At 39.1% G+C, this 501,180-nt stretch overlaps 4 protein-coding genes across 6 annotated transcripts; 3 read left to right on the top strand and 1 right to left on the bottom strand.

The window, feature by feature from the left end:
* Positions 1–22,203: 22,203 nt before the first annotated feature.
* On the bottom strand, positions 22,204–75,077 carry TYR (tyrosinase). Its single transcript, XM_062020369.1, has 5 exons — positions 74,235–75,077; positions 63,957–64,173; positions 53,295–53,442; positions 31,162–31,343; positions 22,204–22,427 (listed from the first exon to the last, which is right to left on the bottom strand). Exons 1-5 carry the CDS (start codon positions 75,075–75,077, stop codon positions 22,204–22,206), a joined length of 1,614 nt encoding a protein of 537 aa, XP_061876353.1.
* A 47,979-nt stretch (positions 75,078–123,056) lies between these two features.
* GRM5 (glutamate metabotropic receptor 5) lies at positions 123,057–367,691 on the top strand. Of its 3 annotated transcripts, XM_062020366.1 has the most exons (10): positions 123,057–123,732; positions 234,873–235,122; positions 313,203–313,438; positions 327,727–327,973; positions 332,717–332,885; positions 335,782–335,908; positions 345,652–346,591; positions 358,567–358,662; positions 360,197–360,358; positions 366,869–367,691. In XM_062020366.1, the coding sequence occupies exons 1-10, from the start codon at positions 123,057–123,059 to the stop codon at positions 367,689–367,691; spliced, it is 3,726 nt and encodes a 1,241-aa protein (XP_061876350.1). The 3 variants fall into 3 exon arrangements, with proteins under 3 accessions (XP_061876350.1, XP_061876351.1, XP_061876352.1); XM_062020367.1 differs by lacking the exon at positions 360,197–360,358; XM_062020368.1 differs by lacking the exons at positions 358,567–358,662; positions 360,197–360,358.
* Positions 367,692–428,941: 61,250 nt separating this feature from the next.
* On the top strand, positions 428,942–448,920 carry CTSC (cathepsin C). Its single transcript, XM_062020365.1, has 7 exons — positions 428,942–429,148; positions 430,248–430,393; positions 441,337–441,503; positions 441,888–442,043; positions 443,560–443,675; positions 446,873–447,004; positions 447,955–448,920. The coding sequence occupies exons 1-7, from the start codon at positions 428,986–428,988 to the stop codon at positions 448,455–448,457; spliced, it is 1,383 nt and encodes a 460-aa protein (XP_061876349.1). The 5' UTR covers positions 428,942–428,985; the 3' UTR covers positions 448,458–448,920.
* A 16,601-nt stretch (positions 448,921–465,521) lies between these two features.
* RAB38 (RAB38, member RAS oncogene family) lies at positions 465,522–487,400 on the top strand. Its single transcript, XM_062020363.1, has 3 exons — positions 465,522–465,782; positions 473,921–474,201; positions 485,791–487,400. Exons 1-3 carry the CDS (start codon positions 465,578–465,580, stop codon positions 485,941–485,943), a joined length of 639 nt encoding a protein of 212 aa, XP_061876347.1. The 5' UTR covers positions 465,522–465,577; the 3' UTR covers positions 485,944–487,400.
* The last annotated feature ends 13,780 nt before the right edge of the window (positions 487,401–501,180 follow it).

Genomic DNA, 501,180 nt, shown 5'->3' with positions numbered 1-501,180 from the left:
TGATCCTTTGAGTACTTTCCCCGGAGTCGCACTTGTTTGCACTGATACCACTGAATGCAGGATCAGGCCAAATCTACAGCAGAGTAAGAATGAAACTCTCATTACTGTGGCTCTTTGCATCATGTGCACAGACAAAAACATTGTAAGAGCTGCAGTATGGATTCAGTATGTTCCAAAGGGGGGGATCTGAAACATCCACATTTAAACTCTCCTTCCCTTTTCATCTCCACAGCTGTATTCCACTCTGCTCATAGTTGCCATAGAAGGGGTAGAGGTTGAAACAGGCACTTTATAATATTTTTTTTCCTCCATCCAATAGCCAATCCAGCTTCCTATAATTCTTCTTTACCTCCTTCTCTGTATTTTGCTGAAAAAAGGGCATTTTAAGTCAATCATGTGGCTGGCATAAACAGGCACCATTCTAGTGCATCTTACTAGAGCAGCATCACTTTGCACATGCTGAAAACCTGCCCCTTAGTCTCCAGCAGAAGCTTGGGAGCAATATCCTGTAGTGTTTGCAGCACACAGACGTTAAGCATCGCTCTTGCCTGTAGTTCACCTGTATTTAGCACAGTGCATTTGATTTAATTTCTATCTTTCCAGTGAAGACCTCTTTTATTCAAATAGGAAAGACACTATTCAGGTGGCAACAAAAACTCTGTACACAGGTCTACAAGTGTCAATGTTCAGGGAAGCATTTTTCTAGTAGGTGATGCATGAGAATGTTGTATGTGTAGCTAGTGAAAATGAGTTTGGTCTTTGCCATGGCAGCTTCAGCTGAGGAGTTGCTCTCAGTGATGCAGCAGAGTAGAGGTGCAGCAGCAAAACTACATGGGGGCACGTTCCTCAGTGTCTGGACTCTGCACTAAAGTTTTTACCTCAGATTCTGCCTAATTTGAAATTTGTGGGGAAGGAAAGGGATGGACATACTCCTTTTGATGAGAATTCTTTAAAGCAGCAGAGAATTCTTTAAATTCTCTCTCTTTAGAGGAGAGAAACCAAAAGAGAAATGCAGTATAAGATGGGAGCCTACGTTGCAGCTACTGGGTTTTTTGAGGCTGGAAGGATCACTGTTTTCCCATTGGATCTCACTCTTCTGTCACTGTAAACCTGGAGGTATTGCAGCAAAGGATTGTATCTTTTAATCATTGAGATGTATTTCTAATACTGCCTGCATGAGTTTTATAATAAACACAACACTAATGGCAAAATGCAAATGCTGGATATTGCTAATAATGCAGGCTTTTTTTTGCTGGCTTTTAGCTTAAAGCATGATGGAAATCATGACTGCATCTATTAACAACAACCAGAGAGTGATCTTTTCCTCATCGTTTTAGGATCTAGTATCTAATGGTTTTTAAATATGGTTTACAGTCATCTAATCACGGTGTTGTTTGTCGCTTCACATCTTGTCCCTGATAGATATCAAATCCATTAGGATATAATGAGCAGCTAGTTCTGTGGTTAATTCTGTGCTAAAACAGATTATATTTTCTGCCTCAATTCCTATATAGGTAGTGCTTTATAATTGAAATAGTAGTACTAGTACAGTGCTCTTGTTCTGTGCTGTAGCAGGAGCTGATGCTGTGTGTAGGCATGTGAAATGCCTGTCTTTGTTGATAGGCAGTGCTGTCGGAGCAAGAGCAGAGCAGAGCCAGGGTCTTCTCTTTCTTTGTCTTGTATCAACCTCAGCTGATGCACTTGTAAAACAGGCTTGGGACTGTCAACCATTCTGGGGTGTTGTGAGGCTTAATTCGTGTTTTGGGGTCACTTCAGTGCACTTGCAGTGAAAGGAGCTAATTGTTATGTAACTGTATTTACGTTTTATTTTTTGTAAACCTTTCTGTTGCTGATGTAAGTAATTGCTAGGCCAGATGATGGTGAGTTTGGGGACAGGCTAAAAGTCTCTCGTGCTTTTTTCCTTGACCTATGCTTTTTAGAAGAGCAAAAAATGGAAGGCTTAGTGATTGTGACTCGGCTTCAGAAGTGGCAGATATTATGATAAACATGGTCGTTCTACAGGCTGCATTGTTCTTGCTGCTTCTGAGTGTATCTCCAGCTTGGAAAACTGAGCCAAGCCCTCTTTCCATAGTTGTTTTTTATGCGTAAGCCAAGCATACATGAAAATATAACTTTTTACCAGACAAGTAAGCGAAGACTGACAGCACTTAATTCCATATTTACAGATAAGCAGATTTACATAGTTGAACATGTCTTTATGCTTTAAACTGAATCCTGTGAATCTGTCCTAAGTGTCCTGCTGGAAGGGGAGGGATCCCACCATGCTTCTCACTCTACCAGAAAACTGCAGACCCCTCAGTGTTTGCTCAACAGGATCTTTGTGTTTCATTCATTGTAAATGTTTCAGGACTATTCTTTAAACTGGGAATGTTTCCATGCCATGATGGTGTTGTGGTTTAACCCCAGCCAGCAACTAGGCAGCCACTCACTCACTGTCCCCCAGCCTGGTGGGATGGGGAGGAGAATCAGGAAAAAGTAAAACTCGTGGGCTGAGGTAAGAACAATCCAATAATTGAAATAAAATATAATAACAATAATAATAACAGTAGTTGAAACAAAAAGGAAGATAACAAAATGAGAGAGAGATAAAACCCAAGATAGATAAGTGATGCCCAGTGCAATTGATCACCATCCACTGATTGCCAACATCCAGCCAGTGTCTGAGTAGAGATTGGCAACTTCCTGACAACTCCTCCCAGTTTATATACTGGGCATGAATACTGAGCATGACATCCTATGGTATTGGAAAAGCCTCTTGGCTACTTCAGGTCAGCTCTATTGGCCATGCTCCCTTCCAGCTTCTTGTGCACCTTGTCTCTGTCAAAGCATGGGAAGCTGAAAAATCCTTGACTGCAGATAAGTGCTATGTAGCAACAACTAAAACATCAGTGTGTTATCAACATTATTCTCATATTAAGTCCAAAGTACAGCACTGCACCAGCTATGAGGAAGAAAATTAATTCTATCACAGCTGAAACCAGGATAGATGGAAACCAAGCCCTTTCCCTGGAATGAGAATCCAGCCTTTGTACAGCAGCGTAAGAGTCAGGGCTTTACACAGCCAATAGCTGGATTAGTTAATTTTACCCGAGAAATCCAATTCCCCTAGCACTGAGATGACTTGTGTGGGTAAACATTTACTGCTGTAGCAAAGGACTGCAGAGGTGAGCCCTGATGGAGTGTGAGAAGGCCCGATGAGGAGTGACCTTCACCTCTGAAGTCGGCAGGACATCTCTTCATGAAGATATTGAGTTCGGAGCAACATTTCACTGTGTCAGCATATGATGAGCATGTGAGTTCTTCCTTGGTCTTTTATCTACTTCTCTAGGAGACAAAGACTGAAAGCAGTATGAGAGATCACAACATGCAACCTTGAACCTGACTAGGGGAGAGGACATCAGTGTGCACTGCAGATGCATAACCAGTGAGTGCTTAGGGTGGAAGAAAGTTTAAGCCAGATCCTTTTTTTCTGCAACATACTGACTGTTTTGCCACAACAGACTAGAGAACAGCTGCTGCAAAGGGAAAAGAGATAAACCTTCTCCCTGTTTGAAGACTCCTGCCCACACAAGCCTCATGTGATGATGCGTATGAAAACACTGTGCACGTTCAGCTTCCACTGCATCCTAATCATGAGCTTACTCCCTCAGGTCTACCTTACAGGGAGGAGAATGTACTTGCACCCGTGGACAGTCTGGTAGAAGCACAGAGCCACCAGTAAGGACACTTTGCAGCCAGTGCAAGCAAGTGCAGAGTCAGCCCTTTGCACTTCTTTTGTTCTTTCTAAAGTGAAGAACAGATTTGGAGCTGGCTAAGAAGGAGCAGATAATACATCAGCCACATTGGGAACAGTAATTCAGCTGCAACAGCCTAACAGAGCAGAGAAGTAATGGTTTGGAAAGAGATTTGTTTTTAGAACAGCAGCCTAAGAGAAAAGCCTCTACTCAACACCAACGTAGCAGGTTATAGTTTCAAACTGCGAGACACTGTTTAGAGAAGGAGGCAGGAGGCTGTGTCCTGTAGCAGTTCAAACCCCATAAGTCAGGGAAGAGGCATAGTTATTAAAATGCAATATCTAGTTTTTAAAAAACTAAAATAGCTTCTAGGGAGATTAATTTTCACTTCAGCCTGGCAATCATTTCATAAACATGCCAATGTGATTTAAGATAAGCTGGACCTATTCTCCTCTGGATTGTGCATCTGATTTGTCTTCAGAGTTCCCACCCCTCACAAATAAAACCAGTTTTTATTGTTATAACAAAGAGGATTTAACAGCAAGGTTTAATCAAAGTGCCACTGGTACTCATGCTGAACTGAGCTTTTCTGCAATGAATATACGTTTTTCAGGGATAGATATAATATGTCTGATGACCTCTGAAGCTTCAGGTACACTGTTGACAACTGAGGAGCAAACCAAGGAGGGCAGAAGAGCATGATGAATGCCAACAAAGAACGGGATGAAATATTTCAAACCCAGGAGTGAAGAGAAAGATATGAAGCATTTTTCCTGTCTCCTCTAGAAATTACAAGCAAGCCCCATTGTCTCTATGTAGATACAAAGTCTCCCTGGGGTTTGAGAGCTAATATATGCAAAGACATTCCCTTTCTATGCACAGCTAGATGCTAAAGCACATAAGAAAATCGGTACATTTTAGTAAACACCTTGAAAATTTGCAATTTGTTTGAAATAATTCCACTATCAGACTCTTTCTAGTTAAGAAAAAAAACCCATCTGCTTCTCTTTTGCAGCTTTGGGATTGGGAATGTCTTTACCTGCTAACTCCTTTTCACCAAGATACTGGAGCGTATAGTTCTGTGCGCTAGCTGTAAGTAGCTTTGACAGTTGACTAAATAAATTCTGTGTTTGTTGCTGCTGACCCTAGGTAAGGACAGCCTTGAGGATGAGCAGCAGTGTTACATAAATGTCTAGTGTACATAGCAACACTGAGAAGAGGGATGCTGCTGCATTGCTTTTGGTGCACCAGTCGCACATTAAAATTCTGTCATTGCAAGGTCGCATTGCTCATCTCATACTCCACAACCCTGGGGAAGAAATTCCTATGAGAGGTGGGGGAGGAAAAGCCAAGACTTCCTCCTTGTACTGTAACCAAGAATCTGTTCATTGACAGCAGGGCAATTCTTTTGATTTCCAGAGAGCACATAGTTTCTTTTTCTGGGATAACAGATTCTCTCATGGTGGTGTTTTCATGTTAGAAATGTAACACAGTGGTAACAGGTTGCTTCTGAATTGAGTAAATAACACCTCTGAGCCTTTTCTTCTTCCCTTAACAATCTGAGGGAAATGCAAAATACCAGGAAGCACATAGAGTGGACTGTGTCCTGCGCTGCACTCAGTGCAGCCTGGTTAGGAAAGCGCAGAAACTCTGCAAGCGGCTGGGAAGAGTTGAGGCTTAAGGCAAAGAGGAAAGCAACTGTTTTAAGGAGAAACACAGCAGTGATACAAGACATGCAGTCAGAAGCAGACTGTGTCACAGCATTGGCCATCATGTCTTTGAATGGTGCTGAGTCAGAGCCTACTCTAAAGGTACACTTTGACATCAGGGAAAGTCAAGGGCCCTTGGATTGAGTCTGCAGTGTGAGATGAAAGCAGGTTAAAATGCAGGTGGATGATCCAGCTGCATGCGCTTTCCAGCTGGGACCTCAGACCTGTCATATCAGAGAGTGAATTGTGTAGACAATGAGCTGGTCTGACTTCTGAGTGTAGTTTCAGTTGTGTGGGTAGCTGAGAGTGTGGACATGTCCTTTGTATTTCTGTAGCTTTGTTAGAAGCATGTTTTTCAGGGACTGGGAAGCAGGATGTATGGTTGTATCTGATTAGGTGTTAGATGTTTGAAAGCATATTCTGTCCAGAGCAGGTGAGGACGGTGAATGCCAAATTCCACAGACAACTGAATCTACCCTGCCCATTTTTGCACTAGTGATCCTAAAGAATAAATGGCAAAACCTCTACAGAGAAGATCTAAGTGCTGTGTTTTTCCTTTGTTGTGTCAGAACGACAAAAATGTTTAAAAGTATTTGTTAAGAATGTGAAGATTCACCTATGGCATTATTCTTTTTGATTGCTTAAGCACTTGTAACTGCTTAATATATGCTTTTTGACAAACATAAGCAGAGCTTGAAAACATGGCTGAGATGCAACTTGGCAAAGAGTCTTCACTTGATAGTGATGCATTGTCTGTTGTAGCTGGATGTATTCGTGCTTTCATTAATCTCAGTCTTCTCCCTCTCTGTGGAAGATTAGTGCTAGCTGAGCTTTCAAATCCATCTCTTCCTCTCTATATACCCTCAGCCTTTATCTGGAGATATGCTCTAACCTTTGGATCACTGGAAACAGCCTTATCCATGTGCCACAGTCCTTTTCTGCTCTTTTTCCCTCCATAACATGCCGTATCAAGAAGCTTTTCCCACCTTCTGCTTCCTTTAACTCAGGTGAATGCCACTTTGCGAAGTGCAGAGGCCCTCAATTTTAAATGTAACAGACACCAGCCTTTATAATGCTCTTAACATATACAGACCAATGTGGGTCTTGTCACTTTGATTGGCTTTAGGGGAGTGATTGCCACAAGGACAGCTGTGTAGAAAATGGGGAAAATCTAGAATGGCAAAGATTATATCATCTTCTGAATGAGAACTGGGGATTTGGTTTGTGAAAGTCAGAACATTTGTGGCCATCACTGAAATTAAGTCATGTTCTTGCTTTCACACGTAGGCATTTCAGGACAGCAGCAGTGATGGAAAGGTTTGCTTTTTTCAATTACATTCTCTATTTCCATACAGCCCCTGGTTTATCAACTGCATATAAATTCCTCCTTTCACTGATTAAATATTTCCTTGCCTGGTTTCTTTGCTTCAGGGAGCTTGAGAGCTCATTGTTTATAAAGGGAAAGAAGAAGGATTGTGCTGTTAAGTAGACAACTCCCAATACATATGTCCTGCTCAGCATCTTTGAGAAGGAGGCACTGATGTGGCTGCAGAAGCGCAGAGCTTTCACTGAGATTCAGATATGACCAAGACCCTCTTCCAGGACTTACTTGTTGATGAAGCTCTGGCCTTATAAGTTACCTTTTCCTGAAACAAGTAGCCTTGTCCCATATGCAATACATTGTGAAACCCTTAATCACACTGAATTTTTCTCTCCTCGTGTTCCTTCTGATCACTTGCAAGAATAAATTTGATGAAGCACATTTAGGAAAGAAATGATTCTCTTGGACTGTGGTAGTTGAGGGGAATAATTGTGACATTTGCCTCAGACTGATATCAAAGGAGATATTTTGACTGGGCCAGCTATAATAGTTCCATAATATTTATATGTTGGTTGGGATTTTTTTTAAGTTCTATGGTTTTTGATTCTATGGTCTTCTATAAATATATTTCCATTTCAGAACAAAAAAAAAAAACTAAACAGCCTTTTACTTGTGAAATGTTATCATGCCCAGAACACGTCTGTTTTTAAAAAGCAAATCTTTCAAAATGCTTAGGAGGAGAGTGGAAACCAGCTGGGAAAAAGTATTATTTTCTAATGACAAAGCATTCTTTGATTTTTTTTTTCTTTCCAACCTTCTTTAGTGAAAATTCTAGCTAAGCAATACTACCACAGAGTTCTGTCAAGTGACTATCTGCCTTTTAAAGCAAAATATCTCTCTAAGATCATGTCTACACTTTGATCTGAACCTTCTAAGCAGTGTCTGTGTCAGGTCTAGACCTGGGCTATTCTAAAACTTGAGCCCCGAGGCTGAGCCAGTTGCTAGGGGCTTGATGGACCTTTGTGCACACAGCAGCCCTCCCATAAAACAGTTGTCTGTAACTGAGGGCAAGGACTATGTTGACCATTTAGCCCTCTTTAACCACAACTTGCTTATTTCATAATGATGTCTGAATTGTTTTGGAAAGGAAGAAGATTATGCAATTTCACTTTGGATAGCTGTTTGGGACTCATGTAAGAGTTTGACATGGTAAATGTCCAAGAACTGGGCATGCTGGTACAAATTTGGGTATCCTGGAAAGACCTCAGGCTGTGATCTCACTGGTCAAAGGACTTGTTTGAACCAGAAAAGACCTTAGGCTGTGATCTCATTAGTCAAAGGACTTGTTTGAACCAGAGTACTAGACAGAATATAATTGATCAAAATCCAGTCTCAGAAAGGAAGTTATGGACCCTAGATTGCCATGCCTAAAATTTGGAGAAAGGAATAAACTAAGTTCAACTTTCCAGTTTTTCTTTTAAGAAATAAGCCTTGGAAGTGTTTCTTTCCAGTTGACAAGTGTGATGTGATAGAAAAAACTGAATGCCCTATCTTTTCTGTAGTTGCAGGTCTTGACTTCTTCACTACTGACCACATTCTTCCCTTCACTCTTTCTTGTCCCAAAAGAAGGAAGCCAGAAAATTTGTTCTGAATTTCCAGTTCTGTAATGATATATTTTTTCCACTAGAACTGAAATAAAAATAATGTATTGAAAAGAAAGATGACGTTTACTTTTTTGTCTGTATACAATGTGCAGGAGAACTGTTTTGGAAAGTACTAACAGAAACGTCCACAATTTTGAGTACTCAGTGTTCTTTTCAGAAATGCCTGTTTACATTCATGTAATTTCAATCTGTTCTTATATTTTTATAGATCAGGATGTAGTGCAATTCTTTGAAAAGAAATGTCTGCTTAATTTCCAAGTGGAACGGAAAGCAAAATTTGGTCCTGAGCTTTCATTTTTACTTTTTTACTCCAGGCTTGACTTTTAAGACAAAGAATAATTCTTACTGTGTTCGTGCTCATAACAAGTCATGCTCTTGTCATATGAAACAGCCCATTTTGTAGTTTCAACTTACTATCCCTCAACACAACAGAAGAACTATTTCACTGACTGGAAGGAATTTACTAGGTCATTGTTGTAACTGCATGCCTTGTAAACATTTAAAGAGTAAGCAAGAAACTTTTTGACTCTGCTAGTTCCTATCAAATGAAGCAAAGCTTGTAGCAGTTTGCTGTATAATAAGGCAGAGCTAAAAAGTTTATCATCAAAAAATCTTTGGGTTGTTGTTTTTTCTTGTGTCAATTTTTCGAGTCCTTTGTTGTTTTTTCCTTCTAATTTTCCTTAATCATGTGCAGAAATCTTTTCGATAGTGTCCCTTTCTTAATTACAAAGTGTTATAAGGGTAGGTGCAAACCATTGCCTAAAAAAAGGGATCATGTAGGGAGATCTTTATCCCATGGACTTAAAAATTTCCATGCCAACCAGTCACTCTGCTTAAGATTTTCAGAGTAACATGAAGAATTCAACTGAGGTTTTGATACCCAACTGCATTAAGCTTCTTTCTAAAATCCTATGTTCCTTTTTCCTGTCTGTAAAATGTGGACAATTGCACCTGAAAAGAGTTTTATGGGTTTGTCTGTCAAATTTATTAGTCCTTAATTTCTAATTTTTTTAGTTAAAATTCAAAATGTTGGGTGCAGTGTGGAAAGGATGCTCCTTTCCAAAAATACTAGACTGAATTAGCCATTTTAAGTTAATGGCAATCCTGACAATTGAAGTATTTGGCTGCTGAGTTCTGTTGCTGTTCAGATGTTATATTTACATTCTGTTAGCAGGATGCCCTAATGTCAGTTATGTTTCTTATTGTATTTGACAAAGCACCATACATTTATTCATTATGTAATTAAGGCACTGTACTCTAAAGGTATTTACTTTACAGGAAACTTCATGACTTTGGAATAAACATCCATTCCAAGACTGAGCAAACCATGGTTGAGTTGCTGTTTGTGACCTGGTTTTAATTAATCACATACTGCTTTGATCATGGAAGCATTGTGTATGTGCATATGTATTACTGCTGACAGGGGAGGCTGAGATTTCACTGGTGAAACAGAGCCTCTAATGCTTCTTGAGATTCCCTAAACTGGGTGAAAGATCCACACAGGCCTAGCAGAGATGCTATAGGAGACCCAAGATCCTCTGAAATGACAGCAGGAAGCCAGGTAGAATACCCAAAGTACCAAACTTGTACTTGTTCAGCCACCTCAAGTCATTTTCTTACTTAAAACATACGGCATTTTCTTTCCTCACATGCCACCTCTTGAAATTTCTGATAAATCCAGACTACTCAAAATGAGAGACTGTGACAAATGTATTATTTTTGTATCTTTGACTCTGAGGCCATTTCAGAAGCAGAATAAATTTATCTCATTCTCATACACAGTCATCCACCACTGGAATTTAGAAGACCAGTCCACCATGGTCTGCATGTCTTTGTTTAGAGCACAGTGGGAATAAATACCAAGACCTGCCTGACCTTAACCCACCAAAGTCATTGTTGAACACAATTCACCATCAAGCCCGAAATCTGTAGAAAACCTTCCTGCTTAAGTTGAGCACTTGAGAGCTTGACTGAGTGATCTGGGCATTTCCTTTAGTTGTCTCAGTCAGGTAAATTATTTCATGGTATGTTTTATTTGAAAACCCTACTCAGACCACACTGCTTTTGGTAAATCAACTGATGCTGTATTATGTTCTTCAAGACACTGCTGATTCTGCAGCAAATCGATAAGATATCAAATGTCCTGGTAGCCATACACCTAATTATTTCTGTATGTGGTAGAGTTGTGGCTTTTAGGAAAATTACAGGTGAAATTAATTAATACAAGTGTGCAGACTTCTCAGAGGTTTTTCAGAATTGCTGTCAAAAGTTCTGGCTATTTATTTTTTAGAAGGAAGACTTAAACTGTATAAATTAATTTCAAACTTGTATTTTTGGCTTTCTCATTCTCTGATATAATGATGGCAAAAGGTACCATCCCTCTGGAATGAGAAGTTTTAGCTGCAGCAAGATGAAAAAAAAAAAAACACCCAACCTTGTATATTCCTTCTAATTTCTTTTTAATTGTTAGGTTAAAAACATGCAGAGAAAATTAACGTCTCCACTTCAGACAAGTTCCTGAGCTATGGAAATGTAGGTGTTTGTTTATACTTAGCACAGGGTCAATGACGTGCTGGGCAAAGCTACCAGAGGGAAAATTTATACTTTCAAAAATGATTATGCTGTTTTCCATTAAGAAGAATATCCTTTCCCAACCACTTTCCCCTGTCCAAGTAATGAGGTTTGGCAAAACGTGTTTTGGCTCCTGAGCTTTGATTTTTTGTCTGATATTTGGCAAGGTCATGTGGAAAACAATGCAGTTCATGAATGCATTTGATCAAGAGGGAAATCATTGTTCACACAAGAATAGGATAAGGGGAACACAAAAATTGAGGGGGGTGTTTATTTTGAAAAAACCTGGCTATAGGTGGTGCAGCAAATAAGAGACTCTCCTTACACTGGGCAGCAAGCAAAGTATTGCAGTCTGTTGTTTGCCTAGCAGAAGAGAAAGACTATGCCTCCTCCTCCCCACTTCTGTGCTGTAGAGACATCATTGATCATGATAAATTCTTGATAACAAGGTGAGCAGAAGGGTGGGCGACGGCAGGCAAAGACTGCTCCTGCTAATAGATGAGGCTTTCCAGAGAGGAAAACAACTGTGGGCTGAGCAGCAGCTGTCTGCCCAATCCAGACACCAGCCTCCCATGAATTTTGATTTAATGAACCAAATCTCCTAAAGTAAATGAGCCCCTTTCTCACATAATCAGCAGGGAGATGTGAAAGTCTTTGAGGACCTCCAGGGAGATCTGATTTACCTGACTTGGATTTTTGCATTTCAGCATACAAAGTCTGTTTTGAAAGCTGGGTTTTTTCCTCCATTGATGTTAAAGGGGATGTACTCATTTATTTGGACAACACAGCATGCATTGCGGGCTGTAAACATGGATGCTTGTTAGGTGTGAAGCGACTCCCTTGTCCTAGAATATCTCAGTTGGAGAACTACCCAGAAAAGCAGTGTGTATTACAAAATTGAGAGTATCTGAGGAGCACACATAGGTGGATTCCTTACATGTTCCTGATTCTGAATTCTGAGGTGAAAGAGATCAGTACCACCTTACTGGTCCCAGCAGCCTTCTGGAAGCTGGGGAGTAGCCATACAATCCAGTTAGAGCCTTGGCCACTGCAGGGAACCTGATGGTTAGCCCTGAATATACCCTGAAGTGTATTACAGACACACAGATGTTTCAGGAGGGCCAGTGAGTAGCACATTAGAATATTTTCTAATCAGTGCAACTTGGATTGTTTCTTCTGAAAACCCATCATCATTTCTGTATGCGAAAGGATTGAAAATAATCTGCACTTCTCATCCATTTCCCTTTTCCAACTCCTCCAAAATTTAATTCTCATGAATTTAATGTCCCCGTGATTTATCATTACTCCTCCTGGTGTCTTGTTCAGCATACTCATAAGCATTAGACTGAGCATAATAACAGTGAACTTTCTGATCTAAAATTGTGCAGTGTGGACTGATGACTGATGGCCTGAATAGCCAACAACTTGTCCTGTCCCTCTCTTCAAATCTGTTCTTCTAGTTTTCCTGAAAATTAATTTTGTTAACCTGAAGTTTCTGATCTTTCTACAGATTAATTTTTCAAATAAGCATTCCTTTAACTTTTACAATCTCCTCGTAGGAGAATGTCACCTTGATTATGGTGGCTGCAGTGGCTCCCCAGTCTGTCATCTGTACCCAGACCGCTAAACACAATTTCGAAAGTGACAGCCTCCCTGCAGACATCTCTGCTTTGTGCTCCAGAGTGCCATGGCTCCTAGGATGAGACAAAAGGCCATAATTTTTAAGTCCTGGAGTCTAGACTTGTAGATTTAAGCGTATTTGTTCCATTGAAATGGAAAAGTCTGTCTGACAAGAAGTGATCTGATTTTCCAAAGTGACAAGCACCTTTTCTGGTAGCGGTAGGGGAGACAGAAATGCCTCATTTTCATTTAGGCTCTCAAGTGAGAGCTGTCAAGAGCCTGATTCTCCCTGCATGTTAATAACAGGCTGATGCTTTGAAAATCAAGCCTCTGAATTAAATACTTGGGACCACAGGCTGTAGAATTAAAAGGCTAAAATGAATTTTAAGGTAGCATCTCAAGTCCACAATGGTGTAAAAGAGGGCATGGAGCCTGGATTCTCTTGGGGTCTGCATCTGACCCATGGTTATTGTGACATTAATTGACAAGGTCAAAGTTAAAACAAATTGCTGCTGTTCTGATTTGACAAATCATATACTCACTTGCTTTTGATAGAAATGTCAGTAATGTCATCCAGATGGAAGGGGGACTGGAAAAAGAGTCCTTGTAGGGCTTATCTACACACATACACACACATTGTACAACTACTACTACTATAGTAAGAATACAGTTACGTAGCACCTCTGTTGCCATAAGTAAATGTATTTTGCTATCAGCTAATAGTTATTGCTCTGTCACTCTGGGATATGTGTTGTGCTTTTAAAAACAAATCACATTTTCTTATAATTACATCAATCATAGAATCACAGAATCACAAAATGGTAGGGGTAGGAAGGGACTTTTAGAGATCATCTAGTTCAACTTCCCTGCAGAAGCAGGTTCACCTAGATCAGGTCACACAGGAACATATCGAGGCAGGTTTTGAAGACCTCCAGAGAAGGAGACTCCACACCCTCCCTGGGGAGCCTGTGCCAGGGCTTCCTCACCTCAACAGTAAACAGTTTTTTCTTATGTTTAAATGGAATTTTTTGTGTTCCAGCTTCATCCCATTACCCCTTGTCCTGTTGCTAGCTACTATAGAAAAAAGAGATGTCCCAGCCTCCTGACATCCACTATTTATATACTTATAAATATTAACGAGATCCCCCCTCAGCCTTCTCCAGACTAAACAGCTCCAGTTCCTGCAGCCTTTCCTCATAAGGAAGATGCTCCAGTCCCCTGATCATCTTGGTGGCCCTGTGCTGGACTCTCTCCAGAAGTTTTCTGTCCCTCTTGAGCTGGGGAGCCCAGAACTGGACACAAGACTCCAGATGAGGCCTCATTAGGGCAGAGGAGAGGGGGAGCAGAACCTCCCTTAACCTACTGGCCACACTCTAATATATTCTTCAATATATTCTTCAATATATTCTTCTTCGATATATTTTTCTGTATACAGGTACTGTCATGATCTCGGTCATTTGATATTTTTGCAGGTATCTAACCATGTATATAATTCACTCTATACAGCCAGGTCATCTGACAATTAAATCAGTCCATAGTAAATTTAGCAGAGCACCATTATTGGATCAGTATTGTCCACTCTGCCAATCTCTCAGTAAATTTATGAGAGGACAGTCCAGATGGGCCTTCAAGTTCTTATTATCAGATTTAGACAGCCATTTTTTAATGTTCTTGTATTTGTGTGAAAGGATCACATGCAATGAACTTCAGCTTTCAGACCTTCTCTCAGAAATATATTTTCCTCTGTGATACACTGACTATTTATTTCCAATAGCTTGCACAAAGGAGTGCAGGTGAGTAATGACATTGATGTTGTAGAAAAGCTCATCAACATAAGTCACTGGTGGGGAAAAACAGAATCTAATTACAAGGAGGGTTGTATTGCTATCCAAGGCAAGGAAAGCCTGGTGCATGGCTGTGACCTAAGCATAAGAAGCTCTGCAGACTACTTTCCTTCTGTTCATATTTATGACACTGTTGTCAGAAGTGCCTGAAAAGATGTACAGCAGTTTGAAAATGTAGCACAGTGAGATGCTTGTGCTTAAATATTCCAAGAAGCAATTCAAATCAGAAACATTTTAATATTGTTGTGATTGCAGGAAAATGTGCAATATTTGTCCACGATATGTAATCGATCTAGAAATACCTTGTGTGCTTGTTATTACCCAAGCATGTCTCTTTTACTAGAAAACAACAACGAGAGAAAGGAAGGTGTTTTTTATACATCCAAGTTCCTTTAAAATCTGTGTGACTCACTCAGCAACAGTGTAGGTACCACCCCTTTGGGCTGTTTTTCATTGCCATCCTCAATAATGTGGGACAATCCCACCACTGAGCCCTGGAGGATCCCTTTTCCTGGTGGATAAAACAATGCAGTGTGGAGTGAAGGGAGATGCATGAAGGGAGATGATTCAAAGTGCAAAGCTACAATTAGAGTCCATGTTTGTTGCTGAATCCTTGTTTCAAAGGGGATTTTGTCTATATGTAGGGAAAGAACTGGTTTCTCTGCATATTTTAGAGCTTTTTGGCACTGTGAATTCTGCGTGCCTGGCACCTTGCAGAGAAAGAGGAAGCAGGCAGAATCCTGAGGAAATGTCCAGATATAAAGCAGGACATTAGACAGCCTAGTGGATGCAAGATGAATATGAAGAAACAAGTTTCTCTTCTTTAGTTATAATAGCTGCTTCATATCTAAATCAGAGCTTATTACAGAAATTACAGTAAAAGGCCATTTATAAAGACAAGGTCTCATTGCTGCCAATTTTCAGTTCACTATGGAGACTGACTCAAAATGACTTGCATCCCTACACACATGTGTATACACAGATGGTAAATTACAGATTTGACTCAATGGAGAGAGCAGGTGCCAAAAATACACATTTGGGGAAAAAGTGGGAGGGAGAACAGAGTGAAAAGACTGACAGATGCTTATTGTCCTGCCTTGACCACGTGTGACTCTTGACAGTCCAGGAAACAGAGAGACCAAGGTAGAAGATGAAAGACTACACAGAGGTTAACAGTCTACTGCAAAGGCCAGAGACAGACAAGACTGAATACATTGTAATGGAGCTGCCATGTGCCCTGCAGAAGAATTCTGAGCATGAGCCATATGGTATTTTTGTTTTGCTATGGGAAACCACGTGATGCTGATGCTGCAAATACATCTCTACATGCTGAAGGTAGCAAGATCCTCTTCTAAGTACTAAATACTTTCAGACAAGCCTCCTTTCAGTGCCCACTGGGGTCAAGGTTTATGTGGTTATGTCATGGTTTTGCCCAGCCAGCAATGAAGCACCACGATAGTCTCTCACTTGGTGCCCCCATCCACCTCTACCCTCGTTAGGATGGTGGAAGCCCCAGAGAGATGTTGTGAATTGAGACAAGGGCAGGGAGGGCTCACTGCCCATTAGTTCCAGGCAAAACAGACTCCAGTACTCAGAGAGGAAAGTTTATTTTACTACCTACAAGAAACAGAACAGAACAAAAAGCAAAAAGAGAGCAGGATGATGAGAAAATTACAACCAGCACTTTAAGATCTCCCTCCCCCATCCCTCCTTTCTTCCCGGGCCCAGCTCACTGCTCCCGATATCTCTACCCCCTCATCCCTCAACGGCTCAGGGGGGCAGGGCAGGGAATGGGGGATGTGGTCAGTCTCTCACAGATGGACTCTGCCACTTCTGTCTTCTCAGGTGAGGATGACTCCTGGCATTCTTCCCCTGCTTCAACACGGGTTTCCTCCCCTGGGACACAGTCCTTAATGAACTTCTTTGACATGGATTCTTCCTAACAGTTACAGCTTCTGCAAATACAGGGTCCCTCCCATGGGACACAGCCTCTTCTGGGCATAGTCAATGCCCCCGGTGTGGGGTCTTCTATGAAGTGCAAACAAATCTCAGCTTCACTAGTCCTCTCCATAGGATGCAGGGTAATCTCTGCTCCAGCACACCTCCTCTTCTCTTCCCTTGTTGACCTTGGCGTCTACAAGGTCACTTCTCTTTCCCCAAACTCCTTGCACCATCACCATTCAGAAGGAAGAATGGAACAAGAAGGAACAGGAGTAACCCTCCTCTTCCTGCTGCTGCTTCTTAAAAAGTGATTGTGAAGGCACCTAATTGACTCAGCCCCAGAAGTGGATCTGACTCAGAGCTGAGGAAAGTTTCAAGCAACTTCTTACAGGAGCCATCTTTACAGCCCCTTCCCCCTTACCAGAAACAGTTTCACACAAAACCATGACAGGTTACAAGGTCTACATACACTGGATCTAGATTTTATGGCATCATGCACTGTAGTGCCCCGTTTTTGACATTGATCAAATTAGAATGAACTCCCCAAGCCTGGCCCAACTGCCTAGTGCCAATGGAAAGTTTCTTAAGTTATATTAACAAGAGGAAAAGGCAAAGGCATGGTTGCATTTAAGCTCTGCCCACTCTAATTCAATGGCAAGTACAACCTCATGGCTTTACATTATTCCCAATAAAACAAAAGTATAGGAGCTCCAGCTCACATCTCAGGAAAGCACCTATGAAGGAAAGAGGTCCTTCAGCACTTAACTCATGAGAGTCTGAGCTCATAAGTAAAGCACAACCCTGAACGTGACCCCAAGAAGAAAAATTATGTATTATAGAATCACAGAATCTTAAAGGTTGGAAGAAATCTTGAAAGATCATCCAGTCCAATCCCCCTGCCAGAGTAAGACCACCTAGAGTAGGTCACACAGGAACTCATCCAGTTGGGTTTTGAATGTCCCCGGAGAAGGTGACTCAATAACCCATCTGGGCAGCCTGTTCTTGTGTTATTGCATTTCTAGCCTACAGAGAGAAAGCACATCTCCTGTTAATGTGGGTAAGGTGTGCCAAGAAAACATGTAGTGCCATGGTGTTAAAAGAATCCTATCCCTCCTTCTGACCCATTTAAAAACTGAGTGACTGGTCCAAGTTAACATACAAGGTCCCCAAAAAGTCAATGGGAAGGATTAGGCATGTGCACAGGATAATTTCTCCTGCCCTGAAATAGTTGGTTTAAGGCTGGTGCAGTCGAACCCCACCTCTCACTGATGTTCATTCCCCACTCTGGAGGAACCTAAACAGCTTGCTCAGAAAAGAGGACCAGTTGGGTTTTAAAATGCTCAGTCAGGCACACTTCTGAAGAGTTTTATCTCCAAACTATCATCAGGCCAGTGGGCTAAGCAGAAACACCACAATGATGGGGAGAACTGGCATATGTTGCATCAATTTTGTCCTGGTTACTAAGATGAATATATACCGTACTACTTAATTCTCTGCCACAGATCATGTTCACTGTTTGAAACAGTGTGTTCTTTCTTCTCCAGGTCATATGGTGAATGGGAATTAAAGAGGAAAAACATTTAGGGGTATGCTTACAAATATGGAGGGGATACAAATTCGCTTTCATCAGAAAAAAAGCAAAAAGTAAGATTCAGAAGACCTGGTGAGCCAAAGCCCCACTTTCATCCTTCTGTGCATAGTGAGTTGCTACAGCCTAAGGAGCCCAGGGAACACTCTTGAAAATCTTCTCTGGAGAAGATACCAAAAGCTGAGGAGTTGAACAAGAAATTACTTGTTGTCTGTGTCCTTTGCAAGAGGGTGACATTTGGTAAAAATTACCTTGACTAATGTGAGACTGAAATACTGTCTCTATGGAATATTGCAAAGACTGAGATAAACCTGCTCAATACAGATAGGACTTTTCTATCAGAACAACTTGTCAAAGCATGACATCACTTTACTGTCACTGAAAGGTTTTGAAGAAAGGCAAGTTTTTCAACAAACTTCCAATGAAACACAGGAGTTGTCTTCCTGCCAGGGCCTCCACTCAACCAGGGATCATGACTCTGGCACAACCTGTCTCAGACTGTGTCAAAGCTGGACATCTGGGATTTTGAAGGTGCACAACTCCAACATATTCCTGTTGTGTTCGAATTGCAGGACTAGGGACTCCAGAAGGACACCAGCTCCAGACTCCTACAGAAGAATGAGAAGTCTGGGAAGACTCTTTCCTGCCTGGGAAGCCCCTGGGAGCTCGTGGGATTTCCATTCTCCCTCCATAGATTCCATGAGTCTTTATATCTCAACTCCATAGTGGCTGCCACTATTTATGCCCTCCTAGCTCCCATGTGCCCAGTAGAGCCTAAGAGGAACAATGAGTCTGGGATTCCCAGGCAGTTTGGCAACTTAGGCTTCTGTTAACAGTTATGGAATAAAAACTACTTTTTATTTTCATCCCATCCTTCTCTATCCCCAATGATTTCCATTTTAAACTTTTTCTGTTACCTTTTTCATATTTGCTCAGAAGAATTTTGCAGAATAAGAATTACCAAGGTGATTAAAGGAATCACTAAGCACCAAAGGGTGTTTTTCACTATGTGCCTATCAGAGATTTTCTCCTCCCATTTGGATTAGTTGAAGTAGTACAGAGGAATTAAACAGTTATTTGTTGTAGAGTTTGAGTGGAGTCCTCAAACAGTCTGCATAAAAATCTTTGTGTTTATCTGACTTTGAAACCAATCAACATTTATTAAGTGAAAATTAAAATATTGGTGGATTTCCTCTGCTGCCAGCATTTATTTCTACCAGTAGAATGTTCTGGGTTATATAAAATACAAATTAAATGACTGAAATGACCACTTGAAATATTATCGTAATGTAATTCCTTTCCTCCTGCCTTTGCCTCAGTGCCAAGAAACATTTAAAATCCCTTGCATTGTGCTTGATTTTAATAAATTGTAAGGTACTGGAGAGTATTTATCTGCTACTATCTCAGATCATCAGTCCAAAGACATAGGAAAAAAAGACAACTTATTTAGATTTAAGACCAGAGTCTTTCACATGGGAGAGCAGCTTCTTTCATTAACAAGCCTGAACTTTGCTGAGCTGGAAGTGATTTTAGCCCATGCCTTCCTTAAATCAGTAGGCAATGGTCAATTTTTTAGCTCCTGAGGATGGGAGGATTGGATATGAGGGTACAGACCTTTGCTTCTGTTACTAGTGGAATACACTGGCAGTTTTATTGCGACCTTCTTGTTTGCCTCTATTTATGACTATTACTGTTCAGTCAAGGATAGTTAGGAGATTGCAAATGTCCTTGTGTGCTTCTTGAAAGCAGGATTTCCACAGCAGGGAAGAGATATTAACACTTTGATGTGAAAAATCACAGGACATCTCCTATAGAAACACCTGGAAACATCTGTTTTGGGTGGCCTCATTCTGTTTTGTGCCTCATCTGTGGAGCTGTAATTTCTGTAGTTCAGAGGACAATTCCAGTGCAATTCCCCTGAAATGGAAATGAATCCATGTAGTTGGGCAGCTGACAAGTACCAAAAAAACGCCTTCCAGTGCTCTATGGAGTGCTTCACTGGAGGCAGTTGTGAGACAAAACAGCACATTTCGGTGGCATTTACGCTTCTACAGTGTCATCCTTTCCCACTTATCTTACCTCCCTCAGCCTCTCACAGCCCCTGAAGCTGTTTGTGGTCCATGGAGTCTTCATGGTGCCCTGGTCTGCAGTTTCCAAAGACTTAACCTATCCTTTAACCACAACATTATCCTGAATACCTGGAATAACTCAGATGGCAATAAGTACAGCAGGTTTTCCCAGCACAAAAGACACGGCCCTTGCCCTGTTCTCTTAATTTCTTAAAAGAGGACCAGAAAGTGATAGAAATCCTCAGAACCAGACTAACAGTATATATAACTTTGGGACAGCTGTGAATTTATGCTTTTGACTGAAGATGAACTTTGAAACTATTGAAAGCTAGTTGGAGTCATCACCACTGAAAAATGAGTGATTCTTTTCAGTTAAGGCTTATCATATGTTTAGGTAACTTGTGTATTGAGTTTGTGTGCCAAGGTTTGAGGGCTGGGGAAAGCTACAGGGGTGGCTCTGTAGGAATCTACCAGAAGCTTCCACCATGTCTGACAGACCCAATGCCAGGCAGCTCCAAGAAGCACTTGCCACTTGGCCAAGGCCAAGCCCATCGGCAATGGGGGTAATGCCTCTGGGATAACATATCTGAGAAGGGAAATATCTGCTGCTCAACAGCAGCTGGAGACAAAAGTGAATATATGTAAGAGCCACAACACTGCAAACAGCCAGGTAGGTGCAGAAGGAGGGGAGGAGGTGCTCCAGGCCCAGAGCAGAGGTTCCCCTGCAGACCATAGTGCAGCCCATGGTGAGGCCCTGTCCCTGCAGCCATGGAGGCCACAGGGGAGCAGAGGACCCCACGCCTAAGTTGGGGGATGCCTGAAGGAGGCTGTGACCTTGTGGACAGAGGAGCCCATGCTGGAGCAGATTTTCTGTCAGGATTTGTGGCCTTACAAGGGATCTGCACTGGAGGAGGCTGTTCCTACAGCCCAAGGGAGGGACCTCGTATTGGAGCAGGGAAAGAAGGTGAGAAGTCTTCCTCCTGAAGTGGAAGGAGTGGCAAAGATTCTGTGATGAACTGACTATATCTGCCATTCCCTGTTCCCCATTGCACTCCTGTGGGGAGAAAGTAGAGAAATTTGGAGAGAAATTGAGCCTGGGAAGAAGAGAGAGGTGGAGGGAAGGTGGTTTGTTATTTTTTTAATTTTATTTTGCATTATCCTGTTCTGACTTTTGATTGGCAATGAATTACATTAATTTCCCAGAGTCAAGTCTGTTTTGCTGTGAGAGTAATTGCTGAGTGATGTCCCTGCCCTTATCTCAGGTGATGAGCCTTTGGTATTTTCTTTCCCTTGTCCTGCTGAGCAGCAGAGTGATAGAGCAGCTTAGTTGTGCACTAGGTGTGCCCACCACACCTTGTTTTGTTGTGTATGAGTTCCTGTATGGAATATATCTGTACTAAGCAACCAAAGGTCAACCATATTATGAGTGATTGTTAGGTAAAACTTCACAGAAGTGGACACGGTGAGACTAGATTTCATCTGCTACAAACCTCTCAACTCCCTAGATGAATGCAAGATAGTATAGAAGATGACTACTACAGTATTTGAGACAAGTGAGAAGTGGTTTCTGAAAGACCACTTTCTGCTGCTGATGGCATTCAATAAAGGACAAACAAGACATTAGGGGAGCTAGAAGAAAAATGTCTCTATGGGTCATTCATTCTGCTCAGAGGCACCACATATTTTTCTCACTAAAGTACTCTCTCTGCTCTTACATTCAAACACAGCAAATGCAGCATTGATGGTGCAGTCGTGCACCTCTCACTAAATCCATGCACCAATCACATCACTCGGGCTGCAGGGTGGGAGCCTACAGCTGTAAAAAAGCAAATAAAAGAGCAGAGAGATTGATACAGTAAAACCACCAAGGTACCAGCCAGTCTGGTTTCATGGGACCGTTATTTAATCAAACATAGGTGTGGTAACTTGTGTTGGATCTGGGAGATTTTTGTAGGAGTGCATCTGGTAAGGTACTACAACAGTGGAGGTTACAAGAGGCTCGAGGAGCAAGACTGCCCATCCTGCTTTGGCAGCACACCTCAACAAGGTGTTTGTAAACACAAATCAAACACTGAATGCTTGACTAGCACCTTAGTAACATCACTGAGTTACTGGAGGCCTCTAGAAATTGGACTGGTAAGATACATTGTTGTAATCTTCACTTTCTATGAGCAAGGGTTGTATCTCTGAAGAAGTTCCTTCTCTTTTCTTCCGGCAGGCCAGAATGAGCCCTGTGAGCACAGCAGTAATGAGGCCTCCGATCACAGCTGCTCCGACCAACCATGGCCAGATCTGGCGGGCTTGCTCAAGGTAGGGAATTAAAAACTCCTGGAGAGAGCTGAGAGCTTGGGAAAAAAAGAAAAAGGATCTTTTTACATGATGCATTGAACCATTCGTTTACAGAGGTTGTGTAACAGATAATACTGGAAGGCTGATAGAAAAAAACAAACTCCATTGGTAGAAATTGTATAAAGGTCAGAAACCATTTTAAACAAATCTCTTCAGTTATCATAGCCTTTTTTTCAATCTTCCTATTAAAAGCAAGAACAATACTCTTTGTGGTTTTATCGAAATTCTATCTATATCAAAAAGTCAATAACCCAAGAAATTTGACACAGTATGGCCAGAGGTCCTGCTAGCTCAACATCCTGTGTGCAACAATAATGGAAGCAGAGCTCTAGAAAGAGCTTAAGAACAGGTCAAGCCTATTGTGATCCTTTCACAAAATACTTACCCAGCCTCTAACAATTTGCAGCTCAGAGATTTCCTGAACCAGATGGGATGGTGTTGTACATAATAATAATTAGAGGACTTTTTTTCCCCATCAGCTTTTCTTTGAACTTTTATCGCAACTTTTTTGCAACAGGGAATCCAACAAGGATCTCTTCCTTTACTACAAGTTGAGTTGAAAAAAAAAGGCTTCTTTTCCCTGGTTTTGAACCTGCCTCCTGCTCATTTGATTTGATAGTCTTATGTGAGGAGAAGCTGCAGACAATTATTCTCTGGTCACTCTCTGCACAAGAAATCCTCTTGGTTTGGTGAATCCATTGCAACTTCTTACTGGTTGGATAATCAGCTACTTTCTTGCTTTGTGGTATGAATGTATGTGTCTATGTCTCTGTTTTTCTCACTATTGCTTAGTGAGTTATGAAAACACTCTCACTTCACAGGGCTCTCACTTCACTATAGAGCTTGGAAGGTGACCTGGTAACAGGTAACTCAACAAGCAATTGACCTGAATTAGAGAAATTGGAATACCTGTCTCCTTGGGCAAGGGAGGAGTTGGAATCCACATCTCCCAATTACTAGCTGTAATTAATATTATTACTTGTAATTGCTAGCTATTAGGGAAAGAAAAAGGTACCCCTATGGAGAGACCTGCTACGTTGGTTTATTTTTAAATAGTGTTCATGCATCTGGAGTGATTTAGATGTGCTCAACCAGATTGAGCGTGCTATATATTCTCACAAAGGCTATAAAATTCTTCCTCCATCTTGCATTTTCACTAGTGCCCACAAAAATAATACCATATATCTTGAATCAGGATGCTTCTGAAGTGCAGGCTGATTCATGCACTGTGCTCTGAAGAGAGGTTTTTGGTTTGCAGCGCTTTTAAGATTAATCTATCCTTGCCACTTGATGTCTGAATTCTTTTCTGAGATGTAGTTCTATTTTAAGATGAGTTTAGGCACAATATAGTTTGTTTACCCCTATAACTAAGCTTCACTTTGGGGAATGTTTGGTTACTATCTCTCTGGTCCTTATTTTCCAGTTAACCAAGCTCTGTATTCTGAGATTGTATTTGCAAGAGTCTGCACGTTCAGCCTTCTACTTATGACCTCATTAGATATATAAATGCTGTATAATATTAAGAATTTAAAAAAATAGGTTCTTGATGTTTCAGAGTGAACCCCATAAACATGTGGGGATGAAATATATTATCTCTTTAATCCTTCATTGCTCATCTGTCAAATGAGGACAGTACCATTCACTGAACCCTCTGTATTGTGAATATAAATGAATATTTCTTCAAGACACAGCCACTGTAGTGATTGGCACCAAACACAAGTGATAAAAGAAACATCTTCAGGACAGTGTTTTTCAAGTGTGCAATAAATTGAACATTAGACTACAAACAAAAGTAAAAAGGATTGGATAGATTTTTTTCTTAATGAACGCTGTCTATATTGTGTAGTGAATGAGGTGGGGTGTCTGGAGAAAAGTAGCATGCAATTAAAAATAATCACAGAATCACAGAATTATTGAGGTTGAAAAAGACCTTTAAGATCATTGAATTAACCCAGCACTGCCACAGCCACCACTAAACCATGTTCCTGAGCACCTCAGCTACACATCTTTTAAACACCTCTGGTGATGTTGATTCCACCACCTCCCTGTGCCAGTGCTTGATAATCTTGGATAGTTTTCCTAATATCCAATCTAAACCAACCCTGATGCAACTTGAGGCCATTTTCTCTTGTCCTATTGCTCGTTCCTTGGGAGAAGAGACTCTCCTGCCTTGCCACAACCTCCTTTTGGGTAGCTGTAGAAAGTGATAAGATCTCCTCTAAGCCTCCTTTTCTCTAGACTAATCACTCCCAGTTCCCTCAGCTGCTCGTCATAAGACACATACTCCAGACTCTTCACCAGCTTCATTAATCTTCTTTGGACATGCAAAAATGATGCACACATGTAGAGTTGGAGGACAAATTATGACTATATAGACAACTTTAATGTTGGCATTTCTTAATTTTGTATGCCTGACTTTGTAACTCCAATGTTTTTTTAGCTCAAATATTTTATGTTTATATTGCAAACATGTCTACATTAGAAACAATCTAATTAATTAAACTGTAATATGCACATGATAAAAGAAATTGTATACATAACAGGAACTTGATACTTTTCTATTGTTATGAACAAAGAGAATTATCACAAAATTCTCTTCCTTGAAGAATTTATCTTGTATATAAGGTTGTCTAAGGGACATCTTAAATTTGTGCTTTGTCCTTGAACTGTCTCTCTGCTCCATCAGCATTAGTTGGCAGTCTGAGCTAGCTTCTTCCTGGTAAAACATAACATGACTTTGAGAAAATATGTCACAGTTCACAGCAGGCCCTTTCAGAAGGGATGAATCTGTTTTATTATATCTTTATACTAATACATGTTCTTATCTTGCTTTCAACTTCAGTCTGTACAGTTTCTGTAATTAGCTCAAAGTCAAAAGTTACCTCCTGGCATCTACTTACCACACAAAAGCTGTTTGGCATTGTTATCATAAAGTTACCATGGCAACTCTTGGGTGTCAGATGATGGAGCACTTCAGGACACTCTATAATCTCTTAATCTGTGACTGTAACACAACAATAGACCTATGACTGGACTGGCTGCCTGTCCAAAATCATACAAACTGGGATTTCATGTATTCCATTTCCATAATTCTTTAATTTCTAACTGTACAGGACCCAAGTGTGCAGCAGCTGATGACTACCTGGGAAAAATGTCAAGAGGAAGATGGGGGAGGGTGTATATGTGCTGCTTTGTGGGAGACATTAGCCAATGCCAGTTTCATTCCTTTTATATCAGTGTTTAGAGTAAAATGATAATCCTCTCTGGAAGCTGTCATGAGCATTGATTAAAACCGCCCTTTCAGTCAATAGGTTCATGACAAAGCAAGAGGAAGCCAGGTCGGGCAAGTACTTGATATCTACCTTCCCGTTAGTGACTAATACCAACAATATCTCCTCATCTTGCTCTTTCTGATAGGAAAATAGCAGTGATTAACCTCAGCTGTGGTCTTAGCATTCAACTCTTGACATATTCTTTCTTTTCAAAAAGAGTGTTAGCTCTAGGTAACAGCAACAAATAATTTCTTACTCTTAAACACCTGATCGTTCTTTCTGCAATGTAATTTAAAAATACCAGGTGATCTATTTTGTGTGGGTTGCTGGATGTCATTGAAAGGTTAGGAAATCACAATGATGTAATTTTAAGGTGAAACAGTATGAGTCTTTTATATTTAGGGTAATAATGTGGACTTTCCATGATGATTGAAGAAGAAATGTGCTATGAACAGCTATGACTGAGCAACCTGAGTTGTGGTAATGTCAATGTGCAATTGCAATATAATGGAATTGAAGGATTAAAAGAAAAAATTAGAAAACTTATGTATTTTAGATATTCCTTCTATGTAAAATACAGAATGCCAAAGTCCCTCCAGGGTTATTTCCACCATTTCCTTTATATATTCACATAGCCCCAGAGCTATGCTTGCAGCCTTCCTTTTCCATTTGACATGCTTTTCTACTCCTAGTGTGTAGTTAATAGGCATTAGGTTTTAAAGCAAACCTCGAGACAGCAAAACCATATCTTTTTAGATCAAGCTTGCAGATGTTTTCTTACCCTGATGAGCAAGTTCTTTCTATTTGGTTTGTGCCATTTTTTGTGCGTATATGGTTCTTTTACTGTGTGCCTCTAGATGGTCAAAGGAAATAAGAGTGGGTTTGATTTCCACAATCAAAACTAGGAAGATGAGAGGAATTCAAGTTATGGAGCCCTTCAGTCTGTCTTGATGCAGAATTACTTGTCTACAGTGATGGAAAGTTCACAGCTCCCACAGGTCTCATCAGAACCTCCTCATTATTACTGCTTAGAAAGTCTTTTGTAATGTTATCTTCTGACAGCAAAAAGAGAAAGTCTTGAGAAGACTCTCAGTAATCTTCAAGAGATGCTGTGCAATGGGTGGTAGTGGATTGTTTATGGTAGAGCTACAGTATCTAATAGTGTAAACTCAAGCTGCTTCCTGTCAATTCTGCCTTCAGCCCAAGGTAAATCGTGAAACTATGGCCCACCCTTCATCACATGGCTGTCTCTAGAAAGAGTGAGAATCAGACTATTTCTACATAGCTAATGACAGCTTCATAATTCATTTTTCAGTGCTGGAGCTGATCAGAGTTGTCTCTGCCTGTTACTTCTGTGTAGTATCATTGCTGTGGAGTCCTACCTACTGATTGGCAATGATGGCACATCCACAGAGATGACAAAAAATTGATTATTTTGGAAAAGTGAGGGGACATAAATCAAATATTCCTGGGTGTATGTGTAAAGCAATACTGTTTACTTTTTTCTTTGACAACCTCTGCTAACACTTGTACTTCATAATTGCACTTTCATGGTTTGCTTATATAACTTCTCAAAAAAGAGATGAAATCTGGCTATAGGATAACTGATATCACAACACTATATGCAACTAGGGTGTTAATAACTCATGAAAAGATAGCTTCCTACTCTGAATGCCTTTCAGGAAAAGGGAAAAAAAATCCAACCTAGTTTTAAAAATCCATATTTCTGTCCCTCCAATAAATGTTATTATATAGCCATAAAAATATCTTCTCTTTTTTTTTCATAAGCAATATATTTTTGCATCCTGTTTTCTTTGGTTCTCTCCTTCTGTTTTAATTAACCTTAGTCTACGCTTCTTTATCTGAAGAAAATCAAGAGACTACTTTCCAAGGTAGCATTTCTCAAATATTGTCACTTTTAATTGCTTTCTGTTGTCATTTTATTGTGCATGTCACTGTTTTATCATGGGCTTCTAGATGTATAACATCACCGTTTCAAATTATGGCCAACAGTGTGGGCACTTGAGTCGGGAGAGTCAGCAGAGTCCCATCATGGTGGTACCATATTTGACAGCTGCCACACTGTGCACTCACCTGATGTGATTTTGCAAAATGGTTGCTGAAGAGCCAGAAATAGAAATGAGCTACAGAGTCTGGATCTGAGCTCTCCTTCTGCAACACATCCATGAGCAACTTGTCCTTCTAGGTTGTAATAATCACAAAGTTCTTACACCTGGCTATGCCCCTAGTGTCAAAGATCCTTACTTAAGGTGTCCAAAACCTGGTAGGTTCCTGCATTTATAATTGGATAGCTGCCTGCTTTTAAAAAAACAAAAGAAGAAAGTGAATTTCCCATGTACACATGTAGTGGTCATCAAATTGTTCCCACTGAAAAGGGGAGGTTTTCTGGGGAAAATCGTGACTGTGACTAGGGTTTTATCCATTCCTATTTCTAGAAGGAAAACAAAAAAGTAAAATAGAAAAGCCTAATTCCAGGCCCTGAAATGTACTTGCCACAGAATATTGTTTTGGCATCTATTGCTAGGTGGTGCCGTTAGTCTTTAAAATCTTTCTAACAAGCTAACAAATGCTTGTTTTCAGTAAGCCATGTGGGTTATGGTGGTTTTACAGTGCATAGCTCTGGTGTCAGGGAAAGCTGGTTGTCTGCTCTGGTTTCTGCTCGGATCAGCTCCTCAGTAACCAGACTTTGACATGTATCTTTGATTCCTGAGGGATGGATTTCCACACGCACTGTTTGTGTTCAGGGCTGCTGTATGTATGAAAAGAATTGAAGTTGCAATTAAAATAACCACATACTGTCACACACGGATTTGCTTTTCCGTAGAAAGCAGAAGTCTAGGCATCGGCTTTTCCTCAGGGGAAAAGGAATATAGTCTAGCATTAAAATGCCATTTTGTCATTGGATTATTTCCAAATTTATTTCTTGTAAGTAGTCTCATCATGCTTTGTGTCCTCCGTGTGCTCTGTGCTTCCTCTCTATCAAAGCACTGGTGCTGCAGCTCAGAATGGTTCCCCTTGCTGCTTTCTTTCAGTTGCTTCCTTTGAAAGCAAGTAAGGCAGGACACAGGACAGAGCCAGGTTTTGAATGCTCATTCCTCACTCCATCCTGTCTGCTTCCTCTGCCTTTCCTCTTCCATCTCCCATTTGGAAGATCCTCAGAAATGCAGCCTCTTCTCCACAACACAGATTTTTATGACTATTGTTTTCTTTTCCTTTGTAACTTTTTTCTATTTGTCTAGTAAATTCTGTCTGTCAGTCACAGACTTTCTATTCTCCCTTGAGTACATAAAATCTTTCAGAGTGGGTAAGCAGGCTTTCCTGCTTCAACTCCTCTACCAAGAAATTCCTGTTTACTCCTATATTGCTCTCACCAGGAATCCAGCATTCCTATCTGAAGAAAAGTCTGTACGTAAACACTAGAGTAGTGAAAAAAATCCATATCTACATTTTGGGATTCCAGCCATTTTCCTTTAGTATCCAATTCTTCCCTTCAGATGAGAAAGAACTTCAGCTCTCTTCTCAGTGAGATTAACAAGGGATTGAGCAACACCTGAGGATTATCTGGACTTTCTAAATTAGGTTGAATTTCACTTTTTGTGTTGCTCTTTCAATATGATTAAGGAACTAATTTCCCCACCTCTTTGTTAGAAACATGGGCAGAATTTAATAAGAATTTCATTTTCTGGGGACTGTGTGCTCCTCTGGGAAAAGGGAGGAAACCATGAGGCAACAGAAGTGAGTTGACAAATGGTAAATTATTTACTATTTACTTCCTTTTTCAGTACCAATTCATGATTCAGTACTTCTGAAAGTCATGGTATTTGGCACTTCTTTTGAGTGGTACGATTCCAGTGATAATGTGAGTTTAGGAAATTAATGGTTTTCATTAAAAATATGTATAAATATTTCTTGATAAATACATAGATATATTCAACGTATCAGTATGTTCATAAATAAATGGTCTTGCTTAGGAATTAAATTATAGCAACATGAAAAAAAAGCAAAAAACCTATTCAGACTAAAATAATATATCTGAGAATACATTTGAAGCATTTATTAGATTATTTTCTGTCTGGAGTTGGCTAAATTTTTTATAGTTTGTTAGGAGAAATATTGACTTCTGTCTCTCAGCTACAGTACCAAAACTACCTTAAACAATTGTACTAGAGGGTTGTAGATTCCTTTCATTGCACATTCTGGATGACTGTAAATTACAAGCTAGATTTTATCAGTTTATCAAGTATGCAAAAGCCACACACCCTTATCAGTAAGCAAACTTTGTCAGAAAAGCAGGGGTACCTTGAGAACTGATATTGTTTTGATAGAGGCAAAACAAAAGTTATAAGAATGCTAACACTGATAAAATGTCCCTGGTTCTTTTGCTGTATGGTTAGACTTTCAGCTCTTAATTGCCTTTGAACTGAGAAGATATGTTCACAGAGTGTTTTCTGCCTCAAACAGGAGAATCAAATGTGCCAAATAACTTACCTGTTCAGGGGCCAATGCATTCAGGGATAACTGCATTCCACATCGTGGGTAGCTTTTGACAGTGTTGAACTGCCAAAGAGATGTGTCTGATCATTCCAATTGCCTAGTTTTATAACGGATTGGGCCAAAGGATTTGAGCAGTCCTCAGTTACAGGCAACATTTTATCTTTAACCCTTCTCTTAAACAATAAGGATACCAGTACTACTTGAGCGAAACTGCGAGTTACACTACTGTGAGCATGAGACCTGGTCTACCTGAGGTTCCCCATCTGCTTCAGTCCCAAGGGATTCTGTCCTCCCAGTGCCTGAGGATGGCCAAGATGCCCAAGTCAAAGCTAACTCTGAACAGCAGTGCAAGTCAAAACCATCACTAAACAGTGCAAAATGCCTTTGGATAAAATAAATTAGTGTTATGAATGATTTTGTGCCCATACAAATAAGTACAGGTAAAACACAAAGCCCATGGAATGGGTTGAAGAGCTGCATAGACTTTGTGTTGGCCTTTGGGGCCACAGTGAATTTTACTCTGGGCATTTGTCAAACAGAAAGAGACTTTTGGATCTGTTTGACAAATGCTCAGAAATATGAAAACCCCATGGATGCCCATTTGTGTTGCACTGCAGTAGCTGAGCTGGGCAAATGGCAGACTCAAAATCCAACACATTTTCTCCCCAGTTCTGATGAGCTGGCGATTTGGGTCAGATTCTTCTCTTAATAGGCTAGGATAGATAGCTCTGGTGTCAGTGACAGATTCTTGTTTGGAACTTTTCTACTAGTATCATGTGGACTCTTCGTCAGACCAGAAATATAAAAACAATCAGATACAATTTGTGACTGTATTCAGGGAAAATGTCTGGAATAGAAGGATTTTTCAATATCTTCTCATTTTACAGACATATTCCACATTATAGGCAAGAAATCTGACATTTACATAAAACTGCAACATTACCTGGTTCTTGTAGATACTCGTAGTCATACCCCAGCTCTCTTGAGGATTTAAAAAATTCTCCATTTCTGAAAAGGGGGATAAAGGGGACCATGTAATTTTCTCGATTGTGCCCAATGGGTGCGTTGGCTGCTGGGTAAACTTCTAACATTGGCCTGTGTCTTCTTAACCATTGCTCAAAAATACTGTAGAGGAAAAAACATGTCAATTATTACTGGAGATTGGCAGAAATTTTCATCTTAAAGATTAAAAAAGAGTGTTGATGGGTGAACCCTGGGGACAGAGTGGCAGGCAATGACTTGTGTTTGCGTGCGTGTAATGCTTTCCAAATCATTTGGGGTTAGCTACTTCAGTGCTGAGTTTCTAAGCAAGCCTACAAAAAGCAAAGGCCTGCAGCACTGCAGAGAGGCTGAATGTGTTTTTAAATTCCATAAATGTAATTCACTATCTCGCTGTGACCTGACTGCAATTTCTGTTCAGAAATTCACATGGTTACGAGGGATAGAGAAAAAGGATTGAAGAGCTCAGTCCTTCCTTTTCACCTTCAGAAACATTTATAGATGGTTGTAAATGGTCTTGTTGCCAGCAATTCAGTCTTGATCCCCTTCCTCTACTTTCTTACCAAGGATTTTCACACCTACATTAAACCACGACTACACCATGGCTGCTTTGACATTCCCAAGGGGGTGGAAAAATCTAAGGAAGGCATAAGATAGGAGTCCAAAGAGTTGACCAACAGGTCAACTGTGAGGAAAGGATCTTTCTCCAGACATAGTTTTTTCACTAGCCTGGTGTCTGCAAAATATTTTTACATATTCTAACTCCTCTATCCCAACTGCTGTTTCTTAACTATGTTTTCCCAGAGACACTAGCACCATCACTGGTGGAATCAGCTTTGGTTAGCGGTGGGTCTGTCTTGCAGCCAGATGAAACAGGCTCCATCTGACATGGAGGCAGGTTCTGGCACCTTCTGAGGCAAGCCGCCTCCACAGCCCCCTCACTAGCAAAACCCTGCCACGTAGACCCAAGATAACCTGTTACCCCCACCTCTGACCTCAGCTGCTTCTTACTCTTTTCCTGTGCCAAAGTTTCTGCCATTATCTGGCTGCCAGTGTAAAGCTGTATGTCTATTCTCTAACTTGAGGACAGGAAGCTTAAAGGCTGCTATTTAGGAAGAGTTTATATTGATGTTTTCAAGTCAGCTACTGGATGTGTTTGGAAAGCAAAATTAACATACTTCCAAAACATTCTCAGTTCTTCTCCCTTTGTGTCTGAGCTTTTTCTGCTCAACTGTTGACTTTGTTTCAATCCTTAAATCCTTTCCCTGATCCCCTGCTGTTTATGCAGTGACCATGGCTTGTCAGCAGATACCTGAATGTGCCAGGTTAGAACAGGGGAGGTGACAAGATGCTGCAGAGGGAGAGATGCAGGTTTCTTATGCATAAAGGAAGAGGACCCCATGCTTGATCAGAAGATATTGCTAGGAGCAGATTATCAGCATCAAGATCAGGGAGAAAACACTGAATTCATTGATCAGTTAAGAGGGATAGAAATGATCTAAAGAGACCTGTATATTGTACTTTAATTGAGGCCTTGGCTCAAGAGTTGCTCCCTCTCAACACTGGCCGCTGAATGGGGACACAGACTTCCCCCACTGCCTTCTAATTAACGACCAGCTTATTATGGTTTGACCTTGTCTGCCATGTGTCACCAAAGCTGTTGTATCACTCCCTCTCCTAAACTGGGCAAGGAAAAGAAAGTGTACCGAAAGGCTCATCGGTCAAGGTAGGGACAGGGACATCCCTCTGCAATCATCATTATGGGCAAAACAGGCTCAACTTGGGGAAAATTAGTTTCATTTATTGACAACTGAACAGAGAAAGGTAATGATATTAAAAACTAAATCTTAAAACACCCTCACCCTACCCCTTCCTTATCCCCGGGTGTCTGCCTCCTCATATGCAGTGACACAGAGGGATGGGGAATGGAGGTTGTGATCAGTTCATCACAGATTGTCTTGTGCCACTTCTGCCTCCTCAGGAAGCAGTCCTTCCAAGGGGGAAGCAGTCCTTCAGGAACAGACTGCTCCAGCATGGGTGTCTCCTGGGACTCCTGTGGAGTAACTATTTTTTTCCTTCTCATATGTTATCCCAGAGATGTTACCACCATTGCTGAAGGACTCAGTCTTGGCCAGCATTGGATTCTTCTGGGAGCTGTCTGGCATTGGCTCAATCAGACATAGGGGAAGCTTCTAGCACATTCTCACAGAAGCCACCCCTGTAGCCCCCTGCTGCCAAAATCTTACCATTCAAACGCAATACACAGATGTTCAGAGACTCAAGTTGTCTTGGAAATACAGACCTGAAATGCAAATGCTTAATGGTATGAACGTGTTTGCAGAGTATCCAAGTATTCTGCCAATAGAGTTTTACCTCTTGTCTTTGGGTAGTAATGTTAAGGAACATTCTGCTCACCCCACCAAATTTAAGCCCTTCCACATTCATCAAAGAGGTAAGGCCAAAGCCTTGGTTCTATTTTTAGGTTGAAAACATTAGAGATGAAAACATCACTATGTTCATACACCTTGTCAACTCTTAACAATGCAGGTATTAATCATGACTACAGTCTTGATTTGTGGCTCTCATCATCAGTTAATTTCACCAGCTCTCTAGAAAAACTCTTCTCTGAATAATAACATTCAACTGAAGCTGTCAGTTGGATAAATTTAAACAAAGATATGAAGGCTTCTGCTGTGGTAATCACAAGAAAGTTTGAACAGAAACTCTGTAATCAGATTACATCTCTGGAGAACAGCATACAGTTCACTAATCATTAAAAAAAGGGTTAGAGTATACAAGAACCAAAGCATTAGTTTAGTGTGAGGAGGGGTAGAGGGGGGTGTTGGACTTCAATCCCTTCCCTGCCTGGTTTTCACCTATATTTTGGGCAAGGCACTTTGACTATTAGTGCTTTGTTTTCCTAGCAGTTGTAGATGGGAACTAAGATAGCTCCTTTCGGCAGCACAGAGCTGTCAGAGGTACAGAAATACTTTGGTTATGGGGACATTTTAAGAAGAAGGCAGAGGTAGGATTTGGTTCAAGTTTTCAAAGTCTGGTAATAATCCATACTCCAGCTCTCAACGTTCAGTCTGTGGTACTTCTTGGGGCCTAATTCTTAGAAAAAGCTAAACAGTCACATTCTGAAAATCTGGAGGGGTGATGAACACAAGATTCAGAGCTAGAAGTCGTCATTCACCTGAAATAGCTTTGTATGACATGCCTTGAAATGCAGAATCCTCTCCAGATGACTGAAATATTGCTATTTCATAAGCAGTTTCAAGAAGAATCCTTAGGCTAGTAATCTTTCAAGCAGAATGCAAATGCAAAGCATTTCCATGGAAATGAATGTATGTACTTTTGGATTCCTTCATTTGCAGAGAGGTTCCCACACTAGATATCAAGCTTTTCTTAGCAGTAGCATTGAATTGTGTGCCCTTGCAGATGATCTTTAGATTTAGATGCAAACGTATGCCTCTAATTAGTGATATGATGAGCTGTGCTGATGCATAAGATATGTTGCACATTCATTCATTGAACTATTTATAAACTGCTGACTCTTTTAGCCAGCATAAAATCATACAATATCTACTGAAATGTATTCCATGTAACATATCTGTATGGCACCATAGAAACCTCAGAAACATCCATTAAGATTTTAAGAATCACGCTTTTCATTACTCCCTTTAGAATAGCTGGCTCTGTGTATTTCACTTGACTTTTTTGGTTGTTTTTGATGCTTTTCAAGATTAGGATCATATTCTGCTTACTAATAAAGCAATCATGTGAAATTGCATTTATTCTTTCCGCTTAAGGCCTTGTTCAGTAGGATGAGCTCACAACACTAATTTTTTCTTGGCAAGATAATTCATGAAGCTCTCTATTTTCATAAGGATCTTCTTGTTTTTCTTCATTTGCCTTAGAAAACTGGCAGATTTAATATATCAGTAGTAATTTTACATCCTCATCTGTTTGTATTTCTGCTTTTAAAAATGAGACATTGCCATTTCCCTGCTTTACTCATATTTTACAAATATAAGAAAAGTTATGAAAGAAACAACCTTATCCTCACCTTTCAAGAATTTTTTCTCAGCTGACTGGAAAAAGAAACCTCCCAATTGCATTCAATTGGGGAGAAAATCCAAGGAGAGGTTACAACTTAAGCTATGTCTCTCTTTTGAAGTAGAATTTCTTATTGGGCAGCATAAGCTACTTCATACCAAAAAGTTACATTCTATGATTTTCCAACTGAGACTGTTAGGTACCTTCATACATTTTTGAAGGAAAACTGAAATTTAGAAGTTGGACATTGGCACAGTGCTCCTGTCCTTGGGCAATCTTAACTTAAAAGACTTGGTCCAAAGAAAAACTATATGTGGAGAAAATAATCACACTGTTTCAGAGTATTGTGACTACTGAATTACACACTGTAGGATACTTTTGTCCTCAAATAAAGTGCTTTCTGCATCCCTGGTTACATTTAAGGCAATTAGCAAAAAATGTGCTGTCCTTCATGTGGTGCTATCCTTTTTTATAGGTAAAGATAACACATCTGCAAAGGCAGTTGCTTTATCTGATACTGGACATGTAGTTTTCATGACAGAGGGAAATCAATGCTTCAGTCATCAGATGTTGCTCCAGCTGCTGCTGGTAGTTTTTATTTCTTCCCTTGAAAGCATGCATGTTGTAAGTTATTTCCTTTCAGTACACTGAAAAAAAAAAATCTGTTTTCTATGCTTTGTTCAGTAGCTGGAAATTTGGAAGAAGCTGGGGCTGCAGGATTAAAGCTCTTTGCAGAGAGGCAAAATGCTGATGCAATTAGCTTGTCCCTTCATAGAGTTACAAAGTTCCTGGTAGAATAATCCAGGTTTGTGGGAGAGCAGCAGCCCTAAAGTCCCCAGAGTTGTTGGTTATCTTTCTATTCTATTCTCCTTGTATGAACCTCTGTATCCCTGCTTCTGGCCTTGAGAGCCCAACAAAGCAGGACTATGAATTTAATGCCATCTCAAGGGTTATTTTATTCCTTGTTGCCTCGCTTTCTTGACATAATGAGACTAAAGGTAACAAAAAGACAGCTAAAGAGCTAGATCAAGGATCTGTGGTATCCAGTCTCCTTATTTCATGTGTGCAAAAGGTGCAGTGAAAGGGAAATGTCTGACTCCTACAGCAGTCTGGTTGATTGCTTTGTTCCTCAGTATGTAGAGAAAGAGGGCAAGCAGATAATTAGTTATCTGTATTAGGTAGGAGTGATATTTTCCAGAGATGGAGATTTTTTTAGCATTGCAATCCCAAACTGGGCTGGCATCATTTTGGAGATGTTGGCAGTGCTGAAGAGAGCAGATGGAATGTAAGCGTGGTGAGGAAGACAAGGCGGGATAAAGAAAAGAAGAGCTATTCAAAAATCATCAGGAATTTTATTCAGCGAATGGAAACAGAGAGAGCTCAATCTGACGTCTGATGGGAATAAACCATAAATCCTCCAGGGTGACAACTCTTACCCAGAAGGGCCACAGGCAATCAGGACTTCAGAAATAGAAATTTAAAATATGGAAATGAACTAAACAAAACAGAGATTAGTCTCCTGATAGCCCTAATGCCCTTTATATTTCTTCAGCAGAAAGGAAAAGTGACTTGGAAGAGGTAGCTTTTATTTAAAGGCCTTGGACAGATTAGAAAAGAATTCCATCTAGATTAGAGCAAAGACTGTTTCCGTCTGGAAGGTTTCCTCCTTTGCTTGAAGAAATTAAAGTGCCCAAAGTACATGTCCCAAATAAAAGGTCGAAGAGCAGAAAAGGATTGGAGAATAATTTGAATTTTGAAAGATATTCTGTCTCATATTTAGAGCTTAAAGAGGCTCTGTATTTCTGTATTTCTACATTGCATTTCCAAAGTAGAAATTATTTTGTATTGGGTATATTATCAAAGTAAATACTGAAGGTTTTAGAATTAGGAGGATATGTGACCTGATCTAGGTGGACCTGCTTCTGCAGTGGGGCTGGACTAGATGATTTCTAAAGGTCTTGTCCAACCCTACCATTCTATGATTCTATAATTCTACGTTGATCAACAGTCTATGCAAAAAAAAAAAAAAAGAGATACTGTAGAATGGGATGGATTTAGATAAATGTGGGCTAAAATAAGGGTCAGTATTTGTATTCAAACATCACAAAGAATTATCTATGGACATAGTAAATCATCTGATTCAGTTAGCAGATGTATGTTTGATACAAAAATAGCTAAGGGAGGTTATCTGGTCAGAAGGATTCCCTACAAGTCATAAAGGCAAAGAATATTCTTCCTACCAAGTACAGAAATTTTAGAAAGTGTTAAAGGCTCCATTTTACTTTAGAGAAAATGAGCATAGAGTGAGAATTACTTGCCTAGACATGCTGCAGTGGAATGGAACCTCAGCTATGCAGCCATTTTGAACCTACCAGACTATGATAACTGTTAGAGTCAGGTTATACCACTGCAAAGCATTAAGTCTCAATTTTAATTGTTTTATATATATCTGTATACACATCTCTGTAACTTTTAATGAGCTGAATAGTTCTGTGTATCAACACTAATAGGTCTTAAGAGCTGGTATGTGGTAAAAAGTAATAAAGACTCCCTTCTGGTATGTTGATGTTTTGGTAGTTTAAAATTTTAATTCAAGAGAAAAATACTTTGCTTTTGTAAAGAGTTTTAGTGTGATAGGTTGCTTTTACAGAAAAAGAAATAAATAAAGCCATCTCTTAAAGACATGGATATATCACTTCCATTTAATTCCATGTAAATAGACCTGAAAATTTCCCTTGTTCTGTTCCATACGTACCAGATTGTACAAAAATAATTTGGTGAGGGGAAAAAGAGAGTGGGGGGAAAAAATAAGATCATAGAATTACAGAATGGTAGGGTTGGAAGGGACCTTTAGAGATCATCTAGTCCAACCTCTCTGCAGAAGCAGGGTCACCTAGATCAGGTTTAAAATTGCCACCAATATATATTTCTGAATTCATATTATTCTATGAATAATATATACAATGGGAATATAGCTAATGAGAGGATGAGTCAAGAAATAAATGGGTTTATATTGCCAGTGGGAAATATCAAGTACAGTATAAAAGCACCACTGTAGATAGACTAGATAACTTCATACTGTTCCAGATAGTGTTGTGTGCTCTAAAAAATATGCTGCTCACAGGATGGAAGTCTTAAAACCTAGGGAAAGTAGAATAAAATGATAAGAGCAGAGTTTTTCTTTATCATTTTGAAAGCATCTCTCCTAAGAGCCATTTCCCAACTGTGAGCCTCCACAGCTGGGCCCGGAGCTACACTTGACTGATGGCAGTGTGGGAGGAGAAACCAGACCTTAAATATCTGTTATTAAAGATTTCCTTGTACTGAGCCACTGCAGAGACACTAGCACAGTGTAAACCTAACTGTCTATTCAGGAAGACTTTCAAGAAGTTTAATCCGGTATATCTTACCTTGCAATTAAAGACAGCTGGAAACAGGGAAAGAAGGAATAATAAGGTTCAGTACCTCCATATGAATTGCTCTGCCAGGCAACCAGGAACAGTATGACACTACAGGTGTTCCCAGTGGGAACACTCCTAGTGGAATACTCCCTTCACAGTGAATGTTCATGGTCACCCTGGGTCTGTGTCACTACAGAGAACACAGTCCTGCTTTCCTCTTGCCACCTATCTTCTTGTCCTCACGTTCCCAGTAAGCATTTACTCAACCATGCCGTAAGCAGGATTAAGGAATTGTTTTGATTTAAAACCAAACATCTCATTTGTTTTAACTTGCCCTGGGATAGCTGAGGTGAGGTAAAGTCACAGACCTGATTTATTATGCTTTTGCATGATGGTCAGTACAAGTACAAGGGAGGAGCAGAGATGGGCAACTAATTGGTGAGCAGGCCTGTTCCTCCTTCTTAACCTATGTGCCAGGTTAAGCTGAGAGTGCAACAGTGAAACTGTGCCTTTTGTTTCTAAGTAGCCTGATAAATCCATACCTCAGCTAAGTCCGCACACAGTACTAACAATTCAGCTGCCAGATGGCAACTTTGTAAGCCACTAATAACTTTATTACATCCAAATCTGAGCCACCAGTTATTCCAGATTTGACACAGAGGCTTTCCTTCCTCATCCACAGTTGTGAGACTGAGGCTCAATCAGACTGACTATGGCAAGAGAAAGGCAAAGCATTGTTTCTTAGTGCTCATTTATACTTTTATCAGTACCATGAGATCTGACACTGTGGAAAAAAATCTGGCAGCAAAACGTATTTGCATTTGGAAAGAAAGGTAGAAGGAAACAGTGTGAGGAAAGCTGAGATACTAGTCCAAGGTCTGTAATTACAGAGTAGTCATCACTTTAAAAGTTGGCATTAGTCAGCTGATATTACAAAGGCACCTCAGGTAATTCCCATCCCAAGCATTTGGGAGAAACATCGGTGCTTCAGTCCTTGAAGAGCTGCTGATGCTGAGGTTGTAAAGTCAAGGCACTGTACTGTTTGCCAATGTATGTGGTTATATTGCAATGTCCTGTTTTTGTTTTATGTTGGCTGAAGACACTACAGGGCCTCTCAGGTAGGTTGTAAGCACAGGTCATAATGTAAATATCTGATTAAAAATGAAAATGCTGCCCTCAATTATTTGGAGAAACCCACCTGGACTTCTGAGGCTAGGTCTCTCCTGCTGTGGAATCATTGCTTAGACCTGTCCTAGGTTACAGTGCTTGCTCTGTGTTTAGTCCCTGCTGCTGGGGAGCACACAGGCTTCCAAGCTGCAACATGCAGCAAGCTCCCTTGGGCACAAAACCTCTTCCACAAACTCTTGCAGAACCGCTGTCAGGTTACTTCTATAACAGTCACTGGATGAGCCACTGGTGAGGCCTGTTTCATGCATGTGTATGTGTGTCTGCCTGTGGTTTAGGGAACTGGGAGATCAGGGAATCTGGGGGCAGTTAATGGTTACACTGGATATCTAACACTAGTTACTGGGGAATCCAGACTGGATATTTGTATATCTGTATATGTATATGTATATTTTCCCATAACAGGCTTTCATTCTGATCAGCCAAGAGGGCAAGAGGATGAGATTGCTGATGCTGTTGGAATTTCTGCAAGTGCTATATTTCTTGTGTCGATCTGTGTAGCTGGAGAAACACATCTAGAACTACTGTGTGCATGTCTGACTATGGGAAATACATATTCAGTCTCATTACTAGTTAGACTCAAGAACATGGAGCTGTGATAGTCATACATTGTATTAGTCTTCTATATTTGTCAGCTCCTACTACTTTAAAAACAGATTTGCACAAAACGAAAGAAAGAGAGTGTTTTAACCTAGTGGAGCTGTTCCCTCATATAATATTATGTCTCTGATTTCTTTTTTCTTAGAGTATATTTTCCTATATAGATCAATCACAAGTCTCTGAAATATGAATATCCATTTTCAAGAAAGCTCTGGTCTACATTATTACCTTCCTTTACTCCACCTTCTGAACTAGAAGTTTGGTTTTGTGAACCACAGAGGAACAGACCACTTTCCGTAACTGAGGAACAATGTGCAGATGACACGAATCCCTTTAATTAGCCAGACACACTGATACTGACTGCAGGCTCCATCCTAAAACACTGCTCTCTGGATGAGGCATAATAGTGTGCACCATGCTGACACCTTCCGACCCGTTACAAAGTACCACCAAGGCTGGGGAGCCATATGGTGCCTGAGGATCTTTGTGCTGCTCTGTTTCACCATCCCATGAGAGATAACCACTGTCACTTTCTTTGTACATGTCCCACTTTGTTGAAATAGTCAAGGTTACTCCAGCTGCTTAGATTGTGAGGTATTTTTAATATTCCCTCTACCAATATGATTTAGAGCAGTTTTTCCACTATCTTGCCCTCAAATTCTCTGTAGGATTAAAGGAAGAGAAGGATCCTCAGCATTTCCATCTGAAACTCTTGATGACAAACAATTAGGCTATCTATAGCTATTTGGAGAAAGCACAGTTGAGTCTCTCCTTACTGCCTAGCACACTCATTTGAGTGCTCCATAGCTTCCAGTTATTGCTTCAATAATCATGTAGTGCTCCAAGAGTTTCTCTTCTACAATAAAAAAAGATAGGATCTCCTCAAGCCTCTATTGTGATAAAAAGCTACTTAGGCACATGAATCCTGCAGAGGTCTCAGATAAAATGATCCTGAGCAGAGATTGCTGCTGATGGGATAGGGTCAAATATCAGTCCTGTCTCAGAGAGAGCTGCTGAAGTCCCGCATTTCTACATTCCATTTGCTGTGCTGATTTCCTGGAGCCACATTGTGAAATGCCTAACTTTTCCAAGGAAACCCATATAGCTACTTGGGGCTTCAGGCTCATTGTGTGTAAGTCTAGGGGACATCTGTATCATGAATCATGACATGCTGGACAGCCCTGGAACTCCCTTTCCCAGTCAATGAGCTGCACGGAAATATTGTTTTCTGCCTTCTCAGAAAATCAGGTAGGATGAACGAATAAGTGCTAAGCCCAGTTTATGTTTGATCAATTGCTGATGGATTACAACATAAAGAGCTTTATTTCTCCTGGAGAAGGAGATAATGGATAAACTGAGCATGACACATCACTCACAATATTAAAGGCAGAAGCTGAGTGTTGGAAATAGTGTAGGAATCTGTGCAGAGGAACGTCAGTTTTCTCTAGTGTAGGACTAAGATAACCTCATTATAACCTAGTTATTGACAAAGCAAGGTGACACCTATGGAAGCTCACTCTGCACCTCTGCTGGAAAGAAACGATGAGTTTAGTTCAGGTTTATCTGGGTTAAGATTTGATCAGATATCTAATCTAAACTTAATCAAGCTAGCCTATGTTTTACATCAATGAAAGTCAGCAATGACTCTTCCTAGGTGTAGTAGAGAAATTCTTGTTCCTTAAAATAGCTGTCATCTTGTTTTTTGTTCCAGTCTTTGCTGTCAAACCAGGGCACTGTTTGGCTAGAGATATTTCTTTCTCACTGAGATTTAGGTCTCCAATGCTGTCCAACACTGCAAAACTCAAGCTATAGATGAAACAGGATGGTATGTTCTGTGTGCTTTGTAAATGAGGAAATAGAAATGCAACCATGTGTTGCAGGGAAAAAAATTATAACATTTGCTGGAGCGTATAACCTGTGTTCACTTCCTCAGGTTCATCTTTGCCACTGATTGCAGCTAACAGGAAAACATCACTTGAGGTGACAGATAGTGCAAATGCCAGCTGCTCCAAAGCTTGATAACGAGTTTCCCCCAAAAAGAAAGATAGCAAGCAGATCAAAATGGACTGCTGTGAAGGTAACTGGAGTGACTCTATGTAGCCCACTGTCCTCTGTAATTCAGCTCTTTTGAGACTGAGAGATTGTCATTATTGAGGTTCACAAGGGCATGTAATACATAAATCACATCTATGGTGGCAAAGCAGTAATTTCTTCTGACGAATAGAAAGTAGCTACATGTGGGTGAGAAAAGTACCATGCTTTCCTGTGATTTTTTACAATTTTAACAATTACATCAGCTATTATTGTGAAAGTGCTGCAGAAAGGAGATTCAACACTGTGCTGTCTGCATCAGAGCTTGTCTTGATTGCTCTGTCACAGAGAGAGCTTTCTTCTCCTCCAGTGTTAAGAGAATAGGTGAAGACTAACCATGTGGCTCTGGCCAAGTTTTGGAGCAAAGTAACCTTTCTTTTTAAAAACTGCTAATCGCTTGCACTATATGAAGTATACAAAGTGATCCATTCTGTAACTGCATTGGCTGAACTAAAATCCTGCATTAAGAGTGATACAAAACATGCACTTTGAATGGGACTATTTGAAATGAAACTCCTATATTGATTTTTAAGATCAAACAACTCATTACAAACAGCTGAATAATGACATGCTTACCAACTAATGTATTTCACATGTAATCCAGGAGATCTCTGTTTAACCTTTCTCTTGCTACTCCCCTGAAGCAAGGTAGATGAGCAGCACTACAGGTTTTACATATGCTGGATTGATATAAAGAACATTTATCTCCAGAGCCTGTTCCTTGTCCTTATTTCTTTCTTCCTCTGATTCCATGTGGGCTATCCGTGGATTCTCAGATGACTTATTTAAGAGTGTGGTTACTTTAGATGCAGATGCAACCTCAAGTGTATTAGAGAGACTCAGCTTCTGTGTGTCCAATGGGCAAGGCAGGGAGGTCTTCTGGAGGGAGGTTGCTCTAAACCTATACTTCTGGCCATCATTCTAACCATGATACAGGTTCGTACCTGTGGTATAACCCTCCAAGGCTATTCCTGCATCCCTTTGAGTGGTTTGTAATTGCAGCAACAGGAACTAACCAGGTTTACTGAAATAGATGTTTGAGTCCAACTTTGCTATCTTGGTGTATGATTTGCCTTTCAGCCCCAGATTCAGCAATACCAAAGGAGAGATACTGGGGAGCTGTGTTTCTCAGCAACACCCCAACCTTCCCACTTACACTCTGTTTTGCATGGATAGATTTATGTGGTATTTTGCAGTAGATGTGAACTCACGCTACCCACATACTGAGCCCACTTTGAGTGAGTCAGCTCCATCAAACAAGCTGAGTAGCTCTGTTAACTCAGTACTCAGCCTGAGAGGTTAAGAGGGGAAGGTTAGCAGATCTGGTTCAGTGCCAACCGAGGGCTTGTGGTAACAGGGAATGTCTGTGTCCTCCTGCACACTCCTTCCCCAAGAGAAACAAAAATTAAGAGAAATCCTTCCCGTCTTTTCTTTCTAAGAATTTCCATGCTCAATTGTCCCACACCTTCAGTACTGAGCTGCTCTCTATCTCGTACTTGTAGGAGTTTGTGTGTGCCAATAAAGCTTGTGACCAAAGTCATTCCCAACCTACCCTCACACAAAACGTTCTGCTGGAGAGCAATTTTCTTCCTCTGACTGCTGTCCTGGTAAAATTGAGCTGTTTTTTGTGATATGGTGGCTTCTATCATAGTAGCTGCTGGTAATGAGGTGGTTTTGTAAACATCAGAGAAGGATGAGAACTGGGCTACCTTGCTGCCATGCCACAGAGCCTGCTGGTGGGAGGTAGCAGTGCCTGCTGATCAGGAATCTTTACTCAGTAGAAGCTGTATAATACACGAGACAGGGAGAAGAGGCAACTGCCACTCAGAATGTATTGAATATATGTAATTAATTCCCCCAAGAGCTTTAGAGGTGGGGAAATAACTTTTGCAGGCTGTCATTACATAAACAGTAATGGGTCATACACTATAAGCATTATATGTGTTGTGAATATTTGTCCTTTTAGTAATATCTGAACCTGAGTTTAAATGAGTCCTCTGTGCTAGGTATTGTCCAGAAATAAGAAGTATTTTGTGTGGACTCATTCAATTACAAGACAAAAACATGCCTCAGTGGAGATATTTGCATCTGAGCTAGTCACTAGTCAATATGCTTTTTACTATAGTCCTACTTACTTTAAGTGGGGCTGAAAAGATGATGTTTGCATCTTAGCTGAAGAATAAAGCATGGCCAATGCTGAAGGTATGTTTCCATGGAGGGAGAAACCAGCAGCTCCACCAGCTGTGGCCCTGATGCAGGTCTACATGTTAACAGATAGTTAAGGTGTTAGCAGGTCATCAGTTTCACTGCTGATATCCTCACTGGTCCAGGTGCCAGGAGACCAGAGAGCTCTCTGGGACAGGAGAACAAAACTAATCTCCCACTCAGTGATCCTCACTATTCATGGTCCTACAGGCAAAATGGTTTTGATGGCTTCTTTGGATTGTGTCACTACTTCACAGTGATCATATTTAAGTGCTTCTCTAGTTCTCCTTGCCTTCCTACTGCCTTCCCTGTCTGTTTCTGAAGTGTTTTCTCTTCTCACTTTATCTATCTTGCATGCAGTCAGTGCATGCATACAGTCTCACTGAAACTATACAGCCCCCATCAATACCACCCCACCACCCCCATTTCTGCCACAACATGAACACACTTCATTCTTTTTTTTTTTTTTGAGCAGTAGCACCTTATAATCCAAAAGGCAACCTAAAAGTTATGGCAATGTATCTCAAGTAGGAAATGACTGAAAGACCAACCAGCTTCCACAAGATTTCTCTCAGCTGCCAGATATCAGAAGACATATTAGAAAAATGATAAAGCTTTTATGAGGTAAAGTAGTATTTGGGAGCATTTGGAACTGTTCTGCTACACACCATTATCTTAGCTTTGTTCTGGAAATGCTGCAAAACATCCCCAGATCAGGAGCAAATCCCAAGGACTTTGTCCATAAATGCTGTATTTGCTCATCCCTGGGAATAGCAGTAGCTCAGTAACGTTCATGCTTTCACTGAGCCGAAGGCTTTTAACTGTGTTTCACCTTCATGCCAGGTAGATGACTGCACCTCATCTATTGCTTTTACACAGGGACTTGGTAGGATATATACTGGGCACAGACTGTAAGATCCTGAGCTGACACTATGCAGGATTTACTCTTACTGTGGGAGAAGGTATATTGCTAATGGCAGCCTCTTTGCCTGCCTTTCTCTAACAGATTTCATATGGCTTCAAGCCACAGTTCATTTAGCTCCAGAAAAATATGACTTTTAGGCTTTGTCATTGTTTTTTTGCAAACATACCTCAGAAAGCAATAAGAGTCTTGCTGTGCACACATCAAGCAAGAAAATTAATCATACACTTAGTGTTTACACAGTGATTTCTCCCTTTTTACACTGCTTTCTTATTAGCTGATATATCATTGTATTACAGTCTCCATCTCAGCTGTGATTAAGTCACTTGTTTTGGTGTCTCTAAGTCTCCATATACCAATGGGGAAAATAATTCCTTGGCCTCATTCTTTGACTGTGTTGTCTCCCACTGGAGACAGTTCAGGGTAAGGGATGACTCTTATTTCATGTATTAAACAAGGCTGGAAATCTGATGTTGCTTTACAAGAATTTATAATGATTCTTTTTGAATACTTTCACTCTAAATTTTGCAAATTCTTGAAGCAAATAGTTCTTAGCTGCTAAAAACAAGTTCTTGTTTCCTGTCAACATTTCAAAACAAGAGAACAACTTGGTTTTTCTCCTGCCATTTTTTGGTTTAAAAAACCTGAGATGACATTTCAGAGAAAATGAAAATGTTCCGTTTCAGAAACAGAGCAAAAATAAGAAGCTTTTATTTTGACATCTCCTGGGAGTGAAAATCAAATTTCCTCTTGTTAAAGTATTTTGCCAAACAAAATCATTTTTGACATCATGCTAACTTTTTTTTATGGAGTGGAAGAAGGGACTGGCATGAAGGTGAGCATATTGAGTCCACAGGGACTAAGAGTGTCTATAAAGTTGGCTTTAGGAATAGGGTGCTACTGGCACTCAAATCAGGATGCTTCGGGGTTGTAATATGTTTTGAACAGATTGCTCTATACTTGCTTTTCAGTTTGCCACTTTACTGACAAACAATGCGATAAGGAACATTTTATTGTTAGATCCTCAGATAAGCCAGTCTGGCATTTCCTAAAGCTCCCAGCTCTAGCCTGCCACTGAAGCAGAAAGGGTTATTTTCACATCCTGCAGAGGAGTCTATGGCAGCTGATGTTGCTGAACAGCATGGAGACATTCGCCTTGATTAGGCAGAATTTGTGGCATTTTCATTGGGCTCTAATGCTGATGCGTGGGAGAGTTTCTCTTATACCCACTTGGAAGAGTGCATGTACGTAAGTGATTGCAAATGGGAGTGTCTCCATTCCCTATGTGACCTTATGCTTGACTTGGATTACTTTTGGCAGAGTGCATGCACACCACACCCCCCCCCCCCACCCCCCCCCCAAGGGTTTGGCACTTGGATGTGAGAATTCAGTCCTTTGTGATAGCAAGCAAAAGAGGAACCAAAGTAAGAAGATTAGTGTAGGGATGTCTTCTGTCATTGCTATTTCATAAAATCGTAAATGAAACAATTGCCATTTTGCTGCTGCTCAAGTTTCTTTGATACCTGGGAGCCACAGTCAGAGGCTAGGAATATGCCAGGCACTGCACAGAGCGGAGAATTTGGACAGCTCCTTAATGGCATTGCTTATAATTTACACATAGGACAATGGACAACAGATGGATATAAACAGATGGGAGGAGGACTAGGCAACCATTCAGCGGGACTGCAACATTCCACCCACTAAGCAAAGGTTTCAGCTTCTAATGTCTGAGCTTTTCTGCAAGTGTCATGTTGAAGGGAAGAATGGTGATTGAATCTGTGGATGTGGAGGGTGAACAAGTCCCAGCCAGGAGGATTACAGCTTGACTTGTCCAAATGCCAAGCAGATGTAAAATAGAGACTGATACCATAAACCTATTGGAGGGGTAAAAGTGTTCCTTAGCAGTGAATAAGAGATGATCTGGGGATGAGAAATGAAGGGCTTTGAAAACAGACACCATTTGTTCATCTGATGTGACAGAGAGCAAATAAAAGGTAAGAATGTAGAGGAATATTTGATCAGAGCACTGACTTAATGCAATACTGGTTGCAGGACTAATCTCAGATATGCAGTTTCTCATGAAAGTTGGCCAAGGCTAGGCTTTAGAGATGCAAAAGACTGAAAGTTTACATCCTATTGTGTGTCTCTAGAAAATCAGTTCTAAGTTGCTTGCTTTAAAATCTGGGCCTTTGAAGGTCATCCATATTATTGTAATAAACCCAGTTCATTGCTGCAGAACTTAAAAATGAGATGAGAATACCTATTGCATTAGGTATTGGACAGGTGTGAAGTATTATGGAGATCTTTAATGCTGCAGAGCATTAGTAATGTTCTTTATGCTACAGATGGGATGGGGTTGCATCATAGATATCTGTACTACCCACCCCCCACCCCGTGCCTCTGCAGTGATTTATTTCCTCAACACTAGTAGGATTTAATGATGTGACTTTTGCAATTAATTTTCCTCATTGCTATTTAGCTTTCCTTGCAGTTTATGAAGGAAACTTTTGGAGTGGGATGTGGCAGTCAGGGAGAGGAGAGGTACAGAACAAATTAGAAGATGTAAGAAACTTTCAAAGGACAGAAGTACAGAGAGAACAGATGAAAATACTGTGTGGCTATAGGAATGAGGGGTCTGAAAGAGTCAGCTGAAGGAAAGAGTTCCTTTTCAGAGCAAATAAAACACCCTAGTGAGCTCAAATGGGACTGTAGGCCCTTGCTTTCACTGCTCATGCAGCTGCTCCTTCCAGATTGAGTGGGTTGACTCCTCCCTTGTTATTCCCTTCTGCTGACTGTAGAGCATATCTGAATAGCAAAGAGATTTGCAATTAAGAGAAATGCTTCACAGAGCTAAAAAAGCTCTCATTTTTTGCTGAATTTATATTTGGTTTCATCTTTTTTCTTTATTTTTTAGGCCATTCAATTAAGAATCAATGTTTTTCAGAGTGGTCACCTGCTTTTACCAAGCACTGTGGTGATCTCTAGGTCTTCTAGCTAACCAATAAGAAGTCAAGGAGCCTGATTTATCATTGCTAAGAAAGCTGTAGCCTGGATTCCTTCATACTTCTGCACTGATGAAAGGGAATGATCTTAAAAAAAAAACCAAACAAACAAACAAAAAGGAAGCTTTTCTAAGCAAATGCTTTGCTTTTCATCTGAGAGAATTCAACTACACTCCTGGTCTGTCCACCCTTCCCTTGTTTTGTGCATCAGGTCTGGGTAGGAAAGGCTGGGGGCTAGCAGATGGGAGGCTGACTGTTGCTCAGTTTGGAAAGCAGCTCCTAACATTTGGCTCACACCTGTCAGCAGACTCCATATACACTTATTTATCCTCCCCTGTACCATATGTTTCTATGCAAAATCAGTTCCAATGATCTATTGCCTTACTTCTATCACTCCTATTATGGTCGTAACTGAGCATTTCACAGTCATTAATGCATTTACCCTGACAGTGTCCCTGTTGTGTAGGCATCTAATATCACCCACTTTACAGATGGGTTAGCTGAAGCTCAGACCAACAGCTCCTCAAAAGTCTTCTTGAAACCAATGGGAAGGAAACACATCTCCAGGAGATGTGAGATTGGGGAAGAAAACTACATACTCAGGTTCACTCAAGAAATTTGCAGTGGAGTGAGGAGTCCTTCTTTTAGATCCTACATGGATACTCAAAGTGTTGGAGCATTATTGATTTATTGACACAGAATTGTTCCCTGTCTTTGCAGTCCTGCGGTTCCTGGTGTCCAGTCTTTTTAACATCCTTTGCCAGTAAACACTTATCTCACAACTCTATGTCTTCACAAAGGCCTGGAAGGGATGCTGTCCTCAGCAGAAGATTAAGTTTAAAAGTTGGTTAAAAGCCATTCTCCCAATGTAGTGATAACAATCATCTCAAAAAATGCTCTGACCCAAGTGAGAAAAGTTGATATGGACCAAAAAAAAAAAAAAAAAGCTTCTGCTGCTGTGGAGACTTTTTCTTCTGTTTCCTCTGTTCTTTGTATTCTTATGTGCCTCTCGGAAAAGAACTTCACAGCCCTTCGGATTTAGTCTATGTAGGAGAGGGTTTTTTTAAACGTTCTGTATGTACCTATCAGTCATCTACTTATTAATTATAACTAAAAGCATGATTAATCTGTCATGGATAAGGCTGCTAAGTAACCCTAATCATGCTAATGCATTTCTGTCACTTATACAAAAGGCAGCATTATTATCACTTTTTACATCTGTGTGTACTAGAGCCCATGTACAGAGCAGCTGCAGAGTACTGGTAACGTACTTTATGCCACAGATGGGATGAGATTGCTACTCCATATTGATGGACATAAGTTGATGGGGCTGGATAGAATCCACTTGAGGGTGCAGAGGGAGCTGGTGGAAGCACTGGCTGAGCCACTCTCTGTCATCTACTAGCACTGGGAAGGTCCCAGAGGACTGGAGATTGGCAAACGTGATCCCCATCTACAAGAAAGGTCGAAAGGCAGACCCTGGGAACTACAGGCCTGTCAGCTTGACCTCAGTTCTAGGAAAGGTTATGGAACAGATAATCCTGAGCACCATCCTGAGGCACATACGGGAAAACCAGGGGTTCAGGCCCAGCCAACATGGCTTCATGAAGGCCAGGTGCTGTTTGACAAATCTCATCTCCTTCTAAGACAAGATGGATGAGGGAAAGGACGTGGATATGGTTTTCCTGGACTTTAGTAAAGCCTTTGACACAGTCTCCCATAGCATCCTCCTGGAGAAACTGGCTGCCCATGGCTTGGAGGGACCTATTCTGGGATGGGTGGAAAACTGGCTAGTTGACTGGGCCCAGAGAGTCGTAGTGAGTAGTGTTAAATCTAGTTGTTGACCAGTCACCGGTGGTGTTCCCCAGGGCTCAGTATTGGGGCCTATTCTATTAAACATCTTTATCAATTATCTGAATGAGGGGATTGAGGGCACCCTCAGTAGTTTTGCTGATGACACCTACTTGGGTGGCAGCATAGACCTGCTTGACCACAAGAAGGCTCTTCAGAAGGACCTGGACAGGTTGGAGCAATGGACTGAGACATTTAATGATAGCATTTTATTATGTCACTTTTGCAAATAATTTTGCCTTCTAAAGTGGATAACAAATACAGGTATGAAAAGTGTTTGCAGAGGCTTATAACAAACCTGACTGAAATTTCTCTGTGGGAGGGATCAGTATGAGGACTAAGGTGCTACTTAAGCCCCACAATAAGTGGGAGCTAAGAGATGCATAGATCTTATAAGGCGTGAATGGTTAAGGAAAAAATTCTTTTGATATTGCAGAGAATAATGCTTTCCTTTCTGCATTCTTTTTTTTTTCTCTGAATATTCAGCTGGTCCATTTTTTAATAGACTGGATGTTGGAAGGTTAATTTCCAGATGTCAAACTCAAAATTTGTAACTACACCTGAAACCCCTGTGCATCCATCCTGTCAGGCAGTCAATGGGTGCATATGCTAAATCACAGCTAAGCTCCACTGTTTAACTTTTAAAACGTTCTGCACAGAAAAGAATTTAAATACTGACACCTCCAGAAGGCTAATTATACCCTACAGTATTAGGAGCAGTAGACAGGTGGGTCACCTTTTGATGGAACCATTCAAATGAAGGGTTGACCTGCTTAGACTTGATGCCCTATTTTGAATGGTCAAAGTATGAAGAATAAAACCCTTATGCTCATTAAATATATAAGCCAAGGGAAAAAAAGCCCAATTTCAGATTTATCTTTTATGCCAACTACTTTTTTTTTTAAAATATGATAGAGTTTTATATAACATATGAACTGCCTGAAACTAAAGAACTTCACTGCAAAATGATATCTGCAAGAGGTAATCTGCATCCTTCCAGTGCTGCATACATTGGTGACCTAAACTAAGAAACTGTTTTGGATTTCATCTGAATAAAGAGGATTGGATGAAAGGCTGCGGGAACTGGAGAAGTCTGGAGAAGAGGAAACTGAGGGGAGATCTTAGTAACATTTATAGATATCTAAATGGTAGGTGTCAAGAGGTTGGGGCAGCACTTTTTTCTATAGTAGGTAGCAACAGGACAAGGGGTAATGGGATGAAGCTGGAATACAAAAAGTTCCACTTAAACATAAGAAAAAACTATTTCACTGTGAGGTGAGGGAGCCCTGGCACAGGCTGCCCAGAGGCATTGTGGGGGCTCCTTCCTTGGAGGTCTTCAAGACCCTCCTGGACATGTTCCTATGCGACCTGATCTAGGTGACCCTGCTTCTGCAGGGGAGGTTGGACTAGATGATCTTTAAAGGTCCTTCCAACCCCTACCATTCTATGATTCTGTGGAGCATCTTCCTTATGGGGAAAGGCTGCAGGATGTGGGGCTTTTTAGTTTAGATAAGAGGAGACTGACGGAGGATCTAATTAATATTTACAAATATCTAAATGGTGGATGTCAGGAGGTTGGGGCATCATTTTTCTCTGTTGTATCTCGTGACAGGACAAGGGGTAATGGAAGGAAGATAGAATACAAAAAGTACCATTTAAACATAAGGTAAAACTATTTACTGTGAGGATGAGGAAGCCCTGGCTCAGGCTGCGCAGGGAGGATGTGGAGTCTCCTTCTCTGGAGGTCTTCAAAACTAGATGATCTCTAAAGGTCCCTTCCAACTCCTACCATTCTATGGTTCTATGATTCCATAAACGCCTTGCTGCATGCAGGCAGAATCTCAGTCAAGATGTTTCTGAACACATTAATTTATGAGGGAGTCCCAAAAATTTGTAAAAGGTAATAGCTCTTCTAAGCATTACAGTATGGTCATGGTGGGAAAGTAGAGGAAGATTGGTAAGATAATATAAACTGCTCCAGAACAAGTGTTTCTGTGACTTTTACAGTCCTTTGCTTAGTTAACCTTCTTTTTTTATAGCTCTTTAGTCATCACATTTTGGTGTAAGGCAGTTCATAGCAAATTGTTTGTAGCTGTTCACACGTGTTATAGTGACACAGAAATTTTTAAGGTCACCATTAATCTTGAAAGGCTGTTCTTAACATAGTAGTTTCACTCTTTCCTTGCAAAACTCTACTCTCCTACTCCTTATTAATAAACATGATAGCCTCCTGTTTGCTTTCCTTTCATTCTGCACAGCTGTACTCTTCTGTTTCATCAAGAGACAGTCACAATTTTTTTTGTCACATTGAAATAGGAATTTTTTCTTCTTTATTTATGAATAGCAAGCTTGGATTTTCCTCATGGAATAGAAATTATAACAACCCTGACATTTTGAATGTAAAGGAATTGCTCCAACTGATTATAGTTGTGTTAAAATGAGTCACTTACTTTTGGTCCAAACTTCCTGATATACACATCCAGATAAATTAATCATTATGACATCACAGAAGAACTATTTTTGCCTTAGTAATAAAAACTGAATGTATTTGTCGCCTTCTCAAATTATGTTTAATCCAGTGAACATATAGACAGGCTAGGAAAGACACTTGCTCTCAAATACTAGCAGAGCTCAATTGTACTTGTCTGAAAGTGCTGTGCACGTAAAGGCATTAAGAATATGTGAAGTTTTGAAATGTGAGTGAAAAGCACACTGTAAAAACACAACATAAATTAGTTTTACTGAGAAGAATTAAACTCACCTGTCAACAAATGTATGGTGTAATACAAAGATGGGATCATTTGCAGAGCCTTGTACTTGGGACATGGAGCCATTCATGTAGATGTGAAGTGCATTATGCAAACCACTTTGAGATATGTTTGCAATTGCAGTCCGTGGATCAGCAAAGCCTGTGTGTTCAAGAGGAAATCCTATGCTGATATGACAATGCATATAATTCTTTTTCCAGTAAGACTGAAGATCAAAGTACCAACTTTCACTTCATTTACATTTTGCTTTTCAGACGAGGGCTTAGGAAACCACGTAAAGGAGTGCTAACATATTTCAAAGGCATAGCAAAGATGAAATTAGAATAAGCTAAATTAAAACTCCTGCCATGTAGCTAATGCAGCATGTCAGCAAATGTACTGTTTAATTACTTTATATTTTTAAATTTCTTTGTACATTGTGTTTGTCTGTTAAAAGGTAACATAATCCCTGCAGACATTTATGCATGTACATTTATTCATATTGAGAAAATGTATTCACTTTATTTGAATTTTTGATCTCCATACTTACAAGTTCCTAAGATAAGACAGCTATTATATCTTATCATACAATCAGTCATTTATAATATTTGTTTGTCTCTCTAGGTCACATTCTTTTACTGATAAGACCCAACACAAGCTATAATCTTTACAAAAGGATTTGGTAAATGATCAATAGTCTTCCACAGTCAGAGTCATAGGATAAAAGGCTGAGGATTGCTGTTATTTTGGAGGGCATTGAAAATATGGACTTTGAGAAGAGGTCACACAGACCAACACTCAAAAAGAAAACACCAGAAGATGAGTCTCTCCATTAGTTTTCATTTTGGTAACCTATTCATACCTCAGCTCTGATATTGGTAGCCTTTCTCAGCATCCTGACAGCCAAATTTCCTCCTTACTGGTAAAGACTTCTAATAAAAGACAACTCAACCAACCATCTGATCCTTCTCTGGGATTTCCCAGAAGAAAAAAAAGCAGAAACATATATTGTTTCTATTTCTTAAATTGATGCTAGTTCTACTATTTAACCCATACCAGAATCTCTGTCCTCTCCCTGATTTCGTTCCTGAACATGTCTTGTTCTCACAATTTCTGTAGGCTTTAGGATGAGGAAGCATAATGAAGACATGTTAAAAAGTCTTTACAGTTTAATAATCAAATAAAAAGGGCTTAGATCAATATGTTTGTTGTGCTGATCCTCAGTGTTTTCCCTATATTGTTGCAGTTTATCATGTCTGCATGGTGAGAAAAAAAGAGATTAATTCTTCTCTTTCAGATTGCCTCACACACTTGGAACATTTGCTGTATTTACTTATTTGGGCCAAGAACTAGTATTTGAATAGGAAACTGAAATATACTTTTGAAGTGAACCTCCCAATAGTCCTACCATTCCATGTTGTGATTCACATCACAGGGCAATTTCTGACTTTGCAAGCTGGATTTCTTTTGAAGGAAATTTGAAGTGTGCCAGTTCTCAGGGGATGTTCAGTTCATGGAAGTGAACTAGAGTTACTGTGAAGGAATCCCTTCCTTGTTAAAACCCTCATGTATAACATGGAAGTGGGGTCCTCAATACCAAACATTTTGTTCTTTGGATTTGCTCTTTGAGTCACATAAAGTATTGAGATACGGCTAGAAATCTAGAGATTTATATGTAGAGTCATACTCTGGAGTCTAGGAAAGCCACAGGGACTCTGATCTTCTGTGTGAAATGATTGCATTGCTTTGTCACTGTAAGTTCCCTCATCAGTCTTTGCCTTGTCTGTTAACCTCTTCAAACAAGGGAAAAGCATTTGGCATAAAAACACTGATACATATAATAAGGATCAAATCATAGCTGTATCACCTAGGAACAAATATACCGTAAAAACCATCCATCTTTCTGATTGTAATGGTGTGACAGAGATTTTGAGAAGTCAGACTAGAAAACTTAATCAGGACAAATGGAGTAAGTAGAGTTGGCTTATGATGAAAATTGTAAGACATGAAGGTGAAGTGAGTCCAGATTTAGGAGGAAAAGGGGAACACGTTAATGCTTATAGGTAAATGCAGATTTTAAGTACATCAGATGTGAATCAGGACTATTGAAGAAGCTGCATGGTGACACAAACAGCAATGAACAGAAATTCCCAAAGGGAAAATCTTGCCCACAGAAATGTGCTTGATGGTGAATGTTATGGTACCCAGCTGTTAATTGGGAGAAACAGCAGAATTAAATATTAGCTATGAAGAATGATGTACATTGACAGTCTTGCCAGAACTCCTGTGAACCAACAGCAAAATATGTAGCCTTCTTTGATAATAATAGCCACAACATGTGATCATTTGGATCAGTTGATGTAGCAACACTAGGAAATTTCTAAGTATCGACTGAAAATGATCTATCTGTGTATCTATCTGTGTATCTTTAGGGGAAGGCAAATTTTATGTAGAATCTAGGCAGTAGGCTAGATGTTTTCTATTGGATAGGTTATTTCTTAAAATCTCTTAATGCATTACAAAAGCAAGATTTAATCATTTATTAAAAAAATATACTGGAAAATGGACAATTTTCAATGGAACATCTGCACATGAGCAATTTATCTTAATAATGAAAATCCCTGCAACTGAGACAGCTTTATCAACCCCACCTTCTCACTCCCAGTTAATTGGTGTGCATTCAGTCAGCATCAAAAGTGACATCATGTGTAACCATGTGCATGAGAAGCTGTAATATCTGATTTCTTGTCATGAAAACTCCATAAAAATGGTAAAGTTAGCAGGACTAAAACCACAATGTAGTATCACTTTATTTTATCCTTTTCTCTCAGTCTTTTAAAAAGACTTCAGTACAATCAGCTACTCAGGGTGACATACTATGAAAGGGGATAGAGCCAATTAAAAAAGAATATGTGAAATAATGAGCATTTTTTTCAGAGTACAGGAAACTTTGCTGAAGTGGCTGCATTAAAATCACCTCTACTGCAAATGTGCAGATCTATAAGCTCAGTGAGCTAAATTAAGAGCTTCCTGCCTCTAGACAGGGAAACTCCACTCCCTTCACCTGCCTTGCCCCATGCTGTGCCTTCCTCTCTGTGCTTTAACTGCACCTCTTCAGTCCTTCTGTGAACTGATTTAACTCACTAGTCTGGCAGTAAGCTACCCTGAAGTGTGGGGTGTCAGTCTTTTTCCAAGCTACTTAGACACAGTATCTTTTTGTATATGCAAGGATGTGATGAGGACCAGCTTTGGTACCAAAAAAGGAGGAAGAATCCTTGACTGTTGGATGGAGGAGATTGCATAGAGCAGACCTGTCCCTGATGGCTGTGAAGTATTAAAACTTTTCGTCAGTATTGGAAGCTGTTACATTCAGATATCTTTTTAAACTGTCATTTAATTACAGTGCATTAGAAATAGCCATTAGTGGATACATCACGGAATGATTTCAATAAAAGAAAAATCACATTTTTAAGAGATCATAAACCTGATTCTGCTTCTGCTTATAGCACTGTAAATCAGTGGATCTGAAGTACCTGCACTGGAGCCAGGCCAAATTTAATCAGATGGGGATAGCCTGAAGTTTATTACAGGAAGAGCTAATGTTGCCACTCAAAATTAAGGCTGCCTGACAGTTTTTAGGATGATATGTAGGTGATTCTCATTGATTCTCATTGAACAAGCTGTTGGGTCAGGTGTATGCCTTTTAATAGGGTATATAATTTTATTAACTGTGGATTTTACAGTCTAATAATGGAGACAACAAAAGTCCATGTAGAATCAGTCAAGAGGAAAGTTTATATGTTGACAGCATGTACTATTTTCCTCAGTTACTTGTTTGCCTCAGACCAAAGTGCTATGAGAACACTTAGCAGAGAATATGAAAGTCTTACAAAACATTAGCAGTGTTCAGTGCTACAGAATTGAATTCTAAAAAAAATCCATTCTAAAAAAAAAAAAAAATGGCTGGAAGATGTCACGCAGAGAGGTACTTGGGTGTTTGTACCCAGGTGGCCAAGAAGGCCAAGGACATCCTGGCCTGTATCAGGAACAGTGTTGTCAGCAAGAGCTGGAAGGTGATCATTTCCCTGTACTTGCCATTGATGAGGCCATACTTGAATAGTGTGTCCAGTTTTGGGCTCCTCTCTACAAGAAGGACATTGAGGTGCTGGAGAGGATCCGGAGCTGGTCTACCAAGCTAGTAAAGGATTTGGAGTATGTCTCCTGTGAGGAAAGGCTGAGGGATGTGGGGCTGTTTAGCCTGGAGAAAAGAAAGCTCAGGGGAGATCTTATTGCTGTCTACAACTTCCTGAAAGGAAGTTGTAGCAAGGTGGGAGTCGATCTGTTCTCCCTAGTAACAATCAATAGAACAAGAGGAAATGGCCTCAAGTTGCATCTGAGAAGGTTCAGGCTGGATATGAGAAGGAATTCCTTTACATAAATGTTTGTCAGGCATTGGAACGGGCTGCTCAGGGAGGTGCTGGAGTCACTGTCCCTGGAGGTGTTTAAGAGACGGGTGGATGTTGCACTTGGGGAAATGGTCTAGTGGTTGATAGGGCTGGGACAAAGGCTGGACTTGATCTTAAAGGCCTCTTCCAGTTGAAACAATTCTATGACTCTAAATGTAGAAACAAATCCAACAATCCTATCTCCTCTGATTATCTTAGTGGACTGCCTAACATCTGGGGTATCCATAACATCATTGAGCTATTTGTAACAGTTTTGCAGGTGTATATTTTTAATTGCAAAACTGTTTTTATTACAGAATAAGTTTTAGTTTTGTATGATTTTCTAAGACAATGGTTAGGACAGTCAGGACTTTAAAAATCAAATTGATTGTGGAGTGTCCTTCCTTGGAGGTCTTCAAGATCTGCCTGGACATCTTCCTATGTGACCTGATCTAGGTTGACCTGCTTTTGCAGGGGGGTTGGACTAGATGATCTCTAAAGGTCCATTCCAAGCCCTACCATTCTATGATTCTATGAAATTCTGCTTTATATGTTGCATGTTGGGGGTATCAAGTGTACCTTAAAAGTATTGAGTGCACCCTGAGAAAGTTTGTTGATGACACCAAGTTGGGCAGGAATATAAATCTGCTTGAGGGCATGAAGACTCTTCAGAGGTATCTGGACAGCCTGGAACAAGAGGCCAAGGCCAATTGTATGGAGCTTAACAAGGCCAAGTTCTGGGTCCTGCACTTGGGCTGCGAAATCCCATGTAATGATACAGGCTTGGGGCAAAGGGGCTGGAAAGCTGCCTGGAGGGAAAGCATCTGAGAGTGTCAATTGACAGAGACTAAGCATGAGCCAGCAGGGTGCCCAGGTGGCTAAGAAGGCCAAGGGCATCCTGGCTTGAATTAGAAATAATGTCACCAGCAGTACCAGGTCAGTGATTGCCTCCTTGTACTTGGCACCGGTGAGGCTGCACCTCAAATACTGTATGCAGTTTTGGGCCTCTCACTACAAGAGGGACATTGAGGTGCAGGAGTGTGTCCAGAAGTAGGCAACAGAGTTGGTGAAGGGTCTGGAGCACAAGTTTGATGAGGAGCAGCTGAGGGAACTGGAGCTATTTAGTCTGGAAAAGAGGATGTTGAGGGGAGACCTTCCTGTTCTCTACAGCTACCTGAAAGAGGGTTGTAGTGAGGTAGGAATTGGTCTCTTTTCACAACTAACAAGTGATAGGACAAGAGGAAATGGGCTCAAGTTGCCCCAGAGGAGTTTTAGATTAGATATCACGATCAATTTCTCCCCCCAAAAGCTTGTAAAGCTTTGGATCAGGCTGTCCAGGGCAGTGGTGTAGTCACCATCCCTGGATGTATTTAAAAGACAGGTAGATGTGGTGCTTAGGGACATACTTTAGTGCTGGCTGTGGCAGTGTCAGGTTAAGGGTTGGACTCAATGACCTTAAAGGTTTTTTGCAACTCCATGTCCAATTGGTTGAAATACTTAGTCCCACTCTCCCTGGAGATGATTTTTTTCTATAATAAGGCTTTCACATTTTAGTTCAAGTCAGATCAATACATCTACTGTAAGACTGGAGGGAAGATATAGATATAAGATTATTAAGGCTACTTAATGGTCTTTGAAGTTAGTGATGTTCTTCTGGATTATGATTCTGGAGTTTTCTACCATTGGTAATTTCACAGGAAATTTTTCAGGATTAAATCTTACATATTTTCTCAAGCAATGTTATTACTTTAATCTGTCAAGAGTGAGGTAGCTGCAAGATCTGCAGAATTTGGACTAGGGGAATGTAGTAAATGAAAGTTTCTGATTATCTAATTTAGACCATGATACTATCTAGGTTTTTTTTTTTTCTTAAAATTACTATTCTAGAGCTTCACTGTGGTCGGGCCTCAATAGTCTTTCTAGTTTTCTACTAATGACTGTCTGCTATTTGACAGCACTTTCTCATTGTGCAGCATAAATTTATCCAAAGTTTGTGGTTTGAGCTGGTGAGGAATGTTGGCTGTAGGCTAAAACTTTTTTAATTAGAACTTTCCTGTTGGCAAACTTCACTTAGAGAAACCATTTTTCTTTAGCTATGCAGATGACAGTGAAAATAGTAAGTTTTCCAAATAAAATCTCTTGTTTCAATTAAAAAAAAAAAAAGGAAGATGTCCTGATAAAATGAAATTAAATTTTGAGACTTCTGAGTTTTTACTCCATTATTTCATGACAGAACAGCCATAACAATACATAATTGTGACAAATAGTGGAATGCTATGACATGGCTTGACTTGATACCGTGTGTCATCAGTTACTTCATGAATAATAAAAGTGATACAGATTTTTTTTTTAAAATGTTCTTTTGTCACTGTGTAAACCCCAAAAGGAACTGTTTTTCATTTGAAGTTCCCATGAATAAAAAAAAATTCAAATGTCAAATTTGCTCATAAAGCAAAAGAAACTAAATCTTTCAGCCATCCCTTATTCTAGGAGTCAGCATATCACACCAAAGGTATGACACCAAAGGTAAAGTACCTCACCAAAACTGAAATGCACAAAGAAGAAACCCTACTATTTAATTTGCAGTCAGCTAGTCCATTTCTGATCTCACCTGAGGCTTATAAAGTAATCTGATTTTCTGTTCTCTTTTTATATCTATGAAGTGTCCAAGGAAGTCAATGGTTTTCCCCAGTTAGAGACACAACGAATATTATTTAAAATAATTGCTTCCACTTCAACAGGCAATATGGAAGCAGCTGTTAACTTGTTGTTTTTCAGTCTAAGCAGGAGCTGGCCTGTACCAGAGTGAGAGGGCCACCTGTGTGCTCAGCCTAAAGAGAGTATCTTTTTGAATAATATTGACCTTTACTGTTTATGTCTGTTGTGGTTACTTTTCAGTGATGTGATTTCTGTCTCTGTAGCAGCATTTTCTATTGGCCAAACACAGATTCATCCTGTGCTATTGATATCAACTCATAATGATGCTGATACCTAACCCTTTGAAGGTTAAAAGATCTATTTTTTCTAGTGCACTCAAGCATGGAATAGCATAAAATTTTGCCTAGAAGAGGTTATTCTACGTGATTGGTTCTTCCAAGTGATTACGGGTGTTTTACACTGCAAAACTAAAACTGAGGAATAAACCTAAAATTGATGTAAATCAAGACCCACTCAGTTACAGTCACTGCCTTGGTTCTGATCATCTTTTGTAAATCCAAAGTAACTCTGGAAAGTCAGTGAACTTAATTTGGGTTTACTTTGGATCTGAAAGAGATTAGAATTTGACCTGAAGTGTATTGGCACAAACTTGTGCAAACAAGTAAAGAAGGATTGAAAATTTTTTGTTTAGAAAAAGAGGTAAATGTTAGGAATTATAGAGTGTTAGCAGGTTTGTAAGAATACCATCACGTAGAAGTGGGCACTGGCACAATGAATGCAAGGTGGCAATTTAAGCTTGGCATCTGTACACAAATAAAAATTAAGCTGTCCATTTGTAAGAAAGGAGCTAACACAATACAGCCTTTTTTTGGCAGTAAAACTTGGCTAAAAGCTTTCCACCATCTTTTTCAACAATAACCTTGTATTCTTACTTTCGTATTGCAGCTCATGATCTTATTAGGTAACTAAGTTGGCAGAAATGTTTGTGCTCCTGTGGTGTAAAATTGAGTGTTGAAATAATTTAGGTTTAAAAAAAATATATATATCCTCAATGAAGAAAAGAGAAAAGCTATCTCAGAATAGCACTGTCTGATGGAATAAGCTCCATCTCCATAGTGCTATAGACAAATGTCTACAGAGCCACATCTGACAGACTTATCACCAAAAAAGCCCTTTCTCATGGAATGCTGTGGACACAATTTCACTTCAGTGATCTCTGGGTCTAATGAAATATTATTATAGAAAGAAGTGCAACATCACTTTTTTGACCTTTACTCTCTTCTATATCGGTGCTTGAGCACTGTAGATCTCCTTAGTTAGGCTACAAAAATAAGACAGCAACACAGGATCTGGTAGTTGCACTTGGAGTTGCACTTCAAACAGATAGGGTTACTTAACAGAATTTCCTCTAGAATAGAGAGTCTCTAATATTATGTTGGTTTGGCTTTTTTTGGCTTTGTGTCTACACAGCTTTTAAGAAGGAAACATTCATTGCCTTAGTCTTACCCTGCTGAGCTTTTCCTCACTGTGCTACAGGCTGCCTTCACATGGATCCTAGGACTTTCAAAGGTTCACTGCCAGAAGAAAAGGAGTGGCTCAGTCTCTTTTTTTCCCTTTTAGAATCACACAGGTGGGATCCTGCAGGTGCTCTGAAAGGGCTGCAGTGCATGTCAGCGAGGGTACATCTGCATGGACTGATAAAACCAGCTTGCTCTGTCCCTGCACTGAGCTAAGCTGACGCATCCAGAAGCCATGCAGCAAGATAATATTTACTGCTTCTGTATCTGCTGCTTCTGTAGTTACTTAAAATGTATGGCTTCTGAATCATATCTGACTTGCATAGATCTTCAAGAATATGTAGGTTTTTTCCCTCAATCTATTAGAAGAAGTCATGTGAAATCCATTAGAACCTATTAGTGTCAATCATGACATGCCTTGTTTGGCATTTGGAGGTCTCCAAATGACCACAGTGGTGAGATGGAGCTTCATAAAGCTCATTTAGGAGAAAGATGAATGCTTTTCAGCTTCTGAAGGATTGTTATAGAGAACAGAGAACCCACTTGGAGGAAAATTTGTTCCAAAAGACCTTTTGTCACATGCAATGTCATTGCCATTATTCAGATTAAAGCATGACTCTCTTCAAGTCTTATTTTCAATAGGAAAATGTATCCATTCATATAAAAAAGGTGTATACTTGATCTATGACTCTGTTTAGCTGCCAGTTTAGATTTGTCATTGGCAGAAAGGAGGTTTTACCCCTTTTCTGCAAGCACTCAATGAATTGTTAATTAATGAGCAGTCCTGATAAAGAATTTTAGGCTTTGCAAGTGGTCCATCTTGACTCCGCTTCTCAAAAAATCTGTATGTGGCTCTGCATAACTTCCAAAGACTATACCTTTGGTTTTGCTTAGAATACTAGCAGCATGATGGTAGACCCTCATTATGTCATCACTTATTTAAATTCCCTTTCATATATTCACATACTTTATAGAGAAAAACTCAAGCAAACTTCTACTCTATTATGTCACAGTTTTATTTGCTTTACTTCATGTGGTTTCTGTTTCCATAGGTAGAAAGCTAAAGCAAAGCTATGTCCAGAGCCAGAGCCAATTAATATCTGGACTCTGTTGGCTTCAGCAGACAAATTCCACATTTTGGACTGTTTTCACAGCAAAAAGTGATCAACTTTTTACTTCCCTCCCCACCTCCCCCGCAAGAAAGCTTTCTGGCATTCCACATTGCATTAAGAGTAATACTGAATGTATTAAAAGCTTTGCTTTCTTCTCCTCACACCAACTCCTGTATTGCATTGTTTGGGCACTTGCACAGTTCCTTGTAAGTAAAAATGTCTGGGATGTCAAAAGTAGATCATATTTGATTCAGCTGATGTATGACATTGTAGAAATGTTTATTGATATAATTATTTATTAGCCATTTAGCAATAGTCACAAGAGATTGGTTAGACAGAAAATAATGTGTGACTACTCCTTTTTGTTTACTAGTATATAGATTGGATAGATAATTAAGATAAATAACAAAATTATTTTTGAAATGATGCAAAGAATCTCCTTTGAGGTATAATTTAATCCCTAAGCCTTGGAGTATGGGGAGAAGTCTACTATGGAGTTCACAGTGGTAGTATGTAGATGTAACAGGCCAACTGGCAGCATCCTCTTTCACTCTTGTTGTCCAGACTGGCCTCTGGAAGACAGTGGATTCCAGGGCAAACATATAACCCACATGGACAGGATTATGATCGTGTGTAAGTAGATTATTAGATTATCTCCTCTTATGTGGAGCTACAGTTCTTTACTGTGCCTGGTGCTGACTATATCAGGAGACAGTATCTCCTAACAGATGGATTTAAGGGCTGATCTAGTCTATGGATTCTATTTTCTTATCAAATGCCTTTAACACGGTTCTTCCCGTCTGTTGCTATTCCTTTTTTTCCTCTTTTTTATTTTTCAGTGGTGGTTCATGAAGTCAGCTCAAATTGCCTACAGTTTAAAGACTCTAATCCCAGAGAGAATTAATTTACAAGTGGAACTGGCAAAAGAGAATAAAATACATTACCTTCCAAAGTGTTTCGGAAACTGTAATTGGCCATTTTATCCATGGATCCAGATTCATAGTGAGTTAGTGACAGGCAAAATTCAACTTCAGCTGAAGATGGGAGTCTTGGGGTCCTTGATTTATCATTATTCCCAGGATTTCTCAGTATGGGCCCCTCGCCTGTGGTATCACATAAGGCCTGTCGGCTGTTGTACTCTTCAGACCGAGTACAAATTACCTGAATAAAACACTTTCTGTTAGCAGAGTTGCAGTTGTAAAAAAAAACAGAACAAAAAAAGATAAGTGCTTTGAGTAGCTTATTTTTTAAAGGAGAAAAGAAAATGCACAACGTAATAAGATTAGCGCAAAAACATATTAATTTTTGAATATTATATGTACGACTCATATATGATTTTATGTAATATAAACTGTATTATTTGTTAGAAAGCACTCCTCTACTACAGTGACCATTTTGAAGTAATACACTAGCCTGTATCTGAAACTCTTCATGTTTAAGACATCAGTTCTGATTTTTGCACTTGAAAACTCATTGAGGCTAAATTCAATGCTACCTACCAATGCAGCAGGACACAAACAGAGTCAAATCTGCTGCTGAAGTTGCAAAATAGAGGCTTTTTTGCTTTGGCAGACTATTGAACAAAGACATAATCAACAGATTTTTCTCCCTACACAGTAACAGGGGGAACTGCTGACTTGGAATATGAAAGAAATATACGCAAAATAAAGAAAGATGCTGCTCTGCTTCCCAGGAATGTTGTTGGGATGAATATATACCACAAACTGAAATATCACAGGGACAAGTGTTGGGAAAGGACTTCAAACAGAGATGTGGATACAGATGTTCTGGGTTCACAGGCTAAGTCCTGTCACTGTGGTGTAAGAAATCATTGTTTTTCAGATTATCCATAGAAACTAAGTCCGATTTGAGACTCCTGGAGATGCAGGATAGTTCAATGTAACTTCAAATAATAATTAGCTAATTTTGACTGAGTCAAACTCTTTCCCATCTTCCATGGGTTAAAAGTGCCCAAACAGACTGTAAGTGTCACTAAGATGGTACTCAAAATCTCTTTAAGCCACAATAACTTACTTATTACAGAACGGTAGGAGTTGAAATGGAAATCTAGACATCATCCAGTCCAAACCCCTGCTAAAGCAGGTTCCCCTCTATCATGTTGCACAGGAATGCATCCAGGTAAATTTGGAAAACTCCAGAGAAGGAGACTCCACAGCCTCCTTGGGCAGCCTCTGCCAGGGCTCCCTCACCTGAACAGGAAAGAGGTTTCTCCTCATGTTCCAGTGGAACTTCCTGTGTTCCAGCTTGTGCCCATTACCCTTGTCCTGTCACTGGCCACCACAGAAAACAGACTGTCCCCATCCTCTCAACACCCACCCTTTAGGTATTGAATAAACATTGATAAAGTCCCCGCTCAGCCTTCTCTTCTCCAGGCTTAACAGCCTCAGGCCCTGCAGCCTTTCCTCATAAGAGAGATGTTCCTCTCCCTTCATCATTTTAGCAGCCCAACACTGGACTCTCTCCAGAAGTTCTCTGTCTCTCTTGAACTGGGGAGCCCAGAACTGGACACAGTACTACAGATGAGGCCTCACCAGGGCAGAGTAGAGGGGGAGAAGAACCTCCCTTGACCTCCTAACTGCAGTTTTCTTCGTGTACACCAGGATGCCCTTGGTGTTCTTGGTCATGAAGGCACATTGCTGGCTCATGTTTAATTTGTTGCCCACCAGAACTATTAGGTTCTTCTTCAACAGCCCCAGCCTGTATTGGTGCATGAGATTGTTCCTCCCCAGATACAGGACTCTGCACTTGCCCTTGTTGAATGCCATGAGGTTCCTTTCTGTCCAACTTTCAAGATCTTGCTGAATGGCAGCAGTAAGGACATGGGTCTTCTGATGATGATGAGCTTTTATAGTAGCTTTAATTGCATTCCCTGCTTGGCCCGAGAAGTGATCAGAAGAAGTGGGAGGATTTTATCTTCTTCTGGTACAGTTAAACCTACAGGGAGTTACTACAATAACTAACTAATATTTGTACTTTATATTCAAGAACTGGCCTGAGATGGAGTCAGAATTGAAGGTGGAGAAAAGATATAAAGAGACAATGACAAAGAGAAGATCAGACTAGAGGATTTGGTGAGTTTGCCCAGTAAGTCAGTCTATGAAAACAAAACAACGGTAGTTAAAAACTCCTAGTAGTTGTTTTGTGTCCTTTTCAGATGAGGCTGAGGCTCTGAACCAAAACTGCTGTCTACTGTTTTGCACTTTTTTTTCCTGAAAAATCCACTAAACCAAATATAACCCCAAGCCCCCAGACATCTTTTAAAAATATGAACCCCAGTGGTTAATAGGTATTCAACAAGGTTAATGGGAACTTAGCATGGAGAAAGAACAGGTCTCATTGTTGAGTGAGTCATCATAGGGCGAAAAAGCACATGGCATAGAAAGCCCCAGACTTCTTCCTTCCTGAAGGTCTATTTCTATTTCATGGCTTGAAATAATGAACGAGAAGGTCAGTGAAAGCAATCATATCTATTGTGAATGGGATAGAATAACGTGAGATTCCCTGTTAGTGAAGGAAGTGAGTGGGAGATTCATTTCATCAGCACTAGCTGTGTACAAATTGCCAGATTGAAGCAACACTTTAGGACAACCTTTGCATTCAATAGAGAGAGACACCTTCTGAGTGTGATTCAACCCTCCTATGCCAGATGTCTGGTAGGTGAGATGTACTTCTCTCTAGAAGTGCTTAACTCCCTCCATTGACTAAGTCAATGAAAGAAAATTTGTAAAAAAATCAATGCAGAAACAGTCTCTGGACTGCAGTTAGTAAGAGAAGTAAAGTTAAGTGTGTTCAACTTAATGCTCTACTGCATTTAGGTGGGATGAATCACACCCTGGAGGCATGGATGTGCCTCTGAAGTGACTTAAAGACAGAGCCAAAGGCAACTTGCTTTGCTGCCTAAGTAACTTTTGCATGAGTGAAAGGAGACAATTGAATCCTTCTCTAAGTGATCTGACCACAAATTCACAGAAAATGTATGATAGAGCTGGTGATATAACCTAGATTTCTCAAGAATCTGGAGTTCTTAAACGATAAGTTTCCTATGAATATGAATCTCATGAATAAATTATTCTAATGTGGGGTTTTTTTTAGTAGGTAAGGAATCTTATCTGAGAATTTTATCCATACAGACTGCTCTATAGGCTGAAATCTTCCCTAGTCTGCTCAAACTACTAAGGTGCCCTTGGAGGCTGTAGGTAGTTGTCCAGCAGAGATTTTCATGTGCACATTCTCCCCAGAAACTCACTGAATGGGTCAATGTTGTTGCCACTAAGAAGCCTCTTCTAAAAATCCCCACTGAGAAGGGAGAGGTAGCAACAGGGAGCAACCTGCAGTTATAAACACAAAGCATAGCTATGGTAATGTTTTTCTGATTGTTTTGTGTTACTGCAAGTTTCTTTGAGTTAGAAGGAAATTAGAGGGATGATTCAGGCTGAGGGAGATGTTCTAGTCATGTCTTTGTTTATAAAGAATAGACAGACCTATGTCACTAGCACTGCACTAGTGAAGAAGGCAAGTATATCTTGGCTGTTGGAGCTAAACCCAATTGGAGCACTTGGCTCACTAGGTACATGCACACGAACTTTCTGTTAAGATCTGTTTCCTTTAGACCTAATCTAGGTCTATATCTTCTTCTGGCTTCTCTGCTCTGTCCTCTCCCCCCTGCTCTGTGGATATATCCTCTTTGTGTCCTGAAGAGGAATCACACGCTGCCTTCAAGATTGGCTTTTCAGGTATTCAGACAGGGAGTCTTAAAGTATGAGCTCAAATATATCTAAAGAAAGTAACATTTCCCCTTTGTTCTGCTTCTCCATTTCAGTAGGACATAATGCAACCCTTAATGTTATGAAGGTTATAAATAGTTAGTGATAATTTACTTTTTAAATTTCATTTATGTCTCGGTGTGCTGTCTGACTAACCAAACTAATCCTAAACTCATAGTTAAGAAAACTCATAGTAACTCATAGTCAAGAAAACAACATAAAGAGTACAAAGGAAAATGGATCTATCCTGAAATTATAAATTGCTGTTTTATCAATCATGTGATGTGCAAGTGGTAATAAAACATCGGTCAGTTAAATGTTTCTTTCTGCATGTAATCTGCCTAAAGCACAGACAAAATGGGTCACATCATTGCCTTCTTTTCATTTAGCAGGACTTTCACTAGAAACACACTACCTTAACACATGATTTTTTTGCTCTCTTTCAGAACAGTCCAGAGCAAATTTCTCAACTCACCCTTGCCAAAGCTTCATATTCAGCTGCACCACGTGCCTGCTCTTCTGTGTGCAGAAACCCACTGGCTCCAGCGAAATTGCTGGGAAGGCACTCTGAGCAAAAGCTTATGTAAGTAGTCAGCAGAGCAAATGCCAGTAGATGGCAGTCCAGAATACACACCATTGTTCCTGGGCTTTGTAGCACTCAGCAAAACCCAAAAATCCCTCTGTGCACTGCAGCTGAGATCTTTAGCACAGCTCTTTTTTGTCATTTCTTAGAAAACAGACTGTAAATGTGCAGAAGCCTTGCTCCTGTGCCGCACCTTTTGGCAAATGGGAATCCCTTCGTCTTTTCATTTGCAGCTGCTTGCACAGACCAGCCCTTAAGCCTAAATAAAATGAATTGCATTGCAGGAGACTTAAGCAGTGTTCAGCACTTTGTCTGCTATTTTAAAACTAAAAACTTTAAGGGGTTTGGAGACAAATTATTTGTAGTTACTTTGGACTCACTAGATCTTCACTCACGGAGACATGCAATGCATGTAATGTATACCTGAACACCTGGAAAAAAGGTGATGAATCATTTTCTACAGTATTGAAATAGCTGCTCGTATACAAAGTGATCTGAAGTTCCTTAGTTTGCTGGGGAAACACAGCCTTTCAAGAGATTAATCTGCATCTCTATTTAGAAATGCCTTGCTCTGCTGCTCTTCTGAGCCCACCAAGCAGGAATCTGTCCCCCATTCAGAAAGTTTATGAGCATATTTTCATAGTGTTATGCTCTGGGTTTGTATAGCTTGAAAGAGACACTTTAAACTGCAGCCAGAGCAAATTCATAACTTATCTATGGCTCCTATCCCAGCTCTCCCAAGGGTGTGATGTGGGAACTTCATGACATGTTTCCATGTCTCCATCATGATGTCTAGACTCCAGAACTAGAGCCTTGGGTCCCATTATGTGGCCAGAAGAGATTTTGAACTGATTCGCAGTCTTTCTCTGTCCTTCACCACTTATTCTCACATGTTTGCTTGGCAACTGCATTAAAGTGCAGCTCTCACTCTGGATTTAAATCATTTGGCCAAAGCTGTCTAATTTTTACTTTTGAGGCTGCAATAGGGCCTGGTATATTCTAATCCTAAGTAGCATCCAGAAGCCACTCACCAAACTATAAAGAAATCCTCAAGTAACCTGCAGCAGTGCAAACTGTACTTTGAAACCTTGCTTTTACAGGCAGCACTTTAAAATTACTGAATCTACAGCAGATCAAAAAGTTTTCAAGAGTCTGTGTATATTTATATCTGGTTCTTCAGGTACCTCTGAATATTATCAAGAATGGAAAAGTAAAACAGGTGGAGGATAGAGTCAAAAGAACAACATTTGAAAAGTAAAGCTTCAAAAAAAACATTCTAAGAAACATCTTTGTGCAAGGATGTAATTATTTATCTTTCTGACCCTCATGGCATATGCATTAACTGGAAGAGCTGTGAAACTCAAGCTAATAAGAGACAAGCTAAACATGAAGTGACAGCTCTGAAACTAACCCAGGGCCCTTGAGGTATTTTCTCAGCCTTCAATGAAAGCTGGCTGAGTTTCCTCTATTTGCTCAGAGGCAGCCCAGAACTAGGGGGTAGCTTACACCCCATTCAGCATCTCAAAATGGTACTGGGGTGGAGTAAGTGATAACTCTGTTATCAGTTGCAGCTGAATTATTCATTAACACGTCCCAGTTTGGCAGACTGTGATTCCCTCCTCTCTATCTGTCTCTATGCTGTACTGTTAGTGTTGCTGCCTCCATGTCTACAGCAAATTCACAAAGACCTGTCTCTACAGGTAAAAGTATTTTTCAGGTGAATTATTAACAACATCTAAATTTTATGAAATTCCTTAGCCATTGATTTACACAGCTTTGAAGATGGTTATTTTTTACACTACACAGCTCCTGAGCAGGCATGGCTATTTGCTAGAGAACAGCCAAGCAACCACAGGCCAAACTCTACTGTCACCTACTTGTGATCCTGTATAAGAAGGGTAATTACTTTGGAATTACAGTGACATAAAGAGGCTGAGAGTACTTCAGTAACTGTTCCTTCTGTGTACAGATACTATTTCCCTCAGGCTGTGGCATGCAGAGTCTTATATCTGTAATAGGAAATATTTAAAATTATAATCCCTGTGAGTATATCATTAGGAAACCAATCTTGATAAACTCTTCTACAGTTACTTGTTCCATTTAGGCTCTTGTTTTTTTAATTTAGCAGCCTGTAGCTGGTACCAAAACCTATTAAGTCCCAGAAAAAAAAAAAAAAGTAATTGCTTTCATGAGATACTCAGGAATCTGCAAGCAGATGGATTTAAGGGTGGCTGATTTAAGGATCAGGAAGTGTTGGTTTCTGGTGCTTGTATTTTTGAAAATTTCCTGAGTTTCTAAAGGTGGACGTGAAATATTGCTTCAGATGATCCTCTCATACTACTTGGCTAGAAATACAGCTCCCTGACAAACTGTGCTTAGAATTAAATAACTGTGTCTGAATAGCTGAATTTTGTATTTCTTTTGAAGTCATATTTTCAGGTAATGGATCTAAAGTACCATCATCATTAGTTCAGGAGCATTATATCCATTTTTAGTTGTGAAACTTTTTTGCCTTTTGTAGTAGCTTTGTGTTTGTGTAAGCGGTTCTGCAGGGTGATACAGAATGAAACGCTTGCAACAAAGAATTGGCTGCAGGCTTACACCAGCACATCTGAGAGCAGGCAGCTTTCCACGTTATATAATTACTTCTCTCAGTCTCTCTTCTTAAAAAAAAAAAGACAAAATACAGGGGGCTAAAGCTGGTGTTGTAGCCTGCTTGCCACCATAGCAAAACTAAAAGGGCAGTTTGATTCTCTTACTTTGTTTTGTTATATTGTCTGTCTAGTATGCTGTGGGGATCCCCAAACCCTGTTAAATATCAGCGGAAAGGCTCTGCTTTGATTTGCACAAGGCTTTTATACATTCGTAATTCCACTTTCAACTCTTTCTCCAAATTAGTTCTGATGCAGAGGAGAGCAGAATTTCACCTACTACTATTTAAGTGATGCATAATAATTATTTTATTAGCAAATCATTATCTTGAATAACTATAGAAACAGATGCTAAACCAAAAAAAATCTCTGAAAATATCATGGAAGATCTCCGTTTCCCATATGGCTTTCTGTTAAGGCAGCATGGAATTGTAAAATTCAGTAAAGCATTAGTAGGTGTCATGCCATCCTAATTCTGAATGCAACACTTGAATCATCACAAACAAGTAACTGAAAACATGACAACTTCCTTCCCACCTACCCTAAAATATGATCCAAGCAAACAAATGAAAATACTAAAGATTCCTGGTAGTCTTGCTGGTAAAAACAGAGGCAAGAATCAGAAGTGCCACTTAAGATAAAAAAACAGGAGAAAAATGTGGACAGATAATTCACTCAGCTAAGTGGTAGCAGCAGCATGTTGAAGAGAAAGTAAGGCGAAAGCAAGAATTTCAGCATGTATTCATGGGTATCCGTGTTGCCATGGCAACTTCTCAATGGAATAAAGTATTTTCTTCTTTCTTTAGGGATAAAAAAAAAAAAAAAAAGGAGAGATACTGTTCTGCAAATAGGCACTTTTATTTATTTTTTTAAGAAATCTGTAACTATTTCCTAACAGAACAAGGATTGCTTTGTTACACTTTGGAAAGAGACTTAACATACTAAAAAGGGCACCATATTATAGGTGCACTATTTAGAAGCTTTCTTGTGCCTTCTTTTTATTTTGAATGCTTATTAAAAGCTTGAATTCCTTCACATTTCTGAATCCTTCCTTTTTTATTTTTTTCTTTTCTTACTGTTTAGCTACAGAGCTTGGATAATCAACATACTCTGCAGTAGATCTGTGGCTGTTTTCTGGTTCAAGCTAAGGCTATTTTTACTTCCTCTTGATTTTCTGGAGTGAGATTCTGATCTCTTACTTTGTGCTACTTGAAGGTACTACACTGACTGTTACCCCAACATAAACAATTATTTACATTTGGATTCAAAGCTAAAAAAGAAACACCAGTTTGTGTTGGATCTTCACCCCAAACTCACTGACTGAAAATGCAGATCTGTTTATTTTCTTCCATACACTATCCAGATAAGACAGCAGAGATATACATAGACAGAAGACATTAAGGGGGAATAATAACCTTTGAAGGTAAAGTTATTGTAGTCCTACTTTGGAGATTTTTATCAAAGTGTAACATTTCCAGAGGCGGCTGAAAAATATAAGTAAGAAGCACCCATTTTCAGAAATGACTTGGAAAACTTCAGCAATGTACTCTTACCATACATACACTGAGACTGAATCTGTTTTAGACATAACATAGTTCTTTTTTTTTTTCACCTATTAAAGTAATACAAAATATCTATTAAAGCAACCTGATTCATTAAAAAAAAAAGAGTTTTATTTGCAGCAAACATTTGTGAGGACTGACCTTAAATGAGAATTTATAAACCTGGTGGTTTCTTAAATATATTCATGGCCACCTGTAAACTTTTTGTGTGCTTATTAACAACATGGAAAAATTCTAAGAACCTGGATATGATTAATAATATCTTTGAAAACTATGAGCAAATGATAACTATCATCTGACCCTTCCAGGTCTTTTGTAAGACTCTGCTAGCACCTTGCTGATTCACTTGTACTACCTGCACTCTACTACTCTGGTTATCTCATCCGATATATTGTATCGATAGCTCCACTTGACACATGTAACCAGTGTAATTCTAGCTTCAGTTAATACCTGAGAATGCCCTAAAATAGGTCTGTTACAGTATCTGGGAATACTTGAATTTACAGGTATAGACACAGCTTAAATTATTCAGAAGACACAAATCAAGACTAATGCAGTACAACCATCCCGGTAAGCCCAGTTACTTGCTGCTTTGTAATGCCAGAATATCAGATCTACTGGAGCTTGTATCTCTTTCACTTTCTATTAAATCACTGAAATTGCCCAACCTTCATTTGAGCTGTTGCTACAGAAATAAATAGAACAAAGATAGATTTGTACAAACATAATCATAGATTTCAGCGCCAGAGGTGACTGTTGCTATTATCATGATGGAGAGTGTCTATGGAAGCCAATAGACCTTTGTCTCTGTGATGTGGCAGTAATGGAAGAGACAAAAAAAGTCTGGAAGCTCTCAGTGTTAGAATAGCACAGTATAGGTGAGCTACATAAGACCATATCATCCATATAAATATGTAAATTCATCTTGGTTTACAGGCTAATTTGCAGTGCTTTTAAGTGGCAGGAATAGCTATTACTTAGCTCCTTTGAGCAATAGAGATTACTTCTTCCATTTCTTTTGAACTACTAATGTGTATTACACAGATAGTTTTTCTGTGGTCTTAAGATTTTGTTTGTTTATTTGTTTGTTTGTTTAGGTTTTTCTTTAAAGTTGAAAGCCAATGAGCTTAATTTGATAGTTTTTAACTCTTAGATGGAGGAATGCACTGGGAGAGTGACAAGAGTGTTTGAAAACTCTGTTTCTATTTCTACCGCTTAGTCATTAATTGTCTTGCAATGGTTGTATGCTAGCAAAAACTAGCTGGTATAAATCCTGGTTTTTGTGACCTGACTGCCACAGCAATAACTAGCCTGTTTAGCCTGCTAAAGGTCATGTTTGGACACAAAAGCATGTCTTTCCTCCTTCCACCTTAACTTTAGGTTCTTAACTGCAGGCTAAACCCTAGAGTCAGAGAAAGAAGAGACAAAATGATAAAAGAAAGAGAGAAGAGACGAACAGTTCTGAATGAATATTAAATCTACATAAAATCTGATTTGCTCTCTGCTAGTGTTTACTGTCTCTCCAGTAATATCTAATGAGATGCTGCATGTCTAAGCCCCCAGTTTGTCCACCTCACTGAAGTGCCTAATGTCAGACAGGATAATTCCCTTGCCCTTCCCTTTCCCCTTGTCCTGTCCTTACCTGCCACGAAGAGAAAAATGATGCTGGGCTGAGTAAATTAGGGTTGGTGGGATGTCTACCACCCAGGTATTCATCAGTGCAGACCGCACAGTCCTCTGCATCTCTCCAGTCCCAGTAGGGGATGGTGAAGTTTTCATCACCTGTTATCTTCTGGATCTCACGTTCCCACAACAGCAGAAAGGCCCTATGCCAAGGCAGAAAACCAGGGGCTTCGTGGGCAAAATCAATGTCCCTCCACACATTGGACCCACCTAAGAGTGTATCTCGGGAAGCATAATAATGCATCCACACAAAGAGATCATACACACTGATGTTTCTGAACATCGGGTTGGAGCCGTTGTTCATCTGAATGTATGTGCCAGTAGCAACAACATAGTCCTGGCTGAGGGTGTTCTTTGCCAAGTTAAGGTAGGCAATAAACCTGTCCTTCTCACTGGTGGTGAGACGGAAGATGTTTCTTCTTGTTCCCAGTCGCCTTTCAGTGCAGTTGAGTCCTGAGAAACCAAACTTGCACTCCCCACAGTTGAATCCCATGAAGTTGCCTTCACATTTACATGTCCGGCTGTAAAATACTGAGGGCCAGTCTTCTCTGTCATCCACTCCAGAGAAGGGGAATTGTGGTCCCAGTGGAGCTTGAGAGAGAAGGATGTTCTGGCAGGACCCTCTGTTTGAAAGATGACCACAAGGAGACCCATCTCCCTCCCAGGGGGGACAGCACTCTTTCCTCAGCAAACTCTGTGTGTTTGCACAGGTCCTGGGGAACTGCCCGCTGGAAGGCTGAAGGATGACAAGCAGGAAACCCACAGCCAAGAGTGACATCCTCACAGAGCAGCTGGAGAGCATTACGCCTCACTGCATGGACTGCTCTCTCTGACCTCTCCTGAGTCCTGGCTGTGAAAGAAATTCCTTCCCTTCACCAGGAACACTTCACTGCTGACTTCTGCTACAGTCCACCCTCCAGTGTCCTTCCCCATTCCTCCCTGGTTGTATTTACACACAAAATACATTTCAGAGTTAATCTGATTATCACATGTTTAAGATGAAAGCCAAGTGACTTTTTTCTCCCACTGCCTACAGTTTTCAAAATACAGTCATTTATTATCAACTCTCATCTTCTGCCTAGCACATGACTGCTTTCCTTTGGCAACTGGACAGGAAGTAAAGTCAAAATTTGGACACAGAAACAATTCAAATTCAACTCTTCAAGTCAACTCTTCAAATTCCTTGTTTGATTTTATGCTTTAGAGTAAATAATTGTTTAAAAAAAATCCAGAAGAATCTGATATGTTAAATAAGCACAAAAATGAAAAAAATCACCAGTTTTGGGGGTAAACTACTATTTTTAAAAGAAGCAATCATTAAATGTGTTCAGATTAAGTGTGAACATAGAGCACAAGCAGAATAAATGGTTTCACTTGGTGTTTTTATGTTTCAGTATAAACTGCATTTCCCAGTCCAGTATATGGCAAAGTAAATTCGCAAAAGGAGCCATGAGCTTTTCAGAAAAAAACCCTAAATTGTTTCCCTAGAGTCCATAGAGTTTTGATAGTTAATGACACACCAAAATCTCTTCAGTTTTGTGGGGAATACATACAATGTGTCAATAGATTTGCAGAAAGCACTTTAAGCAGCTGTCTATGGACATGAAAAATAAACCTTGACTCCTGTTTTTCACCCATTAAGCAATTTGCAAACACTGTATCTGTATTCTTTACTCAATGTTGTTACTGGGTAGCCTCCAAATCTGCCACTTCTTTCTTATATGTTAGCCTGATCAGAAATAACAGAGCTTGATGGGTAGCAGTAGAAGTTATATAGACTTTGAAGTTGCCCCTTTAAGCAAAAGGACAGCAATTGTTTTACTGCTGGGCAAATTGCGTGTGAATTATCCAGGGTTTTTTTCAGCTGCCATTGTTATAAGTAAGGGTGGTTTAGATGCAATTTTTTACTAAAAGCATTGTGAATTATTTCCTTATGCTTAGCAAGAATCCCAGCAGGACAGACAATATATATAGGCAGATGAAGTAGGACAGACACTCTGTATAGGCAGATGAAGTGAGAACTTTGCTGGGAAACATGTCTTTTGCTGGGATCAACAGGTCATCACATGACTGTGCTGAGGAGCACGAGGCGCTTTAATCCTGTAGGCTTCTATGCCTCAACTATTTCAGGAGATTATCCCCAAGTCCTGTTGCCAGGGACCCTGTGATAGGGGCACTTGGAAAAGAAGGACAAAGGAAAAGGAATTGCTCTTTCAAAAAGTGTTTCTACCCACAGGCTGATGTTTACTATTGTTTGACTGATTCCCCTGGTTTCCACGTTAAGCTTGTAAAACATTGTAGAAATGTTGTTTGATTTATTTTATTTTCTCTGTGCCTGGCTGTTTGGAAAACCTTCACAATTTATTTTGTTTACTGTTCCTCCCATGGAGGCTAGTGCAAAACTACTATATGTGAGAAGAGATCCAGTTCTGAAGATAAAAATAGTTATATATATATTTTTAAATTTTCACAGAGAAGCCACAGGGATTAGGAAAGGCTTGAGGTAAAGCCTCAGATTAACTAGAAAATGCCTCAAATACATATTTAGACAGACAATCATACACACAAATACATTCAAAATCTTGATTTTACATTCAAATGAGATTTTATGTTCAATATTAAAAGATAAGAATCCAAGCCTTGACAGTTGTCATATGACAAGTTTCTGAAGCTGCTGGTTAACAGAGGAATCCCCTGTGAAAGAGTCTGAATGAGAAACTTGAATGAGGAATGTGACTGGGGAGCAGCACACACCCTTTTTGACTTGCAATTGAGCAGAGTCCTATTTGTAATAACTATCAGTGATTCAGATAGTAGTTGGGAAATCAAACTTTCATATGTCAACAGTCATAAGCATTAAACAAGAAAATATGTGTTCTTATTCCCATGCGTGAGTGTTGAGTCACCAAAACATGAGAGAGTCACATTTCACATGCTGCATCCGGGCAAAATTACCTTCATTAAAAAGACCTCATGTGACTTTCCACTGCTCTTGTGCTTCAATGCACCACTCTGTTTCATTGTTCATACAAAAAAGCCACCATATCTGTACAAAGTCTGTGTGTATGTTGAACTTAGTCTTTTTGAATGAGCATTCTGCCAGTGGGTTTTCATCATCTTACTATATACTCTGGCTCATTTCTCATATTTGGGTCCTTGTATTTGAGTATTGGTTTATTCATTTAACATACATAAATGTTAGGTGCACCATAAAATCAGCATGGTTAAGGCACACCACTTTTTGCATCCAAGAACACGAAAGACAGGATTTTGATGACCATTTAACCATTGATTCCAAAGCATAAATGACCAGGAATCACTTCACAACTGGGTCTCGTAGAGGCAACCTTCAATAACAAACTAGCATGAGGCTCTGCCTCATGTCACTAAATCTTAACTGACAGGATGAATTCAAGTATTGGTTTCAGTCTATTAGGGAAGTATAGTAATGACAGTATTGAAAATCTAACTTGTGTTTTCCTTACAAGGATCTTAGGTGCTTTATGAAGATGATAATATCTATCGGAAGGAAAACCCCTGGGCACAGGGTAGTGAGATGTCTTCCTGAAGTTCATGTGCAGTGCTGGGATCTGCAATGCTGCAACACTAAGCCAGACCTTCTATAGACACAGCCTGTGACTTTCTGATGTGGATAAGGACTAAGAAAAGGAACAATACAAATAAAACCCCAATGGCTTTGAATCAGATTTTGCATTATTATCTTAGTCTCCTCAGATCTGACTGGATGTGTCTTCAAGATATCATTTCTTCCTTTGGAAGATGTCACAGGAAATTTTGGGCTGCTGACACTGAAGCAATCAAAGTTTCAAGATTAATGAGTTTTAAGTAATTCTGACTGCTGGATAACACTGCTAAAAATGTATCTCTAAAGATTTCTTGTTAAAACTTTTTTAGGAATTCTATGGGGATTTTAAGGTCCAGTTGTTCACGTTGAGTGAGGAAAAACTGAAACTTAGGATGGGAAAATTAATATATAAAGTTTGCAATTATTTTATAAGTCAGGTATAAAACTCTGAAAAAACAAAGGCTGAATAGAAAAACCCAGTGTCAGTCAGTTCCAGTGGAAAGAAAAACTGTTGAGAGAAAAAGAGGAAAAAAAAAAAGAGAACATGGTTACTTGAGATGGATAAATACAATAACCTTTGACAATGAAAGAGCACTGACAAATGGACGGAAAAATAGTCTACTAACCAGACAGGAAATTCAGTCTGACAAATCTCTAGGCTCAGATGATGCTTTCTAATCCTTACCTATTACTTGCTGTTCAGCATCCTTGCCCTGTCTGGCAAGGATAACATGATGGCCAGGACAGCAGAGGACTTGCCTTGGTTGGATGAGGGAGAAGAGGAGAAGAGGAGATTGAGGGGAGATCTTATTAACATTTATAAATATCTAAAGGATGGATGCCAGGAGGTTGGGACATCCCTTTTTTCTATGTGACCTGATCTAGGTGAACCTGCTTCTGCAGGGAGGTTGGACTAGATGATCTCTAAAGGTCCCTTCCAACCCCTACCATTCAATCATTCTATAATTCTATGATTCTATGATCAGCATCCTCATGCACTGCAAAAGGTACCTGGTTTCAGATGTTTTCCTGAGCTCCTGCTGAGCTTGTGTTTCATTGTAGCAAAAGGACAAACCATCAGGTTTTGCCCTTGCCCCATGACCCATGTGCTGGATGTGATGCGACTATCAGACTCCTCAGTGGTTTGCCAATGAGCCAAATCTGTCTCCTGACACCCAAGAAAAAGAAAGTAGGAGGGGATGTAGGACTATGACACATTGTGGTCAAAACCAGAATAAAAAATTCCGTCTCCTTAGTGACTGATAAACTAGGAATGGAAGTTTCACAAGAGCCATGCTTATCTTGAAGAGTCATGAAGCAACTAGGCACTTAAACATTACACAAGGAAGAGAATGATAATTAATTTCTATTTATAATCAACTCTTTTTACTTAAGTGGGAAAAACCAATCAAGTTTCTGATTAGAAAGTAAGGCTTTCACTAATTTCACTCCTAGTGATCCAACCTCTTTATCAAGAAGTAGACTAGAAATTCCCGCAAGCTTTTTAGCCTATGACAAAGACCTCCACACCTTTTAGTATGATATTTGAAGATAAGGCTTAAACACTCATTAGGGTGTATGAAAAGAGGAAAACCCCAGGCTCAAAAATTATTTTCAGTGCTGTAAGTAACTAAAGACACATTGATGGTCTGATATGACCATGGGCATATTTAGCCATGAGTTGAGTGTTAGGCTCCTAGTCTGGAATTCAGTGCAAGATTCAATTAAGTTTGGCTTGTGCAGCAATTCAAAGCACTCCTGTCACTCATCCAGCCTTAGCCTTGAACTCTCACAGAGAGAATTCACAGATGTACTTAATTTCTCAGGCTAAAGTTCTATTATGATGATCATGAAGAGCAATGTCTACATTAGCAGATAACCAACTTCTTGATCCTAATTACCCTGGTCCATGCATCAATGCCCAGTTTTATGGGCATTGTTTTATGGGATTTATAGTATTTGCAAAGGGAAGAAATACGTGTTCGAGGAAAAACATAAAGATGTGTACAGGTAATATTTGATTGGTCAAAAAGTCTGTTGGCACAAAGTTAGTTATCCATTTTGACAATATTAACCAGTGAATTTTACTGCATAAGTGCTTTTATCATGTAACCATGTTATTTTTGATCTGACATTGGGAGCCTTAGACAGACTAAGTGCACCATAAAAATAGGTATTTGAGCTGGTCTGGATTTTGTAAGTGGGTCCGAATGCTTTCTTATTAGCTTTCAGAAAATAAATATGATACAATTTTTTGCTACTGGGTGGCTGATATGTGAATTTGGCCTTGACAGCAGGCTAGGATCCAGGTTTAGGTGGATAACAGTGTGTTGGTCCAGGAAATCCTTGTCTCGTCTAACAGCTTGCTGAGGCTGAAAGCACAGAAAGTTTTTCAGCAAGCTACAAGGAAACTATTTATATTTTTGCTGGGTTAACGTTCCACTTATTTTCCAAGGGCAACTGGCCTGAAGTGTCAGACAAGATATGCAAAACCAGAGGTAGAAACAATCTGGTGAGGGACAAACTCAAGTCTTTACTCTGTTGGAGGCTTCTTGGACTATCTCATTCATTTTGCAAAGCTTCATCCTTTGTCCTGATGGCAGATACCCAACAGGTGTATTTCAATCAACTGCAAAGTCTTAACTCTTGCATGTAAAAACCTATAATCATCCTTTTCAGAGGATTGTCCTCTTATAAACTTAACTTTAGGTTGACTTGACTAGTAGGTTGACTTGACTAGTAGGTTGACTTGGCAAAACGTTCCTACTGGGCTGCCCATCATGCTTGGGTCCTCTTCAGAAACAGTTGTGTCTAATAAGTGCCTCTAGGCACTTCTCACAAACTTGTCCTGCTCCATTTATGCAGCTCTGCAGAGACAGAAGAATAATAAAAACTCCTAGTAGCTGCCTGTTGGTATTGTGTGTGCACACTTTGGTAAACAAATAAATAGTGTATCAAAAAACATGAGTGACATTTAGCCCAGAGCAGGTCTCAGCAGGTCCTGGTGGTAAGGCAAACAAAGCTTTGCAGTGGAAAAAATAAACTTGGAAATGAGAGAATCAATTGGGACAGGTATGTGTGTATAAACCATCTGGGACCCTCTGAGGCTGAGGTCACCTCATATAACCTCTTCTGAGCTAAGAGAAGCTGGGCTTCTGTGAAATCTGGCCTTTAGTTGGAGATGGAAGGGAAACTTTGCATCAGATAAGCAGTTCAGATCCCTTCCAACCCCTACCATTCCATGATTCTGTGATTTTATATATTTTTCTCTTCATTTTAAACACACATTACTGTAGTCATAAATTGATCCTTTTAACATACTACCAAAAAATCTTTTGAATAGAAAGAAATATGAGGAGAATGTCACAGTTGTTCTAAAGCTTATTCCAGAGATTTGCTGAGGTAAATAAAAACTTTGTGAGTGAGAAAAGATGATGTTGATCTATTGATGGTGACTAGTTCTAGAGGAGAAAAAAAATGTCTATAAGAAATCAATCTCATGTGTTGCATTCAAACTCTTTCATTTGAATACTACCCTAACCCACAGTGAACATTACCTCCTTTGGGTTTGAAAAGCAGTTTGGCTAGATATCTCAGAAAACCTCTTGAATATCATGACTTTTTATTGCTAAAGGGCTGTCAAAATCTCCAGCCTTTGCTTTGCCTGAAACCTCCTTTTCTTGGTAACCCTGGTAGAAGGAGAGAACCAGGTCAAACCAGGCTGATGGGAGACTACAATTCACAGACATTTTCCATGAGAGACCATGGAAGAAGGAAAGCTCTGGAAAGTGAATATTCCCTGATCTCTCAGACTACAACCAGCATATCTGCTTGTTATTGCAAAACTTCTAATCGGGGTTTTCCTGTGCTGAAATGGCCAAGAAAGAGTCAACCTACAAGTCCAAAGAGCCATCAGGAGAATGACACACACCTTCCATTTGCTTCCCCTACTCTGCAGTAGGGAGATCATGCGGTTCTGCAGTCCCAGATCATTGCAGGGAAATAGTGTAGATAGTAAAGTAGGCAATTATAATAGCTCCACTCACATTTCTATTAATTTAAACCTCTCTACAGCATATGAAAGATAAGGGAAAAAGACATACATTGTTTAGAATTCAAAAAATCTTATTAACCTTCCATAACAGACTGACAATACTCAAAGGGCCAGCTGTACAAAAAGACTCAAATATTAGATGTAGTCTTTGATTCCCCCCAACCTTCCAAATAATATCTGTAATGAAGAATCAAATTGTACTGAATTTGACTTTCTCCGTAGAACTTTACTAATTAATCTACAGCTAAATAAATATAAAATAAGACCTTGACATTCAATTTCACTTCAATGTAAATAGAACATTGGAAACTCAGTTTCTCAGGCTGCAAACTTGAGAATAAAGAACAAAATGTCTTGGTAAGACATTAAGTATCTGAGAAAATAGGGAAAAAAATCTTCCCAAAGTAATGTGCAATGATTCTGATAATAGCTGACAGTTCTGAGTAACACGGAGAACATAAATCACAAATGATTTTTCTCATTTTTCTCCTTATTTTTTGCCATTAGGATACAGTATATTTGTAACAAGCAAAAAGAAATTCTTCTTCCTACAAATCATAGTTAAGCTGTAGATCCCTTGCAGCTGAAAATTTTTACAGGTTCAAAAACTAACCAGACAAATTCAAGAGGAAAAAATTATCAAGGCCTGTTCAGTACAATTACACCACCTCCATCCCCAGCAGTCTCTGCAACATAAATTGCTTGAGGAGGGGAGAACACTCCAGGGAAATATCTCTACAGACATGTTCAGTTCCCAGACCCCACAGTACATCTGCTCTGGTCCCTTGATGGGGGCAGGATATTGGACAACAAAATCTTTTAGTTTGACCATTCCTATCACAAAACCAGATTAAATGTTGCTCCATTGCAAATAGTGGTGTCTTTGGCAGTTCCTGGTCACTGATAGAGAACACACAGATACTACAACACATATCCTTTGATATTTGACATCAAGAATCTTTGAGAAATTAGAAAGAGAAATTAAAAAAGATTTGGGGTTTATTTTTAAATTTAAAAAGTAGGTCTGTTTTGAATACTTTCAAGATTTTGTGGCCAACAAAATAGGTTTCTTTAAGGTTATAGAAATAGATACTGTAAACTTTGCCTATGCATTGTTTGTCCTAGGAGAGCTCAGGTACTTTGAAAGAAATGAATGGCCAAGTATATTCCTGAAAGTTCTTTCATCTCTCCAAGCCAGAGAACATACAGATAGTAGATACCAAAAAGAACAGTTGAAAAGCAAGTTGTGCAGAGTACTGTTATTAACTAAAACAAATGTAAAAGACCTATTTAGGAATAAATAAGTTTAGTAATTCTGATACAAGTGTAAGAGATGCTTATGACTAGAATATTTAAATTAATCTTAAATACCACAGCGTGTGGAGGCTCTGTAGTCAGGTTCTGTGATGATGTACGGGAATGAGATGGTCCTCCAGACCTGATAAGGAGCACGATTGTTCCTCCAAGCCAACAATCTGACAAATCTTGACAAAATGTTTTCCTTTGTGTGAACTTTTTATTATAATGTCATTATAATACCAAAATACACCTCCATCCCAAAGGCTACCCACCTTCAAGGTGCCTTGAATTTTTTGTAGACTCTACCTTTAAATGTGAGATGAGAGAATTTACACCAATTATGAAAAAGGTATTTATGACTAGAGTCACTCAGACTCCACCTTGAAGGTAAAATAAAGGTATAATAATGACTGAAGAACGGAGGGATATTGGGGAAGTACACCATTGTGAACAAATCAAGGGAAACTAACTCCTGTGATCAGTCAATGGGCTGAGCCTTTCTTCCTCCCTCCTTGGGATGCCTTGGGTGAGACTTAGACTAAACACTTCTTTGGGAAGCTTAGAAATCTCTCTAGAGAGTTACCCTTTCACATTTATAACCAGACTGTATGGTCTATAACTTCATACTCTGTATCATTCATATATACATATTTTTGCATGTGCTTTTCTGCAGACAGTCACTATCACCAGCAATCCATAAAGAATCTGTGTATCTGTTGAATGAATGAAATTGCACTGTTTAGGCAGCTAATCGACATGGTTTCTCATTGAATGTGACCAAACCCTGGAGTGTGGCCATGATAGTTCATGAGCACAACCGGACTGAAGGTGCAGTCCACTATCAGTTTATTCAGAATTGTGATAGTTCATGGGAGGTGAACATGTCTGGACAGATTGTGGCAAATTGGACATCACTCAGAATTTAACCTAGCCACATCTAACCTCTCACCTTGGTGAGGAGAGTTAGAACACAAAGGGGTTTATTTTCTACCAAACCACACTGTCTCCTATAATGCAACAGTCTTTGTTACAAAATTTTACTGTGATTTAGCATTGAAAAGCAAAGTCTATTTTGAACTTGGCTTTCTACTCACAAAATGCAGTGCCACATTTAAGGTTTTGTTAGATTAAATGCTTTTAACCATGTGGAAACTGCAGGACAATATTATTCATCCTTGATAGCATTTGCCTACCAGCATGACCAAGGATGGCTTCATCACTGAGAAGTGGTGAGGGCAGCATGAGAGAAATACTGAAAGTGGGTTTTAGTGTGAAAACTGCAGACAATATGCATATATGTAAACTTCATTGCCCCTTACAACAAAACTGAGAAAACAGCGATGAAAAGAGGATAGGACTTCAAGCCCCTTTTGTGTGAATTCTTCCATGAGTTTATTTATTATTTTATTATTATTTTATATGTTAAAAGCAAACACTATCTCAATGCCATGAGCTGATAACAGATTACCCCATGGAAAAGATAAGCTCAGAAATTCCTAAAATCACTTGCCTGAAGCTTTTCTATATGGAATGATGTCTCAAGTTTTCTAGGTCTGATATTTTGAGATCTCCCAGAACTAGAACTCAATGTCAGTTCTGCTCTACTTTTGGGAATGTCTTCATTTCATGAGGGCAAAGCTCCTATATTTTCTTTCAGTGTTTGAAAAACGTTAGCTTTCAACCTTACTATTTGAGTAACTGGTATTTTGCAAGGGAGTAACTTTTATGTATAACTTTTTTGTTTTCTGATTTTTCTGTTTCTCATATGCCTTGCATGATAGAGGATTAATGGATAGAACTACTTAAAGTAGTATGTCAGTTCTGCAATTATGTTCATCATAGAATGGTAGGGTTGGAAGAGACCTTTGGAGATCATCTAGTCCAACCCACCCTGCAGAAGTAGGTCCACCTAGATCAGGTCGCATAGGAATGTGTCCAGGAGAAGACCTCCAAGGACAGAGACTCTACAACCTCCCTGGGGATTGGGAAACATACAAGCTTCTTGATAGGGATTATCAATAGACTACAAGGGCATATCCTTCCTTCCTTTCAGTGAACACATCCCCATGCCCTATGCAAGCTCCTGCTCCTGAGAGATATAGAATAATAGGATTGAGGTCCCTCACTCTCACTGCAATTGCTTTCTTCCTTCTTGTGATCAGTATCACAGAGGATGTGAAAATTCTACCAGAAAAGATCGAAGCCACAGGGAAAACCTCAGCTCCTCCATTTTAAAGACTAAAGTGGTGATAAAGTCTCTCTAGTCTGACCTTTCCTAACGTAGGCCATGACTGCTTGATTCCTTCATCATACTTAATAACTTGGGATTGAATTCTGCTAGACTTTTCAGCCTGAAGTCACAGACTCAAAAAATCATGGAATGGTCAGGATTGAAAGGAACTTCTAAAGATCACCTAGTACACCTCCCTTGCTCAAATGGGTCCACCTAGATCAGATCACTCAGGAACGTGTCCAGAAGGGTTTGAAAAACCTCCAGAGAAGAAGACCCCTCACCCTCCCTAGGCAGACTGTGCCAGGGCTCCCTCATGCTTACAGTAAAGTTTTTCTTAAATTTAAGTGGAAGGTTTTGTGCTCCAGCTTTTGTCCATTATCCCTAGTCCTATCACTGGACACTACAGAAAAAAATATTCCCCCATCCTCCTGACAAACACCTTTTATATACTTGTAAGTATTAGAATCATAGAATTATAGATATGTTTCAGCTGAAAGAGACCTTTAAGATCATTGAGTTCAGCCTTTGTCCTAGCCAAATCAAACACTAAACCATTTCCCCAAGTACAACATCATGCTCCAAATCCTTTACTAGCTTGGTAGTCCACCTCTGGATCCTCTCCACCGCCTTAATGTACTTCTTGTAGAGAGGGACACAAAACTGGACACAATATTCAAGGTGTGGCCTCACCAAAGCTATTAATGATGTCTCTCCTCAGTCTTCTCCAGGATGAAAAGGCTGAGATCCCACAGCCTTTCTTCATAAAGAAGATGTTCCAGTCTGCTGATCATCTTGGTGGCCCTGTGCTGGACTCTCTCCAGAAGTTCTCTGTTCCTCTTGAGCTGAGGAGCCCAGAAATGGACACAGGACTCCAGATGAGGCCTAACCAGGGCAGAGTAGAGGGAACCTCCCTCGACCTGCTGGCCACATTCTTCTTGATGCATCCCAGGTTGCCATTGGCCTTATTGGTTACAAGGGCACATTGCTGGCTCATGTTTAGCTTATTATCAATCAGGACTCCCAGATCTCTCTCTGCAGAGCTCTCTCCAGCAGGTAGATCCCTAGCCTGTACTGGTGTGTGGGGTTGTTCCTTCCTTGGTGTAGGATTCTGGTTGACAATAAACCAAAGTTATCTGTGGGTATGTTACATTTTTAAACTGTTCTTGAATGAATATGATTTCAGTGTGACCAATATGTTTCTATGTGGAAAATAGGGCTTTGGATACTTTATACCACTCAGAAAACTGCAAATTGTTAATGTATTAGCATGCCATATAACTAGGTATTTTACTTTCAATGTCAGGTAAAGAAAATTAGATTTAGAGAGACAAAACAGCCTGAGTCAAGGCTATACAAAGGCTATTTTTAATGTGTTTGAGCATTTGTAGAAAGCTAATAACAATAAAAACAATTCATGTTCATTAATTAAAGCAAAGAGAACTAATCGAAGTGTCATTGCCAGTTTCTCCATCTCTTCCTTTAGTTCAGCATGAGAGTTAAGACAATTTCATATATAAGCTTGCCATATTTTCAACAAATATCTTTCTCACTTTTTATACAGTCACATCTTTACCCTATGTGCAGAGTACTTCACTGATGGTAGTAAACCATGGAGAAGAAAAAGATCTTCCAAGGAAAAGCATATAAATAAACTTCATTGTTTTCAATGGACAGCTCACCTTTTATGTTGAATTCTTCTAATCAAATGTATAACTACCTGAATCTGAGCTACTCATTTGGACTGATTTACAGTTACTGATGAGAAGATACTGGAAAATTCTTTCCCCTCTACTCAGCACTGGTGAGGCAGTGGGCCAATGTGTCCAGTTCTGGGCCCCTCACAACATGAGAGACATGGACATACTAGAGAGAGTACAGCAAAGGGCCAAGAAGATAGTTAAGAGACTGTAGCGTCAGTCCTATGAGGAAAGTCTGAGACATCAGGAGCTGTTCAGTCTGGAGAAGAGAAGGCTTGATGGGGATCTCATCAACATATATAGTTACCTGCAGGAAGGGTGCAAAGAAGATAGAGTAAGACTCTTTACAGTGGAGTCCAGTGTCAAGACCAGAGGCAATGACCACATTGAGAAATCCCACAGGAGATTTCCTCTGTGCATCATACAATCATAGAATGGTATGGGTTGGAAGAGACCCCTAAAGATCATTTAATCCTACTCCTCTGCAGAAGCAGGTCAACCTAGGTCACGTCACAGGAACGTGTCCAGGTGCATCTTGAAAACCTCCAGAGAAGGAGACTCCACACCCTCCCTGGGCAGCCTGTGCCAGGGCTCCCTCACCTGAAAAGTAAAATAGTTTTTTCTTATACTTAAATGGAACTTTTTGTGTTCAAGCTTCATCCCATTACCCCTTGTCCTGTCACTAGATACAACAGAAAAAAGTGATGTCCCAACCTCCTGACACCCATCATTTAGATACTTATAAATATTAATGAGATCTACCCTCAGTCTTCGCTTCTCTAGACTAAACACCCCCCTCTAGAACTGAACAGTTCCCGCAGCCTTTCCTCATATGAAAGATGTTCCAGTCCCCTGATCATCTTGATGGCCCTGGGCAGAACTCTTTCCAGAAGTTTCCTGTCCCTCTTGAGCTAGGAATGAATACAGGACACCAGATGAGACCTCACCAGGCCAGAGGAGAGAGGGAGAAGAACTTCCCTCGACCTGTTGGCCACACTCTTCTTGATGCATCCCAGGATGCCATTGGCCTTCTTGGCCATGAGAGTACATTGCTGGTTCATGTTCAGTTTATTATCAACCAGGACTCCCAGGTCTCTCTCTGAAGAGCTGTTCTTCAACAGTTTGACCCACAGCCTGTACTGGTAAATGGGGTTATTCATTCGTTCCACTTCACTCTGTACTTGTCCTTGTTGAACCTCATGAGGTTCCTCTCTGCCCAACTCTCAAGCCAGTCGAGATCCTGCTGAGTGGCAGCACAGCCTTCTGGGGAATCAGCCAGTCCTCCCAGTTTGGTGTCATCAGGGAACTTGCTGAGGGTCATTCTGTCCCCTCATCCAGGTCGTTGATGAAGATGTTGAACAAGACCGACCCCAGAACTGATCCCTGTGGAACTCCACTGGCCACAGGCCTCCAACTTGATTCTGTGCCATTGATCACCACCCTCTGGGCTCTGTTATTCAGCCAGCTCTCGATCCACCCCACTGTCCACTCATCCAAGCCACACTGTCTGAGCTTTCTGATGAGGATGTTATGGGACACAATGTCAAAAGCCTTGCTGAAGTCAAGGTAGATGACATCCGCTGCTCTCCCCTCATCTAGCCAGCTGGTTATGCACTCGTAGAAGGATATTAGATTGGTCAAACAGGATTTCCTCTTGGTAATCCATGTTGCCTCCCCCTGATAACAATCTTTTCCTTCATGTGTTCAGTGATGACATTCAGGATTAGTTGTTCCATTATCTTTCCAGGGATGGAGATGAGGCTGACCAGCCTGTAATTTCCTGGGTCATCCTTCCTGCCCTGTTTGAAGACTGGCGTGACATTGGCCTTTCTCCAGTCAGACACTTTGCCTCCATGATTGTTCAAAAATGATAGAGAGAGGCTTAGCAGTCACATCAGCCAGCTCCCTCAGCACTCTAGGGTGCATCCCATCAGGACCCATAGACTTATGAGCGTTAAGCTTGGCCAATAAGTCTTTGACCTCTTCCTCATCCACCCAGGGCAAGTCCTCTGCTATCCAGGCCATCCTGTTATCCTTACTGGACTGGGGCTTCCCAAGTGCCAGCCTTGGCCGTAAAAACTGAAGCAAAGAAGGCACTCAGTACTTCGACCTTCTCTGCATCCTCTGTCACCTGGCCACTCTCTGTGTTCAGCAGCAGGCCCACATTCCCTCTCATCTTCCTTTTGCTGTTGATGTACCTGAAAAACTTCTTGTTTTCCTTTACTTTCCTGACCAGGTTCAATTCGAGAAAGAATTTAGCCTTCTTGGGTTCACCCATGTATGCTTTGACAAAATTCCTATACTCTTCCCAAGAAACCAGGCCCTTTTTTCATCTCTCATAGCTGTCTACTTTCTCTCCAATTTTTTCTTGTGAGAGTGACTGAGCACTGACTCAGGTTACCTGGGGAGCTTATGAAGTATTTGTCCTTGGAGATATTCAAACAGCATTTGGACATGGTCCTAGGCCTAGGTGGCCCTTTTTAAACAGTGGGATTTGAAGCAGACGGCCTGAAGAGGCCCCTTCCAACCACAACCATTTTTTGATTCTGTATGGCAGAAAATTTAGGATGTAGATTTCCTAATCCTAAAGCAAAGCAAATACCTAAAATAGCTTAAATGACATACTTACTCCTTTCCATTTATGGGAGATAGATTACTCAGCTATATAATATCTACATTGTAGAAATTCAAAGTTTGGTGAGATGTAGCTAGCACTGGATGTTTTATCTTAAGTAATCAAGTCTTTTGTGCTTGACGGTTGATAAAACACGTCTTTATTCTTTTATGTATAGTGTAAACACAAATATATTGATTCATGGCTGCAAAATTGTGAGATACTTGCTGCTCTGCCTTCTGCTAATAATGAAACAATGAATATGACATACAGAACTTTATATAACAGGTGTGATTAATGAGTAAATACAAATGAATGAAACTCCCTGTGGAACTCATTTTCCCTAACTTTAATTGTCCAAATCTGAGCCAGCAGCAACCAGCTTCTTTCTTTTCACACTAAAAGTGATGATCAAGATAGTTCAGTTTAATCACTTTCAGAAAGTGTCAGTTTCTCTCCATTACTACAAAGAAACGTCAAGATGTCCAGCCCAGACTCAGACATCTGAAGTAGGGTGAGATGTAGGAAAAATTATTTCAACCTTGCATTTAAGCATATATTGCTTCACCAGAGTAAATCTGAGCAAGCCTTGAACCCAGCAATGATGCCATTTGCTGCCCACCAGTGTGGCATTGTTTTGTGTTTAGCTTCACTGAAGCATTTTCCTGTTTCTTAAAAGGAACAGAAATAAAAACAGCCCTGAGTGACTTGCTGATTGAATTGTCAAAGACATCTATCACAAAAATAAACTCTCCTGATAAGTTTACATTAATTCTATACAGACCATCCTTCCAAAGAAATGGGCTAGATAAATGTTCTAATTTTTAAATGTGAGTTGCATAGCCTTTATAATTCTTGGTTCTGACAAATCAGAGGAGATCGATTCCTTCAGTACCAATTGTTTTGTCATCTTTATTATGTTTCTAGACAACCTTCTGAAGTAGAAACAATATTAAGAGATAAGTAGCCTTTACTTCTAACAATGAACAGTATATTTTCTAGAAATAGAGAGAAAAACTTGACATTACCAGATATATAAGCAAATACATGTTTCTCTTTCTAGAAAATATTATTGAAAGTGTAAAGCAGAATGATTTAAAATAAAATATCCATTTTTTACTAAAGGGAGCTAAACATATGTTGACTTCAGAACGGAATTACTATGGAAACAACAAACAAAGAGGATAACTCAGAGTCTGCCAAGTTGAAGTTCATGCCTGGACTGATTTCAAGTCTCCCTTGCTGAGAATTACAGCTGAAGATTTCCAGGCTGAATTCTATAGGAAAGTCTTCCAGCATGCTATTTTAATTCCTCATCTCTGGTCCCTTCTTTTTGATAATGCATTTTTTCCTTAAGGATTAATAATTTTGAATGCACAAAATTTTGAGTTGTCTAATTGCTAAAGCCTTTTTCACTTTCAAAACTCAACAATTACAAATAGCATTGCAGAAGCATGCATCTAAATATGTCACTCCAAGGTTTTAGAATCAAGAGAGAGAAATGGACAATTTTAATTGCAGCCCATATAACCTTTTCAGACATCTGTCTCACAACAATCTGAATTGCATGCTATAGGCACCTGTTCCTTAATATTTACTGTAAAGGGAGTTCACAGCACATTTATATTTGCATGTATAAATATGTTATGGTTAAATATAACCATTTTACCATAAATTATATCACATATCATATGTACAGGATAATTTGTGCTTCTCAGATTATCCAGCCATAAACAAACAGCCCATTTAAAAAAGGATTATGAAAGATTAAGAATCATGAGAAACCTTGAAACTAGTTAGTATTTTGAGGAATAATGAAAATATTATCTTCCAAAAAGGTTTATTTATTTTATTGATCAACTTGGTGGTGTGTTTCAAACCTTTTATTAACCAAAATGTTTTTTCAGTTACTAGAAATCTATGTTTAAAAATGTATTTTTGGCAGAAAGAAAAGTATGTCATAGCATTTTCCAATTTTAAACCATTAAGAATTATATTGTGAAAAATGTTTTTGGAAAAAAGTATTAAAGCTTATAGGATATAGAATATGTCATACTGGTTAGCATAAAAATTGTCTAAATGAAAATAAGTAATTTTCATAAAACAGTGTGTGGAAAAAGATATCTAGTCATAATTTTAAAAAATTACACCTTTTGCAAAGAATCAAAGAGTAACAGGAAATTGGAGAAGGATTTTGCAACTGCTATATACTTCTTGGGAATGGACAAGATGGAATAATAGCTGTATTGACAATTTTTTTAAATATAGTACCATTGCATTTTCAGAAGCCACTTAGTATTGCTGCACATATTGTATGAGGATAAAGGAGTAGGGGTTGAGTACAATTAAAATGGTGGAAGGAGAAACAGACTCTTCTGAAAATATAGTAGTATAGGGAAGACTGAGGATCCTCATTGTTAATGCTACTTAAACATATACTAAAGTTTTGGTTTGGGATAAAAAAATAATAATTTTCTTCAGCAGTTTTCTTCTTACACATTTCCCAAAATAGGGAAAAAAATCACTGTAGATCAAAAGAAAAAGTGAAAAAACAATAACTTTCTCACTTTTTTAGATTTTAAGTTTACCACATGATTTATCTAAAGATTTTATTTTTTTTTAATTTTACTTTATTGACAATTAGCCTGAACTGTCATTTTAAAATGAAAAAAATCCATATATTTTATCAAAATGATTAGAAATTAATCTTCATCTGTCTTAATTTCCTTTTACGCTTTTAGCTGAACTCAAGTTGAGTTTGCTTCTGGTTTGGAGCTATCAAACCTACATTTATTAATTTTGAAATGGCTTTCCTTCTTTTAAATATCTGTTCAAAGATCTGAAGACACACAATCTGGCTCCAAAACAAACATGAACACACAAGGGAAAACTCCAGTGTCAAAAACATTTTATAAATTACTTAATTTCAAATTAAAACAGCTTTATTTTGACATTTTCTTGAATGTTTGTTTTTAGAGTATAAAGACTTTGTGTAGCTTCGTGAAAAGCAAAAGGTGAAACTAACCCAAAATCAAAATGTATCTGATGGATAAAATTTTGGAAGTTAAGATGCATAAATGTAGATAACTCCATGCAGATATCTTCATGGAAGTATCACAGGTGAGACAGGAACTTAGGTGAGGTCTCTGAACATAATTGTTTGAAACGTTTCAGATAGAGAGGACTGGAAGGTATGCCACGAGATACACTAACCTCTTCTAGACATGGTCGCTGGAAACCTGGTGAAATAGCCTTAGGCTTCTTAAATGACTATAGATGCCATTTATCTGAGCAGCTCAAAAGGCTGTAGGAATCTACTTGTAAGATTTTTCTCTCCAGATGCCACTAGAGATGTGAACTAGGAGACGGATTCAGCCACTGAAATGTAGACACTTAGTGTGTCTTGAGGATATCCCAATAGTGTCCCACTTCAGAATCTCAAAAGGTTTAAGTATCACTTACCTCCCATGTCATTCTGCCAGCTAAGTGCAGTCTCAAATGTCCCATTGCATCCCAGATATCATCAAGTATCTGTATTTAGATAAGTACCTCCTACCGTACATCTCCACAGCACAGTGGACAAAACTTAAGACAACAGGCTCTTCTATGATATCTCTATAGTGATAACTAAACAAGTGAGCCCTGATCTGAAATAGAATCTTACTGAATAAACTTATGGACATTTTTATCTAGTTAGTCACAAAACCAAATAGTGCTTGTGATTGGTGAAAAGCTAACTCAGTATTGAGAAGGCATTTGAAAGTATATTGTCATACCTACATAGGCTGAATTTCATCTCTATATGCACACTGAACTGGAGTTTAGCTGTGTGAAAGAGTGGTTCAGAGTTTGAAAATCGTTAAAGAAATAATGCAGACTGGATTTATTTACTTATATGGCTGTGAAACACCATTGTGAGCAGTAAGCCTCACCATTTATGAACTCACATTTGCCTCTGCTTTGCCTTGTCATAGAATGGTAGGGGTTGGAAGGACCTTTAGAGATAATCCAGTCCAACCCCCCTGCAGAAGTAGATTCACCTAGATCAGGTTGCATAGGAACATGTCCAGGTGGGTCTTGAAGACCTCCAAGGAAGGAGACTCCAAAACCGCTCTGGGCAGCCTGTGCCACTGCTCCGTCATCCTCACAGTGAAATAGTTTTTCTTATATTTAAGTGGAACTTTTTGTATTCCAGCTTCATCCCATTACCCCTTGTCCTGTTGCTAGATACAGTAGAAAAAAGGGATGTCCCAACCTCCTGACACCCACCCTTTAGATATTTGTAAATGTCAATAAGATCTCCACTCAGTCTCCTCTTTTCTAGACTAAACAGCCCTGGTTCCCACAGCCTTTCCTCGTATGAAAGATGTTTCAGTCTCCTTATCATCCTGGTGACCCTGTGCTGGACTCTCTCCAGAAGTTCTCCGTCTCTCTTGAGCTGAGGAGCCCAGAGCTGGACACAGTACTCCAGATGAGGCCTCACCAGGGCAGAGTAGAGGGGCAGAAGAACCTCCCTTGACCTGCTGGTCACACTCTTCTTGATGCATCCCAGGATGCCATTGGCCTTCTTGGCCATGAAGGCACATTGCTGGCTCAGCATGTCCTCAATGGTTTTAGCTTGTTCTCCTTAGGAAGACTCCCTTAGGTGAGATAAATCTGCATGTGGCTAGATCCAGAAGTGTAATGTGTAAACCATAGCACATTTAAACCTGTGCCATGTCTTCAGAGCCCTACAAAATGCAATTAACACATTGGGAAGTCAGGCTGTTATTCTTATTTGACAATGTTCTCATTATTTTATCCAGCTAATCTGATTTTCAAAGATTTATACATTAAGTTTTCATACATGAATCCCTGAAACTATGCTCAGAAAGCCTATGCTATAAATACCACATGGCTAATGCACATGCCAGCGGCAGACAAAATTTACAAGAAACAGACAAACCTCAGAATAATAATTGAACTATATCACCATTATAAATCTTCCAAGCTGTTCTGACACTTTAATTACAAAGTGACGCTTTCAGTCTTAAAGTACTGTGGCCTGTGTAATAGATCATTTCACTTAATACATGTTAGTAGTCTGGCTACTGCAGGAGTCGTTTCACAATCTGTCTCTTTTACAAAGACAGAAAGTCAACAAGAGATTGAATATTATAAATATAAAACTCAATAAAAAATTGAGGCAGTCCTGAAGTTGTTACAATACACATTTATGCAAAATATGCAGTGTCTTCCACATACTCCTGCTTCCCAGTGTCCCATGCAAAATTCTCTGTGGAATACAGATACAGGATGAACGGCCTGGAGGTGAGAGGCAGGTGGCCAGTTTTGGAGCTATAGTACTTGAAAAGTGATAGTTTCTGAAAGCTGCAAGTAAAGAATAGGACATAGGATCGTTTTGGCTGTAAAAGACCTTTAGTTCATCAAGTCGAACCACTAACCTCACACTGACAGGCCCACCTCTAAACCATGCCCATAAACACCTTACCTACATGTCTTTTACATATCTCCAGGCATGGGAACTCCCTTGGCAGCCTGTGACAGCATCTAACAACCCTATCAGGGAAAAAGTCCTTCCTAATCTCCAATCTAAAGCTCCCCTGGCTTAACTCAAGGCCATTTCCTCCTGTCCTATCACTAATTACTTGGGAAAAGAGACTGGACCCACCTCACTACAACCTCCTTTCTGGTAGTGGTAGAGAGTTATTATGACTCCTTTCAGCTTCCTCTATTTCAGGCTAAATACCCTCTGCATCCTCAGCCACTCCTCATCAGACTTGTTCTCCAGATCCTTCACCAGCTTTTTTGTCTGCCTCTGCACATGTCCCAGCACCTCAATGTCCCTCTTGTAGTGAGGGGTCCAGAACTGAACACAATATTCAAGGTGCAGCCTCAACAGCAAGGGGTAAGGGGGACAATCACTTTCTTCGTCTTACTAGTAGCACTATTTCCGATACAAGCCAGGGTGTCATTGGCCTTCTTGGCCACCTGGGCACACTGCTGACTCATGTTCAGCCACTGTTGATTAATACAGTCAGGTCCCTTCTCTCCAGGCAGCTTTCCAGACCCAAGCAGAGCCCCAAGCCTGTATCTTTACATGGGGTTATTGTGGCCCAAGTGCAGGACCAGACACTTGGCCTTGTTCAGCCTCGTACAATTGGCCTTGGCCCATTGTTCAAGCCTGTCCAGGTCCCTCTGAAGAGCCTTCCTGCCCTCAAGCAGATCACCACTCCCACTCAACTTACTGAGGGTGCACTTGATCTCCTCATCCAGATCATTGATAAAGATGTTCAACAGAACAGGCTCCAACACTTGCCCCAGGGAACACCACTGGTAACTGGCCAACAACTATATATAACTCCATTCCCACCACTCTCTGGGCCTGACCATCCAATCAGTTTTGTATCCATCTCAGAATACATCCATTCAAGCTATGGGCAGTCAGTTTCTCCAGGAGGATGCTGTGGGAGACTGTGTTAAAGACCACAGCCTTTCCCTTCATCCATTAAATGAGCCACTTTCTAATAGGAGGCGATCAAGTTGGTCAAACAGGACCAGCCCTTCATAAAGCCATGTTGACTGGGTCTGAATGCATGATTGAACCCTTGGAAGCTCCAGAATATTCACGCTGAGCAACTTGTAGACAAGGGATTAGGACAAAATCTACCATCAATGAAGAATGTTAGACTTGTTATCAGTCTAACACAGTCTTAACAAAACAACAATTAAAAAAGAGCAGGAGGAGTAGCACAGTTTGCTGTAAACAGTGGCTTCAGAATGTCAAAATAAAAACAAACAAATAACAACAGCTATAGGAGTAAATGCAGTCCTATCATGGGACCTGCTTTTCACTTAGTCACTGTTCTGGTTTAGCAAGGAGCAGCTTTTGGCTTACTAACAGGGGGAGCGGGTTGCAGTGAAGACCCGGTAAAGAGTTTGCGGACCCTCCCCCGGCTCCTGGGTTCAGACCCACCTCCGGCCCGGCTGGGCCAATCTGGCACCTCTGCCATCACTATTTAGGGGACGGGAATTTGGAATGCGAGGCGGGAGGTGTAAGAGTGATACAAGATGGAGGTGACCACACGGACCCTTCAGCCAGAAAAGGAGGAAGCAAGGAGAAGCAGTAGACCAGAGACTCCTCTGCAAGCCGAGGCGAGAATACAAGCTGTGCCCCTGCAATCTTTGGAGATCCATGGCAGGACCGTGAGTTACCAGCAGCTCCATGTGAGTGAGCCCGGACAGGCGAGGGACTGTGTGGGGAGACGGCCATGGCCCAGGTCATGCTGGAGAGCCTGCACACCGCAGAGCAGCCCCACACGAGAGGCAGAGAGGAGCTGCAGCCTTTGGAACAAGTGCGCGTCGGAGCAGTCCGTGCAGGGCTGCCATGTGTGTGAGTTACCCCACGGACTTGCAGGGAGGACTGGTGTGGAGTTCACCCGTCCTGAGGAGGGACAAACGGCAGAAGCTATTGGGAGCAGACTGACTGAGACCCCTACTGCCTGCCCCCCCGAAGCGTTCAGGGAGCAACAGGGTAAAAACACCGGGATCAGGGCTCTGAGCCCGGGAAGAGGGGAGGTATGGCAAGAAGGTGTTCTTAAAAAGGCTGATTGGACTCTTCATTGATGTATTACTCTGTGTTGTTTCATTTTGGTTATGTTTTGGATTTTTTGGGGGTATGTTTTAGTTGATGTTGCATTAAATTATTTTCTGTTTTCTTCCCCAAACCGAGTAGCCTGGTCTGTTTTGTCCTGAACCTTAAGCAGCAATTAAGCTCTCCCTGCCCTTGAGCAATTCTCAGCCTCTTTGGTACTCGAGGCTAATAGTGGCCTTTGTTCCCTGATGGGCCTAAACCATGACAGACACATACAGAAATTCACACTAATGCTAAAAAAGGCTGCAGAGACAGACAATTTAGCTGTGATCCATTACATACATCCATACCTCCTTACATTTAAATAAAGAGCTCTTGTTAATGGTCCTGTAGTCTTTACATCATAAGAAGTCACTGCTGTCCAAGCAAAAATACCATCTTTGGTCTTCACTTCATCCTTTTTTCCATCACAGATCTAACACTTAAGCAACAGAATTGCTGGCAACCATGCTGAATAATCTCCTTCAAAAGTTATTTGCAGAAATACATGTTTTGGAGGCAAGTCAACCCGTTTTCAGTGGAAAAAACCTTCCAATGTCACAGAATCACAAAATGATAAGAGACCTGAAGAGATCATCTAGTCAGTTCCCTGCTAAAGCAGGTTCACCTCCACCACGTTGCACAGGAACAAGTCTAGGTGGGTTTTGAAAACCTTCAGAGAAGGAGACTACACACTGTCCCTGGGCAGCCTGTGCCACTGCTCCCTCACCCTCACAGCAAAGAACCTTTTCCTCATGTTCAAGTGGAACTTTTTCTTCTGGAGCTTGTGCCCAGTACCCCTTGTCCTGTGACTGGTCACTACAGAAAAAGATTGACCTCATACTCTTGTAGACCTCTTTCAGTCTTCTCTTCTGCAGGCTGAACAGTCCCAGGTCTTACAGCCTTTTGGGGTAAGAGAGATGTTCCAGGCCCCCGATCATCCACTGGACTCTCTCCAGAAATTCTTTATCACTCTTGAACTGGGAAGGCCAGAAATGGACACAGTAGTTCAGACATGGCCTTAACAGGGCAGAATAGAGGGGGAGAAGAACCTTCCTTGACCTACTGGCCAGACTCTTCTTGATGCATCCCAGGATGTCATTGGCTTTCTTGGCCACGGGGGCACATTGTTGACTCATGTTCAGTTCATCAACCTGGACTCCCAGATCTCACGACTCTTCCCGATAAGAAAGATACTGCAGTACCCTGATCATCTTGGTGGCCCTGCACTGGACTCTCTCCAGCACTTCCCTGTCCCTCTTGAGCTGAAGAGCCCAAAACTGGACACAGGACTCCAGATGAGGCCTCACCAGGGCAGAGTAGAGGGGGAGCAGAATCTCCCTCCACCTACTAGACACACTCTTCTTGATGCATCTCAGGATGCCATTGGCCTTCTTGGCCACAGGGCACATTGCTGGCTCTGGTTAGTTTTATTGTCAACCAGTCCTCCAGATCTCTCTCTGCAGAGCTGCTCTCCAGCAGGTCAATTCCCAGCCTGTCCTGGTGCATGAGGTTGTTCCTTCCCAGGTGCAGGACTCCGCACTTATCCTTGTTGAACCTCATGAGACTCCTCTCTGCCCAACTCTCAAGCCAGTCAAGATCTCAGTAAATGTCAGCACAGCCTTCTGGGGAATCAGCCATACCACCAGTGAACTTGTTGAGGGTACTCTCTGTACCCTCATCCAGGTCACTGATGAAGATTTTAAACAAGACTGGCCCCAGAACTGACTCCTGTATAATCCCACTGGCCACAGGCTTCCATCTCAATCACCACCCTCTGGGTTCTGTCATTCATCCAACTCTCAATGTACCTCACTGTCCACTCATCCAAGGCACACTGTCTGATCTTTCTGATGAGGATGTTATGGGAGACAGTGTTAAAAGCCTTGTGAAGTCAAGGTAGATGACATCTGCTACTCTCCCCTCATCTAGCCAGCTGGTTATGCACTCATAGAAGGCTATCAGGTTGGTCAAGCAGGATTTCCCCTTGGTGTATCTGTGTTGCCTCCCCTGGATTGTGGTAAGTGGTGTCTTAGATGCCAGAAACATTCTGCTTTTTTATCACTTGATCCTGTTTTGTCTCCATCTTGTTACAATTACTTTGCTGATTACAGCTTTGTTGTTATGAAGTTTTAAAGGCATTTGACTAAGTCAGAAGTATGAATGCTGCAATTAACATTGATTTGTGTGTATTCTTCTTTGCAAAGATGACATCATTTCACAGATGTCTTAGGACATGGAACTTTTAGATGAACATTTTAACCTCATCTACCAAGCAGTAGTTTATAAGATGTGAAACATTATGATGATGGAATAGTGCTAACCATTATTTTGCTCAAAACCAGAAGCAGCCCTCCCTATATACAATCAATGATTTTAGCTGTTAATTCTGTTAGCAGAGATCTTGGTTACAGTGTTAATGTGTGTGACACAAAGTGATGTCCAGAATTAATGAGCAATTCAGATAAAAGTGGTCTTAATTTCTTTTTTAATTTCTGAGATTTTAATTTCTGAGTGACTGCTTTTTTTTTAATTTTAGTTTTTGAAATTTGGGAAATATTAAAGGAAGAAGTTTATTATGACCTCTGGCCATCAGCTTCAGATTTTGCTTGTCTACTTATTTTCCCTATTAAAATCTTCATCTTTTTAGTGATGAATCCATAAGGTTCTTCATATAAAGGAATCCATCCTGAAATCAACTCCATATGGACAGACAGACCATATATGCACACTGAGTTCCACTGGAGTAAACTATGGTTTGTACTTCTAATTTCTGCTATAGTAACAAGTATGTGCAAGCACGGACCCTGTTGTATGAGGCACAGTACAGGCAAAAAGAAAAAATCTTAGTGCTAGCAGATGGGCCATCACAGTATAGACAGGATGAACACTACAAACTATAATGGTCGCAGATTAGATTGTTAAATGGTACCTATTGGTAATACCCTGTCAGATTTAATTAAACCATCATATTTATATGATTTCATTTAATGTGCAGCCTTCTAGAAGAGGTCATTCTCATTTCCTTTCTGGGTATAAATCACAAGTGATCTTTTCTGCTGTCAGTGAGGTTGCACATATATGTATTAAGATTAGAATGAGACATTATTTTGCACACGAGGAAGTGGCATCAAGTTGCATCAGGGAAGGTTTAGATTGGATATTAGGAATAACTTTTTCACCAGGAGGGTTATTGAGCATTGGAACAGGCTGCCCAGGAAGGTGATGGAGTCACCATCTCTGGAGATATTTAAAAGACTTATAGATAGTAGTATACAAAAGTACTGAAGAATATGGTTTTGTTTAGTGATGTGCTTGTCAATAAGAAGTTAGTATTTGGACATGATGATCTTAAAGATCTTTTCCAGACATAACAATTCTACAATTCTATGACTCTGGGCACACTGTAAAATAAGGGATAAAGTGAACATGTAGTGCATTAATATTCTTACAGGAGCTCATTCTTTTTTGAAATTGGTGTTAATCATCTTTTTGTTACAATGCAATAAATATATTCATGTGGAGAGGCAGTATTAAAGTATTAATTTCTGTCTAAATTTATGCCTAATATTGGTTTGCAGATATTCTCCTTTTAAAATAATCTCATGTAATGACACCTGAATCAAGCCAAATGTTTATTTTTAAAGAACTACATTTTCATGGCAAATATTTATGTGTAACAGATGGAAAGAATGATGCTGACGCACAGAAGAAAGATAAAGATGTGTCTGTCTGTCTTAGGAATGTTACACAAGTTAGCTCTTCAGCAAGAAGAAGTAAAAAAAATGAAGGGAATTGTAAGTAGATACTTTGTGACTGACAAAGTTGCACAAGATTTCACAACCAAGCTCTTTCCAAGTAGGTCATAATTACATTACAAGCTGTTTTGATGAAAAGCAACTTTGAGTAAAAATCTAAAAACTGGAAATTAAAAATAAGATGCAAAATCATAAGAGTTATGATAACATCCCATTAAACTATTTGTCTAGGACCAAGGTGTATTGTTGAAAGTCTTTAAGGCAAATTTGGAAAACTTTCAGGTTGAGATGCTCTTGCTTAATTCAAAGTTATGGGCTTTACTTACAGAATTTCCAGGTGAGAGTAGCTGACCTGTACTATGCAAGAAGTCAGGTTAGATAATCATAATGGCCCCTTCTGGCCTTAAAATCTATCAATTTATTAAGCAACCCGCTGTAATGCCATGATGCAGAGACAATTTACATCAGGATCTGAAGAGCATTTAAATTAATTGTTTCATTTAAATCCGTTTGAATGCTTTTACATCTTGGTGCATGCTGCTTCCGTGTGCCTCATAGATTTTATAAGATCTTCAGCCTTGAAGAACCTGTTACGTTTGCCTGACCTGACTTGTGCATGATGCCGGCCGTAACAGAGTGTTCCTGGGGAATTCATGCGGTGAGGAGCCCTGACAACACGTCTAGTGCCCGTGGGTGGTACTCTGGCTACCTCTGGGAGGTGCTTCCCAGCGACTCTGCTCATTACTCTTGTTGGCATCCTGAGGAATGAGTTCAGCACTGTGTGGGAGCATATTTCAGATCTTTTGTACACCTACAGACTTATGCCAAAAATAAGATGCAATCATTTGTTTCCTAGGTGATAACTACACTGAGCTTGCGCAGTCCTTGCTGCCTCTAAAATGGTGAAGTATGTTATCAGCCTTTCTTCTAGTGCTTTTGAGGCAAGGTATCAAACAGCTTTACTGCAGAACAAATGCCTCGTTGATTATGTACATATGGGGGAAAAATGTATTGAGCTTTGTATCTCAGTGCTCTTTCTGGGCAAAAGGAATTTTAATCTGTTTGTTTGATTTTTCTATGGTAAGTGAAGGGAAGAAGGAGCAAGAGATGTTAGTTCCTAGGTTTCTAAATGCTAGAAGACCTTTTAGATGTTCTTTCTTGATTGCCTGAAGCTGTATCTGTATCAAAGTGCCAAAAATCTAGTTCCATACTTGTTTTGTCATGCAGATATAGAAGGCTCATCAAACCAGAATATCATTCAAGTTTATCTCCTACCTCTGAAGTATCTGAATGCCAAAAATCTGTTGAGATATTTGCTTTACACACTTCCTTTGTAGGAGACAATAGCGGGTAACATAAGAAATATAAACAGTTTTACTATTCTGATAGATTCTTTTTTAGTTAATTCTTTTATTTCCAATATTTCAAAAGTCTGCAAGTTCTGAAGATATGCAAAAAGCTTCTGAATTGTTGTATTTCATTTATTAATTTATATTTATCTTTTGCTTACCACTGCTATCTAAAAGCTTTTATTTCAGAATGTAGTATTTTATTGAAAAGTCTATTAAAATCTTTTTGTTGTCAGAAATCCTTGATGTCCTTCTCATTATGTCCACTGAAGGGCCAATCAGTGATGCCTTGCTATGTTTTCTATTCCAACTGAGGTGAAAATGTAAGTAAAATTAACAATACTCCCCTTTTATAAGCATCATGGAGGAACTGATGAGATTTCAATATACAGGCATTTTGGAGTCTTAATTTGAGAAGATAAAGTTTACTGATTTAATTCATGGACAGTTGCATTGTGATAAGAAACAATAGTCTAATTATTAAGTTTCATGTTCTCTTGTCTAGCTGCTTTCTAGACTTAGATAAAGGTGGGAGACCTCTACTCTACCATTGACTGGTAAAGTGAGGTGGAATTCCCAGTTACAGGAATTAAAGTTGTGCTAACTACTTCTTCCTCTTGATTTCCATGTGGATTGTTATCTGCACTTTCCACATTTGATGTGTGGGGGAGGGGAGGGGAGGGGGGAGAATTTCTTTGAGGGTCTGTTGAACATTTTGCATTTTGTATTTTCTTTGTAAACTGATTTCATCACAATCCCTCTGCTGAGAAAAACCCAAAGAAATTGGAAGATTGACTGCTCAACTTCTTCCCTATGAAATTCAGAGGACTGACATGAAATTGAGGCAAAGGCGAATTCTAAAACATGTGGTGCTAACAACTTCTCATCTTCTTTTTCTGCTTGAATCAAAATCCTGATTTTTTTTTTTAACGGGTTCAGGAGAAGATCACACAGTAAGATGATAATCTGCAGAGCTTCTGAGTGGTAATACATCCATAAAACTTAATTTACATGGAGAGTTGTGATATTAAAACTGTGGGACTGCAATTTACAGAACTGCAACAAGACAAAGTTCTGTGTCTTAAAGGTCATCATTTTTGAAAAGAGAAACTGATTTTTTAAATTCCAGTTTATATTGCATCTTTGCATGAACAGAGTTGTAGAAAAAAAATCAATCTATATCACAAAAGTGAAAAGTGAGGTATGATGAATCCTCACATCCTTTGATCACATCAACTGATCTGATAGCACGCTTAGGTACTAAGCCTAATTGTAAGGACAAAGCCTTGAATCTTGCAATGGCTAAGGTGATTTTTGTGATTTTCCTCATGCTAATTTAAAAGTCTATTATCTGTTCCAAAAAGAATCTTTGAATAACTTGCTTCTGACTACAGTAGTAATTATCAGTCAACATAAGCACCAAACTTGTTGTCTTTGGAAATAATTTCTTCAATATGTTCACAAAGAAAATATGGCAATGTACATTCTCTAAATATTCATTAGATCAAAAAATCCTTATCAAATTGATTGTACTCTCTGCAGTTACATCATAGTCTTCCTCCACATTTCATTCCTGTTCTTTAATTTCTTGACTGAAATTATCAATGATATTTATGAAGAATTCATGGGTATCTTCTTGCTTCCTGAAGAGTAATGTCAGTAATGTCAATCTCAAAGACAGACTTCAAATGCTTTGTGTCCAAAACTGACAAAACCTCTAAAACTAGGCTGTTATGTTTTGTGAAATTGATCCCCTCATTGTATCAGCAAAGATTTTACATCCTTGGTTTCAAAGATGTTAAATTCCTTGTAAGCAAAGTCTTATTACTTTTTTACAGAAAAAAAAGAACCGTCTCACTAATTTATATATGAACCTTGACCTGATGAGTGAGAGTTGTGAGTTGACTTTATTTTCTGTACAGTCCAAGATTCTACCTCTGCTTAAAACAATACCTATTTGTTTTTCTTGCATTAACGTATGCATAGATGTTACTGCAGTTTTGGCACTATGTGTGACCACTGGTTTTCTCCTATGTCATATCCTCCAGCCACTGGAGAGATTAAACCATTTCTATTTTTTAGATCTGGTCTTTTATTTCAGTGGGTACTGGCTCAATACCAATCAACAAATCATTCACCTATAAAGAGTAAGTATTTGTCTGTCTTAGTGAAGGCTTTGAATATTATTGTCATGGATTTGTGCAGAGCCATTTTGTAAAAGGGATAGGGAGTCGCAGTGCTGCTCACAGTAAGCAGTTCTAGAAATATCCTCCAGCTTTGAGGTGAACCCACCTCTGGCCCAGCTTGGTCAATCTGGTACCTCTGCCATCATTATTTAAGGAGGGAAATCTGCAACTGGAGGTGGAGGAGTGGCAGAAGATGGAAGTGACCATGAGGATCCCCCAGTCTGAGAAGGAGGAAGGAAGAAGTGCTGGACCAGAGACCCCTCTGCAGCCTACAGTGAGAACATAGGCTGTACCCATGAAGGTACAACCCATGGAGGGCAATGGCAGGACTAAGTCACCAGCAGCGACATGTGAGTACACCCGGACGGGCAAGAGACTGTGTGAAGAGGTGGCCATGCTGCAGACTGAGCTGGAGAGCCTGTGGGCCACATAGCAGACCCGCACGAGAGGCAGAGAGGAGCTGCAGCCTTTGGGATGAATGCATGTTGGAGCAGCCTGTGCAGGACTGCTGAGTGTGTGAGGGACCCTTCGGAGGAGCAGGGAGGACCAGCATAGAGTCTGCCTTCCCTGAGGAGAAACAAACAGCAGGAGCCATAGAGAACAGACTGACTGAAACCCCCATTCCCCCTGAGCTGTTTATGAGGGGAGGAGATAAAGATACCAGAATTGGATTGGGACTCTGAGCCTGGGAAGAGGGGAGGGATGGGGAACAGGTGGTTTGAAAGGGCTGGTTGTGCTTTTCATCGTTGTACCACTCTGTGTTGTTTTCTCTTTATTATGTTTTGGTTTTTATGTTTTTGGTTGTTGGTGGATTAAATTAATTTCTGTTTTCTTCTCCAAGTTCAGTAGCCTTGTCTGTTTTGCCTGGGACCACAAGTGACAATTGAGCCACTCCCTTTGGAGCTTCAAATGGCCTTTGATACTTATGATTGATGGTGATCCCTTGTTCCTAGATGAACCTAAACCAATACAATTATACGGTTTTAACCAGACTCACATTCCTCTCACTTCACCTCAGGTAAGTAAAGAATAGCAGATTTTGACTACTTCTTTGCAAAATTACTTTTTTATTTTAACAAGGAACCACCATCTTTAAGAAAAGTGTGGGAAGCAAAGAAGGCAAACATTTGTCCTTCTCTAGAGATCTACTAGAAACGTCGAGAAGTTACTGCCATTTTCTAATGACAGCAGAGTAGCTCTGTACTGGTACTCTTAGCTGGAGAAAAAAAAAAGACTTTTTTTTTTTTTCTAGCAAAACACAGATTGAGCAAGAGGTTTTCATTGTTCCCTTACTCACTCTTTATCCTTTTTCAATTCTACTGCCCTCAGAGATGATCCAAGTGTTCATCCATCAGGCCTTCTTCAGAGACAGAATTCTAACCCAATATTTTTTTCATGTATTTTTAAAAAAAATCTTATTTAAGTCTGAAATTATCTCTCAGAACTTCCTGGGGCCACAGTGGGATTTTTCACATGGCTTCCTAAGGTCAAAACTCATACTGGGAATCTCAGTGGGGCCACACTGTGATAAGCATTTCTGTCAGCTCAATACTGTGGGAGTAGCTGCATTAGAAATATGTACAATAGGGTAGGTTTGACAAATGAATAGCGCAGAGTGTTCTTGAGCACACCATGTTTCTGAGCTTCTTTAATGCACAGCCCAACATTTAAACACAGAAAAAGTGAAGAAGTGAACATTTAAACTTCATATTCAGCTGGTGGCCTATACTTGGGAAAAAACAGATAGTTGTTCTCCTCACTCCTCAAAAAGAAGCTTATGTCTGGGTCTTAACAATTACTTAACCATGCCATGTATTCATCCCATCTAACTATAAGAGTTCATAAAGTGGGTATCTGCTTCTCAATTAGTCACTCAGTACTTGTGACCTCTTGGGGGACCCACACTGGAACAGTTTGTTACTGAAAATTGAGTCTGTTTTGTCCATGATGATAACTGATCTCCCTGTCCTTATCTTGGCTGCTGAGCCTTTTATTACATTCTTCTTTATCCAGCTTAGGAGAAGGAGTGATAGAACAATTTTGTGGTCACCTGGCACCCAACCAGAGTTAAACAACCACACTTCCATAAATTGGTCAATCTTAAGATAAATTCACTTGAAACCTTCTTAGGGATAACACTAATTGCATCACCCAAGTAGCAGTTTGTCTCCATTGATTGTGAAAGGAGTATAGACAACTAGAAGTGGATATCTCATTCCAGCTGTCTATGTGTGATAAGGAGAGTTCCATTGTGTACCACTCTCAATAACTAAGCTATTCCTATTTGCACATTAGCAGAAATAGTTTTGATTGAGATTATTCAGACAGCTCATTACCATGGCACAAATCTTTTGACCTTGAGTGAAGAAGCCAAGAGAGATATTGGGAAAGGCCTAATTATAAAGGGAATATGACTGTTCAGCTGTAGTTTTGTCTTAATAAGAAATCCCTAAACATCAGGTGTCATACAGCATTCAGTAATCAAAGTGGTTTTTCTTTAGTTGTGTTTTCTTTTAATGGGCATTGGTAGCCAAAGGAAAATAAATCTATGTTTTTATATAAGGAGAGGTTGGCTATTGTAAGAACCATGCAGTTTGACAGAGAAAACTTTTTGAGTGTTTGTGTAAACAGGTTTACCTAAGGGAAAAATAAATATGTAAGTGAAGGAAACTGCATTTGGTATTTAACTATAGCTCAAAATAATTTATCTGCTCATTTTCTTCATCAATCTCATCCATTTCTGGAATGAAAAAAACCTCCAAACATTTCACAAGCTTACTCAGTGCTTGAAGTCATGGCAATAAAAAAAACCAAAGGAGGTGCACTCACTTCTTCAATGGGCCACGTAAAAACTTAATTTGACAGAAACTAGAAATTTATGAGCAATCAAAAGTCTCATTGTTTGGTTTCAAAAAAACAGTCATCTTCAAAATACAAAGACTTTTTTGTCCACTCAGTGTTCCTATTGTAACTGCAATAATTGTTTACCTAGGAAAGCAATATTGGGGATTTAAAATGTAAAGCTATATATTAAACATAGCACCTTTTGATTACTGCTGGCCTTAGATCTCTTTTTCCATCTTTTTGATATCCTACAGTGAGAGGAGAAACCAAAATTATTCTATGACCGTCACTTTTACAGGTTCTTCTTCCCTGTTGATGCTTTGCACAGAAAGAGCTACAAGCAAGGAAGCAGAGCTGGCTCCAAGTCACCTTCTGTGTACATGGACTGCCAACCAGTCACATGCTGAGTCTGTGTTACTGCTGGAGAAAGGTTACTCTGTGCCATGTATTTCCCAGTCTTTTGCCAACCTTCTTTTCTCATGGAGGGAATGGATACCAGATCACAGTGCCAGCAGGAGGAGTCAGATGGCCAAGAACTAGCAAGTACACCAGTAGAGTGACATGTATCACTGCAGTGACTTTTTGGCACTTTCATTTGGAGGACAGAGTTTTGTTCAGGTGAAATTCATCGTTTATTATTTTGTTCTGTTTCTTTTCATGCAAGGTAGTCCTGAGGGTGGTTCTGCAACAAAAGGGCAACTGTCCATAATAGAAATGAAATGAATTTGTAAGAATGTTTTATACTTCTGATATATTAATATCTCACTAGAGCAAGGTCTGGCTCCTGAAATGAGGAAAGTTCCTGTGGAAAAATCCATTTCAGAGCCAGGAACTTCTCTGCCTCATATTCTTATGAATCAATCATGGTAGCACAGGTCTGATCTCACTTTTGGTAGGTTTGGGGACTTCACTATATAAACAATCCCGTTCCTACCACCTGCCTGCTATTCAGCAGAAGATGCCATTCTGGGATGCAGACATAACCAGAAGTTTAAATCCCATAAAGAACCTACCAGTTGAGTTTCATTCAGCCAAGACTCTTACTGTAGAGACAAGATAGTGTATCGCACAGCAACATAATTGGAGGTTTCATTATTTCAGCCTTCATTAGAAACACTCTCCCACTCAGATAGGAATTTGCTGAGTAGAAATAGGATCACCAGTGTCAGATTTTGAATGATATGAAAGCATTAAACTACCTTTCCTACCACAGGAGGATAGTGTTAGGAAGTTATGAAGTTTCCAAAGAAGCTTAGTGTCAGTGAACTTTATTTTTTTTTAATGTTGTCACATGTATTTCTACAAATTTTAATAGGGATGTTTGCTGTTCTTTTCAACATGTGGATACCGATTGCATTCAACTAAGATCTTCACTCATTAGTTTTGAGTCGCTTGTCAAGTAAATTGGAATTCTTTGGTGGAAAACGGTGATGGGAATTGTGTAGGAGAAAATAGCTGGACATAAAATACATACATACTTCAGTATATTGGAAATAACAGAGGAAACAAGAGGAAATAATGTAAATGTAATTATTTATTTAAAATGTTCCAAAACTGAAAATGGATATAACAACTGAAATAACATCATCATGACCTTGAATAATAGGAACAATACCTTTATTCATAAAGGTGAAATGTAAGTCAGATTTCCTCAGTTACTGAGCCTAAGTACCCCTGCTAATGTGAATCAGAGCTGTAATGCTGCAAATGTTCTCCTTACTTGTCTTGGCAAGTATAGCTGTTTAAGACGTGAAATTCATTGTCTGGAAAGAGCAAAGAAGGCATTACAGGGAGGACATGTAGAAAATTCCCTACAGTAAATTCCACCATTTTATACTTGTTTTTCATTCAGATGTCCTGTAATCCGGTTTCATTCTCCTAAAATATTTCTTTTTGTGGACAAATCTGAGAGTATTTGTATTTTACAGTCTTTTCGCCACCTCTGATGAACTCCACTACTCACATAAATGTCAACAGATATGTGTGAGTTTGTGTTCCCCTTTTGTACTTTTCTTGCAGGCATTCCTCTCAGAGCTCTGTCTTCCTCTCTCATGTCGTCTTTTGCACTGTCAAGCATAAGGGCCAAACCATAATAAACACCTCCAATCACAGATTTAAAATCTAAATAAGGTAACAATCTTTACCCAGGGACTGTATAATGTTGGAGGGATTTCACAGCTAGGTTCAGTTTGGGACTTCTGAGTTTTCCTAGCTGCTAAGAACTGTCTTGCTTTCTTGCACAGAACTAGGTTAGTCTTGCAAGTGCTGGGCATTTAAGTTCCTCTTTTGCACCTGTGCATAACCAAGACTAAAAAACTAGTCATAGATTCCTTAAAAGCACTCTGGTATAATACAGTTATCCCTATGAGAAACAGGTGTACTTTGAAATACATGACAAGAAGGGGACAAATCTTAATGCCTTCTTCTTTGTCATCCTAAATAAAATGTTTAAGAAAGATCAAATGACTTACACCCTATAAAGGACAATTTCACTGTTAACTTTGGAGAAAGTGTGAAGTTTCCATATAAATCTCTGCAAAATAGACATATAAAGCCAGGCCCTTGCATTCCTCAAGACTGGAAGGACAATACCAACCAAGGGTTCTGAGAGTAGCACCTTTATTATATTCTGACACGCTATTTTCTTTCAAAATATGTTACACAACATACTTTATATGTTTTTATTCTCCTCTTGCATTCTCCTTCCTGCCATTGGGATATTTGCTTGGGAAGCAAGAGTAATGTCTTCATTTTAATTGTCCTGAACTATGTAATATTATTCCTAGTTATGGAATAGTGTATATATATATATGTGTGTATATATATATATATCTCACATATGTATAAGATACTAAGGATGCTAGATTGTTCCCACCTTCCTCCATCTCCTCTGTCTTGTCTAGTGGGGAGTAAATATTGTAGAGTATGTATATAAATACATGGCTAGAAGCACACCGTGCCAATTGTTTTCTTTTTCTTTGTGTTTTTTTTTTTTTTAATCTTGTTTTACAGCTTAGTTTGTAAGAAAGCAAGAACTTGTCTCATCTTGGCCAATATAATATCACCTTCTTATTCACACTCTGTCTTTGTACTGCCTGTGTCCCACAGGGTTTATTCATTCTGGAACTGAGGAGAATCCAAATTAGTATTCTCTTACCCTTGTTATTTTCAGTCTTAAAATGGAAGAGTGGTTAACACGGTCTTTGGAGATATTGATTATACTTGGAGACTTATTCATACCCTTTTTACCACTACAATTTCCTATATGCATGAGCTCCTCGGAGTGCAGAGATTCAGAACATGTTCAGCCTTGCCCAATATCTTCGTATCTATAGGTGCTACTGGCACAGAAGTAATGAGTGATATCAATAGTGGGCTTAAAGAATTCTTAGTCCTTATGTCTCTTTATTCAGGTGTTGGTTTTATATTTTACTCATACTGTTGCAAACAGGTACAAGAAGATTATACTTTATTTACTTTTAAAATCATGTCAAAATAAGAGGGGAAAATTTCTGGTAAGAGCAAAATAATTTACTGTCAGTAGAGAAGACAATATCTAATTTTATGAGTTCTGTCAAATGCTTGAGAACAACAGGGAGGAGAAAGGGGGTGGAAGAGAGCAAAGGAAAACATCCTTTATATATGTGTATTTATTAGGATCCTGATTAAAAGGTCAATGAGAGGCATTAGGAATCTAAGTGCCATGGCCACCCCCGTTCATTCTGTTTACCTCCTTTAATCTTTGATCCAGCTGCTCCAAACATCTGGCACAGTGAACTCTGACTCTGACATCTGATTCACAGGGGGTCCTTGGGGATATGTGTGTAGGAGCTGCTTTGCATCCACACAACTCTCTGTGTCCTGCTTGTGTGGGGATCATCTCCTTTATCTGCTGTGAGTCTTCCACCACCCTGCCAGTCAGCTGGATGTCTCTGTTGCTAGTGAGAGCTGACTGCTTTCTGACTCATCACACATGCAGTTCCTGGAGAAGGCAGAGAATGGCTGTGACAGTCCAGCAAGACAACAGCACCTCTGCTTTCTCCAGATCCCTCCAATATTTCTTCCTTCCAAGGCTACTATGTGTAGTAATACCACTTTTCTTTCATTCTCACTGTTTCCTTCTACAGTCACATCCCTCCCCTCCTTGTTTTGACCTGTGCTTTCTCTATAAATACGTGTTCTGCCTTTGCTCTGTCTCCAGCCTCCCAATATTCTAGTAATTTCACAACCCATGTTTTAATGAGAAAGACAATATCTGAGAGGAGTGTGGGTGTGGGGAGGAAGAGGAAGGATACTTCTTACTTATCGCTCCACCAGAGCAGTGACAGAAATGCGGAAGACCCTGGTAACTAGTAGCTTTCCCCTCCCATGTAACCTACATCTGCCCCTTCAAACACCAGCACAGAGGCTCTTGGAGCTGGGTAGGGGGAACAAACACCTAAAGCCACACACAGACACTTAGAGTGTCCTCTGCTTTAAGGACTGGACTCTGCCAGGGCTTCAGTGACTGGAGGAGCCAGGAGAGCTGAGGAAGGATGTGAAGCAGGTGCCAGTTGATGGGCTTCCAGCCAGTCCCAGCCTGGGACCGGAGGAGGATGTGAAGGAGAAAGAGGCAAAGCTACACACCTGGTAAGGATATATGAGATCCCTATCCATCAGTCTTTGGGATGAAAGGAGCAGTCAAGCTGGTAATCTAGTGGAAGGGAGGCAGCAGTAAAGGGATCACAGAGGATTAGGAGCATGGATAGAGCTGTAGCAAGACTGTCCCTCTTCCTCTGTTCCCCAGCAAATTTATCAATGTTACCTCAGATGGGCAGAGGTGTGGAGGAGGACATAATGCAGGTTGGATGTGGTGATGCATTCACCCTAGGGGAGTCACTTCAAGTAGCAGCCAGGATTTAGGTCATTCAGTAGTGCTGTGTTTTTTGGGGTTTTTTTTGTTTGGTTTTTTTTTTTTAAAAGATAATACTTTAAGCAGTAACCCAAAGAAGGGGGAACCAGCAGGGAGTGCCAAGCTGTGAGGCAGCAGCAGAGAAGGGATGTTAATTCTTGAAAATGGATGCACGAGCTAATCCTTCCCTGCAAATACAGCCTGGTAAATAGTCGGACCCAACAGCCTTTTAAATGCCAGATCAGCTCTTACTTAAATGGCATTTTGCTTTATTATTTATTTATTTTATTCTGCTTTATTTATTTATTTACTAAGAATAGCTTTGAATAAAGAGATGATCTCTATCTGGCATTGTGTTGACATGGTTCCTGGCTGTTTGTTGCTGCCGCTGCAGTAGGGGTGCAGGGAGGTGTTGAGTTTGCCAGAGCTCAGGCTCTCAAGGACCCCTTCTACTCACACATGTGTACCCACACTCGTACACACACCCTCACCTCATTCTCAGACCCATGTTCCTGGCCTTGTGCCAGGGATCCTTATGCACCCCAGTAGGTGTAGCTGGCAGGAGAGGAGTGGGACAGCTGAGTGTGAATGAAGGCAGGAGCCTGAGTGTGTAGGGCTGAGCCGTGTGAAGGAAAAGGAGAGAAGAAGGGGGGAAGCTTTGGGAGGATGCAGGGATGCCAGAGGATAAGGTAAAGTCTCGTCTGGCTTCGAGAAGGAAGAGTTAACTGAGTAAAGGCAGATGTATGGGGAGAAGGCAGTTGGCAGGGGAGAGAGGTGCTGTGGGGGTTGTGGGAAGGCGAGGAAGCAGAAGGGTCAGAGGGTACCGAGCTTGTGGGCAAAAGGTGGGCATATAAGAAGCCTGCCCGTGGGTCTGCAGAAACGGTCCATTGATGCCGGCTGCGGAGCCAGGGGGCTGGCAGGGAACTGCAGCGACTGTGGGTACAGGATGCCCAGAGGGTCAGAGGGGACGCGGGCGGTGGCTGCAGGTGTCAGCTGCCGTGGTGAGGAGTGGCGGCAGCCGCGGGGAGAGGAGCAGAGGGGTACATTCCGGTGGGGGTCTGCAGTTCGGGCTGCAGTTTGGACTGCAGGGGCATCGCTCCTCCTCTCGCTGTGTCTGGTGCTTTCGTCCTTCAGCCAAGGGAAGGGGCGAGGGCTGGAGAGGGCAGCCTGTGCTTCCAGTGGCAATAAGTCTCTCCTTTCTGCTTGATACCGCTGTTCGTGTGTGCATGTGTGTAGGGGGGTGGTCGCTGCTCTCGCATCCCCCTCTCTCCCTTTGCCAGTGAGAAGCAGGCAGAGGCTGGCAGCCTGCTTGGTTTCCTAGGGGATCTATGCCACTTGGTGGCACTAAAAAGTTGTGCTTAAGCCCAGTGATCTCCCGGTGCAAAAGGCCCCCTCGCCCCCAACCGCGGACCCGCAGGTGCGGAGCACAGCTTTGCAGCTCAGCCTCGGAGGCACGGGAAAACTTTGGCTAAGCCAGCGCACAAAAAGCCGCCTGACCGCAGGGGTGAACTCTTCCGCGCGACTCGAATGGGTTTTTTTTTTTTCCTTTTTTATCTTTTTCTTTGGATGATGCTGTTCTGAACTGATTGCCGCTTATTACTTGCTGGAACGTAGTGCGAGAGGGAGTTGTCGTTTTATAGAGGGATCGTACAACCTTCAGAGCTTCTGAGAGACTTCCTTACCTAGTAGCATGCAGGGTTAGCCCCTCGCAACTGCAGAGGTTGCTGCCGTGCATATCTGAGGAGGGGCGGAGGTGTTGAAGCAGGTGGGTCAGGCTGCAGCAATTATTTAGAAAGACCGAGGCTGTGGTATCAGAGAGCAAAGACCCATCTGTTGTTTCATCGTTTGTTTGTTTACTCCTCCTCCTCACACCGCCCCCCTCCCCCCGCCCCCCTTAAATCCAGGGACCATTCACGCCTCTTGCAAATGAGACTGGGGGATGCTGAGAGAACAGCGTGTTGCATGGTATGTGTGTATCTGCATGCATTCGCGGGGGTAGGATACTCGGTCCTCAGCATTTGCCTGTGATCAGAAGGAAACAGGATGTGCCCATAGCTGGAGGAGTGACAATGCTAGCCGAGTGGGGCTCACCTGCTGGTGATCTTTGCAGAGGCATTTGAGGATTATTCAGCTCCAGAAGGTCCGTGCAAGGAATGCTATCACGGCTGTGGCTGAAAATAGGAGGTTCCTACTTCTACCTGTCTTGATTACTGACACCGAAAGGACTGTTTTGCCACCACCATAGGAAGAAGCAATTGATGCCACGGACAAGGTAATGCTGGGGGGTGGGAGAAGGGATTTTTGTACCTTTGATTTTGAACAGAAACCCAGTGGATGCAGGAGGAACTCTTTCTCTCTTTCCCTCCTGCTTTTGCTGTGTGCCCTGGTTGCTGAAGGACAAGCATGGCTCATGAGGGGCCAGCAAGCCAACCAGTGAGCTGCACCTCCAGTGACTGCTGGAGCATCAACATGTCAGGGCGCTGGAGGGCAGCAAGGACTGATCCTTCCTCGGGAGCAGGATGTGTGTGGGGCTGAGGGGGATCGGGGTACTGCAATACCTGGGCTTGGTGGTGTGTGTGATACAGCCCTTCTGTTCACCAGTAGGGATTCTTCTTGCCACGAAAGGACAGTGGAAACAGGGATGTATTTGTTTTCCAGAGACAGACAGGTTTATCTCAGCCATAGACTTTTCTGAGTGACCTTGAGACAAATCACTTTGGCTCAGCTCAGCGAGTCCTGTCTGTTCCTTGTTTAATAAATGGAGCTAATGTCTCCACGTGCAAAAATGATCCATTAAGGGTTGAGAGGGACAGCAATACCACTAGCCGAGCTATACAGAGACCTAAGAGCTCGTGTGCATGCACACATGCAGATCTGTATGCACAGCCACTTGGTTGTAGCAACGCAGGTAGCTAAGCTGGGAGTTAACCTTGTCCAATAGTTTTCCCTGAGCCCCAGCTCTACGTATTTAATTTATTTGTAAAAAAACATGTCCTACGTGAAAAATATGACCACTGTGGCTATTTTTATCGGTGGTTAATTTAAGGTTGTGTTTTTAGGGGACTTTTTTTCCTCCCTCCCTAAACCTGCCCTGGAGGAGAACGCTGGCGCGGGAGCTGCTCAGCACCAGGGACAGCGCCCGCCCCGCCGCCGTCCGCTGCCCTCTGTCCCTTGCGCTCTCTCGCCTGCCCGCTTCCCGCTGCCTGCTGCCCACTGCCCTCTGTCCCCTGTCCCCTGCCCTCCATCCTTAGCCCGGCGTCCCCTGCCCACTGCCCGCTGCCTTCTGTCCGTTACCCTCTGCTCGTTGCCATCTGTCCCCTGCCTGCTACCCATTGCCTGCTGCCCTCTGTTCTCTGTCCCTTGCTTGCTACCTACTGTCTGCTGCCCCTAACTGCTACCCACTGCCCACTGCCTGCTGCTCTCAGCCCTCTGCCCCTTACTCCATGCCCCCTGCCCACTACCCACTACCCACTGCCCATTGTCCCCTGACCACTACCTACTGCCTACTGCCCTCTGTCCCCTGCCTGCTGCCTCCTTTCCATTATCCCCATCCCCTGTTCCCTGTCCCCTGCCCACTGCCTGATATCCTTTGTCTTATGTCCTTTGCCTACTATCCACTGACCACTGCTTCTTGCCCTTTACTCCTGTCCCATGTTCCCTTCTGTCCGCTGTTCTTGTTCCTTGCCTGTTACACTGTCCCTGTCTCCTGTTCTCTGCCCACTGTCTGCTCTGCTGTTGCCCACTGTCTGCTGCCCACTGTCCCCTTCCCCCTGCCCAACCCACCTAAGCCTGCTCTCTGCCTGATACCCACTCTCCGCTGCCCACCCTGACATTTCCTGCTGCCTGCTGTCTGTTACCCACCCCCTGGACAGACAGGCAGCTCTGTCCCACACCCTAGGGCTCTGCTGCCTGGGCAGCCCCACTTGCATTCGATCTGCTCTCTGGGAAGAGTTTTCTAGTGGTGGTGACGGGATGTAGAGGGAAGCTGGACATTTCTTTCTTTCTTATAGTCATGAGGACAAAGTGCGGAGATCATCTCAAAAACAGAGTAACAGAGGACCATCTTTAAAATAAACTGCTTTTAAACAACCCTGAAAGGGAAAGATGTGTAGAGGAGTGAACTGACAGGCTCTTTTCATCCTCTGTGTTTGTTATTTTATTGAGTTTTTTTAAATCACTTTATTCCTGAAGGTTTCTATCACATACTAAGATTTTGCACATTTTCTAATACTTCAACCACATGCTAATATTTCTGCTATGCGATCAGGGATGCAAGGGTTCATCATTGTTTCAAATAGAGAGCATTTTAGAAGTCTCTTACATATGTTCTTTGCCATTTTATTTGCCAACATGTTTATGGCTATTTTGGTTTAAGGGTAGTCTTGGAATGCCAGGTAACTCCACTCTTGTTGCAACTTGCGAGAAAATGATTTTTTTTTAAATTGCTATTGTAAACCATACAGTTTTGTTAATGAATAAAATGTCTAGGATTGCATCTGAAATCATACCAGAGCTATTAATTCTTGCATCATATGGTGTAACATGTTTTTGGTAACAGCAGCAATGAGCAATATGTGTAGCAGAATTGCAGAGATCATTGCAACTTTTACTGGGAAGTTGAGCACCTACATATTAAAACCAAAATTGTTTCATCAACCAGAAAGTGTGTGTGTGGGCATAATACAGGGAAGAACTTCCTGGGATTGCTAAGGATCTTGCTGGTAATGATAGCATTCTATGTTTATTATCTATGAAAGCATGAGATCGGCACAATAATCTGTGATTTTCAGTGACTGTTAAAATTCTTCTGTGCTGCTTAGTTTCCTGTTTCTAAGTGGGATTACAGAAAACTGCTTCCTAGTCTCTCCTGTTGTATAAGACCATTTCCTTGTCCAAGGGCTTGATCCAATGCCTGCTGGAATTCACAGAGCCGATAATGTGATGACTAATGGTCTTTTGATCTTTTTGATATTTTTTCCTTTTTTTTTTTTAAATCAGTACTAAGACACTAAAGCCATCACAGTGTGTTCATATCTCATGATTTTCAACTAAAGACCATTTGAGTGCATCAAGTTTTGTGTAACCAAATTGAGTTGCCTCTGAAGAGTGGGTGTGTGGGACCTCCTGGAAACTGATCCTTTCCAAGACATTCAGAGGTAGATTGCCAGAATAGCTTGAACCCAACACTTAATGTTTGCAATGCCAGCAGACAGCAGAAGTGAGCAAAGGCTTAGAGTCCTGAAGGTACAAATTGTCCTTATGTTGGTCCTCATTGAGATGAACTGAGACATCTCTCTCCTTATGTAATTGCTTTCCTAAGGCAGTACCATCTATTGCTATCTAAAGATATTCGCTGTGAGATACGTGTCAGGACTGACTCTGGACCAGTAATTCAGTTGTTGCTTGCTAAGGCTTTTTCTGTTCTGATGATGAGATCTAGCTAAGTTTCTTGAGATACAGTATTTGATCTATATCTGCATCAACATATATTATGTCATATCTGATGGCATTGAATTAATTACAGTATGTACTGTAAATGAATACTTGAAAAGTATTTAAGCAGCGGGTACCTGGCTGTAAGCTCTAAAAAGAGTACATGTAAGTAAATTTGTCACTACAGATAAATTATGTTGGGGGTCCTAAGTTTTTGTGATTGCTCTGCTCCCAAAAATCCTTTAAAGAAATCTTAAATTTTAGATAAGTCTGGAGATATTTGACCAATAGCATTCATCATGTGCTTAACACTGATCATATTTCTAAGTGCTTTCCTGGATTAGACTATGAGTTCTCACTCTGACACAACCCTGTTCTGTGATGCAGCAATCGTTCATTTTGTCCTAAGATGTAGAGACCATAAATGAATAGACCATAAACTCAGATAATTATAACAGAAATGAAAAAGGAAAGAAAGAGTTACTCTTTCTATATTTTTAATTTATTTTTCCTCTGATACAAAACAGACTAAATAAAAATTTTCCTTTTGCCGAATTTGTGTTTTTCCTGCTAGACGTCACACATCCATGAGAACACAGATTGCAAAATAGACAGCTCCCTCACTCTCGGGTCACTAGTGGGCGCTGCGATAATAGTGTAAGTCAGGGGAGAAGGTTTCATTCTGAAGGTTTAAACACAATTACACCTGAGGCAGTAGAAACCCTTAAGAAAAGTCAGGCGTGCCTTATGTATAAACACTCAACCAAGAACGTAGTAGAAGACCATCCCTTTGTGACCTGACGTTCATAGTTTGATTTTTGACCAAGATTTATTAGAACTCATTTTGTTCCTCTTGGTCTGTGCAGACTCTTAAGTATAGATGGAGTTGCATTTGAGGTTGAAATAAATAATTTTCAGAATTGTGTGATGTTTCATGGAATATTACAGATGCTCATTTTCTACTCAGTTAAACTTCAACATGAAGTAACTGGAGTTCTGCCCTAAAGGAACAGCTGAGAGTTTCTCCTGACAGAGACTGCATAAAGTTTTTACTGCCAGGGAAAACAGAGGTTATAGGAACACGTTTAGGGCTCCATTAGATCTGTAGCTTCAGTCATCTGGGTAGCCTTTAAATTTTTGTCTAGGGCAAAGGATAGGAAGAATTCTTTTTCTGTCTTACTATTTATACTTAGTTGCTCTAAGTGTGAACAGAAGACTGAAACCAAAGTGTCTGTCATCTGTTGTTAAAGTGTGTGACTTCGGGATTAATTTATAGTTAGATCCATAGCTAAAATAAGCTAAGAGCCTTGATACACCAGTAATTAAGTGCCTGATTCCATTTTACTTATGTTGCAGTAAATTAGGAATAACTCCCTTGACACTGAAGAAATTGAAGAGTGTGAAAAGTAAATTTTACCCTAAGTGCTGTGCATGTTGATTTGCTTGTCCGTCATTGAAAACAAGTTAATGTAGATAAACTATTAATTGGGAAACAATTCTCATTACTTTGTGTATGCATTCAAGAGTTCACTGTCTTTCATGTTGATACCTCTGTTCTCAATCTGAAGGCTGCAGTATGTCAAACTCCCTTTAGGGTTATCCCTAACAATTTAAACACCAGTTATATTTAAGCTCATGAAATTTTACTTAGTTTTATTTTAGTACTCATCCTGCTTGTAATAACAAGCTTCCTGTAGTAGGAAAGAATGGTGATCAAAATGTGGAGTGACTTCAATGTGGTTCTCATGGGACAGAAAAGCAGTAAAATTGTGTATTTGAATAGTTCCCTTGGCCATCTTCTCTTCAGGAAGATGTTCTCTGGGAAATGTAATCTGTGCTTAGTCTAACTGCTCTCTGCTCAGCCGTTTTTGCCTAAAATGAAATTTCTTACCTGATTACTCTTATGGTATCTTTGCGTGGCATAACCAAGTCTATCCAGTGGAAGGACAACAGGCAGCAAGCACAAATGGAAATGCAGGAAGTTCTGTTTAAACATGAAAAAGAATGCTTTTTACTGTGATCATGGTCAAACACTGGAACAGATTGCTGACAGTCTCCACCCTCAGAGATACTAAAAACTTGACAAGAAGCTGAGAAACTTGCCTCAGTTGAACTTGCTTTAAACTAAGCCCATAGAACCGCATATTTTTTACACAAATACAAATCTATCAAAATTCAGCAAGCTCACTTAGCCATGTCAATACAAATTCTAAGTTGTTTCCCTGCATGATGAAAGCCTAGAGAACACACTGACTTCAGATGCTTGAATATGAGTCCCAAGTCTAATACTCTAAAACATAACCAGTTTCTGGCTGTAATTAGTAACAACTTTGTAAGTCCCCTGTAAATTGACTTACACTCTACTATAGTGGAGTATGTGAAGAAATTTATTTAATCCTGAAACAACTGCAGTCTGCATCTGACCCCTTCTTTTTCCTTGGGTGCCATGGAATGGAAGGATTTGATCGCCATCAGAACTTGTTTTTTTGACCATAGGAACTCCCTAGAAATGAGATCTGCTATTATCATGAAATCATAAGTACAAAAAAAATATGGAAATATAGAATTACATAAATACAAAGGAGATCTTCGTCTTTACTTCATTCTTTACCCTGTAATGCTGTACTGTCGACGAAGAAGAGCAAATAACTGTTGTTTGGAGTAAAGGAGCTTAAAAAGACCTTACTGCCCTCTGTTTCTCATATATCCTGCATGGAATTTGTTCAATCCATAGACATAAGACCAAGAACAGTGTTGGTAAACTTGACCAAAACCCTGGATGGTGTGTGTTTTAGAATAAAAATACTGGATACAGATTAGATTATTTTTTTTTGTCACAAGCTCAGCTCAGTGCTCTGAACTATTTCTACTTGTACACATGCAGCTGCACAGGCAGCTAGGTTAAAAAAAAAGGCATCTAATTGTATATCCAGTTACAGTCTGAGATAGAGCTGACATTTGTCTAGATACATTTGTGCCCTGTACATGTAGCCTTAATTCGAGAAGAATCCATGGTTTTAAATACAGAGTACTCTTTCTGCTCAGATGTTGGTAAGTTAGTAAATACCTTTTTTAAAAGAGAACAAGCAATTGGAAGACTTAAGTAGTGATGTTCTGTAATTAGAGACTAATTAACCTGAACTGAACTGAACTGAACTGAACTGAACTGCTGTTATTCTTTAGTGGCAAAGGGTTACAGTATTGATAAGCCAACTCTTCGCAGACTAAAAATACTCAACTTCAAGTGCTCTACAGTTGTCTGAACTATTATTAATTTTTTCTATTACAAAAAAAATCATATTACATGAGCCTATCAATATTGCAGTGAGTACTACAAGACCATTTTTATTCAATGTTTTCTCTTCTTAAGGATTTGAATTTCATTTGGGAACACTCACTGAAACCATGGCATGGTTTCTTCTGTGTAAATACTTTGTATGTTTCTAGGTAAAATAATAATTAAACAAGGCTAATATCAAGCAGAGAAGTGGGTTTAGGTTTGCTTATCTCATCTTCAGAATGATGAAGATTTTCACAGGAGTGCTGTATTGAAGGACCTAGCTGTGAGGTGTAAATTCAAGATTAGAATACTGCTAGATTTTCAGCCTGGCAGAAACAAAGGTAGATTTCTAATTGCAAGGTTTTCTTTCACTTTACAATATCTGAGTTTTGTTAGAGTCTTTGTTAATAGATTAAAATGATTGGTGGACCTGAAATGTATGGAGATTTCTATTTATATATATTTTTTAATTACAGCACAAGATTTATGCCAGTAAAACTGAAATCAGGCTCTGTCCCAGAATTTTGTAGTTGTTTTGTCAATAACGAAACTGAGCATGTGGTTCACTAGACAGCTTAGCATCTTCCTAGATTTAAGAGTATGCTTAAAATATGTAGTATCAATGGATTCACTGGCAGGTGCAGAGCAATAGATGGTACTTTAATGTGCTCAGGGATCAAGACCTGGACAAAGTACTGTTTAAGCACTATATTTAAAACAGAAGCATCCTGCTGCAAATCCACTGTGAAGTACAGAACATCTTCAAGTACATTTTCAAGTTCCATTAACTGCAGCCCAAGATATGATTCAAGATATGAGTTTTTTGCTGATTCTTTTTTTTTTTCTTTCATCCTTCATCAACACTAAAGCTGAGGGCAGATTGCATTGTAGATTATTGGCAAACATAGCAGATCAAATATTTTAGGCACTAGTACATCTTTATAGTCCTGTTTTTACTTCTTTCTACAAGCTCAGTCTGTATAGTTGTCTACAGTACCAGGATTTGTTGAATTGCTTATTGGTAATTTTTGATGTAAAGATAAAAAATTATGAACAGAATTTCACTGCTCTGCTGTTTTAGAATTGTTGTTCCTCTGCTGAAACATTCACTGCTTGAAACTAATACAAATATTAATAGCAAAATTGTTTTTTCTTAGTCCTAAGTTATTTCAGAAGTTAATTTTTTTCCTGTTGTGCCTTACAAAGAAAAAACAGATTTACTGATTTGAAAAATTAGATTCTACCTTCCTTAAAATATTTCAAGAACATCTCTGTTTGTCAACAGCAGTTTCTTAGTGCTGTAATTGATAACATAGTATAGCCCAGGGTACATTAGTGTGACATACGTATTTGTATCTGAGAGTAAAGGGAGCTGTTTTTGAAGACATGCATTAGAAATAACATCACTTTCCTGCTATGGAATTAAACACCTGTCTCTATTTTGTGTTTTTGAAACCACTTTCCAAAAGAGTTTTTAAACAAGAATGTCAAAGTGAAAGATACCAATTTATATTAGCAAAAGTGCAAACATAATACTGTAAAACACTGAAATTGTATTTCAGCTTTTCAGCTTGAAAAATGCTGGACACAAGTTTATAAAGGAGATGGCATGTTATATAGTCACTGACAGCAGTAGGAAAAAGTGCAATTTTAGAACAACCTACAAAGCTGACTTTATAACTATTTTTAAAGCTCTTTCTCTTCTTTATTCATTTTTTAAGGTTGTGAGGATTATGATCACATGTGCAGCTCTGCATAGCTGTCCACTTGGAGATGATACTGACTTCGTAGAGAATAAACGCAATCTTCTGGTTAACCATCAGCATAATACTCCTTTTATCCAAAAGATTTGATAACTGCTTTTCACCAGCTCTCCAGTTCTGTTCCATCATGTTGTCTCTACCAGCCTAAACCATTTCCTAAAATGGTCCTTTTGCTGTTCTTTGCAATCCTGTTATTGAAGGAAGATGTCTGTGGGAACTTTGGTCTTCTGGTTTCTGCACAGGCCAATGAAAGAAGAGTGGTTGCACACATGCCTGGTGATATTATCATTGGAGCTCTATTCTCTGTCCACCATCAACCAACTGTTGACAAGGTTCATGAGAGGAAATGTGGAGAGGTAAGAGAGCAATATGGCATTCAGAGAGTGGAGGCAATGCTACATACCCTTGACAGAATTAATCTGGACCCCACGCTGTTGCCAAATATAACGCTAGGATGTGAAATCAGGGACTCCTGCTGGCATTCGGCTGTGGCTCTGGAGCAGAGCATTGAGTTTATAAGGGACTCTCTTATTTCATCGGAAGAAGAGGAAGGGATGGTGAAATGTGTGGATGGATCTTCATCTTTCCACTCAAAGAAACCCATCGTTGGTGTCATTGGACCTGGCTCTAGCTCAGTTGCTATCCAGGTCCAGAACTTGTTGCAGCTTTTCAATATACCTCAGATTGCTTATTCTGCCACAAGCATGGACCTAAGCGACAAAACTCTGTTCAAGTATTTTATGAGAGTTGTGCCGTCTGATGCACAGCAAGCACGGGCTATGGTGGACATTGTCAAACGCTATAACTGGACCTATGTTTCTGCTGTACATACAGAAGGTAAGAGTTTAATGTTGTTGGTTATTGACAGTCAGTTGACAACAGTATAGACTTTATGTAATAATAACTTCACATTCTCTATGGGGTTGAGGTAGTGGCATGTTGATGGTGTCTGAAAACAAAGTTTGAAATCCAGGATTCTGTGTGTACTCTAGGGCAACTTGTTGCTAAAAGTGCCTACTCTGGAGTCTTCTAAGTGTCTTTATTGAATTTAGTTGACATTTTTTACTTTGTCTTTATCTATCAACATTGTATTTATGTAGAGTAGAAATTTTGACTATATTAGGATCAATGGGTAATGAGAAAGCATCTGGTCTTCCTAAGTGCAGAAGAGAGCTAAATCATCATTTGAAACTGTATCTGAGTCAGAATGTGTTCCTGCTTAACATCTGAGCCACAGAGGCTGAATGCTGGCTAATATTTACATGTAAGTTGTTCCAGCTCCTAGGTACCAGAACTGTTTATATCATTTTTATAGCACTCCATGGAGTAATAACCAACTTCTTGCTCTGCATCTGGCCATTGGTTTTAGAAGTGAGCAAAGGAAGTCTCCTTGAATTTTCTCACACATTTCTGTTCCATCATGTGCTCAAAAAACCAGAACTGTGTGATAAATTTATTTTCTCTTTTTATTAATTTGAGTTAGATCAGTGTTTGGAAGGGTATACAATTAAAGGGAAATGCTATGGAAAAGTTTACCTGGTTTCATTATTCCGTATACAGACAGAGTTGAGTGGGTTCATGTTGCTGTAGGTGTCTAGAATTTCACATTGCCTTAAAAATAGGCTTCACCAGCCCCTGTCTAATGACCTCACCATTTAAAGACCTTTCTGGAATTAGGTTCTGTTAAGAATTTTAAGATCTCACTAGGTCACCTGTCTTCAAATAGACAAATGCCAAATGGAAGGCTCAGAATATGATCTGGGAATGAAAAATGTTAATAAGAGACTTGAGTAGAGATGGTGACGTTGCTGAACAGCAGCAGATGCTGCTGACTTTATTACAACCAATAGAAAGCAGATTGTCCTTCCCACACACTGAGTATACTTCTCTGGCAGACTTTACACTATTCAAGCCACTTTTTGAGGAGATACTGGTCCCATGCTAGTATGTAGAGATCTGTTTCCTCCTACAGATATGCAGAGAGGTTATTCTGCAGTATTAAAAAAAATGCTAGTACTTGTGTGCAGATTGTTGCAGTCATATTTCCGTCTTGATAATGAAAGCTGGTAAATAACTACAGCCTCTTTTTTATGGGGATTCATGAATATATCACCAGTTTAATATAACAGCCTATAAATCACTCTACACTGCATCATGCAGTGAAGGTAGTCTGTGCCAGCTGATGCCTTTGGCATGGCTTGGTGTACAGCCTTAATTTCACAAACATATATGAATAACATGGTAAAAAGTAATGTCACTGGTGCATCACATTGACATAAGATTTTGTGTACTGACTACTTCTGATGACTCATCTGATTTTTGTTATGAACAACTTTTACATGGTTACTTATTGAGATGGAATGTTTATGTATGCAGTATGGGAATTTTCAAGCCTATATCAAGGTCTAATTTTGCTCAGAATGAGAATATTTACTTTTACTACTTCCTGTGGACACTCTGTTTGGAGCAGATGGTAACATATGGCATGTTAATCTTATGGCACAGGAACTTTACAGTGTGCATTGGAAAAAATAGGGACACAAGGAATGAAGTAGAGATAGCTACTATGGGCAAGACAAGAGCAGTAAATGACAGGAGATGAGTGTGAAGAAGGCAAAATGAAGAACGATACATCTAGTAAAACATGTGCTTACTTCTGCTGGTATTAAAGTGGACGAGATAGGTGGAATTGTTAATATCTGAGACCTCATGTAATTCATAGCTTATTTACAGCAATATATCATTAAACTTGGGTTCTGGGAATCTTACAATCCTATCATCTATTTGCATAGTCTGGTCACAATGATGAATGTGCTTTTCAGTTAAATAACATCACACAAATGTTTTCTAACAATAGAACAGATGGTATTTATAATGGGATAGAAAAGCACAAATTAGTCAAGGTATTTCTTTGAAATGTGACAATGTCTGATGTTCTGGACACTTTCCAAAGTTTATGACAGATGTTAGCCCTTCCAGTAACAGAAAGATTTAAAATAACTCCACCGTTAAAAAATCCTTATAGATGAATGACATATAAAGGGGATTAAATAAGCAAAACAAATGGTCTTTATTTATATTATTTTTATTTTTGTGCGTATTTTTCATATTATTGTATGATTTTTAATATAGTATCTGTTCACTTTTAAATAGATTGATTATGCTCCTCTATTCCATGTCCTACATTCTTAGATATTATTTCAAAATGGAAAAAAAAATTGAACTCTCTTTGCAATTTTTATCAGCTTAGGCTCTTGCCCACCCCTTGAGAGTGATCCTTCTTTTGGAATTCTTATTTCATTGCTTTGGTAGTTTCATCAGTAAATAAAGTACAGATCTATTTTTGGTCTAGTGTAAGAAAAGCCTGACATAAGTCCGTAGCTTCAAAATAAAAGGCTTCTTTTTTGAATCTTTCCTTCTGCACTTACTAATTATTTGTGTCTGCAATGGATTCATATTTTGGCAGTCTGATTGAAGTTGCATTCAATCCTTATTCAAGACTTGTTAATGCTGCATGACAAGGAGGTAGGAGTGAGCAGACAGAAGGAAACTTTGATAGGAAGCTTCTTGTCCTGAGGTCTGAAGGAAGCGCTTTCAACTTTATGGATTGCTACAGTGGACATGTAGGATGTGCTGGAGATCATTTTATTTGAAGGTTGCATACTGATCTAATCCTTTCAACTGACCTTACAGATATTTTACACAACTGTGATAAGAGCAAAGCCAAAGCAAACTTTCCTTAATTCAAAACAAATTTCAGTTCTTAAGCCAATGTTGCAGACAAACAGCAAGTCAGTAATGCAGTCAAGAACTCAGTCTGTGCCTCCCACTGAGGTAAACTAGGCAGCAGAGAGAGGTTTCCTGGTTTAGTCTCCCAGTTTCTCAGAGCACATTAGGGATCCTCTTCAACTCATGTAACTCTTGACCACTCCCAATGAAACTAATGCATATGGAAGAGAGGATAATTTGTGTCTGTATCTGGATTTTGGGTGATGATGGTTGGCAATGCAACTCAATAGCCTGTGGAATTTTATCTTGGCTTAACCACAATGAATAACAAATGGTCAGAGAAACCAGGGGCAAGTTGTCTGTGTGACTGTTTACCTCATTTCCCATATAAAAACATTCAATGTTCTTTTTGAAAGATCAGAGAAAATATATATGGTCTCCTGTCCTCCCATTATTGCATTTTGAAGGCCTCACTGAAAGCCCATTTGAAGTCAATACTCTCCCGTTGCCTAGACTGACATTTGGATCAGGCCTTCCTCATCAGAATAAAAGAGGTCAATTCCTGAGAGTCTGTTCTTAAAATTTTCCTGGAGACAAATAAATTAATAATTTGAAAGGTAATCTTCCTTGCCATTAAAAACCATTTATTTTGTCATATTGGAGAAAATAGGTGATGTACGCTGGAAAAACAGAACTGTGTGGGAGTACAATTGAAATACAATAGTTCAAATTTATTTGGCATGGCAAGGGATAAATGTCAGGTGTGATTTGCTTTTGAACACAGCCTTAAGAAGTAAGCCACTTTGTTAACATTTTCTTTAGACAGTTCAGCAGGTAAACATTGACACAAAGTGCTCTCTGTTTAATATCACCTTCCTCTATTTAGATTTATTGTAAGTTCACATTCATTTTCTTAAGATGTACTGAGACAAGCACAACAAAAACAGAACTTCTTTTCCTGCAGATAAGGATTATTTCACATATTTCCTTTCATATCTGTTCAAATATTCCTGGTTACAAGACTATTTTTGCCTACATCCTTTGCTACCAAGTAAAGAGCAAAATGAAAATTAGTCATAATCAGTGAGAATAGGGTGAAGAAATGAACGAAAAAAGCTGTGACAAGTTGACCTTAAACCTGCTGCTTGGAACAAATTGTACTTATATGACATTGTGGTAATTTCTTTCAGACTCCAGATTTTTCTCCTTTAGATTAAAAAAATATATAATACATAGAAATATTACTTGCTTATCATAAAATAATATAATTGAAAATATGTTTATTTTAAGCATAGGTGATATTTTTTCATTATTTCTATGAAGAAAAAAAAAAGAAATAGTGTACTAAAAAAGGTCTTCCTCCATGAAAATATTTTGAACTTCAAATAATAATTATGTCTAAAAGTTTATTTCTGAAAATTGAAGAATGTCATATCTGGAGACTGGAGACTGGAGACTGTTCCATTTTAGCAATATTTCATTTTGCCCCGTGGCCAAAATAATTACTTAGGGTTTGTGTTGTTTGATTGGATTTTTTTAAATTACTTTCATTTTTTAATTTCATAAACTTTTGAACTGTTTCAAACATAAATATTGAGATCAGGATGATCACAATTTGATATGATGTTGATGACATTGGTCTTGTGGCAAAAATACAAAAGATCTCTTATCTAAAAGAAGGTATGGGAAACCAAAAACCCTGTTCCAGTCCCATCCTGTTGAGCTGTTTGTTTATTTTTATCAAATTTTGACATCCATAACAAAAGTGACTTTTTCTCCCCTAACAAATTCAAATATTTATCCTAGCATCACAATTGTGAAATGTGAAATCTGCTGACCTAGGCAAAACCACTGCATGGGAATATTGAGATAGAAAACCGAAGTAGCATCAAGTTAATGTTTACTTTGTTCTGCAGTGACTGATTGAGTGGACAGCACTTTAACATTGCTGACAGACTGGGTAAATTCTGGAATGTAATGGAGATGAAGGTTCTTAGGGCAAATGCCATCAAACAGCAAAAGGAAGGCGAGCAAGAAGATGTACTATTCTGAAGCTGTTTTTTAAAAATCACTTTGAAAGGAATGAGACAGGGTGGACATAGCTAAACCCAGGATGTTTGGATCTTCAAAATGTCACTTTGCTTCTTTTCTTTATGGGCGAAGTGTTTGGATATCACTTTTCCCCTCACTTAGTCTCTATAGATATCCAGTGAAATTACAGTGTCATGAAACTTGCCTTCAATGAGAAGAGACAGAGGGAGTCCAGTATCCTCCAGTTTCATCTTAAATTTGTCTTTTGCCTTAGGCCTGGAAAGGGTATAGTTCTTATCACCATCCCCAAGGTGCACGTCTTTAATCAGGGAGGGCTCTATCAAGTTGAGGAGATTTGGAAATCTTTCAGGAAACAAGAATTCACTACACAATGCCTGCTGGCTCGGATCAGATTTATGAAAGATGGTGTTTCCAATATATGCTGTTGACTACCATGAGTAGTGACAGTGGTTCACTTTCCTCTGTCCCTCGTGATATTTTGTTTTTGAGATGGAAGAACAGTTGCTGTAGACCTGTCTGGAAAAAAGATATTACATACAACTAAGAAAAAAATTTACTGAAGTATTTTTTTACCTCAAGGCAGGATTGAAAACCAGAATAACACCGTCTTTTAGTGAATGAAAACTTTGATAAAAGTCAGTCAAAATAAACAGCTTGTCTGGTGGTTATGTCAAAATAGTTGATAAAAGGTAACATTATTAGTGAAATGAAGGCTTCATTCAAAGAGGTGTGAGCTTCTAAAACATTTGCACAAATATTAATGTTGACAGTTTTGATAAAAGGTGTTTTACTCAGGGAAGAGCTGGAAAGTCTCCCATCCATTTTATTTGGCATGTCTTCTGTATCACCGATCCTGTATAAAAATGAAACATTCTTTTGATACATTGATATCTCATTAATCCCATAGTTAAGCAGGGCCTGATGAACCAGGTCCCTTCATTCATTATTTGTAATGATTTGTGGTATTTCTACATCTGTTGTATTACTTTTTCTTCCTTCCTCTTGAAACCATATATTTTCTTTCTTCATGTATGCTACTTAATGACAAGAAATTTAAATCCTGAATTTATTAAGTACTTTGTCCTATATTTCAGAGTCAAAAATGGAATTAGTACTCTTTGGTATAGGAAAAAAATCCTAAACTATTGTTTTATATACCTTGATATAGATCCCGTTTTACAGAATTCAAGGGAAATCAGGACCCTGTTGTAACAGAAGCTAAGAAGAAAGGGAGAGAGACAAAAAAAAAGCTACCCAGCATCATTGGAAGGACTAAGATGAGAATCTGCTTTTCAGAGTACTAGTTTAAGACTCCAGATATGAAAAGACTTAACCAGACAATGGAGTTTTATTTCCTACATAACCAAGGAAAAGGATGATTACTTCCATTTGCAAGTATCTTTATGCATTGAATACATATTTTAAGTAGCTTATTAGTACAGGAGTTAAATCAATGTTTTTTTCAAAATTGGAAAGTTTAAGGAGCAGAATAGATATTTAAATTGGTCTGTACATAAAGGACCACTTTCTGTGTGTACAAGAACTAACTTGTGATTTCTCTGAAAGCTAAGAAAGGAAAAAGATTTGTACTGGATCTTTTAAATAATTCAGTTTTCCCTAAAATGAGTCTTACTAACTGATTCTGGAATCATACAGGAGACAGTGATCTTGGAGATGAATCAAAAATTATAGACTTTGCTTTAATTGAATTTGGAAGGCACTGGGCAAGGGCTAACCTTTCATTTATCTCACTGAAATCTGCTTGTAGGCTCCTGATGATGTGCAGTTGTACCATGCTGTAATGCAGAGTATTATACATTAATACATTGTATGTGTATATGTTAAAGAAGTGACTGGAAAAATTGTAATGAGACTATGATCAGGATCTGAGAGGTAGGAAATTGCCCCAAGTGCTAAGTCTTTTTGTGAAGACTTACAGCAGGCAAACCGGTTGTTCAACATTTACACAAATACTTATAAGCTACAATTAATTTAGCATGAAAGAGGCACAGAATATGTCTACCTTTCCTTTGTCTGAAATTACAGAAGTCTGCTCTCCATATCTTAATTTTACTATATAATATAGGCTAAAAAATGACTAGTCATTGGCAGGTATAGGTTAAAGTATATTGTTTGTGAAGATATACAGAGACTTAAGGTCTTCATGTAAAGATGAAGTTGATTTCATCATGATTAGTCTGTTCAGACCATGAATTATTTATTCTTCAAATGAAATGACTGACTGTGGTGCTCTAACCTATAGCCCTTTTATCTTGATATGCTCTCAGGGTTTGTCTTCCCAGGCATTGTTCTAATATTTCTTTTGACTAAACCAAAGAGCTTTAGTCCTCCCATTAGGTCTGTAAAGTGGGTTTTCCAGATGCTAATTTATTCTTAAAGACCTTGTATAAACATTTCCAGATTTGTAAAATCCCCTTTTTTAAAAAAAGCATGCATTATTACATTTTTTACTCCTTTTTAGATATTCAGCTTGCAACCAGGCAGGAAATTGTTTTCATATATCAGTATGCAAACTGTTGTTTCTTATCTTATTAACAAACCATTACAGTAGTGGCTTGTAAACTTGTGCTATTTATTTTTCCTATTTACAATTATTTGCCTCCATCTGACTTACTGTCTCACCTTCCACAATATTTGGTGAGGCTTTTTTCTTTTCCTATAATGTCTTTTTTTCTGGTTACATTAATTCTTTGCTTATTCATTCCAGTTAGATCTAACTTTCATTTATTTACTTTTTTTTACCTCTTATCCCTCACTGGTCAAAATGAGATTACCAAAAAATTTTAGGTAGATAATTTTAAGAATAAAATAGGATGAATTGATTTGGGAATTTCTAAATTCTTTGTTTTATGTGAGTCCTGTCTAAATTAAAGGTCACCAAAGATGAACTCTGTTTTTAAAGTTCTTTGACCTGGAGCATACAGACTTAGTCCAGATGTCTTTTAAAATTAAAAATTAAAGTTCAGATTCTCATTTTTAAAAATCTAATTCTAACTAGAATATTATTCAACAATTCTAGATTTGTTTTTTTATTAAAGCCTTGGGTATCACAACTATTCAGTTTGCAGAACTGGTATTTGGTGAAAACCAGGACATTTTTCATTTGCAAGCAAAGTCTTGAAGATGAAAGATAAGCTGAAATTCTTCCTCTATTTTTCCTTCATCAATTTCAACAATCTTCAAACCCAACTTCACTCTTAATTACATTAGAGTAGAATTCTTGGCCAAAATATCTGTTGCATTTGAAGAATCCAACAGCATGTCCCAGCCATCTTATGTCTATCGGGTTGCCTCAGAGATGGTCTTTGTAAGCAAGACAAGCAAGCAACCAGCAAGCACACTCGTCAGGGTGTTCCCTGGCTTGCAGGAAATACTCTAGATGGCTGGAATCTCATAGCTGTGCTGAACAGACAGGAGAGATGCATGTTGACAGAAGTGAGTGGAACTATATTTAGGCATGGAAAGGGAGCAAAAGCCAGAAGTTTGGAAAGGGATCTTTTGTCTTCTGTTGATGGGGGACTAGCAGCGAGATTCAGCTCCTTTCCCATTTCCATGCTGTCTTTGCAGCTCAGAGAATTTGATCATAGATTTCCAAAACAGTCCATAGAGGAAAATTAGTTAGAAAAAGCAGGTGCTGCTCATTGGTTTTACGAGTAGAACAGAACCTAAGGTTGCATTTGATAGGTAAGTAGTTCTTCCTTTTTCTTTCATCTTTATCACACAAAAATAGAAGATTCACATCTTTTTCACATTAACAGAAGCTTTCAAAAGGATTAGGATATGTACCCAAAGTGAGAATGTGAGAGAGTGTGTATTATCTTTCCAATATAATCTTCTCATATGTCTTCAGTCATGGTTATATATATAAAGAGCTACTTTGTTTTTTTCTTTCCAACAGTGCTGTGGGATGTGAAGTTACCTTGTTCATTTTCATACATCTGCAAAAACACAGGCAATTTGTGTGACCTATTTTTTTCCCTTAAGGGAAAGTATGAGACTAACTCAAATTTAAGGGGTCTAAAAATATGTTGAAATTGTATCAGAAAGGTTTCTTTTTCTGACTTACATGTCTCCCTTGAAAGCCCACTGCACAGATATTCTTCTTTTTTGACACCTTCTTGCCTACTGAAAAGAAAGGGATATGTAGGTGTTCTATGTCTTACTGGTTGTGGGGCTGAAGATTTTCTTCACTCAGATGGAGTTTCCATGGAGGGATTTCTTTTTTTTTTCCCCAAATCAAGAGGCAGTTATGCAAAAGCTGAAATGTTACATGCTTCAGTAGCTCAAAATGAAGCATATGGTACAGCATGCATTCAGGGATCTCAACCTTATGGATTTTGTATAGAAGTTAAACTTATGCAATGACTAGGACAGACTAGGAATGTAGATCCTTCTGATAATCTACTTTCACACAAGGGGAGTAATCTTTATAATAACAATCCGGTATAGATTTTTATTGAAAAAGTGAAAGTTACCTGACCTGTAGATTTACCAACTTCTCTTTTTCTCCACCATTGTCTATTTAGCTGTTTCAATTGTGTAATTTCCCCTCCCTCCCTTTTCCTCTCCCTTTCTAGTCTTGTTAACTAGAACTATCTGAATCATCCAGGCTAACATAGTCCTTCCTTTTCCCTGCTCCCATGCAGATTTTATTACAGTTGCATGCATTATTCATGTGTATCCAACCAACAGTTTATGCAGACAGATTCTGATACTCGAGCTGTTCACAGGCTGTTCAGGCAGGGCCAGACAGTGCCTTCAGGCATTGTCCTCTAAGAAGAGTGACATGTAAATGGTGCCGACCCAGGAGGCAAGGTGACGAGAAGCATTGCAGTCATGCATGGTTGGTTAAGACCATGCTTCTCCGTCAGTAATGGCCAGATGCATCACACTAAGCCAGATCATGAGAGGAAAGATCGTCAACTTTGTGCTATGAATCTGCCTTTGCTGTTGGTCAACTTACATACTTATAGACTGAAAGCATAATACTTTCTCTTCTTCTTGCTCCATTTAACTGCTCTGGCAGGAGTGGGAGTCAAATTAAACGATTCAGTTTAGCCTGATAATATTGAGTGTGGAGAGTAGGATAATGTAATGGCTAGTGGAGCAGGGAGTTTCCAGTGGTTTATTTGGAAGTGAGGGATCCAGTTCTCTGCTCTCCTAGACTACTTATGTGGTCCCAATGAAATTGTAGAGGTCATGCCAGTATCTTATGATGAAGAGACTGGTTCAGATGCACCAAGGCTGCTTCACACTTCACCATTAGAGTATTATGCTCAAGCTGATCAGCCCCTTGGGAGGTATAGCCTGGGATAGGACACTGTGGAGCTGAGTATGTCAGCTAGCAGCTTGGCACAACCATCTAGATCAGAGCCACACTGGATGTGCCTGCAGTCTCTTCTGTAGCCTGCTGTGGACATGCCTCCAGCCATCTGCAAGGGAGCCTGCTTAATGATTTCATAATGGTTTGGCATTTTGTAGGCTGAGAATTGGCACACATGGATGTCTTTGAAGCATTTGCTCCAAACACCCACATTTCAAATGTGTGATGGAAGTGTTGAGAAGATCAATACTTTGGAGAGTAAGGGACACTCAGACATTACTGGTAATGCAGAGCAGAGAAGCTCATGGACAAGGAGTTTGTGTACATGCTCTGTTACCAACAACACAGGGGTTTGTGCCCTTAGAGAAGGTAGTCTGAAACATTATTGAGAAAAAGTGTCCTGATTGACATGCCTCTCCTAGGAAGGCAGAAAGACAGAGGGCCCCGTGTAACTTGAAAACTGAAAGCTTGAAGGCTGATTCCGATTTCTCTTTTACACACAAGCCTTTAACTGTTGGGTTTTTTTTTCCCTACTCTTGAACAGTTGGTAGAGTGGGTGTTACATCAAACACCTCCGTGTGACAAATCTCAGCCTACAAAATACTGACATGTTACATTTCATTAACCATATGGGACCTAATTATGCTGCCAGCTAAAATACAGGTGCAAGTCCCGAGGAATCCATTTGCTATAAGAGCATGTGACCTGTAGAACCTTAAAATATGTTTGCCTACACATATCAGGGAGTTCATATGACATTTGCAACATGCATGGCTTCATTGAGATTTGTAGAGCCTAATGTTTAACATGCATCTGAAATAAAAGGTGAGTTTTTACTCACAAGATGGAAGAATTGGAGGAGAAGAAGGAGAGTCAGTGCATGAATATTGATAAATGAAAACAACTGTCAGGGTCTTCCCAGAAAGTAGCATTTAGGCACTTTGTAGTCATGTCCATAAAGAAAATCAGTCAAAGGTAGCCACAGTTCTCAAAACAGTGGAGCATTGCCATCGTCTGTCTACAGACAATCTGGAACAAAGCGGCCTGGATTTGGCAGTGCTCTCCCTGCCCTGTCTGTCTCACTAGGGTGTTGGTTCAAAGACATGAATGCTGCATAGTGCCACTTGCAGCAATTTCATCACAGATTATTTTATCAGGCAGGCTATGGAAGGGCAAGAGTGTGCAGGTTGAACACAAATGACAAGAGGAAACTCAGCAAGGAGGGAAGCAGCAAAATATCAGAGTACAGTAGTACAAGACAAGATTACAAGATTAAAAGAAACAAAGTGCAGAAATAGTAACAGTGTTTAAAATGAACTGTTTCACTGATACAATTTCTAGATCTATTTAATACACTCAAGATTCTATTCAGAACTTGCCATCTACAGGCCCTGAAATGTTCCACAAATTAAATATAATTTTAATACTAGGGAACCAAAGGATTGAAAGCTGACTTACTGTGCTGGAGGTCAGCCATAGCACTTATCTTGTTTCCCATATCTTTGTTCCCCTTTGTGATAGATTGCATTTCATTGTTGATGTTCATAACCTATCACTGTATGGAAAGTGCCATGTTGGGTCCTTCCTCCATCATTTCTGCAGTTTCAATGGGGAGCACAAGGCCTGAATTTGGTCTTCAGATATGAAGTGAGAACATAACAGGTTAATCTCAAGGGACAAAATATTCATAGAATCATAGAATGGTAGGGGTTGGAAGAGACCTTTAGAGATCAACTAGTCCGACCCCCCTGCAGAAACAGGTTCACCTAGATCAGGTCACACAGGAACAATATGAAAAATATAAGAAACATAAGAAATAATATAAGAAAATATTCCTACAGACATGGCTAAATTTCAAGCAAAAGCACAGCATGGAATACAGCAATGATTCAAAACTGTGTTTACATTAATAAGCAGTTGATTTGTCCTAAATATGTCAAGTAGAAATGACTAAATTTTGTTTTATAAAATGGCTCCTCAAATCAATCATGTTAATAACTTCTCGTAAGCTGATAGCTTCTCTCTAGCTAGATAAATATGTCACGTTGATATGATCATGGTAGAGGTGCTACTAGCTTTATTACATAAGCAAGAAATAAGTTTTTACTTCACAATTTTGTGGAGGAGTTTTCAAAAACATCATAATTAGAACTGTTACAACACTTGAGAGGTTTTTATGTGTGTTTGCCCTCTGCATTAGTGTGAAAAAAATATTCTAGCATTTATCTCTGTGAAATGTTTATATTGGAAAAGGGGAAGAACTGTTTGGGGTTTGTTATGAAAAATGCTTTTCAAAATGAGAAGAGTGGATGCTTGTGCATCGTCATTTTCTGTTGGTGGAAATTGCTATAGCCATCACCTACACACCTCATCTCTGGACAGTCATGGATTAGAGTTCATATGCCCAATGTCTGTTTTTTCTGTCCTCTAAGAATAGCAATGGTGACATTTGCAGGGAAACTATTTTGTTAATCTGCATGGGTGTGTGAGAAGATGCTCTGACTTCAAAGATCAGCATTTTGTCTGTCATGTAAAATTTGCTGAATAAATAATAAGACTGATTGCTTTGGGTTTAAATATAATCTAAAAAGTATTTGGGGTAAAATACCAAGTAATTACATATCTCAGGTTTTGCTCAGATTGTGAATGTGGTCTCTTTATGGAAAGTGTTCAAAATGTTTTAATCTATAAAATATATTATTCTACAGTCCATGGTGAGATTTTTGACTCCATATAAACTCTGTAACTGAGAAGCCTCCAAAAAGTTACTAAGTGACATCTTCTGATAGGAAGGATTTTGTAGAAAGAAGGGACATATATTGTTTTCTTTCTATTCACACATTACTGTAAGGTAACGAATAGTTTACAATAGTAAGTGCTTATTGATTACTTGCAGACTACATATCAGTTAGGTGCCTAACCTTATAGAGATTCAGTAGTACTGAAACACCCAGTCTTGCAGTAAAGTGATCTCTTGAGTTGTTCAGGAATTCGGGATCAAGCAGACATACTTGACCTATCTATGAGTAAATCACTTGTGGAAAAAGCACCCCTTGGGTGCTCAGACTGGCTCTTGGTCTGAGCTACATATCCTTGACTCAATGCCGTGCATGTACGGCATCCTGGCATGTGCTTCTGCATAGCACCATTAGCATACACATGCATTGCCAGTTTGTTCAACAGGAAAATGAGGATTACTTTCATAAGCCAAGAATTATTTTTTCCCCTACCACTCTGTATTTCCTCTTGTATCACTATGATTCTATTGTCTATTTATTTGCACTGAAAGCTTTTCCTCTCTCTCCTTATGTATTTAAATAACATCTATCATGAAGGCACTCTCTTCTTAGCTGGTGCCCATATATATCATTATAAGTAATTTATGAAAAGAATTTCCATTCTCAAATAGTAACACATGAAGTCTTGACTTACTTTACTGTTAAAGCTTTTTTATTTTACTTTCATTGACTGTTTTATTTCTTTAGTTCTGAGAGTGCAGCTGAATTGGACAAAAAGAGATGGCAGTTTTAATCCATCATGTCCTCTGCAGGGTTCTGGTACAGCAGGTGCTCTGAACCCTTTTGCTTTTTCTGCTCTGAACAGTTCAAATGGCTAAGAAGCAAAAAGAATAATAATAAAAAGTATCCGTAGCTGACAGACAATGGACTTCTCAGTGTACATTTGACAAGTTTTTGGTGTTATGTACTAGAATAAGAACAATACTGATGAATGAGTTGCCTGCTTGCCCTAATTACATTTTTTGTCAAGGAGTCTTAATGTGCGTGGCAATCAGTTTATTCATTTCCTTCCTTGCAATAATTTCTCTGAGCAAAGCCCATTGTCTCTTCAGTCTTGACTGAAACAGAAACAGTTGTAGTATTGTAAATTCTGTAAAACCAGCACTTTGGAATAAATTTGCTATTGAAGGCCACTGATGGTTAGCAAAATGCTGGTTCTACATATTTGTGTTATTAATATAAATAATTGTACTTTTGATTGAAGAATCAAAATATTATTGCTATGAAAAATTGAGCCAGTAGCTTGAGATCATATCTGAAATTTATAAGCACTCACACGGAACTTTGGACACTTCCATTTCTGGTGTCAAGATCTTGTATTTCTCACATTTCTAGTCTTTTTGACACAGATTAATCTGAACCTGTTTGGGACAGGGAATGAAATCTCCCTGGACTTGTGTACATTACAAAATAAAAAATACCAAGGGCTGAGATTAAGAACTGGTAATTGTTGACTGACAGCCTGCTTCTCTTTTGGACCATTTCAATGATCCCTATATAAGACAAATCTGCTATAATGAGGACTAGATCTACATAGTGGATGCAGACTAATCTATGTTACTTGTCCTTTTCCTGTCCCCTGTCCAGTTTTCTATTGTGCAGCAGCCCTTGTGTGAAAAAAAAAGAGGTAGCAGCATCCTCCTTGTCAGTTCTACAGTAGCAAATGTCATGTAATTCTGATGTTTCAGTTGCTATACCTGAAGAATCTTAATTTGCTTGTTCTTGAAAAGCTGGTACAATCTGATTATACTAGACCTGCCTATTTTGAACACTTCATGATTCATGCTGTTTCCAACTGTGCCTAGGAATTATTTGGGACAGTTCTATTTGATCCAGGCAAAAATTATTCCAGGGAATATTGCAACAATTTAATGTCATAGAGAATTGGGTTTCAGTACTAGGGAATGTTCTCTAGTGCTGTTTTAATATAACAATATAAATGTTACCTTTGTTTCCTGAGAATTTTCTTAACCTGTAGGCATATATTAAAGAAGGCAGTGATGAATACAAGCACAAAGATATAGATTCTCACTCCATCTGAATTGCTGTATGGTCCTCTTTGTTTTCAAAGGATCTTAATTTCATTGCACCTCTCTACAGTTTGTTGAGATATTTAATAGCTGAAAATGTATTATTATTGAATGTGCTTTGTTTTATTGGAGTGGATAATGAGATACTAAAAAATGTTAGCTGTGAGCTCACTCAGTTTTAATTAAATGAATATATTTTGTGTAAACATGATTGTTTATTGAAAGAGGACTAATTTCAAAAGAACAGGTATTTGAGAAATTAAGAAAGATAATGAGTTACATAAATTAAGCTACTTAGGATCAGACAGTCAAATCTAAAGCTGAATGAGCACTAAGGCAAAGGTGGCTTTCTTATCCAAAGTTTTCACTCCAGTTAATGGAATCTGTTTAAGTGGGATCTGCTGGGAATGAGTTTTCCCATTGGGAATGGAGGGAATTGCTCTAAAATTCCTCAGAAAGTTTCTTTAGATAATGCATCATGGATATAAAAAAAGAGTAAAGGTCTATCATTGCTGTGTGCAAAGTTGTGAAGAAGAACAAGGACAGATTGAGTCAACACTAAAACTAATTCAATCTTGGCCCTAAGACAAAACAAACATTTCTTGGCATAGAAGTGATACCAAGATGACTTTATTTCATATGTCTTCAAACTGCTAAATAGTCCCAGAGACTCTATCCATTCAATGAAGAGTCTCTTCCAAGCAGTGATTCAACCCTCCATTTTATTTAACCTCTTCATTAGTGACCTTGGATTACTGCCTTCCTAACTCGGATACTTTAAGTAAGTATTTATAATCACATGTGGTGAATAACAGCACATAAAGATAAAGACAGTTTTGGAGACTAGGCTAAAAGAAATTGTATGAGGCACTTAAAAATCTTCCCTGTCTTTAGGTATCTAACCTAAATAGTTCAGCCCAGGAGAGCAGTCATAGTAAGCTTTGTCTGTAAATCAGTAAGAACTCCTGACACCTACCAAGGTATACTCAAGTTTTAAAGTGGCTTCCAGAGTAGTTCCAAAGTGTGTAACGATCTCTATTGACTAGGTATGAAGCTCAGAGTGATGAAGCTCCTGTCCTCTCTATCACAAATATTTTTTTCCCTTACTGATTAATGTTCATTCCTGTAATTCTCCAAGAGTTCAGCACTTAGGAAGAGAGGGTGCAGGGAAAAGAGAAACCAATATGATAAAGATAAGAAAAGGGCAAATGTGATCTTGGAATGGTATTTTCAGGAAAAATAGAAGTGTGTTTGTCCTGCTGTACAGGATTCTGTAAATCACCTGATTGTTGCAGATTGGTAGTCACTAATGTCTGGGGAAGAGAGAATCAATGTGGGGACAGCTGTGGAGAAAGGTTCTTAGTGTAAACCAAAGAGCCTATCATGAAACAGGAGTCCAGAAGATTTGTCTTTGTTTAGTAGAACAAAATGAAGCCTGAATAATATCATTAGTGTTTTTAGATACATCACATTGAATAGTAAAGATGGCTGGGAAAAAAAAAAAAGTTCTCAATTAGAAAGATTTCCAACTATCATATGACTGTGATTCTAGAAAAGCCTCACAGCTTTTTGTCCAGACTGCAACTGGTTTAGAGTTACAGTGTGTGCATGATGTTCAGTGGTACGTGTATATGTATTTTTGAAGAAAGAAAAAAATTGATGTGCATCTGAAAGCATATCCCCAGAACCTTTGAATATAACAGCAAACAGAAGAAAATACCTGTCAGGAGATTGACACGTTTAATCTTGATGAAGACAGTAACATATAATGAATGTTCAGATTAGCTGAACATCACTAGCCAGAAAAAAAAAACTTGGCATTAATGATCATTGAAATGGGCCAAGCTACGTGGCTGCAAACAGGGGAAGAACAGCAATCTATAAACTGGATGCAATACACCTTGGTAAATGAAACAGAGCATATACTGCCTGATGTTAAGATCTACACCATCATTCAAATAAACCAATGTTTATGTCATGTTCAAGTTAGATAAGGAGGCAAGAAAAATTATCTGGTTTTCAATAACGTTAGCTTAAGCAAAGGTAAGTACTGTGACTTATTTTTCATGCTTCTGTCCCTTTCTCTTTTTGAATTCCATTGTGAAATTATAAAAAGAAGGCAGGATTGACTAGAATGTAGTTTTGTGAATAGGAAGAATCTGCAAAAACTAAAGGAATCATTTAATGGATTTTGGATAATGATAATTAGAAATCAGAGGAAAAATCAATTGATCGATAAAATTTTCTCAATATAGAGATAGATTCCAATTGGAGACTAACTACACAAAGAAAGAAAGTCAAACCCCACACACCTTAGACAGAGTTCAATGTATTCCAAAATACCAGACCACTATTTTTATATAAAATCCACAGTATTGACTGTATCAGAGACTGAAATCTCATTGCCAAAGGTGAGTGCTTTCCTTAAAGCTGTATTCTTTCTCTTCCCTGGGGGCAATAAATGTTTGAGTAACTTATAAAAAACTATAATATCTGTCTGGAAAGGAAGCCCATATCATCATGCCTTACAGTTCCCATTGCTAGGAAATCTGCAGTGTCTGCTTCAGCCCAGGTACAGAGGGAAATGGAAGCTCACTTCTCACACTTCTCATGCCAGAAGCACTTGTGAGAAAGGATTGACTGTTGAAGTGAGTGACTCCAATTAAAGGTTTTAGGTATAGCTCTCAAGTAGAGGGAAGCGCTTTGGTCTAGCTAACCGAGGCACCTTCATCTTTATGCAGAGCAGGCCCTTTAGGGTATTTGTGCTGCCTAGCTGGGGTAAAGTTCAAAGCACCTTATTAATTTGGAGTCTCTGAGTGGGCTTTTCCTTGCACTCCAGAAGTCCAGATGACTACTCCTAGGCTGAGGTAACTGGATAGCTGGATACTTGAATCTCTTTTTATTTATTTGTTCTCTTATCCACAAGGGATCACAAGTGTTACCAAGAGGAATTAGTCATATGGGGAGGGTTTACCAAGAAGATGATAACCCTTGCAACAAGTTTCCCCAGAGAGGTTGCAAATTCTTCATCTTTGGAGGTTTCAAAAACTTGACTAGAAAAGGCCCTGAGCAACTCAATCTAAGTTACCCCTTTTCAGAAGAGGAGGTTGGATCAGGTGACCTCCAGAAGCTTCTTTCAACTTTATTCTATTCTCTGGATTAATTGTTGCATGGGGAAAAAGAAAGGAGATAGACCACAGTGCATTTTGACTCATCTTGACCTTACTCCTCTTTTCTCTTAATGCAGTGTTTTAGATATCATAATACTCTCTCAATAGTTTTATGAGACAGACTTTTTGTAGGATGGAGGGACACTGGACGAGGCAGTGGTCACTAGCTATTTCTGAACTGTGCTAGTGGAGCAGGACTTCTGAATACCAAAGGAAATCTGGGTCAGTGCTTGCTTAGTGCAGCAGTGTGTGACTGTAATAGAAACCAGAAGCAGGTGGGTTCCTGGTCCCGCTGACGACTCTATGGGATGCGAATGATCATGTCTTACTGAACTGTGCCAGAGAGGAGCAGGGCTGCAAGTCCCATGTATTTCCCACCGAATTGTATCTGCATTAATTTCAACAAAGTACAAATTTTCAGCACCAGATCCTTTCCTTACAATGTGCTCTGGGCAACTTGAGATAGGTAGGTGGAGGAAAATGAAGTCAATATTCCCTCCTTCTTGTCAAGAAAGAGAACATATTCCATTAGAGCTGAATATGAATGTAAACTGTGCTGAGTTTTGTAGGCTTCTGATATCTTTCCCAAGTATCAAACAATAGTTTTAAAAGCTAAAAAGAACTTTGAGATGAGAGGTGGGCATATTGGCTGTGGGATGATATGTGATGACAATGTGTTGCTAAGTATTTTTTTTTAAATTAACCTTTATCTTCTGTAACACTGGAAATTAAAGTTGAAGCAAAAACAACACCCCACAACAAGCCCCTTCTACTTTTGACTGTTTATTTTAAATAAATTTGAGAATCTGACTTATGTCATGTGCTTAAGGACACTGTGATCATACTGGTGCAGAGTGAGATTGTTCCACTCATGACCCACAGGAAAAAGTCCTAGAGCTTTTATAGATATTGCAGCAACATAAAAGGTTTTCTTATCAGGACTACTGCATGTCCATTTGGAAATCTGTACAGCATGAATGTGTATGTATTCATATGTTTGTTTAATCTAACACTCTAGCTTTGTCGAATGACTCTATGGTCACTTGAGATCCATATTCTTAGATGAAAGACAATGTTATTAGTGGTTTTACCAGGAGCTGTACTGAAGATTTCTATCACCTTCATATAAGATGCAATGGTTCAGTGCTAATAATTTGATTTTCTTTTCTTTCCCTGACAAATGCAGTCAGACAGCAAGCAATATTTCACTGTGTCAAGAGATCTAAAGCGGATTCTAGCTTAAATAACTACTGCTCACAGAAAAGAAAAGATGTATTTAGATTTATCTTTGATGAAAAGATTCAAATAACCATTAACTGCAAACTAATTGACTTTTATGAGAAGGAGTCACATATTTTTCTTGGGCCCTACATATTCACATGTTTATATTAACAAACAAATATTCACAAATCTATTATGTGAAATGATTAGGATCTGTTCCAAAACTCAAAGAAACTGCATGGGACTATTTATTATATCTGAATGCAAATATGAAGGGAAAATATATGTAAGGAAGAGTAGAGAAAGTAATGATGTCTGTTCTGTTTCTTTGTACTCTTCTTCATCTGCTCTTACTGTCCAATTTACAAATGTGAGGACAGAGATTTCCCTTTCCTGGTTTATCGATTACCTGTACAAAGTGAAGCATAAGGCCAAATTTCATGTCTTCCATGACCAGACTCTCTGCTCAAATTAACAATGTAGCGAGTATGTTAAAGATTGTTTTCTATATATTGCTGAAGACATTTGGTTTCCTTAAATATTCACCCTTAGGCAGACTTATGTGTTGTGAGTTTTCACAGTGCTCTATAGATCTAAAAGCCAGGAGAAACCTGTCTGCTCAGACACTCAGACTTTCTGCATAACACAGGTCATGGAATTTTACCCAGTAAATCAAACAATGTAAGAAATCATCTACTTGTGACTAAACCAGTGTATATCTTATTGAAAGACATTTGGTCTAAATGTAAGGCCTCCAGGAGATGATTAATTAGCTACATCCTTTAATTATGTTGCAACAGTTAATTACTCTTGCTGTTAAAAGTTGTCTTGCTTCCAATCTGAATGTGTCTGTCTCCATGGAGACATTCTTCTATGGAAATAATAGGGTGCTGTGACCTCTCTCAATAGAGGTTTCTATTTGTTGCCTTTCTTTGTAGATTGTTTGTCTTAATCTCAGTCTATGGTCATCCCAACTGCTGGATGCATCCTGATAGCTTGGTGTAAATGCAGAGCTTCTCTAATCAACGCAAAAGAAAAAAAAGTGCTTTAGATTTACAGGAGTATAAGTGATGTCATAATCTGGCTGTCACAGTTAGCATGCTGTTCTTTACAGCTAGAAGAAATCCTTGTCTGTAAAGGGTGCTTCAGTTTGGTTTCTTCTGAGCCAGCTTAGTCAAGGTTTCCAGTTTTGATTTCCATTCAACTTGGCTATTGTCCTCGAGGAGAGGGAGGTGTTCTTGCCAATATCATACATTTCACCTTCATAAAGACATATTGAAGAAGAAATTAATCTTTTTCAAGAAGAGGCTTGTCTTTTACTGATATCAGACTGCTTTTATAACGCTGTAATGTCAGGGAGCAATTACACAGCAGTTAGTACTGGTGGTTTGAGGAACCTACTGAAAATAATGATTGACCCTATTATTTCACTAACTTATTTTCTGCAGGTAATTTCTTTGTAATCTCTTAAGGTTTTGAAATCTTAGCTTCTGAGACAAAAACTACTCACAGCAGCCCATGACACACTCCTCTTTCATTGTCAGCAACTGGTAAACTGACACTGTTCAAGCCCAAATCAGTTACTTTATGTGATCTGGGACTTGGGAGCTTTGGCGTATGTCTATCTGACTACTCTTGACCAAAACAACGACATTTGGTTTTGCAGATTTTTCTTCTTGATAAAACTTTTTTTAAATTCTAAAACAATGAAAAATGTAATCAGAGTTTTAAAAAACTAATTTGACTGACCTGGGGTACACTAGATAGTGATTAGTTACAGGGATGTTCAGAACTGATATACCTTGTGTTTACTCTGGTTCAAATATCATAGACTGTCCACATGAGGAGAAGACTTTAAAATGAGCAGCAAACTGGTTCTTGTACTGAAAGAATATGCTATAAATTTCCATTTATTATGCTTTTCAACTTCCTTTTACCTAATTCCATGCTTTTTCTCCATGGAGACGAGGGTTTTCATATTGATTCACATATGTGTGACATCCAGAGAATTTGTGAATTGGAGGGGGAGGACAGTCTAGGCTGACTTCTACCATCCATGCTCACATAATATCTTAATTCACTAATGATTTCAGGGGCATTGAGTAAAATATTACTTCTTGTTAAGACAGAATAAGCCAGTCTGCAAAGCGATCAACTTTTAGCAACAGCAGATAAAAATTACCAGTTCTAATGAGATTCCTAGAGAAAGAGGAATAGCCTCACAGCATGTAAGTGAAAGTCTGTTTGTTCCAGGTTGTCATGTCTCCTAGCATCTCACAGCTCATGTTTCAAGGGAATCCTGTGGTTGGATAATCTGTACCCTTATTGGTCTTCCTTTGGTTTCTAAGTGACAGAAGTCATCTGATGCCAAAGTGTACTCAGGCACAGGATGCGTGCAAAGACAGGGATGCAAAGATGCAGAGTGGTGAGTGTCCTAAAGCATGCCCTGAAAAAGCTGGGGTGACTCTAAAGTCTTTTCAGTCTGTTGATTCATCAGATAAATCTCAGTTTGATTTAATACCTTCAGATTTCTGTAAAGTATGATCTTTCTGACTTTTCTCTGTACAGCTATTCAGCCTTTAGTTTAAACTCACAACATTCTTGACCCCAGTGCCTAAAACAGTAAATATAGAAGATTTTTCAGGTCTTCCTCTCCACATGGAGATATCAAAGATATTTTGTTTGGTCTGGTTTGTTGTTTGTCTTTGCAGCATTGAGATTGTAATCAAAGTTGTTTTGGAACTAAAAAGGTCTGATTTTACTCTTCAGATTTTTGTTTTCCCCTTAACTCTTCCATCTGACTAGCCTTGGTTTTGTACCTAGACAAGTGTCAGCTCTGTCCTCCACACAGACAAGAGGCAGCATGTAGAGTGTTATCAGCAGTTGCTGCTGAACATAGCAGAAAATGGATGAGCTCTGCCTCCCTTTCCCTCAGGACAGACAGTGATTTGGGCAACAGTCCTCTACCCTGACACTGATTTTTGTTTCATGAAATTTCTGGGAACAGTTACAGCTTTGTGACCTCTGACTCTTTTGGTTGTTTTTTGGTGGTTTTTTTTTACTTTTTTTGATCATTGTGGGGTTTTTTTTGTCTCCGATGTGGCCAAAATTTGTAATTAGAATGGAATTAACAAATATATAATATCTTCTGAGGAAAGTAAGCTACAAGTATTCAGAAGTCATTATGGGAACAGAATAAAGACTGACAATGTGTATCTTTTCAGAAAAATAAATTTTGAACTTCAAAGATATACATTTTAGAAGTGGTGTTTCAAATGGGAAAAGAAGCCTTAAAAGTTTCCACTATTTCAATTCATTTAATAGTAGTGCAGCCTTGAAGCCTTAATTGCGTTTCATCTTTATGATCACTTAGTATCATCTCTTGGTATCTTAAGAACAAATCTGTGTTTATATGTTCTACATCAAGTCCTACATTTTCATAGAATCATAGAATGGTAGGGTTGGAAGGGACCTTTAGAGATGATCTAGTCCAACCCCCCTGATCAAGCAGGTCCACCTAGATCAGGTCACATAGGAAGGTGTCCAGGTGGGTCTTGAAGACCTCCAAGGAAGGAAACTCCACAACCCCTCTGGGCAGCCTGTGCCAGGGCTCCCTCACCTGAACAGTGAAATAGTTTTTTCTTATATCTAAATGGAATGTTTTGTGTTCCAGCTTCATCTCATTACATCTTGTCCTGTTGGTAGATACAATAGAAAAAAAGGATGTCCCAACCTCCTGACACCCACCATTTAGATATTTATAAATGATATTTATAAAAGATCTCCCTCAGTCTCCTCTTCTCCAGACTAAACAGCCCCAGTTCCCACAGCCCTTCCTCATAAGGAAGATGTTTCAGTCCCCTGATCATCTTGATGGCCCTGTGCTGGACTCTCTCCAGAAGTTCTCTGTCCCTCTTGAGCTGAGGAGCTCAGAATTGGACACAGTGCTCCAGATGAGACCTCACCAAGGCAGAGTAGAGGGGGAGCAGAACCTCCCTTGACCTACTGACCACACTCTTCTTGATGCATCCCAGGATGCCATTGGCCTTCGTGGCCACGAGGGCACATTCCTGGGTCCTGGTTAGTTTATCATCATCGAGGATTCCCAGCTCTCTCTCTGCAGAGCTGCTCTCAAGTAGGTTGACCCCTTGACTGTACTGGTGCAGCGGGCTGTTCCTCCCCAGATGCAGGACTCTGCACTTGTCCTTGTTGAACCTCATGAGGTTCCTCTCTGACCAACTCTCAAGCCAGTTGAGATCCCACTGAATGGCAGCACAGCCTCTGGGGAATCAGCCAGTCCTCCCAGTTTGGTGTCATCAGCCAACTTGCTGAGGGGACACTGTGTCCCTCATCCAGGTCATCGATAATGATGTTGAGCAAGACTAGCTCCAGAACTGATCCCTGTGGAACTCCACTGACCACAGGCCTCCAACTCGAATCATTTTATCAGATAAAGGAAAACTACCCACAGGAGTAAGGTGAAAGGGATTCATATGGCTTTTTATATTTCAGAAAGCATAAGTGTATTAATTTAAAAACCTTTGCAATGCCAAAATATTATTTTGCTTCTTAAACAGAAACAAATAAACACATCATTGAGGGAATTATTGATACATAAATGTATTTCATTTAAATGCTTCAGAAATTAAGAATATAAAACAAAATGTCACTTTTTTAATAAAACAATATTGAAATAATGTTATTGGTAGGTTTTTATTGCAAATAAAAGTGACCTGTCAAGCTAAGACTTACAGTGAGGGATATTCCACCACTTCTCTTTCAGTCTACATTTTCCAGTGTTTATTTGGTCTCGTGCCGAAGAGAATATGTTTATTTATTTTTTATTTATTTACGATACAGATGGACCTTTCCCCTGAAGCAGCTTGTTCCCCTTCACATGGATTACTTTGACAAGAGCACTGCCATCTACTCTGTAATGATCTTTTAGGTGCTAGAAAAAAGTGATTAGATTCCTCTGAGCTTTCTCTTCTCTAGGCTGAATAAACCCAGTTCCTTTGACCTTCCAGCCACCTTGGTGGTCTTCCACTGGAAGAGTTCCAATTTTTCATTTTCCATTAAACATAGCAGAATGCAAAAGAAATTAAGTTGTGAGCAAAAGCTGCCTATCTGCTGTATCGCATTTCAGTTGTGACTTGCAATACGACTTCTATTTTCAAAACACAGAATCTTATTGAATTATCTTATTGTTTGGTGATAGAAGAACCTGAGTCCCTCTCCCCCTGAGCTATTCTTACCATTTCTTAGTATAAAATGTTGGCATCAATGACTTTTCCCAGGCAAGAGCCTTGCTGGGGCTCAGTTTTCTATAACCATGAATCACACTTGGATGTCTCTTGATTTTATTTAACAATTATCAATGTACTCATTTCTGCAGAAGCAGAACAGATTAATTGCTTATTGTTTCTTTTCCCACTGAAATACTGTAGCGACAGATACTGAAGGGCAGATTAACATCTTTACACTGGTATGCATGATGAATTTCTCAGAATGTACTGAATTACTGAATGGTGTATCAAACCATGGTTCCAGCCAACCATCAGTAAGTATTCTGGCTTGTATGTCTTTCATTGTTCATGCACATTATAGCTTTTTACCCATTTGTGTGCCAGATTACTCTGTTTCCAGTGATTACTGAGCCAGTGTAACAGGTCCTTTCAGCCTCTAGTTCTCTCTAAAAAGAGCTTTGACACGCAGCTCATCACAAAATGGCTGCTTGTAGAGGAGAGTGAAAACTCCAATTTGTTTTAATGCTGTTGCTGAAATTGAACGTGGAGGTTTAAACTGAATCTCTTATGACTTCTCTGCCTTTGTATTGCATATCCAATATGTCTGATAGGCAACATTTTTACAAATAGGGTGAAAGTGGCAGATGTCACAGATGTCATCTCCAGTTAACCTTCTGCTTCCACATTCCAGGGTTCAAAAGTGATGGCAGTACAAGAGATGAAGAGTAATGCTCTTGATGACAGAGTAGACGCATCTACATGAAGGAGTAGATTAGGAGCCCTACCCAAAGACCACTGACAAGCCTCTTTGACCCCATCAGGCTTTGGATTTGCCCTCCACTCAGACAATACTGTCATTATCATGTTGTGCTGAAGTCCTGAGGACATCAGGAATTTCTCTTCAAATATCACTTCCCTTTTAAGCATGGCTTGATTTAGGCAGTTGTGTGGCTCGACTGCATTGCTGTGTGAAAGAACAGTTTCTCTTGCTGGCCTCTGGAGTACATTGCTTTTGATATGTTCACCCATTGTTTACTGAATTGGTGGAGTGACATTTGACAACATCTGGATGATGGCAAAGAGAGAATCACAAAGATTAAAGATGACCTTTTAAAGTACTCTGTGAGCAAGATATGCACCCATGGGTTAGTGCTAAAAGGGACTGAGAGCTGTCAACATCCTGTGAAGTCCTTGGGTACAAAGAGAGGAAAACTATTCTTTACAGGTGTTTGGCACTGGCCAAAACATTGCCCAGGGCTGGGTTTCCCCATCATTTCTGTGCACACCTACTGACTCCTGTTGTGTAGACAAAGATGGTGTGTCTAGAAATACGTAATGTAAAAAAGAAAAAAGCTTAATTTTCCTGAGAATGGAGAAATTTGAGTTAGGCAGAAGCTTGAAAAGATTCAGACACACTTAAAACTGTTGGTTTTGTTCCTTAAAATGGATTGTATGCAGCCATCCAGTTCTCAAGCACAGGTATTTCTTCATGATTCTATTTGAAAGAGATTGTAACTTGAAATCAGCATGGTGTTTTGCTTCTGACTGCGCTGTGATATTCTACATCAGACTTCTGCCTTAAATAAGGTCAAAAAAAGATATCCTGTGCCAATACTTGACATGTGAATACAAGACTCCTGTCAGCACAGATGCCAGTCCCAGCTGCATAGCTCAGCTGTTCTTACTAATAGATGCCAATTGGTATAGTGGAATAAAATAAGATCCTGCATATATGAATTAAGTATTGATGAATGGAACCATCCCTATGAAGCTCCCACTTTTATTGTAGATGACATATTAATTTACATTTAAACAGTACTTAGAGTTTAGCTGAGACTTTGGCACCTTTTACACTCAACAAATTATTCTTACTGTCTTGAATGACATGATGTGGACTATACCCTTTTGAGTAGTCACAACTCTTTGCCAGCTTGGTCCCACTTTCAGCCCCCACTGTAGGCATTCCCCTGACTCCCAGCTGGATGCAAGAGGAACTGGCACCTATTTTTCACTGCACATGGTGAAAAATTGCCTGAATATCTGCCTCTAGAGCAATACTGCCAGGTATCAACTCCCAGTGTTTCCAGCATTCATTGATGAGACAGTCAATAAGGATGTTCCCTGTTACTTGCTGCCCTGCATCATTGGTGTTGAGTATCATCAGAATGATGTTAACATAATTCTGCCCTACTGGTACCAGCCAGTATAACATCAGCAGTGACTGTTTTCTGTATGTCATCCCTTGTTTCTCTTTTCATGTTTAGTGGTTAATTCTTCTTGTGCTTATGGATGCTCTCACTTTGCTCTCTGGAGTACTGCTCTGACATTCAGCAGTCACTCAAAGGCCAGGTGTTGAATACAAGTGATAGTCTGTGCAGTACTGGGCATTGCTGGATATTTCCAGACAGAGGAAAAGGGCTTTATTTCATTGTGGGGCTGTTAAGTAAACTAATACTCAGTTCATGCATCTTAGGGCAGCCTCTAACATATCCCTTACCCTGAGGTTGCTATCCATGCATTTTACACATCCTTTTTAATGGGTATAGTTCAGTTACATAATTAGAATTTAAAATAGCAAAACAGAAGCTGAAGGATTGGAGTGGGGAAAGAAAAGAGGTCTGAAAAACCTGGAAAACTTCCACTGATGACACAAGACCAGCTGAGAGAAAATCTCCAGCAGCAGGGATGGATGGTGAGTGCAACACTGCCATCTCTTGAGTTCCCTTTGTAAGATCTGGCTTTCCACTGCTTGCTTTTACTCGGTGGAGACCAGTTAGGGCTGCAGCTCCACCACACACATTCCTAATATATCGAGTGCTGCAGTCTCCCCTTCGAAGACTAGGTAATCTAATTGAAGTCCAGACATGCTGAGAGGGGAAAACAAACAACAAAAAGGCAGCCAGGAAATAGGAAACTGACAGTAGTCTGGTTGAGTCTTAAGTGAAACGAGATTTGTTTTTCAAATCTTATTTTGTAGCTTCAAAGTTTTAGAGTGTTCAAGGAAAAGGAGACCATTAGATCACCTAATCTGGATGCCTGCCTATTTCAGTGTATACAAGGGGGTTTTTGCACTGGGCCTTAAAGCTTGTTATGAACTAAAGAGGAGCTTCTAGAGAGGTGTTAGAGGCTGAAGTGAAAAATGAACAGATTGAGAATCTCTTGGTGGTTTGAGTTATCCTCATTCTTAGAAATGCATGTATAGCCTGTAGCTGGAATATATCCAGATACAATTCACAGCTACTGCCTCCTTATACCGTTCATTGCTAAAGTCACAAGTACTTGGTATTTTTGCTTCTGTGAAAGCATTTCACATTACAGCCATGCTCTCAATCTACCTTTTGAAAACCTAACATGGACTTCAGAGAAAACAAAAACAAGCCAAACCCCAAGCAACAGATACAAATCTACCACAGTATTGCAGCCACCTTCCTACATAGCTTCTGGCACAGTTTTCATCACCCATTTTAAGGTTGATATTCTTCAAAAGACATTGTCTGTCCTCTGTCACATAGCTTGATCATAGTGAAATAATTACTCTGATGATACTTAAGATACTGGTATATGAATTTAGCAATCCCTGGAAGGAATACCTCTCCTTGGTACATCAAAGTGATTCCTTAGGTTCTCTGCAGATTCAGAAACAGTCTTTGAAAATATCCTTTGAGCCTTTGATAGCTGGAAAAGATATTTTAAAAAATAATCAGTATTTAAAAACCAGAGACTTTGTGAAATGACTGAAAATCTTCCTGGAATTCTTACCTTGACCAGTCCCTCACTTTCCCCACAAGGACAGAGCTCTCACTTTGCAAAACACCGTCTTAGCTAGTGTAAAACTAATACTGTAATTTTACCTTTTGATACAAATGAATGAACTAAATAATCTGTTAGGCTTCTCTAGCCTTAACTAGTCATCATATAAACAGATTAAGGCTGTATGCAAAAGAGAAAACACAATAACAGTCAATATATCTTCCATTTTTTTGTTTAGGAAGTTTGGGAAAAAAATCAAAATACATTTGTCAGTGAATTGGATTATCACATTTTAATTCTCAAATCCTTTTTGTCTCTCAAATCTCATAACACAAGAATTTCAGTATCTGAAGAATTAATTCCAAACTGCTTTAAAACTCAATCTGCTACAGCTTTATTCCTGATCTTTAATAATGAAGTGACAATTACTTTCTCCATTCTACACATGACAAAGATGTACTGAGTGATGTTTGCCTAACATCATCCAGTTAGAGGAAAACAAAAATTCTGCTTGCAGTTCAGATTGTTCTTGGGGTTTCTGCAGTGCTTCTCACAGTGGTTTTAGAATGCATAGTAGCTGCTTTGTGCAGATTCACTTCATATTATATTCTCCCAAGCCATCAGTCATCAGAACCATAGAATGGTTTGGACTGGAAGGGACCTTAAAGATCATCTAGCTCAAACTTTCTGTCATGGACTAGACAAGGCTACTGAAAGTCTCATGCAACCTGACCTTGAACGTTGCCAGGGATGGGGTATCCACAACTTGTCTGGGCAACACGTGCCAGTATCTCACCACCCTCACAGTAAAGAATTTCTTCCTTACATCTAATATAAATTTGCTTTCTTTCAGTTTGAAATTATTATCCTTTTTCCTATTACTAAATGCCCTTGTAAAAAGTTCCTCTCTGACACTTTAGGTACTAGAAGGCTGCTCAAAGTTCTCCCCAGAGCCTTCTCTTCTCCAGACTAAAAAACACCAACTCTCAGCCTGTATCAATAGGAGAGGTGTTTCAGCCCTCTGATCATTTTCATGGCCTATAAATGTCAAATTATTTGGTGTTCTTAATCTTGACTGTTGCTCTCCTCTAGTTCTAGAGAGTTCATTACCGTTAGTGCTGGTGTACAATAGGTGTGCTTCTGGAGCACATGTTCCAGTTTAGTTTCTTTCAAAAGCAATCTAGCTTTGAGCTAGATTGCAAGCCAGACCACTAGTAAAAGGGGAAAACTGGGAGATTTACTTCAGATATACACTTTTAGTTTGAACTAATGTAGATTCACCCATTATTTGGTGAGACACATCTGCTGCAGAATTAAAAAATACCCAGTTGCTTTTGTACTTGTTAGAGGTATTATTCAGACAGCAGAAAATGAGAGCCCTGGGTTTCTTTTGTAAGCTGTCAAACTAATCTTGCCAGCAATGTCTATTCACATGACTTTGCTAAACCAGCTTGACAAGTTGTAGGGAAATGAGAGCAGTACAGAATAAATATCAGTGAATTTCTTGGCCTTATCCCCAGACTGCTCTCCTTTTGAACTGGCCTTTTCCTTTTTTGCAAAGGTACAGCAGATGCTTAGCACAGCAGGACAGATGTGGGTATGCAAGAGAATTCAGCTGCCAGTAGTTATTCAGCCAAAAAAAAGGTCTCAGGGAAGAAGTGATATATGATCTGTGATTGGTACAATTTGAGTTTGCTGCGTGACGCTTTATCAATCAATGGAATAATTTCATGCTGCCAACTTTAAGTTCTGTTGCATATTCTACTTGTTTTCAATATCAATACCTAACATTTATAATAATAAAACACTTTTGCTTTCTCTTTTCCAATGTAAACAATCCCCAATCAATTTTTCTTCATAGGAGAGGTGTTCCATCTCTCTGATCATTTTTTTAAAATCACATAAAGAGCACTTGAATCAACAATAACAAACAGATCAGGTTTAAAGGTGAGGAGTTTCTTACCTGTTACTATATTTTATTGCACTAAAACTCCTGTGTTGCACCAGAAGGAAATTGCATGTGAGGCACAGCCTCCTCAACCAATCTTTATTATCCTAGTGCAACCACTCCTCTTCTGTCATCTCCAGATATACAACTACTTGATAGCAGTCAAATAGTTCTCTTTAGTTCATCCTCATTTGGCAGAATATTTGTTGAACATTTGGTATATCAAAAAGAATGGAAAAACGTATTATCCCAAGGTTTCTTTGGGTAGTTTTGCCAAGGAGGGATTCAATGAATGAAGGGAATGCCCATTTTTTGGCCACAGATCATATATTGAGCGCTTTCCAGGTTTCTTTATTATGTCTTTACTCTGCAAACTCTCATTAATTTAAGGAGAGCTTTTAAAAAATACATAAAGTGAGTGCCCGGTGAGTTACCATTTAAGTATGTTTCTTATAACCTGTTTCTGTTTCTGCCAATTATTTTATGTTGCTTCTTACAAAAGGTGCCCTACACTATCTTGCCTCTGCATACTCAGTTTTTATATCCCTGGCTTGTACACGATGAAAGGAAAAATCAAAATGTAGATCTTAATATGATAGGATGAAAAAAGTAATTTAACTGCTGGAAAACTGAATTGCTCCTGAGCATAATCTGTGATATAGAAGTTTCTAAAGTAACAAAGGTAAGCTATTAAATAAATAAATGAGTATAAGCATTGCTTTTAACAGACAATTGAAACATTACTTTAATTAGGTTCAAGGGATTAACTGAGCCAAGCTTATCACAAGTCATGAGTGATTCTGGGACAACTGAGAGAGAGAAGTAGGACTGAAAACTAGCTGGGAGGAAAGGGTGAGAAAAGTAAGCACATTCTTTTCCTCAAAGCATCAAAAATAAAAGTGATTGAATTCCCTGGAAAAGTGAAAGCTACTTTATAAAATTGCAAAACAAAACTTCATTTTGTTTAGGATTGTCAAGTGAATGTAAAAGAGTCAGATGCTTCATTCTCAAAGAATTTCAAACATAGGGATTTCCCTGATTCCTCATACCCTATAAGGTCCCAACCTTTATCTGTATTTTGCATATTTTCCTATCTCAAATGTCAATCCCTTTCTGATTTTATTCTTAACCCACAAGTGAAAGATTCCATTTTGATTTAGTTCAAAAGAAGTCATTTTTTACTTTTCAGTTCCACAAGGACTTGCAATTCTTTTGTTTTATCAGTTTTTTCAGCTCGATTAATTCAATCAGAATGTGTTGCAGAGGTAGAAATACGCAATTTTTGTGACACTTTGAGACACTCAGTGCATCTTACCTAGACTGCAATCTGTCATTAAAACTCGCATATTTCTTTTGCTGAATTCTAACAAGATGAGAAAATCAGCCTTATTGACTTATTTTCTCTGTGTATATTTTTTCAGTTTACACTTACTCATAATTCCATGAGTTACATATGCAGAATTTTCACAAAAGACTATATTTATAATTTTAAAACCACATTTCATGTTATCCTGGATGCATTTACTGCAGTTACATTGGCAATTTAGTCATCAATTTCTAATTTACATGAGGAAACATTTTCTTTCTCCTAATCTGGTCGCTAGAAGACATCTTTTCTCCTGTGTGCAGCAATTAGACTTGCAGCATATGGAATGATTGAGAACTGAGATGTGTATATTCAGTGGAGATCATATGGAAAGTTTGCAGGAAATGAGCTTTAAGCACTGTCTTTTCTCAGCCTCACTACTCCCAGCCTCATCCATCAACTTGATTTTCTCCTACAACAGGAATTACATAACAATTTTAATTCTCCAGATGGGCTTGGATATCTATATTTGCAAGGATGCTGTGTCAATTTGATCTTTTCAACAACACGTTGACTATATCCTACCAATGCACTTTTCACCAGTGCTTCACAAATGGTGAATTAATTACCTTGTAAAAGGTGATTTATTTTGAGTCCACTACACTAAGATACAGAGTTTTATCATGCATTGTTAATACTCTTTCTCAGATCCTTTTCAGTGCACTACAGAGAAAAGTGCTATGGCACAAGGACAGCTGGATCCATCTTCCCATGCCTCCCTCACTCCCATTCCCTCCAGTCTCTCTGTCTACATCTGTGTTGCCAAATAAAACTACACAGGAACTAGAGACCCACTGGCATGATATTGCCTTCATCTCTGCATCTAAACTTTTATTATACAGGAGGCTGCATAGAGTTGACTACTGGAAGTAGTCTTTGGCAATGCTTATCCCTGAGCCATAACCACACACTATTTAGAACAGTATTACTTGACCTGGACAAAAATTGTTACGAGTGATTATAATGAGTGGATGCTGTTTGAGTTGAACCCATTTAGTTAGATAATATATATTTAACCTTGGTTCTCTTTTCTGTAGCTGGAAGTTCATGACATGCCATACAGCTTTTGGTAAGGTACAGTCCCAGGCTAAATTGTATGAACTTTATCTGGACTTTTGTGGACTTAGAAAGTCAGCCTATCCTGTTATAAGTGGATTTCCTAACTATGCTCTCCATGAGCTTAGGCATCTTGGAGTTATGGTCTGTTGCCTGGTTTAAAGTCGTCACGTGATGGTGCTACTCTACGTTAATTTTGGGTTTGATACCTGCAGTTCTTTCCTTTGTGAACTATATTGATGAAGAACTGAGAGTCAAAGAGCCTTGTTGAGCCAAAGTAATTTTATCAATTAAAATGTGACACTTGGGGAAAAAAAAAAAAAAAAGAATTTGATCTATGGGCCAAGAAAACACATTTTCTGGCCATCCTCAAATGTCCAGGATATCTGTCTGAAATGCTTCTCACTTTTAGTCTAGACATCATTTCCCTTTTTTGTTTCAGCTTTGCTATTTCTGAGAGAGTTTGGCAAGCTAGTCTCAAGGTCAAATCAGTCTCCTCAGAGCCTTCTTGTCTTATCATTTTATCTAGGAGAAGAGACTGACTCTCATCTTACTACAGCCTCCTTTCAAGTAGTTGAAGGAAATGAGGTGTCCCCTGACCCTCCTCTCCTCCAGGCTAAACAACCACAGTTCTCTCATCTGCTCCCCTTCAGACTTGTTCTCCACACCCTTCACCAGTTTCATTTCTTGTCTCTGGACAAGCTCCAGCACCTCAATTTCACCTCTGTAGTGAGGGACCCAAAACTGAACACAGTATTAGAGACAAATGCCTGGGAAAATGACCTCATTGACCTCAATGCCTCAGAGAATTCAAATTATAAACTTCTCAGTAGTGAAACATTGTGATGTTATGCAGGTGGAGCTTGCATAAATATCTTAGGTAAAACAAATGAAAAATGTCTTTTAGTCTTTCATCACTCATAGATTTCTGTTAATAAAGCTATTGATACGTAACTCTCGTGTTCTGTAAACCATTCTCTGCTTAAGTGAAGAGTCATGAAAAGGAATTGAAATGTCAGAAAAGCAGTTTATATGCTGCTAGGAAAGTTTCACAATGAAAAAGTACCATGTTTGAATTTCCCAGAATTAGTATATGTCCTTATTTTGGTAAGGAGCCCAGACAGACAGTAATTGGTATATTCAGTTTTTCATTTATATCTATACTTACTAAACACTAAAATTTACTAAAATATAAGTTCTGGTAATGCCAGTTACCTAAATCTTTTCAACCACAAGAGAGATGTACTTTCAGAACAGGGTATAAATGCCTGTTGTCACTAGAAGACAAATAAATTACATCATTAACAATGTTTAATCATTTTCTTTGTGGCTTTGTATAGTATCCAATCAATTTTAGTCCACGATTCTTGCCTTGTCTTTAGAGTCATAGTAATATTTAACTGGAGTTACAAGATCAGGGGAAAAAAGAACTTCATAAAATGCAAATACTGGGTTAAATTGGGAAAAAAAGCTGCAAGAGGCAATTTATTTTTATCTAGTCAGAAAATGCTTTGATGTTGAAATCCTTTAAAGTTTAAATGCTTAGTATAGCCAATCCATTGAAAACCAGGTTTCTGTTCTGTGTAAATAAATTCAGAATCTTGAAACCTGATAGTCATCCATGTACTTGCTTTGCTTTGACGTTGAAACATCAACTCTGAGGTGAGATACCTAGCTGCTTTTTCTCCGCAGTCAGATTTTTATAAAGGAAACCTCATATGCTGCACAATCTGCATAACGTAGCACCTTGAGTAGCAGTAGCTATTACTGTGGGAATTATTTTCTGCCAGAATGAAACAAAGTTTCATGAGCTCAATTTTTGCTTGTTGGTTCCTTGGTATGTCTGTTGAAGTTGTAGTTACCTTCAACATTAAGAACATAGATCTTATTTCCAATTTAAATTTTGGAAACAGCATTGAGAGACATTACAGCTTGCCAAACACATGACAGCTAAATGGACATGACCTCTAGCATCATAGTTTCACCTTGGTACATAATTTTGAACTGCTGAAATCATGTCTTGCTGATAGCTTTTCTGCTCCAGCATACAAATTTTTCCCTTGTGTTAATTTATATAGCTTAGATGTTTCAATTAGAATCCATAAAAATGCTTACGTTTACAAAATCTTTTTGGCTTCCAGATTTTTTAGTTCAAGCTTCCAATAAGATCAAGATGGGAATTATCTTTATATGCAAGGAAATTTCCATTGATGAGTTAAGGGAATAAAGATAGTACTAATTGGTTGCATAATATTAAAATAACTGAAATGTACATGAAGGCTCAGGCTGTTAATTAAGATAAATTGTGAAAATAGTCATACAGACTGTAATTTCCATGTAGATTTTAAAAGCAAGAAAATTATCTTGATGAAGGAGAAATATACGATAACAAATTCATCTGATAATCTGATTTTGCTCTGACAGTTCCACCAGCTAGTGGCACATAAGTGTTGGGTTCTCAGACTTACTTCTGTCCCCAGTATTGTGTCCCTGTGTTTCTACACAGATAATGACGGTCACTTCTATATACATATATATATATAGATAAAGAGTAATAATTATATTAAAACTCTGGATAATTTGTTAAGAATCTACCATTATCCCAGTACATAACCTGAAATCACTTGTTCATAAACTCAAATCACATATATCTGACTAATTTATACCTTACTTTTACTTACATTTTACTCATGAGTAGAAGGTAGTCAGTGGCCCCAGACTAATTGTCAAGAAGTGTTGATCATGATTGTTGTTGCTTCTATGTCTTTAATAAACAAATGCTGAAAGATAGATCGCAAAACATGACCAGAAAAATCTGCATGTTTAATTCCCTGCATTTTTCCTGGCTTCTCACCATTAATTTATCTCATCTGTTCTTCAGCTTCTCTAGGAATAGTGTTTCAACTAGATCTCTTGGAAATCTATTTCACTGACAAGCTGCTATCACTAGGATATGTTTCAATGCAGTTCCCTAAGACTTGTGTATCACCAATATGTTGTAATGACTTCTGACTAGCAAAGGCTGTACAAATCCCACTGGGATTAGGGAGTTGCAGTGCTAGATGGTGTTAGGATAAGGAAAAAAACCAAAACCCATGCATGCCTACTTAGGCATCACATGTGGTTCAGTGTAGACCTCATACTATTCTAAGGGCACTTAGCAAACGTCCACTGGCTTACAAGTATCTACTCTTCTAATTGATACATATTAGTGCAGCTACTTCATCTGAGAGTCTCTGAGTGTTTCAAAAATTAAGCCTGACTACATGCCTGTGAGACAAATAGAAATGGTACTGCTTTTAATGTACAGATGAGAAGGAGAAAGCATTGGGTGATGTTTCACACTGGTAAGGGAACACTTGCACTAAGCTAAAAGATTTCAAGTAAGGATTATTTCCCTAGCTCACTGTCTTTGCTGCTGTCTCCCATCACAGGAAGATTCTGAAGGGATAGGTATGCTGTGTCTCATCTTTCCCTTCTAGAGGCAATGGTGCTGTGATTCAGCTTCAGACATGTGTGCCCTGTGCCTCATTAGGACAGCTTGTCCCTGTGGACCTGTCTTGTCCCTGCTGCTGTTCTCCCAGATCCAGACCAGATCTCCCCAATCTGCTCCCATTCATGTCTCCAGGGTTGTTCTAAGCCCTCTCATCTCCAGTAACACATAGTCTGTTCATATTCAGTATCTCCAATCTCTAGCCCTTGTACTATCCCTTCTCCCTCATTTCTGTCACATCTAATCTCACCCAGTGTTCCAATATCTCAGTCCTCACTTAACATCTTCCATATCCTCCATATCCTGGCACTATCACCCCAGACTTCTCACTTTACTACTCACTGTCCTCAAACCATACCGTTCCACCACTCTTGCCCATTCACCACTCTTTGAAGTCCAGTTATTTTCCTACTCCAAGATCTCTTAAATCTCAACTTTATTGCACACAACCATAGCTATCAGTGACCATCATGACAATTTCATAATTCTTTCAATTGCATTCTAAGCTTCCTCCAGCTGTAGTAACACTGCAGTCATTCAACTCCACTGTAATATTTGAGAGATTATTTTACTCAACTCCAAGTCATCTCTAATGACTGTGTCCACTTTCTTTTTCTTCATTACTTTCAGAGCCAAAACCTAACACTCAATACCATCTCTGCCACTTTATCCAGCTTCTTTCACTCTGAGGAAGGCACATGGAACACTCTCTCAATAGTAGTTTAGAAAGGAGTTATAATTATTGTCTATCTGTAAAGCTCATTGACTATGTCACATAGCAAACTCGTGCCACTTTAAAAATGCCTGTAATAGCTTTCTGTTTTGAGAGGTGAAGAAAATTGCTGATTTTCTTAGCTACACACCATTTTAAGAGACAAGCTGAGCAATTCACTGGTTATTACACAGAAAAAAATAGTTTCTTGGATCACAGTTTACCACTGCTGGAAAATTGATAATAATACATGAGTGGAATTTTTTTAAAGGTAAAAAAATGTTTTGTGTTCAGCTGCAAGTTGAGGGAGAATTTCTTACCATTATGGTATGTTTGACATTTTTTTTTTAGTATGTTCTTTTTAGATACCTTCATTTGGCTGCTGAAGGTGAAAGGCTGTTGAGGATAAATGAATGCTTGGTCTTAGCCAGTGTATCTGAAAGGCTATATATTTGAAAATGGTCCAAAATATTTCAAAATAGATATTCAGCACACATCATCTTGATTTTGGAAGATAAATCTTTTGAATATTTATATCTGGAGTTCTGTATCATTGAATTATCAATTAAATGGTTACTGTCTGTTCATCTACTTGAAAGAAAGGCCTAAATGAGTTAAAAAGCTAGATACTATCTTTATTTAGATCAGTAGATTCACTTTTCCAAGTGGACTACAGTGGAAAACAGACTTTATGAACTAGATTGCTAGGCATTGATTGCGAGAAATACTTGACTAAAGAATGAACTGAATTTAGATGAGGGGGTTTTGGTCCATAATTGAGGAACTGTACAGTGAGCTTGTCTCTTGCATGGAAAGTGCTTTGTGTGACAGGCTGTGGGTGGTCCATGGCGTACTGATTAAATTTATGCAGAAATCTTAGTGTGGAACAAAGAAGCTGTCATCGTACTTTGCCATAAAAGATTGTATTAGCAGAAGTACCATTCTCATATGCTGGTAATATAGACAAATTCTTCAGCCAAACTCCCGGTGAACTTGGTGGCAACTTTGCTAAGTGACAGCTAAGAAATGCAGTTGCATGGTGTCTTGCTGATAAACACATACTTATGAGATAATGAAATCAATCACTGTGGAAACTTTTGTTTCATTTCTTGAGGGCTCATTAGCTTACAAGTCAAAACCACCACAGAAATCATGCTTTTCTTGATGTATTTGTGCAGTTCCCTTTGTCCCATTCCTGATCATATGAGGAGAACGAACTGCATGACTGCTGGGACAAAAATTCTTTTTTGGAGCATCACAAATGAACTATTCAGACACTAGGTCCTGTGATGTACTCTATGAATGCTTATTCCTGGTTTTGTTGAAATTAGTGGTGAGTCTCCTTTTGATGTTGGCAGTGCAATGAGAGCCCCAAGCACTGTATGTGAGCCATGCATAGAGAAAGCTGGAAACCTGAAGAACACAGGAAGAGGAAGAAGGTTATTTTGGATTCAAAACCTAATGTCTTTCATTAAGCCTCAGTAAAACTCCTTTGTATTACAGGACTGCTACATGAACAAAAGGAATAAATTAATTTCTTTGATCTCTCTTTCTGAATCATTGACACTGCTTATCTGAATCTGCTACCATTACACTTCACTGTCTGTTGTCCTGAATTTCCTTCTACTTCAGATTTTTCATACTTAGAGGTACCTGTCAACTAGCTAACTTGCACCTGCCTGACTTCCTGCTGGCCTTTCTTTTGGCCTGCTCATCATCTCTGTCTGACTCTACAGTAAAACTGGAGAACTGAGACACAGTATTTTGTAGTGAGCTTTTATTCTTTCACTGGACCTAAGGCAGTTGCCAGATGTAGCTGGCAGCAGCCCTATGCAGGCACAGTTTGCGTGACTCAAAGGTATTTCCATGGTGATTTCCCTCTAGGGCTGTAATGGTGCATTGGAAGAGAGAGGAGAAAAAGAAATACATGTTTAGGATGGGACTCAGCTGCATAAGCAGGATCCTGATTGCTACTGAGACATCCTAAGGCATGCAGTGCATTTTCACAGAGCACATACATATATTGCAAGAGCTTCAGGAGATGCTCCACTCTTAGAGAACTAATGGCCAAGCTGAATACTGTCTTTAGCTTAACACAGTGTTATGACTAAATGAGGAACATAGCTGATAAGCAGGGCCCAGGTCTCAATATTTGTCTTACTAAATTATTAGCTGATCTTTATTGAGAGAAAATGTGTGTGTATGTGTGTGTGTGTGCTGGTTGTATATGTGGCGTGCCCTACTATAACATATCACAGCCCCCATTCTTCACCAGGAGCAATATGATGGTAATCACAGGGATTTATTCCCTGACTTTTTTCTAGTGTTACATCTGATTCAGGTTGTTTTATATGTTTTTAACACATTCTGCCTTCTAGCTTTTTGTTCACTGAACTGCAGATCCATATCATACTCACCGTGTTGTTCTGTTTACCCTGACACTGGTTTTACCTGACTCATAAGGCTGTGCTCATTCAAAGACCAATAATTGCTAATTGTGTTCATATTTTTATTCTAGGATCATAGATAGTTCCTTCTACACAGGAAAGCTGCTTGTTTCTACTGTCTATTAATAGACACTAGGAGTTACACCACACAATTTTACAAAGCCAAACTGAAACAAGGTCAGGCAATTGTAAACTGAACTACTGCTATCACAGCTAAAATGAGTTAAAATCAGCTCAAGCCAAGGCAGGACCCTACACTGTTAGGCAAATAGAAAGAATGTGGTCTTTAACCAGTAACAACACATTTGTATGTACAGTTCTGCAGTTTCATAGCTGTCAAAATAACACTATGAAACTGTATTCAGGCATCTGCATCCTTCCTCTTCTAGGATTTTAGCCAACCTACATGATCATGGAAGGAATGTAAACCTGCCTCACTTGTGACAGGCGATCCTGTGTGACTTTATAGTCCAGACTACCATGGGTAAGACACACATTAGGGAGAGTACAGAAATATTTGGATTAATGTGTTTTCTTTCTAAATCTTACATATACTTCAGACTCTAAGTCTGATATTACCCAGCTTGAATTCATAAAGATAGATTAAAAGGACTTCTCAAAACCAGGCATGAATACTAAACAGCAGAAATACAGAGCATCCTTTTAAACAAATAACTACAGAGGTGCCTAATTCACTGATGGTGACAGTTGAGAAGAGGAGAAATGCTAGTCTGTGCAAAGAGAAGGCAGGAAAAGGTGCCAAATCCTGTCCAGTAGCTGAGGAACAGTTTGTGGAGACATCCAGCCCACAAACAGCTGTTTAAACTATAGGGAAATGGACAATCACATGGTCGATGAGATCACTAGAAACTTAGAGGGTACAAAATTAGTAAAACATAAGTCTCATTTTTTCCTCGGAGTACTGTATTGTTTTAACATTATAAATTGGCTTTTGTTTTGGAGAAACATCCTCTGTTGCTGCACATTGACCCAAGTCTCAGAAAGGAGATTCTGTGGATGTCAGCCCATGCTGGCTGACAGACTTACACTTGACTGATTGAAATGGTTTTGTCTACACCAGGTTTTGGTAGTGGGGGGCTTCAAGGGTGGCTTCTTTAAAAAATGAGCTTCCAGAAGCTTCCCTTGTAGCTAGTAGGGCCAGTGCCAGTCAGCTTTAAGGTGGACCCTGCTGCTGGCAAAGGCAGAATAAATTAGCAAAGGAGGTAACCCCTCTCTGATTAACATATTGGAGAAAAGGAATAAGTTGTTTCACAGTGGCTAAACTGCAGAAGTAGCAGAAGGGAGTAAGATTGTGAGAACAACGCATCCACAGACCCCAAGGTCAGCACTGCTGGGGGGGAAAGGAAGGAGAGTCCTGGGAAGAGAGAGGGGTGGAGGGAGGTGTTTTATGATATGATTTTATTTCTTATATCTCTATTCTGATTGTTCATTAATAAATGAAACCATTTCTCCCCAAGTTGAGTCTGTTTTGCCTGTGACGCTGAGTGATCTCTCTGTCCTTACCTCGACTCACAAACCCCTCGTTATATTTCTCTATCTCCCCTGTCCAGTTTAGGAGAGGGAGTGATAGAATAACTTGGTGGTCACCTAGCATACAGCCAGGACTAAACCATCACATTGATCAACAAATATCTTTGCTGAAGTTAGAGGCTAGAGATTGGAGATAATGACTGAACTGTGGGAGCTTGCAGATAAGGATAAGCAGATGAGCAAAGAGATCCTATAGAGGCTGTGTCAGAAAAGGATGTTCTACTTGAAGGCTGAAATAAAAACATGGTGTGATCTACCATGTTTTTTGACTTCCACTCTGGGAATACTACCAAGATCTTCACACTGTCTAAATATTTTTTCCCCTTATCTTGAAGCAATATTTAATTTAGCTTATTTAATAAATAAGCTAAATTTAATATATTTCTACTTAACAAAATGAACAATCAAAAACTGTTGAGTAGCTATGGTTTGAAAAGACTTAAATGAAAATAGACAGCATATAATTAAATAAAGAAATGGATTTATTTATTTTCTTGAACTACAGTAACACAGCCTCCCATTTTCAATGTGCCAGCATTTTTCTGCTTGAACTGAAAGCCTGATCAGGAAAATGTAGTTGTCTTCAGTAATACTGCCATCTGCATACTCGGAGACAAGCATAATACTTCTTTAAACACTTCAAATTAAGTGTTGATTAGTATGAAAAGTCCACTGACTGCATTGCAAGTTAACAACATTGTATGGAGGATTTGAAATGTTTAATTTCTATGGCAACAAGCAGTGGAAAAATGCTTTGATTTAGGATACAAAAACCTTGACAGTTGACTTGTATAAATATTAATAATTTTGTACTTTAGAAAAAAACACATGAAATATCTCAAAATACTGCTCTTCTGGAAAAGGAAGTAGTAGGATTGTTCTTTGGTCATAAGTCTCATGACAATACAGGATACAGGTGGTTGACTCAGGAAAATGGAAATATTCTGCCTCCCTAGTGACACTGTTCCATGGCTTTTTCAGACCAAATAATTCAACAATGATTTGGGACTAGTAAAAGAATTAAGTATGAATACATAAACACTTTATTGGTGATGTTCTGAAGGCTTTATGTAATCACCCTAAAAGCAGAGGATAGTTTAGAGTGAAACTTCTTTCTTTAGAGTCTTGTATTGCTGTGGAAATGCAGTTATTTTATCAGCAGACATCCTTCAGTCCTTGTCTACTCATTGTACTGCTACATTAGTCTCTGAAAGTTCAAGTTCTGACAGCCAAAAAATTGTAACATCTAATTTTCTTGATTACTGAATGACATTCGATTGCCTTCAATCAATCATGGACAAGCATAAAACCTACTAATATCTATTATAGTTAAAACAAATGAGTGACCTTATGAGCTCTATCTAGAACCCTACTGCATCCCTTCGAATAGATTTATGGACCTCTGCACTAGGGATCTATATGTTAAAGTAATAGTTTGTGTGCTTTTCTCCTCTCCCATGGACAATTTAATCCTTTCAGCCCAGCCATTCCAAACCCATCAGGTTCCCCCAAATGATATGACATTGGTTTAATCAATATTCATATATTTACTTGTTCGTTTATGAGCTTTTCACGTATATTTTGGCTGTACTTTCTATTTTTCCTCTTCATCTACCAGACTAAGAACTTTTATGATTCAAAGGAGACTATATTAAAGAAGAGTTTAGCCAGAACTTTGAGGGAGGTTCTGCTCCCCCACTACTCTACCTTGATGAGGCCTCATCTGGAGTACTGTGTCCAGTTCTGGGCTCCCCAGCTCAAGAGGGACAGGGAAGTTCTGGAGAGAGTCCAGTACAGGGCCACCAAGATGATCAAGGGACTGGAATATCTTTTGTATGAGGAAAGGCTGCAGGAACTGGGGCTGTTTAGTCTGGAGAAGAGTTAACGTTTTCAAGTATATAAATGGTGGATGTCAGGAGGTTGGGACATTCCTTTTTTCTATAGTAGGTAGCAACAGGACGAGGGGTAATGGGATGAAACTGGAACACAAAAAGTTCCATTTAAACATAAGAAAAAACTATTTCACTGTTCAGGTAAGGAAGCAGTGGCACAGACCGCCCAGAGGGGTTGTGGAGTCTCCTTCCTTGGAGATCTTCAAGACCTGCCTGGACACATTCCTATGTGACCTAGGTGGACCTGCTTCTGCAGGGAAGTTGAACTAGATCATCTCTAAAGGTCCCTTTCAATCCCTACCATTCTATGATTCTGTATTTCTCCCTCTGAATCCCATCAGTTCAGGACATGAGACTTTAAGAAAAAAACTCAGTTATGATTTGCACAAAATTGTGAATCGCTAACAATGGGATCCAGGCAGATTTTTATTTCTTCCCTGTTAGCTCCACATCTGTCACAATGGTAAACAGGGTTACAAATACTAATCTAGCACTGGAATTAGATTGAAGGAAAACATACTACTGATCTTAGCCTCAAGGTTGTAGATGGGAGTAGGTTTATGCAAAACATTCTGTCAAGACATAGTTTATTAAAAATGTGATTAGTATCAGCTGTGAATAGGAGAGAGATAGTGTGAAAAAAAGTTACTTATGCTGCCAAATTTATTTACGCCTATTAAGAGGTGTTATTGCACTGACTTAGAAATAGGCACAGAATTTAATGTTGAGACTTCAACTTTCCTTGGAAGTAAATAAGAATAGTTTTAAAATTGGAAAACACCTTCAAAACACGAAGTAGCAAGGAGAAAATAATGAGTGATATTCATCTTGTTTTTCTTTGTGAAGAAGCACTTAAAAAGTAAAAAGATTCTCTATTTAAGTACACTAAAGTCACTTAGTATAGGAAGCCAAGGCCTCTAAATAAAATTTAGAATACAAGTATTTTTTTATGTTTTTTGTCTTTTTAAAAGGCATTTGGAGTAATTTAAAAAGCTTTTTCATCAATATTGTATCATGACAGCAATGTCTACTGATCCCAAGAAATGATATCCCTGATAAATGCCTAACAAATCTGAATAGCTATCATGTTAAAAAAAAGTGAATACTATTCACTATTTCTGATCAGATTAATTTTTAAGATTGACATTTACACAATTAATTTATTAAAGATGATTATGCCTTTTTGGGGAATCTTTGTTAACTATATTAACTAGTCTTGCTTTAATCTGTGTGTTCCTTAAAATAAAGCTCTACTGAGAAGATTAAGTAAAGTAATGTTAAAGACATTGAATATTTTCTATAGTTAAGAGCAGAACTCATAAATACACTCACTGTTAATTGATTCTAATACTGTAAAAATCAGTCACTGTTTCACAAGAGTTTCTGTTATCAATTACCGAGTGAAGGAGCACAATTCTAAGAAGATTTCAACAAAAGTGTAATTGGAGTAACCATATGTTATAGGATTTGGGTTTTTAAGCTGTGGACTTTTTCCTTTTTTTAGGACTGCGTTTCTATTTATGATTTTCAGCAGAAAATTGTGTTCCCAGCCTAGTTCCAAAAATCTATGTCCTACTTTATGTAAGAGCACATCCAGCTGCTTTCTTAAGACTTTATAGAGTCTATAAGCTCTTCTTTCATCCTTGTCTGTATAACTCGTGTCTGCACTCTCATTCCATACATATGGAATGTTGTAGCATTCAGCACTTTGTTATCTTTGTCTTTGAGGAACATGAGCGCTCCAGCGCAGTGAACTAACTTGTTGGTTATAAAAGCATGATACTTTGAATCTCTATGTATACTTGTAAAAGTAAACCCTGTATTATACCTTATATTTTAACCAGATGAAGATCTCATCACATCAGATTTATCATAACAAGTCCGTGTTACCCTTATACTACTTGACTGTGGTGATAAAGTCTCTTGGCTCATACAATCTCGTGAAACATGCGTGCTTAGAACATTATGGCCTAATATGAGCAAATACATATGAGGGAATGTGGTTACAGTTAAACAATATCTAGAGGTGTTTGAGTCCATGCCATAACCCTGTTTTACTTGCTGGTACAGAGAAGTTCAACTAAAAGATGCTGCAGGACACAAAACATTGCTTAGATGCAGAAATTTCAGTTCTAGAAATTAGTGTGAATGAAGAATTTGAAGTAACACAAAGGATATTTTCAGCAGAGATATTGCCAGACATGCAGACAAACACAGAACAATGAAGCCTTCACAGAAGCAAAAAAGCAGGAAATAATAAATTCTGATTTCACAATGATGGTGATCAAACAACAAAATAGATTGCACCAAAAAGTTGTGTAATCTCCATAGCTGATGGTATTTAAAGATTGACCAAACAAGGCCTTCTCAATCCAAGTTGATTGGGACCTTCACCCACATGAACTCTAGTCTCTTCCAGCCTCAATTATTCTTTGATTCTGTCAAACGATGATTGATATTACTGGTGGAATAAAGTAGAGGCTTCTCCTACTGCTCTTTTACTTGGTTCCAAAGTCTGAAGACTTGAACTGGGACATTTGTAGATGTATACCAAATCCCACCCCTCAACACCACAAGTACAGTGTACAGGGCTGTGACTGTGATGAACTTGTGGTAAATAAGACAGTCAACTTGGCCTTACATAATAACTCACAAAACAGGGAAGTTTCTGCAGTGGCAGCAGCTATTTGACAGTAAATTACACTGTGGAAAAATACCTGTGCATAACTTCTGTTGGAAAAGCTGAGTCACACCATGAAGGTGGCTTTTATGACTATGCAGGATGTTACTTTTCTGCTTTACTCAAGGCACCGTGCTTTCTGCATCCTGCTGATGTATGCTGCTCTGATCTGTCCTCCAGCGTGTCTGCTTTTTGCTGTACTTACATGGTACAAGTCCTTTGGTGACATTTCCTTCCCTGAATTTATGGTGCTACGTGCTGTGAGGTGTCTGAAAAGCTGCTTCTGAAGCTGTGTGTTTGCTTCTTACACAAAATGCGACCTCTCATCTGATATGTTAATTTCAGAATCTAATGGTGTTTTAATTAAAATAATTTGAGTTCATAATCATAGATCCTCATCCTCAAAAAGGAAGCAGAGTAATGATAGCAATTTAAACACAGTTGTTCAATTCAGTATATATATATATATATATATATATATACACAATGCATGAACATTTTCCTTAATACAAATACTAGTTATGTTCTGGCTAATTGAAATCAATGAATATTAAAAACTCTTAAAATGAAGCTAAAAAAAGAATATGCCTATTTTTGTTTCTGAGAACATGAAAGGACAGGTTAATATTCTTCTGGAGCTCTTGAATAACCAAGGGCAGAATCTTGTCTATTTACTTACTAGAGGTTTAAATAAGCTTGTGTTGTAGTGACATTAAATTGATATTGCTGACTGTGTCTGTGACCCTGATTCAGGAAAGTATACTTCTCAGTTCAATTATAGATGAAGAGCTGTGTGCAGTAATTAAATGTTTTGAAGAACTAGGATTTAATAACATAATTGCTTTAAGATACAAAGTCCTGATTCAGTTAAGGGTTTAAGTACAGGAGCTTTTTTCATGTCAGCTGCTAGAAGAATAAAATCCTCATTGTTTTATGTGTCTCCTGCTATGAAGAAAAGAGATGAAAATATGATCACAGAGCACTATTTCAGCTAGAAAATGTCATTCTTCCAAATGAAGTTATCATTACTGGATCTAGAGATCTGAGACCTTGATAAATATTTCACGATTAAAGAAGAAAATTTACCATGCAGACTATGATCTGTACTATTTGCATCCTGCTGTCTGACCTAAATTGAGAAGCGAGGAGAATGTTGATTGCTGACAGACCTCAAAACTTTGTAGCTTGAATATGCAACGTCATGTGGAATTCACTGTATGTGACTTTTATATAAACCCATGAGTCAAAATCCGTTCAAGAGTTATTTTGTTTAGCATATTTTAGAAGTAAAAGCAAGAACTGTCAGGCTGGACTGTTTCTTTTGCTTTTTTTTTTTTTTAATTCTATGACTCTTCCCTGAAACATTCTCCATTATAGAGAGCAGAATACATAATGTATTCCATACTGGAGCTATTGATCCCACACAGAATGAATAAGACTTGTACTTTGTTATGTTAAAGCATAATTCCCTTATGTTTTGGTCTCAATTGCAGATGGTATTACATGGAAAATAAATGGTATTAGAGCCTCAAATAACTATTGAAATTCTCATCTAAAGACAAATGACAAATAAAAATAATATGAACAACTTTAATAAGATCCATTCAATGAAAAATACTTATAGACTATATTACCCACTGATAAAAACCTGCTGACAACCAATTAGAAACTTTGATACCAGAAAATGCTGATTTCACCTTTACATGATAGCATTGAATTATTTAAACATAATTGCTTATGGGATGATACATGCAGAGTACGTCTGATTTTTCTGCACAAGACTGAATATTTTAAAGCATTAATGCTATCCCACTCAACCTCATTTCCAGCTGACTCCACTTCTCAGATACGTAGAGATTTATGGGATGTTAGACCATGCCCTCTTTAATCATGCATACTCATTCCTGCTATGGTTCATGTAGGATGGCGTCCTTTGATAAGGCCAGTGGTTAGCTGGGTCAGAAGTCTCTTAAGGCCTGTGTGACCCTAGTTTGGTGATTTAGGAGTGTAGATATGCCCCATAAGTTCTCTGTTGTCCACCCTCGTAAAAATTAATTCTTTGCCTCAAGTGCACTGACTCCAGGCTTTGAGGTTTCAAACTGCAGTTTTTTTAAAGATTGTCAGACTATACTCTTTACTCTTCCAAGATGTTAAAATATGTCTTGCTATAAGTGGTAAACCAGAAGAGTCATTTACCACTAGACCTTTTTCTCTACAGAGTAGGAGTGGTGCTTTTTTGAACCAAGTCTGTCTACATAGGTCAGGCCGACCCTCAGTGATCATTCCATGAAGAGATTTATATTCAATGGCCTATGTTGTGCTGGTAGCAATACCAAGGGGGACACATAACAATTTCTGGCCCTAGAGACCTCTGAGTTATCCTTACTCTGTGCTTCAGAGGCTCGTGCCCATGAGGTGCTAGGGGAGATGTTGCTGGAGCCTTTCCTTTTGCACACCATCTGCTGCAGAGGTTGCATAAGAGATTTACAGTCACCAGAATATCTCCTTTGTTAATTTAGAATCTGGTAAAAACTAGACTTTTTAATACTCCCTGCTCAGTTATTCAACCACCAATGTTTTTGTGACCAGGGAGACTGAACAGTAGTGACAAGTCATTGGTGTGCAGGTATTGTATTTCTGCAACCATGCAGCAGAGAGAGAAACTGAATTTCAGTGTGCCCACAGATGATTTTGGTTCTGTGTTCAGTAACTCATAAAAGACCTAGAGAATATCTTATCTGAGTGAAATTCAAATGCAACAATGTTATAAGTGCCCAGTAGCAATTCACATAAAACTTTTGTGTGCTTGGTAGAGGATTTTTCATTTAATTAAATTGATGAACAGTGTTTCTAAACTAAATTGCAAAAGCAAAAGAACGTAACTGGCTTGAAATTTGTCACGAAAATCATGTAGCCGTACAGAGAAATGAAAGATGTCTGTCACTATGAGACAGTGAATGAAAAAAAGGAATTGTTTTGTGTTTCACTCTTTTATGAATAAGATGCATTAATATATCATTATTCTCATTCGTACAGTCTTGAATTCTGTTCATATATGTTACTGCATGCATGATAGTTAGTGAATTTGGAGAATTAGAAGAATAAATCTCTTATCAAATTAGAGAAAGCCCCAAAATATTAGAAGAGTTAAAATGTTTATTTTCTTTTTATTTTTTTTAAAATATACTGTATTAGTGGATCCATTTGCCAGTGAAAGAGAAAGCACCCCAGGTATATCCCAACCACAGAAACCATCTAAACTGGACAGGGGAGAGGGAATTATAACAAGAGGTCTCTTCTTCTCAGCAGGGGCCTCATCACACTTTCCACTGCTACATTGTGGGGTCCCTCCCATGGGAAACAATCCTTCATGAACTTCTCCAATGTGAGTCCTTCCCATGGGGACAGCTCTTCACACAGTCACCCAACTGGGTCATCCACCGGGAGAACAAGTCCTTCAGGAACAAACTGCTCCAGCGTGAGTCCCCCACAGGATCATAAATCCTGACAGCAAACCTGATCTCTGGTGTAGGTTCTTCTTTCAACTAATTCTCAGGTTCTACCAGCAACGGAGGCACAGTCTTTCCACAGAGTAGCAGCCTCCTTCAGGCATCCACCTGCTCTGACGTGGGCTCCTCCATGGGCTGTGAGTGGGTCTCTGCTCCTCAGTGACCTTCATGGACTGCAGGGGCACAACTGCCTCACCATGGTCCTCAGCACAGGTCATAGGGGAGTCTTTCTTCCAGTGCCTGGGCAGCTCCTTTCCCCTCCTTCTCCACTAATTGTGTTGTGAGAACATCTCCACAGGGAGATATTGTCACATTCTCATTCTCTTCTGCTGCAGTTCTGCATCTGCGCAGCAACTTCTTCCTCTTCTCCGATACATTATTCACAGAGGCATTGCCTCAGTCACTAATTGACCAGACCTGGGTCAGCTGCAGGTCCATCTTAGAAGTCACTGGAACTGGCCCTGTCATGTACAGGGGAAGCAGCTCTCAGTTTAAGGAAGTCACTGCTGTAGCCCCCTGCTACCAAAAGCTGGCCCCCAAAACCACTGCAGTTTCCTATTACACTGCAAAGGTATGGAGCATTTGCTTCAATTTCTTTGTTTTGTTTTTCTCTGATACAGCGGCTTGGGTTTTTTTTTTTTTTTTGTTTGATTGATTGTTTCTTTTCATTTCTTTTTGTTTTGTTGTTGTTGATTTCTGATACAATCAGCAGCACAAGCTTCTAGTCTAAGCTACTGCTTTAGCATTTTACAAGAAGTAAATGTTTCAAAGAATAAAGGCAGAAATAAAGAGAGATACATGTTTAGCCACTGAACTGAATACAACGTGTTGCTCCTTGGCTAATCACAATATTGATTCTTATCATTGTGCACCATCAACAAGACAGAAAGAATAAGAGAAGGGGATACATAGGTATTCAAGAATTCTAGTTGCAATCTCTCACAAGATATATAGACAGTGGCATCTTGGAAACAAGGCTTGCATTTACTAAATAATATCTGATTTGTGACTGATAATTTATCAGTATCATTTATGCAAAGAAGAATAACAAATAGGACAATTGTTTATTCATCTGGTCTTAGAAATACAATTTGAAAATACAATCTGTCAAATCAGGTACAAATAAGGGATGCAGAGATTTGAGAAGGTGTTCACAAGCCAGCTATATTTGTAAAACATATTGATTAGTTTAGCGTTACTTAAAGCAACTCTACTAAATCCTTACAAATGTCTGGATGTTAATAGAAAAAGCTACGCTGTAGAGCTTAACTATAGAACCATATAATCATAGAATGGTAGGAGTTGGAAGGGACCTTTAGAGATCATCTAGTCCAATCCCCCTGCAGAAGCAGCTCCACCTAGACCAGGTCACATAGGAACATGTCCAGGTGGATCTTGAAGACCTCCAAGGAAAGAGACTCCACACCCTGTGCCAGGGCTCCCTCACCTGAACAGTGAAATAGTTTTTTCTTAGTATAAATGGAACTTTTTGTGTTCCAGCTTCATCCCATTACCCCTTGTCCTGTTGCTAGATACAATAGAAAAAAAGGGATGCCCCAACCTCCTGACACCCACTACTTAGATATTTGTAAATATTAATTAGATGCCCCCTCAGTCTCCTCTTCTCTGAACTAAACAGCCCCAGTTCCTGCAGCCTTTCCTGATAGACTTGATGCAGAGTGGAGCCCTAACTTAGTGTGAGTTAAATTGCCTGCCTCTTTTTTTTTTTAATCTTCCTTAGGACAAAGAATCAGCATTTTTTACTTCAGTCTTTGATTTCCTGTTATTAATTGCTGGGAAACAACTAAAGTTTCATTTATATTCTTGAGTTGTAACATTTTTCGCTGATGAACCTGGAATTTGTGATTCGAACTGTGTCCCGATGGAGGTAACATGAATTAGTAAAGATTTCCAATCACTATGTGCATAGGCTTTATAAATGAAACATTAAAATAAAAGTTGACCAGGGTATCAAGTCTGATTTGCAATGTCTGCATAACCTTTGCCCTTTCTGGAAGAAAACAATAATACAAAACTGCAAAAAGCTGATGAAATCAAGCTCATTTTTAAATTCAAAGTTTACTATAGTATGAAAAATAGCAAAAAGCACAGAGTGAATAAAAAATCAGAAAATTATCACCTTTCTTCGCTAATTCAATACAATCAATTTTGGGAAATTGTGAGAGTTTTTGTGTTACTTATCTTCTTTGTGATGGTTTAACTCTGGGTGTCAGGTGTCCACCAAAACCATTCTATCACTCCCACTCCTAAATTATACAGGGAAGAGAGAAATATTATGAAAGTCTCACTGATTGAGACAAGGACATGGAGATCACTCAGTAAATACCATCACAGGCAAAACAGAGTCAACTTGGGGAGAATTGATTTTATTTATTAACAATAAGAATGGAGTAGGGAGATAAGAAATGGAAAACGAGTCTTAAAACACCTTCCTCCATCCCTCCCTACTTCCCAGGTTTTTACCTTCTCCTGGGAGAAGGAAGGCAGGGAGTGGGTGCGGTGGTCACTTCATCACAGATGGACTTTGCCACTCCTTCCTTCTCATAAGGATGACTCCTCACACTTGCCCTGCTACAGCATGCGATCCCTCCCACGGGAAAGAGTCCTCCATGAACTTTAATGATCTGGTGGTTGATAGGGCTAGGGAAAATGCTGGACTCAATGATCTTAAATGTCTCTTGCAGACAAAGCAATTCTATGATTCTGTGATTTTCCAACAGGAGTTCTAGACGCGGACTATAATTCTTCACAAACTTCTAAAGTGGAGGTCTCATCCATGGGGTCATAAGTCCTGACAGCAAACTGATCTTGTGTGAGATCTTTCTGTCCATTGGTTCTCAGGAACTTGCTTCAGTGTGGGCTTCTCATGGCGTCACAGTCTCCTTCTGCCATCCACCTGCTCCTCCAGCATAAGTTCCTCCCCAGGGCTGCAGGTGGGTCTCTGCTCCCCTGTGGCCTCCATGGCTGCAGGGGCAGTGCCTCACCATGGGCTGCACCACAGACTGCAGAGGAACCTCTGCTCTGGGCCTGGAACACCCTCTCCTTCTTCACTGGCCTGGGTGTCTGTAGAGATATTCTCACATCCTCACTCTGTTCTTCTGCTGCAATTATAGCACTTGTGCAGCAACTTCTACCACTTCTCAAATATGATAATCACAGAGGCATTACCTCCATCACTAATTGGCTAGGCTTTGGTCAGCAGTGGGTCTGTCTTAGAGATACAGGGGAAGCTTCTAACAGCTTTTCACAGAAGCCACTTGTGTAACCCTTATCCTAACAAAACATGGCCACACAAGCCCACTACATTATTCTCTGATTTTGTTTTGTTTTGTTTGAAATTGAATGTGTATAGTCTCCATCTTTAAAGATATTGAAAAGACATCTAAACATGGTCCTGGTCAACTGTTTCTTGGTGGCCTTGCTTGAGCAAGGGTATTGGATCAGATGATCTCAAGATGTCTTTCCAACCTCAACTATTCTATGATTGTGTGTCATTATATTCTGGCTAATCAGAACTGTATCAGTCTATTTCAACTGCAGACAAAATCTGTACAGCAACATTGCCATCTATTCTCATATGTCATCACCTGTATTTCCTATATTGCCAAGCTGTTCACCCCTACCTTGACCTCAAAGATGTACTATGGGATGCAGAAGAAATATTACCTGTGATGTGAGGTGTTTAATTCACTTGTCCTAACAAAGAGGAAGTGCAAGTTTCTTTAAAGCTTTCAAGTGCTCCTGAAAATTCCAGCAGGGTCTTCCAGCCACCATGAACACATATTTTTGTGAATAAAGTACAGCTGCTTGTAACAATAGCTCCACAACAGCTGTACAAAACCCCATTACTTCAGGGTTAGATGCAGTGAATAATATGTAATGATGCCTTTTGAGCTGACATAGGAAAGAATGGCTTCACCAACCAGAAGCCTGAGATACAGAATTCTGTCTGGATTGATCTGCAGTATGGACAGAAACAAGCTTCATTTTCTAGACTGAGCAAAGCAGACAATGTGACACATTTATCCAATAGTTATACACTTCTCTCAAATTATTTCCATCTGGTGCTTCTTGCACCTGAAGAAGTGTCATGGTTTAGGCCCATCAGGGAACAAAGGCCACGATTAGCCTCCAGTACCAAAGAGGCTGAGGATTGCTCAAGGGCAGGGAGGGCTTAATTGCCACTTAAGGTTCAGGACAAAACAGACCAGGCTACTCGGTTTGGGGAAGAAAACAGAAAATAATTTAATGCAATATCAACTAAAACATACCCCCAAAAACCCAAAACATAACCAAAATGAAACAACCCAGAGTAATACATCAATGAAAAGTCCAACCAGCCTTTTTAAGAACACCTTCTTGCCACCCCTCCCCTCTTCCCGGGCTCAGAGCCCTGATTGCGGTGGTTTTACCCTGTCCCCCCCGAACGGTTCGGGGGGGGGCAGGCAGTGGGGGGTTCAGTCGGTTTCCGAGAGCTTCTGCCGTCTGTCCCTCCTCAGGACGGGTGAACTCCACACCAGTCCTCCCTGCAAGTCCGTGGGGCAGCTCACACACACGGCAGCCCTGCACGGGCTGCTCCGACGTGCACCCATTCCAAAGGCTGCAGCTCCTCTCTGCCTCTCGTGTGGGGCTGCTCTGCGGCGTGCAGGCTCTCCAACACGGCCTGGACCATGGCCGCCTCCCCACACAGTCCCTCGCCCGTCCGGGCTCACTCACATGGAGCTGCTGGTGGCTCTCAGTCCTGCCACGGATCTCCACAGGTTTCAGGGGCACAGCTTGCATTCTCGCCACGGCCTGCAGAAGGGTCTCCGGTCTACTGCTTCTCCTTCCTTCCTCCTTCTCTGGCTGAAGGGTTCGCGTGGTCACCTCCATCTTGTATCACTCTTACACCTCCCGCCTCGCATTTCAAATTCCCGTCCCCTAATTAGTACTGGCAGAGGCGCCAGATTGGCCCAGCCGGGCCGGAGGTGGGTCTGAACCCAGGAGCCGGGGGAGAGTCCGCAAACTCTTTACCGGGTCTTCACTGCAACCCGCTCCCCCTGTTACTAAGCCAAAAGCTGCTCCTTGCTAAACCAGAACAAGAAGGTTCACTGAAATGAATGGAAAAAGAAAAGAGAAAAGAGGATGGAGGAAAAGAAAAAGAGAAAGAAGGGAAAGAGAAAAAGAAAACAAAAGAGAAGGGGAAAGGGAAAGGGAAAGGGAAAGGGAAAGGGAAAGGGAAAGGGAAAGGGAAAGGGAAAGCAAGGGAGGATTGTAGATGTCACTACAATAATGCATAAAATTCATAGTAGAGTCTTTCCATCCACTTACACTTTGTTTAATTTTCTGTTGATTATTATGGGAAAACATAAAGATGAAGACATCAGTTTGAACAGTGAATTTTAAAATCAGTGTAAATTTGTTAACTCTTTATTGCTAGTTTTTACATGCAACTGAAATATGCTATTTAAATATAATGGAAGTAAACAAATAGATAATGGAAAACAGCAGGTGTTTTCCTTATTATTACAAAAAACCCAAAAACTCTAAAGAAACACATGCAGCTTTTTTGTCACATTCCTAGTTAACATAATACAATTTCCTTCAACATCTGCCACAGCCTTCTCTGCTGTTTGAAGCAGAGGACATGTATTATTTTGTCAGATGTTTCTGTGTGACTTTGTTAAAAGAAAATTTGGATTGCAGGTCTTGAAGGTTAAGTGTAAATGGCAAATCCATGGCCCTGTGAAAATGAGTTGGCAAACATATCTCAATTATTCCTTTCAAAGTTGAATTTGTGCACAAATGTAATTAATTTTAATTATTTTTAAGGGAACTTGTCAGAGAGCTAATAACATCATAACTTATAAATACTGATGCAGAACATAAAATTTCCTTAGAAGTCAAATATGTCTCTGGGGAGATCCAGAAATGCATGCTCATGTGTCTGTGTTGAACATTAGCTTGCTTTCTTCTAAAAGACCCTATTTAAGTGATGAAACCTCCCATTCTAGGTAGCTATATTTCTTCACATCAATGTTCAGAGAAATAAAGGATTTTTCAAATGGGATTTGCAGCTTCCAGAAGATGATGCAAATCAGAAAAAGGGAAAGCATTGAGAAGAGACATTTGGGAATTCCCGTTTTTGTTTATGATGTAACCATCAACTTATAGGCATGGAATAGATACCTCTCTGACTGGGATTAAATGTGAAGCCATTCCAGGATTTTGGACTGCGCTTCTTCAGGAATGTGGGAGCATAGGGATTTCTTGGTTTTATTTTCAGGTATTCCAGTAAAGAGGACTCTCATACTGAAAGAGAAAAGGTTCAAAGTGATCTTTGGTCTGAGATGAGTTAAATCTCCCATACGACAGGAAGTTGTCCTAAGCTACAGGTTGCAAAATGCATGGCACTCTCCGCCTATCTCATCAAAGCTGAGACACTGATCAGCCAGAAAAGTAACAGCAAGAGGACTCTTGATGCTCCAAATGAGTATTTAAGATATTTTCTGTTCCTCATATAACTTCTGTTTTTCTTCCAAGGACGGTTGTACAATAGAAGTGAGGGCAAGATCTGTACCCTAACAAACAGGAAGCAGAAATTTGTTATTACTTGCCTTTTCTCCATCCAGTTTAAAAACTATCCTGTTCTTGGATGCAAGACAACATTATTTCCTGTTATGGTTTAGCAAGGAGCTGGTTTTGCTTGGTAGCAGGGGGAGGGGGGTGCAGTGAAGACCCAGTAAAGAGTTCTTGGACTCTCATCTGACTCCTGGGTTCAGACCCACCTCCGGCCCGGCTGGGCCAATCTGACACCTCCGCCATCACTATTTTAGGGATGGGAATTTGAAGTGCCGGCAGGAGGTGTAAGAGTGATACAGATGGAGGTGACCGTGTGCACCCCTACAGTCAGAGAAGAAGAAAGGAGGAGCACCAGACCAGAGACCCCTCTGCAAACCGTGGTGAGAATGCAGCTGTACCCCTCCAACTCATGCAGGGCCATGGCAGGACTGAGCCACCAGTAGCTCCATGTGAGTGCACCCAGATGGGCAAGAGACTGTGAGAGGAGGTGGCCACAGTACAGGCCATGCTGAGGAGCCTGCATGCTGCAGAGCAGCCCCACATGAGAGGAGCTGCAGCTTTTAGGATAAATGCGCGTCGGAGCAGCCTGTGCAGGGCTGCCGTGTGTGTGAGGTACCCCATGGACTTGCAGGGAGGACTGGTATGGAGTCCATCTGTTCTGAGGACAGAAAAATGGCAGAAGCTATCAGGAATAGACTGACTGAAATCCCACTCCCTGCCCCCCTGGGCCGTTCATAGGGAGAGGAGGTAAAAACACCGGGATCAGGACTCTGAGCCTGGGAAGAGGGGAGAAGTGGGGAGAAGGTGATCTTAAAGAGCTGGTCAGACTCTTCATCATTGTACCACTCTGTATTGTTTTATGTTTGTTATGTTTTGGATTTTATGATTATGCTTTAGTTGGTATTGCATTAAATTGTTTTCTATTTTCTTCCCCAAGCTGAGTAGCCTGGTCTGTTTTGTCCTGGACCTTAAGTGGCATTTAAGCTCTCCCTGCCCTTTGGCGATCCTCAGGTCTTTGGTACTTGAGACTAATCATGGTCTTTTGTTCCCTGATGGGCCTAAACCATGACATTTCCCCACACATTCAAGCCTTTGGAAAAAATTATATCATCTACATTTCTTATGTTTATTATATATTGAACTTTTTACAAATTAGTGAGATTTGTGAGTGGCATCCAATAGTCCAGCCTTCTTCCATCAGTTGCAAAGCCCACCCTCACTGAAATCTCAAAAATATCTTGCTATTTCAGTAAAAGCTGTAACAGAAATGAGTGTTTTGGAAAAAATCTCCAATATTGTTATTTCACTCAGTTACAGTCAGTCAGAATCCACTTAGATTCCACACAATCTTAGCAAGAAAAAAAGGTTATATGCTGTAGGATATTCAGATGACCATAGCACTGAAAACAAAGAGGTTGCTATCCACAATACTCATGGTTTAACTGTCATGCAGTAGGAGTGCATTGTCCACTCATTGCTGAGCTTTATAACAGACTTCCGAGTCTTTTTGTCTTTTCTACTTATGTAGTTTGTTCTTTCAGGTCTCAAGGCCTACATTCAGTCCAGCAGCCGAGAAGTGATCGTGAATGACTACCATGAGCTTACCATGAGTGTTCTCTGATGCTATGGTTGTGGAACTGAAAAGTGAAACAACATTTGTAAGAATGTTTATCCACAAAATTGCTTTGTTGATATGTAGAATATATCTGTGACCAGGTTAGGACTTCCTGATATTTATTTCTAGGAAAAAAAAAAAGTTTCTTCAAGTTCTGTAAATAAAATCTTTAAAGAACAAATATCATGAGACTTAGTCTAGGCAACCATACACCAGGAAAAAGATATAGCTAGATGAAACCAAAACTGAAACCTAAAACTTAAAAACTAGATATAAAATTTAAAACTAGATATAGTAATGAATAATTTGTTTTTTTTCTAAAAAATATCTGCACAATTGAATCATTTGCAGAATTCTAACAAAATCCCTTATGCTGACCAATCACTCAAACATTTTGAGTGACACTAAAAAGTGCTCCTTGGTCCATGTAAAAATTGTTGCTTCTTGCATTACATAATCTCACTATAAATAGATTTATACAGAGAATGCATACCTGTTAATTTTCAAATTTCTGTCTTCATATATCTATCAAAGACCACCATACCTTGCTTCTATTTACCAATCGAGAGAGATGTGACTTCTATCTATATTTTTCTTTCAAGAATAAACAAATAAAGAAAGATCCACTCAGGTCTTGTGCTCACAAGTTATTTAAATGTATTTATCTTTAGATATTTAGATATGTATTAGATGCATATATTTTTCTAGTACTCTAATAGCTATTTTCAGCTCCCACCTTTTCTCTGCTGACATCTTTCTGAATGTGACTGTAAGCATATTCTGTTTACCTGACCATAAAGACAGAAAATGACTGTACAATTGCAGAAAGCTTCACTCTCCTCAAGGCACAGTAGAATCAGTTCCTGTTTATCAAGTAAAAAATACATCTTAGTGTTTTTTAATTTGGAAAAAGGTTCTGCAACTGAAATGCTCCTATGTGTCAACAGTAAGGACACAGACTCTAAGGGAAGAATCCATCGAAAAATTTTCCACTTTCCTGGAGGCCAAAGATCCAGCATTGACCTGAACCCTCAACTTCTTGGCCTTTCTCAGTCATTACTAGTGCATTTATAGCCAGACAGTTAACACATTTCAGGCCATGGTCATGGAATATTGTAAGGAGTATTCAACTGGTGGATGGACAACTGTCCAATACACACATCAAGTGCTCCGAATCTGCTACTAGTAACAACCTGCAATCAGACACGTCTTCTCTCAGACCTTGATCTCAAAACCCTTATCCCCAGAGTTAAGACTCATGAACACTTTGGGCATAGGAAGACAGCCATTCAAATCCCTCTGTTGCTTCCAAGTCTGTCATTTGGTTTTGCAACAGCCCTATCTCAGCATTGTTGACTTATGGAAGCCTATTAAATCCCTTCTTCAGTCAAAGAACAAAGAGATTGGGTGTGTTGTCACTTCTTTAGTTGGGAAGACTATACAGGTTTCTTAACTCTGTTACCTTATCCTCTTACCTGCCAGGACCTGAGTGATGGCTTCTCAACTTTAAAATATTTTAAAAAATTTTTGCCTTTGTTGATACATCACATGGAAAATTCTCATCACATTTGCCATGTCCTTCCCCTTGTGGTCTGTATTATGGCATATTTTTCTCATAAAATAAAGATGTTACAGGCATTTATATTTATTACTTTCCAAATACTTAATGTCATCACTGATACAATTTTTCCTTACATCAGAAAAGCTCAGAGATTAGGATTTTTTTCAAAAATGGATTAAGCTGACATTTATCTGAAAGGCAGAAGAACAAAAGTGTTAACTAAAAGAAAAGTTAACAATCTCAGCTTTATTTCAATAGTCTTACCCTGTCAAATTTATTTCATACAAATACCTTTTCAATCCAGTTTTAAATAAACAGTTATACCAACTGTCCCAGATTTGAAACTGATGATTTATTTTGTATTGCGGCTCTTCTATTTGGAAAGACATTCTGACCAAAGTAACTTAGTAGCTACCTCTTTCTTGGCTTAAGTTCATGTCCCTTGTTCTTAGACTTGGCATTTGCTTAACTAGCCTTGTAACAATTACCCTTCACTTAGCAGTTCTGTATATTAAAAAGTATAAGGTAAAAGCACTGAACTATTACATTGTTTTACACTGTATAGTTCTCCTTCGTGTTGAACCTATCAATTGCTTTAACTGCTGCTACTGGCTTATAGGGTCTGAAACTCACTAACAAGGATGTTGCATCTGATGGATAGTAGTTGTAATCTTACAGCTAACAATAGCAGTTTATTGTGGGGAAATGATGACGGTTGTTTGAGAAAGGAGACATTTTGTGTCAGGCTCCAAGCTGTATTCTGTTTTCAGTAGCACCAATGTTGCAACTAAACAAACTCTATGCTGTTAAAACAGATTGTTACAAGTTTGGTCACTGGAAGCACATCTGCCAAACATTTGATAGCTTTATGATTTTTATGCAACTATTTTAAGATGCTTAGTTTCATGTTTATCTTGCAGATATTGCTAATATTTTTGAGATGTATCACAGTGAGATCAGTGTCTTGGGAGTCATATTTAATGTGAATTGTTTTGGTTAGGATAAAACCGGAGCAATTTTTCTCCATATACACATCTCTGCCAGTAGGTGTCAACTCTCCCTGGGACAGGGGCAGCAACAAATCCTCTGCTGTGTCAATAACTGGTCTGAGAGATTTCACACAATGTCACCAGGGACATCTCATGGCTTCTGTCTCTTTGGTTCCTTCACTGTCTCCCTTCTATTCTCTGTCTTCCAGGATGATTGAACTAATTTTGTTCTAAAAAAAATTTAAAATAAAAACCATCCTTTTAGTTTTTCAATCTTACTTTTGCAATCAGAAAGTTTTTCTAGAGCAGATTCTGAGCTCAGGAAGCCCAAGCATTTTTGCTCAAATGTGTGGTAAATTTGGCATATTTTCAAGAACACATCTATTCAGAAGAGACTTTTCTGCTTCTCCCAGCAATGTTCTGCCTCTTCAGAAGAAAGTGAACTTGCTCCCTTACTGCCCCAACTGACACCATGGTGTGAGGTCACATAATGCAAGTCTGCTGCATAGAACAGCGTTGTGCTTCTGAAGACCACGTTTACCTGCAGTAGCAGATCTGATTCATGATTTTAGGAACATGATCTGAATAGAATAATATCTGTTTCCGTTTTCTTTATATCAAGCCTTTTGAAGTTCCACTGTAATACATGAAAATACAACTCCTCTGCATATTTTTTCCTGGTGAATTTGCTGACAGTACTGTATTATTGTTTAAACTAGAAAAATGTGAAGTTCTCTGGACAAAGGGGAAAAACACCCTGTCAACAGCCACGATCTGTCACTTATGTATTGTACAGTGTTTAATTATAGGAATACTCAATTAACTGGCAGTTGTATGTCATGAAGTACCATAAAATTTATTTGGTTTATTTGAAAGCTGCACTCTGCACTCCTAAAACTCAGAATGTGTGGTAATGTTGACATGTATAATACTAGTCTTTAGCTTCATTGTAATTTCCCAGATAAGAATCTTAAAATTGCTAGCTAAAATACAATGAATGACTGTAACTCAGCAACGTGCCCTTGTGTCCAAGAAGACCAATGGTATCCTGGGGTGGATTAGAAGGGCTGTGGGCAGTAGGTCATGAGAGGTTCTCCTCCCCCTCTACTCTGCCCTCATGAGACCACATCTGGAATATTGCGTTAAGTTCTGGGCCCCTCAGTTGAAGAACGACAGGGAGCTGCTGGAGAGAGTTCAGTGCAGGGCCATCAAGATGACTAAAGAGAGTGCAGCATCTCCCTTCTAATGAAAGGCTGAGAGAGCTGAGGCTCTTTAGCCTGGAGAAGAGGAGACTGAGGGGTGACCTCATTAATGTTTACAAATATTTCAAAGACGAGTGTCAGTAGGATGGAGCCAGACTGTTCTCAGTGATGGCCAATGGCAGGACTCTAGTTGGCCCTGCTCTGGCACAGGTTTGGACTAGATGATTTTTCGAGGTCCTTTCCAGCCCTTGAGATTCTGTGATTCTGTGAATTGAATTAGTCAATTTTGGAAAAGAAGTGAATCAGATGTGCTTTAAGTGAACATTCCATCAACATGTTTAAGGAATTGAGGCTTTGTTCTCATCATTGATTCTTTTGTGATATGTTATTTATTATCTTGTATTATCAGATTAATCCAGTAAATTAATAGATGTGGAAGAAAATGAAAACTTTCCTGAACTTCGAAGTAACTTCACTTTACCTAGCCTAGTTCCTTTTTTTTTTTTTTCCACTGGTAATTTGATTCAAATAAATTAAGAAATAAACAATGGCTTCATTTGAAGAATGTGATACATGATTTTCTATGAACTGCAAGCACATTTCCATATAATTTTCTACACAGAATAAGAAAGAATGCAGAACTTTAACTGATACTAAAGTATTCCATTTCAAAAGGGTAAATAAAAGATTTGTGTCTTTCACAGGGATTATCCTAGTTTATGGATAGCAAATCACATTTTTCTGTTGAAGGTTTCAGCAAGATGCTGTAAATGTCACAGCACAGAGCTACTCTTAATACAAACAGGATTTCAAGAACTTTGATCTGCCTAATCTGTTCTAATTATCCAAACAGTTTCTGGGACTGTCAATAATTGAATACATAGAAATCAGCACTACAATCATGATTTCATCTTGCAGTAATATTGAAATTATTAACATCAGCAGACAGAATCCAAGAGAACTAGTAAACATTAGGATAATTCACCAGCAGAACTTTCTTATTCTTATAGCACATTCAAGTAGGAATTGTGACTTTTTCAAGGAGTTTTACTCCTTTACTATCTAACTCAATAATTTCTCCATGATTCTTCTATTTGTTTCATTGTACAGATTGATTATAAACCATTTGCTGTGAACATTCACTACGGAAAACTGAAGATATATCCATCAGTTCTGGTTTACTGGAAAGGATGGGCTAAGGTAGCTTTACTCCTCTCCCTGTCCTGTCCAGAGCTGTAGTGTCAGGTCCCAAAACAGACAAGGCTACCAGAGTTGCACAACTCTTATTCCTCTGTCTTTTGGGTCAGGTATGTGTGTGCCACAACAGATGTGGAAGGAACTACTATAGTTCATAATCAGGGGAAGGGAAGACAGAAAACAATATTTCTTCCCAGAAGAACAATTTGAAGAATACAAGGAGAGCTCCCTGGTAACAGCAGTAGTAGAAACAGGCTATTATAAGATTTATAAGCAAGATTCAGCTTATTTTGCTTTATTTAGGTACAAAGAAATGTATTAATGTGTGTGATTCACTCAAGTTATCTGAAAAGGTTTTTGACAGAGTTAAGATGACATTTAGATTGTATGGCCTTTCCATTCACTTATTGGTTAGAACATAATTATATCCCCTTCCTTCCTTCCTTCCTTCCTTCCTTCCTTCCTTCCTTCCTTCCTTCCTTCCTTCCTTCCTTCCTTCCTTCCTTCCTTCCTTCCTTCCCTTTTTTGGCTGGATGGACCTACATCCATTTTGTGGAATAAGCCTTAAATTGTGAAAATTAGGCTAAAAATTCAAGTTGCTCATTGGACTTGACTGAGAACCGGCAGAATTCAACCGGTCATAGTCTAAGGCTTTCAAAGCAACTCTGAACAGAAGATAGCATTCTTCATTACATCTCTAGCTAACTCGGTTCTCTATCAAGTCGTTTGCAAGTCACCTTTAAGCCTGCAAAGTCAAGAAATGTCAAATTAAAGCTTAAGCTCCATCCCTAAAACGTTCTGGTAGTGTCAATATATTGTTATACATATGATGACTATCCTGCTGGTGGAGATATTTGCAGGTTTGATGTATAATGAGGTCAGATAAGGACAGTATGTCAACCATAAATCTTCATTCACTTGGTTCTCTCTGGTATAGTAGAGAGCAGCATGGATGCTTATTTCAATTTGAGTCTCTCATTATCTGTCACAGGTATATAGTGTCAATGTAGATAAGGGGGACTTGAAAACAGCTTTAAATATAACATGAGCATTTTGAAAAATGTCTTTAATTTCATAGTTGTGGAGTCACTCAGCTTCTCCTTCTGATCTTGAGAAAGTCCTTCCTCTCTTGGGCCAGGACATATTTGTACTACAATTCATACCTGTCTGAGTGCCTCTGACATGACCCTAATTTGAAATGTGGTAGCAAGTGTTCCTTTTGCACCTTTTTCCATCTTTCTAACACAGGAGAAATATGGTCCTCTCAACCAGAGCAAATAAGGTCAGGAAAAGCCTAGTGCTGATTGACATGAGATAATCCGCTGCAAAAATACATTTTCTCCAGAAGTCAAACGTACATCACAAAATTTGGTAGATTTTAGTAAATTAATTGTTTACACACTCTCATCTTGTACAAGGCTACTTTTTTTTTTAAATAGAAAAGCGTTCTTACTGAATAGTGATTGATTGGCAATACTGGAGAACAAAACTAAATAACAACAGAACAGGTACAGTAAGTGAAAGCCAATATGATTATCCATCCCAGAATATGTCATCTTTGAATATGGGCAAGAAGAAACCACTTAGAAGAGTGAATTATTAGTCATTTAATTATCCAGTCTTTTTGCCTGAAGCTGCTAACATCTATGTGTACAAACAGCAGGACGAATATAGTGGTGACACCCCCTGGGAATGACTTATCTTCAATATAATGAGTTCTTTAAAGTCAAACCAATAGACTGTGAGTTGTTGCACCTAAAATTGAGGTTTTCCTGCCCAGGAGGAATAAAAAACTTTGATTTCTTTGCCATTCACAGGATTAGAATATTAAAGAAAAAGAACCAATAATATGTACAATAGTATGAGAAGAGAAAAATTCAATCTTATGGTAATTTTATTGTCTGAAATTGTTTGAGTACTTTCCTGCAACATTCTCTAGACATACTTTTTACAGCATCATCCAACAAACTATACATGTAGGCCTAAAGTTGTTCTGAGCTTCGTTTAGGTTTGGAATCACTTTGCTGGATACTTATTCATCAGAGAAACTCTGGTTAGTGAGGACTGTGAAAACAAGGAAAAATAGGTTTGTATTTTTGTTGGACCGTATTCTGGTCTTACATTTGTCAAAATAGCATCATCATAGCACCAGTAATTTTCCAGTGGAAACAAACATGCATGTTAAACTTCTTCTGATTATTCCTATAGATCCTGGTTAAGATTAGCAGTACAATTATTTCATCGTTCAGTTTGTTATAGTTAAAAAACATCTAAAAAAATCTGTATAAAATAGGTTTGAATTCTGTATATAAATTTACAGTTAGTAGCACAGTTCAGTCCTTTAGAAAAATGACACCTCTGTTATGAAGAAAGTATTATAGATGTTTTGGTAGCTGATTCTAGACAGGGATTGTTGTGAAATCTTCTGATACAGATTTCAGAGACTCCTTGTGTTCACTCATTTTTTAAGCTACAGGGGTCTTTTGGTGACAAGATTAGATAAAGGTATCTACATGGTAGACATCTGAAGTTAATTGAAATAATCTCATTCTACATGTCTCTCTGTATCTTTTACTCTATGTTAAGTAATCAGTGATTCAGACATCTGCTCTTCATTTGGGGGAGCTAAACAGACTGATCTCTTTCACTCTTTGGTTATACGCGTTTTCTAATTATTTTTAAGAGTTTATCTCAATTATCATATTTTTTTCATTCTTATTGTTTTACAAAAAAATATCAGAGCCAAACACACAGATAAGGAGACTATTTTGCTTCAATCTGTCTCAATTTATGTAGTCTTTTAGACATATCTTTGTCCAGCAAACTATACTCATCTAATGAATTGTCTGAAATCCTTTTCAGGAGTCATTGACTGTCTGAATTGAGATTTTAATTCTACAAATACAGCCTTCCTCTTTTTTTTTCCTAGACAGAATGTTACATTTGGCTATATTTAAACACTTCACTAGTTTATGCCCAACTTGCTGAATCATCCAGGATGTTCCATAACTTTGTTCTATTTTTTGTTTATATTTTGCAGTTCATCTGTCTTCATGCTGGTTTTGGAATTGATTAACACATCTTAATTTTTCTCCAGGACTCTAATAGAAATGTTAAATGCCAGAAGGTCCAGAATTACTCCTACAGGATCTGGCTACATTACATTCATTAATTTCCCTTTTACACAATTTAGAAGCTATCAGTCAGTTCTTACTGTGATGTTTCATTTGTGTAAGAAACTATTTTCTTTTTTCAGATTTCTTAATTAAAATATTGTGAATTAATAAGTTGAAATAAATCGTATCAACACTATTAACTTTATTAAACAACTTTTCAAATTAATTTTTAAAATCATGTTGGTTTGATGACATCAGTTTTTCATATCCCACCAATGATGTTACTTGATTTCTTTTTAGTTGGTTAAACTTCACATTTTCTTTGGCTACATTTCATATCAAATAGATACTCTTATTCTGCCATCCTAATGTTGACTCAACCAAACACTACTTGTTTGGAAATAGACTGTATGGGAAACTGTTTGGAAACACAAAATGGGAAAGTCTGAACTCTTCTTCAGCTGCAATAGGCAGAGTGAATGACCTAGCAACCTCTTCCACTTCTTAGAAAAAAAGATCCTCTACTGCAATGAAAATTAATGTCAATAAGTTGAGTTTTACTGCTATTGTTATGAATCCCAGAAGCACTTGTTATTACTTCTACATAATAACTGTGTTTTGAAGGAGGGTTTTTAATGAGAACTTTTAACTCAAATTTTCAAGATTTTCACATTGTTTGATTCATTCATTGTATACTCGTGTTTATTTTTGGGTCCAAGAAACATTAGGTTTGTTAAAGTATATTTTATTTGTCATTTGCAACCAAGTTTCAGAGCAAATTACATCCTTTTGAAGGATATTAAGATCTTGGCTTTTAGAATTCTTTCTTGTTATTTTTGTATTAAAAGAGATTATTTCATGCTTTCTTAAATTGCCCTACTTTTTACTATTTTGCATATCATGAATGTAATATTTATCCAAAGATGGCCTATTTTAAATACTTATCCTAATTGTCCATCTTCTGTCAATGACTCACAGAACAGAGATATCCCATCCTAACTCATGTGTTCATTGTAATTTTTTGCAGCTCTAAACTTTCTATTTATCTTGCAAAATTTCAGGTGTCAAAAAACTCAATTCTAGACTCCTGGATACCTGAGAGTATCAGTAAGACACTGAGGTTGTATCTATACTGTCAAGTAAATATGATCCAAAGCCAACCCCTGCAACCCAGGTCCTGGATCCTGTGCACTGTGATGTGTGTCATGCCATGAGTTGTCTGCTACGCTCCAAGTCAGCTGTGTTATCAGAGATAGTTTGCTCCAGGGACTGAGGTACATGGAAGTTCCTTTTATGCCACACAATATTCCAGCACTATCCCAATGGATGTTGTGTCTCAAAACACTGAATTATGTTCTTATGCTCCGTCAGGATATAGGTGCATATCCTCAGGGTTATGCTGTGAAAACACCACTGTGACATGGGCATATGTGGTGGTTTTAGCCCTGAATGGGTGTCAGGTGCTCACCAATTTATTCCATCAGTCCCCCTCCTAAACTGGGCAGGGGAGAGAGAAATATAATGAGAGGCTCACAAGTAAGTCAAGGACAGGGAGATCATTCAGCAGTTAGTGTCACGGGCCAAACAGACTTAGCTTGGGGAGAAAAGGGTTGATTTATTAATGAACAATCAAAACAGAGCAGGGAAATGAGAAATAAAACCAAATTTTAAACCACCTCCCCCCATCTCTCCTTCTTTCCAGAACTCTCCTTCCTTCTCTCACAGTGGTGCAGGGGATGGGGGTTGTGGTCAGTTCATTTCAGATGGACTTTGCTGCTGCTTCTTCTTGGGGGGGGCCTCCTCACACTTCCCACTGTGGGGTCCCTCCCATGGGAGACAGTCCCTCACGAACATCTCTAGCGTGGGTCCTTCCCATGGGCTACAGCTCCTCATGAACTGCTCCAGCATGGGGCCTCCCACGGGGGCAGCTCCTCACACCCTGCCCCAATGTGGGTCACCCACCAGGAGAACAGTCCTTCAGGTACTGACTGCTCCAGCCTGAGTCCCTCACAGGATCACAAGTCCTGACAGCAAACCTGCTCTGGCCTGGGCTCCTCTCTCCCCAGGGGCTCCCAGGTCCTGCCAGGAATTTGCTCCAACATGGGCTTCCCACAGAGTCACAGTCTCGTTCAGGCATCCACCCACTCTGGCGTGGGCTGCTCCATGGGCTATGAGTGGATCTCTGCTCTCTGGTGGACTCCATGGACTGCAGGTGCACAGCTGCCTCACCATAATCCTCACCACAGGTCACAGGGGAGTCTTTCTTTCTTCCAGAGATTAAGCAACCTCCTCCCCGCTTCTTCTGCACTGACCTTAATGTCTGCAGAGGTGTTTTCACATTCTCACTCCCTGTTACTGCTGAAGTTTAGCAACTGTGCAGCAACTTCTTCTCCTTCTCCAATATGATATTCACAGAGACATTACCTCAGTCACTAATTGGTCATGCCTTGGTCAGCTGTGGGCTCCATCTTAGAATTGACTGGCATTGGCCCTTTCAGCTACAGGGGAAGCTTCTGGCAGATGTTTGTTTAAAGAAGCCTGTAGCCCCTGTAGTCCCTACCCCTGGCTACCAAAACCTGGCCCAGGCATGTGAAGCTTAGAAGAAACACTGCTGCGTATTGTGGTCACAGGGACTGGGATTCAGTTGTCTAATTCTCATATTCTATATTAGTTTATATGTTGACAGATATCTCACTTTGATCTCAGCAGATGCTCCAGCTTTCCTGTAAAGCCTGTCATTAGTGCCAGCTCTGTGCAGATGGTTTGGATATATTAGGGCATATAAATGGCACCGGGAGTCAATAATCAATTTTCATAGTGGTTGATGTTAATAATATAGACAAAATTTTTATCACGTAGTTCATAAATATAATGATAATATTGGCTTGTGGTATTTTTTTTTAATTTTCCAAGGCCTTCTATTGCAAAAATTCATATTTCAAAAGTGAAATGGAAATTCTGCCTTTATGCTTGCAGGGAACAAGATGGAAATGTCAGCCAAGTACGTCTTAGATTCTGAGGACCAGAAGGGAAACGGGTAGAATCCCCTGTACACTAATGATAACTCATATAATTTTTGATCAATTTCATTCTTTTTTTAATTTTGGCAGACAGCACATATGAGAGTTCTGCTATTTTTGTATACATAAATTGATAATATTACATTTATTTAAAGCAAGCTTAGAGGCAACAGTTTTCTTAGGGGAAAGATAACCATCAGTACACTGTGGGGAAAATTCATTAATTAACAAATTGTGGAAAGGCTGCAGAGAGAAAGAATATCTTAGGATATGGAAGCTTTGGAATAGCTTTGATTAGCAAAGTGCCATCTGACATCAGTGTTCCTCTGTGTGACAAAAAGTCACTTGTAAACAAACTTTGAGACATTAGTGATGACACTTGAGAGATGAAATCTGAAAACCTGTCCTGGTGAAACCAAAACAAAATAAATGATTCCCAGTGAGTCAGAAAGGAATTCAGAGCTCTAAAAATGAGTCAGAAACTAAATATACTGAGTAGGCTAAAGGCATGAAAAAAATAACTTTAGCAGTAGAAAGAAGCTGCAGGAAACTCAACCTAATTCAGTCAGTGGCTAATGTGATGAATATCTATGAACCAGTTTGTGTCAGACATGGTATGAGCTATTTTGATCACTTTGAGGAAAATAGAATTTAATAATTTGTTTACTGGTAGTAGGAATTAGATGTTTCATGAGAAAGGCAAGAATTCCATGTTCCAAGTTCCAAATTCCAATTTCCAAAGGGAAAAACAAGGAAAGAGAAGATCAGATAAGGAATAACCTCCAAGAAGTGACAGAAGTGGCATTGCTCCCACATTGGACAGAGCTTGCAGCTGCAGCCAGGAGCCAACTGACACTTTGCATCCTGGAGGGCTGAGAGACTCATGCCATTGCTTTGTCATTGGGAGCACTTGCAGGTGCTATGCTTGCAATGGTATGCATCCATATAATTACGTCAGCTGTTCATGTAGATGTGAAAGCAGTAATAAAATGTCCTTTCCCATTACTGAATACTCAGACTAGAGTTTTGTGATACTCATAGCAATTTAAAAGCTATACATAAACATTTAGGACATGAGTCACCACTATTTGCCTCTGGTTTAGTCATTAACAGTTAGGCAAACTGCACATAAAATGGAATTTAACTCTAACTAGAAAGCATTTTATATCATTCTTTTCTCTATTCTAAATTATACTATCAGGCTGGGGAGATTTACACCCTTAAAAAGGAGTTATAGATGAGATCATACTGGCTATCTTGCAACAAATTCCCTCATGGTTGCATTCTTTGGCTCTTCTAATATGAGGGCCTATAAAAAAATATTCTTACACATAATAAAATATTTCCTTATTCTAAATGTGTGGGTGTGGAAGAGAAAAACATTGTAGTTTGTTCTGTTTGCTGGATCCACAAGTTCTACACAGAAAACATGCAAAAAATACAGAGGTTAAAGTCAGAGAATAGATAGTGATGTCTGGGTTCATTGTGCACGTTTTGATTTGTATAGACAGTCTAAGAAAAAAAAGAACAGAGTGGAAATGTAGAGAGCTTGGGATAGACATGAAAGCATCAACTGAAGCGAGTAATATACAGAATAGAAAAGAAGCTATGTTTGGGAAATAGACACATCAAGACCTTTGCAACTATTATCCAAGAGCAGATTCATGTTGTGGCCAAACAAGACGTTCTGAACAACTCAGTGTTGTTTCCATTCTTGCCATATATAGTAGCAAGGCATGTAAAAGGGGAAAAAAGTTTAATTAGACTTTTTGCTGGTTTTGTGCTGTAGTTAAAAATAGCAGTTGAATATCTCAGATTTACATACTGAGCTTTTCTTCCATGAAGATAATATATGTTACTTCCGTCACATCTCTTCTACTGCCTTAAAAGGTCAATCAGAACATTCTAGTGGAAGAAAAATTAAGATGCTTTTCTTCTATATGTAGCATGTTGAGAAGAAATGGTCAGCCGCCATCATTATGCTCTTCTTTCCTGTCCCACAGATTACTCCTACACAGAAGGAGAGTCAGAGTTGTGTCTTGACAGAATCAGGAACACAAGCACTCATAAGAACCCTTTGTGTTAGAGAGGAAAAATCCTACACATATTATTAGTGAAAAAAAAACCCCAAACCAAACCATCTGAAACAGGAGCAAAAAAATATGTTTAAATGTTATGGAGGATCTTGGAAAACGTATCAAACATTAATGGAATGATGGAGGAATGGTCAGATCATTTACATTCAGCAATAAAATAGGCATTACAAAGTCTCATCTTCTAGGTATCTAGTCTTATGTAATTATTCAGTACATTTAGGCTTATTAATTCTCTACATAGGTGGTGCTACTTTTTGGTAAAGTGATGGTGGTAATTGTTAAGGATTTATTCAGAGATACTAGTTATCAGGAAACTGTCTGAGGCTGTCTGTGTGGAACATTGAGTCCAGGAGTGTCTGAATACACTTCAAAGAAGACATCTGTTTATCTTCACTCTTTATGGGAGGTAATTACCACATAAAGGGAAAAGGAAGACCTACTGATCATGCAACAGGTTGTTCCAGGGACAGGCATGTTACTGTTCTCCATATGTCCTTAAAGGACATCTCTAGAGAAAGGATTAGAAATTGATAGTGCCTTTAGTTTACTTGGTCCCTTGCACATCCACTGACATATCTCACCAACAGAGGAGGAGGAAGTTTCCAACCATAATAGCATATGACCTGATAACTAGTGTTCTCGCTTTTCAACAGCAGTAGTTGCAGGTTAGGATCTTTCTGTCGGAGAAGGAGTTAAATCTTAGTCTTCCAGTTTTAGGTGAGATAAAAATATGGAAAGAATGAGCATTGCTGCCATCAATACTGAATGAACTCTGCCTGGCTGTCTGTGAATATTCCAGTTTGCATGGAGTGTGCAGACAAAATAATGCTGAAACAAAGGAATTTTCAGAATCAACGTATAAATACACACACGATTTATTTTCAGATAGTAGCCCAACTTCACCTGCATTTTTTTAATTTGAATTTACCAGCTAGCTGAACACAGTAATAATTAGTGTCTACATCTCATCTCACATCTCTAGCTACTTCCTACGATATCTCTTGATCTGATTTGTTCTTGAAATAAAAGACATTTGTTTGTATCTACTGCAAGATTAATTTAAAAATGCAGAGAAATAGGCATTTTATGCCACATTTCTCCAACCAGTAGTAAATACCTCCTTTAAAATGAGGTGGATTTTGCCTTAAAAGTGCCTGTAGCACCTCACCGTGAAAAAAATACAGACGATGATCTGTATTTAATCAGTTGGATTCCATCTTGTGTGAAATTATTTATTCTGATTAAATTTCCTTTTCAGCACCATATTTCTGTGTCTTAAAATGACTGACATTACAAAGATCATGATGCCAAAAAGTATAGACTCTTTGGCAAGAAGTTTTGAGGGCAAGTGTAAAGTAGATGTGTGAAGGCTGATGAACATTCTGTTTAAGAAGCTTCACAGCTTAAAAGTAATTATTTTTTAAGAGATAGTTACATGAGTTAAATGATTAAGATACCTCTTGGGTTTATGGTGCCTTCCATCACTGATTCTTAGAGTTAACATTAGTGATAATAACAGATAATGGTAATGACACTTAGCAATTAATGGTGACCTCTTTTCTGAAGATCAAATATAAATTAAGCTTCCTGATCTCCTTGTGAAGTCACATATCCATTTACATCAATGACCAATATAACATATGCTCCTATTACCATTTACTCCACTTTTATTTTCCCTACTTTTGAATTATGATAGCTTTTTACATCTTCATTTAAATTACATTTTAAGCTTTTGAGAGCATAATTACTTCTTTCCTTAGATTTTTCATTGGCAAGTACTGCATTGTGAGACAGTGCCATAATATTCATGATCCTGAGGTCTTACCAAGTTATTACAAGACTGACTACAGTCGAGTATGAATGGACATCTGTTAAGAATTCAAACAACCTACCCAGAATTTAAAGGATATTTCAAGGATGACCCACACAAGCTGCAAGTGAGTTCTCCTGAATGTGCTTGTTCCACTATTGGAAGTTGTTCTCTGTCATCTCTCTGATCTCCTATCAGCCAGTGGCGATGGATTAATGTAGTTATGTGTTACATCTCAAAATACCTTAGTGAAGTAACACCTTACTAGAGGGATTATCACTCTTCTCCTTCTCCAATATGTTATTCGTAGAGGTGTTACCTCCATTTCTCATTAGCTCAGCCCCATCAGATCATAGAATCATAGAATCATAGAATGGTAGGGGTTGGAAGGGACCTTTAGAGATCATCTAGTCCAACCCCCCTGCAGAAGATACAGAGGAAGCTTCTAGCTGTTTTTTGTTTAAAGAAGCCCCTCTTGTATCCCCCCACTACCAAAACCTGGTCCAAGCAAACCCACTATACTTTTCTATTTTCTACCCTCTCTCAACTGTCCTGAATGTATTTCCAAGGGTCAAGACTTCTGTCAAGAATAAGGGAAAAGGAACTTGCAACTGATATAGTAAGAATACTGGGAAACTAGATCTTTCTCTTTTGATATGAAACAGCTCTAATGTATTTTTGTTCTGATTAGGAAGTGTGCATTAAGAGACCCATTTCAAGGTTACATTTCATTCTACATGAAGATCTGAACTTAACTCTTGGATTTGAAATCTTTTATGTTGAGGAATGTTTCACATTAAAGTCCAAATTTAAATCTCAAATATGGTCTTTACTGTTGTAATAGGTCAATTCAAACAGTTCTAGGTTTACTCTGCATTTCTCCAATTTGATATAGATAGTGTCTTCTGTGTTGTCACATCCACCATGACATCAAAACACTGTACATAGTGATGAAACTGAACTTGCTAAATATGTTGGTGATCTTTCTGTACTGTTCCTTCTGAAAGCTCATCAGTGAGATTGAAAACTTAAGATTTACAACACAAAGGTCACCCATCACTTGCTTATGTTTGGGGGGACTTTGGACAGGAAATAAAAACAAATTCATTAACAGGTAGGTGTCTCAAGGAGCCACTTTTTCACTAAGCTACCTATTGGAAAGCTGCACTACTCATAAGAGAAAAATTATTTGGATGGAAGAAAAGTTTTTATCTCAAACAAATCAAAATGGGCAAAAGACAGCACTGTAGAGAACAATCTAAGAGAGCTGTGATGTAGTTACCAGATAGTTGGCTCTTCCATTCCTTGGTCTCATTTAGAAGTTACTTTCCACCATTACTTTTTAGGCTTGACACTACTGTCATTACTGTTGTCATGCTGAATGTAATAGGACATTCTGGTAGAATACATTACAGTACAGTGCAGTAACATTGAGGGCTAGGAATAATGTTCCTAACAAGCTTTCCTACAAACTGTCTCACATCCCTATCTACTATTCTTTACCTTGAGCATTCTGTGCTTGTTTCATCCACAATTACCCTCAAATACAGCTTTGTTGCCTGTATTCTATGTAACTTCTGATATATCCTTTGCAAGCAGCTATATTACAACTAAAAGAAAATCCGTTCCAAGTTACGAACTGCACAGCAGTGTTCCCTTTGCTCTTGAATATAAACCATGAACAATTGAATCAATAATATACTTGCTCAGTGTTTTTATTTGGGAAAAGAAAGGCCTTTAATTATTTCAATAATTTAGTTTCATCAAATGAACTTTACTCTTAAATTGTGTATTTTGGAAAGCAGCAACTGATATTTTCATATCTTGGCAAAGATTGACTCCAAACACATTAAATGGGCAGTTGAGTAATTATATGATTCAGCTGATACTTTGCATATGTGTATGTGTGACCTGGGAGAAATTTGATTTGTTTCTTGCAATCAAGCTTTCCTGGTGATTGCTATTTATCAGACATAACAAAGTGCTACCCAGCCTTTGCATAATGATTTGGGTTTAATGTGCTATTTACCACATGAAGAAATGTTCTCTGAGGTAATTTGGAACAAGTATGTATCAAAAAACAGGATCAGACAAAGATGAAGATAAGAATGTGAGAACATCACATTATGTGGATAGAACATTGTTTCAGATCTCAGATTATTTGGTTTTAATAAGTATGTTATTTAGGATGAGGATCAGTTGGCTGATTTACTAAAGACATCGTAGCAAAAGAGCTCCAATTATACAGAACAACTAAGCACTTTGGGTAGTTCAATGATGCCAATGAAACCTATAATTCACATGAATGAAAAAACCTGAATTTTCATTTTTAAGGATTTTTTAAAAATTTTGACAGTTATTTTCATTCCAAAAGAGAATTAAATTTGGGCTTTTAGTTTGTTCTAAAAGACACAATTTAAAAAATAATCTATTTTGAAACAGTCAAAATTATTCCTAATATCAGTTCTTGAAAATTCTCCTGGCTCTAAGTCTGACTCACCTCTGGGGCTGAGGCAATTGGCATCTCTGGGATCCCTTTTTAAGGAAGATAAACTGGAAGAAGTGATGAAAGTATTGGGATGTGGGAGACCATGAAGGCCCCAAGATCAGCAAGGGAGGAGAGAAGGTGTACTGGAGCAGAGACCTCCCTGCATACCATGGTGAGGTGAGGGCTGGTCACTGTAACCCATGGAGGGCAGCAGTGGAGCTGAGCTCTGGCAGCAACTGGTGAAGGACCCCAGGGCAGAGGGGCGACTGTGCCCAGAGGGGCTGTAACTCTGTGAGGAGACAGCGCTGGAGTAGAATGTGCCGTGGAGGAGACTTATGCTGAGGGAGTTTGTGAGGAGCAGGGGAAGAGTGTGAGGAGTCCTCTTCCTCTGAGGAGGAAGGAGCAGCAGATGCCATCTGTGAGGGACTGAATGCAACCCCCATTTCCCGTCCTCTGTGCTGCTGAGCAGGGAGGAAGTTGAGATATTGTGTGCAGGGACCTGAGGGAAGAAGGAAGAGGTGGAGAGAAGGAAGTCTTCAAGGATTTTTCTCATCACTCCACAGTATGTTTTGCTTTCTGTTTCTCTGTTGGTAGTGGCTTACACTGATTTTGTTTTCTTCCCTAAGTGGAGGAGTCTTTTTTTTTTTTTTCCTGGAACCATAACTGGCAGTGAGGTTTCCCTGCTCCTGTCTAGATCCATAAGGTCCTTGGTTATCTTTTCTCCTCCTATCTTGCTGGGGCTTCTGCCAGGGGAGATGGAAGGGTGTGTTTTAATTTTCCATTATTGTATTACATTATGTGGTGGGTTGGCCTTAGCAATCTACCAGGTGCCCGCCAAGAGAGCCCAGGCTGCTCCAATTTGAGTCCCCTGCGGTGTCACAAGTCCTGACAACAAACATCCTCTAGCCTGGGCTCTTCTCTTCATGGCTTCATAGGTCCTGCCAGGAACTTGCTCCAGTGTGGGTTTCCCACAGGGTCACAGCCTCCTTCTGTGCTAGCGTGGGATCCTCCCCGGGCTGCAGATGGGTGTCTGTCTCCATGACTGCAGGAGCAGGGTCTCACCTTGGGCTTCACCACAGGCTGCAGGAGAATCTCTGCTATGGGCCTGGAGCACTATCTCCCCTCATTCTGCACCAACTTGGGTGTTTGTGAGGTTGTTGCACTCACACATTCTTATTCCTCTTTCTGGTTGTTGTTTGTTCTGCAACATTTTCCCCTTTGTAAATGTGTTGTCACAGAGATGCTACTAATGTTTGCTGATGGACTCGGCTTTGACCAGTGATAGGTGTGTCTTGGAGACAGCTGGCATTGTCTCCATCCAACATGGGGAAAGGTTCTGGCATCTTCTCACAGAAGCCATCACTGCAGCTTCCTCAGTACCAAAACATTGCTACATAAACTCAATAGGTTTTTTAACTTGGCAGCGCTCTTTATTGTGGTTCCTCTATCACACTGCTCATAAAAATATATGTATTTTCTTAAAGAGTAAAATTCAGACATGCATTTTTCTTTCTTTTTTTTTTTTTTTACAACAATAGAAAGATGTTCACTGCATTTCCCTATTCTACAAAACTGCTTTCTTTCTTAGCTATACCACTGATTTTTTCAGAAAATGTAAATGGTATAAAGAATGTGTAATAAACCCTGGAAAAAATACAATTTCTATTTACTGAACAAAGAGTAGAACAGCACTGATATTGAATTGTAAAATAGTCTTGTTTCCATTCAGAGAAGAATATTAACTAAATTGAGAGATTAAATGAAGATATAATACAAGAAAATCCATATTAACTCATCTTTTCTAGCATGATGCATTTTATTGACATAACTTATGGTCATTAACATCCTGTAAATAATGTCTTCAAAGTATTTTTATATCAAAATCCCTCATTAAATTCATTATGCATAATGGAACACTAAAGAAAAAAGCTAGAAAATCCCTTAAAAAAACCCCAAAACACGTCACTACCAGAAGATCTATTGTACTGGGTCTGGGATAGTCGTGATTTTCCACAGCAGCTCTTGCAGTGCTGTGCTTCCTATTGGTATCAATATTATGACTACTGCTTGCACAGTATCAGGGCTGTCACTTCAGCATTCCTTCCCCACCTTCACCAAGGTGGGCACAAGATTGGGTGGGCACAATCTTGGGAGGGACCATGGCCAGAACAGCTGACCCAGGCTGACGAAGGAGATATTCCATATCATATGACTTCAGCTCAGTAATATAAACTGGGGGAGAGGAGCAGGAAGAGGAGGTAAGATCCATTTTTGGCCTTCCAAAAGCAACCGCTACGTATACCGAAGCCCTGCTTCTCGGGAGGTGGCTGGACATCGCTGCTGATGGGAAGTAGAGAGTAACAGCTTTATCTGCTTTTGCTTCGCTCCCCACAAGTACGGCTTTGCTGTTTCTTTATTAAACTGTTTTAATCTCAACACACGAGACTCTTATTTTCTTCCCTTCCCTGGCTTGCTGAGGAGGTGGGTGATAGAGTGGTGGGCACCTGGCATCCAGCCAGGGTCAAACTACCACATCCATTTATTTATTCAATTTGATATGTGGCATCTTATGTATTACTACAATACTTCAGTTTCAATAACCCAAAAACAATGGTTCATAAATATTAAAGATTGAAATCTTCACCCAGATCTGCTGATTCTCAGCTCACGCTGTGAGTTGTTGCCAGGAGACAAAGCTTGCTGTGGAGGCCAGTAAAATGTATTCCCTTAAAATTGGTTGCACAGCATTTTTACTCAGTAAAGTTAAGATGTCAAGTTGCTTTTGGCAGAAGCTGGGAGGATCAGGTTGATTCCTGGTTCAGAATATTTTATGAAGAAGAGGGAGGGGAAAAAACTCAGCATCCCTCTATCAGCTGCAGAGGCGGCAAAGTGGTAATTTCAGATCTACAGCACGGGATAGGGAATAGCAGTAGCATGAAGCATCAGCAGTGTAGGAAGTGGACAGTGTAACAGTTCGATTTAAAGGAGTTTTGGCCTTCAGACCTCTCCATTTTGCTATGCTTCTGGAGGTTTGCCTGGGGCAGATCAATAAATTTTGAGAATTTTTTTTTTTGACCACTTAGTGCATATCTAGTGAAGCAGAAAACAAACTGTCAAAGGGTCCCTGTGACATCCTTTGGACTAACTGGTCTGACCAGTTTAAGGTTTTTCCTGGTATTGTCTCCTCTATGCAACAGGGAATAAAACTGATCTTTTTAGAAAAAAAACTATTTTAGCAAAAAAAAATATTTTCCCTGAAAAGTATGATTTGAAAATAAACAAAATAATTTCAGAACTCAACTTGAAGTTGACAAGTAGAACAAAAAAATAGGGATGAAAATAGATTGGTTTATTTTGGTGGCAAAATGGAAACTTTGTTTAGGAACAAACCCACTATGATCATTTATGTCAGAGATAATGTAACTGACGCTGTCAGGAGCATCATTGCTATACAGTTCCATAGTAATGAAACTGCTTCTCAGACTCTGTGTTTAGTATTTTTACATGAAGGAGCTAAGGAAGACACCATAAGTAACTCATGATGGATATAATCACACAGAATTGAACAGGATTGTGAAGAAGGTTGGAGAAGTCCTCCAAAATCTTTGAGTCCAACCATTAATCCAGCCCTGCCCTTGCCATCACTAAACCATGTCACTCTATGCCACATCTACACTTCTTACAAATATCTTCAGGAATGAGGATTTTGCATCCTCCCTGGGAAGCCTGTTGTAATGCTTGATAAATATTTATATTAAGAAGTTTTTCCTAATATCTAAAAATCCCCTGGCACAGTTTGAGGCCATTTCCTCTTTTCATTCTGTTTGTTCCTTGGGAGAAGAGACCAACTCCTACACCTCTACAATCTCCTTTCAGGTAGCTATAGAGAGCAAGAAGGTCTCCCCTGAACATCTTTTTTTTTTTCAGACTAAACAGCTCCAGTTCCCTGAGCCACTCCTCATCAGACTTGTGCTCTAGACCTTTCACCAGCTTTGTTGCTCATCTCTGGACACACTCCAACATCTCAATGTCCTTCTTGCAGTGAGAGGTCCAAAACTGGATGCAATATTCAAGGCTTGGCCTTGCCAGCACCAAATACAAGAGGACAATTACTTCTCTGGTCGTGCTGACCACACTACTTCTGATACAGACCAGGATGCCCTTGGCCTTCTTGGCCACCTGGGCACACTACTGGCTCGTCTTCTGCTGCTGTCAACCAACACTCCCAGGTCCCTCTCTGCCTGGCAGCTTTCCAACCATTTTGCCTCAAGTCTGAGGTTGTTGTGGCCCAAGTTCAGGACCTGACACTTGGCCTTGTTGAACCTTATGTGATTGGCCTTAGTCCATTGATCCAGCCTGGACAGTTGGATCTCTCACTGGAGTAACAGCTTTCAAAGGAGATGAACAGTTCTTTTTCCTGTTAGTGGCTGTCACTGCAACCTTTTTTGATCACTAAGTTTCAAATGGAGAAAAAGGTGCTTAGGGAGAAAGCAGGGTACTAGCTTATGTCTTATATGGATCGAACAGGGCTTACTACAGCTAAATGATGTGTGACTAAGCTGGGAAATTTTTAAAACCTGTCAGTTAGTTCTTTCAATTGTTTTGTGAGTGCTATCAAGTCAGTCATGTTTCCTTGGACTTGCTTTTTATTGTGTAGGAAAGCTAAAAAGAAACCATTTCAAAGCTATTTGCAAGAAACAACTTACTCAGCTGATCTAACATCTTTACCTGATGACAAAAATATAAAAGATTGCCTTTTCTCGGAAATGACTCAAGACTGTGTTATAACTAAAGCTGTTAGAAGAGCTGAATTTCTCTCCCACTATAAAATTTAGGGTTAATAGGAAAAAAATTACTAGGAAAAAAATAAGAAAAAAACCCATAGGAACATACATATGAAGACATACCTTTTCACAGAAAGTAATTTTTTTTTAAATGAAGAATAGATGTACATTTTGCCTTTCCAGTTACCAATAGAATGTTGTCCAACTCATTTACTTTGATGCAGACTGCTAGAAGAGGATAGAAAATATGTGAATTTTTTTTTTAAGTGGGACACTTCTCCCAGAAAATCTCTCTGATAAAAATTTCTTCTTTAAAATCCATATTTTTTGCCTTGTCAAGACTGGATTTGTGTTACAGTCTGATAGATAAATGAATTCTTTGACATAGAGAGTCTATACAAGGGGTAATGGGATGAAGTTGGAACACAGAAAGTTCCACTAAAACATAAGAAAAAACTATTTCACCATCAGAGTGACGGAGCAGTGGCACAGGCCGCCCAGGGGGGTTGTGGAGTCTCCTTCCTTAGAGGTCTTCAAGACCCATCTGGACATGTTCCTATGCGACCTGATCTAGGTGAACCTGCTTCTGCAAGGGGGTTGGCTAGATGATCTCTAAAGGTCCCTTCCAACCCCTACGATTCTATGATTCTATGATTCTATAGGTTCCCTACAGAGAAAAAAAATGTAGATGAGAGGAAGAAAAATCTGGTGGTTTTTTTTTTTTTAAATTACCTCCAAATTAAGTGATTGTTTAATTGTCAGTGTATGAAATATCACAAATGTAAAAAATGACTTGTAGGTTCATCCAGAGTCCATGACACAGGTATAAATATAGTCCAGATATGTTGAGCTCTCCCCAGTGTTTTACTTCCATCGCTATAAAAAAACTTCCTACACAAATATTGGTAGATATGATGCAAACAGTATGATTAGATTCTTTACCTTCAGAATTAAACAAATGAACTTGGAAGAGGTTTTAAATCAAAGTAAAAAAAATCAATAAGTTCCATTTAAAGGAAGAAAATGATGATATTAAAGTCAGTTTATATCATTATCTATGTCACTGATTTTTCTTGGCAGCTACAGGGACAGCATAATAGTTTTGGGCTGACTGTGAAGGCTATTTCTAACTGGAAACACTTCACAGTTTTTTACCAACACATATAGAAGAGGAGAAATGCTCTATGCTCCTGTCATGTAGATCAGCACCAGCCTGCATTCAAAGACCTAAATGTGGGGGCAGGAAGCAGTATATAACTGCCAGGAAAAAGATAGTAGGTGTTTCTTACATTAAAACTGTTGCCTCGGTTTAACGTGATCTTTTTCATTCTTTGATGTTGACATGCTTATTGCGTTTATCTATGCTCCCTCATTTGGATTTTGCTAATTCCTTTAGGTTTTAGACTTCTGAAAATCTCTTCAGTCCTTTTAGATGTCATCCAGCCTATCTCACATATAATTGCTCTGTTCAGCAAATTTTATCCAGTTATAAGGACTTATACTCCCAGCCAATCCCACTGCCATCTGTATCTCCTGACCATTGCCATCTGCTTCAGTTTCTGACCAATTGCCTTCGTACCTCTGAGGAGTTTATAAATTACAGAGAATCTAAGCCATGTGGCCTTATTTGTGTTTACTGATAGGAAAACATTCAAATCTCTTTCCCCAAAAGAAGACCTCAAAATTACTTTATGACAAATACACCTGCAAAATTTCCTTGCATGGAGCTTTAAAAATATCTCAATAAACTGCTTTTTAAATAAATATTGGGGTATGAAAGTGAAACAAATAAAAGTACACAAAATACTTCGGGCTTTTCTATAGTTGTCTTTGAATACACATCTGAGAATGTACTTTGAGAGTAGTCAAGAGATTTAGTTAGTCTGGTAAAGATTTATTACTTCAAAAATTTAAAATAACTTATAATAAAATGAAACTATTTCCTTGTGAGTTTTTTATGAACTACGAGGTTGGTAGAAATCCTCCTTAAATTCTGAACTCTGAATAACCTCCCTGTAGATTTGAAAACATGGCTATCTCACTATAGAAAATATTAAACAGCAATCATGAAGAATTTGTAGAAATGGGATTTTTAAATATTTTTGTAAATATATGATTAGTTCAGATCAGTTATTTGTGGCATCATATCACTCTTTCCTCAGATGTATTTTATCATCTGTCATTTTATGCAATTTGCTACAAATCCTGTCAACTTGCACCAATTATATCTCAAATTGTATTTATTTCCCAATTAAAAATACTGCAGAATAATATTTTTGTGTTATTCCACTTGTATGATGCAGTGAAGACACAAGCCAATGGGATTTGTGTTGATCTCATAAACAGAAAATGGTTAACCACCTTGAAAAGTGATATCACTTTGCATTAATTCTTTAGCAAACAGCTTCAAACACTTGTTTTCTTAATTCAATTTGTGCTCACAAGAAGCTCAAGAGTAGAAAGTGGGCTAGTTTTTCAACTAAAACTTGATGAGTTCCAATAAATGATAAGCCAGTTTGTATGTAAGTGGTCTGATCCTTCTTCCAGTAAAGTAGTAATAGTTTAGTTGAGTTATTCATGATCAGACTCATACTTTGGCTAAAGAATTGTATAGTGAAAATTGTGATACTTGGTTTGCTTACACTATGAGTGTCTCATTTATATGGCATTATTTTGCCTACCAGGCTCACATGCTGCTAGGAGCTGTACAAGCACGGAGATGAACGATGGTTTTGCACTAAAGATTCTAAAATATGACTGTGGATTCCAGTCTGTGTATGTCCAAAATGGGCACAAGAGCCATGAAATTTTCAACAGCTGGTCTGATATGCTCCTAACTAAATAAAAGAATGACTCTACCTACTATGCTCTTATACACTCAAAGAAAGAGGCAGGGTCCTCTGAAATACTGAGGCAAGCTATCCAGTCCATATGTTTCATTAGTCCTCCCTTTTGCTCTTAACTGAATGGGGAAGGTGAATGTCTCTGGAGGCAGTATTGGAGCTCCCTGTTCCACCAAAAGTACAACTCAACATACCACAAATCAAGTCTCTTCATACATTTGTTTTGTTTGCTTAGAATCCTAGTGGTAGTTTTAGGATCTACTCAAATCTCAAGGAACATATCCCTGTTACTCAATGAATCAGCAATCTGACAGCACTTTTCTCCTTTTTTTTTTTTTTTTTTTTTTTTTTTGTGTCAGGTAGACAGGGGTCAAAGGACACCCAGAACAGTAGGGAGGACTTCTCTCAATGACAATGAAGTTTCCAGGTGACGAGAGATGAGGTTTTCTTTCCTAAATAACTGGATTTATATTACAATTCAAGTGTTAACCAGGTCCATAGAAGGGAAAAGGGACTTAAGATGACAGGCAATGTTGTGTTCTCAGTGCTCCAGCAATCCAATCTTCATGGAGCTTTCTGTGCTCCATGGTATTGAAGAAGTTTAAAGAGAACAATGTAGTGTTCTTGAAGATAACAATGAAGTGATTCTTCCGGGTGTGACAGAGGACACAAAAGTGCCTGTTTTAAAAATGTAATAAGCAAGTGAAGGAGGTTGGCATCTCAAGATGATTAGAAGTAAAAATGTTTCAGGATGCAGATGATAGTGAGGAGAGAGTGCTAAAAGCTTTGGAAAGGGAAAACAATTGGAAGTGAAAATAAGTACTTAAGTACATCTTTAACTGTAAAAACAAACTGATACATTTACTTAGGATAGATACACATCTGCATCAATAACCAGCCTCTTTGCTGAGGAGACTCCCTTGAGGATGCTGTGTCCCCAACAATGAAATGCCCTTAGACTAAGATGTATTATCTTGGCAGCTGTTTTGAAGAAAAACAAAATCTTGAGATGATGATGCCTGCCAATACATATTAACAAAGAGCAGAATAAAGGGATATGCAACCATAAAAGCTGAGCTCAAATAACACAGAGTTTTGACAGACTCAGTAATGCAAGAAAACTCATTCAATGGGAAGACTGAAAGTCTGCCCTGAATTTATTCTGTGGTTTATTATTCTAGAGTTTTTGTGGCTAAGGAAGTCAGCAATTAGTACGGTCTAGAGGGATTGAGTAATCTAGACTTTTATATTCGTAGAATCATATCATAGAATCATAGAATGATTTGAGTTGCAGGGTATCTTAAAGATCATCTCATTCCAACTCCCTACCATGGGCAAGGATACTTTCCACTAGACCAGGGTGCTCAAATGTCCATCTAATCTGGTCTTGAACACTGCCAAGGCATCCACAGCCACTCTGGCAAACTGTCCCAGTTGTCCCTCATAGCAAACAATTTTCCTAATATCTAATACAAATCTACCTTTTTCTTCAGTTTAAATCCATTACCCCTTGTCCTATCACTTCCTGACCTTGTAAAAAGTCCCTCTCTAGCTTTCTTGTAGGTCCTTTCTCAGCACTGGAAGGCTGCTATAAGGTCTTCCTGGATTTTTCTCTTATCTAGGCTGAACAACTCTGTCAGTCTATCTTCATGCCAGCACTGACAGTCTTTTTCATTAACTGGTTTTATATGATTTTGAGAAAATTTATTTTTCTGTCTTTGTACAGAATGTTTGTGAACTGCTTTAAATCTTACCTACTTTACAGCATTTTAAAGGCATAGTAAATAGTAAAAACATTTTCATAACTTTACATGCAATCATCATACCTGTCCTTACAGATACATGCACACGTGCTCTCTGGAAATAGTCATGCATTTTTAGGCTAAGTTGACTTGTAGCTATGACTAATAAAAAATATCTTTTATGATTCCTTAACTCCATAAGGACCAAAAAGAAGTTGTTACAGCCTTAAGAAGTCATGGAAAAATCATGAAATGGTTTGTGTTCTAAGAGACCTTCAAAGACCTTGTAGTCCAAATTCCTTGGCATGGGCAGTGATTTCTTCCACTAGACCAGGTTTCTCAAAACCCCATCCAACCTGACCTTGAAGACTTCCAGTGATGGAGCCCATCAGGGAGAAGGAAGGACACCTTCTGCATGTGTTATAGAACAGAGGAAGCTTCAAAGCATAATCAATGAGCCAGTAAACATTAATGTATAGAGATCTCATATGTTTTCAGTAGCCTCCATAGAAAAGTGAAGTAAACTCTGGTTTCGAGAGATTTCCAATACAAAATAAATGAAGAGAGCATGGCAAATTCAGGTGTATCATGAAGTTATCTACTTTTCTATGCATATTCAAGTGTGTACTTAAACATTTATAATTCTAGAAGATTGTTCACACAAAGAAGTATTCAGACTTCTTACTGAAATTTTACTTTGTATTTTCATATTAAATTTAATGATTGTATTGGTTTTGTCTGGGCCAGGTTTTTGGTAGCAGGGAGTGCTACAGGGATGGCTTCTTTAAACAAAGATCTGCCAGAAGCTTACCCTTTAGCTGACAGGGCTCAAGCCAGTCAATTCTAAGATGGATGTCGCAGCTGACCAAGGTCTGGCCAATTGGTGACTGAGGTAACACTTCTACGTATAATGTATTTGAGAAGGGGAAGAAGTTGCTTAACGGTTGCTGAACTGCAGCACCAACAGGGAGTGAGAATGTGAAAACATTTCTGCAGACACCAAGGTCAGTGGAGAAGGAGGGAGAGGAGGGTGCTTATGCCCTGGAAGAAGGATTCCTCTGTGACCTGTGTGCAATGGATGTGGTTTGTCTTGATTTCATAAAACATTTGACACCGTCTCCCTCAGCATTCTCTCAGAAAAACTGAGAATGTGTGGGCCAGATGATCAGGTAGTGAGGTGGATTGTTAACTGGTGAAAGGGAAGAAGGCAGAGAGTTGTGATCAATGGGGCAGAGTCTAGTTGGAGGCCTGTCTCCAGCGGAGTCCCTCAGGGTCAGTGCTGCGACCAGTACTGTTCAATGTATTCATTATTGATCCTGATGACGGAACAGAGGGCACTGTTAGTACTGTTGCTGATGATACTAAACTGAGGGGAGTGACTGACACTTCAGAAGGCTGTGCTGCCATTTAATGAGACCTGGACAGGCTGGAGAGTTGGACAGGGAGAAATCTAATGAAATTCAACAAGGACAAGTGCAGAGTCTTACATCTGGGAAAGAAGAACCCCACGTACCAGTGCAGGCTGGGGAATGAACTGTTACAGAGTAGCATAGGGGAAAGGGACTTGAGGGTCTTGGGCTAAACATAAGCCAGCAATGTACCCTCATGGCCAAGAAGGCCAGTGGCATCCTGGGGTGTATTAGAAAGGTTGTGGGTAGTAGGTTGAGAGAAGTTCTTCTCCTCCTCTTCTGTGCCCTCTTGACACCACATCTGGAATACTGTGTCCAACTCTGGGCCCTTCAGTTCAAGAAGGACAGGGAGCTGCTTGAGAGAGTTCAGCGCAGGGCCACCAAGATGATGGAATGGAGCATCTCCCTTCTGATGAAAGGCTGAGGAAGTTGGGACTCTTTAGCTTGGAGAAAAGGAAACCTCATTAATGTTTACAAATATGTATCTTCCTGGATGTCAGGAAGATGGAGTCAGGCTGTTCCCAGTGATGTCCAATGATAGGACAAGGGGCAATGGGTACAAGCTGGAACATAAGAGGTTCCAAAGAAATACAAGGAAGAATTTCTTCACTGTGAGGATGAGGGAGCACTGGAACAGGCTGCCCAGATGGGTTGTTGAATCTTCTTCTCTGGAGATGTTCAAAACCCATCTGGACGAGATCCTGTGTGACCTACTCTAGATGGTCCTGCTCTGGCAGGGGGATTGGACTGGATGATCTTTCGAGGTCCCTTCCAACCCTTAAGATTGTCATGAGTAGGAACATCTTTCACTAGATGAAGTTGCTTGATGTCCATCCAACTTAACTCTGAACACTTCCAATGGTGGAGAATCCATAGCTTCTCTGGGAAACCTGTGTCAGTGTCTCACCACTCTCATCACAAAATATTTTTTCCCTATGTGCAATCTCAATCTATTATCTTTCAGTTTAAAAACATTGCTCCTTGTCCAGCACTAGAGATCTTGGTAAAAAGTGTTTTTCCATCTTTCTTATAAGCCTCCTTCAAGTACTGAAAGGTTGCAGTAAGATGTCTACAGAGACTTTTCTTCTACAGGCTGAACAATCCCAAGTTTCTCTCCCTTTCTATAGTTATTACCCAATACTGCAAAAGTTTTACTAGTCTGCTAAGCAAAGCTTTCCCATTTTCATCAAATTGCCTAGATTTCTGGATACATTGTGTTTAAAGGTAGCAATTGCTCTGAGACGATATTGTTAAAGAGGTTAAGCGTAGTTGTGCTGTTTCCACCTGATGTCTCTGACTCAGTCTACCAAAGATTTTAAGAGTCTTACCATCACCATAATACAATGCACACTTAACCCTTCCCAAAGCCACTTTCTGTTTTCATTGATAATTAAGGAAAGAAGGTATTTCACTACCATGAGTTTTGTGTGTAAATGAGGTCAGATTACAAGACAAAATCTTAATTTAAACATTTCTGCCTATAGGGCTCTTTTCAAATGGTCTCTTTAGTCAGGCAATGTTTTTCTCCTCCTAAAGCAAGTACAGAGCTAGAGAGTGCATACTCTAGAGTGTGTATTTTCAGTAATTTCTGATAGGATTAGCCCTTAGCCTGTTCTTCAGGCATTTATTTTTTCTGTTATATTAAAAAAGAATTTAATTTCTTGTGCATTATGTGGTTGATTGATTGATTAATTATTTAAAGCATATTGTAATTGATATTTTGGAACAGCCCATGAGGTCTAGCTATGTCTCACATGAATAATGAGCAGAAATTGAACAGTGATTTTCATCAGTTTTCTGAACCCATAAGACTACCATTAGCTTTTCATGGTGCTATGTGACTAGAATAACCATAAGCTCCTCCAGTTTTGCCTGACTCCATCTTCTCTGATGCATATTAAGGACTAGACTTGTGCTTAGTACAAAGGCATAGGGCAACAGTTAGAGAAGAAAGGGTTTCCTGTTTAACCAAGACTTCATACAGCACTTCCTATCTTCTAAAAATACAAAATGTCATACTGCAGTGGCCTTGATGCTACATTTATATCTCTTGTGTGCATAATCATTCTCAAAAATGTCTCCGATTTTCAACGATGCGCTGACAAACAACTGATCACAGCAAAGATCTGTGAAGCAATGGACTGTGACAGATTCTGTACTCCATCAATAGCTTCAATAAAGAGTTTGAAGCATTTGTTTAATCCTGTTGTGTCTCAGATTCCAATGTGGTGAGTGTGAGGAAATATTAACATTCATTTTTAACTCATGCTTAGTGATCTTTGGGTGACTCATTCAATACAACTGAAAATTATTACTGCTAATTATTATCAATTTGGGAAAATACATTTGGTATTGTTTTCTTTGTGGTTTAATTAGTTCAGCTCCACTGTTTCTGGGTGTTATTTTTTTCCTCTGTTTGAGCTATTAATTTCAAGAATATTCTAATTTTATTCTGATCATTTTACCCAGTTTTATTGAGTTGCCATTTAGAGTTCTGTTGATGCTTATAGCAGTATCAGGAAGGACCAAAGGTTCTTGAGGAATATTAAAGAAATGAAGTTGGACCAACATCCCATTACCTTTTCAACCTGAATAAAAAAGCAAGTCCTCATGGGATTGATTGTGTTTATAGTCCACTCAGATTTTAAATTAACTTTTTTTATGGCCCACAGAACTGATAGTTTAGACTGCCTCAACTCTATTCCTCTATGTGGACTAGATCCTGGAAGCTGTGTTATTTAGATGGAAAATTACTCACCAGTGCTGATGTTAAAAAAGTGAAGAGTGGACTTCAAATCAAGCACAGGAGTAGTGTTCATGTAGAGCACAGAAACTTTGTTGGTTTCACTGAGTTCCTCAAGTTGTTCATAGCAGTATTGAGAACGAAGCAAAGATGAGACGCAGTCCATAATCACGCTAAAATCACTTTCTCTCTGAACTTCATAGAAAATGCAATCAGAGATCCAAATTTATTTTGTATGTATGGAGCCAGAGAGCCATTGGGAGAGAGGAGGTTTTTAAGTTTTAAGAAGTTTCAGGGATAAGTAGGAGTGGCTGAGGAATAAAGATTTATGGAAGGTAGGTTTCTGAAGACATAATTGGGTGAAGAATCAGATGAAGACACAAGAATGCTCACTTTTAATAGTAATGCTGCTGGATATTCTTTGTGACTATTTCTTCTGTCTGACTAGAAGAAATATTTTTTAAACTAAGCAGTCAAAGTGAGCAGAACAGCTATTAACCAGGAGTACAACACACTCTGTACAAACTGGCAGCACATCTTCAAGGCAGTAACTGCGTTTTATTTTGCTTTTCAGTCCACACACTGGCACACTGTGGTCTTATTTTCTATTTTCAGGGAAGAATTCTGTACTAGAAATTCCGACTCCTGTGCAAAAGTGTATTCATTTTTTACTTTTATTATTTTGCTTCTCTTCCACTGCTTTTCTCTTTTTATTTTTTCCCAACTATTACATCTTCTGATTTTATTTGAAACACTTTGAGAACTGAAAATGTCTTTCATTTCATAGAATCATAGAATCATAGAATCATAGAGGCATTAATTTCATATAATCATAGAGGCATAGAATGGTAGGGATTGAAAGGGACCTTTAGAGATCATCTAGTTCAATTTCCCTGCAGAAGCAGGGTCACCTAGATAGGTCGAATAGGAATGTGTCTAGGTGGGTCTTGAAGACCTCCAAGGAAGGAGAATCTACAACCTTCTCTGGGCCAGGGCTCCCTAACCTGAACAGTAAAACAGTTTTTTCTTATATTTAAATGGATCTTTTTGTGTTCCAGTTTCATCCCATTACCCCTTGTTCTGTTGGGAGGTACAATAGAGAAAAGGGATGTCCCAACCTCCTGACATCCATCATTTATATACTTATATATATTAATGAGTTTCCCTCTCAGTCTCTTCCAGACTAAACAGCCCCAGTTACCGAAGCCTTTCCTCATAACGACGATGCTCATAAGGAACATTTGTATTCACAGTGATTAGTACAATGGGTCATGATTGTTTGATCTTGGCTTCTGTGCTTTACAGTAAAGTATATAACAGCAAAGCAGCTGTGAATGGTAACAAAGAGTGAATAGTATTGCTTTGAATTCTCTGATGCTAGTTGCAACAGAGGATAGTGACCAGACTTCCCACAGATACAAACAAAATCTTCCTAAAATCCTAGTTTGTCCCCTTGTTATTCCTCCATTGCTTAGTTGCTGAGTATTATACTCTTATTTTTTGCAGTAGCTCAGAATGCTGGAGGCACTTTGCTGTCTCTCCACTGCATTAGTCCAGGTTCTGTGCCTGGAAAGGCGAGGATTCATCATTCCATTTTCAGGTGACGGTGTATTACACAGCTCTCCAGGGACATTGCCAGCAAGACAATTGTAGCAGACACATTTCTGGTTATTACTTAAACAAGTTAGAGGCACGATTTTCAGATGCAGCAAATTAAATTGGTAGCAAGTTGAATTTATTAAATCTCACAAAAAAACCATTAACTCCTTGTATTTTTGCTATTCTCAAAGAGAATCCTAAATAATGTGCTTTACTCAAAATTTATTTTGTGGAAACAAATTAAAAAAATCCACTACTTGCGTTATAAAAGATTTCAACAGGATGATCACAGCAGATCTTTTTCTCTTTGAAACATTCAGATGCTGTGAATCAGCTTGGAAATTTCGTGGGAAAGTTTAAATATATAATCTTCCCAAGAGGAGTGAGGAGGTTGAAAGAAATCTGACTTCAGTTTCAGAATAGGGTATTGTCACATAATAATATGTTGTAGGTAGAGTGAAGATAGCAAAAATATTAGTGGACACCCAAATAAATCCTATGAAGCATGTAGTGCACTGCTGGAAAATTGAAAAAAAAATCCCAAATGAAAGGCAGAATTTAATTTTTTTTATTTTGTACTCTGATCAAAGTCAGTAAAGACAGATCTGTTTTGTTTGCAGAATTTAAATCAGGATTTGCCGCCTTAAACTACTTATACTGAGAGGAAATTGACATAACATCATTAAGCTTTATGAAGGAACCATACTCAAAAGAAAAAAAAAAGTCATTAATACTGCATATATATCAATGGGAAGCTGACAAACATTCAGGAGTTCACTCACACACAACACACAGAGTGATGCACCTGATTGTTTGGAGGTCATTATTGCAGAGGTTCTCCACCTGTCAGCCTAGTTAATGTTATTTTTACTTATGAACCTGATTCATACAGCTTATTGCAGCCTTTGGTTAAAATTACCCACATTATTCATATACTTTGCAGAATTACAAATCATTTCACGTGCTATGGGGATAGGGATCTATGAAAAGCAACTCTTCCTATACATACCAACAAAACCCAGTGCAAATCTTCTCAAATATATTTATTGGAGAATTAAAGCTGTTTGCTTATACCAAATTGGAAATCTATGGTGCATAAATATTATGCATAACCTTGTAAATCAGATTAACTGGTGTTCCTTCTTTCATACAATAAATTCCATAGAGAGCATCTGTTCAAGGCAGAGCCTGATGACCTGGCACCAGATCAGAAAGCTTGCTACTTTCTGCACTAATTTTGGAATCTGGTCCAAGTGGGAGCATCATTACTTAAACTCAAATCTATTTTACATTGAGATAAACATGCTGTGATACCTGCTCATTGTGGTCCATTAGTCCTTGTACATTTGAGCAGTCAGCTGTGGTGCTCAGCGGCTGGTCTGCTCAATTTGAAATGCTAGTACATTTCACAGTATCAACATTCAACATTGCCGTAGCCTTTTTTAAGCAAACACACCATTGTAGTTTATGAGGCTATTAGAAAAACAAAAAGGCCTGAAAAATCAGAGAACTTTGTCATAAGAACTGGCTTGTTTTTAACTACTATTTCTATTTAACTACTATTTTGGCAAGAGAAATGCTCATTTATTATGATTACAATTGGAGAAATCTCTTTTTAAGACTTGGGTCAAGACTGAAATGGAAGCAATTAGTGTTTGTGTCCTCAAATAAGAACAGAAATTGAGTTCTAGATGTAACAGCCTCAAGGAGAGGATATAGGATGAAATTCTGTTAAATACATCAAATGTGGAGGTGCATTTATGATGAAGGTTTGTTTAGATTGTATAATATAGTCTAAGAGCATTTTTGTAATGATGGAGTCACTTGAAGTAAGAAATATTTAACTGATGCTTAGGATCCAGATACATGGATGTAAAGGACTATGAAAGCAACAGGTATCTAAATCATACTGAAATAAGAGGGTACTTTTTGAACTAGCTACTTGAAATGAAAAATAGCTAGTCAGGAAGAGTCACCAGTTTATGATAACAAAGCCTTAGATAATGTTTACCAATGGTCCAACTAGTCAATAGTGGTTGTTCAATTAACAACAGTTGAAGAGTAATAAATTTATTTTCTTGCTCTTGGAAGAGTATTGCAAGGAAATTGCATAGTCAGAACAAATCAATATCTTTGTTCTATTTTTTTGTGAATTACAGGTTGAGGGGTCTCTATTTCATCAATGTTTCAAACCAAACATTTATATTTCCTGCAATGGTAAAATCATCTTTGCAGTACATGCTTGTGCATTTCACATAACATTGAAATCCTAGTAGATAAGAATAATCTCATCTGGAAGCTTTCTTGGTTAACATAAATTTACTGGGAAAATCCGATCTCCCTATCAAACTCAGTCACAATTAAGCAACATACTTATCAAATGAAGACTTCTCATACAACATCTTGTCTTCTCACTGACAAACATGAAGATTGATCTAATATACTTTTCATTTTTCTATCTAAATAACTGAAATAATTGTGTTCTCGATGAACATTGCACTGGTTAAAAAATGGCACTGCAGTTTATTTGAGCTGAGACAATAAAATCTATTGATGTTTTAAATTTTTATGGTAATTGTGATGACATTTGGCTACAAGGGAGAATAAAAGTCCTTAGAAAACTCAATATACTTGAAAAAATATGTTGCAAAGGATTCTAATTGAGTTTAAATTATTAAAACAAAGTCTACTTGCCTTTGATAACTCTTAAATGACTTCTGGTTTGAAGATTCCTTTTTTTTTCCTTTGGCTTAAACAAGAGATAAAAATTCAATTAATAACAGTTTTGGATGTAAGCTCAATAGTAAAAGGGATATCAGCTACTCAGTAATAAACTCATTAAATCTTCAGAGTCCATACTGGGACATCTAAAAGAAGATAATGGAAGTAGTCTATCACCTGTTTACTAAACAACATTAGGAAGGGGTTTTATTTTTATTTTCCCCTAGTACACAATTGGCCAGTGGAATCAATCAAGCTCACAGAAACATGTGAAATCACAAAGATTTCCTAAATAACCAGGTTCTTTCACTGGAATGTAATAGTGTAAAATTTCCTTAAATCTAGCACTGGATTTTTCATCTGTCTGTTTCCTACCCTTAATTGGGAGACTAAATAATTTACATCGTGAAGCTCTTGCTAGAGCTGGAAATTTATTTTTGAGAGCAATAAATAATTTTTTCTAGTCCAAAAATATATTGTATATTTGGTCCAAAAATGCTTTCCCAATCAAGAAGCTTTCCCCTGTGAGAAGAGGAAGGGAGAATTTTCTTGGAATGAGATTAACAAATGAGAAAGGCAGAGATACTATTTTAGTCAGTGGTTCAGTGGTCTACAGGTAAGCAATATATCTAGGTTTCAGTCACCTCTTCCCATCCCAAGGAGACCTAAACCTCAAATCACTTATCATTTAGGAGAACTCTGACTGCTGGGTGAGGAGCTCTCGATTGTCATGTACTTCACCTCATTTGCTCATGGTCTTTCATTTTGTTAGGAGCAGAGCACTGTCTGATTCTGGAGGAGTAACCACAAGCTAAAGTCTTACTCCTCTTGTGTGCTGGAAAACAGTTTTATAGGATTGAAGATACAAGTGGATGAAAAACTGGACATAAGTCAGAAATATGTCCAGAAAGCCAATAGTATCCTGAGTTACTTCAGAAGTGTGGCCGGCAGGTTGAAGGAGGTGATTCTGCACCTCTACTTTGCTCCTATGAGAGCCCATCTGGACTGCTGCATCCAGTTCAGGGGTCCTGAGGACAAGAAAGTCATGGACCTGCAAAAGTGAATTCAGAGGAGGGCCCTGAAAATGTCCAAAGGATGGAAGGTTTCTGTTATAAAGTCTGAGAGAGTTGGGGTTGGTTTTGTTGGATGAGGGAAAGGCTGTGGATGTTGTCTACCTAGACCTTAGTAAAGCCTTTGACACAACGTTCTCCCAGAGAAACTGACTGCTCATGGCTTGGACAGGCATCTCTGAGGGAAGAACTGTCTAGATGGCCAGGAGCAGAGTGGTGGTGAATGGAGTTGAATCCAGTTATTGGACAGTCATCAGTGATATTCTCCAGGGCTCAATGTTTGGATCTGTTGTGTTTAATATCTTTATTAATGATTGGGACAAGGGCATTGAGTGCACCCTCAGTACCCTAAGTATTCAGCTGACATCAAGTTGAGTGGGACTGTTGGGTAGGAAGGCTCTTCAGAGTGACATGGAAGGACTGAATCCATGGGCTGAGGCCAATTGTATGAATTTTAACAAGACCAAGTGCTGGGTCCTGCACTTGGACCACAACACCACCATGAACCTGGACCACAATACCACCATAGGCTTGGAGCAGAGTGGCTAGAAAGCTGTGCAGAGGAAAAGGACCTGGAGGGTGTTAATCAACAGCAGCTGAACATGAGCCAGCAGAGTCTCCAGGTAGCCAAGAAAGCCAACGGCATCCTGCCTTGTATTAGAAATAGTGTGACCAGCAGAACCAAGGAATTGATTGTTTCCCTCTACTTGGCACTGGTGAGGCCTCACCATGAGTATTGTGTTTAGTTTTGGGCCACTCAGTCCAAGAGAGACACTGAGATGCTGGAATATGTCCAGAGATGGACTCCTTCACTGGAAGTGTTCAAGGTCAGATTGGATGGGGTTTTGAGCAACTTGATCTAGTGGAAAATAACCTTCCTCATGCCATGGAGATTGGACTAGAAGATCTTTGAAGATCTTTTCCAACACAAAACTTTCCATGATTTTACAGTTCTATCACTTAGCATGTTTTGGGTGCGATTCTTTGAATATCTGAAAATAAGGCAAGTAATCAAACTAAATTTTCCACTCTACAGCTTTAGACACCTCATCTAGTAAAAGAGATATGTAAGATACGTAGATATATCACTTCCTGCAGCTGCTGGTTCCATTCCTTTTGTCATGGATGGAACAAAAACAGTGCCCAGCTGGATGACTGTTAAGAATTCAACTAGGAAGAGCTATAGTGATCCATCTATCCTTCCTTTCTAAATAATTAGTTGCCTGATATTTTGCAAAGCAACAAGATAAAATTTTCCAATGAAAATAACAAAATCATAGAATCATAATGGTTGGAAAAGACCCTTGAGAGCATAAACTCCAATTGCGAACCTCATACTGCTAAGTCCACCAATAAACCATGTCTCTCAGCATCTCATCTACATAGCTTTTCAATATCTCCAGGTTTGGCCACTCTCTCACTTCCTTGGACAGCCTGTTCTAATGTTTAATCATCCTCTCAGTGAAAAAGTTGGATATCTCCAATCCAAACCTCCCCTCGTGGAACTTGAACCCATTTCCTCTTGTCCTATAATTGTTTACCGGAAACATCAACCCCCACCTCACTACAATCCCCTTTCAGGTAGTCATAGAGAATGATCATGTCTCGTCTCAGCCTCTTCTTCTCTAGGTTAAATAATCCCATTTCCCTTAGTTGCTTCTCATCAGACTTGTGTTCCATACCCTTTATCATCTTCATTGCCCATCTCTGGACACACTTCAGCACCTCAACGTCTTTCTTGCAGTGAAGGGCCTAAACTGAACATGACATTCGAGGTGTAACCTCAAACGATGTAAAATTTGATATGTGGTAAAAATTAGAGCTATTGTTTGTACAAATCTGTTTAATTTAGTCATTTTAGAGGCAATTTACAGCATAAGAAGTGTTCTTTACTTTTCCAATTTTCTTAATACAATGGGTCCAGAAATAATTCTGGGGAGATTATATGATCACAAAATTCCAAATTTCTGATCAAAGAGAGGAGAAGCAAAGCAAAAAATTAATTTTAATCAAAAATGGGCAAGTATCAACAAAGTTTAAGATAACTCATTCCAGATTACATTCTGATATGGTACATAGGCTACCCACAGGGAAGGATACAGAGCAGATACTCCTCAGTCAAAGATATTCCTCAGTCAGATGCTCCTCCTCTCAGTTCAATCAGAACTGAGATTGCATTTCCAACATTCTTTCTAAGAGTCCTAATGAGAGAACATTACTGGTAGTTTGTGGAAAAAAAAAGGTCCAATAATTAGTGATTTTTTTCCCAGAGGAAAAACATTCAGTAATTTTTTTTTGCAAACAGCTCAGGGCAACTCAGATCATATTTCTTCCCCATAAACAATTAAAAAATAATATAAGAAAATACAGAGACATGTAGCTTGCATGTTTACCAAATCTTATCTCATTGCAAAATTATGCCTTATATTCTTTCTGCTTTATCTATTGCCTTTGTTAGTATCTTTCCATCCAGTCCTGAATTTTTCGTTTAAGCATGACAAGGTGAATATATTTCTTTTCCCATTTTTCTAGCCAAATCACCAATATCTCTAGAAAACTTTATAATGTTTCTGTATCCTGGCTGACATCCTTAATGTTGACAAGTTCAAAGTCATTTGCAAATTTCATTAACATTGTTTACTCCCTCTTCAGATCATTAAGGAAGAAGCTAAATATGATAGATGACAGTGTTTAGCACATCATATGAGCATCTTTGCACTTGAGCATCTCTCAGTCAAAAAGGCTTTCAGGTCCTTTAATCATTCTGCCATCTGCTCTTTGGCCAAAAAGCTTCTACTCTGTGTCCTTCCAAGAGAAGCCAGAACTCAAGAACAACTACATATATTTTTAAATGCCTTCCTATACAAAGACCTATCTGAAGTGTTGTTATCTGTAAGCATTTTGCTGATGATCTTCCTTCTAACACCTAAAACAACAGCAGCATGTAAAGCAACAGCGGTGCACAAAATGCATTTCCTATGTCAATGACACCCCTGAAATGATACAGATTAAAGGACACTTGACAGGGAGATCCAGCTTTATGAGCATAGACTGATCTTCCTGAATGCTCTGAACACTCATTAATCTGCCACGCCAAGTGCCAATGCTGAAACTTGGAATCTAATGTCAACTGTACTATAGGATCAGTTACCCTTTGATCTGTCCCTGCCTCAAACATTCAGGTTATGGAGGATCTTTTTGAAGAAAATACATTTGTTCATAAAAAAAAATATGGCATGATTCAGCTGCTAAACATACTGAAAGTAAATATTGATAAAAAAATAACGAAGGGACATAAGTCTAACACACTTATTGTCTTACTAACATAAGAGTGTAATGTATAGTAGCGAGGTGGAGGAGGAATATCTTAATAGTCATTCGATAGCCCATGTGAAACAACCTGGCCATTTCAGTCCACGTCCAGGTAGATTCATCCATCCACTTCTTTGATTGCTTGAAGACAGTTTGAGGTTTTTTCAGTATATGAGTGTGCTATAGAAATGTTTTGCTACTCTGTTATCGGAACAGTCAATAAAAGGAATATTAATACTAAAAAGGGAACCACTTAATAACATTATAAATATCAGGAATTATAGTTAAAAATAAAGTCTTAAATTCCTAAAAGATCAAACTTCATCTGCAGTTGTTGCCTTTCATAAAGATTTCGGGCTAGATGTGGCAAAGAATGTAACTATCTCGGATACATCACAAAGTCTATACTTTGACTCCTGACGCTTATTATGGGATATCAGTCTCTGTGTTTGGTACCAAGTTCTCTGTCTAATATCTGAACAGAGCAAGGTACTTCAACATGTGATTCAGAAAGTCTTTGTGTTAAAAATGCACAAGTGAAAAAAGGCAGCTAAAGATCACATCTTAAAGTATTAGTGTTCCCTTGATTTCCCAGTCTGAACCTTATTCTGAAAATAGACCTTTTTCTTTTCTGTGAAGAAATTAATATAGGAAGAGGTTAGAGGTATTTTCATACCATAGCCTAGTAACTACAGTATGCTTCCAGAACACATGGAAAATTTATATCCCATTCTCTCTTTAGTCTGAGTGTATTCAAAGTTACAATCTTCAGATACCCAAAAAAATGTCATATTCATCAAAGCATAACCTATTTTTCTTAGAAAGAGGGTAGAAAGGACATAATACATAATAAGTGAGACCATAATCTACCCATCCAATTAAAATTATATTTCTGGTAAAAAATAACTCAGGATGTGTGGCTCATTTAATGCAGAGATATCTTGTACGTACTTAAATGATTTGACTGTGAGGAAGATGTGATAGTTACAATTTCATATTTGACAGCAATTGGATCCTTGCTTAAGGATCTCCATGCCTGGAAAAGTGATGGAACAACTTATCCTAAGTGTTATCTCCAGGGATATAAAGGACAAGAGAGTCATCAGGAGCAGTTAACGTGGTTTTACCAAGGGGAAATCATGTTTGGTCAACCTGATAGCCTTTTATGAATATGTAACCAGGTGGATAGATGGTGGTAGTGCAGTGGATGTGGTTTATCTTGATTTCAGTAGAGCATTTGACGCTATCTCCTTCAGCATCCTCATAGCAAAACTCAGAATGTATGGGCTGAATGATCAGGTAGTGAGGTGGATTGTTAACGGATTGAAGGGAAGAAGGCAGAGAGCTATAATCAATGGGGTAGAGTCTAGTTGGAGGCGTGAATCTAGCAGAGTCCCTCAGGAGTTGGTGCTGGTACCAGTACTGTTCAATATATTCATTAATGATCTTGGTGACGGAACAGAGGGCACTGTCACCAAGTTTACTGATGATACTAAACTAGGGAAAGTGTCTGACACACCAGAAGGCTGTGCTGCCATTCAACGAGACCTGTACAGGCTGGAAAGTTGGATAGGGAGAAATATAGTGACATTCAACAAGGGCAAGTGCAGAGCCTTATATCTGGGAAAAAATAATCCCTTGTACCAGTACATGTTGGGGAATGAACTGCTACAGAGTAGTGTAGGTGAAAGGGACTTGGGGGTCTTGGTGGGCAGTAGGATGAGCATGAGCATAATGTACCCCCATAGCCAAGAAGGCCAGTGGCATCCTGGGATGTATCAGAAGGGCTGTGTTTAGTAGGTTGAAAGAGGTTCTCCTCCCCCTCTACCCTGCTCTTGTGGGACCACATCTGGAATATTGTGTCCAGTTCTGGGCCCTTCAGTTCAAGAAGGACAGGGAGCTGCTGTAGAGAGTTCAGCACAGGGCCGCCAAGATGATGGAGTGAAGCATCTCCCTTCTGATGAAAGGCAGAGGGAGTTGGGGCACTTCAGCTTGAAGAAGAGGAGACTGAGGGGAGATCTCATTAATGTTTAAAAATACATAAAAGGTGGGTGTCAGGGGAGTGGAATCAAGCTCAATGATGTCCAATGATAGGACAAGGGGAAAAAGTTAAAAGTTAGGATATAACAGGTTCCAAAGAAACATAAGGAAAAACTTCTTCACTGCGAGGGTGACAGCAGTGGAATGAGCTGACTGGATGTGTTGTGGAGTTTCCTTCTCTGGAAACATTTAAAATCCACATAGACAAGTTCCTATGTGCCCTACTCTAGGTGCTCTGCTCTGGCAGGGTGTTGGAATTCCAACTCTTAAGATTCTATGATTCTGTGATTTTAGGTTTGCATTTTGTTGGCACCACAATATCTTATGCTAGAATAAGTAAATAACATTTCAGAAATTACAGAAATTTATTAAGGTTAAATAATGACAAATTCTCAAAGCATGTGGTTTGTCTACCTTTTTGAATTGAAACAATGATGAAGACTTCAACGTTTCTCCTAGAGAAATTTGATGTATGTATAAAGTTCTGACAAAATGAAATAAGGTAACGCTACCTATCTTGAAAAAGAAAGTGAGAAAAAAACTCAGTCAATGTAATTTCATCTCTGCAACAAATAAACAATTATTCTCAAGAAATGGACAATTTCCTTCTGAAATAAAAATATGTATTCTTCAAAAATAAATCTTTTCAAGCCAACCTAATTTCTAGTTTGAAGAAATTGCAAAGACTGGGTGACAGTACGATAACATCACTAAATATTTCATTATTGTACATGAACATTCTTGTAAGCACATTAGGAAGATATGAATCTAGATGTCTCTGTGTTAGGTGCACAAGTGACTTCAAAACTTTATTCAAACTGTATTTCCCACTTGTTAGCTTTTCAACAGGAGAAATAAGCTCAATAGTGGCCTTAGACATCTGCCTTGAATCAGTTTTTCGTTGATGTTTCCAACACTGGTTTGAATTATGATAAACAGAGTATAGTTATTAAATCTATAAAGAGTTCCATGCTGAATGAAGGTGCTACCAGAATGGAATAATCTGTACAATTTGAAAACCACTTGTACCCCTAACATATTTCAAATGCATTTTTCAAATATTCTTCTAAGATGCAGTCTGCCAAGAGGAAAAAATTATCTAACATGTTCCTAAAATGAGACTGTCTCTACAAAACTAGTTAGTCACACAGTATAGGCCTTCTCATCCTACACAGTATGTTTTAAGCATGATTAATATCCCCCAAGAAACTTCATATTAATCCCTTCAAAATCTTTTGACAAGAACTACTGGGAAATGCAGTCATAGATCTGCCTTCCAGTTAGTACTCTAAATATTCATGGATTCCTCACAGACCTTGCTGATCTCAGAGTTCAGACTGGGAGAATAATGAAAGTAACTTTTGAACCAAATGAACATACTGAAAATGAACGTGCACAATCAGTTAAAGTCAAATTAAGGTACTCTCTTTGGAATAGCCTTGCCATCATCTGCAATTATTGTGAGAAATATTAGGTAAACATGTTACATATATAGAGTGACTGTTACTGTAATAAACATGATGTGGTTATTGTCACAACTAAGTAAATGGGAATATTTGTGAGGCAAAACTATCAGGTTTCATTCAATCTATTCAACATAAACGTGGCCCTCATTACTGTAGTTATTTGAATTTCTCTCAATCTATAATACATTTATTCTCTCATCACCACTGTCAAGAAAAACATTTTCACTTCCATTTCACATGAGGAGATAGGGAAGTAAGAGAGGCACCTACCAGAAAATTCAAAAGATTAATTGAAGACTTTCAGTATCCATCTAATCCTGGAACTGTTCTGCTTTTTGCTGGGTGACTTCAAACAGTGCTTATTAATTGTAGCAGCAGAATAGAATATCAAGTGAGTTTCAGAAAGGCCAGTTTCAAACCATAGCAGAGTTAAGAATTAACGTTACATGAAGTTATGCTTCAAGTTGTGAATATATAGAGGTATAATGTTGTTCACTTGTAGAAGGGGTCAAGTCTTTTGAGAAACAATAATTAATAGCCTAAGCCAGAAGTAGGACTGGGTCTAAACACCAGTGAAGAAACTTCATGCATCTGCATCCCTTGGGAGTTTACTACACTCACAATGAAGGATGCATAATCCTAGACTGAAGTATTCCTTCTACAAAGCCCTGTCCTTTCTGACATACCATTTGTCTCCTGAATGAAACAGTCGCCAGTTCTATCCTGTCAGTATAGTATATAGTATATAATATCCTGTCAGAAAAGTATAACCCTAAATTAAACAAAAGTTTGGGTATCCCTAGAGTCCACTAGGAACTTTACTTTCATTAATTATTTCATTTTGAAATGAAATGATACAGGAAACATCTAAGGGAAATGGTCTAGGGTCAGGTAGATGGAAAGAGCTATTTCATAAACAGAAAGTAGAGAAAAATTTTAATCTCTCCAGCCTGAAAAGAGTTGTCAGAGATGGCAGCATGTTCCTGCAAAAGTTGTCAAGCTTGGAATCATTTAGCAAACATTAGCATCATGGAGCACTTCAAAGATTGCTCAGTGGACAAGGCCACAAAGCTGCAGACATACCAGTTAACAGGATGGATCAAAGGAAGCATACAGTAAAGGCTGTTTCCAGACTACTCCTTTTTCTCACATAGCAGCAATGTTCAAATGAAGATTTTTTTTAAAGTTATGAAGTGATAATTTAAAAATAAACAGAAGTGAGGTGCATTAAACTGTGAAACTAGGTCATTTTTTTAAAGAGGAATTAATTTATTAATTCAAAATAGCCAAGAGAAGATGAGAAAGATAAGAGAAATTTTGATATCAAAGTGATACTTCTGAACACTCTTAGATAAGGAGGTATCAAACAGATATATTGAATTTGATTAAATACAGTTATCTTTGGCGCATATTGTGTGTTACTTCGTTAAAATTATTTAAACATTAATTATTTAAACAAAGACCTTATGAAAGGAGCCAATCAAAATACCTTTGAATGCAAAATTCTGGTCAGCAAATATCTACTAGCTGAAACTTAAAAATCTCACAGACAAGAGCTTACCTAATTTCCAAATAAAACTTGTCAAAGATATTTTTAAATGGAAAAAGCTCTTCACAGAAAAAGAAACTGTATTTATAGTCAATATGATATGTGATAACTAATTAACTTCATATTGACACATCTTATGGTATCGTCATCTATGAAGCGACCTTTTGAGTCTGAATTTTATGAACACTTGTCAGTAGATAAATACTGTTCAAAAAGCTTTCACTTTGAATAGAAAAGATTAAAATTCATAGAAATAAACATATGAGTTCTCTAAGATCAAATAGATAGCTATGGACAGAGTGCAAACTGCAGTGATCAGTGGTTTATGTCTTTTATAAGGCCTTAGCTACTAGATCATGTCATGCTTCTGACACTCCTTTACTACTTTTTAGTTCTCTGATACCTCTCCAAGTCTAGACAACATTTCCTGGCTGTTTTGCTTGAATAGTTGTTCCTTTGGAGAAATCTACCCTCAACACGATCCTTTGGTTCTGTGTGAGGAGCAACAGACAAACCTTCTTGACAACTCCTGTCAAAGACCATAACCTCATAGCAAAAAAACCCTTATGTGAGAACTAATTGCATATAACAGTCCATATTTTCAAGAGGCTTTCCATTTTAGCTGCATACTGTGCTGTGCCACAATTCTGCAGTGGCCCTGTGAAGAAGCTTCCTAACAACATGGAGTCACACTCATGAGGGCCTAGTGGAACTGGGACATGTTCTGTATTGGTGTCCTTTCACCAGAGCAGCATTTGACTACCTCCTTTCTGAGATTAGTTTGTAAAAGAGTAGTATCCTTGCAAATATATGTGCATACCTATATAATACATATTTACCGAAAATTGAGATTTAATATCTTATCAGGAAAGATTACAAAGGCCTTGAAATTGTTATCTAACACTCAAGATAGCTGAGGAGGAACATCTCAGTCTCTGAATGATTATTGACAATAAAACCTAGATATTTAAGCATAACATATTTTGAGGAACAATCAATTTTTTTGTTTAGTTGGTTGGTTTTTTTAGCATACATAGATAACTCCAGAATTTCAGGTACATGTGATTTGATTTAATTCAATTTGGTTTGTATTAATTAGAATGAAGTCACACTTTGTTGTCCTATGTTATTTGCAGACATTACGGTACCATGAAGGCTGTGATTTTCATGTTATATCAGTGTCATGTGGTTGCTGAAGCTCCTCAAGAGGTTTTTATTGTGTCCCTATTCTTAGTAGTAATGAAACTTTAAGAAACTCATACAGTCATTGCAATTAAATGTCAACAACATTTAGCAGGTACTACTGGTATTTTGCCTTAATTAATTTGAATTGTAGCTTTCAAATAGACTTCTAATATTAGCACTTGAGAAACTATTCTACATCCTCATATCCCCAACTTTCAGGAAGATCATCCTGGTAATCAACCAACACACTGCCTTTCATAAATATCTTCCATTACTCCCACATGCATTTTCAAAATTATACCTACAGAGATTCTTTTAGGTATTCCTACCAATGTTCATCCTATTGATATCAATGAAACATAGCAAAGAATGAAGCCCTGTATTCCCGGTATTGCTTGCAAGACAACTATTGAGAATTTTAACATGACTTGGCATCTTCTCTGTGGCTCAGATACAACAGAGAATATTGTCCTGGTTTAGGCCCATCAGGGAACAAAGGCCACAATTAGCCTCCAGTACCGAAGAGGCTGAGGATTGCTCGAGGGCAGGGAGGGCTTAATTGCCGCTTAAGGTTCAGGACAAAACAGACCAGGCTACTCGGTTTGGGGAAGAAAACAGAAAATAATTTAATGCAACATCAACTAAAACATACCCACAAAAACCCAAAACATAACCAAAATGAAACAACCCAGAGTAATACATCAATGAAGAGTCCAACCAGCCTTTTTAAGAACACCTTCTTGCCACCCCTCCCCTCTTCCCGGGCTCAGAGCCCTGATCCCGGTGTTTTTACCTTGCCCCCCCCGAACGGTTAGGGGGGGCAGGCAGTGGGGGTTTCAGTTAGTCTGTTCCCGATAGCTTCTGCCGTTTGTCCTTCCTCAGGACGGGTGAACTCCACACCAGTCCTCCCTGCAAGTCCGTGGGGTAACTCACACACATGGCAGCCCTGCCCGGGCTGCTCCGACGCGCACTTATTCCAAAGGCTGCAGCTCCTCTCTGCCTCTCGTGTGGGGCTGCTCTGCGGCGTGCAGGCTCTCCAACATGGCCTGGGCCATGGCCGCCTCCCCACACAGTCCCTCGCCCATCCGGGCTCACTCACATGGAGCTGCTGGTGGCTCTCAGTCTTGCCACGGATCTCCACAGGTTTCAGGGGCACAGCTTGTATTCTCGCCACGGCTTGCAGAAGGGTCTCCGGTCTACTGCTTCTCCTTCCTTCCTCCTCTGGCTGAAGGGTCCGCGTGGTCGCCTCCATCTTGTATCACTCTTACACCTCCTGCCTCACATTTCAAATTCCCGTCCCCTAAATAGTGATGGCAGAGGTGCCAGATTGGCCCACCCGGGCCGGAGGTGGGTGTGAACCCAGGAGCCGGGGGAGGGTCCGCAAACTCTTTACCAGGTCTTCACTGCAACCCACTCCCCCTGTTACTAAGCCAAAAGCTGCTCCTTGCTAAACCAGAACAAATATTATTCTACTTGTCTATAAAAATGACAACCTGGAGAAGAGGAGAAAAGAGCAGACTGAAGAGGGATCTCAGTATTTACAAATATCTAAATGGTGGGTGTCAGGAGGTTGGGCCATTCCTTTTTTTTCATGGTATCTAGCAACAGGACAAGCGGTAAAGGGATGAAGCGAGAACATAAAAAGTTCCATTTAAACTTAAGAAAAAAAAGATTTTATTGTAAGGGTGAGGGAGCCCTGGCACAGGCTGCCCAGGAACAGTGTGGAGTCTCCTTCCTTGGAAGTCTTCAAGACCCACCTGGATGTGTTCCTATGTGACTCGATCTAGGTGGACCTGTTTTAGCAGGGGGCCTGGATTATATGATCTCTAAAGGATCCCTTCCAACCCTACCATTCTATGATTCTATGATGGTAACACTTCTGCTTAAATAAATATGCTTTGTGATAGGTAGTATTATTACCTGCTAAATGAATGATATGCATTTCTTCAGTTTCACCTGAGTCTCTTTTACACTGCATCCTGCCCAAGGCAATTTTACATCCTAAATCTCTCATAAGGTAGATTCTCATCCATGTTCACTGAAATTCTCTTATAAACCAAACAATTGTCTGATACTAATTTGGATTTGCAGCTAATGGTAAAAAACCTATTCAAAATAACTAGTTAATAAGAAATGTGATACCCCAAAAATCCCTGATCAGAAGAATGTGTAGTTCATTATTCTATTTGGATGTAGGGAGTTTTTGTCTCATATTGATAAACTTTAGTGTGATAGAGAAGATCTTTATGTAGAATCATAGAATCATAGAATCATAGAATGGTAGGGTTGGAAAGGACCTTTAGAGATCATCTAATCCAACCCCCCTGCTCAAGCAGGGTCACCTAGATCAGGTCACATAGGAACATGTCCAGGTGGGTCTTGAAGACCTCCAAGGAAGGAGACTCCACAACCCCTCTGGGCAGCCTGTGCCAGGGCTCCCTCACCTGAACAGCAAAATAGATTTTTTCCTATGTTTAAGTGGAACTATTTGTGTTCCAGCTTCATCCCATTACCCCTTGTCCTGTTACTATCTACTATAGAAAAAAGGGATGTCCCAACCTCCTGACACCCACCCTTTAGATATTTATAAATGTTAATAAGATCTCCCCTCAATCTCCTCCAGACTAAATAGCCCCAGTTCCTGCAGCTTTTCCTCATATGAAAGATGTTCCATTCCCCTGATCATGTTGGTGGCCCTGTGCTGGACTCCCTCCAGCACTTCCCTGTCCCTCTTGAGCTAAGGAGCCTAGAACTGGACACAGGACTCCAGATGAGGCCTCATCAGGGCAGAGTAGAGAGGGAGAAGAACCTTGACCTGCTGGCCACACTCTTCTTGATACATCGCAGGATGACATTGGCCTTCTTGGTCTCAAGGGCACATTGCTGCCTCATGGTTAGTTTTTTATCAATCAGCACTCCCAGGTCTCCCTCTGCAGAGCTGCTCTTCAGCAGTTCAATCCCCAGCCTGTACTGGTGCATGGGGTTGTTCCTCCCCAGATACAGGACTCTGCACTTGTCCTTGTTGAACCTCATGAGGTTCCTCTCTGCCCAAACTGTATTCTCTGCTCTGTATTTTGTTTATTATTTTCAGATTGAAAATCTTACTCTTTTGCTGTGTAATGAGGTAAGATCTTGAGAGTTTATGTTCAGATAGCTTAATTGCCTCAATTTCTGGGAAGGAAAAGCAGGAAGAGCAGTCTGCAGATTGCTTGACCCTTTTCTATCAGATTGAAGTATTGTTATGTACTGTACTATATTAAGCTTTATCTAGAAAAAAGCACAATCTGTTCTTTTTAAGCTTCTTAATAGTTTCTAGCACCAATTCATTGGAAAAGAAACTAACACATTGTAATAGTTAGACTGTAGGTGGGGATGCATATCCCAGAGTTTGAAAAAAAATCCAGCTCTGAAGCAGGGATAAGTCTTTTACTTGATGATCTAGGTGAACGTGCTTCTGCACGGAGATTGGACTAGATGATCTCTAAAGGTCCCTTCCAACCCTACCATTCTATGATTCTATGTAATTTTTTTTTTTTAAACCATTCAGAGGCATATGAGAGTAGCTTTTGAATTGGGCTTAGGGCCAGACATTTGGGTAGGCAACATGCAAGATTCAGACTGGCATCTAGCCAGAACCTGGCTGCTAGTTGTTGCTGTGAGTACAGGACATATTTACAAAAGCCACCAACTACCAAATTTTCAAGAGATGAAGGTCTGGTAAAAAACTATGATACTTCCTTCAGCAGAACCAGTCACAATATAGAGGTGCTGGTTTCCAAAAGCTGAAGTAGATATGGAATTTGGTGGGAGGAGCTGAATATAAATTGACCATATTTCAACTTCAGTTTGCATTGGTTGCTGAGTCCTTTCTGCTGGATTGGAACTAGACAAGCAAAAGTGAATCAATCTCACTCTCCTGCTGAGCTTTTGCTTGGGATGTATCTTTAAAATTTTGGTTTTTTCTACTTCTAGAAACAAAATAACTACAAGTGTAAATTACTAAGAGGTAGGCAGCTTCCATCACAGGGGACTTACAGAAGACATGACTTTGATTCCAGTATAGGGGTTCTGAATTAATTTTCATGTGGACATGAGATTACAAACTTCTCAGAGTCAGGCTGCATAAGTCCTCACCTTGTCCAACTACGAGTGCAAGTCCAGAAGTCCCTGTGTCCTCCTTGTGTCGTAGACCTGTCTGAAGAGTAGAAACTTCCCTGTCAGTGGAAACTTGCTATTTCTGTGGCAGTTTTAGTAGTACTGCTATTGAACTGCCATAGTTTCAGAATCAAATGTCCACAAGGACCCAGTTCCATACAGAAAGCATAGAGATGCTCTTCCACTGTGATCCTCATATCTCATCCTCAGGGAAATGATGTAATGTAACTTGTTTAGTTTCTCACTCCCATTGTCTCAGTGCTACATATGTACCTTTATAGATATACAGGTTTTCCACCAAAAGAATATTTCAGAGGAAATTGGTCCTAATTTGTGGTGCAAAGGGGTCTTGCAGAGAATATTTTCTTTTTCCATCAAGGAGTGTTCATTATCCCCAAAGTATAGCTCAAATTAAATATACATACCTCATCAAACTTCTTGCACAACAGAAGAATTCACTATGAATAATTAATTAGAGTTTAATCAGCAATGATCATGACAAGAGCTTCACTGATGTATTTGCATGAGTGTCCTGAAGCCAAGCTATTTTCTGCTTTCATCAAATGTCCCTTGAGCTCAAGCCATATAGCTATAGTACTCCCAGTTGGAAAACTCAGTCACTCTCAGATATGGATGGCCAGGATGTTTTTCTTCCAAATGTTAAGAACATAAGACTGCTAAATGGCCTTGGTCATTAAAAAAGTTTCCTCTCGTTTTGCATGATGCACTGCTTTCTATAGAGTTTCACAAAAACTTCCTGTCTTGGTACATCATGAGGCCATGGCATTTGTACCAGAGCAATCTTTATTTGACTGGAGAGGAGTTAATACATTGCAAGCCCTACTATTTTACAGTACTGTAATTAAACCTATACTCTCCTTCATGGCAAGCCTCAAGGTAACAGTTTGTACATTTATAACACTCAAACACAGAGTGTAGTATACAGAATACTGCAGAGATTTAGTTCTGCGAGTCAATTAGACCTAGCCATGAATTTTCCATCGACAGATTTTTGTCAGAAGATGAATTCTTTAGAATATCAGTCTCTTTGAGTTACACTATGGAACGGCTTTTCTTCAAACTACCAAATTCAGTCACAGAGTTTGATATTATTTGTTTTTATTTTCTGTTATGAAAAATTTAACAGAACATTTAATGTTTATGTAGATTGTACTAAATGATAATAATTTCGAATACAGTAGCGTGTTTCCTGTCAAACCATTTAGTTTTATTTTAGATGGCCTCAGGGCCCTGTGGAAGTTACATATGACTGACCCCCATTTTTCCTTCAGACTGACTGACTTCTGAGGCTATAATACATCTTTCATGAGGCACCACATTTTCAACCTCTAGCTGAACTGTTTCAGCATCTCATAGGAATCACTTGATGCTCATTTATCACATGAAGCATAGTTTGCTGTAAGAGCATTACACATGAGGAAGCACTGGACACCTAATTTACAACTCTCAGGAAGCATTGCAACCACAGAGTTTAAAACTCCTATGACATTTTATCCAGTCACACTTTGAATGGTAATGGCTTTTCCATCAGGCCTGATCACAGCAGGCAGGAAAATGAAAGTCATATTAGCTAAGGAGATCTGCATTCAGGTTGTTGTTCTGATTGAGTACTATTTGGAAATTTCAAGGTCTCGGTGATTAATTCCTGATATGAAATGAAGGTAATGACATTTCCTTTCTTCTGCTCTTTGTGTCTTTTGTCTATTCAAACAATAAGATCTTCAAACTGGAAACTACGTTTTCCACATTCATGTACAGTGCTGAGCCTAATACAGCCTTCGAACTCTAGCACCAGAGCAACAGGGATGATTCCCCAGCTGGGCAAGTTGAATGTCTGGTGGCTGCAATATCCAAGGTCATTAGGACAGCCCAAATCCAGTTGCCTGATTCTCACTGGTTCACATGCATTTTCATTATCAGTGCTCTTCCATACTCATAACTATGCTGGTAAAAGAAAACATTTTCCTTACAGATTCTTCTATTTGCAAACTAACAGAAAAAAGTAAAAGGAGCACCAATTTCTTGCAGCAACATTAACATTCTCAGTCTTATTCATTTACTCACTGTGTTTCTGTGGAATAATACTGAGGAATTAGGCAGTATTTTAGGGAAAGATTTCCTTCCTCAAAGGCCTTCTTATTTAAATGGGACATGAAGCAGATTTAGACAACTAGATGGAGGAGCACAGGGCACCAGACAGACAGTAGTCGGGTTGGACTAGGTGATCTCTCGAGGTCCCTTCCAACCTTTAAGATTCTGTGATTCTGTGACAGTCTTGATCAGGATGATTGTCAGTGGTATCAGTACAGACACTGTTTAAATGCTGTGACTTTTATGTAGGCATGGTAATGAAGAATTTTCCATGGCGACACAAAGTAAATAAAAATACATTTATGTGATAATATTTGTTATCAGTTTACCCCACAGGGGAAGAATAGATTGAGAGAAAGTATGATGTTTTTCCTGTTGGTTTAGTAGATATTAATTTTTTTAAAAAAACCCAAAACCCTAGAGCAGTACAATTAGTCCATCTGTCATCTCTACAATGCTAATCCGCAGTTTTGCCATTCATTCTCTCAAGCAGTTCTTCACTCACCAGTTCTTTTTTCATAGGATAAGTTTTACCTTTCAATGTAATTAAAAAATTGCTGCTTTTCACATTGCATTATGAACAAAGTCATGTTGTTATGAGTCATTGTTTTGTTTTGCTTATATTTAAAATACTTATTCTGAAGATATATTTTTAGATTTCCTGAAGTATACCCCAGAGCACTTGACCATATTTAGTCAACTTAAGGGGATCAGAAGAGACTGCAATTTATATATTGCTGTAGACATTTGGGACCAAATGCTCATTAGTATTGAGGTATCTCACAGCCTTTAATTTCAAAAGAGATGAAGGCTTCTAAACAGAACTAAGGTTTATGGAGAAATGAAATGATCTTGACTTTAAAAATATATAATCCTCTACTCTGCCCTGGTGAGGCCTCATCTGGAGTACTGTGTTCAGTTCTGGGCTCCTCAGCTCAAGAGAGACAGAGAACTTCTGGAGAGACTCCAGTACAGGGCCACCAACATGATCAGGAGACTGGAGCATCTTTCATACGAGGAAAGGCTGTGGGAACTGGGGCTGTTTAGTCTAGAAAAGAGAAGACTGAGGAGAGATCTTATTAATATTTACAAATATCTAAATGGTGGGTGTCAGGAGGTTGGGACATCCCTTTTTTCTGTAGTAGCTAGCAACAGGACAAGGGATAATGGGATGAAGCTAGAACACAAATAGTTCCATTTAAGCATAAGAGAAAATTACTTTACTGTTCAGGTGAGAGAGCCCTGGCACAGGCTGCCCAGGGAGGGTGTGGAATCTCCTTCCTTGGAGATCTTTAAGACCTGCCTGGATGTGTTCCTGTGTGATCTGATCTAGGTGGACCTGCTTGTGCAGAGGGGTTTGGACTAGATGATCTCTAAAGGTCCCTTCCAACCCCTACCATCCTATGATTCTGTGATTCTATGATTCTATGATATAAACATGATAATGTCATTTTGTCAAGATTTGTACACTGATCTCTATGCAAGCATGTTAGTATTCTTTAAAATATTTACTGTTTCTAATGCAAAAAAATCTTCTGTAAACTTTGATACATGCATGTATTTCTGTTTGCATTTAGGAAACTATGGTGAAAGTGGAATGGAAGCTTTCAAAGATATGGCAGCTAAGGAAGGGATTTGCATTGCACACTCCTACAAGATCTATAGCAATGCTGGTGAACAGAGCTTTGACAAGCTGCTACGAAAGCTTCGGAGCCACCTGCCCAAGGCAAGAGTGGTTGCCTGCTTCTGTGAAGGCATGACTGTGAGAGGGCTCTTAATGGCTATGAGACGCCTGGGACTCGCTGGGGAATTTTTGCTGCTGGGCAGGTGAGTAATGCTGTGCAATTACAGCCACTTTTTACTGACTAAGACAAACATAAAAAAAAGACATTCCAGTCAGGCATACATAAAGCACATACTTGCAGTCTTTCTAAAGATGCACATATCTAAAATATGGAAAGTAACATCAGCCATGTTGCAATGAAAAAAATACATGTGTCATTGTCTTGACATGCCAGGCACACACAGGGTTGCTTGGCCAGTGTTAATAACATTGTGTTAGGGAAGGCTGACACACAAACTTTTGATTTGTATCATCCATTTTGTTCACTGCAGTTTGAAATGCCTCATGTACATATACAGCCTGCAACTCTGCCTCATTCGAGTAACACTGTGTTAGGAATTGCTGTTGTGGCCTCTAGGTGGACCTGATATAGATGTTCCCAAAACAAAGTTGGTAACCACCACCTTTTCTTTGTAAGCCAATATGCTGACATGTGTATACTGTCCTAAAGATAGTAAAGGTAATTCTTTCTCTTAGCTCAATGATAACAGTGGTTCCTTCCCTAATCAACAAAGGGAAAAAGGAAAACTCTTTCTGATATATTCACTCAGAGGGAAAAACTCTGGGCTAGTAAGCAGAGAAGCAAAAGATACTGATGTAAACCTAATAGGATCGATGTATTTGACACATATTCAACAAGTAAACCCTAAATAAGATGAGAAAATGGTATATTGACCAGGAAATGGAGCATACCAGGAGTGAGTTAATACGGCCTGTTGCGTTTCCAGTGCATTACTTGAAGGATGACCTGATGCTGTCCCAAGCATGAACCCTATAGGAACACAAATAGAATGGTATCAGTGAAATTAGATGACCTGATGAGACCTTCAGGGAAACTTGTAAGGACTGCAGCTCTGCCCAGCTGTCTTAGAAGCTGGAACGCTGAGACTGTCCCACTGATAGAACACTTGCCTCTGTTCTCAGTCTGTCCTGTTGCACACAGCTGCCCTTGCACAAAGGGGAAAGCAAACAGGCAACAGCAGTCTTTCCTCTCTCCTTACTCTTTGGCATCAGCCTACAATTTGTTAATTTCAAATGTGAATTTCTTACTTATTTCTCTGCTTTACGGAACATTATCCATCCTTGCTTTCAAATGCATTTCTTCTCTAGGGTCTTCCATGGATTATCTTGGTCCTTTCTGAGACTGACATTCCAAGGGATAACAGTCATCAGAGTAAGATTCACCTAAACATATTTAGGTGTCTACAGTTCAGACCCTTAACATGTGAATTAGCCATCAGGATTCCATCTATGATGAATGGGAAAAAAAAGGCATCTCTAATATCTCTAGTTGAATCTGGTGTCACGTGGCCTTTACTATCTTCCTTTATCCTGAAAACACGAAATTACCCATTCTCTGCAGCAGCACCCAAATTTAGAAGCACGTCAACATTGTTTTGAAAAAATGTGTTGGCCTTTAACTCCTCCAGTCTCCCAATCATACTCGATATTGGATGGGATTTATGTGCAGTAGTGCTAAATCTAGCCTTCTGGGATGCTTTTATGAATAAGGACTTCAGGAACAGGTGATTATGAATAAGAATAGAGAAATATAGCTTAGTTCTTAAAAAAATTAAAGTCTAAAGAGAACTGGCTTTGTTTTTTTTATTTTCAGTAAAAAATACATTTTTCTAGCTGCAATGGGAATTACGAGGCCTAATTATAAGAAAATTGTTTTTCATTTTCATTCAGGAGATTGAAAGTGATAACTTCTCTCAGAAGTCTAAATTGTAAAATATTTGAAGTTAAAACAAAAATCCTTAATTTTAGAACACCAGTCTATGTGTGTGCATGCCTGTGGATGCACCATACAATTTATTTGTGAAAAATGCAACATGAACTGAAGATATTTACAAAGGAAGAAAAAGAGGATATGGATTTTTTTTTCCTATCTTTTCTATTTATTAACTGATATTTCAAGGCAATAGCTGAAAAGTTGCTATGCAGATGTAGGTTAACCTGTCACCACCCAATGACTATAACTGACTGTACATACCTTCCCACAACCAGAACATTCCTATGGCTGCATCAGACTGGTGGAGTGATTCAGTCCTTCTACATATGACTTTGCACTTCAGAGATCTCAAGGATCTATGACCCTTTCATCACCTTTCAATAGATTTGGTTCAGATTTGGTATTAAAACTGGTTATGAGCCATAAACAAAACAACTAATTTTGCCTACTGAGGACCTTTGTTTATCTTTGAGTCACTTCTAGGCATGAGAATGCTCTGTTTTATGACCATACAGTCTAGCAAGACTCATGTGCAGAATATGGGATGTTGTGGAGTGGTTATGTTACACAAAAATGTTCATTCTTACAAAAATGTTCTCTTCCCACTACAAGATAATCTCCAAGTGTCACTGCAGAGAGGAAAGAAAAAAAAAACCCAAAAGAAAAAGCAGGGAACTTGAAGGAAGGCTTCTTGACATAGATGGGATGCAAGACAATAATATCGATAATGTTACTGTTGGTCTCAGTTCTTAGGGATTTAAAGCTTCATTTTCCCAAACTTCGATGTGCTGTGTTCTCTCATGGTTTCAGCTGTTTGACTCTGTTGGCTACAAATATTTAACTGTTGGTCCACAGTTAAGCTTGTTGGTTGATTCTATGGAGAACAGTCTAAGGCATTGACCAAAGATGTATGTGCCACAGATCTTACAAACAGATAATGCTGGGGGCTTTTGTGTGCATCATTTATATAGGAGAAAAATGCATTTTGCAAACTTTTGAAAAAAAAAGATGGTTCAGAGCACTTAAAGGGGAAAGAGCTACATCTGAAATAAAAGAACGCTCATGCGGTTTGTTGTTTCTCTTGTGCAACTATGCAGGAAAATGGAGTAGGATAAGATTTACACTTTCATTTGTGCTCTAATCCTAAAGTTGGTCTGATCTGCCCATACAACTGAGAAAGTTATAAATGGACACTCCAAGTGTAGGGAGAATGCCTGTCACTGAAATGCAATGACCTCCCACAGAAAACTTCATCTACTAATGGATATTCGTTTGTTAGTGCACACATGAATTTTGCTTCCCTTTCTTCTGTGAAGTGGATAATTGTTTTGTTATATCCCCAAATGCACAGAAATAACTAAAATCCTAAAGCCAGACTGTGGCTCAATATTTCCACATCATCTTTGCTTTTCTTATTCCATTTCTGATTTCAGTTTACCCCTAATATTTACAATCTGAAGTCTTCTAAAAATACTGAGTTTTGTGGAAATGATGGATAGCACCATATACACAGAGCCACTTTTATGCTCAGATAAACAACATGCACTGGCCAAGGAGAATGTGTATCAGATCATAGAATCATGGAACGGTGGGGTTGGAAGGGACCTTTAGAGATCATCTAGTCCAGGCCCCCTGCTCAAGCAGATCCACCTAGATCAGGTCACACAGGAATGTTTCCAGATGGGTTTTGAAAACCTCCAGAAAAGAAGACTCCACACCCTCCCTGCGCAGCCTGTGCCAGGACTCCCTCATCTGAACAGTGAAATGTTTTTTTCCTACATTTAAATGGAACTTTTTGTGTTCCAGCTTCATCTCATTACCTCTTGTCCTGTCACTAGACAGAATAAAAAAAAGGGATATCCCAACCTCCTGACATCCATCATTTAGATATTTATAAATATTAATGAGATCTCCCCTCAGTCTTCTCCAGGCTGAACAGCCCCAGGTCCTGCAGCCTTTCCTCTTATGAAAGATGCTCCAGTCCCCTGATCATCTTGGTGGCCCTGTACTGGAGTCTCTCCAGAAGTTTCCTGTCCCTCTTGAGCTGAGGAGAGTAGAACTGGACACAGGACTCCAGATGAGGCCTCATCAGGACAAAGGAGAGGAGGAGTAGAACCTCCCTCAACCTGATGGCCACATTCTTCTTGATGCATACCAGGATACCCTTGGCCTTCTTGGCTACGAGGATGCATTGCTGGCTTATTGGTAGTTTATTATCAATCAGGACTCCCAGGTCTCTCTCTGCAGAGCCACTCTCCAGCAGGTCAATCCCCAGCCTGTTCTGGTGCATGAGGTTGTTTCGTCCCAGATGCAGGACTCTGCACTTGCCATTGTTGAACCTTATGAGGTTCTTCCTTGCCCAGGTTTAAAGCACTTGATACGACTCCATGGGGAGGAGAAAAGATATCCTTCAGCAAACACTTCACTCTTGATGTGCTATGCAGTTCCTGAAATTGTAATGCCTGCTTATGACAGAGATGAAAGATGGCAAGTCATTAGCGATTGTAATGTTCCAGAGCTTTTTGATTCACAGAAAACATGTCAAATGCTCAGCTAATATATGCCTCATGCACCTTGAGGAATTAGACTTAACCTCAAACAAAAAGGTGAACATCGTGATTTTCAAGTGTGAAAAAAATGTTTTCTTAACCTAACATTTATTCAATTTACCTTCATTGTTAGTCTTTAATGTTTCTGTCATGCACAGGTCATATGCCACGAGTTATCATTACAGATAAAATTTGTTAGAGAGAAAATAATACGTTCACATAGCTGAATAACTTTGGAAAATATTTCAGAAAGAAGTATGAGGTATTAGTTATGTAGATAAAGTCAGTTTGATTGTAGTAGTTACCCCCAATAGCTGAAATTTCTTTTTATGTTTTATGTACACCTTCATCCTTCTTTTGACTGCTAGTTTCTGATGTTTAGACAAAAGCCCTGTGAAAATCTCTCTCCATTGATAATTTTATGTGATGTCTTTCATCCACAAGGATTCTAAAACATCTCTTGGAATGACTAAATATTTTAGTGCCAGGTCTCATGGTTTTTTAAAAAAATATAGAAACCATGAGACACAGCTGAAATTATGTATATTGACTACAACTGCCCTAAATAAAATGGATTCAGAGAACAATATCATGGTATTGGATAATTTTATTATGTTTTTGTTTGTTGACATTGTTTTATCCTATAGTAACTAATACTTCTGGGATGACACTTGGGCATGATGTTGATGACAACACTGTCAGGGATCATTATTTGAATACACACGTGCTGTTTTGGAGTAGAAGACTGTTAAGATACATGGACATAGGCCTTGCATGCGTTTTACCTCTGGACAAGAGAACTGTCCCTAGTTTGTTTTATTTAACAGTATAAAGGTGGTTATTGTACAAACTTGTAGCGCAAAAAACAGACATTTTGCACAGGAAATGTGATTCCAAATGCAAGATATTAGGAATTCTCCTACCTTAAAGAGATGAGAAGGGAAGTGAGAAGGAAAAATAAAGTCATATCGAGATGAAATGGCTTGCTCAAAATCTCCAGTCTCCAAATGGAGTTCCAGATACACTATTGACCTGAAACGAATTAGTTGGATTGCCATATGCTCCATATTCCAGTACGTGTGTTGTGTGTCAGATTTACTCTGGTATTAACTACCTTATCTGACTAAAAAGAAGTTATTTAAGATGTTTGGATTTCCCTAGTTTATTAGTCTGTTTTATTCACTATGTGGTTCTTAGATAGTTAAGTACAGAAATAATACAAAATTCTATCTTGGTTACAGCATCTGCAAAAAAGGGATGGGAAATGTAGAACCACAGGGCATCCCACTGAGCTTCCATGCTTCTTTGAAGCATAATCAGGATTTGATGACTGTGCCCCTAAATATCCTTGCAAAGATTAAGAATCACATCCAGCATTTTCAGAACTCACTTTATTCTGTGATATGCAAAAGGTGGTGCCTAAAGATAAAAGAACTCTCTTGAGTATGTCATTGTTGGCCAAGCTTGGCCAGTGAAAGGTAGGACACCCGTTCTACCAGTGTGATGATCATAAACAATCCAAGTGAGGCCCTGTAAGAGGGCAGAAGGCCTAGTGAAGCAATACCTGTTCTCAGAACTTGTATTCTCTTTCACAAATCACCTCCTAATAAAAGATACCTGCCTAGCCCCTGAGGAGATGGATTGGTGGAAATTGTTATTGATTCTGAGTCTCACAGATGTTGTAGTAAAAAGAGCTAAGTAGAAGGTGAATAGTAGAGATGAAGACAGGGAGGGAGAATAAAATATGGAAGACCATTAGCTCCGAGAAGTCCCCAAAGTAATTTGGCTGATAGGAAACTCAGCAATATATGAAGAAAATCTGGTTAGCAACCAGAAAAGGGAACTATCACTGAAGGAAAATCAAAGCAATACAGATGATCTGCAGGAAATGAGTTATTTTCAATAATGTAAAAAGAAATCTTTTGTGAGACTTGGATGAAGAAAGATCTCACCGCAGGGGATGCAATAATTTCCCTCCTGAAGGTATGCTATGTAGTGTGGGTTAACAAGCCTGTGTATGTAGAAGTCCAACTGGCAGAGAAGTTGTAAAATAAATGAGGATATGAAATTTTGCAGACCTGAAATATGCTTTAATTTCATTTGTGGTTATTTCTGCTACTTTGGGGAAAAATTAATAAGCCAAAATTCTCCTATCTAGAATAGATCTAGCTGGATTACCTTTGACAAAAATGTGGAAGCTAAACATAACATAAGTGTGTAGATTTCTTCAAGGACAAAATCAGCAAAAAATACTTCCAGAGTAGAGTCATGCAACCCCAGTCTGTATGAGTAGTCTGCTCCCTTTTTCTCCAATCCACAGTACATAGGAGCCAGCTAAAGCCTCATCTGAATGGTGTTTCATCTGAGGCAACTATCTGCTGCCCACTCATTTATCTCTCATTTCTCTTGTTCAGGCACCAGTGTGTAGTCCAAGGAGCAGCTATCATATTATACCTAGTAATTAAATGCACTGAGATTAGCAGCATTAAGTCAGAATCTTCCTTGTCACCCAAAAGATAAAGAATTGAACAGTAAAACAAAGGTTTGCTTTCTAGAGCTGTAAGATTAGGGATGTGAAAAGCTTCCTTCCCTGCTATATCCAAACAGTGCTCTCAGATAAAGTAGACTACAAGGTAAAGAATAACTTTGTTTTGAAAAGGAGCTTTGTGGTCTCTGTTTACCTGGTGGCCTTGTATCTCAGTGAATAACCTCAAGGTGTCCTGCTGCAGATGGAAGCAGAAGGGTGGCTGGCCAAGGCTGTTTGTAATAACTGAACGAAGCATCATTTTCTTTCTAATGTAACAACTGCAAAATATAATAGAAGTAAGGACTCCCCAAGACATATATGAGGATTTTAGGGACATGAGTGAGAAAACATCTACACTGATACACTGAAAGCAAGTTAATCAGCCTGACTTTCTATCTATTTTTTTTGGTTTTAAATATGTTTATCTGATCTGTTTCTAACAAATACTGCATCTTTTAGTCCAGTTTCACAGTCACTAGTGACTGGAGGTATTGGGGGATGGGAGTAAGCTCTAAGCATGTTTGAAAGAATGTCTTAATTTTTCCTTTGCAGGAATGTTGCATTTTCCATGAGGGTTGTGTGGGCGTGACATGGTGTCAAGCAAACAGCAGAGAATTTCCTAGCATGCATATTGGCAAGTGAGAACACCTTCTATTTATGTCAATAAGAGATGCATATGTCTCTGAGAGGAAATTCAAGTCCTACACATCTGAAAACATAACATTGGAAAATAAACATAGTCAGATCAAAGGCCTACCAAATCAGTGGGCTGTTTCTGGAAGTGGTGAACAGCAAAAAACTGGCAAAAAGTGGCACCAGGACAGGATGGAACAAAGTTCTCCCGTAGTGTTCCTAAATCTATGATTGATCTGCCACTCAGCAACCTCCTAAATCAAAGTTGGTGTCTTTGTAAGGGAAACATCAATTTTTTTGTGTAATGCACCAATACAAGTAAAAAGGAAAGAATATGGACAGGGATAGATCATGAATGCAGAGCTTAGTCCCAGAAGCTTTAATACTATTAGTGGCACTATGTTTATTAGTGATTTTGCATGTATCATTATATTTATGTATCTTTGTTCTTTCTCTGTAGCTGTCTTTCGTGACTACTTTAGTCAGTGAGCAACTCAGGGTAGACAGTGCATTTTACCATGTACCTCTTGTCCTTTGGACTACCAGGCTCCAAATACTTCTGATTATTCAACTACTACCATAAAGCAACATTGTTTCAGTAAGATGGATAGACAGTCTTGTTCAATAGGAAGGAAATAATTAGTTGAACTTGGTAATGAATATATCCTTCTCATGACATGACAAATCATGAGTATGTCCAATTAAACTGCTTCATGAAGGATCTGCTCTTTCTTACTTAACCCTAGCATTAAAAACCAAGGGAAGGTAACTGTCAGTCAATACACTTGAGTAAAGTTATTCCTTACCGGTTAGGAACTCAAGGTGTCATTCAAGTCTTTCAGTTCTGCACTGTAGGTTCATCTCTACCTGATTCATGCTTGATTCATCTTTGGATGGATGTGCTTACAATCATTCAAAGATAAAAATTCCACAGCCTCCTCAGCTGATGGTTTCCTAGGCTTAACTACTCGTTATACTCCTAATGTCTAACCTACCTTTCCAAACTCTTTTTTTTAAGCCCATTACATCTTGTCCCACTCAGGTGAACAAAGGAAGCAATTAAGTCTCTGTCTTTCTAAGACTACTATTTATCCATTTGGAGAATCTTGCTTACCCTTGATCTGCTTTGACAACTTTCAGCATGAAAGGAAAAAAATTTTACACTTTGAAATTGCATGAGATTTCTGTTCTCCCAATGAAAATGAGACATGGGGAAAAGTACAGAAAAAGAAGTGGCAAAGAATCCTGAAGCATTCTGAAAGATGTACTTTCCTTGTAAAAGAACAAATACATGAGATGATCTACACAGTTGAAAAACAGTGAGGCAATCTCAAAAACAGCCTCATATTACCAACAGATCAGAACTTGTGTTTTTGCATGAAATCAAGTCAATGACATTGCTGGGAAATTGAGTCCAGTTGAGGATGTATCTCTGTTCGCCTGCAAGAAATATATACTTCTGATTTTACCTTTGACTTTAAAGCTCTCTTCTATCCAACAACTCATTAAAACTCAGAATGTGAGAAATCTATGTGTGGCTTGCTTCAGATTCTTCTCTACAAATATATCTTCCGAGACTAGTAAGCAATGCCCACAGAGAATTTTCTGACGTGAACCTATTTTGAGGATGAGACATTTACAAGTTGGAGAAAAGCAATTAAAAATACTCTTGGAACAATGAAAACACATTCTCTTTCATTTTGAGAAAAGATGAGATGTTTTCTTCTCAAAAACAAGAATTCAAGACATAAAGATAAGATCTCAAATTCCAGTATTGGTATTCCATCATTCTGCATGGGCTATATCATAAAAAGTAACTATTTAAAACATTAAAACTAACATTGAAAAGCTGATCCAGTATATATTCCTAGAAAGATTTAAAGGTTGTCAGATAAAGTTTAAGATTTTCTGAACTTTGGAACAGCAATAGACTTTTGGTTAATGAAGTAAAGTGACCCTAAAATGATCTCCATTAAATACTTGGCATGTGTTGGTCCAAAAAACCCCAAACCTCTTTCTGCTAATTTAAAATTAACATTGTGACAAATAGAGGTTTGCTGGAAGGTATTGATTAGTGGTTAAGATCTATTTCCTTTCTATTATCACAGAATAGTAGGGGTTGGAAGGGACCTCTAACGATCATCTAGTCCAACCTCTCGTTATTATCTTTGTAGCATGTGGGTGTGTTATTTTCCATGACTTCTTTTTTTCTCTCTCTCTTTTTTTTTTTTTTTTAATTTATCTGCCTCATCCCAGAGTCTGCACCTAGGACTAATGGCTCACTGCACACACACAAACCACACACACATATCTGGATACAGAGAAGGTATTCATGAGAGGAAAAGACCAGCGTGTTTTTAGCTCCATGTTACTACTGCCTGGTAAAGAACATCTGCTCCATATGATGTGGCCCAGGAGTAATTTCTTCTGTTGACAAATCTGCTATCAGTTCTACCCAGATCTTTCTTACAGAGGTCCTTTGTGTAGATAAACGGGAGAAAGTCTGAGATAGATAAGGACCACTGGGACAGTATTCACTCAGTTTGTCCCTGCTTCATGGCTACTGATACACATGCTCCATTTTCAGTTAGAGAATGAAAGTGAGAATCACAAAAGCAGAGAGAAGCTTTCTGTAACTCCACATTTGAGATGTTTTAGGAGTACTTAAAACACCCTGAAGATCTGACCATAAAACATTACCCATGCAGCATAGATTTATATCGAGGAGACCATCTCACTAACACTGCTGAGTGTTTACGGAAGAGTAATGAAATGTTCTGATTTGTAAACTTGGGGTGTAATTCAGCTTTCTATCACTCTATTAAAATGACAAAGTAGCACACACAGCCGTACATTTCCCCCTCACTATGGCTGAATTGATAGATTTTAGTGAAGCTGTTGCGTCTCTAGAGATTATGGTGGAAGGTGACTGATAACGTGGTTAAAATACCAAAACTCTCTAGACCTCATTCTGATGGAATTCAGTTCACTACTGAATTGCAAAGACATTATAAATCCTGGCAAGAAGATATTGCTTTTAGAAAAAAAGTCATGTACTATTTCTAGGAATAAGGTCCAAGCTGAATTCTGTTGGTCTTTTCCTTATTAATTCGAAGCACTCTAACAGAATGAATTAAGTGAACAGCATTTTAATTAAATAGGCAAAACTGATAAAAGAAAAATTATATTTTCTATTTTCCTTTACTCATGTTGGTTAGGAACAATGAAGGAAGTGGAGACTGACTGAATCATGATGAGCAAGTAATCTCTGTCCCAGGAAAAAGTATAGTTCTAAAACATGCCGATTTAATACATGTTGATTACTATGCTGTTAAACATTCTTTATCTCTAAGTGCTGATATGCACAAATCACTGTTAGTCTTGGATGCTGGCTGTTTGTAATTGTGATCAGCTGAGCTAATTTTTATACCAACACATACCAAAAGGACAATTATTCCTTGTATCCGAGTAGCTACAACAAAGTAAGGTAAATATGTTTCTGTTTGAATAATTTTACAAACTCTGTATGTATTCAAAAGTTTCAGGTTTTGTCTAAATTAATCCATTTCTCATAGCCAAATGTGCATGATCTGGAGGCTGTCTGAGGAATGAAAGGTGATTGTTAACCACTCCAAGCCTAATTTTACCTCAGCATTTCTGACATGATGAAAATAATACTGTAATGTATTGTCGGGTCAACAATGTTTTGAGGAGAATGGCCATCCCAAAATGCAGGGCTTGATGTTAGCTGTACGCTTAACAGAGACTTTGGATGAGATTAAGCAGCAGTAATACACTAAAAAGTGTTATTACTACAAATATTTCTTCAAGCATCTAGAAACGCCTGTATAGAAGTGAATGTCCAGAAACCAAGACAATAACTACAAGTTATTCATCTGGATTTGTTGATAGTTGGTAACTTGAAATTGCCTTACATAGAAGGAGAGTACTAAATAAAGTTTTTTTCTCTAAAAAAGAGCAAAGATAGGACTGCTTCTGAAGCTATCATCTCTTAGCTGAAACTTTTGAGAAGGCTTATGTATATTTTTTGTTTTTACTATAAGATAAATAGCTGATATTACATAGCAATAATAAGAAAAATAGATAGCTTAATTACTTATGCAGCACTTGCTCTGTCAGAAATCTAATTACTTCTTGCTGCTCCATAAGTCCTTGTCATGGGGGATCTCCCTGTACAAGGGCTTGGGTAAAGGTAATTAGTGTTTTCTAATCATCTCTCCCTATTATTTTACACTACATTGAACTTAATAAGCCAATTTCAGCTGCTGGCAGCCAGAAGCTCCATGACAGTTTGCTATTTCATTCTGGTTGTGCTCTTGTAGCCAGTAGACTAAATGATTCATACTCCACAAAGCACTAACTTCCCTCTCTCAGTTGAAAACATTAGAGCTAAAGAAGCACTCTGAAAACAACAGCAATAAAAAAGAGCAACAGGTTCCACAGAGTGTGCAGTTCATTCAACTACAACACTTCAGTTGGGAAATGTAGAAAGTCATACCCACAGAAATGTTTCCAGCTGACCAGCTGAAAACACACACCCTTCTTCTGAGCCTCTTCTGAGGTGCCCAGGAATCTACTCAGGGTCAGGATATAGATCTCAGGCAGGGAAACAATATTTTGGGGTTTTTTTTGTTTTTTTCCTGGGGCATTCTTACAGCATGAAGTACTTGACTATTGCATTTCTCAAAGACTGAAACATATCTTGAGCTCAGAATGTATCTTATTTGATGCTTGGAGATGGACATTGTCTGAACATTGAGTCATATATATTAGAGAAAAGGATTTATTTCTCTCCAAAATAGGCAGTAATGATTTTACATCATAATTTCATTCTTAATTCAAATAAACTTTTAGCTGGACATTTATAGCACTAAGTAGTCCTTAGGTAAGGTAAAATGTTCTCTGTCTTCAGTAAAGGTGATTTGGTGTGAATACATTCAAACATCCATTATGTGCTGAGAATCAGGGAAAATAAACAACCAATGTGTTCTTTTCTCACATGGCATGTTGGCTTCTTGGGAAAACAGAGATGGTGTTTATCAGGTGGGCAATCAGATGTAAAGTGTTTCCTTGAACACAAGTTTAGTGGACACCCATGAACACCTTCACGTCCACAAAATGTCCCATTCTCCTTTAAGTTTGGATATTCTCTTCTGTCATCCTTTTAAAAATACAACAATAGTTAGTAGACTAAAAGCATCAGCAATGATATGACCTCATGATACTATTTTTTTGCATTTCCCTATCTTCATGTATTTTTATGTTGTTTTTACTCATGTGCCTGAATACGTCTGAGGATTTTATGTGACCTGTGCCTGCAGAAATATTAATATCCCAGAAGCCTAGATCACGTTTATGAATCTTAAGTTCTAAAGTAGTATTAATGATAGATTCTACTCATTGCTCCTAATTAAATGGTTTCCCAGCTCTTCGTTTCAGGCATTGAAATATTTTAATCCATTTGCTCTCTATCTGAGTCTTTTACAGGAAAATCCACTCTTACAAAGAATCATTGAATGATAGAATGGTAGGGGTTGGAAGGGACCTTTACAGGTCATCTAATCCAATCCCCCTGCAGAAGCAGAAAGACATGGAGAGTTAGAGCATCCAGGAGAAGACATGTAAATTAGTCATTTAAATCACAGATTGTTCTCAGCCACTCCTCACATAAACAATTCCGAAACTCGGAGACGCTGTGCAAATCACAGAGGGCAATTTGCCTTCTGTTTCAAAACTAACATCGTAATTTTCTATCTTGCTATTAGATCTTAGAAAAAATATGTTCTAACAATCTTTGGTATTTAATTAAGATATAGTAAATGGGTTTCTAAATTGAATTTTGTGTCCTAGTGGATATGGTTATTGAAAAAAATCAATTGAACGGAAACAAGCATCTTAATAAGCTTTTCTTCTGCATTTGAAACAATTCTTGTGCTTGGGTTAATGCTGATTAAGGAAACTTCTCTGAAGCCTTGAATTATCATTATCTTCAAAAAGAATGGTTTTTAAACAAATGTAACTCTGATTTTGTTATATTTTCATGGCTCCTTATGTAAAACTATTTTTCTGAAATGAAAACCTGTTTATGAGATAGCCACAGGTTTTACACTATCCCTAGAGCTTGCATTTCTCCTATGACATGCATTTGAAGTGTTAGGTTAGAAAGACTAGTTACTACATATTAGAGTCCTATAACAGGTTATTACTGACTGTGTAAGAGGAATTTGTTATTCATTAATTCACAGTTCAATTTTAATGTTAAAAAAAAAGTGTTGAGATTAGATAGCTCTTCCAGTGTTGAGCATTTTAATTTACTATGATAAACAAGCTAACTTTTTCATTACTGGTCTTTTGTTAACAGATGCACTGTGAATTTTTACTGGTTTGCCTCTGTCCTTCATCCAGCTATATGTTCATGAACACTAACCCAGACATTATTAAATATCTGTAGTACAACAGTCTAAATGACAAAATCATTCCTTATATTTACAGAATGAAAATTTAACCCGAAACACTGTTGTTAAAAATTTCATACATCTAATGAGAAGTCTGGAGATTTCCATAATCTCTTCTTCCATACTTAAAATACTACTACTCAATTTCGTTTGTGATATTCAATGAATTTTGGAATCTGGAATAGAGGTAATCAGAAGTGTGAAAAGACAGAAGAAAATGGACATATGTTAGAACAAAGTAGATTTATAAGAGGAACTGAGATATTAAATTCTTGTCTTAAATACCTTTCCTCAGAACATCAACATATTGTAAGGAACGTATAGTCATCTGCATTATTTTCAACCTGTGATTTGTAAACTTACGAGACCTAATGCAGTGGTTCAAAAAGTCCTCAGAAAATCATTACAATCAATAAACTCACATTTGGTATCCATCAAGAAGAGTGTGGTCAGCAGGTCGAGGATATTCTTCTCCCCCTCTACTCTGCCCTGGTGAGGCCTCATCTGGAGTCCTGTGTCCATTTCTGGGCTCCTCAGCTCAACAGAGATAGGGAACTTCTGGAGAGAGTCCAGTGCAGGGTCACCAAGATGATCAAGGGACTAGAGCATCTTCCTTATGAGGAAAGGCTGTGGGAACTGGGGCTGCTTAGTCTGGAGAAGAGAAGACTAAGATCATCTTATTAATATTTACAAATATCTAAATAATGGATGTAAGGAGGTTGGGACATCCCTTTTTCTATTGTAACAAGGGGTAATGGAAAGAAGCTGGAACACAAAAAGTTCCATTTAAGCATAAGAGAAAACTACTTTACTGTTCAGGTGAGGGAGCCCTGGCACAGGTTGCCCAGGGAGGGTGTGGAATCTCTTTTGGAGGTCTTCGAGACCCGGCTGGACATGTTCCTATGTGACCTGATCTAGGTGACCCTGCTTCTGCAGGGGGGTTTGGACTAAATGATCTTTAAAGGTCCCTTCCAACCCCTACCATTCTATGATTCTATGGCTATTTCTATCAATCAAACCCTCAAGTATGTGAATATCATTGTAAATTAATATTAAAAAAGATCTGTATAAGATGGAAAGCATTCAAAGGAAATCCAGATTTCTCTTTACAAGGATCTTTCATTTCATGCATTGAAATTACTAGAGAAAGTCCCATAACACTGAACATGACAGAGTCAAATTGAGGCAGTGTTTCTGAACTATATGCCCCCAAAACCCCCCTCTGGATCTTCTTGTACTTGATCTGCTAAAATGTATTAAAAAGGTAGTCAAAGTGTGTTAAGTATTTGAATAGCAAAATCAATTTGCACAGTTTTCTTTAACTATCCTATGCGATTTGCATGAAATGAGCTGGGCAGATCACTTTCAGGAACAATTAGGACTTCCTAGAATGAAAAAAAACCCTAAAACATAGAGAAATTCCACTATGCAGAAAATAAAAAATGATCGTAAGAATATGTCTGGATTTTTTGCTATTTCTGATCTCCTTTCTATATGCTGAAAGATATTTGTAAGCTGTAGTCTTGCATTTTCAAGAAGAAGGATCTCTAGATCCTAAAAGACAAGTTTTGTTGAAATAAACACATTTTTTTGCTCTAATTGCTGTAAAAGTAATTTTTTTTTTACATTTTGTAGTCCCAGTAACAGAACTATACTTTGCCACTTGAGTGTTGCATACTTTTTCTCACTTTTGACATTTTTCCTTTGATTTTGTGTTTATGTGCATCATCTCTCCAAATGACTTCACCGTCCTGTAAGAATAATAAGTAAAGTAATTGAGAATTATCATGGAAATCTATGTCAGATGATAACTAAGCACTTTAGGAATGAATATCTCATGATGACACTAATTTAAAAACAAGCTCTTTAAAATTGTGCATTTTGTTATGGCAGCTGAATTGCTGGCGTGCCAAAGAGCTCACAACACGGAGAATCTTCAACTAGGCTGAAAAGCCTAATGAAGAAGAGTCACTAGGTTAAAAATACCAAAGTGCTTTACGCAAGGATGATATATCATTGTAAGGGAAATGAAGTGTGTTTGTTCTGAATTGAAAGCCTTGGCTGGCTGTCTATTTTGCAGAGACATTGAAATTTTAACAGGAAGGGGAATGATTTTTTTTTATGCCATGGTCTCCCATTCCATGAATTTGTAAGCATTTTTTTGTCATATTAGCTTTTCATATGGGAGACCAAGTCTGATGTGTTGGGTCCTGGAACATAGAATCATAGAATGGTAGGGGTTGGAAGGGACCTTTAGAGATCATCCCGTCCAACCCCCCTGCTCAAGCAGGTTCACCTAGATCAGGTCGCATAAGAACATGTCCAGGTGAGTCTTGAAGACTTCCAACGAAAGAGACTCCACAACCCCCCTGGGCAGTCTGTTCCACTGCTCCCTCACTCTCATGGTGAAATAGTTTTTTCTTATGTTTAAGTGGAACTTTTTGTGTTCCAGCTTCATCCCATTACCCCTTGTCCTGTTACTAGCTACTGTAGAAAAAAGGCATGTCCCAAACCTCCTGACAGCCACCCTTTAGATATTTATAAATGTTAATAAGATCTCCCCTCAGTCTCCTCTTCTCCAGACTAAACAGCCCCAGTTCCCAATGCCTTTCCTCATATGAAAGGTGTTCCAGTCCCCTGATCATCTTGGTGGCCCTGTGCTGGACTCCCTCCAGCACTTCCCTGTCCCTCTTGAGATGAGCAGCCCAGAAATGGACACAGACTCCAGATGAGGCCTCACCAGGGCAGAGTAGAGAGGAGAAGAACCTCCCTTGACCTGCTGACCACACTCTTCTTAATGCATCCCAGAATGCCATTGGCCTTTGTGGCCACGAGGGCACATTGCTGGCTCATGTTCAGTTTATTATCAATCAGTACTCCCAGGTCTCTCTCTGCAGAGCTGCTCTTCATCAGTTCGACCCCCAGCCTGTACTGGTGCATGGGGTTGTTCCTTCCCAGATGCAGGACTCTGCACTTGTCCTTGTTGAACCTCATGAGGTTCCTCTCTGCCCAACTCTCAAGCCGGTCAAGATCCCGCTGAATGGCAGCACAGCCTCTGAGGAATCAGCCAGTCCTCCCAGTTTGGTGTCCTCAGCCAACTTGCTGAGGGTACACTCTGCCCCCTCATCCAGGTTGTTGATGAAAACATTGAACAAGACTGGCCCCAGAATCGATCCCTGTGGAACTCCACTGGCCACAGGCCTCCAACTTGATTCTATGTGTTGAACAATTGACAGACTGCAGTCCCAGGCTTCAGGTGGGGTAGTACCATCTCATACTCTGCGTTGCTACGATACCGGTACACTCTTACCCCTGATAAAAATGCAATTTTCATCTAGTCCTATTCACAGGCCTCCTTTTGGGAAAAAAAGATGGTGATGATGATCCTCAAGTAGACTTTCAAGATCTGCCGACAGGTATGAAAGATACAGCAGGTGGCATTTATGATGTTTATTTAATATTTGGGTTGGAAATTTATTACTCCTGCTATAAATGATCCTCTCTGTTCTCTGTCAAGGGGAAACAACCAATTAGATTAATCAGCTAATGTTAGACTCTGAGATTAGATGTTTTGAATAACCTTCAGAGTTTCAAATACCTTCAATAAGGGACAATGTGTTTTCATGTATTAAATCAAATGCATTGTTGCACTTCCTTAAGAGCTAAAAATTATATTGTGTAATTACCAATTGCACTGTTTTAAATGAGTCATAGGCTGTATGCACCTTATGGGTAAACTGTCCAATTCTGGTTACGTATAAATGGTCTCTAAAGAAGGTTGCATTGATGCAAGCTTAGTGACATCTTAATGGTTTGAATGGTTTGAACCTGGGCTACTATTACCAAAGTAACTTGCTCCTGTCTGTGATAATGCTTAAAATCAAGCCTAGACTTCGCATATCACAAACAGAAATCTGCCCTTTTTTCTCTATATTAAATGTCTCTTTAGTGTCCAAATTCTGTAAGTAAAGCAACTGTCCTTTGTGCCTATGGATTATTCAGAAGACATTTAATGAATAAAATAGCATTTAAATTTTTTGTTGTATGTGACATTTTTTATAACTGCAAAAGAACCCAAAGGCATTTTCTTTTCCTTCCCCCTTGAAAGTGTTCAATCAAATCATTTTGTCCTTCTTTGAGCTGAAGGAAATGTCAGCTTCAGGGTTTTGTCCTTCATCCTAGAACTAATTTTGACCAAGGATTTACAATTGCTTTCAAAATATTGCTCAAAGTAGACAGTAAGAGAAAAATATTTCTACTACTTATATAGATGATGGGGGAACTTTAAAGTATCAACTTCACTAATGTGAATAAAGCTAATAGGATGTATACATTTATATAAATAGCACTTCAATTGTCTTTTTGTTCTCAAAAGTCTTGGAGAAAAATCAAAGAGAAACTTAATGGGGACATCTGATGTTACACTACAGTACATAGGCAAATTAAGTTGCTGTTACTCATTCTCTGAATGATGATGCATAATGGCTTCCAATATTTAAGGATGAACGTAATAGAAAGAAAAATCGAACTAATGAGTAAGCACTAGAAAAAATAAAACTAAAAATGGAGGAAGACATAGTATAATAACATAATGGAAGACAGATGGAAAAATTGAAACACTGAGAAGAATTTAAACAATTGTAAGCTAAGTTGAAAGGAAAAATGAAACAAAGAGGAAAAAGAAGAGAGATGATGTTAAGGAACAAAGGCAACTATTGTGATGATGACCAAGATGGGGGATTGGACTAGTTGATCTCTAAAGATCTCCCTTCCAATCCCTGACTCTATGATTATCAACTGTGCCTCTTCTTGGCAAAAAGTCTCCTTAGCATGAATTGAAAGTTTCCTTGACTACCCTGGGCCATTCCCACCATTGCAGTTCCATCAAGAAAATATATTCAGAATTGATGAATAAAACAAGATTTTTTGTTCAGCTGTATGATAACCCCAAACACTTACCCAAATTAAACTGGTGGCTCAAAGCACCTTCTGCTAGTCAAGAATGAATTTGAAGATGTCATTTCTTTTGTACTCTCAGTATGTGACTATTCATCTTACCAGTAGAAAGTTTTAAAAATTCACCATCAAAAATTACCTTAAAAAAAGTATAAAACCACTTCAATATTTATCACTAATGTTTTTCCTATAGCTTCAAGATAATAAATAATTAGGAAGGCTCCCAAAAATCTTAATTAGTTGTGAGCAGTAATCCCTGTGCCAAGACAAACTTTTAAATCAAAAACTAAAGAAGATGTGTTTTGGAATATAGTTTCCACTTGTGTATGCGTGAGAGTGTTAATTAGATATTGCTGAAACTAACAAATCCCAGAGACCTCTCATCACATCAATTCTGTAGAAATGTGAGTTTAAAACTATTGCCAGGAGTTGAAACAGGTCCAGGCAAAACTATTACTTTCAAAATGTAGTATTTGTATTCACAGTGAGACAAGAACGCATCCCACTTGCAGTCAATGGAATGTTTTGCAGCTCAGCTTATAATTAAGTACCAATGTAGAAAAGTAGCAACATCAGTTGTCTTTTTAGCTGTTGTCATTTTGTATGACATTTCAGCAGGAAGCAGAGGCAAGTGGAAATGTCTTATCAAGATCTTTTCCATTGTTTTTCATTATCACCTGGTTGCATACAAACAAAAAGAGTCTATTGTACCTTGTGGTAATCTTACAGAAGGAAATTAGGCAACATAAGCATGTCTATGACATTGAAGTTGAGTGATTTCAAGTTTTCTTGAAGGTTTCAGAGGTCACTCTGCATTACCTATGCGTATTCTTTGTGGACATTTAACACATGTTAGCGTTTAAAAGCTGGCCTGATCAAACTTTACTTCTGTCAAGTGCTAGCAAACTGTGGCTTGGGACAAAATTTTAAAAAGTTACCCATAGGAACTGGCTGACTTAATTCTTTGACCAAAGCTGTAACATAAGTTAAGGTAAACAGACTTACAGGTTAGGAGTAAAGAGTTCAGTCAATACATTGAAGCAATATTATCTGTATGCTACATAGGATAGAACTAGTTCACTTCAGTGAAAAAGGTATCATTTGTAAGAGCACTGAAAATGCCTTGGGTCTGGACTAATTTTGTTGAATTTCAACCAGCTAAAAGTTTGATGTCTGACCCAAGCTGGTAAATTGATTTTGTTCTATGGTAAATAGAAAGAGACAGACATTTCTGGAGAATCATCCTTCCCTGAAATAGACTCCTTCTACCTTTCCATCAGTTATAGAAGGAAAGTGAGAAATCAGTTCTAGATGTTGCATCTTACACTGTCTGCCTCTACGAAAGGGTATGGATGTCCTTTAAGTGCTGTTTTGTATCTGATATCCTTTTGCTTATGTCTCGTATGTTGCAAGGTGAAGTAGAGACCTGTATATATGTAATAAGATCAAATTTCAGTTGATGAAATTTGGCTAGCTAGACATCTTACAGGTGAACTAAAGTTTAAAAGTTAACCTCACTCCTACTGATTTGAAACTCTCTCTCCTCTCCCACAAAGGGATCTATAAGCTTGCAATAATCAATAAAACAATATTAAAACTTAGTACTATTTAATACAAGTCCAGCATCACGACCAAAGTGAGAACATAAAGATATTTCTTTTTCCTCAATGTTCTGTAAAATCTAAACCAAAAATTAAATAAAAATTAAACCAAAAATGAAATAAAAACAGTACAGTTCCAAGTCTGTAGGAATGCTGCAACCATAGCGTAAAGCAGAAAAGGAATGCAAAAGGCAATTCATAGAGCAGAGTTATAATCTAACCTAGTGATGACTCTTTTATTAGTACATTTTTGTAATTGTCCATGGTGGATCTATTTAACTGAGGTTTGGGGACTGAACCTCAGGCTAGATATTTCATTATCATAAACAGCATGGGTATTAATTTACCTTAGATCTCAAAAAGACAGTCGGAAAGTGCTTAAGTCAAACTATATTGATTAAATACATTTCCAAATGGTTGCATACTTGCCAGTGGCTTTAATCCAAAGAGTGAATTTTGTTTGACATGAAATAAGCAAAAAAGAAAAATTCTGTATTTTTTTTGTCTGATTGTCAGTAAATGCCCTAGGAAATAGTTGTCAAGGATAATGTCCATCATGTGAGGCCAAGTCCTAGAATTTATTTTCCAAAAATTCTTGATAAATATCTGCTTGTAACACTTGCTCTACTTTTTCATTCTTCAGTCTATACTTCAAGAAGATATTAGAAAGTATTTCATGCAAAAGCTTATGTGTATGGATGGGCTAAATGTAGTATTTTGAATATATTTGGTTGTTTATTTCTAAACATTTACTTGATTTAAATCAGTTTTTTGACACTCATCTCCATTTAAAAAAAATAAACAGAGGCCTTGAAATCCATTATGCATATGGAGATAAAGGAGGAGTTTGCAATGGAAAAATCAGCCAAGTGAACTCCTGACTGAGAGGTTGGTGCTGGAGGGAAGGCTTTGGGTACTTTGACAGTGGATCCTTCCTCGGGGACTACAGCTTGATAGGACAGGATGGGATTCATCTCTCCCGTAAAGGCACTGGATTATTTGGGAGTAGACTAGCAAATCTACCTTGACTTCAGCAAGGCTTTTGACACTGTCTCCCACAACATCCTCATCAGAAAGCTCAGGCAGTGTGGCTTGGATGAGTGGACATTGAGGTGAATTGAGAGCTGGCTGAATGACAGAGCCCAGAGGGTGGTGATCAATGGCACAGAATGAAGTTGGAGGCCTGTGGCCAGTGGAGTTCCACAGGGATCGATTCTGGGGCCAGTCTTGTTCAATGTTTTCATCAACAACCTGGATGAGGGGACAGAGTGTACCCTCAGAAAGTTGGCTAATGACACCAAACTGGGAGGACTGGCTGATTCGCCAGAAGGCTGTGCTGCCATTCAGCGGGATCTCGACTGGCTTGAGAGCTGGACAGAGAAGAACCTCATGAGGTTCAACAAGGACAAGTGCAGAGTCCTGCATCTGGGAAGGAACAACCCCATGCACCAGTACAGGCTGGGGGTCGAACTGATGAAGAGCAGCTCTGCAGAGAGAGACCTGGGAGTACTGATTGATAATAAACTGAACATGAGCCAGCAATGTGCCCTCGTGGCCACAAAGGCCAATGGCATTCTGGGATGTATCAAGAAGAGTTTGGCCAGCAAGTCAAGGGAGGTTCTTCTCCTCTCTACTCTACCCTGGTGAAGCCTCATCTGGAGTCCTGTGTCCATTTCTGGGCTGCTCAGCTCAAGAGGGACTGAGAACTTCTGGAGAGAGTCCAGCACAGGGCCACCAAGATGATCAAGGGACTGGAACATCTTTCATATGAGGAAAGGCATTGGGAACTGGGGCTGTTTAGTCTGGAGAAGAGGAGATTGAGGGGAGATCTTATTAACATTTATAAATATCTAAAGGGTGGGTGTCAGGATGCTGGGACATTCATTTTTTCTATAGTAGCTAGTAACAGGACAAGGGGTAATGGGATGAAGCTGGAACAGAAAAAGTTCCATTTAAATATGAGAAAAAACTATTTCATTGTGAGGGTGAGGGAGCCCTGGCACAGGCTGCCCAGAGGGGTTGTGGAGTCTCCTTCCTTGGACGTCTTCAAGACCCACCTGGACATGATCCTATGCGACCTGATCTAGGTGGACCTGCTTCTGCAAGGAGGTTGGACGGGATGATCTCTAAAGGTCCCTTCCAACCCTACCATTCCATGATTCTATGATTCTATGATATGCCTGATTTTAATTGTAGATGGGATCTGAGGGATCCTCAAGCTGATTTAGCATTTTTTTTTGACGCAGTGATTACTGATGTGTTTAGTTTGCTGGAGATACAATTATCCAAGTGTTCATTTTTCATCACTGAGTTCGGCTAAGGGAGTTGAATCACATCATCTGATTCCTGTTCCTTTGCATAGGCGGTCCAGACAGACAGTGTTGCAGACACAGGTTTACAGAGCCGTTCATTTCGTTGAGACAATGCAGTAGTCATTCTATGAGTAGTGCCAAATGTCTTAATGAGATCTTATTATACATTTCTAAAACATGTCCTTTAACAGAACAAAGTAACATTAATTAATAAACAAACAAACAAAACACCCTCACCCAAGCCAGGTGGCAAGTCTGATAGTTTTCCAAGACAAGTCAGTCAGAAACCATCTGTTCAATGTCTAATTGCAGGCAAGCTATGTCCAACATTTTTCTATTTTTTAAATTAGGTTTGTTTATTTCAAATATTTTACACTAAGAATATGCTCTGTTACTTGTTCTGGAGTAAAACATCTTTTGAGACTGCTAGCGATCTCTCATTTTTGGTTATGGCCCAGAATACATTTTCATGTGCAATTAATGTGTCTCGAGGTAGCTCAGTGATTTCAATTGTAACACTTAAAATATTTATGGTAACTGTGTTTGTTTCAATATTTTACTTTAATGTTTAGAGTTGATTGTAAGGATAAAGTAAAGACTAGGGTCTCACTGTGCTAAATGATATAACATGTCTTATCCTTAAACATTTTTACATGTCAAGATGAATTTTGCTAACAGAAGGACAGAAAATTTCAGGATTTCATTTAACTCTCAGTTAATCTTGATTATAATGGATCCTAATCAGCTGCAGACAGAGCACAAAATTAACCTGAAATGTTATTTCTTTTTCAAGTGGAAACATTTTGCAATGATTTTTAAAATGTTTTTATTAATAACAGGCAATTGTTAAAATAATGTCTCATCAAAAAGAAATTTTTAAAATTCTCTTAACTGCTATAACATGGGAAAATAATTTTTACTTAGCAGCACTTCCTGACAGAATAGGGCACAAAAATAATGGAATCAAGCACAGGAGGTACAACTGAGCATCTGATTTAGCTTGTTTCAGTTAGTCTCCCAATAATAACTTATGCTTATCCATGCCTATCTTAGTCAGTTCTAAATCCAAGCTATGAATTAAAAACATTTAGGAAAAGATCAGAGAAAAAATGTCACTAGCAAACAGATAACAGGAGGTACAACAGCAGAAGTGGTGTAACAGCTGTTTATTCTGTTAAAATTCTATAACATTTCAACAATCATTGGTGATTCTGCCTTCATGTGCTGCTGCCAGAGACTGATATTGCAATGTGTGGATGACACATTCACAGAGGGAAGAGGACAAAGAAGTTAACAAAACTTACCAAACATATATAAATCATCAGGGCCCCAAAATGGTAATTCTCTTCCTGCTTACACCTTCTTTCAGGATGCAATATCCAACTCTTAGTCTGCAATGATAAAAGTTGTCTCATTCTCATGTCACTTCAAGTCTTGTCTCCTTTTTATACACCATTCTGTAACAGAGAGGAAAAAGAGGTCAGCTATGCAATGGGTCTGAGGTGTGTGATGTACTTCATGCATGACATGCCGGAGCTTTTGTATCCACTGTCATCCTTTTCATCAGCTGCAATCAAAAATAAACAGGTGATGTATGACTCAACATGAAATGCTGTAAATCGTGTAGGGATGCCACCAATGCTCAATTGCATATCCAGCAAAACTAAACTTTCTTAAAGAAGCTCGGAATCTTACCCAATGTCTTCTTCAACCAACAGTTTATCTTGTTTGCCTCATCTTTCCTCAAGTTCTTGGCATTATGTTACTCTAGGAAGCTTTCTAGATTTCCTGTTCCTTTTATTTCAGATGACTGCATTTCTATGGAAATACACTGTGCCATATGGATTTCCAATGTTTCACGATCTCCTCATTACCTAGCCATTTATCTCTCAACCTCTCTGTTTCCTTATAAGCCTATTTCAGGCAGTCCTGTCTGAATTTCTGGCACAAGCAATTGTGGCACTGTAGGCTGCAAGGTGCAGATGTACCCTGAATCCAACTGTAATGTGTCATGACTCTGTAGTTCAAATGGGTAGCAACCCTTTTCCAGTCACATCAACCCCAGCAGGCTTACCTCAGGGCAAACATGCACCCTAGGCAGTTTGTGTCTCTAATTTGCACTAGTACAATGTACAGTGCAGATGGCTCTAAGACTACTCAGATATGTAATTTGCTTAAAAAGGTTTATGAAAATTGTTAACTACTTCAGCATATAGTCATACATTTGTGTTACTAAATAACAGATGTTGTTGTTATATCATTTAAATAATAATTAATCTCCACTTGCACCAGATAAAATACAACAAGTCATAAATTTACCTAAAGAAAATAAATGGTAGAAGCAATAACTTAAAAACTTCTGTCAAAAAAGTAGCTTTCAGAAAAAAAAAGGGTTGTGCACTTCTTTGTACTCTATTTGAGTAAATGGCAAAGACACATTGTTTTCTTTACCTGTGTCTTCTTTAGCATTCTCCTTGTTTACTGGTACCAGGTCTAAAATAATATACCCACCAGCCTTAGAAAACTGGCTGAAAATTATACAGTAATGTCTCAAGTTGTGCCTCAAGATATGTATAGAATGTTTTGAGGCTCAACAGGACTAACATTTCAAAAAACAGACTTAATAATGAGTCAGCAGAAAGAATGAACAAATAATAGGCTTTTGACATCTCTAAGTATAGGGATAAAGCAAAAATTTCTGTAAAAGTAGTAGAGCACGTTTTAAAAAAACAATGAAAGGTTCTTCCACCAAGTGAAGCAAAAGAAACCCAAGGAAATAAGATGTCAAGTTACCATGCAACAGTGACTAAAGGTCACGTGTGATCCAAAAGCAAAACAAATACCTCTCACTTTTCAGTAAGAATAATGTTGCGAAATATGTGAAAAAGAAGACATCTGTAGGTTTAGCAGATATGGAACTGAAATTAAAATATTGGAGGTGAGAATAAAACCAAGGGCATATCTTAATTTTCTGTGAAATGTTAACCCTACATCAAGACTAGATTCTCCAGTTAGAACTACACAGATTGCTAATCGACAACCTTGCAGACTCCTGAGTAGACAAAATGTAATGGTCAGAGCATATGAAACCATATCTGAACATGATCAATGTTCTGTAAAGGTTACTCTCAGCTTGATGAGATGTAGCCAATGCACAAAGACTAGCAGTTTATCATCCCAGAATGTTGCTGAAATTGGTAAATGAAGTTGTGAGGGCAACAGCAAGGGTTCTCAGTAAATGAAATGCCATATTTAAGAATGGAGATTTCCTGCAAATGATTACGTTGTAAGTTTTGCTCCAAAGTGTACAGAAATAAACAGAAAATGGAATAAAAGAAATAAAATGCAAGATAGAATCATAGAATGGTAGGGGTTGGAAGGGACCTTTAGAGATCATCTAGTCCAACCCCCCTGCTCAAGCAGGTTCACCTAGATCAGATCACAGAGGAACACATCCAGGTGGGTCTTGAAGACCTCCAAGGAAAGAGACTCCACACCCTCCCTGGGCAGCCTGTGCCAGGGCTCCCTCACCTCAACAGTGAAGTAGTTTTCTCTTATGCTTAAATGGAACTTTTTATGTTCCAGCTTCATCCCATTACCCCTTGTCCTGTTGCTAGATACAATAGAAAAAAGGGATGTCCCAGCCTCCTGACATCTGCCATTTATATACTTGTAAATATTAATGAGGTTCCCGCTCGGTCTCATCTATTCTAAAGAGCTCCAGTTCCTGTAGCCTTTTGTTGTATGAAAGATGCTCCAGTCCCCAGATCATCTTGGTGGCCCTGCACTGGACTCTCTCCAGAAGTTCTCCGTCCCTCTTGAGCTGAGCAGCCCAGAAATGGACACAGGACTCCAGATGGGGCCTCACCAGGGCAGAGTAGAGGGGAAGCAGAACCTCCATTGACCTGCTGGCCAAACTCTTCTTGATGCATCCCAAGATGACATTGGCCTTCTTGACCACGAGGGCATGTTGCTGGCTCATGGTTAGTTAATTATCCATCAGAACTCCCAGGTCTCTCTCTGCAGAGTCACTCTCTAGACAGTCAGCCCCAGCCAGTACTAGTGTATGGGGCTGTTCCTTCCCAGATGCAGGACTCACTTTTCCTTGTTGAACTTCATGAGGTTTCTCTCTGCCCAGCTCTCAAGGAAACACACCAAACATATATACACACCAAAGATAGATTGCACAGGAACCACCTGATAACTTTCTTTGCAAAGACAAATAATGCTCTGGCAAAAGTGAATGCATTCCATCCATCATCTGAATTTTTGTAAGGAAATTGGCATAGTGCAAGTGGAAAAAAAAATTAAATTAGCTGAATTGAAATGGAATGTAAATATTGTGGAAAAAAAAAAGTCGAGACTTCATGACTACTCGTTTTGTTGAAGAAGAAAATATTGCAATAGAGGAAAGGTAAAGGTGTGTCTTGGGGCCAAGTTTATTATTTTTACAAAAGCAGATGGCACAGAAAGAAAAGATCACTAATGAAAGTTGCTTATGTGTCAATATTGAGACATCCTGATAAAATAAGTAAGAATCAGGAAGTTGCATGAGAAAACAAAGAAGGTTACAGTAATTAAAAAGAGAAAATGTAATGCTACAATGTTTAAAATGCATGCTTCCTTTTGATACTTCATTGTCACATCACTTTCACTGTAAGCATGCAGTCAATAAGAAATATAAATACATGCACATAGCAATTCATCATAGAAGACTACGTCCTATGGCTGTACTCTTCTCGTCTTAAAATGAGCTAATGATATCTCCAGTAGGGATCAGCTACTACTGCTCTCATTATCTAAGGCAGATGAGACTAGATAGATAGACATTAGATAGATAGACAGCAATCAGAACCTTTGTTCTGATCCACTAAGTTTGTTCTTACAATCTCATTTGGAAGGCTGTACGGTGTCCTCTGTGTTTACTAAAATTACAGTGCAACTGGAACACACATGCCAAGCTTCTATAGTGTGGTTTGAGGAATTAAAAGACCATTTCAGGAAATTAAGAGCGAAAGCTTGCTCAGTGTGGCACAGTGACAGAAGTAAGATGAGATATTTAATCTCAGTAAATAAAATATGTCAGAGTAAATATGTCAGTAAAACTTGAAGAGGAAGAATGTTCCTCAACAAGAACAATACCCAGCAATAAGGTTCCAGGCAAAGATGTGCAACCACCTCCTGGACAATCAGGAAGAGCATTGCTAACAGGTTGAGAGAGCTGATTCTTCTCTGCTCAGTACTGGTGACAGATAACTGGAGTGCTGTGTCCAGTGCAGGGCTCTACTGTCTAAACATTTTCTTACACATTTGTTTTATATAAAAGCAGTGGCAGCAAAAAACAAGCTTCTAAAACCCAGTTAGCTTTCAGAGACAGCCTCAACAGTTTATGAAAGAGATTTTATCACATGGTACCACTGTCATCAGACAACTGGTCTCAGTGAGACAGGAAAACTCTCTCAATTTTAAGTTTCTATTAGTTTTTAGTGAGGCTGCTGGGCAGTGAGTGAGTGAGTGAGACTTGCCATGTACACTTATATTTCTCAGTCTTTTAAATTGTTTTTTTGGAGACTTGGTAGGAGCAAAACAGAGACCACAGGAAAAGCTTACTCAAGCAGGCTTCCAACTTGGTTTCAGAGGCTTTGATTTCATCAGAACTGGGGGATGGTCATAGTTTTATGTTCATCTTATGTATCCCATAAGAAGCAGCTATGTGAACTCATGCCATCATCAAGAATGATAATTACACTCAGAAATACTTTAAGGACAGAAATGAGTAACCCTTATTCTCCTATTTCTACCATATTAAGCGTGAGGAAATAAAGACATTCTGTCAAGCAATATAAGGACTAGAACAGCTATTTAGACTGCTCCCGAGATCTAATAAAGATATTAAAATGTCTGAGGAGGAAAGAATCCTTTACAAGGAAGGATCCCAAGTAAAGTGGACAGACTTCACAGCAGGTGAAAATTGTCTGATTCATTACTTGTTGCATTGACTAGACTCATACTAGTAACACTGTCTCTTTTGACATTGACAGTGTTGCCTTTAGCAGGTGCAACCATTTTAAACCAAGAGCACATAACTATCTAATTAACATTTGAGCCTCCTGAAGCTGCTTTCCTCCTAGCACTCAAAAAATTACATTCCTGCTGAGCCACATTTGGCATTGCTACTGGATATGACTACTCTCTCTATGAAAGGATATCTTGTCAAATACTCAAACCCACCGTACTCAAGTCCGTCTTGATATGTTTTCAATGTCTTGTGAGGAGCCACTTTTGCTTGGTAAAAGGGGGAGGAAGCTGCAGTGCAGGCCAGGTAAGGATTTCCTCCATCTCTGAGGCTTGGACCCACCTCTGGCCTGGCCGGGCCAATCTGACACTTCTGCAATCAATATTTAAGGATGAGAATTTGAAGTTTGTAGAAGGAGATGGAAGGGCAAGATGGAAGTGACCACAGCCAGGAAAAGACAGAAGGAGTGATGCCAGACCAGAGACATCCTTGTAGCCTTCAATAAGAAGCAGAGACTCTGTGACAGAGAGTGAGAGCTGTAGGCTCTGGGTCAGAGGGAGTGAGCAGTTTAGACCCCAACCCAGAGAAGATGAACTGGGGTTGCAGCAGCCCGTTGGAGCGGCCTGTGCAGGGATGTCCAGTGTATGGGAGACCCTGAACTGGAGCAAGGGGGGAGTGATGAGGAGTCCTTCTTCTCAGAAGTGAGATAAGCAGCAAGAGACATCAGGAAAGGACTGACTGCAGCCCCCATTCCCTGTCCCCAGCTCTGCTTATGGGAAGAAGGAGGTAATGATACCAGGCTTAGGATTCTGTATTATTTTTTTCCATTGAATATTTTTGTTTGTTATGTTTAAGTTTGAGGAGTCAGAGAAGAGAGAAGGGGTGGAGTAAAGATGATCTTAAAGAGCTGGTTGCACTTTTGTCATTCACTCTATTCTGTGTTATTTTTTTCCATTGAATATTTCTGTTTGTTATGTTTAAGTTTGAGGTGGATTAAATTATTTTTCATTTTCTTCCCCAAGCTGAGTAGTCTGATCTGTTTTGTCTGGGGCCATAAGCAGCAATTAAGCCCTAACCTGTCCTTCGGGAGTTCCAAAGTCTGTGATACTTAAGTCTAATAGTGGTCTTTTGTCCCTGGATGGGCCTAAACCATGACACATGTCATATTCAAATTCACCTGTCCATGTTCCCCACACTCACCTATTTTCCATCTATGAGCATGTGGTCCTTCTCTCCAACTTCAGATAGTCTTCTAGTGTAGAATGATGATGAAATCTTAGCATTTAAGAGATGTAAAATTTAAAGTTAGACCAAATGAAGCAGGAGAAAAATAAATATGGGGAACAATTAGTTACAGATAGAGGATAAATTAGATGACCTCTAATTACACCAGCAAAAACATAACAGCAATTGAACAATAGAGCAAGATTGGAAAAAATGATTACAGGAAATATTTGGTGACGATTTTCAGTCATAGAGTGACTTTGTCAGTGGGTGCTTTGCTGAACTGAGGTTTGATTGATGTGAAAGGATGAAAAAGATTTGAAGAGAGTTAAAAAGAATACTTTTTCCTTTGCATTTTGAAATAAAGCAAAGTACTATTAATTCAGTCATCTGAGAACTTAGAAAGTAAAACTTGTCTGGATAGGTACCTGTGTTATTGTGATTTTGTGGTTTTTTATAAAGATTGTCTCTTGCACAATTTCACACCATCAATGAAAAAAAAAAGAAATCTAAGTAAAATGATGGTATGACATAAGTCATTATATTTAGCCCAATATAGATAGTTATTTGATTATTTAAAACTTCAACTCCTACAATATGTAAGACTGCAAATTTAAAGCACTTGTGTTGACCACTCAGACCAGAATGTTACATTTGGAATGTCTGACATTTTTCAAAATTGTTCAGGGACAAGACTTTCCCTTACAATCATCCAGCTACATTCAATCATCCAAATTGTTAAATTATTCAGAAAGCAATTAAGAAGTCTAAATAAATGAATTTGTTTAACAAATTGTAATTAGAATTAGTCCATAATCTCTTTCACTGACAACTTTTTGAAAGATTAAAAATTAATGAAGCTCTTTGTTGTCTTCTCTTTTACCCTGAAACTTCATCTCACAATGTTCAAAAATCTGGCTGCAAAGTTAGCTGAAAGTTTTGAGTTGATTTTAGTTGCTGTGTAGAAAATCTATGTATTTCCTAAATCTTGTCCTGTCTTTTGCTTTGTTAGCAAGTAAATTCTTTCTTCCACTGTCCTCTCCACTTGTACTATACTGTCTGCACTGTCTAGACTATTTGCTATGCTTCATTTATATGTTGTCATATAGACAGACTACATAATTGGAAGAGTTGGTGTGACAATCTGTTAAACCAGAAAAATCTAATGCCTCTGGAATAAAATGCTTCCATTATGACCTGGAGATATATGTCATGTTATTCAAGGGTTCTGAGTTTGTTTAAAAGTCAAATTGTAAAGCACTAGTTTGTTCTCATCAAACATCTATTCTATATCTAAGTTGCGTCTGTGTGTGATCTCTGTAGATTACTAGAGCTTAAGGGTAGGATTTATCCCACTTTACCTACATGTTGACTAACTAAAATAATAGGGTCGTTTAGAATCATAGAATGGTATGGTATGGTATGGTTGGAAGGGACCTGTAGAGATCATCTAGTCCAACTCCCCTGCTCAAGCAGGTCCACCTAGATCAGGTCACATAGGAACATGTCCAGGTGGGTCTTGAAGACCTAGTGTCTATATAGCTCTGTACATTAGATAAGTTACACTCAGGACATTCAGACTTAGATGTCTTATGAGTGGATGATTCACTGCTGCCCATTAACATTGCAGCTTACTTTTAAGCAGTTTAAACAAGTGAGACAATCTCACCCTAAATGGTTAGAAACTTTCTGAAAACTCTTTTACTTACAATGTAAGTAAACACTTACCTAATGGCTCCATTTTCAAGGGATTAAAAAAATTGAAAGATACAAGAAAATATCCAACATTTTTTCAAAATCTAGAAAACCTGTTTCCTTCCAGTTTACTAATACAGTATCTCATCAGGTCCTCACTAGATTCCTGTCTTCATTGTAGTGTCACTTTTCTAGTCTTACAATGTAGTCTCTTTTTTTCTAGGAAAGACTTAAGATGTCCTGACATCCAGTTTACACAGATCTTTCCTTTTCATGTGGTACTTTGCAGTCTGCTTGTATTTTGCTAAATGAGCAAAGCAGTGTGCAGTGAAGACTCTGAAGCACAAAGACAAGTCAAGCAGGAAACTAAAAAAAATATGTATTCTGTGGTCCCTTTTAATGAAGGGATTTATTGTTCTAAACAATTTTCAACAGTAAGACAGGATTTAAATTTACTTTTTCAATATAATTAAAACTTTAGAACCAAATAGAATGACAATCCTAAAATGTTAAGCACTCATCCTCTAACAGGTGCCACTATGTAGTGACAGGATAACCACTGAGGATCACTACAGACTACCCGTTCTAAGTAAATTTGAGTGAATCAATATCAATAAGTAACACCATCAGAGACATAGAATAATGTTGCAACTGTGGTTTTGCTAGAAAATTTTCATTTGCATTGAAGTTGTTCATCTCAGATCACGTTCACTTGTCACTTTCTATAATGCTCATGAATAGTAAGAGCTCAGTGAACAGGAGCATACTACCAACCTCATAAACAGACCTGAGTGTAGGAAGCCAGGATGCCATCTGTAAGCCACCAGTGTAGCCAAGGACAACCTTAGTTTCCATATGCATTAAGAAACTGTAACAACATATCTCCAGGTCTTGGCTGAATTGCTGGATACACCTATTAAAATCAGCTTATGCAGGTAACCCATAAAGAAAAGCCAAAATACTCTTGGGCTTGTTGAATAGCACAGGAGTTTGCGCTTCAGATGGGAGAATAAGTTCTTTACTGATAAATGTCTGCCAGACAATAGCATTATTCCCACTTCAGTTTGATATTCATCACATATTTTGATGTCATACTCTCCAAACAGTAGGTAAATACTAAGAGTGGGATTTGATTCAGCTGAACTAGAATCATCTGAGGTTCTTCTGCTGTTTTAAGACCTTGGAGTGTCATCCCTAATGTCAGGCTATGCTTATACAGTTTACCTTTGATTGTCCATTTTTTATTCAATCTTCTATCAGGATGAACTATGGATATAAACCTGTATGGACATTCATCCCTGTGAAACAGGATCTTTGGAATCTTTTTCTCATAAAGTTTTATTAATTTGCAGGTATTTCCTTCCTCCCTCCCATTTGTGACTGTGCTATAGAACACCATCTCCTCATACAATATATGACCCTGGCAAAGCTACCATGGCATTAATTCCTCCCTTGGCCATGGCTGACAGAAGGTCTCTATAGAGAAACTGTCCCTCAAGTAAAGGTGGGTTTTGTGTTTGCTAGCACTTGACTTCTGCAGTAAGGAAGAGGAGGGGAAGCACATAGTAATATCTCATTTATCACACTGAAATACATAACAACACAGATTTTTCTCCCCATCCTCCCCTAGAGAGATAAAATAACCAATAGGAATTATCCATCTTTGTAATAAGGCAAGAAAACTCATTGGAAAGGAAGCACAGACACTTTCATTCTATTGTCTTAAATTTCCAGAGGATATTGTGAAATTAAGTGATTTAATTCTATCAGAAACCAGCTATCCTCTCTCAGTGATGACAAGCTCACTGCAGGTCAAAAGCGTATTTTAAAGTGGAAGATGGTATGTGACTTACATTCTGATGGTTTTATAAGGAATTTCTCTACAGTCAGCATAAATTCATGTTCTATTGGGTCTGAAACAGGTCACGTCTTACTCAGCAAGAAACTTATCCATCAGAGCTGGATTTTAGTGGCATGAAGAGTCTGAGTCTGAACCAAATCTTCTTGACATCCTTTTAAGCAAAATTATATTTATTCAAAATGTATGATTTTGTGATCATTATCTTTTCTTAAAACTGTCACTGATTTTTTTGCTGTTACCAAGGCAAAATAATTGCATCTTTAAAACCACTTTTCATCTGTGGTGGTGCCATCTTGGCCTTTTTTCTCAATACCTCATGGGTTACTCATCAGTTCCTTAAATATTAGAATGTCACATGTTAGCTACTCTTAACAGAAACAATAATATTGGTCTCATTAAAGATCACTGAAGCATTTTCACATATGTCGGGTTTCTTCTAGATAATTTTTACCTTCTGTAGGTCTCTTATTCCAGCTTCATCCCATTACCCCTTGTCCTGTTGCTAGCTACTATAGAAAAAAGGGATGTCCCAACCTCCTGACACCCAACCTTTAGATATTTATAAATGTTAATAAGATCTCCCCTCAATCTCCTCCAGACTAAACAGCCACAGTTCCCACAGCCTTTCCTCATATGAAAGATGTTCTATACCGTTGATCATCTTGGTGGCCCTGTGCTGGACTCTCTCCAGCACTTCCCTGTCCCTCTTGAGCTGAGGAGCCCAGAACTGGACACAGGACTCCAGATGAGGCCTCACCAGGGCAGAGTAGAGGGGGAGAAGGACCTCACTCGGCCTGCTGGCCACACTCTTCTTGATGCATCCCAGGATGCCATTGGCCTTCTTGGCCACGAGGGCACATTTCTGACTCATTGTTAGTTTATTATCAATCAGGACTCCCAGGTCTCTCTCTGCAGAGCTGCTGTCCAGCAGGTCAGTCCCCAGCCTGTACTGGTGCATGGGGTTGTTCCTTCCCAGATGCAGGACTCTGCACTTGTCCTTGTTGAACCTCATGAGGTTCCTCTCTGCCCAACTCTCAAGCCGGTCGAGATCCCGCTGAATGGCAGCACAGCCTCTGGGGATTCAGCCAGTCCTCCCAGTTTGGTGTCATCAGGGAACTTGCTGAGGGTACACTCTGTCTCCTCATCCAGGTCATTGATGAAGATCTTGAATAAGACTGGCCCCAGAATCAATCCCTGTGGAACTCCACTGGCCACAGAGGGCATCCTGGAAGTGCTGTCAATCCTGAACGTGACCAGCGTTTGTACACTAGTCAGGAAAGTCTATAATGTTGTTTTATTCATTTTATTTATTTATTATAGAGGTAACATACGACCATAACAGTGTGTTAGAGAGCAACTCCCTAGTTTCTCTGCCCTGATACTCATATTATTGTAGAAGACTGCTCCTTAGCTGGCCTTGGCTGAAGAAAGTCCTGCTGTAAACTCTCAGCACACTGAAGAGGGTTGAAGAAAGGGCATCTGTTGCAGAGGTGAATAAAACATAATATGGAGTAAAATAGTAAGATACCAAAGGTCTGCTTTCTTTTCTTCTTTTCCTGCATTTCTGTGATCTACAGCTAAGGTTCTCCACCTGCTTGCATACAGCAATCTTCAAGTGCATTTCGACTAACATTCAAAATTACCACTGAAAGCTTATAAATATATACTGAACAATAGGATTTCCAGGCTATGTCACAGGAGCAATATGGAAGTCAGTCAGTAAAGGATTAGAGTTCAAGTAAATGGGACAAAAAGAAAAACAATTTTCCTTTTCCTTTTCCTTTTCCTTTTCCTTTTCCTTTTCCTTTCTCAAGCAAAGTAAAATTCCAGTCTTTTATAATCTTGCTTACTGATAGAGCTGGAAAGCTGGATTTATGAAGCATTTAAGATAAATACATCTGTATGTACACCAGTAATTGTTCAGTAATTAGAATCTTTCACTGGGTTTTATATTAGTTGCACAGAAATAGATTCAGCTGAGGTATGAAACTTTTAAGGAGTCCCAGTGCCATCTACCAAAAGTGTTCAGCATTGGCAGACCTACAGGATACAATCTCCATTAATTCTTTCAAAAGCCCATGAACCTCAGTTCAGGAATACCTTAACAGAAGGTGAACATCTTGTCCTATTTCTCTGCCTACACTGGCACTTTGAACACCAAGAAAGTGTAAAAAAATTTACTGTTTAAAAAATATCTTTCAATCAAGGACATATATTAAGTTCTTTACCTGTTTGGAAAAGACCTTTGAACACTATACTTCTTCCAGGAACAAGAATGAAGCTTATAAGAGCTGCTTAGGTGTGAGGAAGTAAAAGTAATAAGTGGACTTCAACCTTTGTTGCCATTAAAATAGAAGCACTTAACTAGTATATTTGACTACATAAGAAATCAAAAGCTGGTTTCTTGATTAATTAATATTTTTCTGTACAGAGATGACCTGAAATAATGTCATAACCTAGGTAGCTGTGGATATGATGTTCCTTATCCTCTGAAGGAAACAGTGAAGAAATTCAAACTTAATTCTCCTTAGGAGAAGGAGATGTGAAGGATGTTAGCAAAAGGCGAGAAGTTCCTGAGTGATTAATAAAGAATGCTGAAGACTTATAGAAAATAAGAAGAAGTAGTAATTTCTTTTGTTTGTTAAAATACCTGTTATAAATAAGTGTCTTACATACATATATGCACACACACTCTGATGGATTTTCTTGATGTTCAGGATATTCTGCTACTTCTATTAGAGACAAGTTTTCAGATAAAACCTTGTGACCTTTATTTACTTATCTTCATGAGGCTTTAGATTTGGGACTTTAGTTCAGTTCCTTATGTATTTGGAATCAATTAGCAAATTAATATTCTGGTTCTATGTTTTGATTACAAATAACAAAAGGTTTCAGAACTCATATTTCAGTCCCTGCTCAATGGTAAGTAGATTATTATGAAAGGCAGTTAAAAAAATACTATCCTCTGGGGATTGCTAATATCGTGGTAAGGTTTTTTGGACTAAAATTGGGATAGAAAGCAAAAATAGCACACTTTTTCATAGAATGGAAAGTCATATGAAAAAAGAGTAAATTTGGAACCACTGGGAAGGCCATGTGTATAGAAATATGAAATGGATTTAATGTTTACTAATCCCACATGCATTTCAGGAAAGATATAATGATGGCACTGCTTTGGTGAATTATCTTGCTTCAGTCTGGATCACATCATGGTTGCATCAGGAATTTCTAAATCTCAATGTACAAGCAGAAATGAAGTAGATTAAACTAAATGACCAAGATTAATAAAAATTTTCTTCATCTCTGGGCTGGATAAAGTAGGAGAATATTCATTAACAGACCTCTTTTAAAGGTAAATCTTCCTTAAGGACTAAGTCTAATTTGGATCAAGAACCTGGAGGGACAAAATAATTGCATTATATAGAGGCACTCAAAATTATTAAGGGCATAGAAGTTCTCAGCAGATGAGAATCCCATGTCTAATCCACATATAATTTAGTTTGCAATGGTATTGGTCACTGCTGGTCCCAATACAATTGAAGGCTAAAGGATTGAAGTTCTAGTAGAAACACCTTGGTGCAGTTTAACACACTTAGGTATCTCCTGAGTGCACAGCAAAAGGTGCTGCCTTTGGCTTCAGAGAAAATGACAAACTGTTCTGCTTTTATGAGACTTCTAAATTCTCTTCAGGAAGGCTGAAGAGATTGTTGGAGGAAACAAATCACAGCAAGTTCAGTATTAAGTTAAAATCAGTTAAAATCTTGAGATTTCTTTTTTCATTTTCTTTGACATCAAAAACTTTTTTTTTTCCCAGAAACTTGTTTAGAATCCTAAAAAAGTGTCATTTTTCTTAAATTTCGTCTAGTCAGACTGGAGTTGCATGGAAGGACTAACAGTTGGTTTTAGTAGCTTGTGGTCATTAAAGTGACGTTTCTCTTACCAGATTATCCACAGTAAGAACATTACATCTGAATTGGTTGTCCAGACTCTATATCAACCTCCTCTGTCTCAACCTCCCAAATAGCCTTAAGTAAAGCAGTTTTTCTCTGGTTTTTGGCTGCTGGACTGACTGCTCAGGTTCAAGCTACTCAACCTGCACAATGATTTGAATCAATAGGAATTCTGAACAGATTCAAATGATCACTCAGATCATTAAAATTGTACAAGCTTTCTTTCTAAGTTTTATTTCTTTTCTGATTCACTAGAGGGAAGGGATGCCATCCGAAGGGACCTTGACAGGTTTGAGGAGTGGGCCTGTGCAAGACTCATGCAGATCAGCAAGACAAAGTGCAAGGCCTTGCAACTGGTTTGAGGCAACTGCTGATATCAATAGGGATACTGAGGGATGAATTGGATTGAGGGCAGCCTTGTACAGAAGGACTTGGCAGATAAAGAAATGGCAACATGGGCTCTCAAACTAGAAAACCATCCACATCCTGGGCTGTAAATAAAAGCAGCATGGCCAGTAGGTTGAGGGAGGTGATTTTCTATCTCTGCTCTGATGACATCCTACCTGGAGTACATACAGATCTGGAGCCTTCAGCATAAGAAAGGCACAGAACTGTTAAAGCTGGTCCAGAGGAGTGCCACAAAAATGACCAGTGGGGTAGAACACCTCTCCTATGTAAAAAGGTTAAACAAATTGGGGTTTTTCAGCTTGGAGAAGAGAAGACTCTAAGGATATCTTATTGCAACCTATCAATACTTAAAGGAGTCTCACAAGAAAGATGGAAGGATACTTTTTACCAAGCCCTCTAGTGACTGGATAAGAGGTAGTTTTATACTGAAAGAGAATAGATTTAGATTGCATATAAGGAGCACATTTTTTTACAATTAAAATCATGAGACGCTGGAACAAGTTGCCTGCAATAAGTTGTGGATGCTCCATCATTGAAAGTCAAGGTTAGGTTGATAGGCTTTGAGCAACTTGATCTAATACAAGAAAACAAGATGATCTTTGAAGGTCCTTTCCAACAAAATACATTTTATAATTCTATGATTCTAGACTACCAAACCATAATCCTGTTGTTATCCCTTGAGTATCATCAGGCTTCTTGACAGGAAAGGAGAATGTCACAATAAAAATCAAACAAGGAATGACACCCACTTTGAGACTCCATAAAGATCTTAAGGTCTGGGCATAGCAGAAGAAATTATATATATACATATATCCCCAGTGTAACTATGACATGAATAAACTGTTCTGTCTCCAAGTTCTTGAGAGTCACGGTTAGGGAGCATGCTGATGCCATCAGAAGGTCCAATTTTCTAGATTTAGACATCAGAGTAGCTTCTTACAGTTGCAGGATGTCTCTGTGCTGCTGTGACACACCTAAGGTTTGGACAAGTATCATTTAAGAATGAAGGAGGTGGAAACAATATATGAATGGAAGACACTAAGTTAACATGGAGTAAAATTAGTATTATTCATCTTATTACTTTACATAGTGTTAGCTAAGTGATGCTTTGCTAAATACAGCAATCACTGTAAATGTCCTACTTTACACATACAATCACCTTTTGCAGTACTGAAATAGAGCAACAGCTTTGCATCTCTTTGAAAAAAATCTAATCATTTTTACCATTATTCTATCCTTACTTTTCTTACAAGATGACAGACAAAATAAGAATTCATTTTTAGAATCCCGGAAGAACAGAAAATTATTGGAGTTTATATAACTAATTCTCTAAATAAGCAGTTTCTTAACCTTAGAACAGGAACATGATGACATCAAATCTGAACCTTTTATCTGAAAAACAAGGGTTCAATATAAGGTCCCTTGCAATGGATTTATCTAGGAAAAGGGCATCTAGAACCGAGTAATACTTCAGAAGGCAAAATGAATAAGAAGCTGGTTTTGAAATCTTTTTGAGTACTATAATCTTCAGAAAGCACCTGAAAATCACAACTGTACAGTGGTGGTCATAATTGTTAGAATGACTCTGTGGATAATTTAAAGTGAAGTGTTAAATCATGAGCTGGTTAACACTTAAAAAAAAATGCACTATGGATTGTTTCTCACGGAAAAAAAAAGAAAAGTGGCTTCTTTCTTTTAATGTATGTGGATCTGGGGAGAAAGGAGTAGGTTGGACTCCAGGAATCAGTAGGCAGGTAAGATTTTTTTCTGCAATACAATTTCTTTGAGGAAATGCATTCAAACTCTACATATGCCTACACATATGGATGGTTTGCATATATATTTTTAACAGAACTCTTTTCTGAGCTGCCCAAGAGTAGGGGATGTAGTAGTTTTAGGCTATATTGCACCTTACAGCAAGACAAAACTGCTGTTCCAGTGGTTTCTAGGACATCAATAGTTAATCACCATACCCTTTCTCTGTGTTGCTCCCATCCTGGTCTACTGCTGATGACCTTTGACCAATCTTATCGAGAAAATGTTTGTGAATGAGGGAGTGAGGGGAAGTCGCCCTGCCTCCACCACTTTTCCTCCCTTCACCATTCTCACATATCTTCTCCCCACAACTGAGGCAACAAGGAGAGAGGGAAACAAGGAACGGGACTGGTAAGTGGCTGATTGAGTCACAAGGTTTGGTTATGAGGACTATAAGACTAGATATTTCTTATATGACCTACATGACTGGCTGTCTTCTAAATAATAATAGTGAAGTTTTTGGAATGTTGTCAAAGGCTGACTTTTGTCTTTCTGGAAGACCAGGTATATGTGATTATATATCTAGAAAAATTGAAGATAAATCAGGTACTTTCATCTTTTTAAAACATTGTTACTGTGATTGAAAGACCTTCCAAAATGTATCAAGGTCTTAAAAATTTTGTGAGAGGATTTCATGGGCAGATTCATCTCCTCTGCCTTAGAAATTAAATGGTTTCAACTAGTTCCCTTGGACTAGATGAAGGGTATCATTTCCTAATTTATTGCAATTGTTCCAGGCAGGTTTTTTTAAGATTGTTATGGGTTTTTTTCCTGTTTTTGTCTAATGGCTAATAAGGGAGTCATCAATCAGACACTAACATCTGCTTTGTAGACAATTAGTTACTTGTGTTAATCCTAACTCACCTCTTGTTCACTGTGTCTATCCTAGTGTCCTTGGGACCAGGGCTTGAATGAACAAGGCCTAATATGGTCTAGACTCTAGAGACAATATTCCCTAAAGGTATAAATCAGGACCGTTTCAATTACATTTATGGGACAATACCACAGCTCCAAACTGCAGAAACATTAGTTTGGGTAATGTAGAAAATATTAAATAAATTATTGGAAAGATTAAGAAAAAAACTGTTTATCTCTCTCTTGTGTGCACTAAAGCAGGGTTTTCTTTCATTTTACAGAGTAAATATTTGTCCACTAGAAGACAGAATTAGACTGAAAATGCATATTATATAATGTAAGCTCACAAATAGCTGTCACATAATACCTTGGACTGCATATGACAATTAGAGTTTTGCAATTCGTTGGCTGAATATGACTTTAGCTACCAGCAAGTCATCTAGACCCCAGGTTTGTGTGCAAGAGTGTATGTGTTTATTGTAGATATCCAGGACATCCTCACACAGCTGGAATATGTGACATGGGGTTTAATGATTCCAGCTGAAATTGCAGTTGGAAATCTGTGTGGGATACCCTTGGGCATCACAGATAGAACGACACGATTATAAGTAGGCAAATGAACCCTACCCTGTGGATGTGTATTTAGGAGAATATGAAAGAATATGTGGTACTGCTTTAACCCTGACTTTACTCCCAGACTTTCAGTATGAAATCTAGTCTATCCAGTTACTAAGGGATGACCTAGATACATAAAATCTACTCAAATTTCAGATATCCCTGATTATCCTGCCTGACCCCCAGCAGTTGTTCATCACTAGCACAGGTATCCCATTGTCCCTGTATTTTATCTGCACTCCTATGTAGTTGGCTAATAGAGTATTTAAAATTATTCTAGACATTTATGTCAAGTGTCTCCACTACTACCTTTTTCCAGACAGAAATCCTGCAAGTCTTTGACAAGGTACTAAATTCTCAAGCCTTGTTTGACACTGGTCAGGAATATATTTATTGTATTGTGAGGCCTGTTGAAATTGCATAAAACTGTCAGTTTGCCTTCAAAGATCAAAAGGAGAGAATCACATTTTTTTTCAAGTAGCTGCAACAACAGCCGTAAGTTTACTGATTATCATGGAAGAAGTGTAGGGAAAACTAATTTTTCTGTTGATATCTGTTTCTATTAAAAAAAATATCAAATGTTGGTTGTACATAATACCAGCCTCTCACATGAGCACCACAAACATATCACCATAAAATCAGCCTGACTCGATTTCCCTTTATGGGATAATGAACACCTACAAGTGGTTTTCTTTCTGAAACAATATCAGGAACAAAGAACCTTTAGGCAGTCTGCAATGCAGGTTCCAGGGTATTTGTATTTTATATGAAAAAAAAAAAAGAAGCAAAAAACCCTTGAGTTTGTAGTCTAAATGACTAAATAATAGTCTAATAACAGTGATTTGAAGCACAGTGTCCTGTATCTGAAAAGATTGCCTTCAACATTTGTTACCTGAGGTGTATTCAACCAACCTTTCCTGTTGAAACTGAGATAGGAAAAGACTTCCAAAAGAATGCTTGATTCTAACGAATCACCTACTAATTTTGCTTGAAAATTACCAAGCATCTTATCTTTATGTAACAAAAGACATAATTACCTCAACAAGTCTCATTGTTTCCTGTACTGATATTTTCTGCCTCTTCTGGGAGCAATGACAGGGGTAACCAGTTACCAGATTGACTCTCAAAGGAAAAAAAAAAAAAAGAGAGCTTATGAAATCTTAAAAATTTAGATTGGTCAGACTGTCACGAGAAAGTCTTGCTCACAAAGTGTATGTTTTCATCTTTCAGATGTGGATAGACACCTGACTAGAAAAGGTTTTGTTTATCTATTTGTTTTTCTTATGATTCTTTCAAAAAGAAATCAATGCATTGACCCAGGAAAGCTTTATATTCCAGCACTATAACAGCTATTTACAGACCAACAGAGAAACGGTGATCATAAAATCATCTTTATTCTTACACTGGTACATGTCCTATACTAAAACACAATACTCTTTCCTATCATCATTCTTAAATTGGCACTTATCCAATAGCTGTTATTGATATGGAAAGTAGCACATAGGTACCAAAAATACATGGTCAGAACACTTCAAGTAAGAGACAGAGATGGGCAATTTATTAGAGTACATATAATATAAATGTCTAAAGCCAATGGACAAGAATAGAAAGACCCAGGAAACCTAAGTTTAAGATTATGTTTCAGTTAGAAATCTCTTTTAACTGTATGCCTACAATTAGTTGCCTCAACACAATTGTTTTAGTCATATTTTAATATCTTACATAAATGCTACTTAGTTTTCTCTTTGCTTTGAAAGCAGAATGTCAGGACAATATTGGCAAATTGACAGGAGTGATGATATCATATTTAATTACATTTGTAGATCTCAGATGGAAAATCAGAGGAAATACACAAGTAAAACTATTTGCTCTACAGTAGCAGCCTGATTTTACAGGAGAAATAGCAAAAACTAGACAAAGTGTTGTCAAAGGCACAAACTAATGCAAAGACTTAAATTTGCGATAAATGATGGTTTACAGTTCTGATAAGCATGGGTGTTTTCATAACAGCAGCAAGTAAAACAATCAGAGACAGAACTGTAATTTAGAATTTATAATCTCCTTTGAACATCGCAAGTCAGGGCATAAAAGCTGTGTATCCCTGTGCCCACTCTGTTTCAATATGACATACAGCTGGGCTAAGCGTTCTCTGAGTGAGCTGTCCTTATAATCCACTCAAATCTGTACAGTCATAAAACAAATGAGGATTATCAACATCTACTGCAAAATTATGCAACTTCTGTGTCTACTAGGTTGTCTTTTTTATTTCAAGTACAGATCCTGTTGGTCAAGAAGCAACTGCAGGACCTGTAACATTTGAAACTAATTTACAGTGTTGTCATGTGGTTACCTAGCACCAAGGATCCTCTATATAGCTTTTATCCTTTGTGGGGAAAAAGAGATGCATTGTATGTGGAGTATAGAGATGTTACCAAAGTGTCCATGACACCAACAAAAGTCTCATACATGTCAGTAAAAGGGCATTTTCAGCATCTGTTGCTCACTCCACTAAAGGATAAGTAGGACTCGTACTCTTATTAACGAATGAAAACCCTATTCAGATCATATTGGCTGTGATTATGCAAGCACAGGTGGTAATACCAGATGTAACCTCTTCAACTTCCTTGGCACCTCAGCAGAACTTCCCTCCTTAGTGGAGGCATCGGGAGCATCAGTATTTCACAATCCAGCACTGTGTTGTTACCCTGTGAAGAGGATATCTTCTGAGGAACACGATACACATCAACTGCAGAGGCAGGGCAGACCTCTGATTTGCATTAATCATGGAATCATAGAATGGTAGGGGTTGAAAGGGACCTTTAAAGATCATGTAGTCCAACCTCCTTGCAGAAGCAAGTCTACCTAGATCAGGTCACATAGGAACATGTCCAGGTGGGTCTTGAAGACCTCCAAGGAAGGAGACTTCACAACCCCTCTGGGCAGCCTGTGACAGGGCTCCCTCACCTGAACAGTGAAATAATTTCTTCTTATGTTTAAGGGTAACTTTTCGTGTTCCATCTTCATCCCATTACTCCTTGTCTTGTTGCTAGATACTATAGAAAAAAGGAATGTCCCAACCTCATGACACTCATCCTTTAGATATTTGTAAATGTTAATAAGATCTCCCCTCAGCCTCCTCTAAACTAAACAGCCCCAGTTCCGCCAGTCTTTCCTCGTATGAAAGATGTTCCAGTCCTCTGATCATCTTGGTGGCCCAGTGCTGGACTCTCTCCAGAAGCTCTCCATCTCTCTTGAGCTGAGGAGGCCAGAACTGGACATGAACCTCCCTTGACCTGCTGGCCACACTCTTCTTGATGCATCCCAGCATACCATTGGCCTTCCTGGCCACAAGAGCACATTGCTGGCTCATATTTAGCTTATTATCAATCAGGACTCCCAAGTCTCTCTGCAGAGCTGCTCTTCAGCAGTTCAACTCCCAGCCTATACTGGTGCATGGGGTTGTTCCTTCCCAGTTGCAGGACTCTGCACTTGTCCTTGTTGAATCATGCAATGGTTTGTGTTGGAAGGAACCTCTAAAGGTCACCTAGTCCAATCCTCCCTGCAATAAGCAGGGACATCTTCAACTAGATGAAGTTGCTCAGAACCCCATCCAGCCTGGCCTTGAGCATTTCCAGAGACAGGGCATCTACCACCTCTCTGGGACACCTGTTCCACTGTTTCAGCACCAAATGTTTTTGTATCTTCCTTATATCTAGTCTGAATCTATCAGCTTTTCATTTAAAATCATTACTCCATCTGTCCCCATCTTTCTTATGACCCCTCTTTAAATATTAATAAGCTGCAGTTAAGATCTCTCCCAGAGTCTCTTTGCTGGGCTGAACATCCCCAACTCTATCAGCATTTCTTCATAGGAGAGATGTTCAACCCCTCTGATCATTTTTATGGCTCAATCTCTCACACTTGATGTCACCAGTATGATGAAGAGTTCCCAGCATATGAGGCTCTAAATTTTAACTCCTGAAGATTACTGTAAAAGGAAGGGAATTTACACTTGCTTAACTAAAACATGGGTAGGCTTTAAAATAGAGGTGTTTGAGTCAAACCATTACTGCAAAGAGGTAACTGTCCTCAACTGCCTTTGTAACCACTTCGCATGCTGGAAAGACTTTCCATGGGACAACAGGAACCGTCATGTTGAGCTGTACTTCACTACAAGATACTCCAAATAAACTGTTATCCTTGTTTTATATAATGAAGCTTCGTGCCACTTTAAACTCATTCTGTCTCCTTTTATTTTCTGTATAACCATTATATCTATACACACAGGAACATATATTGAAAAACTGAGTTTTGGAAGATTAAAATCAAAAGGAATTTTTGAGACATCTTTCCTGATTGGTTGGTGATTTATTTTTGCAGTTGATGAATACCTGTAACAAACATTGTGTTAACTCACAAAGCAAATGTGTGTCAAAATACTTTTGCTAGAAAATTAAACTTATTGAAAAAACTAAAAATACTACTCAAATATTAACATATTTTTCATTTCCTTTACCTTAAGGTATGTCTTAGTGCCTTATATCTGCATGCCTTAGTGTAGAGGCTTAGTCTGTGAAATTGAACAGATTTGACAGATCTATTGAATACTTACTTTTTCTTGATTTTTTTTTCCTGATTGAAAGAGCATGTACTAAAATGATCATGATACTGCTGGCAGGTAAGTTTTAATCTTAGCAGTTCAATAGATGATATCTGTCAGGCATCCAGCTTTTTACCTGTTTAAGTCTATAATACATTTCCAATAAGAAGTGTAGGAACATAATTGTGAAAACAAAATATTAAGAGAACAATGGAACAATAGAGTTCTTTCCCTTGCTTGCATTATACACAGACACCCGACAGACTTTTATATATTTACAGTACATTACAGGTATTACATTCCCATTTTGCTCAGACCATTTCTATTTTTGGAAATGCCTGTTGACTAGCTACTCTCTTTAGCCAGTATGTTCTGTCTGTGATAACTGGGTATCAATTGTTGGCAAGACATACAGTACAATCCCATTCTGTGTTTTCTCAAAAGGAATGAGAAAGTAATGAAGTGTGTTATCATAAAAGTGAATTGTATTTCAGAGTTACACAGCTTGCTATGTCAAACGCTGATCCTCTTGCCCACTGGTTTTTCAGCCTGGTCTTTATGTTCATCTTGGTGTTAACAGAACAATGGAGCAATGGTAAGCACTGAATTGCACTCACTTTTAGGAAATTTTGTGAGCTGCTCACAGTGGGAATTACATTAATCCAATAAAAATGAAACAACACAGTTCTGATTTCATACCACTTGCTTGTGGTAAATAACCCCTACTTTTCATTGCCATGAGAAGAAATGCACATTTAATAAATAGGTATCCTGTAGTAATAATAGCTTCTTTTTATGCAGAAGAAGAAACAGCATCAATTCTTACTGGTTTCTTTGTTGTCTTCTGTTGTAACTCATTAGAAATATCTATATAGCTTTTGATAGAGACAATTGAATCTGTAGCCATCATCCACTGCTCTCCCATTTAACATCAGGCAGCCACATCTAACTCTTTGTTTACTCTGGAGGCATATTAAGCCTTTAGTTATGCTTCAGTTCGTAAATTATCACATTTATTGACCACTATGCCTACAATCACGCTTTCCACAATAATTACAGAAAATGTGAATCCGACATTAAGAATCTAACTTGGGGGGAAACCAAATTAATTAGTCGTACAGGCAGTTGTTGCCCATCTGAGGCCTCTAACAAAATCAGCAACTTTGGCCAGCTAGGCACAGGTGGAAATGTTAAGTCTACATCCTTGACTGAGCAGATGGGGCTACTTCATTTCAGAGCAACATTTAGACTAACATATTCTATGACAGTTTGGTAGGTACAAAATCAAGGATGGAAAGGTCTGGTCTAAGGGCATATTTCCCCAGATAAACTGTCCTGACTTGATAAACTTTCCTGGCTTTATGAGAACTAGTGTCTCCCAAACAGCAAATCTGGCAACCACACCAAGCTGGAGGCAACTTAACAAAAGCTGAGGACTGAAAGACAACACTAGTTAGAGAGAAAAGAAACTATGAAGTTAGTGACCACCTATATTGACCTGTACAGAAAAGGAGTATAGTGGACTGTGTTATAAGGAGCATCAGAATTAGTATGAGGAAAAGAATATTCTTCAGAAAGAGTCTGAGCAAACTACAATACACAGTAAAAGGCTGCTCTACAGTCAGGATTGTAAGCATCCAGGGTTGTAATAGATTAAACTGAGAGAGGCATATTTGAACTAAAACCCTACCTGAGCAATAAGAAGTCCAGTGAAGATGAATTTCAGATTGCATACATCTCATCAGATCTATACCAGAACAGTTAAGTGATGATTCAATCATTTACAGTGATCCAAACTGTTAAGGATGATTCAACCTGGCAGTACAAAAGAAAATTAGTGAAGTTCCATAGGTGTCCCAGAATCTCTGTTTCTTCTGGTTTTCTTTACTGTGCTCTCCTCTCCTTATTTGGGAAATCTCATTTGTTATTATTTCATGTAAATACAAGGTAATCTCTGCAGTCGTTGTTTTATAAAGGTCTGGTCAGTGAATGAGAAATAAGAGTGGCCTCTGAGTCTAAGTTTCTATCCAGTGCCCATTGAGTTAAATTCCATGCAGAATTGTGCATTGCAAAATCTCCTTAACTTCCACATATTCCATGGGAAAGCTATCCTTACTTTTTCTAACTTAGCATCTGCTTCTGCAGTACAGTAGTCCCTTCCACCCATGCAGAGCTTCATTTAAATAGCTAGAACTGTGTCAGTATAAAGGCCTGTGATAGATTGCAGTGTAAAATTGAGATGTGATTATTAGTTTATGCAATATAGAAGAAAAGAGAAGATTTAAGAATATCTCTGTTGGAAATGAAAGATCAGAAATGCACCACTGAGCCTATTTTTTTTTCTTTTTCTAAAATTGGATAGCGGACATTTGGCACATGAAACAACCTTATAACAAAGCTTGTATAGAACATTTTAGACCTCTGTAGCTAAAAACTATGTTCTTTTTAATGTTGTTAAGGAGAAGCAAAATTCAAAGGCTAACAAGTTGTAATTGCTTTTTGAAAAGAAGGCTGCCTAAAGTGAAGGTTATTTTGGTCCATTTGTAGTCTGTACTGCATTTTCTAGCTAAATTATAGAAAATTATATGCCATGATTTTCTTACTGCCTTTAACTAGCTTTATATGAATCTACAGTTCATCTTTGAAATTTTGTTGCATTGTACCAATTGTATTAAATTTACAAAAATATTGTTCCTAAACACCCCAGATTTCTGATAATTAGCTTTCTGCACAGACTACTGATAAGCATGCTATTCTCTTTGGTGCAAAGCTCTTCAGAGGACCAGCCTTCTGTATTTTCTTTGTGCCATTTACAATACTGAATAACATTTATGTTCTTTGACGTCAATCTTGGGGAGCACAAATGGATTTGTTATAACCAGCACCATAGAAAAAAAAGAAGCAACAGCGTGAGTGTTTCACTACTCTATAATTAAAAATACAGTGTGAAATAGGTCAAGTTCTCCTGATTTAATGCATTCAAATTATTACTCAATTCTTGGGCAGTATGTAGTAAACAAAAGTGGAGATTGTTTCAAATATTTTCTCACTCTTGAATAAAATCATGTAACCAATAATACACTGTAAAACCATTTTATATTAAAACCAGACTTTGATGCATCTGTCAATGTCAGTTCTCTGTAAAGCAGTACGGGGATTCATTGTATTTAGTAATATCTGCAGACAAATACAATAATTAGCAACTGTTTTCCTTGTGGGAAAGAACACAAAATATCATTTGTTTTAGCTTTCTTACTCTGAACCCAAAGTTTTATTCCATGGCCAGTACTTACATTATTCCTGGCATCTTTTTCAGAAAAATATGCCCTGATGAAGCCTCATCTGGAGTCCTGTGTCCGGGTCTGGGGTCCTCAGCTCAAGAGGGACAGGGAACTGCTGGAGAGAGTCCAGTGCAGGGTCACCAAGATGATCAGGGGAATGGAACATCTTTCATATGAGGAAAGCCTGTGGGAACTGGGGCTGTTTAGTTTAGAGAAGAGGAGACTGAGGGAGGATCTCATTACTATTTACAAATATCTAAATGGTGGATGTCAGAATATTAGGGCATCCCTTTTTACTATGGTATCTAACAACTGGAAAAGGGATAATGGGATGAAGCTGGAACACAAAAAGTTCCATTTATACATAAGAAAAAACAATTTCACTGTTCAGGTAAGGGAGCCCTGGCACAGGCTGCCCAGGGAGGGTGTGAAGTCTCCTTCTTTGGAGGTCTTCAAGACCCACCTGGACACATTCCTGTGTGACACGATCTAGGTGGATCTGCTTCTGTAGGAGGATAGGACTAGATGATTTCTAAAGGTCCCTTTCAACCCCTAACATTCTACGATTCTATGATATGTTGACTACTGTGAGGAAAAGTCAGGTAATAATACTTACAGCAACAGGGTAGTGAAATACTACAGAGACACAGGGTAGAGAAAGAAAGAAGAATCAAGTTTGTCACCAGCATGGCCAATCATTACACTGGGTAAGAGTACTGAAATTCAAGATATTTAAGCCTAAACTGGTACAATGAAAAAAAAGAGAAGAAAAATTCAAGAAAGGTAATATCATTGTTGAATATTGAATGCAGTAGGTACAAATGCAACTTCTGGAGCTGCTAAACTGCCAACAGGAGGAAATGAGCATAAATTAACAATGGAAACATAACTGCATACTTATAGCCACTTCTGTCAAACATCAGACAGCATACTGATTGCCTAGTACTTTTGATCTGAACCGGTGTGTTAAAGTCTATGTTTTCAGCTATTTACTCTTTTTTTCAAGCATAGCCTGAGTTTTCTTAGAAGCTGGAGCAGCTTTCTGCTTATTGGTATGCAAACACACACTCCAAATATGGGAACTTTAAAGCCAAAGTAAGATATTTTCTTTGCTTACTGCTTGCCAACAGCCATAACGCTTTTCCAACTCAAGTTTAGCAGTTTTATTGCTACTCTTGTGTCTGTGTGCTGGGAATAAACACTAGAAAGTGCATTTCTATGTCCTTGAAGTTCTTTGTTTCTCTGTTATGACAAAACTGTAGGAGACAAGAGAATGTATGTTCCTGTATCTGATGGACATATGTGGCACAGATTAGTATCCCCTACAGGGTATTACATGAGCACATGTATACATGCACACAGAGACGCTGAAAAACTTAAAGTCTCTGATGGTACTGAATAGGACTATGCTTGCATTGTATTTTAGTCTCACCTAAAAACACATACAGTAATCCTAGGAGATGCTCTGCAGCCCCAAGGTTTCTGTCACATCTGTTGTCAAACTCATCTGCTTGCCTAGGTTTCTTAATGTTTGTAAGGCTACTTCAAGACTGAGGGAGATGGATAGAAGAAGGTTGAAGTGTCTTTAATTTGTTCACGTCTTCCAGCTTTTTACCACTGTCTCATCTGATAGAGAAATTTCATCTGGGAGCCTTTCCCAGCATTGAGGCAAGGTTAGGATGAGGACAGCAGTCAGAAAGAGAAGTCCAAAGCTGAGAAGACAGAAGTAGTTCTAGAGGCTTAAGGGAAATTGCTGAAGGACACAGTTGACTTACATCTCAGTCTTTGGCCAAGATTCTTTTCGTCAACATTCACAGCTTAAGTGTCTGTTGACAGCTTCTACACTAACAAACAATATAAGTGAATGCATTGACTTTTTATATACTACTGTCTGGACAATACTCTTGTGCCTGTTTCTATCCAATTTAATTTTAATAAGCTTTTCATACCTCTAGCCTGAATTATTTCCATTTAGAACACACTGCATACAGCTAAGACTCAAAATGGTTCAGAAACCTTCAGCCTTCTGCAGCACATTTGACACACCACTGCAGCAGCCTGAAGTTTCTATTCCCTTCTTATCCATCTCCTACTACTGCATCAGGGATAAATTAAGAGCTTGAGAGTGCATTGACTCTTAAGGCCAATCTTTAGTTTACTACGCTGGGGGGAGTGGCTGACACACTAGAAGGCTGTGCTGCCATTCAACGAGACCCAGACAGGCTGAAGAGTTGGAGGTGGGGGGGGGAAAAATCTAATGAAATTCAAAAAGTGCAAGTGTAGAGTCTTGCATCTGGGAATGAATAACCCCATGTACCAGTACAGGCTGGAGAATGAACTCCTAGAGAGTAGTGTAGGGGAAAGAGATCTGTGGGTCTTGGTGGACAGAAGGATGAACATGAGCCAGCAATGTGCCCTTGTGGCCAAGAAGGCCAATGGCATCCTGGGGTGTATTAGAAGAGCTGTGGGCAGTATGTTGAGAGAGGTTCTCCTCCTCCTCTACTCTGCCCTCGTGAGACTGTATCTGGAATATTGTGTCCCGATCTAGGCCTTTCAGTTCAAGAAGGACAGGGAGCTGCTGGAGAGAGTTCAGCACAGGACCACAGAGATGATGGAGTGGAGCATCTCCCTTATGCTGAAAGGTTGAGAGAGCTGGGGCTCTTGAGCTTGGAGGAGACTGAGGGGTGATGTCATTAATGTTTACAAATATGTAGAGGATGGGTATCAGGAAGATGGAGCCAGGCTGTTCTCAGTGACGTCCAATGATAGGACAAGGGGCAATGGGGACAAGTTGGAACATAAGCGATTCCAAAGAAACATAGGGAAAAATTTCTTCACTGTTCAGGTGAGGGAGCACTGGAACAGGCTGCCCAGATGGGTTGTTGAGTCTCCTTCTCTGAAGACATTCAAAACCCACCTAGACAAGTTCTTGTGTAACCTACTCTAGATGGTCCTGCTCTGGCAGGGGGATTGGACTAGATGATCTTTCAAGGTCCCTTTCAATCCTTAAGATTCTGTGATTCTTTGATTCTGTGAACTATCCTGATTTGAGGTTACCCATTTTAACAAGTAACAATCCAAAAAACATTACATAAATTTTTATCATTTTCTTAGATCTTATTTTAGTGATGGCTAAAATTTTAAGCACTTACAGCTACAGTCATGTCTGTTTTAGTCAATGACAAAACAATTCAAAATCCCAGAATTTGTGGCTTTGTCAGCAAAGTAGATTTGAACCCAGGTAAACTCAGATGTTAAGAAGGAAGAAAAATATCATGCCCAATCTGCTGATCAGTAGGGAGATTTACTGTTTTTGAAACTCACCTACCACTGTGAAGTAGCTGAGAAAATAGTTTTTGCTTTGAGTTTGGTTTTGACTCAGTTCTCTCTCCAGATAAATTTAATTTATCAAGGAACCAAGATAACAATGGTAGGCTATGTAAAACAAAACAAACCAAACCAATGATTTTTCATTTTGTAGAATGGCAATCAATTTGCTAATAAATAAATTTAAAAAAATTATGAATTCACTGTGCAAGCAGAATTCAAGATAGGTCTTTCAGTATATGTGCTATTTTCAGTAACTGCCATAGAGCAGCATGCATAAACTTTCTATTTTAAGGATATATACCACGTTTAATTGACACTGAACTTACTGGCTTAGTAGGGAAGAAAATGACATATGAAACCTGGGAGTGCAAATCAGCTGACTGTGATCCGAGGGTAGCAGGAAGGCATCAGAGAGTAATTCTCACTTGGAATCCATTCAAAATGGAGCTGCTGGATCCTTCCATCCAATCCAGAAGAAACTCAATTACAAGAAGTGACATTATACAACATAATAAAAGTAATGTCAGCTTCAAATCCATGAAGGCTTGTTGACAGGGCATGAGTCAAACTGAAGGGACCATATGGTGAGAAGGAGTGTGAGAACAAGCCTCCTTGTCTTCCATCCAGAGAAGTTTGTGGCAGCATTCTTGACTGCAAATACTTCCCATATCCTTTAAATCCATCCGTGTAGTACCATGCTGACAGGATGGGTTATGGTGAGCAAAACAAGGTGTTCTATGAAGAGAGATTCTCAACATCATTCTGAAGGATCTATGTACAGCCTAAGCTTGCTAACATTGAACAGAATATAATGTTTGTATTGCCACAAAGATCACTCACATAATTTGTCATAAATAACACAAATCATTACAGAGGAATTCATTTTGCCACAGGGGAAATTTAAAACAATTTATTCGGTGATTAAATAAATTGTGAAATAAGAAATTTTAGATTGTCACCAGTTTTAAAGCACCCATGCTGAAAAGGCTGCAAGTTCACTGAGAATAGATAGTAGATATTTCTGAAGACAACTGCTGTCTTCCTAATGGCTTCACTTCGATGTGAATAAACTTCAGAGGCAGGTCTCCAAAAATACATTATTTTCCTCTCGTCAGATAAATGCTGGTATATAAAGCCCTGGGTAGGAATAATTCACACTCTTTGGTGTTTGTTCCACAGAAATCTATCCAAATCAGATTGGGAGAAGCTTAATAAGTAAACAAGGAAGATCCTATATTATAGGAAGGCTAAATTAAATAGTTTTATTGACTTGATAGACTGGGAAAGAGTTTACTTGTTCCCTCTGAAAGAGTAAGGCTGAAGATTGGGCAGTATAGAAAAGAAGAAAAATAAATAAAATTCATATAGGAAAGAAAGAATAATTTATTAAGAATAAAATAATAAATGAATATCAATTATTTATGAGTAAAGAAGAGATAGAAATTTGATTTTTCTTCTTACGATAAAAAAACCACTCTTCCAGAGAAAAATAAATTTAAAGCAATTTAATGATGGAGGCGGTGTCCAGAACTACAGGAAGCTGATACTCATAAAAAAAACCCAGTTAATATGATAACTTAGAAGGTGCCTTCTTGTGTATTTGCACTGTATAAGAAATTGCTTAAGGATACAGAGTTTAACACCTAACAATCTTCCTTCAGACTGATATATGATTATCACACTCCCAGGCATGATTTCAGCCTGAACCCAGCAGTACTTTCCTGGACAAGAGCATAGTTTGGGAAATAACACAACATAAATTGTTCTCAGTCGGCAGTATGGATGAGACCTTCTTGCCAAAAGGAGGACAAGAAAGAAAACATTTATTCATGGGAAAATTTCACAGCGCCATTTGTCAGCAGTGCCAGAATGACCCCAGAATATTTTAGAAGTAAAAATGTATCCTTTAAGTTTTGTATTCCCAGTAACTTAACTAGACAGATTTTTCCAGTAACTTAACTGGAAATTTTCACAGGGACTAGGCTTTGGAAGTTGGACAGAGCAAGCTACCATTGGGGTACTACCAAGTACCACTGACATTTTATAAAATCCCTAAAGCAATCGTTATATCCCTTTGGGGAATCTTGCCAGGGAGATTAGCGGTCAGGTGTTTTGTTCATAGATTCAGATTATCTAGGGTAAATTGGAAATATTTTGGTCCTCTTCCAGGCCACATTTAAATAAGCTGTTAAACATTTTGTGCAGGATGACTCATGTTAACCCCTAAATTTACACATACAAACTCTCCAGATGGCCTCAATGCACATAATAATAGACTGAAGAGTTAACCGCAGTGTGGTTCCAAATAGCTGCTTTACAATTATGGTCTCAACCTCTTATGGACAAATAAAACTTTTTGTGTAATTAGTTTAGGGTTGTGGTTTGGTTTGGCTTTGTTTAATTTTTTTTTTATTTCTTTTATTGAGCAAAACTTTCAGTTGCTGCAGTTTTACCCTGGGGAATAAAAAATAAGTTTATTTATAATATTTCTCTTTGCATAGTTTGCAATATTCTGTTTTACCAATTAGGTTCAAAGTATTCTTTCTTGTATGTTAAAATAATTTTAAACTGTTTCATTAAATATCAGATAATTGTAAGAAGAATCAAGTTCAATTACCTGCTGATAGAATTTGAAGCATAACTTACTTGGTACTTAGTTAAACTGTCACATTAATGCTTCAAATGGGGATATTCTTCATAAGCTTATGTTTTGGTAAATGGTTTATCATGACTGCCTTGTTAAATAAAATGTTTGGTTTCAAAATTTACTGGGTGAAAGTTGATATATTGCATCAGGAGATTGATGGGAAACTAGATTTAGTCTCTTTGCTTTCCTTAGTTTTTCATATGTTAAAATGTAGAAAACTAAGCTATAAGGTCCCTTCCAATTTATTGCAGCTACCTGAAAGATTAATTACTTCCTTATCCTTCTAGTTAATTCAATATTGCCTTAACAGATCTATTTCTTAAACAGATCAGATCTGATTCCTGAATCAGAAAAATAAGGGAGACTGATATGGTGAGCCAAAGTGAAATCATAATTACAGCTCCCAAGTAGACCATTCTGCGAAAATAGTGGGACCTGCTCTTTGATCTTCTAATGATCTGCAATGCACCAGAATGGCCAATGGCATGTAGATGAGCTACAGAAAGGATGTTTTCCAAACCCAGCTGCATTCATCCATCTTCATAATTTCTGCCTTTTTGCACAGAGTTATTATTCCTTCTATTCCTTCTAGCCTCTTTAAAAGAGTGACTGAGGGTGACACTCATATCTGTGAGCAATCCTGCATTGCTATCCATTCTGATCCAGCATGTCAAAGATTGTAGTTATTGTCTCATATTTGCAAAAATCTTCTGTCATAGGTGGTTTGAGACATGAGCTTTATTTCTTTCCACTGGTTGTGTAGTACTTGGTATACCACAGCCCTGATCCATAGCTGAGGTTCTTGTGTACCATCACCAAGCAAGTAACAGGGACTTGGGAACCATTCTCTGCCTAGCAGTGCCTCCTCCTCAGTTCACAGAACTATTGGTTTAGCCCAGTCATTGCTCTGTGCCCCTGAATGTGCTGCTTGCCAGCTTCCTGAGTAATACAATTAAATATATTCCTTACTTTCAAGCTGGGATATTTTTCTCTTCATTTTCCAAGATCCTGAGTATGATTTTGGAACTCATCCAACTCATTTTGGAACTTTGGATTTTGAACTTTATCTTTCCTTGCACTTTGTCCAAAGCATGACTTGCATGTCTCCATCCTTAATGTATTCCTCACCATACTTGCTACATGACGTACTCTCCTTAAGAACCGTCTCTATATCTTGAAGTTTCTACTCTCCATATTTAACTCTTGTTTCATTTGTAGTGGGATCTTAAATAGCTTTATTTTGGAATGGGTTATTCTGGGAGTATGTGACACTGATTAGCATCAACAGTGCTCTTTTCTCATCCTGATGCTCCTTTTGTAGTAATGAACTTATGACACCATCCTTACTCTTGCTTTCAGAAATGCATGCTGCTACAACTCATTTTTGAGTTTCTGACCAGGCATTGTAGCTAATGTTTATAATAAATGGCAAATTCCTTAAAATCACTGTCTACTTCACAGGCCTAACACCTTGCTTCCAGGTTGAGACTGCAAGCTCAATAATTGAATCAAAGCAGTATTTTAAATTGTTACACTATGTCACTGGACGTGAGAGACTAAAAAAATCTGAGTACAAATCATAGATTTTATGGAAGCTATTTTGTTTTCCTTACAACAGGTGTTTTTATCTGCTACTATATTTCACAAGTCTGGTGAGTATCACTGATTCATTCACATTTGAGGTGAAATCTTCAGCAGTAAAGTTAACAAGATTCCTACTATGTTGCATAGAGATGTAAACCAAGGATTCTCCACATCTGAGAATTATTTGAGCTATGATGCGTCTGTTTCATACTGCAGTTTGCAGAAATGTCAAGTGAAATGAAGCTTAACTGACTACCAGGTCTTCAAATCCTAGTAGCTTTTGAAATTTCCTGAGTGCACAGCTCCAACTTTAGCAATGGTTTTAGCTCTGTTCTTACAGTACAGGCATAACCGCTTACTTAATAATGTATTTGGATTTTTTTTTTGCTGTAGTTGACTTTATTCTTTCTTTTTTATTGCTCACTATGCTCCTCTATATGGCCAAAATGGAAGGCAGAACAAAGTTGGTATGATGATTTTATGTTGATTACAGACTGCTTTTCACAGGAGGAATCCTACCAGATTTGATTAAATCAGTTAATTAAGCTATGTGCAAAAAGTCTCTAAATATCAGCAGAGAAGCATGGAGAAGCCCAGTATCAGAGTGAATTAGAGTCATAAGTTATAACTCTTCTTATCTATATTCAAAGAGCAAGCAATATTGTCTTCATTAACTCTGTTCTGATATGATCCTGTTGCACAACGGTTCCTGTGACTTCAAACTGACAGACGTCCTTTGGGTCTTAGGGAATTGCAAGCAGAGGTAGGCACTTGCTGCCCTTTGTAGTCTGACTGATCATTGACCGAAGAGATGAGAGAGACCCATGTCTGTGCCATTAGGCTTCTTGAGGGCATTATGTCTTGCTCCCACAGTCCCGATATCCCATGCCAAAGCAGGGATTTGCAAGCTAGACATTTATGTGTGTGAATCATCCCACAGGTTCAATTAGGGAACATGTCCTAGAAAACCAAATAGTTACAGGTTTGAATTTGGATCCCAAAACAATCACTATTACCACTTTTGCTGAGGCAGGTAGTCAGAGACAATACTTGCCTCTCATGTAATAGTTTATTGTTTACAGCACTTGACCAGGAGAAAAGAAGTTTGCCTTCTGGGTTCTCCAGAGCCCAGGGGAGACTGGACTTTGCTTCTAATGAAAACCTTCTAAACCCAAGCTAGATTTGGAAAAAGAATGTGAATTTCATCACATCTCCTTCATCTAATCTGCTGTACATCTTGGGGAATCAGGCTATGCTAGGAAGGAGAGAACATCAAACCCTCAGTGAAAAGGATGCCTGAATGAAATAAAAAGGGATGTTGACAAGACTGAAGTTGAAGTTTGTGTTAAATACTCATTATATAAAAGATGAAAATATGGACTAGCCATCTTCTTTCTTCATAGAGAGTGATTCTTCATAAATTCCCTTTTGGGATCTACTTCTAGTCAGATAATATAAGACAAGAGCAAAACTAACAGACGCAGGAATGCAAACATTACAGATATTTCTGAATTTGTCTCATCGAAGGTTGGAGTCCTGCTGTTCAATACTGTAGGCAACCATTAATGATTTCATGTTTTAGAGGCCACAGTCACTTCACTGTACCTTACAACAAGACACAAACCGGTATAACTCTCTGTCTTTTAAGGGACAGCAGAGAAAATTATGTCTGTCACAAAGTTCACAGAATCTCAAAACTCTTGATACAATGAGACAGAGCTTTACTGCCTTACGTCTATTCTAATCGAAGTGAGGTCTACATACTTCAATCTAGATCTTTTGCCTTTGATTTTTACATTGAAAAGTAAATTTTTCACAATGTTCTCAAAACATATAGCTGTATACAGAAATGATGTTATTCAGTTTTACTTAATGATTTGCACTGTCCATCACTGTTCATCACTGTATGCAGTAATAGTGTTTCAGATGATAGAATAAAAGAAACATTTTCTTCTTTATAAAATACTGAACAAGATGTTTAATTTGTGTGTTCTGAATTGTTATAATAAGGTAAGCCATTCTAATTATCCTTCAATTTAAAACAGATTAATGAAATTACAATTGGTTTATTAAAGACACATAAATCAAATCCACAGGACTTTTGCAGCTGGTTCCAATGAATCAGCATCTTACGTAGCACCTGTATATCACTAGAAAACTTTGCCTTTCAAGAATGTATCTTTGAAAGAAAGATACAAAAGAGTAGCAGCTTCACTATAAATTCTTAAGTTCAAAAAGTTCTCAAAACTGATGATTGTCCAGCATCACTAAGAACTCCATTGTAATTGCCCAGGTTTCTTAATGTGCCACTAGATCAAGAAAACATCATGGAACAGTGAGAAAAAAAGCATCATGCAATGCCTGATGTGTTCTGCAGGGAAAGGGCACTGGATCAAAGAGGTGGTAGCAGATCAAAGAGATGTCATGATGGCACACTGCTGTTTCATGGCAGAATAGATGGCTATGGCAAAAGCAATAAAATGTAGGTTGTTATTAAAATACAGGATGTTAAAGGAAAATGAAACAAAGGAGATAGTCAATAACCATGATTAGTTAGCCAAACCTTTTCTTTCTTAAACACTCCCAACTCCTATGTATTTACTAATATAAATAGTACTTCTGTAACATTACCTTTTAGATTCGGAGTTGGCACCACTGCGGTCTTTTATTTCTGCAATGCTTTACTATTGTCATTTGGCAGTTACAACCATCGTAAAGAACAAAAGAAATGGAAAATTATCCCTCTGATAGAACTAACTGCAGTCATTCTTTTATACTTTCAATGTTAACTATTTTTTCTTCTTTTTTTCTATTATTTTCTGTGGTTTCAGCCTTCAGTTATTGCTTCCTTCCTGTTTATGTTACAAGTGTTGTTAAATTCCAGATTGGACAGTTCCTGAGTTATTTTATTTTTCCAATTTGGCACTGCAAGTGCACTCTTGCTGTATTATTAAATTCAGTTTTGTGTGGGTGCTTTTAAAGCCAAGACCTCCTTCCCTGCAGAAATACTTTGAAGATGAGCAAACCTTAAATTAAAATTAAAAGAGTTCTCTGTTGCCTTTCTGTGAGCCACTGGCAGTGCTGTGCTTTGAGCCAAAGGAGAGACCTAGGAGCATAAAACACTGTTGCTTGCCTTCGTTTGGTTGGCTAAGTAAAAACTATATCTTACAGTGTTAATTTTGTTCAGGGAATGATCCAAGTCTTTGCTGCCAGATACAATCCCATGAGTGTCCCAAGACACTTGACAGCAATCGGCTGTAATACACCAAGAAAGCCATGAACAGAAACCTCCCTTACATTCAATGCTCTATGTCCTTTCCCTATTAAACTAGCTGAGATCAAAGTTTTATGCTTTATTTTGCTGCCAAATTTTCTTAGCAACTTCTATGTTTTATTTTTCTTTTCCATTTTCCCCAGAGAATATTAGTAGTATAACAAAACTAAGTACATGGAATGTACTACATGCAACCTTCTGGATCAATAATTTGCAATTTTTACAAGCCTACTTTCATACTGTCAGAATAGATCCCACTGAGACAGAATGCAGGAGGAGAATTTATTAATTTGGATGTGTCCATGTATCAGGTTTGTACCTCAAGGTTTGGGAAACATTGTCCTAGATTAGGAAAATAATATAAATTTATGTCTTTTTTTCCCCTATTTGTAAATGTTAATAAGCATGTCAATTTCAGAATAACAGGAAGGGATTTCAAAAACTATTTTATCGATCTACATTTTGGATCAAGATGTGTGGATCAAGTGTGGCCAGCAGATCAAGGGAGGTTCTTCTGCCCCTCTACTCTGCCCTGGTGAGGCCTCATCTGGAGTACTGTGTCCAGTTCTTGGCTCCTCAGATCAAGAGGGACAGAGCAGGGTCACCAAGATGATCAGGGGAATGGAGCAGCTTTCGTAAGAAGAAAGGCTGTGGGAACTGGGGCTGAGAAGTCTAGAGAAGAGGAGATTGAGAGAGGATCTCATTAATAATTACAAATATCTAAATGGTGGGTGTCAGGAGGTTGGGGCAGCACTTTTTTCTGTCGTAGCTAGCAACAGGACAGGACAATGGGATGAAGCTGAAACACAAAAAGTTCCATTTAAACATAATAGAAAATTCTTTCACTGTTCAGGTGATGGAGCAGTGACACAGGTTGCCCAGAGCGGTTGTGGAGTCTCCTTCCTAGGAGGTCTTCAAGACCCGGCTGGACATGTTCCTATGTGACCTGATCTAGGTGACCCTGCTTCTGCAGGGGAGTTGGACTAGATGATCTCTAAGGGTCCCTTCCAACCCCTACCATTCTATGATTCTATGATTTTCTGTGACTAAAGCAGACACTTTAGATAAGATAGTGTTTATATTTTAGAAGTCTTCCTGAGTTGAGCAATCCTCACTCAAAGTATTTAAATTTCCTTTACAATGGTTTTGGCAAAGTTTTAGATGTCAGTCTGGGCTATAGAAGATCAAAACATAAAAAATCTCCAGCTATGTCAGACACCAGTTGCCAAGTATTTTGAAACAAGTTCCTACTAGAAAAAAACACTTGTGATTTCTTTTTTTCCCTGAAGGTATTTGTTAATGTAGCTTTGTTTCTTTCAGCTCCCAGTATCTCTTCCTCTTATTTCTTTTTGTTTTATGAGCTATTCAAGTGGTTAAAACACTTATAAAAATACAAATGTATATAAATAGAGATGTGTGACAAATATAGACAAGAATGATTCTTGAGTTGTAAACCCACAAAGATTTCAGCCTTAAGCTCCAAAATCCTAAAGTGTACTCTGATCATCACTTTCACTATTTACCTTTCTTGTTAAAGGTTGCAAATATGTTATTCCATTAAAACTAATCAGCATCACAGTCTTTAAATCTATAGAAGGATGGATGGTCCACATCACAGTAGAGATTCTAAGAATATATGCTCAAAATAAAAACTTCAAATAAGACAAAAATATAGTGATAAAAATATTCCTATTTTAACAGCAACTATAGGAGTATTGACAAGCACTTTTGAGAACTTATTGACAGAACTTTCGAGAGCTTTATTTCTCCTTCATTGGAGTTGTAGTTTACACCCCTTGTTACACTACTGCCACATAGGTAGGCAGATAGTTGCAACATCCTAGACTATTCCAGCATTATAGACACTCCAACTTCTTGTCAGAAACAGAGGAAAAAAATTTTTAAATCCCATGTATTTGTGTAATCTGCAGGAGGATAAGTGGATTCTTCTTTGTGACATTGTTGGCCTGAACATCAGGGGGAGCCATGTGCACGATGCTTCTTCAGACCTCAGTCATGATTGTGTTCTGGAGTTGATAACATTTGGCATTAGGATGTTTCTTGCCATATCACAAAACCTTTCTCACTCAACATAAATGTTGTGGTGACTCTGGTTGCACAATCCTCCATCATGCTCAGCTTCCTGGAAAATATTTTAAGATCCTCTCTCTGCCCAGTCAAGATAGAAATTGAACAAAACTGTCAGTAAGTGCCTTAGAAATTTTTCTGAGCTGCTTATCTCTTAGTGTCCTCACTACGTAGAAATTACATTCCCTAAATTATGTTCTCTAAATCCCTCATCTCCCAGCTTAATGGTCTAACTATCAAACTGTTAAATTATGTCCGTTCACACTTTCTAGCCCAATTAATATGTTGCTTCAGACAGGGTTTTATTAAATGACAGTATTTACATGTTTCTTACAGGAAAGGGAATGCCAGATGAGATCTGATGATGGATATTTTTTTTTTCATTTTATTAAGTAATATACACAGATATTCATGCAGGATGATGACTACAACAGAATGAAGAATCATCATGTGTTGAAAACTTGTCATCCTTTCTTGAGCTGCTCAGATTTCTGTCTGAAGTCAACAAAGGAAGAAAAGGAACTTATTCTGGTTTGTGAAGAATAAGCAAGACAGTCTTTAATGAGAAATTAAAAAAAAGAGAAAGTAAATAAAAGAGCTGTGACCTTCCAGTAAATGTTATTCTAAACAACATACCATTTAAAATAATCAAATAAAATACTTGTTTGAAATAATATTTTTTTATTTAATTATCACATAGTTGGATCCAAAATACCATTGGAAGCTTTTTCAATACCTAGACTAGCAATATGATCCAAAGTTTTACTGAAAAAGTTAGGTGGTACAAAAAGCCACAATAGCTTTGTTGCAAATTGATTAGGATTAAATGAACCAGAAAATATATTCCAATAGACTATGAAGTGAGAATGACTTGAAATTGGCATACAGTTCTTTCTACTAAACTTTTAACTGTCCCTCGAGGTGGACAATTGGGAAGATTTTTTTCTTGATTTTTTTTTTCTTCATATTGTTTATTTCCTCTGGTCTTCTTGAAGCTACTGAAAATGTTAGTATCGACTTCAGTAAGAGCAGAATTGTACCAAATGGAGCATTTTTTAAAAGTTCTTGTGCGTTTTCTTTGAGAAGGTCATGTAAGTCCATTGATTTTCTACTGTTAGGTACATCTAAAGACTGTAAGTGATTTAACAATAGTTCATGGCAGAAAAGATAAATAAGCAGGATAAGCAAAATAAATCCTTTTCAAAGGTTCTTTTTTTTTTCCCTTAGCATAATTCTATTAATAGCTATTATCAATTTTATTATTATTAGCATAATTATGACAACCTGTTATCAGAACTTTTAAATTATTAAACTCTTTGAAGAAAAGATGTTATTGAGACTGTCATGACCAAAAGTTTCCATGGCATTTATTTTGTTTTGTTCTTCAAAGTCCTTTTGACATTAAGGCCTTACTAATTTTACCCCTTTTCACAGTCACTTCTGAGTTTATCTTTTCTCATACTTCCTGTAGTTAGGAAACCAAGTCTATGCCCTCAATTAATATTGTTTTATGCAAGTGAAACAAAAGAGTACCTCTTGATTCTCTCATTGAAGAAAGTACATACAATGTTCAACATGGCTCAGTGATCTACTATGGCATGGATCTCATCTTGACTGATGTTTCCTTTTATATTTACTTTTTTAGTTGTAAACTGTTGCTTGGCAACATGGATATGAATTCAGCACATGATATTGTGTCTAGCTTTTATACATTACTTTTTTGTACATCTGATAAAAGGATTTAATCTCAGTGTTTGTAATGTTACAGAAATGTTCCCATAAACTTTTAGGAAATATCTAGAATATCATAGGTGCTGAACTAAAATTAGGGAACTAAATTATGAAATTAAATTATGGAACTGAAAAAATTGAGACCTAGAAGAAAAAGCATATGTGTAGATCCAGTGCTGACCATTTCTGAAACATGTACCCTTTATCCATACAATGTGAAATCAATTTCCCAGCACCCAGAATATTGAGATAAGGGTTTAATTTAAATATATTGTAACAAATCAGTGTATTAAAGTACTCCCAGATATAAACAGTGTCTGTATTGCCCATGAAGCCAGTGACAAATAGTTGAGGTCATTAAGAGTCTTACTTTTGACTTTAGTACAAATTGTGACTATAAGGATGTTAAATGGAAATGTGCATATATCATTTTAAACAAGGAATCTATCCCTACAATTATTGTGCCATTTACAGAGGAATACCTAGAAAATATATTAGCATTCATGAGCCACAAAATTTACTGTTGGAGACCTTTCAATTACCCAACTGTCATAGAGGAAGGCCTTGCCAGGTATTAGCTGATAAATCATGATAGGTTATGCTCTATTATCATAAGTTATCATTGGTTTAGGACATCAAAGGCTTGGATACACCAAGGAAAGTGATAAAAAATTCCAGATGGAATCATACTGCCTTGCACTATGTCTTGCATATTGCTTTGAAATGTTAACAAGGTACTACACAAATGTCAGTTATCAAACAACCTATGTGAAACATGATTGCAAGACAGAAGAGCATGCACCTCATGAGATTACAATTTAGTTTACAAAAACACATCAAGTATTACTTTTTCATCACTGCTTCCTAAAATTGTCATGCATGTGCATCTGCATATAATTTAATTCTTGAATGTATTTTTCAATATAGTTTTTGAAGATTTTGTCAAATAAATTATTGTGTTATTATACTCTAGAAGAGATACTTAATTTTGCTAGATAACCAGTACATGCTATAGTTTTTTGTAGACCACCAAAACTTGTTTCTTTTCAAAGCATTTCATAGCACTATTATAGCCAAAAAAACCTCCCAAAACAGTATCTCAGTATTTACAGATGAACATTTAGTTTCAGAGGTAGACCTCTGTTCGCAGAGACTGCTGATAAATTTTACAAGTGGTATTCATCGGTGGTACCCATAGCCACAGTACTGAAATCTAAAGCCGGATTATAATGTCTTAAGGGTTTCACATGAGTATGAGCATTGTTTTTAACAGTTTCACCCAAAGTAGGTTAGGAGTTCTATCCTAATCCTTTCTTCTTTGCAGACTTACAGCTAGATATAGATGTGTTAAATAACACGTTTTTACTTACAGTATGATCATCTCGTTGCATTTTTATGCTTTTTCTCAAGTATATTCTAGATTGCATTTGTTTTTATATATTTGCTACTTATATTTTTTAAGGAAATTTATTATGCAGAAGGCAGTTACACACTTAAGGTGCAAAATCACCTCTGGGCTTCATTATTATTTTTGTTAAGGCCAGTGTCTGCCAACTTGGTACAATAAGGGAGCCATAAAAATGCTGCTCAGTGAGAATCAGGACAACTTGAGCAGAGAAATGAACAAAATGTAATGGTCCTTATCTAGTGACTTTTTCTGGTATTGTGAGTTCTCTCACATTATTTTCAGGTTTTTCCTCTATATAGGTCATTGCAGCTTAAAGAAAGGCTGCCCAGATAGGTTGTGGAGTCTCCTTCTCTGGAGACATTAAAAATCCATCTGAACGAGTTCCTGTGTGACCTACTCTAGGTCGTCCTGCTCTGGCTGGGAGTTTGACTGAATGATCTTTCAAAGTCCCTTCCAACCCTTAAGATTCTGTGATTGTGTGATAAAGCCTCACCATTAAAATGGTAGAATGTGGGAGGTGGTGTTTAGTAAACTCATTCAAGTTATATTCGAGTCTTGACTGAATCGAAGAGTATTTCCTGAACGACATCAGGGAGAGAATGCTGGATTTGCTGAGCTTTGGTTTGGGTATAGTAGAGTAAGCTCTGTGTATTTATGTTACTAAGCCTGTCATGTTTGTGGACATTGACACTGAAACTGCGGCAATGCCTTACCGCGTCACTTACTTATAATCTTGTTACTCATTAACTAATTAAGGTCACTTCCTTCAAATTTCTAAGTCCAAGCCATGGACAACTCAAACAGTTGATTAAAATGAATTAAGTGCATAGACATGCATTCTTTTTAAAGTGATGCTTCTAGATTTCTGGAAATGAGAAACACAAGTGGTTCCAGTAAAAGAAATACAGCAAAGGAAATCACTTTATTTTGTGTTGCTGAGTCTTGTAAGAGAATTTTTATTTTCTGCAGCAAAGAATCCTTCAGTCCAGACTTCTCAAATCTTATCATAAATGTATTGTATATTAGCTCTGTAACTTAAGTACAACTATTATGACACACTGTATTCAAGAGCAAGCTGTCATGAATCCTGTACAGCAAATGATGAAATGGTCAGGTTGCAAGGTCTTTGACACAATTGCCTCCTTCTGACCACAATGAACCTTTTTAGTGATGTTTTTCCTCTGATAATCTGGTAATGTGATAATGTGTGTGTCTCTTTTCTCAAGTGTTTGACTGAAAGAACTTCATGTCTATAGCCTATGACACCTGAGTTATTCTGAAAAAAGTCTTAAAAGATGAAGGGCTTATAAAACTGTTTTGTAATTCAATTCTGTGGATATCTAAAGATAATAACAATATTAGTGCAAGGTATGAGCTAGTCATCATACATTATACTGTCTGAAGGCAGGCAGTGAATTAATTAGAGGCATACATCTTGCACTGAGTACAGAGTTGGGAAGGAAATCCCATCTGTTTTCAGCAGCAAAGCTTCAGCTGATTTTAACAGAGGGAGGTTTTAAGGGTCTTTACTCTACCTGGGTCATTATTCTAGGTGTGATTTGGTTTCCTTTCCTGTGTTTGGCTTGGTTTGATAAACAGGATGTGGAAAAAAAAATCTGAAATTACTGAGGGATGCTGAATATTAATCTCTTTGTATTTTTTATTAATTAAATATAGGCTAATTATTGCAGTTATCTTCTTGAAATAACTTATACTTTCTCTGAAGAAAACCCCTAAATAACATCTGTGATTTAAAAACCTTTGCTATTCATTGTAAAACTACACATTTTGTATTAGTCTCTCTAGACTTACTATAGACATATACTGAAGTCTGGAGATTTAAGACTTGCAAAAAAATAAGTCTGCACAACTCCACACCATTAAACCAATAGATCATTTCTAGGTATGTATAGTTTTAAAATAAGGACTAAAAATTCAAATAATAATGTTAACATATCATCCTCATTTTTTTGTTTCACCTTCAAATCGTTTGTGTGTGAGCACAACATTAAAATTCACCCCAAAGTTTCTCAGTCATAGACAGATTTACACCATAGTATTAAGTTTTAGTATTACTATATACATGACTATTAAAAGTAACTCTGTAAATATGATATGCACTTACAGTATTTTACATTTGATTTTATGTTCCCTTACTTTTTAGCTTACTTTGTTTAATTTTTGCACCTCCTTAGAATATATATATAACATAGAATCAAAGAACATTTTGGACAGAAAGGTACCTTAAGATTATCTTGTCCCAATCCCTTGCCATAGGCAGGGACATCTTCCACTAGTCAAGGTTGTTCCAAGCCCCATCCAATCCAGCCTTGAACACTTCCAGGAATAGGGTAACAGCTTTTGAGCAACTTGCTCCAGTGCCTCACCACCCTCACAGTAAATAATTTCTTCCTAATATCTAGTCTAAGTCTCCCCTTTCAGTTTGAAGCCATTAACCTTCATCCTACCACTACAAGTCCTTGTAAAAAGTCCCTCTCCAGATTTCTTGTGAGCCTCTTTAGGTACTAAACATGTCCATATATAATGATTTACTCATCTTGTTTCCTTGTTTATACATCCAAAGACTAAATATATTGTTTCTGGTTAAAAGAATTATTGTACAGAAACAATAAAATGCAACATCTCAAGTGTTATTTAGAATTATATTTTGTAGCAGTATATAAAATTCAATAATTTACACATATATACAAAAAGTAAACAATAGCTGGTATACAGATATGAGATTTTCTATGGCATGCTACTTTTTCTCAGACTAAAAATGCTGTAAATATATACTCATAGGAAATAAAGATGTCTTTATATATACAAATAAGAATGTATACATATATGTGTCTACATAGGCTTATGTTTATTACATTTTCTGTAAAGTAAGTGAATAGTTTTACTTAAACCGTTTTTTTTACACAATTCTGAATATTTTTAAAGTAGTAAGGCTGTCTCAGCTATGTATTCATTCATATAGCCATGCTTGAACTTATCATAAATTCAAGCTGCTGTTACATATCCATAAAAGCATTACCTGGTTGTCTAATGGAGAGTAATTCCATCACTGACAGCCCTAGTAAATCATTGACATAAGATAATTCTGATTCAGGATAAACTATTTTTCTCCTGATGGACTTGATGTAATGAAAAATCCTCTCAATCAATGCAAGCATAGTTAATTGTGAGTAGAAAAACATCTTTGTTTTGTGTAGCTAAAGAACAAACTGAGGATTGTCCTGCATTCAGGATCATCTCAGAAATATTTCATTTCAAGAGCATGAGATGTGTGGAAAAGAGCTTTGTGACAGTGTTTCTAGGCAGCAGGTTTCTTTTTATCATTTCTGCTGAAATTTGACTTCTGTACATGAAATTTTTGGTATTTGCTTATATAGACTTAGTAAGTAGGTATTGCATTGTGCGTTACATTTTAGTGCCTGAGAAGCTATACTTAAGTCAGGTATTCTAGGGAAGATAAAAATAGTATTTTCATTGTAAAAAATATGCATTTGATTGAAATGTTTTAGAAATGAATCAATTTTTTCTATTTTATTCTTCTGCTGTTGCTGGCATTATGTAACTGGTGGTTTTTAGGCTGTCATCATATGAAATTCACAATATGAGGAGCTTAGAGTAAATTATAAATATGAGTCAACAGCATTAATATTGTTCAAAAGAAAAGCTGCTTCTGTATTTGAAAAATATACTTCAAGGATGTGAAGCAATCACATGAAGTACCATATAACAAAGCTGTTCCAATTGCCAATTCCCACACATACACACACACACACACATCCTCCTTCCATTGGGTTTTTTTTCCATTTTGGCAGTCCTTATCTAATGTGAAACATGAAATAAATGGTTTCTACTCCTTTTCCCAACATGTTGCCATGAAAACAAACCTTTCATCAAATGTTCTTCCTCTTCTCAATCCCTTATTAAAGGCGTAGCATATCCTTCTGGCAGCTATAGGGAGAAGACAGGAGATAGTGTGGGAACTGCCTACTGGCTTCAGTGTGGTAACGTAGACAGTGCATCAGTGCCCTCTCATCCTCAGTCCTCATTTTGGTGCTCACCAGCAGCCACACTCAGGTCACATCTTTGACAGTTTGTCAGGGCTTTCAAAATATCCCAAGGTAGCAGTTTGTGTGCAATGACAAAGACCAGCTGGGCACTTCCAGGAAGAATGAGACTCGGAATGACTGCAAGTACAGACAACAGCCCTTAAAATTTGAAAAGAATTGTGTTTCTTTAATCTAGATAAACATGAAAATCTATGCAAGTGGCCACTCTACAATGAAGGTAGTAAAAAAGTGGGGAACTTCAATTGTAGCACAGATCTACATTTTATTTTAGGAGAAATAACTTTAAGATCTTATAAAGTTGTCTAGGTATCTAAAACACCTTTCTTCCTGACAATATATGTCAAATACTTATATTCTCCTCAAAAAAGATTTATTCAGGAATTGAGTGTACTTCACAAGTTGAATATTCTTGGTGTTTTAAGACGTAACATTCAGTTAAATTTCAATTCAATTTAGGGGACAGCCTATGGAATTTATATGTATGAATTTAACTTCCTCCAAGTAGTCTGATTAGCTATGAGAGCTAGCAAGCATGAAGAAGGAACATCTTACATTGTAAACTATATTTTGTTGGAGACTGGACCACAGTCAGGCTGAATTACTTTGCAGCTCTGAACTACAGATGTAGACAGCTGCAAAACTCTCTGTTTTCATGCAAATTAGATGTTGCTACAGACTACCAGTCTCTCAAGTTGCCACCACAACCTTTCCGAGCTTGGAGAATTTTGGATACTGTGCAAGTAATTAGTACCAATAATTCCCTGTGCAAAGTATGTGCCAAATTCAGTGCACGACTACTTCTTTCAGATATCTTCTTATAGAAGGCAGTGTGTCATATTGTCTAAAAATAATCATTTCACTTCTTTCCTTTGAATTACCCTTAAATTCATTTGTCTTTATAATATGAATGAAAAAAAAAGGCAAAGATGAGGAATTGCAATCTAAAAAAAGCCAGGCAGCAGGACAAGAATTCATTGCATACACATTTATTACCAACCCTACCATTCTATGATTCTATGATTATAAAATGAACTTATCCAAAGGCAACAATTTACAGTTGCTCACCAAAAGCACTTCTCCCCCCAAATACAAACCAAACAAATTTTACCTTTGCAAGACCAGTAGCACTTTGCATAAAAGCTCAAGGACTCTATAATATTCTTAGGGCTTTTAAGTTATAGAAAAAAGAGAAAGAGCAGAGCAATACAATGAAAGTAAAATTAAAGACAGCCACTCAGTCAACAAACTCCTACACAAGTGCAGAAAATTTCTCAAATATACTCTCAAATGCTCTCCTTCAGATTTCTGGCAGGAGAATGATTATGGGTGGGCAGAACAGTAGTTTCCATCATCATTATGTGGCCTGCAAACAGATTTTTTGCATAACAAAAAAGACTAGTCTACAGTCTAATGAACACGCTCATTAACTGTAACAGCTTTAGCCACAGATTGAAAGGTGAGGGACTTCAGAGAAAAAGAAATCAGCTCAACTGATCCCAAGATAGTGCTGCATCTTTAATTTGAAAATAAATGGAACTGTTTACAAAAGAGAGGATGAGGAGTCTACTTTTGTTGTATAAATGTATCTCTTAGTATTTTGTTTAATCTTAAACAGTGGTTTAGAAATGAGTGGTGGATATTTCAGGCAGTTTTCACAGGGATCCTAAAGCTGCATTCTCACTGTTACTGAATGACAGCATTTCACTGATCATAATTTGTCCAGAGCAAACAATGGGGAGGTTACTTTTGGTATAGTAAGTACTTCATGGACAAAACCAGTAGCCACATCTCTCATTTTCTATGCTATATCCCACTGGTATAAAAGGGCAGAGCATCATGTTAGCTATAGAGACTAGATGTGATGTGGCGAGTAGGTGTTGCAGGAACATCTCTCAAGTTGATAGCTGTAATGTCCACCTACTTATTTACAGTTGGTTTGGCATTAGTCCTTCCTCTGCTCCCTTCTCCCACCCAGGACTGGCAGCAACTGAGAAGAGGCCACTGCACCAGCCTAGACAGAGGAATTCAAGTGGTATCCAAAGGAATCTTAGTTCTAAAAGCATAAACTGTGTCGTTTAAGTGGTTTTTGTATGTGGCAGAGAGAGTATGTACCTTTTTACACTCTCTCTTAAATGAATGAATAAATAAATCCCTGAGCCAATTCTGTGAAGAAGAGCAAAAAAGAATTAAAATAATTTCCAAACAGAGATATAGCATAGAATTTGGTTTGGGTAGGTCAGCTATCTCTGTATGGAAGGCTTTATGTCATCAAGAAATTTGCATTTTGGGAAAGACCAGTTTAAACTAACCACAATTTAATTTTACCATGTATCATCAGCTGTTATTTAAAGAATGCTTACAAATTCTTAATGCCACACACTCTTTAAGCAGGATGGTTTCACATTTCAACATATCAGATGTGTAGCCTGACAGCATATACCTCATACCTTGATAGCATATCCGTGATGAACTTTTTGTAAAGTCATCAGCTAACAGAAATCTCCTCACAAGCTCACAAGTCATATCTGCAAGTCACTGTTGTTTAAATTATTAGTACAACAATATTAACATAAGTTTATGGTACAAATTTCATATCATACTGAATGAAAAGAGTTGCAGTAGTTTCAGGGACTGCAAAATTTGCATAGGGCCATCTATTTGCTCTGCTCCTTTTATACTGTCCAACAAACACATTTGCCAATTTTTTAAGTAGATTATAATTAATACTCTTCAGATCATGGGTTATGTATCTTTATACACTCTATTGTCAGGATAATAAAGTTCCAATTCTGATTCATACCGTCACGATGCTGAAAGACAAGAAAAACATAACAAACATTGGCATTGTTCAGGAATACTTGCATCTGAAGCTGCCATTCAAGGGTACTGTACCAAATAGAAAAATATTCAATTATAGTATCGGTTTAATCCCTTTATCACTGTAGGATTTTCTTCTTTGAGTCTTTCTTAGCCCAACTGTCCTTCAAAAGTTGCAGACTTTCCCTACTTCCTTGGAAAGCTTCTCAAGAAAAATTTGAAGCCTATATTTGAGATTTAAGAAATGGCATAAACACTGTAAGATACTTGTTAAAAATAAAACCTTCATCCATTTAATATGTAAGTATGTCAACTTGTGCAATCCCTTTGCTGTGTTCAGACCTGATGATGTATCATTGACTCATTGGCATTAGAATCTAAATTTGTCGCTAACCAGTAGCTTTTCCTTTTGTGAAGTTTGATACTAAAAACTGTCCTGGATTTACCTTTAGTAGCCTTCTCCCTGCAGTGAAGTGCCAGTCAACACTTTCTTTACTCTTCCTCCCACAGGCAAGTGGTTAGAGAATTACTCTGTTACTTCTGATGTCCCTTGTTTGTTGCAGCTCCTTTTGTCTTGACTTTTCTCTTTATTATTGCTATCTAATGTTTTTTTTTTCATGTTGATCCTTAAAAATCCGAGCTTGCTTCTGCTTTTTATATATTTCCATCTTTGAGATAGGCATACTGATGTCTTACTGTCTTTCCTATCCTTTCTCTGCATGGCAGTTTTTAATTAAGTACTCTTTAATTCTTTAATTCCTTAGGCATTCTTTACAAGAGATCTAACAAAATCATCTAGGCTTACTGAAGTCTGCTAATTTTATGTTCTTACTCTTTCAAAAGCCACAAATGCTGTTTTTCGTAGTTGTTCTTACCCAATGTGCCTTTTGTCTTAACCTTCTCAAGCAGTCTCCATCTAAACACCTACAGAAAAGTCTCTCTCTTGTCACTAGGTACAGCCTATATCCAAGTAGTGTCACTTAGGCATTCCAAGAACTTGATAGACAAAGCACTGCATTCTTCTCCTACCTTTATTATCTCTAAGTCCCGTGGTTTGGAGAATGTTTTTGTAAAGCTCTGGAAAACTAAGAAAAAACTTTTTCCACATCATCTTCCAGGATTTAATGACAGTAATCACACACTTATCACAGGAGATTACACATACTTGTCACCTGTGAGCATGACCAGAAATCGATATCCCTGATTTCTGCTGTGTTCTGCATCTCTGAACATGGAAAGGGCTGCCCAGGGAGGTGGCGAAGTCACTGTCCCTCGAGGTGTTTAAGAGAGAGGTAGATGCTGTATTTAGGGAAATGGTCCCGTGGTTGATAGGGCTGGGACAAAGGCTGGACTTGATGATCTTAAAGGCCTCTTCCAGTTGAAACAATTCTATGATTATCAGAGAATCACAGAATGGTAGGGGTTGGAAGGGACCTTTAGAGATCATCTAGTCCAAGCCTGCTGCTCAAGCAGGGTCACCTAGATCAGGTCACATAGGAACATGTCCAGTCGGGTCTTGAAAACCTCCAAGGAAGGAGATTCCACAACTCCTCTGGGCAGCCTGTTCCACTGCTCCATCACCCTCACAGTGAAATAGTTTTTTCTTATATTTAAGTGGAATTTTTTGTGTTCCAGCTTCATCCCATTACCCTTTGTCCTGTAGCTAGCTATTATGATTCTATGAGAATGAAACCTTGATGCATGAGGAAAAATCTTCCTACTCTGTTTGCCTGCCTTTCCTGAATCCATTAAATCTTTTTTATGTTATCTATTTATGTATGCCTAATCATCTCTCCCAAGCAACTGTTGTCTCACATGAATCTTACCGTGAAATTAATGCTTCCATGTTCTCTTATCTAGTTTAAGCTTGTAGTAGTCCTTCTCCTTTGTCCTGTTTACAGTGATGTGCAATTCTAATAAATTACTAGTCTTGCTGAAGGTGTCAGTCAGCTCTGTAAATCCCTGTTATCCTTGATAAGCAGATTGACATCAGGAGCATGCACCATCCTGTTCATCATTATGCTGCTTACCAAGTAGATGTGGAACACTCTTGCAGCAATGTCCATCTTGGGTTTTTTAAGATGTTTTGTGGAATTAAATACTTAGACCATTGTAGACAAGGATTGAATAACTTCACCTCTTTTCTTTTTGTATTTGTTTTTCAAGAGGGCTAGCAATTTATTTACTGCACTGTGTCAGTCCAAAGCAGCCATCACCCTCGTCTATGCTGAGGGGTCTTTGTATGCTGAGGGGTCTTTATAGTCATTATGTGCCTTTGTGATGACCTCTTGCCCTGGTTTCAGTTGGAATAGAGTTAGTTTTCTTCCTAGTAGATGGTACAGGGCTGTTTTGGGTTTATGCTGAAAAAAAATGTTGATAACAGAAATATTTTGGTTACTGCTGAGCAGCGCCTGCACAGCAACAAGAGTTTCTGTACTTCTTACTCTGTCCTGAGAGCAAGTGGGCTGAATGTGCACAAGAAGCTGGTAGGGACTATGACCTGGACAGGTGACCCAAACCAGACAAAGTATTCTTTCACACTACAGGATGTCATGTCCAGGTTGTCCAGAGGGGTTGTGGTGTCTCCTTCTTTGGAGGTATTAAAGACCCACCTGGACACATTCCTATGCGTCCTGATCTAGGTTGACCTGCTTCTGCTGGGGAATTCAAATAGATGACCTCTAAAGGTCCCTTCCAATCCTACCATTCTATGATTCTGTGATTGTATGACAGGTCGTATATCTTCAGTTGAACCAGTAGATTTTAATGATAGGTAATAACATTTTGAACCTTTTAAAACGCATTCACTAATGGCCTACAATTGTATTACTGGCTGCTACAGTAAAATGATTAGAAGAAAAAAGGTCTGAAGTCAAACAGGCAGGACTTTGAAAGTAGGTAGGTAACTCCCTCTCTGTCCCCTTCTTCCTCATCTTCACAGGCCTTACTTCAGAGAGCATCGCATATGTAATATTCCAAATACATCTAAATCATTTCATCATCAACATCCCAAAATATTATTACTCTACCGTGGGTACAGAATTTAAATATCACACACTACCTGTGCATTTTTATATTCATGCAAGTCTCTTTTCCTACTCCACATTCACTGGCCTTTGGATATTAGTTTAGCATTTGCTTTGCTATTTTGTCTCTATGGGGCCTGTGTTCCTGTGTGACCTACTCCATACAGTGGGATCTCAACCAGCTTGAGAGTTGGGCAGAGAGGAGCCTCGTGATGTTCAACAAGGACAAGTGCAGAGTCCTGCATCTGGGAAGGAACAACCCCATGCACCAGTACAGGCTGAGGGTCAAACTGCTGGAGAGCAGCTCTGCAGAGAGAGATCTGGGAGTCCTGATTGATAATAAGCTAAATATGAGCCAGCAAAGTGCCCTCATGGCCAAAAAGGCCAATGGCATCCTGGGATGCATCAAGAAGAGTATAGCCAGTAGGTCATGGGAGGTTCTACTCCTTCTCTCCTCTGCCCTGGTGAGGACTCATCTGGAGTCCTGTGTCTAGTTCTGGCACAGACAGCCTCTGGAGAGAGTCCAGTACAGGGCCACCAAGATGATTAAGGGACTGGAGCATCTTCCTTATAAGGAAAGGCCTTTCTTCTAAAGATCATAAATTCTCTTTTTTCTCTTGAGCTCCAGTTCAGCCAGAATGGTCTTTTATACCACTGTGTCTACGGTACATACTTTGCAAACCCCTCTTGTATAAAGCTTCTAAAAGATTTTTTTTCTCAAGAAACTAAGCTGAAGTACTTGTGAAGAGTAGCTCTTTAAAATGAAGTCCTTATTTGCAAAAGTTAAGAAGCGCAATGTAATATGAATTTTTTGTTTCTATCTTTTTTAATAACAAAGTTATAAAATGGGGAAACAATTCATAAAGGAACTCTAGAATTGTTGTAGCACTCTGCTGGATTAGATCTGCAAAACAGTTCTGAAAAAATTATAATGAAATTAATTATATGAAAATAGTAATTTTAAAACCTATTTATAAGATAAATCGTCAAATGGGATACTGACAGCAGATATCTAATTTTTTTAAACTCTATTCATTTAAAAAAATACCCCAACATGGTACAGAAAGCCTCCTGCTTCCTGCATTTATAAAATCTGTCAGATTTTATGAGGATGGATAACACTACTTAAAAATTTCACAAAGATTAAGATGAATGTTTGGAAGAAAAGGTTAAATCACTCATAAATTTGAAATCCCTTCTGCGGCTTTTACCACGAAACAACCGTAAATGGTTCTAACTCTGTGTCTAGTAAATAGTGCTAGTGGAAGGTAGGGAGAGTTGGCCTGTACCCAGCCTCCTGAATGTGGCTGGGAACATAAACACCCGTGTTCATCCCTAATTGGATCAAAGCTTGAGGTAAATTTTCCAAGCACAATATTAGAGTTGAACACCAGTGCTCATCTTTCTCATTTCATGAATATATATTTTACTCTTTTGTGCTGAGTAAATGAGTGCATTTGAAATCTGAAGCATGTTTGATAGTCCCTTCATTTTAATTTCAGACACTGGATATTATTTTTGCCACTGGTAAAGCTGCTATTTATTGACACCGTAGCTGTGCTAATAAGACATATTCAAGAGTCTAGGCTTCAATAAAAACAGTACCTTGTGCAGGAATCACTGTCTGAGGTCTTGAGTTCTGCACTGTGCTAGGACAGCTGAATCCCTGTGTAGAAAACGGGGAATGTGCTGGGGACCAAACAACAGCAGCAGACTTCCTGCCTGCCCTGCAATACAGGATCAAAATTTGAGCCAGACAGAAAATAATCAAAACAGAACAACAGAGCCATACATATAAAGTCAAGTTGCACTAACTTAAGGGCTAGCTTTAAATAACTCATAAAGTTTTAAAATAAGACAATTTAACCTTAGTTTTTATCCTTCAGTAATTCGACTTTTAGAATTTAAGTGTCTTTTGTAGTCATTAACATGACTTTTAGATGGGGAAACAAAATCTGAAAATTGTCTACAATTTTTCAACTATAAGACCTCCATCTTTTACAAAACTGAAATATCCAGCTCATGATAAAACTGTGGAAATCTCCAATGCCCTATTGAGAGATGTATATTTTTAGTGGAGTTTAGTGAAACTTTCCAAATGTCAGTACTTCCAAGAAAATCCATTGTGAGACCAGGGAGAAGGGATTTACTCTGAGAAGTTTGTGATATTTTGTTGTTTTGATTTAAATTTTCAGTCACTTCTGGACACTTGTGATCAATGTTGCAAGGACAATGATTAACAAGATGAGATTAAAATTCTGTGTGCAGTACAGCTTCAGAAAACTCCACAATACTCCCAGCACAAGCAACCAAGAGATAGGAGCAACACATGGATCTCCATGATGCTCTGTCCATCTTCATTAGTTATGTCAGGGAGGATTTATTGCTTCAGATGCAATGCCATACTGTTGCAGCATCTGAGCTTTGAGCTGGAAATTCTGCTTGAGCATTGTCAGCTCATTCAAAATTTGCTTCTGGCTCTTCGTGCAATGCTCCATTGCACAGTGTAGGCCTAGTCTGAAACATAGTCCTGCCCTTGACACTGTAGAAAGTCCTGTCCCTGAGGTCACCTCCTTTCAGGTAAGAGTCCAGTTTTTCCACCTCTAGACTCGGTAAAACATTGAATCCAAGATTTCATCTCTAGAGCTCAGTGAGGCTTAGTGTGATGCAGAGATGTGCTTATACAAGGCAAATTTCAGGATCTGTGGTTTTTAGTGTTGTTTCAATTACTTGGAGGATGAAAAATATATCATCCAAGCAGAAAGTGACATTAACAAGCAAATGTAAGGAAAAGGAAAACACTGAATTCTTCTGCTAGCAATACTACAGGTGCTTTACTAAACCTCACTTCGAATCCCAGGTGTGGCTGTGTGCTCTTTGGCTTCAAATTTTATTTTTAAGACAGTTCTTTTCTTATTCCTTTGAATGGTTAATGTTGCCCCTCTTTGATTGATCCTTGCAGTGATGGCTGGGCAGACAGGTACGACGTGACAGACGGGTATCAGCGTGAAGCTGTCGGTGGAATAACGATCAAGCTTCAGTCTCCTGACGTGAAATGGTTTGATGATTACTACCTACAGCTTCGGCCAGAAACCAATCACCGGAATCCATGGTTTCAGGAATTCTGGCAGCACAGGTTCCAGTGCCGATTGGTAGGGTTTCCTCAAGAGAACCCTAAATACAATAAGACTTGCACAAGTAAGTGAATTTATTACTTCTGCTATATAAAGCAGTGTGACAGAAGGTCTGATGTAAACAACTCATATTGCGTTGATGCAGCCTGATATGGTGGAATAATGAATAGGGTTGGAAGGAAAGAGACTGGAATTGCAATCATTGGTCTTTCCAAATTCATGACAATCATAATTCTTAAAGCTTTCAGATCTCTAAAGAAATAAATAGGTAGTGCCTCAGTACCTACCTTCTCTCTATATCTGCAAAAACTTGATGCTGTTCTACCTCCATGGGCACCTAAACACTTTCAAAAATGTTATAACACAAAATTCAATCCTTTTCTGAAACAGGGCTAATCATACTGTTTTAGCTTACAGGACCAATGAGTGAGCTAATGTAATAAAAGTTATCTGAAGTCCATATGGTAATGATGTTTATTTATGTACTTGAGACAGAAGACTAGTTGGTTTGAAAGATTTCATTAGGTTTTCTTCCAGCAATGAGTCATTTCAAAATGCCATTTTAACTATCTTTCTTATTAGATTATACTGAATCTAGCAAAATCTGCCACAATATTTTGTCATTTTTGCAAAATGGTAGCAAAACTTTTTTTTTTGTTTTCCCCCCCAAAAAATGTGGTGCATTTTCCTGGGTTTTTTACGACTTCTGTTAATGATCCTTTATCTCATGAGATCACAGGCAGTACTAAGACAATGGGCAGCCTGGTGCACTGGGTGTTAGTCCTACCACAGCACTAAGCCGTAAGACCTCCTAAAATTTTTGACGTCTTCCACACACTCAGGAGACCAAAAAATGGCCTTAAGGATCAAAGTCTTTGATATATACAACACAGAAACCCACCTAAGCCCCACTTCCTTTAAGTCTTTCTTTTGCTTTCTATAAGGTTGCAGAGGAAGTTTGTGGCTGGGATGGAAATTAAATCCAGAAATCCCAAAATCTCAGTGAACACCTTCAATATTCAACTGACTTTTCACCATTACTTTTTTCCACTACCCTTCCAACACAGCCTGACACAGATTTTATTTGCAGTATTGACAGGTACTGCATATTGAGCAGTAAACCTGATTGATTTCCCCACAATAATGTAGATTTCTTTCCTGAGCTGTCAGTACAGAAGGCAGGGCTGCATACAGGCTAATAAAGACCTGGTTTTGATCACTGTGATGTTAGTAGCAACATTTCAACTTCACTTTTCTGGGTTTCTTTTTTTACTTATTTTTTACTGACACCGAGAGAATGGAATTTCTGTTTATATGAAAGATGGGGAACTGTGAAATGTAGGTTCCTACAGAGTCTTTATAGTGTCTAAAATACAATTCATTACCAGAAAAAAAAAAAAAAAATCCAACTTGGGGTGCAATGAGATGATTTTTAGATATAAAGTCACCCAGTCATGGATATGAGACAACCTAATAGTAAAGGTTGAATAGAATCATCATTGAATAATACAATGGTAGGGTTGTAAGGGAACTTAAAGATCGTCTAGTCCAAACTCCCCTGCAGAAGCACTTCCACCTAGATCAGGTCACACAGGAACACGTCCAGGTGGGTCTTGAAGACCTCCTAGGAAGGAGATTCCACAACCCCTCTGGGCAGCCTGTTCCACTGCTCCCTCACCCCCATAGTGAAACCGTTTTTTTGTATATTCAAAAGGAATTTCTTGTGTTCCAGCTTCATCTCATTACTCCTTGTCCTGTTGCTAGCTACAACAGAAAAGAGGGATGTCCCAATCTCCTGACACCCATCAGTCTCCTCTTTTCTAGACTAAACAGCCCCAGTTCCCACAGCCTTTCCTCACATGAAAGATTTTTCAGTCCCCTGATCATCTTGGTGGCGCTGCACTGGACTCTCTCTAGCAGTTTTCTATCCCTCTTGAACTGGACACAGGACTCCAGATGAGGCCTCACCAGGGAAGAGGAGAGGGGAAGAAGAACCTCCCATGACCTGCTGGCCACACTTTTCTTGATGCATCCCATGATACCATTGGCCTTCTTGGCCATGGGGGCACATTGCTGGCTCATGTTTAGCTTATTATCAATCAGGACTCCCAGGTCTCTCTCTGCAGAGCTGCTCTTCAGCAATTTGACCCCCAGCCTGTACTGGTGCATGGGGTTGTTCCTTCCCAGATGCAGGACTCTGCACTTGTCCTTGTTGAACCTCATGAGGTTCCTCTCTGCCCAACTCTCAAGCCGGTCGAGATCCCGCTGAATGGCAGCACAGCCTTCTGGGGAATCAGCCAGTCCTCCCAGTTTGGTGTCATCAGCCAACTTGCTGAGGGTACACTCTGTCCCCTCATCCAGGTCACTGATGAATAGCTTGGTTTGAGTAGCAATCATTGCTGGAAAGTGTCCCACAAAGATATTCTGAATGAGACACAGCTCAAAAAATTTCCTAAAAACTAGGAATGTCAAACATGGAAAGAAATGTTCGAGAATTGCAATCTGAGGATTTGCAAATTGTGAACAGAGAAAAGGACTAATTTCCCAAATAGATTGTTCTAATTACTTTTCCTTCATCTTTTATTGCTTTGTTTGGTGGTGGGCTCTGATGCCTGTAGTAAAATAATGAAAACTGGATTATAAAAGCTTTAATTCTTTCTTGTTGCTGTAGAGTAGAAAATGTTCATTCAGTTGTGGAGTTCCCCAGCTTAACAAGACTAGGTGCATCAGTGAATTCAACTGCCCTTTTAATCAGGGTTTTCCCACAAGAGGTTGTTAGTTATAACGTTACTCAGTTTTATGGTTTTGATTTTGTTCTGAACTATCTGTCAAAATTTGTGTAAAGGAACTTCAAGTGTTCTAGAAAGATGACTTGTAGATTTACATAATGACAATTTTTTGAGTTATAGATGCTAAACACCTTTGCTTTTCTCTTAATAGCCCCAAAACTAGGCAATACTGTATGATAAAGTGAAGAGATACTGAAGTTAGACAATTTTGTGGATTTACCACCAGCAAGGACACAAATATATTCTCTGAAAACTGCAGTACTGAAAGATATTGATGTTGGGATTTCAGTCTCAAAATTAACATGAGTTTTTAAGACTATCATGGTAGTTTTTCTTCTACTTCATGTCTTATCTTCCATATGACTTTGAAAATCACACCTTTATATGGTTCTCTACATTAATATTTGGTTTATTATCTCAGTTCAGATTTCACAATTTTAAAGATGATACTTGCCTTCAATGGTCACAAGTATTTTATAGACTGTCCTAACAGTTTTGGAACAATGATGAATATATGAACGCTGCTTCAGATTTATCCTGCTAAGAAAACAAACCTGTACCCTTTAGCTTTTCTAACTGAATATACTGTGTTATCCAGCAGCTTCATTAAGAAAAAAAAACAACAAAAAACCAAAAGATGCTAAAGATGTTTCTCAGGATTCTGGTTAAAGCAATGGAGCTTATTGAGAACTGCTGGAAAGAAATAAAAATCTAGTTTTGCACCAAAACGAAATCCATCTACTACTTTAACAGAAAAAACAACTACTTGGTTGTAATATAGTGGTAAAAATAAACAATGGTTAACAGTACAAACAATTCATTTAAACTGAAGTAAGTATGAGGAGATATGGTTGAAATCTGAATAAGTAATTGACTTCATGTATGCCCCAGCTATGAATTCGGTTGTTTAAACCTTTGTATTTACTTTTCTGATCCCTATCCAGTGAAATGGTATGCTACATTTACTTTCGTGACAGAAAATATAGAGACTCATAACTGGCTGAAACCAGTCCAGCAATTTACAACTTTTTCTTCATTTTTTAGTATAAAACATCCATAAACCATGTCAAGTAGATATTACTATGAAAGGAAGACATCATTTAATAAGATACATATAATAAAACTGTGAAATCATCCAAATAAAGAGAATTCAAAAAACAACAAAAAACTATGTTTTACTCAATTCCTTTCTAATAAGTACTAAAAAATCTCCATCCCTTCACATACACTTAGCTCACATTGAGATGAAAATTTTAGCATCAAGCCCACTTTTCATTTGCAAATTTGAACATACTTACTTAATCTAAATAGGTGTCACTGTTGTTGCAAAGCACATTGATTTTCTGCCCAGCTGGAGCACTACAGAAAGTGAAAAGTTTGGAAACTTATCTGACTTGATTTTCACTGTAATCATTTCCATGCCACGGGAGAGCTGCTACAAGCCACCTTTGAACGCCAAGTCAGAGCAAAGAATTTAAAATGCATCTTTAAAAGGAGACATGTAATGGCCATCCAAACACTTGGGATTTGCAAGAATTGAATTTACCTCTCCCTCTGGCACCAGTCAGCTATTTTTTTATTATCTATAGGCCACAAATCAGTAAAATTCATAAATAAGTGTGCAATTTGATCCAGGTGAGTAACTCCACTCAACAAATAACTTCAGCTTATAAAGGCTAATCCAATCCTTTGGTATTGCTTGTTTCTGGACCTCTGTAGACTAGGTGTGTTTGTGCTTGCTTTCTTACAGATAAGTATCTCCATCAGAACTCTGATTCCTAGTACTTCTTCCTCATAGTGAGGTTGCTTTACAAGCACATCTTAACACAGAGCAGAAACAAAATCCGACACAAGCAAAGTATCTTTCGAAAATCTGGCTTAGCTGACATTAGTAGAAAAAGTTAAGTCTTCAAAGTCCCCAGGAGCAGAAGAATGTTTATTACATTTACTAGCCTGTTAAATTAATCCCTTTGCCTCTGCTGGTAAGTGATATTATTTTTATCACGCTGTGTAAAAGCCAGAGGCATAGATGGAATAGCATTTTTTAAGTTGTTACTTAAACACAGAGCAAAACCAGAATACATATCCCATCTATCTGTGATCTAAGGATGAGAGAAAGCAAATATATAGAGGCTGATGCTGATGAAACAGTGTAACACCTTAGTTTGACTGTCAGAAACTAAAGACTTCAGAAGACAAAATGTAGTTTCATATCAAGAAACAACAGAAACAAGAATCTGAAGCAGAACGATGGGGGAATTGTTCAGGTATTTACATCAGGTCCTGACAGTAGATACTGTAGTTCAAAGCAACAAGTTAGAAAACACAAAGGGAGGTGGGTAAACACAAAGATCAACTGCAGACAAGACACAGAGAGCACTGAAAGTGAGGAAGGTAACTTATGTAAGACATACTTGGGAGGAGAGAGTCAGTGTCAGGATTTATAGGGAAGAATAACAATATTCAAAGTGGTGAACAGGGAAAATGAGATTTGCAGCAGTATTCTGAATGGAGTGCAGCAGGCTACAGTAAACCACATATTCCATTCATGACTTAACCATGTGGCTTCTCTGAGACAAAACCACTTTTTCAAAGGGTGCAAAAATTGACATAGGGGAAGGATGACCAATAATTGTCTCCAAGCAATTAAGAACAGGATTAAGAGTGAGAGGGTTTTTTGCAGAAAGGGAGATTAAGGAGATTTGGGATAAATATAAGAAAAGTTTTGCAGATCAAGGGCTACTAAAATGTAAACACAAAAATTATTTACCCATTTGCTGAATCTTTTCCAACTCCAGCTACTTTTAATGAGGTCAAAAGAACCGACAGAAAATCCCCCTGTTCCAGATGAACAGAAATTTGGTTTAGCAAATGTTCCTTTTGGTTTTCTAGATAGAATGAAGAGCTAAAATTTGACTGTCTTGTCTTTGCACTCAACATGCTACTAATCTGTTGGTTAAATGTGAGCTCAGATGCCAGTGCTACTTTTTAATCAGAAATAATAAAAAAAAATGTGCTGTCAGAGTCACAGAATCCCAGAATGGTAGGAGTTGGAAGGGACTTTTAGAGATCTTCTTGTCCAACCCCCCTGCAGAAGCAGGTTCTTTTCAAGGAATGTGTCGGATTTAAACCTCATATTCCCCGAATTTAACATTTCCACACTTTTATTTTTAGATGGCATGTGTAATAAAATCAAAACAGATTAAGTTAAAATTTACTTATCTTATTAAGTAGGGAATTAAAGGACATTTTAATTCTCTTGAATACACACTGCCTGTCACTTATTTTGATACTTGATGTGTTTTGTCTCATGCTTGGGCACTGGCAAGCTGAAGAATGCCCTCATTTTTTTTTTTTGTCCCACAATTCAGTTCTGGAGCTCAAATACAGTTTATCACTATTTTTACCATCCGGTCCAGGAATTTCCACAGGCAAATCAGCTGTTAGGCACAGATTCAGATCTGAATTTTCTAGAAGCCTGATATAATCTGAGACAGGAGCCTATACAGACATAACACTATTTTTTTACTTACTTAGAGAGAAGCAATGTGGCACTGAGAACTGCTATATGCTCTGTTGTACCTATTTGAAAGACATTTTGATATACATTGATCTTGATTTTAGTACCCATGTAATTCAACTCCCTTGAATAATTTCAATCTTCTCACTGTTATTAGGGAATTCATCAAACTCCCTCAAAATCTGACTACAAAGCTGCATTTATTTTTTTTTTTTTCATTTCATGGTCCCTGCCTTGCTTCTTCCATATATTAAATATATTTGATGCTATACCACACTATTGTGGTTTTATTTTTTAATTTTAATTCCTTTCTTCATTGCCTTTCTGAATCTTGAAAACTATGAGGAAGAGATTAGTAACATTGTACAAGTAGACTGTGTGTCTCCAACACTAAGAATATAAGTAAATTATGATTAAATGCATTCAGATTTTATAAATTTCTTATTAGATGAATGAATTGGAGTAGCTTCAGTCATTCTTTCCTCTCAGCAGCTTGACTTCCTATATAGGTTCAAATACTTCATGTGTATTTGTAAAGCTTTACACCAGCACTTAGTGTGCTTTTGCATCTGTAGCAGTTGTGTTTCATTATAATTTATGGGCAATAAAATTGAATTTTGTAGTAAGTGAAAGGATATTATGTTAAGAAAGTGGGGCATAGAAATAAATATCTACTTACCTTCTCATAGGACTTACTGTCACTGTCACTCTTTTGCCAATTTTACTGAACCTGACAACAGAAACCAGACTTCCCCTGGATTGTAGGTACCCAAGGATGGTACTCTAGTCAGATTTGTGATAGGTCTGAAGATGCCTTGCTCATGTAGGCTCAAAGAGATGTTAAACAGAAAAGTCAACTAAAAGTACTTGGAAAAAAAATCTTTTGAAAATCCTCTCTGAATTTCAAGAAACTGAATTTGCTCCCTCAGTAATTCCCAAATTTAACATATTAGTGATAATCATCACACAAAGTGTAACAGTACTAGCATTGGCTTTCAGTTGCAAAGAGCGAAAGTTAGAAGTGTTCAAAACATTTGGCAAGTGGATTGCACTAGAAAATATTTACTTGTCACATTTGCAAAATGTTCCATGGCAGCATGTTGATTCAATGACACACACTTTGAAAGAAAGTCATTGAAATGAGTCACTTTTTGTTTTCTCATTTTAATAGCACTGAAGTATTTTGTTTCAAATTTATAATTTGCTTTTACATTGTTCCAATGTTATGGTATGTTTTTTGCCTCAGCATCAAAATGACATGTTCCAGTGTTGTCAAATTTTTTTTTTACCTCAGAATTTCTTTTTCAGAAAAGATAAAATCCAGTCCTGAGGACTTGAATTCATTCCGAACCAAAAAGGATGCTTGAACTACATGAAATTTCCCATAGAGCAGAAAATATTTCTGTTCTGCAGTTTAAGAGCTCATAAGAAATTAAATGATCAAAATAAAGAAACTACTATATTTTATTTTTAGCAGAAAGATATACCTGGCACCTTGCAAATAACAGAAATGAAATTTAATTTTTCCTTTCATGTTGCTTTAACAGAAAGTTCTGAAGATAGATTTTGGAAAAGGTTCTGAAACAAGTCTTTTTCTGAATCTTCCAACAATTATAACTTAACTAGGTATTAACACTATGATTTACCTTAGCTCATAGATACAACCCTTCTGCTATTCTAAAAGACTCCATATATTTTTTCACTGAAGAAATACGTATGGTTTTGGGGTGACTAACTTGGTGACATGCAGAACCTTCCTGGATGTATTCCTGTGCAATCTGATTGAGGTGAACCTGCTTTAGCAGGGAATTGTCATAAACAACCTCATGATCACTGAGAACTTTTAAAATAAATAAAAAAAGAGAAACGTTACCAATTCTCCTTCATTTCCATGTTAAACGCACTGCATAGCAAACAAATTGCTCTGTACTTCAAAAAAAATATCTCATTATGTTTTATATTTCATTCTTTTATTTCTCCCTTGAGAATGTAGTACGAGGCAGGCTGCCAGGAATGTAGAGCATTTTCACTTTTCCCTTTCTCCATTCTTTAAAATTCAAAGTATTCTCAGCTTTGGAGAAGTTAGAAAGCAGAAAAAGCATATTGAATGATGGTAATTTTACATTCTTTAACATGCTTGCTTGATGAGGCTTTGTAATGTCACCAGCTGCCAAACAGAAAAAACCAGTATTTCAATTTCCTTGAGGGTAAAAAGTAGGAGTGGGGACAAAAAAAAAGGAATGACAGATTTTAGATGAGAAATCCACAAAATAATGAAATTTCTTGAAGAATGTTTTCTGTTTATTTGCATGCTAAGTACTGAAAGCAACAGTGAAATTTCATCATTTCCTGGAAGATTTGGGTGTGTTTTCATTTGTTTTTTCCATGTTTGGGGGGGAGGTGGTGGTCTTGGCAGAATTCTTTAAACCTTCCCACCAGCTTCCTGGCTGGTGCTGTGCCCAAGGTGAAGTCCCAGCAGAGCACAGCAGGAGGTGCGAGCTGGAGGATGAGAAAAAGCTCATCACTGCTTGTGCTGAGCTGGCTCACCTTGCACTGGGACTATAAGAGCCTCTTAAGTGCTTTCTTGGATGGGTATCCCTGAGTACACTAATTGTTTTAAAATAGATCCAAGAAAAGAAGTGTTGCCAGTTGGAATGGCTTGCCTGGTAAAGGAACGTTGTTTCTTTTCTAAATCTACATATTTCTGTTTTGGAGAAATGGCAACAGAAAAGAGTAAATTTTCATGAGGGGTTTAGTGCTGGACAGTGTCTGTACAGTTAATCATAGGTTCAAAGCTGCTTTTAGAGACACCCTTGCCCCATGTAAACCCCAGGTTCTTGTTAAGGGGCTGCCTAGGCTCAGACTCCATAGCTCCAATGTGCACATACCCATGCTTGCCTTCCCTCAGCCTCAAGCCTTATTTCATCGCTGAGCAGTAATGTGTCTGAACGTAATGCACAGCCCACATTTATCCTCTGCTGTCATATTGCTAGAAGGTCCCAAATTGGGTCAGTCCCAGTAATGTGGGCAGAAATGTACAGGTTACAATGCACTGAGTTTATACCATTCTCAGACCATTCTTCACCTTTGGTATAGTCACAGACCTGTAATAAAGTTGGCAATGTACAGATAAATCCAGTCATAGAGAGTATATAGTTAAGTAGGAAAAAGAATGAATATTAACTACCTACTACAGTGGAGCAAATTCCTAAGCTGATATTTAACACATTAAACCACATTGCAAAGTCTCACCTGAATCCTGTACAGATAGATTCCTAAATGATATATAGAATAAGTATTTAAATACTCATATGTGCCATGAAATCCAGGATAAATTTATTTTCATTTCAGAGATAGCACAATAACTCCTAAAACTCCAGCCAGGAACAAATCTGTTGCATTAAGCAGAGGAAAACCAGAGAGATAAGGAGAAGTAGTTTGCTTCCTAAGGAATATTTAGTCTCAAGAAAGATTGCAGATAAAAAGTAGTAGAAAAGAAATATTATTAAATGGGAAACTGAAGGTCAAATGGGTTACCTGGTTTGCCAAAGAGGGGACAGGATTTGTCTGTGTAATAGTTTTTAGACAGAAACTGCTACGTGACTTCAAATCTGAAACTGCCTTGTAATTACACAGCTTGGAAAACAGTAGGCTAAACTCTTCTATACTTAGCAAAATTACTTGGACAGGAAAGATAAGGGAATAAACAGAACAGAACTGAGGGATTTGTGCAAGTACTCTAACCACTGAGATTTCCTCATTTCTCAGATAATTCCACAGTGTTTGATTATTTGTGATTGTAATACTGTCCCCCTTTCCTCATTAGGGATGATTTGATTCACCATGTGTTCTTCCATTGTCTTGTACCTCGTAATTGCAGGGGGCAGAATTTTTGATTTCTGCGACAGTTATCATGATACAATGTTATCATTTATTGGTTCTGAGGTACTGCAACACAGATTACTTTTCCAATCACTTGGACATAGTCACCAAATTCAGCAGAGATTCATAAACAGGTTGATACCATTTCAAACAATGTTTGTGTGAAAATGACTTATGTCCTGAAAAAACTGCTCAGTCCTACCACAGGAAAGGTACTTAAGCCTGTCAAAACTGCATTAAGAATCTACTGCAGGCTTATGAAATGCAGCTTTATACCTGCCTCACTCATGTTGTCACCTCTGTACCTCCAATTCCTGTTGTCTGCAACACTTTGGGAGCAGATGCAGAGTCTGACTGCAAATTCTGTGGGCCAAGGAAGATTCCCAGCTCAGAGGAGGTTTACTCTAAACCAGATGTAGTCTTGTCCTAAGGTTTTAACACCTATTTGCAGCTCTAGTGCATTAGGTGCTTTCCTAGGTCACTTTTTCTTTTCTTTTTTTTTTTTTTTAGTGACTTTTGAAAGAAATTTGCTATGTTGCTGCAAAAGTGTGACACAGTCCAAAGCACAGTGGTCAGGAATGATTTTGAGATTGGCTTTGAAAGCCTCCACCTGAACTGAACTAAAACATTCATGTGACCCCCTCTTACTTATCTCTACATGCTGTCATTAAGCAGCATCATACTGACTTTTCCCAGCCCACAGAAAAGCAAGACATTTTTATTTCCTTTGTTGCAAACTTTTCTTATATGGAAATCTACAAGATGGAGAAAACCAAATCTTTTACTGGCTTTTTTACTGTAATAGAAAAGAGTTCTATTGTGACCATCATAGACTAGCATAAGGGTTATGGTCTGTAGATATTTGTTCTCTGAGCAGTAATTCTGTAACTCTAAAACTCCTCAGCTTCTCTAGATTTCTTTTTTTTTTTTTTTTGATTATGAGTTTAATCTGTAAAGTCAATTCCACTGAACATTATTGGCATCATCATCATTAAATTTATCCATGCCACCTCTCCGTCTCATGATGAACCTGTGTCAAGAAAGGTTCTTGACTGAAGGCAGCACTTGTGAATTACCTTGTGTGTTCAGCCTTCCCTTAAAAGCACTTCTAGCATCACTGAGGTAAATAAAGTTACTGAGACTCATTCAATCATAGAATCACTTCAGCTGGAAGAGACCTTTAAAGTCATCAAGTCTAGCCTTTGTCCCAGCCCTATCAACCACTAGACCATTTCCCTAAGTGCAACATCCATCCACCTGTCTCTTAAACGCCTCCAGGGATGGTGACTCCAGCACCTCCCTGGGCAGCCTGTTCCAATGCCTGACAACCCTTTCAGGAAAGAAATTCCTCCTCATATCCAGCCTGAACCTCCCCTGGTGCAACTTGAAGCTACTTCCTCTTGTTCTGTTGCTTGTTACTAGGGAAAACAGACCGACCCCCCACCTTGCTACAACTTCCTTTTAGATACTTGGGGAGAGTGAGAAGATCTCCCCTGAGACTTCTTTTCTCCAGGCTAAACAGCCCCAGACCCCTCAGCCATTCCTCATATGAGACATGCTCCAAATCCTTTACTTGCTTGGTAGCCCACCTCTGTATCCTCTCCAGCACCTCAATGTCCTTCTTGTAGAGAGGGGCCCAAAACTGGACACAGTACACTTACATCAAGTCTGATGTGACAAAGTATTTTGTGAAATAGTTTAAAAATCACTGTCAGACTTAAGTGATTTTTTTAATACTGGTAATTTTAAGACCATATTACTCTATACTAAGGAACAAAAACTTCTTTTGTCTCAATTTTTGAGATATTCCCCCTAACTGCAGAGTCTGGAGATAGTATAACCGACAGTCAGACTTGGCAGGTTGGATTTGCCCATGTATATAAATTGAGGCACTTTACATCTTGGGGAAATGTTTTTGGCATCTGCAGGAAGTATATTACAATTCTCACAACAGTTAATTCCTTCATGACTCTGTTGACAACTGCCAGCAGCTTCTACAAAGAGCTAAGCAGTCTCATTACAAATCATCAGGTGAACTGAATTAGACTCAATGCTTAAAGAAACTCAGAATAATAATATTGTAAAAATGAAGCACAAAGCCCAGTAGACAGTGTTCCTGTAAGAACTGGTTTATTTTATTTTTAAGCAACCATGTGCAATAAAGCAGATGAAATATTGTTAATAATAAATACTACAGCTGATGCAAATCTGATTCATTCTAAGGGCTACTATAATTAAGTGCATGGTTTATGAGCTGTTAATTTTGAGGATGAATAATTGGTTAAATCAAGTTTTGTGTATTGCTATGTAATATACTTGTTCAATTTTCCACTTAATTTCAATTACTATGGGTTTTACATGTACCCCACTGTTGCAGTTTTTATGCCTATTATTTTTAATTAGGAAAAAGCAATACCTTGGTAGAACAGAACAAATTAGCAACACTGTGTGTTCTTTCCAAGTATGGGGTTTTTTTCCATTACAGATATTTCAAGCTCATATCACTTAGCTATGCAAAATGTTAATCTCTGCTCCTAAGGCTGATCAGCACTTGGAGTGTCAGCTCCTGAATGAAACAGGAGAGGAAAAGAAATCTGTCAGTCCTTCCATTCACTTACTGACCTCTACAGAATGTTTTTCAGTTTGAACTATATATCTTTGCTACCCTTCCTGATGTTTTCAGAACTCCAAAATATTTTAGAGACTAGAATTGCTCACTGATGATCTTGTTCACCACTGAAAAGGTGAGCTTGTAGATGCATTTATTTCACAATGGGGTCAATTAGCAGTTGGAGATTCATACTCATCTCCACAAACATCATCAGGCTGGATGCTTGTCTTCTGGATAGATATTGTTAAACTAGATGAGCACCACCCTCAGAGTCATATATTAATCTTCATCTCTCTCAAGAAAAAACTTGTCTATATATCAGTCTTTGCATGGCATGAATTGCTTCTCACGTTGTGCTGTCCCTGCAGCTCAGACAGGTGTAAGCTCCATCCCTGCTGCTTGCCAGTGCCTCTATGGGAGACAGATGCTCACAGAGTGGGTAGAAAGGGTTATTTGCATTCCCTTTGTTGTTGGCTGTCCACACATGAGCTCCTAGGGAGGCCTGCTTGACTGATAAAAGGAGATAAATGTTCTAGTAGAGCTGTTTGTCCTCCTTCCAAAGCCAAATCTTCCCAGGTGTTTTACATTCCCAGCACCATAGATGCAGTTACCTGGTCTCTGCCTCTTCTCACTTCCCCAATATGAAAGACCTGGTGTCTGGAGTGCAGCTGGCAGCTTTGCTGATGACAGATGAGGCAGAAAACCCCCAGCCTACTCTTCCTTAGCTGGACTGGTGATGTTAACAGAGTGATTTTTTGTCGTTGATGACACTGGGTTCTAAAAAAAAAGGCCTTCAGAGTGCTGCTGAGTGAAATTTTATTGAACATTTAATAGAAGTTTGAATAGAAAATAGAAATCCAAATATGTTTTAAAAGTCAAACAAAGTAAGGTTAACCAGTTCTGGCTAAACACAGTCACTGCTAAATTCATGCCATCAAACTCTTGAAAGGCATTTTAATACTTTCATCCACATTGCAATTTGTAAATAGTGAGAAGCAAGAGACATAGAAGTAGGATATTTTTTACTACATGAACTTTTATTACAGTAAAGGAGTAATGTCTAGGTCAGTTGATTTGCACAGGATTGGTTCCCATGTCTCTGAAACAAAAATGTTGTCTACAACGTTGTTACAGAATAGACACCATGTCAACATTTACACCTCAACAAAAGATTTCTGAGGATTTGGGGAGATTTCTGCAGGCAGGGAGAAGTTACTAGATTCTTCAAAACATTATATTACAATACATACAACATTATCCTTTGAAAAAACCACACGGATGAGAAGTAGTCAAAAAGTGTGTGATGTCAGCTGCAAAGAGAAAAACATTAGCTGGATAGCAAAATACTTAAGAGGAAATACTTCTTCCATTCTTTTATATATTTTTTTTACCATGGTCAGTGTGTGTACCAGCAAGAGCATCTACTGGGAATGGTTTAAGACATTAAAGGTTTTCCGCAGTTAATAACCAACCCACTAACAGATATCTGAAGCGCTGATAGTACTTCAACCCTGTGCACTAACCACCCACTTTGCCATGTTCCCTGGCAGGCCAGATGACTCTGAAGACACAGCATGTTCAAGACTCCAAGATGGGCTTTGTCATCAACGCAATATACTCGATGGCATATGGCCTCCACAACATGCAGACGTCTCTGTGCCCAGGCTACGTGGGCCTCTGTGATGCCATGAGGCCCATAGATGGTCGGAAGCTACTGGAATCCCTCATGAAAACCAACTTTACCGGTGTCTCTGGAGATATGATCCTGTTTGATGAGAATGGTGACTCACCAGGAAGGTAATGCTGATATTTATCAAACTTTAATAGCAGATATATTAACTGTATGTAGCAGACGTGACATCAGAGCTAGGATCTCATACATTTGTTTTCACATTTTCTGACAATTTTCTGAAAGAAGTCTTTTTTTTTAATGTTCATTTTTAATGATGTTTAAGGTTAAAGTCACAAACTTTCAGGCATACAATCTCCAGCATGCATTTGCATTTTCATCTGTACCATTTAAAGGCTTTACTTCTCACTACAAACCATCAGATCTTCAAATCTGTCTTCATAGAACATGATGACCACCACAGCATTGCTTTGTCTCTCTTTATGTGTTTAAATGTATATATTTCATAGAGTGATAAGCAACCATAGCAGACACCGTTCTTTTGTTAAGAAAGGTAAAACAATATCAGAAATACTGTACTAATTTCTCTGTGTTTTTTTAATCAGAATTATTAAAATTGTTTTCCTACATCTTTCAAATTAAGCCTTTTCACTTGCACAACAGGCTAATTTATACTGTTAATTTATATTGTGCTGCTACAAGCCAAATTGAATTTAGACAAAACATCTTTTGCTGGTAATTTACATACATGTATATACACACACCTATGAAATACAAGCCAATTTTTTCTTTTTCTATTACATACATGCAGTATCTATATAATTACACATTAAAAAGGGGAACGAGGTGTTTTTACAGGTTTCTGCTGGCTGAAGTCTCAGAAGTGTGCAGCATACAAAGTATATCTTTACCCTGTATTTCAGTGGGTAGATTCCTGCCACATCTTTTTTAGGTAGCTCTTTCTATCTGTGTTACTGGGAAGTGTTTAAACATCTTTGTCTTGGTTTCATACAAACAGATAACTATAGAGAAAATTGTTCATCCTGTGCACTCCTTTAAATTTTATCTTCTCCCATTAATTTGAACTGAAAGAAAAATATTAACTTCTGAGCACCAAGGGGTATGGAAAGGTAAATCCATTGGTCAGAATATTTTGCCATTTCAAAAAATTTCTGCAATTTCAGAATAATTTTTTTTCATTTTATTTGAGAAGCTGTAAAGTCATCATTCTCCCCAGAAGAGAGCAGGACAGACACTTAGAAAGAAGTCTGTGTCTTTGGAGACACAGATTTTCAAACTGCATACTCCAAGGAAGTGCACTGTGAGTTGGTAGGAGAACTCAGACACAAACTGGCAGAAATCCAGGAGAATTTCAGATGGAAATTTATTTTCAGCACTGTTTTGGTGAACAAGTCTCTCTTCCGCTAAATGTTTCTATTTATACACACAGCTGAATTCTTAAGAAAAGTACTCAGTCAGGATTTTCCTGACCAAATTCTTTTTAAAAGACTTATCCAAGATTTCTTTTAAAGGATTCCCATTTGGTTTTAATGGTGCTCAGATGCAGTGGACTGCATCCTGCTTTACTCTCATCTGTTTCGCTCATTTCTTGCAGAAAGACTGAACACTGTCAAGAATAAATAATATATGGCCTGTCACAAATAAATTACATGTAGCATGACACCACCAATGACAATATCTAAAGGCTGCAAAAAGGACTTTAGCTTTACCTTTTTCTCATGTCGGCACGCTTAACAATAATGATTTAATTCCCTTTGTTGCAAGGGATTTAGTTAAATGTCTTGGGTCTTTTAATACTCTATTCTAGGAAAGATGATGGAGGGAATTATATGATGAGTGACCATTTGCTCAGTTACAGTGGGACATTAATGTTTGCCTGAAGAGCATGGGGTCACCATTTTGATTGTGCACCTCAGGATAATGCCGCTTCAAGAAGGTTCAACCTCACTGGATTTATGTGAGAGACGGTAGTGCTCTGTCTACTCAAAGTAATGGACTGTGTGTGGTGACAAAGTGATTACAGAATTTGTTTACTTTGGAAACGTAGTTCTTTGTTCACTTTTCTCCCACAATAGACACATCATTAAACTGAGTCTATGTTCTTAAATTAGCCAATATGGGAGCTAATATAAAATTTGCTTTTTAATGATTAAAAAAGGCTTTATAGGAAGCTCCATCTCTATCACCCAGGCTTTGATTAGTTTATAGTCTTTTGAGCACTAACAAACACTATTTGCAACCACTGTGATACGGTGCAATCACACTGGAACAGCTCATCTCCCTGTTCACTTTTTTTCATAGCTGCATCTTCAGTTTGTAAAACGGAATTTTAAATCCTCACAGCTGTACTGCAGTGGTGGTGTTAAGCAGGAAATCAGAATGTAAAAAGCCTTTCTGACCTAGATAGCTCAGGATTTTGATGTATAGTGAAAGGGTTTTGATATTATACAACAGATGATTAATCCCACAAGATGCCTTGATTCCTGGCCCTGTTCCAAAGTGTATGTTGAGGTTTAAGCAGATAGACAGTCTGGTGGAGATCTTGTTTTAGGTAAGACAGGAGACCTGGAAAAAAAATTATGGAAGGAACAGCCATGATTTCTCAAGAAAATAACAGTTATATGTAAATACTACTGAAACTCCAAAGAGGAAACGTAGAAGACAAAAAAAGGCAAGAAAAACAAGATGCTGATTTTTGGCTGTGCTACCTATAGAATATGGATTCTTACTTCATTCTCACAACTCCTCATGGCACTTCTGTTTTGAAACAAGTGTTTTGCACTGTGATTAGAGCACTGCTGGAAATATGTTATTACACCATCTGGTCTATCCTATTCTAAAGTGACAAACTGTCCCTGTGGTATCTTAAGGAAACTCCAGGGAACCAGTGACTCATGAACTTCCAGTATAGCAGTGGAGTTACCAAGTCTGCCTATTACTAATACCAATGCTGCTCTCTACAGAGAAGAGACACAACATATTGAGACAACAGTATATTTAATTTGTTAGGTTTCTTTCCAGAACTCAACTTGGGATATATGCATGGAACTACTATTGGAGGGATAATTGGTTTAAGTCCTAAACATTGACAATTGTTTGCATTCATCTGCCCATGAAACTTTGAATTGACAGCTTTAACAAAGCATTACTTGGGGGAGTGTTATAACATCCTGAAAAGCTGAATAAAGGCTCCACAGTGGCTTCTGGGATAACTTTTTGGTTAGTCTTTCTAACTCTTGAGGAGACTGTTACTATGCTTACAAACCTCAAAAAAAAGCCCAAATCAAACTTGGTTTATAATTATGCAAAAAAGCTTGTTTATTCAAGTTTGCAAGTGTATTATCTGTACTCAATTTATTTGTGTCAGTCTGACATTCACATCTCCAACTTTTAAAAGGTCATTCTCAAAGATGTGAACATTTCCTTCTTTATACAAGAGGGAAAGTGAAATATTCCAAAATTCAGGAGTATCAATATTTTTTCTTGCTATCTGTGTCATCGTTTACGCCTTCTCCTTTTGGAAAGACTTAAGAATCATACCATACGCCATATGTCATAAATCATATGCTATATGTCATGTCAGCCTCCACTTTAATTTTCTGTCACAGACTGCTTGCAGTCCTCATCCTGATCTGTGTGTGATTTTATTATTGAACCCCAACTGTAACAGTTAGACTTTGTATTCTGATGGAAAACATCCTGAAATCCAGGGATGGAGAATATTATAAAATAGTTATACTGTAAATTTCTTTGTCTCAGTGTGGGAAAAATATTAATGTTAGATATAGTACGGCTACTGCTTGTCAGTCTTGAAAGTGTTTCCTCAAAACTTAAGAGAGATACTTTGATATCTTAGTTAAGAAATTATTTGATCTAATGGATTGGTTTTTTTTCTTATCTGTACACTGCACTTCACAAATTACATGCTGACAATTTCATTCTTAATCCTACCCGATCCATATGCTTTGCCTTGGGGACTAATTTTGTGCTTAATCACTGAGAAAATATGTAAAAACAAAGGGGTTTGTATGGATGGGAAAACAAAAGCATTTGCTGCTGCAATGCTGTTAAAAAACAACACAAAGAAAAAAAGGGAAATCTCAACTTCCATCTTCAAACACCTGAACTACAAGATGCATCTTCATAACAAAATCTTGTTGAATCCTCCAACAAGTTCTGGAGTCCTGGAGTCTGTCTCTGAAGAATGATGTTTGATTCCTTGCTGTGAGGAATTACATCTTGCAGTCTTACACCATAGGAATTCTCTTTTGATCCCACAGGCCTAGATGGCCTCTATCTCACTGTAGGAGCTTAGCTGTCTACAGACTTCCTCTCTGAGGAGAGCATTAAGCACCTGGAGACAGTGAGGTGTACTGTGGGTTGGGAATTGTCACTAGGTCTAGATTTCTCTGTGTTTGCTGTAGAGGGAGCCTAGGACATCTAGAGTTCCCTACACAGCTGGCTTTGGTGCTGAAAGTTATACAGGAGGAATCTTGTCAGTCTCATTTAATTATTTTCCTTAAATAAATACAGTCATTCTCAGAATCTCAGTCACTTAACCTCAAAATGTTAAGAGAATTTGCATGGTCATAGAATAAAACAAATTAAACTACAGAGGAAGAGAAAGATTATGATATCACGAAAATTATTGGGAGAGACTCAAGTGTAATTATAATGCTTGAAATTTTGCCTTCTTATTTCAACAAGCTTGATTTTGACTGCATAGTGCTCCTTCACTTTGAAACATTTCATGATTTTATGATAGGTGGACCTGCTTTGATAGAGGGTTGGACTACATGGTCTCTAAAGGTCCCTTTCAACCCCTACTATTCTGTGATTCCATGATTTTCTCCTCAACTCAGCTATGTCTCCTCTTTGTGTTTCCAAAGATATGAAATAATGAATTTTAAGAAAATGGGGAAGGACTACTTTGATTATATCAATGTTGGCAGCTGGGACAATGGTGAGCTGAAAATGGATGATGACGAAATTTGGTCGGAGAAAAATAATATCATCAGATCTGTTTGCAGTGAACCCTGTGAAAAAGGCCAGATAAAGGTAAATATTTTTATCATTTACCTCAGTCATGTAGAACACAGATCTGAAATTTGAAAGCAAGTTTTTCTAGCTTTTGATATGAAGACAGTATCCTACATTTAATTAAAATATAGAAACATGTGTTTAGTTCTTGCTCATACCACAGTCATCTCACTGATTTCCTAAGTTACAGTTTTCTTATACTCCTGTATCTGTGAACTGTTGTCTTCTATACTTATATTCCAAATGCTTTAGAACACTTATTGTTTATTTGTTTGTTTGTTTTTTCCCCTGCATATTTTACAGCATCTGATCCAGTGGAGTGCAAATCCTTGACTAGGAGTTGTTAGTACAATTGTAGGTAGATTCTAAATAACGATTGCTACTATTTCAGTGCTAGATATAGACATCTAGACTGGAATATTATTACTCAGACCTTGTAGTATCATCAGAGAACATTGATTACTACCACTTCTTTGAACTTCAGGAAATGTAGGTAACCTTTTTTTTTTAATCATAACCTGTTTTGTTGCTTCTTTGTTTCACAGGTTTTTCATTTTTCTGTCCTCCCTTTCCATGTTGCAGTAATAAGGAGGGTAGATGAATCTGTCGTATATTAATTGCATTCTATTATCCTTCAGCATCCCATGACACTGCAAGTCCTTACCTTATCTTGAAGTCCTTTATATAAAAGCTTCTGGACTGAAGGGATTGACATGGACAACAGAGTGTCTCAGACTGAATAAAAGCAGCAGTAATTTCTAACATAGCTTGCTGGAAGCTGGATTAGTTTCCTTCTGTGTTAATATCCCATGCTTGTAAAACTGGGAAGCAGCTACATTGACTGATGGAAGGCTGACCATGCTCCGCAAATCTCTTCAGTCTGTAATTTTTGAGAGCTTTAAGACAAAATAAATCTCTTAATTCTGAGTTTTGCAGAGTTTGAGGATATAGTCACCATATTTCAGTTACTAAGTGGTCTTTGGCAGAGTCAGTGAGCAAGTGTCATCAGACCAAATGTATTTGTCTTCAGTGTAGGCATATACACAGTTATGTCCGATTCCTGAACTTTCTTTACAGTCAGTGGGAATATATTACTCCAAATCAGGCGGCATCTCATCCTCATGTAGACTTTGAAAAAAGTTAAGATTAATTTTGTTGTAGAAACTTCTCGAGGTCTCTTCCAACCCTTAAGATTCTGTGATTCTGTGAAGGTTAAGAACACCCAATCAGGACAGTTGGTTCAGATAAGAACATGTCTTTTGCAGACACATAAAATAAGATGTGATATGTTCCTCCCACAGTAATTAAACAGTGATCTGATGTTGGCCTGCTCTAGTCACAGTCACATATGTGAGAGACTAGAGGTGGACAAACAGAAACTAACTTCAGAACTGAACAGCTCTGAATTCTTTAATGATCTGTTGCCACAACACAGGTTGTGTGAGGTACTTTGTGATTTTTATTAATACAGTCTCCTTCCAACTGCTGCCTATCCTCTCAAGGATTCTCCCAAGAGGATTCTTCACTATGAAGCCTATTTACCACATATTTAGACATCTGCTTCAAGTCAAATGTCTGAAATGTTCTTTATATTCCTCATAAGATTATTGATTATAAATCTCAAAATTTACATCAAAGTCCTTTATCTTGATGGTCTTCACAGATGGAGGGGAGAGTTTGACTCTGCCAAGCTCTGTGGGAGGTTTCCTGCAGGATTCTGTGGACTCAGTTGTTATGCATGAAATTTGAAACATTCAATGTATTGATAACCAAAAATATCACCCAGGACAAGGGGAAGGGAAAATAATTTATGTTTTAAATATAAATATTTTTCTTTAAAAGGAAAGAAAATAGTGTTTTGCAATTAAGTGCTACAACAAAAAATTATTCAGGAGATGAACACTTACAGAATAAGAAATAGTTGATGAAGAAGTTAATGCAAAAAAGTCTGACCTGATTCTGAGTAGTGGATAACAATTATTTTGATTACTAGAGAAGAATAACTAATCCTTCTCTGAAATAACCCCCAGTCAGCGCTGGGTAAGGGATGATCAGTGTACCAGTTTCCTGACACACTTGTCGAATTCCAAGTATTGTATAGACGTTATTGATTTGGTGAAAAGTATTTTATACATTGTAAAATTACAGATTTTTCTAATGCATCAATTTTATCAAAAACACACAATCTAAAATTTACTACAAGCTTTCTAAGAATTTATTTCCTCATATGCAAAAAATATTGGCATTATTTCAACTTTTCATTCAAGTTGAAAATGAAATAAAACACAAAATGAGAATGTGACAGATATTCTGATTTGCAAGTAACTCTAGTCTCAATACTTGCAGAATAAATCGCTTGCGCTCCTATGGCCTTTCTGTCAGTTTGGTCATTCAATTGTGCCTTGTTTTCTTTTCATACTTTAAAATTTGGTTTTGAAGCTATCTTCTAAATTCATCATCGCAAAAGATACGTAAGACAGCTTACTTATGCTATAAGTGGGGATATTCATTTACAAATTGTTCGGGAAGAGCAGAAAAATTGAGACTACTTATTTCAGAAGAAAAACATATTAACCAGAAGCACAGATGTTTTCAGTGCCCAAAGATAAATAATGATCTTGAAAAATCGACATCTCAATCATGAGAATGCGATAACATTTGTCATTAAATTATAAAATGAGAAATCAGGTCAGATGTTAATATGGATAAAGATAACATTGTCACTGTGATGTTAATTAGAAATACAGTAATCAAATTCTTCTCTAAAAGGCAAGATGTCTGGAAATAATTAGTTTTAACAAATCAAAACTAAGAAACTCTATTTAAAAAAAAAAAGATTAAAAATTAAATTAGCAACTAGTGCAGCATGAGTGTGTGTTTATGCTGCTAAAGCATCTATCATTTTTTGTCTCAGGTTATCCGTAAAGGAGAAGTGAGTTGCTGTTGGACCTGCACTCCTTGCAAAGAAAATGAATATGTATTTGATGAATATACATGCAAAGCCTGCCAGCTCGGCTCCTGGCCCAATGAAGAACTCACAGGTAAATGAGCTGTGGCTGTGATTATGCTGTCAATGAAAAGGTTCATCTGCTGAGCTGAAGAAGTAAATGCCCAATATGAGTGATTATGAGGACTGCTTCGGTCAAATCCAGTCCATGGATAAAGCTGAAGTTTGAACTGAGGCTGGTATTTATATTCTCTCCTCAATTGATCAAGGAATCATTGCTACAATTTGGCTGCTCGCTGAAAGCCTGAGTTATTAGATCTAGAAATAAAAGTAAAATAGTCCTGGGTTTGTATCCAATCCTGTTGTAACAACTGGTGGTGCAGGTCTCCTCCTTCCCCAAACAGGTAGAGAAATTAGGTCTTTGTCAGAGAAGGAGGTAAAATCTCAGGTTTATTTTCATCCCAAGTAAGTACAGAAGAGTCATGTAGCATTTTCTTTTTTTAATCCAAAAATGTTACGGGAATAGAGGAACCTCATGTGGTTCATCAGGAAAAAATGCAGAGACCTGCATCTTGGAAGAAACAAACTCATGTACCAGTACAGGCTGGGGATTGACCTGCAGAGTAGCTCTGCAGAGAGAGATTTGGGAGTGCTGGGTGACAATAAACTGAACATGAGCCATCAATGTGCCCTCGTGGCCAAGAAGACTAAAGGCATCTTGTGATACATCAAGAAGAGTGTGGCCACCAGGTCAAGGGAGGTTCTAGTACCTCTCTACTGTGCCCTGGTGAGGCCTCATCTGGCATATTGTATCCAGTTCTGAGCTCCCCAGCTCAAGAGCGACAGGGAATTTCTGGAGAGAGTCCAGTGCAGAGACACAAAAATGATCACGGGTCTGATGCATCTTCCTTATGAGTAAAGACTGTGGGAACTGGGGCTGTTTAGTGTGGAGAAAAGGAAACTGAAGGGGAGATCTCATTTACAAATATCTAAAGGGTGGATGTCAGGAGGTTGGGACATCCCTTTTGTCTATAGTAGATAGTAATAGGACAAAGGGTAATGGGATGAAGCTGGAACACAAAAAGTTCCATTTAAACATAAGAAAAACTATTTCACTGTTCAGGTGATGGAGCCCTGGCACAGGCTGCCCAGAGGGGTTGTAGAGTCTCCTTCCTTGGAGTTCTCCAAGACCTGCCTGGACATGTTCCTATGTGACCTGATCTAGGTGGACCTGCTTGAGCAGGGGGGTTGGACTAAATGATCTCTAAAGGTCCCTTCCAACCCCTACCATTCTATGATTCTATGAAATAGTTGATGTAGTTAGTGCTGTTAAATGTATGAGAGCTCCAAACAGACTCAGGTTTGCTTTTTTCCTTTGTTCACCAGAGAATTTGCTGCAATACAAGGTTCATGTTATCCTTGCTATGGTGTATATCCCTATGCTCTTCCAAAATATCAATTTGCCTACTTTAGAGAGAAATTACTGCAGCACTTGCATCCAATAGACTCCTCTTTATGACTAATAAACAGAATTCAAGTATTCAAACACTTTGAGCACAGACTTCAAAATGGTATTCTGGGATCAGGTTACAATTTTTCTAAGCTCTCTGTAGACAAGGGGAGAAGAGACAGATTTTTTTCTAGAAGTGATAACAGACTTGGTTTGCATTTCTATGTGAGAGGGAATTTTTTAAGGTGAAAGAAGGGGAACACAAAAGAGAAAATAGTTTGCTAGGGTAGTTTGTATAAGGGCAAGAATGTCTGGCAATTCTTGACCTACAGGCAGATTTTTAGAAATACAGTTTATCCTTTCCTAGCTTTTAAAAAACCCAACTTTTAAGTGAGAAAAATGAAACAGCAATAAAACACATTTGAAAGTGTTTCTCTAGCCCTGTGTCTCCATCCCGGTCACCTTAGGCACTCAGCAATGAATCATCAAAGCCTTCTCAAGTCAGGGAAAGCTTTCTTCTGCCAGAGAAATGGAAAAGGTGAGAAAAAAAGAGACCCAGACCTACATGTCTCCCAGAGCAGAATACTGAGGTTGTGTTATCAGTTGAGGTTCATATCCCAGCTGGGATATGCAGAAGTCTCCAAAGCCCACATCGCAGACACCAGGGCACTGAGACAGGATGGTCAGTTTATGAAAGTCAGCTAGTGCAAACAGTCAGCTTTTAAGACACTGGGATTCTCGTTTGAGATGTGGCAGAATCCAGATCACATCTCTCAGTGGACGGCTGAGGTTTTACTCAATGTAGATCAGCTGGAAAAGGAGCTGCTACAAGTCAATTAGGAGAGAATTTGCTCCAGGCTCTATGTCAGACCAACAGATGACCAACTTCTAAAACACTAGTGATGGGAACAGCCTATTGACCTGGTGAAGTTTGGGTAATTAGCCTGTGAGCACCACATGTAAGGCAGTGGAGCAAACAGCCACTGACTTGCCCTTTGGGCTCTGTGCTTTCAGGTGACTCTCCAGGGCCTTCAGAACTCTGTGCTTCAGGCTTGTAATGAGTCTGGGCTTAGAGGTTTTGCCCTCAGGACAGTAGATTAGAGTGGAGTGGCACTTCAAAAGTTTTTGTAGGATGAGCCATGGATTTTTCACCCAGCTCTGGTTGTTTTAAAGGAAACTAGTGTATTTTCAGTCAAGCCAGCTGTTTTGTGTGTTATATGAGCTGCTACATTTTGAAAATCATTCCTCTGACTTTAGACGTGCATTTTATGCCTTTATAGTGACCAAAACCAACCTACACACAAAACAATCCTTCATCACCAGTGCCCACCAATGTTCCTCAGGAGATCTAACACTTGTTCTTCATCCAGGCACAAATTACTCAGCAGGCACTCTTTGGAAACTGATCTTCCCACCTGAGTCTCTGTGAGCACAACCGATACCATATGCATTCCTGGTAACAGGACATCCATCACAACAGCTTCACATCTATGTAGTCTCCACCTAAGTTACTATTCACAGGATGACTGGATCTTATTCTATTTAGCTTTGTATCAGAAATAGATTTTAAAAAGCCTATTCCCAGCTTATTTATACTGAGCTGTATTTTTAATGATCATATTTACAGTCCCAGATTTTGCAGCTTGTAAAAACCTGCCTCTTGGTCTTGCTTACAATAGAAGATTTGGTAATAAATGTGAATTAAGAGTCAGGAGAGAGAGTTGTATTCTGGCAAGGAAAATTCCATTTAGTTTTGTAAACCATTCTCCTTGAAATATCCCCATATCTGATACTGCAGCAGTCTACATCTTTTTGCTGGTTGATAAAGCCATGTCTTAGATGATATCAGCACCGCAAGGCGGCACATATAAAAAGCTCATTGGAACAAGTCTTCCATGCATGATCACCCCCTGATGAGAGTCCTGTGAGTGTATCAACCACATGCCTGAGAATGGTTTTAACATGGAACTGCACCTCACTGTTGATAGAGATCTGAACTTAGATAAAAACATTTTGGGAATCCTTTCTTGGCTCATATAACAAAACACTGCTTCATCTTTCTTATGCTCAGTGACTAGCATCAATTTTATGTCACAAACTTTACTATATAAAATGTGTCATGACAGAAAGGGAGATAAATGCTTTTTTTTTTTTTTTTCCAGTCATCTATGAAATGTCAAAATCCAGATTCAGGAGGGGAGAAGACAGAAAAGATGGAATACATGTAGGAAAATTAAGTTATTCACAGAACAGAAAATGACGTAGTTGTGAAGTTCAGAAAGGTACAGGAAGTCCAAAGGTAGTGGAAAAGTGAGTGGAAGAGTTTCATAGAATCATAGAACAGTAGGGGTTGGAAAGGATCTTTAGAGATCATCTAGTCCAACCCCCCTGCAGAAGCAGGGTCACCTAGATCAGGTCACATAGGAACATGTCCAGGTGGGCTGGAAAATATCTCAATATAGAAGTGAAGTTGAGGTGAGGAAGGAAGTGTTTAGCCACCCAAATTTTATTTTCTCACAAATTGCAGTCTCATTTCTTATGCATATAACATTCCCCATGGACCAGGCTTTTTCTTGAACAAAATTCTGGTCATTCTTTTTCTCCAAATATATCTGTATCATCCCAACCTGCAATCTAAGCAATTGTCTTCCTCCTTGTTTAGTATTAAAATGTGCTTTCCAATCTACTGTAGCTCCCTTTATTTCTTCAGTGCCCTTCTTGTACTGTGTTAGCAACAAGCATATATTGCAGCACCATTTCACACATCAGTACAGCCAGTATGGCAGAGCTACATAAATAGAGTGGAGAAACTCACATAACCCCTCCACTATTCCTCAAAGTCCTTCTTTGCATTATATTTATAGTGAAGAGAGGAGAAATAGATGCTGAGCATGATTAGATACAAATGAATGGATTTTTTAAACACCAAGGACAAAACCTAAATGAAGTAATTTTTTCAGTAACTTGATGAGAATGGCTTTTTGGTTCTTCTAAAACTCAAGTGACTTTGAGGACATGGCCTTCTGCATTTAAAAAAGGATGCCTTGGAAAGACCAGATAAGGTTTTTTTCAGCATTCAGAGATTTTTCAGTGGATGAAGGAATATCTTTGTCTAGTGAATCACTAGTGTTTGTTTAAGGGAAAGAGGTGATTATTCTCTTTCTATGATTCAGGGACAGCATACAATCACAGAAACAAAGTTTTGTCTAGTGACCTCAGGGACTGCAAAGACAGTAGATGATATTAATTTCAGTGACACTTGGATTATCTCCAGGTTATATTGACCTTTTTCTCATTGTTGATGTACACCAAACACGTTATTTGATTCTCTTAATCGGAATTCCATGAAAATAGGAGCTGAAATATTTCATGGCTCTTGAAATATTTTCTTTGCCATTCAAGAATAAGGCTAAATATTAGAATTAGACATTTTTACTACAGTTACAAAAATACTTTCTCCAAATAACATACAGGACATCAAATAAACCTAGGACAGCATCATCATAATCTTGTCTGCCTATGTGAAAATGCCAGATAAGAGCTAGATTGTCCAACCAACCTCAAATAGAAAGGACTGAAAAAAGAGCACCTCATTTCTACATGACAGCAGCTGTTTCAAAGAGCTCTGGCAACACTGATGCTGTGTCCTATTTGGCTCATACAGATCTGGATTCTTCAGAGAAGCTTCAGCACAAGGGACACACACAGTCATTCTCACTTGTCAGTGTAAGACAGTGCCAGAGTCACAGAGAACAGACTGTAATTCAGACCGAGGATAGAAATAGGACACAATTTTTGTCTGATTAGTTTTAGCATTATAAATACACATTAGCAGAGATAATGTCCAAATTTCCCCCTGATTTTCTATGCCTTCTATTTCTCTTTTCTGTCTATTTCTTATTCCAAATGAAATTTAACCACTCTCCTAAGTCATTCTTGTACAAGTGTCTTGGAGAAAGCAGATGAAGATGAGTTAAAAGTTTAGATGACAACATTATGATCAGGATCTCTGGCTGGCATTTCTCCTTTCCCTTGTTTCTCTGTTTCTGGATTTTTCTTGCCTCAATTGCTGTTCTAAGTAAGGTGTAGACTTCAGCTTGCAGTTCATTTAGAACCCAAGTCTCCATCCTGAGTCACACAGCATTCCAGACTGGAGTGAGCTCAATGAACAGCTCCTGAAGGCTCCTAGGCTGCATGAAGAGGGACTTGCCAACCAAGTCAGAAGGATCCACTTATAATTGTGCCTTACATTATGGAAACTTTGCTGAACATGACATATTCTGAACAAAACATTTGCAACACACAGAGCCAGCATTTTTTTAAGTGAAACTTAATTCAAACCATTAGAGCTAACATAAGGATGGACCTGATTGCTGCAATTCATCAGTTGTTCCACTCATTCTGCACATTTGTGTAATTAAGGAACCATTCCCCATGTGGTCAGAGTAACTTTAATGTTTTGCTCTGAGATTCATGGCCTTGTCTTTTACTGCAATGCACAGCTAAATCAGTATATTTGAGTTACTACAGACTCCCAAGCTACAGATTCCCCAGCTCTCATGTTTTAAGATGTGACCAGTCCCAGCTCCTGCCCTGCAAAAGTGACAGAATAAACACATGCACAGTCCTCAGCTGCATCCATTGACTGTGCAAACCCATCTTTACTGACAGTTTCAGTAAATGTGCCAGTCTGGGAACTGCAGCAAAGGAGTCAGCACATGATCACCTCTATAAGGCCTGCTATTGTAGCAGCTACAAAAACTCCCACTAGAATAGTGCAAAGAACTGATGACCACCATAACACCAGAACGTAGTATCAAAATGTTAAAGATATCTTCTTTCACTTCAGTTGATCCACTTAACATGTGGAGGTCAGGGGACTGATTTCTCACCCAGGACTTTGGAGGGTATACTTATCATTTTTTTCTTGTCAGTTTGTTTAACAAATTGGGGTTTTATGTAAAAAAAAAAAAAAAAGAAAGTAAAATAAATTATAAAAGTAACCCTGTTTTTCTAAATTTTTATCAACAGAAATCACACTGATTTATATTCTGACTCTTACATTTTTGTTCCTCAACTCTCTATATGTGAAAAACAAAGTTACTAATCAAAACTTTTCTTCTCCCATCTTTTGGAAATATAAATGTTATATAATGTATGGGATATATAAATAATATATATAATATAAAATATTATATACTAGAATATATGGGATTATAAATATGAACACATTCAGAACAAGAAATGGAAAATATCTAACAGCATAACATCAGTACATTTTGAATAATGTGTGACAAATCCTTTGTGGAGACACTCATTCACAACTAACACATAACTAGGCTGTTGTTTGGGTTTTGGCTTTGGAGTTTGGACTTCTGCTACCCTTGGAAGGGTCTGTGGAAAGTTACCAAGAAGATCAAGCTGAAGTCACTGCACAGGATGTCAAATCCCAATGAAAAATATATAGTATTTACTAAACCAGCAGTAATTTATTGACAGTTTAATTCTTCATCTGCAGGTGCAGTGAGTTTTAGCTCATGATATTGACTTAAGATACTTTACTATGTTCCTTTCACTTTGCAGAATGTGTCCTACTCACAAGCCTTGGTCTTTCATGTTTGCCTTTGGAACTAATTTAATTATATATTTTATATTGCCTACCATGAAAGGGATTTTCAGTGTTAAGCCAATACTTGCATGGATGCTGAATGTATGGTAGAGATATCTCAGGTGTCAAGGTTTTAAAAACAAATTAAAACAGTGTCATGATCAAATCCCCCCAAAATACAGACCATAATACAGTGCTTCATTTCTGTGACTTATTTGAAATAATTTTAATACAATATGAATGATCAGAAATAAGCAACAAGTTTACATCTAGAGAGACACCACGGGGTACTAACAGGACTATGGTGGTGGTTGAGCCTTCAAGGGCTTTTCCTCTCCTTCTTTACAGCACAATTTATCCCATCCATGAAGTAGCAGAATGGTTTGCCAAAATATGAGAACTTTCCTTTTGTCTTTTTTTTTTCCCCAGAAGACCCTTATGCATCCTTCTCTGTAATTTATTGTTGAATTTCGATGTTCTGTTCAGAAAATCTTTCCTAGCATGTCAAATGAGACTCTGATTTTTTGTATTTGCTTGTCTTGCTATTCGCTTGCATATCTAGCACCTTGCTCCCACTGGCTACATTTCTGGCCAGTGGAACATAGAGGCAGTTTTATGTCAATTTTACTAGGGCTCCAGTCCCAGAAGCAATGTGCTCTTGAGAACAGTGTAGAACAACTTTACATCTGCTCCAAATTGGACTGGCTCCTAACAGCTTTTACACAAGCCAAAGATTGCCTCAGCTTACTGCAGGGACTACAAAACAAGGCTGCTGGCTCTGCTCCACCTAGATTTTCTGAGCCAGCTAGTTAAGGAGGCTTTCCAGGTGCTTGGGGATGTTGATGAAATCTAAGAGGTGGGCTGTATGGGAAGACCTTGTCCAACTGACCGTTTAACATAAACATATTCAGGGGATAGGAAGGAGTTCTTCCTGTGTTACCATTTTTCAGCTTTCACTTGGTACAATCCTGGCCACCAACAGAACTTGAATATTCACAAGGCTATTTTCTCATATTTCTTTTACTTGATCTAGTTGTCATTTTCTGCAAAATGCCGTTGTCAGAAAACATTAGCTGCAAAGCCATTATATGAAAATCTCACCAATCATTGCTTTATGAAGACTATTCAGTCCTTAAATCTTAACTGAGGAATCAATCATTGCACAGTTTAGCATTCTCCTTGCAAGGTATACTCAGTGATGGGAGGGAAATGGGCCAAGTTCTCAACTCCTTTCTCAGGTATTTTATTAAGAGAATGTAAAACTGTTATAAAGCAAGTAAGGCATGAAATTGTCTGAAACTAAGGAGAAATACCTGGTGGTGATTCACCTCTGCTGCAACAGAGCAAAATTCATCCCCCATGTCATTGTCTGCATATAAAGATCAGCTGTGAGATAAAGATTTTTTCAGATTTCCTGTCTAAGAACATGTAGTAGAATGAGAAGCTGGTAATCAAAATTTGGTAAAATTAGAAAGAGGGAAGTTACATGTACAGCTTCTTGGGGAAGAACTCATATAGGGTTATCTGCACACATCAGAGCATGCTCTCTGGTTTTCACCCTTCTTCTAACACTGTGGCTGGTATAAGATGTTGACTATAACAATGTGATTCCTGTGCTACATTAATCTTGATGAAGTCAAAATGAAACAGTGTCTCCTTCCCAATGAGTAAGTAAATGCTTTAAAACCAATAAGAGACAAATAGGTGTCACTAGCTAATGTTAAGAGAATGCTTCATAAAAATCTAGATGTCTTTGTTACATAAAGACATGGCAATAATTTCATTATTGCAACAGAAAGCTTTGCACAACAAAACAGTTAAAATATAGATAGCAAATTAATATGCATTCAGTAACCGAGAGTACAAATCTGTTACACTGGAGTGACTGCAAATTTATGTATTTCAAATACACCAACAGCAAGTTTTCTGCCAGCTTTTACTTCTGTCCACTGATCTACACACTCTGCAATGGAAAACTTCATTGACTTCCTACGACATGTTTGCATAGAATGACTTATTCAAACCTATACATAGACTATAAACCAAGTGTCCTTAGATGGATTGCATGGCTAATTCAGCTTTGACAATAATTTATTCAGTTCTGTTTGATTTCATGAGTTAGATGGGGTTTTAATTCCTCAGAAGACTCAAAATGATGAATGACAGATAAAGAAGTGAGCAGGATGTGCCATCCTAAATCATATATTGTCTGCAACACTTATCCTAGAAAAAATTTGTTAGAAAAAAGGCGACATATCTGAAAAAGAAGCCCTCTCTATTTCTTGACAGTTAAAATCTATAAGATTTGTCTCTATAATCACTAAACAAGTACTAATATCCTTCATAGTGTACAATATATTTTGTAGGATCAACAGCTGTTTTTTTAAGTGTATAGAGTATGCAGGCAACTCTGAAGCATTTTGCACTGAGATAATGTAACTTGATTCTAAAATTTCAATGCAACTTGATTCTAAAATTTCGTCATAAACTACTATATTTAAAAGAATTTCAAAAGGAAAATTCCACTGAATTCACCATAGCCTTTTTTTCAGTTATCATGTTACATTTCACATAAAGTGTGTTACTGAAATAAGCTGTCCCTGAAATCTATTCATTGTGCTGTTATATTAACGTAATCCTAGCTTGCACTCCTTCTAATGGCACTTTCTTGAACAACAAAAATTAGAGAAATATCAGGAAAAACTGTATGTGTACCATTAAAAAATCTCACTCCTACATAACCCAGTTTAACTTCTTTTTTTCTTTTTCTTTTTTGTAGGTTGTGACCTCATCCCAGTGCAGTATCTCAGATGGGGTGATCCTGAACCAATTGCAGCAGTTGTTTTTGCATGTCTGGGTCTGTTAGCCACCTTGTTTGTTACAGCTATATTCGTAATGTACCGTGATACTCCAGTGGTCAAATCATCCAGCCGAGAACTTTGCTACATCATTCTAGCTGGCATCTGCTTGGGTTACTTGTGCACTTTCTGTCTCATTGCAAAACCTCAACAGATTTACTGTTATCTTCAACGAATTGGCATCGGCCTCTCCCCAGCTATGAGTTATTCTGCTCTAGTAACTAAAACCAACCGCATTGCCAGGATCCTAGCTGGAAGCAAGAAGAAAATTTGTACAAAGAAACCTAGATTCATGAGTGCCTGCGCCCAACTAGTTATTGCATTTATCTTGATATGTATACAATTAGGCATCATTGTTGCCCTCTTTATAATGGAGCCACCAGATATAATGCATGATTACCCGAGCATCCGAGAGGTCTACTTGATTTGTAACACCACCAACTTGGGTGTCGTAACTCCCCTTGGATATAACGGATTGTTAATTTTGAGTTGCACCTTTTATGCATTTAAGACAAGAAATGTCCCAGCTAATTTCAATGAAGCAAAGTATATTGCCTTTACAATGTATACCACCTGCATCATTTGGCTGGCTTTTGTGCCAATATATTTTGGAAGCAACTACAAGATAATCACCATGTGTTTCTCAGTGAGTCTGAGTGCCACAGTGGCCCTTGGCTGCATGTTTGTGCCCAAGGTCTATATCATCCTTGCTAAGCCTGAGAGAAACGTACGCAGTGCATTCACCACGTCGACGGTGGTCCGCATGCACGTAGGGGATGGCAAGTCATCTTCAGCTGCGAGCCGCTCGAGTAGCCTGGTGAACCTGTGGAAAAGAAGGGGATCATCTGGTGAAACCCTTAGGTAAAGTCTGCTGATGTGGGAGTTCCGGGAAGCAGTTATGATCTTCTGAGAGTTACTAATAGCAGAAAGGCAAAGGGAAATGTATTAATACCTTTTGCCTCTACATTGGGAGAGGAATGAGTCCTCTCTCCCACATCTGTAGCAGTTTTGGGCTTGGTTTAGTGAAAACACTGTGCAAATATAGGAGATAGAGCAATGGATAAGTAATTACAAAGCTGGAATTACTGGCTACATTAAGTGTGAAATGAATGTAGGGAGGGAAACAAGAACTTAGGGGGAAAAAGTCAACAGAACAAGAACTATAACTCATTGACTTATCCTGAGTGCATTAATTTATAATCTCTTTCCCTCAAATAAATTACATATTGTCTGTATTTTACCTCTAGTCACAGCAGTAGGATAGCAGGGCTGCTGATAGCACTACACAGTGAAGGTAGGATAATAAAAACAAGTGGCATTGTGAGCAACCACTCATGCATCTGAGGATTTGTTTCATATGACTCTTCTGTTATACCTTTTATCTTCTAGTCTCTTGATTTTTCTCTCTTGTATTATCTCTTCCCACTTTCTTTCTTTTTGTCCTCACCTGTCTTCTCTTCTTTACCTTTCTTGATGCTTTTTTCTGTAACCGTCTTCCTAACTCCATCAAATTCTGATGCTCACAGGCCCTGCTCTTGCTATCCTTTCTGCCATTGAACAGCTACTGCCTTGTGAGCTATTTCTTTATTTCTTCCCAAAGTGTTATTTTAATTCAGTGATCATGAAGACAACTCGTGTGTTCAGCATATAAACATTACTGTAAGTGAACACTGGGATAGCTCTGGACTAGAAATACTGACTTGCTTCATAGATAGAGCATGTAGAAGTGTACCTGGCACAGTGGTTTATTTTCATCTTCTCATCCTTCTCACTTTCAATGTGGGTGCCACAGGGATGATTTGGGTTGTTTAATTGCTGTCATAAAGAAATAATTCTGCCTGTATGAAAGTGCAGAGAAACAGTTTTGTCATTCCTCTGCTAGCCTGGAAGTGTCAAGTAGCTAGATTTTCCTTCTCAGTGAAAGATGTATTTTTTGAGCTGATATTTTAGAACTGATAATATGAATATTTCTGGACATGTCATTATTTATAACTTGAGTTGGAATGGAGCAAGGGTCATTTGTACTTTCATTTTTGTGTGAACCATAGTTTAGATTTTAGGGAGGATTTTATTAGTAATACCTGCAGGACAGATTATGCCAAAATGATGATTTGTTATTACTAATCCTTCTCTTTCTGTGACTTTGCATAGGTACAGAAATGGCCAGTCTATTACAAGATATTTTATACCAGTGATCAGTTAATTAAGGTATCTTCCAGTTCCTTTCCAGGTGCTATTTTTAAATGATAAATCCTCTCTCAGCTGAAGTGATGGTTACCTGAAATGTCCTTTTCTACAGCCTCTGTCTTCATACCCGAATGACCTGAGATGTTCAGGTTAGAAGTGCTATAACAACTTCTGGTCCAGCTGAAAGAGGCATTCTTTGTAATATGTCCTCAGTAGGAATGTATTCTTCCTCTTTGAGGTTATCTCTCACTTTTGCTGCAGAAATCATTTGCCATCTCACAAATTTTTACTTGACAAAATGAAGTTACAGATGACAGGAGATCCTGGGCTTGGGAAAGATTTTTTTTGTCGTCTGTTAAGGCCCAGTTTGGAAGATATTGCTCTAATATCTGTTTCATTCTGAAAAGTAAGGAGTGTGCCCTACTATTAAATATTGCAAAACACAAAGTGTATTTCCTTCTTTTTGAGGATTCCATTTCCATTTCATTGTATCTCTCAATGTGTAGATGAGTTTTGAGCAGAATGTAGTAGCTCATCATTGATAATGACTTCCTTTTCAATAGCATTGTCTTGCAAGTGTTGTCAGTCCTGAAGAGCCTTGAGAGATCCTGATATCTGTGTGTAGGGATAAAAAAGGCAGCACAAAGCTGAAACATTGATGTATGTTCCTGGATATAAATAAATACAGCATTTAATTTGAACTTTCAGTTTAGCAGCAGTGTTCATCTGCACATAAAACTACAACAAAGACAGTCCTAGTGTATGTGCCTGAATCCTCAGCTGGTGAAACTGACAATGCCAGTGGGTTCAGCCGTGCTCAGTGTGTGCTGACGGATCTGGGAATCCAAAAGCAAATTGATTCCATTAATCAAGGGAAAGTTTCTCTAATCAATGCTCATTTGGTTGCATGAAAGAAAACAAAACATAGACTTGAAATGCATTGAGCAGACTTAAAATGTTGCTCAAGGCTTCACCTATGTGTGATATTATCTCTAAGAAAGAACAGAAAACCACTTTCAGCTTTAATTTTGCTTGCTGTTGAGCACGAGCAAAAAAGAGTCCTATCATTTTATTTAATATTCAAACTTTGTTTTAAAAAAATCTTGTTGTACAGAGTAATATTTCCATGTATTATTCAGTACAATGCTCAAAAGCTTGTTTGAATAGTTATCCAAGTAAATACTGAGGTACTCTGAAACAACAGCAACATATACTAGAGCTACATGGCATTATTTAAGTAGCTCAAAGAAGTTTTCTTTAAAAGAGAGTGAGTCACTGTTGAACTTTAAAGAAACGTGCTATTTAACTCACCAGTGCCCCTATCATTAGCATTTTGCTTCTTGACACTAATTTATAGCACAGTGTAGTATCGTATCAAATCATTGTCAAACAGATAATGCTGATGCTCCATTCAGAGCTTTCACATCAGCTGCAAAATGACAGATTACAAGACTGGTTTTGCCTAAATAAAGCAATGCATCTGTTAGAGTCCTAAATGACTTTTTGCATGGGATATTCTTCAATTAAGAAAACTCAGGCAAGATGTGGATATGTGCTGGAAGAAATCATCACATACTGAAAGATACAGAGGAAGAGGATAAAATTATTCATTACCTAGAGAAATGAAAACCATTTCATGTAGGCTATTGCAATTCATCACTACACACCAAAATGTATTCTACCTTAAAAACTGGGGTAACAAACCAGACATTACCAGAAGCAACTCCACAAAGAAGAATGCTGAACATGACATAGCTGACATCAAAGCCACACAACCTGTGTAGATAGGCATCTGGACCTTCTGCTTCCAGTTCTCTTACCAGTTAATTTAACAGGAATTAGGAAGGCTAGAAATAAATCAAGCAAATCTTATCTTAAGGTCCCAGGAACTATTATTGCATATGCTACACTGTCATTTTACAAGAGTCCAAAACATGGTGCTAATTTATCCTCTCCTCATTCTCAAATAACTCTATATCCCAGGTAAAACAAGGGCTTTATATTTCTACTACAAGAGCTACTATTATAATAATTCTAGCCAGGACTGCACCCAAAAAGGTCTCAGTGATGTTACCTTGGGATGGGGAATACAGCAGATATTCTAAAGCTTTTCTTAACTTTCTAATACCTTAGCCCTGGGTTTCACCCAGTAATTTAACCACTGTAAGTGTTTCTCTCCTCTGGAACATGTATCTAAATTATCCAACTACCTATGCTCCATTTTGCAACCTTATGTGTACTGACCATTTAAACACATGCATTTCCCCCCCACTCACTGGTAGAAAAGCAAGTTTGCTTTGGTTTATAGAAGTTAATAAACAGCCCTAAACACTGACTTTCCTAAATATGTACTAAGTAAGTTTAAAAATAAAATAAAAAATAAATATTTTTCTCTCTGCCCTTTAAATTCCCCCCAGATCTTCACAGTGCAGCCAATGCTCTTCCTCTCCAATTCTCTCACTGTTGGTTGTAGATGCCCCAGTGGTTCCTGCCCTCAGGTGCTTCTTTCAGAGGTGGCCAACCCACATTCAAGATTCTTCAGTTTCCTTTAGCAAAAAATTCTATGCTGTTCCAGCCTTTAACGTGTTATGGGAAAATCTAGAGGAATCTGACATTCTTCTGTAGATCAAATTGTGACCTAGACACAAACAGCATTGCTGAGCAAGCAGTAGGGTGTGAACCTCTGAAAGAAGAGTAATATCAGAAAACACTATTGCAATCACAAGATAAGACCCTCTGCATGGAATGTAAAGGCTTAGTTCAGGTGCATCCTCCTTTATTTACTTCTTCAGTGACAGTGAGAAGCATAAGAAAGGAATTAGGTAGCTAAAGTGGTTTTTAACTGCCAGTTGGACATTCTCCCTGTCATCATATAGGATGCACTTAGGTTTCTTCTGCCACATTCTCAAATGACAGAAGCTGGTAGGCAGTCAGTAGAAGCCAAAAGTACTCTCTTGAAACAATACAAGACAGATTATCATATTCTAAATAAATTAGAATTGCTGAAAGTTATTATTCATTTACACAAAAGGACTGAGCAGTGCTTTCAATCTGTTACCCAGGCAGGCAGATATGATCACTCAACAGGAAAGAATCATCACCAGCAAAGTGAGATGATGTTAGCCATGTTCAAAATACATTGGGTATTTGTGATACAACACATAATTTCTCCAAACAGATGTGAACAGCATAACACTAAACAATAGATAAAAGATGTCTATCCATTTCTGCACCTTATCATAGACATTCTTGAATATCAGAGTAAAGCTTCATAGCCTAGGGTGGCAGTGATGCTTTATTCCACTTGGATTTACTACACCATGCAATATTTCTTAAATGTTTAAACATAAACAGTGTCTGCCAAAACAAGAAAACTACTCATTTGTTTTTTAATTTGTTTTTGCTCTAGTACAGTAATAGCAGCCTGAGGGATGAAATGCCTGTCTTGCAAAGGCATCAGAAAAATACTCAGGTGTCCAAACTCACATGCTCTTAAATGCCCTTTCCTGTTTCCTGAGGAAAATATGATAAGCCAGGCAGACTTCTCAAGTGGACTGGATTGGACTGGACTGGACTGAACTGGACTGGTCAGACCTGGACCACCAGTGACTATAATTAGTGTTGACATCACATAATCCTAAACTATGCCATAATTAAATATTTTGGAAACAAGTGTGTCCTGTTTTCTGCAAGAAAGGGCTGTTTTTCCCCCTTATCTGTTCTTTCTCTTTTTTCTTTCTCATGACTGACTATCTTCATTTCATTACAATCCAAACATGAGCTCTTTCGATCCACAAAATAAGAAAAATATGCTTGGATGAGCCTAGGAGCTACCATTCATAGTTTTAAAACATCACAGTTTAAATAATCAATTATACACAAGCAGGTCATATCTCAGCACCAAAATCTTGAGATGAGTTATTTCAGAAACATAGATTGAAATTTCTCAAAAATCCCAGGGGTTTCTTTTGTCATGATTTTTTTTTTCAAAAATTCATTCTAATTCTGAATCTGATTCAAATCTACTTGAAGTACTGAAAAATCAAGTGAACTGAAAATTTCAGGCTTGAACGAACTTAAGCAATCTTAGCTGTTGCAACTTCCTCAAAGTCTGGCTATGTTGCATTATTAGGAAAGCCTCAGGAAGAGACTGAGTTTCCAGATAAATGAGAACTCCCATCAGAATAAATATCTACCACTGTTACACATGATGCCAAGGGGCTCCAAGATGCATCCCACGCAATTCCTATTCCCCAAATACCAAATTTTGACTGATTGAAAGTCACATCTAAGTGGATAGATTTAAAGCCATGACCATAGGCGTGAAATCAAATGTTTTTAGAATATATGTATGTGTTATCTGCATGAGGATTTCAGATGTAAATAAAAAGAGATTCAATCACTCTGTGCCTCAAAAAGATAAACTGAGATGTAAGATGACTGTGATTGGACATGGAGCTTTCAGTCTCATATAGAAGGTGTATAAGAAAAAATGGGGAAATTTTGTGGAAAGCTGGAGCTGGCTCATGTTCCTCATGTGTATGTTCATTAAGATACTAATTGTGAGTTTCTGCCACAGCATATTCTATTGGAGCACATTTCTTTTAGTGTGTCAATTTCGTCTACATTTTATGCAGTTTGAACAATTTATTTGACACATTTTTAATAATGTTAAAAGAACACTACACTTCTCTAACAAACTATTTTTTGCCTACCAGACTTAATCAGGGCCTGAATTATAGTTTCATACTCTAAGGGCTGAGAAACTCTCGGTGATGTGGTCATATGGTACACTTTAGTCTAACACAGGTCTATTGCTTGGCAATACAAGGGAAAAGACAACTTTTCCAGTCCATAGAAAACAGTCACAGACTAATTCTGCAGTTTCTGCAGGTAGTTTTACTAGTTTACTCATAGAAATTTGAATCTGAATATAGAAAAGTCTGTAACCTCAAAGCACTGAGATCAAGACTGGTTTATCATCTCTTGTATGGAGTTATATCAGAAGCCTGTCAGTTATGCTGGCATGGATTGCTTTCCTACTGGAGTCTGCTGGAGCTGTTCTGTCTTCTATAAAACAAACAATGATTGGAAAATACAGAGAGTTATTTTCTAGCTTGATCAAAAAACAATGATTTTTAATCTCAGGCAACGGTAGAGGAGACATTCCAGCCTGGGTCTTTTGTACTCTACAAGTGCTCTGTCCATCAGTCTTTCATTTTATCTTTACACTGAAATATCTTTAAAATTATGGTTTTAATTAACTGGGGGGAGAGAAAAAAAAAAAGTAACATTATGTGAAATCCTAAAGTTTTATAGGATAAATAATTTTTTATTACTTTTAAAATCGGCTCTTGTCTGTATGGAGAACTACCTAGATTATGGAAGAGTGAGAATCAGGAAAACTAATGCTTAAGAAGTTACACTATAGAAATGACCACCACCATGCTTGAAGTGTAACAATGACCAGCTTTTAGCCATTGTTCATGAGAGTGTAAAAAAATGACAACAGGAGTTGAAAAGTAAACATGCTGCACAAAACAGGACCAGAGATTACTGTAAGGCAAAAGATGGCAATGAGAAATTATCATGTAGAAAAAGAAACATTTTTACAGATGCTGTTTAAGGAGACCATCAACTACAAATTGCAAAGAAAGGTTTAGATGACTTTGTAGTATGAGGCAATGGGAAAAAAAAAAATGAGGGATAAGCGTCTTATATGACATAATGTCACTACAGCAGGAAACAATTTACATGAGGGGAAAGTTTGGTTCAGTCAGTATTGCTCTTATTTAAAAATCCAAAATCTAGCCACAGTTATAGAAGAAGATATTATTTGTTTGATTCATAGCCCTGCTAGAAAACAATCTGGATGCATGAAAAAGAAAAAAAACTTGACTCTTCAGATAAAAGAATGATTAGTCTCCATTTATTAACAAATCAATTCCCAAGTGGAACATTCAGAGCTATTTTACTCTAATATGTTACCAAAGAAAGTAGATTGAGAGATTACTGAATGGTCTGAATCCTTCATTTTTCCCTTTTTCCTTAAATAATTGAGTCTTGGTGTCTTTTTGGACAAGTTTCATGCTGTGATTTATTAAACTTCAAATATTGTGAACTGACTGAAAGATATTTTACGAAACTCAGTGAAAGGTATTAAGTCTGAAATCTTGATATATTGCTGCTAAAAAAAATTCATCTATATAATGATTTGATATTCTTGAATGCCTTGAACAAGATGATTTTTAATTTGTATACAGTTGTTTTTTTAATTTTACCCTCAAATTTAATTAAAATAGTGATAAATTGCTTGATATAAATTGTTTGGCTGCATTAATTGAGCACATGTATTCAAGCCTAATCTTTTTAATTATTTACATTATTAAGACACTAAGACACTGTCCCCATCATTTTGAAACAAATATCCTAACTGAACTCTGCAAATTAAATCACGTGGTAAACAGTTCCCTGACTGTTGATTATTGTTAACTTGTGGGGAAAAAAGCTTGATTCAGAAAGAATTTTGGAAACCTAATGTAATTTTCAGTATTTCAGACCAAAAACTGTAGTCTCATTAATGGTCTTAGAAATTAGCCACTGCAACACCGAAGTTCTCAATACACAATTAGTCATTGACTTACAATGACATTTGGCTGCACAACCTCTTTCTTCTTAAGTGTTTCTGTGAAAACATCACTTTTTCCACTGTAAGGTACAGTTACATCAGGATATTGCCCCTGTGTTGAATAGAACTACTCTGCTCATTTGGGGCTAACAGTCCAAAGCACCCATTTGGTGCTCAATAATTAATAGCATTTCTTCATGGCATTTTGAATACGAATTGATGACAGCTTTTCATCTCCAAAACAGCAAATTACCTTTGCAAAAAAAATCTGATGTCTAAGAGAAAAAGACATTTTCTAATTGCTGGAAATTTTTTTCAGAGGACAAGTCATCTGAAACAACTACTTTTTTCTACTTTTTGGTACAGTGTGGACATTTAACAAATCTGTATACTACTATCCACATTCTGCCCATAGACATGATTGGACTAGGTCTTTGACAAAACTATAGAGACATGTAGCCACTGCACATCTTCTAGGTCCTGCTCACCAACATCCTCCAGATATGGGATATGCTACTATATGAAATGGACTGCTGCTCAAGGCATCCAAGACCATCTACATGGAAACCAGGAGAGAGCAGGAGCAGAAGGAACGATGAGGATGTCTGAGTCTCATCCTAACAGGAAATCAGGACCACCAGGATTCCAGCACGTAATTCTGAAGTGTAGGCATAAAGTCAACATCTAAAGATCATCAACTCTTGTCAGTATAGAGGCCCACACCTTCACTGGAAAAAAAGAAAGAAAAAGAAAGAGAAAGAGAAAGAGAAAGAGAAAGAGAAAGAGAAAGAGAAAGAGAAAGAGAAAGAGAAAGAAAAAGAAAAAGAAAAAGAAAAAGAAAAAGAAAAAGAAAAAGAAAAAGAAAAAGAAAAAGAAAAAGAAAAAGAAAAAGAAAAAGAAAAAGAAAAAGAAAAAGAAAAAGAAAAAGAAAAAGAAAAAGAAAAAGAAACTAGGGACTTACATATTAAAAGTGGTTTCTACAGCAATGTAGTGAATGACTATTGGTATCATTCAGGCACCATATTCCCCTTTATATCCCATGGCATCTATTAATTTTAGCCTACAAGAGCAGTTTGTTGGCAAGCGAAGACACCAAGGAAAAGGCCTAACAGTCCTTCAAACCTAAGCAGTCCCACTAGTGTTTCCTGCCACATATCACAGGTATATTGACTTCACTAAAAGCCAAGGCATTACAGACATGGTTTCTCTCAGCCCAAGAGTAAGTTTCTCTCACTCTACAGATCCCCTCTGGAGACTGCAGAGCACTGTTTTCTAAGATAAAGTGATGTGACAAAGTTTTGGCAAACGGACAAGCACCACAGTGATGGAATTACTGGGAACTATTTATCAAATTTCCTGTCACTGGTTAACATTTGTAAAACTGATCTACACCTTTCAGTACATATCACTAAGTTTTTTCTTAAAAGCACTCACCTTATGTAAAAAAAATTTACATTGCCCACAATGTCACACCCAATGATCTCAAAGAAAAACACTAAAAATGTCCCAAAATCTTTTAAACTCTTCAACAGAATTTAGTAGCTGTTTTTCTACATAGAAGTAAAGTCTCCTCCATTTTCTAATCCATAGGTAATCCTGGAATTGACAATGAGAAATCTATTCTTGAAAATGCTGCTGACACAACAGTGTTTTATGCCTCCTCCATATACCTGCTGAAATATCAAATTAATGTTCACAATAGCAATTTTTATGCCAACTGCAAAGAAATGTGTGAGGGGTTTTTCTCTCCTCAGATTAAATCTTTTAAAACAATCCATTGTATTAACAATCAGGAAGGGGGCATCTTTCTAAATGCAAGACATTCTGAGGCAAAATCATGCCCTTTATCTACTCTGAAAGCTTTATGCAGAATGTTTTTATGCAGAATTTCTGGTGCGCGTTTCCAGAACAGTCACCCAAAGAACGCTACAGCTTCCATGTACTAGTTAGATGCACTTCCCACATCATTAAAGTTTGATCACTGTTTTGATAATTACATGTACATTTAGCATGAATGAATGGTAGTGAAGCAGTTTCTATGGTTCAAGATTTTGAGGCATTCTGTGACAACATACTATTTCTGATGGCACAATTTGAGTGGGTGGAAAAACTTGAGAGATTCATAGTATTCTCTCCACTGACTTTCACAGCAGTGAAATTTATGCTATTGACTGGGGAATGAACAATTTGTGGAGTTTCTTTATCTGGGTCACATGCATACTAACCAGGGCTTCTTCAGAACAGAGTTACCAAGGTCACTTAACTCTTGTTTCCTTATGTTGGCTACCTTTTAGTATTCAGCTTACTATGAGCATTTGAATTCTCCAATTACCTTCTCTTAGTCTTTACTTTTTCTCCTTGTTGGGCACAGATTATCTTTTTTGGTTATAAGGTCTAAATGTAACTGTGTTTCCTTCATGCTGTTCCTCAACTCTACTTTCTTTGATGTCTAATACCTTCATCTCTATTTCCTTTCCTTTTCTTTCCTGTGAAGTTTCAACACATTCCTTTCTCCTTGCTCTTTCTCTCTGGCTATCCCAATTGAATTTTTATGATCCAGATTGACTTCCTTTGTATTTTTCAGTGAATTTATCTCTGAGCCCCTCCACTTTTTCCTCTACTCTAGGAATCGACTTCCATTTGATATGTATGTGTCCTGCATGAGGTTCATGCCCATCTGGGAGCACTGTATACACCACACACTGGATTGCCTTAATACCTTGTAGCCAGTCTGCAAAGCTCCTGTTGTTCCTCCTTTCAGTAAGGTTATCATTTGTAAATGAAAGGACTTTTCTGCACTGAGCACACCTCATTTTACTGTCTGTGGTTCACTCTCAGATTCACTAAGCTTCTTCCTCAGTTATTTATGCAATATACACTGCCTCTGAGGATCTACAGTTGCATCCAAAGTTTAGCCTCGCTTTGTGTGTACTCAGATTATTTCTCTTTTACAGGATTGTTCTCTTCAAGATACCATTTGCTGTCTAGATCAGGTTAATATACAAGTAACAAATAATCTTAGCAGTGTACAATGTAATCTTAGCAGTGTTAAAATGTACAAGCATTCTCACAGAAGCATATTGAATACCCACAGGTATGCTACGCAGGTCATAGCATATAGGAACTAGGTATCACAAACTCTGAGAAGATATATGGATGCTTTTAACTTAGATTTTATTAAAGCAATAAAATAGGTATTTCAACACCTAGCAAAAGAATTTGCACAGTTAAGGTGAAATTCACCACTCTGAAGAGAGATAGCATAAGACTTCTTCAATGCTCACATCCCAATTAAATCCTTAGAGTAAAAGATGACCAGGTTTTATCCTGGTATACAACCCAGGGATTAATTACATCATCAAGTATTAAACTTTTTATCCAAGTGAACTTTTCATCTTAATGCAAGGTATAGTATTTAAAACATTTATAGAGCTGCACTGGACTCTATAATTGGGGTTGTTTTCTCTTGACTTTATGTCTGCATCTCAGGCCCATTCACAACACGAACTGTCAGCCCACCAAAATTTTATCCAAGCAGTCAATTACATTGATGTTTTCCTGGACAGGCAGAGGAAAAGTCAAGTGTTTTACAGATGGAGGATCAGAGGAAAAGAACAAGTGAGGATTCAGAATGTGGCCACAGGCTGATTTCTCATTGAGCCTTAATGTGAATGTTGTTTCTTTTAAACTGTTTAGCCAAACACTGTGTCCTAACTTCAGAAAATATTAAAGACAAATGGTTAGCATGTTATTCATTCTATACATTTTTTTAGCTCCTCCTATATATATATATGTATATATTTAAACTTACGAGCATCTCTCCTGCATAGCCCTGTCTGCTTTAGAACAAATTTGGGGTTTTATGCAGTTGCTCCACTGCTCCCAGGGCTGCTTTGCACTATACTCCATCACTGCCACAGTAGCATTCATGTGCATGGCCCTTTGCACAGCAGCTGTCACAGAAAGCTGAGCACACAATCACTTCTTTCTGTTTGCTCCTGTTGTTGTCGTGATTTATTAGGTACAAAGGCAGGAGACTGGCCCCGCCCAAGTCGGAAATAGAGTGTTTCACACCAAAAGGGAGTATGGGGAATGGTGGGAGAGCTACAATGACCAGGTAAGCAAACAGCAAGTGGCCTTAGGGCAGTCTGGTATGTCTGTGAACAAGAGGAGCAGCCCTGGGGTAATGCCAGGCCAGATCCTCTGTCTGTGATTCCTGTGCATCCCATGTAGTATGTTTAGAAAAGAAAAAGAAAAAAGAAAACATGTAGCCACTGCTGATTTCTGTGTTCCATCTGACTACCACAAAACCCCTGCACCGTGTTCATTTGAGTGATCTGAACCACGTGTCCTGTGTGATGTTGTCATGATTTGGTGCTTTGGGGAAAACTTACACCTGATTCATTAAGCAACTGGAGCAAATCAAACTTGGAGTAAGCACCTCCAGAACTCTTCTGGAATGGTGGTCTCGCTACATGTGAGGGATTACACCAGGTCTAATCAAAAGAGCTTTTAAAAAAATCAGAGAAAAGCTGATGAAAATATTTTCAGTATGAAAATGTTGGTTCTCAATTGAAACATCGTGTGGCATAGAGTTGAGTTTTATGATGTTTTTAAGGAAAGGTTTCAAACTCAATTTAAATAGAATTCAGAACATATTTTTCACAACTTTCTCCATTTAATTTAATTTATATCTTTATGTTTAGTTTTGTTTTGGCCATTATATGCTGCATGACATTGTACACCAATGCTACAATCTTAATGAATATCAAAGGCTACATTTTTGAAGTGCTACTGGGATGAACTGTTTCAATATGGCCATTTTAATTCTTTTATATTGAAATACTTCAAACTATTTAATTCTGTGAAATACTTGGAGATTTCAGTTACTCATCTCATTTTGAGTCAAGTCAGATTTCCAAATGTTGAACTCTCCCATAGGACAGAAAATCCATTTCTCCAAACATCTCCATTAATAAATGAATAAGCCACATGTGTCACAAATGGTTAAAAATCTTTCATGAAACAATACCCTTAATAACCATTGTATCAATGCATTACGGTCTGCTATGTTAGGCACTTTTTGTCTGCCTTTTACTAAAATATCTACTCACTCCTTATTGACCCCTATAAGGTATTTTAAAAAGTAACCTTAGAGCAGAGTATGACAAAATCAGACCTTTCATTTTCCCATCTGGAACATCATAGGTGAATTTTATCATTGCAGGAGGGTGTTCAGTGAAACACTTGCATAGTGTTATGTTCCCCTGAGGTACAACAATCTCCACTCATGTACATAAGGCTATCAACTATAATGTCACATAGCACACACTTGGGAAACTGCTGCTGTTTAAGTAACTTCAGGAAGATTCATCCCTGAGTGTTGTATAAAATGTATACACAGGTGTTCTTTTTTTTATCAGCTGGGATTCTATCTTGTCTCTATGTTGTCTAGATTATTTTTTCCCTACATTGCATTGCTTCAGTGATATTTATTCTTCATTTAAAAGCTATCTGGAGTCACTATAAAAGAGAAGAAAAGTCCATGTATATGTCAAGTGGCTGTATTTTGTTGTACAGTATTCAGTTCTGTTTTGCCTGGCCATATATACACTTGAAAAATCTCTTTTTTATATTTTATATCTTCACAGTGAAGAATCTGTTTGCATTCCAGACTGTAATCGATCTGAGTCAAGTAGAGAGGAGAAAAAGATTCCTGTTAAAGAGGATGCCCTAACAGTCAAAAAGACTGGAAACTGTGTCAGTCTAATAGTTCCACAGCAAGACTGTCAGCTGCAAGACCTACTCAAACAGTTAAGAATGCCTGCTGCTTAACAGAGAGTGCAATTGCATTTGATGGCTGTGTTTTGTTGTCTCCAGCCACAATGTCCTGGCCAGTGGTCCTTGTCAAATTTCATGAGCTAAGTAGAGTTCCCACTGAACATCCTGGAAACCTGCCAGGGAGAACATAGATGTTACAGAAAAGAAAGTAGGTGCATCCTCCTGTCTCAGTAAGTATGAGAGCAGTGCTAGAAGTCACTGAAATGAAGTGCAGGTGGAAGAAGACCAATGTAGGGGTGTGACTGTTTGTGAACTGTGAAAAAAATCTCATCATCTGGTTGCACTGGAGCACCTGTTTTATGAAGATAGGCTGAGGTTACTGAAGGCAGGGTTGAGGTTATTTGGACTGGGAAAGAGAAGGCTCCAAGGAGATCTTATAGCAGACTTCCAATACCTAAAAGGACTACAAGAAAGCCAGAAAGGAACTTTTTACAAGGGCATGGACTGATAGGACAAAGGGTAATTGCTCCAAACTGAAAGAGGGCAGAATTAGATTAGATATTAAGAAGTTCTTCTCTGTGAGTGTGGTGAAGCACTGGAACAGGTTGCTTAGAGACACTGTGGTTGTCCTATCCCTAGTAGTGAAAAAGACCAGGTTGGATGGAGCTTTGAGCAGCCTGGTACAGTGGAAGGTGTCCCTGCTCATGGCAGCAGGTTGGAACAAGATGATGTTTATGGTCCTTCCAATGCAAACCTTTCTATGGTTTATGATTCTACGATCTCATGGGATGAAGAGGCCCCATGCTACTGACCAAACCCCACTTACATCCTTTCAGTCTAAAGAATGCTGTGCAATTTCATACTGGGCAGTATTTGTTTGGCTCATTTTCTCAAATCCCCTTGTACAATATTATTAATGTATTCCAGCCCTAGTGTGGATATTTTTCACATCAGAGTGTAATTACCTCCTGTATATTGGTCTTCCAAATGGCTTGGGGTTTTTCAAGGTGAAAAGTGACGTAAAAATAGAAGTAAAGGGTATAATATATGATGTTTTGTAAATCTGTTTCTGATTAAGAGAAGTTGCTACATCCTACATCTCCTGTGAACATCATTCACATATATCTGATAATATGGAATGGGATGTTTTATGTGGCTTCCACCACTTTTTTTTGTTTGTTTGTTTTCATTTCTCATCATATTTATGGTTTTGGTTTGACTAAAAGCAATAAATAAGAATTAGAAGAGTATTTTTTTCTGCTGATAAGTCCTGTGTGCATAAACATTGCTGTAATTATTTATCAGGCATGCAAAACTCCTGAAATTCCTGCAATTGTATACTTTTCGCAGAGGATAAAATTCAAACCAACCCTTGATTCTGGAGATACAACTGAGGGAGTTGAATATTTCTTTTCTTTTCTTAATTTTTTCTTGTGCACTGCTTGTGCTCCTGACTTCAGGGTCAGGTAAGCTGATGGTTCATATTTTTGCTGGTTTCTATTTCATACCTTCAGTAAATTTTTAATTACAAAAAAATTAAAATGTGTTGACTCAGCAATGTTGAAAGCATCTTAAGGCTTTGTGCACCAGGAAAGAACAGATGACATTGTCCTCTCTCTATCCTGTGAATAGGAGACTCCAGTGTAGCAGAAATGTGCTCAGAGATGCTTGAAATGACATATTTTGGATGAGAAGCGAAACCCAGCAGTAGTTGCCTTAATTAACAATTAACATGAGGTTACAGTAACAGAGGAAAGAAGCTACATCTAGTATCAAAATAATTTTTATGGTTTAAGTCATGCTAATAGGCATCCTAGAAATGTTTTTTCCAGATATCAGACAGTTCCTTTCCTATCCAAACCAGGCATGCTGCTGAAACAGCTGCCAGCAGTACTGCCACTGGCAGCTGTGCTGGGAGGTCATTGGGGAAATTACTGTCCATCAGCTCTCTCTCACTTTGTGATTTCTTTTATCCTTATACATTAAAGTCATGCATGTAAATGTCAGCTGTGATTTTCATGAGGAAAGGAGGTATCAAAAAATTACAGTTCATGGAGTAATAGAAATAAATGCCCTTGTGTTCTTGACAGAAGACAACTCTCTTTGGAAAATAAGTGCAAATTCTGTTGTTTGCTTCTAGAACCAGGGACAGGGCAAAAGGAAGCTTTGCCCTATATCATTCCTCTTTTGTGTTTCGTTGTTATTTATCTCCATAGAACATGCAACATGAGAATAATTCAAGCTAAATGACCTGAGTGATATATCACTAGCAGGTTATTTGTGTGTGGCAGAACTGGCTTTCACCCAGAGAAACAATTATACAGGCATAAAGAGGCTTCCTTAAAGGATTTTAAAATGAGAGGAATAACAACAACATAAACCATTACAGTGCTAGAACTGGCCTAGTTTAGACATCTTAAGGTTCTGCATCCTATTTTAACCAGTCTTTTTAGGTTGTCCTACTGTCCCAGGAGAAGCTATGACTTCTTCATAAACGTATATTGGAGTTCACCATTTCAATCACTTATATTTTTTAGTATGCTTCGTGGCACTTGCATTCTCCTGAGGATAAAGAGCTTGTGTCACTACAAGCAAAATGTGTATGGATGGGAGATTGTGTGACAAGACTAGAGAAACAAAATACACAGCCACCTGTGCTTGCACACATCACAGGCACACACAGACGTGACCCCTTATGAAGAGTCAATTTTTAATTAAATCTCAAGATAGCATATAAAACTTATTTGGGCAATTATATTATTGAGTGTTTAATAAGTTTTCAGCAGTGGTGTCTATAAGGACAACAGTATCTTACTATTTGTGTACAAAATAAGTATTCTCCTTGGAAGGAAGTTGTATGGACTAAGTTAAGTACAGAAGTTTATCCTGCTTACTGGGATAAAGCTGCTTCTGTGGCTAAGACAGAGAGACTTCTCCTTTAAAGAGAGGAGATTGTCCTTTAGAGACAGGCTTGGTCTGTAGAGTTTTGGAGCAATTACTTAACTACATCAACCATAACTGGAGAAACAATTAGTATGACTGGTTCTGAGGAAATGCATCTTTAATATAAAATATAAACTAATTAACCTATAGTGAAAGAAATTAAAATGATGTGCCATGCAAAAGGCTTTTTTTTACCAGAAAAAAAAGAAGTATTTTGCTAATACTCTGGTCTGGAAATTATGTCATTAATTGGAGTTTACCTTTCTAAAGATATGTCCAGTACTCTTCTCTGCTCTGTTCAGTGCAACGTGCCAGCAGAGATGCAGAGTGCGGTAGAAAAATATGTGTTCAGCGAAACTTAGCAGTAGAATTCCTTTGGGAGCTCAAAAAGTGGAATTATTCTTTTCTCAACAGAGGGGGGTAAAATCTATTCACAAGAAAGTTCTAAAATTTCACTAACCTGAAGTTTTTCATCATCAAAGGGTCGTTGAAGATCTGGGCATAATTGATTTAAACTATTCTATTAGTAGGCATCATAGCCTATGTCTTTGATGTATCTTTACTCCTCTATTTTTAATTTGTGTGCTCTGAAGTGACTTCCAGTTAACTTTACAGAGTAACCATATGCAGTTAGAGCAGGATATTGCTGTAATTTACTCATAACTTCATACCAATATAAGAAAACAAGCAATACTCCTTTCAGAGAGGTGATAAATGATTGCATACCTCTGTTCAATGTTGACTTTGTAGTAAGTCAGTGAAGCATGATAAAGTGGATGATACATTTCTGAGATAACAATTCCTATTATTTCTGGACAAGCTACTAGGAACTTAACTGTTTACATCAAACAGCCACTGAGTCTCCTTTGGAGCCCTAGAATCTCCGTGAGAGCTATGCATATAGCTTGATTACTCTTGGGTACAGTGCAAAGACAGTAAAGGAGTGCATCAGCCAAGACTGACCCAAAGCCAAACTGAGATTCAGAGGGGCTCGAGACAGTTGCTCCACAGAAGATTTAGCTGTCAGCTGCCCTTGCCAAGGACTGGACATATCCCCAGATTTCATTATTTTCTTTTCTCCAGGCTTCTCAGCCTCACATTCCTCCCTAGTAATTGTCTCCTGAACAGTGGCCAGGGAGGGAGTGACATATTCCCTTCACAACCTCTTTCAATCTGACCTTCAGTCAACTGAAAATGTCTACATGTGTTTAGTGCTCATGTGAATACCTAAAACTGTACAGTTTGAACATCTGTACTAAGACAGTGCTTCAAGTCAGGAAAGGTCTGTGTTGGCTAATTCTTCATGTTAAAGGCTTTTATTTTGCCCCTGTGGCAGGAAGATATGTCACAGATCCCTCTGAGCTCTGAACTTAGCAGAACTTAAGAGACCAGAGGTACATAGAAGGACATCCAGGATTGGAATTAGGCCCTCTCTTTCTGCTAGATCAAAGTTAGGAATGTTGTGTCACTCAGCCTCCTGGTCCAGCTCAGACTCATCAGTAGATGAGAGGGAGGTCTCATGGTCATCATATCAGAACTAGAGGCAGGATCTTGCCTGCCAAAGTATCTAAATCCTGCTCCTACTGCTGGCACCAAACTCAGGAATTAACATGACTAAGGAGCCAGGGCTCTCAAACTGCTCTCAGCATGCTCTGAGTATAGGTTCCAGTGAGCACACAGTCTTCAGAGGCAACAGTTTTCCTCAGGAAGGTTAGTGTCAGCTCCTATTCAACTCAGAACTGCATCCAGAGATACAAAGAGTCAAAGTGATCAGTGATACAGTTTAGATTAAGTCCTTCTTGCATTGAATGAGGCAAAAAAAAAAACAAAACAGGAGGGATTGTCTGAACTGCAAGTTACAAGCTACCAGCTGTTCTGCCTGGTATTTTGAGGGCAGGTGCATAACAGTTAACTTCCAAGATCCAGAAAATATTCTGGTGATTCCTGCAGCAAAGGGGTGAGCCCTTATATACTCACACAGATCATCTCCCAGTCTAATATCTTAAGATAATCACTAGTTAACTTTGTGTTTGTCTACTGGATTCTGTCATGCTGCTTTTGAAGAGGAAAGCTGTTGGCATATGTTGTGTTGCATGATCCTTCATAATTCCATGTAATGTAATCGTGGATGTGAACTCACAAGAAGGTTTTGTTTACACTCAGCGCACCAATTTGTTTTTTAAGATGACTGGAAGAGCTATTAAACTGATAAATGTGTGGCAAGCCTCCACATGAAAGCTGGTATAAAGTCATCTGTGTTTAGTAAACTGTGTGTCTTGCAAACTGTAACACTGCAGGCTAATGTGTGAGTTTATATATTCCAGACTTAAAAAGCAAACAAACAGACAACAAATTTGTTATACTCTGCCAGGGTCTCCAATGTGTCTGTCTTTCCAAAAATCTTAAATGACTGTAGCAAATGTTTTGGAAACTGAAATCATTTGTTTAAAGTTCTGTTGCATTATATATAAATCATGCTTATTCATACGTGGAAACTGTGTTTTTCCTGTTTACATCATTTCAGAGCCATTGTCTGTTTCAGCTAAGAAATATTTCTAATGGTCTTTCTTAATCCCAAGAACTCTAGGTTAACGTATGTGTAAAAAAACAACAGCTCATCAGCCTAAGGAAGATGTAAAAGGAAAAGACTGGTTTCATACTGTGTGTTTATAAGTGCCATAGCTGTTTTTTTCTTAGGTAGCATGAGAAGAAAAGAAGCTACTTTGATAAAGAACAGGGTATGATGGGTTCTGAAGCGAAATTACCCTAAGAGGACTCATTTTGCAGGAAAGCAGAGCAAAATATTTATTGCAGTCTCCAAACTCGGGTCACCATGCGGAGCTGATTGTATAGCTTGTCTGTTCTTTCCTACTAGGAATACAGTTTTATTCTCTGAGATGATCTGACATTAAAAAAAATATTTTCTTTAAGCTAGTGGTTGTAAACTTACCAAGTACCTTGATGAAGAAGAGGTCGCCCATTAAAATTGTCTCTGCCTACAATTAGCATAGATTCTTTCTGAGTATTGCACCAGTACTTCCAAGCACTGGGATATAAATGGATTTTTTTCTTCCCAGCTATAACAGACTATGCTTCTCTATCTCCCAACCTACACTCCTTGCCCCCTACCAGTAATCCATGTGTAACACTTTACACCAAACTCCTTACCACTGAATGGTCCTAGGCCAGCCTACAGACCTACCCTCTGCAACCCTGCCAGTCCAGTTCCTTCAAACAACTGCTTCTTCCTCACTCATCCTTGCATCTCTCAGTCCCATAGCTCCCCTTCCTGACACAAATCCAAGAGAAGGGAATCCATCAAGGTGCTCCCTCCTTCAAGATGGGCCCTGCCTATGTCCCAAGGGCAACAACAGTGGGTTCAGCACTGGCTGTGAACTGCTTGTTTTGCCAGAACATATGAGTATAAATGACAGAAATAGATATATTGCAATACATAGGTATAGGTGAAATTACAGTCAGCTTTATGATGAATATAACATAACATAACATGTGGGACACCACATACTCATGGGATAGGCACAGTGATTATATTTTTAACTTTGATCCTAGTTGTCATCTTATCTTATTTCTGTTCACAGCTCTAATGGGAAATCAGTTTCCTGGGCCCAGAACGAGAAAAGCAGCAGAGGAGCACACCTTTGGCAGCGGTTGTCAGTCCACATCAACAAAAAAGAGAATCCCAATCAAACTGCAGTGATCAAGCCTTTTTCTAAAAGCACAGACAGTAGCCGACACAGTAGCAGCGCTACGTTTCCTGAGGCCAGTGCCAAAACTCTTTACGAGGTTTCGGAAGCAGAAGAGCAATACCCAGCTCAGTACCGACCACAGACTCCCTCTCCTATCAGCACCTTGAGCCACAGAACTGCCTCCGTTAGCCGAACAGAAGATGATGCCCCTACCTTCCAGTCAGAGCCTCCTCAGCGAAGTAGCTCCTCTCAAGGTTCTCTCATGGAGCAGATCAGTAGCGTGGTTACTCGCTTTACAGCCAATATCAGTGAGCTGAACAACATGATGCTTTCAACAGCCACTCCAGGGACAATGGTGGCCACTCCTCTCTGTTCTTCATACCTGATTCCACGGGAAATCCAGCTGCCTACAACAATGACCACGTTTGCAGAGATCCAACCGCTTCCTGCCATTGAAGTCAATGGCGCTTCGCAGTCAGCTCGGAAACCTTCAAATGGCAGCATCAAAGAAGCCACTTCAGAGACCCCATCAGCCAAGCAAGACCTTGAGGAGTTGGTAGCTTTGACTCCTCCTTCTCCTTTTAGAGACTCCATCGATTCTGGAAGCGCATCTCCCAGCTCTCCGGTTTCTGAATCAGCCCTCTGCATCCCATCCTCCCCAAAGTGTGACACGCTCCTCATCAGAGATTATACTCAAAGTTCTTCTTCGCTGTGAATGTAATTCAAGACAACGTTGGATCTCAACGACTACAAGCAAGTAGTGAGGGGACAGCCAAGCCTTCAAGATCTCCAGTGTTTACACAGATAGAGTGAGAGGCATTGGGTCATCTTGTGAGAAGCGGAGAGGAAGCAGAGGAATTACTTGAGAAGTGAAAACATCAGATTAATTATGCTGTTTTAAAAACAAAATGACTCTTGGCAGATTATCGTGGCCTTAAAAAAACATGGGCTTTTCAGAAACACTGAATCTATTTTTGAGGGCTTATAAGGAGTCTGTTAAATCAGTTACATACCAAGTGCTTTGCTTTAGTACTACAACGAACCGTGTGTACAATATATGGGGCAAGGGGGGAAACTAGATTGTAAACAACTGTACAATGGTTTGTTTGTTTACTCTGATTCCTTACCCAGAAGTGAACCTTGATCTTTTATCAAGAATAGAAGACCAAACATTGAATGTACATTTTCTAACAGACTCAAATCTGGGACCAACCTGTCAAGCTTTCCTTCTTTCTTTTTTCTTTTTTTTCTATGAAGATCTCAAAAAGCAGTAATGTATGTTCAATAACTACTAAACTTTTTGCTGAAGCATATTGTGTCCGTGATACGTTACACGTGGATAACACTAAGCTGAGGCTTTGCAGTGAGTGACTGCAACACGGAGGGCTTTACAAGTGACTTCTCAACCTACACATTTGTTTATGAAATTCTCTTCTATCAGTATCAAAAATTCGATTTGTTAACATTGGATTCACCTTCACAGCAACAAAACCCAAGGAAGAATTCCTGACTATTTCACCATGTTGCCAACTAATAATGAAGTAGCAAAAAATATTTTCTGGAGTACTGTTTTGTAATTCCCTTATCAGGGCAAGTTGTTGAGGTGAATATTCTCTTTCTAGCAGCACTACCAAGCTATATTATAGCTGCACTCCCTACTGAAATTAACACATTTTTATGGACGTTCTTGTGCTAAAATTGCCAGTTAAAATGCTTATTTGGGCTCCCATAGTCTTTGCTTGTGAGGAACAGGTAAATAAGGATTTTCTCCATACTTTGAATGACAGAATTCTAGAAGACAATCCAGATTACGGTGAATGATGTGAGTTGAAAGGTTGTTATGATTATAATTCATATAAAGGGAAAAATCCTAGTGTCAAAATCTGCTTAGAGGTGATTTAGCTACTCTTTATTAAGTAACAATTTTAGATTTATTTGGCTGCTGATGCCTTGCAGCTATGAACTGTGATGACAAAAAAAAACACAAACAAAAAAATTTTCAAAGCAATACAGAATAAAATTTAAAACAGAGAAGACCTGATGAGATATGAAGCAACAGAATCTTCGTTCCTTAGAAACTCACAGAAGAAGCAAGGGGATTCCTCATATATTTTTCTTATCAAGATAGTACAGTTTAGTGCACTTCATACTGTCACAGCACTTTTTTAATACAGGCAGGGAAGAGTTTTAAAGTTTGAATAGAAGCTAAATAATTTTTGATAGGTGCAGTTATGTAGAACTTGTAAGTCAGGCCCTAAACGCACAGTGTATTGGCTCACTCCTCCATGACAAAGCTGTCCTCAGGTGCCAAACTTTATGGGTTTATTTTATTTTATTTAAGGATAGTATGAAGCAGTAAGTGATGTACTCCAACTCAAAGCTGAGTTGATGTAGCCTTATACAGGAGACAGCCTCATGGAAGGGAGCCTAGAAACAAGGCTGCTATGTTTCATTTTTAAAATATTTAAATCTTATTTCCTTGATGATAATATTTTGTAAGGAAAATTAATGCCCCCTTTTCCCCCCTATATCCAATATAAATATCTAATCAAGCTAATAAGCAAATAAAAGATGAAAGCACATTCACACACTTCAGCAAAGAGTGTTCTCCATTCCTTTGGGAAACTAGATTCAGCATTATGTGCTGCACCCCAATTTGCTGCTCAACATTAAAAATAGTAGTAATGGATGACTTAAATCATGCTAGCACCTCACAGAGATACTCTTGTGAGTATACATTCTGCACAAGGCAGTGTTATACAATAGCATTCTGTGGGCATGCGTGCTTTGCCACATAGAGTTGCTTACTAGCTATGCCTATAGCATGAACCGTCAAGTCACAAAACAGCTGTACTCTAGAAGACAGGTAGATAAACCAAGTCATGGCAGTAGGTCTTTGTTGCTTATATGTAGTTCTTGCCTCTTCACATGACTGATTAGCACAGACTCAATTCTGTACAACTGTACAGTTTCCAGACCTGAGATTAGATTTGCCCACCTGGTTGACAGTATTAGCGTGTCTCATCATGCCCTAGGTGATCATGTCTTTAGGAAAATAGTATCTTCTTTCACAAGTTACAACCTCATTTAGGGGAAAGGCATGTCAAATCAGTCTGTGACGCAAACATTCTCATATAGGGAGTCTAGAATGCTTATATTTTGTTCATGGAAGACTTATATGGTAATATACGTTTCCCATCAGTGCAATATTGTTTTGATGTATACAGTGTGTACTCAGAGAGTAACTCTGAATTTCAAAGAGATTCTATCTGTTCTCTTATACTTTAAGCTGTTGACCAATGTCTTTATTGGGATATTCTCCACCTTGATTTTTCCCTAGCCTTTTAGGTTCCCATTTCTGTAGTCTTTTCTTATGTTGGTGGACACTGATGTTAATGTATTCTGTGGGTTTCACTGCACTGTGAAACAACAGTGGAAATAAGGATTATACAGGCAGACATAGAAATATTTTCTTAAAAATAATAGCAAAAAGGATTGAGAAATAGAAACTGACAAACCATGGTTCACATAAATATACCTCTTCTGCTCTCAAATTGCAATTCTACACAATCCTGGCCATAGCTATTGCTCAGAGCTTCTTGACAACTTTCACATATCTTGCCAAGATGATATATATATACACATACACACACACAAACACCAAACACTACGCAACCCAAATTTTAGACACTTTTACTCACTCTCACTTTGAGAGGAGTTGTGCATCTTTTGTATATCCATTAGCCATGGCATAAATTTGAATTGTACATGGAACCAAGGATGGACCCTGCCAAGATTGTACCTCCCTGATGCCAGTTTATCTTTAATGAAAGATAGGTCAGCTCGAGTGGCATTTAAAGTGGCGTCCATTTTAATTGTACAGGCTGGAATATGCCAGTTTTACCTTGTATGATATGTTTGGATTTCAACAAAGGGAGGAAGGGTTTTTTGTGGAAGGAGATAACAATTATGTAATGACTGTAGTACTAATTCAAAGAGCCCAGTAGGAGATTTGCAAGACTGGAAAGTCCTTTGCTATCAGCCAGTGAGTTGGACACGAGAAAAAAGGAAAATTACTAATGATGGACAATGCTTCGTGATCCTGTTTTTATGCACTGTTTAGAACATTAAGATATAACAACAGGGATTTTCAGACATAAAAGCAAAGGTCACAGTCATGAACACTTTCCATCTAACTAAAGAATGCGCAGGTTCGAACTGAATGGCTTGCATTTCCCTTCCAATTTAGTGCTGCTGCCAGAAAGGGAATTAAAGTAGCTGAAACTATCGTCATTCTTGACCACAGGGACCTCGGAAAAGCGCTTCTTTTGTGCTTAAGGCCAACCCTGAAGAGTGAAGGTGTAATCACCTCTGGAATCTGTGCTTTTGAAATAACTTGCAGGCCAGTTGGGAAGAAGTGCTAGCAATATCAAAGAAGAACTTTTTTTTTTAATTGGCTCTGAAGAATAATTGCATGACTTTGCAGATGTGCTTCCTTGTACTACTATCTGAACATTTGGTGCCTAGACTCATACGGATACCTTAGACCAGAGATTTTTAGGCCACAGTCCACTAAGCACTTGCTGATGTTACATGGGAGCCTGGCTGATCACAAGGTGCTAGCTTCTTCCATTGATTTCCAGCTACAAAAGCAAATTAGAAGTTAAATGTTAATATAAAAAAATAACTGTTACAGGTTTTTAAAGTAAAAAAAAAAAAAAAAGCTTGGATGTTTACTCAATTGCTATGTCTGCAAAAGGAAAATTTTGTGATCAAAACTAGAAGAATAAGATATCCAAGGGGAGTAAATGGAAAGGCCAAACTACGATTCAGACTCTGGATAATAGCAGATTTCAACGGAGGATGTTTTCCTTGAAGAGATCAAGACCAGACTAAAAGACAGCAAAGTTGCAGATGTAAATTCTGTACATGAAAGTGTGTAACTTTGCTATTCTGCTTAATATATCATTTAGGAGGTGAGAGGCAAAAACATGACAGCAGTAGGCAGCATACAGTTCCTTAGGGAAGTCAGAGCACTGTGCTAAGGATTAATAATGTGACCATGACTTTTTTATTGTGTTGGAAACCAATGTCATAGCTGACCTGAAAAAGGATTTTAGTGCCTAAAGTTGGGATTTCAGCAGAATTTAATATCTACATTTAAAACTCAGCTTTAAAATCCTTATTCAACTGCCATCTTAACGCATCTAGCACTGTATGTTTGCATATGCTCAGAACTACCCTGATCTTGACACATCTAAGGATCTTAGGATCTAACTCATGCTAAAATCCATCAGAGAACCAGAAAACAGTGATTCCTAGGTTAAATCTCTGTATATCCCATGAGTAAATACACAGGGCACACAGCACATAGGCCAACAGGATGATCATGTTCCCTACAAAGTGAAGTAGAAATTCTTTGTTTAAACCTGTGGGTCTGGTTACGCTGTTGTTTTTATAATAGTCTTGCAGTTAGAGCAGCAAGGGAGAAGGTGAGAGACCTATGTTCAGATCCAAGCATTATCAGAGGTGTTTGAAATCTTCCTCCTGGCTGCAACGTGCTCTAACGACTCTTCATTGGGCATCCTCTGTTCACCTTATTAAAGTACTTTCACAAGATAGAAACATATTCAAGAGTCACACAGGAGAAAAGGAACAGCTACTCTGCACGCTGATAGAACATACACTTGATATAACTAGGGATGATATGTGACCATTTAATACAGGAAGTAGGTGAGTATTTTAACTGCCAAGAATTAGAGATAAGATTTTTCTATGCTATGTATTGGCTCATAAAACCATTAAGTACTGTCCTGAAAAGTGCTTTAGTGACATGAGGGGACAATTTGACCTTTCTTATTTTTGTGTCTGCAACCACCTTGTCTTCCACCTGGGATTCTCAGAACTCTCCATGGAAAGGGAGAGTCTGAGTCTTTTTGGATAGGTGAAGGGCCTAAACTTGTGGTTCCCACTTCACTGAAACTGCAGAACAAAGGAGGCCATTTAATTTTCCTTCAGACAACTTTTACAAAGGCCATCCACCTTCTAAACAAAAGTTACAGCCATGTCCAGGAATGGGTTCCAGTTGAAAATTACATTTCTGTACTGACTCAAGTAGGGTAATCTCTGACATCTCTTTCCTTGCTGCACTGCTTTCCTGAGTACTCAACCCTTCTCACAAACTTCACAGTAAGACAGACATTTGATAAAAGGTTGTGCCCTCAACACTGCAAAGAAATAGTATGAAATATAGGTATTATGCTGCATAACTTTAAGTCATGAAGTCCTTTACTGGCGATGGTCCTTAACCTACTGAGATCAATGGAATCACTCCAGACTAATATCCGTGTAATGAAGTTTGATAGTGGCCATCCAAATCTAAATCTTGGAGATTTGCTTCAGCAGATAATGACAGGATGCTATTCTCATTTTCTTTTGAATCAAACACCAGTTGTTAAATTTATTCTTGAAGAAACTTACTAGGTTTGATGATTAGTACTTTCCCACCATTCTTCTTTATCACTACTACTCTAGCAGGTATGCCAATGGGAGAATCGTACCTTGACTAAGTGTGTTAAGGGATGTGAGAGAACGTCCAAAAACAAGGAATAGGCCACAGTTTTTTTGCAGTTTCATGAATCTAATAAAAAGAAGTCAATACTCTCCATGAACAAGAAAATCTTTCATCTGCTACCCATTTCGGTGTGAACTGCACGTATTAAAGACTTCAGCTGAACTATGTGACTTTTTTTTTTTTGCTATGGTTTATTATTACACCCTCTGTTCAAAAATCTGCAGTTGCCACTTAAAACTTTATACTGTGAAAAGGAAAAAAAAAAAGATACAGATCAATGAAGCATAAAGGTAAGTAAAACATTTATCTAGGTGATGAATTGGTGTGTATGGCTGGTTTTGCCTCATTTGAGTAATGACAGTACAAACAAACAATAATCATTAAGTCACTTGATCTGCCAAATGGGAACAAATATACTATGTATATTACATGTACTAATAGGATTATATGGCAGCTGCTGGTGGTATTTGTAATTAGAAATCTATATAGAATATAGATGTTTTAGAGAGACAGTGCCAATTCTCAAAGATTTGTGTGGGCTAAAAGTGCTTGTAATTATTTCTTTTTTAATTTGCTAATAACTTATGAACAAATGGTTTCAAACATTCTGTGAGCATTTGTTCTTTTTTTTATGTTGTTGCTGCTTATACTATTAAAAATAGAGAATGTAAAATTATTATTTTGTTGTGAACTGAAAATGATTTTTCATAAAATTTAACATTTTTATCAGCTTTGGTTTTGCTTTCTACCTGTACAAATGTAATTTATTTTAGCATTGAAAAATACATTTGCTTGTTTCTCGATTGTCTACATCATGTTATAGTTGGTGTTTATGTAGAGTCAGGTACTTTTTGAACAGTATTAAAAAATTCTGTGATATGTCTAAAAACTGGATTTTTTTTCTCTGAAATACCTACAGTTACATTTTCAGTGAATTTTTCTGCAAAACAAGTGTACCTATATCCAAACTCCTCAGTGATAATCTTTTTCTCTTTCCCTCTGTTGTTTTAAAGGATTAACTTTACATCCATAAATAAGTTACATACCATTCTAGTATAGTTGGATCTTTTGTTTTCAAAAGAAACACAATTACATTGGTGAGGCACATACAGATTTCAAGAGGAAACAGTATAATAATCTCATTTCAGATAGCAGAAAACAAAGTTGTTCAACTGAGAATTCATATATTAAAGTATTATTTTTATTGCTGTTGTAAAAAACCACATTACTTCTGTCATTGTAGGGTCACATCTAATTCTAAATTGGAAACAGAATATCAGAGAAATTTTTCTCTTTCCTTTAATAATTTGATTTCAAGTGCTCTGTCACTGTCATCACCAGAAGTCAATGCCTTGCCTCAAGTCTGACTAGATTCTATTTCTAAGCAATAGATTTTGTTCTACTTTCTCTGCTAAACGAGAAAAATGTACCAAAACAACAACAATATCAGCAGCAACAAAAATCTAAAAACAACCTCCCTGCAAAACCCACTTTCCTATTTAGAAATCCTGTCCATTTGAGACTTCACTTTTTTCCGTTGTATCTAGAGACAGGACAAAGGTTAATGGAAAGAAGCTGAAACACAACAAGTTCCATTCAAACATAAGAAAAAACTATTGTACTGTGAGAGTGAGTCAGCCCTGGCACAGGCTGCCCAGGGAGGGTGTGGAGTCTCCTTCCTTGGAGGTTTCCAAACCCACCTGGACATGTTCCTGTGCGACCTGATCTAGGTGAATCTGCTTTAACAGGTGGGTTGGACTAGATTATCTCTAAAGGTCCCTTTCAACCTCTACCATTTTATGAGTCTGTGTGATTTTGTGATTTCAAAATCTGGTTTTACTTAGACTGACGTGAATCTGGAGTAATTGTACTGCATACAATGAAGAGCAGAATGTGAAATGGAGCCCTCAGATGAAAGACTGTCATACATACTATTTTTTAAAGACACTTTCAGAGAGACTATTCATTTGTTTTATTTGCTTATGAAGAAATAAGGTGAATAACTTCATAACATAGTAGTAGCTAAGATGCCCATCTCCAGTTAGAAGTAGTACTCACATCGTGTCTTTGAACCAGCTAAAAGTCTATATCCCAAACAAATTTATTTCAGTGCAGAATTCCACAGCAGCGTTTTCAGACAGGTGCACTGCTCTAGGTTAAGAATGTTTTGGCAAAAGAAATAGTGTAATTACACTGCACTTTGGAAACAAGGATCTTGTAAACCATGTGCAATAGCCCTCTTCATTGCAGAATATTTTTAAAAGCAATCTTTAAGAAATTAGATCTAATTATTTTTTATTTAAAAAAAAAATTGCCACAATCCATCACCAGCTCTCAGCTGTGTTTATTCCGAATTTCTATTACTGCTACGGTATGATGACCTTCAGAAACTAATAAACTAATAAATCCGATCCCAGACTTAATCACAAATTACTGTTTACATAAAAGGAGAAGGGTATGATTCCATCATATGCCTTCCAAAATATCAGGGCACTAAGTGGTGAGGAAAGCAAAATTCTGATTTCTTGGCAAGTTTGGAGTCTAATTTCTCTGCTTGTCTGAACTATGAAATTTCATGTTTGGCCCGTATATGCAATGTGATGCCAGAGAAGTCTTACTGTAACTGTTGTTATGTTCCTACCAAAAAATAAAAAAATAATTAATAATTGTTGTTTTCAATGTAAAAGGATGTTTTCTAGAAAAAGTCCCACCAGATCATATTCAACCTATTTCAGCTGCCTGGGTCATGATGCAGCAACAGGCATAAAGTGTTCTTAAAGGAGATAAAACATTACAAGAGTAGATAAGCAAGTTCATGGCTCCTGTAGGTTCTACTTAGCTAGGGACTGGATGCTCCTTTCTGTCACCCATCCTTCTTCTGTTCTCAGCAACAGTGAACTTTTGGAAGAAGGCATCTTGGCATGCATCAAGAAGAGTGTGGCCAGCAGGTCAAGAAAGGTTCTTCTCCCCCTCTACTCTGCCCTGGTGAGGCCTCATCTGGAGTCCTGTGTCCAGTTCTGGGCTCCTCAGCTCAACAGGGACAGAGAACATCTGGAGGGAGTCCAGCGCAGGGCCATCAAGATGATCAGGGGATTGGAACATCTTCCTTATGAGGAAAGGCTGTGGGAACTGGGGCTGTTTAGATTAGAGGAGACTGAGGGGGGAACTCATTAATATTTACAAATATATAAATGGTGGATGTCAGGAGGTTGGGGCAGCATTTTTTTCTACTGTATCTAGCAATAGAACAAGGGGTAGTGGGGTGAAGCTGGAACACAAAAAGTTCCACTTAAGCATAAGAAAAAACTATGTTACTGTTGAGGTGAGGGAGCCCTGGCACAGGCTGCCCAGGGAGGGTGTAGAGTCTCCTTCCTTGGAGGTCTTCAAGACCCATCTGGACGTGTTCTTGTGTGACCCGATCTAGGTGGACCTGCTTCTGCAGAGGAGTTGGACAGGATGATCTCTAAAGGTCCCTTCCAACCCCTACCATTCTATAATTCTATGAGGCTGGAAATTTAAGAATTGCACTCTGGTTTTGTGTCTATTCAGAAGCCACTTACTAATTTGTTTCCCTATTATAGGAGTTTGAGACAAAACCACAGCAGAGTGCTTGAGACATTTGTTATAGTAAAAGAATTAGATGTGGTTTCTCTCACATGTATGGAGACCTTTGTAATTTATTTACATTGTTTTTCAGAGAAGTTCAGTTTAAAAGCATCATCTGCTTTTATTTGTTTATCTTCTTGCAGGCCAAGTCAATTTAATCTTTTCTTTTTTTTTTTTTCTTTTAAGGCTAAAACAAAGCAACTAGGATGCTTATTCATTATGATTTTGCAACAGGGATTCAAAACTTCCCTCCAGAAAGCTTAACACACTTTACTCTTTCCCAAAGATCAATGAATGAAACATTTCACTGATAATTGTTGCCTGGGCTTTTTCACATGTGTTGTGAACATGCATATACTCACATGTATATGTAAACAGTGAGACTTCAGATTTGCACTTGTTTGGTAAGGTAAAGTGGAAGATAAAAAGAGGAGGTGGTGTCTTAAGAATCCCAATCTAAAGCTGAGAAGACAAGATTGACTTTTGGGGACAAAAAAGCACAAGAAGATGTTCATAAACTAAGGCTTCAATGACAAGTTTACAAATGCAATGCCACCAAGGAAAAATATGAAAAGGTGTCTGTGTAGCATATGGAATATAGAGATAAATTGACTAAAATAAATAAGGAAAAAAGACACCAAAACTAAAAATTCAGGACTATAATAGAAGCACCTGTTGAGATATTGCAAGAAAAGTAATCATGAGACTATGAATTTAGGAAGAAACCAAAGAGGCCAACACAACCCTGGAGGCCCATTTGAAAGTAGATCGGTCAAAAGTACGAAGTACCACATTGCCATGAAGCAGACTATGGACCATAGATGAGAAAGCACTAAAGAGTGGGAGACAAATCCTATAGTGATCTTAATAAGGTCAATGGATTTCCATGTCAATGTAATACTGAAATCCTGCCACAAGTTATAAACTGTGTGAGAAATTTCCTTACATATTAACTTTCCTGTTTCCTCTTCTGATTTTTTTTTTTTTTGCTATTTTCTGACCAAAAGATGCTGGACAGATAACTGCCATAGGAAAATCTAGCATCAAGTTAATGCAGCAAAGTTGAAGACACAAAGACTTGCCACATTCTTCTTTGGGAAAGTGAGGCTGGCAAGCATTGCTCATATATAAATACCAAATGTCAGAAATTACTCAGTCAAACAACAGGCTTCACCAAGCTACATCTTAAAGCAATATAATGGAGTGCCTTGACCCAATATAATTTTTTTCCAAATAGCCCTGGGAGGCTTGGAACAATGACTTCATTAGGTTACAAAATACCAGGCTTCTTGGTTGTGCTGATGCTCCAACAACAAATAGCATCTGTTCAGGCTGGGGAAAAGCACAACAATATCCCAGATACAAGACGACATGTATGTTTGCAGTGAACTGAGAAACCCTAGCCATAGATGAAGATTCATCGTTGGACACAACTACAAAGAGATCATGTCTGCTGTGGATAGCCACAGAAATAGAGGAGCTCATCAATTAATAAGTTTGAATTCAGTCCAAAAGGTGCACATTTCTTGTACTACTCTGCAAAACTGCCTGTAGCTTTGTTAAAATAGGCTGAATGCCAAAGAAAATGAAAAAAATCATATAAGATTGCATAGAAAAGGCCAACTCTGCTGTGATGGATTACACGAAAACATAATAATTGGGTTTTGCTCTATTATTCCTCAGTTATCTGATAATGAGAGACTGTGGATAGTGAGTTTTTAATTCCGTCATTATCCTTCCACTACCTCAAGCAGACACAAATTCACACTATGATAGCCAACAGTGAATGTTAGATCATCTCACACCGCATTGATAACAGTTGTCTTCACAACAGATTAGGAGACACAAGCAATGAGTCAACACTGCTAAGAAGGAACATGTAGTCAGCTGAATCAAAAAAAAATTGCCTTATGTTTCATCAAGTGATAAAAAAAATAAACCCCTCAGATTGCAACAATGTTAATCCTCAATAATTTCACTGAAAATAATGATGATGAGTGTGAATAAGATGTACGAGAGTGTAACAGACTAAAGTCTGTGTTCAGAGTGGCTGGAAGTGTAATACTTGCTGTATTTCACAGAATCACAGAATGGTGGGGTTGGAAGGGACCTCTAGAGATTATCCAGTACAACGCTCTGCTCAAGTAGGTTCCCCTTGATCAAGTCACACAGGATCACATTCCAGTGGGCTTGGAAAAGTCCTGAGAAGGACACTCTACATCTTCTCTCGAGAACCAGGGCTCCCTTAAACTCACAGCAAAGAGGTTTCTTCCCACGTTCAAGTGGAACCTTCTGTGGTTCAGCTTGTGCTCATTACCTGTCATTGGGCACTACAGAAAAAAAGACTGGGCCCATCCTTTTAATATTCCCTTTAGGTATTTATAAGTCTTGATAATGTCCCCTCTCAGCCTTCTCTTCTCCAGGCTAAATAGTCACAGGTCTCTCAGCTTTTCCTCATAAGGAAGATGTTCCAGTCCCCTGATCATCTTGGTGGCCCTGCGCTGGACTCTCTCCAGCATTTCCCTGTCCCTCTTGAGCTGGGGAGCCCAGTACAGTACTCCAGATGAGGCCTCACCAGAGCAGAGTAGAGAGGGAGCAGAACTTCCCTCAGTCTTCTGACCACACTCTTCTTGACGCATTCCAGGATGCCATTGGCCTTCTTGGCAATGACGTCATATTACTGTATCGTCATTAGTTTATTGTCAACCAGGACTCCCAGGTCTCTCTCTGCAGAGCTGCTCTTCAGTAGGTCAATCCCCAGTTTGTCCTGGTGCATGGGGTTTTTTCCTCTTCAAATGCAGGACTCTACACTTGTCCTTGTTGAATCTCATGAGGTTCTTCTCTGTCCACCTCCCAAGCCAGCCAAGATTTCGTTGAATAGTATTTGCTTTTTCTTTAAATATTTCCATAGGAGAATCTTGACAGAGAATGTATAGCTTTTGTTAATTAATATTTATTTTTCCAGCTTCTGAATTTGAAAATTTTCACTAACTTCTTGGCTTTGAGTTTTCATTAAAAAAGTTGTCTACAAAAAAACACAGTGTACCTGAACTCCATTGGAAAACTCCTTTTACTTTTTTAGTAAAAGGAAAAAAAATCCCCTTTTACTTTTCTTATTTTAATCAATGCTTGGTAATTTTGTTTTAGTATTGCCAGTATTGGTTATTTTTTACTTACACTGAAACAAAGAAATGCAAATTCAAGTTATAATTAATCCAATGGGAATTCATCCATAGAATTACTTAACCAGTGAGCAAGTCTGAAGTTTATTGTTAACTGTATTTGTGTTGCTCATACTCAGCAGGGGCATTGTTCCTGTAACAGCTGAAGAGGGGCAATTTCCTGCAGGCTGCCTGTTCACAAAAATACAGTTCCTGACTAGAGTTGGACTTCATCCAAACTAATATGCTGGTTCATTTTGCACCAATTACCTTTGATGCAAAGCTAGTTTTCTGGGAGAGTAAGTTCACTAGAATAGACAAAGGCTACATCATATCAGTCAGTTTCAGTGCCAGAAAATGTTCCCATTCATCTTAAGTTTACTAGGATAGACTAGGTATAGTCATATCCTCTGTTATTTAAGCTTGAAACTTAAAAAGTGAAAGAATTGTCAAGACAATTCAGTCAAAACTGAGGAGAATGATCACTCTGTGGTTAAAATCTTTCTGAATTAAACAAATTTCAAGCCTCACCTCTTCTTCTCTTATGGGAAAGAGAAGAGCTCTGAACCAATATTCAAACCCAACCCCAAGGAGTTTTTCCTACAGCTACTGGGACATCAAACCCCAGTCATCAGTCCATCAGTTAAATCTCATTCTCCTCGGTGGTGACAACAGTTTCCATAGAGATATTAGGTAGCAGAAATGTGTTTAACTAGGTTAAACATATGTCATTAATTACTAAAGCTCACTGGCTAGGTAGTAAACACGTACTTTTTCTACATATTTGACACTTTTTTGCATTGAGGTATTTGGTACATGACTAGTGAAGGTGGCATTTTACATGGTCTTATGTAAACACTAGAATGGACTTATTTATGTTTTTTCTAACATTAGACAGCAGTACATATATTCCATTTATTCATTGTATTTGTTTTCCTATTTCTCTTTACAACTACTTTGTAAAGCATATTGGTACCTCTGATGCTGTATTTCTGCAGTGTGTCAGCTCATATTGTACAGCACCCAATGGGTGAAGGATGTTACCTTGACAATGGAATAAGAACGTTTTTTCCTCCACCCACACATCAAAACAAAAGTCACAGCATAGGTCAAATATAATTACAGTTTGTACAACGTGGTTTCATTCTTCAGACATTTCTGTTTGTATCGATATTGCATCTGAATCACTTTTTAAAATAAACATTTTTGTATGAGGAGTAGGGGCAAAAAGTGGATCCCTTATGGCAAAGGCATAAAGATTGTAAAAAAAAATTACTTAACAGTATTAGCTTAGCATTTTTTTATCTTACTAAACATGTGTCTCAGTCATAAAGATAAAAAGAATAATGGGGTTTGGTTCATTTATTTAAGGTGTCTTTGTTATTAACATCAATATACAGTTACTGAGCCAGTTGGCCATGGTTACCAAAATTCATGCATATTGACAGTCTAGTGTGGTAAAATGTACTCTTTCAAATTCTTCCCTGAACTTTGAGCTATAGGATTTTTGCCTCAATTTTGCACAAGCTTAAAGCACAAGCATGGTCTGTTATGCATCAGTCAAAAAATAGTAGCTTATCAAACTGAGTGGTACCTGAGAACCCACCAAAAAACCCAAAACAATCAAATTCTCTTCTTCCTTTAGCCAAACTCCTTAGTCTCTTTAGCTAAATAAAATTGTCTATCTTTAAATATTCAATATTATAAGAAGTAAAAAAATAAGCTGACAAAGAGAAAATTGAGTCTGCTACAAGGATCAGAATATTGGGACACTGTCAAAGAGATCAAAACATGAAGAAAAAGAATGAATAAAGTGCAGTAGGTAACTTCTGCCTTTCTAATTCCATTAGCTGTGTTTCTGCTTTTAAAATTTAGATAAAACTTTATTTTGCATTGCTACAGTTAGCATTGCAAAATCCAAATGAAGACAAGGCAGTGACAGCTTTTTATGCGGTGCAGAACACTGAGGTCAGCCCATGGTGGATAATTAAAGGCTGACCCTGAACATATCCTGTGAACCACCCCTCATACCTCACACTCAGTGGGATTTATCTAATTAGCTCTATGACTTGTAAAAAAAACCAGTCTTGCTCTGTTACAGGAAGGATTTAATGGTCAGCTTTAAAGGTCTGAAACCCTTCCATCCATCCTACTTCCTCAGTACAGCTTCATTTAGCCTGTGCTCAGCAAGTGAATATTCTTATCCAGTGCAATAAATCGTACAGCTAGAACCTTAGCTTTGCCATTTCTACACTTCTCATCTCAACTGACACGTAGTTAAAGTATTTGCAAAAAGAGCATGCAAGGAAAAGCATCATTGCAAAGCTCTTCCTGAGGATTTTATTTCAAAATAGGATTGTTTAAGCACTGTTTTTCTTCTATCTCACGCAACCCAACTTCCTAGTGTCAAAAACTCCTTTGATGGAGCAAGAATGGTGCTGGCTTGCAGCTCTTTGGATTTTACTGTCTTGTCACATCAGAGATAATCCTATTATTTCCTCCTTGAACTCACTACATAAGGATGAATAAAATGAAAAGCTATAAACCAAGAGAAAGAAAAATGAAATAAACCCCACAACATACTATGGAATAGAGAAAACTGTAAATATCAGGAATTTTTCAGATGATATACTTAATTTCAACCTACTCAATTATGCTTTATGGCTTATTATTTGGCTCAGGTGATCCATAGCTTCAGCAACTCCTTTCTGTGTTTGAATCAAAACTCTAATGAGGTCCTATAGCATGTTCTCCAAAAATCCTCCATAAATTATATGCAGAACAAATAACATAATTAATCCCAAATTCTAGGCAACATCCTTAATGTATCTTCTCCCACTGCAATTGATCAATAACACTTTGACTTTTCTTGGTTGCTTGGAGCCAGCTAAAATTACCACTGAATGACCCACTAAATGAGCCCTTTTTTTCACAATATGCATTTCCAGAGCTGGCCATTTAAACTTGGCAAAGGAATACAGCTAAAGCCCTCCCAAAAAGGCTATCTCATGATTAGAAGCTATTATCTCACCCTTTCACTTCCTTTTACCTATTCATTTCCATAACTATTTGTTATGCTAGTCCTTTTGGGCTCTGGAAATATTATGTTTTGTTGTACAGGAGACAGGTGTGAGCTTGATTGCTTTTGTAAATCTACTGAAAACACTGCTAGGACCCTTTCACAATTGAAGAAACACTCTGTCCTAATGTAAACATGTATATTGATAGTTGCATCCTGGAAGATGTATTATTTCATAAAATCACAGAATCATAGAATGGTAGGGATGGAAGGGACCTTTAGAGACCATCTAGTCCAACATCCCTGCAGAAGCAGGTCCACCTAGATCAGGTCACACAAGAACACGTCCAGATGGGTCTTGAAGACCTCTAAGGAAGGAGACTCCACACCCTCCCTGGGCAGCCTGTGCCAGGGCTCCCTCACCTCAACAGTAACATAGTTTTATCTTACATTTAAGTGGAACTTTTTGTGTTCCAGCTTCATCCCATTACCCCTTGTTCTGTTGCTAGATAACATTGAATAAAGTGCTGCCCCAACCTCCTGACACTCACCATTTAGGTATTTGTAAATATTAGTGAGAACCCCCTCAGTCTAATCTAAACAGCCCCAGTTCCCACAGCCTTTCCTCATAAGAATGATGTTCCAGTCCCCTGATCATCTTGGTGGCCCTGTGCTGGACTCTTTCCAGAAGTTCTCTGTCCCTGTTGAGCTCAGGAGCCCAGAACTGAACACAGGACTCCAGATGAGGCCTCACCAGGGCAGAGTAGAGGGGCAGCAGAACCTTCCTCGATCTGCTAATGTAAACTTTATTCATTTATTTACTCTAATTTTGTCTCATAGAAATGATACACAAGTCCAAAAAGAGAAACAAAATTAAAAAAAAATTTGGCCTTTATTTTCAAAAACTATTGGCCTTTATTTTCATCATGCACAAAATTGTTCATCCCAGAAGATATCTGCTTCTTCAACTCATTGCTTAGTGTCAAATGCTTTTCAGAGTGAATTAGGAGTGCTCCTGCATAACATTGTGTTTTGCCACTTTTATGACCTCCCAGCATCTGTACAGGTATTATTGGCAGACACAGGCTGTTTCATGAATTGATGCCCCTTTGCAAATTGCATCAGCCATATCAAGTTAATGGACCCTGTTTCTGCAGAGTGAGTGGGTGACAAACCACACAGAACTATTTAGCATTCAGGGAGCCTTTTCTTTCCTTCTTGTCTTTAATTGTTCCTTAAGCCTCTGCAGTTATCAAGTAGTAATTGCCACTGGAACCTGTTTAGTTTACCCTTTTGGTAGCAGGGGCTAACTCTGCAGTAAGGCACGTGTAGCAAAAGGAGATTACAGCACTGTTCTCCACATAGCTGGCACTGCAAAAGAATGAGCCAAAGAAAGGAAATGACATTTCTAAAAGTATATTCAAAAAGGACAGCTGAGAAGGAAATTTTCTCCACTGGAGAAATACAAGACGCAATGCTGTTTTCTTGATATTCTTAGTTCCCATTCATGATGGTTATTTGGAAGATACTGGACTGAGTTTGTAACTAGAGCAACTGGCATAAAGTACCACTGAATTCACCAGAATTGTATTGATTTACACCAGCTGGGTAATGGAGGAGGAAGTGAACTCAATTTTGCTAACAACCCTTGTGAAAGCTAGCTTGCCTTTCAACTCTTTTGAGCTGAAAAGACTGTAAAAACTAAATAGGGAACTCAGACAGAGAAACAGAAAGCTCACAACAGGGAAGTGATAAATCCACTATCATAAAGCAGGGCTGCATTTGGCACTAAGGCCTCACACTGCCTGCAGTGTTAAGGTGTTGCTGTACTGAGAAAGCTTTAAACCACCCAGCCTGGGGACCAGTAGCAGTTTGCCAGACAAACCACAGGTTCTACCCACGATCTTAGTAAACACTTAGACATTAGCTCATGATATGTTTTTAACTGCCACAATTCATTTGGTATTGTCAATTGCCTTGGGTGCTCTAGGGCTAGGGCAGATGTATCAGTGCCTCACTGCAAATACAGTGGTGATGGTACTAAGGACTGCAGATACATGACTCGAGCTCAGCTCTTTGAAAGAAGGTGGGCTCTGTCTCTCTTTGGCAGCAACAAACCCTGATGTCTGAGCCACTTTAAAAATTGATTTGTGAGTACTTCAGAGATTTCCTGCCTTATCTGCACCTGCCTGGGGTCATCTGAAGGATATTCTCCCTCTCTTAGCAAAAGGTGCCTGAATATGAGTACCGAGCTACTCTCTTAATCATAACAGTAAACGTAATATAAAAAAGCAGACTATTCTCTAACCTGCTGCATTTTCATTTTCAAACATAATATTTCCCCAAAAATGCACAATATGAGAAATCCAACATTTTTCAGCTGAAGATTTCTCCATGTCACTGTTTCTCCCTAGAAAAACAGAAATGCAAATTCATCCATGACAAAGTGTTATCTCATATCTTACTACCTCCATCTACTGTTTTGCATGTCTAGCATCATTTTCACCTTCAAAGCCTGAAAAGAAACAATTCTGTTTTGGGAAATAACATGGGTAGATTCCAGACATCCACTAATAATTACTATTAAAACTGAAAAAAAAACCCAAAAACAAATTGAAAGAGACCCATTTAACTGCCTCTTCATTTTTCAGAATGTCCAGAAGTTAATATGTCATCATCAGTTCCTGTCATGCAATATACAGAGGTACTGTTTGTCTCAGCTTTGGAGAACACCCTGTGAGTTGTTGGCTTGTATATATATTTTATTTAGATTCTGGAAACCACATGGTCACTTGCCAGGAAATATGCCATAGTTAGTGTTCAAATATGGTATCCAGTGCTTATGATAAAATATTAACTTATGCCCTTTTTTTTTTCATCAACTAACATATGTATTGCACAAAATTCATCTGCCTTTGATAAACAAAGGACGGTAGTTGAAGCTCAGACAATCCCGAAAGCTCAATTCTTGCATATTTTCTCTGATTCCTTGAAATTAATGCCTTCCATCTGGGAAGCATTTCGTTATGTCATGGCACCAATTCTTCTGCATAGAAGAGAGAGTTGATTTTGTCCATTAAACAAGAAAACATTTGCAGCAGATTTCCGATTCTGATTTTTTTTCCATACCATTAAATAGAATGCAATTCTTCATTTCAGCTACTAGGCAACTAACAATTTTCACAACAGTCATCAAAATTATTCAGAGAGGAGGAAATCTAGTGAAGAGAGATGTTAGATGACTGTTGCTTGTTTAATGCCTTGCTTGCAAATGAGGAAATACAAGGTAAATGAAAAACAAACTGAAAACTCATGGTCATTCTTTGTACAGTCTATGTTGTCATAAAGTAATTCATAGGTGTTAGGAGATTCAGGAATGTAACTGCTTGAGGATTTAAATTAAAGGATGATGGATGAGTAGCATGTTCTCCTGGGTTAAATAAGCTTTGCTCAGACTATAAATCAGACATAATCAATAGCAAGAAACACTCGTGCCATATTTTCGTAAGCCACAGAATAGCAGTGAAAAATAAGCAGCTTGGAAAGTGATGCTTTAGAAGAGTGATTTTCATGAACATTGATTCTTAAAGATCTCTCTTTGTTGAATGTTATGCAAAACCACTTGCCTTTGTTAAGACCAACTAAACAAGCACTAGTGTATCACATAAATGGCTAACTAGAAAATTCATTCTAATGACAAAATCAACAGTAAGTGACATGATTAATTGTTTGCACAAAAACACCAGCTTCAGGGAAACTTTAAAACCCAAAATCCCAAATCTTCTTATTTGCATTTCCAAATATGGGATAATCATGTGTCTACCTTCCTTACAAGACATTAGAAAGACATTTGGAAAACACTCTAAAGATGAAAACACTTATATAAGAACTAAATGTATCACTGTCGAGAATAAGAAAGACAATGTCACATAACACACATAAAAAAACAACAGGCTTGAGAACTGTGTAATGGTTATTATTTTTCTATTCTGTCGCTGCTATAAGCAACCTCACAGAATCATAGAATCATAGAATGGTAGGGTTTGGAAGGGACCTTTAGAGATCATCTAGTCTAACCTCCCTGCAGAAGCAGGTCGACCTGACACAGAATCCAAGATTTTAAGACTATTTAAGATTATCTGATCATGCTCTCCAACTTTTCAGATATCATAAGTGACATAATTTTTCTCAGATTTTCTTATATTGGGACAGGGAGCTCATTTGGAGAAAAGATATTGTCATTATTAAAATAACTCATCCAGTTACCAGAACTTCAGCTCTGGAGATGTAATCTATAGTCCTCAAGAACTGTTGCTTTCACAGACTATGAAATATGTGTTTACCTGGAAACATATCATGCAATTATCACAAATTCTTAACAATAAGGAGTAAGATCCTTTCTCATTCTGTAACTGAGACCTATTGTGTCCTAGTCCTCTACTGTGAAAGTCCAAATACTTCATAATCTTGGGGACTGTCATATTCCACAGCAAGAATGGGTCTTAGAATATGTTAAAATTAGGCCATAGTCTGGTTTAATTGATTGTTATTTATTTGAGCTGGAAATTTAAACAAGCAAAACTACAATCATGGAGTCAAGGAATCTTAAGGATTGGAAGGGACCTGGAAAGACCAGGCCACACAGGAACTCATTCAGATGGGTTTTGGATGTCTTCAGAGAAGGAGACTTGACAACCAATGACTGTAAGTGATTTATATACAGGTACTGCCTCATTGTAGAACTAAGAATAGCTTGTCTGATGCTTCACTGGATCCTCTAACTAGTAGAAATCATCTGTGATGGCTGCTGGATAATTCTGAGCAAGTCTCTTCAGTCCTCTGAGTCTCAGTACATCGTTCTGTATGGAGACAGAACATAGCTCTGAAGTGCATATTTTTTTTTTATTCAAAAAGAACAACCAACTTATATAGGATGCTTGGCTTTTGGATTTTGCAAAGTTGAGTCCTTCAATTAAACCTCATATTTTGAGATTGATTGATGGAAGACGAAGTGATAAAAGCTTGATAGCACTATTAAACCTTTCAAAAAATGTCAAGGGTATGTAATAGCCAGTGTCCTTGTTCCCAAGATTGTCTTACCAGCTGTCTTATTTAGTATGAAACAAGATCTATTTTCAGTATGTACTGTTTAAAATCACAACTGTTCTACTTTTCATTGTTTCCTAGTGGAAACACACAAAAAAAATGTTCATATGTATTGAAAAGAAGAAAAAGGTGAGGTCAATAGCAATATGTCCAAGTATGTCCTCCTTCATACCTCTGTCTTTTTTTAAAATGTTTGAAGCAGCAAATTATTGCTACAGTGTTGTGTAAGCTGATTCCTCAGTGGTACTCAAAGAAGCAAGACAGACCAAAGAATTAGCAATGGCATTGACAATAACATAACACTTACTGCTCTTCACATTTGACCCAAGCTGGTTACCAAAAGGTGGTGTGTTCCTTTAACCAGCAAACCTTGGTAAAGCAATCCCAAGCAGTTCTCTGATAATTTTTCACAAAATCCTCTCATTTAATTCCACCAGACTATATGAATCCAGAGAGTGAGACATGGGTTTGGAAGCTTAGATAAATAGGGTATAATCCTCACTGATTTCCTGAAAAAAAAAAAAAAGTGAGCAAGACTCACAACGCCTGACTCTCCAGAAGTGGTGGCTGCATTTACTTTTCTCTGTACTTTGTCTATTCTCTGTCTTCCCTTGGAGCTCTACCAAAACCAAAAGCCATGGAGCCAGGCATTTTGTTCCTATGAGGAGGTTGTTTGCTTCCTGCTATACACAGTAATAATTTTAAACTACAATCAACTTCTGCACTGAAGTATTTTCAGAAAAGCCAGATCATCACGTTCATTGTTTGATCTTGCATTTACTTTTAAATGTTTTCACCTTTTGCTTCTGTCTGTGTTTGTTTAATTTTCTTGTTCTACCAGAAAAAGAAAATTTTGGATGGGTTTTTTTTTCCTTTTTAAAATTTATAGCCAGCCATACTTAAGATTATCCAGTAGTTAAAATAACAGTGGAAGCTGACAGTAAATTACACAGATAGATATTGGTGTGCACAGACAAGTCTTTTCACAGAAGAAAACACTTGGAAAAATTTTTGCTACAGACTATCCACTACAGATATTTCTATCTTGATTTAGACTGTATTTCCCATTCTAAAAGTAGAGAATAATACAACTACAAATTGTTTAAAATATGAGAAAGTAGAGGTAGAAAAAATAAGGATCATAAATCCAGACTCTGACTGTGGAACAAACAAAGAAAAAACTGACCTAATTTCTCATGAGTCTGTAGGTGTAAAGATGCCATGAGTGTGATCTTTATCAAACAGCCAAAAAAATAACTAACAGATAGTTGACTTAACACAGCATAGCTACACAGTGTAGGCATTTACATGACTTGGTATTGGTGGACCCTCTGCAGGACCCTCTATTTCAGACTTGATGGAAGTGAAAGTTTATTCCCTTTTAGCATCAGTCTGTGTCGAAAATAATGTGGCTTCTCTTTTTTCGTGGCTGGATGCTGATGAAAATCCTCGGAGGCCTGGATCAAGGATGTGTCTCCACTCTGTGGTTATGAACACTTTGTTTCTCCTGAATAATACTAACTGACTTTGGTCTTCTCTTCCAGGATTCCCTGTGAATCTCCAAATGGTTGCTATGAAGCCACAGCTGAACTAGCAAGTAATGAAATAATGTAGGTTATCCTTACAAGGGAGCTAATGTAGAGCAAATCAAATGCAAATCGAGACAGTATTCATTGTGAACTTTCTTTGATCTAAAGGGTTTAAAGCCCTTGTTTGCCCCTTACGTTCTGCTTCTCCATCTAGGGAGATGCTCTGGAGAATTTGATGGTGTTTTTCTAGTCTTTCTCTGCTCCTCTCTGAGAAAATTTCTTCCTGTAGAGAAATCTGTTTGTCTAAAAGGTATTCTGCAAATTAGCATGTTGTTCCAAGTAAGCACTTATATGTGTAATCAATGCCTAAATCACCTCTATAGCAATTACTGCTTCTTGAACTGAGAATCAATCAGAGGTTCTGAACTTCTCTCACAAGATTTTTTAAGTCTCTGAATTTCCTACTTGAAGCATATGTTCTATTACAATCTTGACCTAGTTGAATCACAAGTCACAAGTGGTGTCCCCCAGGGCTCAGTCCTGGGGCCACTCCTGTTTAACATCTTTATTAATGATCTGGATGAGGGGATAGAGTGCACCCTTAGTAAGTTTGCAGATGGCACCAGGCTGGGTGGAAGTGTTGATCTGCTTGAGGGTAGGGAAGCTCTACAGAGAGATCTAGATAGGCTAGATGTCTGGGCCAAAGTCAATGCCATGAGTTTCAATAAAATCAAGTGCCAAATCCTGCACTTGGACCACAACAACCCCAGCAGCTCTACAGGCTTGGGGAGGAGTGGCTGGAAAACTGCCAGGCAGTTTTCCAGGACCTGGGAATGTTGGTTGACAGCAGCTGAACATGAACCAGCAGTCTGCCCAGGTGGCCAAGAAGGCCAAGGGCATCCTGGCCTGGATCAGGAACAGTGTTGTCAGCAGGAGCAGGGAGGTGATCATTCCCCTGTACTCGGCTTTGGTGAGGCCGCATCCCGAATACTGTGTCCAGTTTTGGGCTCCCCTCTACAAGAAGGACATTGAGGTGCTGAAGAGGATACAGAGGGGAGCTACGAAGCTAGGAAAGGATTTGGAGCATGTTTCATGAGGAACAGCTGAAGGATCTGGAGCTGTTTAGCCTGGAGAAAAGAAGGCTCAGGGGAGATCCTGTTCTCTAAATCTATCTGAAAGGAAATTGTAGTGAGGCAGGACTCAGTCTGTTCACCCTAGTAACAAGCAACAGAGCAAGAGGAAACAGCCTCAAGTTGCACCAGGGGAGGTTCAGGCTTGATATGAGGCTTCATAGAATCATAGAAGCATAGAATCACAGAATGGTAGGAGTTGGAAGGGGCCTTTAGACATCATCTAGTCAAACCCCCCCTGCAGAAGCAGGTTCACCTAGATCAGGTCGCATAGGAACATGTCCAGGCAGATCTTGAAAACCTCCAAAAGAAACCTCCACAACCCCTCTGGGCAGCCTGTGCCAGGGCTCCCTCATCTGAACAGTGAAATAGTTTTTTCCTATATTTAAATGGAACTTTTTGTGTTCCAGCTTCATCCCATTACCCCTTGTCCTGTTGCTAGATACTATAGAAAAAAGGGATGTCCCAACCTCCTGACACCACCCTTTAGATATTTATAAATGTTAATAAGATCTCCCCTAAATCTCCTCTTTTCCAGACTAAATAGCCCCAGTTCCCGCAGCCTTTCCTCACATGAAAGATGTTCCAGTCCCCTGATCATCTTGGTGGCCCTACACTGGACTCTCTCCAGCATTTCCTTGTCCCTCTTGAGCTGAGGAGCACAGAACTGGACACAGGACTCCAGATGAGGCCTCACCAGGGCAGAGAAGAGGGGGAGCAGAACCTCCGATGACCTGCTGGCCACACTCTTCTTGATGTATCCCAGGATGCCATTGGCCTTCTTGGCTACGAGGGCACATTGCTGGCTCATATTTAGTTTATTATCAAGCAGGACTCCCAGGTGTCTCTCTGCAGAGCTGCTCTCCAGCAGGTAAATCCCCAGCCTGTACTGGTGCATGGGGTTGTTCCTTCCCAGATGCAGGACTCTGCACTTGTCCTTGTTGAACCTCAGGAGGTTCCTCTCTGCCCAACTCTCAAGCCGGTCGAGATCCCACTGAATGGCAGCACAGCCTCTGGGGAATCAGCCAGTCCTCCCAGTTTGGTGTCATCAGCCAACTTGCTGGGGGTACACTCTGTCCCCTCATCCAGGTCATTGAGAAGATATTGAACAAGACTGGCCCCAGAATCGATCCCTGTGGAACTCCACTGGCCACAAGCCTCCAACTTGATTCTATGCCATTGATCACCACCCTCTGGGCTCTGTCATTCAGCCAGCTCTTGATCCACCTCAGTGTCCACTCATCCAAGCCACAGTGCCTGAGCTTTCTGATGAGGATGTTGTGGGAGACAGTGTCAAAAGCCTTGCTGAAGTCAAAGTAGATGACACCTGCTGCTTTCCCCTCATCTAGCCAGTCGGTTATGCACTCATAGAAGGATATCAGGTTGGTCAAACAGGATTTCCCCTTGGTGAAGTCATGCTGACTCCCCCTGATAACCATCTTATCCTCCATATGTTCAGTGATAACATTCAGGATGAGTTGTTCCATCACTTTTCCAGGGATGGAGGTGAGGCTGGCCAGCCTGTAGTTTCCTGGGTCATCCTTCTTGCCCTTTTTGAAGACTGGTGTGACATTGGCCTTTCTTCAGTCCTCAGGCACTTAGCCTGTCCTCCATGATTGTCCAAAAATGGTGGAGAGAGGCTTAGCAATCACATCAGCCAGCTCTCTCAGCACTCTAAGATGTATCTCATCAGGACCCATTGATTTATGAGCCTTAAGCTTGGCCAACAAGTCTTTAACCTCTTCCTCTCCACCCAGGGCAAGTCCTCTGCTGTCTTGGCCATCCTGTTATCCTTGCTGGACTGGGCTTCCCGAGAGTCGGCCTTGGCTGTAAAGACCGAAGCAAAGAAGGCATTCAGTACTTCGGCCTTCTCTGCATCCTCAGACACCAGGGCACCCTCAGCGTTTAGCAGCGGGCCCACATTCCCCCTCACCATCCTTCTGCTGCTGATGTACTTGAAAAATGCCTTATTGCTGTCCTTAACATCACTGGTTAAATTTAATTCTAGAAGGGCTCTAGCCTTCCTAGTTTCACCCCTGCATGCCCTGGCAATGTTCCTATACTCTTCCCAAGAACGCAGCCCCTGTTTCAACCTCTCATAGGTGGCTGCTTTCTGCCTGAGTTGTCCCAGCAGATCCTTGCTCATCCATGGAGGCCTCCTACCTCCTTTTGCTCCTTTCTTGTGCATTGGGACACACTGATCCTGGGTTTGGAGGAAGTGATGCTTGAAGATTGACCAGCTCTCATTGGCACTTCTAGAACCATATCCCATGAGATCCGTCCAAGTAGATCTTTGAAGAGGCCAAAGTTGGCTCGCCTGAAATCCAGGGTCACGGTCCAGCTTGTGTTCTGCCTCTTCCACACAGGATCTTGAACTTTACCATCTCATGGTCACTGCAGCCGAGGTTGCCTCCAACCTTCACATCCCCAACCAGGCCCCCTCTATTCGTCAGTACCAGGTCCAGCAGCACACCCCTCCTTGTCGGTTCCTCGATCACCTGTGACAGGAAATTGTCGTCAACAATCTGTAGGAACCTCCTGGACTGCGTGTGCTTGGCTGTGTGGCTTAAAGGGTTTTTCCTCAAAGGGTTGTCAGACATTGGAACGCGGTGCCCAGGGAGGTGCTGGAGTCATCGTCCCTGGAATTTTTTAAGAGATGTTGGATGTTTCACTTAGGGTAATGGTCTAGTGGTTGATAGGGCTGAGACAAAGGCTGGACTCGGTGATCTTAAAGGTCTCCTCCAGCTGAAATGGTTCTATGATTCTATGATTCTAAGTTCACCATGGCTTGTCTCTCCCTTCTCTCACACCAAGCTTTTATTTACACTGAAGGTTTAGTTAGTCTTACTAAGATGAAGCTTAGTCTTTCACTGATTAGTATTCTTCTATTTCAGCTCCTATGAACTCCAAAAAAAATGTTTAATGCTTGTCCTCTTTGTTTCTTTAACAGATTCAAACTCCTTGTTTGTACATGGCCTTTATTTGGCCACATTTTCTCCAGTCTAAAATCAGCTTTTATCACTTTTGTTGGTTGATATGTCTAGCTGAACCATCTATAGGAAACAGCTTGTTCTTTAATGTAAAATCTGATAATAAAATGCAGCATCCTTCTTCAGTGCAGAGAGAACCTTGGGATCTGCCAGACTTGCTGGAAGTGATCTTCTCATACTGTCTAATGCAAAAAGAAAGGTTCTTTCCTTCCTTCCTTCCTTCCTTCCTTCCTTCCTTCCTTCCTTCCTTCCTTCCTTCCTTCCTTTCTTCCTTCCTTCCTTCCTTCCTTCCTTCCTTCCTTCCTCTCTCCCCTTCTTCTCTCCCTTTCTTTCCTTTCCTTTCTTCCTTCCCAGTCACAATTCTGTTGCATCTTCAGGAACCTGAGTCACTTTATACTATTTTCTTCATTTATTTCCTGTTGTTCTTTTTTGCCTTTAGGTTATATTTTCTTTAGAGTTTCTTTTCATTATCAGGTTCCAGATACATAAATACATGCATAAATATTAACATGTGGTCTCCAAGCATGTAAACTAGAATTGTCCAGAAATCTATTTATGTAGACAGTCAGTGTTCCAGCCATGCCCATGCAGATTAACTCAAATGTGGGTGGTTTTTTTATACCACTTTGAATGCTTCTTTATAAATTAGGCAGAGATCATAGTATCTTGCCTCTTCAAACCAGCCAGCAACAGCTTCAGTTGTATCAGCATTTGTAATGAATTGGTGACTAAATCTCATTTGAAAACAAAGCCGGATTAGAACCTAACCTTTCAGAAATATTTCTTATCTCAGTCAAGACTTGGATCTGAATGTGCCATAAGGTACTGCCATCTGCCCAATTATCTCATCTTAGGAATCTACAAAGATATCAGTTGCAAATAAAAATGAATAATTTTTAGAAATACTCTAGAAATCGGAATTCATGTGCAAACTGTCAGCAAGCCAGGCAGAATATTCTTTTCCACTGACTTGTAGTATTTTATAGTTGCAAAACCAGTAATCATAAAAAGGAACTAATATGAGGTTTTATCTTCTATTGAGTTTAACATTTAACCAGCTCACTCTTTTAAAATTAAGGTATTTTACAGATGCAGCATATGTAACAATATATAACTTACTGCCAGCACAACGGAAAAACTGTAAGGACTTTGAGTTATGTAGGAACAGTAACAGAATGGATTTCACTTGGTATAATTATCTGCAGTCTCAATAGGGACTGGCTATAGAACAAGACAGTTAAAAGCTCTGCAGTGTCATAGAATCACAGAATCACAGAATGATAGGGGTTGGAAGGGACCTTTAGAGATCACCTAGTTCAAACCCTCCCTGCTCAAGCAGGTCCCACCTAGATCAAGCCGCACAGGAATGTGTCCAGGCAGGTCTTGAAGACCTCTAAGGAAGGAGACTCCACATCCTCCCTGGGCAGCCTGTGCCAGGGCTCCCTCACATCAACAGTAACAGTAGTTTTTTCTTATGTTTAAGTGGAACTTTTTGTGTTCCAGCTTCATCCCATTATCCCTTGTTCTGTTGCTAGATATAGTAGAAAAAAATGCTGCCCCAACCTCCTGACATCCACCATTTAGATATCTGTAAATGTTAATAAGATCTACCCGCAGTCTCCTCTTCTCCAGGCTAAACAGCCCCAATTCCAGCAGCTTTTCCTCTTAAGGAAGATGCTTCAGTCCCCTGATCATCTTGGTGACCCTGCACTGGACTCTCTCCAGCACTTCCCTGTCCCTCTTGAGCTGAGGAGCCCAGAAATGGACACAAGACTCCAGATGAGGCCCCAGCAGTGCAGAGTAGAGGGGGAGCAGAATCTCCCTTGACCTGCTGGCCACACTCTTCTTGATGTATCCCAGGATGCCATTGGCCTTCTTGGCCACGAGGGCACATTGCTGGCTCATGTTTAGTTTATTATCAATCAGGACTCCCAGGTCTCTCTCTGCAGAGCTGCTCTTCAGCAGTTCGACCCCCAGCCTGTACTGGTGCATGTGGTTGTTCCTTCCCAGATGCAGGACTCTGCACTTGTCCTTGTTGAACCTCATGAGGTTCCTCTCTGCCCAACTCTCAAGCCATTCCAGTCCCTCAAAGTTTTGGACCATTTAAAACTATTATGGTTATCAGTGATCAATACAATGTATCACACATTCAAATCATCATGCACTCAGTATTTAGCAATATCAAGGTATTGATACAGAATTATAACAAGTACTGTGGTGCCAACAATGCTTTCAGATTGATAACAAAAAGAAATAGCAAAATCTTGAAGGACAACATGAGTGTCTAGAAGAATCCATGGGAAAAAAGAGAACTATATGTCTATGAAATGTCTCAGGATAAATGTGAAATACACTAAATTGATGTTTGGCTCATGGTATAGAGAAATCTCTCAAAAATGAGTTTTGCTCTCTTTGGACAACCCAACTGTAAAAAAAAAAAAAAAAAAAAAAAAAATTAAATGTCTACAGCATTTACGATCCTACAATTACTTAAGACAAAGTAAGGGGGAAGGGGCTGTAAAGATGGCTCCTGTAAGAAGTTGCTCAAAACTCTCCCCAGCTCTGAGTCAGATCCACTTCTGGGGCTGAGTCAATTAGACACCTCCATGATCATTTTTTAAAAAGACAGCAGAGGAGGGTGCTTCCTTTTCCTTATTCCTGTTTCTTCTTTCTTCTATCCCTTCTTCTTTTCTGGCTAGTGGTGGTGCAAAGAGTGGGAAGAGAGAGAGCAACAACCATGCAGATTCCGAGGAGAGGAGAGGAGAGGAGAGGAGAGGAGAGGAGAGGAGAGGAGAGGAGAGGAGAGGAGAGGAGAGGAGAGGAGAGGAGAGGAGGGGAGGGGAGGGGAGGGGAGGGGAGGGGAGGGGAGGGGAGGGGAGGGGAGGGGAGGGGAGGGGAGGGGAGGGAAGGGGAGGGAAGGGGAGGGAAGGGGAGGGAAGGGAAGGGAAGGGAAGGGAAGGGAAGGGAAGGGAAGGGAAGGGAAGAGAAGAGAAGAGAAGAGAAGAGAAGAGAAGAGAAGAGAAGAGAAGAGAAGAGAAGAGAAGAGAAGAGAAGAGAAGAGAAGAGAAGAGAAGAGAAGAGAGAGAGACTCATTTTGCTAAAGACTCCACATCAGGAGCAGTGATTTACTTCATTAAAGCCTCCGTGCCAGGGTCAGTGACTATGGCCGGATGAGGCCATGTCCTGTCCTTCTGTATTGACAGAAGCCGCAGCTGCTGGGAAGAACCCACCTCAGAGATATTCACTAAGGACTGCGTCCCATGGGAGGGACTTCATGTCAGAGTAACCCACATCAGAGACGTTCGTCAGGGACTGTGTCCCAGGGGAGGAAGCCCATGTTGGAGCAGGGGAAGAATAATGCCAGGACTTGTCCTCCTCTGAGCAGAGAGAGGCAGCAGAGCCCATCTGTGAGAGACTGACCACATCCCCCATTCCCTGCCCCCCTGAGCCACTGAGGGGGGAGGAGGTAGAGATATGGGGACCAGTGACCTGGGCCCAGGAAGAAAGGAGGGATGGGGGAGAGAGATCTTAAAGTGTTGGTTGTAATTTTCTCATCATCCTATGCTCTTTTTGCTTTTTGTTCTGTTCTGTTTCTTGTAGGTAGTTGAATAAACTTTCCTACTTTTCTCTCTAAGTCAAGTATCCGAGCCTATTTTGCCTGTAACCATAATTGGCAGTGAGCCCTCCCTGCCCTTGTCTCAATCCACAACATCCTTGGTTATCTTTTTTCTCCCATTTCACTGGGGCCTCCACCATGCTAATGAGAGTGGAAGTGGATGGTAGGCACTGAGCAAGAAACTGTCACGGTGCTTCATTGCTGGCTGGACAAAACCACGACATTGCCACACCAAAATCAGATATTATACTCCTGCTACAAGGGATATTGTGCTGTATCTACTACCATGCACTTAATGTTCTCCTGAAACGTGTCTGTTGCAGGACAGTTAAAGTCTGATACATTGGAAAGATGATTTGTTAGTTTCTGCATGGAAGAGAGAATTCTGTGGCAGATAGAAATATATTAGATATTACAGCTTCTTTCAGCTTTATATATTAATGCATTCCAATCTTGGCTATTCTGCAATAATATATTCCAGATCTGGCAGATTCTTACTGTAAAGGAGAAATTTTCTGTAATGCTGACCTATAATAACAGACACTAGATGCAATCTCATGCATTTATGTAATGTTTAAAGGGATTTATTCATATTAGTAAAAACCTTTAATTCCTCTAAATAATGAACTATTAAATATTATATTGGCAAAAACTTATAGACTCTTCTGCGCTAATGTATTCCATTCCCAGTCTGCAGGGTGAGAACATTTTCACAGCATTTCTTTGCTGATTAATTGATCTAACTGCAGTGAGGGCTCTTATCATTTCTCTGCCAGAGTAGAATTCTGCTTCTAATCATGCTGCAATTGGTGCAATTGTGCCGTGCCACAAATAGCATAGGAAAAGATTATGTTTTATGATGAAGTGGCCCTGAATTTTGTACAACCACTTTACACAGAGGAGAAGAGGGGCAGCAATAGCATTAAAATAAGCAGATAAAGATCCAAATGTATAGAGAGCATCCCTGTTGATGAAGAGTGTCTGATGTTTCTCTGTCAACAAAAGAACATCTCAAGGGTGCCACTTGTACTTTTGCTGGCATCATCCCTGCTGTAGATGCTGTTAGTCTCCCTGCAAGGAGATATTTTGATGCTGTTATTTTCTTTCCTTGAACTGCAGAGGGGTGGCATATGTGGAGAGATTATTCCCCATATTGTCAGTTTTGGATGAAAGCTGTTCCTTTATAGGATCAGAAGTCCACACCAGTGGTTGGGATCAAGTCTGCACAGACATACTTTATCCTTTTCTCTCTGATTGTTCTGGCTTTGTGTACAGCATGGAGATGTTCTACATCAGTACAGTATTAAGGATATAGGCATGATTAAAGGATTTTTCATGTAAGGGAGATGATAATTTCACTTTTTACAAAAGCTGTAGATATCATTTAATTTGGATTCTATAGATAGCCAATGTAAAGAGACTACTGCTTTCAAGAAGAAATTCATTCCCCCACCTTAGACATTTACATCAGGACAGGAAAAGCTGTTGTCCAGAGATGTCTTGTGCTCTGTTTTTCCATGTAACAAGGAAAATATATGACTAGCATATATATGAAGGCTCACCTCTACACATCTACAATTAGGTGAGCAGCATTTACTTTATTGCCAGTTTCCAGTGGCCTTTCTCATAATCAAATTTCTTTGTGACAGCAGCATCTATGGGAATGGAACTGAGAACGTACAAATCTGACTGCAATTCCCAGTCCATTTAATTGTCAATTAGAAAGACCTGGCGTTTTGCAGATGAAAAAGAAATCATTCAGGTGGCTGAACTGACTGCCTTAATGGACAAAGAGAGAGCAGCAGATGCTGTTTACCTTGAATTTAGCAAGGCTTTCAACCTTGTCTCCCATAACATCCTCAGAAACTAATCAAATAAGAACTACATAAATGAGCAGCGAGGTGGATTGAAAATTGGCTGAACTACTGTACTCAAGCAGTTGTGATCAGTAGCACAAATTTCAGTGGGTGACCAGCCACCAGTGGTGTACCCGAGGGATCCATACTCAAGTCAACACTGCCTAACATCTTCATTTAGGATTTGGATGAAGGGACAGACTGTGCCCTCGGCAAGTCTATAGGCAATGCAACACTGGGAGAAGTGCTTGATGCACCAGAGGGTTCTGCTGACATTCAGAGGGTCCTTAAAGGCCAGAGTGCTGGGCCAAGAGAAACCACATGAAGTCCAAGAAAGAGAAATGTCAAGTCCAGCTCCTGATGAGAAATAACCCCAGGGACCAGGGCAAGATGGAGGCTGACAGACAGAAAGCAGCTTTGCAGGTAAGGATTGAGGAGTCTTGGTGGACAAGTTGAACATAAGTGAGCAGTGGACCATTGCAGCAAAGGAAGTCAACCTCCTCCTGGGCTGGATTAGGGTAAGTGTTGCCAGTAGGTCAAGCGAGGTGGTCCCTTTCTTCTGTTCAGTACTGGTCAGACATATCTGCAGTGCTGTGTACAGTGTTGAGTTCCCCAGTACAAGAGACATGGACATACTGGAGTGAGTCCAAGGAGACCTGAAGATGCCTAAGGGCTTGGAAAATCTGACATATGAGGAGAGGCTGGGAGAACAGTGACTGATCAGCCTGAAGAAGAGAAATCTCATCAGGAATGCATGAGAGAAGATCCTGGGGGGAGAGAGGGGAAAAAAGATGGAGTCAAACGCTTCTCAGTGACACCAAGTGATAGGACAAGATGCAGCAGGCACAAACTGAAATACAGCGAAAACAACTTTAGGTGACCCTACTCTGAGTAGGAGTTTGAACTAGGCAATCTCCAGAGGAGTCTTTCCATCTCAACTGTTCTATGATTTTAGGTTTGTAGGGTATAAAAAACACAAAGATCTCTTTTGTCCTCATATCATAGGCTTTGAGGTGAAATATTCTTGAAAGACATACCCTAGCATTTCTGAAAGGAAGTTTGGCTTCTTTTTGACCAGTCTTCTAAATGCTGTTGCATTTAGAAGACATTGAGCAGCCAAGTGTGAATAATTTGGCTTCTGTGGTTCTGCCACACTATTTAACTATTCACTAGTGACTGTATCCTTTGTGTATTCTCTATCTTCTTAGACTTTCCTAAAGTCTTAGGTATAGTAAAATGATCTTTTTATTAAATAATTAAACCCAGATTTAACTTTCCCCTTCCTTTCAAAAGATTCCTTAAAATCCTCTCCATATTATCTCGCTCTTGGTCATAAAAAATCAGATTAAAAAAAAAATCTTTCTGAGACTCTTGATTATAAAGTGTATATATACTGTATATATTTTCCTCCCCTTGTTTTTTGCTATCTATCATAGATGTCTGTTACACTAACACAAATGTTCTTATTCTGTGCTCACCTTCTTTTAACCCCATATGCTCTTTTGAGTTGTAGAGGATTTTCCAGCTCAGGTGCACTCTGGAACTTACCCCTCCAGGAAGCCAACAAGGCTTGTTCTAACTTCAATTATTCTCACTCTCAACTTGATTTGATAGAGAAATCACTTTATTTTCTATACATTTCTACTGTCTATACAGCTTACTGATACTTCTCCAGAAGTCTATTTCTCTTTGTGCTCATTAGATCTCAGAAATGTATCCAAATTTCCTTCTACTTTTTGTTACCTGCAAGATCAAAAGTTTAACTCCAGCCTTTCCAACTGCCTTTGCCCAGAGCTTGCAGAAACTGCAGACAGATACCACAGAATTTTGCCCCATAACACCTAGACTGTTTTGATTCTTTGAAGTCCTCTTACACAGTAGCTCTAAACATCTGGAGCCTTTTAGTCTTCAAGACATTTCCCTTATTGGCAGACTTAGAAACAACCCATCAAGCATAATGATGACAGGATGAGTTAAAATATGGTGTTAATGCCTCTTCTGAGCTATTAATGTCTATTTTGTAGCTGATAAATTCTCTGGGCTAAATTATACTCTTGGATAAGAAATGGCTACTGCAAAAACTAATGGGAGTTTGACATGGTCATCAAGGGATAATAAGTAGCCCTCAGGGAGAACAATATAAACATATTGTCTTTTCTACTAGTTTATCCCACTAATTAAGAAATCAGAATGTGATAGAAAAACATTGATGGTGAACAGATGCATTTGCTGAATGGTTATTGCAAGTCTGGTTTCTAAAACTAACATGTACAGCAGAGCACTCAATATTTTACCATGAACTTTAGAAGTCCAATTAAGTGTTACTATCAGTTCTCTGTAAAGCACCAGAAGCATAGCAAGAATTTTGCTAAAGGTCACCTCTACATATGAAACATTTTGCATTTAGCTTAGCTGAAATACATTGGTCTCATTGTCACATCCCCATCTATTATGTCCACATGTTTTTCATCTTTTATTGTGAATTCTTCTAGACATATCAAAGTGGCTGTGATTCTAGCAGCCCTTGACACTATAGGTGGAATTTGGAATTTACTGATTTTAAGTATTCATGGTGCAAAACAATCGCTCCACAGTCTCCACTCATTCAACACATTACAGAGAACCGGGTTAGTAGTCCTACCAGACAACTGAAAACTGAGACACATTGAAATTAAAATTCATAATTGTCCTGGTTTAGCCAGGAGCAGCTTTTGGCTTGGTAACAGGGGGAGCGGGTTGCAGTGAAGACCCTCCCCCGGCTCCTAGGTTCAGACCCACCTCCGGCCCGGCTGGGCCAATCTGGCGCCTCTGCGATCACTATTTAGGGGACGGGAATTTGAAATGCGAGTCGGGAGGTGTAAGAGGGATACAAGATGGAGGTCACCACGCGGACCCTTCAGCCAGAGAAGGAGGAAGGAATGAGAAGCAGTAGACCGGAAACCCCTCTGCAAGCCGTGGCGAGAATACAAGCTGTGCCCCTGAAACCTATGGAGATTCGTGGCAAGACTGAGAGCCACTAACAGCTCCGTATGGGTGAGCCCGGACGGGCGAGGGACTGTGTGGGGAGACGGCCATGGCCCAGGCCGTGCTGGAGAGCCTGCACGTCGCAGAGCAGCCCCACACGAGAGGCAGAGAGGAGCTGCAGCCTTTGGAATAAGTGCGCGTCGGAGCAGCCCGTGCAAGTCTGCCATGCTTGTGAGTTACCCCACGGACTTGCAGGGAGGACTGGCGTGGAGTTCACCCGTCCTGAGGAGGGACAAACGGCAGAAGCTCTCGGAAACCGACTAACTGAACCCCCCACTGCCTGCCCCCCCGAACCGTTCAGGGGGGGGCAAGGTAAAAACACCGGGATCAGGGCTCTGAACCCGGGAAGAGGGGAGGGGTGGCAAGAAGGTGTTCTTAAAAAGGCTGGTTGGACTCTCCATTGATGTATTACTCTGGGTTGTTTCATTTTGGTTATGTTTTGGTTGATTTTGCATTAAATTATTTTCTGTTTTCTTCCCCAAACCGAGTGGCCTGGTCTGCTTTGTCCTGAACCTTAAGCGGCAATTAAGCTCTCCCTGCCCTCGAGCAATCCTCAGCCTCTTCAGTACTCGAGGCTAATCGTGGCCTTTGTTCCCTGATGGGCCTAAACCAGGACAATAATGGATATGAACTTGTCACCAATATGCAGACAGTATTTTTGGTCTCACATTTAGATTGATGACAACTCAAGCCTTGAGTATCAAGTCACTCATATTTCAGTGCTGAAAGAGATGTGCTTAAGTTAAGCTACCTTTATTAGAAAACCCTGGGCCAAAGCTAAGAGCCTACACACATTCATCAAACAGGGCTCTATTCAATGGCTTCTGATGTCTCCTTACTGTATGCCATGACTTTTCAAACCTGAATAGGTCACTAAATAAAGTATCTTTGCAAAAGACTGAGATTCATTTCCTTGAGCTGTCATAGACCAAATCCCTACTTCATATTTAGTTATGCGCATTTCCTAACTTCTTGAAAAGATATCTACCCCTCAAGATGACCTGGAATCACTTTATTCCAATCTATGTTTTCCTTTCATATTGAGTGTATTTAGAAGCATCATCTGAGAAGAAAATGTTAAAAGACTTGTCTGTGTCTAAAACATGAAATACTAGAATGTGTTTTGTATTTCTTCCTCCCATGGGATCATGTTGGTATCCACAATATCTGTGGACTTGACACATAAGAAAGTATCTTGCTTTTATAAATTCAGTTGAATGGAAGAGATTGCTGTTGATATTTGTTTTCCTCAATGGTGTATTAGCTGTAAGGTTCAACAAAAATATCTGTCAGACTAGGTTGGAGCATTTTGAACACCCGTGTCCCAGGCTAGTGCTATAATCATTGATGTGAATTAGGAGTGTCTTTACAAGGCTTTATCTCAAGTCTCTGAAACTAATTTTACAGTGAAGTAAATCTAGCCTGTGTGCTGCTAACCCAGTACACTGAAATGGAAATGTATTTGATATGTCAAAAGCTGGATGCGATGGTGAGTTAGAATTGATACTTAGAGTTCAGTCATTTTGAGTTACCTCCGCAAGACAGAAATAAATATCCCAAGCCAGCAACAATCTACAAATCCTGATCTTGCTCCGAAGACCCCAAGGGCATAGAAGCTTCTGAAAGGTACTATCTCACTGCATGCAGGATATAGTGCAAAATTAGTTCTATCTCTCACCATGAAGACGATGCTGGAATAACCTTAAAAACCCCAGAATAGAAGGTAGAGAGGCATCACCTCTACAAAATGGTGGTGATGAACAAAAGTGCTTCTGTATACAATAGTCTCTTCAATCGACACTATGGTAACTTGTTTCTGCACTTTTGAAACAGGTATATTTATGATCTTTGTTGAAATAAACCTGTGGAGAATAAATAGTTTATATTTAATCCTATTGATATAATTTGCTTTGGCAATAGGCTTTTTTCTTTAAAAACCTAAGGGTAAGATACTCTCTTGGAAAACAACTGGCTTAGGATGGAATCACTGTGTCCTTGTAAGGTTTATCTGTGGTCTTTCATGTTTTCCTCTGTGCTTTCTTTTATCTCTCTCAAGGTCAGACTCAAAACTGAATATTCCAGAAAAAAGAAATTAAATGAGCTCTGCATATTGAGATAGACTATCAAACTTGCCTTAAAAAGCATTTCACATGAGACTGAGTATCTTTCATTCTTTAAAATACTTTAGTCTCTTTTCAGTTGTTCTCTTATTGTCATGAGAGATCATCTACTTTGCAGAACAGTTAATTTCCTAAATGTCAGTGACATACAGAAGTTATTTGTTGGATCAGTATTAGCCAAAGCATGAGAAACTGCAGACAAAACAGATTTTCTCAGATGTATAGAAGGACTTTGAAGAATAAAGAGAATCAAGACTTGATTTTTTAGTTGACTGAGGTTGTAGAAAACTATTTTTAAGGAACTCAAAATGGAGTCGATGCCTACTCAGTTCCAGAAAACAAGATGCATGATCCAGGCACGCTGGGGCTGCCACCCGCTGGTGCAATATAAAGTCCATATGCAGTAAGAGCTGCCTTTGACAGTAATCTGTTTCTTACCTTAGCTGTCTCACCTCCTCCTTTTTTTTAGGCTCACATCTTCATTTTCTTTAGAATCAGACAAGACCCATTGCCCTATTCACCAGCTAGTGAAGTTGGTATAGAAATGAAAGTGTGCTCATGCAGAAAATTAAAATAGTTTTTAACAAGAAGACAAGGTAGATTGCAAGATGTTGCACAGGGTTTAGCCAAAGGAGTTAACTAGCCATGTGCTTACATGTAACAAACTCCTTTTACTCTCCTTTCTCCCCATTTTCCCAAGCTTGTTCTTTTCCAGTCCATCATTTTGTCTCCCTTTTTGGCGCCCCATACCCTCCCAAATAAACAAGCCTGACAGTTACTTTTCTCTCTTGGTCTCACTTTTGCTACCTTTGTACCCAGACTTGGTATTGCTGATATTATGACCTCAGTGATCTCAGCCATACCAGATATTGCTGAAGTGGTTACCTAGGCCTTGTCTAGGCAATCTTCAGTTCCTCAGAATGCCCCAGTGCTCATCAAGATATCACTGAGATCTGTCTGTTTCTCATACAATTACCTTAAACACCTGTAAAATTTGTCCATCCCTCATGGTGTTTTCCATGACTTTTGTCACCATCTCACCCTGTAAGTTGTTACATCTAGTAGTTTCTCATGATCTACTCAGCTAGCTAAGGCTCAAGTCAGAGTCTAGTCATCAGCCTGCCCACCTCACCAGGGGCATTTCTATTGATGAAGAGTTAGCATTGAGGATTAATTTTCCCACAATTAATCACTTTTTTGGGGAGAGGCATGGGACGCAGAGTATTCTGGAGGCAGATTTCCACATATAGTATTATTGTACATCCATGGCGTGTGCAGATTAAACTACTATAGAAAGGGTGATAGACATTTTGCTTAAATTTATATCCTCAAAAATAAGCCATTTAAGTGAGCTAAATCTACATGACTCGTGCAAATTCTTCACAAGTAATGAAGAAAAATGGACAACTCTGATTTAATTTGATTTGATCCCATTCCATCATCGCCTTAAGAGACATGGCTAGTCCTCTGAAAGGAGCTTACATTGGCACATACCACAGAATCACAGAATGGTAGGGGTTAGAAGGGATCTCTAGATCATCTGGGCCAAAGCACATCCAAATAGATCAGGTCATAAGGAACACATCCAGGCAGGTTTTGAACACCTCTAGAGAAGTAGACTCCACACTCTTCCTGGGCAGCCTGTACCAGGGCTCCATCAGGCTCCAACACGCTTACAGTAAAGAAGATTTTCCTTGTGTTAAACTTTTTATGTTCCAGCTTATGTCTGTTACCCTTCGTCCAGTTGCTGAAGACAAAAGAAAAAAGTGTCGTCTTATCCTCCCTTTCAAATATTCTTAAATATTAATGAGGTTCCCCCTTAGTCTTCCCTTTTCTAGGATAAACAGCCCTAGATGTCTCAGCCTTTCCTCTTAAAGAAGGTGCTCCAGTCCCCTGATCATCTTCATAGTCCTGTGTTGGACACTCTATAGAAGTTCCCAGTCTTTCTTCAACTAGGGAGCCCAGAACTGGACATGTCACTCCAGATGAGGCCTCACCAGGGAAGAGGAGAGGGGGAGAAGAACCTCCCTTGACCTGCTGGCCACACTCTTCTTGATGCTCACAGGATGCCATTGGCCTTCTTGGCCACGAGGGCACATTGCTGGCTCATGGTTAGTTTATTGTCAATCAAGACTCCCAGATCTCTCTTCACAGAGGTCTGCTCCAGCAGATCAATGCCCAGCCTGTACTGGTGTATAGGGTTGTTCCTTCCCAGATGCAGGACTCTGCACTTGTCATTGTTGAACCTCATGAGGTTCCTCCCTGCTCAAGTCTCAAGCTGGTCGAGATTCCACTGAATGGCAGCACAGCCTCTGGGGAATCAGCCAGTCCTCCCAGTTTGGTGACATCAGCGATCTTGCTGAGGGTACACTCTGTCCCCTCATTAAGGTCCTTGATGAAGATGTTAGAATAAGACTGGCTCTAGAACCAATCCCTTCGGAACTCCACTCGCTACAGGCCTCTAACTCAGCTCAGCTCTGTTGTGCACCACCTTCTGATTTCGGTCATTCAGTCAGTTCGTGTTCCACCTCACTGTCCACTCACTGAACCGACACTGCCTGAGCTTTTTGATGAGGATGTTGTGGGTGACAGTGTCAAAAGTCTTGATGAAGTCAAGGTAGATGATATCCGCTTCTCTCTCCTTATCTAACTAGCCAGTTATATCATTTTGAGCATTTTAATAGGCTGCCCAGGGAGATGGTGGCATCACTGACCCTAGAGTTATTTAAAAGACACAGAGATGCATTGTTGAGGGACATGGTTAATGGTTGGATCCAAAGATCTTAAAGGTCTTTTCCAATCAAAGTTATTCTATAGTTCTATGATCATACGAGGCTATCATATTGGTCAAGTAGGATTTACCTCTGGTGAATCCACGTTGACTCCTCTTGATAACTATCTTCTCAATTGTATGTTTACAGATGATATCCAGGATGAGTTGTTCCATCACTTTTCCAGGGATGGAGGAGAGGCTGACTGCCCTGTAGTTTCCTGGGTACTCTTTCCTGCCCTTTTTTGAAACCTGGAGTGACATTGGCCTTTCTCCAGTCCTAGGGCATCTCACCTGTGCTCCACAATTATTCAAAAATGATGGGAAGGGCCTTAGCAATAACATCAGCCAGCTCCCTCAGCACTCACGGGTGCATCCCATCAGGACCCATGGATCTATGGGTGTCCAGCTTGTTCAACAGGTCTTTAATCCAATCCTTCTCCATCAAGTGAAGGTCCTCCATTTTCCAGTCCACCCCACTATCATTCAGGGCCTGGGCTTCCCAAGAGCTGGCCTTGGCTGTAAGGACTGATATAGGTGATATCAGATGCAATGAATTCAACTCAAGTGCATTCAAGGCTGATTAGTCATCTTAACCATTGCAGATATTACTTAGAGCTCATTTTCTCTTTACTAGTTTTTTTAATCTTTCCCAAATTCTTTGCTTTGCAGGAATAAATAGGTATAAAACTTGAGCATCCATACTGCTTGCACAGTGGAATCCTTGTAATGCTTGATTTAAAGAGAGGAATTGCAATTCAAGCTTAAAATGACTCTACTGAAATGAATCCATCAGTTACACTAATAACATGGTAACCAGCCTTGATATAAAATGCTTCATGCAGAGTTAGTAGATAATATACAAGGTGACTGCGAATAATTTGATCTGGACACATGAAACAAAAATAGGAGATGTGCCTGTAGCAAAACTTTTATCTTGTGAAGTTTCTTCTTCCCAAGTGAGCTGTGATCCTCCAGGGTAAGCAGATTGTAATCAAAGAGACTAGAGACATTAGGGGGATGTTCAGGAAAGATGAAAAGTCAGCCAAATAATTATGGCTGTGAGTACTTTTGATTACCTTTCACATGACCAAAATTATATATTCGAAAAGCTAGGAACTTAGCCATTATTGCAGCTTTTATCTTGATGTTTAGAAAGTGCCTCTTAATTAAGACTCATTTTGATTACTTTTATATTTTTAAAATTCCTTTTTCTTAATGTTTACAAATTACATATTTTATAAATTATCTATAGTAGGATTTAATTTATTTTATATACTTCAATTATTGAGAAATGTCATTATTCCAGAAATATTTTGTCATGGAAACAATTTTTTTTTTTAACAATTCTGAGTTTTAAAGTATTCAAAGATAATGGGAGAGCAGTGGATGTCATCTACCTTGACTTCTTTTGACACCACCTCACAGAAACATAGAATCATAGAACCATAGAATCATAGAACCATAGAATCATAGAATGGGATTGGAAGGGACCTTTAGAGATCATCTAGTCCAATTCCCCTGAAGAAGCAGGTCAATCTAGGTCAGGTAACATCCTCATCAAAAAGATGACTAGATGATCTTTAGAGGTCCCTTCCTACCCCTACCATTCTGTGATTCTGTGAAAGTATCGGCATTTCTTGCTCCTCTTTTCCAACTACCAATGTTCGGAAATCAAACTAGGAATGTTTTATTTAACCTCCAGTAGCATGATAGACTCTATCCAGCTGATCTTCTGAGGGATAAAACAAGTTCATAAATACAGAGCAGACAAAGGAAAAAAATCTATAAATCCAGAAGGCACTTTCAATCATGTTTCTTACGCCCAAAGACACAGCATTTTCTTTCTTTTCCAGTCCAGCATCTTCAAAGAATTTCCAAATGAACTCCCATGTCAGCCAATCTCGGCAGTAAAGCATTTGCTAATTCTGCCTGAAACATGATTCATCTCCTAAAGATTATGATGCAATTTTCACATTCTTGCAAAAGGCCATCTCTTCTTTGGCAGTGCACAATCTCTCAGACAATAAACCAACACATTCAACCTACAAATTAAACAAAATCAAAGACGAGATGTGTGGTTAAAAGCAAAACAGGTCCCTTTCAAACCTGTGTGAGAAACAATCTGCAACAAAAACTATCATGTTCTCCCATCTTTCAGCACAAATAAACATAAAATTGGTGAGAAGGAAAGTGATTGAGAATTTTTTACTCTAGTGTCTGTGCATCAACCTTTAGAACAACCAGGCAAATGTGAACAACATTTATCTCTGGGCCACAATAAATAAATGTAAAATGTACAGAGATGGAAGGTAAAGCTGGACTTCTTGAAAAACATGAGAGACAAAATGTCCTGCCTGGACATGTTCCTATGCAACCTGATCTAGGTTGACCTGCTTCTGCAGGAAGATTGGACTAGAAGATCTCTAAAAGTCCCTTCAAATCCCTACCATTCTATGATTCTATGACAAAATCCTACTTAGGATTTATGTGTAAGTATTTCCTCTAGGCATGGGTGCCCATGTACTGATCCTCTTCCAGCTAATTTTAAAAGCTGTTATTTGAAAAGGCAAAAAATTCACACCTTAAACCAAATACTTTTGGATCCAAGGATGTTACTTGTAAATGTATTAATTTGTGAGCCACATCTTCACAGCGTCACAATTAATCAGTGATTAGCTTTCAGCTGAGAATCTGAAGCAATGACAAGCAAGATTTGGAGGGGAAACAGGAACCGATCGACGGATCCTAGAGTCTAACCACGGTGTTGTTTCCTTGATCCTGCTATTCAGCAATTCTAAAATGTCCAGGAAGATAGGATTTGTGCAGGGTGAGATTCTGCTGATGCTATTCCCATCGGTGCCATATTCTGTTCTCATTTGGTATCCCTTGCTACCAGTACTAGGTGAAACTATCTCATCAATAGGATAGATACTATTCTAGTTGAGTGAGCTAGAAATCTAGCAAGAACTGCAAACTGTTTTCATGCTAAATTGAACTCTGAATCATCTGTACCTGTAGTGTTGAGAAAAACAGGTCAATATCCTTTACCACTGATTTTGGCTGATATGTTTTCCAGTGTTACTCAACAAATATGCTTACTTTGTAAACAATTTTTTGTTGGAGTTTTCTTGGGAGTGATGTGATTTCATGTTTGGTGGTCTTTTGTTTGGATTGAGGGGTTTTTTTTTGCTCCTGAATATGCAAGACTTGAAACGTACCTAATAAAATTATCAGCTTCTAGGCACTTGACTCAAACAAAGCAAGTGGGGAGAACTAATTTTAAAACTCAACAACACGAAGGGGGATAATTGAACCTCTAGGGAGGGTAAGAGGTGAGGTAAGTTAATCTTTAGAAATGAGATAGAATCTGATGCAAAGTCTGTCTGGCATCAGAAGATAAGATTTTAGTTGCCCTTTGTCCTTTCTAGGGGGAAGATTTATAACTGACAAAAACACATGATGGAAACTGGTAAGAAAAGAAACCTAAGTGAACAAGAAGATCACTTAAAATCTGACCATAAAACCACTAATTAGGACTTCTCTTGTTCCTCCTCTCTTTCAATTGCAGTTGCAGGTCATGTGAAGATGGCTATAAAGACTACTATCAGATAAACAGTGCAGCATCAGGCTTCAAAGTAAGGAAACTCTTTCTATCAATTCACATTTCCTTACAAAAATACTGGTAGACTAATTTTGTGTCAGAATCCATCTACCACATCATTAATGCTACAGTGTTACCAGCTACTGGATGTCTTGGACAGAATAATGGCTACTTTAAAAAAAAACCAGCTTTCAGGTTGACTCAGCAGAAACATGACTTCATAGAGTGTGTTTTGCAGGAGTGTGTAGCAGGATCAATTTCTTCACTGAAAGGGTTTTCAAGCATTGGAACAGACTGGAAGTATTTAGATGATGTGTAGATGTGTGATGCTGAGGGACATTGTTTAGCAGTGACCATGGGTTAATGGTTGGACAGTTGATCTTAAAGGTCTTTTCCAACCTAAACAATTCCATGTTTTTATGACCCTGTGAATTCAGACCTTCACGAGTGACCTGTGCAAATCATGCATGGATACATGGTTTGGCAATACAATTGCTGTATCAACTCTGCATTGCCCACATAGGCTGTTTTTGTGTCTTAAGTATGAGAAAGAAATTCTTCAGTCTAAGTGTACGAGGAGAACCAGTGCAAGGGACAGTAGAAAGACATTGCAACATTTCTGGGAAAGCATGTAAGATAAACACTTTCTGCCTGAAGGCAATGCACTGCATATCATCATTCAAGAGGAAGTGGCTGTTGTCTGCTATTCTCAGGACTGTGAATCAAGAGTTGATCATTTTCCAGAAGTCACAAGGCATTAAGCTGTGGTTTGAATGTCTCAGCTCAAAGATCTTTCCTGAATCCAGGCTGCCAGTTACCTAACTGCTTCTGCCTATTTCAAAGTCATTTGACTTGAGGAATAATATCCCACGTAGTTAGATCTATGAACCGTAAATGCAGGGTTTGTACATTGTAGGCATCACCATTTAAAAAAAAAAAATTAACAAAAACTGCAAAGCTATTTGAAAAAGAAACACTAATCTATTTATTCTATTTGGTCTCTGGTTGCAATTACCTTGCCTCTTTTCCCAGTTCATTACTAAACCCTCATTTTGAAAAGCTACTTTAATAAACCTCTGCTTTTTATTTCCTACTTAAAGCTTACCCCTTGTTCCTTTCTCCAGTCTCTATTATTACACTGCAATGATCATCAACGTTTATTTGCACATATGATTGTGTAATGCATGAAGCACAGGTGAGTGAATAAATTTCATTATCTTTTATGTTAGCACAGACAGAAGACAGTTGAATGCTGCTTGAAAAACAAATATGTAACAGCTCAGGACAACTTCACTAGCCAGTTATTAACAAATGTGCCTAGTGGAGATACCAAGAAACTATGCAGCCTGGCCTATTGCCTCTCAACACACATGCTAGCTGTTGTCTTTGTGAGGTATAGGTAATGGTCTGGACTGCAGCTGGATGACTATGCTTTTGATAAATTAATATATATGTTTTGAGATTATTTTGGCTCTCAGGTAGTAGGAAGATAGTGCATCACCCTATCATGTTTCTCTGTTTGAGAGCACCTACAAGAACATCTCTACTTATTCTTACTCCTCTGAGGAATCAAAATGTTAAAGCACTGCCAGCTCCACAGATGGTGAATTTGCATACTTATATCGGAGTTGTACAAAGTCACATGTATTGTCTGTGGCTTAGCCAGACTTCCTTCTTCCACTATCCACTTCCTCCACACATCTAAATTAGGTGACTTCGTTATATATGAAGTTATCATGGAAGCTGCGCTCTGCAAAACACATCTGCGTTCCGGGTGTGTGTAGCTCTTACTATTGTGAATGAGAATTGCATGAGCACTTCAAACAAGGAAGAAATCCCCTGAGGTTTTATCTCCACCTTTGGGTTTTCCAAAACCCGAATCACTCCTCTGTGTTTCATTACTTTATGTTTTATCTGAAAACGGGATAATTTTGTCATTAAAGTTGTGGCTTGAAGCTCTTTTTTAAAGAAAAATATACGTTCAGTGTTCTTAGTATCTCAGAGGTCAACAAGACCAGTAACTGGTGACCTGACTCCAGTTGCATGAGACAGAGATCCAGTAGCAAACGGAGCATTGGGATCTTCTCATCTAGGTCCATGAACTGTACAACAATGCAATCCTCTAGCTCTGCCCAAAATGAGAGGGAAGTAAATTAGCAGGGGAACAAGAGGAAACTTCATACAATTATTTGCATCATGTAACAATGTTTTCTTCTTCCTCTGCCTTTTAGCAATAGGAATTGGTGTTTCATATTCTTTTGGTATTGATAAAAGGAAAAAGCATAGTAGCATGTGTATGGAGAGGGTTTTACTTAACAAGCACTCTTTTTCCCTACAAAATACTAATAAAAAAAGCTCTATCAAAACAAACATCCACTGTTAATCTTCATGCCAGAGGAAGGAGCATCACTAGAAAAAGAAATAACAATTCAGGGAAGGGGTTAATTACATGCTTTCATGTATTACTACAAACAGCTCAGATGCTCTAATATAAATAACCAAGATTCTTCTTTTTTGTGTGCTTCATTTCTAAGTTCATATTCTAAACAAACATCCTGCCAAATTCAGTCTGAGTAAAAAACCTTCTGGCAAGATTGAGTGAAATGAATTCAGAGATTCTTAGAATTAATATTGTTTCAGAATTATTATTTCTTCCTGTGTACAAAAGGAAAAAAAAGAAAAGGCTTTCAAGACTAGTTCTCATAGTGAGATCTTTCACTCTGTGGTAATGAGCGATTCCAAGTCCTTGTGCTTCCACCCACACACACTGCAAATGTTAACTTTGTGTTAACCTGATAGACGTTGTCCAGCCTAGCTGCTGGGTAATGACTGCTGCTTCTTGTAAGCCAAGAACACAAAAGAAGTGGGTGTTAAGAGATGAATTGTTGATTATTCCTTTTCATCAGCAGCTCTCTCCACAGTCAGAGGATGGTATTTTAAACCCCATGCACTCTGCTTTCCCTGAGACTTTTTCACAGTGCTTGGCAGTGCATTCTGTTTTAGTGTAGTATGTGCCAGGCTTTTCTTGCAGGCAGGGAGAATATCTTTTCAACATCAATTTTCACAAGCCATGATAAATCCTCTGCTCACAGAAACATCAGTGCGCTTTCTCAAGGGCTGACCAACTATTTCCCTGGAAAAATCAGGAATTCAGTTATCAAGTATCATTCAGTATCCTTTCAGCATTTTAGTGCTACACAGCTTTCCAGGTAGGAAAAAAACCACAGTGTTCTCATTGACTAGATTAGGAAAACAAACCTCTCTTAGAGACCCCCTTATGGAGAGGGAGATTTACACTAAACATTTAATCCAAAGAAACATGGTGGGGTTCATATCTGTTTGGAAGCTTTAAACTAACCCCAAAGGCTGATGAGTTGCAAATTTTAATATGCAGTTGGATTATCTGAGCACCGCAGTTTGTGTTCATGAACATGCAGCCACTCTACCAGATGCTTGTGGCAAACCTTCAGCTTTGGGTAACTGACCCTCCAGCCTCAGCTTTTGTTCATATGCCAGGCTGTGATCTAGCAAGGCTGTACTGGATGTGTGTTGGACACATGTATCACAGACGCTCTGTCCTGACAGCTCAGCTGAGGTAGTAACATTAATACCAGTGAGATCTGTCACAGGCCTAAATTATCTCTTTTTCCTTTCTTCTCATACCTGTTATTTGCCTCAAATGTCTTCTTAGGTAATGAGGTATCCAGGTACATCAGTTTGCCTGCAGCCTCCCGATTCTGTCAAGATACTAATAGATAATCCTCAGACTTCTTTGAGGGTTATGTCTAAAAAAACCTGTTGGCCTTTCTTTTTCTGTCCTTATGGAATTCTTGGTTCTGTTCACTTTGTGCCTCAGGAAACTACTCAGATCTTGACTCTGTAGCTCTACTCTGGTAAAATGTAATGAGCTCTCTACATGGGCAACTTAGGGAGGAGACGCAATACAACTACGACATCAAAACCTCAACTGTAAGCTAACAGCCAGCAAAATTCTAGATAAGTAGTATAGAAGTTGATCCAGTGTTTATAACACATTTCCATGTCTTCTGATTCTGTTTTTTTAATGCTTGCTTAAAAAACAAAATGTGGAACAAAACCAGCTCCAAAAAAAGTGAAGTGAAAACACTGAATTGAATGTCATCCCAGAGAAACCAAATAAAATATACTGCAAAACTAGTTATAACAAAGCCCTTGGTTTATAATGTGCTTGTTTTTCTAGACACACTCTTCCTCTACTGGTATATATTCAACTGGTTATCCAATTCCTTCACGATCTTCCTAAAATGAAGGCAAGTGCCAGCTCCATGGATTTTAGCTCTTAATCATGGAACCACAGAATCACAGAATGGCTTGCATTGGAAATGATCTTAAAGATTATTTAGGTTCAAGCTCCCGGCTATGGGCAGGGACACCTTCCACTAGACCAGGGTGCTCCAAGCCCCATCCAACATGCACTGACCACTTTCAGGGATGGGGCATCCACAATCTCTCTGGGCAATCTGTGTCAGTGTCTCACCACCCTCACAGGGAAAAACTTCCTAATATCTAATCTAAATCTACTCTCTTTCAGCTTGAAGCCACTACCCCATGTCCTACCACTGCATGCCCTTTTAAAAGTCCCTATCTTTCCTGAAGGACTCTTTACTCTAAGGTAAAGAGCCTTCACTTCTCCTGGTTAAACAATCCCAACTCTCTTAGCCTGTCTTCACAGGAGAGGAGTTCCAGCCCTCTGATCATCAATGCCAACAATTAATAAATCCTTCCTGCTAGGTAAGGAGTATTCACAGGATTGTAAAAGCAATCCTGACTGCGTAAATATTCTAATATGTCACACACATGCACACAGTACGTTTTTTAATATCTATGTTAATTTCCAGTTTGCAGTAGAATTTGACATCATTGCACATTCAGCAAAAGAACCTCATTGCTGCAGTGTTCAGCAGTTCTTCTATGGGCAGGGAGGTAATTGCTCAGAAGAGGGGAGGTTGTAAATGAGAGAGGTTGTGAACTCAGGAGATAAACAAGTAGCAGAGCAAGAATGACTGTGAAGAGCAGTGAATGGGCACTTCACAGTGTGAGAAAGAAGGCCAGACTCTTCTGAATCCTTTTGCAGGTAAACAAAGAAGTGATATGACCACTTGACACGTGCCTGACATTTCTTTGGACAGAAGTTTCATTTATTTTTGTAAAACGAAACAAAATGCCATATTCACTCTCTTCTACCAAAATAAGCCTTTGGAGAGTCTAGAGTAGCGACTGCACTTTGACTCTTCTGTCAATGGGGAAGGATAACCCTGTAGCAGAGACATTGCCCTGACCTGGAGGGAGATCTGAGCATTGTTTGCAAAATCACTGCAGGTTCACAGTTGCTGGCACTACTAATCTCAGTACAAACCTCTCAGTTTCCCAGCTAAGGTTTCTTTCTTCTACTTACAACTGTATCACATGGAGGTTTAACCTTTCCTTCTTCAACCACACAAAGCTGCTCACACTCACTGTCACACAGACAATCCTGGCAGAATGGACCTCATGTCATATCCTCCACCTGAAGGCCTCAGGTCAAACAAAACGTGAAGATGATTCCATCAGGTTTACAGGACACACCTAAAAACAGAGGCATTTGTGCTGACCAGATCTCCTCCCTTCTGACAACTACTGTATTTCAGCTGGATCTTGACTTACTAAGCCCAAGTCCAACTACATCCCTGTAGAGAACTAAGCTTCAGGAGATAGCTGGACTTCTCTCTGACCAGAAAGGAGAGAGTAGTGCCAGCAATCCAGGTATATGTCAGGGTGTCTGATGGCTCTGTTCTCAGCACTAGAGAAAGCTGTCTCCTTCCCACCAGACATCACCAGTGAAGGAGGACTGATTGCTCTCCCATGTCCTCAAGCCATTTCAGAACTGATTAAAACTCACAAGACTTCTCACAGCCTCTTTCTGCATCCAGTCTACCCCTATACTATGGATATGGGGTAAAAAGATGACTACAGTTCTAAATCAGGCAAGTAACATATGTCCCATGTTTGGGCTAAATATAATGGTTTCATTTCCCCCTTACAGACAGATGATAGGCAAGGCTTTCCTTGTGGTGTCATCATGAAAACAGAGCCAAAGTCCTCACAGGGGTGCATGGTATGAGGATGACAGATAGCAGAATATATTTGGACTGGATATTAGGAAAAGGTATTATCATCGTGATGATAGTCAGGCAGTGGGACAGAGGCCCAGAGTTTCTGCACTATCTGTCTGCAAGTTTTCACGACTCAAATGGATAAAGCCCTGAGTAACCTGATCTCATTCAGAGTTGATCCTGCTTTGTTGGAGTAAAGATGCCTAAAGTTCTTCCCAGCCTGAGTCAACCCATAATCCTACACATTTTGGACCACTTCTTTTCCAGGAGATGGAAGAGAAGTCTCCAAGTGCTGTTCACCAAAGCCCGTGATCTTCCTGCTCTGTACTGTTGCTCAGAAAGATGTGCTTCCCTGTGCAGTGACTTGGTCTCCTGCAGGAACTTGTTGCCAGAAACTTTCCTCTCTAACTGAAGAATGTTGGGAAGACCACGGTGCTGAAACAGAAATCTGAGCAAGTCTCGGCTAAAATTTTGTCTGATACATTTGGGAAGGAAGGGAGAAAAGAAGATATCATCTTAGTCCAATGACTTCAGCAGAAAATTTAACAGGAAGAAGAGGAGAAGGGGAGCACAACTTCCCCTTGCTCTCTGAATGTCCTTCTGAGGACATTCAACTGTTCTGCCCCATCTAGAGAAGACTGGCCCCATTGCTGTGCATCTGCTGTGCTGAGAAATGGCAGACACCCGACTTGAAAGCAAGATTAGATCACTGCAGTAAGATTACAGGAGCAGAGGTGAAAAGGCAGCTGCAGAGCAGAGCAGTGTGATTGACAGCCTTGTGCCCAGGCCAGTCTGTATGTCCTGAGTGTGTGTCCCATGTGCTACCTTTTGACTGCTGTCAAGCAGATGTCCAGGACTATGACACTTCAGGTCGCATGTCCCAGAGCTTTGGCACAACTGGGAATCTTTGTTTTATATGAAGCACTGTTTTGTTGGAACCTCCTTGAATAAATATTGACACTGTCCTGAGCAAGTTCTAAAGAGTATTTAGAAGGTATTTAGAAAGTATTTAGAGGAGATAAGAGGTTTTCTCTCTCAATCTGAGGTTTGCTAGCTTTATTCCAAATAATTCCATATAACAACAAAATCTGAAAGTGCCCTTTCAATAGGCATTTAGCACCACAGCAGAAAGTTGCTTTGCCATGCTCTGAGTAAGCTCTTTCAGCAACATCATGGACAACCTGGGGAGAATGACTGATTCCTTACTACTCCAGTGATCAGGAAACCAAAAGTGCACAATGATAAAACAGAAATTATGTTCACATCATTTAAACAAGGCTTGGTTTAATTGGTACTCAATACAAAAATCCCCACGCTTCATGAAACAGCATCAGCATTCAGAATGGGACCTTCACCACTGCAGTCGTTGTGTGCCAAAATCAGTTGTGGCCTTGGAATTATCACATTGAAGTCATCATTTGAGTAACCATGAATCAGGTGATATTTCATGCAAACCTGGAAGATGTTCTCTCCGGTGTCTCCCCCAGGTTTCTGTGATGGTAAGTACTTCGGTATTGCACAATTTTATTCTGCATTTTTAACTTCTCATGCAAAGTGTGCATATACTGTGAGGCTGGGTGAGAAGATAGCTTTATACTGTCTCTTGGTTGAAGCTTCATGCATCTGTTTGTATTCACTTAAAACATAGGGTAGAGGCAAAAAACAACACACCAGTGTGTGGCTCAGTTCTTCAGGTCTCATTCCTTTCCTTCCATCTCAACACTGCTGTTTAGAAACTAAGGCTGGTGTAAATAAATGTAACCTCCCTATGACAGCATCATTGCTTTTAACCCCAGAGGACAAGGGGGTTTCCACTATGTGATGCCATGCAAAGTCTCTACTGAATGTGGATCAGCAGAGGAAGATTATCAATATCAAAACAATCAGGTCTGCTGGGCTAAAAGCTTGAGAAAATGTAGCTTTTCAGTCTTAACAGAAGCCTTCCTCTCCTTCTTTTGCATTTACAAACTTATATGATGCTATTCAATAAACCAAATGCAAAAAAGACTGCATTGTTTACAGTGCAACAGTAACTAGCAGTTGTAGGAATCTGTTGAGGTAGGTCCTGTTCAAAACAAAAACAGAGACAACTCCTAACCCTTGTACTCTGTCCCCCTGTGATTACCCACTGTGCTAGACAAGACAATTGTTAGAGACAATAGATGATGAGTACAAAGACATGGTGAGAAACTAGTCCTCAGCTTCTTACTCAAAGTGATGTGAAGCAATCCTAAGGTTAATGCAAGTGAGCCCTGCAGCTCTGTAATAGGTCTGATATTGTTTCCAATAAAGTAAAAATTGCCTGCAAGAGGGAACAAGCTGAGGAGAATCAAAGTAAAAAGGAGAAGGGGAAACCCAGGAACAGCAAGATGAATAAAGAAACAGAAAACAAAATACGTTGGGCAGAAAAGGGAAAAAAAATACAGACATGATACTTTTATCAGTTTAAAGGCTCAGACAATGCTGTGACACATGACTCCAACTACTGGGATAAAATTACATGTAAAATGCGTAATTTTTGCTTTTGTTTCTAAAAAAACAATTGCAAAAATGGCAGAGGTCTAGTTCAGCATGAGCAGCACATCTGTTTTGTGGTGATTAAGACATATCTGCTGAACTACAGATGAGGGTTCACAGCATGTTCCCCTGCTTTCAACATGGGGGGCTTCCACCTGTCTGAACTGGCTTGCATTTGACATGAGTTGGAACAGAGCATAAAATTTAGAGTCCTCTGCTCCATTGCTCCCCCCTCCTCCCCTGATTAATCAACATTGTTGATTAATTGGCAGGCTTTTCATGCATATGTGCCATATTTTGTGTTTATGACAACTTCAGTCAGAGCAAACTACCTTTGCTCTTGTTAGTCATTCTCACACCATACAATGTAGGTGTGCCAAAAGACAACTCATTCTTGTAATTTCACATTTAAGAGAAGTCAAAGCATCCCTATTCATGCAGATGACATCCAAAATCTTGTGTATTTGCATGCTAGTGTTCCAGACACTATTGTGGCATAATTTCAGAGCATTGGCATGTTTTTAGGTATCTCAAAATAGGTGTAGATTCCTTTTAAGCATCTTGGATGTAACATTTTTATTAACAGTATGTTAGAAAATTAAATTTGAAAACTATGGGAACATTTCCTTCTTTTCTGAGAAAAATGAGTGACTATGTACTGGTTTGCTGCAAGTTTCTCAAATGTATTCATAGCTGAAAGTCTCATGTTTAAAGATGAGATAGACTCAAGACAACTAGCTCAGTGGCTTTATAGATTAAAAACAGAACCAGCAGCTTCTGACACTCAATTTATTCTATAAAAATCAACACTAACAGTTAAAATTTTCTCTGAAAAGAAACTTTGGTCTCTTTAAAGTAAGAAAATGATCAGCTACTGAAATAACTGAAATAAATAGCCTGATGGTGTTATTTTCTTAGTTTTGCATCATTCAGAAAACAGGCAATTTTAAACCTGGTGGCATAGGCTTGTGTGACTTTTAAAGGTTCCTACTGTGAAAACAGGGGGAACAGAAAGAAAGAGGCTCCTTCAAAGGGCAATTCAAAACAAGTCTAAATTAGGCTCCTTAAAGTACTCTTGAAATGTTTTATCTACATGCCTACTTATTCTTGCAGAACTGCAGGACTGGAGATGTGCCTCTGGGTCACTGAACTCAGTCTGGGCTGTGGAAACACAACACCCTGTAAACCTTCACTCTACTCCACCCTAAGGGCACTCACAGTTCTTCTCTCCCCACTTTTGGAAAAATCCAGCTGCTTCCAGGTTAGGAGCTGGTCTCTGATTTCCAAGATGAATTTCTGCCAGGCCAATACGTTCTCATCTGCTGCTCCACCAGCAGTCATTTGGCTTCTGGTTACCACATCCTCATCTCTGGTGTTAACTCTGTCAGTGCATTACTAGCCAGCAGTGCACTTCATAATTGCCTGGACACAAGGAATGAATGGTAGAGCTCATAGGAAACTGTCTTTAAGTGGAGACAATGAAAGTGTGTTTGAAAAACCTGTGATTTGGATTTCAGTCTCATCACATCTGTGTCCCAAGAGAGCTGAGGAATCACCTTGGATAAAAAAATTAAATTCATACACAAAACAAGGTGAAAGATAAAGAGTCCAAAACAGACTCCCCCCCTTTTTTTTTTTTTTTTGTGGCCCTGGTGTCAAAGCAGTGAAAACCAATTAGAGACTGAAGTTGGTGATAAACAGGAAGGCAATTACAAAAAGTTTTCTGGGAGAAGACATTACATTTTTTTCCTGCCAACCTTCAGGTTTGATTGAAAAATGGAACATTTTGGGTTGGCAGCATTTCATAAAAAGTGTTACAAGCTGACAAGCTCTTGACACACTTTAAAATGCATCAGTTGCATCAGGCAGCTTGGAGTAACAAGAGAAGAAATTGAAGAAAAAAAGGAAAAAAGAAAAATCATCCAGTGCTTGTTTTCAAAATTCAGGGCAGAAAAGCAATAATGACTATTTGGCATACACACATGGTTCTTTGGTACAGGGTTTAACTATCATTTGGCTTTGTGGTGGTCAAAACACACAGCTGCATATGTGCATTCACCCTGTGCAGGCCCATTTTAAAATCAGGCAAGTTATAGGTAGTAATAACAGCAAGGATGTCTACTAAGCACTTACAATTGCAAAGATCCTTTGGTTTTTCCTTCTTTGTCAAATAGAAGCATACCTGATATAGCACTTGTGATCTGCAGGCAGTAATACACAGCAATAAACAGAGAAGCAAGTATTTGAGTGAGAGCTTCCCTTGTTTAGTCTTAGTTTATCAGCTGATAAAATACAGGAATGACCTCTGGGTGCCTTCATTTCACCAGCTCCTACCAGGCAGCAATGCCCTGCCGTGCATTGGAAATGCCTGAAAGTAACACCATCCCTGGAGGTACTTAAAAGCTGTATGGCTGAGGTGCTGAGTGAGGGACGTGGTTTAGTTGTGGGCTTGGCAGTGTGAGGTGAGTGGCTGGACTTGATGATCTTAAAGGTCTTTTTCAACCAAAACAAATCTATGATTCCACCTACCAAGTAAATGTGTTCCACTGCCCGTAGCATCCCTTGCTGCACTGAACACATCTTTGTCACCGATTTCTGAGGCAGCTTTCCCAGACAGGGCAAGCACCAGTAACAGCCTTATGGATGATGCAAATTCACAGAACTCACATGAGTGCATGCACAGAGTGCTATAGAATCACAGAATAGTTTCGCCTGGAAGAGACCTTTAAGATCATTGAGTCCAACGTTTGACCTAGCCCTATCAATCACTAGATCATTATCATTTCCCATAAGTACAATATCCACCCTATGACCACGCTTTGCATCACTGTGCTTGACACAGTGCTCAACTGCATGGCAATAAACCTGATTTGATTTTGCAATGGGTAGCAGAGCAGCACCAAGAGCTGGGACATAAACCCCCATCTCAGAGCAGCACTGAATGGATAACCTGTTTGTCTGGAATAGGCAGAATACATGCTTTCAGCAAACTGTTGACTTGCACCTCAGAAAAAGAAAATGTGTCAGAAGCCTGGCTAAACCATAAATTAATTAGTCCTATTATGGAGTGCACTTCGGCACTGCAACAAATCCACTGCTGTGACTGCAGAGAAAAAGATGCTGCCATTCCTCTCCTCCAACTCTTGCCTTCCAGCAGACCCAGAAACTGTCTAAACACAGGTTTAGTGAGTGGTTCAGAAAGCTAACAAAATGGGAAGATATTTCTTTTTGGGGAAGGTATGGTTTTCTTTTTTTGTCTGATCACCTTGCTCACCTGTGCTTGCTCAGTCTCTGGCTCTGATGCCGCAAACACACCTGCTGGACCTGGTGGAAGAGAGAGGAAAGCAGAGGCAGAGTAGGACTGTTCTTTTCATTGTCAGTCTGCAATTACACCAGCTAAAGTAGAACATCAAAATGCCAATAAATACCAGAAATGAGTTATCGAATTAATTGTTTATCTATTTTAAAGCTGACTGGAAAACCTAAATATAATGGATATTCTTGGAGGGGTTTTTTTATTCTTGTCTTATTTCAACATGCTAGAGATGTGTTGTTATCTGGATTTCTACTTTTCATGGCCATTCAGTTTCCCACCTGAAACACACATTGTAACATCAGCTTGCAGGACACAACATTAATTTAAATTCTCCATATTTTTTTTCCCCACAGTTCCTAACAGTGAAAATAATAGTATTGACTTATGGGGTTGTGTATATAATGAATTATTTCAGGATTGTAAAACATTTTTACTCTTTGAAGATAAAAAGGCTCATACGTATTGAGACAGAAAAGCTGTTTGCATGTGAGTTGTGATGGTTCTGAAAAAAATGGCATTTCCTTTCAGTGAAGGCAACTCTGAGAAGATAATTTTCATTTTTTTATTTTCTTCACCATCTTTCATTGAATCACAGAGTTGGAGGCCTCTCCAAGAAGCCACCATGCACTTGGTGACAGCTTATGTCTTCCAGCACGGGCCAGATGTGCTTTGAGGAGATATTCCTGGACTTTGAGCAGCTCAGCTATATCTTTTGGGAAGTAGTTACACCAAACTAGACCAAATCATCCAATAGATACCTCTTTGATCACAGAATCACAGAATCTTAAGGGTTGCAAGGGACTTTGAAAGACCATGTAGCTGCAATATTCTACAGCATGAAATACCTGAAAGAAAGAAGATTTTAAAGTCATAGTATCATAGAATGGTATGGATTGCAAGGGACCTATAGAGATCATCTAATCCAACCCCCTTGCAGAAGCAGGGTCACCTAGATCAGGTCACACAGGAACATGTCCAGGCAGGTCTTGAAGAGAAGGAGTCTCCACAACCCCTCTGGACAGCCTGTGCCACTGCTCCGGCACCCTCACGGTGAAATAGTTTTTTTCTTATATTTAAATGGAACTTTTTGTGTTCCAGCTTCATCCCATTACCCCTTGTCCTGTTGCTAGCTACTATAGAAATAAGGGATGTCCCAACCTCCTGACACCCACCATTTAGATATTTCTAAATGTTAATAAGATCTCCCCTCAATCTCCTCTTTTTCTAGACCAAACAGCCCCAGTTAAGTTGAAGTCAGGTTTCTCTGCATCAAAACTGAGCTCCTGGCAGTTCTGAAGACAATGCGATTTTCACCTTGCTTTTAATAGTTTCCATTATTCTGTCCTAACTGCAATGTTAGCTGAGCATTTTAGCAGTGTCTTAATCAACATGGGATTAGCATTACAATAATCAAAGTAATAGTTTCCAGGAAGTCTCCACCTAAACTTCCTAACTTTCTAAACTGGAGAGCACACTCAACACCATTCAAATTAAGACATGTTTTTCCAGGAACAAGGGATTTCCTGCTGTGCAGTCAAGTATTCTGTGTATCATCTTTCAGAAAAAATTGGCAGAAAAAAATAAGTCATCAGTGGACAAAAGCCAGGCAAACTAACTGAAAGGTGATATTTGTATTTGACTTATGGGATCAGATTCCACTATGATTTCTGACCTTGCAGAGTGCTGTAGGAAAAAACAGCCTTCACTGTCATCCTTCTACAATTTGGGTGCTTCAGCAGCAACTGCAGTAAATGGGATTTTCTTTCCCCTACCTCCAGCTATTCCCATTTGGCAATTCTCAGGTCTTTGGTACTTTATTATTTAGGTTTTGGACAGTGATAACAGTTTAGAAAGCTCATTAGAGCTTTTTGCTAACTACAGCTAATAAATTAAATTATAAAGTAACACTGAAAGTATTTGAAGAAATACACTGGCTGTTTCTAAAAAGAATAATTTTAAACAGAATTCCACACTGCTTTTCTTTGTTTCATTATTAATTCCTGTCTGGGAATAAATAATGAATTCCCACCAAAAAGAAACCCGACCAACTCAATCAGAATCATCTTTCTGAAAAATAACTGTTCTTTCTCAGCTACAAGCTTCAGTTGTTAATTTAGAGCTCCTAGACAAGGTCCTGTACCTCAAGCTGTACATATACCCTTCAGAAACCAACCCACTCATTCTGTTCACAAAATTAATTCCCATAATTCCCATAATTGCTAGCAACTGTTTTGAGTTATTCCATATAACAAGTCTCTTCCCTTCAAAAATCCAAGTTTATAGGTGCAACAAATGAATATATATTAGCTACTACCCTCCTAAAAACCTCCAGAAGCAAGGCTCTGCAGTTTCATAGCAAACAGGATGAGTTCAATCATGCATAATGCTATGTAGTGCTAAGATAGCTTAAGTACCCTGCAGTAAAAGAAAAAGGTCAAATTTTGTAGTGAGGTAATGATCAGTTATGAATTAATGCTCTGAAATATAAGTCTTTTCATATAGCTCTTTACTTTTTAAAGGTATGTAGTTAGGATGTTGCTCTTACAGAGAGACATCTGCAGAACAGCAACAACTGTCTCAGTAAGGAGTAAATTTCAGAACCTACACAGCACCATAAAAATGCTCGTATTCTTGCACCTTTCCAAAACAGGCAAAGGAAAAGGTAGTTCTCAATTATGCTTAGGTTCTATATTTTTTTAAAATTAGCTCCATTATGCTGTGCTAAGAGCTTCATCAGCAGAAGAGGTGATGACATACCCATAAAAGTGCAGCAGGGTTTGTAAGGAGATTCCACTTTTATATTAGATAGATCTGAAATAAGTGGATAGCTTCTCATTTCAGTTCAGTTTCCCCTAAAACTAGCTTTGTGAAGCACTCCAGGCACGTAGTCTTTGTGTTCTCTCCTTTAGAGTTGCAGATGCCTCATTACCACTCTGGTCACAGTTAGATCCCAGACTGGGGAACTGACCTGACTGAATAACAACCACCCCTGGGGTTTTTGCTCCCAAGGTTATTTTCAGATAGATCATTTCATCACATCACATTACAGTCATACACCATTTCTACTTGTACAGGCAGTGATAGGTCAAAGTGGCCAAGATTGGGATGGGCTAGAAATAAACAATGTACTTGGCATTATTTGGCAAAATTGTGATTATAAGCATTCAACACATAACCTTTACATTTGTTGCCACACTTAAATAAAATCTCCCTTTCTGCCCAGGCAATTGCTGCTGCCTGTGCCAATCCCTGAGCTAGCTCTGGTGAGTGCTGGATCCTCTGCTGAGCTGATTCAGCTTACTAACCCAGCAGAAAGCTATTTACTCAATTTCTGCAGGATTTTAACTGCTTATTTTTAAGGGACTCTCCCCTCTCAACTCCCCTAAATAGTGACTTCAATTACCTTACAAAAGAGACCTGTGCATACAACAGCTATCAGGAGGTTACTAGTCCAACCACTCACCTTAGAGAGGACAAACCACCACATTAACTTGGCTCCTCCTTGTGTGACTTTGCCCTCAGTCTCAGTAGCTTTGTAAAACAGTGATAAAACACAGATTATGGAGCTCTTGTAAGAGAATTGATAACATTTTGGTTTCAAGAGAGCAGGTAACAGCTTAACAGAGTGTAACAGTGAAGGACAAGTCTGTCAGGTGTCCTATGTGCCTCACACACATGATGGTACTAATAAAAGTCTTTACTTCCCTGCCAGACCTAGGTATGTCAGCGCTTGTGAGCCAGGGTGAGGGTTTTCCACGGAAGTAATTAACTCAGAATTACTATTAGAGAAAAGGCACAGAGAGATTTTACCCTGCATGAACAGGTAAACTACAGCTGAAGAGCAGAATTTGAATGAACTCTACAGACCAGACTGAACTTAAACCACCTCTGCTTGGTCTCAGCAGTGATTTTACAACCCCATTATGTAAAATGAACCTCTATTTTCCACAATCTATTGCAACTCCAAGGCAATTAAAGAGAAACTCTGTGTTTTTGAAATGGAAGCTTGCAGTGGCCACAAATTGAAACTGAAAATTGAAGCTCAAAGCACAGTAAAATGCAGTGAGTGAGATCACTCAGTGTCACAAGGACAGGATGCAGATACTACAGATCTTTTCTACTCCTACATATAACACGTGAAGAACTGTAACATAGACACTTTCCTAAGGCGACTGGAACTTTTTGGGTTGCTTTCAGAAAAGTGTAGAACCAAAAAAAAAACCTTGTTGGTAAAGAAAGGAGAAAAGATGAGACTCCACTTTGAGAGGCTTGATCGGGAACGGCAAGGCATACTCTCTTGTATAGCAGGTCCAGCAAAATGTACCTTCCTTTAGAAAAAACCTCAGCTCTAGAGCTCTTTTTTTTTTTTTTTTAACGCTCATAACAACAGTATGGGCCCACAAAGTCTTAGTGAACTGAAACTGCATTTATTTCCTTGCCTGTAACAGAGAGAAAATTCTGCTTTTCCTACCAAGTCAGTGCTTCAGGATCCTTTAAAGACTGTTCCAAAACAAGTGCAATATGTTTTTATCTCTTTGTCAGTCTGAGTAAGAGCATCTATTAGCTGGTTGCTCTAAGAATCAGCAATGAAACATCAAATTAATCCTTCCCCAAAAGGTTGGCAAGATGACGTAAAAGAAAAGTGATTGTGATAAAATAACGTATTACTTAAAGTAGTTACAATTTACTGATGTAATTCCCAATGTTCTGATTCAAATCAATACAAAAATGAATTATGCCACAGTTTAAATCCAGTTTAGCTTAATAAGTGAACTAATGAAAGCTGAATTGTTGAAATCGGTAATAAGAGAATCTACATGTAGATTTAAAGTTATATCTGTAGTTAAGCTAGTGCATTATTTTAAAATCCAACAAAATACTATATAATTTTATTCTTCCCCTGAAAAGGGTTGTTTTTTATATAACTATTTTATATAACTATTTCCTTAAATGAGGGTATGTTTACTCATTAGTTACTCTTTCAGTCTTCTTGATTGCCTCTATTTGAGGATGTGAAACCATGCACATTTTTCATCTGGCAAGACAGTGGAACAAGCACCACTTCCCTGAGCACTCAGCCATGCACCAAGCTGCACCCAGAAGCTCACGGTTCTGTGGAGACATCTCTACCCTTCGACAGCACCCATCCCCTAAACAGCTGGATGTACAAGACTTCATGTCACTACAGCTTCCTCCTTCAGGGAGAATTTTCTGCATTTTTTGATGACTGCTACTATTTACAAAGGGTCTCAAAGGAGGAACAGGTTTTTGGGGTCAACACCCGTGCATGATGGGTGCTGCATGCTTTCCTGGCTGTGACACTTGGCTGTTGTGGAAACTCTGAGTCACCCTGTGCTGTTAAATCTGTGGTGGACAGTAAGTCTTGTCCTCTACAGCTGCAAGGCACTCGCCTGAAGAAACACTGGGGACAAATGCCACTGCCCTGCCCCTCTCTGCATGGGCCTTCTCTGAGTGTGAAGGCACAGGGCAGGGCTCTGGGCAAGAGGCTGCCCTTTGCAGGGAAGAGAATTCCCTTTGGAGTCAAGGGTATTTGTTGGGGTGGAGGATGCCTTTTGGTGAGGAAGATGTCATTTGGGGAGGAGAGTGCCCCTTTTTGGGGAGGACACTGAGAAGGAATACACGTTGTGAGCCCTTGGGTGAAGGCCCATCTCCTTGTCGCAGGCCCCAGGGTGAGCATCGCCTCGCACAGCCGCAGCGTGGAGTATCCCTTTCGGACTGCGGTCACACGAACACCACGCGGCCTTCCCCCACCCCACAAGGCCCCTAGCCCAGCCCTGGCCCCCAGCGAGGGCAGGTGCTGTGGCCCGGCCCCTCCCGGCCCAGCGCAGCCGTCCCGGGGCGGGCCCGGGCCCGGGGGCGGGGAAGTAGCGAGGCGGTGGCGCCCGGGCCCACTTGGTCGGCGGCGGCGGGAGCGGCGGTATGGGCGGGCGAGCGCTGTGTGCCGCGGCGCTGGTGCTGGCCGTGCTGCCCGCGGCGCTGCGGGCCGACACACCGGCCAACTGCTCTTTCGCCGACCTGCTGGGCTCCTGGGAGCTGCAGGTCTGGCGGGGCGGCGGCCGCCACGGAAACTGCTCCCAGGCGGGTGAGAACGCGGCGGCCTTGCCCGCTGCCCCGGGGCCCGCGCGGTGCGGAGGCCGGCGTAGCCTCGCTTGGGGGGTGTCCCTGTGAGCCTGAGGGAGGAGTGGGGTGGGGGTGAGCGGCTGCTCCGTGCCGTGACGCCTTCAAACCCCAACAGGCGGGTGCCTGTCCAGTTGTGGGCCGCGGGTTGGGCTCGTGCTGCCGGCTTGTGAGGAGGGGCCCCGCCGGGCTTAGGGCAGCGAAAGGGTCCTTCGTATCAAGCAGCGTTTGTCTGGTTCTAGGTCAACACTGCGGGCAGAATCCTTACTTTTTCCCTTCAGTTTTGATTTCTTCTTCCTTTGTTTTGGTTCAGACTCAGCTGATCCTCTTCACGACTAGCACAGATACCCTCATCCCTCAGAGCTCAGCCTGTCCTGAAAGCGGCTGTTCCCCGCAGCAAAGCGGGGTTGTACTTCTGGGTGACACCTGGCTAGCTCCTAGGAGGCCACCTTTGTTAGCCTGGAGAACCTGATGGCAACAGGAGAAAAAGAAATACCACCTCTCTCGAGGGGATGATAGCAGTGCAGAGTTATTATTTGTTTACTGTATGTCAATAGTATTTATAAAGTAGACACACTGCATTTTTCTGAATCTGTTTTTTGATCAGATGAGGCAAGTGGCAGTAGGAGCAGTGGTGGTGAGGTGGATGGTGGAGGGAGTCGGAGCACTGATGTGAAGGAACATGGGGTGGCTGATACCACATGCCAGATGTTTTGAGGGAAGGTTTGTCATTTTGAACACAGTGGCTGAGTGATGAAGCATCCTGTGTAGCAAATTGTGTTTAAATAAGATGATGTTTCCCAGTAACAGCTCTTTGGTGCTGCTGCTATTTTAATGTGCAGATGCTGTCTAGCAGTAGGAAAAAATAAGTATGTAGACACACTGGCACTTCAGCTAAGTCCCTGAAGTGTGTTTGCTTGATGCCTTTTTGTGGAAGGCTGTAGTCAATGTGTATATTTTAGCTTCTTTTGGAATAAAACAAGTGTTATAATGCTCTCTGTACTAATTTTTTATTTTTATGTCTCTGTGCCATAATGGTGCAATAACGTTTGTATTTCTTTCAGGGACTGTGGAAAAAAAGGTGCTTGTGAATCTTCAGAAGTTAGATGTGGCTCAGGATAGTCTGGGCAACTATGGTTTCTTCACTTTGATTTACAATCAAGGCTTTGAAATTGTGCTAAATGGCTACAAGTGGTTTGCATTTTTTAAGGTAAGTTAACTTGATGTGTTCTGGATCACCAGCTGTTGCTGAAATGACATGTAGCTAGGCTTCTCTTTAGTCCCCAGGTGCCACAGTGATGCAGTTGGGACACTTGAGTATCTTTGGCTCTAAAGTTTGCCTGGATTGTCAGATAGATACAGCATTATTTGGTTTTTTTTAATATGAGGAAACAAGTATTGGTGTCAGGGTAGGCAGTAGAGGGAGGGAAGAGGTGTTTATGTTCCACACTGGACATTTTCTGAAAAATCTATTACAGATGCTGCTGTTTTACCTTCTAGGCTTAAAGCAATTGAAGGCCTCCATAAAAGTAAATCCCAGTGGCCTGGAAATTGTTTTCTTTCTGACACCATGGACCCAAGGGAAATACCAAGCATCATTGCTTCTGTCTTTCCTTAAAAATGTTCTCAAATGTACGAAAACTTTAGAAAAGCCATCTGTACTCTTTGCTGGATGATTTCTAGGATCTTTAAATTTGATTCCAGAATACTACTTCACAGGTTTTTCTACTGCCTATACTTGCTGTTTTGGAGTAATACTGTTATCTCCAGTCCCTGTCAACAACTTCAGATCAAGCTGAAAACAGTGCTGGTAGGCAGAAGGTAGACAGGAAACAAAACATGTGCTAAGGAGCACTCTGCTGCTCTCCTGATGAGTGATATTATGACTCTGGAGGATGGCTTGAAGCTGTCTCTGCAGGATGACTTTGCTACCTGAGAGACACGTGTTTTGTGCAGTAAGACTGTTCAGTTGGTGGGTGCAGCCCCAGGCAAGAGCAGTGAACATGTTTTTTGGTTGATTTGGAAACATGATCTTGTGTCTGGCTTTAGATGAGCTGATAGTAAAAATCCTGGCTTTGTCCAAGTATAAAATCTGTGAACCTTGGCTAGCAGTAAGGATAATGAAGAAGTTACTTTTGCTTTCAGCTGTCTTTCTGGGAGTAATTGTAGGTGGTTTATTTCACAGTAGTTCCTTTCAAGTCAGTGTTTTCAGGTGTTAACAAAAGTGAGTGGTTTCCTGTCTTCCAGGGGAATAATAATCCTTACTGGACGGAAATGATGTGCAAGGCTCCAGTTTAACTGCAGGGAAAGGGTTCTGTAGTTGTTTAACAACACTAATACTGAAGTTGTTTCCATGCTTTTGGTGGGTTAACCCCACTGGGCAGCACTTTGCAGCTGCTTGCTCATTCCTCCCACTGCTCATTCAGTGGGATAGGGGGAGAGAATTAGAAAGATAAAAGTGGGAAAACTTGAGATAACGGTGCTTTAATAGGTAAAGCAAAAGCAGTGTATGCAAGCAAAGCAAAATATGGAATGAATTCAGTACTTACCACCAGCAGGCAGATGTTTAGCAGTTTCTAGGAAAGCAGGACTTCGTAACTGTTGCTTGGGAAGGCAGATGCCGTAATTCTGAATGTCACCCTTTTATCTCTCTTACCTCTGCTTTTGTTCCTGGGCACAATGTGTCGTATGGACTATCCCTTTGGTCACAGAATCATAGAATGGTAGGGTTGGAAGGGACCTTTAGAGATCATCTAGTCCAACTCCCCTGCAGAAGCAGGTCCATCTCAATCACTTCACACAAGAATGCATCCAGGCAGGTCTTGAAGACCTCCAAGGAAGGAGACACCACACCCTACCTGGGCAGCCTGTGCCAGGGCTCCCTTACCTGAACAGTAAAACAGTTTTTTCTTATGTTTAAATGGAAACTTTTATGTTCCATTACCCCTTGTCCCGTTTCTAGCTACAGTAGAAAAAAGAGATGCCTTAACATCCTGACATCCACCATTTCAATCCTTATAAATGAGATCCCCTCTCTTTGGACATTGCTGGCTCATCATTAATTTATTGTCAACCAGGACTCCCAGGTTTCTCTCTGCAGAGCTGCTCTCCAGCAGGTCAATCCCCAGCCTGTACTGGTGCATGGGGTTGTTCCTCTCCAGATGCAGGGTTCTGCACTTGTCCTTGTTGAACCTCATGAGGTTCCTCTCTGCCCAGCACTCAAGCTGGTTGAGATCTCCAACTCCACTGGCCACAGGCCTCCAACTTGATTCTGTGCCATTGAGCACCACCCTCTGGGTCAGTTGGAGTCATCTGTCCTGTTTGTGTCCCCTCCAAATTTCTTGTGCAGTCCCAAATACTTGATGGCAGGGCAGTCTGAGGAGCAGGCAAGGCCTTGATGCTGTGTGATCACTGCTCAGCATTAGCTAAAATATCCCTGTGTTACTATTTTCATCACAAATCCAAAATGTGGTACAGTATGAGCTACTATAATTGTCTGCCAAGACTAGTGCACTGTAAATTTTAAAAATAAGAATGCTTCTTCATAAGACAGGGTCTTGCACTTGAGGAAAAGCAAAGTGTGGGAGAAATACCTGACTGATACTCTCTTGACTGTAATAAGGTAATGACATTAAATTGCATTAATGTGCACTCCTCATAGGTTTGGCAGGTGATAACAGCAAATCTCTGTAGCTGGGGAAAGAAAGAGAGAAGGGCGACATTCAGAATTATGGCATCTGCCTTCCTAAATGCGTAGAAAGTCTTTCTTCCCTAGAAATTGCTAAACATTGACATTAACTGGGCAGAGTTACTCTGAAACTTCTCAGGTAGGGATATCTCTGCAACCTTCCCTGCAATGGGAGGTCCTGCCTCAAAAGTGACAAGAGGACAATGGAGAACTGTATATGTTGTAATACTATCCATGAACTCAGGTTTGAAGTGTGATCTGTGACAGGTGGAATTCACCAGTCATTGCTGGTCTTGGTGAACTCACCTGAGGAGAATAGTTGAACTAGTGAACTGAGAATCCTTAGACTGATATTTTACACTGAAATGCAGAGTTGCTTTACAAGCCAGTATGATGGACAGTCAAAACAAATGTTCATTGTCAGACTAATTCTTCAGTGTGAGAAATTTAATCATAGAAAGAATGAGTGACCTGCTCTGGAATGTAAATGGAGCTGAGCACCAGCTTGAAGGCACTTGAAGGTTCTACTGCTGCTATCAGCACCTTGTGAAATACATCTTCTTGGTGAAGTGACTGATAAGTGCCGATCTTTTGTATCACCCTGTGCTTATCAAAATATAAATGCAGTGATTTGCAGGAGTGTTCTTAAACAATATATAAAAGGTATATTACAGAAAATTAGGCTGGAAAGAACTTCTGAAGGTCATGTGGTCCAACTTGCTGCTCAAACCAAACTGAATATACACCTGAGCACCATAACTGGCATTTCACAGTCATGGACCTGTCTTAGCCCTTCGTAGGCAAATGTTAGTTTTGCAATTGCTCTTTGATACTGAGACATAGCAGGCTTGTTTGGCTCATTGTTCAGTAGTAGAGACTCCATCAGCTCAGTTAAAGATTGTTTTCCTTAAATATTATAGAAAGCATTAGAGTGCAGTTCAGTTACCCTCTCTAATTTTTCTGCTGTTAAGGAGAAACAGATTACCAAGATGCAAGGGTAATGGCCAAGAAGCAGAAGGACATACCATAGCACTTAGTGGATGGGTTTTTTTGCTGTGAACAACTGGTTGAATTTGTTAGGCAAAAACTTGCAATGCAGTCTGTCTGCAAAACTGTTATTTCACAATTGTCAGCGGAGACTTGGGGGAGAAAACAGGTTCCTCACAAACTGCTTGACCTTGTGACATTTAGATATGTGTATCTCTTTTGTTTTAATCCAGTAAATATTGTATTACTCTTGCAGTAGAAATATAACATACCTAGACTTGGTATAAACTTCTGTCAAATGCAGTTAGCACACTATTAGGACCTATTCCGTTGTCTTCTACTGTAAAGCTTATAGGAGACAAATAGCATATTCTGCTCAGTGCACGCTTCAGAGGTTTCTGAAGAATGATTGCCTGCTTTGTAAAACACTCCTATCACTTGTACCTGAAAGTAGCATAAACAGAGCAGATGTCATTTTATTAGTGTCAGTAATAATGTAGAAGCCTTTGGAGTAAAACAGGGGAAAACATAAATGTTAAGTGGTGAGGGCTCTCCTCTCTGGAAATGTAAAAAGAGGAAAGCATAAAAGCGGTCTTAGAATATTGCTTAGCCGTGATTGATGTTGAGAATGTGGAAAGTCATTGGACAAAATCCCTTTGGAGTTCATGGAAAGGAAGAATTGTCTTTGACAGTCTCTTGAATTACAGCAAGAAGGTACAGAACTAATGTTTAATATGGAGTAGTTCGCTACTTGTTAAAATTACTGCGGTTCACTCTGGAATAACCTTCCAATGTGAACACTGTTCTGGAATTAGCACTTGACTGTGCCATAACTTTTGGTTCATGGAGAAGCTTGTGGTGGAGCAACTATAACACACAGCCTTCTACATCTCCTTCCATGACTGTGGGTTTGGTCTTGTCAGGAAATTATCCATTGCTTTCATAAATTTCAAGTTCTGTTTATGTCACACTAAAGTTAAATTATGTGGCTAAAATCCCATCATGGTGACAGGGCAGACAATGCATCTTGATTTAGCTGCTGTGGTACTTCAACACTTTCCTCATACTCTGCCATTGAACTGAGAGGATGGAGTTGCTAGGTAAAAGGAACAGCAGTAAGTAGTTGATGTGTTTCAAGCATAGAAGTGCAAATGGTGCTAATTGAACTTCCAGTATATTTTCACTTAATCATAGAATCATTTAGATTGGATTAGATTTAGATCAAGTCCAGCTGTTAACCCAGAGTGCCACATCCACCACTAAATCATGTCCCTTGGCACAACGTCTTCACATTCTGGAATACCTATAAAGGTGGTGACTGCACCACTTCTGGGCAGCCTGTCCCAGTTCTTGACAACCATTTAGGTGACGAATTTTTTTCCTCTTAGCTGCTCTCAAATGTTAGAGTGAGGCTATGGATTACTAATGGGAATGCTATGGGCTTGTCTAAATGGTGGCTTTATCAGAGCTACTGTGCTGTGTGGATGTAGACACAGCCTGTTGATGCATGTTTCAGTGAGTTTTTAATAGCCGTTTGTTCCTGTGGCTTACTAAACAGACACTCAACTTAGATTTTTGTAGGGCTTCATTGTACAATTGTACCTTGTACAATAACTTGTAAAGTTATTTGTTTTTTTCACCTGGGGACTGCAGGGAAAAGACTTTCCACACCAAAGAAGTAGATTGGGTGATCTTATCAATGTATTTTTTTCTCAGTTTGCTTTAATAGCTTAAGAAGCTCTAACAGTGTTTTATTTCCAACTTGTGCTGTATGTGGACTTGTCCTTCAAGGCTTGCCAAGTTAAGTGCAACATCATACTGCATTCTTGCATTCTGCTTCTCACATAGTTAGTCTGACAGGCCTCTGCTACACAAAATAGCTTGTTTGCTTTATGGGAATGCACTTGTTTCCTATTTAATGTGTGCTGCTGAAATGTCCCTACACTGGAGTTGGATGTGAAGTTAGTGCACTGACTCTTTGCAGAAGCTCGACCATATACTTCTGCTAGATGACCTGAGGGTTCTGTAGGGCTATGCAAGATTTAAAGATTTGTGGCTTTTTAACCTTTAAAAAGGGATAATGGCTTTAAAGATTTGTTTTCTTTTTCCAACGGATGGTGTGAGAAATAGAAACAGCGTAACAAAAAGCTAGAGTGAGGCTGAAAGTAAAGTTGAGGCTAACTTATTTCAATTATTTGATATCTTTGTAGTATTTATTTAACATTAAGACTGCTACTTTGAAGACAGTCTCAGTAAGACGCTTACTGTTTATCCCTTAAGTGATACTACTGACTTTTGAGAGGTCTTCTAGCTAAAAAACAGAAGTCTGGCATTTTTTTCATATTAAAACATTGGCACTACATCAGCAAACAGAAGGAAATAGATTGTAGAATATTCCACTATTCAAGTTACTAATATTTTCTAGACTGACTTGGTGACACCTTTGTCACATTTTTTTCCTCTCTTCCCCAACACCTCCAAATTTGGTTAAAACCAAGGCCTTCCCTTCTGAAATAACTAGCCTAGACAAGTGACAGTAGTTTGTTTAAGTGTTAGAATATTAAAAACCCAATCTGAATGCACTTTATTCCATGTTTCAAAAATAGAAGTGTTCAGGTTGCTAAAGCTGTTTAATCATCCTGCAAATCAACTGAAAGTTAATTTCTAACCCATCTTAGTTGGGCATACTTAACTGACATTGTGCAGCTGCTGTTTCTCTGAAGTGTAAATCTGACCGTATAAATCTCTGAGTTGCAGAATCTTCCCTAGAGGAAGGAAATGCATCTATAGTTGATATTTGCTTGCATCTTGTATTGGGTAGCAAGATTCAATCACTTGTTCTGATAATATCTTCTATATTTTTGTACAGTAAGGTATTTACAAGTCTGCAGTACTGTTCTAATTAAGAATATGCTTCCCATATTAAAATGCAAAGGCACACTTTTAGATATGATAAATGAGTGATAAGTCTTTCCACCAAGCATAATATATGGAGGAGTCCTACCTTCTGGAACTCAAGTTGGCTTATTGCCTGAATGTTGCTTAAATTGAGAGCAGTAGATGTAAAAGAGGATGGGATAGCAGTTTGTGTGTATGGCACTGCTGCATATCTGATAAAATGCTCTATTCAATAAGGTCTCAGTCTTTTCTTGCTTTCTTCTTAGGGAGAATAAAAACTTCAAGAAAGTGTTAAAAAAATTACATTTGTTAGCAGGACTGAAGTGAACATGCAGTTAGATTGTCATTGGGACCAACACAGGAAAGACTTTACTGAAAGCTTACCTAGGTTCTAGTATCTGATAGCAAGCCTTGAAATGCAGGTATATGAAGCCTTTTAAAGTTAATGTTGGAGTCTCTTGGCAAAATTCTGACATTGAGGAAAGTCACATATGTTGTCAGACTTGAGGAAAAATATACATTCAGATAAAATTAAAGCTTTCAAACCTTACGATTTGAGCTGTGAGTGTAAAGAAGTTTCTAAAGAAGTTGTTGGGGGTTGATCAGATCACTGGATGGAGTTTACTTAATGCTACAGATGTGGGCATTGGCTAATGAAATCATCACATGTGCCCTTAAAAAGGAAAACCATCTTCCTGAGTCAGCAGGGAAAGTGCACAGTTGTCCAGCTGTGTGGCTTTTATCCTCCATGGAGGATGCTGTTGTGTGATTGGTTCTGTAGGTGTGTTAACTACTCTGCTGGCAGCTTGAGTTGAGTCTAGCACTGTAATTTGGTTCTGCCCACATCAGTGGTGGTTCATGCCACGGTGCCATGCCCCTGCATGGCTGTTGGCTGGGCAGGCATAGTCATTTGTATGTCCTCTAAAAATGGTACAGTCAGATTTGCTACATCTAATCTGCCAGGATCCTTCTCTGCTTGCAATAAGAAATGCTACATGTGGTTTTAAGAAATACAATTTGATGGTGTCATTGTTGTGGCACTGTTGACTTTGCTATTCCATTTTAATTCCTCTAACATGTGGCTTTTTTTGAGCTTAACTATCTTGTAGAAATTAAGCTTAAGTATTGGATTTTCTAAAGGTTTCTCTGGCACTTTTTGACATCAGTGGCTCTCAAAAGCCAAAAGAGAGAGAGAGAGAGAGAATTGGAACCTTATTGCTAGTATTTTAATTTCCTAGCTGAAAATAGCTCTTGAAGTCAGATTCCCTTTATCCATGTGCAATTGATGAGCTACAGGGTCTCAAAGTCTCTGTATCACCTTTTCAAAGCCATTTCAGTAGTAATTTATAGCCTGCCACTCTACTAAAAGGTAGCTACAGAGGACTCAAACTGCTTAATTTTAGGCTTCTAGAAGACTGTCTGAAATTGGCTTTCGTCTCTTGTTTATCTTGAAGCATTACCACCTCCTCCTTAGTTTTGCTGATACATTTGAACTGAAAGAGCAGTGTAAAAACTTGCTAAATTTGCTTTCCCAAAAGATAAATTGCACAAATGGTGTGAATACTGTTTTGGTTATCTTATCTACATCTTAAAGCAATGCATTTTATTCTCCAGAAAAAGGAGACGGATTTCTAGGAGGAAAAAAAAATGGAGATGAGTCCTAAACCTGATCCAGTTGTTTTAGTTCAATATAACTGTGCTAGGTAGGATCTGCATCTGCTTGTTGCAGGAGGCAGGCTTGTTCCTTGAGTAATCTTCAAGTTTTTTAGATTGAAGGCCTATAGTTATCAACAGTGGTTGTGCCTGGTCTTGTTCTAGTCTGTGACAGCTTTTAGATAAAAAAGACAGTCAGATATTAATTTACACTGTCATGTAGAGCCAAATAAAACACTCTTCCAGTAACTTAATGATGTAAAGTCAGTAACTTGTTACTTTTGGTACTTTCTGGATTTTTATCAATGCTTTTGAAAAGGATATTTCCCAAAAGTCATTTCTGGACTTTGATGTTTGGCCAAGTGTAGTTCTTTCCCTTATTGCACAATCTTGCACAATAAGATCAGATGACTAGAACATGGTTACTAAGATCAGCCTTCTAGGCCTCCCATCTTGCTCTGGTCAGCAAACATGCTTGCCTTGCTGGGCAAGCAAGGGTTTAGATGTGATGCCTCTGCAACCTCTGACCTGGGGATTGTGGTGGTTTAGCCCGATGTCCACCAAGTCATAAAATCACTCCCCCTCCTAAACTGGACAGGAGAGAGAGAAATATAACAAACAGCTTGTGAGTTGAGATAAAGACAGAGAGATCACTCAGCAATTAGCATCATGGGCAAAACAGACTCAAAGAGCAAAAGGTTTGATTTATTAAAGAAACAGTAAGAGCAGGGAGATGAGAAATAAAACCATCTTAAAAACACCTCCCCCCACCCTTTCTCTTCCTGGGACTTCCTTTCCTTCACCCCCCAGCAGCACAGGGGATGGATGTCATCAGTTCATTACAGATGGACTTTGCCGCAGCTGCTTCTCAGGGAGAGGCCTCCTCACACTTCCCACTGCTACACTGTGGGGTCGCTCCACAGAGGAGACAGTCCCTCACAAAATTCTCCTGCGTGGGTCCTTCCCATGGGCTGCAGCTCCTCACACCCTGCCCCAGCTTGCGTCACCCACCAGGAGAACAGTTCTTCAGGAACCAACTGCTCCAGCCTGGGTCCCTCACAGGATCACAAGTCCTGGCAGCAAACCTGCTCGGGCCTGGGCACCTCCCTCATGAACTCCTGGGTCCTGTCAGGAACTTGCTCCAGGATGAGCTTCCCACAGAGTCACAGCCTCCTTCAGGCATCCACCCGCTCTGGCGTGGGCTCCTCCATGGGCTGAGAGTGGGTCTCTGCTTCCCAGTGGTCCTCCATGGACTGCAGGGGGACAACCTGCTTCACCAAGGTCCTTATCACATATCACAGGGGAGCCTTTTCAGTGCCTAAGCACCCTCCTCCCCGTCCTTCTCCACTGACCTTGGTGTCTGCAGAGATTTTTTTCACATTCTCCCTCCCTTTTGCTGCTTCAGTTTTGCAACTCCAATATGTTATTCACAGAGGCATTACCTCAGTCACTAATTGTCCAGGCCTGGGTCAGGTGCAGGGTCCAGCTTAGAACTGATTGGCCCTAATCCTGTCAGCTACATGGGAAGCTTCTGGCACCTCTTTTTGTTTAAAGAAGCCACCCCTGTAGCCCTCCAGCTACAAAAAAAAAACTGGCCCAGATAAAACCACTGCATTCAAAATTGCACAAAGCAAATTCCCATTGTTTTAAACCAGTCAGAAGATTAACCTTTGAATTTAGTCCCTCTGACTGATAGATTTAATTATTTCACTGTATTCTCCTTCAGATTCCTCACAGAGACTTGACATAGTCACAAACCTCCCAGCGTCCTTATTTATTTTATTTTCCATCTTGAGGCGTGCTGCCACCACCAGGCACCACCTTCAGTGAAAAGACTGAACAAGCATTTTGTTGAAACATAGCTACAAAATCCCCATCCTGTTGTACATGTGCAAGTCAAATGAGGTGGTTTTTAATAAAGTATTCCTGGAGTAGGAGACTTGGAGTCCATGTAAGTGATTTGTGTGATTAAAAGTGAAGTTTAAAGCTTTTGTTGCTTGGGGTTTTCAAAACGGACTTTAAGAGATGAGTAAAGTTGGTTTTTTTGGGTTGTTTTTTTATCCTCTGGAACATTTTGATGTCAAGGAATTGGTAAGCCAGGAGACTTACACAGCTGTGTGTAAAGACACATTTTACTGATCAGTTTAACTCATTACTCCAGTCATAAAATGAAGACATGTGGCTGAACAAGGAGGTGTTAGGACTTGGGACTTAAGGCTTCAGTAACAGCCATCTCACAGCCGACTTCAAATGAGTTACTCTGCACAGATACTGATTTCTTATTGTCTCTTTTTGATGGTTCAGGTGAAATTGGTTCTTTAAGCTCTTCCACCACAGCTCAAACTTAAGGCAGTTGCAGGAAATCTTCAGTTCTACCTTCTGAAACAGAAATGCAGTATGTATGCTATAGAAGGTACAGTTCTCCCTGAGAGGTTACTGGGTGACAAACTTGCCATGTGCCTTGTGTTTACTTTTTGTGCTGCTGTGAATCTTCAGTTTCTCAAACCCTTGCAAGAGTCCAGGGTTAGTTTGACTAGCCACATGTTTGATACAAGAACCCACAGGGCCTTGAGGAGAAGGATAAGTACTAAGAGGACTTTTACATTTTCATAGAATCATAGAATGGTAGTTGAGCCAAAATAATAAGTACCTGTTAGTTGATTCTGATAGTAACAAATGATTTGTTGCTAAAAGTGTGAGTTACAACCTGTCTTCCTCTAACAATTTGATAAAGAACAGTTTCTTTCATCTGCTTGACCTTTTCTTGATACTTCTTTGTTTTGTAATCAAACATGATACTACTTGATCTGGAGTAGGCATCTGGCTACTTCCTCTGAAACAGGCAGGAAGCAGCTGGGTGGGTAGGTACTATTGCTGTGCTAATAAATGCATCTACTCAACACAAGCATAACTTCTTCATATTACAGTACAAAAAAGAAGGCCAGAATGTAACCAGCTACTGTAATGAGACTCTGCCAGGATGGGTACATGATGTGCTTGGCCACAATTGGGCTTGTTTCAGTGGACAGAAGATTTCTTCATCTCCTTCGGATGTTCACATAAATGAGCTACCTCTCCAGAAACCCAGGGGAAGGTAAGAAACAGATAAGTTACCTTTCACTGGAATAAAACATTTGGTAAGTGTGCCTCAGGTCTCAGCTAAAATCACATGGACCAATTCTGTTACTGAGGGCACAGTTAATGCCAGGGGTAATGTTAGAAATGAGTCTGAATGCACAGAAACAGAGGAGGGTGTGCCTGTCACATTAGTCTCTCCCAGCCCAGTTACAAAACTGACATGTCTAAAGATGATGATGGTAGTCTGTCTAAAGTTTCAGAAATCTTGCCTTGATCCAATAATTGCATGTTTCGTTATCAAGACACTTCCAGACACTTCTCCATGTTCAATATAGACAAGATCTTTACTTTTCAACCCTATGATTTCTTTATTCTTCTATTTGGTTGCTTTTGTTTGCAGACTTTCAAGCAGACGTTATGTGCACAACTTCGACTTTGTAAATGCTATCAATGCTCACCAGAAGTCCTGGAGAGCGACAGTATACAAGGAGTATGAGCAGTTTGCGCTGGAAGAGCTAACTAGAAGAGCTGGAGGTCTCTATTCCAGAACTTCAAGGTACTAAGGCGTTTTGTTTTTCTGTAAACCCCACTGCTGCAAAGAATCTGCTTGTATTTGTCCTGGCTGTTCCTAGCTGTGTTTTGGCTTGTATTTCAGATGTTTAATCAAGTTTGAAGGCCTTCCAGCTTGTTTTCATGGAGTGCCAACATATTTCTTGATTTGAATGATTATTCTGAGCATCTGTTGTCTCAAGCAGTTGAAACAAATAAGGTCATCTACACTTTAATCTTGCCCAGCAACTTGCTGCTGAGCTCATATGTGCAGGAGAGAACTGAGGACAGTCTTGGTGGTCATCTCACTCTCCATCAGCTGCTTGCCATAATCAGGAGTTTCTACTTGATCATCTTCCTGATTCTGCCAGTTTATAATGACAATTAAAAAGCAGCAAACCGCATTCTGCTATTAAATGTGAATAATAAAGATCATCTGAGAGAATTTTCTAGTTACTTTGATAATTTGCTGTGCCTGCAAGCAGAGTCCTCTAACAGTAGTAGAGTGTCTCAGTGAAAAAGCATGAAGTATCCCCAAGAGTGCCCTCAGGGACTTATAGATCACACAGCAGAGAATGTTAATGGGGAGCTCTTTGATCTGAAGATCACCTTCTTTACAGCTTTTTTTACCTTGTGTTTTGTTTTTTTTCTACTCAGATAAGACCATGTTACTTACTTTTCCCAGCTGTAGCAATTATATGTTTGTAGAAGCTCCTACTACACAATAAAACGTCTGATTTACATGGCAATATCGTGCAGACTGTCAAAGTTTTATCCTATAGACAGAAGTCAGCTTGTAGATAGTTTTAAATATAGTAAATTGTTTAGAAACTGTTGCACTATGCAGTGCCAGCCACAATGGTGTTTTGTTGGCCCACTCATGCTTTCAGAACAGACTCCAGTGCCTGATGTGTTTTGTAAATGACACGTGATGCTGTGACTTGGGGGCCAAGCATCAGGTTATGTAGAAGCTGAATGCAGGAAGCTCTTGCTGATATATACTACAGTGGTAAATGAAGACAAGTAACATTCAGTATTTCTTCAATAGTCACAATAACGACTCACTGCAGGGAAGTCTCTGGAGCAAGTGGGACTACAGTTTTGGAAGTGTTTGTTTAAGCCATATCTGTGTCTGCAATTAACAGTCTGTAGTTGCTGCTGTGGACAGGTGCCTTCTGCAAGCAGATATTCTACCTGTCTCGTGATGCCAGATATATAAAATAGCTGTTGCAGAGCTGTAACTGCAATCACAGAGTTACCTCAGCGCTTCAGATTGGTTCAAAAGTATTTGACCTCATCAGCTTGTAGGTAGTTTATAATATAGTTCCCTCAGGGAGGGATTTGAGTAGATCTTGTATCCTGCTGAAAGTAATCTCTTGTGATTGACACCCACTCAGCTTGGAGACTATTTCAAATTGCTTAGCCTGAAGTGCATGCAACTAGTAGAAGCCAGATGACAATGGAGTGTTGTTTCCTCACCTTGAGTGTGACATGTTGCTCAGAAGCATTTTTTCTCTCTTTAGACCAAAGTCTGCACCTCTAACACCTGACTTACTGAAAAAAGTTTCAAGCTTGCCAGAATCTTGGGACTGGAGAAATGTGAATGGTGTCAATTATGTCAGCCCTGTTCGGAATCAAGGTAAAAAAAAAAAAGCAATCAAAGCTCTGAGTGAAGTGCTCTAGAGCTCCTTTGAGGTACTTTGCAATTTGCTGTTAACAAGGAGATTTTGCTTAGTTTCTTGCAGTTGACAAATTGCACTTTTATTACAAATAACCCGTGGAAACTGAGTGGAGTCCTGGCTAATAACACTCTGCCAAAATAGATGGTAGTACTGACTTATCTCTTGCTGGAGTCGAAGCCACTTCCCCCAATGCTCTGTCATGTTTTGGCCAAACAGTCACAGTTCTCTGCACACTGACCGGCCTGATATACATTTAATTCTTTCTCTCATTCCTGCTGATGGCAAATTTATCACGCAGCTTTCATGAATAAACCCATGAGAATTGTTTATCCTACCTCCAAATTTATTGCCCTAGTAACTTTAGGAGTTACTTAAATGGCCAGTTGGTAGAAGAGGTTTCAGATACTAAAATATTTATCAGTGTCCATACTTTCCATAAAACACTTTTTTCTTTGACTTTATGAATGGAGAATATTTAGTTCAAAGTAGACTTAAAAGGATACCATTCTAGTATATGTTTATTTTATAGGAAGTGCTTTTGTATCACTGTGGTGTGAGATGCCTGAATTTAGGTAGTTACACCCTGGAGGCCAGAGGTTGCATTGGTTAACATGTCCCTTCCCTGCTCTACCATTTTCAAGTAAATTTGCATCTGCTGGTAGCTCTCTGTTTGCAACTTTGAGGGGAAGGGAACGTGACATTACTGTGATGGGCAGGGGATTGCTTAAATCACTGGTCCCTCATTTATGACTTAGTCCTTCTGCCAAATTAATCCAACTGGACTCCTGGTGACAGAAGAAGTATAGGAAAACATGTTGGAGTTTCTACTGTTACTCTTTCTACTGCTGTGAACTGTTAATATCCCAAGGGCTCTTTTACCTTTCAAACAGTTGAACACTCAGTGCCAAACTTACCCTTTCTCCAGTGTGTTGCTTAAGAGTTTCTCCAATTGAGAATTAGTCTACTGCTTCCAATAAAAAAGCTGCCTACACTTTTTCTGTAATCTGAGCGTGTTAAATGTCTGTGGAATAGGCATTCTGCTCCATGGAGTGATAGCTTTCAGCCTTAAAAAAAACAACAAAAACCCCACAAAACAAAACCTCCAAAAGATGGCCTTGTGCAAAATGGTGCTGACATCAGAATTAATTCTTGCCTATGGTAGCTTATATGATTGTTCTGAGGCATTGGATATCAATGCTTCATTAAAGTGATGGTACTAGAAAGTCTTAGTTGTATGTCATTAAGATTATTAGATGACTAATTGGAAAATGCCGTAGGGGAGAAGGCTGCAAGCAGTAAGTTGTCTGGCACATGCAGAGACAATTGTCTGAATTGCAAAATTATGGCTTCCCAGATCTCACATACTCTTTACCTAAAGAGAAAAAAATATGATGTCTGAATTGGGCAATAATTAAAAGGAAAAGGTGTATTCTCTGTAGGATACCTTGAGGCATGGCAGGCTTCGTGCTACTGCAGTTGTATTGTACTGTAACATTTACTGCCAGCATGTTAGCATCTTTGATGGTAATTCCCATAGTCAAGAAAAAGTAAAGATCGAGTTCTTAGGTTGTTCATAGAGCAACAACTGCATCTTTGAGCCAAGAGGTCTATCATCACTTGTTACCAACTTTACAGGGGGCAGAAGTGAACCTGTGGATTTTGTTAGCCTTAGTGCTGTTCCAATTTCTTGCTGATGTCTTTTTCTGCAGATCAAAGGTGAAAAGCCTGTCAGCTGATTCCTCACTAGATGTCTTATCTCTCCTTTCTCTTCATAATAGCCCTTTGCAGTAGTGAGTGGAGTCTGATGTGGCTGAGGCTTTAATTGACTCTGGAAGGAAAATTTGTGGGAAGTCTCACAAAAGCAACTACTCTTGCAGCTGTGTTGAGTCTCTGCTTTTCTGCTGATACAGTGTGGTTGTCATGCTGGAGGCCTCACAAACACTACTGTGGCAACAGGAAAGAAAATTAGCAACCGCCCCAGCAGATTTAAGACTAAAATGATTGTGTTAATTGTATATTTTACATTTTTGCACAGAAAATGCAACAAAGCATTCTGTAGCCTGGCCCATCTGAGATGCTGTGACTGTGCAATGAGTGGGAGGCACTTTTCACTGCTTTAGTTTGCCCTGCTGGGCAAAGGCCCTTCATGTTCAGGCTGATTTTGCCCCTTGTCTTCAGAGGCAGGTCTTAACTGAGTGAAGGTGCAATTTCACAAAATCTTGATTTTGTATCGGCTCTGCTTTTATACACCTACACAGTTCAGGAGAAGGTATTTTGGTTTGTTCCTCAGGCCTGCCTCTTTTTCATTGCTTTGCCATATTTGACTTTCCTGCTGTCAGGAAAAAAAAGGAAATGGGGCATCTTGGTGACAAACAGTTAATAAAACAGTCATCGTACTTCCCTCTGATGCTTGTCAGTCCACTTCCAAAGGTCTTTAATGTGTTACAGGAAGCTACTAGGCAGTGAAGAGGCCTAAAACTAGCAGCAAAAGTAAGGAGATTTAACTCTCTACAAGGAAACAGAAGGGAAATTAAAGTGCCTCTGAAAAGCCAGTGTAAAACTGACATGTCCTTGAAGTAAGGGAAGTTGGGATGAATCTGCTGTATCAAACCTGCTATTTATACCACTAGACTCTCAAAAGGCAGTTATTTTAGAGGTGGAGTATTTTTTCAGCTGGATTTTACAGCATTAAATCTATTGATAGGTTGAAATAGTCTAGAACAGTATTGTCAGCAGTCACCTAAAATGGCTCACTGCCCCTTAGCATGTGTGCTCCATAAAGGATTATAATCTGAGACAGTGAGTCACGAGCCTCCTCAGCCCTGCTAACATCATCCCTGTAGGTCCATTCTGAAGGGATGGCATAGCTCTTAAATGATACTACTGGAAAACACCAGAGAGTCATATATTGTCTCTTATTTTTGAGTAAGCTCAGCATTCCTTTAAAAGCTTTTAGGACTGGTTTTGGGTTTTGAATTGCATGCTTAAAACCTAAATGCCTATTTAAAGTTTTAGCTCTATCAGTGTTCAATTTCTAATCACCACCTGGTAGGTTTTGAATTTTTCAGTGAGTTCTAGCAATAGTTATACATGAATGTGGGTGACTTGCCTTGTTTGTTACTGACTGCTCTTCATGGTGCCTGTTTCTTCTCAGGCTCATGTGGCAGCTGTTATGCATTCTCCTCCATGGGCATGCTGGAAGCAAGAGTACGTATCCTCACAAACAACACTCAGAAACCCATCTTCAGTCCCCAGCAGGTTGTGTCGTGCAGCCAGTATTCTCAGGGTAAGTACACTGGTGTATGCAAAGATAAGTTCCAGTAATGGTAGTGCTGCAGATAGAGACTATGAAAAACTTCCATGCCTTCCCCATCACCCACAGTTTAGGGGGGTTTATGAGGTATCTGACAGGCCATACTTCTGTGGTACTTCTTTTTTTTTTAAAGATTGCAGAAAATGTTTTGGAGTTGTCATCCCAGCTTACTGTAGGGCCCCACGCTCAGACTGTTACTGAGTTTTAGGTGTTCTAGGTCGATCTACTTGGGAGACGGGGAATGTCTAAGAATTAGGGCTAAAAATGTAGCTAAATTGCAATGCATGCCTAGAAAAAGTGGAACCAAATATCTTCTCAGAAGCATTTTCAGGGGGAGGAGGAGCATATGAGGAGGGAGAGATGAGCAAAAGGAATGACTAAAGCTTTCCACAGGATGATACCTATGTTAGGACAGGTCTTTTTACTGTATGTAACCAACGGTTCTTCCTGATGAGGAATGTCAGAAGCAACTAGACATTCGTAAGTTTTTCACCAAGAGGGTTATTTAAGCATTGGAACGGGCTGCCCAGGGAGGTGATGGGGTCACCATCTCTATAGATATTCAAAAGATGCATAGATGAATGCTGAGGGACAGGATTTAGTTTAGTGATGGGTTTGGCAGTGTGAGGTTAGTGGTTGGACAATGCTCTTAAAGGTCTTTTCTAACCATAGTGATTTTGTGAACTGGATGAGAAGATGGTCCATGCATTACTGTTCCCAGTATAACCCCCACTGATGTGAAATGTGTCCTGTGTGATTCAGAAAGCTAGCTCTAGCTAGCTGGAATATTAGGATTATCTGGAGTGACTGCAGTTTGTGTTCAGTAATATGTCTAAAAGTATTCCAAGAGATTTGAGTAGGAGAATCTCCCACCTCAAGTAACTCCAGGGAATAAGCAGATGATCTTTTTTTTTTCTCTTTAGGTTGTGATGGTGGCTTCCCATACCTCATTGCTGGAAAGTATGTCCAAGACTTTGGTGTGGTGGAAGAGGACTGCTTCCCTTACACAGCCCAAGACTCCCCGTGCACGTTCAAGCGCAGCTGTTACCACTATTACACTTCTGAGTACCACTACGTGGGCGGCTTCTACGGAGGCTGCAATGAAGCCCTGATGAAGCTTGAGCTTGTTCTGAATGGCCCGATGGCTGTTGCTTTTGAGGTTTATAGTGATTTCATGCTTTATAAAGAGGGAATCTACCACCACACTGGGCTGCAGGATGACTTCAATCCCTTTGAGCTGACCAATCATGCCGTTTTGCTTGTGGGCTACGGCACAGACCCACACAGCGGTGAGAAGTTCTGGATTGTGAAGAACAGCTGGGGCACCTCGTGGGGAGAAGATGGCTACTTCAGAATCCGCCGTGGCGCTGATGAATGTGCAATTGAGAGCATTGCAGTGGCTGCAACTCCTATTCCTAAGTTATGAACGTGGAGGTCTTTGTCCGGTGCCTTGTTCCCAGCCATAAGAACATACTGATAGAGACTGTGATTAAAGAATGTCACCTGGCTTGGACAGGGGAGCTTGAATGAAATTTTCCAGAATAGAGCAAACAGTTTTACTCAGTGAGAGGATGAATACTGTTAGCTCTGCTCTGTGCACTGAAGGCTTCCTCTCGAGTGTGCAGCTACCCTGAAAGGACACTGTAGTGCCTTACTTCTCAGAAATTAGGAAGTCATAGAACACGTGTGTATTGGTGAGGGAATAGTCGATTACACCGATTAAAAGGAAATTTTAAAGCTTTTAAGTGTCCTGCAAAAACTGCATGTCAAAACCTTATGACAAATCAAGTCTACATTTCAGACCGTTACTAAATGTTTCAGTTCTGAATTCTATTGCTGTGCTTTGCAACTGATCATCTCAGAGTTCAATAAAAATTACCCCACTCCTATTGGTGTGTTTATTTGCTTTCATTTGGTGACCTGTCTTAGGTTTTGAACTTCCTTTCAGTAACTTGTAGTGGTTTTGTCTGGGCCAGGTTTTGGTAGCAGGGAGGCTACAGAGGTTGCTTCTTTAAACATGGATCTGCCAGAAGCTTCCCCTGTGGCTGACAGGGCTAATGCCAGTCAAATCTAAAACAGACCTACTGCTGACCCAGGCCTGGCCAATTAGTGACCGAGGTAACGCCTCTGTGAATAACACATTGGAAAAGGGGAAGAAGTAGCTGCACAGTTGATAAATGGCAGCAGCAACAGGGAGTGAGAATGTGAAAACATCTCCACAGATACCAAGGTCAGTACAGAAGCAGGGGGAGGAGAGTGCTTAGGACCTGGAAGAAAGACTCCCCTGTGACCAGTAGTGAGGACCATGGTGAGGCAGCTGTGCCCCTGCAGTCCATGGAGGCCACTGGGGAGTAGAGATCCACTCACAGCCCATGAAGGAGCTCATGCTGGAGCAGGTGGATGCCTGAAGGAGGCTGTGACTCCATGGGAAGCTCACCCTGGAGCAAGTTCCTGACAGGACCTGGGAGCCTGTGGGGAAAAGGAGCCCAGCCCAGAGCAGGTTTGCTGTCAGGACTTGTGATCCTGTGAGGGACTCAGGCTGGAGCAGTTGGTACCTGAAGGACTGTTCTCCTGGTGGGTGACCCACGTTGGGGCAGGGTGTGAGGAGCTGCCCCTGTGGCAGGCCCCATGCTGGAGCAGTTTGTGAGGAGCTGCAGCCCATGGGAAGGACCCACACTGGAGAAGTTCATGAGAAGTTCATCTCCTGTGGGAGGGACCCCACAGTGTAGCAGTGGGAAGTGTGAGGAGGCCTCCCCTTGAGAAGAAGCAGCAGCAAAGTCCATCTGTAATGAACTGACTGCAACCTCCATCACCCATCCCCTGCACTGCTGGGGGGGAAGGAAAGGGAGTCCTGGGAAGAGGGAGGGGTAGAGGCAGGTGTTTTAAGATTCAATGTTCTGATTGTTCATTAATAAATGAAACTCTTTTCTCCCCAAGTTGCATGTATTTTGCCCGTGACACTAATTACTGAGTGATCTCCCTGTCCTTCTCAACTCACAAACTTCTCATTATATTTCTCTCTCTCCAGTTTAGGAGGAGGAGTGATAGAAAGACTTAGTGGGCACTTAGCACCCAGCCAGGGCTAGACCACCATGCTCTATTGGCATCTAAACTGGTGGCAAAGGAGGCTGAGTGGGGAGAGGTACTAGGAATCATGCAACTGAGGCCAGGATTCTCAGCTGCATCTGCAAGGTTTTCCAGGAGTGGATCCTTGCTGTGGATAGGGACAATTGGAGTGAATTGACTGATTCCCCAGTAACCCTGCTTAAGTCTTCGGTGTAATCTATTGCCCTATTCCTTTCAAATACGTAAGGTAGAAAAATAGGAGTTGAAGTGGGGGCTGCAATACTTAACCATTTCTTTGTAGCTGAAACTCAGCAGCAGCACAGTGTGTGGTAAATGCAGCCCTGGGCTTTGCTGCCCTTCACAGGAGTAAATGGGAGTGATTTAGAGGTGAGTCCTGTTTGCATGGGTACAAGATGTCTTCTTTGGTAATCTGCTGATAAAGTAATATGTGACCAAAGTAGTTAGTATTTTTAGAATACAAAATACAATCCTATGGGTTTGGGGTTTTTTTAGGGTGTAGGGAAATGTCTAAAATATAGAAAGATGGAGCGGTTGTCTATAATCAAACATTCAACACAGAAGGGAAAACTTCTGTGGCAGTTTCACAAGAGCTACTTGACTCTAGTTTGCTCAAATTGAAGGTCAGATCTTTCTTCATGGTTTTGGCTTGCTTTTTTTGAACTTCTTGCCAAAAAATATCAAGCCATGTTTGGAAATTTAGATCTTGTGCCAGAATTAAACAAGAACCTCTGGAATAGTTTATATTGGGCATGGGATTAGTGTAGCTGAGGGAGTTGGAGGGGAGGGTGACAGGCAAGAGCAACAGTGCACTTGTTCCTTCCCACTTGGATTGTTTGATGTTACTGCACAATTGAGTCTGAGGAGGACTTTTAAACCCCTGGTAGCAGCTGCAGTGTGTTGTGAAGACACATAACTCTCCCACATCTCTTTGCCTAAAGTAGACAACCAAGCCTACACTTCTCCCTCTCTTCCCCTTTATTCAACAGTGAATCTCCCTGGGGATGGGAGAGGCAATACTGCTTTCCCCTAGCAATGCGTGTGTGTGGTTGCTGGCTGTAATGACAGTGTGATAGCTCATGTGCTGATAAACATCTCTGAGTAGGTCACCCACTATCCTTCTTCAAGGCATTGATTTGAATTACAGTAATAATACTAAAGCTGAAAATTGATTGAAGCAATGAAAGATGAAAGAAATTGTCACCTGTGCTTTCATTTTGGAAGGCAAGACCCTGCTGGCTGCAGTGCAATGCCAGCAGCAAGCTTCTTGTGATGTTGATATCACAGCCACACAGCTCGCCCTAACTTGGGTGATGCCTTTATACATAGGCAGCCCTGCTGACACCAGTATGAACTCTCATGAGGTGCAGGAAATGGGAAGCTTTGTGCAGGTGATCTGCAGGCTTGTCCTGACCCCTGGAAGTGCCTGTGGTTCCACTGCACAGATGCAATGCCTGTTGAATACCTCATGCAGTTGGGAGTGTCTTAATCAATAGATATTTTCACAAAATTAGGATTTTGAATGGGTGTGCTAGGTTCTTGGATTTATTTGACATTGTCATGGTTTAGGCCCATCCAGGGACAAAAGACCACCATCAGCCGTAAGTACCACAAACTTTGGAACTTCCCAAGGACAGAGAGGGTTCAGTTGCCACTTCTGGTCCTGGACAAAACAGACAAGGCTACTCAGCTTGGGGAAGAAAAGGAAACTTTATTTAATCCTCCTACAACCAAAACACAACAAATAGAAACATTCAATGGAAAAAAATAATACAGAGTGGGGTGAATGCTGGAAGTGCAATCAGCTCTTTAAGATCACCTTTACCCCAACCCTTCCCTCTTCCCTGACTTGGAGCCCTGAACCCAGTGTCATTACCTCCTCCACCCATAAGCAGTGTTGGGGACAGGGAATGGGGGGTGCAGTCAGTCCTCTCCTTGTGTGTCTTGCCACTTACCTCACTCCTGAGAAGTGCCCTTGCCAGTCCTCCCTTGCTCCAGCTTGGGGTCTCCCATACACCAGCCAGCCCTGCACACCTGCTCTGACAGGACACTGCAACCCCAGTTCATCTTCTCTGGATTGGGTTCTAAACTGCTTGCTCCCTCTTACCTGGGATCTCCAACTCTCACTTTCCTGTCACAGGGCCTCTATCTCCTCTTGCTTCTGTGATGGTGCTTCTGTCTCTTATCCCCTCTATCACAGGGCCTCTATCTCTTGCTGTGGGCTTCAAGATTGTCTCTTCTCCTCATCACTCCTCCTCTCCTTCTTTCTTGACTGCGGAATCCCCATGGCCATCTCCATCTTGCCCTTCCCTTCCACCTCCTCTTACACCTTTCAAATTTCTATTTGTAAATAGTGATGGTTGAGGTGCCAGATTGGCCTGGCCAGGCCAGAGGTGGGACCAAACCCAGAGCCATGGGAAAGTCTGAGAATGCTTTATGGAGCTGCACTGCAGCCCCCTCCCCCTGTTACCAAGCAAAAGCGGCTCCTCACAAACCCATAACACACATCCATAACACTTAGCTTGAGAATACAGGTACTGTCCTTCAGCCACTGGGAAATCAAGTCATCATCAAACTGCTGCTCACACTCATGGCACTATGAATATAAAACTACTTGCTATTCCCCATGCCTTGGGTCATGTCAGTTATATGTGTTTTGGATGAGATTATGGCTTATTTTCTTAGAAACTGACGTGTGTGTCTGTCACTGAGTGTGTGTGGCAGCTGCATGTGTGCAAATGTGAAACTGAGAGTGCTCTGTCACCACCACTGCCCCAGTGGCCGTTGTCAGTTGTATTTGTCAGCCTCTGGCTGACTGCAGTGTGTCTGTATTTTAGAGGTATGCAGAGAAATGTCAGTCAGCCTGATGGAAATAGTGTGTGGCCAACATGACATATTTGGATTCTCAACTTTTATTTGGAAGATAAGGCTGAGAGAGGACCTTATCAGCACTTATAAATACCTTAAAGGTGAGTGTCAAGAGGATGGGAGCAGTCTTTTTTCTGTAGTACCCCGTGACAGGACAAAGGGGTAACAGACACAAGCTGGAACACCCGAAGTCCTACTGGAATAAGAGGAGAAACTTCTTTACTGTTCAGGTGAGGGAGCCCTGGCAGACACTGCTCAGGGATGGTATGGAGTCTTGTGGTGGTTTAGCCCAGTGTCCACCAAGTCATAAAATCACTTCCCTTCCCAAACTAGACAGGAGAGAGAGAGGAATATAACAAATGGCTTGTGAGTTGAGATAAGGAACAGAGAGATCACTCAGCAATTAGTGTCACGGGCAAAACAGACTCAACTTAGGGAGAAAAAAGTTTGATTTATTAAAGAAATAATAAGAGCAGGGAGATGAGAAAAACTGTCTTAAAAACACCTCCCGCCGCCCTTCATCTTCCCAGGACTCCCTTTCCTTCCCCCCCAGGAGCACAGGGGATGGGGGTTGCAGTCAGCTCGTTATAGGTAGACTTTGCCGCTGCTTCTTCTCAGGAAGAGGCCTCCTCACACTTCCCACTGCTACACCTATGCCAATAAGAGGTGATGGTGAGAAGAAAAGGACAAATAAGCTTAATCGGCTTCCAGGTAAAAACAAGAGATAAGTATATTCTAATGCTTCAGTGAAGTGGAACAGAATGGAGAGCTAAAACATCACAACCATTTTCAGATCCAAAACAGTACAAGAAAAACTCGTGCAAAACCAGTGCCTGTAGGCTAACCAAAGATTAGGAGATAGAGGGGGCTGGGTAGCCAATGTCCTTTTTCTTTCCTGTTGCTGCAAGGAAACGTGGCCAAAATCCTGGGATATACATGGGTGTAGGTAAATAGCCTATTGGAATGTACAGCACAGCGTTTGTAAGAAGATGAGGATGAGAGTGTTGCTGTATGTTTTCAAATAAAATTACTTTCCCCTCCTATAGATCTTGCAATGAGTTTTGCTGTGGTGCTGCTAGGGAGAAGCAATGTTAATTACTACAAAATCTCTGGCTTAAGAGTTCAACTACAGGTCTCCAAGTGCAGTTCCCTTCTTCAGTATTAATTTGCATGGTGTTTTAAACCTAACAAAGCTTAATGGCAAAGCTTATGTTTACCTTCTAACTCATTTACACCCTTCCCTGCAATGCCACTTCTGCCAAGAAAAGAAACACTGTCTCTGCCGTAACAAGTGATTGGCCTCTTGCTTTTGTTATGGATCAAGTAAAAAAATCATAGCTGAGAGCCTGGCTTCCAGCAGAAAGGGCAGCTGTCTCATTGCTAAAATGATTTCCAGAATAGGCAGGGATTTCTATTTTTTGTTTGAATAGAGTGACAAAATCAGGATAAAATGCTCAAAAACATTAAAAGCTAACTCATTCTGGCATTTCTGAGTTAGTGGGTTTTTTTTCCTTATTTTGTAACATGTTTATAAAAGCTACAAGGAGGGAAGATTTGAGAAAAATAAAAAGTTTCAGCTTCTTGGCAACATGTCCTGGAATAAATCATTTGTGTAATACACAAAGAGAAATTACTTCTTTTTCTCTCTTTTGTTTTTTTTACAGTTCAGAACATGGCCAAGCATCCCAGTCTGGAAGCCCTTCATCAGACCAACTGAGATTCACAGAGTGTTAATTATTCTCCGTATCTCTAACATTTGCTTGTCCTGCCTGCTGAGATAAGGCTTCCAGGACCAAGCCTGGCCACAATCCAGGGCCTGAGCAGTGTTCAGCACTCTGGAGCCTTTCAGGTCGAGCCCTGAAGAGTGATGCTGAGAGCAGGCAAAACAACGTGTGGAAAGTGGAAGGAACTCAGGCCCAGTGCTGTCTTTATAAACACCTTTATTGTGTCTTATTATCTTTTCAAAGTCTTGTCTCTGAGTAACAGGAAGAAAAGTGAGTTCCTTACTGCTGTTTTGGACTCAAGCAGTTTCTTCTGAAAGAGGATGTGAGTTGCTTTTCCCCTGGAGTATGAGGGTGGTGGACAAGGGGAGATCTCTGGAAGGAGAAGCAGCAAAAGGAGAGCATGAAGGATGAGGGAAGACTCATCAAAAGGACAAGAGACAGCCAGTACAGCCAGCTCTCTGAGAGGAAAGCAAGAAAAGACCTTCTCTTGGTCTCACAAGGAGCCTACATGAAGACTTCTGAGAGTGGGGAAATCCTGAAAAGTTGCTGTGAGAAAGATTAAAGGGATGTGAGTCTATACTGCAGAGAGACAGTGAGCATGTTTTCATCTCTTTGAACTCCCAAAACTATGGCTTTGTTCCAAATCCTGTTGTACTAAAACCTAGCTTTAACATGCCAGTCCCAAGAAAAGATGCAATCACATTGTTTGATATGACAAACATGGAGTCCTGTCCCACGTAACAGTCATCTTGGTGACTGGGTCTGCTTTTGAAGGAACATGCAGATCTACATACTCCACTGAGGCCATTGCATGTCTTACCTAGCTAGCTGAAGCCTGCTTGCTTTCCTGCAGTTCAGCTATGCTGGATGTAGCAGCATCTGTGGCTGAGATGAAACCAGAGGATATCAGCTTTCCTTCTTGTTGTCTTAAGTGGGTCTTTAATTTTCTTTGAAAAGAAAGACTTATGTGGTCTGAAGAAAAGCCTTGATAAATGAGTGCTTCAGGATGTGATCTGTTTGCTGTTGAAGGGTTTAGCAATTGTGTTTGTAGCCTGCCATAGAGAGAGACTAGAAAGAGGAACACAGGTCAGAAATAACACAGAAAGGGGACTGTTGCAGACATAATAGCAGGTGATTTCTTACTGTCTCAGCATGTGTCATTTACTGATAACGACACTTAGCACAGATAAACTGCCTGGTGTACTGTAGGGGTTTAGAGGCCCCACACTATTGCACAACTGACCTTCATGCCCAGGAACAGGTATCTCACAGTTAAGTATCTCCTTGTGCATGACTGTCTTCAGGCTCTCCAGACACAAAATGTACTGACCACAGAGTATGAATACGACTTAAATGCAATATGAAGTAGTCTTCAGAGCCACTGCACCAGTAAGCTGATTAATCAGAATAGAGGTCAGCCACTAGAGGAGTCTGAGCTCTTCTGAAACACCCAGCAATCTTCAATTTCTTGGCAAGGTACTGTGGATACTTTAAGTCTTCCATGAAATAGCCAGGACAATATAGGATCAGGATCTCTTGGTATTCATTATTTCATGCAAAATATCATTATATAGTCTATTGCAGTACAGTAAAGCTCTTGGGATCTTTGGTGTACATACCATCCCTTCTGAGACAGTTGCAGCAGGAGACAAATGAGGCAAAGAGGATTGTAGCTGACAGTGTTGTATAAATTGCTTGATTTCTCATATAATGGGCAACTATTCTAAGCCTTCTAATCCATAATGACCTACATAACTTAGATGGACCTACTCCTTAAAAGAATCTGTTCCCGAGTGTATTTTCCCCTTTATATTAGCAATATTTTTACTTATTATAGCCTTCCTCAGACATCGGGAAGAAGCCTCAGATTTGCAGGCTTTGGTCCTTACAGAGAACTTCAATCACTCCAACACATACTGCAAGGGCAGCACAGCAGAACACAAAGAACTCAAGAGGTTTCTGGCATGCATTGATGATAAATTCCTGATACAGGTGATTGAAGAGCTGGTGAGGGAAAATGCCTTGTCGGATCTCATACTTACAGGCCAGGGAGAACTGTATGACTATGTGAATACTAGAGGTAGCTATGGATATACAATGACCAGCAGCAGAAGGCTGTTGTGGGGGGATATGGGCTTGCTGCTAAACTCTGAGGGTGCCCTGGTGACCGAGGATGCAGAGAAGGCCTAAGTACTGAATGCCTTCTCTGCTCCAGTCTTTATAGCCAAGGCCAGCCCTCGGGAAGCCCAGTCCAGCAAGGACAACAGGATGGCCAGGACAGCAGAGGACTTGCCCTGGGTGGAAGAGGAAGAGGTTAAAGACTTGTTGGCCAAGCTTAAGGCTCATAAGTTAATAGGTCCTGATGGGATGCATCTGAGAGTGCTGAGGGAGCTGGCTGATGTGATTGCTAAGCCTCTCTCCATCATTTTTGAACAATCATGGAGGACAAGTGAGGTGCCTGAGGACTGGAGAAAGGCCAAAGTCACACCAGTCTTCAAAAAGGGCAGGAAGGAAGACCCAGGAAACATGATTTCACCAAGGGGAAATCCTGTTTGACCAAGATAGCCTCCTGTGAGTGCATAACTGACTGGCTAGATGAGGGGAGAACAGCAGATGTCATCTACCTTGATTTCAGCAATGCTTTTGACACTGTCTCACACAACATCCTCATCAGAAAGCTCAGGCAGTGTGGCTTGGATGAGTGGACAGTGAGGTGGATCGAGAGCTGGCTGAATGACAGAGCCCAGAGGGTGGTGATCAGTGGCACAGAGTCGAGTTGGAGGCCTGTGGCCAGTGGAGTTCCACAGGGATGGGTTCTGGGGCCGGTCTTGTTCAACATCTTCATCAACCACCTGGATGAGGGGACAGAGTGTTCCCTCAGCAAGTTCCCTGATGACACCAAACTGGGAGGACTGGCTGATTCCCCAGAGGCTGTGCTGCCATTCAGCGGGATCTCGACCGGCTTGAGAGTTGGGCAGAGAGGAACCTCATGAGGTTAAAGAGGACAAGTGCAGAGTCCTGCATCTGGGAAGGAACAACCCCATGCACCAGGACAGGCTGGGGGTTGAATTGCTGAAGAGCAGCTCTGCAGAGAGAGACCTGGGAGTGCTGGTAGATAACACGCTAAATATGAGCCAGCAATGTGCCCTCGTGGCCAAGAAGGCCAATGGCATCCCGGGATGCATCAAGAAAAGTGTGGCCAGCAGGTCAAGGGAGGTTCTTCTCCCTCTCTACTCTGCCCTGGTGAGGCCTCATCTGGAGTCCTGTGTCTAGTTCTGTGCTCCTCAGCTCAAGAGGGACAGAGAACTTCTGGAGAGTGTCCAGTACAGGACCACCAAGATGATCAGGGGACTGGAACATCTTTCATATGAGGAAAGACTGCGGGAACTAGGGCTGTTTAGTCTAGAAAAGAGGAGGTTGAGGGGAGACCTTATTAACATTTATAAATATCTAAAGGGTGGGTGCCAGGAAGTTGGGACAACCCTTTTTTTTTCTATAGTAGCTAGTAACAGGACAAGGGGCAATGGGATGAGGTTGGAACACAAAAAGTTCCATTTAAATATAAGAAAAAACTATTTCACTGTTCAGGTGATGGAGCCCTGGCACAGGCTGCCCAGAGGGGCTGTGGAGTCTCCTTCCTTGGAGGTCTTCAAGACCCATCTGGACATGTTCCTATGTGACCTGATCTAGGTGGACCTGTTTCTGCAGGGGTTTTGGACTACATCATGTCTAAAAGTCCCTTCCAACCCCCATGATTCTATGATTCTATGCTTCTATGATTCTATGATTCTATTCATTTTCAAGAATCACAACCCCCAAGCCCAAGTATGGTCATGCAAGAGGTGGAAGCAGGAACATGTGACCAGGAAGAAACACAGACTCGGTGTCCAGAAGTGCAGGGATGCTCCTTATGTACTAAGGGAGATGGCTGATGTCATTGTGAGACCATTCTTGATCATCTTTTAAAGGTCATGGTAAGCAGGAGAGTTTCCTGAAGACTGAAAGAAAGCAAATTTTACTGCTATCTTCAAGGAGAGTAAGAAGGAGAGTTCAGGGAAATATAGGCTGGTAAGCATAACTTCAATCGCAGGAAAGGTGATGGAGTAAATCCTCCAGGAAGTCTTTTCCAAACATAGAAAGGACAAGAAGGTAATCTGGAGTAGTCAGCATAGATTTCCAATGGGTAAACCATGCCTGACCAAACAGATAGCCGCCCATCACGAAATGACTGAGTGTTGACGAGCTTTTGACACTGTCACCGCTGACAGCTTCATTGACAAAGAGTGGATTGTCTGAATTCCTATCTCAGTTTAGACATACTTATCTGTAGCACTGTAATTATTTGATCACACAAGTAATTCACAGTACCTGATGAAGGTTACAACTGCTGTGCTGTCAGTTTGGCCCAGGCTTTTGTTGGCAGCTCCATAGAAAGAACCCTGCGGTGAGTATGATGGTTATATCTACAACCTCAGCGAGTACTCTTACACTTATTGAATCTGAGACACAATAACATCCTTTGGACCAGTCCATTTCAGACTAATTTTGATCCTTTCACTGCTGTCTAGCCTCAGGGAGAAGCCATTTTACTTTTCCCAGAGTATTGCTAATCCCCTATTATTAGATTTTACCCATAGCAGACATTCTGCTTCCTCTTATTGCTTTTCAAGTTGCAGTGTTCATGTGTTCCCAGGTGACTGTTCAGATGCACTTGGTGCAAAATGCACTGCAAATTGTCTAAGATTTCACTGCAGGCTCCAAAGGTTAAACCTTAACTTTAATTTTATGTGCAGATCTATACGACCACCAAAAATTAAATAATTCATCCTTGAGAAAACCACTTACATCAAATTATAATTATTTTTTTTTAGTCTGATGGAATAGAAACATGTCTTTGCATCTGAGCACTCACTATGCTTACAGGGTATCAACCATCTGAGATGCCCTGAGCCATTGGTACAGGGCTTCAGGACGTGGAAGGTACATGTGAATAAACAACAAGTAATCAAGCCAGGTTGCTTTATTAGACTAAGAGTTGGGAACTGTGAGAGAGACATAAGCACTCACTCTTCAAATACAATGATTAATGCACCTATAGTCTGCTAAAATTTGTAATCTATGTCCCTGTGGTTTCACTATTTCTTGGCCCTGACTTCTGTCTTGCCTTGAGGCATGATCTTATGGGTTCTATAACTCTAGAAACAGATTCATTGCTCCTTGAGGCAAAACTGTACCCTCAGCCAAAACTATTTAAGACTATTTTAGCAGTGCTGTAACTGTATTAGAAGGAAAGGTTTCAGCTGTTTTTGAGAAATGTAGTTCCTGAGATAAAACAGACACTTTCATAGACTGTTCCTGCCATCCAGATCTTGTTTGTAGGAGCTGGAGAGTAATTCCCAAGAAGTAACACTTGGGAATGCTCATTAAGTTTATATTCTTATGTTATTGATAGAGTGCTTTCAGCCAGGGCGTAGACTGAACTTTTCATTAGTGAGAATAATTCAGTGCAGGAGCTCTAACGTATTTGAGAACAATAATGTAACATCTGACCATAAAAGCTAACTGATACTTCTATCAGGTGCATAAACATTTGTTTAGTTATTCCTTGGGGAATGTTTCTTGATAAAGTGTATTTTCTGCTGAGATAATTTTAAGTTAAGAGAATAATTTAATCAAGGGAGAGTTCTTACTATGTTTGACAAGTCAATAACCTAACCATCCCACTGTAGGTATGCTGGATGAGTCAACAGTAATTTTTAACCAAATATCTTAATCACAAGAACAGTTGGAATGGAAGAGGAGAAAATCCAAACTAATTAAACTTTTCTGGTCTAAAAATAAAACTGGAGGAAATGCATCATTCTGTTAAAACAATCTATTTCTCTTTAACAGATAATTCTTGCCATGATTGACTATTCCCAAAATGAAGTCAGTGAATATACTATGAATGAGTTGAGGAAGACAATACATTAATAAAAGATGAACAGTCCTCTGTGCAACTAGCAACTTAGTATTTAGTTCATACGCTAGGATTAATTTGGGTATGGAAGTCTGGTAAAAAGATGTGTAGAATATTAATGTTTTTCTTTTTTTCTAAAACATAAAATGATCTTCTCTCATATGAATTTGATCTATCACATCTTATGAATGTTTACTTACACACATATGTACATTTACCATTTCTCTAGATTACGTTATCACTTAAATGCTACATAGGCCATGTATGGTGTGATATATATATCATAGGTCAATACATTCTAGACATTCAAAGCTATCAGATATTATATCAGGAATAATAGTGATATCTGTGCTGTAAAGCCTTTGTAGAATTATATGGAAATCTTTTCAGTACATACATTTCTAATAATTTCACTCTATTTTCTTGTGCAATAACTATCACCGCATGGATTCAATGTCTCAGACAACATTGTCAATTTTTAAAGGTATTTTTGTTAACAACTGTGGTGCTCACCCAGGATTGATTGTCTTTTTCCACGTTATATTTTCCTATGAAACCTGATCTAGGTGAATCTACTTGTGGTGGTTTAGCCAGGTGTCCCCCAAGTCATAAAAACACTCCTCCTCCCAAACTAGACAGGATAGAGAGAGAAATATAACAAATGGATTATGAGTTAAGGACAGAGAGATCACTCAGCAGTTAGTGTCACGGGCAAAACAGATTCAACTTAGGGAGAAAAAAGTTTGATTTATTAAAGAAACAATAAAAGCAGGGAGATGAGAAATAAAAACTGTCTTCAAAACACCTTCCCCCATCCTTCTCTCTTCCCAGGACCCCCTTTCCTTCCCCCTCAGCAGTAGAGGGGATGGGAGATGGGAGTTGTGGTCAATTCTTCAGGTACCGACTGCTCCAGCCTGAGTCCCTCACAGGATAACAAGTCCTGACAGAAAACCTTCTCTGACATGGACTCCTTTCTCCCCACAGGCTCCCAGGTCCTACCAGGAATTTAGTCCAGGATCAGCTTCCAATGGAGTCACAGCCTCCTTCAGACATCCACCTGCTCCAGCATGAGCTCCTTCATGGGCTGTGAGTGGATCTCTACTCCCCAGTGGCCTCCATGGACTGCAGGGGCACAGCTGCCTCACCATGGTCCTCACCACAGGTCACAGGGGAGTCTTTCTTCCAGGTCCTGAGCACCCTTCTCCCCCTCCTTCTGCACTGACCTTGGTGTCTGCAGAGATGTTTTCACATTCTCACTCCCTGGTGCTGCTGCAGTTTTGCAACTGCACAACAACTTCTCTTTCTCAAGTATGTTATTCACATTCATCACTAGTTGGCCAGGCCTGGGTCAGATGCAGGGTCCAGCAGACTGGCCCTAACCCTATGAGCTACAGGGGAAGCTTCTGGCAACTCATTGTTTAAAGAAGTCACCCCTGTAGCCTCTCTTCTGCTACCAAAAAACCTGGCCCAAGTAAAACCACTACACTGCTTTAACACAGGTTGGACTAGATGATTTCTAGAGATTCCTTCCAACCATGACCATTCTGTGATTCTGTGATATGCCACACAAAGAGAAGGAGTAATAAAATCAATGATGTAGTTATGCTGCCCTTGATTCCTGTCATTGTGTTTGCATTTTTAATTTTATCATTTCTCCTAGAGAAAAAGATCTCTACACAAATAGTGAGAAATTCCTGAAAATTGCTGCTGTAAAATGTAAAATGTAAAATGTTATGCCGAGGCCAAAACAATCTGTAATGCCTGAATTTGATGGAACTTTCTTCAAAATTATTGTTTGCAATAGGAACGTGTAGAGTTTGTATTAATTCTACCAATAAAAGTGGAGTGCTAACATACTCTATTAAATATAGAATGTTCTCTGTAAAATAGAGATGGCAGAGCATCGAATGACACTATCATAGCAAACAGCATGGTGGATAGGCAGGGAATACAAAAGCATAGATATGCATAATGTGACCTGGGATTTTAATTATTATTTACTTTGATTTAATAAAGTTTAAGCTGTATATCTTTACAAGAGAAAACACAGTCAATCAAAATAGAAACACTGAAATATCAACTCAATTGGTGACATGTTTACATGCTCTTGTTGTCTGAACATTGTTGAAGGACCTGAAGCAGCAGAATAATGGCTCAGAGGCATCATCTTGCTCTCCCAGCTTAACAGGTTACTCCATGTCAGCTGAGCCTTGGTAACTACCTACCTGTGGGTGGCAAATGGAGCCTAAATCAGTTTATATTAACTTCCCTTAACTCTCATCTCTGCTAAGACAGATTGCATTGCATCTGTTCCAGGTTAAGAGTGCTTCCTTGGACACCTCTGCCTGCAGAAAATCTTTGAGTTACAGTAACCTGATTGTATGCCTGAAAGGATCAGCTGGCATTGTCAAACAGTTCTTTCAGTGACCACTTAAGATGTGGCCAGCCAAAATCATCTGCTGTCCCACATGGCAATGCTTACTGCTTCTACAAGAGAGCTGCAAATGAGCAACACATCCACACTTTCCTGCACCAGAGTCTTTAGGTGCCAATGAAGCCAAACCAGTACAGGATGTGGGAACAGTCCTCCAAAGAGGTGCAGCAAGGCAGGGTTGATTGCTTTCTCTTGCCTCAGGAGCATTCAGTAGACAGTGTCTATAAAAGCCAGTTCACCCTGGAGTTAGGAGATGCAGGTACAGTTTTTAGTCAGTGAAACACTTCAGTCCATGGTTCACTAAAGTGTATCATCCCTCTAAATGTGATGAAGCCTCCTACATTCTCACTCCACATCTGAACACCTTGCTGAACATCTCACTTGCACTCTTAAAGGAGCTCATTGCACCCGGGTGCCGCTGAGGCCAAGAATTTAGCCGAGCTTAAAGAAGAATTAGAAACTTAAACAAAGTAACATTATTATCCAGAGTTATTTTAGCTAATGCTGATAAAAACTTTGGAAGAGAGATAAAACCTCATGTTTCTGGGTGTAGGCCAATCTCTACATTTACTAATAGCCACCAATTACTTAAAATCTACTTGCAGTGACCTTCCATGCCCTATTCTTTGAGTACTGGCCATCATCAAAGGTGGATAAAAGACCAGATATAGTTCCAACCTCATCCAAAACACAGTTTTTGTAATTTCCAAAATTGCTAAGTCCTTGCAGTCTGCTCTTTTCTTAATATCTAAGATGGGAAATGTTAAACTTCAGTGGAGGATTGTGCTTCCAGTATTGAATCCTCTCTGAAAACAGCAGTGCTGTGAAGGTGAAATTCATAGACTGCACAGTATCAGTAGCAATGATAATAAGCTTGAATCATGCACAGATAGTGACTGACTGGAGTGAACAGATTTGCTTCTCAAATTGCATTCTTTTATGGTGTCCATAGATAACAAGGCTAAACCCTTTAAATTTTTCCCTCCAAACATAAGGATACAATTGACAGCTTATTTTTGGTAAGATAATTTAATTTATTGAAGAAAAGGCTTCTCATTAAAAAAAAGGAAATTTCATAGAAAATATTTTTTTTTTCTCCTCAAACTATCCATTTCCACTTTTTGTATGTGTATTTAAACCTTGAAGTTCGAATTTAAAGACTGATTATAAAAGATTGCATAACATAAGTGTTCTAAATTCTTTGGCTACTAAAATCCAGCCTTTTGGACAGATGACAAATTTCTAATTCCATTTCAGTGCACATTTGGATAATAGCTGCATCAAATACTATTTCAGTAGATGCAAAACGTGTTTTCATTTTATCAAGATCACTGGTAAACTCAAAAATCATTCATTGATGGGTTACATGCAATATTAAAATTCTGGGGGATCTCTATCAAAACTGTTAAAAGGATCAAACATCTCTAGGTTAGGAGTCTCCAGCTAAACTGACAAGTTGGAACTGTCACTGTATTTTTCATTTCAAATATATCTATCATGTCAGTTGAATAATTTACTTAAATATATTCAAGTGTTTGAAAGTTTTATATAATTTATTTTGAAAAACAGAACCATTGAGACACTGGCATTCATATACTTTAATGCTGTTGTGCTTTCATAACTTCTGAGTATCTGACTCATGGGATAAATCTGGGGTTTTTTTGCATTTTAGAGCCCAGTTATATAAAAAAACCCCAAAGCATTAGCTGAATGCTGCATTCAGCAGATGTGAGGGTGCTGATAAATACAAGCAGACAATTGTAATTATGCTAATGAAAGTTTAAAAGATGCATCTGTTATAATTAAATTCATATAGCTTTCCTAGCATGGATGTGTGAAAAGACGTTTTATATTGCCATAACTGCCACTTCTAGTGATATACCTGTATTCACACTGTTTTATGTTGATTAAAACAAAATCACATCCATAGTTAAAGTCATGGTGGTTTAATATTTGCACATTAATGGGAGTGAGAAACATCTGAAAGGAGATTTCTGCTTTTTGTTTGGGGTTTTTTTTTGCAGTGACTGACATTTTAAAGATGTCTGCAAACAAGCACAGGGTGATAAATTATCACCAAGACAACAGTGATTAAAACAAAGTATGTAAAACTAGTGCTTAAAACAAACATTGTCCTTCCAGCAAGGAGCAAAATAGGGAACGGGACTGTTGCATGAATTTTCCTGCAAAGACTTTAGTAGCCAGACTAATCCCAGACAAACCTCGTGCTGACCTTTACACACATGCATAAAACTTTCTGAGAGACTTTCTTCCTTCAGTTCCTTGCTTACTTTATCTCCCAGCAGCTGCCTGCTGGACCTGGTGATCCTGCTTCCGTGTAAAGGGAAAGAGCCTCCACCTACCTTACTCTCCTTCCCTCCCCGGCTCCTCACTCCCTCTCTCCCCCTCAGGCTGGCAGGATTCCTCGGGCAGAGCATGCAATCAGTTCACAGGGAGCAGTCGCAGCCACAGGAAAGATGCAGAAGCACAATCAGAAGGAGCACCTCTACAAGCTGCTGGTGATCGGGGACCTGGGAGTGGGCAAGACCAGCATCATCAAACGTTATGTCCACCAGAACTTCTCCCCACACTACCGGGCCACCATCGGGGTGGACTTTGCCTTGAAGGTGCTGAGCTGGGATGCTGAGACTGTCGTGCGGCTGCAGCTCTGGGATATTGCTGGTGAGTACAGAAGAGGACCATTTGCCCCACAACTTTGCCCCATAACTCAGCCAGAGACAGTAGGAAATATAGACTCAAATTCATTTGTTAGAAGCTACTACTGCCTATGTGGTGAGGGAGAGGAGACTGAGGGGAGAAAACTTTAAGGACAGATTTTGGAGTTTCCCTAAAACCAGGAGAGTCCCAGAGAAAGAGTGTCAGAGTAAAGCCTGTCCTGATGAATTTTTCTCTCTATCCCTTAGACATGTGTGTGGGCACGGGCACCTCTTTCCAAATGCCCCAATTCCTCCCTTACAGCTGATGCTGTTCAGCTTCCCTCATTAAACTTCCCTCTGTGATGTAAAGGAGAGCAACAAGAATTTCCTGTTACATCTATTTAATTTGATGGAAGAAGTGAGGGAGTCAACAAGACAGTTAAATTTACTTTTTCTAGTTTAGAAAAAGAAACAAGGAAAAAGTATCACTGAGTTTCTTTATCAAAATACCTTCCTTCTTCTTTTCCTTCCTCTCTCTCCTACCTTCCTTCCATCAGCCCAATGAAATGCAAACAACTTCTGACATGCTTTGAAAAGAGAAGTGTTTCTATTTGGCAACAATCCTGGTTGTTAAAAATGTGTTTACTCATGTTTACTTGTCCTTTTTCCAACATCAAGCAAAAGAAGATAATCTACTCCGTGCAAGGAGAAAAAGAATAAAGAAGTCTAGCTGTCCTTGCATGCTTATGTAACTAAAAAAAATCAGAGAATTTGAGATTGTTGCTCTCATTACTTATTTGTTTTTATATTTGGATTCCAGTTAAGACCACATCTTTTCATTTTTGCCACCCTCATTACTAGGAATTAAGCATTTCTATTCAGTCCACAAAATAAAAGTTTATCTTGATGGCATGTTTTGTGTGCTATAGGTAATCATTTTTCTCTAGTGTACATAGGAATCCAAGTACAGCAAAAAGGAAGGTGTTCTAAAAACTCGATTAAATGAGGAATTGACATTTGTGAAGTAGGGAGTAGAGGTGAAAGTTATATCAGCGGTTAGGCAACTGTGCCAGCCTGTGGCCTGAGCTGTGTGTTCAGTGATTTAGTCTGGAACAGCACCGAGGAAAACTAGTGAAATGAGAAAATTCTTGACATTCTTATTGACGGAGGGAGTGCCTCTCTTCTGCACTTAGCTGCCTCGTGTCTGAGCTCTGAATTTGGCACTAAGGCACTAAAACTTATGAAACAACACATGTAACCTCAGCTTTTTTACACATCACTCTAGTCTTGTGGATTTCTGCTATTAAATGCATGCATGTTCCGTTTTCATGACTAAAGGCAGGGATAACGCTGGGAAAGCATTGCTTTTACTGCTGACCTGTGACCAATTGTAACCATAAATACATACACGTCCAGCAAAATTTTGCTGCCTAAGAAAAAGCATTTAATAGTAAATTCCCAATGCATCGTGGACTTAAAGAATGTATTTGCATGGCTTGTTTCAGAGATTTATTACACTACTAATCATGTGCTGGCAGATCATATGATGTAGCTTTCAGTCAGGCTGCAGAAGCAATTACACCAAGTTGTAGTACTGAATGTGTAACATGCTTTCTGAGTTATCACACATGACAGAGAGAATTGCGGCACAGTACTAAATTTCATATCAATTGCTCTTTTCAAAGCATCTCCATGAAGGTCAAGACAGTGGTTGGTAATAAAATGAGTTGCTGTCTTGCTTTAATGACTTATGTGCAAGGAGCTTTAGCTCTTTGTGGCTGCACATAGGAAATAAGCTCTGTAAGCAACACACTGAATACAGATCAACGCGGTGCTGGCATAGAAGTTATGATGAGCAACGCATGTGGTTGGTGAGAAAAAAAAAAGTGGTTCAAAAATGAACATAAAGTAAAACTATTTTGAAATATGAAGGGAATAGAAGTGTTTTACCCTGGCTATGGCTGGTCATATACGACCACTTGCAAAATAGAAATATACAAGGGAAAGAGGGAGGAAAAGAAAATCATTGGTTTCAGAATATTCTCTTTCTCTTGGCAGTATCTCTTTTATGAGGTCATGTTTATCTTTTGGGGTGAAGCAGTAAATTTTAAGTCTCTCACCAAACTGAAGTATGTTGGCTTGGCATTTAGAACATCTTGAATTGAAGCAAATGCTGTGAATGTATCGAGGAGACTGAGAGGAGATCTTATTAACATTTACAAATATCTACAGGGTGGGTGTCAGGAGGTTGGGACATCCATTTTTCTATAGTAGCTAGCAACAGGACAAGGGGTAATGGGATGAAGTTGGAACACAAAAAGTTCCACTTAAATATAAGAAAAAACTATTTCACTGTTGAGGTGAGGGAGCCCTGGCACAGGCTGCCCAGGGGGGTTGTGGAGTTTCCTTCCTTGGAGGTCTTCAAGACCCACCTGGACACATTCCTCTGTGACCTGATCTAGGTGAACCTGCTTCTACAGGGAGGTTGGACTCGATGATCTCTAAAGGTCCCTTCCAACCCTTACCATTCTATGATTCTATGATTCTATATGTATTTGCATGTGTGTGTGTGTATTAGATATTTTAGCTTTATATAATTTCCTCCCCCTCCATTATACAGTGAACTGTATACTTGTGAACTTACTACTGAGCTTACCGTGTATTCTTCCTTTCACTTCACTGTGTGGATCACTGGGTAGTAAATTGTTTAACAATCCAGAAATAATGTTCTCAAAAATGTTTTGAGTAAAGCTAGGGTCAAGCTTGTCTACGTTATTGCTAGGATTTACATACATGTTGACTTCATCGGAGGAGTGATATCTTACAGCTGTGGTAGGAGCAAGATATTCCCCTTGTTTCCTCTTACAGATATAAAAAGAAAAAAACCAAATTTGGTTCATCTGATGCCTTCTTGTCTTATGGTTAAATGTAGTTTATATTTCTGTAACATATATTTCTGTATTCTCTAATTTGATAAACCAGACTATAATAATAGCTAAATGCTGAAACCACGTTTATTTAGATGAGAGATGATGAACAAAAAGGATGATAAATTAATTCAAGGATAATGTAGATTCTGCTTCACATATTATTACATTAAGGTGTGGTTTTTTTTCAACAGGTAATGAATTTCTGAAGCTATGGGTGTTAGACAGAAATAATTGGACAAAACATCATCATGGTTTATATATTATGGTATCTGTGATAACACACTGGCATTAAAATACATAAATTTATGTTTGATTTAGTGAAGTGCCTAAATTTCAAGGGACCGAACTTTTGTTACTATGTGTAGGAGGAGAAATACCCATGAAAATTCTCCTCGTCTTTAATTTTCTCACAATAGTTCCATTTAATTTCATTGAATGTCCGAAATTCTCAGTTTTGGTGTTTCTGTCCCTTCGAAAGCATGCCATCACCTCTACTGCTGTGTCACATAAATCTTGTTCCTTATCTTTTCTGCTGCCTCTGTATGAGTATCTTTTAAATTCATTAACAAATTGTGAGAAGGAGATCTTTAAAATACACTCTTAATCATACTTTGAACCAGGCTGCTGTGGTGGGGGTGGCCCTGCAGATGCAGGCTGGGGCTGCCTCTCAAGAAACCAGCTATTACAGACAGCAAATCTGAGTGTATTTGCTTTTCACTTCTCTGCCAGGTTGCTGTTTGTGCTACTGTCTGTGTTTCATATCCATACAGCTCCAAAATTTCTCTGAAGACTGTAGATTTCACTTTAGCTGCAGATACACTGCAGGGAGCAGCAATGTGGATGCAGAGGGCAGAGTAGCACTTCAGGGCCTCCCCTCTTCCTGGTTACAGTTTCACAGACATATCAGCATAGCCACTATCCCTCCTGCTGCCTACATGTGGACTGGATTATTCATTGCTACCAAAAATATGTTGCTTTGCTTTTATAAGGCTGATTCTTATCTCATGAAGACTTGGACCAATGCATTGGAGACATTCACACTATATTAGTGGTGAAAGAATGGTTTCTTTTCCTTTCCCCACAACTTTCGCCTTCAGAAACAGCAGTCTTTGCACAGATATAGGCAAATGTTTCTGCAGTTCTAAAGTTTTTAGGACTCATGCTCCAGGACTAAACGGACTGTTCACTAATGCCAGGCAAAACACATCCTTATTGATTTAGGTTTTTAGTGGCTTCTAAGCATTGCAGTACATGTGCATAACTAAGATAGTCACGGTAGTTTCTAGATTGAGTTACCTTGAAATTACTATTCTGAAAACATAAAGAAGTCCCTGACTATGGCAATTTTATTTCAGTATAGATTCGTGGTGAGATTCATGAGCTTGATCCTGCTGACAGACTGCTGCTCCATATTCTGGGGTGGTGAACACCACCTCAAAGCTTGCTTGAGTTTCAGTCCACAAAGACAATGACTTGAATACAAGGGTTAAAATTCTGAAAGTTGTTTTGAAGTGAAAGGTAAAAAATGTTTAAGTCTTCTCCACATTTTCCAGCTTCTCACTGTTGGCTAAAAGCCTTCTGTAAAGCACGGTGGTTCCAAGAAGCTTTTGACACTTAGGATGAGGGATGGTGGCAACAAGTAAAACCAACTGTAAAATTGGGCATTAGGCAATTTTACTCAGTTTTTATCTTAGACTGTATTTCAATTACTGTGAGTGAGATGTTGGAAATTTTTTGGATTTCAGCACTCTATCATTATTGTTTATAATTTTATCAGAGAGGACAGTGGATTGTGAAGATTGCATATTTCTGTACAATTCATGGTGGTAAATTTATGTGGAATTAATTTTTATAAACCATGAAAATTCAGCTGTTGATTGCTTTAAGCCTAGAAAATGGACTTAAACTTTTCCCTGCTACAGAGATGCCACTGAGATTAGGATAAATGTGCAGCGATGTGCCATTCAAAGAGAGACTTGCTTTTTAATGGGAATCTTGTTGCTTTGGCACCTTTTTCTCCCTGGATTCATTTTAAAGTGGGGCAGGAATCATCTGGTTTAGCAATTAGGTATCCTGTACTGAACCATCTGAGTATGGTTCAGTACTCATTCTGGGCTCACCGGGGGGCTGAGGATAGACATTAAATACCTCTATAATGAAGCTTATATGACCACTCTTAAATTCTATCCTTGCTGAGAAGAGCCCTCTAGATATCTCTTCTCAGTTTCTGAATACAAAGGGACCCTAATCTTAGGTAAACTCAGTTAAATTTTTGGGACCTACATTAGGGCTGATGAATCCCAATGCAAAGCACCGTTTCAGTGCACAAAGGGCATCAGACTCGTGGGGTTTGATTCCACATGCCAGTGGCCCTGCAAGGGATGCAGTAAAGTACAATGGGCCAAATCAAACAAATGATTTAGAAGTTTCTGACCCTTCCAATGAAAAACAATACCCATTTTGCCCATCCTCTATTGCAGTAAAGCAGATTCTAATGTTCAAGGTTGCTTACAAGATAGCACTGAATACCTAATGGTTGATCTATTTTCTGTCCTAATTACTGCCTAAGCCATTGTGTTGCTGGAAAACTAAGGCCAGATTCTGATACCTTTCATGCATCAAACAATGCTTATTTTCATGAGTAATTCTGCTAAATGAAAAAGTTTTAGGAACCTCATCCATTAAGATACATATTTGTTCACAAAAGGGAGGATCTTTGGAAGAAAAGGTTCCTTCTGGATCCTTAGACACAGTATTTAGCTCTCCAAGCACAGTGTAAACACTAGAGATCACTTTTTTCCCAATGTAAATGAAATATAAGTATTATGTAAATGAGGTAAAACTAAACATCTGTGATTTACAAACCACCTCTTTTTCCATGCAAAGTTGCATGTCTTTATTCCAAATATGTTCATATATTAATTGCAACCAATGGGAAAAAGATCACTTCAAAAAGGGTTTAGGCATTTTATTCAGCCTACAGCTCTATTCTTTCTCCTTCTTTGAAGTGACTAATAACGGAAATTGATGACCTCTACCCTCCTGCATAAAGCTGCTTTTACAGACACAGTGGCATTTCTGTGAGTGAAAAACCTAGGTATCTGCAAAAGCAGCTGGAAGCAGTAGGTCAAATCAATGTAATAATATTTGTCAGAACTTTGTGTGTGGGCCACAACTAACCAGAAAATCACAGCATAAGAGACTTTTATTCCTTTCATAACTTCAGTTGTTTGTGATTATTTTATGCAGTAAGTTATTAATTTAGTTCATGTCCTATGACACATCTCACTTCTCTTAGAGATATGTCCAAATACATGTGTAAGGCCCAAGTTTATCTGTTCTTACAGCATCTACATCTCATCTACTGTGCAAACATCATAAGAACTTTGCATGAGAAGTTTAAAGCAACACTGAAATAAAATGTGCATCAGAAAATAATTGTATATGTTGCTGTTTGCCTCACTAATAAGTTTCTAATCAGACTTTGACTTTTGTTTGGAGGCACCTTCTTGCAGATGAAAAAGACTTGCTCAGCAGGGAGATTATTGAATAGCACATGACTTAGTCATTCATCTGATTAGCCTAATGATAGGAATCATAAGACATTTTAAGAAAGCCTAACCATGAGGAATTTTCAATATGACGTCATGTTTCCCAGAAATTATATATTTCTATCTTTCTTTATCAATGGAAGACACTGTTTGTTTAAGGTAAAAAAAGAAATAATTTGGAGAAGAGAGACATTCACTGTTGATTTCTGTATCATGTGAGTGACTTTCTCCTTGCTCCAACAGCTAGTGCGTATAAGAAAGGCAAACATCCCAAACAGATGGTGATGACCCCATAAGTGCATTGAGTGCTATTTCCATGAAATGACACTGCATGGTCTAGAAGCTCAGTAGTCAGCACTCTTCAGTTCTCAACCCAGCCTTACATTTGACAGCACAATTTCCATCAGATAAAACAGGAACAGGTAACCTTCCTAGGGTCAGAGGCAGACTGCCAATCTTCTTGTCTTCCTAATCTACTCAAAAAAAGTGCACATTGAGAAAACAAGGCTAGAAACAGGTTTCTATTGATTGTTGTCCATTTTCCTAGCACCTTTTCTCGGATTTGGAAGCATATGATTAAATGCAAGAGTTGTCTTGCTTAGACTGCAGTAGTTGTGAAATGTTTCAGGAATTTCTATATCTGTTTTTGGATCACAGCAGTAGACATCAATGGAAAATCTATTTTTTCACTTCAAGAAATATTCTGTGCAATTAATTTCCCTTCCTGGAAACATTTTTTCAAAGTTCCCATGAAAAAAACCATATATTTAAAAAACCTCACTGCTGATCAACCTGCCACATACTGACGTCTGTGTGTTAATTTCTACACCATTAATCATATAAAATGGCAGATGTTTACTAATCATAGAACCATAAGTCCATGTTTGAATAGAATATATTGTTAGCTCACAAAAAATACTGTAAATAACTTCCCAGAAAACACTCTGAATTCAGTGAACAAACCTATAAAGCCTCTGAACAGATTGAGTGTGAAATATCTCTTTCCAGAGCAATACAGCTTTTCAGATTGCAACTGCTGTGCTACTTCGTAAAACACTTTCCACGTTTGCAAGACTTTAAATTCATCTTTCTCACCTATGTGGTTTGGTTTGCCAGTGAAAGTAAATCCATAATGACTCTAATGCCTGATATGGCTCCGGAGCTTGATTGTGTTGCTGTCCATTATTATTACTTGCATAGAATTACTTGTATGAAAATATGCAGGATTTTCTTCATGCATGAGCATATCCATTGTGTTAGATGTTTCATATAAAATACTGTCGTATCAAGGAGCTTCTAATCTAGTACCTAGATGCTTTGTGATGCCTGTTTAAACTCCTACAATATACACTAAGGTACTGTCCACAGACCTAGAAATCTGGCAGCTTAATAAGTCTGCTCACTGAAGCTCAAGCTTCTCATAAATTTCTTAAATTTTCTTGGATGTTTACTTAAAAACTCATTTTTTATGCCATAATCTTGTGCATTTTCATAGACATGAGTCTAGCATGGTACTTATTATTATTTAGACAAAGAGCAGCTTTATAAAAGACTTACAAAATGAAGTCCTACCTTCAGTAATGTTCTTTTAGAAAATCTGCTATGTGAAATATTAGCCAAGATTGGAAGCTGTGATTTTAACAGGACAGTGTTTGTTTTCCCTTCTATTTTCTTCATTACAGGCCAGGAAAGATTTGGAAACATGACCAGGGTATATTACAGAGAGGCCATGGGTGCATTTATTGTCTTTGATGTTACGAGACCTGCAACATTTGAAGCAGTGACAAAATGGAAAGAGGATTTGGACTCTAAGTTGGTTCTTCCAAATGGCAAACCTGTGCCAACAGTCCTCTTAGCAAACAAATGTGACCAGGGAATAGATGTTCTTATCAACAACGGTATCAAGATGGATCAGTTTTGCAAAGAGAATGGATTCGTGGGCTGGTTTGAAACATCAGCAAAGGTAATGTTTCTATTCAAAAACAAAAAATTCTCCAGTATTTTAGTTCCTAAAATAGTTCAGCAGCAGCTCATAGGTAATGTTTCTGTGTTTCTAAGACAATTCACTTGGTAAAAACATGTACTTTGAAAAGCTCTTCTCTTGGTGGAATTAATTAAAGATTGATTTGTAAATTCATATATTTCTATGTCTTTTAGGTCTTTTATTCCAAAGTAAATTATATGCAATATTCTGAAATGCAGATACTCTAATATGATAAGTCAGCTGTTAAGTATGTAATTTGCCAACAGTTTACGGCATAATAGCCCGGGGAGGACGATGACCTTTGGCAAGCACAGAAGCTACCTTTTATGAATGATATGAGAACATTTCTCATACTTCTTGGCAATGAATATTGTCTTTAAATACTTACATAACCCCTTTGTCTGAGAAATGCTGATTTGAGATAATATGTTTATTGTGTTAGATTCCAGAGAAGAAGTCAGTCTATTGAAACATTTGTACGATACTTACTATTGCAAACTCACATTCTCAAAAGCCTTTTTTAAAAAAATCACATATCTGGGAAAGATCAGTAGTCAAAGTTCCAAATGAACTGCTCTGAAGTTCAGTTCTTTGCCTTGGAACAGATCTCCTAGTTATCTATAAGAAAACAGAGATAAAAATCAGAAAGGACACTGAGGCTTCCAGAGAATAAAAGCCCCTGATGGGTCTATATATCACTTTGAAATTTCTCACATAATCTCAGTGTATGCAAGATTTGGAGACCTGGCATGTGAAATATTGATTTGAACACAATAATTCAATCGATATGGTGTTTATTGTATTATGAAAACTGGTGTCATCATTAACAGCTTTGGGGAACATTTGGATGGTTTAAAAGTAAACAGTTTGGTTCTGATTTCACCTAGATTATCAGTAGACTGGAAGCCAAAATGCTCCATTCAATTAGTTAATTCCTTTTAGGCACTTTATGAAAGTTAATTAAGAAACTTTGGAGTGTATACTTGTATGTTACCTTCCTGATCTTGACTCTTTCTTTAGGGATTAATATTTAAAAGAAGTCTCACTTGCAATCAGCAAAAGTAGCAGCAGGTGACTAGCAGCATGTCCTAGATGGCCTCAAGCTTTGCATGTACTTTGGGCAGAAATTTCGATACAGAAAGGGAGCTTGTAAGAAAGATGGGGTCAAACTTTTGTAGATAGGAAATGGTTTTAAACTAAAAGCAGATAGATTTAGACTACATATAAGGAAAAAAAATGAAAATGAGGGTGTTGAAACACTGGGTTGCCCAGAGAGGTGATAGGTGCCTCATCCCTGGAAACATTCAAGGACAGATTGGAAGGACCTCTGAGCAACCTGATCTAGTTGAAGATGTCCTTGCTCATTGCAAGGAGGTTGGAGTAGATGGCCTTTAAAGATCCCTTCCAACACAAACTATTCTACAATTCTATGAGTCTATAATCCCGTGATTCTATGTCCTTGTGGTCAGTGTATGTGTTTCTACTGAATGGGCCTCAAAACTAATTACTGTTTCTTCATAACACCATTTTTTCATAGAATCATAGAATCATGGAATGGTAGGGGTTGGAAAGGAATTTTAGAGATCATCTAGTCCAACCTCCCTGCAGAAGCAGGTTCATCTAGATTAGATCACACAGGACCATGTCCAGGCAGGTCTTGAAGACCTCCAAGGAAGGAGACTCCACAACCCCTCTGGGCAGCCTGTGCCAGGGCTCCCTCACCTCAACAGTGAAATAGTTTTTTGTTATATTTAAATGGAACTTTTTGTATTTCAGCTTCATCCCATTACCCCTTGTCCTGTTACTAACTACTATAGAAAACAGGCATGTCCCAACCTCCTGACACCCACCCTGTAGATATTTGTAAATGTCAATAAGATCTCCCCTCACTCTCCTCTTCTCCAGACTAAACAGCCCCAGTTCCCGCAGCCTTTCCTCATATGAAAGATGTTCCAGTCCCCTGATCATCTTGGTGGTCCTGCACTGGACTCCCTCTGGAAGTTCTCTGTCCCTCTTGAGCTGAGGAGCACAGAACTGGACACAATACTCCAGATGAGGCCTCACCAGGGCAGAGGAGAGAGGGAGCAGAACCTCCTTTGACCTGCTGGCCACACTCTTCTTGATGCATCCCAGGATGCCATTGGCCTTCTTGGCCACGAGGGCACATTGCTGGGTCATATTTAGCGTATTATCAACCAGCACTCCCAGGTCTCTCTGCAGAGCTGCTCTTCAGCAGTTCAACCCCCAGCCTGTACTGGTGCAGGGGGTTGTTCCTTCCCAGATGCAGGACTCTGCACTTGTCCTTGTTGAACCTCATGAGGTTCCTCTCTGCCCAACTCTCAAGCCAGTCAAGATCCCGCTGAATGGCAGCACAGCCTCTGGGGAATCAGCCAGTCCTCCCAGTTTGGTGTCATCAGCCAACTTGCTGAGGGTACACTCTGTCCCCTCATCCAGATGAAGATGTTGAACAAGACCGGCCCCAGAACCCATCCCTGTGGAACTCCACTGGCCACAGGCTTCCAACTCGATTCTGTGCCATTGATCACCACCCTCTGGACTCTATCATTCAGCCAGCTCTCCATCCACCTCACTGTCCACTCATCCAAGCCTCACTGCTTGGGCTTTCTGATGAGGATTTTATGGGAGACAGTGTCAAAAGCCTTGCTGAAGTCAAGGTAGATGACATCTACTGCTCTCCCCTCATCTAGCCAGGCAGTTATGCACTCATAGAAGGATATCAGGTTGATCAAACAGGATTTTCCCTTAGTGAAGCCATGTTGACTCCCCCAATAACAATCTTATCCTTCATATGTTCAGGGATAACATTCAGGATGAGTTGTTCCATCACCTTTCTAGGGTTGGAGGTAAGGCTGATCGGCCTGTAGTTTCCTGGATCATCATTCCTGCCCTTTTTGAATACTGGAGTGACATTGGCCTTTCTCCAGTCCTCAAGCACCTCTTCTGTCCTCTATAATTGTTCAAAAATGATGGATGAATCCCTTCAATACCCATTGACTTAAGACTGCTGCACTTGGCCAACAAGACTTTCATTTAAGCTAAGTCAAGTCAGAATAATTTCCCCTCTTGGCCTAAGTTCTGAACTAAATCCTACACATTTTCTGTAAAGAAAAGTTATTATAACTGCTATCTTTAAATTTTGGATGTTTCATATATGTAGTATCCTTTCAGCCTAGGGCATAATGAATCATTGGATTGGAGAAAAAAAAATCTGGATATGCTTGCTACAGACAATAGAAACTGTTTTCTGAAGCAAATTAACACTGATAGAGTAGACATTATATTGCAGCTAACAGTTTCATCGGTTCAAATAACTTATAACTCTTTTTGTGGTATCCTGGAATAATCTCCAGAGGTTTTCTGGAGATATGCTTGGAAACGTTGTAGCCTTCAGAGCAAACAGAATATGGTTTATGCTGTTGTGGTTTGGCCCAGCTAGCACAGCAGCACCACAACAGTCTCTCACTCGGTGCCCCCATTCACCCCCACCATCGTTAGGATGGTGGAGGCCCCAGCGAAATGGGAGGAAAAAGATAAGCAACGTTGTTGTGGATCGAGGCAAGGGCAGGGAGGGCTCACTGCCAATTATGGTTCTGGGCAAAACAGACTCCAGTACTCGACTTAGAGAGGAAAGTAGGAAAGTTTATTCTACAAGGAACAGAACAGAATAAAAGCAAAAAGGGAGTAGGATGATGAGAAAATTACAACCAGCACTTTAAGATCTCCCTCCCCCATCCCTCCTTTCTTCCCAGGCCCAGCTCATTGCTCCCGATATCTCTATCTCCTCCCCCCTCAACAGCTCAGGGGGGCAGGGAGTGGGGGATGTGGTCAGTCTCTCACAGATGGGCTCTGCCACTTCTGTCTTCTCATATGAGGATGACTTCTGGCATTCTTCCCCTGCTCCAACATGAGGTTCCTCCCCCAGGACACAGTCCTTGACGAACTTCTCTCATGTAGGTTGTTCCCAACAGCTGCGGCTTCTGTCGATACAGGGTCCCTCACACGGGACATAGGCCTTGGTGAATATCTCTGGTATGTGTTCTTCCCCACAGTTGCAGTTTCTGCAGATACAGAGTCCCTCCCACTGGACATGGCCTCTTCTGGGCATAAGTTTAATGAGCTGCTTTGGTGTGGGCTGTTCCCCACAGTTACAACTTCTGTGAAAACTGGGTCCTTCCCAAGGGACATGGGCTGCTCCAGCCATAGTCACTGCCCCGGCACAGGATCTTCAACAATCACTACCCCAATGCGGAGTCTTTAGCAAAATGAGTCTCTGCCCCTGATGTTGGGTTTTTAACAAAATGCAAATAAATCACTGCTTCACCAACCCCCTCTGCAGCATGCAGGGGAGTCTCTGCTCCAGCACATCTCCTCCTCTCTTCTCTCACTTACTTGGAGCCCACATGGTTCCTCCTCTCTCTCTTCCCACTTCTTGCACTGCTACCAGCTGGAAAAAAGGAAAAGGACAGAAGAAGAAGGACAGGAAGAACCCTCATCTTCTGGCTTCTTCTTAAAAGACATGATATATGCATTTTTGAGAAACAAAAGTGATTACTTTTAAAAATACCTCTTTTAGTTCTGTTTTCCTTATAGGAAGTAGCATGCTATCTATATACCTATCATATTTCAAACTGTCAATGGTTTGAAAGTTTTGTCTATAACACTGGCAGATTACACATAAAACATCGCTGCATTATTCCCTGGTGCTGTTTTTCTTAAGTTAATGACTCCAATATAAAACATTTGAGACACCTAATGCATTGTTATGTATTAGTTTTTGTTCTGACATTAATCTTAAGGGAATACTTAGCCTTTTCCAGTCTTCTGCTCCCTACAAAGATATCAGAATTTGTTCAGGTAGTTCTCCATCCAAGAAAGCTCTTACTGGGCAATAGTACAATGCTGTCTGGTCACAGGCTATACAGATCACTATATATCTGGTGCAGAGCCTGGTCTGATTTATATATACCCGTATGAGTTTGCTAATATTGATTTCAATCTGAAAGGCACATCCCCAGATAGTCCCCAAATAACCCTTAATAGTAAATTCTTTAATAAATGCCATGACCACAACTATTGTGAAAGACGTATTTTTTAAAAGGAAGGAAATTTCTTGTCACAGGTTTAATTATCCAGCATGTGACCATCGTAGCTGAGAGCTCCATTCACATTTGCAAGCCTTTTCACTACCATTCCTAGTTAAAGAGGCAAGTTTTTTACTTGGATTAGAAAAGCAGGGCTTTCAAGCTTATTATCATTTTATAAAGAAAATGGGACTTGTCCATCAAACAGACAAGTCAAGAAAAACTAAATGTGCTTAAAAATACCCACTTCAGAAATAACTCAAAATACCTCACAACTGACCATGCTGTGATTATGCTTTTTTTTTCACCTATAGTAATTTTCCTCTTTTGCCTACTATAATTCTGCTGTCAGCATTACAGAATTAGGTGAAAAGATATTCACATTTGGTCCAAATTGCCCAGAAAGACTGGAAGTTATGCTTTTTAGATCTTTGATAAATCTGGCTAAGCACACAGCAACTTGTCTGCTGAGCATCATGGCCTGGAGACTGAATGAACACAGAGTCTCTGGGTTATTTGGACAAAACCTATTTGTATCAGGAAAAAGTTATAGAGTCTTTTCCCCCCTCAGAAATGTGGATAACAGCAGACCCTTTCTCCAGCTTTTGTCTGACAGACAGTCCATGGTGTGTTGCAGTGCCCAAACTCTGGACTAGGAGTCAGTAGTTCTCTTTGCTACTGATCTACTGATCACTCTCTCTGATCCAGTCTCTTCTTCCATGAAAGGATAGCAGTTCTGCACCTTTTACCAGTGAGCTCTGTGAACAAATCAGGGTTTACTAACCTGTGTTTAAATTACAAATTCTTCAGTTCTTCTGATTAGACTATAATTATGAAAGTTGAAATGATCGACTTGCAGAGGAACAGGATATGTGGTTTTGATTTTCATAAAAACAAATGAGGTTTGGACATGTGTTTGAATCAGGCTGACACACTGCAGCTAATCTGCTGACCTAGTAACTGAAACCAAAGCAATCCATTTGAGACTGCCAGACCCAGTCAGGAATGTATGGCTCCCTGCAATGATTTTTTTATTCACTTAAAAAACCCCTCTAACCAATCTCACTGCACAGAGCCTTAAAAAATATTTCAATTTCTGCCATAGACCAAGAAATGAAGCTGACATGGCAGGAGCTTACAGTTCAGATATACAATCACTGTGCAGAACCCTCTACAGAGCTTGTTTCTTGTAACTGAAAGGTCCCTTCCAACCCCTGCCATTCTGTGAGTCTGTGATTCAGGCTTTCCTACAGGTGTTAGAGATGCCCTATAGCCCTCTGGATCACTTTTATGAAATATGTTATTTATATGCTGGCCAAAAGCTGGAAATTCAGAGAGTCACAAAATTGTTGAGGTTGAAAGGTCATTTAGTCCAACAATGTTGTTGCAGGATATCCAACCAGCTGTAAGAATTCAATCACAGAAATCAGCAGCTCACAGCCCTGAATTTCATCTTCATGCATCCAGACAGCTTTTAACCTTTATGGTTGTGTTTTCTTAGAAACACAATGACAGCAATATGGTACAACATCTTAATAAGGCTCTGCTACCAGCCATTTCCAAGGGAGCTCTACGCAGGGAGTGTGTGGAGCCATTCCCTCAGATTGCTTACTTTGGGAGTGTACAGGTTAAAGCCTCTTGAGAGTCATTTCCCTGCTCCTGGATTTTAGTGCATTATAGAAATAAAATGTAGAAGCAATGTGGTTCTCACTAAGTTCCCATCTAACACCTGAATATTTCAGAGTTTGTAAATGTTTATTTAACAGAAGTTCATTTCCTTCAGCTCCAAGGTCATTGTCTCTAAGTGCTGCTGGTTCAGATCTCCCCAAGTGCCCATGTTCGTTAGCTATGTCTGTATAAACATTGTTCTTCACTCTGACTTTCAAGGTGAGACTCAGAAACATCGAATTCAGTCAGAGAAACTTCCCAAATGTAGAAAGGAAGTAGCTTTATACCAGAAAATGAAGACAGATAAATCCAAGATATCTGGATGTCAAAGAAAGAAAAGTTTCATCTGTAAGTGCCACGAGCATAAAAAACTAGCAAAGGCCTTTTTTTCCTTCTGTAAATTGCTAAGAGCCAATCTAGTCTGCAGGGGTTTATTTCATATATTAGAACAGAATGGTCTGTTAATGTCCTCCGTCTGCATTAGAGATGCCAGAGAGGGGGAAGGCAATCCATAATGCAAATCAGCTTGCTGAGCTTGTATAGTCCTTTCAATAAAGTATTTATTTTCTCTTTAGCTCATTGTTGTATTACAAGACTATGACATTATTTCCCATAGCAATAAGTTCAAGGGTTTTAAATCATGGAGCTCTCCTTCCCTGCCTCAAGTTGCTATCCTTTGCATAAAACTGTCCTTTGAAATGATACCTTTGAAGGAAATTGATCTAGAAAGAAAAATGTAATTTCAGTTTTGTCTTCAGTGTTCCTTTCTTGCTATCAGAGACTGCATGGGGTTGATCAGGGGAATGGAACATCTTTCATATGAGGAAAGGCTGTGGGAACTGGGGCTGTTTAGTCTGGAGAAGAGGAGACTGAGGGGAGATCTTATTAACATTTATAAATATCTAAAGGGTGGGTGCCAGGAGATTAGGACATCCCTTTTTTCTATAGTAGCTAGTAACAGGACAAGGGGTAATGGGATGAGGTTGGAACACAAAAAGTTCCATTTAAATATAAGAAAAAACTATTTCACTGTGAGGGTGATGGAGTGGTGGAACAGGCTGCCCAGAGTGGTTGTGGAGGCTCCTTCCTTGGAGGTCTTCAAGACCCATCTGAACATGTTCCTATGTTACCTGATCTAGATGAACCTGCTTCTGCAGAGGATTTGGACTAGATGATCTCTAAAGGTCCCTTCCAACCCCTACCATTCTATGATTCTATGATTTTCTTTGCCTTGATTTGGTAATGTTTGGTAATAGAATAAAGAGTAGCATGTGTTGACTTTTCCTTTTGCATTCTTTCTTGATGAAATCAAGAGAAAAACCAGCCTAAGTAGTCAGACATCATCACAGCAGCTGGGTTCAGGTCTTTGCTCTAGCAGACATCAGCAGGTTTATGCAGGTAAGATGCAGTAGTGAGAACTAGTAGCCTTAAAAGAGGTAGACTTAAAAGTATAGATAGAGAAATTTTCCGCCATATTTGGAGACTGTAAAGGTAAAAGTGACCTCTGAAGATGCTCAAAAACAAGCTACATCACTACAGGTGCATCTACTATCATGTCAAGGGCTAGATAACCCCTGAACATATTGATGCTCAGAAGTGGGTTTACCAAGGAGGCAGAGTAAGCCCCTGAGTATAACCTAAAGAATTTCCTCCCATCATGAAAGGACATTAGTTAACTTTCCCAAACAAAGAGGGGCAAAGCAATGTGAGGCAAGAAGAAAAGAGACAAGAAGAGGTAAAAGACTAAGAAAAGAAAGGAAAAGTAGAAAGGCCCAAATTTCAGCAGTCACCACAATTTCTGTTGTCTTTTGTGTAGAATGAAAGCCGTAACGGACATGACAGTCACATTTCAACTTAGAGAAGATTGAAAGCCATCATTTCACTTTGTTATGTTGTCCCACCTATATTTTCTTTCTTTTTTGAAGCATAATTAATTTTAGTTTAGACATAATTGTGACAGTTTCCATGTCTCCATTACAATTAGCAGATTGTCTCTATCTAATCTTACACTTCAATTGTTGGTTTACTTGTGTTGGGTGGATTTTCACCTCCTTTTTGTCTGTCCTTCCTTAGATTGCCTTTCAACACCTTCTGCTCTCTAAAATTACCAGGTTCCTGGGTGTCTGTGTTTGGATAGCAGATCACCTTCTACTGTCTGCAGCTGTTTCGCTGCTTAGCAGAATATTGATTTCTTTTCCTTTGCAAAACACACAGTAGGAAGAGAGGTATAGGAATCAATATTTCATTAAACAAGGCAGAACACAGAAATGTCTGACCCACAGACCTAGGACACAGACTAGACACCATAAGATTAGGGTTGTAACAAAAGGAACATCGGAGAGGAAGTCATCAAGGCATAGAGCTGGGACAGTAGGAGTTTCTTTGTTGGTGTGAGCACAGGTTCCTTGTAGCAAGTGACTTAGCATGTCACCCATGCCACATGTCGGTTGTTGTCTAAACCATGGGAGAAGGCTGGAACTACACACAAGCTCAAAACTAGCTGTGCTGTCTGTCAGGGTCACTCTCCCTCTCTTGCTCTCCGTGTACCACAAAAGAAATTTTCATTCACACAGATGTTCAGGATGAGAAAATACCTCTCTGATCCAGCACAGACTGCTTTCTATTCCTTTCATACAAATCAAGAGATAGAATTTAAATCGTATGGGTGCAAATGCTTTAAATAGTTAATCCTCACAAACCAGCACATTTTTCTTTAAGAAGAGAGAGGAGGGTGGGCACAGACTGAAAACAAAAACTTTTTCAGGTGGGAATACCAGAGCTGAGGATAATCTCTATCTGTATCTAATCTCACTTCATAGATATTCATTAGATCTGGGCAGACATCTACCAAGAAAACAAGAATTTTAAATACCAAGAATTTTAAAAAGAAGTTTTATAATCCCATTTCACTTTAGTCTGAGTTCTGGCTGTAGTGTAACAGCACTATTTTTTCCTTCTGAACTCTTAGTCTTAGGCCTGGAAGATGGACTCCCATCTATCACCAGTAGGGATGAATGGTGTCCACCTATACCTATTTTATGCTTTTGTGGGCTTGGGTTCCTTCCCCATTTTGTAGTCTTATAAAATGCTGATCTTAAACCTCTGACAAAGGTTTCCGTTAATACATCTGAACATTAATCAGTTTGGACACAATCTCAGATAGTCCCTAAGACATTACTTGAAAAATGTATGCTGTCATCCCAAGAGAGAAGCAGCACATGGGAAAGATGAGATACTAATCAATCCATTAATAAAGGAAAACACAATGCAAATATTTTTATGCATTTGCTTTTGTGTATTTAATAATCCTGTTTTGTCTTCAGCTTTCTAAGCAGCACTGAGAGATATTTTTAAGTTGCCTATTTTTTTTCTGATAAAATTTCACAGTGTTCTGAAAAAGACTTTTGGTGTACGCTTGAGGAATTTGCTTGTCTGGTCTGAGAGCCATGTGATAAGTAACAGTTTAACATCTCACTACAGAGCTGATTCCCAGCTCTGTATTACTTTCTAGGGGCTAGTATGTAAAGGACTTGTCTAAAGATTTGTTTTTTTAAAGCCAGCTGATAGTCTTACAGGTCAGAGATCAAATATTTCAGTTCATTTGTGTAGTTGAAGACACCTGTGAAGTCTTGACAGTAATCAACATTTTCAGTTAGATCCTCAGATTTCAGCTCTTTACTGTGGTGTAAATGGATGGTCAAAGAACTTTGTGCAGCTTTGCCATTGATTTCGAGGGAGTTAGAAATCAGCCTCAAATTAATTACATTCTTTTAGCTTCTGGTTTTCACATAATTGTACCATCTCTACTGAAACACATACACATGCATTTGGGTTTCTTTCTTTTATAGATAAATTTCATACTTAAACAACTGACTCTTTTTTAACATACAGATGCAAAAAAAAAGTTTAAAGGGTTTTAAAATTTAAAATTAAGTTGAAAAAAATAATTTTACAGGTTATTTTATTAATGATGATGAATTGATGCTAAGCATTTGCTGAAGGTAGACTTCCCTACATTGTATGCGTGGGTGGCTATGGTATTAGTACAACAGGCTCCAGATTCAGCTTGGAAACCTGGGTAATCTTAGATTTCAAATAAAAACATAATCTTTATGGAGCAAGGGGAGTATATGCATATACAGAAATAGATACATATATATTTGTATGCATTTCTATAGATATGTTAAATGGGTGTGGGATATAGTTTCCCAGAAAAATGAAGCTACAGTGAAGTTTCTATCTCCTGTCCAATAAAATAGGTAATCAATGCCAATAGTTAGAGTAGAAGATCTCTTCTATACCAGAAAACCTGACTTTTCATTCCAAGCATATCAGTGGCTGCTGTTAAAAATGTCATTCCTCATCATTACTACTTATTATTTATATGCTTTGCTGAACTGTGTCTCACTGATCGGGCTGTTTCAGCTTTATTTATTATAAAAAGTAAGGGTTGCTGCAAGTTAAATGCACAGTTGAAGTAAAGCACTTAAAGATTTACTTCAGGTATCTATCTTTAACATTTCTCCGGTATTTGTTTAGTTTATTGAATCAATCAAATTACCAGGAGTTTGGAGTAAAGTGAACTCTGTAAAATTTAAAGGAGATATAAATCACAATATATACATAAAGCCTAACTAAAAAAATTACAGTAAACATTATTTAATACAGACAATTTTTCAAGTTATCTATTAAGGAAAGTAAACTTTTAATATTGCCTAGAGAAAAGTTTAATTATGCACAAGAAATATGCATTGTGGTGTAATTAATATTGACTAATCAACCTCTCTTTCTCTTGTAGGAAAATATAAACATCAATGAAGCTTCCAGATGCTTGGTGAAACATATAATTGCTAGTGAGAGCGATCCAGTTCAGTCTATTGAACCAGATATTATAAAACCACACTTGAATTCCTCCAAGATTGTCAGTTGTTCAGCTTGTTTTAAATCTTAAGAGACTTCCAGACCATAACAAGAGCTTAACAACTGTGATTCATACGTTATCTGACGTACCCAGCCTGCCCAGATTATCCATTTTATTAAAAAAAGTATTTAAATTTTTCCATAACTTTTTAACAGATGAAATTTATTACAAGAGGTTCATTGACAGCAACTATTCAAAATTGTCTTCTGTTACTGTTCAGATACAGCTTACAATGATGGCTGTGTTTTCTCAGTTGGGTAGCACTACCAGAGATATCAAAACCTATTTCTTTGCAATATGGATTCTGAAAGCTTCTCTTTGTGATCTGATTGCAGCAATACCCTACTTGTCCATTGGTCCTGCAGCCATCTTTCTCAATACTTTAACCAAGCAGCCATTATCATTACACTGTTTTGTCACCCCTCAAACTTCATTGATCTTGTTTCATATGAGGAAGATAATGATGACAATGAATATATAGCTGTTCAGAAAGAGCCTTCACAGTGAAATCTTCCCGTTGCAAGTTCAGCCTCCTGGATGAAGTGGAAAGTCTGAACATGGAACAACCTTTCAGTTATGCAGTCGATTCACTTCTCCAGGAGATGTCAACTTCCGAGACAAAACTCTGATATAAGAATTGACTCTTTGTTTCTGAAGAGTTACATTCTCATAGTTGTTAGCATTGTCTCCAAATGAAGCCATATGAACAAGCCAAGTGTGAGAAGTGACAAAACAGGGAAGCAGAGATAGTCTCACAGGTGAGGCAGGTGACAGTTTTCAGAAAGGTTATCTATTCTATAAAGCCAGTATTTCTTCTGAAAAGCACTCATTGATTTCTTTCCCTTCTTTCCATCCTTCATGTCACAGACATCCCTGTGTATTTAAACAGTGGATTCTATAAGCCCTTGCATGCATTCCTCCATTATGTTGATTCTCATGGGTGAATTCACTATTCACATTATAATGCAAACAGCTGAATTTTTCAGGGGTGCATCTGTGTTGAATGGCAGGTTGTTTGCTTTCTGGGAGTATTTTTCTAAAAAACACAATGTATAAATGATCATACAAGGGAAAATGAAACAGTTCTAAGAAATACTTCCACAATATGTGCAGAATTTATTGAGCTGTACTGTGGAAATTAAACAGTTGATTTTCAGAGTCTCACTAAATATGCAGTTTGGTGGATCCATTGAGACAGGTATATCTAGACAAGAAGTCTTGACATCTCACTGCAAGAACCTGCAAGATAAACTTTGCCTATCTCCTTCTATAGATAAATCACCTATATTTTCTATTCCTACTCAGCCTTTTCCATTCTAAACTGTAATCTCTCAATGTCTGGAGTTGTCTCCTCAGATGAGTTTCTGACCTTAGAGATATGTAACACTGTGGAGAGGAGGAGGCAGAATCTCATGATGTCTTATGTTCACAGACATCGGAGAAAATTTTCACTGAATTCTTAGTTGAAAATGGGGTGAAACTTTCAAAGACTGGTAAACAGGTGTTGAGTAGGAAAATTGAAAAGAAAAAAGAAAAAAAAAAGTCCTCAAGCTGACCTTGTCCTGTGAGACATATGGGGTTCATGTGCCTCTGAAGTTCATCTTAATACTTGACAATGTTGCTTTTCCATTGAAGTTTTATGATCTTAAAGGTTTTTTCCAATAAAACAGATTCTGTGATTTTATTACTAAATGACCTGTCACTATACAGGCACTGCAGTGGAGAGACAGAGACAGAGATGTAAGTCTTTAAGTGCTCTTTCTAAAGCCTTAAATTGAAAAATCTTTGTCACAGAATTTTAGAAAATAAAAAAGGTCTATGGTTTTAACAATAAAACCCCACATCTAGAATCAATCCATGCACTCACACAGATGTAAGGGTCCATATGTATATCATGAGCTGGCTGTTTTTAAGGAGAGTAGTTTTCAAGTTGTCTTGAACTATCCTTTCACACTTGTGTTAAAAATCTTTTAACTCCTGCTGTGATCTGGGTCAAATACCTTAACCTTTCTGCCTCAATTTCCTCATCTGTAAAATAGGGATTAATGTACACACCTACCTCACAGTACTCTTGGAAAGCTCCTGATGGCCCTGTGGTTTGAAGGTGTATGTTATACAAATGCCAAGCTCTATTACTTCTCTGAATTAAATATGAGTGCCCTCTAGCATAAATATATGGTGCTGTAATGCCTTAATGTTCTAAATCTATCCAGAGCTTGTCTGTGCCTCAACAATTAGATTCAATTATTCCACCTCAGTTAACATAGTTGAGGTTATACAGCAATGTGTGACTGCATGGGATGATTAGATTAGCTGCAGATGGGTTGCAAACAGAAACTGTGGCTACACAGATGCCATGGTACTGGTTTAATCTTAGCAGCAATGCTGCAATTCGGAACTAGTGCCAAGTCAGTTATTTCAAATTTACAGCCTTATTTCAACCAAGTCACATGGATGAGTTACTAAGGATAACACTGAGTTCGTACCTTGAGCCAACACTGTGGGGAACACAGACACCTCGATGTTCAGATGGCTTCTAAAGGGCTACTTTTTCATTAATTGAACCCCATGCTTTGTTTCATCCCATGTGAAACCTGGATGCCTCAGGTGAAGCAGAGGAAGTTGTCATTTCTTCAAAAAATTATTTTGTGCTCAACTTGCAACAAACATAGCATTGCTACTGCATTTTAGTTATCTTCAGATCACTTGTCTTTGGTGGCTTGTAGACGATATTCTTTAACGGTGACTTTCACAAATGATTGAGAGCTAAGACTAAAGATCTGGTATAACAATAATTGGAAAACTAACATAAATAAAACACTTAAAGGACATATAGTTTGTTTTTTGCTTTGTTTTTGGGGTTTAGTTCACTGTATTGTATAAACCTTTAAACTATCAATTTTATCATCTCTTCCCCTGGTTTCTGTTGTGTCAGGTTTCACTGTAGTCACAGTTTGTGGGCAGATTTCCTACTTATGGTAGATAGTGGACAGAATCTGACCAATTTCTGACTAATTCCCAAACACTAAGGACTATGCAAGCTATAAGTACTAAAGCCATACATATTTACACTGTAAGAATTAGAACAGTATCATGAAGAATCGGGACTTAGGAGATTACATAATTACAAATATTCAATTTCATTTGTATTGAAGTAATAAAAATCTATCAAGTCTCTTTCTATAACACAACCAACGTGTGACTGTCACCTGGGTATATAGCAAACAGAGCCTTTTTAGAAGGAGTTGTCCTAGACAGGCCAGAAGAAAAGATTTCATTTGGAATTAATGAGCACATTTTGTGCCAATACCCTTTCAGGAACAAATGTAAAATTTAATTACACTGTGTCAGTCCCTAACAGGTTGGATTTCTTATTCATGCATTCTGTGTTGTGTCCTCTTTGCTGGTCATTAGGGACAAGGCATCTTAATTGCATTTAAAGATGAAAGATTTTCCCCTTCTGTTTGCAATAAGTAATAAAAGGAATGAGGCTCTGTTGCCTTCCAAGCAGGCAAGGATACTGCAAAGTGGATCTAAAATTAATTTTCATTCTATTTCCCTCTGTGTTGTACCAGCACCCAGAACCACAAGCTGATGCACAGGTGAAGTGCAAGGCATGATCAGCCCAAAACTCTCATGAAAATGGTGGCTGAGCATCTCCACCCCAAGGCCTTTTTTACCAACTCAGCGGTGACATCAGTACTGATAAGATATGGGATTTTTTGTATCTTTGAAGCTCCATACAAACAAAATCTAATGATCCTAAATCACTTGGGAAGAATATACACGTTACCGATAGGAAAATGAATTGAGCTAAAGGAAAATATTGCTCTGTTATTCCAGAAAGGCGATAATTTATTTGACCAAGTTGAGCTTTGAACAGAAAGCCATTTGGACTTTGAAAATCAGGCTTTGCTCTTCTTATGAATAATTTTTTTAGATCATATATTTTCATTGAAATTTCTATTTGGGAATAGTTGTTCCCACAGTACCTTGTGTATGCAGCTTGAATTGTTGTACATCAATATTTTATATTCAGACTTATTTCTTGGCTTCTATTTTAACCTGCCTGATCATAACAAAGGTGAGAGAGGTAGAAGGCACATGTTTAAATATCAGGTTTGTTTTCCTTCTTAAAACAGCTTATCTAGTTGGATGAAGTAAATTGATAAATACATGTTGGAAATGCAATTTCATGTCAATTGCCACTGAGCAATCAATGAAACTGTATTTTACTGCATGAATGTTTATGCATGTGATCGCAGGTTCTATTGTAATAAAAGAAGATATTTGTGACAAAACATGGAATATGAGTATTTTTTAAATTAGTTTGTTAACCAAAGCAAGAGTATAAGAGTAGCCACAATCTGATTCAGCTTTCCTCATATGTAACCAATCTCTGAGATCATGGAATCTTAGGATCCTAGAATGGTAGGAGTTGGAAGGGACCTTTAGAGATTATCTAGTCCAACCCCCCTGCTCAAGCAGGTCCACCTAGATCAGGTCACACAGGAACACGTGCACGCATGTCTTGAAGATTTCCAAGGAAGGAGCCTCCACATGCACTCTGGGCAGCCTGTGCCAGGGCTCCCTCACCTGAACAGTGAAATAGTTTTTTCTTATGTTTAAACTGAACATTTTGTGTTCCAGCTTCGTCCCATTACCCCTTGTCCTGTTGCTAGATGCCATCGAGAAAAGGGATGTCCCAACCTCCTGACATCCACCATTTAGATATTTGTATATATTAATGAGGTGCCCCCTTATTCTCATCTTCTCCAGACTAAACAGCCCCAGTTCCCACAGACTTTCCTCATATGAAAGAAGCTCCAATCCTCTGATCATCTTGATGGTCCTGCGCTGGACTCTCTCTGGCACTTCCCTGTCCCTCTTGAGCTGGGGAGCCCAGGACTTGACACAAGATTCCAGATGAGGCCTCACCAGGGCAGAATAGAGAGGGAGAAGAACCTCCCTTGACCTGCTGACCACACTCTTCTTGATGCATCCCAGGATGCCATTCGCCTTCTGGGCCATGAGGGCACATTTCTGGCTCAATAGATAGATATGTATCTATGATTCTACAATAAATAGGTAGGTAGGTAGATAGGGGGTTTTTGGCATTTATACTGTTTATTTTCTGTACAACCTCTCTTTTAAACCATTCCCTTTATTGCTTTGAATTGATTAAAGGGTTATATATCTGCAACAGAAACTTTCCACCTTCTCTTGCTTCATCATCCTATTTGATATGCAATTCCACATGCAGCTTTTATGGCTCCAGCTCTTCAAAGAGCCTCAGTTCAAAGTCTGATTTTACAGGCAGAATTTTTGGCTCACAAATAGATGCATCATCAGTTTGGGGGCTCATTATTAACCACTACCTCAATTCTTGGAAGTCTAGCTAGGTAATAAATGGCCTACATTTGCAAATCAAGCAGCTGCGTGTCTAGGATGTAGTAACTGTATTTGTCTTCAGCTGTCAAGACAAGATGGTACCTGCAGCATGTTACACATTTACCTTTTCATGATTCCTTAGAAACAATGGATTGCTTTATTAAATTTAAAAAATAAATAGAAAGGAAGTGCTTGCCTGCAGTGTGATTCTAATATTTATTTTACAGTTTTTAGTGTCTCTTCAACAATAAAAAAACTCCAACATTCTGATTTCATTGCCTTTTTTCACAATGAAATCCGACATACTCACATCCTGTGGCTGGAAGTATTGTAAAACCCCCAGCTGAATCCCCAGCATTTAATAACACTGTTGCAGCTACATTGACCAATCAGCCCACATGAGGAAATATCTTTGCACAATTTGGGAATTCTCATTTCCTGAGAATTATCTCCTTTACAGTTACAGCACATCGCCTGACTAATTAAGATGGGAATCTCTGTGTTTTATGTTTCAAATGAAGTAATAATAGTTTATAAACATATTAAACTGAGCAAAGCCACAGCACAGACTCCCTGAATGGAAGTCAGGGAGACCAGGAGCCCAGGAAGAAGTCCAGGACTAATTCAGGAAGTACTCAAGGGTAATAAAGATGATTGACATGTTCCTTGTCAAGATGCAAAAATTGTTTGGTGAAAACCTGACGTAGTGTTAAGCTTTTATCATGTAGAGGCCTATGAATTTTCCAAGGCACAAAGAGCTACATTTTCATCTTCTGTGCCTTGAAATTTTCATCTTTACTTGCTACATTGCCAAAAATATCAAGATTCTTCCAGGAATTCTCTACTTTTGGCCTTTGGTGTCATCTCATCTCCTTACCTTGACACTTTGGTGAGGAGCTTTCACCAGAGTCATTAGGACTGAGGCTGTCATGATTTAATCCCAGATGGCAACTAAGTACCACAGACACCTACATTCACTTTCATCCAGATGGGAGGAAGAGAATTGGAAGGGTAAAAGTGCTAAAACTCATGGATTCAGATAACAACAGTTTAATAACTGAATAATAATAACTATATAACTGTAACAAAAATGTAAATAGCAAAGAGGAAGAAATAAACCCAATAAAGACAAGTGATGCAAATGAAAACAATTGCACACCACCAATGAACCAGTGCCCCACCAGTCCCTGAGAGGAGTACTTACATTCAACAGTGTCCCAGTTTATTGCAGAGTATGACATCACGTGATGTGGAATGTCCTCTGCGTCAATTGTGGTCAGCTGTCCTGGCTGTGTCCTGTCCTAACTCCTTGCGCGCCACTAGCCTCCTCCCTGGTGAGGTGAGGACCAGAATAGGCCTTGGACCTGTGTAAGCAGTGCTCTGAAGTAACAAAAGCAGCTCTGTTATCAATGCTGTTTCCAGCACAAATCCAAAACAGAGTCTAGGACTAGATACCATGGAAAAAAATCAGCCAGATCTATCCCAGCCAGAACCAGCACAGAGACTCTTCTAGATTATACCTCCAAGAGCTTCTCATTACCCTGCATTAGCATTTCTGATCACTATTAACAATAGATGGCACTACAACATGTGGCTAATTAAGACAGTGGATACTTTAAACCATGTGCCTTGTCTGAGAGCAGCTGGCATTTGAACAAAGTAAAAAAAAATACTAAGTCTGACAAGGTAGAAAGATAGTTTTTTGGAAGGCAACTGTCTCTAGAAGTTGTGTCTGCTGCTGGGCAATATACAGGTAATGGATATTTTAGGCTTCAGCTGAGTCAGATTAGCATGATGATTCCACCCTGGAGATTTCAACTTTGGGAGTAAAACCTTGATTCCACACCTAAGGGTGATGTAGAGGTTGGAAAACACAGCACACAGACAGCATGGTGGGGGAAGCAGCAGTATTGAATTTACCACATTATCTTACTAATTTCTTCAGTTTCTCCTGACAATAGCAATATATTGACAGAAGGGGACTGTTTGTCAGGAGTCTTTATCCCTGGGAACTGTGTGCATAAAATGAGCTATTTCCAGACAGAAGTAAATCTCTGAGGGGCCAGTTATAGCATATATTGTGAATATATGCTCAGGGAGACAAGTCAAACCACTGATTGATTGTTAAAAAACACCTTATTTCCCTATTTGCTGATGGCTATATGTTTGTTATGCATTAGGAGGTGCTGTACATGACAGTCACAACAAGTTATTTAGTCTGGATGTGTCTTCAAATTTTTAAGTCTTTTATAAAGAAAACACCTGTGATAGTGGAGTAAACCCTTCCTAGCATCTCATTATGCTTTGAAGAGAAAACAAATCTTAGACTTCCCTTTAGACTTTCTTTAGTTTACACTTGGTTTTAGTAGCATCTGCTAGAGGAAAAGGAATAGAATCATTTTTCCCGTTAAATAGACTTGTTATTAGCACTCCTTGGTCAATTGGCTACTAAAACATAGCTTTTTATAAAGCATAATCTTCTCATTTCTTTAGCTAAGACTAATAGATTTCCTAAAAGCTATAGATTTCCTAAAAGGCCTGAATTGTTTAAATGAGACAGGGGAAAACATATCTTCCACCTAAGCATTGCAATGGGAAGAGAGGTTGATAAATCATGAGATCATCCCATTCCCTTCATATATTATATAAACAGGATGTATATAATCAATAAGCTGTGTGAGAGGATCCATGCACCTGCATTCTAGGCAGATGAAATCCTCAGACTTAGCCTGTACAATGAATAAAAAACTTCTATGGTAATAGATCTTTTCAGTAGTATGTAAGAACGTGAATCTTCTGTCATATAACACAGCATCAAAGTTCCACAATTTTTTAATCAGACTGAAAATGCTGAGTGTAAACAGTGTTTTCTGTCTATGCAAAGGTAATCTGGAGGCTTAGCATGTACAGAGGAACTAGGGGCAATCTGAGGGCACAAATCAGTTAAGAAAAAGAGAGGTAATGGGGAGAATAAAAGAAGAAAATATAAATTGTCCTGCTTTCAGCTGGGATAGAGTTAAATTTCTTCCTGATTTACTGGTACAGTTCTTTGGTTTGGATTTAGAATGAGCATAATGTTGATAACACACGAATTTTTCATTGGTTACTGAGCAGGGCTTACACTAAGTCAAGGACTTTTCAGCTTTTCATGCTGCCCTGCTAGTGATGAGGCTGAGAGTGCACAAGAATCTGGGAGGGAACACAGCCAGGACAGCTGATTCTGACTGACCAAAGCGATATTTCATACTATTTCATACAGCTATGCTGTAGCTCATCTCTTCAGAGTATTTAGGGGAAATAAAGTCCCAGGTATGTTCTGGGTTCCTGGCAAGTGGAAAAGAGGATTGATGACACACAACCTCAGCTCAAATATGCAGTAGAAGAGGATATTACTCTTATCTACTGACAAAACCAACACATGGGAATGGGTTCACAATGTCACACAAATCAACAAGTTACAACCCCTGTGATGTCTCATCTATGCTTTGTTAGCTCAGCCTTATATGACTTTAAATGTAGTCTTGCTCACCGCTGATGGAACTCTTCAAAGAAAAAAATGTCATATCTGATAGGGGATATAAACACTCAGTGGAAGATGCATCTTGAAATCCAAAATCACAGAGGCAGCTGCCAGCCCCAAGACATCCAGCTTTGCAGTGCCTCAGCTCCTGGCACCAGCAATGCTCCAGGTGCCTCAGCTCTACCTCCTAGCATGTTCAGAGATGCCTCTGTAGTGACAAGACTAAGGAGCTTAACACCCAATTAATTCTCAGTATTCCTCCACTACACAGCTCCTCATTATGAATTTTTAAATAACAACTTCAAAGTGCTACTGCCACTCTCTTTTCTATGTAGTAATCTAACTAGTTAAAATGTTCAATCGTTTCTTTTTGGTAGGGTTCAAAGCCCCATCTCATGTTACCCTGAGGTGGAATGTTGCCTGCCTGGAATAAACCAGTTTGGAACCACAGTATAGACTGAATGAGTCAAAAAATTATCTAATCTAGAAGTAAAGTCACTTACTTGGAAAGTGTGCAAAGGCTTGAATTGCTTTCCCTGCTTAAGACACTTTTTCATGCATTTTAGTCCATTGTACTGGTTTTAGCTGGAGTAGAGATAACTTTACTTCACAGTATCTAGTATGGGGCTATGTTTTAGACTTGTGCTGGAAATAGAATTGATAATTCAGGGTTGTTTTAGCTATCACTGTGCAATGCTTAAACAGAGTCAAGGCCTTTTCTGCTCCTCGCTCCACCTCACCAGGGAGGAGTTGGGGAGGAGACGTAGCCAAGATAGCTGACCCCAAAGACTGCCCACACCACAGGATGTCTCATGTCAGCAGAAAAATTATGGGGAAAATTGGCTGGAGAGATGCTACTTGGGCTCTGATTGGGCATCAGCCAGTTGGTGGTGAACAATTGTTTTCATTTGTACCACTCCTGTTTCTTGGGGGCTATTTCTCTCTCTTTGCAATATTATTTTTAATTACCATTTTAATCATTTAATTATTGTATTTATTTCACCTATTAAACTGTTGCTATTTGAACCCATGAGTTTTAGCACTTTTTCCTTTCCAATCCTATCTCTCATCCCATTCCAGAGGGGAGTGAGCAAGCATCTCTGTGGAGCTTAGTTGTTGTCTGGACTTAAACTACAACATCCATGACTTTTTTAATAGAAAGAATGAGAAGAACTCTTATCTCTGCAGTTCCTTGCTAGATGAAATAAACAACATGATGCAAAGCCACATGGCCACAGGTTTCCTTTTCCTTAATAAATCCTGACGTGCTTGACAGAAGGTGAATGAGCTTCAACTTTTATGATCCTTACACCTCAGCTCACGCAGCCCTTGGCCTGGTGATCTGGGGATTATTGTGGAAGAACAGTTAAGAATCAAGCCTAAGATTTAGAGGTGCAAGTTCTATAAAATCTATAAAATATCCTCTTCCCATTTTTATATGTTTGCTCTGTGGGTTTATATATCACAGGTAGACTTGGTGCATAGAAATGCATTTGCAAATGCAGAGCTGCATTTGCATTTCTGTAAAGCCAGGTTTGATTTAAAAGATATAGAAGCTATAAATACATCTGGATGCACATCGGTCTTCTCCTCTGATAACAATAAATGCATTTGTGACGTGATTTACTGCTTAATAAAGAAATTGAGGAGGGAAATAAAAAAGCAAATTAAAAACTGAAAACAGGGAGAAATTAATTTCAAACTATCTTTTAAGTGTTAAGGAAGATATAAGAGATAATCTTACAATGGAGAATCATAAAAAGATACTTCCATTAAGTAAACAATTGCAAGTCAGAATGAATGCATATGTCAAACAGATGGGACTGTCAGTAAAAACATGGTGGAGCAATGTGTTCAGATGATTAAAAAACTCACAGAAAGTAGGAAATAATATGAAAAAATTATTTCATCAGGAAAGACAGACAGTGTTGCAAATTCACAAAGAAAACAAGAAGTTATTGTAGCTCTTCTTGTGACACATTGAATAAAGATATATCAGCATTACTTAATTATTGCAGATTCGTATGATATTTATGAGGGCAATTCAGATTTGTTAATGGTACCAAATGTCATAGAGATTTAGACCAGGTAGATGCTTAGTGTTCACAGAATACATACACTGAAGTATCTACAAGAAAAAAAATCAAGTAAAAATAGATTGAAATCTGTAACTATTGGGAGCCCTGCAGTTCCTGCTGAGCTGTCAGTGAGTATGTTACTGTTAGACAAGGGAGACACAGGAAACACAAAGTCAACAAGAATGCTTTTCAAGTATTCAAAGGTCATGAGGAAAACCATCCCTAAATAATGGCATGTTGGTATCTGAGTCATAAGATTCTTTTAAAAACAAAATAAAACCCTCTTTTCTGATTTATGAACACTGAGTGCTTCATGCAATTTTCATCCCAGCTTTTCTCATCAAACAAGATCTGGAATAATCCTTTTTCTGAAAAAGACAATGAAAGACAAAATTCCCACAAGCCCATGTGATTCTAGAGCCTTGGAGCTTAACAGGCTCATCAGAGTGACTGCCACTAACTTGTGCTGATTAGCAGCTTTGAGTGACTGTCCAAACTCAATTGCCATTTCTGAATACATTAGTTTTAGTACAATACACAGTCCAACATGTATATATTGTTTATAGAAAGAATATTATACATACCTGTAATATGTTCAATTTACATACAGTTATATCTATACAGCTTACTTAGTACAACATGTAGCAGATGCTAGAGATACACGTGCAACTGTAGATGTAGAGCTGTTACATTTCCAAAGGGAATGAAAGTTCCTGCCAGAAATCCTGCTTCTTCATGGGCTCCTCTCCTTGGGCCAAGACTCCTGCCAGCAGCTGCTCCAGTGTGAGCTTCCAGGGGGGTCACAGCCTCCTTTAGGCATCCCCCTAATTCAGCCTGGGATCTTTCCCAGGCTGCAGGTGAGTCTCTGCTCCCCTGTGTCCTCCATGGCTGCAGGGACCAGGCCTCACCATGGACTGCACCATGGGCTGCAGGGGAACCTCTGCTCCGGGCCTGGAGCACCTCCTCCCTTCCTGCTGCAATGACGTAGGTGTCTACAGGATTGTTTCTCTCACATTTTCGCAGTCCTCTCTCACAACTGCTGTGGGGTACTTTTAAACTTTCCTTAAATATGTTATCACAGAGGTACCAGAAGCATCATTGTTGGACTCAGCTTTGGCCAGTGGTGGATCCATCTAGGAGACAGCTGGAACTCTCTTGGTATGACATTGGGGCAGCTTCTGGTATCTTCTCACAGAAGGTACCATTACAGCCTCTGCACTATCAAAACCTTGTAATGTGAACCAAATACAGTTCCAAATCAGATCATCCTCCAGTTCATCTTTCCTCCCATCACAATTTCCTCATTGCTTCAGTACTGTCCTTACTAAAACCCGTTGCCCCAGTGTCCCATGCTGCTCTGCCCAATCCTGCAGTCACCACCAGTACTGTGGGTCTAGCCCCCAACTCTGCATTTTCACAGCAGGCCATCACTTGTTCTTTGAGTGACTACAGATGGCAACCAGGCTTGCCCTTCCCTGTCTTCTTTTAGTAGGACAATTCTTGAGATAGGTTTAAATTAATAGCAAGAACTTGCACTTAGTGAAGTCAAGCAGACAGATCTCTAAAGACAGAAAACCAGGAGAGATCAAGGAAATGAAAAGCAAATATATAGTGGATCAATGGAAGAAATGTTCTACATTATAGTTCACTGATTAAAGTATTCTTACAAAATGAGTAGGACAGTTCATAATAATGTTTTGGGATTTACTAGTCCCAACATGCCACAAATAAAGGGTGATGTACAGTTTATTTCCTACTCTGTTTCATAAAAGCAATTACCCTAATGGGGTGAAGATAAAGAATACAACCCTCTTAGAGAAAGTCTCAAATATACCTTTCTTTTCTTGGTAAGAAAGATAGAAACACCAAGGGGAAAGATTCAGCAGCTGAGCCACTAGCCACTGAAGTGTATTCTGACAGTCAGCACATGGACCAATTCCCCAGGAGACCTCCAGTAAGATATTTAAATTTCCATCTCATTGGGGCCACATTTCAACACAGCAACTGAATCTCTTTTTCTCACCTTTTCCTCTGCTTGTTTTTGCTGTGCTGTATAAGGCACCACTGAATGATTGGCCTCATGGAAACCAGAGGTGGTCTGGCAGCTACTGAAATCATTGCAATCAATTGAGTCATGAGGTGGTCTAAGATTGCAGTCATTAATAAGAAATCTTTTAATTTCCTAGTAGCAATGATAACAAAAGTAAGCTTTTCTCTGACCCTCCTGCTAGCTTTTTTCAGATCTTTTCCCTAACACAGCAAGAATATTAGGGCAGCAAGACTGCATGAGAGCTGGAGAAGACTTTATGTGTATTCAGGGACCAGACAAATTAGTTTAAATGGAATCTGCTGAAGAACCACACACAGCTTGAGATGTTCTTGAGCTAAGAACAGCTGGTACCTGACAATATCAAGGACTTGTACTCTTCTTCCTGTCCTCTCATTTTTGTTGATTAGTGCAAATAGGGCATTGGGCCTTTGGACTGATGCAGGACAAAACTTTTTATGTTCTATAGCAAGTGGAATGAAGTCCATTGAAAACTTTTTGAGAGACTATAAGCCATCCTCCAATAGGAGGCCAGAGTAATTGAGTAAGAATTTTTTGGCCTATGTTCTGCAAGAATCATACTGTATTGTTCTTCAGCAATTACATGGAGCTAAATAATTTGACATTCTGAGCACTTATATTTAAATTCTTAGCATCATGTAAAATGTCCCTTCACATAACATATTGTGATGAGTTGACCTTAACTGGTTCACAAGTGCTCACCAAGCTGCTTTAATACTGCTCCTCCTCAACAGGACAAGGGGAAAAAAAAAAAAAGATGGAAAAACTCATGGGTCAAGATCATAGAATCATAGAATGGTAGGGTTGGAAGGGACCTTCAGAGATCACCTAGCCCAACCCCCCTGCAGAAGCAGGATGACCTAGATCAGGTCGCATAGGAACATGTCCAGATGGGACTTGAAGACCTCCAAGGAAGGACACTCCACAATCTCCCTGTGCCAGGGCTCCCTCACCTCAACAGTGAAATAGCTTTGTCTTATGTTTAAATCGAACTTTTGTGTTCCAGCTTCATGCCATTACTCCTTGTCCTCTTGCTAGCTACTATAGAAAAAAGGGATGTGCCAACCTCCTGACACCCACCCTTTAGATATTTGTAAATATTAATAAGATCCCTCTTTAGTCACCTCTTTTCTAGACTAAATAGTCCCGGTTTCCTCATAAGGAAGATACTCTATCAGTCCCCTGATAATTTTGGTAGCCCTGCACTGGACTTCTCCAGAAGTTCTCTGTCCCTCTTATACTGGGAAGACCAGAACTAGACACAGGACTCCAGTTGAGGAGTCAAGGCAGAGGAGAGGGGGAGAAGAACCTCCCTTGACCTACTGGCCACACTCTTCTTGATGCATTTCAGGATGCCATTGGCCTCCTTGGCCACAAGGACACATTGCTGGCTCTGGTTAATTTAACTGATTATCAACCAGGACTCCCAGGTCTCTCTCTGCAGAGCTGCTCTCCAGCAGTTTGACCCCCAGCCTGTACTGGTGCATGGGGTTGTTCCTTCCCAGATGCAGGAATCTGCACTTGTCCTTTTTGAACCTCATGAGGTTCCTCTCTGCCCAAGTCTCAAGCCAGTTGAGATCCCACTGAATGGCAGCACAGCCTCTGGGGAATCAGCCAGTCCTCCCAGTTTGGTGTCATCAGCCAACTTGCTGAGGGTACACTCTGTCCCCTCATCCAGGTCGTTGATGAAGATGTTGAACAAGACTGGACCCAGAACCCATCACTGTGGAACTCCACTGGCCACAGGCCTCCAACTCGATTCTGTGCCATTGATCACCACCCTCCGGGCTCTGTCATTCAGCCAGCTCTCGATCCACCTCACTGTCCACTCATCCAAGCCACACTGCTTGAGCTTTCTGATGAGGATGTTGTGGGAGACAGTGTCAAAAGCCTTGCTGAAGTCAAGGTAGATGACATGTGCTGCTCTCCCCTCATCTAGCCAGGCGGTTATGCACTCATAGAAGGCTATCAGGTTGGTCAAATAGGATTTCCCCTTCGTGAATCCATGTTGACTCCCCCTGATAACCATCTTATCCTTCATATATTCAATGACAACATTCAGGATGAGTTGTTCCATCAGTTTTCCAGGGATGGATGGAGGGATTTTCTCACTCCTCTCTTTCACAGTTTCTATGCAGTGTGTTTTTTCATTTCTTAAGTAAGTTTTAGCAGATGTATCAACAGTGCTACTGATGGGCTCAGCTTTGACC

This window comes from Colius striatus, chromosome 1 (assembly GCF_028858725.1).
Source record: "Colius striatus isolate bColStr4 chromosome 1, bColStr4.1.hap1, whole genome shotgun sequence".
NCBI lineage: Eukaryota > Metazoa > Chordata > Aves > Coliiformes > Coliidae > Colius > Colius striatus.
This window is presented reverse-complemented; position numbering and strand designations above follow the sequence as displayed.

Bases quoted from the DNA above. Each gene is read 5' to 3' on its own strand.
- CTSC (XM_062020365.1), top strand. From the start codon at position 428,986: ATGGGCGGGCGAGCGCTGTGTGCCGCGGCGCTGGTGCTGGCCGTGCTG. The intron at 429,149-430,247 runs GTGAGAACGCGG...TATTTCTTTCAG, and splicing joins CGGAAACTGCTCCCAGGCGG to GGACTGTGGAAAAAAAGGTG. The intron at 441,504-441,887 runs GTAAGAAACAGA...TTTTGTTTGCAG, and splicing joins CTCCAGAAACCCAGGGGAAG to ACTTTCAAGCAGACGTTATG.
- TYR (XM_062020369.1), bottom strand. From the start codon at position 75,077: ATGCTCTCCAGCTGCTCTGTGAGGATGTCACTCTTGGCTGTGGGTTTC. The intron at 64,174-74,234 runs GTAAGGACAGGA...TGTTTTATTCAG, and splicing joins CATTTTTCTCTTCGTGGCAG to GTAATTTGTACTCGGTCTGA. The intron at 22,428-31,161 runs GTAATGTTGCAG...TTTTTTCCCAAG, and splicing joins CGAGTATCTACAAGAACCAG to CTCTCAGCTCTCTCCAGGAG.
- GRM5 (XM_062020366.1), top strand. From the start codon at position 123,057: ATGGTCCTTTTGCTGTTCTTTGCAATCCTGTTATTGAAGGAAGATGTC. The intron at 335,909-345,651 runs GTAAATGAGCTG...TCTTTTTTGTAG, and splicing joins GCCCAATGAAGAACTCACAG to GTTGTGACCTCATCCCAGTG. The intron at 358,663-360,196 runs GTAAGCAAACAG...ATATCTTCACAG, and splicing joins GGGAGAGCTACAATGACCAG to TGAAGAATCTGTTTGCATTC.
- RAB38 (XM_062020363.1), top strand. From the start codon at position 465,578: ATGCAGAAGCACAATCAGAAGGAGCACCTCTACAAGCTGCTGGTGATC. The intron at 465,783-473,920 runs GTGAGTACAGAA...TCTTCATTACAG, and splicing joins GCAGCTCTGGGATATTGCTG to GCCAGGAAAGATTTGGAAAC. The intron at 474,202-485,790 runs GTAATGTTTCTA...TTTCTCTTGTAG, and splicing joins GGTTTGAAACATCAGCAAAG to GAAAATATAAACATCAATGA.